Below are 464,316 nucleotides of genomic sequence, written 5' to 3' on the forward strand. Positions count from 1 at the left end.
AATGTAAAAAGCTGTTTTTTGATATAAATATGAACTTGATTGAACAAAACATGCATGTATTGTATAACATAATGTCCTAGGGTTGTCATCTGATGAAGATCATCAAAGGTGAGTGCTGCATTTAGCTGTCTTCTGGGTTTTGGTGACATTATATGCTGGCTTGAAAAATGGGTGTCTGATTATTTCTGGCTTGGTACTCTGCTGACATAATCTAATGTTTTGCTTTCGTTGTAAAGCCTTTTTGAAATCGGACAGTGTGGTTAGATTAACGAGAGTCTTGTCTTTAAATAGCTGTAAAATAGTCATATGTTTGAGAAATTGAAGTAATAGGATTTTTAAGGTTTTGAAAATCGCGCCACAGGCTGCAAGTGGCTGTTACGTAGGTGGGACGAATTCGTCCCGCCTAGCCTAGAGAGGCTAACACAGGGTGTATCACGGCCATGTTCGGTGGATCGCTCATATGCGAGGCCAAGCGTTCTGACACAAGCAAGGTGTCTGACGGTGATAATGAACACGGGTCCACTCAAGTTAGAGATGCCAACATGGAGGATCATCACAACCAGGTCCCCCTAACCCAAATCGATTCCTTGTCTTACACAGAGATCATTTCACACCCCTACCAGCCTTTCAACAAATGTTTGGCCAACTCCAGGGTGCTGATAGCTCACTATGCAGACTGTACCTTGGTGAACCGATCTGGAAAGCTTTTAGCTCACTGCATTATAGACTACTGCTTACCCCGCTACATGTACAGTTCTGCCCTTGGCTCCCACAGCCTGGACGATTGCAAAGAGCACTTGCTCACCTCAATCACCTCAGTCAGACAGAGGTTGAAGAGGGCAACCATGGCTTTCAACTCGGTAATGAACAACTGCCCCGAACACATGATACCCGTCTGCGGTACTAGTGAGTTGGAGCACCTAAGGATAAACAGGGAAACGGTGACGCGTCTGCCCGGTGAGAACCTCGAGGTCTGCAGCAATGTAATCACCAAGGACATGTCCCTACAGCCCAGCGATGTCTACAGGAACCTAAGTGCCTCACTTGGGAAAAGGCTCACGGAAGCCATATCGGAAGGCATACTGTCCCTTGTCGACAACGACTCTTGCTCTGCCGTCTCCATCTTGCTTCCGTTACCGATTGTCATGTTGCAAGACGCTGGGATCACATACTCTACTACCGGTAGGATTTCCATAGTGAGAAGCGAGGTGTGCGAGAGGACTCTAGTTGACCTGGCAGGCCTTCTGTATCAGACTGTACTCATGTTGCAGATACAGACCCCTGACGCTTTCAGCTCTGGGCCCGTTATGTACCCAGAATCTGTTCTTTGCATCATGCCGTACTGTTGCGCCGACACAAAAGTCAGGAGAACCTGGATCGAGACATTTAGGGAGAAAAAGTGGATCGCCCCTGTCCGGGCTAAGCTCGGAAAGAGGAGCCGTCCTCTCTCTGACTGCAGCAGGGTGGTTACGTATCATTGCACGGGTTGTAAAAACTTCTACAAGGACCTGTTCACCAACAATATCCCCGGTCACAGGCTTATCCAGCGTGTCTACGCGAAGACAAGAAGAGACAGATAGGACGGTGTGTCAATGAAAGACGGTGGCTCTCATGATCCTTACCCGGCCTGGCATTGCTCATCGCTCTCCTCAACGGTGGCACTATTCAACATTTGCCTGAACGTAGACTGAGACGAAAATTACCGTATATACCATTTCGTATACATGCATCGAGTACAGACCGGTGATAGTTTACCTTTAGCATCCCAAGCACGGATAAAGATGTCTTTCAGTCAGAAGGAGTATGTGTTCACCCACACAATGAACAAGGTCAGTGAAGCACATCAGCCTACCATGTTCAAGATTTGACTTGCAAGGGCTCGTACCCTTTGGAGACTGCAGCACTCTGTTCATCATTGACAACATGACAGTTACCGCATACAAGCAAGGCACCTTCGACAAAATACCAGCCAAGTTCACTGTCCTCAATGACAACAAGACAAGGGTCCTGACTAACGATCCATCTAAACTTTCATCCCAGTGGAACGTTGACATTAACGGTGGCTCCTGTATCAAGATAGCTGGCACAGACACAGTTCCTTTCAATCGAACCCTATCTGTGTATGATGACGACAACAGGCAGGCTCCCATCAATGTCTTAGCCTTCATGATGTCAAACAGTCTCTGGGCATCGGACAGCGCAAAAGGAGCTTTAGACATTCTAGTTGCTTCTGCCCGAGGGGAGTTTCAATTCACATGCGGCCTGTGTTCAACAATAGGTCTTGCCAGGGTTATCATGGGACCCAGTGGAATATCATCCTTTTCTTTTCCCCAGTGTGCAGACAGTTACGTGTGCATACCTTCTCATCACCTCAGCACTGACAAGGACTATGATGCTCTCAGAAATGTCCTAGCTCTTTTGCGATCTGCCTGCCTTGACAACCTTGGGATTCTCCACAGAGTCACTCAGGAGATGGCAATGGCAAGCCCGCGAGCCTTCCAAGACCTCGACTGTACATCTTTCCCTCCTAGACACATGTATGGTGGTGAAATACGTCTGTAACGGCTGTCTACGGAAGAAGTGGACCAAAATGCGGCGGAGTTAGGGTTCGTCATTTTTAATGTTACGAACAATATGCATTTACAAAAACAACAAAACTGACAGTCAACACAGTCCTGTCAGGTGCAACAACAGTGACAAGCACAATTACCCACACCACACAACGGAAACGTAGGCAACTTATGTGTGACTCCCAATCAACCACAACCCTCTACAGCTGTGCTTGATTGGAAGTCACACGGCCAAAATTAAATGAAACAATAAAACACTCACTCCCTTCTGCCACGTCCTGACCCAACTACACCCTCTACTGGTCAGGACGTGACAACGTCACTGCACTGTACCAGACCATGAGTGAGTACGCTGACAACATTGCCATTGTAGACGAAAATAGGCCTCACGTCAAAGTCTTGATCCAGAGCCCCTCTGATAACATAGGTGAAATCACTGGACATCTCTCAATCACCATACTCTATGGAACAACACTCTGGGACATATACACCAAACTCATCCATGGGCTGAGGCTTTCAGGGGTGTGAGGAAGAAGACATTGACAGTATTGCTACTGTCACACAGTTAAGCACCGAGGTGTTGATCAGGAGAACCCAGTTGAAGTTTATGTTGATTAACCATATGTCTTTAAAGGATTGGTATAACTTTTACTATGGTTCGACATGTGTATAGGTTAACAGCAATTGTGTGATATGTACAGGTGGACTATGTTATACAGTAATGTTTCACAAATATATTGAATAAAGGCACAAGACGCATCTCCCTGACTGATCATTCATTTGGTTTATTCATGTGAAGACAAACTAAATGCTAGCTGGAATGGCATTATACAATAATTATACAATAGCTTACACAGAGTATGTTATGAAATTAGTTCACTATTCATATCTATGGCCTTGTGCTGAGCACATCGGATCCTCTTGTGTCCTTCGATCATAGTCCATCCTTGTCATTGTCTCCACTCACTTTAAGGGGAAGGTCGTGGCACAAAAGTACATTTTTAGCCCTTGTCATGTAGTCCATCAACTCTCGTATATTGGAGAAGTGTAGATTGGCCCCACATCGAAACCCAGACCTGTCGAACATCACTTTGTATCCCTTTCCTTTCCCTGTTACAATGTCAAAGAGGTATCCAGAGCAGTGTTCATCCATGTAACATATTGCTGCAGCAGGATAGCTTTTTTCCATTTGCATACTTTTTAGGTTGTTTAACAAGGCAGTGTGCTCACATGACCCTGAGGACCTTCCATTTGGTGACTGCCCAAAAGACAGTCCCCACCATGCACTCTTTAGTGACTGTATCATGGTATGCATCTCTTCCACTACACGTATGCAAGGGAACTCACTTTTACCACCAGGTATGGATCTCGGTCTAGCCATCAGGTACCCTCCTGGGTATTTTGCAGTCATGTCCTCTATAATGTTTGCAGGTTGACTGTATTCCCATTTTAGGAAGTCGGTACATTTGTAACGGCCTCCTATGACATATATGGCGAATGAGATAATAACATAATCATCTGTCTTCATCATACATGAACACACTCCTCCGGGCACTGCTCCACAGTTTTCCGATATGGCAAAAGCTCCAGCATTCACATCGGGTCTATTCAGGAAAGATGTCATTTGTTGCTCAGACACAGAACCCCACCAGTTGTCACCCAGTGACTCTACAAATGAAAGCCATGATCTATCCAATAGAGGCCAGTTTCCATATGTCACTTCCATTCCAGCCATTTCCAATAGACACTTGCTGTTCTTCCCCGTGCTGAGACAGGCTAAGTGTGTTCATATCCTAGGAACAGACCTTGCTATTTAACTGCTTTCCTGTGATAGTTGGTTGGGTAAACACCCGGGGGTTGGGTTTATCCAAGGCTTGCTTGGGATTCATCCAAGGCTTGATGGGATGAATACCCCAGAGCTGGAAGAGAGAGAGAGAGCCACATTATGCTAAGTGGTAAATGGGTTGCTAAGCACCCCTAGGATGAATGCACACGAGCGGTTGAGTAACAGGCCACAGATGAATAACCAAGATATTGTGCCATGAAGGGACTCGTGTTAGATAAAACAGACACGGCTGAATGAGCAGGCCCAGCCATAATCACTTTCTGAATGAGCAGGGAAGAGTTGATAACACGACCTCGGAAAAGGAACAGGGGGGAGAAGAAAAACGCTTGCTTTGTTTTTTCTATATTTTTATTTTGTGTGAAGTATTTGGCTTTCCTTATGTGTGGGTTTGAAGTTCCACACCCAGCGAAAAGGGGGATTGTTGGGATATATTTAATTAAACTAGGTGTGGTGCATAGCTTATGAATACATACATGTTATTAACCTCTTACATCTAGATGTTCCGCTAGCGGAACGTCTCTCCAATATCCAATGATAGAGCGTGGCGCGAATTACAAACTCCTCTAAAATCCGAAAACTTCCATTTTTCAAACATATGACTATTTCACAGCATTTTAAAGACAAGACTCTCGTTAATCTAACCACACTGTCCGATTTCAAAAAGGCTTTACAGCGAAAGCAAAACATTAGATTATGTCAGCAGAGTACCCAGCCAGAAATAATCAGACACCCATTTTTCAAGCTAGCATATAATGTCACAAAAACCCAGAAGACAGCTAAATGCAGCACTAACCTTTGATGATCTTCATCAGATGACAACCCTAGGACATTATGTTATACAATACATGCATGTTTTGTTCAATCAAGTACATATTTATATCAAAAAACAGCTTTTTACATTAGCATGTGACGTTCTGAACTAGCATACCCCCCGCAAACTTCCGGGGAATTTACTAACAATTTACTAAATTACTCACGATAAACGTTCACAAAAAGCATAACAATTATTTTAAGAAATATAGATACAGAACTCCTCTATGCACTCGATATGTCCGATTTTAAAATAGCTTTTTGGTGAAAGCACATTTTGCAATATTCTAAGTACATAGCCCAGCCATCACAGGCTAGCTATTTAGACACCCGGCAAGTTTAGCCTTCACCAAAATCAGATTTACTATTACAAAAGTTTGATTACCTTTTGTTGTCTTCGTCAGAATGCACTCCCAGGACTGCTACTTCAATAACAAATGTTGGTTTGGTCCAAAATAATCCATCGTTATATCCGAATAGCGGCGTTTTGTTCGTGCATTCCAGAAACTATCCGAAATGGTAAATCAGTGTCGCGCGCATGGCGCATTTCGTGACAAAAAAAATCTAAATATTCCATTACCGTACTTCGAAGCATGTCAACCGCTGTTTAAAATCATATCTCGTAAAAAAGCGATAATATTCCGACCGGGAATCTCCTTTTCGGTAAACAGAGGAAAAAACACAAAGACGGGGGCAGCCAGTGCACGCGCCTAAGCCCACAGTCACTTGATCGGCCACTTGAGAAAGGCGATAATGTGTTTCAGCCTGGGGCTGGAATGACGACATTCACGTTTTTCCCGGGCTCTGAGAGCCTATTGGAGCCGTGGGAAGTGTCACGTTAGAGCAGAGATCCTTTGTAATGAATAAAGATGGCAAAGAAGTTCAAGAAATGGTCAGACAGGGTATTTTCCTGTACAGAATCTTCTCACGTTTTGGCCTGCCAAATGAGTTCTGTTATACCCACAGACACTATTCAAACAGTTTTAGAAACTTTGGAGTGTTGTCTATCCAAAGCTAATAATTATATGCATATTCTAGTTTCTGGGCAGGACTAATAATCAGATTAAATCGGGTAAGTTTTTTATCCAGCCGTGAAAATACTGCCACCTAGCCATAACAGGTTAAACATAACAGGTTTGTATTGTATTGACATAGTGTTACGAACCGGCTCAGAGTTCGCAACAAAAGGGAGACAACGTGGAGACAAGGAGTATCAAAATATATATTTATTAAATAAAGTAACTAAGTAATTAACAATGGTGTGTGTAATCAGTAGTGTAAGTGAGTGTTTTGCATACCTGAATGTAATAATGCAGGGTGTTGAAAAGTGCCAAAGCAAATAACCAAAAAGCCACAAAAACTACACAACCAAAATCAACAAAGTGTCTGCGTGGAGAGAGTCTTCCCAATGACTGTGGAAGAGGTGCCTTTATCCTGGGACACACCCGAGCCCAGGTGTTTCCCATTTAGCTGACGACCCTTCCAACTCCGCCCACCGGCATCCTAATAAAGAAACAAGAACAAAGAGAGAGAATACGGCAGACAGAGTGGGAGGGTCGTCACACATAGATTGAGCAACCTATAATAGAAGTGACTAACTGGAGGGTTGGTCATAGGGTCTAGTCTGTATGGACCGTTTGAGACTGGGTTGATCGCCACTTGTCTCCACTGGTCTCCTCCTTCGCCCTCTTGTTACATCCATCGTGCTCATGCACAGGTCCTGTGCTGTAGGAAAGGGTCTTGGTACAAAGGACACTTTTACAACCGTTGTCATATGGTCCAGCAAACGTGTCATTGTGTGTGTGTGTGTGTGTGAGGCATCAGTGTCTCTGGAGCCAAGGCATTAGTGTGTGATTAAATGCCTCCGTCTCTCAGCCTCATGGCACCTGGCCTGGCCCTGCCTTTACAATATCTAATCTCTGTACAGGAGATAAGCGGTGTGTGTGTGTGTGTGTGTGTGTGTGTGTGTGTGAGGCATCAGTGTCTCTGGAAGGGAATAAATAGTGCAGCAAAGCACCAGACCCCCAGCAGGTAACAGTAACAGACACATTGAAAGCAATGAATAAGCTTAAACCATTTGATAAAGCATACACACACACACACACACACACACACACACACATCGCTGTCCTGTAGATACGACTCCTGAGTTGAAATGGTATCAGCGCTTTCGGCTGAGTCGACCGTTGAATATGATGTGTAGAAAGAATGGTTTCCAGGGTCCCCATCTGCCATAGTAGCGACTGAGATGTAATCAAAGGCACGTATAGATAGAGAACCCTGCCCTGTTGCACAAGAAGGACACCATTTACACAGTCCACTGAAGTGTGTATATGCACACATGCAAATGGCACTCGGTACATAAGCACACATCTGTCGATACCACATAAACCGATCCCAGAGAGGCCCGAGTCTACAGGCAATTTGCTGAGATACACTTAGCGCCTCCAGTCCTCACACACTCAGGGGGTAATATCAGTCCATTAGCCATACACACAAAAAGAACACCACGTTGGTTAGATAGGTTTCAACAGAGCCATTGCCAACCTCTGAAAAGCTCTCTGACAGCAACTCTCTTTGCTCTCTAATCAAACTCTTAGGACAACCTAAGCTTAGCCCCTATCCTCGTAACTCCATCGAACACCTCAGAATACTACAGACTTCACTTTCACTAAGGCTATGGCAGGCTGGTACGACTGCCTCCTCTTGAAGGACAGGACCCTGACAGATTACGAGAAGGAAAAGCTGGACCGTGTGAACGTGAGAGCCGGCAGCGCCGAAGGCGGCCATGTGACAATAGGCCCAAGGGACAGTCTCTTCACCAGACCCATGTATGTGCCGTTAACGCACTACCACCATCTCGACGCCCTATTAGCCATCATGGCGTGCTACGTCTCCCCGAGAGTGAAAAGTTTGTACGACTATCCTGTGAGACATGTTCACATTGAACCAGGGCAGCTGCTCCATCACGCATCACAATCCCCTGTCAAGTCAACGTGGAGAGGAGAAGAGTAAGCAAAGTATAGATACGATAAGGGTAAAAGAGAATATTACCATCCTATTCACACTACACCCACAAGTGGAAAGACACTGGTCCACCCTGGACTTGGTCCCCCCCATAGCCTTATGCGGCCAGGGACCACAGCCAGCCCTCAAGACATGGACTCCACCGCTAGCTACCAAGACCTGAGGTTCATTTCAAAGCATTACACATTCACTGTACAGCATGTATGCACTATGGTGATGACACAGAATATGAATAAAAAGCTCAACAGCCGTTCTCACAGTTCAGTGCCATGTTGTTACATTGACTATTCATCTCTACCCCTACACCTGTCTTTCACTCATTACTTTGCAAGGCATACCTCGCAGTGTTTCATATCCCACATAGGAATATGCACTCCCAGCACTTACAGAGACGAGTGGTAGCACTATGCATCACTTTCCCAACCCTATTGCAGGTATAACTTAGTGTTTACATTGGGAGGGAGAAATGTAGCACATACCCCTGACAGACATGGTGAATTAGTCAGTCCTAGCAAGCAAAACTCCCGAATGCACTCTTTGACACTGAGACAGAATAGCATTTTGTAGCCTAAGTCAGGTGCATGTATTATAGACACAGAGATAGTTAGGCAGGGAATAGGAGGACAGTGTGTACGAGAGACAACCCAATAGACATTGGGGTGAGGTGCAGCAACTATTACCTACATTGGATAAAGCAGGACATTAAACCAACAGTAGGGGGGAGCGACGGGAAGGTACATTTCCAAACACACCGGGTGACAGGAAGGTCAGGAATACTACTATCACACTCACCAGACACAGTGTTCCTAACCAACAGATATGTTATTTATATAGTTTTAGAATACTTTTAGAAATAGTTAGTTGATTACGGGGCCACCTGGCTGTTTGCGAACAGGGCCCTTGGTTGGAATGTGGCGCGTGTGAGTTCTGGGGCAGGACGTTCCAGTGGTATCCACCTGGTGGTAATGTGGTATAACAAATAAATGTAATAAACATTTTCAGTATTTCATTTTCTCTTTCTCATTTATTTTTCCTTTTTTGTTTCTTGTCCTTGGGTTTACAGTTCTTTATCAGAGTTTCCATTTCCTCACACACAGAGACATCCAATGTTCCCACTGCAGGCCATTTGGTGTTTAATTTTCTTGTGTGTTTTTCCCATTTCATAGAGATTTTATTATCTCCTCTTTACTTAGGGGGTGTCTAGTCCCTAATATCTCTACTGGTGTTGTATTCATTTTATCGATTGTCTACAGCTTAGCTATAATTTATTAAATCCTCCTTGCTATCTTCTTTTCCTTTTGATTTAATTCTTTGTGATGTCTATCCTTCTTATGTTTATTTATTTACTCACCATATCCTATCTTATGGTTAATTATTGTTTTGGTCCTATTTTACTCTGTCCTCAGCACTAGTTCCTATTTCACGGCTGGGTAGCTGAGGCTATTTTTCTCTACACAGCTTGTGTTTTATCCGTATGTTTTATCTTCTCACTTCACTCACCGTATATACTATATGTGTTTTGTTTAATACTTTTTATTATGTTCTGTGTATTTCACAGTGGTTACTTTAACACACTATTATGTCAATGTTTTATCTTTCCATAGCTTATTTTGTCTGTTATCTATTGATTTTGTTCCCTCTTCCTTGTCAGTATAACCTCTCTGTCAACAATAACATATCTCTGACCTTACTGTTGACAAATGGAACCGGTCTCTAGTTGGGGGAAAGTCCTTGTCAGTATAACCTCTCTGTCTACAATAACATAACTCTGATCTTACTGTTGACAAATGGAACATTCCACCCTAACATGTAGCTGGGAATACGTTATAAACTTCAGAATGTCAGTGTGTATGCTGAACCTACTTCCTCAGTAAATGGAACTATGTATGTATGGAAGGGAAAGCCTGCTATTATCTGTCTATACTATGTATGTATGGAGGGGGAAGCCTGCTATTATCTGTCTATACTATGTATGTATGGAGGGGGAAGCCTGCTATTATCTGTCTATACTATGTATGTATGGAGGGGGAAGCCTGCTATTATCTGTCTACACTATGTATGTATGGAGGGGGAAGCCTGCTATTAGCTGTCTACACTATGTATGTGATGTACAACAAGCAGTGCAGCAGTAATGAATGAGGAGGAAAGTGTTTCCATAGGTTTGTGTTGTTATTATTATTAGCGGCTTGGGTCTTTTTTAATATCAAGGAATATTTCACTTCCTCTGTTCATAGGAGTAACAACATGAATTTGTCCATGAGGCAGAAGTAATGTGGTGCGACTCGAGTTTCGCCATCAGCTGGAAGACTGTGTCCCTTTTTGGTCAGTGTCAGTGGAGGAAAGAGAGAGTGGAGGGATGTTGAGAGACGGACCCTCAGTCTGCTGCTCTCTCCCTCTGCTGAGACTGACCCTCAGTCTGCTGCTCTATCCCTCTGCTGAGACTGACCCTCAGTCTGCTACTCTCTCCCTCTGCTGAGACTGACCCTCAGTCTGCTGCTCTCACCCTCTGCTGAGACTGACCCTCAGTCTGCTGCTCTCACCCTCTGCTGAGACTGACCCTCAGTCTGCTGCTCTCTCCCTCCTCTGAGACTGACCCTCAGTCTGCTGCTCTCTCCCTCTGCTGAGACTGACCCTCAGTCTGCTGCTCTCTCCCTCTGCTGAGACGGACCCTCAGTCTGCTGCTGTCTCCCTCTGCTGAGACTGACCCTCAGTCTGCTACTCTCTCCCTCTGCTGAGACGGACCCCTAAGTCTGCTGCTCTAGAGACTGAGAGGTATAGAGACATACTGTCAAGGTGACAGGTATCCTAGTGGTTTAGAGACTGAGAGGTATAGAGACTTGTCACTCTAAGACAGTTTCATTTCATCTGGTTTCAGAAATAATGTATAGGATATGTTCATAACCCTGTCCACCTATAATATGTGGGGGGATCTGTGTGACTAAGAAGAGATACAAGAACTCTGATTGTAAAACGTCTCTTTTTAGTCCTAGATATGTCTAGGGTTACTGCTGAATGTAGTACCTCTAACCCTGATCCTAGGCCTAACAGTAATAACCACACTGTAATGTTAGAACACATGTGTGTATTATAAGGCATTATAAAGGTCAATAAAATAATTATAATATGTACTTCATAGAAACTGTTAACCTTTATATATTCTAACAACTCACATTTTGTTAGATGTATTCCATATTAAGGGTCCTAAACTAGCAACAAAAATATTTGTCTCCCTCTAGACCATGGGTGTCAAACTCTGGGGTAATTATATTTGGCCCGCGAGACAATACCAAATTACTACTAGAGCTGGCCCGCCGGTATTATACAGCGCATTCACCGCTAATACTACGAATCCCATAATGCTCTGCTGTTGTTTTCGCGCGCCAATCAGGACAGGACCCAGAAACGCCCTCTCCTCTCTGACAGTAGTCATAGCAACATAGACGCTACAACTGTCAGCGCGCTATCCCTTCCCAAAAATGGCGAAAAGAAAGGCAGAAAACAGGAGCTTTCTGGACAAGTGGGAGGCAGAATATCTGTTTACATATGTAAAAGACAAACCTGTTTGTCTTGTTTGTGGAGTCAACGTGGCTGTAAGTAAGGAGTACAACATTAGACGACACTATGAAACGAAACACCATGACAAATACAAGGACCTGGACATGACTCAAAGGAGCCAGAAAGTAGAGGAGATGAAAAGAAGTTTGGTTTCACAACAGAATATGTTCAAAAAAGCCACATCACAAAGTGAGGCTGCTGTAAAGGCTAGTTATATAGTGGCAGCAGAGATCGCAAAATCAGCCCGGCCCTTTAATGAGGGAGAGTTCGTGAAAAAGTGCATGATGAAAGTTTGTGACCTCGTATGCCCAGAGAAAAAGCAAGCATTTTCAAACGTGAGCCTGAGCAGGAACACAGTAGCTGATCGCACATGTGATCTTGTCACCAATCTGTATGACCAGCTGATGGAAAAGGGAAAAGATTTCGTTGCGTTCTCCCTCGCTGTGGATGAGAGCTGCGACGCATCTGATACTGCTCAGCTGTCAGTCTTCATCCGTGGAGTATTATCATTTTATTTGTAAAGTTATTAGCCAGTGGAAAAAGTTTATTTTGGTATTTAAATCAGAAGGCTGCAAATAGAAAAGAGGCATACGATTTTTATTTACATTTTATTTATTTAATAAATGAATGCCATTGATGTGTTTTTTCATTTGAAATTCGATTTTGCATGTCTCCACTATTAAATTATATATTGTATGGTAATAAGCGATGCTTGTTCCATATTCAATGTTAAAGCAAAACTTGTTTGGGTCCATATTAAAAGGTTCATTTGTTCAATGTTGGCCCGCGACTTTGTTTAGGTTTTACATTTTGGCCCACTGGGTATTTGAGTTTGACACCCCTGCTCTAGACGTTGTCTGCAGATCTCTCTCTCTCCCTCCCTGCACCCCTCCTTCCCTTGTTCCCTCCCTCTAACCCCTCCTTCCCTCTAACCCCTCCTTCCCTCTAACCCCTCCTTCCCTCTAACCCCTCCTTCCCTCTAACCCCTCCTTCCCTCTAACCCCAGCCATCTGGCAGAACAAGTAAATCCCTCCCCCTCCCACAAACTCTCTTCTGTGAAAACTAAACTGATCTGAGTCTCTGTGTCGTCTGTCTGTGTGAGAGTGAACAACCGTCCAAATGGCTCAGCAGGGAGTTCTGCTGGACCAGGACCAGTTCCGTTGTTCTGTCTGTCTGGATCTACTGAAGGAACCGGTCACCATCCCCTGTGGACACAGTTACTGTAGAAGCTGTATTGAGGGCTGCTGGGATCAGGATGTTCTGAAAGGGGTCTACAGCTGTCCTCAGTGCACAGAGACCTTCACTCCAAGGCCTAATCTGAGGAAAGATAACATGTTGGCTGAGATGGTGGAGAAACTGAGGAAGACAGGACTCCAGGCTGCTCCCCCTCCTGCTCTGTGCTGTGCTGGACCTGGAGATGTGGCGTGTGATGTCTGCACTGGGACCAGAAAGCGGAAAGCCCTCATGTCCTGTCTGCCGTGTCTGGCCTCTTACTGTGAGACTCACCTCCTATCTCACTATGAATCTCCTGCTTTGAAGAAGCACAAGCTGGTCAAAGCCACCGCACAACTACAGGAGAAGATCTGCTCTCATCATGACAAACTGCTGGAGGTTTACTGTCGTACCGATCAGCAGTGTATCTGTTATCAGTGTGTTATGGATGAACATAAAGGCCATGATACAGTGTCAGCTGCAGCAGAGAGGACTGAGAAACAGGTAAGACCAGAACAACTTGTTGGTGACTGTCTGATAAACAAAGAGTTAAAGATACAGTAGGAACTGAGGCTGTTTGAATATGAGACCATTCAAATGAAATGGATCCACAAATATGAACACAACCTTGAGTAAATAGATGTGTTATCCCAGATTATCCAAATGTATCACCATTTTCTAAAGTCTGTTAGGTTCTGAACAGACAGAGTGAAAACTCAAACCAAGTTTATTCACCCACTGGGTCATACAGCTGCAAAGACAATGTTTGATGACACAAGAACATATATTTATAACCTCATACTAGGCAGGGTCAATTGTTACACATCTAGACAGCCAATACATCTCTGTTGATAGGCAGGAACTGAATTGGTTCCTCTCACTGGTGAAGTCATGGCCCTGCCTGATGCTAAAACCTTTGTGGGTTTGGAAGTGTATGTGTGTGAGACAAGACTGTAGTAGGAGGGTCGATGGGGTGGGCCTCTCTGGCCCCCCTCCCAGAGGTTTCTTCTCACTTCGTCTGTTGACTTGAACTCGAGCCGAATTCCTGGCTCCTCCCTAGTTCTGCAGCTGGCCTGCCTTATCAGAGACTAACTAGACTGTTGAATTCCTGGCTCCTCTCTAGTTCTGCAGCTGGCCTGCCTTATCAGAGACTGAAACTAGTTGCCCTTTCCCTCCCTCGTTTGGAACATTGATATTCAACAATAACATATTTGAACAGAATTTTTCAGCACTTCCCCTTGTCTCTCTCAGTAACTTTCCAGACACCAAGTTCCTATCCACCCTTCATTGACCCCAACATATACATTCCTTATACATGTAAAGTCATAAATACGTTATAGTATGGTAACATGAATAAGTATATTTCTAGCTAGAATCCAACAAGTCAAACATCATTATCATTAGTTATCAAACATCATTATCATTCATTTTCAAACACCATTATCATTCGTTATCAAACACCCAATCAACTCCCTGTTAAAACTATAATCATTCACATGACTACATAATGATATAATTTCAGACAGACACTTCCTCAATATTTTGATCCTTATCTTCTATGGGTCCTATGTCACATTACTATACTATTGATCTACTGGACAAATAAAGCTTGATAGCTCATTGAAGAGTGATTCTCCACAGAGGCAGCTGGGGATGAGTCAGCAGAAGGTCCAGCAGAGATTCCAGGAGAGAGAGAAGGAGCTGAAGGAGCTCCAACAGGCTGTGGAGTCTTTCAAGGTGAGTATTGTTGACCAGAGGAGACACACCATTTCACTTCTCTCCTCCAGTCAGAGAGAGAGAGAGGGGCCCCTCTCCAATCCCACTGACCCCACTGTTGGGAACAGGCTGTCTGGACTCCTTTCAGAGATTTGACTGCTTAATGTAACTGACAGGATATGAACACAGGTCTACCGCGGGAGAAACCAACATATTGACCATTACACCAAGAGGACATTCCCTATTGGGCCGACACTGATTTAGAAGTCACAGGCGGGGCTACCTCATCACATAACCATGAGTAACCATGACTGACTCATGTCCCCTATACATTAACATGGAGCACTCTCTCTCTCTCAATTTAATTCAAAGGGCTTTATTGGCATGGGAATCATATGTTTACAAATGAACAGAAATGAACAGTAAACATTACACTCAAAAAAGTTTCAATGGAATAGAGACATTTCAAATGTTATAAATCAATTGGAAAACAGAGTTTTTTAGTGGTTTCACGGTGGGTGGGACTATCGATATTTGTTTGTGTTTCTTCTGACCAGAGAGAGTGGTCGCTACGTGTCACGTAACTTGGGTCAAGATCTGTTTCTTGTTTTGCTCTTAGGAACAGGGCACCATTGAAAGGAGTGATTTCTGGGGTAGCGTTAGTGTGGAGGTGGAGCAATTGAAGTTGAAGGCTCTTGGTGTTTGTGATGCCCGCCGTTTGGTGTGAAGCAGACCAGGTGGTGAGCGTGGTGAAACAGAGGAGTCACTGTCAGCATTTGAGTCTTTACCCGACAAAGTCATGTTGGGATATATCAGTTATCCTGTTAGAGTCTTTGTGTTGAATCCACTGAGCTGTTTCAGGTGCAACGTTTATGGTCATGTTGCAGCAGTTTGTAGGAGGGAGATTCCACGATGTGGGAAGTGTGCAGGAGGTCATGGGATAGAGGATTGTGTAGTTTCAGTGGATAAAGTTCTGTTTGTCAACTGTAGGGATGCCCATGCTGCTGGGGATCAGAAGTGTCTGGTGAGAGAGAGGCAGGTTGAGGTGGCTAGAGTCAGAGTAGTGCAGAAGGTGTCGTATGTTGAGGCAGTGAAGAAAGTAGAGGAGGATGGGTCAAGGGTGAGGAATCCTGAGGATCCCTGTGAGTAGTAGGTCTGTTCCAGCACAGAGAGATAGGCCAACGAGTGATGTATGCTAAAGTAAGGTTGGCTTCTTAAAGTTCAAAGCAATGGTTATCAACTGTACCTCAGAAATGGAACGTAAATCACAGACAATAGATGTTGTGGTGGCAGCTGCAGAGAAGTATTTGGTCATATGACATTTGACTTCAGAAGAGTTCCAGGGTGTGTTGAGTGGTGGTGTCCCGTCCTCCCAGGTCATTGGCATGGTGCAGGAGCAGATAGGGTCAAAGTAGTGGAATGGGGTAGTGGGTTTTTAATGACTGTAGGGTTAGTTGGCATGGTGTTACTTAGTATTATCATAATTTCCCCTTTTCACATTTTGTATCACAAAGTAAAATAGATTTATATTATAGTCCAGTTGGGGGCGATAATACAACATATTGGATGCCAACCGCCGTTAAACTCCAAAGAAGAAGAAACATTATATTATGTCTATGTACAGTGTTGTAACGATGTCTCTCTCTCTCATTCCATCACTTTCGTGGTAGTTGGTTGTGTGGGTCTCTGGTTATGAATGGGGTGCTGACAGACAATCGTTGATGGATATTTATAGAGCTCTGATCAGGACGACAATTGATTACGGGTGTATAGTTTATGGAACAGCAGCAAAGACTTAAGCTGGACAGAATCCAGTATATAGCTTTAAGGATATGTATTGGTGCATTTAAATCAACATCTGTATGTGTCTTACTAGTGGAGGCAGGTGAGATGCCTTTGGGTATACGGCATAATAAATTGTCATTATCTTATTGGGTTGCAAGGCTGTGAGGTTGAGCATCCCACTGCTACTGTTCTAGATGACTGTTATGAATATACTAGTAGACAAGACAGTGGTTTTGGTTGGACAGTTGTAGGTATCAATGTTATTATGGAGAAATGAGAGAATGGGTGTAGTAGTGAGATTCTGCTGGGTCCCAGCACATTCAGGTGTGGAAGGGAATGAAATTGTAGACCAGTTATCTAAAAGAGCTTTACTACAAGATATAATATATATTAATGTTCCACTGGGTAGAGGTGAGGACAAATGTAAGATCAGAGACATTTTGATAGATGTGTGGCAGAAGAGATGGGGACTCTGGGCACAAGGGCACATTTATATGTCCTCTAAAGGTCGGTGGACCAAGGTTCAAAGGTCAGATTAGGAAGGAAGAGGTGGTGTTTAATCGATTGTGCCTAGGACATTGTACATTGAACTGGTCCTTACATCTGGTTGGCAGCATGTGAATGGTTTGTGTCTAGAGGGTATTGTCAATGAAACGGTGGACCATGTGTTGTTATATTGTTGTAAGGATGTTGAAGAGAGGGAAAGATTGAAGGGTAGGGTCATTGAGGTTGGATGGGGTTGGGGGGGGGGTTGGAAGGGATTTGGGGGATGGGGGAGGGTCTATTAGAAGTTAGTAGGACTCTTTTTTATTTTCTCAGAAGTACTGAGTTAGGTAGGAGGATTTAGAAATAGTGTAAACCGTGATTGAACACACTCCAGCACAGTAGGTGGCGCCATGCACCTTTAACGTTGGTTTGCGGGCCGCCATTATATCATAAAAGAAGAAGGTGTTGTGTGAGGGTTTTGTGGTTCCTGAGGAGGGCTACTATTCTTTTTGCGTATTTTCCAAATGTATTTTGTAGTTGTTAAGGGTTTATATATTAGTTTCCACTGTTTATCGGTTAGAGTTGAGGGGGGAGTAGGGTAGTTTGTTTGGGAGGTGTGATGTCCTCAACCGAGTGGAGAAGAAACGCTGTCTCTTCAGGTGCATTCTGGAGAATGGTGTGGAGGAATTATTGATCATGGTCGGTGAACAGGTGGGAGAGGAACATATACACTCTGTATCCAGAATGAATAAGACGGTGGTTGTGGTAATGTAAAAGGTGAGTCTTGTTGCCTGGCTAGTTACCAGTATGATTTATGTGAGGGGGGTGTTGGTGCTGATTTCGACAAGAGTAGTGGTGTCTAATCTGCCTCCATTTATTACGACCGAACAGATCCGTAAAGAGTTGGTTCGTTTTGGTCAATTTACAAGTGGCTTTCGTTTCGTGGCTCTCGGCTGGGTGTCTCTTTTCGTAGACTAGTGTTTGTTTCTTAACTAAATTCAAGGTTAAACAGGGGAGGGGTGGTACACAGGGTTTGTTTAGGGCAGACAAGCGCGACCAGCCAGCAGCGGGGGCTAGGACTAGGCTGGACACTACATTTTTAACCAAATTTACTGATAAAACTCGTTCATTGCATCCGCCAAGGAGCCCAGATATATAATATTACCATATGTCGCAGCTGTTTGGCGTAGTTTTGAAGTAAACGCGAAAAAGCGGGGCGTATTTTAGTTCATGTTTCACCCTTCCAGCTCCTATTAGTTGTATTGAAAAAACAGGTCTTATTTTAGGTCATGTTTCACCCTTCCAGCTCCTATTAGTTGTATTGAAAAAACAGGTCTTATTTTAGGTCATGTTTCACCCTGCCAGCTCCTATTAGTTGTATTGAACAAACAGGTCTTATTTTAGGTCATGTTTCTCCCTGCCAGCTCCTATTAGTTGTATTGAAAAAACAGGCCTTATTTTAGGTCATGTTTCACCCTGCCAGCTCCTATTAGTTGTATTGAAAAAAACAGGTCTTATTTTAGGACATGTTTCACCCTGCCAGCTCCTATTAGTTGTATTGAAAAAAACAGGTCTTATTTTAGGACATGTTTCACCCTGCCAGCTCCTATTAATTGTATTGAAAAAACAGGTCTTATTTTAGGTCATGTTTCACCCTGCCGGCTCCTATTAGTTGTATTGAAAAAACAGGTCTTATTTTAGGTCATGTTTCACCCTGCCAGCTCCTATTAGTTGTATTGAAAAAAACGGTCTTATTTTAGGTCATGTTTCACCCTGCCAACTCCTATTAGTTGTATTGAACACTGTCACAAGTGCTGTACAGAAACTCTAACTGTAGGTATAACCTATTTTAGCCTGAACCCTAATTCTAGGGTTGGGTGGCCTACAACTATTTTAGTAATAATATTATTTTAGTAAATACCATTTTAGTACTAAATAGCATTTATTATTTTTTAAATAAAACCTATGTAAGCATTTGCTTTTTATTAGTTATTTTATTATATTTATTATTGCAAGGCAGAACACTTGATAAACAGGACTCATTTGTTTTATATGTTAAATGTGGTTTGAACTGGGTGACATAGTAACCTCTATGTGAAAGTCCAGCAATTGGCGTGGGATAGGTGGGGCAGGTTTGAGACTGATCTCTCGAATTAAATACACTTTATTTCTCAGCTGCCTCACTAATGTCTTTAAGTGAATTAATAACTTTTAATTGGTAAATATTTCCAATAGATGGCAGCATAAGACCACGAAGCATCAGTTATAGGCTACAAGTAGCAATAAGATTGACATAAAATAGCATGCAACCAAAGACTACAGTGAGGGAAAAAATAATTTAATCCCCTGCTGATTTTGTACGTTTGCCCACTGACAAAGAAATGATCCGTCTATAATTTTAATGGTAGGTTTATTTGAATAGTGAGAGACAGAATAACAACAAAACAATCCAGAAAACTCATGTCAAAAATGTTATAAATTAATTTGAATTTTAATGAGGTAAATAAGTATTGGACCCCCTCTCAATCAGAAAGATTTCTGGCTCCCAGGTGTCTTTTATACAGGTAACGAGCTGAGATTAGGAGCACACTCTTAAAGGGAGTGCTCCTAACCGCAGCTTGTTACCTGTAAAAAAGACACCTGTCCACAGAAGCAATCAATCAATCAGATTCCAAACTCTCCACCATGGCCAAGACCAAAGAGCTCTCCAAGGATGTCAGGGACAAGATTGTAGACCTACACAAGGCTGGAATGGGCTACAAGACCATCGCCAAGCAGCTTACTGAGAAGGTGACAACAGTTGGTGCGATTATTCGCAAATGGAAGAAACACAAAAGAACTGTCAATCTCCCTCGGCCTGGGGCTCCATGCAAGATCACACCTCGTGGAGTTGCAATGATCATGAGAACGGTGAGGAATCAGCCCAGAACTACACGGGAGGATCTTGTCAATGATCTCAAGGCAGCTGGGACCATAGTCACCAAGAAAACAATTGGTAACACACTACACCATGAAGGACTGAAATCCTGCAGCGCCCGCAAGGTCCCCCTGCTCAATTTAGAACATATACATGCCGGTCTGAAGTTTGCCAATGAACATCTGAATGATTCAGAGGACAACTGGGTGAAAGTGTTGTGGTCAGATGAGACCAAAATTGAGCTCTTTGGCATCAACTCAACTCGCCCTGTTTGAAGGAGGAGGAATGCTGCCTATGACCCCAAGAACACCATCCCCACCGTCAGACATGGAGGTGGAAACATTATGCTTTGGGGGTGTTTTTCTGCTAAGGGGACAGGACAACTTCACTGCATCAAAGGGACGATGGACGGTGCCATGTACCTTCAAATCTTGGGTGAGAACCTCCTTCCCTCAGCCAGGGCAATGAAAATGGGTCGTGGATGGGTATTCCACCATGACAATGACCAAAAACATATGGCCAAGGCAACAAAGGAGTGGCTCAAGAAGAAGCACATTAAGGTCCTGGAGTGACCTAGCCAGTCTCCAGACCTTAATCCCATAGAAAATCAATGGAGGGAGCTGAAGGTTCGAGTTGCCAAACGTCAGCCTCGAAACCTTAATGACTTGGAGAAGATCTGCAAAGAGGAGTGGGACAAAATCCCTCCTGAGATGTGTGCAAACCTGGTGGCCAACTACAAGAAACATCTGACCTCTGTGATTGCCAACAAGGGTTTTGCCAACAAGTACTAAGTCATGTTTTGCAGAGGGGTCAAATACTTATTTCCCTCATTAAAATGCAAATCATTTTATAACATTTTTGACATGTGTTTTTCTGGATTTTTTTGTTGTTATTCTGTCTCTCACTGTTCAAATAAACCTACCATTACAATTATAGACTGATCATTTCTTTGTCAGTGGGCAAACGTACAAAATCAGCAGGGGATCAAATACTTTTTTCCCTCACAGTATATGTCCCATGATTTTCTAAAATGGTCAATCATGACTTTAGTTAGCTATATACAGTATCTCTTGTTAGTCCTGTGTTGCTTTTGGGAGATCAAAACAATATTAACTATAGCAGGTATTGAACCCTGGTCAAATAACCACTAGTCAGATGTGCTGACCTCAACCCTAGTAAACATGCATTATAACATCATGTTAATATGTCATATTGGGAGTAAACAGCCTCGGAATAGAATAGACGATGCATCTTCCAGCCCGACAATAAATGACATCATGCAGCCCTCACGGTTAGTAAATGTACCTCAACATGCCCCTCTCTTGTGGGAGAAGGCAGAGTGCTCGCTGCTCGCAGACGGAACAAGCTTTTGGAGGGGCTTGTTGAGTTGGATACTTGTACTTGACCTAAACTAATCTGAACTGTCTTATGCTGCCATCTATTGGAATTATTTAGCAACTGCAGCAGTACTGAATACAGTGGATATTCTTACTAAAGTAGTAATTACTCAGAATTGCAAAATATAGTGTTATAGTTCATTTTATCACTAACAACCATAAAATATCCATCTATAGCATAATAAAACTGACATAAACCAAAAACATCATACATTTAGTTAAATATATATAAATATATATATGTAAATGGTGGACATTATCTGCCAAAGTAAAACCCCCTTAACATATAAACACAGACACTGGACACAGACACTGAAAATGAGCTTTTTTAATATAAATCTGGTAGCTCTCAAAAGAGCCTTTGCTTTGCTGAACAGTTTTCAGGAGAGTCTGTCTGTGAATAATGAAAAGTTAATGCCACGCTTTTTATATTTTAAATGTAACCCTTATTTAACTAGGCAAGTCAGTTAAGAACAAATTCTTATTTACAATGATGGCCTACCAGGGAACAGTAGGTTAACTGCCTTGTTCAGGGGCAGAACGACATATTTTTACCTTGTCAGCTCGGGGATTCAATCCAGCAACCTTTCGGTAACTGGCCAAACACTCTAACCACTAGACTACCTGCTGCCCGGTCTAAAGCTCTTACCACTAGACTACCTGCTGCCCGGCCCAATGCTCTAACCACTAGGCTTCCTGCTGCCTGGTCAAACGCTCTAACCACTAGGCTACCTGTTGCCCTTTCACAGAGGTCTAGTTCACGTTTACATGTGAGTCATTTAGCAGACACTCTTATCCAGAGCCACTAGGGTTAAGAGCCCAAATCTGCCTAAAAAAAAGCGATTTACAGATTTTTCACCTAGTCTGCTCGGGGATTGGAACCAGCCACCTTTCAGTTACTGCCCAACGTTCTTAACCACTAGATTACAAACCACTAAATGTTAAACACAAAGTCAAATGGTCGTAGATAAATGGTAAGCTGGTTAATTAAAAGACTGCTGTTATAACTTTCAGACTGCCATTGTTTTGGGGAAATAGGGACATGTTTATTTCTCCAATTATCTGCAATAGATGTATTTATTTTAATGGTTTGAAGTTCTACACCATTTTAATCAGGATAACCTATTATTTCTAATGATGTAAGTTTGAGTAGCTTAGTTATGGATTTTCTGTTTATTTCACTAAATATCTCACAATGTGTAAATTTAGATGTTTTCATGTCGGACACCATTTTAATCAGGAGAATCTCCTCTTTCTAATGACATAAGGTTGGGCAGCGTCCTCTGCTGTCATCGATCACTAGACCAGAAATAGTCAGAAGTTGCCCGTTTTTTCCTACTTCCTGGTAACGCAGACATAAACACACTTGGTACAATCGAGGTGCGGGTGTTTACTTTCTACACCAGTTGTTATTTTTCAGTTTGGTCCTAAGAACAGGTTTTAGTGGTCAAATAAGAAGGTAGACATTTTTTGGTGCCATTTAGGGGAAATGGAATTCTAAGGATCATTCCAGTCAGAAGAGGCTCTGTGAAGGTTCGTTTCAATTCATTTGCTATGGCCTCGCTAGTGTTCCAGCTCAGACAACGTTCTTTGGCCGTTTTGACTCGTTCTATTGTCCAGCCTACTAGGACTCAGGGGGCAGAGGCTGGGTCTAGCTCTGCTACGGGGCAGGCTACTAGAGGGGGTACCAGGAGGGAGGAGAGTAGAGCAGGGCCAAGCGGTGTTCTGTACCTGCCTGTCCAGGAGGGGGGACAAGGCCTGGTGGACATGGAGAGCAGGGTGGCAGCATTCTGACTCAATGAGGTGCAGAGGCTACTGTACCTACTGTCTCTCTCTCTGTCTCTCTCTCTCTCTCTCTCTCTCTCTCTCTGTCTCTCTGTCTCTCTCTCTCTCTTAACAGCGCTCTGCACAGGCAGCAGTGGAGGACAGTGATCAGATCTTTACTGAGCTGATCCGCTCCATTGAGAGAAGGAGCTCTGAGGTGAAGGAGCTGATCAGAGCCCAAGAGAAGGCTCAAGTGAGTCAAGCTGAAGGACTCCTGGAGCAACTGAAGCAGGAGATAGCTGAGCTGAGGAAGAGAAGCACTGAGCTGGAGCAGCTCTCACACACAGAGGATCACATCCATTTCCTCCAGGTAACTAAACTGCCTTGTTACATGTGATATGAAATTAACTTAACGTGAAACTATTCATCTCAATCATTATGTTGTCCTCTCACTCTCTCTCTCTCTCTCTCTCTCTCCCTGTCCGTCCCTCTCTCTCTCTGTCCGTCCCTCTCTCTCGCTCTGTCCCTCTCTCTCTGTCTCTCTCTCTGACTCTCTCTCTCTGTCTCTCTCTCTGTCTCTCTCTCTCTCTCTCTCTGTCTCTCTCTCTCGCTCGCTCTGTCCCTCTCTCTCGCTCGCTCTGTCCCTCTCTCTCTGTCTCTCTCTCCCTCTCTCCCTCTTAATCTCTCTCTGTCCTTCTCCCTCTCTCTCACTCTCTCTCTCTCTATCTCTCTGTCCCTCTCTCTCTCTGCCCCTTTCTCTCTCTCTGCCCCTCTCTCTCTGTCCCTCTCTCTCTCTCGCTCTCTCTCTGTACCTCTCCCTCTCTGTTTCTCTCTCTGTCCCTCTCTCTCTCTCTCTCTCTCTGCCCCTCTCGCTCTCTCTTTCCCCCTGTCTCTCTCTCTCTCTTTCTCTCTCTCTCTTTCTCTCTCCAGAGTTATCAGTCTCTCTCCAGTATCAGTGTATCTTCAGACTTACCCAGAATTGTTGTCCGTCCTCTTCAGTACTTTGGAGATGTGAGTAAGACTGTGTCTGAACTGAGAGTGAAACTAGAAGACTTCCTTAAAAGAGAATGGACCAAGATCTCCACTACAGGTGTGTTGAAAACAATAATAACATCAACTTTAGACCATTGAAAGTTCCCTACTAGTCATATACATGTGGAATATGGTATGATGATAACATTCCCTCTCTCTGTCAATGTGTTTGTGTGTCTGTAGTGAATTTAGTGGATGTTGTACTGCCTCCAGAGCCCAAGAACAGAGAACAGTTGTTACAATGTGAGTCTCTTTATTGTGAAGTAACTAACGGTCTCTTTTTACTGACACTCCTAACAATCCCTCTAGAAATATATAGCAATAGTAGATCTAATCAAAGACTGGGTATCTATCTGACTCCTCATATTTCTCTGATTTGATCTCTGCTGTGCTCTAATCAAAGACAGGGTAGACACAGTATCTGACTTAACTTATTGTTCTGACTCCCCTCATTGGTCTCTGCTCTTCTCCCAGATTCCTGTCAGCTCAGACTGGACCCAAACACAGCATACACACTCCTCTCTTTGTCTAAAGGGAACAGAAAGGTGACCTATACAAGCCAAGTCCAACCATATCCTGACCATCCAGACAGATTCACTAACCATTACCAGGTTCTGTGTAGAAAGGGTCTGTCTGGACGCTGTTACTGGGAGGTGGAGTGGAGTGGGGAGTTGGTTGTTACAGCAGTCTCATATAAAGACATCAGCAGAACAGAGAGAGGTAATATATTTGGACACAATAACAAGTCTTGGAGTTTACAGTGCTGTAGTGATGGTTATTGTTTCATACACAATAATGTTGTGACTAAAGTATCAGGCCCTCAGTCCTCCAGAGTAGGAGTGTACCTGGATCACAAGGCAGGTACTCTGTCCTTCTACAGTGTCTCTGACACAATGACCCTCCTCCACAGAGTCCAGACCACATTCACTCAGCCCCTCTATCCTGGGTTTAGTCTCTTTTATAGTACTGCTAAGCTGGTTAAACTGTAGTTGGGTCCACATAGATACTAGTCATGCTGGTGTAGTCTATAGCTGAGCTGGTTAAACTGTAGTAGGGTCCACATAGATACTAGTCATGCTGGTGTAGTCTATAGCTGAGCTGGTTAAACTGTAGTAGGGTCCACATAGATACTAGTCATGCTGGTGTAGTCTATAGCTGAGCTGGTTAAACTGTAGTAGGGTCCACATAGATACTAGTCATGCTGGTGTAGTCTATAGCTGAGCTGGTTAAACTGTAGTAGGGTCCACATAGATACTAGTCATGCTGGTGTAGTCTATAGCTGAGCTGGTTAAACTGTAGTAGGGTCCACATAGATACTAGTCATGCTGGTGTAGTCTATAGCTGAGCTGGTTAAACTGTAGTAGGGTCCACATAGATACTAGTCATGCTGGTGTAGTCTATAGCTGAGCTGGTTAAACTGTAGTTGGGTCCACATAGATACTAGTCATGCTGGTGTAGTCTATAGCTGAGCTGGTTAAACTGTAGTAGGGTCCACATAGATACTAGTCATGCTGGTGTAGTCTATAGCTGAGCTGGTTAAACTGTAGTAGGGTCCACATAGATACTAGTCATGCTGGTGGTGATGGTCCCCAGATGTGATGATTCATTCTACTCTGTTTTATCTACAATGATTTAACTGATTTGATCTTCAGATGTTCTGTATCAAAATTCAATACTTTCACTTTGATATTAAGAGATTTAAGATATTCATATATGATATAATACAATGTTTTAATCTTGTACATTTCCATGAATGACGATGTATGGTGTTGATGTATATTGGTTGTCATTCAGAACCATTGATATGTTTTCTCAGTTGGTTCTCTGTCTCTATGTAATTCTCCTCAGTATCATTGATCAGCTTGTAGGCTCGGCCCTAATTGATGTGTTCTCTGTCACCTGGAGCTGCATGGAAAATGGTCCAGGAACAAAATGACAATTCAGGACTAGTCAGCCCACTACAAGCTGGAATCACTTACTTTCTACTAAAGTATATGGTCTGGTTTCCCAGACACAGATTAATCCTAGTCCTGGACTAAAAATCATGTTCAATGTAGATGTCCAGGAAACCGGCCCTAAATGTGTCATCTTTCATCCTCCCATACTGCTCAGTCCAGCAACATTAAACCTGTCCAGCAGGTGGTGTTATTGACCAAACAATAAAACCAGCAGATATCTTGACTTGCCACTCAGTATATCAGTAATGTTCAGAATAGTACTTTAATATCATTGGAGATTGATGGTCTTTTTAATCCACTATCCAGAGTCAGGAACAGATGAAGTTAGGTCTGCTACTGTTCAGTGATTAAATATGATTTATGGTGATGGGAAATAAAAAATACAACACTAAACTTCATCTAGTAATAGTTTTCCTTTGTTATTTATTCCAAGGTGTGTTTTTAACTTGTAAATGGATTGTGTGGAGGTGAGCTAGTGGTGTGGCTGATAGAATAGAATGAAAAGGGAGGAGGGGAGGAAGAGGGGAGGAGTGAAGGGCTGTTCAAGAAACCAGATGAGGAAGAGAAAGATGTTCAAGGGAATGACTGTCTCTGTTCCAAATGGTTCCCATATTCCCTACGTTATGAAACATTTGATCCAAAGATGAAGGCTGAGACTATTTAACTGTATAATAGAACAATCCTTAATACAAGCAGCTGCAGGGAGATCTACCTCTGATTTCACAGGGAGAACTAGAAGAGTAAATGGTTCCATGTCTCTGATATAGTGGGAGGTGATGATACAATCATATTGTTACACAACAGTTGTTTATACAGCAACAGTTCCAGAACACTATGGCCTTGTATCAGGGTGCAGACATAACAGGAGTCTATGAGAGGCAGAACATCACAGTCCAACACAGAACATGTCCCTTGAAGTTACAACAGCCCACCCCAAATTACAGTGGGGGGAAAAAGTATTTGATCCTATGCTGATTTTGTATGTTTGCCCACTGATAAAGAAAGGATCAGTCTATAATTTTAATGGTAGGTTTATTTGAACAGTGAGAGACAGAATAACAACAAAAATATCCAGAAAACGCATGTCAAAAATGTTATAAATTGATTTGCATTTTCATGAGGGAAATACGTATTTGACCCCCTCTCAATCAGAAAGATTTCTGGCTCCCAGGTGTCTTTTATACAGGTAATGAGCTGAGATTAGGAGCACACTCTTAAAATGGTGTAAAATAGTCATATGTTTGAGAAATTGAAGTTATAGCATTTTTTAGGTATTTGTATTTGGCGCCACGTTCTACCATTGGATATTGGTGAGGCGTTCCGGCTGCGGAACGTCTGTCCTTTAACCACTGAATGTGTCATCAGTAGGTGTTAACCACTGAATGTGTCATCAGTAGGTGTTAACTACTGAATGTGTCGTCAGTAGGCGTTAACCACTGAATGTGTCGTCAGTAGGTGTTAACCACTGAATGTGTCATCAGTAGGTGTTAACCACTGAATGTGTCATCGGTAGGTGTTAACCACTGAATGTGTCATCGGTAGGCGTTAACCACTGAATGGGTCATCGGTAGGTGTTAACCACTGAATGTGTCGTCAGTAGGTGTTAACCACTGAATGTGTCATCAGTAGGTGTTAACCACTGAATGTGTCATCAGTAGGTGTTAACCACTGAATGTGTCGTCAGTAGGTGTTAACCACTGAATGTGTCATCTTCAGTAGGTGTTAACCACTGAATGTGTCATCAGTAGGTGTTAACCACTGAATGTGTCATCATCAGTAGGTGTTAACCACTGAATGTGTCATCTTCAGTAGGTGTTAACCACTGAATGTGTCATCTTCAGTAGGTGTTAACCACTGAATGTGTCGTCAGTAGGTGTTAACCACTGAATGTGTCATCAGTAGGTGTTAACCACTGAATGTGTCGTCAGTAGGTGTTAACCACTGAATGTGTCGTCAGTAGGTGTTAACCACCGAATGTGTCGTCAGTAGGTGTTAACCACTGAATGTGTCGTCGGTAGGTGTTAACCACTGAATGTGTCGTCGGTAGGTGTTAACCACTGAATGTGTCGTCGGTAGGTGTTAACCACTGAATGTGTCATCAGTAGGTGTTAACCACTGAATGTGTCGTCGGTAGGTGTTAACCACTGAATGTGTCGTCGGTAGGCGTTAACCACTGAATGTGTCATCAGTAGGTGTAGGCCACAATGAGTTAGCAGAAAGGAAAATGGAGGGTATAAAGGGGGCAATTTTGGGGTACGACTCTCTTTGAGGTTCCTAGAAGAATCTGTTGACTGCTGGAAGAAGATTTTTGCTCTAGTTTTTTAGCTTAAAATATATTTTGATTTTAAAGTAAAATTCTAGGAGGATTCCTTAAGTTTACCCCATTGATAGAAATGTGTTAAAGTAACGTTTTAGATGCCATCTGAGGGACTGATCATCCTGAGAGCCAAATAAAAAACATTTATAAAGTTGTAGAATGTAAGAAACTGTTTTTCTTGTTATTAACAATTGTGCTTCACATAAAATTGTAATAGACAATAAATATTGTATTGGCATCCCCACAATGGTTGAGTTAAGGGCTGTGACGGGGTCGATCAATTTTATTTACTGTTGATGTTCGCTTATCATTGATTGGTGATATTGATTTGGTATTGATTGATTGATCTGGGATTGTTTATGCCTGTTTCTGGAATTTTGAATAAACTTGCTTTATTGTTCTGAATTGGTCTTCCCTGTGACTCAGTTGGTAGAGCATGGTGTGTGCAACGCCAGGGTTGTGGGTTCGATTCCCACGGGGGGCCAGTACAAAAACAAATGCATGAAATGAAATGAAATGTATGCATTCACTACTGTAAGTCACTCTGGATAAGAGTGTCTGCTAAATGACTAAAATGTAAATGTAAAATGAAACACTGTGTCATCAAAGAGTCATACATGCATGACGTTTTACTCTTTCTGAAAAAGACTGGATTCATTGAGGATTTTTTAACATCTGGTCAATTAGTTTATCGGGACCAGAGAGGCTGGTATAGAGGAACCTAACCATAGACCCAACTATAGGTACTGAGAGGCTGGTATAGAGGAACCTAACCATAGACCCAACTATAGGTACTGAGAGGCTGGTATTGAGGAACCTAACCATAGTCCCAACTATAGGTACTGAGAGGCTGGTATAGAGGAACCTAACCATAGACCCAACTATAGGTACTGAGAGGCTGGTATAGAGGAACCTAACCATAGACCCAACTATAGGTACTGAGAGGCTGGTATAGAGGAACCTGACCAGAGACCCAACTATAGGTACTGAGAGGCTGGGATAGAGGAACCTAACCATAGACCCAACTATAGGTACTGAGAGGCTGGTATAGAGGAACCTAACCATAGACCCAACTATAGGTACTGAGAGGCTGGTATAGAGGAACCTAACCAGAGTCCCAACTATAGGTACTGAGAGGCTGGTATAGAGGAACCTAACCATAGACCCAACTATAGGTACTGAGAGGCTGGTATAGAGGAACCTAACCATAGACCCAACTATAGGTACTGAGAGGCTGGTATAGAGGAACCTAACCATAGACCCAACTATAGGTACTGAGAGGCTGGTATAGAGGAACCTAACCATAGACCCAACTATAGGTAAAAATCTGTCGTTCTGCCCCTGAACAAGGCCGTCATTGTAAATAGTAATAATTTCTTAACTGACTTGCCTAGTTAAATAAAGGTTAAATAAAATGTAAATAAAAAAAATAGTGTTCTAAGGTTGAAGCTCTGGATTGGACCTTGACCTTTACACTGATAGAAACAACAACCAGAAGTTGGCTGTGTCTACAGCTGTCGCAATAGACAAACAGACAGGTTGTTTACCATGACTGGATGAAGGGATGCAGTGTTGAAGGCTTCCTTTAGGTCTCTTGGTCTCTTGGGATTTAAACTGTGAATACAGAGAGATAGTCCTAACCATTCAACCAATGTACACAACAAACAGTCATCATTAACACTATACTGAGTGGAGACTATGGATATAATATATTATCATAGAATTTAATACAATATAATATAATGGCTAGAATAGAATAGAATAACTAGAATAGAATAGAATAACTAGAATAGAATAGAATATAATAGAATAACTAGAATAGAATAGAACAGAATAACTAGAATAGAATAGAATAACTAGAATAGAATATAATATAATAGAATAACTAGAATAGAATATAATAGAATATAATAGAATAACTAGAATAGAATAGAACAGAATAACTAGAATAGAATAGAATAGAATAACTAGAATAGAATATAATGACTAGAATATAATACAGTATAATATAATGACTAGAATATAATACAGTATAATATAATGACTAGAATATAATACAGTATAATATAATGACTAGAATATAATACAGTATAATATAATGACTAGAATAGAATAGAATATAATAACTACAATAGAATACAGTATAATATAATGACTAGAATATAATAACTAAAATAGAATAGAATAGAATAACTAGAATAGAATAGAATAACATGAAAGCACATCCAGATGTTTTGACTTTTTAGCAGGGACTCTTATCCAGAACGACTTACAGGAGCAATTAGGGTTAAGTGCATTTCTCAAGGGGACATCTACAGATTTTTCACGTAGTAATCTCAAAGATTCGAACCCGGAACATTTCAGTTACTTGTCCTAAGCTCTAAACTACTAGGCTACCTTTCGCCAGTGGTGTAAAGGTAAAATACTTTAAAGTACTATCTGTAAATATAAAAAAACAAGGTAATGGTGCCGTCCGGTTTGCTTAACCTGTTATGGCTAGGGGGCAGTATTTTCACGGCTGGATAAAAAAACGTACCCGATTTAATCTGGTTACTACTCCTGCCCAGTAACTAGAATATGCATATAATTATTGGCTTTGGATAGAAAACACTCCAAAGATTCTAAAACTGTTTGAATGGTGTCTGTGAGTATAACAGAACTCATATGGCAGGCAAAAACCTGAGAAGATTTCATGCAGGAAGTGGCCTGTCTGACAAAGTGTCGTTCTTCTTGTCTCTGTTTATTGAAGAGTGAGGATCTTAGCTCTCCCGTGACACTTCCTACGGCTGCCATAGGGTCTCAGAAGGCGGTAAAAAGCTGAATCGTGGCTTTGCAGGCTCTGGCTGAAAAAAAGTAGCGCGTTTGGGTAGTGGCTGGTTACAGTACTGTGAGACTCAGGCTCGTGCCCTCATCGACCGAAAGCTTTGTTTACTTTCCTCTGTTTAGCTAAATGGACATTCCCGGTCGGAATATTATCGCTTTTTTACGAGAAAAATGGCATAAAAATGGATTTTAAACAGCGGTTGACATGCTTCGAAGTACGGTAATGGAATATTTAGATTTTTTTTGTCACGAATTGCGCCATGCGCGCGACCCTTATTTACCCTTTCAGATAGTGTCTGGAACGCACGAACAAAACGCCGCTGTTTGGATTTAACGATGGATTATTTTGGACCAAACCAACATTTGTTATTGAAGTAGCAGTCCTGGGAGTGCATTCTGACGAAGACAACAAAAGGTAATCAAACTTTTATAATAGTAAATCTGATATTGGTGAGTGCTAAACTTGCCGGGTGTCTAAATAGCTAGCCCGTGATGGCTGGGCAATGTACTTAGAATATTGCAAAATGTGCTTTCACCAAAAAGCTATTTTAAAATCGGACATATCGAGTGCATAGAGGAGTTCTGTATCTATAATTCTTAAAATAATTGTTATGCTTTTTGTGAATGTTTATCGTGAGTAATTTAGTAAATTGTTAGCAAATTCCTCCGGAAGTTTGCGGGGGTATGCTAGTTCTGAACGTCACATGCTAATGTAAAAAGCTGTTTTTTGATATAAATATGAACTTGATTGAACAAAACATGCATGTATTGTATAACATAATGTCCTAGGGTTGTCATCTGATGAAGATCATCAAAGGTGAGTGCTGCATTTAGCTGTCTTCTGGGTTTTTGTGACATTATATGCTCGCTTGAAAAATGGGTGTCTGATTATTTCTGGCTTGGTACTCTGCTGACATAATCTAATGTTTTGCTTTCGCTGTAAAGCCTTTTTGAAATCGGACAGTGTGGTTAGATAAAGGAGAGTCTTGTCTTTAAAATGCTGTGAAATAGTCATCAAGGCGGTGACCCGATCCTGTAGGTTCATGCTCTACAACATTCGCAGAGTACGACCCTGCCTCACACAGGAAGCGGCGCAGGTCCTAATCCAGGCACTTGTCATCTCCCGTCTGGATTACTGCAACTCGCTGTTGGCTGGGCTCCCTGCCTGTGCCATTAAACCCCTACAACTCATCCAGAACGCCGCAGCCCGTCTGGTGTTCAACCTTCCCAAGTTCTCTCACGTCACCCCGCTCCTCCGCTCTCTCCACTGGCTTCCAGTCGAAGCTCGCATCCGCTACAAGACCATGGTGCTTGCCTACGGAGCTGTGAGGGGAACGGCACCTCCGTACCTTCAGGCTCTGATCAGGCCCTACACCCAAACAAGGGCACTCCGTTCATCCACCTCTGGCCTGCTCGCCTCCCTACCTCTGAGGAAGCACAGTTCCCGCTCAGCCCAGTCAAAACTGTTCGCTGCTCTAGCACCCCAATGGTGGAACAAGCTCCCTCACGACGCCAGGACAGCGGAGTCAATCACCACCTTCCGGAGACACCTGAAACCCCACCTCTTCAAGGAATACCTGGGATAGGATAAAGTAATCCTTCTAACCCCCCCCTTAAAAGATTTAGATGCACTATTGTAAAGTGGTTGTTCCACTGGATATTATAGGTGAATGCACCAATTTGTAAGTCGCTCTGGATAAGAGCGTCTGCTAAATGACTAAAATGTAAATATGTTTGAAAAATTGAAGTTTTTGTATTTTTGAGGAATTTGTAATTTGCGCCACGCCTATCATTGGATATTGGAGCAGGTGTTCCGCTAGCGGAACGTCTAGATGTATAAGGAATTTGAAATGATTCATAATTTTACTTTTTATTTTGATACTTAAGCACATTTTATCAATTACATTTACTTTTAATACTTAAGTATATTTAAAACCAAATACTTTCCGACTTTTACTCAAGTAGTATTTTACTGGTTGACTGGGTGACTTTCACCTGAGCGAATCGCATCTCTGCATGTCTGGCAGACATATCAGTGTGGATGTCGGATCATCACCAAGAGCTGAACTTCGGCAAGACGGCGCTGCTCTTCCTCCCGGGGAAGGACTGCCCGTTCCATGATCTCGCCATCACGGTTGACAACTCCATTGTGTCCTCCTCCCAGAGTGCTAAGAGCCTTGGCGTGACCCTGGACAACACCCTGTCGTCTCTCGTCTGGATTACTGCAATTCGCTGTTGGCGGCGCTCCCTGCCTGTGCCATCAAACCCCTACAACTCATCCAGAACGCCGCAGCCCGTCTGGTGTTCAACCTTCCCAAGTTCTCTCACGTCACCCCGCTCCTCCGCTCTCTCCACTGGCTTCCAGTTGAAGCTCGCATCTGCTACAAGACCATGGTGCTTGCCTACGGAGCTGTGAGGGGACCGGCACCTCCGTACCTTCAGGCTATGAACAGTCCCTACACCCAAAGAAGGGCACTGCGTTCATCCACCTCTGGCCTGCTCGCCTCCCTACCTCTGCGGCAGCACAGTTCCTGCTCAGCCCAGTCAAAACTGTTCACTGCTCTGGCACCCCAATGGTGGAACAAGCTCCCTCACGACGCCAGGACAGCGGAGTCAATCACCACCTTCCGTAGACACCTTAAACCCCACCTCTTTAAGGAATACCTGGGATAGGATAAAGTAATCCTTCTAACCCCCCCCCCCCAAAAAAAAAATATATATAGATGTCCTATTGTAAAGTGGTTGTTCCACTGGATATCATAAGGTGAATGCACAAATGTGTAATTCGCTCTGGAAAAGAGCGTCTGCTAAATGACGTAAATGTAAATGTTCTATTAATGGATCTTTACTTTTACTCAAGTAGGATAACTTTCTACTTTTTCCACCACTGCCTGCCGCCTTGACAATGTGTCTCTGTACCTCTCAGTCGCTAAACCACTAGGATACCTGTCACCTTGACAGTGTGTCTCTATACCTCTCAGTCTCTAAACCACTAGGATACCTGTCACCTTGATAGTGTGTCTCTATACCTCTCAGTCTCTAAACCACTAGGATACCTGTCACCTTGACAGTGTGTCTCTATACCTCTCAGTCTCTAAACCACTAGGATACCTGTCACCTTGTCAGTGTGTCTCTATACCTCTCAGTCTCTGAAGACACCCAGCCATGGTTAGGATTATTAGAGAAGCTTTTCCTGCTGAAAGACAGTTTCATTTCATCTGGTTTCAGAAATAATGTATTGGATATGTTCATAACCCCGTCCACCTATAAGATGTGGGGCGATCTGTATGACTAAGAAGAGATACAAAAAAATCTGATTGTAAAACGTCTTGTCTTTTTAGTCCTAGATATGTCTAGGGTTACTGCTGAATGTAGTACCTCTAACCCTGATCCTAGACCTAACAGTAATAACCACACTGTAATGTAAAGTATTACCTCATTCTCAATGATCAGTCAATACATACAGTATTCATTTCAACTACAGTACATTGTATCAATATCAAGTTCCCTCCTCATTACAACCACTTATTAATTATTATAGACACTTATAATCAGTGTTATAACACATAAGTGTATTATAAGGCATTATAAAGCTCATTAAAATAATTATAATTTCTACTTCATAGAAACTGTTACCCTTTATATATTCTAACAACTCTATTTAATGTATTCCATATTAAGGGTCCTAACCTGGGAACTAAAATCTTTGTCTCCCTCTAGACGTTGCATGCAGTTCTCTCTCTCCCTCCTTTGCTCTAACTTCTACCTCACTGGCTCCCTCCCTGCACCCCTCCTTCCCTCGTTCCCTCCCTCCCTCTAACCCCTCCCTCCCTCTAACCCCACCCTTCTGGCAGAACCAGGAAGTCCCTCCCCCTCCCACAAACTCTCTTCTGAGGAAACGAAACTGATCTGAGTCTGTCTCGTCTGTCTGTGTGAGAGTGAACAACCGTCCAAATGGCTCAGCAGGGAGTTCTGCTGGACCAGGACCTGTTCTGTTGTTCTGTCTGTCTGGATCTACTGAAGGAGCCGGTCACTACTGCCTGTGGACACAATTACTGTAGAATCTGTATTGAGGGCTGCTGGGATCAGGATGTTCTGAAAGGAGTCTATAGCTGTCCTCAGTGCAGAGAGACCTTCACTCCAAGGCCTAATCTGAGGAAAAATAACATGTTGGCTGAGATGGTGGAGAAACTGAAGAAGACAGGACTTCAGGCTGCTCCCCCTCCTGCTATGTGCTATGCTGGACCTGGAGATGTGACGTGTGATTTCTGCACTGGGACTAGAAAGCAGAAAGCCCTCATGTCCTGTCTGGCGTGTCTGGCCTCTTACTGTGAGACTCATCTCCAACCTCACTATGAATATCCTGCTTTCAAGAAGCACAAGCTGGTCAAAGCCACCGCACAACTACAGGAGAAGATCTGCTCTCATCATGACAAACTGCTGGAGGTTTTTTGTCGAACCGATCAGCAGTGTATCTGTATGCTGTGTACAATGGATGAACATAAAGGCCATGATACAGTGTCAGCTGCAGCAGAGAGGACTGAGAAACAGGTAAGACCAGAACAACTTGTTGGTGACTGTCTGATAAACAAAGAATTAAAGATACAGGAGGAACTAAGGCTGTTTGAATATGAGATCATTCAAATGAAATGGATCCTCAGCAGAATAAATACGAACACAACCCTTGAGTATATAGATATGTTAACCCAGATTCTCCAAATGTATCACCATTTTTTAAAGTCTGTTAGGTTCTGAACAGACAGAGTGAAAACTCAAACCAAGTTTTTTCACCCACTGGGTCATACAGCTGCAAAGACAATGTTTAATGACCCAAGAACATATATTTATAATCTCATACTAGGCGGGGTCAACTCCTTACACATCTAGACAGCCAATACATCTCTGTTGCTAGGCAGGAACTTAATTGGTTCCTCTCGCTGGTGTTGTCATGGCCCTGCCTGATGCTAAAACCTTTGTGGGTGTGGAAGTGTATGTGTGTGAGATAGGACTGTAGTAGGAGGGTCGTTGGGGTGGGCATCTCTGGCCCCCCTCCCAGAGGCTTCTTCTCACTTCATCTGTTGACTTGACCTCAAGCCAAATTCCTGGCTCCTCTCTAGTTCTGCAGCTGTCCTGCCTTATCAGAGACTGAAACTAGTTGCCCTTTGCCTCCCTCTTTAAGAACATTGATATTCAACAATAACATGTTTGAACAGAATATTTCAGCACTTCCCTTTGTCTCTCTCAGTAACCTTCCATACACCAAGTTCCTATCCACCCTTCATTGACCCCAACATATACATTCCTTATACATGTAAAGTCATCAATACGTTATAGTATGGTAACATAAGTATATTTCTAGCTAGAATCGAACAAGTCAAACATCATTATCATTTGTTATCAAACACCATTATCATTCATTATCAAACACCCAATCAACTCCCTGATTTGTGTACTGTTAAAGCTATAATCATTCACATGACTACATAATGATTTAATTTCAGACAGACACTTCCTCAATATTTGTGTCCCTATCTTCTATTGGCCCTATGTCACATTACTATATTATTGATCTACTGGACAAATAAAGCTTGATAGCTCATTGAAGAGTGATTCTCCACAGAGGCAGCTGGGGATGAGTCAGCAGAAGGTCCAGCAGAGATTCCAGGAGAGAGAGAAGGAGCTGAAGGAGCTCCAACAGGCTGTGGAGTCTTTCAAGGTGAGTATTGTTGACCAGAGGAGACAAACCATTTAACTTCTCTCCTCCAGTCAGAGATAGAGAGAGAGAGAGAGAGAGGGGCCCCTCTCCAATCCTACTGACCCCACCGTTGAGAACAGGCTGTCTTGACCCCTTTCAGAGAATAGACTGTTTAATGTCACCGACAGGATATGAACCCAGGTCTACCACGAGAAAGCAACATTTTGACCATTACACCAAAAGGACATTCCCTATTGGGCCGACACTGATTTTGAAGTCGCAGGCGGGTCTACCTCATCACATAACCATGAGTAACCATGACTGACTCATGTCCCCTATACATTAACATGGAGCTCTCTCTCAATTCATTTCAATTCAAAGGGCTTTATTGGCATGGGAAACATATGTTTACAAATGAACAGAAATGAACAGTAAACATTACACTCACAAAAGTTTCAAAGGAAGAGACATTTCAAATGTTATAATTCAATTGGAAAACAGAGTTTTTTTGTGGTTTCACGGTGGGTGGGACTATCGATATTTGTTTGTGTTTCTTCTGACCAGAGTTGGAGCTCTGTGTCACGCAACTTGGGTCAAGATCTGTTTCTTGTTTTGCTCTTAGGAACAGGGCACCATTGAAAGGAGTGATTTCTGGGGTAGCGTTAGGGTGGAGGTGGAGCAATTGAAGTTGAAGACTCTTGGTGTTTGTGATGCCCGCCGTTTGGTGTGAAGCAGACCCGGTGGTGAGCGTGGTGAAACAGAGGAGTCACTGTCAGCGTTTGAGTCTTTACCCGACAAAGTCATGTTAGGGTATATCAGTTATCCTATTAGAGTCTTTGTGTTGAATCCACTGAGCTGTTTCAGGTGCAACGTTTATGGTCATGTTGCAGCAGTTTGTAGGAGGGAGATTCCAAGATGTGGGAAGTGTGCAGGAGGTCATGGGATAGAGGATTGTGTAGTTTCGGTGGATAAAGTTCTGTTTGTCAACTGTAGGGATGCCCATGTTCCTGGGGATCAGAAGTGTCTGGTGAGAGAGAGGCAGGTTGAGGTGGCTAGAGTCAGAGTAGTGCAGAAGGTGTCGTATGTTGAGGCAGTGAAGAAAGTAGAGGAGGATGGGTCAAGGGTGAGGAATCCTGAGGATCCCTGTGAGTAGTAGATCTGTGCCAGCACAGAGGGATAGGCCAACGAGTGATATATGCTTCAGTAAGGTTGGCTTCTTAGAGTTCAAAGCAATGGTTATCAACTGTACCGCAGAAATGGAACGTAAATCACAGACAATAGATGTTGTGGTGGCAGCTGCAGAGAAGTATTTGGTCATATGAGATTTGACTTCAGAAGAGTTCCAGGGTGTGTTGAGTGGTGGTGTCCCATCCTCCCAGGTCGTTGGCATGGTGCAGGAGCAGATAGGGTCAAAGTAGTGGAATGGGGTAGTGGGTTTTTAATGAGTGTAGGGTTAGTTGGCATGGTGCAGGAGCAGATAGGGTCTAAGTAGTGGAATGGGGTAGTGGGTTTTTAATGACTGTAGGGTTAGTTGGAAGGGTGTTGTTTTATTTGGAATGGTGTTACTTAGTATTATCATAATTTCCCCTTTTCCCATTTTGTACCACAAAGTAAAATAGATTTATATTATAGTCCAGTTGGGGGCGATAATACAACATATTGGATGCCAACCGACGTTAAACTCCAAAGAAGAAGAAACGTTATATTATGTCTATGTACAGTGTTGTAATGATGTCTCTCTCTCTCTCATTCCATCACTTTCATGGTAGTTGGTTGTGTGGGTCTCTGGTTATGAATGGGGTGCTGACAGACAATCGTTGATGGATATTTATAGAGCTCTGATCAGGACGACAATTGATTACGGGTGTATAGTTTATGGAAAGAGGCAAAGACTTGTCTTCAGAAGTTGGACAGAATCCAGTATATAGCTTTAAGGATATGTATTGGTGCATTTAAATCAACATCTTTATGTGTCTTACTAGTGGAGGCAGGTGAGATGCCTTTGGGTGTACGGTGTAATAAATTGTCATTATCTTATTGGGTTGCAAGGCTGTGAGGTTGAGCATCCCACTGCTACTGTTCTAGATGACTGTTGGGAATATACTAGTAGACAAGGCAGTGGTTTTGGTTGGATAGTTGTAAGTATCAATGTTATTATGGAGAAATGAGAGAATGGGTGTAGTAGTAAGATTCTGCTGGGTCCCAGCACATTCAGGTGTGGAAGGGAATGAAATTGTAGACCAGTTATCTAAAAGAGCTTTAAAACAAGATATAATATATATTAATGTTCCACTGGGTAGAGGTGAGGACAAATGGAAGATCGGAGACATTTTGACAGATGTGTGGCAGATGAGATGGGACTGAGCACAAGGCATTTATATGTCTTCTAAAGGTCGGTGGACCAAGGTTCAAAGGTCAGATTAGGAAGGAAGAGGTGTTTTTTACTCGATTGTGCTTAGGACATTGTACATTGAACTGGTCCTTACATCTGGTTGGCAGCATGTGAATGGTTTGAGTCTGGAGGGTATTGTCAATGAAACGGTGGAGCATGTGTTGTTATATTGTTGTAAGGATGTTGAAGAGAGGGAAAGATTGAAGGGTAGGGTCATTGAGGTTGGGGGGGTTGGAAGGGATTTGGGAGGGTCTATTAGAAGTTAGGACTCTTTTATTTTCTCAGAAGTGCTGAGTTAGGTAGGATGATTTAGAAATGGCGTAAACCGTGATTGAACACTCCAGCACAGTAGGTGGCGCCATGCACCTTTAACGTTGGTTTGAGGACCACCATTATATCATAGAAGAAGAAGGTGTTGTGTGAGGGTTTTGTGGTTCCTGAGGAGTTCTACTATTCTTGTTGTGTATATCCCAAATGTATTTTCTAGTTTAGGGTTTGTTTATTAGTTTCCACTGTTTATCGGTTAGAGTTGAGGGGGGAGTAGGGTAGTTTGTTTGGGAGTTGTGATGTCCTCAACCGAGTGGAGAAGAAACGCTGTCTCTTCAGGTGCGTTCTGGAGAATGGTGTGGAGGAATTATTGATCATGGTCGGTGAACAGGTGGGAGAGGAACATATACACTCTGTATCCAGAATGAAAAAGGCGGTGGTTGTGGTAATGTAAAAGGTGAGTCTTGTTGCCCGGCTAGTTACCAGTATGATTTATGTGAGGGGTGTGTTGGTGCTGATTTCGACAAGAGTAGTGGTGTCTAATCTGCCTCCGTTTATTACAGACGAACAGATCCGTAAAGAGTTGGTTCGTTTTGGTAAATTTACAAGTGGTTTTCGTTTCATGGCTCTCGGCTGGGTGTCTCTTTTCGTAGACAAGTGTAGACAAGTGTTTGTTTCTTAACATGTCTGGGCTAGGTGGGACGTGAGCATCCCACTCTATTCAACAACCTCAAAAATGCAATAATTTCAATATTTCAAACATACGACTATTATACACCATTTGAAAGATAAGACTCGTTAATCTAACCACACTGTCCGATTTCAAAAAGGCTTTACAACGAAAGCAAAACATTAGATTATGTCAGCAGAGTACCCAGCCAGAAATAATCAGACACCCATTTTTCAAGCTAGCATATAATGTCACATAAACCCAAACCACAGCTAAATGTAACACTAACCTTTGATGATCTTCATCAGATGACAACCCTAGGACATTATGTTATACAATACATGCATGTTTTGTTCAATCAAGTTCATATTTATATCAAAAACCAGCTTTTTACATTAGCATGTGACTAGCATGTGACTAGCATTCCCACCGAACACTGCCGGTGAATTTACTAAATTACTCACGATAAACGTTCACAAAAAGCATAACAATAATTTTAAGAATTATAGATACAGAACTCCTCTATGCACTCTATGTCCGATTTTAAAATAGCTTTTCGGGGGAAACCACATTTTGCAATATTCTCAGTAGATAGCCCGGCATCACAGGGCTAGCTATTTAGATACCCAGCAAGTTTAGCACTCATCAAAGTCAGATTTACTATAAGAAAAATGTTATTACCTTTGTTGTCTTCGTCAGAATGCACTCCCAGGACTTCTACTTCAATAACAAATGTTGGTTTGGTCCAAAATAATCCATCGTTATATCCAAACAGCGGCGTTTTGTTCGTGCGTTCAAGACACTATGCTAAAGGGTAAATAAGGGTGGCGAGCATGGCGCAATTCGTGACAAAAAAATTCTAAATATTCCATTACCGTACTTCGAAGCATGTCAACCGCTGTTTAAAATCAATTTTTATGCCATTTTTCTCATAAAAAAAGCGATAATATTCCGACCGGGAATCTGCTTTTAGGTAAACAGACAAAGGAAAAGAAAGCATTCGGTCGAAGTGGGCACGCGCCTAAGCCCATAGTACTCTGAGTGGCCACTTGCCAAAAGCGATAAAGTGTTTCAGCCAGAGCCTGCCTCGATATCGTTCAGCTTTTTCCCGGGCTCTGAGACCATATGGAAGCCGTAGGAAGTGTCACGTTATTGCATAGATCCTGAGTCTTCAATAAAAAGAGCCAAGATGAAACACTACTTCTCAGACAGGCCACTTCCTGCTTGAAATCTTCTCATGTTTTGGCCTGCCATATGAGTTCTGTTATACTCACAGACACCATTCAAACAGTTTTAGAAACTTTAGGGTGTTTTCTATCCAAAGCCAATAATTATATGCATATTCTAGTTACTGGGCAGGAGTAGTAACCAGATTAAATCGGGTACGTTTTTTTATCCAGCCGTGTCAATACTGCCCCCTAGCCCTAACAGGTTAACCTCTTGGGGCTATGTGGGACGCTAGCGTGCCTCCCGTGGTGCACCCTATCAACAGCAGGTGCATTTCAAGAGCGGCAAATTTGAAACCAAATAAATGTCAAAATTCCAATTTTTCAAACATACAACTATCTTACACCAAAACCATAAAACCAGCTAAAATGATGCACTAACCTTTGACAATCTCCATCAGATGACACTCCTAGGACATTATGTTAGACAATGCATGCATTTTTAGTTCTATCAAGTTCATATTTATATCCAAAAACAGCGTTTTACTATGGCGTTGATGTTCAGGAAATCGTTTCCCTTCAATAACCGGCAGTCAAGTCAGCACCACAAATTAAATAATTAAAATTAGAAAACATTGGTAAAATATTATATTGTCATTTAAAGAATTATAGATTTACATCTCTTGAACGCAATCGACTTGCCAGATTTAAAAATAACCTTACTGGGAAATCACACTTTGCAATAATCTGAGCACTGCGCCCAGAAAAATACGCTTTGCGATACAGACAAACGGCCATTTTGGAGAGATCTAAAATCGAAAATACTATGTAAATAATCCATTACCTTTGATTCTCTTCATCAGATGTCACTTCCAGGAATCCCAGGTCCATAACGAATGTAGTTTTGTTCAAAAAAGCTCATCATTTATGTCCAAAAAGCTCCGTGTTGTTAGCACATGATCTAAGCCCGCCGGACTTCACTTCATGAACGAGGGGAAAAAATATATTTACGTTCGTTCAAACATGTCAAACGTTGTATAGCATAAATCATTAGTGCCTTTTTTAACCAGAACATGAATAATATTCAAGGTGGACGAATGCATTCTCTTTTAAAACGTATTGGAACGAGGGTACCCAACATGACCTCGCGCGCCAGAGTCTAATCGGCCATCACCGTTCCAAGGCTCTTGTTCGGTCATATCTCATAGTAAAAGACTCAAAACACTTTGTAAAAGCTGGTGACATCTAGTGGAAGCAATAGGAAGTGCCAAAACATTAATCAGCCCCTGTGTGTTTCAATGGCATAGGCTTAAAGGTAATCCAACACATCAGGTATCCACTTCCTGTCAGAAAATGTCTCAGGGTTTTGCCTGCCAAATGAGTTCTGTTATACTCACAGACACCATTCAAACAGTTTTAGAAACTTTAGGGTGTTTTCTATCCATATATAATAAGTATATGCATATTCTAGTTACTGGGTAGGATTAGTAACCAGATTAAATCGGGTACGTTTTTTTATCCAGCCGTGAAAATACTGCCCCCTAGCCCCAACAGGTTAATGATGACCTTGGATGGTACTATGGTGTTGAATGCTGAGCTATAGTCAATGAACAGCATTCTTGCATAGCTATTCTTCTCGTCCAGATGGGCTAGGGCGGTGTGCAGTGCGATGGCGATTGCATCGTCTGTGGATCTATTGAGGCGTTATGCAAATTGAAGTGGGTCTAGGGTGTCAGGTAAGGTAGAGGTGATATGATCCTTGACTAGTCTCTCAAAGCACTTCATGATGACAGAAGAACCTTTTGCTCTCTTGGGTACAGGAACAATGCTGGACATCTTGAAGCATGTGGGGACAGCAGACTGGGTTAGAGAGAAATTGAATAAGTCCGTAAACACTCCAGCCAGCTGGTCAACACATATTTTTTATTGGAAAATATGTAGGAAATATTGCCTTCTGCCTTGTAATTCTTTTATAAAAAAAACATCTTTATTTTCTGTTTTCTATCCCTCTTGAGGAGGGAGGATAATGAATGTTCACAGAAGTAACAAGTAATGGTAGGCCTACCAATTAGTTATAGTGATTGTACTGATATAAATTTGATTTATGAATTATTAAGTGATTCAAACTCGTAATTCCGTTACCAAATTGGCCAACTCCAGTTAATGTCACCTCTCCAGTTAATGTCACCTCTCACACCTACCCATGAGCCCCCTCTCTTTCCATTTACTGTAACCAGCGTCTTCACCCACTGAGCACCAACTGACACCAGACGTCCATGGACGTTGAAAAGTAATTAAAATTTGGTCAGTCCACCGTGGCCTTGATGTTAACGTCTACAGACGGACCAAACTGGACCAAATCTGAACCTATCATAGATGTACAGTTGAAGTTGGAAGTTTACATACACTTAGGTTGGAGTCATTAAAACTCGTTTTTCAACCTCTCCACAAATTTCTTGTTAACAAACTATAGTTTTGGCAAGTCGGTTAGGACATCTACTTTGTGCATGACACAAGTAATTTTTCCAACAATTGTTTATAGACAGATGATTTCACCTGTAATTCACCATTTCACAATTCCAGTGTGTAAGAAGCTAACATACACTAAGTTGACTGTGCCTTTAAACAGCTTGGAAAATTCCAGAAAATTATGTTATGGCTTTAGAAGCTTCTGATAGTCTAATTGACATCATTTGAGTCAATTGGAGGTGTACCTGTGGATGTATTTCAAGGCCTACCTTCAAACTCAGTGCCTCTTTGCTTGACATCATGGGAAAATCCTAAGAAAAATGCCAAGACCTCAGAAAAAAATTGTGCGCCCCCCTATGGGACTCCTGGTAACAGCCGGTTGTGACACAGCCTGGGGATCGAACCCCAGGCTGTAGTGATGCTGCAACACTGTGATGCATTGGCTTAGACCGCTGAGCCATTTGGGAAGTCTGAACGATGATTTTTTTCATGAGCATAACCTTATTTCTATTACAGCATGTTAGATGACTGTCATTCAAATTCCATTCACCCAGCTCTATGGAACATAGATAGGTTTAGGCTACTGTAATTCCTTATTGCATCTACGCGGTCTCCTCCTCTCACCTTTTCCCTTCGCTTGTCAGCTGTGTGACCAGGCGAAAAAACCTCCAAGCCACACCTTCATATCATAACCACTACACACAGCCTACTGTACATCATTGTCACCATATTAGCTAACATCAAGTCGACATAGCTACTAAAACTAACACGTTAGTAAACCCGCTATAATCCTGCAGTACAGTTAGCAAGCAGTTTAGCAGTTACACCGGCGGGCCACGGTGGCAATAAATTAATAAAACAAAAAGCTTACCATGACTTGGATAAGTTCCAATTTGGATAGCCATAGCCAGCTAGGTAACATAGCATCCCTCTCTGTTTGAGCTGGGTGTTTAAATCGGCTGCATTGGCTAGCTACGTAACTGAAAGTGAAAAAATGCAAACTATAGCTCTCTCTCTCTTCTCCTTCATTTCTGAAGAAATTAATTTGTTAAAAACAAAAATGTTTTTGTCTTTCTCTCTCTTTGAGTCAACTACTCACCACATTGTATGCACTGCAGTGCTAGCTAGCTGTAGGTTATACTTCAGCACTAGATTAATTCAGTGATCCTTTGATTGGGTGGACAACATATCAGTTCATTCTGCAAGAGCTCTGATAGGACGTCCTCCGGAAGTTGCCATAATTACTGTGTAAGTCTATGGAAGGGGGTGAGGACCACGAACCTCCTAGGTTTTGTATTGAAGTCAATGTACCCAGAGGAGGAGAGAAACTAGCTGTTGTCCGGCTACACCATGGTGCTACCCTACAGAGTGCTGTTGAGGCTATTGTAGATCTTCATTGCAAAACAGTGTGTTTTAATTAATTATTTGGTGACGTGAATTGATTTAGTATAGTTTTATCTAAAAAGGATAACTTTTTAAAGATTCACTATTTTTATTTTTATGAAATTCACTGAGGAGGATGGTCCTCCCCTTCCTCGTATGGGGAGCCTCCACTGGTAGGTATATACTCATTCTGGCTACTGCTCAAATAACTGAGAGAAGGGAAGAATCTTAGAAAAAGTAAATTTCACAGAAATGTTTTAATATTATGTTTATGTGTAGTATATGTGATGTGTGTGTATAGTGTGTGTGTTTCATGCCATTACTTGTGTCTCCAGCTTTCAGGTATAACCTCCAGGGCTCTCAAGGCCCCTCCTGCAGTAAATTTGGAGGGCTGTGTGAGTGCAAGCCCTACTTGATTGGCCGCTGCTGTGACTCCTGCGCCCTGCTGACATTCGGTTTCGGACTCAACGGCTGCGCACGCACGTCACCATGACAATGACCTTCTCTGGTTACATACCATAATAAAGATAAAGATGAGCAAAAAAGACAGTATAATACAAATACTGAACTATATTGTATGCACCAAAAAATATATAAATTATATTATTTTATACTAATACAATTGCTCAGAGAAAAATGTTTTTAACAAGTAATAAAACAAATCTCAAAAAGATAGGTGTCAAAATGATTGGAACCCATAAAGATCTGTATTAACGTTCTACTTTTTAAGTTAAACTGTATCGTGGCCTTCCATGGCTTCCTTTATCACTGGGTTTTAAAAATGTGGTAAAACGCATGTGAAATCCATTTGTCATCTATAACCATGGGGAAAGATAAAGATCTAACTAATAAAAAGAGACAAACGTTTGTTGACTTTCTCTTCAGCGTCTCATCCCGTCAGCGGGATCAAAATCCAGCGAAAAATCATATCGCCAATTAGCATTAAAAAAAATCATAATTTTAAAAAAAATAAAATATATATATATTTTTTTATAGATACACCTCTCCTGAATCGACCCACATCGTCCGATTTCAAAAAGGTTTTACAGGAAAAGCAAATCATTAGATTATGTTAGATGAGTCCATCATAAAAAGCAGCAACATAGCCATTTTCTGACCAACCACTTGCATCACATATAACCAAAAAACAGCTAAATGCAGCACTAACCTTTTACAAACTTCATCAGATGACACACCTAAGACATCATGTTACACAATGCATGCATTCTTTTGTTCAATAAAGGTCATATTTATATATAAAAACAGCATTTTACATCGGCGTCTGACGTTGACTAACGAATTTCCCCTCAAATGCGTCCCGGGAAACAATGCTACAATTCCCTAAATTACTATCCTATAACGATTTTTTAAATTTATATTGTCAATCTAACATTTATAGATGAATATCTCTTGAGAACACCTGTCATACCAGATTTTAAATTAACTTTACTGGGTAATCACACTTTGCGATAAAAGGAGATGCGATACTCAGAAAATGAGCTAATATACAGAGCTCGGCGCCATCTTGGAACAATCGCATGTCACATCTCATCTTGTATAATATTGTCAATAATCGCCTACCTTTAGTTGTCTTCATCAGAAAGAATCCCAGGTCCACAACAGATGTATTTTCGGTCGAAAAAGTCCATACTTCACGTTCCATTAGCCTGCTGTTGGTAGCGCGTCCTTGGGCTCTCTCCAAATTCTCCGATGTGCGCAGGGTTGAAGTTTCGGATAAAATGATTCTCCCGCCTGTAGGTTCGTTCAAACATGTCAAACGTTGTAAAACATTAATCTTCAGGGCCTGTAACACCAAGAGAGCCAATAAGATTCGAGGGGGATGATTTAATTGTCTTTCAAACCGTTTCCAAAGGTGGGGGTAGACATGGCCGCCGGCGTCATAATGGTGATGGCCCATCCCCTGTGACCAATTTCCAATGACTCTCATTCACTGAGTTTCGACTGTATAAGGCTCAAACCACTGTGAAAAGACTGGCGACATCTAGTGGAAGCAATAGGAAGTGCTCACTGAACCATGGTTAACGGTGTGATTTATAGGGAAAGATGAGAAGTCGAGTCCACAATTCTGAATTCCACTTCTTGTTTCAATCGGTCTCGGGGTTTTGACTGCCATTTGAGTTCTGTTATACTCACAGACACCATTCAAACAGTTTTAGAAACTTTAGGGTGTTTTCTATCCATATATAATAAGTATATGCATGCCCTAGCTTCTGAGTTTGATTAGTAGGCCGTTGAAAATGGGAACGATTTTTTTTCAAAATGCGCTGTGGCGCCCCCTATCCTAGGGTATCCTCAAGAGGTTTTAATCAGGCAATGGGTACAAAAGAAAGAGCTAAAAAAAACAATATACCACTTTCCACTATTAGGGAAATAACCAGTGGTGGAAAAAGTACCCAATTGTCATACTTGAGTAAAAGTATAGAGACCTTAATAGAAGGTTACTCAAGTAAAAGTGAAAGTCACCCAGTAAAATACTACTTGAGTAAAAGTCTACAAGTATTTGGTTCTAAATATACTTAAGTATCAAAAGTAAATGTAATTGCTAAAATATACTTAAGTATCAAAAGTAAAAGTATAAATCATTTCAAATTCCTTATATTAAGCAATCCAGACGGCACCATTTTATTGTTTATCCTCTCTTGGGTATGTGGGACGTGACCGTCCCACTCGCGGTACACACTATCAACAGCCAGTGAAATAGCAGGTTGGCAAATTCAAAACAATAAAAATCTCATAATTTATATTTCTCAAACACACAAGTATTATACACAATTTTAAAGATAAGATCCTCCTTAATCCAACCACAGTCTCCGATTTCAAAAAGGCTTTATGGCGAAAGCATAACATTAGATTATGTTAGGACAGTGCCTAAACAAGAAAAACCCCACAGCCATTTTCCAAGCAAGAAGAGGCGTCACAAAAACCAGAAATACAGCTAAAATTAATCACTACCCTTTGATGATCTTCATCAGATCACACTCCCAGGACTCAATGTTACAAAATACATGTATGTTTAGTTCGATAAAGTTCATATTTATATCCATAAACCCCATTTTACATTGGCGCGTGATGTTCAGAAAATGTATTCCCACCAAAACCTACGGTGAATGAGCACATCAATTTACAAAAATACTCATCATAAATGTTGATAAAATTTACAACAGTTATTGAAAGAATTATAGATACACTTCTCCTTAATGCAACCGCTGTGTCAGATTTTAAAATAGCTTTACGGAGAAAGCACATTTTTCAATATTCTGAGTACAGAGCTCAGCCATCAAAGCAAGCTATACAGTTACCCGCCAAGTTCTGGAGTCAACTAAACTCAGAATTAGTATTAGAAATCTTCCCTTACCTTTGCTGATCTGCGTCGGAATGCACTCCCAGGACTCCCACTTCCACAAGAAATGTTATTTTTGTTTGAAAAACTCCATATTTATATCCAAATACCTCCTTTTGTTCGCGCGTTCAGATCACTAATCCAAAGGCATAGCGCGTGAGCGTAAAACCAGAGACGAAAAGTCAAATAGTTTCATTACTGTTTGTAGAAACATCTCAAACGATGTTTACAATCAATCCTTAGGGTCTTTTTAACATAAAACTTCGATAATATTCCAACCGGACAATAACGTATTCATTACAGAGGAAAAGAAGGAGCGGCGTGCCAGGGTGCCCGCGCAGGAAACAACTCACTGGTCCCAGGCAGTCCACTGATTGACTGAGCTCCTATTCTCTGCCCAGTAAAAGGAGACGCATGAAACAAGTTTCTAAAGACTGTTGACAGCCAATGGAAGCCTTAGGAAGTGCAAAATAACCCCACAGACGCTGTAGTTTTGATAGGGATTAGATAGAAAAACTACAAGTCACTTCCTGGTTGGATTTTTTCTCAGGTTTTTGCCTGCCATATGAGTTCTGTTATACTCACAGACATCATTCAAACAGTTTCAAAAACTTCAGAGTGTTTTCCATCCAATTATACTAATAATATGCATATCCTACCTTCTGGGCCCGAGAAGCAGGCAGTTTAATTTGGGCAGGTTTTTCATCTGAATTTCTGAATACTGCCCCCTACCCTAGAGAAGTTAAAAAATGTACGGATAGAAGGGGCACACTCCAACACTTAGACATTATTTACAAAAGATGCATTTGTGTTTAGTGAGTCCGCCAGACCATAGGCAGTAAGGATGACCATGTGTTCTCTTGATAAGTGTGTGAATTTCAACATTTTCCTGTCCTGCTAAGCATAAAATTTAGTGAGTACTTTGGGTTGTCAGGGAAAATGTATGGAGTAAAAGGTACTGTCATGACGTTGGCCTGTGGGTAAGGTTTATGACCCCCCCATAAATACCTTTCTTCCTTCCCCTCTCTTTCTGACCCTACTGAAGGACTGTTGAATAGCCTTTGTTGAATATAGAGAGTCTGGGAACATCAAACAAATGGGGAAAAGGAACCATATTTTGGTAATAAAACCAGTTGGATATATGCTTTGGAACTTAATGAGTATGGATGTCAGTTGGGTTGTCATCTGAGACATTATGACTGATGACAGGATGACATAAACTGTACCTGGGAAAGTATACACCCTCTAGTTATCAGAGTCACATGGAATTGTTAAGTAATTGAAATGTTTGATATTGAAATTGTTTGTTAGGAGATTAAATGTAATTTTAGCTTCCAATTGAGAGAATTGGGCTTTCATAAGGAAAGTGCCCTGCTTGATCAGTGGCCCGCCCCTGTGAAGAGACAGGGGTTATAAACGATGAAACACACCCTCCTCCCCTCGCCACTATATAAGACAATGACACAATGTAACCGTGTTCCACTACGTGAGGTCTGCAGCCTCTGCGTTACAAGGACACACATGTCAAGTACAGAACTAAGCCAACCTTGGCGTGAGCTTTGGTTGTGAATGGTATGAACTTTGAACTTATTCACTACAGAAGTGATACTTCCTAGCCGTTGAGTTAGCAGCGGCCGCTGTAGACGTGGGCTAGGAAAGGACGGACGACGCATCCAGTCTACCACAGACGAAGATACCACCACGTATCCAATTTACCACCAGAGACATTCTTCCGAGGACCGGAAGATCTGTTGGCCAACCCGGCCAGCATCTACGACCAATCTACCAAAGCGCAGCTCAGAGTAAATATTTATTGCATTTTCCTTTTCCAAATGGGCGGTAATTTAGAATGCATAAGATTCTGTATTTACGATAGCATAGCTGCTGTTTCTTTGTTCCTAATTCTTCCCACTCTTTCATTCAAGCCCAACCCCGTTTCTTTGTGTAACAAGCCGCCATGTAGGCTCCGTCCACCAGGGGCGTTTTCTGTATGACCTCATTTGTATTCTGTGTATATGTAATTCTGTGTGATTAGTTAGGTATATATTTTGTATTGCTGATTCAACTTGTTAGCCAGGGTTCGTGAAGATAACCAAGAATTTACAACTTTCATTATGAGACTGAACATATGACGATTAAATTGACTGCTATCGATGTAAAATAATACTACGTTTTTAAGAGTTTATTCGGAAGATAACTGCTCTATAAACACTCTTCCGTGGTGTCCCGACTTTCTGGTTAATTACATTTACATGATTAGCTTAATCAGGAAATATTAATTACAGAGAAAGGATTTTATAGAATAGCATGTCATATCACTTAATCCGGCATAGCCAAAGACACGACAGTACTATATTTTGTTGTCAAAAATATAAATAGTAAAGTAAAGTACAGATACCCAAAAAAACTACTTAAGTAGTTCTTTAAAGTATTTTTACTTAAGTACTTTACACCACTGGAAATAACCATTGGAACAATGGTAAAATTCCCTTGTAGAGGATGCAAGTTTATCTTGTCCCCACACACAGCGAGGAAGATGGTTTGGGAGGCAAAGAAAAATTGAAAGGCCACAGTTTTACAGAAGTTGGAGTCCAAGTCTCCAAATCTACAATTCGACGCCACCTCCATGCCAATAGGCTCTTTGGAAGGGTTTCCTGAAAAAAAGAATTTTTTTAAGAGCAACCAACAAATGTAAACGCTTGGAATTTGCTAATGGCATTGGCACTTGGATTGGAACCGGGTGCTATGTTCAGATAAGAGGAAAATACAGCTCTTTAGCCACTCAAACCAGTGGTGGGTTTGGCGTCGAAAGAAAGATGCATGTGCAAAAAATAATATCTGCTGTAAAATATGGTGATGGATCTTTGATGTTATGGGGCTGTTTTGCTTCCACTGGTCCTGGGGCCCTTGTTAAGGTCAACGGCATCATGAACTCTACCAAGTAACAGGACATTTTTAGCCAAAACCTGGTTGCCTCTGGTAGGAGGCTGAAACTTGGCCACAAGGGATCTTCCAGCAAGACAATGACCCCAAGAACACATCAAAATCCATAAATACATTTTTCATTGACCACAAAATAATAATTTTGCAATGTCCATCTCAGTCTCCGGACTTGAACCTGTGGTTGAAATTGAAGAGGGCAGTCCATAAGCACATACAACAGAAATATGGAGGAATGGAGCCTGTCTGGGCTGCAGGGAGCATTCCACCAGAGGCAAATGTGAGAAGTGAGGTTTCATTAATTTATTCATTCATTTGTTCATTTAAAAGCTGTTATTCACATTTCCCTATTAGAATCAACCCATATCTATAGCTTGGTTCCCTAAGTGTGTGCCAACTTCTCTGACTATCATTCTTTCTACAGTCACAGATTTGCCAGTGTACACAGTGTCAGTCAGAATGTTTCAATGTTGTGTATTTGGTTGCTCCAGGTGTGTGGAGGGTTACTTTTGTGACACAGTCTCCAGGGAGCCTTGTGAGCCTTGTCTGTGTCCTGACACTCAGTCCAGTGGATGGTTCTTTGCTAGCACCTGCAACAATGACCCAGAGTCTGGTAGCCTGACCTGTGACTGCCTGGTTGGACACAAAGGTGTACTGACCGTTGATCCTAATTTCTCTCCCTGCCCAAATTCCATTCAGGCCTCCACTGTGATGCCTGCTCCGCTGGTTTCTATGGCGACTTGACCACGCTGGGCGGCGGCTGCGAGGAGTGTCTCTGTAACAACAACATCGACCCTACGGACAGTGACCATGTGACAGTGTGACAGGAGAGTGTCTGCGTTACCTCACAACACCCAGGGACCCCACTGTCAGAGCTGTAAGCCTGGCTACTATGGAGACGCACTGGCCCAGGACTGCAAAGGTATAGCAGGGGCACACAGTATACAAATCATCATCTGGCCCAGGACTGCAAAGAGGTTCAAATCTATGATGGTCAATAAAGTGGGGGGCTGTCAATGTTTTGACCCCTAGATGCACCACACCACCCCAGATAATTATTGCATGCTCAATGTGTAGATATATTTTTTAAAACAGTAGTGCTTTGTGTTTTATGTTGTAAATGTGTCTGAAACTCTGTGTGCTGCTATTTTGGCCAGGTCTCTATTTAAGCAATAAGGCACGAGAGGTTGTGGTATATGGCCAATATACCATGGCTAAGGGCTGTTCTTATGTATGACGCAACGCGGAGTGCCTTGATACAGCCCTATATATTGGTATATTGGCCATTGATATATTGGCCAAATACCACAAACCCCCAAGGTGCCTTATTGCTATTATAAACTGGTTAACAATGTAATTAGAGCAGTAAAAATAAATGTTTTGTCATACCCGTGGTATATGGTCTGATATACCACGGCTGTTAGCCAATCAGCATTCGGGGCTCGAACCACCCAGTTTATAATGAAACTAGAGACTAACCTGGTGAAATAAAAAAAATCTAATTCTATGACTGTTTGGGTATGGTATGTGGCTATTTATGTGTGTTTCACTGTCTTTATGTTTATGTGTGTTCCCAAGAGTGCTCCTGTGACCGGCAGGGGGACGGAGGTGACCCAATGCCCTCTGGACAGCCCGTGTCTCTGTGTACCGCTCACGGGGCATTGTCCGGTGGTCACGCTGTGTGACGAGTGTGCCGACAGCTTCTGGAACAATAAGGGAGAGTCTGGGTGCCAATCGTGCAAATGTGACCCTACCAACTCCCTCAATTACCACTGTGACAAGGCAAGGCCTCTATACTCCCTAGCACAGTATTCTATACTATTCTATATCAAACAAAGTATGGTAAACTGAGATTTATTTTCCCATACTATATTGGTAAGCCTTCATATTTGACTCTTCGGGTGTCTGGTCAGTGCCAGTGCCATACTGAGTTTGGAAGCAGACAGTGTGATGAGTATGAGGAGAATCACTTTGGGAACCCTGGCCTGCGCTGTGTCAGTAAGTTGTGGCCAAAAGTGATTCATTGATGGGTCTTTTAATTCTTAGCACCACAAAGCGAGACAATGCTGTTGTGTATAGATTTCCCTTCCCTCCTTATCCTGTCTCCCTAGCCTGCGACTGCAAATGGAGGGTACCGACCGGCCTGCCTGCGACCCATTGACGGGTGAGTGCCTGTGCCGCATTGGTGTGAAGGGCATCTTCTGTGCCCCTGGGTATGACCAAGTCTTCCCTGCCTGCACCCCGTGCCAACCCTGTGCTGTCCTGTGGGCGGACAACGTCACCGACGTCCACCGTGTCGCCCAGAGGATGTGTACCTTTATGCCTTGCAATGGCGAGAAACTGGAGCCAGGATACAGAGTCGGTGGCAACGCATGCTGGAGATGCACTCCAAGTTGGACTATCTGGTGAACCTGACTGGGAGATTTCTACCCCAGGTGAAGGATGTGGAGAAGTTCTGTGTCAGAATCTCGTATGTAAATAACAGTCTCTCATCTTTTTTCATTTCTGAATATTATTATTCAACATACTCTTACCATGAGTTGAAGTGATTTATACTATACTTTGACAGTTATCTTGGAGCTGTACACATTTTCCTTTGCTCTTTTTCCATCCTCGCAGGAAGCTCAAAGACACCATAGATCCCTACTCTCACGCCCTGACCTGAGAGAGCCATTTTTCTCTGTTTGTTAGGTCAGGGTGTGATATGGGGTGGGCATTCTATGTATTTATATTTATATGTTTTCGCCAGGTATGGTTTCCAATCAGAGGCAGCTGTCTACCGTTGTCTCTGATTGGGAACCATACTTACGCAGCCCTTTTTCCCTCCTTGAGTTGTGGGATCTTAGTGTAGTACTGCTCTGATAAGCCTGCAAGCCTTGACGGTCGTTTACCATTGTTTATGATTTTGTTTAAGTGTTCTGAGTTCAAATAAATATCAAGATGAACACTTACCACGCTGCACCTTGGTCTACTCCTTTGGATAACCGTTACAGAAGATCCCACCACCAACGGACCAAGCAGCGTGGTCAGGAGGACTGGACTTGGGAGGAGATCCTAGACGGGAAAGGACCCTGGAGTCAGGCTGGGGAGTATCGCCGTCCGCAAGAGGAGATAGAGGCAACAAAAGAGAAACGGCGACATTACGAGGAGCTAGCCCAACGACGGAAGCCCGAGAGGGGGGAGGGCGCACGGGAAATTGGCGAAGTCGGGATTGAGACCTGAGCCAACTCCCCGTGCTTACCGTGGGGAGCGAGTGACCGAGCAAGCACGCAGCCAGTGCGCAGCCACAGCCCGGTGCGCTCGGTGCAAGCTTCCCACAGTTGCCGTGCTAGAGTTGGCAGTGAGCCAGGAAGAATTGTGCCGGCTCAGCGTTCCTGGTCTCCAGTGCGTCTCTTCGGCCCAGGTTATCCTGCGCCAGCTCTACGCACGGTACCCCCCCGTTCACCAGCACAAACCAGTTCGTCCTGTGCCAGCACTCCGCCCTTGCTGGGCTAAAGTAAACATCCAGCCAGGACGGGGTGTGCCAGCCCTAAGCTCCAAAGCTCCAGTGCGCCTCCACGGCCCAGTATACCCTGTGCCTGCTCTGCGCCCCCAGTCTCCTGTGCGTCTCTCCAGTCCGGTGAGACCAGTTCCAGCTCCACGTAGGAAGCCTCCAGTGATGATCCATGGCCCGGAGCCTGTAGGGATGATCCATGACACAAAGCCTCCAGTGATGATCCATGGCCGGAGCCTGTAGGGATGATCCATGGCACGAAGCCTCAAATGATGATCCATGGCCCGGAGCCTGTAGGGATAATCCATGGCAAGAAGCCTGTAGGGATGATCCATGGCCCGGAGCCTGTAGAGATGATCCATGGCACGAAGCCTCCAGTGATAATCCATGGCCCGGAGCCTCCAGTGATGATCCATGGCACGGAGCCTGCAGCGACGCCCTCCAGTTCGGAGCCTTCAGCGACGCTCCCCAGTCCGGAGCCTCCAGCAACGCTCCCCAGTCCGGAGCCTCCAGCGACGCTCCCCAGTCCGGAGCCTCTAGCGGCGGTCCGCAGCCCGGAGTCTTCAGCGGCGGCCCGCAGCCCGGAGTCTTCAGCGGTGGCCCGCAGCCCGGAGTCTTCAGCAGCGGCCCGCAGCCCAGAGCCTCCAGCGACGGTCCGCAGCCCGGAGTCTTCAGCGGCGGTCCGCAGCCCAGAGTCTTCAGCGGCGGCCTGCAGGCCCGGAGTCTTCAGCAGCGGTCGGCAGTTCAGAGCCTCCGGCGATGATCCACGGTCTGGTTCCTCCGGCGACACAGAAGCGGGGGGATCAGCGGGCGGAGTGGGGGCTACGCCCCGAACCAGAGCCGCCACCAAGTATAGATGCCCACCCAGACCCTCCCCTATAGGTTCAGGTTTGCGGCCGGGAGTCCACACCTTTGGGGGGGGGGGTACTGTCACGCCCTGACCTGAGAGAGACGTTTTTCTCTGTTTGTTAGGTCAGGGTGTGATATGGGGTGGGCATTCTATGTATTTATAGTTCTATGTTTTGGCCAGGTATGGTTTCCAATCAAAGGCAGCTGTCTACCGTTGTCTCTGATTGGGAACCATACTTAGGCAGCCCTTTTTCCCTCCTTGAGTTGTGAGATCTTAATGTTGTACTGCTCTGATAAGCCTGCAAGACTTGACGGTCGTTTACCATTGTTTATGATTTTGTTTAAGTGATCTGAGTTCAAATAAATATCAAGATGAACACTTACCATGCTGCACCTTGGTCTACTCCTTTGGACAACCGTTACACCTATGGCATCATCATGGACCTAACGTCTATTCTAAACACTGAGATCGACAACATCCGAAGTTCAAGATACCATTGGATAACTTAAAGGACAAAATCAGCGAGGAGCCAACAGTAGATACAGTGAAACTGCAAGGTACATATGGCCATATAGTTCGTTTTTTTTATCATTTGGAATTCACTGTAATTTCACTGTGTATGTAGAGCAACTTGATCAAATGTAAAGTGTGAGTATCTGATTGGTGGTGTTAGGTTCTAATTATCAGAGTAAGAACTCGACGGACACTATGAAAGCTTAAACCAAGTTTATTCTACCCTAAGGATCGAACAGCTGAACCGACAAAATACATATTCACACAAGCACTGATATTTAACCCTTTCTCCTATGCTGAGTCTCCTCCTACACATCTGAACAGCCAATGCATCTCTGTTGCTAGACAGAACCTTAGTGATACCTGTTCTTCCTCACTTCATCTGACCTGACCTCTGCCCCAAAACGCTCACTCCTCCCAACTCACGGCTGTCATGTTGACTCGTACCAGACGGTGCCTTTCCTCCTCCCATAGGATCCTGTTGGTGTAGGTTCCTTGTTCCTTGTCAATCATTTGCTTATTGGTGAAATCAGCATTCAGACAATATCTTTAGGTAAATCAATCAAAGACCATTATTAATGCAATTGCAGACAGAAGTTGACAACGGGAACATAGCACGCATGTTTCCGAGTAAGTTCTGCCAAATAGGAAAGGGTCCAAGTTGCTTTAATATGCTTGCAGTCAACCCCTAGTGATGTAACTGCCTACGTCAACACCATGCATATACAGTTATACAAACCTGCAGGAGTGTTCCTGTGTTTTCTAAGGGCTCAGCAGTAATTTTCCACTCCCCAAGTTGCTTTATAGTGCTATGTCTGACTAGTCTCTTATCTCTTTCATTCCTCTGCAGGGTTCTGTGTCTATGAATCTCTTTTAGCCTTGGGGCGCTTTCTCACAGACACCCTGTTTTGACAGCAATAACTCACACATCTCTCAGACCGTTTCTTATAAGAAGCAGAGACTAGAGAAGAACTGTGGAACAATATTAAACCTTATAATGTATATATGTATTGCTAATCTGTAGTCCAGGATCCTATAAATGTAGTGGGGGGGTCTTATAGCCCTTCCCCTTCTATTGATACAACATAAGCATAATCAATTATTATAATACATCAATAATTTGGTGCAGCCCCTATTATGACCCCAAGGTGACCCCCCCATCAATCCCTAATGGCTAACAATAACATATCTTGACATAATGTAAACGTTATAAGTTGCCCTCTCTCCCTCAGTGAAAGGAATAAGTATATTTCATAAGTCAAGAAATCAGAACCCAAAAGTGGGGACTTTAATTTTGATGCTGATCCAGAGGCCCTGGAGGAAATCAGGAAGCAGCATGCAGACTTCATGGCTGATGTAAAGGAGGCCAATAGGGCCCTGGAGAACTCCATGGACACACGGTAGGAGGTCCAAGACCATCTGTCCAGCTATAGCCGCTTGGGAGACATGGAGGTGCTGGAGAAGAATGTCAAGGCTCTGAGTGTGGCCAAGCTCAACAAAAATGTGAGTGTCCCTTATAGTAGTGCTTGCACTGCATGCATCAAAAGAGTGATGTGTTAGCGTGAATGTCAGTCTGTTTCAATTGTCGGCAACCCTATGTTCATAGTCAGCCATGGAAATATTCTGATTTAAAGGCCCAGTGCAGTCAAAAATGTGATTTACGTATATATTTCCACACTATGAGGTTGGAATAATACTGTGAAATTGTGAAAATAATGATCATTCCCTTTTAGTGTAAGAACTGTTTGAAAAGACTGCCTGAAATTTCTGCCTGTTTTGGTGGGGTAGAGTTTTGGCCTGCCTGGTGACATCACCAGGTGGTAAATTAGTTAATAGACCAATAAGAAACAGAGTTCCAAACCTCTCTGCCAATAACATCATTTTCAGTTTTCTCCTCCCCACTCAGACCACTCCCAGACAGTCCTGGTCAAATTCTTGCTTGATAAATTGCTATTTGCTAAGCAATTTATGTTTATTTTTGACAATTTTAATTGAATACACTCACAGAAATGTACTTAAATGTTACCCAGAAATGATTTGATTTTGAGATAATAATTAAACACGTCTATATTGGACCTTTAAACCATCTTACATTGGACCTATAAACCATCTTACACTGTGAGGCTCTTAGATCTGTGGAGCGCCAGGCGATGAGGAATGCTCCAAGTCAGAGTGGGGGGGTGCGCTGTGTCGTGACATCCTGGGACAGAGAGAATGTGGGGGTCCTACGTGCAAGGGCAGTGTCCCTGTGAGCCACAACACCACAAAAACAGCAGACAACTAGACAATGGCATTGTAGACTCCAAGATCAAGGCATATTTCCCCAAAAAACTCAACAGATGTATTTATTTTTTCCTTTTGATTTAAAATGAAAATATCTATTTAATACACAATAGTGTATGACACAAGTCTCAATCTATCCTGTTCAGATCAATGAGGCCAAACAGAAGACTAAGGACACCCATCACCAATTGGAGGAGATACAGAAGAAGATCACTGACAGCAAGGATGACGGGGAGAAGAAAGGAGAAGAAAGACACCAAGGACCTCATTAAGAGGGTCAAAGACTACCTCACAGGTCAGTGTGGAGGCTAACTGGAAATAACTACATCACAGGTTAGTGTGGAGGCTAGCTGGAAATAAGCTTACCTCACAGGTCAGTGTGGAGGCTAGCTGGAAATAAGCTTGACATTTCCATGCAAAGATCCCTTAAAAAACTTGATTTGTTGAATTTACTTGTTGGTCCGAAGTATCAGATGAGATGGTGGCACCAGAGGACATGGAAAGGTTGGCCAAGGGTGTTCTGGCTATCCAGCTGCCGGGCTCTCTAGACGACATCCTCTCCATGATCCAGAACATCCGGGGAATGCTGGCCAACTTCACTGAGTTCAAGGAGGATCTGAAAAAACTGGAGGACCAAGCCAAGACAGCCCAGGACCTACTGGAGAATGCTCTGGATATCAGGTTAGCCAGTACCACATATACTGAATATGAGTGACTGTCACTTTCTATAAACCTTTCTGCTAAATTACCATATTTGTACCATGGTTGTCAATGTATTAGGGACAGAACCAGGGGTATTGATGTTACGGATATCAAGAAAGCCATAGTGGCCACTGAGAAATCACAGGACGAGGTTGAGCGAGAAGGCTAGAAGAACTTTTAAAATGTCATCCTGAAATATAGGTGAAGCATGTCAAAGACAAAATGACAGATGCCGAGAAAAAGGGCAAATCATTACATACAACCGAGTTGGGAAGGGAGATCTGCTGGTCTAAGGCTGGTGGGTGGGTGTGTGTGTGTGTGTGTGTGTGTGTGAGAGAGAATGAGAGTGTGTGTGTGATTTAAGTGCTTATCAAGACTGCTACCACACAGTGAAAGCTACATTACTGCTTTATGAAAACACACACACAGAAGGCTGGAGAAGGCTAAGGAAAGCAATGACATGGCGCACGAGATGATTCAAGAGGTAATTCTCTCTTTCTCTCTCTCTTTCTCTCTCTCTCTCTTTCTTTCTCTCACTGTCACACTCTCTTTCTCCAACTTTCCCTCTCTCTCTACCCATTCCTGCTTGTGCGTATTTGTATTAGTCTAAACATCCATCAGATATTCACTCTTCAGCTCTCAGAAGAAAGTATGTTCTTTCTCATAACTGTATATATCTGTCATGACCCCCAGATTGAGAAGAAACGGAATAACACAGAGACTAACTTTAACTCCTCTAGACCTCCAGAGATGCTGGAGGAGATTGAGGCTCTGAAGAAGAAGACAGAGATGAACAGAGAGCAGGCGGAGCAGGCCAAAGCGGATGTTATCACAGCCCTGGGTAGCGCTACTAACACAAAGGAGGTACGTTGTGTGTGTCCACTTACTAACCACTACTAACTACTCGCCAACCAGCAACCACTAACCACTACTAACTACTCACCAGCCGCTGACCACTACTCACTACTCATCAACCACTGACCACTTATAATTACTCACCAACCAGCAACCACTGACCACTACTAACTACTCACCAACCAGCAACCACTGACCACTACTAACTACTCACCAGCCGCTGACCACTACTCACTACTCATCAACCACTGACCACTTATAATTACTCACCAACCAGCAACCACTGACCACTACTAACTACTCACCAAACACTGACCACTACTAACTACTCACCAACCAGCAACCACTAACCACTACTAACTACTCATCGAACACTGACCACTACTAACTACTCACCAACCAGCAACCACTAACCACTACTAACTACTCACCGAAAACTGACCACTACTAACTACTCACCAACCAGCAACCACTGACCACTACTAACTACTCACCAACCACTGACCTCTACTAACACTACTAACTATTCACCAACCAGCAACCACTGACCACTACTAACTACTCACCAACCAGCAACCACTAACCACTACTAACTACTCACCAGCCGCTGACCACTACTCACTACTCATCAACCACTGACCACTTATAATTACTCACCAACCAGCAACCACTGACCACTACTAGCTACTCACCAACCAGCAACCACTGACAACTACTAACTACTCACCAACCAGCATCCACTGACCACTACTAACTACTCACCAACCAGCAACCACTAACCACTACTAACTACTCACCGAACACTGACCACTACTAACTACTCACCAACCAGCATCCACTGACCACTACTAACTACTCACCAACCACTGACCACTACTAACTACTCACCAACCAGCAACCACTAACCACTACTAACTACTCACCGAACACTGACCACTACTAACTACTCACCAACCAGCATCCACTGACCACTACTAACTACTCACCAACCAGCAAATATTGACCCAAACTATCTACTCACCAACCAGCAACCACTGACCACTACTAACTACTCACCAACCACTGACCACTACTAACTACTCACCAACCAGCATCCACTGACCACTACTAACTACTCACCAACCACTGACCACTACTAACTACTCACCAACCAGCATCCACTGACCACTACTAACTACTCACCAACAAGCATCCACTGACCACTACTAACTACTCACCAACCACTGACCACTACTAACTACTCACCAACCAGCACCCACTGACCACTACTAACTACTCACTAACCACTACTAACTACTCACCAGCCGCTGACCACTACTCACTACTCATCAACCACTGAACACTTATAATTACTCACCAACCAGCAACCACTGGCCACTACTAACTACTCACCAACCAGAAACCACTAACCACTACTAACTACTCACCAACCAGCAACCACTGACCACTACTAACTACTCACCGAACACTGACCACTACTAACTACTCACCAACCAGCATCCACTGACCACTACTAACTACTCACCACCCAGCAACCACTAACCACTACTAACTACTCACCGAACACTGACCACTACTAACTACTCACCAACCAGCATCAACTGACCACTACTAACTACTCACCAACCAGCAACCACTGACCACTACTAACTACTCACCAACCAGCAAATATTGACCCAAACTATCTACTCACCAACCAGCAACCACTGACCACTACTAACTACTCACCAACCACTGACCACTACTAACTACTCACCAACCAGCATCCACTGACCACTACTAACTACTCACCAACCACTGACCACTACTAACTACTCACCAACCACTGACCACTACTAACTACTCACCAACCAGCATCCACTGACCACTACTAACTACTCACCAACCACTGACCACTACTAACTACTCACCAACCACTGACCACTACTAACTACTCACCAACCAGCATCCACTGACCACTACTAACTACTCACCAACCACTGACCACTACTAACTACTCACCAACCAGCATCCACTGACCTCTACTAACTACTCACCAACCACTGACCACTAATCACTACTCACCAACCAGCAACCACTGACCACTACTAACTACTCACCGAACATTGACCCCTACTAACTACTCACCAACCACTGACCACTACTAACTACTCACCAACCAGCATCCACTGACCACTACTAACTACTCACCAACCACTAACCACTACTAACTACTCACCAGCCGCTGACCACTACTCACTACTCATCAACCACTGACCACTTATAATTACTCACCAACCAGCAACCACTGACCACTACTAACTACTCACCAACCAGCAACCACTGACCACTACTAACTACTCACCAACCAGCATCCACTGACCTCGACTAACTACTCACCAACCACTGACCACTACTAACTACTCACCAACCAGCAACCACTAACCACTACTAACTACTCACCGAACACTGACCACTACTAACTACTCACCAACCAGCATCCACTGACCACTACTAACTACTCACCAACCAGCAACCACTGACCACTACTAACTACTCACCAACCAGCAAATATTGACCCAAACTATCTACTCACCAACCAGCAACCACTGACCACTACTAACTACTCACCAACCAGCATCCACTGACCACTACTAACTACTCACCAACCACTGACCACTACTAACTACTCACCAACCAGCATCCACTGACCACTACTAACTACTCACCAACCACTGACCACTACTAACTACTCACCAACCACTGACCACTACTAACTACTCACCAACCAGCATCCACTGACCACTACTAACTACTCACCAACCACTGACCACTACTAACTACTCACCAACCAGCATCCACTGACCTCTACTAACTACTCACCAACCACTGACCACTAATCACTACTCACCAACCAGCAACCACTGACAACTACTAACTACTCACCGAACATTGACCCCTACTAACTACTCACCAACCACTGACCACTACTAACTACTCACCAACCAGCAACCACTGACCACTACTAACTACTCACCAATCACTGACCTCTACTAACACTACTAACTACTCACCAACCAGCAACCACTGACCACTACTAACTACTTACCAGCCGCTCACCACTACTCACTACTCATCAACCACTGACCACTTATAATTGCTCACCAACCAGCAACCACTGACCACTACTAACTACTCACCAACCAGCAACCACTGACCACTACTAACTACTCACCGAACACTGACCACTACTAACTACTCACCAACCAGCAACCACTAACCACTACTAACTACTCACCAACTAGCAAACATTGACCCAAACTATCTACTCACCAACCAGCAACCACTGACCACTACTAACTACTCACCAACCACTGACCACTACTAACTATCTCACCGTGGTACTAAGTGGTGAGTATAAAACTAAGTAGTTATGCGTTTTATTTTATTTTTTACTTGTTATTTGCCAGGATCTCGAAAAGGTGATAGCTCTGTTTGATAAGCTAAAGGAGGGGAACACAAACCAGGACAGTAATGAAGTGGTCATCGAACACCTAAAGAACATTACTATGGAGGCAGAGAAAATCACAAAATACCTTCAAGATAAAATTCAACAAATTTGGCTGTAAGTCTCAAGACCTTGAAGGGGCAATCTAATATTGGTACATACTTTTATTTACTTTTAAATGACTGATTCATTCTTGAAGAGTATAACATATAAATGCCTCATGAGCTTAATTCAACTGTCGTACTGCATCTTATCTGAAAAGGTAAACTACTCACCAACCAGCATCCACTGACCTCTACTAACTACTCACCAACCACTGACCACTAATCACTACTCACCAACCAGCAACCACTGACCACTACTAACTACTCACCGAACATTGACCCCTACTAACTACTCACCAACCACTGACCACTACTAACTACTCACCAACCAGCATCCACTGACCACTACTAACTACTCACCAACCACTAACCACTACTAACTACTCACCAGCCGCTGACCACTACTCACTACTCATCAACCACTGACCACTTATAATTACTCACCAACCAGCAACCACTGACCACTACTAACTACTCACCAACCAGCAACCACTGACCACTACCAACTACTCACCAACCAGCAACCACTAACCACTACTAACTACTCACCGAACACTGACCACTACTAACTACTCACCAACCAGCATCCACTGACCACTACTAACTACTCACCGAACACTGACCACTACTAACTACTCACCAACCAGCATCCACTGACCACTACTAACTACTCACCAACCACTGACCACTACTAACTACTCACCAACCAGCAACCACTAACCACTACTAACTACTCACCGAACACTGACCACTACTAACTACTCACCAACCAGCATCAACTGACCACTACTAACTACTCACCAACCAGCAACCACTGACCACTACTAACTACTCACCAACCAGCAAATATTGACCCAAACTATCTACTCACCAACCAGCAACCACTGACCACTACTAACTACTCACCAACCACTGACCACTACTAACTACTCACCAACCAGCATCCACTGACCACTACTAACTACTCACCAACCACTGACCACTACTAACTACTCATCAACCAGCATCCACTGACCACTACTAACTACTCACCAACCACTGACCACTACTAACTACTCACCAACCACTGACCACTACTAACTACTCACCAACCAGCATCCACTGACCACTACTAACTACTCACCAACCACTGACCACTACTAACTACTCACCAACCAGCATCCACTGACCTCTACTAACTACTCACCAACCACTGACCACTAATCACTACTCACCAACCAGCAACCACTGACCACTACTAACTACTCACCGAACATTGACCCCTACTAACTACTCACCAACCACTGACCACTACTAACTACTCACCAACCAGCAACCACTGACCACTACTAACTACTCACCAATCACTGACCTCTACTAACACTACTAACTACTCACCAACCAGCAACCACTGACCACTACTAACTACTTACCAGCCGCTCACCACTACTCACTACTCATCAACCACTGACCACTTATAATTGCTCACCAACCAGCAACCACTGACCACTACTAACTACTCACCAACCAGCAACCACTGACCACTACTAACTACTCACCGAACACTGACCACTACTAACTACTCACCAACCAGCAACCACTAACCACTACTAACTACTCACCAACTAGCAAACATTGACCCAAACTATCTACTCACCAACCAGCAACCACTGACCACTACTAACTACTCACCAACCACTGACCACTACTAACTATCTCACCGTGGTACTAAGTGGTGAGTATAAAACTAAGTAGTTATGCGTTTTATTTTATTTTTTACTTGTTATTTGCCAGGATCTCGAAAAGGTGATAGCTCTGTTTGATAAGCTAAAGGAGGGGAACACAAACCAGGACAGTAATGAAGTGGTCATCGAACACCTAAAGAACATTACTATGGAGGCAGAGAAAATCACAAAATACCTTCAAGATAAAATTCAACAAATTTGGCTGTAAGTCTCAAGACCTTGAAGGGGCAATCTAATATTGGTACATACTTTTTTTTTACTTTTAAATGACTGATTCATTCTTGAAGAGTATAACATATAAATGCCTCATGAGCTTAATTCAACTGTCGTACTGCATCTTATCTGAAAAGGTAAGCTTGTTTGTAAACAATGTAATGTTGGTTAAAACTGTCATTTTGATCTCATGGATGGTCAGTCGTTGCATCCATTGCTCTGCCTATGAATTTTCAGTGTAGTTACATTTTTCCAGCCACATCCCTCAGCTGTTTACCAAAACAGTAGTGGGGTGACTGCTTTTGCATTATTGTTGTTTGAACTGCAGATTTCCCCCTTTTAAACAGAGGTGTCCAACTCCTTTCCGGGAGAGCCACTTGGTGTGCAGCATTTTATTCCACCCCAGCAGTAACAAACGTTTTAAAGGATCCACTAATCATTGTCTTCGTTTTCTCTTTGTCTTTGTTGTTTCGGACTTGGAGAAACAGATCCAAGACTTCAACAACAACAAAGAGGACAAAGCCATGGAGGTTGCCATGTTGTTGGAGATGGTGGAATCCCTCCGAAGGGAGATTGCCTCCCGTCTGGATGGGTACATTAACAGTACCTCCTAACACCCTAGGTGGATCAAGAGAGGAGGATTCAGGGTTCTATCTTCAAGACGGTATACAGGGTCACAGACTTCTAGCACTTATTATTATGCTGACTTTACACATTCATAAGCATGTCATTGCAGATGCCATAAGCAGCACTAACAACTTTTTATAATGCCTGTGTAATAATGATCATCAATTCTGTCAGTTCAAGAGATTTAAATTACATTCATTCATCGATCAAAGATATGTGTAATGGAATTGACCCTAAACTGTGACCAGTAGTAGTCAAATAAGTTATTTGCTATAATAATTATCTGATCTTGCATGTGCCAAATGGCATGGATATGTATTATTTTTACACATTAAACTTTTATTTAGTTTATTCTGTTTATTTACTGTTTATATTTACATGCTCAAAATGTTCTGTGTCTGGAACCTGTTCCTACTCTGATGTCATGTCAAAGATAGGTTCTCTCAGGTTCAAAGTTGTATTGTGTAAAAGGAATTTCCTCACATACTGTTCATTGCACCCTAGCCTTTCATCTCTACCTATCGAGTGTTGCAACTGAATTTAAGAGTGTAGTTCTCCTAATTATCCACATGAGGGCGTGTGGTGGTCATAAAACTGACAGAGTTGAGAGAGAAGCGCCCCCTCACTATCTTGTGATCGGTATTATTACTTTTCAAGCTGACCTAATTATCTGCTTACATGATCTTTGATGTTAAAAAAGGGGGAAAAGCTTTTATTCCTACCGTTTTCAGGTTTGAAGTTATTCTACCTCAAAAAAAAGAATCAAATTCCTACCCTAGTCTCTGGTGGAAGTAGATCTCTTTGTAAGATTTGACTGTTATTTTGTGAAACTGTGTATACTGAATTGGCCTGGTCAATACAGAGCTTGTTGCCGGCCTGAAACAATGTTTCCCCCCAGCCTAGCTGGGGATGTGATGATATTAAACACACTATCAGGTTTGGAATGGGTCCCTGCTGGGTTTGGAATGCAGCCATTTTTCACAACGTAATGTTCTCTCTCTCATTTAATGCACATTGCCCATTTTTTTAACTTGTAATATCCTAGATTTCTGTTGCTTTAAACTCCAGCATACACTTTCTCTCTCTCTCTTGCTCACTCTCACTCTCTCAATTTCCACTTAAAGGGCTTTATTGACATGGGAAACATATGTTTACATTGCCAAAACAAGTGAAATAGATAATAAACATAAGTGAAATAAACAATAAAACATTTACAGTAAACATTACACGCAGAAATGTTCCAAAATAATAAGACACATTGTCATATTATGTCTATATACAGTATTGTATTGATGTTCAAGTAGTTAAAGTACAAAAGGGAAAATAAATAAACATAAATATAGTTTTTATTTACAATGATGTTTGTTCTTCACTGGTTGCCCTTTTCTTGTGGCAACAGGTCACAAATCTTGCTGCTGTGATTGCACACTGTGGTATTTCACCCAATAGATATGAGCGTTTATCAAAATTGGATTTGTTTTCGTATTCTTTGTGGGTCTGTGTAATCTGAGGGAAATATTTGTCTCTAATATGGTCATACATTTGGCAGGAGGTTAGGAAGTGCAGCTCAGTTTCCATTTTGTTGACAGTGTGCACATAGCCTGTCTTCTCTTGAGAGCCAGGTCTGCCTTTGGCGGCCTTTCTCAATAGCAAGGCTACGCTCACTGAGTCTGTACATAGTCAAAGATTTCCTTAATTTTGGGTCAGTCACAGTGGTCAGTTATTCTGCCACTGTGTAGTCTTTATTTAGGGCCAAATAGCATTCGAGTTCACCCACTTTTTTTTGTAAATTCTTTCCAATGTGTCAAGGAATTATCTTTCATTTTCAAATGATTTGGTTGGGTCTAATTGTGTTTGTGATCAGAGCCCCAGGACCAGCTTACTAAGGAGGCTCTTCTCCAGGTTCATTTCTCCGTAGATGATGGCTTTGTTGTGGAAGGTTTGAGAATCGATTCCTTTTAGGTGGAGGTAGAATTTAACAGCTCTTTTCTGGATTTTGATAAATAACAGGTATCGGCCTAATTCTGCTCTGAATGCATTATTTTGTGATTTACGTTGTACACAGAGGATATTAATGCAGAATTCTGCATGCAGACTCAATTTGGTGTTTGTCCCATTTTGTGAATTCTTGGTTGATGAGCGGACCCCAGACCTCACAACCATAAAGGGCATTGGGTTCTATAACTGATTCAATTATTTTTAGCCAGATCCTAATTGGTATGAATTTTATGTTCCTTTTGATGGAATACCTTGTCTCTCAGATCGTTCACAGCTTTGTGGAAGTTACCTGTGGCACTGATGTTTAGGTCGAGGTATGTCTAGTTTTTTTATGCGCTCTAGGGCAACGGTGTCTAGATGTAATTTGTATTCATGGTCCTGGCAACTGGACCTTTTTTGGAACACTATTATTTTTTGTCTTACTGAGATTTACTGTCAGGGCCCAGGTCTGACAGAATCTGTGCAGAAGTTCTAGGTGCTGCTGTAGGCCCTCCTTGGTTGAGGAATGAGGCACCAGATCATCAGTAGACATTTGACTTCAGATTTTAGTAGGGTGAGGCTTCAAAACTATGAAATAACACATATGGAATCATGTGGTAAAAAAAAAAGTGTTCAAGAAATCGAAATAGATTTTATATTTGAGATTCTTCAAAGTAGCCACCCTTTGCCTTGATGACAGCTTTGCACACTCTTGGCATTCTATCAACCAGTTTCATGAGGTAGTCACCTGGAATACATTTCAATTAACAGGTGTGCCTTGTTAAATGTTAATTTGTGGAATTTCTTTCCTTAATGCATTTGAGCCAATTAGTTGTGTTGTGACAAGGTAGGGGTGGTAAACAAAAGATAGCCCTATTTGGTAAAAGACCAAAATCCATATTATTGCAAGAACAGCTCAAATAAGCAACAAAAAAAACGACAGTCCATCATTATTTTAAGACATGAAGGTCAGTCAATACGGAGCATTTCAAGAACTTTGAAAGTTTCTTCAAGTGCAGTCGCAAAAACCATAAAGCGCTATGATTAAACTGGCTCTCATGAGGACCACCACAGGAATGGAAGAACCAGAGTTACCTCTGCTGCAGAGTATACGTTCATTAGAGTTATCAGCCTCAGAAATTGCAGCCCAAATAAATGCTTCACAGAGTTCAAGTAACAGACACATCTCAACATCAACTGTTCAAAGGAGACTGTGTGAATCAGGCCTTCATGGTCGAAATGCTTGCAAAGAAACCACTACTAAAGGACACGAATAACAAAAAGAGACTTGCTTGGGTCAAGAAACACAAGCAAATGACATGAGACTGGTGGAAATCTGTCCTTTGGTCTGATGAGTCCAAATTTGAGATTTTTGTTTCCAAACGCCTTGTCTTTGACACAGAGTAAGTGAATGGATGATGGTGGTTCCCACCGTGAAGCATGTAGGAGGAGGTGTGATGGTGTGGGAGTGCTTTGCTGGTGACACTGTCAATGATTTATTTAGAGTTCAAGGCACACTTAACCAGCATGGCTACCACAGCATTCTGCAGCAATATGCTGCAGAAGAAAAACCCTTGAATGAGTTGGTGTGTCCAAACTTTTGACTGGTATTGTATGTTGAAGAGGGTGGTGCTTACGCCGCATCCCTATCTCACCCCCCGGCGCTGTGGAAAGAATACTGTGTGTTTTTTTGCCAATTTTAACTGCAAACTTGTTGTTTGTGTACATGGATTTCATAATGTGTTATGTTTTTCTCCCAACACCACTTTCCATCAATTTGTATAGCAGACCCTCTTGTCAAATTGAGTCGAGAGCTTTTTTGAAATTAACAAAGCATGAGAAGACTTTGCCTTTGTTTTGGGTTGTTTGTTTGTCAATTATGGTGTGTAGGTTGAATACATGGTCTGTCGTACTGTAATTTGGTAAAAAGCCAATTTGACATTTGCTCATTACGCTGAGGAAATGTACGCTTCTGCTGTTATTGATAATGCATAGGATTTTACCAAGGTTGCTGTTGACGCATATCCCACGTTAGTTATTGGGGTCAAAATTGTCTCCACTTTTGTGGATTGGGCTGATCAGTCATTGGTTCCAAATATTGGGGAAGATACCAGAGCTGAGGATGATGTTAAAGTGTTTATGTATAGTCAATTGGAATTCATGATCTGTATATTTTATAATTTCATTTAGGATACCATCAACCCCACAGGCCTTTTTGGGTTGGAGGGTTTGTATTTTGTCCGATAGTTCATCAAGTCAAATTCAAATCACATTTTATTTTTCACATGCAGATGTTAATGCGAGTTTAGCGAAATGCTTGTACTTATAGTTCCGACAGTGCAGTAATATCTAACAAGTAATCTAACAATCCCCAACATCTACCTAATACACACAAATCTAAAGGGGTGAATGAGAATATGTACATTTAAGTATGTGGATGAGCGATGGCCGAGCGGCACAGGCAAGGTGCAATAGATGGTATAAAATACAGGATATACATGTGATATGAGTAATTTAAGATATGTAAACATTATTAAAGTGGCATTATTTAAAGTGACTAGAGAGATCCATTTATTAAAGTGGCCAGTGATTGGGTCTCAATGTAGGCAGCAGCCTTTCTGAGTTAGTGATTGCTGTTTAGCAGTCTGATGGCCTTGAGGTAGAAGCTGTTTTTCAATCTCTCGGTCCCAGCTTTGATGCACCTGTACTGACCTCGCCTTCTGGATGGTAGCGGTGTGAACAGGCAGTGGCTTGGGTGGTTGATGTCCTTGATGATCATTTAATGTTATTGGAGAATCCAGTGAGTTCTGGTAGTCTTTAATAGTTAATTCTAAGATTTGTATTTGGTCATGTATATGTTTTTGCTGTTTGGTCTTTGTTATAGAGACAAAAAGATTGGAGAAGTGGTTTATCCATAGATCTCTGTTTTGGATAGATAACTATTCGCATTGTTGTTTGTTTAGAGTTTTCCAATTTTCACAGAAGTGGTTAGATTCTATGGATTCTTCAATTATATTGAGCTGATTTCTCTCTCTGTCTTTCTTCCTCTCTACCTTTCTACCTCTCTCACTCTCTCTTTCTTTCTCTCTACCTAACTTCCTCTCTTTCCAGGTCACTGCTCATTCTAGTTGTGGGGAGAACACGCACCACTTACTTCTCATGTCCTTTCCACCCAGCCGTTAATGTTAACGTTCCACCCAGCCGTTAATGTTAACGTTCCACCCAGCCGTTAATGTTAACGTTCCACCCAGCCGTTAATGTTAACGTTCCACCCAGCCGTTAATGTTAACGTTCCACCCAGCCGTTAATGTTAACGTTCCACCCAGCCGTTAATGTTAACATTCCATCCAGCCGTTAATGTTAACATTCCACCCAGCCGTTAATGTTAACGTTCCATCCAGCCGTTAATGTTAACATTCCATCCAGCCGTTCCATCCAGCCGTTAATGTTAACATTCCACCCAGCCGTTAATGTTAACGTTCCACCCAGCCGTTAATGTTAACGTTCCACCCAGCCGTTAATGTTAACGTTCCACCCAGCTGTTAATGTTAACGTTCCACCCAGCCGTTAATGTTAACATTCCACCCAGCCGTTAATGTTAACGTTCCACCCAGCCGTTAATGTTAACGTTCCATCCAGCCGTTAATGTTAACGTTCCATCCAGCTGTTAATGTTAACGTTCCACCCAGCCGTTAATGTTAACGTTCCACCCAGCCGTTAATGTTAACATTCCATCCAGCCGTTAATGTTAACATTCCACCCAGCCGTTAATGTTAACATTCCATCCAGCCGTTCCACCCAGCCGTTAATGTTAACGTTCCACCCAGCCGTTAATGTTAACGTTCCATCCAGCCGTTAATGTTAACGTTCCACCCAGCCGTTAATGTTAACGTTCCATCCAGCCGTTAATGTTAACGTTCCACCCAGCTGTTAATGTTAACGTTCCATCCAGCCGTTAATGTTAACGTTCCACCCAGCCGTTAATGTTAACGTTCCATCCAGCCGTTAATGTTAACGTTCCACCCAGCCGTTAATGTTAACGTTCCACCCAGCCGTTAATGTTAACGTTCCACCCAGCCGTTAATGTTAACGTTCCACCCAGCCGTTAATGTTAACGTTCCACCCAGCCGTTAATGTTAACATTCCATCCAGCCGTTAATGTTAACATTCCACCCAGCCGTTAATGTTAACGTTCCATCCAGCCGTTAATGTTAACATTCCATCCAGCCGTTCCATCCAGCCGTTAATGTTAACATTCCACCCAGCCGTTAATGTTAACGTTCCACCCAGCCGTTAATGTTAACGTTCCACCCAGCCGTTAATGTTAACGTTCCACCCAGCTGTTAATGTTAACGTTCCACCCAGCCGTTAATGTTAACATTCCACCCAGCCGTTAATGTTAACGTTCCACCCAGCCGTTAATGTTAACGTTCCATCCAGCCGTTAATGTTAACGTTCCATCCAGCTGTTAATGTTAACGTTCCACCCAGCCGTTAATGTTAACGTTCCACCCAGCCGTTAATGTTAACATTCCATCCAGCCGTTAATGTTAACATTCCACCCAGCCGTTAATGTTAACATTCCATCCAGCCGTTCCACCCAGCCGTTAATGTTAACGTTCCACCCAGCCGTTAATGTTAACGTTCCATCCAGCCGTTAATGTTAACGTTCCACCCAGCCGTTAATGTTAACGTTCCATCCAGCCGTTAATGTTAACGTTCCACCCAGCCGTTAATGTTAACGTTCCATCCAGCCGTTAATGTTAACGTTCCACCCAGCCGTTAATGTTAACGTTCCATCCAGCCGTTAATGTTAACGTTCCATCCAGCCGTTAATGTTAACGTTCCATCCAGCCGTTAATGTTAACGTTCCATCCAGCCGTTAATGTTAACGTTCCATCCAGCCGTTAATGTTAACGTTCCATCCAGCCGTTAATGTTAACGTTCCACCCAGCCGTTAATGTTAACGTTCCATCCAGCCGTTAATGTTAACGTTCCACCCAGCTGTTAATGTTAACGTTCCATCCAGCCGTTAATGTTAACGTTCCACCCAGCCGTTAATGTTAACGTTCCATCCAGCCGTTAATGTTAACTTTCCATACAGCCGTTAATGTTAACGTTCCATCCAGCCGTTAATGTTAACGTTCCATCCAGCCGTTAATGTTAACATTCCATCCAGCCGTTAATGTTAACGTTCCATCCAGCCGTTAATGTTAACATTCCATCCAGCCGTTCCACCCAGCCGTTAATGTTAACGTTCCACCCAGCCGTTAATGTTCCATCCTAAAGGTTTGGGGTCACTTAGAAATGTCCTTGTTTTTGAAAGACAAGCAATTTTTGTTGTTCATTAAAAAAACATCAAATTGATCAGAAATACAGTGTAGACATTGTTAATGTTGTAAATGACTATTGAAGCTGGAAATGGCTGATTTTTAATGGAATATCTACATAGGTGTACAGATGCCCATTATCAGCAACCATCACTCCTGTGTTCCAATGGCACGTTGTGTTAGCTAACCCAAATGTATCATTTTAAAAGGCTCATTAGAAAACCCTTTTGCAATTATATTAGCACAAATGAAAACTGTTGTTTGATTAAAAAAGCAATAACACTGGCCTTCTTTAGACTCGTTGAGTATCTGGAGCATCGCCGATCCACCTTTCATTATCCATTTGTTTTGTCTTGTTTTCCCGCACACCTGGTTTGCATTCCCTCATTACTCGTCTTGCATATAAACCTCTGTTTCCCCCCATGTCTGTATGTGGAATTGTTATGTGTAAATGTATGTGTACTCCAGGCTGGTTTGCGCCGGGTTATTGTAACCCGTATGTGTTTAGTTTTCTGAGTGCCATGTTTTGTTCGCCTCAATAGAGGGCTCCGTTTGCTACCCATTTCTGCTCTCCGGCGCCTGACTTTCCTGCAGCCAGTTACGCACTCCTTCACAGAATTCCACACCAGAATTATGGAGTCAGCAGGAGCAGGTACCCCTAGTAGCAGAGTCGAGGAGTGCGTCAAGGAGCACGCGGCGATGCTTCACCATCTCGGCGCCGCCATGGACCAAGTCGTCCAGATGATGGACCGCTGGGAGAGACAGGGAGTCCCTCCAGCTCCCCCACCAGCACAACAGGGGTCTTCACTACTCACCCCCTCCACACCCGGTTCCAGTGGGATTCGTCTCGCACTTCCCAGGGAGTGCGATGGGACGGCCGCACGCTGCCAGGGTTTCCTGCTGCAGCTGGATTTATACCTGGCGACCGTTCACCCGGCTCCCTCGGGCCGTGAGAAGGTGTCCGCCCTCGTCTCGTGCCTCTCGGGGAAAGCTCTGGAGTGGGCCAACGCTATGTAGGGAGAAGGAGATGCGGCGCTGGACCACTTCGAGGATTTTACCCAACGCTTCCGGGCCGTCTTCGACCCGAGGGTAGAGCGGCGGGTGAACGGCTCTTCCACCTGAGGCAGGGGACGAGGAGCGCCCAGGAGTTCGCGATGGACTTTCGGTCCCTGGCCGCCGGCGCGGGATGGAACGACAGGGCTCTGATCGACCACTATCGCTGCAGTTTGCGCGAGGACGTCCGTCGGGAGTTGGCCTGCAGGGACACCACCCTCACCTTTGACCAGCTGGTGGACCTGTCCATTCGGCTGGATAACCTGCTGGCTACCTGCGGACGTCCAGATCGGGATCTGTCGGTTCCATCCCCCAGCACCACCGCTCCGCTACCCATGGAGCTGGGAGGTGCTGCGCTCAGGGAGACAGGAAGAGGTTCCTTCCAGTGCATCATCTGTGGCTGCAGAGGTCACACTGCCGGTCGGGTTGGTTCCTGTGACATAGAAGTCCGTCACTGGCCGCGGGCAGCATTTGGTACTTTAACGCACGCACACATTCATCACTCCTCCCTGCTCCATTATCAGATAAGTTAACAATGTGGGTCGACACACAAGTTAACTTCTCTATCTTAGTACATACATTTCACACTTACGTCAGTAACCGATTAGGGTATAAAGAAATAAACAGACAAGTGTTCATATTTAATATAAGCAATATTTATTATACTTAGATGTTATGGATGAGCGCGTTGTTTGTTCTGTTCCTCTCTCTCTCTCCATCTCTGTAGTTTACGGGTATGCTGGATAAGGACCCGAGCTAAGGGAATTGGGCTGACTTTGTAGTGCCTGTCCGGAATGGCTCATTAATGTAAATGAGATGTTGGTTGACACTGTCAGTAGTGATGTAATTTTGTAAATGTTATATTTTGATGTTGTTTCATAAATGTGTTGCAATGTATATATTTTGGTATGTGTAGATAAATGGAAACTGTAGGTTGAATAGGTAATTGCTTAATTAATTAGTGTTAATTGTTCTGAGGGGAGGGGCTACCCCTACAAAACGAGCCTCTCTTTCAGTTCATGGAGAGGCATTTTGGATTGAGCTGTGGATGGGGCAGCATTGTTTTTAGCGGCCCCATAAGGTATATGTTTGATGGCAGTGCTGTTGTTTTTGTTCCGGAATCACTATGTAAATAAACACCTTTGCACAGAAGAACTTTTGCGGCTCCGCCATCTTTTTATTTTTTATAGAGGTTAGGTTTTCCAGTTTAGCCTTCTGGCCTACTCTACGTGACAGTTCCTCTGTCGTCCGGGTTGATGAATGCTCCATCAGTCTTCCAAGCCTTTGTGGACGAGATTTTCAGGGACCTGCACGGGCAGGGTGTAGTGTTGTATATCGATGACATTCTGATATACTCCGCTGCACGTGCCGAGCATGTGTCCTTGATGCACAAGGTCCTTGGTCGACTGTTGGAGCATGACCTGTATGTCAAGGCTGCGAAATGCCTGGTCTTCCAGCAGTCCGTCTCCTTCCTAGGATACCGCATTTCCACCTCAGGGGTGGAGATGGAGAGTGACCGCATTTCAGCCGTGTGTAATTGGCCGACTCCCACCACAGTAAAGGAGGTGCAGCGGTTTCTAGGATTTGCCAATTACTACCGGAGGTTTATCTGGGGTTTTGGTCAGGTAGCGGCTCCCATTACCTCACTGCTAAAGGGGGGTCCGGTACGTTTGCAGTGGTCGGCTGAGGCGGATAGGGCTTTTGATCACCTAAGGGCTCTGTTTACCTCGGCGCCCGTGCTGGCCCATCCGGATCCTTCTTTGGGGTTCACGGTGGAGGTGGATGCGTCCGAGGCTGGGATAGGAGCCGTGCTCTCTCAGCGCTCGGGCACGCCACCGAAGCTCTGCCCCTGTGCCTTCTCGAAGAAGCTCAGCCCGGCGGAGCAAAACTATGATGTGGGGGACCGGGAGCTGTTGGCTGTCGTCAAAGCGTTGAAGACGTGGAGACATTGGCTTGAGGGGGCTACACACCCTTTTCTCATCTGGACTGACCACCGCAACCTGGAGTACATCCGGGCAGTGAGGAGACTGAATCCTTGTCAGGCAAGGTGGGCCATATTTTTCACCCGTTTTGTTTTCACACTTTCTTACAGACCAGGTTCCCAGAATGTGACGGCAGACGCACTGTCCCGGCTGTATGACACAGAGGAGCGGCCCATGGATCCTACCTCCATACTCCCGGCCTCCTGCCTGGTGGCGCCGGTAGTATGGGAGCTGGACGTGGACATTGAGCAGGCGTTACGTGTAGAGCCCGCTCCCCTCCAGTGTCTCGCTGGGTGTCTGTACGTTCCGTCTGCTGTCCGTGACCGGCTGATCTATTGGGCTCACACGTCCCCCTCCTTGGTCATCCAGGGATCGGTCGGACAGTGCGCTGTTTGACTGAGAAGTACTGATGGTCCACATTGGCTAAGGACGTGAGGGTTTATGTTTCCTCCTGCTCGGTGTGCGCCCAGTGTAAGGCTCCTAGGCACCTGCCCAGAGGTAAGCTACACCCCAAACCCGTTACACAACGGCCTTGGTCGCACCTGTCGATTGATTTTCTTACCGATCTCCCCCTCACAGGGTAACACCACGATCCTGGTTGTTGTGGACCTTTTCTCTAAGTCCTGTCACCTCCTCCCTCTGCCCGGTCTTCCTACGGCCCTACAGACTGCGGAGGCCTTGATTACGCACGTCTTCCAGCATTACGGGGTGCCTGAGTATATAGTGTCTGATCGAGGTCCCCAGTTCACTTCGAGGGTCTGGAGGGCGTTCATGGAATGTCTGGGGGTCTCGATCAGCCTTACCTCAGCACGGCCCGCCATCTCGTCAATCGACGTCACCGGTCTTCTAGCCATCGCCGATCCACCTTTCATTTTCCATTTGTTTTGTCTTGTTTTCCCGCACACCTGGTTTGCATTCCCTCATTACTCGTCTTGCATATAACCCTCTGTTTCCACCCATATCTGTGTGTGGAATTGTTATGTGTAAATATATGTGTACTTCAGGCTGGTTTGCGCCGGGTTATTGTAACCCGTATGTGTTTAGTTTTCTAAGTGCCGTGTTTTGTTCGCCTCAATAGAGGGCTCCGTTTGCTACCCATTTCTGCTCTCCAGCGCCTGACTTCCCTGCAGCCAGTAACATAATTGCAAAAGGGTTTTCTAATAATCAATTAGCCTTTTAAAATGATAAACTTGGATTAGCTAACACAACGTGCCATTGGAACACAGGAGTGAGGGTTGCTGATAATGGCTCTCTGTACGCCTATGTAGATATTCCATTAAAAATCAGCCGTTTCCAGCTACAATAGTCATTTACAACATTAACAATGTCTACTCTGTATTACTGATCAACTTGATGTTATTTTAATGGATGAAAAATGTGCTTTTCTTTCAAAAACAAGGACAGTTCTAAGTGAGCCCAAACTTTGGAATGGTAGTGTATGTTCTAAATATATGGATATAAGTTGTACAATTGCCAGGTCTATTGTTTGCTCTAATCCTATAGTGACTCTTGGGGGTGAGTTCCATCTCATAACCCCCAGGGGAGAGTTAGCCCACTCACCCCTGAGAATGTATGTCTTAGACTGGGGTCTGCATTCCCTCCCTGCCCCCTGGTCATGTTTTTAGACGTGAGGAATTCACAGACCACTAATGGCTCTACCTAATTGCAGGTTACCACTGATCCACTGCATTGAAGATTAGAGGAAATATCACCAGTGATGCAGCTAATTACAGAAGAGGGATCTATTATTTGAGAACCTTTTTTAACCTTTATGGTTTTTGGTTGCATTTTTCTGTTCTTGAATGGACAGATTGTAGTATTTTTTGCATGTTGGTTGTATTTCTTACCATGCATTATTAGGAATTCGTTCAGAATGAGATTGAGATGCCACTGTATTAGCCTAATTTAATGAAGACTTTATTTTTGCAAGTGAGACCACTTTTATGTGTTTTAGGACTAGTCATTTGTTCCTTGACGGAGCCTAAATTTTGATGTTATTTTCAGCAGTAAACCAAGGAATGGTTCATGAATATCACAAGTAATGTCTTTCTTTCTTCTTCAATATTCTCAGTGACTGTGAACAGACTCAAAAAGCTCATTGAATCTGTTCCTACAGTCTTTGCCATTTCAAAGATAATTGAATTAGAACTGCCACCCTGTTTCTCCTCCAGCTATGGTTGGAGTTGGTACTGACAGACACACACACACACACACACACACACACACACACACACAGGGGCGAAAATCTGACATCAACTTTGGAGGGGACAATTACATTAAATTTTCTCAAGAGCAATTCTTGAGGGGGACACCAAAAGTAGTGCTGTAACACATAGCCTACGTTGTAATATGTTAAATGTATATTGAGGAACCATACTTACTACTACTGGATAATTGATAGGTACAGTAGTTAACAGAAGGGTTGTCCCAACTTTTTCAAATGTTTAAATCATCATAATACTACTACTAATAATAGTTATAGCAGTGTTCCTTATCAGTCCAGTATGTCTGCAGGTATTTGTATTTACAACCAGCAATACCAAGAAAAGCCAGTAGGTGGCAATGGTACTGTACACTGTATGGGTGCAGTTTTCGTAAATACAATGAACATGGTGTGATCTCGTCTAAAATAATCTCCATTGAGTAACATCACAAAGTTGTTCTCCGTATTGAATTGACCTTTTAATTTTACTTTTTCTGATACATTTATAAAGTCATTAAATATGTGCCACTGGCCTGAGTCTACTACAATAGCTTTACAAGAACAAAAAGCTAAAAATAAGTACAGTTCTAAAAGCAAAATAACTACTTCAATGAATAACCCAAATAAATCAACCAAAATATCCTTCAGTCTGTGTCTCAACTCTTCAAACAGCAGCTATGGACAAGTATGTCACACAAAGTATGACATTTTAAATAAAATAACATGAAATAAATAATTAGTAAGTGTACTGTCATGTACTAAAGCCTCCTGAGGACCTCTGCTGCCTCTCCACTGCTGCTACAGGGGTATTTGTTGTGAAAGAGAGGGATCTGCACTGAAAGAGAATCTATGTTTAGCTCTGGGTACTGATCTAGAGACTCATCCAACTCCCCCGTGAGAAGCGCTCTTTCCAACTTTTGCAGGACGTTTAGACTGTCCTGGTCAGAACGGTCGCCAAACTGAACCTCCACACCATCCAACACAAAAAAATTCTGCCCTATAGTGATCCACTGCTTTGCCAGCAAATCGTCTTGAGTGTGTCTCAATGGATTCAATAGAGTCAATCAATGTTGTTGCTTTCTCATACAGTGCAAGGTAGCTTTCGTCATTTCTCTTGCCCCTAAGAGATGACCGCACACACTCGACTGCAGCCTGCATACCAGAGACAGTCTGAGTTTTCTTCTGCAGTGAAATGTTTAGACATTCAAGCTCTCCAAGAACAGCAGAGGCAAGTGTGAGGCCCAACACAGTCTTGCCTTTGCTGAAGTGCTCGAATAAGCCACTGGCGGTTGAAGCTGTCTTGGATGCAGTTGTTGCCATCTCCTCTAGGCTGCTTAGTACCCGCTCATACTGCCCTAGCACAGCTCTAATAGCAGTATTCCGCACAGTCCACCTCGTTGGACATAGGGGTTTCAGGGTGGTCAGATTTGTATCTTTGGACGTGGCAATTGATTCAAACATGCTCTTAAACTTTCCTGACTGGCCATAGAGGACACCTAACTGATGGACCCAAGAAAGGGAATCCCGGATCAGTGGGGAGGCTGTGCAGCCAGCCTGTGTAATCAGATTACACAGTGTGCTCCACAATGCACATAGAGGGCTAATGGCTGCTGCCTCCTCACAATTGCCTGTGCACCTGTGTATTTTCCTGCCATGTTTAGAGTCACCATCGTAGCTCTGCCCACGTAAGCCAGACATGGGCAAATTGAGCCTCAACAACACATCAGTTGCCACTTTCGCAATGCCCTCGCCTGTTGTCTCCGACACCCTGTATAGCCCAATAAACTCCTTGTGAGGGACAAGGTCATGGTCAACATAACGCAGGCAGACACTCTCCTGTTCAGCACCAGAGACATCTTGAGTACCATCAACAATTACTGAAAATTGTACAATCGGAAGAGACCTAATCTCAGCTGCAATGCCTTGAATGACTGTATTGGCCATGATGTTCAGGATTTAATTCTGTACTCCTAACTACCGGTACCCAAAACTACACAATTAATCAAAACAGCAATACCATTGCCTTAAACAAATCTTAGTTCAGTCACCAGTTTAAGTTGAGAGTGGGGGTATCTATGGCATTTTCCAATTATGTCCCTATTTTACAAGATAACAAAAAAATTAGAACCTTTCATAATGTTGCCAAACAAAGACTCAACAAACTTACCTGAGACTCCCTGTCTCTGCCAGTCTGTCCCTGCATATCTGTCCCCAACTCTGCTGTCTGTGTGCCAACTGTTGCCTGCTCTGCCTAATGACATCAATGTGAAACATTTCTATTAGCATTTCACTTCTTTCTTATGAACATTTTATCAACTAGTCTTTGAGATATTAGGCTACTAGGGTTCTTACTTTGCGTTTTGGTGTACTGAAAAATACTCTGATGTCCGTCTTTTTTATTTTTTCTGCCATTTTTCTACCTGGCTGGCTACACACACACACAGTGTGTAGATTATTTACAGTAGGAGATGGGCTTCTATCATCTTATCTTCTATCATTCTATATGGACTTCGATCTAAAAGGTAGCTAGCAAATGTGAAACGGATTAAAATGACAAGAGTTGACAGCTGTATGAGTTCACCATTTACACAACATATGCTGCAACCTTTTGTAATTTTAATAGTTTGTTTCATATTGGCTGGCTTCCAACAATAGCTGAATTTGCAAAGCTAGTGAGCGCCAATTCCGTTTCAGTGGTGTTTGCTATAATCTTTGTTACCCGAGTTAAATAAAGTTGAAATAAAATAAATAAAAGTTCCCTTGCGACAATTTAGCTTTTGCAACGAGACCATTAAATATATTTAAGACCATTGTCTTAAAATTAGAACCTGTTCAGTTTGGATTTCAGTTTATCGCTAACCTTATCACAGGGACTTTGAAGCACTAACTTACATCATCTGCATGCTGATTTCGGAATAAATTGACGATAGCAAAGATTCCATCTTTGACGAGGCCACATAAATGTAATAGGTACTAGCTAGCTTAATAGTTAATATTTGCGCGCTACCTCTGCATATTCAGCTAGTGTGTGTGCGCGATTGACTGGCTAACCTCACGTCAGTTACGTGCATTGAGTGCCTCTCAGACAGTAGATACGACCTCTCTGTTACCTAGCAAGTTAAGGAACTGGCAGTGGATCAAACCATTGTGAGGCAAAGGGTGGGGGTGTCGCAATCTTTTGAAACTTAAAAACGCGCTATTAAGTGTCTATAATCAGCACAATTGCTTTCATTGCGTATTATTAATATTATTTAAATTACATAGTTATGTTTCAGTGATATATTGGGGGGGACAAATCATATTTTTCCCAGGATGGGGGGGTCGTGTCCCCCCCGTCCCCCCCGGGATTTCCGCCCCTGCACACACACACACACACACACACACACACACACACATACTCCCCCCCCCCCCTCCCCCCCTAAACACCCTGTGACACATAATTAAGGTTGTAGGTGATAGTTTAGTCTTTGGTAATCTGTCATTACCAACAACTGTACAGGAAAGTTTTAAGCTCTTAACCTAATTTCTCTTCAGTACAGTAAATGAGTATGGCTTCAGTACCTATATTATCCCTGCTTTACCTGAGCCTAGGGACATAATAGGACAGCTTCCTGCCTTAGTGGAGGAATGTCCTTTGTTCTAGATGGGTAGGTCTAGATGGGGGTTGGTATCTGAGAGAGAAGACATTTACAATCCTATTAGATGTGTAAGTTTGAATTTTCTCTCAATGAGAGCATAATGAGATACTGTCAACATGATCCTTCTGCTCCAAATAATCTGCCACATTTCAGATAGCCCACAGGTAATGATTTATCTATTGTGTAATTGGTCGTCAAACTATACAAGTCAGTTGATGAGCATGTGTAGCTGCTGGTTATAGGACTTCACTGGATTTATCCAATAGAGGCTTTGGGGAGGGCGAGTTACACCCTGTGCGCATGCTTGAGGAGAGGGGGACAGAAAAATTACTCCGTTTTCTCAGTGGTGATTTGAGGGGTAGCGGGACAAGAAAAGCGTGAGGAGCAAAACCCTACCATAAGGAACCGCACAGTCTCACGGAGAGGAAGCACACCAAAAATGTTGCTATTTCAAATTGCGACCCTGCTATGTAAGTTTATTATTTTTATCATTTTGAAATGTTTTCTGTAGAACGCATGTCCAACATTGAGTCAACTGAAAGTGCATAATGATACACTTTGCATGTAGTCTAATGAAGAAAATACAGTTAAGCATATTTAAATGGCTATTAGTTCTAAAAGTTTAAATAGTCAACGCTTCGTAGGCTAATTTCAGTTATCATATGTGGAATTGTTTGTATTTTTTGTTTGACTATGACACATATTGTTCTTGTTATAAACTCGGCATGAAACAATTAAAGAACTTCATGTGGCATTAATATAAATCAAAGACCCATTGAAATGGAAGGTTTATATCCTGTTTTTCAGATTGTGTTTTCGACTAAAACGTACATTTTTATGGGACAGGGAGACCAAAGCTCTGAGCACTTTTCGTTAGTATTTTATTCAAATACTTGGGCTATTTTATCTAATAGCCCTCTTGTCTTTGACATTTTTGTACAATAAAACGTCCCTCCACAACCTGTATTGAATAAATCCCATTGTTCAATATTGCCTCTTCGTGTTGCCGCAGGCGCGTGCGTCCTTGCCCAGGTACCAGAGTTCAGCGATGTGTGCACAGAGGGGAGCTGCTACCCCGCCACCGGAGACCTTCTCATCGGCAGAGCCCACCAACTCTCTGCCAACTCCACATGCGGCCTCCACCGGCCCGAGCCGTTTTGTATCGTCAGTCATTTACAGGTAAATGCTTCTGGCACAAGTGCAGAGACTATTTGGACTAGACCCCATGTGTTATTATAGGCCTATATACTTCATTATCTATCACACAAATATTGTTATGCCAAGTTGACAACAGTTCAATCAATGGTCAATAGGATTTGTTATTATTTCACTGGCACGAGCGTGTAAAAGTACTGATATTCAATATTCACGAAAAGCAAGCTCTGATTTGTTGTGCCTCTCGGCAGCATTTGGAGTCTCTCATTCATGCCTGTAGTAGCGAGGGAGATAAGCAATACATAGATATGCTCCATAATAAAGCATTCCTGGAATTGCTAACTTGAGGGTGTTTGCTCTTGGAAATGGGAAATATAGTTTTGACCTTGTGAAAATTTGTGTTGAGAATAAAATGATGCTATATTCATTGTCGTGCGTGCCTGGATTCCTTTCCCAAGTAATCTAGGCTACTACTAAACAAAGTAACAGTGTGCAAAGAGGCACAAAACAGGCTATGTGGTTAACTCAAAATTAAACATTAATTACAGTATCACATATTAAATGATAACATTGTTTCATTTCCTCAGTAAGAAAAGCTCCCCTATTTATTTTAATGGGGAATAAATGCATGCTCAAAATGAAAATTCTCTTGCCGTGGGCAATGTGGCGTTCAGATTTCATAATAACTACTGTAAGGTTTACAGTCAATCACTTGTCTGTTGGGGGTGGAATATATAAATGGGATATATTCCAAATATCCCTTGGGCTTTTATTGTCAATACAAGGACTTCCTTTCACATATTTTTTCTTAAACTCCTGCTTTCTCAATATGAGCGTAGGAGTGGGAAAGATGTTTAGGATTTGGGAAGGATTGGTTTAGGAGTTGCACGACCCTCTGAGTTGTCTAGACTGCTTCCTGGATCACACAATCATTCTAGAAGCATTATTGAGGTTCAGAACAACAATGACTTCAATGACTTGAAAGTGGCTGTGCCAGCAGCTTGGATGCATGGGGGCTCATTATATTAGCACAGACATTCCATGGTTAGAGATATCCAAACCATCAAACAACCATCACTTGAAGAGCCACCATCAAATACTTTTGCCGTGCACTTACATGAAAATAAATGGTTGCCTTGCTTGAGACATCATCCTATTTTTATCAGTATCCACCTAAATCAAATGTACTAGAAATGGCTGATTCTTGTTCTCCACCACCTTAACTGTAGAGTATTTGTGAACACTTCTATGATGTGTTGAGCATATTTTTAAAGCAGGGGTGTCAAATTCATTTCATGGAGGGCCTAGTGTCTGCAGGTTTTTCTTTTTTCCTTTCAATTAAGCCCTAGACAACCAGGTGTGGGGAGTTCCTTACTAATCAGTGACCTTAATTCATCAAGTACAAGGTAGGAGCGAAAACACACAGGCACACTCGGCCCTCCATGGAATGAGTTTTACGTGTGATTTAAAGTATGGTATGCCCTGAGCATGCAAAGAATTTAAAATGGAAATCTAATATAATTAAATGAATTACATTTATGTCACCACTGAAGGAGAGAGAAACCAGATCGTGTCAGTGAAAGGCGTGATCCAACAGGGTTACATTTCTTATCAAACACATATCTATGTGCTGGAATTCAAACGAATGTGTGTGGCAGTGGACACACTACTATGTTGCATGGTCTGGATGTATAGAAGGTTTACAATCTTGTAAAGTTGTTTTCTTGTCAAGTGGTGAAAAGACGTTGGAAGGAAATCCAGATGGTGCTGAATTTGAACCCTTGAGCATGTGTATACATACACACACACACACCCACAAGCACACATAGTGTGTTTTCTGAACATCTGGTGGCCAAATGAAACCTGCATTGTCAGCAGCCTAAGGTAAGCCTTCACTGATGAGTGAGAACAGGGCAAGACAGACTCCTCATTTTAAAGTAGTTAAGGCCCTATTTAGCTCAATCACTTATTTCAGCATTCATATCTGCTCTTGATAAAAGACATCTATATCTGCTCTTGATAAAATACCCAATTTCAATGACTTCTGTATGAATGGGCTCTTCAAAGATGTTCATTATCTGTACCCTCACCTGATTGGGAGAAATCGGCTTGGCATCCCAAGAATCCCACTGACATTTTTATCTCTCTTTCTCCAAATCTTCACGGTCTCTTCAGGAAGAGAAGAAATGCTTTGTGTGTGACTCCACCGACGTCTATGTCAAAAGCGTGGTTAACGCCACCACCGGCCACCGGGTGGAGAATGTCGTGACCACATTCGCCCCCAACCGCCTGAAAACCTGGTGGCAGTCAGAGAATGGTGAGTTCTCGTGAGGAAAAAATGGTGGATGGCTAGTAGGTAGATGAGTTCAATTAAAGGCGAATCTGTCTTCTTTTCCCCCCTCAGTATATTTTCACCCTCCAATCCCTTACCTAACCCCTTTAATCAATGTGAGGGGAGACATCAAAGAGAAAGCAGAAATGGCTGACTTAGATGATGACCAGTTTATAAACTTTGGAATGACAGGATTAACCCATGGGGAATGATTACCTAGGTGGCTGTTAGATGAGGCGGGGCTACACCCTGTGTACTGGCGGCCCGTTTGCCGAATTTGGCCCATGGGTGGTTTTATTTGGCCCCCCACGTTTTCTGAGCAAAAAACATTTATTTGTAATTTTTATTGCTGGACATAATAGACTAAAAACACTAGGAAATCAGCTCTAAATGATTTTTATTTAAGAAATCAGTTCTCAACTATTCTCACGCTTTGTATAGAGAAACATGTAATCATATACAAAAGTAAGCAAGGTTTGAAAATATGTTTTAGTTAAACATTATACTGTATCTGTTCGGGCTTCTTGAGGTCAGTTTGCTATCTACAAATTATTTGTAATTATGTTCCGATCCCCTGACCATCCATCCACTCAAGACTATGTACCAAATCTATTCGTTTTAAAATGTTGATTACTTCTCCTTGCCATTATCATTCACCTGATGAAATGACAAAACATGTGCAAAACATGTCCCTGGGTTACGGTTTGCCTGGGAGGGTGTCCCTCGGAAAGAACAAGTTGAAGTCCCCTGGTTTTGAAGCATTGTTAATGATTACTAGGAGGCCAAAAGCATTGAAATCGCCCACAACTTAAATACAAATTCAGCTATCCCAAGTGCATCTTGCGTTGAAGAGTTAACTCCCAAAAAAGTGCTGGAAGGATATAAGATTCAGAAAGTAATCTGATAGGAGTTAGGGGAGGTTTGGCGGGGATAAAGCGGTGAGAATATTTCTCCGGAAGAACAGGAAGGAGGTTAATACTCACTAGTGGAGCGGCCAACTACACAGATGGGCCTGGCAAAAGAGACAGGGAATTTTCATTCATAATCCAGACATTACTGTACTAGATCCACTCTATTACAACACTGTCCCAGTAGGCCCCAGCTTAAAGCACAACCCTACCACCTTTTCTAACTGTCTTCTCCTCAAAAGCTGTGCCAGACCATCGCCCAAGAACACACAGATCCTACTACATTTGTTTTGTTAAATTGTATTTCGTTTGTTTTGTTTTTAAAGTGACTTTGAGATTCTACTTGTAATGAAAAGCGTTATATAAAATACATGTATTATTATTAATACAATTATAATTATTATAAGCACAGGTGAGGTTCCCCCAAAACTAATGTAAAACTGACACTCAATAGTCCCATTCTACAAAATAAGATTGGGGGGGGGGGGGGCATTAGTGCTTAGTTGATGAACTCTGTGTTGTTGCTAAAGTAACGCATGAATTGTATATAGTCTAATGATGAGTTTGCATATTTTCTCCTGTTATACATTGTTGCATATTGATAAGTGGTGGCTTGTTCTTGCTCTTATTGCTAAACAATAAACATAACCAATTAATATTAGTTTCACCAAAGAAATAGAGATATTTGAAATGGTTAAGTTGTTATTTGCTGCTTAACTACCTAGCAGCTATGCGTAAAACCCATTGCCCCATTTTTTGGCAAAGAAGAATGTCAGGAATCAGAAGGGCAGCCATGAGCTTTATATCATAGAACAGAACCAACCATGAAAAGACTATGAAGGGAGATGTTAAGAGTTAATGCATGTTTTTTGGTCCAGAAGATGCACTGTGAGGAGTGGATAAGTGTCATGTATAGTTAACCATTCCAGCCTGTGTTATGCTTGGCTCAATTGGAAACCTGTATGTACACTCATGTTTTTGTTTCTGTCTCTCCTTCCGCTCTCCACCCTCCCTGACTTCATCACGTTTTTAAATTCTATCCTTCCCTTGCTGTTTGACCCTGTATTTTTTCTCTGTCCCTCCCTTTTAACATTTTTCGCCACCTCTTTTTTTCTCTTTCCCCCTGTCCTTTCCCTCCTTGTCTCTTTTCCCCCGCTTCTTCCTTCCTTCCCCAGGTCTTGAGAAAGTGACCATCCAGCTGAACTTGGAGGCAGAGTTTCATTTCACCCACCTCATCATGACCTTCAAGGTAACCAATGGGGAGGCCGGGTCAGAGGGCCCAATGTGGGGGAGCGTGGGTAGTGTGTAAGGGGATGCTGGCCGGACCGTCTACTCTGCAGATTATCACAAGGCTTAGCCTCGTGGGAGGTCTACCATACACACAAACACACACACACACACACACACACACACACACACACACACCTCAAACACACACACACACACACACACACACACACACACACACACACACACACACACACACACACACACACACACACACACACACACACACACACACACACACACACACAGCTGTGTGAGCCTGAGGAATGGAGAACAGACCGCCCACCCGTCTGGGGTTGTTCGCTCCACACAGATCTGGCCTGTATCACTTTACTCACAATTGCAGCTCGTTTATGCTGTGTAACAGGAATTTTGTAATACAGCCAATATTGAACTAAACTGTGACATCAATTTTGTGTGACAAATACAGCTGAAATAACAATTTGAGATTAATTTCAAGTTATGAATAAATGTACTGTGACAGACATACCCAATGGATAGCAGCTTATGATAGGAAGGATGTGAAGAAACATATCTTATGTCCCGACTATCCATAGATCTTTCAACATAAAGATGTTCCTGTAGTGTAACCAAATTGACATTGTAATTGTGGCATTATAGTATCTAATCTTTTTTGATCAGGTCACACCTAATATTGATACTATGCATGGCAGTCTCTCTTGGCTAAGAGTTTTAGGAAAGACTGACTGCGTCACTTCTTGTTTTTATAAGAAACATTAATGTGTTGGAAATTTACTTGCGCTATATAAGATGGAAGGGAGTTCCATGCACTCATGGCTATGTATAATACTGTATGTTTCCTTGAATTTGTTCTGGACCTGGGGACTGTGAAAAGACCCCTGGTGACATGTCTGGTGGGGTAAGTGTGTGTGTCAGTGCTGTGTGTAAGTTGACTATGCAAACAATTTGGAATTTCCAACACATTCATATTTCTTATAAAAACAAGAAGTGATGCAGTCAGTCCTTCCTCAACTCAAAATTCCTGTTATACAGCATAAATGAGCTGCAAATGTGAGTAAAGTAATACAGGCCAGACCTGGTTTCAAAAAACAAATAAAGCAAAATCTCAAGGCACAAAGGCTCTCCCCCATGTGACCTACTTGTTGTGTGTATGTACTGACCGGTATGTGGAACTGATAGATGCACACGTTTACTACATGTTCATGTTTTTAAATGTATGTCAATTGTAAAGTATTTTGTCTGTAATGTCTTGTTCGTTATATGTCAGACTCCAATAAGACTAGCTGTCGCCATTGGCGTTGGGTAATGGGGATCCTAATAAATCATAATACATTTCTCTCCTGGCTATGGTACTCACGTCATCTTTGATTACAGCAGATGATGTACGTTTAGAAAAAGTGGGCCATTTTCCAGATGTACTCATGGTCAAATTGCTGGTTGTAACCTCAGTGCATATGTATATCACCAGGATGCGTAAGTATGGTTTCTCCTCTATGACAGACCTTCCGGCCTGCTGCCATGGTGATTGAGCGGTCGGCTGACTTTGGGAAGAACTGGCAGGTGTACCGCTACTTCGCCTACGACTGTGAGTCAGCATTCCCTGCCATATCCTCGGGGCCCATGCAGAAAGTGGATGACGTCATCTGCGATTCACATTACTCCGACATCGAACCATCGACAGAGGGAGAGGTGTGTGTTTTGCATGACTGAGTAATAACTAATTACATATGACACAATATTCTGGATGTATTGAGAGAAAAGAAGCCATTTGAAAAAATTGTGTAATCCCACTGACCGTAAACCCATCTGTCTCTGTAGGTCATCTTCCGAGTTTTGGATCCAGTTTTCCGTATTGAAGATCCCTACAGCCCCAGAATCCAAAGTAAGTTCCAGCTATAATATGTGTACTTAATGATTTATGTCTGCTAATAAGTTATTATTATTATCCTTCCCATTTTTGGACAAATACCAGCTATGTGTTGCTTATTAACCAACTATACTGAAACTGCAAAATAAATGTCTACACACAATGACCTCAGGGCTACAAGCTAACGGCTAACACATGTCTCTTTCTCCTTTAGACATGTTGAAGATCACCAACCTGAGGGTGAAGTTCACCAAGCTGCACACACTGGGAGACAACCTGCTGGACTCCCGCATGGAGATCAAGGAGAAGTACTACTATGCTGTCTACGACTTGGTGGTACGGGGAAACTGCTTCTGCTACGGACACGCCTCCGAGTGCGCGCCCGTCGATGGCGCTGGGGATGTTGTTGAGGGAATGGTGAGTTCTCGATGATAAGATTATCCTAGTTTTCATCACTTACTACATAGTCCCACAAACCCGCCATCACCCAGTTGATTGCCTGTTTTGTTTTCTGTAGTACATCAGGTCTCCTTAGGTCAGTGGCGGTCGGTGCCGTTTAAGATGAGGTAGGACGCACATTTTTTTAAAGAGCATGGCTTTATTTCTGTTACAGCATATTGGATGACTATCATTCATATTCCATTCACCCAGCTCAATGTAACATCGATAGGTTTAGGCTACTACATGATTCTCAAATTTTCCCTATACAGACCATGGGGTTGCTACAACCTAGCCTATGAATGAAAGTTTACAACGTAGGTACACAGGTCGAGAGAAACATTTTGAGTAATCGAGGTGACAGACAGTGGCACATTCAATACTGCCTTGCATACACTTGCCTGCATCTAGCTCAGCTGTAACAAACTCATTCCACGGAGGGCCAAGTGTCGGAGGGTTTTTAATTTTTCCTTTCAATTAAGACCTAGACAACCAGGTGAGGGGAGTTCCCTACTAATTAGTGACCTTAATTCATCTACCAAGTACAAGGTTGGAGCGAAAACCCGCAGATACACGGCCCTCTGTGGAATGATCTGGCTGATCTTGGATGTAATCATTAGTCCAACAGTTGCAAACAAGACTTTCTATTCAGGTATGTTTATCCCTGTTTCGTTTCATTTACTTCTGTTTTAGAAACATTTTTCAACACAATCGGCAGAATGAATACACACCTGATCACATGCAAACACAGTTCACCTTCATAGCAGCCACATACAAACAGCATGATCAGTTTGGTCGTTAATTACTTCTCGCACCTTAGTGTGCTCCTCCTCTCATCCTTTCCCTTTGCTTGTGGGCTTCAGTGCACAACAAATCAGCTGTCTGTGACCATGCGAAAAAACCTTTCCAAGCTAAATCTTCATATCATAACCACTACACACAGCCAACATTGTTGTCGCCATATTAGCTAACATCAGTCAACATAGCTACTAGAACTAACGCGTTAGTAATCCCTGTCCCGTCCTGACCATAGAAAGCTTTTATTTTCTATGGTAGAGTAGGTCAGGGCGTGACAGGTTTTTTTTCTAGTTGTTATTTTCTATGTGGGGTTCTAGTTTAGTTTTTCTATGTTTAGGTGATTGGTGTGATTCCCAATTAGAGGCAGCTGGTAATCGTTGTCTCTAATTGGGGATCATACTTAAGTAGCTTGTTTTTCACTGGGGGGTTATGGGATATTGTTTATGTATAGTTGAATTATAGTCACGGTTCGTCTATTCTTTATTTGTTTTGTATTTGCTTTACGTTTCACTTTATAATAAATTATGTGGAACGCTACTCACGCTGCGCCTTGGTCCGATCATTTTCATGACGAACGTGACAGAATAAAACTGTCACGTCCTGACCATAGAAAACTTTTATTTTTGGGGGGGATATTGTTTATGTATAGTTGTATTCTGTCACGTTGGATAGCCAGCTAGCTAACATAGCATCCTTCACTATTTAAGTCGGTAGTTTATGTAGGCTAAATTGCTAGCAGCATTCGCTAGCTAAGTGAAAGTGAAAAAATACAACTAAATATAGCTCTCTCTCTCTCTCTCTCTTGCTTCTCCTTCATTTTGAAAGAAATTAATTTGTTCAAAACTGTTCAACTATTGTCTTTTTCTCTCTTTGAGTCATCTACTCACCACATTTTATGCACTGCAGTGCTAGCTAGCTGTAGCTTATGCTTTCAGTACTAGATTCATTCTCTGATCCTTTGATTGGGTGGACAACATGTCAGTTCATGCTGCAAGAGCTATGATAGGTTGGAGGACGTTCTCTGGAAATTGTCATAATTACTGTGTAAGTCTATGGAAGGGGGTGAGAACCATGAACCTCTTAGGTTTTGTATTGAAGTCAATGTATCCAGAGGAGGACGGAAACTAGCTGTCCTCTGGCTACACCATGGTGCTACCCTACAGAGTGCTGTTGAGGCTACTCTAGACCTTCATTGCAAAACAGTGTGTTTTAATAAAATCTTTGGTGACGTGAATATATTTAATATCGTTTTATCAAAAAAATTATAACTTCAAAAAATTTCACGATTCACGAAGTCTGTGCATTTACATGTGTTTGTCACTGTTTGAGAACAACTGAGTTTGTGTTGGTGAGAATGTGTTTCTCCATCTGTGTGTGCTTGGTAGACTGTGTGTGTGTATTTGTGGACAACATGTGTCTGTGTGTGTACATGTTTGTCTGTCTGTGTATGCTAGGGAGAGAAAAGGCAGTGCACTTCCTGTTTAGTCTCTGCTATGGTCTGTTTACAGTCTGTGTCTGTCTGCGGCTAGGCTACTCTACCTCTTGTTCACTGTTATTATAAAGCCTATTCCCCTAGAAATAGGAAAGTAACTCTTGGGGCAGCAGGTAGCCTAGTGGTTAGAGCGTTGGGCCAGTAACTGAAAGGTAGCTAGATCGAATCTCCGAGCTGACAAGGTAAACATCTGTCGTTCTGCCCTTGAGCAAGGCAGTTAACCCACTGTTCCTAGGCCGTCATTGTAAATAAGAATTTGTTCTTAACTGACTTGCCTAGTTAAATAAAGGTTAAATAAAATAAATGAATAAAACAAAACATAAGATTAATCAAACTATCTTATTCTTCTCAAACCCATTTTGCAGAGTGGTTGTCAAATTGATTCCCTCACATTACAATGTCTTAAAGACAAAACAAGATACAGTTACACCTTGCCTGAAGATGCCTAACATAAAAGCTACACAATCCTGTCATGAGAGTGACATAGTGCCTTTTATAACAGCTCAAGTCATAACACCAAATGTGTGGCACGTATCTGACATTTTGTTATAGGTTTTAATATTGAATTGTTAGTTTGAGTCTGTCTATCTGTTAGCAAATTGGCATTTGTCCATTCAGTTTAATGCAAAATAGATGAGAGCTAGTCAACACTGTAAACATGTCCTGCAGCCATCTGGAATAGGAATACACGGACCGCCTTTCGTCTGTAGTTTCCCTTTGCTTTTGCACTGATATCTCAAATGTAATTGACCATGATGGTCAAGGGGAGCACAGTCAAATAGCACTGAGTCCTCAGTCTCTGCACAGTAGTTGATAGGTCCCTGAACTGCACTATTAAACCGTGAATATGCCCTGTGAAATCATTTTAAGGTGGATATCAATAAATCGTTTATGTACATGCATAGCAACGAAGTAATGGCATATTCACTGCTTGTAAGTGCTTATTAATGCTAGTTTCTCACCTCTGTCTCTGTATGTTTTCCCTAAGGTCCATGGCCACTGTATGTGCAACCACAACACCATGGGGCTGAACTGTGAGAAGTGTCAGGACTTCTACCATGACCTGCCGTGGAGACCAGCCGAGGGACGCAATACCAACGCCTGTAAAAGTAATCCACCTTAAGCTAACAAACTGTCTTAATAAAGTGTTCCCAAAGGGGTATATTATAGTTTGTGTCCCCTTTCAATTGATCACTTGTGATGACAGGCTGCAGTGTCTGCTCAGACCGTTTACAACCCTCCAACTGCCTTTTTATAAACACTGTTAATCAACATGTTGTTTTTGCACCCTCCCTTCCCCCAATCTGTCTCTCTCTCTGCAGAATGTAACTGTAACCAGCACTCAGACTCGTGTCACTTCGACATGGCAGTATACGTCTCCACGGGTAACGTGAGCGGTGGTGTGTGTAATGAGTGCCAGCACAACACTATGGGACACAACTGTGAACAGTGCAAACCCTTCTACTTCCAGCACCCAGAGAGGGACATCCGTCACCCCAGTATCTGTGAACGTAGGTTGAACCTTGAACTTCAAACTCCAACCCCCTCTACTCCTCCACACCCCACCATCCAAACCCAGTCTTTCCTATCTCCATCCACCTTTCCATCCATCCTGTTATTTTCTCCCCATTACTTCTCCACCTCTTACCCTCTACTGTTTCTTCCACTCTTCCTCCCTCCATCTCTACACTTAACTCCTACTCCCCACTCTCCCTCATCTCATCCGTGACTCTGTCTGTCTCTCTTTAGAAATATATTTGTATATTTTCTCCTCCTCCCATATGGCTCTTTGATCCTGCCTCTGTGGTCTGGATCTGAGAGAGAACACCTGGGTTTTTGAAGCTTTATCAGCCAAACCAGTGGTGTCTCCTTTTAACTCCAAACCGCTGTAGGGTGGAGAGAGACCCTTCTCATGTGTCACCTCCCCCCTAGGCTTTCATGGCTCTAGGTAGAAATTGACCTCAGGCCGCAGGGGATGCTGACCTCAGATTAGCATCTGGGAGAACTTCATCCTACTCTGCTTTGATGTGTGAATGATGGGCTTATTAGGCGTTTCACACTTGTCTCACCAGTGTTTTGAGTCCTTGTGTTTGTGGTGTGTGAGAGAGAACTTCCATTCAAGTTTCAGGTTTTTTATTGTCACTTGCACAAGTACAGTGAAATGCCTTTCTTGCTTGCTCTTTCCCAACAATGCTGTAACACCCTTTGTAAGCCTTTTTTCTCCCCTTTGGTATTCAGTTTGATATTATTGTTAGCCTGCAGGTAGCTACAGTAGCTACTAAATTCTTCAAGCAGATGTAAGAACATTTTTAAGGGATTTTCAAATAACCTTCAGAGATTACAATATGTACCTTTCTTGAAGAGGATGTACTTCCCTTATGAAAGATCAAATGCCTCCCATTGATACTGAGCATGACCATTTCCTTTTGCTTGTTAAGTCTGACTTCCATTCCATGAATGTGGACTTCCCCATTTTTTCTTCGTCCTGTTAGCTAGTCACCATTACAGCTTTCTACTCCCCCAGTTCCACTCGCAATACTCAATTTTACATCATAATGCCTATCTCAATGTTCCTGATGTTTCCCCATCTCTGTAGCGTGTAACTGTGATCCGGTGGGCTCTCTGAACGGTGGGATCTGTGACAAGATGACTGATGTGTCGTCTGGACTGATCGCTGGCCAGTGTCGCTGCAAGCCCAATGTGGAGGGAGAGCAATGTGACCAGTGCAAACAGGCCCACTACGGCTTGGGAGACCACCTTCTGGGCTGCATGGGTAAAGAGACACACACACATTTACTCATGTGTTAATGGAGTCTGTAGCTTTTTCAAGCAGTAAGATGTCTCAATTTTATTTGAATACCTATAAATTGTTGTTTTTCCCAGCCTGCACCTGTAATGCCCTGGGGACAGTTCCTGGAGGGAGCCCATGTGATACAGACTCAGGAGACTGTTACTGCAAACGCCTGGTCACCGGGAGGGACTGTGACCAATGTATGGTAAGGAACCTTATTCTTCTGATTTACATACTTTGTACACAAGAGTCGCTAATCAAAGTTCACATTGCTGTCTGATGGATCAAAAGGTTAACGCTTTCACTCTGTGAGAGACAGTTGACTTATGATCTCATGGCATTTGATGTCACCAATGGCCACTATTTACACATCTGTTACACACATCTACTACATACACTGCTTCAGAAAGTTTTCACACCCCTTGACTTTTACAATTTTTTTTGTGTTACAGCCTACACACAATACCCCATAATGTCATAGTGAAGTTATGTTTTTCAACGTTATTAATATTATATTTTTTTTATATTATTTGTTTTTACAAATAAATTAAAATGAGAAATTGAAATGTCTTGAGTCAATAAGTATTCAACCCCTTTGTTAAGGCAAACCTAAATATTTCAGGAGTAAAAATTTGCTTAACAAGTCACATAATAATTTGCATGGACTCTTTGTGCAATAATAGTGTTTAACATGATTTTTGAATGACTACCTCATCTCTGTACCCCACACATACAATGATCTATAAGGTCTCTCAGTCGAGCAGTGAATTTCAAACACAGATTGCACTACAAATACCAGGGAGGTTTTCAATGACTGGCAAAGAAGGGCACTTATTGGTAGTTTGATTTTTTTTTTTTTAAAGCAGACATTGAATATCACTTTGAGCATGGTGAAGTTATTAAAACACTTTGGATGGTGTTTCAATACAGTTACTACAAAGATACAGGCGTCCTTCCTAACTCAGTTGCCGGAGAGGAAGGAAACAACTCAGAGATTTCACCATCAGGCCAATGGTGACTTTAAAACAGTTACAGAGTTGAATGGCTGTGCTAGGAGAAAACTGAGGATGGATAAACAACATTGTAGTTACTCCACAATACTAACTTAATTGACAGATTCAAATGAAGGAAGTCTTTACAGAATAAAAATATTCCAAAATATGCATCCTGTTTGCAAGAAGGCACTAAAGTTATACTGCAAAACATGTTGCAAAGCAATTCACTTTTTGTCCTGAATACAAAGTGTTATGTTTGGGGCAAATCCAAAACAACACATTACTGAATACCACTCTCCATATTTTCAAGCATAATGGTGGCTGCATTATGTCATGGGTATGCTTGTAATCGTTAAGGACTGGGGATTTTTTCAGGATAAAAAAAAGAAACAAAATGGAGCTAAGTGTACTGTAGAGTAAAACCTGGTTCTGTCTACTTGAAGAATTTAAAAAAGAATAATGGCCAAATGTTGCACAATCTAGGTGTGGAAAGCTCTTAGAGACTTACCCAGAAAGACTGCAATCGCTGCCAATGGGGCTTCTACCAAGTGGAATGGTCTTCCCTGTGGCTCAGTTGGTAGAGCATGGTGTGTGCAATGCCAGGGTTGTGGGTTCGATTCCCACGGGGGGCCAGTACAAAATAAATAAAAAATGCATGAAATGAAAATGAAATGTATGCAGTATTGTGTATAGATGGGTGTCATTAAAGGGTTGTTTTTAACGATGTGCATGTGTGTGTGTGTGTTTGTGTGTCCTACAGCCTCAGCACTGGGGGCTAAGCAATGACATGGATGGCTGCAGACCATGTGACTGTGACCTGGGTGGAGCAATCAATAACGAGTGAGCTCAAAGTTCACCTGGCTAATTCGTTAATCTAAATGCCTCACTTAAAAAATGTATAATTTCTAAACAATTCTTCATAGTTGCCTCTTTTCATACAGCCACAGAAGTCTTAAAATGAACTGTTACCTTGAATGCAACACTAAGATGAACACTTTTTAACTCTGATTAAACTCCCTGACATTCCCTCCCTGTCCTCTCTCTCTCACTCCAGTTGTTCCCAGGAGACTGGTCAGTGTGTGTGTCGAGAACACATGTTTGGCCGGCGCTGTGACCAGGTGGAGTCAGGCTTCTACTTCATCGCCCTGGACCACTACACCTACGAGGCAGAGGACGCCAAATTTGGACCTGTGAGTTACCTTTCTACCTTTGACCTTTGGCCAATGACCCTGATGTGTCTTTCTTCTTCTAAGTTCTTCTGGGATCATGGGTGCTCCCTACTAATCCTTGTGACTCTTTTCTCCCTCTCTATCTCCAGGGTGTGACAGTAGTGCAGAGACCCCACCCTCAGGACCGTAGCCCCACCTGGACAGGGATAGGTTTTGTCAATGTTCCCGAGGGGGCCTACCTGGAGTTCTCCATCGACAACATCCCCCACTCCATGGAGTACGACATCCTCATCCGCTACGAGCCTCAGGTCAGTCCCAGCACGTACTGCCTTCCCAATGGACGTAAACTCCGGGGCACATGAGTGTCAGAGGGTTTTCATTTCTTCCTTTACTTAATTGATTATGTTAGGTAACGTCGCTGCTTGTCAAAGTCCTGTCATTACCCTTTTGTTTACCTGTTTACCAATGTCTATGTACCTGTTACGTTGCCGTAGTTACCAGACCAGTGGGAGGAGGTGTTGATGACAGTGATGCGGCCCAGTGTGATTTCAGCTGACAGTCGCTGTGCCAACACCATGCCTGACGACGACAACCAGATGATATCCCTCCACCCCGGATCACGGTAAACACACACCGCCTCCTCTGTCAGTGTTGGGGAAGGAGGACTGTTGGGTAACTGGTGGGTGGGAGTGAGAGAAGGACTCTGAGTCTGTATATTAGGTATCCACTGAGTCTGTATATTAAGTATCTTCTGAGTATGTATATTAGGTAAACTCCAAAGCTGTATATTAGGTATACTTTGAGTCTGTATATTATGTATCCTCTGAATTTTATATTAGGTGGTAGATTCTTGTCTGTATATTAGGTATACTCTGAGTCTGTATATTAGGTAGACTCTGAGTCTGTATATTAGGTAGACTCTGAGTCTGTATATTAAGTAGACTCTTTAGTCTGTATATTAGGTATTCTCTGAGTCTGTGTATGCACCCTGTGTACGCCCTGAGGATTCCCCTTTGAAAACACTGATTTAGTGTGTGTGTCATAGGAGTATTTTTAAACATGTGTTTTCTGACATCCATCTCTCTCTCTCTTGTCTCTTCAGATATGCAGTGCTCCCCAGACCAGTGTGTTTTGAGGCAGGGATGAACTACACTGTTCGTCTGAGTCTGCCCCTCTACTCCGCACTCAGTGACGTCCAGTCCCCATATACACTCATCGACTCGGTTAGTTCACACACACACTGTCAAACACATAGACACAACTCTGACTTTTGGTTGAAATATATCGATGTCTATTCGAGACTTTGGCAGAAATTTCAGCTACTAGGATTTCATATTAGGATTGGGCCCTTACTGACTACATACTAAATCTCATTCCATCTCCTGTAACTTTCTTCCCCGTCTGTAGATTGTGCTGATGCCCCACTGTAAGAACCTGGAGATCTTCACTGGTTCTGAGGGCGGTGACTTGGCCACCAGCAGTGCCTGGGACACCTTCCAGCGCTACCGCTGTCTGGAGAACAGTCAGAGCGTAGTGAAGACCCCGTCCACAGACATCTGCCGCAACTTTATTTTCAGCGTATCCGCTCTGCTGCACCAGGGAGCTAAAGGTATGGCACCACACTCCAGTCATGTGTGCTTGAACATACTTGTTTGCTCATGTATGTGTTTCTCAACTAAGGGTCTAAAAGGGTTTCTTAACTAAAGGTCTAAGTAGGTTTTTTAACTAAAAGTGGAACTGACAGCGTTTTAGCAACATAAAATCATATTAAATTCTGTTCATATACACCCCTAGGAAGAATATAATGCCTTTTTTTTACATTTTATGAGAAGCGATCACTTATATAAAGTCATTTTCACATTTTCATACTTTGATAGAAGATTTGGTAATGGCGTAGGGTAAGAGATTTGTGAAAATTCTATAGCAATATACAGTGAGGGGAAAAAAGTATTTGATCCCCTGCTGATTTTGTACATTTGCCCACTGACAAAGAAATGATCAGTCTATAATTTTAATGGTAGGTTTATTTGAACAGTGAGAGACAGAATAACAACAAAAAATTGCTTCTGTGGACAGGTGTCTTTTATACAGGTAATAAACTGAGATTAGGAGCACTCCTTTTAAGATTGTGCTCCTAATCTCAGCTCGTTACCTGTATAAAAGACACCTGGGAGTCAGAAATCTTTCTGATTGAGAGGGGGTCAAATACTTATTTCCCTCATTAAAATGCAAATCAATTTATAAAATTTTTGACATGCGTTTTTCTGGATTTGTTTGTTGTTATTCTGTCTCTCACTGTTCAAATAAACCTACCATTAAAATTATAGACTGATCATTTCTTTGTCAGTGGGCAAACGTACAAAATCAGCAGGGGATCAAATACTTTTCCCCCTCACTGTAGAGTGGGAAAGCGGCCGAGCATTTGGACAATTAATAGACACTGCAGTAAATAAAACCGAATAAAAACATATCAGTCTCATCCAGGACCTGACTCCACACAGACTGGTGCGCCATAGCCAATCAGAGCAGTAGTAAGCCTACAGTGCCTTCCGAAAGTATTCAGACCCCTTGACTTTTTTCACTTTTTGTTACATTACAGCCTTATTCTAAAATTGATTAAATTGTTTTTATCACTCATCAATCTACATACAATATCCCATATTGACAAAGCAAAAACAGGTTTTTAGAAATGTTTGCTAATTTATATATATATAAAAAGTATGAAATATCACATTTACATAAGTATTCAGACCCTTTACTCAGTACTTTGTTGAAGCACCTTTGGCAGCGATTACAGCATCGAGTCTTCTTGTGTATGACACTACAAGCTTGGCACACCTGTATTTGGGGAGGTTCTCCCATTCTTCTCTGCAGATCCTCTCAAGCTCTGTCAGGTTGGATGGCCAGCGTTTCTGCACAGCTATTTTCAGGTCTCTCCAGAGATGTTAAATCGGGTTCAAGTCCAGGCTCTGGCTGGGCCACTCAAGGACTTTTGGAGACTTGTCCCAAAGCCACTCCTGTGTTGTCTTGGCTGTGTGCTTAGGGTCATTGTGAACCTTCTCCCTAGTCTGAGGCCCTGAGCACTCTGGAGCATGTTTTCATCAAGGATCTCTCTGTGCTTTGTCCATTCATCTTTGCCTCAATCCTGACTAGTTTCCCAGTCCCTGCCGCTGAAAGACATTCTGATAGCATGATGCTGCCACCACCATGCTTCACCATAGGGATGTTGCCAGGTTACTCCAGATGTGACGCTTGGCATTCAGGCCAAAGAGTTCAATCTTGGTTTCATCAGACCAGAGAATATTGTTTCTCATGGTCTGAGAGTCTTTAGGTGCCTTTTGGCAAACTCCAAGTGGGCTGCCATGTACCTATTACTGAGGAGTGGCTTCCATCTGGCCACTCTACCATAAAGGCCTGATTGGTGGAGTGCTGCAGAGATGGTTGTCCTTGGAAGGTTCTTCCATCTCCACAGAGGAACTCTATAGCTCTGTCAGAGTGACCATCGGGTTCTTGGTCACTTCCCTGACCAAAGCCCTTCTCAAGGGCTCAATTTGGCTAAATGTGGCCGTGAGGCCAGCTCTAGGAATAGTCTTGGTGGTTCCAATCTTCTTCCATTTAAGAATGATGGAGGCCAGTTTGTTCTTGGGGACCTTCAATGCCGTAGACATTTTTTGGTACCCTTCCCCAGATCTGTGCCTCGACACAATCCTGTCTCGGACAGTTCCTTCAACCTCATGGCTTGGTTTTTTTCTCTGACATGCACTGTCAACTGTGGGACCTTATATAAATGAACATTGTATTTGATTTATATAGACAGGTGCCTTTCCAAATCATGTCCAATCAATTTAATTTACCACAGGTGTACTCCAGTCAAGTTGTGGAAACATCTCAAGGATGATCAATGGAAACAGGATGCACCTGAACTCAATTTCGAGTCTTTTAGCAAAGAGTCTGAATTATTATGTAAATAAGGTATTTCTGTTTATTATTTTTAATACATTTTGCTAAAATTTCTAAAAACCTGTTTTCGCTTTGTCATTGTGGGGTATTGTGTGTAGATTGCTAAGGCTGAATAAGGCTGTAACGTAACAAAATGTGGAAAAAGTCAAGGTGTCTGAATACTTTCCGAATGCACTGTATATGCAAATAAGTTATTTTCCACACGCTCCTGCCGAACTGGACTGTGTGTTTACAGGCAGTTGCAACAGCACAACAAAATACACCTGAATGGATTTCTGCAAATATGTAAATACCATGGGAGTCCACTTAGATTTGGGAATCTCACAGTCCTATTGATCAAACAACCATGAACAGGGAGGCTCTTTCCCTCAGTTGCCTATGCACAACAACAACAAGATCAACAACTAATGTTAGCCAGCATGAGAACCTCAAATCTAATGAGGGCACAGTAGATAAACCCTTCTCAAATGTTTTCAAGTTGTAGTTGGCTGTCAAAATTGCACTGATAAATTATGGGGAATAGTAGCCTGCTTATCTTTCTGCGGCTTGCCTGCCAATGCATGCTTGTCTCAACCCACGTTTTGACAACTGAATGGGAACTTGCCTGCCTGCCCGTCCGCCTATTTGATTGATGCTAACTGCATTTGATTGACAACTAAGAGATATGCTAACTGTGGATAGTCGTTCAAGTTCAGCATGGCTAGCAATTTCACATTTCTTGCTAGCTAACCAAGTGACACCTATATCTCTAGCTGTAGCCACCGAAAAACTCATCCACTCGTCAAATGACATGACATCCTCTCAGCAGCTAGCTAGTTAGCTAGCTAACGTTAGGCTCTGGGTTTTTAGCTTGCTACATAAATGGATAAGCTAGCCTATTAGCCATGTTATCTGGTCATCGCCCTTGCTAGTTTGATTGTATTGACATTCCCAGCCTTGTTTACAGTTGTCTGTTTTTGTCCAGAATATTCAGTCAATGAAACTGAAACAGTGAACCTGAATTGCTGGAGGCAGCAAACAATGTACCAGGCCAGCTGTGATTTACAACCTGATAGCAATATTTGCTGGACTACCAAAAAATGTATTGGTGAATTAGCTATATTAATTATGCATTGAACTGCATCCATCTATTCTGACAACAATACATTACTCTACGTCATGTAATTTTGACTCAAATAGAACCTATTTTTATGCAGTTGGTTTTGTAGCATAAACTGGGAATTTTATATTTTTCACTGATATTATGATTGCCTATTTGTTTCATATCTGCAAAGTAGTTAAAACGCTGTCAGTTCCACTTTAACTAAAGAGGGTTTCTTAACTAAAGGTCATTGTCATAAAGTTTGTGTCATCAATCCCTTTCTTTTCTTATCTCTTTATTTCCTTTCTTTTCATTCCGTATCCCTTCCTGTGCCTCTGGCATATTGCTGTTGTCTTCAGTTTCCAACCCATGTCCCTCATCAACAGTTACGCTATGTCTGTCTACTCTCCTCATGTGTGGACTTGTATTGGACCCTGGGGCCCTAAGCTTGATTATAAGCCCTCTCGGATCTTGACACACTGAAAAGACCACAGAGGAACTTTCTCAGCCCGCCGCAGCAGTAAATCTCCTACCCTGCCAGACAGAGTGAGAACTTGTCTCTGCTGCCAGGCTAGTAGTATATACCGGGTCCATGCTATCATAGGACAGATTTCATGAATTTATTCATGTAGGTGGTCTGATTAGATTACAAGAGTATAACATAATATAAAGGATGTAGTCAAATATAATACTCTATTATCTTGAGGAAAACTTTTCTTACACATGCAAGCATCAAGGAAAACTAAACATAGCATCTATATCACTGCACTTAAATTGCAACATGTAGTTAAATGAGAATGAATTGTTGTTGAAATATGACCTAAGTGTGATATGATTTTATTGTATACATTTTTTCTTGGGAATGCAGTCAGTATGAGTTCAAATCCTCCCAGCTGTGAAAGTCACATAATCTTGTCTCACTTAGCAGGTTTTATGAGGTCTCCTGCACAGATGTACATCCCTCATCTACACATTGCTGCACGTCTTTACAAATCCTGTGGTTTCGCAGGTCCCTTTTAAGTCTTACACCAGTCTTAGCAGTTGGTAGAGATCAGAGCGTCTAAACCACAGTCTTCAAGTTCTGCGTGCAATAATCTAGTCCCATAAATAATTTGCCTATCCTAGATCTAGGGCTAGACAATCTGGACCCTCTCTTTCTAAAATGATCTGATGAAATTGTTGCAACCCCGATTACTAGCCTGTTCAACCTCTCTTTCGTATCGTCTGAGATTCCCAAAGATTGGAAATCTGCCGCGGTCATCCCCCTCTTCAAAGGGGGTGACACTCTAGACCAAAACTGCTACAGACCTATATCTATTGTCACGTCCTGACCAGTAAAAGGGGTTATTTGTCATTGTAGTTTGGTCAGGGCGTGGCAGGGGGTGTTTGTTTTGTGTGTTTCGGTGTTTTTGGGGTTTTGGTTCTATGTTATCTATTTCTATGTTTATTATCTAGTTTTCTATTTCTATGTTTGGTTTTGGCAATGACCTCCAATTAGAGGCAGCTGGTTGTCGTTGTGTCTAATTGGAGGTCATATTTAGTTGTGGTTGTTTCACTTGTGTTTTGTGGGTGGTTGTTTCCAGTGCACCTTACTGGACTGTTTTCGTCGTCAGTTTATTTTGTTTAAGCGTTTTCTTTAATAAAGAAAGAAGATGAGCACTTTACCCGCTGCGCCTTGGTCCAATCCTTACGACGCCCGTGACAGAACCACCCACCAAACAAGGAGAAAGCAGCGGGGATTGGAGCACCAAACAAGGACCAAGCAGCGGGGATTGGAGCACTGAAGAGAAGTATGGACGTGGGAGGCAGAACGACGTTTCTGGGAGAGGAAACTAAGGGAGCTAGAGGAGGCCGAGAGGCATCACCTCAAAAAAATGTTGGGGGGGTGGGCACACGGGGAGTTGGGTAGAGTCAGGATGGAGACCTGAGCCAACTCCCCATGCTTAATATGGGGAGCAACGGATCAAGCAACCACCTTGTTATACGGAGATACGCACTGTGTCGCCCATATGCGTGCACAGTCTGGTGCGGTCAATAAGGGCTCCGCAGCGTTGCCAAGCGAGAGTTAGCCGGCAGCCAGGGAGAAGTGCGCCGGCGCAGCGCATCTGGCCACCAGTGCATCTCCTCGGTCCAGTTTACCCTGTTCCTGCTCCTCGCACTTGCCCTGAGGTGCGTGTTACTAGGCTGACGCCTCCAAAACCAGCCCCACGCATCAGGCTTCCAGTGCGCCTGCCCAGTCCAGTACGTCCTGTACCTGCTCCCCGCACTAGCCCTGAGGTGCGTGTTACTAGTCTGGCGCCTCCTAAGCCAGCCCCACGCATCAGGCTTCCAATGCGCCTGCCCAGTCCTGTTCCTGCTCCGCGCACTCACCCTCCAGTGCACCTCCATAACCCGGTACAGCCAGTGCCTGCTGTGAGCACTCTGCCATTAGTACGTCCTGTTCCTGTTCCCCACACGCATCCTCCAGTACGCCTCCATAACCCGGTACAGCCAGTGCCTGCTGTGAGCACTCGGCCTCCAGCGACGCTCTCCAGTCTGCAGCGACGCTCTCCAGTCTGCAGCGACGCTCTCCAGTCTGCAGCCTCCAGCGACGCTCTTCAGCCCTGAGCCTCCAGCGACGCTCCCCAGCCAGAAGCCTCCAGCGACGCTCCCCAGCCAGAAGCCTCCAGCGACGCTCCCCAGCCAGAAGCCTCCAGCGACGCTCCCCAGCCAGGAGTCTCCAGCGACGCTCCCCAGCCAGGAGTCTCCAGCGACGCTCCCCAGTTCGGAGTCTCCAGCGACGCTCCCCAGCCCGGAGTCTCCAGCGACGCTCCCCAGCCCGGAGTCTCCAGCGACGCTCCCCAGCCCGGAGTCTCCAGCGACGCTCCCCAGCCCAGAGTCTCCAGCGACGCTCCCCAGCCCGGAGTCTCCAGCGACGCTCCCCAGCCCGGAGTCTCCAGCGACGCTCCTCAGCCCGGAGTCTACGGAACGGGAGCTACGCCCAGAGCCACCTCCGTAGTTGGGGGATTGGGAGGAGGGGTGTAGCACAGGGACCGTTGTTGACGGTGTCCACCCTCCTTTCCCTCCCTTTAAGTTTGGGGTTATTTTTGTGGGGTTTTGTTTTTGAGGTGCATTCGGGGTCTGCACCTTTGGGTGGGGGGGGGGGGTACTGTCACGTCCTGACCAGTAAAAGGGGTTATTTGTCACTGTAGTTTGGTCAGGGTGTGGCAGGGGGTGTTTTGTTTTGTGTGGTTTGGGGGTTTTGGTTCTATGTTATCTATTTCTATGTTTATTATCTAGTTTTCTATTTCTATGTTTGGTTTTGGCAATGACCTCCAATTAGAGGCAGCTGGTTGTCGTTGTCTCTAATTGGAGGTCATATTTAGTTGTGGTTGTTTTGTGGGTGGTTGTTTCCAGTGCACCTTACTGGACTGTTTTCGTCGTCAGTTTATTTTGTTTAAGTGTTTTCTTTAATAAAGAAAGAAGATGAGCACTTTACCTGCTGCGCCTTGGTCCAATCCTTACGACGCCCGTGACATCTATCCTACCCTGACTTTCTAAGGTCTTCGAAAGCCAAGTTAACAAACAGATTACCGACCATTTCGAATCCCACCGTACCTTCTACGCTATGCAATCTGGTTTCAGAGCTGGTCATGGGTGCACCTCAGCCACGCTCAAGGTCCTAAACGTCATCATAACTGCCATCGATAAGAGACATTACTGTGCAGCCGTATTCATCGATCTGGCCAAGGCTTTCGACTCTGTCAATCACCACATTCTTATTGGCAGACTCGACAGCCTTGGTTTCTCAAATGATTGCCTTGCCTGGTTTACCAACTACTTCTCTGATAGAGTTCAGTGTGTCAAATCGGAGGGCCTGTTGTCCAGACCTCTGGCAGTCTCTATGGGTGTGGCACAGGGTTCAATTCTCGGGCCGACTCTCTTCTCTGTATACATCAATGATGTTGCTCTTGCTACTGGTGATTCTCTGATCCACTTCAACGCAGAGGACACCATTCTGTATACTTCTGGCCCCTCTTTGGACACTGTGTTAACTAACCTCCAGACGAGCTTCAATGCCATACAACTCTCATTCCATGGCCTCCAACTGCTCTTAAACGCAAGTAAAACTAAATGCATGCTATTCAATCGATCGCTGCCCGCACCTGCTCGCCCGTCCAGCATCACAACTCTGGACGGCTCTGACTTAGAATACGTGGACAACTACAAATACCTGGGTGTCTGGTTAGACGGTAAACTCTCCTTCCAGACTCACATTAAGCATCTCCAATCCAAAATTAAATCTAGAATCGGCTTCCTATATCGCAACAAAGCATCCTTCACTAATGCTGCCAAACATACCCTTGTAAAACTGACCATCCTACCGATCCTCAACTTCGGTGATGTCATCTATATAATAGCCTCCAACACTCTACTCAACAAACTGGATGCAGTCTATCACAGTGCCATCTGTTGTGTCACCAAAGCCCCATATACTACCCACCACTGCGACCTGTACGCTCTCGTTGGTTGGCCCTCGCTTCATACTCGTCGCCAAACCCACTGGCTACAGGTTATCTACAAGTCTCTGCTAGGTAAAGCCCCGCCTTATCTCAGCTCACTGGTCACCATAGCAGCACCCACTCGTAGGATGCGCTCCAGCAGGTATATTTCACTGGTCACCCCCAAAGCCAATTCCTCCTTTGGTCGTCTTTCCGTCCAGTTTTCTGCTGCCAATGACTGGAACGAACTGAAAAAATCTCTGAAGCTGGAGACTCATATCTCCCTCACGAGCTTTAAGCACCAGCTGTCAGAGCAGCTCACAGATCACTGCACCTGTACATAGCCCATCTGTAAACAGCCCATCTATCTACCTACCTCATCCCCATACTGTATTTATTTATTTATCTTGCTCCTTTGCACCCCAGTATCTCTACTTGCACATTCATCTTTTGCACATCTGCCATTCCAGTGTTTAATTGCTATATTGTAATTACTTCGCCACCATGGCCTATTTATTGCCTTAACTTACCTAATTTGCACTCACTGTATATAGACTTTTTGTTTTCTTTTGTTCTACTGTATTATTAACTGTATGTTTTGTTTATTCCATGTGTAACTCTGTGTTGTTGTATGTGTCGAATTGCTATGCTTTATCTTGGCCAGGTCGCAGTTGCAAATGAGAACTTGTTCTCAACTAGCCTGCCTGGTTAAATACAGGTGAATTAAAAAAATATATAAATAAAAAATCTGAAGGTTCCCACATTGCTGTGGTGTCCCCTAAAACAATAGTGGTTTAGAGGAGTTTCAGATTTATGAGGACAGCAGAGACTTCAGAGGATAGTGTTGAATGAGTCTAGGCTTAGGCAGAGTCTGGCTCAGAGCATGTCAGTACCCGCTCGGGGGATGTTTAGTGGATATAGGGACACAACACTTACACTCTGTAAGGTTGCATGTACGTAAGCTTGAACACACACACACCACACACGCCCATGCTTGCCTAAAATCCCCCTCCCATGATGTGACCCAGTGAATACCAGTTCACTTGTCTCTCTCCTCCACATGGACTCAATGTCTTCTATGGAATGTCTGGTCCCTGGCTTTCTCTTCCTTTCCACTTGTCTATTGAGAAGGTTACAGGCCCTGCAGCCTGTAAGGGTAATAGATATTAAAAGGGTTGTTGATTAAATACCTCAATCGCCTTAATTAATAAAACAAACCTTTGTTAGTATGTCAGAAGCAAGATGTATTGAGACAAAGGGTTAACCAGAGTTTTATGTACAGTTAGTACTTATACCATATTCAAAACAGCTTGGGTGAAATACCTTACTCATGTATCCAGCAGCAACTATTGCCCCTATTTGAACAGATCATTCCAGATTATGTGTTCAATTCAATTTTAAGCCCATTCCCTCCCTCTCTCACTCTCTCTTTAATATTTCCTCCTGTATTTGTTTTCCCAGCATGCCAGTGTGACCCGCAGGGCTCTCTCAGCACGGTGTGTGATGCCAGCGGCGGGCAATGCCAGTGTCGCCCCAATGTAGTAGGCAGGAACTGTGACAAATGTTCCCCTGCCACCTACCTGTTTGGACCCAGTGGCTGCAGATGTGAGTTTGACTGAATGAAAAGTGACTGAGTGCATGTGCTTTGTATTGCACAATACAGGCACTGAATCTGACACTCATCACGTTCTTTGCCCGCTCTCTCCCCCCAGCCTGTGATTGCAATCCCCAGGGATCGGAGCATGCATTCTGCCATGAGGCTACTGGCCAGTGTGCTTGTATCCCCGGGGCATACGGCCGTCAGTGTAACCACTGTTTGCCGGGACACTGGGGCTTCCCCAACTGTCGCCCCTGCACCTGCAATGGCCACACTGAGCAGTGTGACCCCTACACTGGAGAATGCCTGGTCTGCCGAGAACAGACCACCGGGCACAACTGTGAGAGGTCAGACAAGTGTTAGTCTTGGTTGAGGAGTCAGTGGTCAAGGGTTAAGGAGGCTCATTGGTGTATGTGCTGGATGGGTCGGCATTAGAATAGGTAGTCAATCAGTCTCCTAAAACATAGATAACTTAGATATTATAGACATGCATGTGAATGATTATGACCAACCACCTTATGCCTTTTCTCTACAGGTGTCTGGAAGGTTACTACGGCGACCCTGTCCTGGGTTCAGGGGACCACTGTCGTCCCTGTATGTGTCCGGACGGGCCAGGTAGCGGGCGGCAGTTTGCCGGTGGATGTTACCACGGTTTGGACTCTCACTACCAGGTGTTTTGTATCTGCAGCCCTGGATACAGAGGTAGGCAGCCAATAACAACCACTTGCCAAGATGTATAGAGCACCCTGTAAACTAGCGACGCATGGCAGGATTACTCATGTCAAAGTGCTTCTGTTCAGATCTGTTTCCTAGGAAGCAGTAGATCTGTATGCATTCATGTTACAGTGTGGAAGCTTGGTGACTTTCCATGATGTATAGCTGCCAGCCATGTACACTTACAGTTTGATATATGGCTTGATTTGACAGGAGGACATATGTTATTGTGGCAGTAAATGTATAGGCAGTTATTATTTCTGATTGTGAGGATAGGTGAAAAGATGTGTTGTTGTAGAGGTGAGTGGTGACTGTTTTTGGTGAAGGGTTAATTAAGCACGTTGCTCTCTCTCCTCCCCCTTTTACCTCTCATTTCTTCTCTCTTCCTCTATGTTTTCCTCTCCCCTACAGGTGCCAGATGTGAGGAGTGTGCCCCAGGTTACTATGGAAATCCCCATGAGAACGGCGGGCAGTGCCAACCATGCCAGTGCAACAACAACATTGACATGCTGGACCAGGAGTCCTGTGATGCCAGGACGGGTGAATGTCTCAAATGTCTCTACCACACCGAGGGTCGAGGCTGCCACAGCTGCAAGCTGGGTTACTATGGAGATGCCCTCACACAAAACTGCAGAAGTGAGTAAAAAAAGTTAACTTGCAACTCTTTATGTGTTTGTCATATCAATGTGAGTGGTTGTCATTGTCCAATTGCTAACCGGCTAGCGACGTCTCTTCTCTCCCTCAGAGTGTGTGTGTAACCACCTGGGTACCAACCCAGCCACGTGCCCGGCAGTGGGCGACTGCCACTGTGATCTGGGCAGCGGGCAGTGCCAGTGTCTACCAAATGTGGTGGGTCAGCACTGTGACCAGTGTGCCCCCGACACCTGGAACATGGCCAGCAAGAGGGGCTGTGAATCTTGCGACTGTGACTCCAACCACTCATTTGGAACGTCCTGCAACGAGGTGGGTTCTCACAAGGCCACACCCGTCTTCTGTTGGGTCTTAATACTCCTGTCTCTTTAATCCTGTCCTAATGTCACATTACTAATATTTATGTGTTTTGTCCACAGCTGAGTGGCCAGTGCTCCTGTAAACCTGGCTTTGGGGGTAAAATGTGTCAGGAGTGCAGAGAGCTGTTCTGGGGAGACCCTGAAGTCAAATGCAATGGTGAGTTGCCACATCTCAATCAGCAGCATAGTAGTTATCCGTGCTGGCATTACACTGCCTAAATCCCCATCTTGACACACATTAAGGAGTGTGTGTGCGCGCGTGTGCACGCACCTGCGTGCCGTGCGTGTGTGTGTGAGAAAGCTCCATCCCAACTATTTTAAATTGCAACACACACAAAGCAGGCCTTTAGTGTTAATCACTGAGATATTACAAGCAGCCCCATTCCCCTAGCCTCTTATCATGGGAATGTGTAGGAGTTTCAGCTGTGGTGGAGAAACTCACAGCATCCTCTCCTTACTTTGGGAGCCAATATTAAGGCCAGATGTGCTCTCTCACCCGACGTCTGTGTTTCTATGACGAACAGGCGGGGGATCTGTCCGAGCCTCCCAATATCCCGCCGTCCCCCACAATGCACCTTTGTTCTGATGGGGTGTACTGTTGGAGGGACAGCTGTCCAACACAGTGCTTGCTGCTGACAGAAAGGACCCTTTGTCCCAGGGTAGCGTCACTGGAGCAGAGCAGCCTGCTTAATTATCTACTGAAGGACACATGAATTGGCTTCTGATGTAGGCTAGTCCCTTGAGTGGAAACGTGCAGCGACTGTATAAATGGCCCATTGTGGTAGTTGAATCTACTTTAAACTTCTGTATACATTGTTACCAATGAAATTTGAAAATGATTGTGATCAAACTAAAATTGCAGAGGTCACTTTGACGGCTGTTTAAACATCGAACTCCTTCCAGGCAGGCTGCACCATGTCAAATGCGTCATAAAAGTCCTTGCTGTCCCGCCACAGTGCAGTTTTCTCAGGCTTGTGGTTTGCTGCTACTAGCAGGGAGTGTTGCATTCCGGAAAGGTTTGTATTTCTTCGCTCTGCGGGGAAGAATCTGTGTTGACAGTCCTGACTGTTTGTTTGGAGAAGGAAGTCTGCTCTGGTTCCCTGATATCGGATTACCTCGTTTACCGCAACTAATGTTGACATACCCCTAATCTGGATCAGTCCAACAGCCAAACATTACACTAAAACTAGCTTCAAATGGTGCAGATCCCTGTTAGTTTGTGGTATGTTAGTTTCTCTGGAAACATAGTAACGTTGTACACTGAACAATTCAATGAAGGGAGGGAATGGTCAACTGCTCAATTTGTGGTCACATTCATTGATATCACAGTTACTTTCTTGTGCACATCCAGCCATTTTTGTGGCTTTTGCAGTGATTTGACCCTTTTAAACACATCAGTTTCCCATTTGAAGACAGTTTTCTGCCTGTGGGAGCCATGTCTACTGTTTCTTGTCCATCAAAGCCTTTGAGACTGTGTGTGTGTGTGTGTGTGTGTGTGTGTGTGTGTGTGTGTGTGTGTGTGTGTGTGTGTGTGTGTGTGTGTGTGTGTGTGTGTGTGTGTTGGCTCATGGTGAAAGACTGCTCCAGCTGTAGACCATTAAAGATGTAGTTTACTGATGTGCCCCCATCATCCCCCCACACAGAGGAATAGAAGCCATGTTGGGATCCATGTCACAAAAACAGCTGGAATTTCCCTGCCCTGTCTGCTCGCAATCATCTTATCTGACCTGTAACATACAACAGATGCTGTGTAGAAAAGAAAGAAAAGAGGTCCAGCTATCTTCTATAAAAGGCCTTTATTAAAAATGTTTTGTAAGAAACAGCAGAAAGCCTGTGTTAATCAGCCATGTCTTATTGCACCATGGATTCCAGTTCCCTTTACATATTGCTTGTAGTGTGTTTAATCTGTTCTGAGGGCCATTGTTAATTTTGACGGGTAGGGGGTGAGGGTCAATATTTACCTCCCTTCCGTACCTGGCCTATGTGGCCATTTTGTGTGTCAAAGCCCTCACCCAGTGTAAACAGAGGCAGTGCTTTAATCTGCAGTGGGGGAGGGGGCTGTGTGAATGGGGACCTTCAGGGGTGGTGCTGTAGTGTGGTGTGTGGGGCCCTCGTTTGGGGCTGTCTGCTGATAATGGAGACTGGTGAGTGACTCCCCACACAGCCAGTTAATGCACAGAGGAAGAGAGACAGGGGAGACAAAAGGACAGGTCACATTCATTACATATTTCCACTGAGCCCAGGCCCCTCACCCTCCTGCTTTACAAAACTATAGGAGGGTTACGCCACACATCTAAGCCTCCTCTTTTGTTGCTTTAGCACCCTGAGGTGACTAAAAGTAATTTTTCAGGGTGTGTGTTCATCTACACATTTGTAAAGGTTTGTGGTTCTGCAAGTGTGTGGTGTGTGCAAGAAAGTATGTACACTTCACCATAGATTCTTCAAGTTTGTGTGTAAGAGTAAACACAGGAGGTACCACAGTTAGATATATGGTTGTCATCAGTGGTTCCTGGGGGGTTGTTTGCAGAGTCTGTAGGGGCCCATGGTGGCCCCTTTGTTCTCTACACACTTCCCTTAATGAGGCTTTGAAGTGGGCAAACATCCTCTTCTTTCTCCATTCCTCCTCCTCCACTCCCCTTCTCTCCATCCCATCCTATTCACTAAACCAGCCCCCCTAAGGTCACTGGGTTAATGTGGATGGCTGTGGTTCATTGATCTTTGGCTCGCCAGAATTTCAGCTGACATCATCTTTACTAGTTGAAACTCCACCGAAAACATTTTATCCACCAGTCAATACATCAGCTGGCCACTCTTAACTCTCCCAATGGACACTCACCCAGAAATACATGTTGGCTTACCAGTAGATTTAAAATGCAATATGGCTAGCATTAAAGAACTTGAATTATAATGAAAATGAAGTCAAAACTATTATTAGAACCAAAGGTTAGGCTTGCTAGTCCACATTTCAGAGGTGCTTACAACAGGGTGCTAACTGTGCTTGACACGTTAACATGTGATTACAAACCTATAAAGGTTACGACCCATAAAGCAACAGGAGCTCCCGTCCTTTCCCCTTTCCACAGTGGAGCACTTTGAAATGACTTTAGGAGGATCCCAATAAACTGAATGAGTTTGTAAGTTGACCTGACGAGACAGACGTGTCCTTTGAGGTCAAGATGTCTAGCGAGAGAGAGGCGGGCTACTTAAATGCACTTCCCTGGCTTTGTAAGACCGCTTTATAGGCTCTTGTTCATTGTTATGGGACATCATCAACCTCTTTGAAATGTCTCCCTCCCATTCAGGATCTCTGGAGGGTGACTGACTAGTCAGGATCAGGATGGAACAAAATGTGTTGTAGAAAAAGTGATGTTTTTTGAGTCATGCTGAAATAGTTTTAGAGTTGAATAAAAAAAAGGCTAGACTAGTAGTAAAACCTATGTTTCCTATTGCCTTGCAGCGTGCGACTGTGACCCACAAGGCATTGCCGAGCAGCAGTGCAACAAGGCCAACGGTCACTGTGTGTGCTTGGAGGGTGTGTCTGGTCCCCGCTGTAATCTCTGCGCCCGGGGCTACTCTGGCACCTTCCCCTACTGCGAACGCTGCCACCAGTGCTTCGCCGACTGGGATGTGATCGTAGGTCAGCTGACCAACCAGACCCACAGGCTGGTCAACAAGGTGAACACCATCAAGGCCAGCGGCATCACCGGACCATACAAACATGCCATAGATAATATGGAGCAGAGTGCCGGGTCCATAAGAACTATCCTGGCCCAGAACCCGGCTACACAGCCACTGTCAGAGATACAGCAGCTACTGGAGCAGGCCACGTAAGTGGGGTCAAAGGGTGGGGTCAAAATGGGTCATTGACAATATTTATCAATAGCAAAAACAGTAGTAGACATATCAAAAGCAATAATATACCTATATTTCTGTATGATCCATTTCTGTTCTTTAGAGATCTAATGGAAGAGATGAGCAACAAGTTGAACCTCACTGAGGAGGCGTTGGCCCAGGTATCATCTGATGACAACAGCACCAACACCAAACTGGACTCTCTCAAAGAGGACGCCCAGAAACTGGATCGCACCGTCAAGGAGCTGCTGGACCAAGTTGAGCTAATCAAGAACTCTGATGTTCGGGGTAAGGGACTGGGACAAGGCTGTTTGACTTGTTGATGATTGTGATATACAATGTCATGTCCATTATACTTCCATTTGTCAACTCTGTGAAATTGTTTTTGTAATGACAGGAGCGACAGACAGTGTCACAAAGTACTACCAGCAGTCTCTGGATGCTGGGGCTCAGGCCAACGCCTCCACCACCGACCCAGGCAACCCCGTGGAGAGCTCTTTCGTTCTACGACAAGCTACGGAGGACAAGATGAACGACACCAGGGACGAGTTCCACAGGCGGCAGGAAGAACACGCCAAGAGACTGGATGACCTGGCGGATCGGCTGGAGACATTGGACCTATCAGAACTCAGCGAGAAGGTAAGGCCAAGCAAGGCCATAACTGTAGCCTGAAACTGGCTTGCTGATGTTTATCTGAGTTTGACACAGATCGGACTCAATCAAATCCCAGTTTGCAAGATAAAACCATTGAAAACAAGACATTTTCTTGAGTTGTTAAATCAAAGCTTCTGTGTAGGTCAGGAAGAATGATAGGTTTGATTGAATGAGAAGCATATCCTTAGATCCCATTTGAACTTGTCAAGATGCATATGCTTAGATCCCATTTGAACTTGTCAACTCTTTTCACTCTACTGGGCCTCTCTCTGCAGACGTGCGGCAGCCCTGCTGGTGAGGCGTGTGCAGACTCTCCGTGCGGGGGTCTGAGTTGTGTGGACTCTGAGGGGAACAGGAGGTGTGGGGGCGAGGGGTGTGACGGTCTGGTCACCCTGGCCAACAATGCCTGGCATAAGGCCAAGGACTTTGACCAGGAGATCCTCACGGCCATGGAGGAGGTGGACAAGCTCTCCAAGATGGTGAGATCCTGTCTTTGAATTAAAATTAACCAACTCTCTTTAGACAAGAAATACACCCACTTTGGTTCCTAACCTGTTTGTGTGTGATCATGTGTCCAGGTGTCAGAGGCCAAGGTGAAGGCAGTCGAGGCCAAGCTGAGTGCCCAGGACGTGCTGCTGAAGACAAACGAGACCAAGCAGCGCGTGGACCAAAGCAATGAGGAGCTGCGTAGCCTCATCCGACAGATCAAAGACTTCCTCACACGTATGTCTACTCCTCCAATCAACTACATATGTTTACTAACCTGTCACTTAAAGGTACAATCCAGCTGTTCAATTGTAATTTCAATTAAATGTTTCAAATATTTTCTCCCATTGATTCTAGAAGATTGTAACTTATAAATGTCTCATAAGCTTAGTACAACTGTCCCTTTCACAAGCTTAGTACAACCCTTGTCTCTCCTGTGGCACCCACTAGAGGATGCAGCAGACATGGAGAGCATCGAGGCAGTGGCCAACGAGGTGCTGGCCATGCAGATGCCCAGCACGCCAGCCCAGCTCCAGAATCTGACAGACGAGATCAGGGAGAGGGTGCGAGACCTGGCCCAAGTGGAGACTATCCTCAACCAGAGCGCTGACGATGTGCAGAGAGCCGAGAACCTACTGAAGCAGGCAGGCAGAGCCAGGTGACACACATTAACATACACTTGTCAAGATTATCCTTGAACGGAGCACAGATGATGAGGCATGTGCTCAAAGCCAGGCACTCCACACACACACTCTGGTGCTTGGTGGGCTTATTATTTTTTCCCTCTGTGTGTGTCCCACAGTAAAGAGGCTACAGATGTGAGGGAAACAGCAGAGATGGTGAAGCAGGCTCTGGAAGAGGCTGAGCGTGCCCAGAAAGCAGCAGCAGAGGCCATCAAACTGGCCACCACCGACATTAAAGGCACAAATGACCTCCTGTCCTCAGTGAGTCAACATCCTCCATTTTATCACACACAGCAAGTTTGAACTTTTGGGACTAATCCATTGGTTCCATGTACCGGGAAAACTAAATCAAGCACAGCTAAAGTATTTGACCCATTAAAATGTACAAGTAAACCATGAAGACACCCTGTGCTTGTCTTTACGTCTGAAAAGGTGGAGTCGGAGACAGCGGACTCAGAGTTCAAGCTGAACAACGCCACCCAGAGGCTGCTGTGGTTAGAGAAAGACATCACACTGCTCAAAGAGAAGGCACTGAACACCTCGCTTAGCTCTGAACAAACCGAGAGAGATGCAGAGAGCATCAACAAAGTAGCTGAGCAGGTCAAAAAGGTTTGTGAACTAATTTGTGTTAAATTGGGATGTGAGAGTTTGTGGTTTATTTTTCATCCTTGTCATTCTCTCAATAAATTGCTGACCTTGCATATGACTGTTCATGTTGTGTGTGTGTGTGTGTGTGTGTGTGTGTGTGTGTGTGTGTGTGTGTGTGTGTGTGTGTGTGTGTGTGTGTGTGTGTGTGTGTGTGTGTGTGCGTGTGCGTGTGTGCGTGCAGGACCTGGACTCGGAGCTGAAGGACAAGTACAGCACCGTGGAGGACCTGATCAAACAGGAGGCCGGGGGCGTGGCCGACGCCAAGAAGAGGGCGGAGATTCTACAGCAGGAAGCCACAGACCTTCTGCTACAGGCCAGTGACAAGCTGCAGCTACTGAAAGGTACAGTACACACACACACACATACCTGCACTGGCAAAAATGCACACAGGTCTCTATCCACACACACTGACACTCTCTCTCACACACACACACACACACACATAGACATGCACCACATAAATCTTCCACAACAGCTTGGGGAGCACCTTGCATGCAAATACGCTGAACAAAAATATAAACTCAACATGTAAAGTATTGGTCCCATGTTTCATGAGCTGAAATAAAACATCCCAGAAATGTTCCATGTGTCGCGCTGCATAAGGCAAAGGGTGGTCACATCAGATACTGACTGGTTTTCTGATCCACGCCCCTACTTTTTTTTTAAAGGTATCTCTGACCAACAGATGCATATCTGTATTCGCAGTCATGTGAAATCCATAGATTAGGGCCTAATGAATTTATTTCAATTGACTGATTTGCTTATATGAACTGTAACTCAGAAAAACCTTTGAAATTGTTGCATGTTGCGTTTAGATTTTTGTTCAGTGTACAATCACAACTCACTACCTAAAACACACACCATCAGGGTCCAACCACGATATGTCCTTACAACGCATTGAGGCAGACCTTACCACAAACATTACATTACACAGACCCTACTTTCCAATGGTGTCTGCTTAGTGGATATATAAACATGATCCGTTTGTAATACCTATGAGATCTCCATCTTCATGTTGATTCACTTTTTCCAATCAAGAGTTGAACATGAAATTACGCAGGTCCTCTAACTTTCTCTTCTCAAGTGTGTGTATTCACTGCATGACATTCTACATGTTCTGATTATAAAGCCGGTGTGTGGAGGGATAATACACATCCTGTGATTTTGAGCAAGTAGTTTGACGGTAGGATCTCTCCTTTTTGGTTCCCATCCAGATTTAGAGAAGTCCTACGAGGACAACCAGAAGACTCTGGAAGACAAGGCCAACCAGTTGGTGGATCTGGAGAAGGCTGTCAAAGAGCTGCTGCAGGAGATCAGTCACAAAGTCACCGTGTACAGCACCTGTCTGTTTTAAACACAACCCCCAGTCCGGGGTTGTGAAGAAAACTGGTTCACAAAGCAAAATGAATCCCAACCAAGGAATAGGGGCCATTTTAAACCAGAAGATATTTAATATTACTGGCACAGAGCCCCCAGAGACTGGACACATTAAACGTACCACCCACTCACACTCCCTGGTTTCATCATTTGAAATCAAAGATTACTGTTTACTTTTATACTGTTTCTAAGTCCAACAAGTGGTATTCGTGTGGAAAAAGCAGGGGATAAAAAAGAAGTAATCTGTTTCTATTTGTAGGAAACAAGGAGAACGAATAAGTGAAAATCAGAATCCTGCCAAAGAGTTTACCAGCCAAGCTACAGCCAACATTAAGATACACAGTGCCAGCTAGACATCATCGCCTACATATACAAAGTGACATGAACCAGCCAGACTTTACAACTACCTTGTTTGGCAGTACTTCTAGCACACAGTATGTGTGAGAATGTTATGGTTCGAATTTTTGAGAATGAGAGCTTTGAGGCGAATTTGTGCATACGGATATTTGGAATACGAAAAAGACCATCCTCCTAACATTTTAAAATAGAAAGGAAAATGTGCATTGTTTTGAAATGATTGCAAAGAAATTCCCTCTCCATTTAAACCAATTATTTTTCTTGAGCTTGAAAACCAATGTTTTGAGGGCTGAAAGCATGAATGTAAAGGTTTGACTTAACTTTTTACCATGAGACTGGATTATTTTGTATATTTGTATGCAACATTGTATGAACCAACTGGTTACTTTCAAAGTTACCTTGACCAAAAACTTGACCAACAAATGTATTTTCAATTTGGAGGAAAAAAAACGTCCCATTTGAAATCCCATCAAATATGTGTTACATCTTGACAAATTCTGAGAGTTATTGTTTTTAAACATATTTACTATTTTGAGCCTTAGCCTCTCACCTTAACACTATAGTGTACCTGTTATGGTAAAATGGGGATGTGTTTGTGGGGCCTCAGAGTACTCCTGGGAGGCAGCCACATACAGAGGAGACCTTCTGTGTACACTAAGCATTAGATCCAATGCTTTGGCTAGATCTGAAACACAAGAGACATTAAGCTACTCACAATTTTGTTTTTATCCTTGATTTATTCTCTTATTTTTTGTTGTATAGTGTCCTTGTTATTTTATTTTTAACAGGTGTTTTAAAACCAATGTATTACAATTATTAGTGCTAGCATAGGGCAATTGTGACAGGACACTTCATAAATTCTCATAATATGCCACAAATTTCAATGGAATGCATTCATCCCTTCTTTCCTGGAATAAGTCAGGTCTGATATGTTTGAATTGGTGATAGCAGGGTGGTAACTTTCATTTGACTTGAATCACAAATGGATTATTCAATCACACATAGGCCTATATTATGGACACTGGCAGACAGGTTAACCTGGTTGGGTTGTATCAATCAATCAATCAATCAATCAATCAATCAATCAATCAATCAATCAAATGTATTTATAAAGCCCTTCTTACATCAGCTGATGTCACAAAGTGCTGTACAGAAACCCAGCCTAAACCCCCAAACAGCAAGCAACGCAGGTGTAGAAGCACGGTGGCTAGGAAAAACTCCCTAGAAAGGCCGGAACCTAGGAAGAAACCTAGAGTGGAACCAGGATATGAGGGGTGGCCAGTCCACTTATGGCTGTGCCGGGTTGAGATTATAACAGAACATGGCCAAGATGTTCAAATGTTCATAGATGACCAGCAGGGTCAAATAATAATAATCACAGTGGTTGTAGAGGGTGCAACAGGTCAGCACCTCAGGAGTAAATATCAGTTGGCTTTTCATAGCCGATCATTCAGAGTAGAGACAGCAGGTGCGGTAGAGAGAGAGAGTCGAAAACAGCAGGTCTGGGACAAGGTAACAGGTCAGGGTTCCATAGCCGCAGACAGAACAGTTGAAACTGGAGCAGCAGCACGACCAGGTGGACTGGGGACAGCAAGGAGTCATCAGGCCAGGTGGTCCTAGGGCTCAGGTCCTCCGAGGAGAAGGGAGGGAGAGAGAGAGAGAATTAGAGAGAGCATACTTAAATTCACACAGGACACCGGATAAGAGAGGAGAAATACTCCAGATATAACTAGCCCTCCGACACATAAACTGTTGCAGCATAAATACTGGAGGTTGAAACAGGAAGGGTCAGGAGACACTGTGGCCATGTCCGACGATACCCCAGGACAGGGCCAAACAGGCAGGATATAACCCCACCCACTTTGCCAAAGCACAGCCCCCACACCACTAGAGGGATATCTTCAACCACCAACTTACTATCCTGAGACAATGCCGAGTATAGCCCACGAAGATCTCCCCCACGGCACAAACCCACGGGGGGGGGGGGGCCAACACGGACAGGAAGATCACGTCATTGACTCAACCCACTCAAGGGATTCTCTGCCTCAACCCACTCAGGGACGGCATGGAAGAGCACCAGTAAGCCAGTGACTCAGCCCCTGTAATAGGGTTTGAGGCAGAGAATCCCAGTGGAGAGAGGGGAAGCGGCCAGGCAGAGACAGCAAGGGCGGTTCGTTGCTCCAGTGCCTTTCTGCTCACCTTCACACTCCTGGGCCAGACTACACTCAATCATAGGACCTACTGAAGAGATGAGTCTTCAATAAAGACTTAAAGGTCAAGACTGAGTCTGGGACTCTCACATAGATAGACAGACCATTCCATAAAAATTGAGCTCTTTTGGAGAAAGTCCTGCCTCCAGCTGTTAGCTTAGAAATTCTAGGGACAGAAAGGAGGCCTGCGTCTTGTGACCATAGTGTACGTGTAGGTATGTACGGCAGGACCAAATCGGAAAGATAGGTAGGAGCAAGCCCATGTAATGCTTTGTAGGTTAGCAGTAAAACCTTGAAATCAGCCCTAGCCTTAACAGGAAGCCAGTGTAGAGGCTAGCACTGGAGTAATATGATAAAAAATGTTGGTTCTAGTCAAGATTCTAGCAGCTGTGTTTAGCACTAACTGCAGTTTATTTAGTGCTTTATCCGGGTAGCCGGAAAGTAGAGCATTGCAGTAGTCTAACCTAGAAGTGACAAAAGCATGGATACAATTTTCTGTGTAATTTTTGGACAGAAAGTTTCTGATTTTTGCAATGTTACGTAGATGGAAAAAAGCTGTCCTTGAAACAGTCTTGATATGTTCGTCAAAAGAGAGATCAGGGTCCAAAGTAACGCCGAGGTCCTTCACAGTTTTATTTGAGATGACTGTACAACCATCAAGATTAATTGTCAGATTCAACAGAAGATCTCTTTGTTTCTTGGGACCTAGAACTAGCATCTCTGTTTTGACCGAGTTTAAAAGCAGAACATCTGCCGCCATCCACTTCCTTATGTCTGAAACACAGGCTTCCAGGGAGGGCAATTTTGGGGCTTCACCATGTTTCATTGAAATGTACAGCTGTTTGTCGTCCGCATGGCAGTGAAAGTTAACATTATGTTTCCAAATGACATCACCAAGAGGTAAAATATATAGTGAAAACAATAGTGGTCCTAAACGGAGCCTTGAGGAACACCAACATTTACAGTTGATTTGTCAGAGGACAAACCATCTACAGAGACAAACTGATATCTTTCTGACAGATAAGATCTAAACCAGGCCAGAACTTTTCCGTGTAGACCAATTTGGGTTTCCAATCTCTCCAAAAGAATGTGGTGATCAATGGTATCAAAAGCAGCACTAAGGTCTAGGAGCACGAGGACAGATGCAGAGCCTCGGTCTGACGCCATTAAAAGGTAATTTACCACCTTCACAAGTGCAGTCTCAGTGCTATCATGGGGTCTAAAACGAGACTGAAGCGTTTCGTATACATTGTTTGTCTTCAGGAAGGCAGTGAGTTGCTTCGCAACAGCTTTTACATTTTTTTGAGAGGAATGGGAGATTCGATATAGGCCGATAGTTTTTAAAATATTTTCTGGGTCAAGGTTTGGTTTTTTCAGGAGAGGCTTTATTACTGCCACTTTTAGTGAGTTTGGTACACATCCGGTGGATAGAGAGCTTTTTATTATCTTCAACATAGGAGGGCCAAGCACAGGAAGCAGCTCTTTCAGTAGTTTAGTTGGAATAGGGTCCTGTATGCAGCTTGAAGGTTTAGAGGCCATGATTATTTTAATCATTGTAGTATAGTGTTAAAAAACTTGAGTTTCTCCCTTGATCCTAGGTCCTGGCAGTGTTGTGCAGACTCAGGACAACTGAGCTTTGGAGGAATACGCAGATTTAAAGAGGAGTCCATAATTTCCTTTCTAATAATCATGATCTTTTCGTCAAAGAAGTTCATGAATTTATCACTGCTGAAGTTAAAGCCATCCTCTCTTGGGGAATGCTGCTTTTTAGTTAGCTTTGCGACAGTATCAAAAATAAATTTTGGATTGTTCTTATTTTCCTCAATTAAGTTGGAGAAATAGGATGATCGAGCAGCAGTGAGGGCTCTTCGATACTGCACGGTACTGTCTTTCCAAGCTAGTTGGAAGACTTCCAGTTTGGTGTTGCGCCATTTCCATTCCAATTTTCAGGAAGCTTGTTTCAGAGCTCGGGTATTTTCTGTATACCAGGGAGCTAGTTTCTTATGACAAATGTTTTTAGTTTTTAGGGGTGTTACTGCATCTAGGGTATTAAGCAAGGTTAAATTGACTTCCTCAGTTAGTTGGTTAACTGATTTTTGTACTCTGACATCCTTGGGTAGGTGGAGGGAGTCTGGAAGGGCATCTAGGAATCTTTGGGTTGTTCGAGAATTTTTAGCACAGCTTTTGATGATTTTTGGTTGGGGTCTGAGCAGATTATTTGTTGCAATTGCAAACGTAATAAAATGGTGGTCCAATAGTCCAGGATTATGAGGAAAAACATTAAGATCCACAAAATGTATTCCACGGGACAAAACTAGGTTCAGAGTATGAGTAGGTCCGGAGACATGTTGGACAAAACCCACTGAGTCGATGATGGCTCCGAAAGCCTTTTGGAGTGGGTCTGTGGACTTTTCCATGTGAATATTAACGTCACCAATGGATTTTGTGTGATGTCATTGTTACCTGTGAAACTAAGAAGAGCACAATCCTACAAGTCAAATCTCAAGTTCACACGGCTCATCCACAATAGGATGTTTAATGAGCCACAGGCCTCATGTCAATAGTATGAGCACATGGTTTCATCCAAAGTTGCTGAATTGAGATCCCTGTCTGAACAAGATTTTCTAACATGTCCTCCAAAGTGGACTCTGGAAGGTCTGAGGAGGATTCTGTCTCAATATTACCTACCATTAGGTGGCAGTATGTAGCTACAAAGTAACCCATTGTTGCAAGTGCTGCTAGAGGCTCCCAGGCCAGGAACTTAATTCAAGAACATCAAACCTGAATCAGAGAGGATGGAATCTCTTTGCCTAAATATTGTCCCAGGAACATCCTAAATATATGTTGTTCCAGGCTCCTAGGCTGGGACATCATACCCAGGGACCTCATTATTTTGTTGTGCCTGGAACAACATGCATACAGGAAAAATGCCTCCAGTAGCTCATTGTGGCCAGACTTTAAAACCAGAGCAACCTGTTCTCTTACATCCACATTTGCATACACGTTTTAGATTGGCTACAATACATTATAAAGCTGTCACCTCTAAATGAAGCTAATATACAGTGGTTTGCGAAAGTATTCACCCCCTTGGCATTTTTCCTGTTTTGTTGCCTTACAGCCTGAAATTAAAATGGATTGTGGGGGGGTTGTATCATTTGATTTACACAACATGCCTACCACTATGAAGATGCAAAATATTTTTTATTGTGAAACAAACAAGAAATAAGACAAAAAAACTGAAAACTTGAGCGTGCATAACAATTCACCCCCCAAAGTCAATACTTTGTAGAGCCACCTTTTGCAGCAATTACAGCTGCAATTCTCTTGGGGTATGTCTCTATAAACTTGGCACGTCTAGCCACTGGGATTTTTGCCCATTCCTCAAGGCAAAACTCCTTCAAGTTGGATGGGTTCCGCTGGTATACAGCAATCTTTAAGTCATACCACAGATTCTCAATTGGATTGAGGTCTGGGATTTGACTAGGCCATTCCAATACATTTAAATGTTTACCTTAAACCACTCAAGTGTTGCTTTAGCAGAATGCTTAGGGTCATTGTCCTGCTGGAAGGTAAACCTCCGTCCCAGTCTCAAATCTCTCGAAGACTGAAACAGGTTTCCCTCAAGAATTTCCCTGTATTAAACACTATCCGTCATTCCTTCAATTCTGACCAGTTTCCCAGTCCCTGCCAATAAAAAACATCCCCACAGCATGATGCTGCCACCACCATGCTTCACTGTGGGGGATGAGAATTGTGTTCATTTGCTGGTAGAAATGTATTCAACAAACAGTGAAGTAGCTAGCAAGTTTACTAGAAAACTACAGTAGTTGTCTTGGTAACAAACAAACAGACTTCCTAGTTTAGCTAACCAAACTGTCAGTCCTATCTTGCTATTATGAAAATTGTATTCAACAATGTCAATGTAACCGATGTGAAATGGCTAGCTAGTTAGCGGGGTGCGCGCTAATAGCGTTTCAATCGGTGACGTCACTCGCTCTGAGACCTTGAAGTAGTTGTTCCCCTTGCTCTGCAAGGGCCGCGGCTTTTGTGGAGCGATGGGTAATGATGCTTCGTGGGAGGCAGTTGTTGATGTGTGCAGAGCGTCCCTGGTTCGAGCCCTGGTTGGGGCGAGGAGTGGGACGGAAGCTATACTGTTACATTGGTGCTGTGACCCGGATCACTGGTTGTTGCGGAAAAGGAGCAGGTCAAAAGGGTGGTGAGTGTAACCGATGTGAAATGGCTAGGGTGCGCGCTAATAGCGACATCGGTGATGTCAGTTGCTCTGAGACCTTGAAGTAGGGTCCCTGGTTCGAGCCCAGGTAGGGGAGAGGAGAGGGATGGAAGCTATACTGTTACACCAACAATGTTTTCAATTTGACTTTTGCTTTCAAAAGCTGCTCAATAGAAAATGTAAGAATGAACTATAGCTATTGAATTATACTGTATGTTACGTAAGCTGTTAGGATAAAGTAATCCTTCTACCCCCCCCCCCCCCAAAAAAAGATATAGATGTACTATTGTAAAGTGGTTGTTCCACTGGATATCATAAGGTGAATGCACCAATTTATAAGTCGCTCTGGATAAGAGCGTCTGCTAAATGACGTAAATGTAAATGTAAGCAATATTGCCTGAGGAGGTGTGGTATATGGCCAATATACCACAACTAAGGGCTGATCTTTCGCACCATGCAATGCGGAGTGCCTGGATACAGCACTTAGCCATGGTATATTGGCCAAATACCACAAACCCCTGAGGTGCATTATTGCTATTATAAACTGGTTACCAACGCAATTAGACCAGTAAATAGTAATTGTTGATCACACCCATGGTATACAGTCTGATACACCATGGCTTTCAGCCATCAGCATTCAGGGCTCGAACCACCCGGTTTATAAATGGAATTCTAAACTGGGTGGTTTGAGCCCTGAATGCTGATTGGCTGACAGCCGTGGTATTTCAGACCATATAACACAGGTATCACAAAACATTTATTTTTAATGCTCTAATTATATGTTGGTAACCAGTTTAAAATAGCAATAAGGCACCTCAGGGGTGTGTGGTCTATGGCCAATATACCACGGCTAAAGGCTGTGTCTAGGCACTCCAAGATGGGTCGTGCGTATGAAAAGCCCTTAGCCGTGGTATATTGGCCATATACCACACCCACTCGTGCCTTATTGCTTAAATAGTCCACACTCTAGAATGCCCTTCAAACCAATCAGAAACAAGTATTCAACAACGCCATGGAAGAGGAAGAGACAGAACCAACTCGGCAGAAAATCTGTCTCCCTCCAGCAAGTGGCGTTTTTTTTTCGTCGTTTCGCCCACCAAGCAAGGAGTTTTTGTATGGAGGTCAATGAGAGTGTCGGATTTGGTCAACATAAAAATGAATGGCTTGTTTGCTATGCGAGGTTTATGTGATCAAATATACGTTTTTGAATGCTTAAGTTGTTATGAGTGTACTGATATAAGTAGAACACGTGACATCACGGCAACTTTGAGAAAAAACACTTTATATCGGAGTTGTCTCAAGATGGCTACACATATTCATGGTATGAGGCTATACTCAAAAAAAGATTACAATAATGAGATGTATCCACCAATCTAAAGAAAAGAAAGCCGGGAACTACACAGCTCGCCATTCCACTTTGTGGACAACGACTCCCATTGTGGGCGGACTCGGAGAGACATGTATTTTGTCAGTATGTCCATCATCTTTGGTATAATTCAATTTAAACAGCAAACAGCTATAAGAAGGCGTTTCTGTTTTCAGCTCTGTGATTGGTCATACAGTTGTCAACTCCACAATACATCTTTCCAGGCGAACCAATCAGCACGCGCGTATTTGGCTAGTGGATCGGATGCGCGGAGGCCGACACCGGTAGCTAGCTAGTAGCTAGATAGTAGCTAGATGTGAAGGAGGAGAAGTGTCGTAGGACTATGGACCCGGTGAACAATGCTGAGACAGGAGAGACAGAAACCGAACTGGAGCCGTGCTACGTTCTCATTCCGAAAGAAACGCGGTGCAAGAAGAAGGAGCAGGAAAAACTGTCCGGAGTCGTCAAGAACGTCCATAGAAAACTGCGAAGAAAATACCGAGAAGGTACGCTAGCTTTGCCCAATTCAGGGGTACGGCGTCTCATCAAACGGGCTATTTAAATTGATCGAAAACAAGGCCCGGATTAGGTAGCTAACGTTATTTCCTATTTTTGGGGCCTTGCACAAACTGCAAGTGACTGGCAACATGTCAGGGTCTCGCTGCTCTACTGTCTAAAAAATACAAAAACATTGTCATGCAATCATGGGACATGTGCCTAACGTTACATTCACCTAATTTAAATAAGGTCAAACTAACGCTAGATCAAGGCCGCCTGTGAACATGTCAATCTGCAGTGTGCACTTTAAACTAGGCTATGTTTGCCTTGTTTGTCCCCCATTAGATTATTTGGCAGTCATCAATTTTTTTAAATAATAATCGCGCCTCTTACAGCCATACAGTGATTTGGTAAGGTTGTTCAATTGTAACATACTGGATCATGGGTACTGGCGAAGAGATCAACATGGGTTGTATGGCATTTTGTTTGACGTCATGTTTAGCAACGGAAACCGTTTACTCCAATCGGGAAACGTTTTGCAAAAAAAAACTAGTTTCTATTGGACAAATTCAGGTCCCTCTCCGTTTGGTTCCTATAGTTTATTTTGCAAACGTTTTGCAATGGAATCCAGCTAATGAATACACCCCTGTTCTGAAACTGAAAAGAACAAGTCTCAACAAGTAAAAACTCAAAGGCTCATCCATTATGGGATGTTATGAGACACCGGCATATGCCAATAGTATGAGCACATATCATCCAGAGTTGCTGAATTGAGATCCCTGTCTGTTTTGAATGAACATTTTCTAACGTCCTTCAAAGTGAAATGTCATTGTAAATAAGAATTTGTTCTTAACTGACTTGCCTAGCTAAAAAAAGGAAAAGTGGACTCTGAAAGGTCTGAGGCCTAGTATTGAGACAGGATTCTGTCTCCTTGTTATTAACTCCAATATTTAGGTCCTTTCATTGAAAACAAAGGTAAAGCAAACATGCTTTTCACTATTGGACCCTTCGCAGATCATTGGTCACAAACCAAACACCATAAAGAGGTCAGAAGATTTAGGCATTTCTGGTTTAGTTCACTTTATTGGCCTTTGCAGGAACTTGTCTTCCATTCAGCTGTAGGGCAGGCGGTACAGACGTAACCAATGGAGGAATCTGCCAGTAAACGTATTCCTAATAGGGCTGGGAATTGCCAGGAACCGTACGATTTTGATATTATCACGATATTTAGGTGCCGATATGTATTGCGATTGGATGTTCAAAAAATATTGCTCAACATAGTGTCTTCAGAAAGTATTCATACCCTTTGACCTTTTTCCACATTTTGTTACAAAAGGGGATTACAATTGATTTGATTGTCCTTTTATTTGTCAATGATCTACACAAAATACTCCAACAAAGTGGAAGAAAAATTCTAACAATTTGTATAAAAATTTTGGAAAAAATACACCATCTTGATTTAGATAAGTATTCAACCCCCTGAGTCAATGCATGTTAGAATCACCTTTAGCAGCGACTACAGCTGTGAGTCTTTCTGGGTAAGTCTCTTAAGCGCTTTCCACACCAGGATTTTTGCATTTGCCCATTCATTAAAAAATTCTTCAAGCTCTGTCAAATTGGTTGTTAATCATTGCTAGACAACCATTTCAGGTCTTGTCGTAGATATAAGTCAAAACTGTAACTTGGCCACACTTGTCCTGCTGAAAGGTGAATTCATCTCCCAGTGTCTGGTGGAAAGCAGACTGAACCAGGTTCTCCTCTAGGATTTTGCCTGTGCTTAGCTCCAATCTGTTAAAAAAAAAAGTTTTTCCCAGGATAAATATCATACCCATAACATAATGCAGCCAACACTATGCTTGCAAATATGGAGAGCAGTACTCAGTAATGTATTGGATTTGCCCCAAACATAACTTTGTATTCAGGACAAAAAATAGAATTGCTTTGCCACATTTCTTTGCATTATTACTTTTGTGCCTTGTTGCAAACAGGGTGCACATTTTTGAATATTTTAATCAGTACAGGCTTCCTTTCACTCTTTTTTTTATTTTTTAAATTAGGTTAGTATTGTGGAGTAACTACAATGTATTTGATCTGAGGGATGTATTTCAAGGCCTACCTTCAAACTCAGTGCCTCTTTGCCTGACATCATGGGAAAATCAAAAGAACTAAGCCAAGACGTCAGAAAAAAATTGTAGACCTCCAAGTCTGGTTCATCCTTGTGAGCAATTTCCAAACGCCTGAAGGTACCACGTTCATCTGTACAAACAATAGTACGCAAGTATAAACACCATGGGACCACGCAGCCGTCATACCGCTCAGGAAGTTCTGTCTCCTATAGATGAACATACTTTGGTGCGAAAAGTGCAAATCAATCCCAGAATAACAGCAAAGGACCTTGTGAAGATGGAGGAAACGGGTACAAAAGTATCTATATCCACAGTAAAATGAGTCCTATGTCGACATAACCTGAAAGGCCGCTCTGCAAGGAAGAAGCCACTTCTCCAAAACCGTCATTAAAAAAGCCAGACTACGGTTTGCAACTGCACATGGTGACAAAGATTGTACTTTTTGGAGGAATGTCCTCTGGTCTGATGAAACAAAAATAGAACTGTTTGGCCATAATGACCATCGTTATGTTTGGAGGGAAAAGGCTGATGCTTGCACGCCGAAGAACACCATCTCAACCATGAAGCACGGGGGTGGCAGCATCATGTTGTGGGGGTGCTTTGCTGCAGGAGGGAATAGTGCACTTTACAAAATAGGTGGCATCATGAGGACAGAAAATTGTGGATGTATTGAAACAACATCTCAAGACATCAGTCAGGAAGTTAAAACCTGGTTGCAAATGGGTCTTCCAAATGGACAATGACCCCAAGCATACTTCCAAAGTTGTGGCAAAATGGCTTAAGGACAACAAAGTCAAGGTATTGGAGTGGCCATCACAAAGCCCTGACCTCAATCCCATAGAAAATTTGTGGGCAGAACTGAAAAAGTGTGCGAGCAAGGAGACCTACAAACCTGACTTTGTTACACCAGCTCTCTCAGGAGGAATGGGCCACAACTTATTGTGGGAAGCTTGTGGAAGGCTACCCGACACGTTTGACCCAAGTTAAACAATTTAAATGCAATGCTACCAAATACTGAGTGTATGTAAACTTCTGACCCACTGGGAATGTGACGAAAGAAATAAAGCTGTAATAAGTCATTCTCTCTACTATTATTCTGACATATGACTTTCTTAAAATAAAGTGGTGATCCTAACTGACCTAAGACAGGGACATTTTACTAGGATTAAATGTCAGAAATTGTGAAACTGAGTTTAAATGTATTTGGCTAAGGTGTATGTAAATTTCCGACTTCAACTGGTATGTAGGTATATATTGCAATAATCACACAAAGTAATTAATTTAAAAAAAGTTGCATTCAACAGGTCCTTTCCACTTTAGCAGAAGGACTGGCTAGCTGATGCTCTTGAAAAGACCCTGTCAGCTGACACCATGATTGGTTAATAAGTAAAGCATGATCTGGTCTGCTTGGCATTGCTACCACAGTAATCATGATTTGTACTACTGATGTTTATTCTAGCCCGTCTTGTTGTCGTTTATTTCTGCAAATCTGATATAGGTTTTTTCCCCCATGTGGTCATGGGATTTCTTCCTTATCAGCGTGTTTGCTCTCGAAACACACATTCTGCTGTGCGTCTGGGAAGACCTGTTGCAGGGAATTTGTGAAGATGTAGAGCTAGGAACAGAAGTGAAGACAGCTATTGAAAATCCAGTTTTCAGATATGCCTGACATATAATGACGAGTAACCGTTTTCAAAATGTTGAAGCAATGTTGCGTCAGCAGTGTTAGCCTGTGGTGTTTTCATCTGAAGGGCTGAACGATTGTGATTCCTCTTGAATTAATGGCCACACTTTATAAGTAGGTACATTCATGTTGGCTTATTGTGCACTCTACGTACATACTATGCTTGCGTGTTATTTTTAGAAACACAACTGACAGGACTAACTTTCAATTCCTGCCATTTTATAATGAAGAATTTCAATGTGATGAAATGGGAAAACAAAGCATCAGTGTCTGGCCCACTTTCATGTAGCCCACAGTGCTTAGTAGTTTTACTATATGCATGTCATACTGTATGGTGTGAGGTGATTTGGTTGGGTTTGTTAACTTTGTTTCAACCTCCTGCTGCCTGTTATCTTTCCACAGTGGGTGATTTTGAGAAGATCTGGCGAGAGCACTGTGAAGATGAACAGACTCTGAGTGAATACGCCCTGGCTATGAGGAACCTGGCTGACAACCACTGGGCCAAGACCTGCGAGGGAGAGGGACGCATCGAGTGGTGTCGCAGGTAAAATAGTCCCCCACAAAAGGAGACTGTGTAAATAACCCTCTGGCTGTGTTGTACTAGCTCAGAACTCCACTGCTCTATGCTTACTCTGATGACTCATCCAGCCCTTTCGATATCAACACTGTAGGGTAAATCCTAACTTCTGCTTGTTGAATTTTCACTTAGTCATGCATTGATTCCAATGGAAAGTTAGGATTTGCCCCATTTTTATTTCTTAGCATATCACTGTTTTAACAGTAAGGCATTAATACCATTTGTGTGACGTTTCGGGACAATTTTTCCAGTGTTTGCCAGGAGTATTTTCAGGATGGTGGGATGAAAAGAATGTTGGAGAAGGATGAGAAGAGTGCCAGGCTTGCCATGGCCATGTCGGCCACAGCTCTGAGTGACCAGCCCTATAGCTCCTCTATCCCCAGGTACTGTATTGTGACAGTGTTAAATCAAACATGTCCATTTTTAGCTGACTATTTTGCTCTGTGTCAGCGTGCTCTGTTGTGCGTTCATATTGACACATCTTACCTCTATTAGCTACTGCTCTCATTAAGCATTCTTACTATGTCGAACTTAACGCTAACTTAACGCCTCTGGTTGAAGGTCCGTCCCCCAGCTTGGTAAAATGCGGCTGCTGGACGTTGGCAGCTGTTTTAACCCCTTCCTGAAGTTTGACGAGTTCCTCACAGTCGGTATTGACATAGTGCCTGCGGTCGAGGTATGTACTATTACTGTCTGTGATCACTCCCTCGGTCCCAGCTAGAAAGTCCTGACTCTGTCTTTCTCACTAATTTCCTGCCGGGACAAAATGCCTAGTTAAATAAATTAAAACATGTCAGGGATATTCATTGTGTGAATATCAGACCACAGAACAATACTGTCCCTTGACAGTAAGTGTCAACAGTTGATGGGAATGAAACCTGACCTGCTGTGAAGGAACTGGCAGAATATTAGCATCGAGTGATTTGGATAACTAAATGGATTAAGAACAGTGGGTCTTAGATATGGGTCTAAAATGCCACTGCATGATGAGAACAACTTGTGTTGCTCTAAAGTATCTGTTTCTACCCTTTCCCCTCAGAGTGTATACAAGTGTGACTTCCTCAACCTCCAGCTCCAGCAGCCTCTGCAACTGGCTGGTGACACAGTGGAAGCCTTCCTGAGACAGCTGCGTAGCCCCATTGACGCCCTGCCCGCCCAGCTCTTCCACGTTGTGGTCTTCTCCCTGCTCCTCTCCTACTTCCCCTCGCCTTACCAACGCTGGATCTGCTGCAAGAAGGCCCACGAGCTGCTGGAACTGCACGGCCTGCTGCTCATCATCACCCCAGACTCCTCTCACCAGAACCGCCACACCTTCATGATGCGCAGCTGGCGCGTGGCGGTGGAGTCGCTTGGCTTCAGGCGCTGCAAGTACATCAAGTTCTCCCACATGCACCTCATCGCCTTCCGCAAGGTGTCCCTGGCCACCACCAGCGACCTGGTCAGCCGTAACTACCCCGAGATGCTCTACATCCCTCAGGACTTCCAATCCCCCGAGGAGGAGGACTACACCGACGTGCCAGTTCAGGCGCGCTCTGACTTTGAGGATGACCAGCTGGCATGGGGCTTCATGGAGCTGCCCGACACGCCATATGACTCGGATAGCGGAGAGAGCCAGAGCAGCTCTGTGCCCTTCCTACATGAGCTGGAGGACCCCATTCTACTGCAGAGCTGAGCTAGACCAGCTAAAACCCTACTAGCTAGTCTCTTCTTTTTTACCAGTTCCAATTCGATCCCTACCACTCCTCTTGGCCATAACCCTTCAATGTTTGCAGATCTGTAACGTGGAAGCAATATGGGTGACGCTTTAACGCCACACTGCTTATACCTATCCAGAGCCTTCAGACATGCAACATCGAGTGGTTAGGCCCAAGGGGGAGGGATACAGTCTGTCTGTACCCAACTGCTGCGCTACCAAATGAACCTGCTGCATTCTTCTCTCACTCCTCTTCCTTAACTAAACAATGCAGTTTGCACAGAGTGAAAGAAAAAGACGTTTACAGAAGTCAGTTGTTTATTTTTTCGATATCTTCGATGGTTAGTCACTCAACACAATACACACACACACTTCAGTAAATAAGGTAGTTTAAAAAAAAATAAGAACTTGGTAGCTGAATACCCTCAGGATAGACTGAGAGTAATTCTGCCCCTTGTTTTTTATCCCATCTTTGATCTCACTCTCTACTAACAGAAGAAAAGCAATCTTTACTCCTTCAAAGGCTTTATCTTAGTAGTTAAACAGTGAATGTGCTTCAGTGCCAGCAAGCCGCTGACTTTAAATCCCTCTTAAATGGACTGATACCACAGAGGTTTGTCACGTTTGGTTGGAGTGGAGCGACTGAGATGTTAGTCAGGTGAGGCTAGACTTTCTCTAATTCTTGGTGTGCATTTTAATTTTCTAAAAAAAAAAATACGAAAAATACATTGTACTCTCAGCCAAAATGTTTTGATTTGTTCCCTTTTGAACACTGGTCTTGTCCAACACCATGTGTGAAAATGGTGTTTTAATTCTGCATTTTTTTTGGCTGATTTCATGGCTCTTTTACAATAGATTTGTAGCATTTTTAGAAGTTTAAGATAGGTGTATGTAATTACTTTTACTAATGTGAAACTGTTAACCGTGTTTTTTTCATTGTGTAACATGGTACGAGTTGTGAAATAGTCATTGCTCTCTTTTCTGTGCTGGTGTGAAGAAACTGGTTTTAATCAATGTTAATTTACCTTCTATGTTGTAACCCAGAAGATTTAGCATTTTTTGTCATTACATCCTTATTTGTAATCACTTTTATTTTTTTATTTTTTACTGTAACAATATTTAGGCTACATTATCAGATCAATAATAGGTCTGGATTAATGTCTTTGCTTCTTTTATAGGTAGCTGGTAGCTTCTCTGGGTACTGGTAACATATTCCGAAAAAGAAGACTGCCCACACTCTGTCGACGTGTCCTTGAGCAAGGCACTTAACCCTAATTTACTCCAGGGGCACCGTACTATTATGGCTGACCCTTTTAAAACAACACATTTCACTGCACCTATCCGGTGTATGTGGCGATAAAACACATCTTATTATGTCCACTGAAGTGAAACAGGTCGACCAAGAGACCAGCTCTAGCTGTCAATTGCTGTTCATCTCTCTTCCTATACTCTACGTCGTATCTGAGGACAGTAACATTTGCCTTTAGCATTTTTACATTTTTGTCATTTAGCAGATGCTCTTATCCAGAGCGACTTACAGTAGGTAGTAAGTGCATACATTTTTTTACACTTTTTTCATACTGGTCCCCCGTGGGAATCAAACCCATAACCCTGGCGCTGCAAGCGCCACTCTCTACCAACAGCTACATGGGACTAGCATTAGTCATTTCTGAATTAAAAAATAGTAATTGTTTTTGTATTTACTTTTTCCATTTATGGGTTGCTAGTATAGGTGTAGTATCAACAAGTACTGAGTCATTCGTTGCATCAGTAAGTACATTTGACTATCGCTTTACACATGCAAGTACTAAATGTGTACTCTGCTTAAGTTTTAACTCCAAACAATTCAAAATGATCTTGTTATGAGCGCTCATACAATTCCAAATGATTCACCTCAATGAGGTTTTGCACTAATACCCTGCTGTCTCATTAGTCATGCAACTTCTGATCCCATCAAAGTGCATTTTAGCAATAGCCAGGTGTATCCTGAAAGTACTGTATCTTATGGGGAATGGTATTTATGTTCCCCTTTTTAGTGTGGATGTGTGTTTGTCGTAATGTACTTGTCTGTGGCACTTTACTTCATAAATAGTAGATGAATCTCTCAGCTGCAATGAGTCATGTGATTCCTGTCATGGGGGATTTAGGATTATGTCTCCCAAATGCCATCCTATTCTTTATGGGCCTTGCTCGAAACTAGTGCACTATATGGGGAATAGGGTGCCATTTGGGATACAAACACAAACAACCATAGTCTTATTAGTATAAACAGTATGATGTACATCAGGATACCTGAAATCCTAAAGGTGCCTTCTTTCTTATCGCCAGTAATGTTTTTGCAATCCTGATTCTCATGCCATACTGAGTTGGAAAACTCACACTTCACTTGGCAGCATACAACGGGCCTCGTTTGCCAAATGTTTATGTGCAACTGTCCAAATGAGCTACCTACTACCATCTACCACTGCAAAGTATCATTGCGTCAATGTTTTACCGGAAGAACAATGTATTTTGTTTAAATTTGTCATTTTTCATTAATAATTACATTGCGTTCAACTTGCTCTAAATCTGTTAACTTTCTGGTCAGTTCATGTTTGGTGTACTTTCAACTATTTCTCTTTAGTAACAGAAAATACATTAATCATTATAGTTCATTTTCTTGAGCGTTGTCAATTGTACCAGTTAGCATTTAGGGATACATCTCATGTCTTCCAAGATTTTAAGTCCATTACTTGCATGAATAGCTTAATTTTCAGTATTAAGGATTTCGACAACGTGTGCATTTCTTTTCTTCTCTCTTTTATAAATGAATGGAAATGCAGTGTTTGTGATTATTGTGTCGTCTTCCATTCACTGTTTTTCTATAGGACTGAAGTAAACTAATTGAGTCATGGTACTGATTAGCTAGTAGATTGTAACGGGCTAATGTAATGCTTTCATTAGCCGTTACAGGATTGGTACTGTTTGGCGTAGAACAGACTTTTCGACCAACCTTAACTTGGCGATACCATCTTCGATTCGGCCAAACATGTATCTTCTAAAATGTCCAGTTTCAGGTGGTTCGTTTCAATTTAGAAAATGTTCTGTTATTTTAATAATGTTTTTGCTTCAAGAAGTAATCCAATGATGGGTACGCTACGATCTGTTTCTATTTCAAATCTTCTCTCATTGATCGAGACCAGTGAGTGTCATGACAAGCGGTAGTCAACTGTCTCAATCAATGAGAGAAGATATGAAGTAGACAAGACAGTGGCATATGCATTGTTGGATTACAACATTTGTATTTATTTTAATAATGGAACATTTTCAAAATTCAAGTGAACCACCTGCAACTGGACACCAACATTCTAGAAGATACATGTTTGGGTGACTCGAACGAAGATAGTATGGCCAAGGTTGGTCTAAAATTCTCTGCTGCGCCAAACAGTACCAGTCCTGTAACGGCTAATTGAGCATCACATTAGCCCGTTACAATCTGCTGACTAGGTGTTGATCATGTTGGTTAGGGCATTTAGTTAGGGCATAAGTATATCAATGTGTAGTATGTTTTGACCTATATTGATAAAGTAATTGTAATATTCAGTGGAAGAGCCTCATTTACAGTACGTCTAGATTTATTGATTAGTCATCACACTTTACGAATTTCCATACTTCGACTTTCCTCTCCGCCACTTTGTTTGTACTATTGACCTGCCGTAGTGACGTTGACGCCGTTCTAGTTTGATGGCGGCAGTCATTTGACCGAAAAGTTTTCGAAGTGGAAAAAAAGTATTTTTGTCTCCTGCTCCTTTAGGTGAAATAAATTAATTTGGGCTAGCTAGGTTTGTATGAGACGTATCTATTTACACACGAAAGAAGAGAAACAGCAAACGGACCATGTAATCAAGCGTACCATCTGCTAGTCGTACAACTGCAAGCTAGCAACCGGCAAATCATGTAGCTAGCTAACTAGCAAAAACCATGTAACTAGCTAGTAACTTCTAGCTAACGTTAGCTAGCTTAGACTACCTATCACTAGCTCAAAGTTTGCTGCTCTGTTAGTTCAAGGTGGCTAGCTAGTGAGTGACATTTTTTTCGCCATAGTCTTGCAATCTAGCTAGCTAAGTTAGCTTCATGGAAAGGTTTTAATTGCCTCTGAACTCTTAACTAATAACGTTACCAGCTGTAACTAACTGTTAGCTACTCCTACATATCAATATGTGTCGCTTACGGTACTGTGTCAGTCACTGTCTGCATGCAGTGATGACCAGACTGGAGGAGGTCAACGGAGAGGTCAACATGTGGTCCTCTGTCAGATGTCTGGGCTACCTGTCTGGTCTGAACCTGCTTGTGGCTCTCTGCCTGGGGCTCTATGTGCGATGGGAGAAGACTGAAGAACCCATGATTCTCATCATATTTGTTCTGGCCCTGTTTGTCCTCGGGATAGCAAGCATACTGTACTATTACTTCAGCATGGAAAAAGTCAGCCTGTGCCTCCTCCACCTGTGGTTTGGCTTCCTGCTTGGCCTCCTGTGTTTCCTCAACAACCCCACTCTGGAGAGCAACATCAAAGAGCAAGCCACCAACTACCTCCTGCTGGCCAGTGTTGTCTTGAGGATGCTGTGGGCTCTGCTGGAGAGGATGTGCGGCTGCACCAGGTACCGCCCTGCCTTCCTCACCTCAGCAGAGGCCCTGGAGCTGGCAGGCTTTGCCATCGCCAGTACTGTCTTATTCATCCAGAAGTCCATGAGCGTAGTGGTGCTGGTGGTGGCCCTGGCTACTTTGATGGTGGCCCTGCGCATGAAGGCTCTCCTGGCCCTGCCCAACCTGGTCTGCTTCTCCATCATCACTGCGGTGCTGTTCTTCAAGGCGCTGGGCATCACCACCAACCCCTTCGCCCTGGCATGTTTCTTCAGCCAGCTGATCTGCGACCCCTTGCTGGACGTGTACTTCAGTGGGCTGTCGGTGACCGAGCGCTGGTTGCCCTACCTTGCCTGGAGGGGGCTGTGGCGCAGGCTGTCCCTCCTGCCTTTGCTGCTGGCGGAGGTGATTTGAATTCATTTTATTTGACACATTTAAAATGCATATAGAGTTTCCCAAGCCATGTGAGTACAATGATGCACACAAAAAATAATTGAGGATAAAAACACAAAGTCAACAGTAGACTTACTTCCATTGTGGTCCTTGTTCCCAGGTGGGCTTCTGGATCCTGGCAGCCCTGAAGCTGGTGGACCTGGACCGGTGGTACCTGATGATCCCGGGCTTCATGCTGAGTGGGGTGTTCTGGGCCATCTGTCACGTGGTGTTCGTCATCACTCTGTGGGGCTTCCACACCAAGCTGAATGACTGCCAGAGGGTGTGTCTGGCCCAGGGAGCCGGGAGCAGCTGCCTAGACAAGGTTATGGCTTCTAAAGGAGTCAGACACTTCTGTCTCATCTCTGAACGCCTGGTGCTCTTCAGTCTGGTGTCCACCATCATCCTGGCTGCTTTATCATGGCAGGTATGTCTCCAGTCATTGGTATAGCACTGTTATTCAGTCCAGACCAGCTATGTTATACCTTAATGGCTCATATAACTTAGCTTATCAATAAAACAAACAGACTATGTTAACTGGTGTAAAAGAAATTGAGATTGGACACTTTCCCATAGTTTTTGAGGTCATAGATATTCAGAGCCATCTTTTCAATTTCATAGTCCTCCTTTTTTGGTTAGTGTGTGAATGTGACCCATTGTGTCTGTCTGTTTCTCAGTCCTCCAGCAATATCTTTATGAGTATGTTCCTGCTGGTCCTGGCTCTGGAGTCTCTGTTCCACGGCCTCTTCTATGAGCTGGGGAACTGCCTAGGCGGCACATGTGTGGGGTATGCAGTGGTCATCCCCACCAACTATTGCAGGTAGGAATGTATGGATAGTGGACAACCAAATATATACAGTGCCTTCAGAAAGTATTCACACCACTTGACTTTTTCCACATTTTCTTGTTACAGCCTGAATTTAAAATTGATTAAATTGAGATTTTATGTCACTGGCCTGTACACAATACCCTCATAATGTCAAAGTTTTATTTTAAATATTTACAAATTAATAAAAAAAACGAAAAGCTGAAATGTCTTGAGTCAATAAGTTTTCAACCCCTTTGTTATGGCAAGCCTTAAGTCCAGGAGTAAAAATTTGCTTAACAAGTCACATAATAAGTTGCATGGACTTACTCTGTGTGCAATAATAGTATTTAACATGATTTTTGAATGACTACCTAATTTCTGTACCCAACACATAATTGTAAGGTCCCTCAGTCGAGCAGTGAATTTCAAACACAGATTCAACCACAAAGACCAGGGAGGTTTTCCAATACCTTGCAAAAAAGGACACCTATTGGTAGATGGGTAAAAGAAAAAGCTGACTTCGAATCTCCTTTTGAGCATGGTGAAGTAATTAATTACACGTTGGATGGTGTATCAATACACCTAGTCACTACAAAGATACAGGTGTCTTTCCTAACTCAGCTGCCGGAGTGGCAGGAACCCGCTCAGGGATTTCACCATGAGGCCAATGGTGACTTTAAAACAGTTACAGAGTTTAATGGCTGTGATAGGAGAAAACTGAGGATGGATCAACAACATTGTAGTTACTCAACAATACTAACCTAAAGGACGAGTGAAAAGAAGGAAGCCAGTACAGAATAAAAATATTCCAAAACATGCATCCTGTTTGCGACAAAGCACTAAAGTAATGCTGCAAGAAATGTGGCAAATAAATTAACTTTATGTCCTGAATACAAAGTGTTATGTTTGGGGCAAATCCAATACAATATGTTATTGAGTACCACTCTCCATATGGCTGCATCATGTTATGGGCAATATTCCCTCTAAACTGTGTGTGTGCGCAGCCGCACACTTCCTCCAGGACTGCCACGCAGATGAAATGCCATGCCGCGCAGAGACGCAAGAGATTAAACTTTACTGAGTTTGTACTACTAGTTTGCACTATATAGATCAACGTTTTTTCTGTGATCGAATCAACATTAAATCGGCCCCTTTTCAATGCAACAGACCAAACCAAATCTACATTTTCAGGATTAAGTCTGCGAATTTGTTGTAGGCAGAGCCAGAGAATTCTGTTGTCGGGTGTAGAATTCTATTGTCGGGTGTAGCCCGGTCTTTTAATCAGCGAGTGAATGCGCTATTCACATCAGTTCAGAGTGCAGAGCTGCGCATGTGCACATTTGTTATTCTTTGCTAGGTAGTGAGTTATTAGCCCAGTTATAGATAAGTATAGGTCAGCAATGGGGAGTTACTGCTTCCTACAAGAGCACAAAATGGGATGGCTACATTTCAAGCTGTTGTTGAAAAGCCAGTCAGGTGAGAGAAAAGAAAGCTTATGTTTTAATTCAAGGGGCAGTGTTGTATTTTGAGAGAGGCTTGATTATGCAAATAGGCAGAGGTGTAGTCTACATTATCTAATTCTCTGTATGGTAATAATAATTCATTATATTTTGTAAAGTGGTTTCTTGCATCACGCAATACAATGCAATTTACAGTCACCTATTTGGCCCATGGTGTTACAGATCAAGTAAAAGATCATTAATTAATGTCAATTTTTTCTTCTTCTAAATGTCTCATGCAATGTAGGCCTGCATTGAACACCACATATTAGAGGGAACATTGATTATGGGTGTGCTTGTAATCATTAAGGACTGGGGAGTTTTTCAGGATAAAAAATAAATGGAATAGAGCTAAGCACAGGCAAAATTCTAGAGGAAAACCTGGTTCAATCTGCTTTCCAACAGACACGGAGAGACCAATTCACCTTTCAGCTAGACAATAACCTAAAACACAAGGCCAAATATACGCCGGAGATGCTTTACCAAGACAACATCAAATGTTCCCGAGTGACCTAGTTACAGTTTTGACTTAAATCGTATTGAAAATGGCTGTCTAGCAATTATCAACAACCAACTTGACAGAGCTTGGAAGAATTTTTGAAATAATAATGTGCAAATATTGTACAATCCAGGTGCGCAAAGCTCTTAGAGACTTACCCAGAAACACTCCCAGCTGTAATTGCTGCCAAAGGTGATTCTAACATGTATTGACTCAAGGGTGTGAATACTTATATAAATGAGATACTGTTGTATTTAATTGTCAATACTTTTTCAAAAATGTCTAAAAACATTTTTTCACTTTGTCATTATGGGGTATTGTGTGTAGATGGGTAAGGGGAAAATAATATTTAATCCATTTTGAATTCAGGCTGTAACACAAAATGTGTAACAAGTCAAGGGGTATGAATACTTTCTGAAGGCACTGTACAGTAAAAACTATACTATACTTACTCAACACACGGGCGCATACTTTTCTACAGTCTTTAATTTCACTTAACCTTACTGCAATCATCCTCACTCCTTCCCTTCCCTTCACCCTTTCATTCCCTCTCTCCCTTGCAGTCCTGATGGGCAGCCCACTCTGTTACCTCCGGACCAGGTACATATGTTGAACATGCATTCCACGGGCATGTTGAACAGTATACAGAATTTCTTCTCCCACCACATGATCGAGACGTTCGGCTGCGACTACTCCACCAGCGGGGTGACTCTGGAAGCCCTACAGGTGAAGCTCAAAGCCTTCATGGAGCTCTGCACAGCCGATGGGCCTCGCCACGACACCTATGTGGTGTTCTACAGTGGGCATACCCACCGCAGCGGGGAGTGGGCACTAGCAGGTACCAATCACTTAGAAGTTTTGTCATTCTGTGAAGCTCAGTTACTTTAACTCACTCTCTGTAGCACATTATTTTATGGTACTGAAACCACCAAATAAAGTACTATCCACCACAGCATTCCACTGCTCTCTCTCTTAACTCTGCCCTGTGCTGTGGTTGTCTTTCAGGAGGGGGCACCCTTCAACTGGACAAGATCCTGGAATGGTGGAGGGAGAAGAACAGTGACTCCTGCTCCCGCCTCATCCTGGTTCTGGACAGTGAGAACTCCCTACCCTGGGTGAAGGAGGTGAGGAAGGTGGGGGGGCTTTATGTGGCGGTGCAGGGGGCCCAGCTAGCCCGAGCCACGGATATCGAGCTCCAGGACACCCCCCAGCTTGGGGACTTCACCTCTCAGTGGGTGGAGTTCAACTGCAATACAGACAGCACTGTCCAGTGGTCGGAGAGGGGAAGGACTGTCATCGCTGCCTATGGCATCTCTAAGCACTGGAGTGATTACACACTGCACCTGCCCACAGAAAGTGATGTCACTCAACACTGGAGGATGTACTTCCCCAGGATGACCTACCCCGTGGTCCAGTTAGCGCTCTGGTGTGGGGGGCTGAACCTGCTTTGGCTATGCAGTGTCTGCCTACGGTGCCTCAAAAGGGTCAAACTCAACTGGTTTCCCCCAGCTGTACTAGACACTGGCCAAGGGTTCAAGTTGGTCAAATCTTAGAAATTCTCCTCTGTATGTATCATACTGTTTAAGGCTTCTTCACTTTGCATTTACATGTTTTTCACCGTACAGAAATGTTTTCTAAATCCGTTTTTGTAATTGATTGGTTGTGTGATATTGATCGCTGAGTTTTTAGGACCCTCAGTGAAGGCAGCTGTTGATTGTGAAATCTTAATGGGATACTTCGGGAGTTTGGCAATGAGGCCCTTTATCTACTTCCCCAGAGTCATATGAACTAGTGGATATCATGTCTCTGTGTCCAGTATGAAGGAAGTTAGAGGTCACTAGCATTAGCACAATGAGTGGAAGTCTATGGGTATCTGCTAGCATGCTGAAATCCCAAGGTATCCCTTTAATGACTAACTAGACAGTTAAAGATTGTGTGTGTGTGAGCTATATGTTTTGCTTGTGTGTGCTAAAGTACTAAGTTACTGATATGAGGTTCCTGATTTTGATGTACTATGTTATTTTGATGTAGTACTACATATTTTTATCCCAAATTATTGTTTGGCTATTCCTTACAAGTCATTCTATAGATTCATTAGTGGTGGTTATTTGATTTGATTAGAGTTTTGTTTTAAATCAATACATTGCTAGTCTTTTGTTGGGTTTATTGGGGTAGTTGTACCGTTCTCTGAACTCCAGTTGTACCGGCTTATTCCCACCTTTTTAATTCAATCTCTCTAAAAATTCTAATTGAAATGTATCTCTTTTTCCCTGTTTATCACAATTTCAGGCTGAGAAGCCCTGCTGCTGTAGTGAAGTGGTATCATATTGTCACTCTCCCAGATTAGATTTTCAAACAACAAAAAGTTGCAGTGGTTACACTGATTGCACTATTCATGTATTATGACCAATGCATGCCCCCATCCAGCTTTGTAAATCTGATATTTTTCACAAATGGCCTTTTGTCCCCCGTTCAAAAAAGGATATCAGGTTACTAAGATATTGTATTACGATAATAGGTATTTCATTTATTTTGAAGAGTGGAATGTGGATTTCTAATTCAATACTTTCATATTTGTTTGCTATCCATGTGTTTCCATACACCTAGGCCTATTTGTATATTCAGCTTTTAATTAACTACTTTATATCAAAGCTTTGAAGAGTATCGAAAGGTTGCTGGATCGAATCCCAGAGCTGACAAGGTAAAAATCTGTCGTTCTGCCCCTGAGCAAGGCAGTTAACCACTGTTACCCGGGCGCCGAAGACGTGGATGTCGATTAAGGCAGCACTCCACACTTCTCGGATTCAGAGGGGTTGGGTTAAATGCGGAAGACACTTTTCAGTTGTATGCATTCAGTTGTACAACTGACTAGGTATCCCCCTTTCCCTATCACTGCTGTTTCACATCTGCTATGCATTTCTTTTGTATGAATAACTTTGTTTATACTGCTTTTGAGATGTGTGTTATCTACCATAATTACCTCAGGGAGTCTGAGGGTTGTTACTATACCTATACTGATTGCACTACCTGGAGGAATATGGACCCAATGTAGGATGTGATCTTGCATTTATGCGCGATTGTATTCTGGGGTTTATCATATCATATACAGTGATTTAGATATGCAAGCTTAGCCTAATCAACTGTATGTGTATGGAAATGTTTTAATCTTAAACATTGACGGAAGTCTCAACTATGCAATAAAAATGGAGATTTCAGTGTTTTTAATTGATTCATATACAGACACTATGGTACTGTTTCAGTGGAAAAATGATGCGCTCTGCTGGTACGCAATAAACTAGGCCTGTCTATTCCACTTGGCTGTGAAATGCATACACTGGCAGTTCTTTTCTGTAATCTCTTCATAAGGTCATTAAGTGTGTAATGCAGCCAACTACCTCCTTTCAGGCAATTAGAGAATATTAGCCTACTTATTGATGGAGTTTACGGATTTGGAACAAACTTAATGCAGTGTTTTTCAAATCACGACCCCCTAGTCCTGGGGACTCACATACAGTGCCTTGCAAAAGTGTTCATCCCCCTTGGTGTTTTTACTATTTTCTTGCATTACAACCTGTAATTTTATTTGGATTTCATGTAATGGACATACACAAAATAGTCCAAATTGGTGAAGTGAAATTACTTGTTTAAAGAAAAACTGGGAAGTGGTGCGCGCCTATGTATTCACCCCCTTTGCTATGAAGCCCCTAAATAAGATCCGGTGCAACCAATTACCTTCAGAAGTCACATAATTAAAGTCCACCTGTGTGCAATCGAATTGTCACCTGATCTGTCATATGATCTCAGTATATATACAGTCGTGGCCAAAAGTTTTGAGAATGACACAAATATTAATTTTCACAAAGTCTGCGGCCTCAGTTTGTTTGATGGCAATTTGCATATACTCCAGAATGTTATGAAGAGTGATCAAATGAATTGCAATTAATTGCAAAGTCCCTCTTTGCCATGCAAATGAACTTAATCCCCCAAAAACATTTCCACTGCATTTCAGCCCTGCCACAAAAGGACCAGCTGACATGTCAGTGATTCTCTCGTTAACACAGGTGTGAGTGTTGACGAGGACAATGCTGGAGATCACTCTGTCATGCTGATTGAGTTCGAATAACAGACTGGAAGCTTCAAAAGGAGGGTGGTGCTTGGAATCATTGTTCTTCCTCTGTCAACCACGGTTACCTGGAAGGAAACACGTGCCGTCATCATTGCTTTGCACAAAAAGGGCTTCACATGCAAGGATATTGCTGCCAGTAAGATTGCACCTAAATCAACCATTTATCGGATCTTCAAGGAGAGCGGTTCAATTGTCGTGAAGAAGGCTACAGGGCGCCCAAGAAAGTCCAGCAAGCACCAGGACCATCTCCTAAAGTTGATTCAGCTGCGGGAACAGGGCACCACCAGTATAGAGCTTGCTCAGGAATGGCAGCAGGCAGATGTGAGTGCATCTGCAAGCACAAATTCTGAAAAACTCTAAGCATTGACTTTGCAAGAATGGGCTGCCATCAGTCAGGATGTGGCCCAGAAGTTCATTGACAGCATGCCAGGGCGGATTGTAGAGGTCTTGAAAAAGAAGGGTCAACACTGCAAATATTGACTCTTTGCATCAACTTCATGTAATTGTCAATAAAAGCCTTTGACACTTATGAAATGCTTGTAATTATACTTCAGTATTCCATAGTAACATCTGACAAAAATATCTAAAGACCCTGAAGCAGCAAACTTTGTGGAAATGAATATTTGTGTCATTCTCAAAACTTTTGGCCACGACCGTACACCTGTTCTGAAAGGCCCCAGAGTCTGCAACACCACTAAGCAAGGGGCACCACCAAACAAGCGGCACCATGAAGACCAAGGAGCTCTCCAAACAGGTCAGGGACAAAGTTGTGGAGAAGTACAGATCAGGGTTGGGTTATAAAAAAATATCCAACATTTTGAACATCCCACAGAGCACCATCAAATCCATTATTAAACAATGGAAAGAATATGGCACCACAGCAAACCTGCCAAGAGAGGGCTGCCCACAAAAACTCAGACCAGGCAAGGAGGCCATTAATCAGAGGCAACAAGGAGACCAAAGATAACCCTGAAGGACCTGCAAAACTCCACAGCGGAGATTGGAGTATCTGTCCATAGGACCACTTTAAGCCATACACTCCACAGAGCTGGGCTTTACGGAAGAGTGGCCAGAAAAAAGCCATTGCTTAAAGAAAAAAATAAGCAAACACGTTTGGTGTTTGCCAAAAGGCATGTGGGAGACTCCCCAAACATATGGAAGAAGGTACTCTGGTCAGATGAGAATAAAATTGAGCTTTTTGGCCATCAAGGAAAATGCTTTCTCTGGTGCAAACCCAACACCTCTCATTACCCCATCAGCCTCATCCCCAAAGTGAAGCATGGTGGTGGCAGCATCATGCTGTGGGGATGTTTTTCATCAGCAGGGACTGGGAAACTGTTCAGAATTGAAGGAATGATGGATGGTGCTAAATACAGGGAAATTCTTGAGGGAAACCTGTTTGTCTTCCAGAGATTTCAGAGTTGGATGGAGATTCACCGTCCAGCAGGACAATATCCCTAAGCATTCTGTTAAAGGGGGGGCGCTAAAAATGTTTTGTTCGCAAGTTGGGGGTATGCAGACCCATGGGCCACTGCGCCCCCCCCCCCCCCCCATGAGTTCAGATTTTTGTGGCCCCCACAACCCATCCCTGCTCTACAAGGAGGCCCTCTACAACAAGTCGCTGAAGCTCCAGGGGGACACTGGGGGATACTCAGACCAGGAGCATCTGGTCAACAACAAGGGAACCAAGAATAAGTTCCTCTTTGATAAAGTCTAACCCTTCAGCACCTCACAGGTAGGTGAATTTAATTGAAACACAGAACCCATTGGTTTAGGACCACAGGAGGCTGCTGAGGGGAGGACAGCTCGTAATCTCTGGAACGGAGCAAATGGAATGGCAAACACATTGAAACCATGTTTTTTATGTTTGATAAAATTCCAGCCATTACCACGAGCCTATCCTCCCTAATTAAGGTGCCACCAACCTCTTGTGATTAGAACATTTGTTTTTGTGATGGTATTAGATATTGTGCCGGTGTGCTCTCTCAATTTGTCTCCATGCAGGAGGAAGTATTTGAAGGGACCTGCCCATAGTAAGGTCTTGTGCGGATGGATATACAGTAGCGTCTGCATTCTAGCCTATGGTCAGACAAGCTCTAGGATGACTTACACACATGTTGGAAATCTACAATGACAGCCTATATCAGGGATTCCCTAACTGGGTCCTGGGGCCCACCTTGGGTGCACATTTAGGTTTTTGCCCTAGCACTACACAGGTGATTCAAATAACCAACTCATAATCAAGCTTTGATTACTTAAATCAGCTGTGTAGTGCTAGGACAAAAAACAAAACATGTACCCAGGAGGGGCCCCAGGTTTGGGAAACCCTGACCTAAATGATCTCCTGTCAAAATCCCACCAGTTCATTAGATATGGACCTAGGGGAAGCCCATCTCCGTGTCTGGGCTGACCCACGTCGAGGTGAAGACCGAGGATGGCATTCTGAACGTGATGGAAATGGGGAAAAGAATAGAAAGATTGGCTCAACCAAAATAAACATAAAGGTAGGCCTACCTCAAGTCATGTCAATACCAGTATGGTTGTGAACCCATTACTAGGAAGAGCCTCTCCCTCTTCAGCTCTCGGTCCACCTGTTGCTCACCCTGACTGGAGGGTACAGATTGTGTCGTCTCACAATACCCTGACCCTGTGTGACTTGGCGGGGTCCGAGCTCATCGCCAAGACAGAACCCAAACGACAGACTGGTCGAGACCGCAGCCATCAACAAATCCTTGACGTCCCTGGGACGTGTAGCTCACACTCACTCTGATGTGAGGAGATGTGTATATGGGGTGGGGGTAGATCTTTTCTTTGAAATCATTGAGCTTGGCTTGATTGAGCTTGCCTTCTGGAACTCTGTGACAGAATTGTTTTAAAAATGTTTGTGCATTTGAGGGGACCATGACTTTCAGAAGGTATTCTGTGCTTAGGTTTTCAGTGCCCTGAAATGTAACACGCTGCATGTGACATTTAAACTCAACTTACACACCTGCTTTAGCCATGTCTCAGTGCAGATGCTAAGGTAATGTTTTCCTCCAAAATACTGAAAATAATCTGACTCCGACATTTCCAAATATGAATATTGAAATGTCTTGACAGGATGCATTGCTTATGATTTTGATAATGTGATGTATTTTAACTGAACATATTACTTATCCAAAATGTGTTACATCTGTGTGTTTGTCTGTTTCAGTGACGTGTTTGAATGCGAGTCCTGATGTGAAAGACGTGGTGGAGACAGAGTACTTTGCAGTTTGGGGGTCGACTATATGGCAGGTGGTTCTGGACAAAGCCACACAACACATTCATGTTAAGACCACCAAGGCTGACAAAAAGCACTAGAAAATGGAAGTCCATCCCCTCTCTATTAAGTAACAGAGATTGCAATTTAATCTGTAGACTGTTTTTTACTTTACTGCAGCTCAGGGTTTTTACAAAATGTAGTGTTGTGTTTTTGTATTTACCTTTATTTAACTAGGCAAGTAAGTTAAGAAAAAAATCTTATTTTCAATGACGGCCCAGTGGGTTAACTGCCTTGTTCAGGTGCAGAACGACAGATTTTTACCATGTCAGCTCGGGGATTCGATCTTGCAACCTTTCGGTTACTAGTCCAACGCTCTAACCACTAGGCTACCTGCCATTCATAGAACTATTGTATAAGCAAGCTAAACGAGAGGGAACCATCAGTTATAGTATATTCATAATGTTTATTTACATTCAGCAATTGTCACATCTCTGCTGTGAGGTCACATTTCTCAGTATCACTGTATGAAACTTAAATCCACCTGCAGGTATGTTGTACATGGTGATGTGTACCAAGTATGACATTAAATCATACATAAATGTAGTCCAGGCTCAGGAAATTCTTGTGAAACTGGCCATGTTCATTTCCGCACATGCGTGCTGGTCTGCTAAGTGCACAGTGTCTGATGAGCATCACTGTCTTGTTGGAGATACAGCGAAGCGAGAAGTTGTTGCACTGTGTCCCTCTATGAGCCGTTCTCCCCTGAGCATCCTCCACTGAGTTTATAACATCATTGGTCCATCCATCCAGCTTTTTAACTAGAGCTGTCTGTGTTCTTCAGAAGGTGGCTGAGGATGCTGGTCTGCTTCAGGACTTTCAGGTTAGAGATGTCCTCAGCTATGACAGGGACGTCTCCCCAAGGGCCTGTGTGTTCTGAATCACTGTCACTGTCTGACAAGGCACAGAGGAGGGCGTCGTTCTCATAGGTGGGGAAGTAATACCTGGATTGGAGAATGGGCTGTAATGACTGGCACTTAGACATCAGAAACAGTTACAATAGCCACCAGATGGAGAGTTGCGCAATGAACAATACCATTCATTCAGCACTCCAATAACACATCACTTTTAAACCGTAGTAAAACAATAGTCTTGTTATTGTTCTTAATATGGTTTTAGCTAACAATATTACAAGTAAACAATACATTTTCAATGCACATCCCTTATGAGAGCTCCAGACTTACTGTGGTTGGTCCCAGGTTGACGTCTCTGGTAGCTGCATCACGTGACCTGCCTCTATTACATGACGTATAACCTCAGGTTTGGACCCAAACTTTTCCTGGCAACCGTAGCAACGGCACTGGTGGATCTCTCGTCTGATGTAGTTTACCAGTTTGACCTGCTGGTAGAACCGCAGATCTGGGAGAAGACATGCTTATCAGGCCACTTAGGCTGCATTTATACACACAACCAAATTCTGATCCTTTGCCTAATTATTGTCAAAAGAGCTGATCTGATTGGTCAAAAGACCAATTAGTGGAAAAATATAACTCAGCTGCCTGTAAATGTAGTATGGGAAGGACTGCTATGCCCATTCATTTGGATGGATGTACGTGTTTGTTTTTATGGTGGGGTTTGTACAACAAAGCATAGCAGTTGTGCAATATTACTCACCGAGTTCGGTCTTCAACTTGTGCAGATCAAATCCGTGGGTTTCCTGAAAATGCATGGCGAAGAAAAACAGATCCATGAACCATATTGAAGTAGCTGCTCCCAAACCAGCAATGCATGGGCCTAATTTGTCAACAACTGCATAAGGGGACTGTTACCTCCATGTGTGTGTAGATCTTCTCCATGCTCTCTGACTGCTGCTCACAGAACAGGCACACAGCACACACTGGGTGAGCCTGCCAGTCTGACCAATCACTGAAGAGAGGGCAGAGAGCCATTTCCTCAATGGTAAATACAACACTGCAAAAGTGCATACCATTCAATCCTAGAGAACACTGATTACAAATCATCTAACCTACTATTTGACCATCCCAAACAACAATGACTGTGTCACTAGGACAATCCTTACTCATCTTCATCCTCCACCATCTCCCGATCATCCTCAGATTGGACCTCTTCCCATGTTTTCCCCAGCTCCTGTAGCAGGGAAAATAGACCAGTCTTCATCACTTTATCTATCATCATTTGATGACCCTTTAAACTAATTAAATGTGAAAAATAATATATTCAGGTCAAATATGGCAATATGCATTTATATTAGTTATACTCGCACAACACTGGGCGTACCAGGTAGTTGATGATGTAGAAGCAGTCATACTCGCTGTTGTTGCCATTGATTCTGCGGTGCTGTTTCTTTCTCATGTGATCCTTCAGTGTCGTCTTGTCTCTGAATGTTTTCTCACAATACAGGCACTGCAGACTGGGAACAAAAAACAATGAAACACTCAAAGCTCTGTGAAACATTGTTTGGTTGAGTAATTCTAATGTCTGTGTGACACCAACCAGCACTCTCCTTCACAGTAAAACTAAAGTACTGGAAAACGTTACTACAGTGTTGCCAATTAGTAAATTACAGATGGCTACAGATGACAATTTTCTTTTCAAATGATAAAAATAGCATAAACAAACATTAACATAAAAAGGATATGCATTCCAAAAACGAACTTACTTATCCAGTTTTCTCTGTAGGTGGTCAAGGAACTCTACGCAGTACACTATGTTGTCAGGCAGTCCCATGCTGAACGAGTGATCCCTGGCCATGTGGTTGAGCAGTGACGACCTGTTCCCAGTGAACTCGTCATTGCAGAACATGCAGATGCGTTGGAAGCTGTCGTCATCCCTCTCCCTCTGCTGCTGCTCCAGGATCTCCTCCTGTGGACCAACACAGTGTGAGTTACTAGCATAAATTAAACTATGCAGTCCCAGTGGGAAGTCACAGTGTCTCAGGGTAGAAGTGCTGATTTAGGATCAGTTTTGTATTTTAGATTATAATAAGAATGTTTCTACAGACAGGGAAGACCTGATCCTAGCTCAGCGCTCCTATTCTAAGATGCTTTGTGAATATTAGCCTAGGGACATACAGTATATTGTATACATAAAATAGAGCTTGTTCTGAAAACTTGTCAGATAACATAGCGGTTAGATCGTTGGGCCAGTAACTGAAAGGCCGACTAGGTGAAAAATCTGCCGAGCAAGGCACTTAACCCTAATTGATCCTGTAACTTTCTCTGGATAAGAGCAACTGCTAAATGACTAAAATGTAACTCACCAGTCGTTTCTGTTGGAGATGTTCTCTGAGGACCCTGTCCTCTGGCAGGACATCACACAGAAGGAAGTAGTGCTCCTGTTTTTCTGAAAAGCACATCAAGAGGGTATATTAAATAATATCATGCAAGAACAGGGTAAAGTAGAAGCAGCCATATTGTGAACCTCAAGGCTATTTATTGTAAATGAATACTACTTACCAACAGGGCCCTGCGAGTTAGTCTGGATTACACTGCAGAAATCTGTGATGGGTTGCTCAGAGATTCTGTTCTTCCAGTATTCCATGTATCTGAAAGAAATGGACACAGTAGAACACGGTTCATTTTTTGTGTGATAGATAGGCAGTATGTGATACATTTCCTCTGGAGAAGAGGGAGGGAACTGTAAACAAAAAGTAGCCAGCCACGCTTGACAATCTCTCCACGTGATTTATCCCAGTTTTCATGACAGCTGTGTTATAACTGTTTGTATAGATCAAACCTGTGCCGCAATTGTGATAGGGAACTTGATAATCAGGACCATAGAAATAGATGCATTCTAGTTATGTGGTCAGGAGGACTCAAAAGAGAGGCTACATTCTGTAGAAAGTATATTTTATACACTGAACAAAAATATAAAACACAACGTAGTGTTGATCCCATGTTTCATGAGCTGAAATACAAAATCCAAGAAATGTCCCATACCCACAAAAAGATTATGTCTCTCATTTTGTGCACAAATTTGTTTACATCCCTGTTAGTGAGCATTTCTCCTTTGCCAAGATAATCCATCCACCTGACAGGTGTGGCATATCAAGAAGCTGATTAAACAGCATGATCATTACACAGCTGCACCTTGTGCTGTGGACAATAAAAGGCCACTTTAAAATGCGCAGTTCTCTCACAACACAATGCCACAGATGTCTCAAGTTGAGGGAGCATGCAATTGGCATAATGACTACAGGAATGTCCACCTGAGCTGTTGCCAGATAATTTAATGTTCATTTCTCTACCATAAGCTGCCTCCAACGTTATTTTAGAAAACCGCAGACCACTTGTAACCACGCCAGCCCACGACCTCCACATCTGGCTTCTTCACCTGCAGGATTGTCTATATATACTCAGTATATATAGAAATATAGTATCTCTGCTACATACTTAGGAAAGTCAGCGATGAGTTTGACATCAGCGATGACCAGCTTGTGCTCCAGTACTAGGTGCTTTAGGAGGCCGTCCTTCTCTGACAAAGGGGCGGAGTGAGAGCAGAGCACACAGGTCACCACCTCCATGTCATGATGAGAGGATGAGTTGGTGCCGATGTCTGTAGCAGGCTGCTCAGGGAAACACAGAGGCTCCAGTATCCACTCCTGTTCATCTGAGGGGAGAGAGTGAAACATGCTCTTATTAAACATTGCTTGATATGATTCTCACCTCTTCTCAAAAATGTAGCATTAAAACTAAGCAATATGACAACAACAACAAAAAAGTTAGGCGCGCGTAAATGGAACGTAATTCACTTTGTATGCACTTCTCTCTATGCATATTCTGATCTTGAACTTAAGCATGAGAACAGCATGCTATTCACCTGCTATTCGTTTGGGATGGAGATAGAATATATGAAGGTGTGGCAGAGGTGTGACTACAGATACGCTGTATTCTGACCTTGACTTAATTCCCTAATAATTCCACATTTATGCGCAAAGAAACCACGAATAAGGTCTAGCGAACCTGCCGGTTCCAAGTGGAAAAAGCATCTACTTCATTTCTTCCCGATAAAAACAACACCATTCTTCATGCACTTTAAATTTACAACTTGATAAGAGCTATTGATAAGAGCTAGTTAAATGAGTAATCCATCTGGATAAGGGAATAGTAAATATAAATGACACTTATTTTAGATCTATTTTACCTTATAAATTGCTGGAGACGTGAAACCAGTCATGGCTAACTGAAGCATATCAACTTTACCATAGTACAGTTTGAAATGCTGTGCCATTATGCAGAATTTAAATTGTACAGCCTTTTTACTTGCAGGGTGAGCACTCTAGAATGTCTTCATTTCAGGCTACCCAGACTTTAGCTGTTTACCATTTCTATCGTGTTAAATATTACCACTATCAGTATCGACCGTCAGTAGGCCTAATAACCATACATTCAACTGTCAATTTACTGTTAGTTCCCTTCAGTTGGTATAACCTCAATTATCAATCCATTTAATTACATTGTTTCGTTTACCTTAATTTGCTTCCTCTGTAAACACTGTCACGGCCGTGTGGTTGTTGCTGAGGATTAGTAACAGTTGATAATATATACTTTTGAAAGACATGTAGGCTATTTAAATCGTTATGGAGCGGAACGCAGACCAAGCCATAACAGAACCCGACTCATGGCGCAATACTTTGCCCGTCATCACACAGTTCCATGGTTAGTGCCGGCAATAAATGAGGGTATAGCCTACTTTTGTACACTATTCTCCCCATTATAATTCTATGTACACTAATATTCCAACATGGGTTGTATAACGTTTTATTCATAAATAACGTTATTTACTAAATCTAAATAATCTACAAGATCAGAATATTTTTAAATGAGCTACACATAGGATTATTTATTTTTTTTGCATTATATTGTATTTTGTGGCTGAGTTATCTAGTGGAAATCGAGTCAAGCAGCCCACTCATTTCCTGGTTGTTAAATTCTACAGTTACCTCAATTTCAGTTTGTGAGAAATCAAGCACTGAATCGTGTAAGGAATCCCTGTACCATTAAAATCGCTGTGAAATATTTTCAATAACAAAAAATAACATTTTTACAACCGTTTGAAGCTGGTAGACCAAAACCGAAAGTAAAATGCTCAAGCATTGGGTCTCCACCATGTTACGGGGAAATGTCTTTTGAATGCAGCCTAGTGCTGTTGCAATTTACTACCTTGCTTCTACATAGGGGAGACATTCAGAGATTCTGTGTCCCCCTTTTAAATCTACCAATTGGTGCTGAAACGGAGAGGAATATACATATATTTTGATGGCTTTCTTTCATTGATCCCTAATATTCTGAACCATTTTCTAGATATATTCTAGTCTGTTGACAAAATTCAAAAAAAAAAAAAAAGATTTAAAAAAAGGTACACCGTATTTAAACGGGATGGCTTTAAGATAAATAAAGTACTGAAAACTCCACAAGAAAATATTTTGGGTAGCCACAACTGCAGAGCACGTTATGGGACTGAATAAGGTAAGTCTGAATACCAAATACTGAGAAGTGCGTAGGAAAGGCGTAAAGTTCCTAAGTCTGAATCTGCCCCAATGAGTACAAGTACAATATCACATTGTGAATAACTGACTCCAAAACATTATACACATTACTTAGCTACTTTATTTGTAACAAAGTTATGATACCGTATAAGTAAATCATGAAAAATAAGTTGTCAGAATTGCATTTGACAGGTAGGTATAGCTAGCTAACATAGCTAGCAAGTTGAACAGCTGGCTACTTCTTTAGCAATATTGAAGGGTTAACATGTATTAAATGAGGTATTTCTTAAATGGGAAATTGTGTTCATATATACCTCTTATAATAGAGACATGGGGAGAGTCATATGGATTAATTATTTGCGTTATCCAGAGATAGTGACACGTACCTGAATTTATTTTTTTCTCCATGCAGGCAGCCATCTTCAAATGTCACGTGGTCAATTCAGCTGAGGCTCTTCTGTTAGGTTTGTCGGCGGTACGGCTGGTGTTCTTCTTTGGCGTTTATCGGAAGTTGGCATCCAACGTTATGGTGCATTACCGCCACCTACTGTACTGGGAGGAACTGAATCCTATCTGCCAGCTACGTTTCTCTTAAAAAATATTTGTGAGTGTATCTAACGATGTTCAACTCAGTATCCTACTTAAACTCAATTACTGTATCCCATTCGCCCCTATTCTCAGTCTCTCTTTCCCTATTATACTGCCCACACTGTATCAGCACATGCTCCAATGTTGGTGGGTATTTGTGGGTATGTTCCAACAGGAATCTGATCCAATAACTTCGTAAATAACAAGGTTGCTCACAAATAACGCATACAAAGTTGTATAGTGGCATAATACGAACCGGGTAGGGAGTGGGCTAATTAATAACGTTTTTCACTCACCATGTTTATTCCGAAAAATCTGTCCTCACTCTGGTAACCTACTGACAAACATTAAGAATAAGCTACGTGGTGAGTTGATGCCTATTCGACAGCTATTTAGCAAACGTTAGGTGAATTGATCATGCTACATTGTATGCGTTTGTTGGCAACCTTGTACTTTAAGAAGTTTTTGGAACGGATTCCTGTTGGAACGTCCCACAAATTATACCCACCCCTCCAATGTCTCTTTCCTTGCGGTAATCACACCTTCCTGTTGGACGCTTTCCTATCACATATAATGACTTATTAAACCGGCTGTGTCCCACCCGTAACCTTGTAAAAATGGCCTCCTCTCTTTTGTCCCTTCATACCATCCTCTCCGACTTTACTCTGAACAGGGAATATATGCCTGTCCTTAGTGTTGCTGTTCCACTGCTCCTGCCAGCTCTGCACCACCAGTCGCCATATCATTTCCTTAGCCCCTGCCTTGCTCATTCGCGCTTCCACATCCCTCTCCTCTCCTGGAGAAGGATAATTGACCAGCTGTAATGTGTAAAAACACCACTAGATGGTAGTCTTGTAAAGTATTTTTCATTGCATTTCAAACACATTTCAAATGGTCATACACTTAAGAAAAAAAGACGTAAGCCCAGTTATTAAATGTAAATTATTGTAGACATACAGTCTATAATGTTCACATCTGTGGACAAATATCTATGTTATTTTCTTCTATACCATAGCCTTGGAGGGCAGGCTTACCAGGAAGTATGGCGCAAAATGCAAATCATCTCTCCCTCCTCCACCCCCCCTCTCTCTTTCTCTCTCTCTCTCTCTCTCTCTGTGTGTCTCGTTCTGTCTGTTTGAGCAGAGACATTCAGGTGTGCTCAGGTGTTGCATTATTCAGACAGAGCTTAGAGAGCCTAATTAAACTCCAGGGATTGGGGATAGAGAGGAGGGAGTGGTGGTGATTAAGGGAAGGTGGTGGTAAGGGTACCATTAATTACATTCCATCCATATGAGCCATCCTCCCTTACCAGCCTCCACTGTGGTGGTGAGGGAGGTAGATTTGTTAACAGCCCACTGTTCCCCTCTTTGCTCAACCAATCTCAACTCCAAATACTGAAGAGAGAATAGGCTCTTATTATCTGTGGATAGAATTATTTCAGAGATAAACCGGTGTCATAGATGGCAATGGCAATCTCACTTTCAAATGTAATTATAACAGCACGCTCAAATAGCATCAATTTGTCATGAAACAGTTCAATCAACTCCAATCTATTTCATCTTTGTGCCTCATTTTCTCCTTTATATTTATGTTTTACATTAAGAAAATGTGTATTTTTTTTTGCCTGGCCAGACAGAATGTTCATTCTTTGACACAATGGATGTGAAAAGAAGCAATCAATACAGTATTGTGCATTACAATAGCGCTCTGGACTCAAGTCTACAACTCTGAATTTGAAACAATTTAGAGAACCACTATGCTCGACTCTCTTTCACCAGACAAGCCCAAGCTGCAGGTTGCCTATTAAACTGGAAAGTCTCCGTCCTACCTGTGGTTCCAGCAGCCTTTTAGAGTTCCCCACAGTGTTCCGAGGTCTCTAATAACCACCTCTGTGTGTGCTCACTCCTCTCTGCTGAAGCCCACCTGGCTGCTGCTGCTAGCTTCGCACCTGATTGTTGCATAGCAACTACCTGCTCAGCACCTGTTTTTATCATTTAGAAGTCTGCAGCCTCAAAAGATGTCATTATGTGGGAAGAACCACCCGCATGGGTCACTGTCTGACTCTGCCTACTGTCCAGAAGCATGATCCTTTTCTTTCAGACTGAGCACTGGTGTGTAACCACCTACTTTAAATCATAGATTACATCCCAAATGGCACCCTATTCCCTATATAGGCTAGACATAACTACTGGGTGCGTATCATGCCATATAGCCCCCCAGAGAAACATGTTTATGTCTCATCAACGTTGCAGCAATGTTGATATATTGTTACCTAACAAATATCAGAGGGCCCTAATGGCTGGTGACTCATAAGTGGCCATGCTGTCAATTGCAGTGCAGGGTTGGGGACTGATAATAGCATTTCGATTCTAAGGGTTTAATTAAGCCCTCAAGGAAAATCCAACTCTTTATTATCAGTGAAGCTTTGTCTTCTCCAAATGTGGATTTTGATGTATAAGTCTGTGTGTATGCTGTCCCCATTTCACACTGTGCTTCTTATCCACCCTCTATTCTATTCAACCACGAGTGACACGTTTCTCAGGCAAATGCTGTGTTTATTAATCTGTTTAGTTCTACACACCCACCCAACAACTGGAAAGTCATTGCTTACTTTCTTTGTAAACAGCTTGTCTGTTGTGTTCAATGGGTAAGCTGAGCAGCACATCTTCTATAATACCATCGTTTGGTTTCAGTGTGCATTTTCCATTTGCCAAGTTTACATTAAAAAGAAGCATCACCATTCAAAATCAATTCTCTGTTAAAGACTTAAGTTATTTCTTCAAAAGCCATAGCGGCTTCTGTTCATTACATCATGTTCTCACATCGTGTTCAATGCAACAAGGTTTGTGATAAACCTATCCAGATGTCTAGTTGACAGCTTTCTATTATTCATTTTGTGATGCGGAGGTGTAGTGAAGTCTTGGATATAAGAAATAAACAGGATATACAAAATATACTTAGATTGTGTAGTTCATAACTGAGGCACTCTCCTGTTAAGTATTTCCAGATGATCCTAACCCTAAATACAAATAATCTGAGCATTATTGGAGAAAATAATCGTATCCCTCTATGGCTTTCCTCTCTAAACTGCTGTTAGACCACAGTGTTCATGCATAAATTCAGTGCAGGCTAATGTCTGTATTGTCCTTGCCATTGGCAGCTATGTGTTGAGATGATGTCCACCCAGCAGCTTCTCCAGAATGATCAAAGACAACCAATATGAGAATCGGACAGGCTCTATAAACAAATGCTACTGTAGAGCATCCTCAGTGTCCTTCCTTAGCCTACTTATCCATCTTCAACCCGCCTACTGTACTGCTCCATGGTCAGAGCCTTGAGCTGAAAATAACTAAACTTGATCCATTTATTATCTAAAAAAACCCTTAACAAGATTCAGAGCTGAATCTCCATACCGGGAAAACGTGACATAGTCTAGCTATTAATTGGCACATTTACTTCTGCATACTTCATTAAATTATTTCACTATCACCCATTTCCCCTTTTTGTTAAGAAGTTTTTTTTTTACTCCCAGGCCTCAATTTCCATATTATGTAGCTGTGAGGCTCAATTTCTCCTCAGAAATGGTTTAAGGAGTCAGGATGAATGTGCTGTGTGAGTAATAATTCACTCCTTTTTGTATTTTCATAGCTCTAAGCATGAATGAGGAGATATTGTAGCCAATACCCAATTTCTCTTCATATGCCATTTAAGACATTCAGCTGAGAGTACAGGATGTTCTGTCCCAGGAGAGATAAGAATGATAGGCTCCTGCTCTGATCTCTCTTCAATCTGTTCCTTACCAAACCCATACGTATCTGCTCCAAATTAAAGCACCAGTTGTTCAAAAGTGTTTGATAACTTTTTAGCAATTGAAAACACATTAAACCAAAAATCTTTAGCATTTTTGTGGATTCACAAATACAATAATACATTCTAACGTTTTTAAATGTTTATTATAAGGCGGAGGGGAGGAGTTATATTTTCAATATCAGATCAATAACCCATATTTGAAGTAAAGTCAATATTGCAGCTTACTGATTTGGTATCTGAAATAAATAAAAATAAGGGAAATGTGAGATTCTGGGGGGACCCTATATTTTGCCAGAAGATTCCGACCCTACCATTACTCTTGTTTACGCTGAGCAGCACTGGGGTCTGAACACAATCATGGTTACATTAATACACTATGGAGCCTGCGTGAGATATGGGTCAGGAAACGTACCTCAATGCAGGGATGGAATATGCCACTGTACTCCAAATGTTGCCTTTATCCACACTGATACGTCGAAGAGATTGCAATACTGCTAATTTCCTGGAAAACTGACGTTTTTGTCCTCATGCTAGCTAGTAATAGCCGACACCGCCATTTTGGAATGGCAGTGTCAGCCAATCAGCTCCTTTTTGTTCAACACAATATGCCATTCCATAATGGCTGCTGTGGCTACTGCTAGTTAACACGAGGATGAAAAGGGCAGTTTTCCGGGAAAACTATCAATATTTCAATCTCCTCGATATGGCAATACTTTCTATGGCATTATTTACCTGTTGCATGAATAAAGACTAAGTTCATGAAATGGTACATTTGATTTATCTTTGTTAGATGATTCAATTCTACACTTCAGAGTGGCAGTTACCACATTACTTCTCTAAATAAGTATACCCTTCATAGTGATTAGCCTACATTGTCACTCAGACCTTAATCTTCCCATTGAATACCCAAAGTCATCAGAAGCAGGGATTTGTCGTATTCATCTTCCAGGTGCAGGCAAACAGTGAGTCTGATGTACTGCTTGAGAGACAAAGCCCATTTGTGGGCCTGGGCATTGGGCTTGTACCCGTGAGCTTACCGTCAAACTGACACCATGTCACGCCCTGATCTGTTTCACCTGTCCTTGTGATTGTCTCCACCCCCTCCAGGTGTCACTTATTTTCCCTGGTGTATTTATCCCTGTGTTTCCTGTCTCTCTGTGCCAGTTTGTCTTGTATGTTCAAGTCAACCAGTGTGGTTTTCCCATGCACCTGCTTTTCTATTCTCTTTTACTAGTCCTCCCGGTTTTGACCTTTGCCTGTTTTTCTGGACTCCATTCCCGCCTGCCTGACCTCAAGCCTGCCTGCTGTTCTGTACCTCTGGAACTCTGAACTGGTTTTGACCTTTTGTCTGTCCACGACCATTCTCTTGCCTACCCCTTTTGGATTGTTAATAAACATCTTGGACTCTAACCATCTGCGGCCTGTGTCTGAATCTGGGTCTCGCCTTGTGCCCTTATACACCACTCCAATAGTCAACTTAGTTTTAGCTGATGCCCTGCATCACACCAGGCTGCTCAGCGTCTGGAAGAGATGAATAAACAGACAGTGATTAGGGTAAAGGGTTTAGTCAGTATACAACTTATTTTATACAACCTTTGATGACTTCTTAAGACTATCCCACCACCCAAATAGCCTACTACTCAAAATGGATTGTATTACAGTATATGAATCACAAAGGGATAAGATTAATAACATGGAGTAATCACAGCAGACATATTCCCCCTTCTTCTAGGAAGGATACATACATCCACCATGCACCATTTCACACAACTTGCCGTGTGGACTGGCCACATGGACACTGCCTGCTGAGCAGTGCGGTAGCGATAGTCACAGATGGAGGCAGTGAGGTGCTACTTCTCCATCTGCAGTGGACTCTTGTCTTTAATTAAGCACTCATCAGGAAAAATCAATCTGCTGCTAGCTGGCTGGGGCTCGATGCCATCTCTCTAATGGAAAAAACGGTCTCTCATATTGATAATGTGATTCTCTAATTAGTGCTTTATTCCTGTAGTTGTGAAGAGACAGGGAGACAGATGACAGACAGAGAGAGACAGTTGGTGTTTTTAACATACAGGAGACAAAGTATTTGTTTGTTACTTATTAGTTTATTTCTCTCAGTGTGGTGTCTGCAGTCTGAACCCACTGAACCTTTCAGGAATGGTGTGATGGGTTTAGGCTAACTGACAACAGGCCTGGTGGTGGTTAAATTTGCATGGCAAGCTCTCAGACCACTGTTTCCCCTCCATTAGGCTATGGGCAATTCCACGTTAACGGAATTACGCTTTGACTGATTTTTCACTTTAAAATGTATGCCAAACCAAAACCATTGATTTTAAAGTTTAACAAACCATACAACTCTATGCACAAGGACTACAGTACTTTGAACAATTTACACAGAATACTTCACTAAAACACATTTACTGGAAGAACTGTGCAGATGTAAAGTTTTGTAGCAGAATTACGGTAAAATCTCCCTCAGTTTTTTTTATGTGAACACGTTTTCCAAAAACTCTGTTAAATATCTACTCCGAATTAAGAATCAAAGATGTCTGCAGGAAGGATGGGGTGTCAGCTATGACATGACACCTTGAGTTTGAAAAAAATGTATTTTGGTTATTGAACTACAGTAGGTGAAGTGGATTTACATTCGGAAATGGAATTACAGTAACGGAATTACATTATGGGTCCATGATCTTTACTATAGAGAGATGCATAATTGTGAATATCATTCTCTTCATTGTGATGTATCCTGAATAGGTACACGAAGATAGAAATATGCAGTATCCTTCTTTTGCATATTTGGGTATTATTCTACACACTAGTTATTATTCTAATGAGCTCCGCCTCCAAACAAAAACACATTTGGTTTGTCCGGGCCAGACCAAATCTGAACCAATCATAGACGTCTGTTTCAGAAGTTTAGACACAGTACAGAACAGTAGAGCACAGTAGAGTTCAGTACAGTTGAGTACAGTAAAATAGATATGTTCAGTACAGTAGAGTACAGTACCATACAGTAGATTATATTGTACTCTACTCTAGTGTGCTCTACTGTGCTGAACTCTATTCTCATGTACAACTGTACTGTACTGTTCTGTAGTGTACAGTTCTGTACTTTACTTTACTGTTCTGTACTGGGCTGTCCAAACTTGTGAAACATAGACGTCTATGAATGGTTCAGATTTGGTCAACCCAGGGCGGACTGACCAAATCTCAACAACTTTTCAAGTCTGTGGACGTCCGGTGTTCAGTCGGTGCTCAGGGGGTGAGGATGCTTGTTACAGTAAATGGAAAGAGAGTAGGTGGTAGGTGTCATGGTAAGTGTCAGTATGAGTTGGGAGAGGTGACATTAACTGGAGACAGATAGAAGAGAGAGAGAGTGGCAGAGAGAAGGACAGTGAGGGGTTGTCCAGACTGTTTTCACAGTCTTGCTTTGACCACCAGTTATGAGCTGAACATAACAGTATGCCAGTGAAAGGGAGGACAGTAGCACGTGACCCAACTGTGGTTTGTGACTAATGTGATTTCCCATTGTAGCCAATTCAACTGCAGTAATTCCAGTACTGATTTTTCGGTAATTCCTTCTTTGACCATTCATTATCTTCCCTTCTCATGAGGGAGGGAAAATAGGAAATATCTTAAAGATATGTGTGTTTATGGTAATGGGATTATAAGGCACAAGGCAATGTTTCTTACATTTACAAAAGGCAAATAAGTATTGATATTAGTTAGCAGGGGTCTTTACTTTATTATTATGATATTTTTTTTTTTTAAATGTACCCCCTTTTTGTCATATCCAAATAGGATCTTGTCTCGTTGCTTCAACTCCCCAACAGGCTGGTAAAGGCAAAGGTCGAATCATGCGTCCTCCGAAACATGAGCAGCCAAATCGTGCTCCTTAACCTGTCTGGGCTAGGGGGCAGTATTTTCACGGCCGGATGAAAAACGTACCCAATTTAAACAGGTTACTACTCTGGCCCAGAAACTAGAATATGCATATTATTAGTAGATTTGGATATAAACACTCTGAAGTTTCTAAAACTGTTTGAATGGTGTCTGTGAGTATAACCGAACTCATAAGGCAGGCAAAAACCTGAGAAAAAGTCAACCAGGAAGTGGAGGATCTGAGAATTGTAGTTCTTCTTTCTAGTCCCTTTCGAAACTACAGTATCTGTGGGGTCACGTTGGACTTCCTAAGGCTTCCATTGGCTGTCAAAAGCCTTCAGAAAGTCGTTTGAGCATTCTCCTGTCACTGGGCAGAGTATAGGAGCTCAGTTACTGAGTGGTCTGCCTGGCAACAAAGGGATTGGATATGCGCAGTCACGCAAGCGCCCCGTTCCTTCTTTTTCTTCTTGAATGAATATGCTATAGTCCGGTTGGAAAATTATCACAATTTTACGTTAAAAAGACCATAAAGATTGATTTTAAACAGCGTTTGACATGCTTCTAAGTACGGTAATGGAATATTTTGACTTTTCGTCTCTGGTTCCGCACTCGCGCGTTATGCCTTTGGATAAGTGATCTGTACGCATGAACAAAACGGAGGTATTTGTACATAAATATGGATTATTTCGAACAAAAACAACATTTCTTGTAGAAGTAGCAGTCCTGGGAGTGCATTCTGACGAAGATCAGCAAAGGTAAGAGAATATTTCTAATACTAATTCTGAGTTTAGCTTGCCCCGAACTTGGCGGGTGTCTGTATAGCTCTCTGTGATGGCTGAGCTCTATACTCAGAATATTGAACAATGTGCTTTCTCCGTAAAGCTATTTTAAAATCTGACAAAGCGGTTGCATCCAGGAGTAGTCTATCTATAATTCTTTAAATAATTGTTATATATTTTGTCAACGTGTATGATGAGTATTTTTGTAAATTGATGTGCACATTCACCAGAAGTTTTGGTGGGAATACATTTTCTGAACATCATGCGCCAATGTAAAATGCTGTTTTTGGATATAAATATGAACTTTATCGAACAAAACATACATGTATTGTGTAACATAATGTCCTAGGAGTGTCAATCTGATGAAGATCGTCAAAGGTTAGTGCTTCATTTAGCTGTGTTTTGGGTTTTATTGACACATGTCCTTGCTTGGAAAATGGCTGTGTGATTAGTTTTGTCTATGTACTCTCCTAACATAATCTAATGTTTTGCTTTCGCTGTAAAGCCTTTTTGAAATCGGACAATGTGGTAACATCAAGGAGAAGTGTATCTTTAAAATGGTGTAAAATAGTTGTATGTTTGAGAAAGTTGAATTATGACATTTTGTTGTTTTTGAATTTGCCGCCCTGATATTTCACTGGCTGTGTCCCGCATGTCCCAGAGACACACTAGTCAACAGCCAGTGAAATAGCAGGGCGGCAAATTCAAAACAACAAAAATCTTATAATTCATATTTCTCTAACATACAACTATTATATCCCATTTTAAAGATACACTTCTCGTTAATCCAACCACATTGTCCGATTTCAAAAAGGCTTTACGGCGAAAGCATAACATTAGATTATGTTAGGACAGCGCCGATACAAGAAAAACCACACAGCCATTTTCCAAGCAAGGAGAGGCGTCACAAAAACCAGAAATACAGCTAAAATGAATCACTAACCTTTGATGGTCTTCATTATATGACACTTACAGGACTCAATGTTTCACAATACATGTATGTTTTGCTCAATAAAGTTCATATTTATATCCAAAAAACCCATTTTACATTGGCGCGTGTTGTTCAGAAATGTTTTGCCTCCCAAAACTTACGGTGAATGAGCACATCAATTTACAAAAATACTCATCATAAACATTGATAAAATTTACAACAGTTATTGAAAGAATTATAGACACACTTCTCCTCAATGCAACCGCTGTGTCAGATTTCAAAATAGCTTTACGGCGAAAGCACATTGTTCAATATTCTGAGTATAGCGCTCAGCCATCAAAGCAAGCTATACAGTTACCTGCCAAGTTCTGGAGTCAACAAAACTCAGAAATAGTATTATAAATCTTCACTTACCTTTGCTGATCTTTGTCGGAATGCACTCCCAGGATTCCCACTTCCACAAGAAATGTTTGTTTTGTTTGATAAACTCCATATTTATGTCCAAATACCTCCGTTTTGTTCGCGCGTTCAGATCACTATTCCAAAGGCATAATGCGCGAGTGTAAAACCCGAGATGAAAAGTCAAAAAGTTCCATTACCGTTCGTAGAAACATGTCAAACAATGTTTACAATCAATCCTTAGGGTCTTTTTAACATAAATCTTCGATAATATTCCAACCGGACAATAGCGTATTCATTACAGAGGAAAAAGAAGGAACGGCGCTCCTGCGTAACTGCGCAGTAAACAACTCATAGGTCTCAGGATTGAGTCAGCTCTTATTCTCCCCCCAGTAACAGTAGAAGCATGAAACAAGGTTCTAAAGACTGTTGACATCTAGTGGAAGCCTTAGGAAGTGCAAAATGACCCCACAGACACTGTAATTTGGATAGGCAATCACTTGAAAAACTACAAATCACTTCCTGGTTGGATTTCTTTCTCAGGTTTTGCCTGCCATATGAGTTCTGTTATACTCACAGACATTATTCAAACAGTTTTAGAAACTTCAGAGTGTTTTCTATCCAAATCTACTAATAATATGCATATCCTACCTTCTGGGCCCGAGTGGCAGGCAGTTTAATTTGGGCATGTTAATCATCTGAATTTCCGAATACTGCCCCCTGTCACCAAGAAGTTTTAATGCCTGCCCGCTTAAACCCGGAAGCAAGCCGCACCAATGTGTCGGAGGAAACACGGTTCAACTGATGACCGAAGTCAGCCTGTAGGCACCCGGCCAATCACAAGGAGTGCAATGACTCCCCCCAGCCAAACCCTCCGACCCCGGACGACGCTGGGCCAGTTGTGCGCTGCCCTATGGGACTCCCAGCCACATCCGGTTGTGACACAGCCTGGGATCAAATCCGGGTCTGTAGTGATGCAGTGCCGTAGATTGCTGCGCCACTCGGGAGGCCAACATTGTGTTTTGATGTATTTTTAGATGTTGCATAAAACCCCTTTTCCATCTGTTTAGCTTCCCTGTGGCTCAGTTGGAAGAGCATGGTGTTTGCAACGCCAGCATGGTGTGTGCAACGCCAGGGTTGTGGGTTTGATTCCCACAGGGGGCCAGTACAACAACAACAAAAAATGCATGAAATGTATGCATTCACTACTGTAAGTCGCTCTGGATAAGAGCGTCTGCTAAATGACTAAAATGTAAATGTAAATCAAAGGCTTTGCTTATTCCTAATTTTTAGGATGGACAATTATTGAAAAAAAAAAATTATAATATTTTTTATATATATAAAGTTGTTACGGATACAGGTATCCTGGGGGTATTTGTATTTCTCCTCTGTCCTAGTATGCCTTAATTTCTCATCAATATAGAGCCTTATCTTTCATCTTACACCTAATTTGACATGCTCCTATGAACTTCACATGTTGGTGATCATGAGTCCTTCTATATGGAAATGACCCTATACTAGCTAAGGGTCTAGCTCTGTTGCACTCACTTACCCACATGCCAATGGTGATTATTGATTTCAAATGTGTTGGTATGTGCAGCTCTGACTGTTGCTTCGGGGGTCTTAAACATCTAGAAAAATCCAGTTTTCTTACCATAACCAAATAGCTATCGTTTATTTTTCATAAGTACATTTTTTTAGTAAGCCATGAACTTTTCAACTTTGGAACTGTGGGATCTCAGAGGCATGCTAATACCAATGATTACAGTACTCTAGTAGTGGGCAGGGGTCTGCTTGCTACATCTATGAAGCTGTTTTTTCATGTGTTCCCTTCATTAAACTGCTTGACTCTTAGCTAAAACAGACCATAGATGAGCAGCGATTGTAGCCCAATGTGCGGCGGAGGTTGTCTGTTACATGCTGTGCTCAAAGGTTCACGTTTCCCAATGCACTATAGGCATGGCTTAGTGAGAGAGCAGCTAGGCAGCTGGTGCTTGGCTGGATCCTTCTGCTTGTTTTACTTTATTTTTATTTCACCTTTATTTAACCAGGTAGGCCAGTTGAGAACAAGTTCTCATTTACAACTTCGACCTGGCCAAGATAAAGCAAAGCAGTGTGACAAAAACAACAACACAGAGTTATATATGGGGATGAGGTAGCTGGGTGTGCTATTTACAGATGGGCTGTGTATAGATATAGTGATCGGTAAGCTGCTCTGACTGCTGATGCTTAAAGTTAGAGAGGGTGAAGTCTCCAGCTTCAGTGATTTTGGAATTAATTCCAGTCATTGGCAGCAGGGAACTGGAAGGAAAGGCGGCCAAAGGAGGTGTTGGCTTTGGGGATGACCAGTGAAATATACCTGCTGGAGCGCGTGCTACGGGTGGGTGCTGCTATGGTGACCAGTGAGCTGAGATAAGGCGGGGCTTTACCTAGCAAAGACTTATAGATGACCTGGAGCCAGTGGGTTTGGCAACGAATATGTAGCGAGGGCCAGCCAATGAGAGCATATAGGTCGCAGTGGTGGGTAGTATATGGGGCTTTGGTGACAAAAGGGATGGCACTGTGATAGACTACATACAATTTGCTGAGTAGAGTGTTGGAGGCTATTTTGTAAATGACATCGCCGAAGTCAAGGATCGGTAGAATAGTCAGTTTTACGAGGGTATGTTTGGCAGCACGAGTGAAGGAGGCTTTGTTGCGAAATAGGAAGCCAATTCTCGATTTCATTTTGGATTGGAGATGCTTAATGTGAGTCTGGAAGGAGAGTTTACAGTCTAACTAGACATCTAGGTATTTGTAGTTGTCCACATAGTCTAAGTCAGAACCATCCAGAGTAGTGATGTTAGTCGGGTGGGCGGGTGCGGGCAGCAATCGGTTGAAGAGCATGCGTTTAGTTTTACTAGCATTTAAAAGCAGTTGGAGCACATGATGACAAAGATTGTACTTTTTGGAGAAATGTCCTCTGGTCTGATGAAACAAAAATAGAACCGTTTGGCCATAATGACCATTGTTACGTTTGGAGGAAAAAGGGGGAGGCTTGCGAGCCGAAGAACACCATCCCAACCATGAAGCACGGCCGTGGCAGCATCATGTTGTGGGGGTGCTTTGCTGCAGGAGGGACTAGAGCACTTCACAAAATAGATGGCATCATGAGGGAGGAAAATTATGTGGATATATTGAAGCAACATCTCAAGACATCAGTCAGGAAGTTAAAGCTTGGTCGCAAATGGGTCTTCCAAATGGACAATGACCCCAAGCATACTTCCAAAGTTGTGGCAAAATGGCTTAAGGACAACAAAGTCAAGGTATTGGAGTGGCCATCACAAAGCCCTGACCTCAATCCTATGGAAAAATTATGGGCAGAACTGAAAAACCGTGTGCGAGCAAGGAGGCCTACAAACCTGACTCAGTTACACCAGTCAGGACGAATGGGCCAAAATTCACCCAACTTATTGTGGGAAGCTTGTGAAAGGCTAGCCGAAACACTTGACCCAAGTTAAACAATTTAAAGGCAATGCTACCAAATACTAATTGAGTGTATTTAAACATCTGACCCACTGGGAATGTGATGAAAGAAATAAAAGCTGAAATAAATCATTCTCTCTACTATTATTCTGACATTTGACATTCTTAAAATAAAGTGGTGATCCTAACTGACCTAAGACAGGGAATTTGTACTAGGATTAAATGTCAAGAATTGTGATAAACTGAGTTGAAATGTATTTGGCTAAGGTGTATGTAAACCTCCGACTTCAACTGTGTATGCCTTAATTTCTCAGAAAGATGGACTCAGCTTTCTTTTGACACCCAATTTCATATGCTCCTATGAACTTCACATGTTGGTGCTCATGGGTCCTTTTACATGGAAATGACCCTTAGAACCTCTGAACATTGTGTCACCTTAATTAGCAAACAGATTCTGCGAAAATGCCGGAAGTCAGACGTCCCTAAAACACACCATGCCGAACTGGTCCCTAAATGTCACGATTCCCACCGACGGTGGCGCCCCCTCCTGCTCGGGTGGCGCTCGGCGGTCGTCGTCACCGGCCTATTAGCTACTACCGATCCCCTTTTTGGTTTTCCCTTTTTTTGGTTTTGGGCACCTGTGGCCAATTAGCTATTAGAGGGGGTATTTAGTTTAGCTGGCCTGTCCGTTGTTTGTGCGGGATTCATTTTGTTCATTGACGACGTGTTGTTCGTCGGCTTTACCTGGTCGCCTATTTGTATTTATTCCCTATGTTTGGGAACTTTTGTTTATTATCCAGTGTTATTAAAAACACCACTCCCTGTGTTCGCTGCTTCCTGCGCCTCATTCCTCCTACACGACTACCGAAGCCATTACACTAAAACACACCACACCAAACGAATGGCAGATGAACGGTAGATCAACATTCGGTGAAGTGTGTGTGTGTGGTCCCATAGGCCTATGCCCATTCCAATCTTAGTTCCAATGTCTTTTAGGAAATGTTCAGACATGGACTTCATAAACTGACTACTTGGGTAGATACAGTGTCATTACTTTATAACAACTACAGTCCATCTTCTTTTTATCAACAAAATCTCAGATGCCTTCTTTTTCAAAGCAGCACAATAGAATAACATTAGCAGATAAATGGTTGTTTATGATAGATAGATAACCTGTCTAGAGTATTGCCACAGCTTGTTACAGAGCTGGGTATCATCATGAATACAAATGCTCAAAGAGAGATGTGGTGCGTTAACTCGTTTGTCACCGTGTCAACAGTATTAATGCATTTGCCTCAGCCTTGACAAAGGCTTTTTCCGTCAGTGGAGCACACTTTAATGTGCTTGAGTGCAGTTGTCACATCGCAGTAAACAATGCCACGCTCAGGCGCTCCATGCATTATTGGTAGGCCTACAGATAATACAACAATCTGGCAGCACTGCAAAGGAAGACATTTCAGACCAGTGACAGAAAACGCAGAACCTATGGTGGGGAGAAAAATGGAGAGACGAGGCCAAGGGTGGTTGGTCATGGCTCAGTGTGGGGGGGAAGTTGATTCCTCATGCATTAGCCCATGCTCATTGCACACACACAGAATGTGTTACCCAGACATATTATAAGCCGTTACTGTTACCTCAGGCTACACATCAAGCTATACCCTCTATCTCACCTTTTTCATTCTGACCCCTTCTTTGATACTATATTCACTCTCTCTACTCACACTCTCTCTCTTTCTCTCTCTCGCTCTCTCTGTCTCCTCACTCTGCAGTCTTCTCATGGCTGAATGGAGAAACTGCGTGGGGAAAATGTTTGAGAAACTATACTTTTTGATTCCAGATACCAGGTAATGGGGTGGTAGTAGTATCCTAATGGGTTTACAGATCTATACTGTGGATATGAATCAATACAAGGTTGTCAGTTATTATAAACACAACTCTGCAAGCAGGCAGCACAGGAGGAAAGCTGGCCTAATGCAGGACAGCTGCTCTGTGCCTCCCTCACACCCACTGTAGCTCGCTATAGGCCTAATGCCTTATTTGATTCAATTGGTTTTGATATGGATTATGTAATCTATGAAAGTGTAAGAATGGCAATATGTTCATGTCAGGATGGATTGTTATACTACTATTGATTTTCTGCCTTCATGCTGGTGTTCCTCTCCCTCTACCACATGGTAACTGATGTCTTACAATACCCTATGGTGGGTTGGGAAAATAGATTACGGTGTTAAATAGGACATAAAGTATACAGGGGTGCGGAAATCATGAATTTGTTTGGGTCGGATGCTGTAGGGCTCAGTGTGTGTGTGTGTGTGTGTGTGTGTGTGTGTGTGTGTGTGTGTGTGTGTCTGCATAGGCTATATAATTGTGTGTGTGTGTGTTCCCTCAGCAATGTGTGTGTGAGTGCCATGGATGTAGGTTGATTCCACCTGCTCTGTGCATGGCCTTTTTAATTAGCTTTGTTACAGCAGGTTGACTGGGGCTGGAGCAGAACAGCACAGTAATAGGGCCAGAGGTAGAGAGGCTGAGCACAGAGCGCTGCAGGTTGATCTTAAAGGGCGACTGCACTTCCTGATTTTGCCTCATTTTTCATCCATCCTCATTTGAAATATTAGCAGCCATGACTGAAGGCAAACGAGAGTTGTCTTGGGGTGGTGGTTTGATGTGAATGTTTCTTGGGGTGTCTTTTAAAAATATATATATATTTAGGGTGTAGATCAGCTTCTATCTCCGAAGATCATCCAGATTTGATTTCTATTTGACATATATTTTTTAACTGTGCTGATTCACAACAGTTATGAACCTACTGTATATACATTTTACGGGCACAGTATATTTTACATTAGTTTTCTTGTTTTTTGGTTCTTTTAATTTCCATCCTTCAGCTTCCCTCAACACCTCCCATCTATCTCTGAACATAGTTTCTATTGATTGTAAATTAAAGATAAAATGTTTTGCTAAGAATGTTATTATATTATTAATGGATTGACTATGACTTTTCACATCACCCAGCAGTGCTATTTGCAGAGTTAACACCAAGTAAATGTTGCAATTCTTCAGCCATTCCTGAACCTGTGACCAAAAACAAGCTACATATGGACAGTACCAAAACAAATGATCTAATGATTCTGTCTCTTTGCAGCAAAATATGCAGAGCTGGGATGGTTGTATCCCCCATATATATAACATTCTATTGGTTGCAAGGATTTTGTATAATCATTTAAATAGAAAAAGTGTTGTTTTGTGTGTTAGTTAATAAACGTGACCGACCGGCTCGATTCAGTCTTATCCAGCAAAATTTGAAATTGTGTTTTTTACATTGGCTAAAATTAGCTAGAAAACAATATATCATACACTACAGCTGAGGAATAATGGGAAGTAATTTTGCTTTGGAAGTTGATCAACTTGAAACCCCACTTTTGAGAAAATGCCCCTTGAATATTTTGGTACACCTACTGGAGAGCTCTTCTTTGTCTACACCCATTCAGTATTGTTCACACCCTCTTAAGCCTTAGCCCCACCCATCTCTTTAAGGATTCACATGTGAGGCCATGTGCTAAACAGAGTGAGTACGGTGGTGTACTAAACAAACAAAGATTTCAAGACTAAAAACTGGTTTATACTACGTTGTCGTGACTGGCATCATTAAAACGAAAGACATGTTTATCAAATAACTCTCTGTAATTATTATTACGCGATTAAACTGATTAATCGTGTAACTGTAATTAACTAGAAGGTCGGGGCACCAAGGAAAATATTCAGATTACAAAGTTATAATTTTCCTAATATAACTTTCAGAGATTATAATATCTGATCGATTAGTCTCCTTTAATGATGTGTTATTTACCTCACGTCAATCTCATTCCAAACGTCGTAAATTGTTGGTTATCTGCACGAACCCAGTCTTCACTATGACTCATCCATACATCAATTGTCTTAAAATCATTTATTTACTAATCTAAGTAATTCACAGAAATGCAGAACAAACAGATATGGTTACAAGGAAATGATAGGAGAATGTGCCCTAGTGGGCTAAACCGGCATGGCGGCTTGTTACACAAAGAAAGGGGGTTGGGCTTGAATGAAAGAGCGGGAAGACTGAGGAACAGAGAAAGCAGCTATGCCATTTTAAATACAGTATTGTATGCATTCTAAATTACTGCCCATTTGGAAAAGGAAAATGCAATAAATATTTACTCTGAGCGGCGCTTCGGTAGGTTGGTCGTAGATGCTGGCCGCGTTGGCCAACAGAGATCTTCCTGTCCTCGGAAGAATGTCACTGGTGGTAAAATGGATACGTTGTAGTATCTTTGTTGTGTGTTAGACTGGATATGTCGTCCATCCTTTCCTAGCCCACATTTACAGCGGCCGCTGCTAACTCAACGGTTAGGAAGTATCACTTCTGTAGTGAATAAGGGTTCAAAGTTCATACCATTCGCAACCAAAGCTCACGCTGAGGTTGGCTTAGTTCTGTACTTGACATGTGTGTCCTTTTAACGCAGAGGCAGCAGACCTCACGTACACGGAACAGACTGGTTACGTTTTCGTCACTGACTTATATAGTGGCGAGGGGAGAAGGGTGTGTTTCATCGTTTATAACCCCTGTCTCTTCACAGGGGTGGGCCACTGATTGGTCAGGGCTCTTTCCTTATGAAAACCCAATTCTCTCATTTGGAAGCTAAAATTACATTTAAACTCCTAACAAACAGTTTCAATATCAAACATTTAAATTGCACAACAATTCCATGTGAATCTGATAACTAGAATGTGTAGACTTTCCCAGGTACAGTTTATGTCGTCCTGTCATCAGTCATAATGTTTCAGATGACAACCAAACTGACATCCATACTCATTAAGTACCTGGTATATTTCCAACTGGTTCTATTACCGAAATATGGTTCCTTTCCCCCCCCCCCCCCCCACTTGTTTGATGTTCCCAGACTCTCTATATTTAACAAAGGCTATTCAAAAGTCCTTCAGTAGGGTAAGCGAGAGAGGGGAAGGGAGAAAGGTATTTATGGGGGGGTCATAAACCTTACCCACAGGCCAACGTCATGACAGTGCCCCCATGTTGGGTTCAATCTTGCGATTAACCTGCATGTTGCAAACCAACATAAAAATGAACGTGGGTTGTCCTGCTTGTGGATCATCATTGTGGTCCCCATCTGGCGGTCGACCCGGGTAGGGTGTCTGCAAATGAAGAAGTCCGCTCCAAGGCTGGGCAGCAGATGTCCAGTTGGTGGTCGCTGTTGTAGTCCCCCCTCTGGTGGTCGACCCGGGTAGGGTCTCTGCAAATGAAGAAGTCCGTTCCATGGCTCGGCAGCGGATGTCGTTCCGGACCCGTCGTCTGGTCGTCCAGACTGCAATATCTGGCCAGTAACTTAGGCAGATGTTAACAACGCACACACACTCATGAAATATATCATTACATTTCCTCCCAAATGAGCGGCGTTGAGGCACTAAGTGATGGTTGTATGGGGACTTTGTTTATGGCTCTATCATTTCCTAAGTGTCAAAGGAACTGAACCGAAAAGGAATGAAAGCATAAACAAAAGACATACAAAATATAGTTCTCACACAAAAATCATCTACAGGGATGACCTATGGACTTCTGGGAAGAAAACTGGTGAGTGCTGTAGAGTCAAAGGCCTAGAAGTAAATGTTCAACTTTACTAAGGCTGGTATATTGCCGCGGTTGTCAAGGGTAATTTGATTGGTTAGGTCTCTAACCTTCTTACTGATTGTAGCTGGACTGACTGTTGCTGGTATTGGTACTGGTACTTTAGGGGACCAGTTATCCTACCGATTTATTCTGAAATATTATCTACCGGAACACATGATTGGAGCATTTTACAAGTTGTATTGTAGTTGAACCTACACATGGCAAGGAATGACTATTGTTGCCATTTGTTTTGGAGGTGGACAAGTCCACTGGACTTCCTTTACGACCAGTGTGGTACACCTCAGTACTATCTTAGATGTGTTCTAAGATAATCCCCGTCTAGGTGCCTGTCTGCTCCTCACTGTTCTCATAGGGGAGTTTACAACTAGATTTGATTTATGCTCTGGCGGCCTCGTACAGTGTTGTCCGTAGTCTCGACCCCCCCACCGGCCTCGATGAGGCTCATCAAGGGTCTGGGCTACTATTCCCCCCCTTTGTGTCTCGGGACCCCCCCACCAGCGGGTGGTGTTAGTGTCCGAGGCGCAAACGAAAAGGTCAGACCCTATGTACGAGTTGTCAGCGGCCGCGTTGTTATGAGAATGGCTGTAACCTTTCAACCAAATCTCCTGGTGTTTGTGCTTCAAAGCGCTCAGTGGCTGTCGAGGCATGTCAGTCACCACCGCGTCCGCGTGTGGCAACCTCTTCAGTACCTGCGACCTGAGACGAGGATATCGGTCTGTGATATCGCAAATGGTTTCACCAGTGGGAGTCATCGGATCAGTTGCTGGACTGATGCCATTAGTGTCATTATAAGGGGTGACAGTCTCCAACAAAGAGGAAGGTGTATCATCGGAAGCAGAGTATACTCTGCGCATCAATGTTTTTCTTGCTGAGACGGCCGCAGTGCTTGCGGAAGTGTCCGAAGGGCAAGAGAAGTTCATCTCAACTATCGTATTGCACGACTGCAAGGAGGAGGGAAGTTGCTTATTCACAGAGACAGCTGGCTCGAAATAATGAAAAGAATGGTCAATCAGGTTGGCTGATGGAATGTGTCGAGATATCGTAATATCTCCTTGGATCGGATTCTGTACCAAGAGGTTTCTAAACGTCTTTTTCCCAAGGGGTGCTTTCGACAGATACCCCTCGTGAATGACTGCGTTGCCGCTAGCGTTAGGGGAAGACAGTGTGGTCAGTGGAGAAGGCACTGTGGCCTGTGACCATACCTGGTTGGTTTTCCAATCCATCAATGGGAGTAACCGATCCATCAAGTAGCAGGGGTACAGTTTCGAGGCTGGTAACATACACAGGGTGAACGAGCGATACATCCTGGAAGTGTAGTTTCAGCATGACTCTCAATGTGAGAGTCGAGGTAGTCTGAGTGAGCCCTCGAAGTTTAGTGTCGCATCGTTCCACTTTTAGCCAACGTTTAGTTGGCTTCAAAGCCCTTTTGAGATCATCAAACAATATTTGAGAGATGAGTGATATTGTCGCACCCGAATCAATTAGCGCATGACAAGTTAAGCAGTCCTCCAGTACTGTTTCCAGGTATGGCCGTTTAGATTCCTGGTTAGTGGACATATTCCCCACAAAGTGGAGTGGTCGTTCGCAACAACGTGATGTGCCATTTCTGTTCAAGGTGGAAGCAGATTGACTTTTCTGATTTTGAGTGGGCTTGGCTTTAACGAAGCGTTTGACCTTTTTCTTAGCAACTTTTGTATCAGAGTCTATAGACAAAGCCCAGGGGCTTGTTTCTTGATCAAGCGGGCCCTGGATAGGGTCTTGAATGAGAGCGGGAGAAATTTGAACTTTAACGTCCTTGCTATGGGTGTTAATTTCCACGGACCTGGTGTCCGGTAATTCCCCGTCTAGTCCTTGTGACTTATCTTTTACCCTTTTTTCAAATTGTTCTCGCTTTAGTTCTTCACATAGTGGAGCTTCTGGAGAACATTGGTCTACGTTTTGATCGTCCTTCAACCCTTTGTTACTCTTGTGCTCTGACACTTTTTGTGGGTTGGGTGCAGGAACGTAGCGAACAGGTCGATTGTAGCGGTAGTCATGTTGATGGCGACGTACTTTACAGTTATTTTGACCGCGGAGGTTATTGGAATCATAGTTTCGTTGTAGAAACTGTTGTTGTGCGTCATCCCTCGACGCTCCAATACCTCATAATGCACCCTCTAACTGGAGTGAGTGCTCCTGGTCAAACTTCAAAACTGGGTGGTCTATCGACATGTCAGTAGTCAGTTGTTGCAGAGACATCGTGAACATTCTATTGTCGTCCGACATCAAACTTGTCATTGTCGTGGTGGTCCAAAATAGCATACTTGGTGTATTTTAACACCAAAAACCCCATCCGTTTAAAATTAATTTACTATATGTCCATCTAGCAAACCAGGCAACTAAAAGCAACTTTTGAAACAATGTTTTGGTTAATTTCTAGCTTGTTAGCTAGATAGCTAGCTAATCTTAAGTTAACTGGCTAGCAAGTTTAAATAATGACCATATCATTTAGCTGACATCTTAACTTTAGCCAATTTGTATTATGTTATTACAGGAAAATAAACTCACAACAAGATCATTACTTACAAGTTAATGGCGAGCTAATTACAAAAAATTGCTTATGGATGTGTGTGTGACGAAATAAAAGCAGGGCATTTTACCGGATAATTTTTGAACTTGGACACTGTCTTGTTGGCCTAATGTTATATCCTGATTTTACTTTGATGCAGGTCATGTTATTCTTCACACTACCGTCTCTGGTAAACACACACAATATCAAATAAAATCAAAATGTATTTGCTACATGCACAGGATACAGAAGGTGTAAACGGTACAGTAAAGTGGTTACTTCCATAGTGGAGTCTTTTGTTGAGACATATACAGTACCAGTCAAAAGTTTGGACACACCTACTCATTAAAGGGTTTTTCTATATTTTTACTATTTTCTACATTGTAAAATAATAGTGAAGACATCAAAACTAGGAAATAACACATATGGAATCATGTAGTAACCAATTTTTTTTTAAACAAATCTAAATATATTTTAGATTTTAGATTAGCCACCCTTTGCCTTGATGACAGCTTTGCACACTCTTGGCATTCTCTCAACCAGCTTCATGAGGAATGCTTTTCCAACAGTCTTGAAGGAGTTTCCGCATATGATGAGCACTTGTTAGCTGCTTTTCCTTCACTCTGCTGTCCAACTCATCCCAAACCATCTCAATTGGGCCAGGTCATCTGATGCAGCACTCCATCACTCTCCTTCATGGTCAAATAGCCTTTACACAGCCTTGAGGTGTGTTTTGGGTCATTGTCCTTTTGAAAAATAAATGATTTTCCTACTAAGCGTAAATCAGATGGGATGGCATATCGCTGCAGAATGCTGCTGTAGACATGCTGGTTAAGTGTCCCTTGAATTCTAAATAATAGTCCTATTTATGATATAATTTACCAAGATTATACCATTATTTTCATGTTTAAAAAATATATAATTAATTAGTATATTTGAGTTTAACCATGAAGACAGATTTTTCAAAGGTTTTATGGACTGATGAGATGAGAGTGACTCTTGACGGACCAGATGGATGGGCCCGTGGCTGGATCAGTAACGGGCACGGAGCTCCACTTCGACTCAGCCGCCAGCAAGGTGGAGGTGGGGTACTGGTATGGGGTGGTATTATTAAATATGAGCTAGTTGGACCTTTTCGGGTTGAAGATGGATTGCGATCTATCTGCACTGTTAGTACCTCTATTTTCTTTGTTAATATGAACTCTATTGACCTAAATTGCTTTTGTTTTAAAGGTGAATATTGAATAGCATGGCCTCTAAAGGCACATTTAAAAGTGTCCCATGCAATAAGGGGATCTGCCGTACCTATGTTGTGTTGGAAAAAGTCAGTTATAAATTCTTCTGTCCTGGATAAAAACAAGTTGTCATCCAATAGGCTTTGATCAAATTTCCAATATCATCGCCCACGTGGAAATTCTGTAATCGTAATATACAGTGCATTCGGAAAGTATTGTATATAAACATATATACAAGTATATATATATATATACCTCTTGACTTTTCCGCATTTTGTTACATTACAGCCTTATTCTAAAATTGATTAAATTGTTTTTCCCCTTCATCAATCTACACAGAATCCCCCATAATGACCACGGAAATACAGGTTTTTAGACATTTTTGCAAATGTGTTAAAAATTAATAACTGAAATATCACATTTACATAAGTATTCAGACCTTTTACTCTGTACTTTGTTGAAGCACCTTTGGCAGCGATTACAGCCTTGAATCTTCTTGGTTATGACGATACAAGCTTGGCACACCTGTATTTGGGGAGTTTCTCCCATTCCTCTCTGCAGATCCTCTTAAAATCTGTCAGGTTGGATGGGGAGCGTCGCTGCACAGCTATTTTCAGGTCTCTCCAGAGATGTTCCATCGGGTTTAAGTCTGAGCTCTGGCTGGGTCACTCAAAGACATTCAGAGACTTGTCCCGAAGCCACTCCTGTGTTGCTTAGGGTCGTTGTCCTGTTGGAATGTGAACCTTTGCCGTAGTCTGAGGTCCTGAGCGCTCTGGAGCAGGTTTTCATCAAGGATCTCTCTGTATTTTGCTCCGTTTATCTTTCTCTCGATCCTGATTAGTCTACCAGTCCCTTCCACTGAAAAACATCCCTACAGCATGATGCTGCCACCACCATGCTCACCATAGGGATGGTTCCAGGTTTCCTACAGACATGACGCTTGGCATTCCAGACAAAGTTCAATCTTGGTTCCATCAGACAAGAGAATCTTGTTTCTCATGGTCTGAGAGTCTTTGGGTGCCTTTTGGCAAACTCCAAGCGGGCTGTCATGTGCTTTTTACTGAGGAGGGGCTTCCATTTGGCCACTCTACCATAAAGGCCTGATTGGTGGAGTGCAGCAGAGATGGTTGTCATTCTGGGAGGTTCTCCCATTTCCACAGAGGAACTCTGGAGCTCTGTCAGAGTGACCATTGGGTTCTTGGTCACCTCCCTGACCAAGACCCTTCTCCCCCGATTGCTCAGTTTGGTGGGGCGGCCAGCTCTAGGAAGAGTCTTGGTGGTTCCAAACTTCTTACATTTATGAATGATGGAGGCCACTGTGTTCTTGGGGACCTTCAATGCTGCAGATCTTTTTTCGGCACCCTTCTCCAGATCTGTGCCTCGACACAATCCTGTCTCTGAGCTTTATGGATAATTCCTTCAACCTCATGGCTTGCTTTTAGCTCTGACTTGCACTGCTAACTGTGGGACCTTATATAGACAGGTGTGTGCCTTTTCAAATCATGTCCAATCAATTCAATTTACCACAGGTAGACTCCAATGAAATTGTAGAAACATTCTCAAAGAGGATCATTGGAAACAGGAAGCACCTGAGCTAAATTTTGAGGCTCATAGCAAAGGGTCTGAATACTTACAGTACCTTGCAGATCAAATAATATCATCGACCCTTTTGAATTTCTTTGCCCATGGGAGAAGTATATTTCCACACAACTTCATCTAAAATTGTTGAATGAGTTTCCTGTCAACAATTTATATTATATTCCTTCTCTTTTAGCCAGGTAAATACTGGTAGTCTTTTCTTGTTATCTGCTAAGCCATTACAATTATAACTGGCTATACTTATTTCACCATTTACCATAATGAGATACAAGTTGAAATTATATACTGCTCAAAAAAATAAAGGGAACACTTAAACAACACATCCTAGATCTAAATGAAATAAATAATCTTATTAAATACTTTTTTCTTTACATAGTTGAATGTGCTGGCAACAAAATCACACAAAAATAATCAATGGAAATCCAATTTATCAACCCATGGAGGTCTGGATTTGGAGTCACACTCAAAATGAAATTGGAAAACCACACTACAGGCTGATCCAACTTTGATGTAATGTCCTTAAAACAAGTCAAAATGAGGCTCAGTAGTGTGTGTGGCCTCCACGTGCCTGTATGACCTCCCTACAACGCCTGGGCATGCTCCTGATGAGGTGGCGGATGGTCTCCTGAGGGATTTCCTCCCAGACCTGGACTAAAGCATCCGCCAACTCCTGGACAGTCTGTGGTGCAACATTGGTGGATGGAGCGAGACATGATGTCCCAGATGTCCCAGATGTGCTCAATTGGATTCAGTGGGGAACGGGCGGGCCAGTCCATAGCATCAATGCCTTCCTCTTGCAGGAACTGCTGACACACTCCAGCCACATGAGGTCTAGCATTGTCTTGCATTAGGAGGAACCCAGGGCCAACCGCACCAGCATATGGTCTCACAAGGGGTCTGAGGATCTCATCTCGGTACCTAATGGCAGTCAGGCTACCTCTGGCGAGCACATGGAGGGCTGTGCGGCCCCCCAAAGAAATGCCACCCCACACCATGACTGACCCACCGCCAAACCGGTCATGCTGGAGGATGTTGCAGGCAGCAGAACGTTCTCCACGGCGTCTCCAGACTCTGTCACGTCTGTCACGTGCTCAGTGTGAAGAGCACAGGGCGCCAGTGACAAATTTGCCAATCTTGGTGTTCTCTGGAAAATGCCAAACATCCTGCACGGTGTTGGGCTGTAAGCACAACCCCCACCTGTGGACGTCGGGCCCTCATACCACCCTCATGGAGTCTGTTTCTGACCATTTGAGCAGACACATGCACATTTGTGGCCTGCTGGAGGTCATTTTGCAGGGCTCTGGCAGTGCTTCTCCTGCTCCTCCTTGCACAAAGGCGGAGGTAGCGGTCCTGCTGCTGGGTTGTTGCCCTCCTACGGCCTCCTCCACGTCTCCTGATGTACTGGCCTGTCTCCTGGTAGCGCCTCCATGCTCTGGACACTACGCTGACAGACACAGCAAACCTTCTTGCCACAGCTCGCATTGATGTGCCATCCTGGATGAGCTGCACTACCTGAGCCACTTGTGTGGGTTATAGACTCCGTCTCATGCTACCACTAGAGTGAAAGCACCGCCAGCATTCAAAAGTGACCAAAACATCAGCCAGGAAGCATAGGAACTGAGAAGTGGTCTGTGGTCCCCACCTGCAGAACCACTCTTTTATTGGGGGTGTCTTGCTAATTGCCTATAATTTCCACCTGTTGTCTATTCCATTTGCACAACAGCATGTGACATTTATTGTCAATCAGTGTTGCTTCCTAAGTGGACAGTTTGATTTCACAGAAGTGTGATTGACTTGGAGTTACATTGTGTTGTTTAAGTGTTCCCTTTATTTTTTTGAGCAGTGTATTTCTCATAATATATGTTTGTAAACTTACCATTAAAAAGTACCCCAATGATTCAGTGTCCATACAGCTGTACCATACTATTTGCACAGCTACTGAGTAAATCTACAATTGTTCTCCACTTTTCCACCTGCTAAAACCTCCCCCCATCCCAAGTTAGGTTGTTGTCCCAGTGACCGGCAGACCACCACTACCCACCTGGATCCTAGGGCCTTTGAAATATTGGGACACATCCTTTAAAAAGAGCACACAGTGCCACCTACAGAATAGGAGCAAATGAACAGCCAAAAACATTTCCAATGCCATCACCTCGATTGTATTGTATACTGTTATTTAAAAATATATATAGACATAAAAAATTCTTGCATATCTTAATTTATTTCCACAATTAACAAATAATATGCGTAATAATCTTGGGTTTGTCTTTGCCATTCAATCACAACAAACAAGGGCAGTAGTGAGCACAGCGCGGTAAACTAAGCTAGCTTTGCTATAGAGAGAATAAAGTTTTGAAGTTCAGGACTTCTCCCCTTCTGACTGATTTGCCATCTCAAGATGGTGAGCTAACTCAGTTCTATGTATAGTGTAGCGGTTTCAGGGGTTGTGTGATGGATGTACGGTATGTGCCTGCAAGGTTTCTGTGTTTTCTGGCTGCCAGGACCACTGACAGCAATGTGAAGTATTCTCCAGAGGCAGGACCATGGTCTGCTCAGGGGAAACTTCTAGACTGCAGCAGAACAGCCACACCTGTCTCCAGTTGTTATTAGAGCCAAACTGCAGACAGGTGAAACCAATCAGGGCCTCTACTTAAACGTGCCCTGGGTTTTCTTTATTTGTCTTTCCTTGGACCCCGGCAGGTGAAGGAGTAGGAGGTTATTGGGGAGACAGAGCATACATTGGAGAAGGTTTACCAGAAGAAAGGAACTGATGATTTCAAAAGGATTGAACCCCCAAAGACCAAAATTGGAGGACCTTCCACTGGTGATGTAGTGTTTACTCTGTTTTGAGTTGTGTATATCAGGAATTCTGTAGAAAACTGATAATAAACCGGTTTAACCCTTCACTTGGACTGTGGCGTGTGTTTGTATGTATAAACCCTGCCTTACAAAGATCTTGGCGCTAAAACTTCCACATTGGTGAAGAATGTGGGCAAGGCAGTGACGATACACATACAGCCACACCAATTTTTTTTGTTGGTACCGAGTGGTCAAAAGGTATCTGTAGAAAATTATGATGTTTGTAACGAAAGTCGCAATGAGGGGACCAAGATTCAGTGTGGCACATGTTCATGATTATTTAAATCAGAACACTTACACAAAATAATAAACAATGGAAACAAAAGCGCACAGTTCTGTCAGGTAAAACACATACAAAACCGAAAATAACTACCTACAAAACACAGGTGGGAAAAGGCTGCCTAAGTATGATTCCTAATCAGAGACAACGATAGACAGCTGCCTCTGATTAGGAACCACACTCGGCCCAAAACAAAGAAATACACAACATAGAATGCCCACCCCACACCCTGACCTAACAAAATAGAGAAATAAACCGTCTCTCTCAGGTCAGGGCGTGACAATGTTGATGCTTTCCTAAAGACATTTGAGTGCATGGCAGAATGAAAGGCATTGGCACAGATCAAATGGGCAGCAATACTGGCTCCATTTCTTTGTTGGGATGCACAACAGGTGGGGTCTGATCTGGAAGCAACAGAAGCCAATGACTATGACACACTGAAGAAAGATTTTTTTGAGGTTAAAAACCTATTTTCCGAGGGTGACCTGGCAAGAAGGCAAAACAGGGAAATGGCAGCGTGTCCATAAAACATTACAGAATACATACAAAAGACAGTGTCACAAGTTAAAGACACAACTGAAGATTAGAAACAACTGCAGTTAACACAAACAGTGTTGTTGATCAGACTTAAAAACCGGCAAAGACACTAACTCCCCTAATTTAAATCTTCTGAAGCATGTTCCAGGATGAAGGGGCATTATGTGAAAAAAAAATGTTCTTCCCATCTCAGTTCTAGCCTTAGGAACAGACAAGGACAGCAGCGACTGTGAACGAATACCATATTGAGTAACTTATCTGGTCAGTAAAGAATAGAGATACAAAGGGAGTTGTCCCATCAATGCTTTGTACACAAGTGTGCCAGTGCTTTAGCCTCCGGGTGGAGAGAGAGGTCCATTGCACCATAGCATACAAATCACAGTGATGGGTAAATGATCTAGCATTTATAATACATCTTAAAAACCATGATACACTGTGTTTCAAGGTACTTTGAGCCCTGCATATAAACAATATCACCATAATCCAGCACTGATAAAGTGCTTTGAACAAGATATTTTCTGACTAACATTGAAAAGCAAGATTTGTTCCTGTAATAGAAACCCAATTTCAACTTCAGTTTCTTGGTCAAGGTATCAATGTGCTGTTTAAAATTCAACTTTTCATCTAACCAAATCCCAAGATACTTATAGGTGACCCTATCAATTAGCTGGCCTGTTATAGTTAAAATCTGCAAGTGACTCCATCTGTTAACTTTCAGGGAAGTGAGAACCATAAACTTTGTTTTCCTTTCATTAACCACGTCTCAATTGGCAAAGCTGTAAGTCCAACTGTAAGTCCTGAAAAGCCTTCTAAATATTAGTCGCGCTAGAATAAATAATTGTGTCATCAGCATACAGATGGAGATTTGCAGAGTCAACAGTCTTCCTTATATCATTTATATACAGTGTAAAAAGGATCGGACCTAAAATTGAGTCCTGGGGAACTCCTTTTGTAAGCCTTCGAAACTCAGATTTCATACACTCCTGAGCTACACACTGTGTTCTGTCAGAAAGGTAGTTTTGGAACCAATCCAATGCATCAACACTTAAACCAACCTTTTTTAGTCTATACAAGAGCAGGGCATGATCGACAGTGTCGAAGGTCTTCGATAAGTCAATAAAAAGTGAAACAGTGATTTTATTTCTTGCCCTGAGCATCTAGAATATCACCTACATCCTTACTTACAGCAGTAATTGTACTATACTTGGCTCTAAAACCCAACTGGAATTGAGATAAAAAACTGAGTTATTATAAAGAAAGTCTTTGAATTGTGAGTTCACCAGGTTTTCCAAAACTTTTGCCAGTGTAGACAGTTTAGAAATGGGACGATAGTTATCCAACTGGGACAGATCTCCACCTTTATGTAAAAGTGTGACACACAAATAAATGAACCGTAGGCCGACATGTGGCAGTTTCATTCACAGCCACGTTTGAGATGTTTGGAAGGAGTTCATTATCAAATAAATGCCCAGCTTTAGCAAAATGCTCATTAAATATGTCAAGCAGTTTATTCTGGTCAGTCACATCCATTGAATTTGAGGTCAATTTCAGCGGAAGACCAGAGGAGTACGTGTTAGCATTCATGGATTTAATGGTTTTCCATAATTTCGTCAGGTTATTGAGGTTTGCCTTGCTGGATTTGTAATAGAAGCTAGATTTGCATTTCCGTATTAACAAGGTGCACTTATTTCTCAGTGCCCTGAATAACTGCCATTCAGTCTGGGAATTACCCTTTCTGACTTTGGCCCATTGTGTATTTTGTTTATGGATCAAATCATAATTCCCCTGTAAACCAGGGATTGTCTCTATCTCTTACCCAGTTCTTTTTGAGAGGGACGTGTTTATCACAGATAGTAGAAAACACAGAATGAAAATAGGAGAATACCTCTTCGATATCTGGAATCAGCGTAATCCTATCCCAGTTGCATGCATAAAGTTCATGCAGGAATACCTGCTCACAGAAGTGCCTAAAATTTCGCTTGACTATGAACCGAGTGGGCACTTTGGATTTTGGTGTCTCTAATGCAACGGCTGAGAATTTATGCGGGTTGTTTGTTAGAATAACATCAATAAGTGTTGACTTAGGATGTCTTTGGGATTGAGTCTTGTAACTGCATTTATAATTTGAGTAAAATGTAATGTATTACACAGTCCTCTTATGGCTTCAGAGTTTGGAGATAATCAATCCCAGTTTAAATCGCCCATGATGACCATTTCATTTTCCCCCCAACCATGCATCAGTTCAGCCAGAGAATCCACGGATTCTACTTTTGCAGATGGAGGTCTATAACATCCTATCAAACCACATATGTCTTTAATATAGATGGCTATACCCCCTCTTACTTTGTCGATCACATCGATAAACATTATAACCATCCAAGGCTATAGACTGATTTATAACAGATTTCTTAAGCCAGGTCTCGGACAGTACTAAGACATCTGGGTCAGCAGAGTGAACCCAGACTTTTATCATGTCCAATTTTGGCATCAAACTCCTTGCATTAATATGCATCAGTCCCAACCCTGATCTAGTTTTAAAATAATTTGGAGTGGGAAGTTCATCCATAGCCAATGGGCCTTGGTTTGGGTGAATGTTTCCTGACACCAAAAGCAGAAGAATAATAAAACACCTTGATTTGTTTCTTCCTAAAATTTCTCTGCACTTAGATGATTTAAAATAATCCAAACTACAATCATCTGATACAACACCACAGTTTTTAGCCAGACCAAACCCTGTAGATGAGAAAGTTTTATGTGCATGTCACAGTAGGAGTCAAATGGTAAAACAATCAGATCCTTAAAAAATATAAAAGCTGCTATACCATCAATCAAAGTAGGGTTTAGCAGTATCTCTAGGTTAGGGAGATTAGATTTTTGATAATTTAGACTATGCAATGAGCCATAACCGATGTAGGCTAAAACCATTTGGACAAAAATACCCTTTTTAACCACTGAATCCAACAGTTCACTAAAACAAAAAAGAAAACTAAATTAAAGTATACTGAGTCAATCTTTTGAAACCATGAATTCCCCCAAAATTCTCAGCTGTAGCCTAAAGGTTAAGTAGAGTTAAAAAGCAACTGTGTGTCCGAGTGTTGTTGCCTTAGTTAGAATGGTCAGCGCGTTCAACAGCCGCTCCAGGAATATACTGACAGGGATTTCCTCCAGTGTGTAGGCCTGGTCAATGCACCCAGTCGCCTTGCAGTAGGCTACCGCACAGTGAGGCAGAGTGGGCCCAGTGGCCCTGGTGGCTAGTCCACCCGGCAGGGGTATCCTGGGCTAGGAAGCCCAGCGCATCTAAACGTTATTTCACAGAGCAGATACCAACCTCCGGCTTCCACTGCACAGCGGGGCAGGAGAGGAGTCCGAAGACTCCGGTAGAGTGGTGAAACACAGATAAAAACCTGACTGTCAGGAGTATCCAAGGCTAGTCGGCCCAACGTGTTTAGACCGTTAGTCACAGCACAGATGTATCCTCTCGGCTTTCAAGGAGGGCACCACACCGGCTTTATCATCTCGTGTAGAAACCAGCAGATGTCAATTTAACGTTTTAATTGCTTCGATCCTGTAGGATTTTAGATTTTGCCTGTTGTTTAATGACAACTCTTGCAGCTTATAACGATTTTGCTAAGTAATAAAAACTTGTAACACTTGAAACAAACAAACAGTGTGACACAACACGCTCAGCAAAACTGCGCTGCTGCCATCTTAATGTATCATGGTTGGGAGTCAGTTTCTCTTTGAGGGCCCAGCGGTTCCATACTTGGACATATCAACCCGAGAAGGCACCCAGGTCACAGATGTTTGACCTGGTTCACCTAGCAAAAAAATGGCTAGAGCCCGCATATCTCAGTACTGGGGACATCGTGGAAAGAATAGTGATTGACCACTACATCAGGACCATACCTTACGAGCTAAAGAAGGTTGTCAACCAGGGCAGTCCCACCACAGCGGACGGAGTGGTGGACCTCGTTGAGAGATGCCGAGCAACTGACAAACTGCTCAAATCCAGTTGTCCGGACAGGACCACCCAGGAAAAGGGAGGCCTCAAAGGAGGGGGAAGCAAGACATCCCAACTGGAGACTCCCCGGGTTTGGAAAGGAAGAATCCAAAGAGCGGATGGGGAACGCGGGCTCCAGGATCAGGGTTTCCAACCTGAAGCAAAGATGAGGAATAGAGGGGTTGATACCGACACCCGGGAGTGCTACCACTGTGGCGAAATAGGACATATCGCATGGCACTGTCCCAGGAAGGAGGAACCCATGCAGGTTGACATTTCCAATATATACCACTGCCATGTCATTTCTGCCCATGTCCAAGCCCACCGCCACCCTCCGCACCTCAGTCAGGTACAGGTTCAAGGGAAAGAAGTAGATGCCCTTCTAGACTCCGAGAGCATGGTTTCCCTCATCAGGCAATCACTATTAACCTAGCTGCAGAGAACTGCTGCTCCAACCAGGGACATCACCTGTGTACACGGGGACACCCAAACTTACCCAACCGCAGATGTAGAGATTAACACCACCAGAGGGCGGTTCAGAGGGTTGATTGAGAACCTGCGATATCCCTTGCTACTGGGTCGCAACTGCCCATATTTTCAAGAATTGTGGAAAGGACTACAGGAGATAGCGATGCCAGTAATAGGGCATGTCAGGTACGATTTACATTTTTCAGTGAAAAGTAAATGAAACCTCTACCAAAGAACTCCCTGAACTATGAAAGGAAAATTAACAAATTGGTACTTACCTGCCTGACTCCCGTAGCCGACACTCGAGTTCTCCTGGGAGAAGAAGGGGAAGGACGCGACGAAGAGGCAGGAAACCCAGTAGGGATAAATGGGCCAGAAATGGTGGAAGAAGAGGAACAGGAAGCGAAGGACGAGAGGCCTGGAAATTCTTATGCCCATGAGACGTAACACAGAATAGGGGAAGGTTTGGTACTGCTCAGCTAGAAGATCCACACTACAGAACGCCAGACAGAATGTCAAGGTAATAGATGGTGTACCTGTAAATCCTGCTAGTGTATTCACCTTTCACCAGTCCAATGATGTCACAGTGGAGCAGCTGTTGGTTTCAACCCCGTTTTTACACATACAGGCGTCAGTACTTTCGGCCACTTCCACTTCTGCCGAGAACCTGCTGGAGGAGATTACCCTTGGTACCGCCATCCCAGACCCAAGAGTTACGTGAGTTGGTTATGAAAAATAAAGATGTGGTTTCTTCCTTAGCAGGACACACCCATCACATCCAACATGACATCATCACACCTCCGGGGATAAGGGTCCATCAAAAACCTTACAGAGTGTCAGAGGTGAAGAGAGCGGCAATAAAACAAGAAGTGGGGAAGATGTTGGAGTTGGATGTCATTGAAGAGTCACACAGTGGATGGTCCAGCCTGATAGTCCTGGTGTCGAAACCAGATGATACAGCACAATTCTGTAATGACTTCCGTAAATTGAATGCCATTTCGGATTGTGATGCTTATCCCATGCCGAGAATAGATGAGTTGATTGAAAGACTGGGAAATGCCTAGTTCATCAGTACCCTGGACCTAACCAAGGGGTATTGGCAGTTTCCTCTGACCCCGGCAGCTCGTGAGAAGACAGCATTCTCCACTCCAGACGGTCTGTTCCAATATGGGCGACTGCCCTTTGGACTTCAGCATTTGAAACGTGGCGTGGACTCCATGAAGTCCAAAGGGCAGTCACCCATATTGGAACAGACCGTCTGTGCCCACATCAATCCTATGCTGCAGCCTACCTGGACGATGTGATAATCCACAGTCACACATGGGAGGACCACCTAATCAGATTAACAGCGAAACCGGCACAGTAGGTTAAAGCCTGCGCTGATCTTGTGTTTAGCCAAGCTGACGTCAGCTAGCTAGCATAGCTTGGTGATAGGTGCAGCCCGCTATCCTATCTAGTTGATATTTCTCTGTCAGTTATGGGCAGTTTTGGGGTGTAGTGAGCTAAATGCAGTAGCTTGGTGGTAGTTTAACTACATTCAAATCTTGGTAGTGTTTTCAGTAGTTAATTACTTTTTTGCCATGTAGTGGTGTAGCTAACTATTTGAACTACACACAAAAAATAACATGAATTATGAATGAAGTAGGCAAGAATTGTCCTTTCTTTTTTGACATCAGACCTGCCCAATTCTCACTTGAAACAATTTTTGTGTGTAATAGGCTAAATTACACATTCTGTCAAAATCTGACTTCAGAGTGATCAGTTCTTGCAATTTATAGTCTATTTCAGATTTAGATATGATATATCATGAAGTGGTTTGGACATGGTGAACTACTTTTTCAAAGAAACTTTAGTGAAGTAAAATAGATTTTAGTTAAGGGTAGCTTTAGTGTAGCTTAACTTCTTCCAGTTTGGTAGCTTAGTAAATTATATTTTCAGAGTAGCTTCCCCAACACTACTAAAGTAGTTTGCAACTTTGTTTCATTGTTTCATCACATCATATAAATACTTACCGTGAAAGAGATATCAACTATTGCGAGTCCTACAACACAATATTCTATAACTGGCTAGTTGTGTCTCGTCTTGTCTATCCTTATGACCGCTGTTAGATCTTTTCCCGGGAGCCAAATCCCAGAACTAAATATCCCTGCAGGTGAAGGCCACCAGTGGACATTACACAAACCATAGAAATAGAATGAATTCTATTTCTATGTCACAAAGATCACCCAGCTTGTGTGTAGATACAACAAATCGATGGATGTGTTTGTGTTACAAAGACAAAACCTTTTCTGCTGGAAATATCATATTGCTTATAAAGACACTTTACCTAACAAATCAAAATCAGTTGTGTGTTGAGTACAACTTCAGCTGTCTAACCAGAACTCGAATGACATTTCTATTCCTATGCACAGCTCTCTGGGTGAGGTTCTGTCTTCAAGTCTCCAGTGGGTGATGCCCCTTTCATCTATGTCATTTATTACAGGTTACGGACATGTGCAGTCAGGTGGCAGGAGGGGTGGAGTGCATGACACTCCATCCTAGATATGACAGAGTTTGCCTCTTGGGTTCAGCAGGCAGAGTTCAATAACTACTGCACATGTAAGATGCAGGAGGATGGCACTCTTCTCATACTGAGTAGCCTACAGAGAAATATGAGAAAAATACAATTGCTGAACTTATGTAGATATTTTAAACAAAGTGTTTTGATAACTTTCAAGTGTAACAGTTTCATGTAGAATAAATCATCATTCACATAATACTGTAGAAGCAGTAATTATGCTAATATAACTATGTGCAAATATTAAACTTGTCTTTTATTGTCATTCACATTGAAAAGTTATAGATGTGTCTGGTATCATTTTAATGCGGAGTACAAAATCTTTCCTAATTCAGACATCAGTATCAACCTATCTTTCTGTCAGAGGACTCCATGACCAAAGCCTCACTTCTGTCCTCCATCTGTAGAAAAACAAGATAGAGTTGATGAGTGACACATGTATTGAAAGGGTGGGGTTATATTGTCCGTATATTCAGTTTGGCTGTCTGTAAATTCTGTTAATTTAGTCAAATTCCTCTACATGCAAATGTATTTGGTGAATAAAGGTGATTCTGATATTACTAAACACTTGTGATGTCCTGTCTTATTAGTAATCATCTTTCGTCCCTTCTGACATTTTTGTCAGTGCCAGTAGACCAGCTCTAGACCCTCTCGTCACAGATACTGGTCATGAAAGAGCCTGACTTACAGATCCAAGCCAGCTCCTATCACAGAGAGAGAGAGGGAGGGGGAGCAAGACTGTCACCATACAGTCATGGAATCCAACAGTAAATACACGGTTGGACATAGCCAATCAGAGATTGTGAATTAGTTGTGAATCACAAGGCACATGTGCCACCATGGCACTGACTGGTTGGCATTACTCACCCTGGCCCAGGAGTAGTCCATTGCGGCACCATGGATATGGGGCCACCACCTTACAACATACAAGACACAAACACATACAGCACTGATTACATTATTAATAGTGGTCCTGTCCTCCCTTACTCTGAAACAGTACTGGTGTCTGGCCACTGCCTCCTTATCTGGTGAACTGTCATCATTATTTATGCATAGAAAATACACAATAATGTTGTTGCTTGTTGGCATCGTTTAGGGGTTAGCTGAAGCCCTCAAATGCTAGCTAGCTAGTTTGCTTGATTATTAAGCAGGAACCTTACAGTAGCGAGCCTGTTTGAGTTTAAACATTATTGAAAACAAGGTGGCAACATGCATCAACATAGCTAGCTAGCTGGATCAAACCTGTCTTCAGGTGCAATGTTAGCCATGCAAATCTTCCTCTCACATTAGACATTATGGAGAGGCTATGTATTAAACTAGTTAGCTACATTACAGTATCATAGACTAGTATCAAAGCGAAATATCCTATCAAAATAATGACATGTAGCTAGCTATAAACAAGACTTAGCTACAGTACTTACCAAGAGATTTGACTGTTGACAGCCCAAGTAGAAGCTAGTCAGATGAAATCCATATCCTGGCCATCTGCCCAAGATTGTTGAACAACTTTTATGGAAGCCCATTTTCACTCCTATTTGTCGAGCTAAATATGTGTGCGTTGCAGCAGTGATGGGGGGAAAAATCGATAGTTACATATCTGGATATTATTTTTGACAATATATCGTATCGTTTTGACTATCACAATATTATTTTTGCACTAGTCGGCTGTACCTGTACCAAAACTTTTTTCCTTCATAGCTTGTTCTCCATCTTAAAAATAAATAGGGAGCCAATTTGTTTTCAGCACTTTTATTTCCATGACTTCATGGGCAGTGGTTGAAAAAGTATCCAACAGTCATACTTGAGTAAAAGTAAAGACACCTTAATATAAAATGACTCAAGTAAAAGTGAAAGTCACCCAGTAAAATCCTACTGGAGTTTTAAATACACTTAAGTATCAAAAGGAAATGTAATTGCTAAAATATACTTAAGTATCAAAAGTAAAAGTATAAATCATTTCAATTTCCTTATATTAAGCAAACCAGACAGCATGGTTTTCTAGTTTTTGTAATTTACGGATAGTCATTGGCACACTCCAACACTCAGACATAATTTATAAACAAAGCATTTGTGTTTAGTGAGTCTGCAAGATCAGATACAATAGGGATGACCAGGGATTTTCTCTTTAAGTGCGTGAATTAGACCATTTTCCTGTCCTGCTAAGCATTCAAAATGTAACGAGTACTTTTGGGTGTCAGGGAAAATGTATGGAGTAAAAAGTACATTATTTTCTTCAGGAATGTAGTAAAGTAAAAGTTAAAGTCATCAAAAATATAAATAGTAAAGTACAGATATTCAAAAAAATACTTTAGTACTTTAAAGTATTTTTACTTAAAAGTACTTTACACCACTGCTCATGGGTCTCGCTTGTCCCTCTGCAGCAGACATATGGTGAGCAATATGTTTGGAACATCGAATCGCAATGGAACCACAGTATCGAATCGCAATACATATAGAATTGTGAGAATCCCAATGCATATTGTATCGGCAGCTAAGTATCATGATAATATTGTATTGTGAGGTTCCTGGCAATTCCCTGCCCTAATATTGGGCATCATTGGCAAAAGTGGGCGTGTTAGTAATCCATACCCAACCCCCCAGGAAGTCGTGATGAACTCACAAAACTCCGTTTTTGACAAGACTGACTTTATGACCAAAATGATCCTATTTACACTTTGTAGTCAATTTTGATACTAGAATTAATGCATCTGACTCATATCGAGGTGACATAGAACAAACTTATCTGGTTTTAAACGGCCTAACGGGCAGTTGGCCATTGATTGGTTAGGTGGTTGTGACCTTGGGCGGATCTTGTTCTATCGTGTCTACCTGTCTCCTGTTCTTTTCTCCTCTGTAACGTCTGTTTGAAAGGCTTCTATTATTCTACTTCTAAGGTTTCTATCTCCCGGAATGGAAACACTTTGAGGTGGGTGACCTACTGGTACCTACCTATTCAATAACATTCAGTAACAATGTTTGTCAACACTGTATCAAGGACGTTGAAATAACAAGGAAACTACGTTGAAACAACTAATATTGTTGACCATTTTCACCAGCCGTGGGCAAACAGTATTTAACTGGAGGGTTGTTATTCTTTCAAAGCAATAGACACTGCTATGTCTCTATGTGTTTTGTTTTGTAATCAGCCAGGACACCAGGTCGGGAAACACTATCTATTTGCAATTCTCACAAATGGATGCTGAGTTCAAGCTAATAACCATAGTATTAGGTAAGGACATGAACCACCAATGCCTATTTGATGCACCTGCCCTCTGAAGTGGATACTTTCAAAAGTCTCCAACTCATGCTCAGTCACAACAAAGTTTTGAGTATCTGCCAGAGGAGTATACTACGACTGAAGCTAGATCTATTCAGGCTTTTATAAAGCAAGCCAGCTTCAGTTAGCTTCACATTCCAGCTCAGGCTTCATCCATACTACTAAGGTGGATATTGATCATGCAGCTGCCGCTAACTCAAGCAGGCTTGTAACCGCATGTGCATGTCGCACATGGCTAGTCAAATGCCTAACTATTCATTGAAACAATGCTGAACCACTCAGAGAGCAATATGTGCTCTCTGAGTGAGAAATGACACAAATTCCATTCTCAAATAAAATAAAATCAAATGTTATTTGTCACATGCGCCGAATACAACAGGTGTAGACCTTACAGTGAAATGCTTACTTTTTTAACCAACAATGCAGTTTTAAGAAAATACCTAAAAAGTAAGAGATAAGAAAAAGTAATAATTAAGGAGCAGCAGTAAATAACAATTGCGGGGCTATATACAGGGGGTACCGGTTCAGAGTCAATGTGTCAATGTGCGGGGGCACCGTGTTGAGGTAATTGAGGTAAATATGTACATGCAGGTAGGTTTATTAAGGTGGCTATGCATAGATAATAACAGAGAGTAGCAGCAGCGGGGGTGCAAATAGTCTTGGTAGCCATTTGATTAGCTGTTCAGGAGTCTTATGGCTTGGGGGTAGAAGCTGTTTAGAAGCCTCTTGGACTTAGACTTGCCGTGCAGTAGCAGAGAGAACAGTCTATGACTAGGGTGGCTGGAGTCTTGGACAATTTTTTGGGCCTTCCTCTGACACCGCCTGGTATAGAGGTTCTGGATGGCAGGAAGCTTGGCCCTGGTGATGTACTGGGCTGTACGCACTACCCTCTGTAGTGCCTTGCGGTTGGAGGCCGAGCAGTTGCCATACCAGGTGGTGATGCAACCAGTCAGGACGCTCTCGATGGTGCAGCTGTAGAACCTTTTGAGGATCTGAGGACCCATGCCAAATATTTTTAGTCTCCTGAGGGGGAATAGGTTTTGTCATGCCCTCTTCACGACTGTGCATGTGCATTGACCATGATAGCTTGTTGGTGATGTGGACGCAAAGGGAATTGAAGCTCTCAACCTGCTCCACTACAGCCCCGTCGATGAGAATGGGGGCGTGCTCGGTCCTCCTTTTCCTGTAGTCCACAATCATCTCCTTTGTCTTGATCACGTTGAGGGAGAGGTTGTTGTCCTTGCACCACACGGTAAGGTCTCTGACCTCCTCCCTATAGGCTGTCTCATTGTTGTCAGTGTCATCAGCAAACTTAATGATGATGTTGGAGTTGTGCCTGGCCGTGCAGTCATGAGTGAACAGGAAGTACAGGAGGGGACTGAGCACGCACCCCTGAGGGGCCCCTGTGTTGAGGATCAGTGTGGTGGATGTGTTGTTACCTATCCTTACCACCTGGGGGCGGCCCGTCAGGAAGTCTAGGATCCAGTAGCAGAGGGAGGTGTTTAGTCCCAGGGTCCTTAGGTTAGTGCTGAGCTTTGAGGGCACTATAGTGTTGAACACTAAGCTGAAGTCAATGAATATCCTTCTCACATAGGTGTTCATTTTGTCCAGGAGGGAAAGGGCAGTGTGGAGTGCAATAGAGATTGCAGAATCTGTGGATCTGTTGGGGCGGTATGCAAATTGGAGTGGGTTTTGGGTTTCTGGGATAATGGTGTTGATGTGAGCCATAACCAGCTTTTCAAAACACTTCATGGCTACAGACGTGAGTGCTACGGCTCGGTAGTCATTTAGGCAGGTTACCTTAGTGTACTTGGGCACAGGGACTATGGTGGTCTGCTTGAAACAAGTTGGTATTACAGATTCAGACAGGGAAAGGTTGAAAATGTCAGTGAAGACACTTGCCAGTTGGTCAGCGCATGCTCGGAGTACATGTCCTGGTAATCCGTCTGACCCAGCGGGCTTGTGAATGTTTATCTGTTTAAAGCTTTTACTCACATCGGCTGCAGAGAGCATGATCACACAGTCATCCGGACCAGCTGATGCTCTCATGCATGTTTCAGTGTTACTTGCCTCGAAGCAAGAATATACTTAGCTCATCTGGTAGGCTCGTGTCACTAGGCAGCTCTCGGTTGTGCTTCCCTTAGTAGTCTGTAATAGTTTGCAAGCCCTGTCACATCCGACGAGCGTCGGAGCTGTTATAGTACAATTCGATCTTATTCCTGTATTGACGCTTTGCCTGTTTGATGATTTGTTGGAGGGCAGAGCGGAATTTCGTTTAAGCTTCCGGGTTAGAGTCCCGCTCCTTGAAAGCGGCAGCTCTAACCTTTAGCTCTGTTTATTTCACTTTTATTTAACCAGGAAGAATCCCGGAACATATTCCAGTCTGTGCTAGCAAAACAGTTCTGTAGTACAGCATCTGCTTCATCTGACCACTTTTTTATAGACCGAGTCACGGGTGCTTCCTGCTTAAATAAAGCAGGAATCAGGAGGATGGAGTTATGGTCAGATTTGCCAAATGGAGGTCAAGGGAGAGCTTTGTACGCGTCTCTGTGTGTTGAGTAAAGGTGGTCTAGAATTGTTTTCCCTCTAGTTGCACATGTAACATGCTGATAGAAATTCTGTAAAATTGATTTAAGTTTCCCTGCATTAAAGTCATCGGTCACCAGGAGTGCCGCCTCTGGGTGAACATTTTCCTGTTTGCTTATGGCCGAATATAGCTCATTGAGTGCGGTTTGTGGTGGCTAATTTCTGCATTACAAAATGAGGAGAGTTACAAACACACCAGTCCGAGTTAACTACATCTTTAATACTTAAGATACTTTTGCAAAAGCACTTGACCTTCAATAATGCACTCTCTTGAATGAACCATTGAATAAGGTGATTACACAATGGCTACAGAGATATTCTATAGCAAAGATACACCCCCTTCAACGTACATGACAAACCACAGATACATAGAATGGGTCACAAGGTTAAGTTTTGTATGACAGATATCCATAAAACACAGCAGGCAGTAACTGCTATATCAACAGGGTTCATTGTATAGCCCAGTATCTGGTCCCCTTAGAACCGTCCCTCCCTGGTACGGTATTGAACAGAACTATTAGCTCATGTCCTCTGGAATGCTTTTTAGGCGTTCTTATCAAAATACACCATAAATCTCCTTTGTCAGTGCAATCTCATAGTGGCCCATCCTCAGTAAAACACCTCTTGTTCCCACTCCTGAACAAGCTCACTCGGGGAGTTAACCTCTAGGCCATATACTATCACAGGATAAGTGCGAGATCTAAGAGAGGACATACAATGGTCCCAGACACTACCATAAACCTCCCCATAATAAAGAAAAGTAGGGAGTGACTTGCTCACAGACATTGTGGAGACGAGTCATTGGTCCAAAGGACACTTTCTAATGACAAGTATCTCACATAAGCATATTATACTAATAAAACATCTTAATTATCTATGTTACCCAACTAATTCTGATTCATCCACCACAGGTTTCAGTGTCAACTTCGCTCTGTGGTGGTATGTAGACAGCTACGAAAAATACAGATGAAAACTCTTTAGGTTGATAGCGTGGTCTACAGCTTATCATGAGATACTTTACCTCAGGCGAGCAAAACTTTTAGACTTCCTTAGATCATGCACCAGCTGTTGTTTACATAAATGCATAGGCCCCCGCCCCATGTCTTACCAGAGGCTGCTGTCTGTCTTGCCGATGGAGTGTATAACCCGCCAGCTGTATGTTCTTAATGTCGTCGTTCAGCCACGACTCGGTGAAACATAAGATATTACAGTTTTTAATGTCCCGTTGGTAGAATATGCATGCTTTCTGATTCTGATCTTCTCAATACAAACTCCCTACTATCTGATTCTCCGTTGGTTGTTGAATGCCAAGTTCTTATAGCAGTGTTCCCATTCTATTGGTTTCTTTGATGGTGATTGGCTGAACTGTGTTATTCTGTCCCAGGTGATGGCTCAGCAGGTGGGGCTGAGTGCAGGTATATCCTGGCATTTGTGGGCGGGTTCTTCGTGGCAGTGCCAGTCATCACCATCACTGTTCTGGACAGCCTATGTAGCACGAGTGGAGGGAGCGTCAATGCATGTGAGACTCTCTCTCTCTCTGTCTCTCTCTCTTTCCCCCCCATCAATTCCTTCTGATCTTATTGTACTTTTTCAAAGCCCAATTCCCTTTGTAGCATAGGTAATGGAATCTTGGCATCAATCATACTGTAAAGAGAGAGAGGGAGAGGTTCTCTTTATAATGGAAAATATTGGCCTCACCTCACTTGTTTTCAACCTCTATTTTTAATTCAAGTCATAAATACTCCAACCCATGTTTCATTCCACAGTCAAACAGAGTTAATCTAGAGGTATGCACATGTAGCTATACAGGTATCAAGGTAAGGCAGTCAGGCAACTAACACCCATTGGTTTCACCGCATTGGCTGGGTCTTGTCCTCCGTGTTCAGTGTTGGATGGCAACTTCAGCCTCTTGGGAAAGGGTGACTCGAGAATCTATACAGCGCAATAGCCTTGTAACATGGGAACTGAAGGGACTTGTAGGAGCTCCATCACTGATGAAAGAAATCTGAATTTCTATGGAACAATAATTGAAATTCCTAAATAAAGACATGTTTCAATCAAGTCAAATTAAAATGTCAGTCCATAGTTCTTGTTTCCTTTGTACCATCCCTCATGACATCCAGTTACAGATAGTTAATTTGTATTTATATGTTTTTCTAAGAAAGACATTGTGAAATGTAACAACTAATTGTGAAGATGGTTATTGATCTCTCTCCTCTCATCCTATACTACTACTTAGTGAATCAATATGTTCACATACTGAATTCTGTTTCCACTGTTGGAGTTAAATTTGCGTAGACAGTTGCTTTACTTTGCCTCTCCTCCTACAAGGCTGCTACAGTCCTCACAAAACCCCTTGTCTTGCCTTAGGTTGCCTGCAGCACGAGATTGAATTGTTGACCAGACAGTCTTATTTTATTAAACTTTCCAGTGTTATTGTTTTTCAGTTTTTATCAATTCTAGGGTGCTTTCCAGCTAGCAAGCTAGACAATACAGCATGTAATATGCTAAAATATGACTAAAAGTGAAAACGATAACGTATCCAACTGTAACAGATACATTCCGCGACTGGCAGCACTCGTAGGGATATTTATTTTCAGCAGACAGATAAGAGATATTCTGTCAATTACCCCAGCAAGCATGAAATGGCCTGTGCACATCCTGTTTAATGAATCATTCTGCCTGTGCCATGTCACCCGCCGCTTGGAGTGGGGCTTCGTCACACACTAGCTCTTCGATAAAGTGACAAACAGTTTGTGACAAACTAAATTGTAAGAATAAATTATTTCTGGGGGGGATTTAATGGTCTATAGGCCTATACTATTATACAATAGTTGCTGTTATGGTTGTTGTAGAATCCTGTGGAGTTCCATTTCCCACTGAGAGTGAAATGGTTGATTTAAGCTTGTTTGTGGATTCACTGGTTAGAGAAGAGAATTTTGGTGTGTTGTGTTTACTAGGAAAATAATCTGGGATGTTCCGTCTGAACGTGTCCAAAACTGATGTACTCTGTAACTCACTGTAGTAGTTTTGTGCATAATTCTGTAAGCATGAGTTGTTGTATAGATTATTCTTGACCTTTGTACTGACCTTTGCTATGCCCCTGAGTTGTGTGGTTTTAGAATCTTATGAAGCTAGTTAGCCTACAGCCATGTCTCAGGACAATTCTGACCCCTGGGCATGTATCCTCAAAGCGTCTCAGAGTAGGAGTGCTAATCTGGGATCAGTTTAGCATTTAAGATCATAATGTATATGATTATCTGGACAGATCCTAGATCAGCACTCCTACTCTGAGACATTTGGTGGATACGAACCGTGATCTCATAATCTGAACATAGAGCTGATAGACCTATTCTCAGAATGCTGAAAGCTTCTTAGAAGGCTATATGCTTCTTAAAATGCTTCTTGAAATGCAGAATGCCACTGAGTATGTAGATTCCATGACAGATAATATACGCACACATTAATCTGACATTTAATATGGTTGAGTAACCTTTCCACACCACTAAATTTGAAAGGTAAGATGTTTTATAGAGGATTACTGTCAAGGCTCAGGAGAAGACCCAGATGCAGACAGTTTCGAAGTAACAAAAGTTTATTACAAAATCAGGGGGGCAGGCAAACGACAGGTCACGGCAGAGTCTGAAAGGTACAAAACGGAAGGCAGGCTCAGGGCAGGCAGAGGTCAGTAATCCAGGGTGGTTTGGCAAGGTACAGAACGACAGGCAGGCTCAGGATCAGGGCAGGCAGAATGGTCAAAACCGGGAAAGATAGAAAACAGGAACTAGAGACAGACAGGAGCACAGGAAAAAAGCTGGTAGGCTTGACAAAAAACAAATGAACTGGCAACAGACAACACAGGTATAAGTACACTGGGGATAATGGGGAACTAACCTGTCTCACGACGGTCTAAACCCAGCTCACGTTCCCTATTAGTGGGTGAACAATCCAACACTTGGTGAATTCTGCTTCACAATGATAGGAAGAGCCGACATCGAAGGATCAAAAAGCGACGGTGGGTGGAGGGGGGTGGAGACAAGCACAAAGACAGGTGAAACAGATCAGGGTGTGACAGCTACTGTGTTTTTGCCACCCGTATCTGTCAGTTTGAATCAGTAGACACAGAAGGACATAGGCTGAAGCCATCACAGTATGGCATGGCAGGAGGATGCCACTTCTCTTTTCTGAGAGGAATATGTCACTTTGAAAACAATATGTCACTATGAGAACAATATGTCAATTTGAGAACAGTATGTCACTTTGAGAACCATATGTCACTTTGTGAACAATAGGTCCCTTTGAGAACAATAGTTCCCTTTGAAAATGGTATGTCACTCTGAGAACGGTATGTCACTTTGAGAACAATAGGTCCCTTTGAGAACAATATATCCCTTTGAGAACAATATGACCCTTTGAGAACAATAGGTCCCTTTGAGAACGGTAAGTCACTTTGAGAACAATATGTCCCTTTGAGAACAATAGGTCCCTTTGAGAACAATAGGTCCCTTTGAGCACGGTATGTCACTTTGAGAATGATATGTCACTTTAAGAACAATATGTCCCTTTAAGAACAATAGGTCCCTTTGAGAACAATATATCCCTTTGAGAACAATATGACCCTTTGAGAACAATAGGTCCCTTTGAGAACAATAGGTCACTTTGAGAATGGTATGTCACTTTGAGAACGGTATGTCACTTTAAGAACAATATGTCCCTTTGAGAACAATATATCCCTTTGAGAACAATAGGTCCCTTTGAGAACAATAGGTCCCTTTGAGAACAATATCTCCCTTTGAGAACAATATATCCCTTTGAGAACAATATCTCCCTTTGAGAACAATAATTCCCTTTGAGAACAATAGGTCCCTTTGAGAACAATAGGTCCCTTTGAGAACGCTATGTCACTTTGAGAACGATATGTCACTTTGAGAACAATAGGTCCCTTCGAGAACAATATGGCCCTTTGAGAACGATAGGTCCCTTTGTGAACAATAGGTCCCTTTGAGAACAATATATCCCTTTGAGAACAATATGTCCCTTTCAGAACAATATGTTAATCTTCTCCTTTCCCCCTTCTGATAACCAGGTGGCGAATCGCATCTCTGCATGTCTGGCAGGCATATCAGTGTGGATGACGGATCACCACCTCAAGCTGAACCTCGGCAAGACGGAGCTGCTCTTCCTCCCGGGGAAGGACTGCCCTTTCCATGATCTCGCCATCACGGTGGACAACTCCATTGTGTCCTCCTCCCAGAGTGCTAAGAGCCTCGGCGTGACCCTGGACAACACCCTGTCGTTCTCCGCCAACATCAAGGCGGTGACCCGATCCTGTAGGTCCATGCTATACAACATTCGCAGAGTACGACCCTGCCTTACACAGGAAGCGGCGCAGGTCCTAATCCAGGCACTTGTCATCTCCCGTCTGGATTACTGCAACTCCCTGTTGGCGGGGCTCCCTGCCTGTGCCATTAGACCCCTACAACTCATCCAGAACGCCGCAGCCCGCCTGGTGTTCAACCTTCCCAAGTTCTCTCACGTCACCCCGCTCCTCCGCACACTCCACTGGCTTCCAGTTGAAGCTCGCCTCTGCTACAAGACCATGGTGCTTGCCTACGGAGCTGTGAGGGGAACGGCACCTCCGTACCTTCAGGCTCTGATCAGGCCCTACACCCAAACAAGGGCACTGCGTTCATCCACCTCTGGCCTGCTCGCCCCCCTACCTCTGCGGAAGCACAGTTCCCACTCAGCCCAGTCAAAACTGTTCGCTGCTCTGGCACCCCAATGGTGGAACAAGCTCCCTCACGACGCCAGGACAGCGGAGTCAATCACCACCTTCCGTAGACACCTGAAACCCCACCTCTTTAAGGAATACCTGGGATAGGATAAAGTAATCCTTCTAACCCCCCCCCCCCAAAAAAAATATATATATAGATGTACTATTGTAAAGTGGTTGTTCCACTGGATATCATAAGGTGAATGCACCAATTTGTAAGTCACTCTGGATAAGAGTGTCTGCTAAATGACGTAAATGTAAATGTAAAATGTCTCTTTGAGAACAATAGGTCAAATTTCAAATCAAATCAAATTTATTTTTATATAGCCCTTCGTACATCAGCTGATATTCTCAAAGTGCTGTACAGAAACCCAGCCTAAAACCCCAAACAGCAAGCAAAGCATGTGAAAGAAGCACGGTGGCTAGGAAAAACTCCCTAGGAAAAACTCCCTAGAAAGGCCAAAAACCTAGGAAGAAACCTAGAGAGGAACCAGGCTATGAGGGGTGGCCAGTCCTCTTCTGGCTGTGCAGGGTGGATATTATAACAGAACATGGTCAAAATGTTAAAATGTTAAAATGTTCATAAATGACCAGCATGGTCAAATAATAATAATCATAGTAGTTGTCGAGGGTGCAACAAGCACGTCCGGTGAACAGGTCAGGGTTCCATAGCCGCAGGCAGAACAGTTGAAACTGGAGCAGCAGCACGGCCAGGTGGACTGGGGACAGCAAGGAGTCATCATACCAGGTAGTCCTGAGGCATGGTCCTAGGGCTCAGGTCCTCCGAGAGAAAGACAGAAAGAACAATAGGTCCCTTTGAGAATGGTACGTCACTTTGAGAACGGTATGTCACTGAGAACGATATGTCACTTTGAGAACAATAGGTCCCTTTGAGAACAATAGGTCCCTTTGAGAATGGTATGTCACTTTGAGAACAATAGGTCCCTTTGAGAACGGTATGTCACTTGGAGAACGATATGTCACGTTGAGAATGATATGTCACTTTGAGAACAATATGTCCCTTTGAGAACAATAGGTCCCTGAGGTATTCAGTGTGTTATGTGTTCAGTCAGTCAGTCAGTCAGTCAGTCAGTCCCATGGTTGTCCCTTCCTTGACCATAGCTGCTGTATTTCTGTTCAGGAGGACACTAATGACAATGCTGCTGTACTTCCCCCCCCGATCCTCGTATTTTTGTCTATGACTCACCTTATTTGTGTGGGTACGTGTGTGTGTGTCTCCTCAGCCCTCTATGTGTCCTGAGGGGAATGTGACAGGGTCTGACATGATGCTGCTGAACCGCTGGAGTGTGAGGAACTACCAAGTGCGAGGAGATGACATTGTGTCAGTCCTGTAAGTAACTACAATTTAACCACGTTTACATACACTGTTGTTTGTTTATTTGCTGTCATACAAACTGGGACCATGTTTGTTGCTAAGATCAAGTGTATTTCACCTGTGGTACCAATGATGTCTGTACTTGTCATATGTGTGTACATGAATAATGACAGGATTGTTGTATTTTGCCCCAAGCCTTGGCCTGTACATCATCCATCCTTACTGTACTGCATGTTGACATGGAAACAACATGTTTCTGTCCGTTTGATATCTGTGTTTCATCTTCTTTTTTTATCCTGATATATCCAGCTGACCTTTTTGAGTCACTGACGACTCCCTAGCAAGGCTGATGTGATTAGTGCTTCTCTCCAAGCCTCCAGGCTCCAGCCATGATACAATAGACCAGTGGTTCCTAGCTCCGGTCTTTCAGTACCCGCAACAGTACAATTTTTTGTCGTGGCCCTGGACAAGCACACCTGATTATACTTGTCAACTAATCATCAAGCCCTTGACAAGTTGAATCAGGTGTTTTTGTCCAGGGATACAACAAACATTTGTGCTGTTGGAAATACTCGAGGACTGGAGTTGGGAAACACTGCAATACACCATGTGATCCATAGAGTGAAGGGCAGGCTGTCCAGTTGAGTTTCATCCTCTCTAAACTATTCTCCTAATCCTCATCCTCGTCCACGTCAGTAGATGACGTGTACCACCTTACTTCCCTGCAATCACTCCTCCACTCCCCTGCCGCGCTGAGGAGCACGCAGAGCTGGCCTGCTAACCCCTCTTTACCTCTCCCTCTCTCTCTCTCTCTCTCTCTCTCTTTCTTTCTCTCTCTCTCTCTCTCTCTACCTCTCACATGCTCTCTCCCTCTTTCTCTCTCGCTCTCTGTGTGTGTGGAGTAGGCCTCTGCCCACGGCTGGCTGAACAGTGACGCTCTGCTCCCCTATAGCTCCCCTGTGCCGTTGTTAAAGTAGAGAGCCTGTTGACACTGTTGGTTCCACAGCCGAGACTGGAGGGGGAGAGAGAGGATTACCAAGGCTCCAATTAGAGCGCCACGTCCCACGTCAAGGGTCCCTGCTTTCAGACACACTCTTTGTTCTGAAGCACCGTGGGAAGCCAAATGTGGCCCTGGCTGCTAATGAAAAAGTCTGCGTCACAAATGGCACTCTATTCCCTATATAGTGCACTACTTTTGACAAGGGCCCATAGGGATGTAAGGAAATAGGGTGTTATATGGGAATCAGTCAAAATCTCCCCTGAAAAAAGTATCCTCTCGCACTCTCTCCTCATAGACTCAAGTCCCTGGGCACACTAATCCCAGCCTACTTATCTGTTTTTGTTTTTGGGATGGCTTCTGAGATATCTTCTGAGACACCCCTTCTAGCTCTGTGACTCTACTGTAGCTACGATATTGAAGAAAATGTTACTTTTATGCCTGTGATATGTGCTTGTCCCACTTAGTTATTTTAAGATGAATGCACTAACTGTAAGTCGCTCTGGATAAGAGCCTTATTTAACCAGGTAGGCTAGTTGAGAACAAGTTCTCATTTACAACTGTGACCTGGCCAAGATAAAGCAAAGAAGTGCGACAAAAACAACAACACAGAGTTACACATGGGATAAACAAATGTACAGTCAATAACACAATAGAAAAATCTATGTACAGTGTGTGCAAAGTATGTGTGTAGTAAGATTAGGGATGTAAGGCAATAAATAGGCCATGGAGGCAAAATAATTACAATTTAGCATTAACACTGGAGTGATAGATGTGCAGATGATGATGTGCAAGTAGAGATACTGGGGTGCAAAAGAGCAACAAACCAAAAAATAACAATATAGGGATGAGGTAGTTGGGTTGGCTATTTACAGATGGGCTGTGTACAGGTACAGTGATCGGTAAGCTGCTCTGACAGCTGATGCTTAAAGTTAGAAAGGAGGATATAAGTCTCCAGCTTCAGTGATTTTTGCAATTCGTTCCAGTCATTGGCAGCAGAGAACTGGAAGGAAAGGAGGCCAAAAGAGGTGTTGGCTTTGGGGATGACCAGTGAAGTATACCTGCTGGAGCACATACTACGGATGGGTGTTGCTATGGTGACCAGTGAGCTGAGATAAGGCTTTACCTAGCAAAGACTTATAGATGACCTGGAGCCAGTGGATTTGGCAACGAATATGTAGTGAGGGCCAGCCAACGAGAGCATATAGGTCGCAGTGGTGGGTAGTATATGGGGCTTTGGTGACAAAACGGATGGCACTGTGATAGACTACATCCAATTTGGTGAGTAGAGTGTTGGAGGCTATTTTGTAAATGACATCGCCGAAGTCAGGGATCGGTAGGATAGTCAGTTTTACGAGGGTATGTTTGGCAGCATGAGTGAAGGAGGTTTTGTTGCGAAATAGGAAGCTCATTCTAGATTTAATTTTGGATTGGAGATGCTTAATGTGAGTCTGGAAGGAGAGTTTACAGTCTAACCAGACACCTAGGTATTTGTAGTTGTCCACGTATTCTAAGTCAGAACCGTCCAGAGTAGTGATGCTGGATGGGTGGGCGGGTGCGGGCAGCCATCGGATGAAGAGCATGCATTTAGTTTTACTAGCATTTAAAAGCAGTTGGAGACCACGGAAGGAGTGTTGTATGGCATTGAAGCTCGTTTGGAGGTTTGTTAACAGTGTCCAAAGAAGGGCAAGATGTATACAGAATAGTGTCATCTGCATAGAGGTGGATCAGAGAATCACCAGCAGCAAGAGCGACATCATTGATATATACAGAGAAAAGAGTTGGATAATTGAACCCTGTGGCACCTCCATAGAATCTGCCAGAGGTCCAGGACAGGACCTCCGATTTGACACACTGAACTCTATCTGATAAGTAGTTGGTGAACCAGGCAAGGCAGTCATTTGAGAAACCAAGGCTATTGAGTCTGCCGATAAGAATGCGGTGATTGACCGAGTCGAAAGCCTTGGCCAGGTTAATGAAGACGGCTGCACAGTAGTCTTTTGGTGGCGGTTATGATATCGTTTAGGACCTTGAGTGTGGCTGAGGTGCACCCATGAACCAGCTTGGAAACCAGATTGCATAGTGGAGAAGGTACGGTGGGTTTTCGAAAAGGTTGTGATCTGTTTATTAACTTGGCTTTTGAAGATTTTAGAAAGGCAGGGCAGGATGGATATAGGTCTATAACAGTTTGGGTCTAGAGTGTCTCCCCCTTTGAAGAGGGGGATGACCGCAGCAACTTTCTAATCTTTGGGATCTCAGACGATACGAAAGAGAGGTTGAATAGGCTAGTAATAGGGGTTTCAACAATTTCAGCGGATATTTTTTGAAAGAGAGGGTCCAGATTGTCTAGCCCAGCTGATTTGTAGGGATCCAGATTTTTCAGCTCTTTCAGAACATCAGCTGTCTGGATTTGGGTGAAGGAGAATTAGGTTGGGGCTTGGGCAAGTTTCCCCGGGGGGTGCAGAGCTGTTGGACGGGGCAGGCGTAGCCAGGTGAAAAGCATGGCCAGCCGTTGAAAAATGCTTATTGAAATGATCAATTATCGTAGATTTATTGGTGGTGACTAAAATGTAAAACGTAAATGTCTGATGCATTTGTGTTGTGTTGCTTTGATGGTATTCAGGTTTGATGTTGTTTGATGTGGAAGACCAAAGGGTCATGAATAGGCAGACATGTTTTAGTTTGATTTATTCACATTAAAGAAGACAAGTGAAAAGCAAAAGCATGCACATAAAAAACATGACAAAAACACTGTGCAGGTGAGGTTGGAAACCCAAGAGGGCTTACATATCTCTGCCCCCACAAAATATTTCTATTTTAAGTCGATACATTGTGTGTACACATACGAGTGGGTGTGTGTCATTTTTCTAAAGGATTTACAGCATATTGCAATCTGTAGCCTACAATTTACTGTGTACTGTAACAATCTGCGTAACTTAACAGACTGTGTTTTACCTTGTCTTGTGTGTGGTGTGGTTGTAGTTAAGTCGGAAGATTACATACACTTAGGTTGGAGTCATTAAAATTCATTTTTCAACCACTCCACAAATTTCTTGTTAACAAACTATAGTTTTGTTAAGTCTATCAGGACATATTCTTTGTGCATGACTCGTCATTTTTCCAACAATTGTTTACAGACAGATTATTTAACTGTATCACAATTCCAGTGGGTTAGAAGTTTACATACACTAAGATGACTGTGCCTTTAAACAACTTTGGAACAATCCAGGAAATGATGTCATGGTTTTAAAAGCTTCTGATAGGCCAATTCTGATAGGTAGGCCAATTGACGTAATCAAAAGAAATCAGCCAATTGGAGACCTCTACAAGTATGGTTCATTCTTGGGAGCAATTTCCAAACGCCTGAAGGTACCACGTTCATCTGTACAAACAATAGTACGCAAGTATAAACACCATGGGACCACGCAGCCATCATACCGCTCAAGAAGACGCGTTCTGTCTCCTAGAGATGAACGTACTTTGGTGCGAAAAGTGCAAATCAATCCCAGAACAACAGCAAAGGACCTTGTGAAGATGGAGGAAACAGATGCAAAAGTATCTATATCCACAGTAAAACGGGTCCTTATTGACATAACCTGAAAGGCCGCTCAGCAAGGAAGAAGCCACTGCTCCAAAACCGCCATAAAAAGACAGACTACAGTTTTCAACTGCACATGGGACAAATATCATACTTATTGGAGAAATGTCCTCTGGTCTGATGAAACAAAAATAGAACTGTTTGGTCATAATGACCCTGTTATGTTTGGAGGAAAAAGGGGGAGGCTTGCAAGCCGAAGAACACCATCCCAACTGTGAAGCACGGGGGTGGCAGCATCATGTTGTGGGGGTGCTTTGCTGCAGGAGGGACTGGTGCACTTCACAAAATAGATGGCATCATGAGGCAGGAAAATTACATGGATATATTGAAGCAAAATCTCAAGACATCAGTCAAGAAGTTAAAGCTTGGTCGCAAATGGGTCTTCCAAATGGACAATGACCCCAAGCATACTTCCAAAGTTGTGGCAAAATGGCTTAAGGACAACAAAGTCAAGGTATTGGAGTGGCCATCACCAGCCCTGATTTCAATCCTAGATACAATTTGTAGGCAGAACTGAAAAAGCGTGTGCGAGCAAGGAGGCCTACAAACCTGATTCAGTTACACCAGCTCTGTCAGGAAGAATGGGCCAAAATTCACCCAACTTACTGTTGGAAGCTTGTGGAAGGCTACTTGAAACATTGGACCCAAGTTAAACAATTTCAAGGCAATGCTACCAAATACTAATTGAGTGTATGTAAACTTCTGACCCACTGGGTATGTGATGAAAGAAATTAAAGCTGAAGTAAATAATTCTCTACTATTATTCTGACATATCACATTCTTAAAATAAATTGGTGATCCTAACTGACCTAAGACAGGGATTTTTACTGGAATTAAATGTTAGGAATTGTGAAAAACTGAGTTTAAATGTATTTCACTAAGGTGTATGTAAACTTCCGACTTCAACTGTATATAAAAACCACATCTAAAAGACACGGTTAAGGAATATGTAACTGCTTGGTGTATTTTCTGTCTTCATCAGCTAAACTGGGTTTGACAACCTCTGTCTCCTTTGGTACATTGCTTCAGAAATGTTTGATTTATTTTGGTTCTACATTACTATTCTAATTCAGCATGAATGTCCACATTCCACCCATGAATGCATTTCTCCCTTAGAAAAGAGCTATTCTGTCCTCAATGAGGCTACCTGGTTAAATAAAGGTTACATATAATAAATAATAAATTGCTGTGGGGTTTGATGTGATGTGCCTTGTGGGTTGAGTGGGCTGAGACAGACAGCGGCAGGCAGGCAGGAAAGCAGGCAGGATAAATCCCTCTTTCATAATTACCCCAAGATGGCAGCCTCTCCCTTCCCTTCCCTGCAGGGGACGTGTTGTTCAGCCATTACAGAGCTCTACAGTGAGAACATTTTACTTGCATATGCGCCTACATTTTTCAACTGAGGTGCACACGTGCTCCTTGTAAGAAAGGTCAGCGTAGAGCCTTGCATTATGAGGCACTATTCCTGGCAGAGTGGAGAGAGGGAGTGAAGGAGATTGAGGGAGGGGGGCAGGGAGGGAGAAAGAGGGAAGAAGACAGGGAGCTGGAAAGGGGGAGTGGAGGAAGGAGAGAGAGAGCTAGCACGGAATGCTAATCTAACGTAATCTGACTTTGGGTTTAGCCTGAGAGCACTGTTTGAATCTTATATGGAAAATGACTTAAACAGTAACAATGTTACCGTGACCAATGCTAAGTGATACGGCAGTGTCTTATCGCAATGTAGTCACACACCATAGAAATAGAATTACAGACTCATTTACTAGAATGAGAATACCCATTCTAGTAATTATTTATCTATGGTACACACACTCAGCATGCAGTAGTATATTATGGTAATAAAGGAGCTGTGTGTATTTGTGTCTGTTCACAAACTATCTCGGGTATTGAGATGATCCCTGCATCAGATCACCCATGTACGTCATAATAATACATACGATTTATATAGCACTTTCCTAAGACCCAAACGCACTTCATATCCTAACCTTATTTTATTATCTTATTCTTTTAAGCTTTGCATATCCACCAATTAACCTACATGCTTTTGAGAATGATTAAATATAGCAACATGTGAAATACTGTCGATCTGTATTGACAGCCCTGGTCGAGAGGGATTTCATTAAAACCACAAAAAGCTGCTTTCTTATGTGCCAAAGAATCTCAACCTGGCCTGTACTGTATTTACATTTCAAATGTGATATTGGACTACTGCTACGGCAAGTCAGACTGATTTCCTACTGTAATTGGTACTCATTTTAAACACAAATTGTCCAAGGGAATATTCCGGTCCTCTGAGTAATTTCTTATTTACAGAATAGACTACTCCTCGTTTCAGGGCCAGGCCATAGCAGTGGATGAGGAAAATGGTTCTGTCAGCATGTTTATGAGTGCATATACTGTATGTAAAGCTATCCACCACATTGGGTATTTGTCATGCATTCAGACAAGACCATTACAAAGCTGATTGATTTTATGTTCTGCTGTGAACATAACCATTTGGTTCTGAGCAGCCCTGGAAACAGATTTCTGCAAAATATAATTTTCTTGTGGAAAGGGAGAAGTGCTACTCCCCGGGTTATAAACAGGTGTCATAACAGATGACTAAATCCCCTTTCCTGGCAGTGTTCTTTTGTTTATGACAACGTTTTACGATTACCATCCTGGTACAAGACGAGAGAAAAACAGAAGTTTAAAGTTTTGACGCAAAAGTTTTTCCCTTCTAAAAGTGTATGAATATTCATGGTATGCACAGCAGCAGCTCGGTAAACCTTCAAAAGCTTCAAGTCTTCATTCTCTAAAGTTTCTTCTCTTCCTGTTGCTTGTCTTTGAAGTGGGGATGCCAGGAAGAGAGAAACAGCATTCCTCCAGTTTGGTTGGACTGTATTGAGTTTGTGTAATTAGCATCAACAGAATCCAGTTCAGTTACAGCTCACAGAACTCCGGTACATCCCAGCTTTGTTAAGCTATGTTTTAGCCAGCCATGACCAAAGCCCATTGTTTTGGGATTAGGTTTAGAAAAAAAGAGAAAACAGAGGAAAAAAAATGGCAAGCAAAAGCCTCTGAGATACTTAATCTAGGAGACTCTGAGCTGACAATCTCCCCTCTGCAGAAATGTTGCTGGGGCAACAGCGGAACGTGGTCAGTGGAGGTAGGAGTTCCTTCCTGGAGACAGGAACAGAGGAGCTGACTTCCATGAGCCATGAGGTCCCTGTGGAAACAGAGGAACAAACCCCAGACTTTGGCCCCTGGGAGAGATGGGAGGCCAGGAAAGGGAAGGAGGGGAATGGAGGAGAGGAGAGGGGAAGGGTTGAGAAGGGAATTAATGGTATGGCATGGAAGAGCATGTGGGAGGTTAACAGGGTTTGTTTTACCAAAAGTGATCACTTCAGTCCGTCTCCTATCTACCAGATAGGGATGTCTTGCCATGGATGTTGCCTGGTGGTTGCTGGCTGTAAGATTGTCATTATCTGTCATTTGTGTGAGTGCAGCAGGAGCGTGATGTCCGGGTAATGGCCTCTGTTAAAAGCAGGCCATTGCCCTCTGAGCTAAGGATCCCTCCCTGCGAAACTGCAAGCGCACACATGTGCACATGCACACACACACACACACGCACATAGTGCTCCGAGCATGCACACCTGCATTCACAAATGTGCATATTTTTTTCTTAAACGTTCAATAAAAGACGTTGTTCCCTCTAACTTGCTCAGAGGCAGTCATTTCATTCAGCATGTTAATAAGAATGGACTGAATTAGTAAATTAATTGAATACCCTGTGAAATATCATCACTTTACTAATATTTATATATGTATAAATTCCTGTTCATCAGAGCAGTAAATTAAGTATTCATATCTTCTCTGCTTAAAGATTTATGGTCATGCTTTTACGCTAAGTAGCTGGTAAATATCCTCCATGTACAGTTAGCCTCCTGTCACTGTTTCAGTGTGCTATTTACGCGATCAGGATGATTGTGATGTTAAGAGTTTTTGATTTTGTCTGGAGTTAGATAGCTTTCTCTTCATTTTAAGGACATCCCAAGGACCTACAGTACTTTATAGGCCTGTCTCCTCTGAACCCCCCTAGTACTGTATATAGTATTTAAACATGTTTTATCTGACATGACGATTCTTAGATGTGGTTCAGTGTTAAGAGCATGCTGGAAAAAGGGTTGGTGGTTTGATTCCTGAATGGGCCACATATACTGAATACCGGTATATGTGTGGCTTTGGATAAAAGTGTCTGCTAGCTAAATTATCATATTACACTGGGCAGACCCTGGGCTGACTAGCCAGTGCTCATTAGCATGCATTTCACTTGAATGTCAGTGTCAAGTCCTGACCAGTTAAGGGGTTGTTTGTTATTGTAGTTTGGTCAGGGCGTGGCAGGGGGTGTTTGTTTAGTGTGTTTCGGGGTTTTTGGTTTATGTTCTATATTTTCTATTTCTATGTGTTTATCTAGTTTTTCTATTTCTATATTGGGGTTTTGGAACGACCTCCAATTAGAGGCAGCTGGTTGTCGTTGCCTCTAATTGGAGACCATATTTAAGTGGGTTAGTTTTCTCTTGTGTTTGTGGGTGGTTGTTTCCTTGTATAGTCTGAGCACCTTACGGGACTGTTTTCGTCATTTGTTTTGTGTAAGTGTTTTGTTTTTCCTTCGAATAAAGAAGATGTTCAATATACCCGCTGCAGTTTGGTCCGCTACCTACAACGACGCTTGTGACAGAACCACCCACCAACGAAGGACCAAGCGGCGGAGGAAGGAGCAGCATGGTAAAGAGGACTGGACATGGGAGGACATCCTGGACGGCAAGGGATCCTACACGTGGGAAGAGGTCCTGGCTGGAAGGGATCGCCTCCCGTGGGAACAGGTGGAGGCACTCAGACGAGCGGAGGCAGCAGGAGAAAACGACGAAGGTATGAGGGAACACGGCTGGCAAGGAAGCCTGAAAGGCAGCCCCCCCCAAAAAAATTGGGGGGGCACAAGGGTAGTTTGGCTGGGCCAAGGGTTAGCCCTGAGCCAACTCCCCGTGCTTATTATGGGGAGTGACGGATCAAGCAAGCACCATGTTATATGGAGATACGCACGGTATCGCCAGTGCGCAGCTACAGTCTGGTGCGCTTGGTGAAAGCTCCTCACAGGGGTCATGTTAGAGCCAGCATCGAGCCAGGACCGGTGATGCAAGTAGCAAGCATCAGACCGCCGGTGAGGGTTCATGGCCCAGTGCTGTTCCAGCTCCTCGCACTAGCCTTGAGGTGCATGTTACTAGGCTGGCGCCTCCAAAACCAGCCCTATGCATCAGGCCTCTAGTGCGCCTGCCCAGTCCAGTACGTCCTGTTCCTGCTCCTCGCACTAGCCCTGAGGTGCGTGTTTATAGTCTGGCGCCTCCAAAGCCAGCCCCACACATCAGGCCTTAATCTTACATCTAGATGTGCCGCTAGCGGAACGCCTCGCCAATATCCAATGATAGAGCGTGGCGCGAATTACAAACACCTCAGAAATCCAAAAACTTCAATTTTTCAAACATATGACTATTTTACACCATTTTAAAGACAAGACTCTCCTTTATCTAACCACATTGTCCGATTTCAAAAGGCTTTACAATGAAAGCAAAACATTAGATTATGTCAGGAGAGTACCCAGCCAGATATAATCACACACCCATTTTCAAGCTAGCATGTAATGTCACAAAAACCAAAACCACAGCTAAATGCAGCACTAACCTTGGATGATCTTCATCAGATGACTCTCCTAGGACATTATGTTATACAATACATGCATGTTTTGTTCAATCAAGTCCATATTTATATCAAAAAACAGCTTTTTACATTAGCATGTGACGTTCAGAACTAGCATACCCACCGAAAACTTCCGGTAAATTTACTAAATTACTCACGATAAACGTTGACAAAACATAACAATTATTTTAAGAATTATAGATACAGAACTCCTTTATGCAATCGCGGTGTCCAATTTTAAAATAGCTTTTCGGTGAAAGCATATTTTGCAATATTCTGAGTAGATAGCCCGGCCATCATGGCTAGCTATTTTGACACCCACCAAGTTTGGCACTCACCAAACTCAGATTTACTATAAGAAAAATTGGATTACCTTTGCTGTTCTTCGTCAGAATGCTCTCCCAGGACTTCTACTTCAACACCCAATGTTGTTTTGGTTCCAAATAATCCATAGTTATATCCAAATAGCTGCGTTTTGTTCTTGCTTTCAAGACACTATCCGAAGGGTGATGCGCCGGCGCATATCATGACAAAAAATTTCAAAATATTCCATTACCGTACTTCGAAGCATGTCAAACGCTGTTTAAAATCAATTTTTATGCGATTTTTCCTCAGCCCTGAGTCTCCAGATAGTCTGAGCACCTTACGGGACTGTTTTCGTTGTTTGTTTTGTGTAAGTGTTTTGTTTTTCCTTCGAATAAAGATGTTCAATATACCCTCTGCAGTTTGGTCCACTACCTACAACGACGCTTGTGACAGTCAGTCGTATTTCAGTAGCATACATTTCAGTAGTATGCATCCTCACACGGACATGGACTTCTAAAACTGCTGGGAGAGAGCGGGAGCAACAACAGTTCAATTCACGGGGTTCAAGTTTTTTCTGAGCCGGGCCATGCTTCTTCTTACACGGAGTCCAAACCGGCTGCGCGCGTGCGCCATCGTGCATAAATGTATTTTGTCCCCCTACACCAAACGCGATCACGACACGCAGGTTAAAATATCAAAACAAACTCTGAACCAATTACATTAATTTGGGGACAGGTCGAAAAGCATTAAACATTTATGGCAATTTAGCTAGCTAGCTTGCACTTGCTAGCTAGCTAAATTGCCATAAATGTTTAATGCTTTTCGACTGAAAATAGGACAAATTAGCTAGCTTGCACTTGCTAGCTAATTTGTCCTATTTAGCTAGCTTGCTGTTGCTAGCTAATTTGTCCTGGGATATAAACATTTAGTTGTTATTTTACCTGAAATGCACAAGGTCCTCTACTCCGACAATTAATCCACACATAAAACGGTCAACCAAATCGTTTTTAGTCGTCTATTCATCCTTCTAGGCTTTTTCTTCTCTTGAGTTTATATTGCGATTGATAAATAGGCCATCCCTGTAGCTCAGTTGGTAGAGCATGGTGTTTGCAACACCAGGGTTGTGGGTTCGATTCCCACGGGGGGCCAGCACAGAAAAAAAAAAATAAAAAAAAAATAAAAAAAAAATGTATGAAATTGTATGAAATGTATGCATTCACTACTGTAAGTCGCTCTGGATAAGAGTGTCTGCTAAATGACTAAAATGTAAATGTAAAATGTAATAAATTAGGTGCATTACTGCCACTGACCTCGTTCGTCTTTCAGTCACCCACATGGGTATAACCAATGAGGAGATGGCACGTGGGTACCTGCTTCTATAAACCAATGAGGAGATGGGAGAGGCAGGACTTGCAGCGTGATCTGCGTCACAAATAGAACTGACTTCTATTTTAGCCCTTGGCAACGCAGACACTCGTTGGCACGCGAGAGCAGTGTGGGTGCAATAATTGAATAATACAGATTTCTACATTTATTTTGCAAAGCTTGTGCACGCGACGCGAGCAGTGTAGTCAGCCTCTTACTGGAAAGCAAATTAAGCTTATATGAAGAATTGCTCGAATAAGTGATTTTTTGTGTATGCAAGGCTGCACTTCTTACTCATGCATGCATCGGGCTATGAAACACATTTTTACGGCCACACCAATTGGGTAAGATGGCGCCGACGGAGGGTGTCTCGCCTCGAGCTCCTACAAAACATTGTAGGTTTCTACTTTTTCTAGTGATTTTTCTAGTGTTTTCTCAAATGTTCTTACTCAGTTTGTTTTGTGCATTACTTCGTACACCCGGTCAGAGCTATTGGAATATAAATCACCATCCACCCAACCTTCCTGAATTCCCAGAGACGGCGGAACAATGGGTTAACCTCTTTGGTGAGACCTCGGGATGCTTGGGAGTCCTACCGGAAAGAAGGAAAAGGAGATGCCAACGGAGAGACAGATGTGGCGGGGTCTTAGTGAGATTAAGACGCCGGGCGACCCTTCCTTCATTACCCAGAATACTACTCGCCAATTTTCAATCATCAATTAATACATTTGATGAACTCAGAGCGAGGATCTCCTTCCAGAGAGACATCAGATTCTGCAACATACTCTGTGGCTCTGAGACTTGGCTTTCAAATCAAATTTTATTTGTCACATACACATGGTTAACAGATGTTAATGCGAGTGTAGCGAAATGCTTGTGCTTATAGTTCCCGACAATGCAGTAATATCTAACAAGTAATCTAACAATTCCCCAACAGCTACCTAATACACGCAAATCTAAAGGGGTGAATGAGAATATGTACATGTAAGTATAAGTATATATATGAGCGATGGCCAAGCGGCATAGGCAAGGTGCAATAGATTATATAAAATACAGTATATACATGTGATATGAGTAATGTAAGATACGTAAACATTATTAAAGTGGCATTATTTAGAGTGGCATCGTATAAAGTGACTAGTGATCCATTTATTAAAGTGGCCAGTGATTAGGTCTCTATATAGACAGCAGCCTCTCTGAGTTAGTAATTGCTGTTTAGCAGTCTGATGGCATTGAGATAGAAGCTGTTTTTCAGTCTCTCAGTCCCAGCTTTGATGCACCTGTACTGACCTCGCCTTCTGGATGGTAGCGGTGTGAACAGGCAGTGGCTCAGGTGGTTGATGTCCTTGATTATCTTTTTGGCCTTCCTATGACATCGGGTGCTGTAGGTGTCATGGAGGGCAGGTAGTTTGTCCCCGGTGATGCATTGTGCAGACCGCACCACCCTCTGGAGAGCCTTGTGGTTGAGGGCGGTGCAGTTACCGTACCAAGCTGTGATACAGCCTGATAGGATGCTCTCGATTGTGCATCTGTAAAAGCTTGTCAGGGTTTTGGGTGACAAACCCAATTTCTTCAGCTTCCCGAGGTTGAAGAGGTGCTGTTGCGCCTTCTTCACCACACTGTCTGTGTGGGTGGACCATTTCTATGTCTGTGATGTGTACGCCAAGGAACTTAAAACTTTCCACCTTTATTTTTGTAGTCCGTGATTTCCTGTAGACTCTGCCACATACGTCTTGTGTCTGAGCCGTTGAATTGCAACTCCACCTTGTCCCTGAACAGGTATTTCACTTGTTTTATTGCCTTGCGGAGGGAATAACTACACTGTTTATATTCAGTCATATTCCCAGACTTCTTTCCATGGTTAAATACGATAGATCGCGCTTTCAGTTTTGCACGAATGCCGCCATCCATCCACAGTTTCTGGTTAGGATAGGTTTTAATAGTCACAGTGGGTACAACATCTCCAATGTACTTCTTTATAAACGCACTCACCGAGTCAGCGTATAGGTCGATGTTGTTCTCTGAGGCTGATAGGAACATATTCCAGTCCGCGTGATCAAAACAATCTTGAAGTGTGGCTTCCGATTGCTCGGACCAGCGTTGAATGGTTCTCGTCACTGGTACATCCTGTTTGAGTTCTGCCTGTAAGACGGTAGGCGCAAGATGGCGTCGTGGTCAGATTTGCCGAAGAAAGGGTGGGTGAGGGCTTTGTATGCATCGTGGAAGTTAGAGTAGCAGTGGTCAAGGGCATTGCCCATGCACGTAGCGCAATCATATGCTGGTAGAATTTAGATAGCCTTGTTCTAAAATTTGCTTTGTTAAAATCCCTAGGTACAATAAATGCAGCCTCAGGATATATGGTTTCCAGTTTGCATATAGTCCAGTGAAGTTCCTTGATGGCCGTCTTGGTGTCTGCTTGATGGGCAATGTACACAGCTGTGACTATAACTGACGAGAATTCTCTTGATAGGTAAAATGGCCGGCATTTGATTGTAAGGAATTCTAAGTCGAGTGAGCAGAAGGACTTGAGTTCCTATATGTTGTTATGATTACACCATGAGTCGTCAATCATGAAACATACTCCCCCGCTCCTCCTCTTCCCAGAGGGGTGTTTATCTCTGTCGGCGCATTGCATGGAGAAGCCCGGTGGCTGAACCGATTCCGACAGCATATCCCGAGAGAGCCATGTTTCCGTGAAACAGAGAATGTTAAAATCTTTGAATCCTCTCTAGAAGGCAACCCTTGCTCGAATTCTGTCTACCTTGTTGTCAAGAGACTGGACATTGGCTAGTAGTATACTCGGGAGTGGTGGGCGATGTGCACGTCTGCGGAGCCTGACCAGGTGGCCGCTTTGTCTACCCCTTCTGCGACGCCATTGTTTTGGGTTGACTACTGGAATTAGATCCATTGTCCTGGGTGGTGGTCCAAACAGAGGATCCACTTTGGGAAAGTTGTATTCCTGGTCATAATGTCGGTAAGTTGATGTTGCTCTTATATCCAATAGTTCTTCCCCGCTGTATGTAATAAGACTTAAGATTTCCTGGTGTAACAAAGTAAGAAATAATACATTAAAAAAAAATACTGCATAGTTTCCTAAGAACTCGAAGCGAGGCGACCATCTCTGTCGGCACCATCATAGTAGAGAGACAGCCCTCCGACATCCAAACTGATTATATACAACCAGCTGATTTTGACGTTTTTTTGAGCGGATAGGAAGTGGGCTGTCTCTGTCAAGAACGAAGGTGGTGGGTTCTGCTTTATGACCAACAACATTTTATTTTTAATTCACCTTTATTTAACCAGGTAGGCTAGTTGAGAACAAGTTCTCATTTGCAACTGCGACCTGGCCAAGATAAAGCATAGCAGTTAGACACATACAACACAGAGTGACACATGGAATGAACAAAACATACAGTCAATAATACAGTAGAAAAAAAGAAAAGAAAAAGTCTATATACAGTGAGTGCAAATTAGGTAAAATAAGGGAATTAAGGCAATAAATAGGCCATGGTGGCAAACTAATTACAATATGGCAATTAAACACTGGAATGGTAGATGTGCAAAGGATGGATGCGCAAGTAGAGATACTGGGGTGCAAAAGGAGCAGAATAAATAAATAAATACAGTATGGGGATGAGGTAGATAGATGGGCTGTATACAGATGGGCTATGAACAGGTGCAGTGATCTGTGAGCTGTTCTGACAGCTGGTGCTTAAAGCTAGTGAGGGAGATGGGAATCTCCAGCTTCAGAGATTTTTGCAGTTCGTTCCAGTCATTGGTAGCAGAGAACTGAATGGAAAGGCGACCAAAGGAGGAATTGGCTTTGGGGGTGACCAGTGAGATATACCTGCTGGAGCGCGTGCTACGAGTGGGTGTTGCTATGGTGACCAGCGAGCTGAGATAAGGCGGGGCTTTACCTAGCAGAGACTTGTAGATAACCTGTAGCCAGTGGGTTTGGCGACGAGTATGAAGTGAGGGCCAGCCAACGAGAGCGTATAGGTCGCAATGGTGGGTAGTGTATGGGGCTTTGGTGACAAAACGGATGGCACTGTGATAGACTGCATCCAGTTTGTTGAGTAGAGTGTTGGAGGCTATTTTATAGATGACATCGCCGAAGTCGAGGATCGGTAGGATGGTCAGTTTTACGAGGGTATGTTTGGCAGCATGAGTGACGTATGCTTTGTTGCGAAATAGGAAGCCGATTCTAGATTTAATTTTGGATTGGAGATGCTTAATATGAGTCTGGAAGGAGAGTTTACAGTCTAGCCAGACACCCAGGTATTTGTAGTTATCCACATATTCTAAATTAGAGCCGTCCAGAGTAGTGATGGTGGATGGGCGGGCAGGTGCGGGCAATGATCGGTTGAATAGCATGCATTTAGTTTTATTTGCATTTAAGAGCAGTTGGAGGCCACGGAAGGAGAGTTGTATGGCATTGAAGCTCGTCTGGAGGTTAGTTAACACAGTGTCCAAAGAAGGGCCAGAAGTATACAGAATGATGTCGTCTGCGTAGAGGTGGATCAGAGAATCACCAGCAGCAAGAGCGACATCATTGATGTATACAGAGAAGAGAGTCGTCCCAAGAATTGAACCCTGTGGCACTCCCATAGAGACTGCCAGAGGTCCGGACAACAGGCCCTCCGATTTGACACACTGAACTCTATCAGAGAAGTAGTTGGTGAACCAGGCGAGGCAATCATTTGAGAAACCAAGGCTGTTGAGTCTGCCAATAAGAATGTGGTGATTGACAGGGTCGAAAGTCTTAGCCAGGTCGATGAATACAGCTGCACAGTAATGTCTCTTATCGATGGCGGTTATGATATCGTTAAGGACCTTGAGCGTGGCTGAGGTGCACCCATGACCGGCTCTGAAACCAGATTGCATAGCGGAGAAGGTACGGTGTGATTCAAAATGGTCGGTAATCTGTTTGTTAACTTGGCTTTCGAAGACCTCAGAGAGGCAAGGTAGGATAGATATAGGTCTGTAGCAGTTTGGGTCTAGAGTGTCTCGCCCTTTGAAGAGGGGGATGACCGCGGCAGCTTACCAATATTTGGGAATCTCAGACGATACGAAAGGCAGGTTGAACAGGCTAGTAATAGGGGTTGCAACAATTTCGGAAGATAATTTTAGAAAGAGAGGGTCCAGATTGTCTAGCCCGGCTGATTTGTAGGGGTCCAGATTTTGCAGCTCTTTGAGAACATCAGCAGTCTGGATATGGGTACAGGAACCTTACAGGAACCTGCGAGTTTCTCCTCTCTCAGCTTGGAATACTTGCTCATAAAATGTCGCCCTTTTTGCCTTCCAAGACAGTTCTCAGGGATTATCGCCATGGCTGTGCATATCCTGCTCCATGTCAACACAAAAAAAATGCTCTCAAAGGTCTTTACTGGACCCTGAACAAACTGGAGACTGCGTACCTGGAGGCAGCGTTCATTGTTGCAGGGGACTTTAACCAAAGTAATTTGAGGATTGTGCTCCCAAATTATTATAAAAACATTGACTCTCAAACTCGTGGAAATTCAACACTTGACCTCTGCTACATGCCTTTTCAACACGGGTATAAGGACCTCTGCCGTCCTCGTTTCAGCAAATCTCACGAGAAGTTCCGGTGGTCACATCTGTACAACGCTTGTCCGACCAATCAGAGTCCATGCTTCAAGACTGTCACGTGGACTGGAATATTTTAGCCTCTGGGGATAACATTAATGAATATGCTGACTGTCACCCGATTCATAAAAAAAAATGCATTGATGATGTGATACTGATAGTGTCTTTCAAAACGTACCCTAATCACAAACCGTGGATTGATGGCAGCCTTGTAGGGAAACTGAAGGAGAGAGATGCTGCTTATAAACATGGCGCAAGGTGACTAGGGACAATAGTATAATAAACAGTACAAATACACTATATATACAAAAGTATGTGGACACCCCTTCAAATGAGTGGATTTGGCTATTTCAGCCACACCCGTTGCTGACAGGTGTATAAAATCGAGCACACAGCCAAGCAGTCTCCATTGACAAAAATTGGTAGTAGAATGGCCTTACTGAAGAGCTCAGTGACTTTCAATGTGGCACCGTCATAGGATGCCACCTTTCCAACAAATCAGTATGTCAAATTTCTGCACTGCTAGAGCTACCCTGGTCAACTGTAAATGCTGTTGACCGGGGCAAACATCTAGGAGCAACATCGGCTCAGCAGCAAAGTGGTAGGCCACACAAACTTACAGAATGCGATGGCTGAGTGCTGAACTGCATAGCGCGTTAAATGTGTCTGTCCTTGGTTGCAACACTCACTACTGAGTTCCAAACTGCCTCTGGAAGCACCGTTAGCACAAGAACTGTTCATCGGGAGCTTTATGAAATGCGTTTCCATGGCTGAGCAGCCGCACACAAGCCTAAGAACACCATGCACAATGCTAAGCGTTGGCTGAAAGTGGTGTAAAGATTGCCACCATTGGACACGAGCAGTGTAAACGCGTCCTCTGGAGTTATGAATCACGCTTCACCATATGGCAGTCCGACGAACGAATCTGGGTTTCAAATCAAATCACATTTTATTTGAAACATGCGCGAATACAACAAGTGTAGACCTTACAGTGAAATGCTTACTTACAAGCCCTTAACCAACAATGCAGTTAAGAAGAAGATTTTTTTTTATATACAGTTGAAGTCGGAAGTTTAGATACACCTTAGACAAATACATTTAAACTCAGTTTTTCACAATTCCTGACATTTAATCCAAGTAAAAATTCCCTGTCTTAGGTCAGTTAGGATCAACACTTTATTTTAAGAATGTTAAATGTCAGAATAATGGTAGAGAGAATGATTTATTTCAGCTTTAATTTCTTTCATCACATTCCCAGTGGGTCAGAAGTTTACATACACTCAATTAGTATTTGGTAGCATTGCCTTTGAATTGTTTAACTTGGGTCAAACGTGTTGGGTAGCCTTCCACAAGCTTCCCACATTAAGTTGGGTGAATTTAGGCCCATTCGTCCGGACAGAGTGAAAGGCTCGGGCGTCGTAGGTGGAATCAGACGCAGGAAGCAGCGAGCACAATGTAGTGGCTTTTTAATGAGTTCTACAGGCGAGAATAAACAAGCCACCCCAAACAGAGAAATAAGCGCAGACAATATAAGTGCCCCAAACACACGGGAAAAACTATGTGGTGCAACACTGGCGCAAACGCGTCAACACAAACCTCTACAGTAAAGAATAATCCCGCACAAAGAAAAGGCGGACCAGCTAAATTAAATAGCCCCGCTAATCACCCCCACTCAGAACAGGTGCACACAATCACAAACAGGGGAAAACAAAAAGGGAATCAGTGGCAGCTAATAGGCCGGTGACGACGACCGCCGAGCGCCACCCGAGCAGGAGGGGGCGCCACCGTCGGTAGGAATCGTGACAGTACCCCCCTCCTGACACGCGGCTCCTGCAGCGCGCCGACACCGGCCTCGAGGACGACCCGGAGGGCGAGGCGCAGGGCAATCCGGACGGAGGCGATGGAAATCCCTCAACATGGATGGGTCCAAGACGTCCTCCGCCGGCATCCAGCACCTCTCCTCCGGACCGTACCCCTCCCAGTCAACGAGGTACTGCAGGCCCCTCACCCGGCGTCTCGAGTCCAGAATGGCCCGTATGCTGTACGCCGGGGACCCCCCGATGTCCAGAGGGGGCGGAGGGACCTCTGGCACCTCACCTCCCTGCAAGGGACCAGCTACCACCTGCCTGAGGAGAGACACATGAAACGAGGGGTTAATACGGTAATAGGACGGGAGTTGTAACCGATAACACACCTCGTTTATCCTCCTCAGGACTTTAAAGGGCCCCACACACTGCGGCCCCAGCTTCCGGCAGGGCACGCGGAGGGGCAGGTTCCGGGTCGAGAGCCAGACCCTGTCCCCCGGTACGAACACGGGTGCCTCACTGCGGTGGCGGTCAGCACTCCTCTTCTGCCGTCCACTAGCCTCCTTCAGGGATTCCTGGACGGCTCTCCAGGTCTCCTTGGAGCGCTGTACCCAGTCCTCCACCGCAGGAGCCTCGGTCTGGCTCTGGTGCCATGGTGCCAGGACCGGCTGGTAACCCAAAACACACTGAAAGGGTGACATGTTAGTAGAGGAGTGACGAAGTGAGTTCTGGGCTAACTCCGCCCAAGGAATGTACCTCGCCCATTCCCCTGGCCGGTTCTGGCAATACGACCTCAGAAACCTGCCCACCTCCTGGTTCACCCTCTCCGCCTGCCCATTACTCTCGGGGTGATAACCGGAGGTCAAACTGACCGAGACCCCCAGACGCTCCATAAACGCTTTCCAGACTCTGGATGTGAACTGGGAACCTCGATCAGAGACAATGTCCTCCGGCACCCCGTAGTGCCGGAAGACATGGGTAAATAGGGCCTCCAAAGTCTGCAGGGCCGTAGGGAGACCGGGCAACGGGAGGAGACGGCAGGACTTTGAAAACCGATCCACAACCACAAGAATCGCAGTGTTCCCCTGAGATGGGGGAAGATCTGTCAAAAAGTCTACAGACAGGTGCGACCATGGCCGTTGCGGAACGGGGAGGGGCTGTAACTTCCCTCTCGGGAGATGCCTAGGAGCCTTACTCTGGGCGCACACCGAACAGGAAGAGACTTAGAATCTCACGTCCTTAGCCAAGGTGGGCCACCAGTACTTCCCCCCTGAGACTCCGCACTGTCCACGCCACACCAGGATGACCCGAAGTGGGTAGCGTGTGCGCCCATCGAATCAATAGATCACGAACACCGAGCGGCACGTACGTGCGACCCACGGAACACTGTGCAGGCGCAGGTTCCAATACTAATGCCCGCTCGATGTCCGCGTCCACCTCCCATACCACAGGTGCCACCAGCCTAGACGCTGGAATGATGGGAGTTGGATTGATGGACTGGTCCTCCGTGTCATAAAGACGGGACAGGGCGTCGGCCTTCGTGTTCAGGGAGCCTGGTCTATAGGAGATAGTAAACCTAAACCGGGCGAAGAACATGGCCCACCTTGCCTGACGCGGATTCAGTCTCCTAGCTGCCCGGATGTACTCCAGATTTCGATGGTCGGTCCAGATGAGAAAGGGGTGCTTAGCCCCCTCAAGCCAGTGTCGCCACAACCTCAAGGCTTTTACCACCGCTAGCAACTCCCTGTCTCCCACATCATAGTTACGCTCCGCCGAACTGAGCTTCTTCGAAAAGAAAGCGCAGGGGCGGAGTTTCGGTGGCGTACCCGAGCGCTGTTATAGCACGGCACCCACCCCAGCCTCGGATGCGTCCACCTCCACTATGAATGCTAGAGACGGGTCCGGATGCGCCAACACGGGTGCGTCGGTGAACAGCGCCTTCAACTTCTTGAAGGCTCCGTCCGCCTCCGTCGACCACCGCAAACGCACCGGCCCCCCCTTCAGCAATGAGGTAATGGGAGCCGCTACCTGGCCAAAACCCCGGATAAACCTCCGGTAGTAATTGGCAAAGCCTAAGAACCGCTGCACCTCCTTCACCGTGGTTGGAGTCGGCCAATTACGCACAGCCTTAACCTCTATGGGCTAGGTGGGACGCAAGCGTCCCACCCGTGGTGCACTCCATCAACAGCAGGTGCATTTCAAGAGCGGCAAATTTGAATCCAAATAAATGTCAAAATTCAAATTTTTCAAACATACAACTATTTTACACCCTTTGAAAGATAAACATCTCCTTAATCTAACCACGTTTTACGATTTCAAAAAGGTTTTACGGCGAAAGCATAAATTTAGAGTATGTTAGGACAGTACATTTACAAGAGTTGTGTGTAATGTTTTGTCAATTCAAAGACAGGGTCACCAAAACCATAAAACCAGCTAAAATGATGCACTAACCTTTTACAATCTCCATCAGATGACACTCCTAGGACATTATGTTAGACAATGCATGCATTTTTAGTTCTATCAAGTTCATATTTATATCCAAAAACAGCGTTTTACTATGGCATTGATGTTGAGGAAATCGTTTCCCTCCAATAACCGGCAGTCAAGTCAGCACCACAAATTAAATAATTAAAATTAGAAAACATTGGTAAAATATTATATTGTCATTTAAAGAATTATAGATTTACATCTCTTGAACGCAATCAACTTGCCAGATTTAAAAATAACCTTACTGGGAAATCACACTTTGCAATAATCTGAGCACTGCGCCCAGAAAAATACGCGTTGCGATACAGACTAGCCGTCATGTTGGGGAGATCTAAAATCGAAAATACTATGTAAATAATCCATTACCTTTGATTCTCTTCATCAGATGTCACTTCCAGGTATCACAGGTCCATAACGAATGTAGTTTTGTTCAAAAAAGCTCATCATTTATGTCCAAAAATCTCCGTCTTGTTAGCACATGATCTAAGCCCGCCGGACTTCACTTCATGAACGAGGGGAAAAAATATATTTACGTTCGTTCAAACATGTCAAACGTTGTATAGCATAAATCATTAGGGCCTTTTTTAACCAGAACATGAATAATATTCAAGGTGGACGAATGCATTCTCTTTTATAACGTATTGGAACGAGGGTACCCAACATGAACTCGCACGCCAGGTGTCTAATGGGCCATCATCGTTCCATATGGCTCTTGTTCGGTCAGATCTCCCTCCAGAAGACTCAAAACACTTTGTAAAGGCTGGTGACATCTAGTGGAAGCAATAGGAAGTGCCAAAATATTCCTCAGCCCCTGTGTTTTTCAATGGCCTACGTTTAAAGGTAATACAACACATCAGGTATCCACTTCCTGTCAGAAAATGTCTCAGGGTTTTGCCTGCCAAATGAGTTCTGTTATACTCACAGACACCATTCAAACAGTTTTAGAAACTTTAGAGTGTTTTCTTTCCATATATAATAAGTATATGCATATTCTAGTTACTGGGTAGGATTAGTAACCAGATTAAATCGGGTAAATTTTTTTATCCAGCCGTGCAAATACTGCCCCCTAGCCCCAACAGGTTAACGCGGTCGCACTCCATCACCACCCCCTTGGTGGAAATGCGATAACCCAGGTTGGAAACGGCTCGTTTGGAAAACACACATTTCTCAGCCTTAACGTATAGGTCATTCTCCAGCAGTCTATCAAGCACCTTGCGCACCAGGGACACATGCGTGGAGCGGGTGGCGGAATATATCAGAATATCATCGATATAGACAATCACGCCCTGCCCATGCAGGTCCCTGAGAATCTCGTCTACAAAGGTTTGAAAGACAGCTGGAGCATTCTTCAACCCATACGGCATGACGAGGTACTCATATTGGCGCAATGTGGTACTAAATGCGGTTTTCCACTCGTCTCCACCCTTGATACGCACCAGGTTATACACGCTCCTGAGATCCAGTTTTGTGAAGAACTTTGCTCCGTGAAATGATTCCACCGCCGTAGCGATGAGAGGTAGCGGGTAACTAAACCCCACCGTGATAGCATTTAGACCTCTGTAGTCAATGCACGGATGCAGACCTCCCTCCTTTTTCTTCACAAAAAAGAAACTCGAGGAGGTGGGTGAGATGGAGGGCCGAATGTACCCCTGTCCCAGAGATTCCGTGACATATGTCTCCATAGCCACCGTCTCCTCCTGTGACAAGGGGTACATGTGACTCTTGGAAAACGCAGCGTTAACCTGGAGATCTATCGCACAATCCCCCTGTCGATGAGGTGGTAATTTGGTCGCCCTCTTTTTACCAAAAGCGATCGCCAAATCGGCGTATTCAGGGGGAATGTCCACGGTGGACACCTGCTCTGGACTCTCCACCGACGTGGCACCTATGGAAACTCCTAGACACCTCCCTGAACACTCCTCTGACCACCCCTGGAGAACCCCCTGTCTCCACGAAATACGGAGATTGTGATCAGCCAGCCAGGGGCCCCCAGCACCACTGGAAACGCAGGCGAATCAATAAGGAAAAAACTAATCCATTCCTTATGACTCCCCTGCATTACCATGTCCAGTGGAACCGTAGACTCCCTGACTAGCCCTGACCCTAATGGTCGGCTATCTAGGGAGTGCACGGGGAAGGGAGAATCTATCGGCACTCGCGGAATGCCCAGCTGCGCCTGAATCAACTAGCGCCCTATGCTGGGAAGAGGGGAAAAAAAATCAGAAAACAAAACAGGTAAGAACACGTGACCAACAGGGGGATCTGGGTGAATCTGGTGCTGACTCCCCTGGGGTGACCGAGAAGTGTTCTGCCTGCCCTCTCGACTCCCAGACTGGCTCCTCCAGCACCGGCCGGCCGTGTGTCCTTTCCGACCACAGCTGGTGCAGGAGGAGCCACCTCCTCCGGTGGCCCTTGGCACAGCCCCCCCCCCCCCCGCCTCCATAGGAGTAGGGGCGGGGGTGCACGGAGGTGGAACGGACAGGACCCTTTCCGAACGCCCGCGGGCAGCCAGCAGATTGTCCAGACGGATGGACATGTCGATGAGCTCATCCAGGGACAGAGCGGTGTCTTGACAGGCTAGCTCCCTGCGGACGTCCGCCCGGAGACTACACCGGTAATGGTCTAAGGGCCCTGTCGTTCCACCCCGCACCAGCAGCCAAGGTCCTGAACTCCAGCGCGAAGTCCTGCGCGCTCCTCGTCTCCTGCCTGAGGTGGAACAGCCGCTCACCCGCCGCTCTTCCTTCTGGAGGGTGGTCGAAGACGGCCCGAAAGCGGCGGGTGAACTCTGGGTAGTGGTCCCTCGCCGAGTCTGGACCATTCCAGACAGCATTCACCCACTCCAGAGCTCGGCCAATCAGGCAGGAAATTAGGGCATTCACGCTCTCCTCTCCCGAGGGAGCAGGTCTGACGGTGGCCAGGTACAGCTCGAGCTGGAGCAGAAATCCCTGGCACCCAGCCGCCGCTCCATCATACTCCCTCGGAAGCGCCAGACGAAGCACGCCAGAGCCAGACGCAGTGGGAGGCGGAGGTGGCTGCGTCGGAGGAGCCGGAGGTGGAGAGAGGAGACCACTCCTCTCCCATCGGTCCATCCTCTCCATCATCTGATCCATCGCGGATCCGATTCGGTGGAGGACAGTAGTGTGGTGAATCACACGTTCCTCCATCGAGGGAAGAGGGTTGGCCGCTGCTCCTGCTGACTCCATAGTATTGGTAGGTGCAGGATTCTGTAAGGCTCGGGCGTCGTAGGTGGAATCAGACGCAGGAAGCAGCGAGCACAATGTAGTGGCTTTTTAATGAAGTTCTACAGGTGAGAATTAACAAGCCAACCCAAACAGAGAAATAAGCGCACACAATATAAGTGCCCCAAACACACGGGAAAAAACAATGTGGCGCAACACTGGCGCAAACGCGTCAACACAAACCTCTACAGTAAAGAATAATCCCGCACAAAGAAAAGGCGGACCAGCTAAATTAAATAGCCCCGCTAATCACCCCCACTCAGAACAGGTGCACACAATCACAAACAGGGGAAAACAAAAAGGGAATCAGTGGCAGCTAATAGGCCGGTGACGACGACCGCCGAGCGCCAACCGAGCAGGAGGGGGCGCCACCGTCGGTGGGAATCGTGACACAGAGCTGGTGTAACTGAGTCAGGTTTGTAGGCCTCCTTGCTCGCACATGCTTTTTCAGTTCTGCCCACAATTTTTCTATAGGATTGAGGTCAGGGCTTTGTGATGGCCACTCCAATATCTTGACTTTGTTGTCCTTAAGCCATTTTCCACAACTTTGGAAGTATGCTTGGGGTCATTGTCCATTTGGAAGACCCATTTGCGACCAAGCTTTAACTTCCTGACTGATGTCTTGAGATGTTGCTTCAATATATCCACATAATTTTCCTCCCTCATGATGCCATCTATTTTTGAAGTGTACCAGTCCCTCCTGCAGCAAAGCACCCCCACAACATGATGCTGCCACTCCCGTGCTTCAGGGTTGGGATAGTGTTCTTCGGCTTGCAAGCCTCCCCCTTTGTCCTCCAAACACAATGATCATTATGGCCAAACAGTTCTATTTTTGTTTCATCAGATCAGAGGACATTTCTCCAAAAAGTACGATCTTTGTCCCCATGTACATTTCCAAACCATAGTTTGGCTTTTTTATGACGGTTTTGGAGCAGTGGCTTCTTCCTTGCTGAGCGGCCTTTCAGGTTATGTCAATATAGGACTCGTTTTCCTGTGGATATAGATATGTGTACTTGTTTCCTCCAGCATCTTCACAAGGTCCTTTGCTGTTGTTCTGGGATTGATTTGCACTTTTCGCACCAAAGTACGTTCATCTCTAGGAGACAGAACACGTCTCCTTCCTGAGCGGTATAATGACCATGGCGTTTATACTTGCGTACTATTGTTTGTACAGATGAACGTGGTACCTTCAGGCGTTTGGAAATTGCTCCCAAGGATGAATCATACTTGTGGAGGTCTACAATTTTTTTCTGAGGTCTTGGCTGATTTCTTTTGATTTTCCCATGATGTCAAGCAAAGAGGCACTGAGTTTGAAAGTAGGCCTTGAAATACATCCACAGGTACACCTCCATTTCACTCAAATTATGTCAATTAGCCTATCAGAAGCTTCTTCAATCATCATCAATTTTCCAAGCTGTTTAAATGCACAGTCAACTTAGTGTATGTAAAATTCTGACCTACTGAAATTGTGGTACTGTGAATTAAAAGTGAAATAATCTGTCTGTAAACAATTGTTGGAAAAATGACTTGTGTCATGCACAAAGTAGATGTCCTAACCGACTTGCCAAAACTATAGTTTGTTGACAAGAAATTTGTGGAGTGGTTAAAAAACAAGTTTTAATGACTCCAACCTAAGTATATGTAAACTTCCGACTTCAACTGTGTATATATAACAAATAATTAGGGAGCAACAATAAAATAACAGTTGTGAGGCTATATACAGGGGTTTCCTGTACAGAGTCAATGTGCGGGGGCACTGGTTAGTCGAGGTAGAGGTAAAGTGAATATGCATGGAAAATTAACAGAGAGTAGCAGCAGCGAAAAAATTGGGGTGGGATCAGGACAATGCAAAAAGTCTGGGTAGCCATTTGATTAACTGTTCAAGAGTCTTATGGCTTTGGGATAGAAGCTGTTAAGAGGACTAATTGACCTAGACTTAGCGCTCCGATACTGCTTTCCGTGCGGTAGCAGAGAGAACAGTCTATGACTAGTGTGGCTGGAGTCCTTGGAAATTTTTAGGGCCTTCCTCTGACACCACCTGGTATAGAGTTCCTGGATGGCAGGAAGCTTGGCCCCAGTGATGTACTGGGCCGTATACACTACCCTCTGTAGTGCCTTGCGGTCAGAGGCCGAGCAGTTGCCATACCAGGTGGTGATGCAACCAGTCAGGATGCTCTCAACCAACTCCATGTTAATGCCCATGATTTTGGAATGAGATGTTTGACGAGCAGGTGTCCACATACTTTTGGTAATGTACGACCTACGCAGATCGATCAAAATGGCGAAACACAAGTATAGGGACATAGTGGAGGAGCAATTCAGCAGGTCGGACATGTATGTGGCAGGGGCTTTTAACGATCACTGATTACAAAAAGAAAGCCAGCCACATCACGTACATCAACACCGCCCCACTGGAAGAGCTAAACTTTATTTTATCACGCTTCGAGCACAACGATGACTATCAGTGGCCGAGGAGAGGGCTACGTACTAATGGTCACCACGGAGGACGTGTGTACAGTATGTCATTCAAATGTGTTAACCCTCGCAGGGCTGCTGGCCCAGACGGCATCCCTAGCCACAGCCTCAGAGCATGTGCAGACCAGCTGGTTGTTATGTTTTCAACATTTTCAATCTCTCTCTAGCTCAGGCCGCTATCCCGACCAGCTTCAAGATGTCTACTATCATCCTCGTGCCCAAGAAAGGGAAAGTAACTTAACTGAATGACTACCGACCCGTAGCACTCACTTCCATCTTCATGAAGTGCTTTGAGAGGCTAGTCAAAGACCACATCACCTCCTCCCTCCCCGATACTCGACCCTCTCCAATTCACCTACCTCCTTGACAGATCCATGGACAACACAATCGCCATTGCTCTGCACACACCCCTCACCCACCTGGACAGAAGGAATGCATATGTGAGGATGCTGTTCATTGACTACAGCTCAACCTTCAATACCATAATGCCCTCTAAGCTCACCACAAAGCTCAGAGACCTGGGACTGAACTCCTCCCTATGCAACTGGGTCCTGGACTTCCCAACGGGCCGACCACAGGTGGTGGAGGTAGGCAACATTACCTCCTCGACACTGATTCTCAACACGGGGCCCCACAAGGGTGTGTCCTCTGTCAACTCCTGTACTCCCTTTATACCCATGACTGCGTGGCCTCACACAATTCCAACTCCATCATCAAGTTTGCTGACAACACGACAGTAGTAGGCCTGATTATCAATAACGACGAGACGGCCTACAGGGAGGAGGTAGGCACTCTGATGGTGTGATGCCAGGTAAACAACCTCTCCCTAAACATCAGCAAAACAAAGGATCCCATTATGGACTTCAGGAGGAACCAGGCTGGACACGCCCCCATCCTCATCAACGGGGCTGCCGTGAAGACTGTCAAACCACACAGACACCGTTGTGAAGAAGGCACGACAGCAACTCTTCAACAAAGGATGCTGAAGAAATTTGGCCTGTCCTCAAGGGCCCTCAAATCAAATGTTATTATACCTTACAGTGAAATGCAGTTTTAAGAAAAATAAGTGTTAAGTAAAAAATAGATAAGTAAAAAATAAAATAACAGTAGCGAGGCTATATTACATTTACATTTAAGTCATTTAGCAGACGCTCTTATCCAGAGCGACTTACAAATTGGTGCATTCACCTTATGATATCCAGTGGAACAACCACTTTACAATAGTGCATCTAAATCTTTTAAGGGGGGGGGGGGGTAGAAGGATTACTTTATGCTATCCTAGGTATTCCTTAAAGAGGTGGGGTTTCAGGTGTCTCCGGAAGGTGGTGATTGACTCCGCTGTCCTGGCATCGTGAGGGAGCTTGTTCCACCATTGGGGTGCCAGAGCAGCGAACTGTTTTGACTGGGCTGAGCGGGAACTGTGCTTCCTCAGAGGTAGGGAGGCGAGCAGGCCAGAGGTGGATGAACGCAGTGCCCTTGTTTGGGTGTAGGGCCTGATCAGAGCCTGAAGGTACGGAGGTGCCGTTCCCCTCACAGCCCGTAGGCAAGCACCATGGTCTTGTAGCGGATGCGAGCTTCAACTGGAAGCCAGTGGAGAGAGCGGAGGAGCGGGGTGACGTGAGAGAACTTGGGAGGGTTGAACACCAGATGGGCTGCGGCGTTCTGGATGAGTTGTAGGGGTTTAATGGCACAGGCAGGGAGCCCAGCCAACAGCGAGTTGCAGTAATCCAGACGGGAGATGACAAGTGCCTGGATTAGGACCTGCGCCGCTTCCTGTGTGAGGCAGGGTCGTACTCTGCGAATGTTGTAGAGCATGAACCTACAGGATCGGGTCACCGCCGTGATGTTAGTGGAGAACGACAGGGTGTTGTCCAGGGTCATGCCAAGGTTCTTAGCACTCTGGGAGGAGGACACAATGGAGTTGTCAACCGTGATGGCGAGAACATGGAACGGGCAGTCCTTCCCCGGGAGGAAGAGCAGCTCCGTCTTACCGAGGTTCAGCTTGAGGTGGTGATCCGTCATCCACACTGATATGTCTGCCAGACATGCAGAGATGCGATTCGCCACCTGGTTATCAGAAGGGGGAAAGGAGAAGATTAATTGTGTGTCGTCTGCATAGCAATGATCGGAGAGACCATGTGAGGATATGACAGAGCCAAGTGACTTGGTGTATAGCGAGAATAGGAGAGGGCCTAGAACAGAGCCCTGGGGGACACCAGTGGTGAGAGCACATGGTGCGGAGACAGATTCTCGCCACGCCACCTGGTAGGAGCGACCTGTCAGGTAGGACACAATCCAAGCGTGGGCCGCGCCAGAGATGCCCAACTCAGAGAGGGTGGAGAGGAGGATCTGATGGTTCACAGTATCAAAGGCAGCCGATAGGTCTAGAAGGATGAGAGCAGAGGAGAGAGAGTTAGCTTTAGCAGTGCGGAGCGCCTCCGTGACACAGAGAAGAGCAGTCTCAGTTGAATGACCAGTCTTGAAACCTGACTGATTTGGATCAAGAAGGTCATTCTGAGAGAGATAGCAGGAGAGCTGACCAAGGACGGCACGTTCAAGAGTTTTGGAGAGAAAAGAAAGAAGGGATACTGGTCTGTAGTTGTTGACATCGGAGGGATCGAGTGTAGGTTTTTTGAGAAGGGGTGCAACTCTCGCTCTCTTGAAGACGGAAGGGACGTAGCCAGCAGACAAGGATGAGTTGATGAGCGAGGTGAGGTAAGGGAGAAGGTCTCCGGAAATGGTCTGGAGAAGAGAGGAGGGGATAGGGTCAAGCGGGCAGGTTGTTGGGCGGCCGGCCGTCACAAGACGCAAGATTTCATCTGGCGAGAGAGGGGAGAAAGAGGTCAAAGCACAGGGTAGGGCAGTGTGAGCAGGACCAGCTGTGTCGTTTGACTTAGCAAACGAGGATCGGATGTCGTCGACCTTCTTTTCAAAATGGTTGACGAAGTCATCCGCAGAGAGGGAGGAGGGGGGGGGAGGGGGAGGATTCAGGAGGGAGGAGAAGGTGGCAAAGAGCTTCCTAGGTTTAGAGGCAGATGCTTGGAATTTAGAGTGGTAGAAAGTGGCTTTAGCAGCAGAGACAGAAGAGGGAAATGTAGAGAGGAGGGAGTGAAAGGATGCCAGGTCCGCAGGGAGGCGAGTTTTCCTTCATTTCCGCTCGGCTGCCCGGAGCCCTGTTCTGTGAGCTCGCAATGAGTCGTCGAGCCACGGAGCAGGAGGGGAGGACCGAGCCGGCCTGGAGAATAGGGGACATAGAGAGTCAAAGGATGCAGAAAGGGAGGAGAGGAGGATTGAGGAGGCAGAATCAGGAGATAGGTTGGAGAAGGTTTGAGCAGAGGGAAGAGATGATAGGATGGAAGAGGAGAGAGTAGCGGGGGAGAGAGATCGAAGGTTGGGACGGCGCAATACCATCAGAGTAGGGGCAGAGTGAGAAGAGTTGGATGAGAGCGAAAGGGAAAAGGGAAAAGGATACAAGGTAGTGGTCGGAGACTTGGAGGGGAGTTGCAATGAGATTAGTGGAAGAACAGCATCTAGTAAAGATGAGGTCAAGCGTATTGCCTGCCTTGTGAGTAGGGGGGAAGGTGAGAGGGTGAGGTCAAAAGAGGAGAGGAGTGGAAAGAAGGAGGCAGAGAGGAATGAGTCAAAGGTAGACGTGGGGAGGTTAAAGTCACCCAGAACTGTGAGAGGTGAGCCATCCTCAGGAAAGGAGCTTATCAAGGCGTCAAGCTCATTGATGAACTCTCCAAGGGAACCTGGAGGGCGATAAATGATTAGGATGTTAAGCTTGAAAGGGCTGGTAACTGTGACAGCATGGAATTCAAAGGAGGCGATAGACAGATGGGTCAGGGGAGAAAGAGAGAATGTCCACTTGGGAGAGATGAGGATCCCAGTGCCACCACCCCGCTGACCAGAAGCTCTCGGGGTGTGCGAGAACACGTGGGCAAACGAGGAGAGAGCAGTAGGAGTAGCAGTGTTATCTGTGGTAATCCATGTTTCCGTCAGCGCCAAGAAGTCGAGGGACTGGAGGGTAGCATAGGCTGAGATGAACTCTGCCTTGTTGGCCGCAGACCGGCAGTTCCAGAGGCTGCCGGAGACCTGGAACTCCACGTGGGTCGTGCGCGCTGGGAACACCAGGTTAGAGTGGCAGCGGCCACGCGGAGTGAAGCGTTTGTATGGCCTGTGCAGAGGGGAGAGAACAGGGATAGACAGACACATAGTTGACAGGCTACAGATGAGGCTACGCTAATGCAAAGGAGATTGGAATGACAAGTGGACTACACGTCTCGAATGTTCAGAAAGTTAAGCTTACGTTGCAAAAATATTATTGACTAAAATGATTAAAATGATACAGTACTGCTGGATGGTGAAGTAGGCTAGCTAGCAGTGGCTGCGTTGTTGACTTTGTTTGAAAGTGTAGCTGGCTAGGTAACCTCGATAGTTTCAGTACTACACCTTATCGTGATACAAAGGCAACTATGTAGCTAGCTAACATAACACTAATCAAGACGTTCCTTTGTAATGTATTTAGTTTCTACAATGCTGCTCGTCGGTAATAGTTGGCTAGGTTTGGAAATGGCGTCGCGGGGGACGAAAATAGCTGGCCAGCTAACCTCGATAATTACTCTAAACTACACAATTATCAAACTATGACAAACTATGACAAAGACAACTTATTGACTAAAATGACTAAAATGATACAGTACTGCTGGCTGGTAAAGTAGGATAGCTAGCAGTGGCTGCGTTGTTGACTTTGTTTGAAAGTGTAGCTGGCTAGGTAACCTCGATAGTTTCAGTGCTACACCTTATGATACAAAGGCAACTATGTAGCTAGCTAACACTAGCTAACCTGGCTAGCTAACCTCGATAATTACTCTAAACTACACAATTATCTTAGCTACAAAGACAGCAAAGACAACTATGTAGCTAGCTAACACTACACTAATCAAATCGTTCCGTTGTAATGTATTAGTTTCTACAGTGCTGCTAGTCGGTAGTAGTTGGCTAGCTAGCTAGCAGTTGTTGACTAAGTAGGAGAACGGTGGCGCGGCGCGGCGGATGAAAATAGCTGGCTAGCTAACCTCGATAATTACTCTAAACTACACAATTATCTTTGATACAGCTAAGTAGCTAGCTAAAAAAATGCTCAGATCAAACAACTCAAACCGTTGTAATGTAATGAGATGTAATATTACCTGCGGAGCGGAGTGCAGCACGACTACTCGCTCCAAACCCTATGGGTACCCATAGAGAGTCAAAGTGCGGGGCACAGGTTAGTCACAGTGTTCTACAGGAGCACCATCGAGAGCAAACTGACGGGCTGCATCACAGCCTGGTATGGTAACTCCACCACCGCTGACCACAAGGCACTACAGAGGGTGGTACGCTCAGCCAAACACACCACTGGGTGCATACTGCCTGCCCTCCAGGATACCTACAACGCCAGGTGTCGCAAGAAGGCCAAGAAGATCATCAGGGACCTTGTACGAGCTCTCCCCGCTTCCATAATTTAGACGCTGGCAGTACAGGAGCAAAACCAATTGACTGGCCAATAGCTTGTACCCCCAGACCATCAGGCTGCTGAATAGCCACCACTAGTCAGCTACCTGCTCCCCCCCTCCTATGGACATTTCCCATCCCCCCTCAACTGACATTTACCCTGCCCCCACTCCATTGGACATTTATAATTGCCACAGTTGTCAATATGTATTATTATTTATATTCTTTATATTGTTTTATTTCACTTTGTCCTGCATTGTTGGAGCTCCGAGCTCATGAATTTCACTGTACCCTGTAATTACATCTGCAACCCTGTGCATGTGACTATTAAACTCTCTATTCTAATCTAATTAAATAGGTACATAGAGGCTAGCACTTTTTATCATTAAGGAATGATCACTCATACAGTAGTACAGGTGTGAAATGGTACAGCTATTGATGCACATGTTATCGAGAATATTTTGGAAACCTACAGGCTATAACTAAACACATTGAAATATCCTTTAAACAGGTAGACCTTTCAACGTTACTACAGTACAAGGATGTTGAGTTGTAAACAAGATACCGCACTACTATTTTTCCCCCTACCTCAGCCTTTCTGCCTTTCTCGTTGCAGGGATGTTGTCCCTCACAGTGTGTCAAATTTTCACCTACTGTTTCTACAGTACAAGGAATTTTGAAGTTTAAACAACACAGGGGATTACTCATTTGCAACCTACCTCAACTCTTCTGCCTCTCTAATGCTCTGCTGTTGTCCCTCACATCCTTCTCTCACACAGTGACTCAGCTCGCTGTTCCATTCCGCTTTTTCAGATGTGATGAATGAATGCCTCCGCCTCTGGTAAATTTCTACGTTTAAATAGGTCGCCTTGAACTCGGATGTGCCTCCGAAAAGTTGATTGGGGTAAAATTCCACAGTCAACAACCGAGAAATATGGCAGAGAGTCCTTCAGTGGTTGTATGTGTCAACATGAGATATGAAGGGAGAAGGAAGCAGCAGCAGGCCAGTGCAATAGGAACCTATGAAAGAGAGAGAGAGAGGTGCTGCTGGTAGATTGAAGCAGGGCGGCTTGGGGGAAATAAGCAATGGGTCTGAGGTTCCGTGAACCTGCCGGTACTTCATAATGAGACGTATTCCTAATTGTAGGATTGTACTGTAAATCAGAATCTATATCTGATAAAACATTGTGCTTGCATTAACACAATGAGGTAGGGTTGCATTTGGAAGGAACTGCGTAGATAGCAGGGTTTCATGGAATGTGGAAAATGCCCACTTGGATGTGGTGATCTGTTTTCACTTCACCTACATTTCTTTCAGCCTCCCTTGGCTTTATATATTATATATATATATATATATATATATATATACACTCTCTCTCTCTCTCTCTCTCTCTCTCTCTCTCTCTCTCTCTCTCCTCTCTCTCTCTCTCTCTCTCTCTCTCTCTCTCTCTCTCTCTCTCTCTCTCTCTCTCTCTCTCTCTCTCTCTCTCTCTCTCTCTCTCTCTCTCTCTCTCTCTCTCTCTCTCTCTCTCTCTCTCTCTCTCTCTCTCTCTCTCTCTCTCTCTCTCTCTCTCTCTCTCTCTCTCTCTCTCTCTCTCTCTCTCTCTCTCTCTCTCTCTCTCTCTCTCTCTCTCTCTCTCTCTCTCTCTCTCTCTCTCTCTCTCTCTCTCTCTCTCTCTCTCTCTCTCCTCTCCTCTCTCTCTCTCTCTCTCTCTCTCTCTCTCTCTCTCTCTCTCTCTCTCTCTCTCTCTCTCTCTCTCTCTCTCCTCAGAGACCTGCCATCACAAGGAGATAGTGAGAAAAAAAAAACAGTCGGTCCCCAAACACAAATGATGTTGTTTATTACATGGGAGCCCTGTCATCAGCACCAGCGGGTACTTTGCTTATGCAGCAAGGAGATATCCCTCTCATTCAGCCGCTGTGTAATTCTACAAACATCAAAGCTGCTTTCCTGGCATTCACATCCATCAGCAGGCATGCAATGAAATGGGAATTACCTCGACATGAAAAATTCCCTAATTTCTCAAAAAACAGAAGCAGCAGCAGGCTTGGAAGCACCCTGCCCACACCAAGAGAGCTGAGCGCAATGGGCAGGTTACTCACTTGACACATTGAGGCTATGATAAAAGCCTTAAGTTAAAATTGGGCTCTGGATGGAAGGAAATTGGTGTTTGAAATGCCAGAGGGACAGGATTCTTAATTTAGACTGTTAGTGACACATTTCCAAGTCAGAGATAGTGTAAGCATTATCCTGGCTTTCTGTTTAAGGAACCAAACCACACTTAGTTGTGACCTGAGGGTTATTGAGTTCATTGCTTCAATTGTAGGGGTAGGCCTACAGACTAAGTGACCCTGGATTGCTTCTTCATTGGTTGAAGTGTGTCAATGGAGGATAAGTGAAAAATTGAGTGACTCCTTGAGGGTAGAGTTCTAAGCGGATAACCATATACTGACACAGTACATTTTGAATCCCCAGGGATTAACATATTTTATCCTTCCAAATTACAAATACAGTGAGTTCCAAAAGTATTGGGACAGTGACACATTTTTTGTTGTTTTGGCTGGGTACTCCAGCAGTTTGCATTTGAAATGATACAATGACTGTGAGGTTACTGAACTAAACTTTAGGCTACTTTAATGCATATATAAGTGAATTTGTTCCAATACTTTTGGTCCCCTAGAATGGGGGGACTATGTACAAAAAGTACTGTAATTTCTAAACGGTTCACCCGATATGGATGAAGATACCCTCAAATTAAAGCTGACAGTCTGCACTTTAACCTCATAGTATAATTTTAAATCCAAAGTGCTGGAGTACAGAGCCAAAACAACACAATTTGTCACTGTCCCAATACTTTTGGAGCTCACTTTCTAAAACGTCCCTTTTAAACAAGAATCCGTCTAATCTTATTTTTCAGAGCTCAACTCCTCTGAGGACTATTTTGAAAGATTGCTGATGGTTTATGGTTCTCCCACATGCTATCCCACAGTGCTGAGTGTTAAATTCCCTGTCACACATACACACACATACACAGAGCTGTGTGTTAAATTTGCTGTCAGTGGCGTTTTAGTACGGTTATGCTAATTGGGCTGAGGGTTAGCGTAGTGGTGGTGTGGTGATGTGAGGGCTGCAGATTACGACACAGCAAGCCACTGTCAACACACTAAGCCATAATAAGGACCTCACCCTGGATCTGACTGAAGGAGGAGAGCACAGTCAGAGCAAGGCAATGTGTGGGTGGATGGGAGAAGAGAGGCAGGATTATAGAAACATGAATGTTCTTTCCTGTGGCAACCGAAAGAGCAACACAAGAACAGAGTTATTAGTAGGTAAGAGGAGGATGATTAATATATGCTTTAGCTAAACTGTGCCTCTTAATGTTTCAGTGCTTCATGCTTTGTGAAGCGCTTCCCCTCCAGTTTGGCAGGCATACATCAACATAAAAATGGATTGTATCGCTGTGCGTTGGCAGTGGCACATCCTACCAGTCATTAATGCTTGTGCTCCAGCATCACATGGGTCATGGAGGTTCAGTACTGGTAACCTCTAGGCCTATACAGCTAGCTATAGGGGAGAAATAAAGCAGATTTGCAGTTAATTTTCTGAGAATGGTCGTCTCTGCCAGGAAAATCTAAGGATGGTTCTTTCTAAACTCAAGTACTGTGTAGGCATGAGAAATTGTATAAGTGTACCTTGTGTTTCTGTATCTGCTTGTAGCTGCTGCCTGTAGAGGCTTTATCACATTCAGTTCGTAGTGGAAATGGTGTGTCAGTGCCAGGATTAGTGGGAGTTATGTAGCACATATTATTCTTGATTTGATATAGAATATTTTATCATATATATAAAAATCCATGTTCTATCTCTGTATTTATATTATTATGTTGCCATTCTAGTTGAGGCACCTGTTTTGGAGCTAGTGGAGTTAACTGTAGCAATGGGTGGCAGTAGGCAGGCAGGCTCCTCATCTTTAGTTCAGATGTGGGTATTTATAAACCGTCATTGAGGGAGACGGATGGTTCGTCCTCAGGTGGCTGAGCTCAACTACACTTTTTAGGGGGGTGTGGAGTGAGGAGTCGATGCCCCCTCCTCTCCCAAGCTGAGGGGGAGGCACAGGGCAGAAGCAGCCAGCTTGGCTGTTATTTTAGGTCTAGTGATTTGTGCTCCGCCTCAAGGGCTCTGGCCACCAGGCAGTCAGGCAAGGGCCTAGTACACTACAACACACACCATCCATCCAGCCACTTCGTCCCTCCCTCCCATTTTGTATTCATGACTTTGAGTGGATCTCTTGTTGTGAGGACAAATAGAATGCCGCAGGTGAGCTGTGTCTGTGTTTCGGCCACCGCAGGTGACAGGCTCCACAGCGGGCCGGTTGGGGGGTGGCAATAAGCATTCAGTCATCCGATCTGCCACTGGAGGCAGCGACCCAGACGCCACCTGGGCTGACTTAACCCATTTCTCATCTCACCTCCACTGAGCTCAGGGGAAATGGAGGGAGATGGAATCTGCTCTGCAGCAGTCAATGCCCCATCGTTGAATAGGAATTAAATATATGAATGCAACAGCTCTTTAGCCAGGGTTCTCAAACTTTCTTTTGCTGCTCAACTATGACATTCTGAAATGCACGTACATTTTGATGGTGTAACTTGTTACATATCAGGTTATTTGGTTAATTGATGATGCAGTCTACTTGCTTTTGGCAGGTCTTCCACTGAATAGGTTGAATTCAATCAATCAGTCAAATGTATTTATAAACTCTGCAGTTGTCACAAAGTGCTTATACAGAAACCGAGCCTAAAACCTCAAAGAGCAAGCAATGCAGAAGCACGGTGGCAAGGAAAAACTCCCTAGAAAGACAGAAATTAGGTAGGACTCAACATGGTAGAGATACAAACACAGCAAACAGAAGACATAGAAGGGACAGTATGTGGGTATGCGCGGGTGTATACAGTATATGGGGGAGTGTGGTTGTGATGGAAAATGGGGTATGTTTTTGTGATAGGAAAAGTGTGTTGAGTTAAGTGAGTGAAAAAATAAAATGGTTGCAAATGCCAGAGCCCATGTGTGTCTGCGAGCAGGAGTTGTGACAGAGAGAGTTTTCAATTTTGTCCAGATACGGGATATACATTTTTAACTAAATTTCAAATATTGTCTATTTATTTATTTTCCTATCATGATGGAACGGTCCCCTCAACACTATACCCTAGACACCCACCTGAGTGACCCACACACTAAGTTCTTAACTGTTTTATAGGCCTACAGCAAGTAGCCTATACGCAGCCAAGACAAAAACATAAAACGTGGTCAGAGACCCACTGAGCAGCACCACCCCTTCAAGAGTCAGAGCCTGCCTGGCAGGGTTGGTCCAATCAAAGTCAAAGCCCCCGGGTGGGTGAGCATAATATCCAAGGAATTTCTCAAAGCTGCTAATGAGAACCTTGTTCCTAGCCGGTGGGAATTCCAGTGGATACTCCCACCCAGGTAGTGGCAGTGCTGGCAACACTAGCTGCAGTAACCCATGGGTAGGGGTACACAATCGGACAATCAGAGAGTGAGCAAGTTATTGTGTCCCTGGCAGCCCAAAATAATCAAAAGGTCTGACTGCTCAGAGATGCTTGGGAAAATGATCACAACGGGGGTCCAGTGTGTGTTTCAGGGGAAAGGGGTGTATCTGAGCTCCATCAGCTAGGACTTGACATTGGTCAAGCAAATCTCCCCAATCTTGCTCAATTTGCATGCCTTCTCAAACAGCTACAACTCTATATGCATTCACGCATCGAGTCTTCTCTTGAGTTGGACTCGGGGATGGAAACTGTTGAACATTGGAAACTGTTGTTTGTGAGGGAAGGGTAGAGATAGTGTGTGTATGTATCCCACATCTGTTGCTAAGGGGTAATGATGTTAGTGACTGTATAGGATGAATTACAATAATTGTTTCCCAAAATAATAATTGCTTGACAAAAAATATAATTTTTGTAATGCCAGTCCTGGTTATAGGAAACAATCCTTCGTATGAAGTGCCTACATCAGAGATAAAAAAAACAGTGTTCTATATCTCTGCATTTATATTATTATGTTGCCATTCTAGTTGAGGCACCCGTTTTGGAGCTACTGGAGTTAACTGTAGCAATGGGTGGCAGCAGGCAGGCTCCTCACCTTTAGTTCAGATGTGGGTATTTATAAACCGTCAATATCAATGTACAGCTATATGGACACTCAATCATCACTGTACTTTTTAATGGTAAGTTTGCAAACAAATATTATGAAAAATAGGATTGAAACTTTTATCTCATTATGGTAAATGGTTAAATAAAAATAGCTAGTTATAATTGTAACGGCTTAGCAGATAATAGTAAAAGACAATCAGTATTTACCTGGCTAAAAGAGAAAGAATATAATATCTTGTTCACAGGAAACTCATTCAACAATGAGCACGAAATGTATTTCTCCCATGGACAAAGAAACTCAAAAGGGGTGATGATAATAATTTAACAATAATTTTTATCCAAACGTGCAAATTGTCTAAACAGATCTGCAAGGTCGGATTATTTTAAATATGTTATTGGACCTTAAACATATTTGGCTTATTAATCTCTACGCTCCACATAATGATGATCCACTCTTCTTTGAAAATATATATAATCATTTATCAAGCCTACAAGCAATACAAGACTTTATTATTAGGGTGGGAGATTATAATACGTTTTTAAATACCTCAATGGATCGTAAAGGAAATCACATTACAAACTATTACCCTCATGCACTGAAGGAAATCATTAATATTATGGATATATTCGAACTAGTGGATATATGGAGGCTTAAATATCCTGACCTAGCGAGACATACATGGCGGAGGCTCAATCAAGCTAGTCGTCTTGACTACTTTCTTATGACATTCTCGTGGGAGTTAAAAGAGTGTTGATAGGGTACAGAATGCGGTCGGACTATCAAATAACTGGCATATACTTTAGTCATACAGAATTTCCACCTGGGCGAGGATATTGGAAATGTAATCAAAGCCTATTGGTTGACAACTTGTTTTTAACCAGGACAGAAGAATTTATAACTGATGTTTTCCAACACAACATATGTACAGCAGATCCCTTTTTGTGTGGGACACTTTTAAATGTGCCTTTAGAGGCCATGCAATTCAATACTCATCTTTAAAAGAAAAGCAATTTTGGTCAAAATGGTTCATATTAACAAAGGAAATAGAGGGACTAATGGTACAGATAGATAGTAATAAAAACTGTACCATATAGGTAAAGTTAGAGGAAAATCAAAAAGAACTGCAGGAACTTATTCCAGAAAGTGTAATATATTATAAAAAATAAAGCAACCTAGGAATATGGGAAAAAATGCACCACATAATGTTTTAATCTTCAACATAGAAAAGCTACCAAAAAGAATTTACTGAAACTTGTTACAAATGATGGAGTCACCCATGATTCACCAAACAATATTTTGAAAGAGGAAGCCTAGTACTTTAAGCATATGTTTTAGTTTCAAAATCCTTCATCTCCACTAATCGAAGTTAATTGACCATTACTGAAACAGGACCCAGGTGGTAAATATATAGATCCAGTCCATGAAAAAAATTGGAGGCCCCTTACACAAACATTCTATCAAAATGCATAGAATTAAAAATGTATTGTGGGATATTATTCATCCTAATCAGACAGTGTTTTACATGGACAATACATTGCAGATAATATAAGACAAGTACTGGAAACTAAAAAACCCTATGAAAAATCTGGGATACCAGGCCTGGTATTCATAGCTGACTTTGAAAAGGATTTTGATAAAGTACGACTGGAATTTATAAATAAATGCCTGGAATATTTCCATTTTGGAGAATCTCTTATACAATGGGTTAAAGTTATGTATAGTAACCATGAGTGTAATATAATAAGTATTAAACTGTCAAGAGGAGTAAAATGATGTTGTCCACTATTGGCATATCTATTTATTATGGACATCAAAATGGTAGTGATTAAAAGCAGATCCAACAATAATACCAAGGGGCTAGAAACGGCTTAAAAACAAAGGTGTCACTGTACACTGATGATTCATGTTATCTTTTAAACCCACGATTTGGATCCCTCCATAGCCTCATAGAGGCCATGATAATTGTTCTAACCTTTTTTCCTATTTTGTTGCCTTACGACCTGGAATTCAAATAGATTTTTTTGGGGTTTGTATCATTTGATTTTAACATCATGAATACCCCTTTGAAGATGCAAAATATTTTCTCTTGTGAAACAATAATAATAAGACCAAAAAAACTAAACATTTGAGCGTGCATAACTATTCACCCCCCCCTCCCCTCCCCCCAAAGTCAATACTTTGCAGAGACACCTTTTGCAGCAATTACAGCTGCAAGTCTCTTGGTGTATGTCTCTAAGCTTGGCATATCTAGCCACTGGGATTTTTGCCCATTCTTCAAGGAAAAACTGCTCCATCTCCTTCAAGTTGGATGGGTTCCGCTGGTGTACAGCAATCTTTAAGTCTTACCACAGATTCTCAATTGGATTGAGGTCTGGGCTTTGACTAGGCCATTCCAAGACATTTAAATGTTTCCCCTTAAACCACTCGAGTGTTGCTTTAGCAGTATGCGTAGGGTCATTGTCCAGCTGGAAGGTGAACCTCCTTCCTAGTCTCAAATCTCTGGAAGACAAACAGGTTTCGCTCAAGAATTTCCCTGTATTTAGCACCATCCATCATTCTGACCAGTTTCTCAGTCCCTGCCGATGAAAAACATGAGGTTCTCGGAGTGATGAGAGGTGTTGGGTTTGTGCCAGACGTAGCGTTTTCCTTGATGGCCAAAAAGCCACATTTTAGTCTCATCTGACCAGAGTACTTTCTTCCATATGTTTGCTTATTTTTTTCTTTAAGCAATGGCTTTTTTTCTGGACACTCTTCCGTAAAGCCCAGCTCTGTGGAGTGTACGGCTTAAAGTGGTCCTATGGACAGATACTCCAATCTCCGCTGTGGAGCTTTGCAGCTCATTCAGGGTTATCTTTGGTCTCTTTGTTGCCTCTCTGATTAATGCCCTCCTTGGCTGGTCCGTAAGTTTCCGTAAGTTTTGGTGGGCGGCCCTCTCTTGGCAGGTTTGTTGTGGTGCCATATTCTTTCAATTTTTTAATAATGGATTTAATGGTGCTCCTTGGAAAGTTCAAAGATTCTGATATTTTTTTATAACCCAACCCTGATCTGTACTTCTCCACAACTTTGTCCCTGACCTGTTTTGGAGAGCTCCTTGGTCTTCATAGTGCCGCTTGCTTAGTGGTGTTGCAGACTCTGGGGCTTTTCAGAACAGGTATATCTATATATATATATATATACATACTAAGATCATGTGAAAGATCATGTGACACTTAGGTTGCACACAGGTGGACTTTAACTAATTGTGACTTCTGAAGGTAATTGGTTGCACCAGATTGTATTTAGGGGCTTCATAGCAAAGGGGGTGAATACATATGCATATGCACGCTCCACTTTTAATTTTTATATATTTTTTTGAAACAAGTTACTTTTTTCATTTCACTTCACCAATTTGGACTATTTTGTGTATGTCCGTTACATGAAATCCAAATAAAAATCCATTTAAATTACAGGTTGTATACACCCCGCCAAGGCGGGTGAATACATTTGCAAGGCACTGTAGAGTGTTGGTCCCATGTTTCATGAGCTGAAATAAAAGATCCCCAAAATTTTCTATACGCACAAAAAGCTTATTTCTCTCAAATTTTGTGCAGATATTTTTATCCCTTTTAGTGTGCATTTCTCCTTATAATCCATTCACCTGCCAATATAATCCATCCACCTGACAACTGACATATCGTGATGGACCATTTTATGTTTGTGCTTTCTAGTAACCAATTTCAGTGTTCTATTTTTGTGCTTTTCTAATAACCAATTTCTGTGTTCATGCTAGTGACTGATCGAATGAATCCTCACTATCAGTATCTGCTATTTGTCAGTACGCCCAGACCCTTGTTTTGATAATGAATGATATCTTAGTTTTAAGGTATCAGCTTAGAGAGAAGTAGCCTTGTGAAGTATTGGTCTGTCACATGCATGACCCAGCATTGGTCGGTCACATGAATGAAGCAAACGGTAATGATGAATTAATTATGAATGATGAATTAGCTAAATAATGCAAATATAACTTGTCTGTATATAAGAGATCTAACGGGACTTCCCCATTAGAGCTTCTGATCGATATGTGTACTTGGTGCATTGAGTTGGTTGGAACCTCACCAGCCCGCTGATAATAAAGAACGATTAATTAAAGATTGACTTTGAGTGTCCCTGTGTAGAATTTCCACAACAATGTCAAGAAGTTGAAAAACAGCATGATCATTACACAAGTGCACCTTGTGCTGGGGACAATAAAAGTCCATTCAAATGAAATGTTTTGTCACACAACACAATGTATAAGAATATTTTGAAGATAAATACACAACGCAGAAGATGAGAGGACTAAACACTAGAGTACTAATGGTCAATAGGGAATTGTCAATGTAAATAGGAGTTGGGTTTCAGTTCAACAGCTGTTTAGAATCTGTGGAATGTCACTCCCGAACTCAGAACTTTGTGCGCTTGTAAGGTCTGTCGTCAGGAATGGACCAAGGCGCAGCGGGAATGTGGATACTCATATTTTTTTTATAAAAACACGCAAAGCATCCACAGGGAAAAACAATAAACAATACTCACGACGACAGGAACAGTTTTGCAGGCACACAAAACACAGTGAAAAAACAACTACCCACAACCCCAAAGAAAAACACACACCTGTTTATAGGACTCCCAATCAGAGGCAACTAGAACCACCTGCCTCCAATTGAGAGTCCAACAAACCAATCTACACATAACAAAAACTTCTGCCACGTCCTGACCAAAACTAATACAATTGCTCCCTCTGCTGGTCAGGACATGACAACGCTATGTCCTGTAAATTGAATCTGGAGTAGGATAATTGTTATTTGGCCATTGGCCCAGTTGTACTGCAAGGACCTCTGATTGGTCAACCCAAGGCTCGGGTGAGGGGCTATACATGGGATCCCGTCCCTTTGTTCTATAGAGAAAAGCTGAGGACAGGGGAGACTGAACATCTACAGTTGAAGTCAGAAGTTTACATACACTTAGGTTGGAGTCATTAAAACCCGTTTTTCAACCACTCCACAAATTTCTTGTTAATTAACCTCTTACATCTAGACGTTCCGCTAGCGGAACACCTGCTCCAATATCCAATGATAGGCATGACGCGAATTACAAATTCCTCAAAAATACAAAAACTTCAATTTTTCAAACATATGACTATTTTACAGCATTTTAAAGACAAGACTCTCCTTTATCTAACCACACTGTCCGATTTCAAAAAGGCTTTACAGCGAAAGCAAAACATTAGATTATGTCAGCAGAGTACCCAGCCAGAAATAATCAGACACCCATTTTTCAAGCTAGCATATAATGTCACAAAAAACAAAACCACAGCTAAATGCAGCACTAACCTTTGATGATCTTCATCAGATGACACACCTAAGACATTATGTTATACAATACATGCATGTTTTGTTCAATCAAGTTCATATTTATATCAAAAAACAGCTTTTTACATTAGCATGTGACATTCAGAACTAGCATACCCCCCCCCCGCAAACCTCCGGTGAATTTACTAAATTACTCACGATAAACGTTCACAAAAAACATAACAATTATTTAAAGAATTATAGATACAGAACTCCTCTATGCACTCGCTATGTTCGATTTTAAAATAGCTTTTCGGTGAAAGCACATTTTGCAATATTCTCAGTAGATAGCCCAGCCACCACGGCTAGCTATTTAGACACCCACCAAGTTTAGCCCTGACCAAACTCCGATTTACTATTAGAAAAGTTTGATTACCTTTGGTGTTCTTTGTCAGAATGCACTCCCAGGACTGCTACTTCAATAACAAATGTTGGTTTGGTTCAAAATAATCCATAGTTATATCCAAATAGCTGCGTTTTGTTCGTGCGTTCAAGACACTATCCGAAGTGTAAATAAGGGTCACGCGCACGACGCATTTCGTGACAAAACATTTCTAAATATTCCATTACCGTACTTCGAAGCATGTCAACCGCTGTTTAAAATCAATTTTTATGCCATTTTTCTCGTAAAAAAGCGATAATATTCCGACCGGGAAAGCGTGTTTACGTACAAAAGAGAGAGAAAATAAAAGCATGGGATCCCCTCGTGCACGAGCCTGAGTCTCATAGTACTGTGACTGGCCACTATCCAAACGCGCTAATGTTTTTCAGCCAGGGGCTGCCTCGATATCATTCAGCTTCTTGCCACCTTCTGAGAGCCCATGGGAGCCGTACGAAGTGTTACGTAACAGCAGAGATCCCCTGTATTGGATAGAGATAATCAAGAAGGCCAAGAAATGGTCAGACAGGGTACTTCCTGTACAGAATCTTCTCAGGTTTTGGCCTGCCAAATGAGTTCTGTTATACTCACAGTCAGCATTCAAACAGTTTTAGAAACATTGGAGTGTTTTCTATCCAAAGCTAATAATTATAAGCATATTCTAGTTTCTGGGCAGGAGTAATAATCAGATTAAATTGGGTACGTTTTTTTATCCGGCCGTGAAAATACTGCCCCCTAGCCATAACAGGTTAACTATGGTTTTGGCAAGTAGGTTACGACATCTACTTTGTGCATGACACAAGTCATTTTTCCAACAATTGTTTACAGACAGATTATTTTATTTATAATTCACTGTATCACAATTCCAGTGCGTCAGAAGCTTCCATACAATAAGTTGACTGTGGCTTCAAACAGCTTGGAAAATTCCAGAAAATGATGTCATGGCTTTAGAAGCTTCTGATAGGCTAATTGACAGTCAATTGGAGGTGTACCTGTGGATGTATTTCAAGGCCTACCTTCAAACTCAGTGCCTCTTTGCTTGACATCCTGGGAAAATCAAAAGAAATCAGCCAAGACCTCAGGGGAAAAAATTGTAGACCTCCACAAGTCTGGATCATCCTTGGGAGCAATTTCCAAATGCCTGAAGGTACCACGTTCATCTGTACAAACAAGTATAAACACCATGGGACCACGCAGCCGTCATACCGCTCAGAGGGATACGCGTTCTGTCTCCTAGAGATGAACGTACTTTGGTGCAAAAAGTGCAAATCAATCCCAGAACAACAGCAAAGGACCCTGTGAAGATGCTGGAGGAAACAGGTACAAAAGTATCTATATCCACAGTAAAACGAGTCCTATATCGACATAACCTGAAAGGCCGCTCAGCAAGGAAGAAGCCACTGCTCCAAAACGGCAATAAAAAAGCCAGACTACGGTTTGCAAATGCACATGGGACCAAGATCATACTTTTTGGAGAAATGTCCTCTGGTCTGATGAAACAAAAAAATAACTGTTTTGCCATAATGGAGGAAAAAGGGGGACGCTTGCAAGCCGAAGAACACCATCCCAACCGTGAATCACGGGGCAGCATCATGTTGTGGGGTTGCTTTGCTGCAGGAGGGACTGGTGCACTTCACAAAATAAATGGCATCACGAGGAAGGAAAATTATGTGGATATATTAAAGCAACATCAAGACATCAGTCAGGAAATTAAAGCTTGCTCACAAATGGGTCTTCCAAATGGACAATGACCCCAAGCATACTTCCAAAGTTGTGGCAAAATGGTTTAAGGACAACAAAGTAAAGTTATTGGAGTGGCCATCAGACGCCCTGACCTCAATCCTATAGAAAAATTGTGGGCAGAACTGAAAAAGCATGTGCGAGCAAGGAGGCCTACAAACCTGACTCAGATACACCAGCTCTGTCAGAAGGAATGGGCCAAAATTCACCCAACTTATTGTGGGAAGCTTGTGGAAGGCTACCCAAAACATTTGACCCTAGTTAAGCAATTTAAAGGCAATGCTACCAAATACTAGTTGACTGTATGTAAACTTCTGACCACTGGGAATGTGATGAAAGAAATAAAAGCTGAAATAAATCATTCTCAACTCTTATTCTGACATTTCACATTCTTAAAATAAAGTGGTGATCCTAACTGACCTAAGACAGGGAATCTTTACTAGGATTAAATACAGGAATTGTGAAAAACTGAGTTTAAATGTATTTGGCTAAGGTGTATCTAAACTTCTGATTTCAACTGTCCCTCCCAGCATAACATCTATGATTTGTCCTTCTCAAATAAACAATTTTTTCTCCCCCTGATTTGCTTTGGAGTTTTTGTTATTGATGAATAACATCAACTGCAAACAAATGTCTCAAGTTTTGAAGGAGCGTGCAATTGGCATGCTGATTGCAGGAATGTCCACCAGAGCTCTTGCCAGAGAAGGTTGTTTTAGAGACTTTGGCAGTACGTCTACCTGGCCTCGCATCCGCAGACCACGTGTATGGCATCATGTGGGTCGAGCAGTTTGCTGATGTCAATGTTCTGAACAGAGTGCCCCATGGAAGAGGTGGGGTTAGTATGGGCAGGCATAAGTTACAGACAACAAACACAATTGCATTTTATCTATGGCAATTTGAATGCACAGGGATAACGTGACGAGATCCTGAGGCCCACGGTCGTGCCATTAATCTGCCGCCATCACCTCATGTTTCAGCATGATAATGAACGGCTCCATGTCACACAATTCCTTGAAGCTGAAAATGTCCCAGTTCTTCCATGGCCTGTATACTGACCAAACATGTCACTCATTGGATGCTCTGGATTGATGTGCACGACAGCGTGCTCCAGTTCCTATCAATTTCCAGCATCCTGGAGTGACACAACATTCCATAGGCCACAATCAACAGCCTGATCAACTCTATGTGAAGGAGATGCTGCATTAGTCAAATGGTGGTCACGCCAGATACTGACTGTTTTTCTGATCCACGCCCCTACCTTTTTTCCAAAAGTATCTGTGACCAACATATGCATATCTCTATTCCCAGTCATGTGAAATCCATAGAATGGGGCCTAATTTATTTAAAATCTTTTTTCAGCAGAATTTCTGGACAAAAGTTTTCAGATTACGAAGATCGAAAAAGGCAGCTCTTAAAATATTTTTGATGTGTTCGTCAAAAGAAAAATCAGGGTCCAGAGCAACGCCAAGGTCCTTCACAGTTTTGAGACGACTCGAGATTCATTGAGACCATCGAGATTCACTGTCAGATCGACAGATCTCTGTTTCTTGGGACCTAGAACTAGCATCTGTTTAAAAGTAAAATATTTGCCGCCATCCACTTCCTTATGTCTGAAACAGGCTTCCAGGGTAAGCAATTTTGGAGCTTCAACATTTACATTTACATTTAAGACATTTAGCAGACGCTCTTATCCAGAGCGACTTACAAATTGGTGCATTCACCTTAATATCCAGTGGAACAACCACTTTACAATAGTGCATCTAAATCGTTTAAGGGGGGGGGGGGGGGGTTAGAAGGATTACTTTATCCTATCCCAGGTATTCCTTAAAGAGGTGGGGTTTCAGGTGTCTCCGGAAGGTGGTGATTGACTCCGCTGTCCTGGCGTCGTGAGGGAGCTTGTTCCACCATTGGGGTGCCAGAGCAGCGAACAGTTTTGACTGGGCTGAGCGGGAACTGTGCTTCCTCAGAGGTAGGGAGGCGAGCAGGCCAGAGGTGGATGAACGCAGTGCCCTTGTTTGGGTGTAGGGCCTGATCAGAGCCTGAAGGTACGGAGGTGCCGTTCCCCTCACAGCTCCGTAGGCAAGCACCATGGTCTTGTAGCGGATGCGAGCTTCAACTGGAAGCCAGTGGAGAGAGCGGAGGAGCGGGGTGACGTGAGAGAACTTGGGAAGGTTGAACACCAGGCGGGCTGCGGCGTTCTGGATGAGTTGTAGGGGTTTAGTGGCACAGGCAGGGAGCCCAGCCAACAGCGAGTTGCAGTAATCCAGGCGGGAGATGACAAGTGCCTGGATTAGGACCTGCGCCGCTTCCTGTGTGAGGCAGGGTCGTACTCTGCGAATGTTGTAGAGCATGAACCTACAGGATCGGGTCACCGCCTTGATGTTAGTGGAGAACGACAGGGTGTTGTCCAGGGTCACGCCGAGGCTCTTAGCACTCTGGGAGGAGGACACAAGGGAGTTGTCAACCGTGATGGCGAGATCATGGAACGGGCAGTCCTTCCCCGGGAGGAAGAGCAGCTCCGTCTTGCCGAGGTTCAGCTTGAGGTGGTGATCCGTCATCCACACTGATATGTCTGCCAGACATGCAGAGATGCGATACGCCACCTGGTTGTCAGAAGGGGGAAAGGAGAAGATTAATTGTGTGTCGTCTGCATAGCAATGATAGGAGAGACCATGTGAGGATATGACAGAGCCAAGAGACTTGGTGTATAGCGAGAATAGGAGAGGGCCTAGAACAGAGCCCTGGGGGACACCAGTGGTGAGAGCACGTGGTGCGGAGACAGATTCTCGCCACGCCACCTGGTAGGAGCGTCCTGTCAGGTAGGACGCAATCCAAGCGTGGGCCGCGCCGGAGATGCCCAGCTCGGAGAGGGTGGAGAGGAGGATCTGATGGTTCACAGTATCAAAGGCAGCAGATAGGTCTAGAAGGATGAGAGCAGAGGAGAGAGAGTTAGCTTTAGCAGTGCGGAGAGCTTCCGTGACACAGAGAAGAGCAGTCTCAGTTGAATGACCAGTCTTGAAACCTGACTGATTAGGATCAAGAAGGTCATTCTGAGAGAGATAGCAAGAGAGCTGGCCAAGGACGGCACGTTCAAGAGTTTTGGAGAGAAAAGAAAGAAGGGATACTGGTCTGTAGTTGTTGACATCGGAGCGATCGAGTGTAGGTTTTTTCAGAAGGGGTGCAACTCTCGCTCTCTTGAAGACGGAAGGGACGTAGCCAGCCGTCAAGGATGAGTTGATGAGCGAGGTGAGGTAGGGGAGAAGGTCTCCGGAAATGGTCTGGAGAAGAGAGGAGGGGATAGGGTCAAGTGGGCAGGATGTTGGGCGGCCGGCCGTCATAAGACGCGAGATTTCATCTGGAGAGAGAGGGGAGAAAGAGGTCAGAGCACAGGGTAGGGCAGTGTGAGCAGGACCAGCGGTGTCGTTTGACTTAGCAAACGAGGATCGGATGTCGTCAACCTTCTTTTCAAACCTTCTTTCATCAAAATGTACAGCTGTGTGTCTGCATAGCAGTGAAAGTTGAGTGTTTCTGAATGACATCACCAAGAGGTAGCGTACAGTATATAGTGAAAACAAGTGGTCCTAGAACCTTAGGAAGACTCAAAACTTACCATTGATTTGTCAGAGGGCAAACTGTCCATTGATGAACTGTTCTTTCCGACAAATAAGATCTAAACCAGGCAAGATCTTGTCCGTGTAGACCACTTCCGGTTTCCAATCTCTCCAAAAAAATGTGGTGATCAATGGTGTTGAATGCTGCACTAAGGTCTAGGAGCACAGATGGAGAATCTTGGTCTGATGCCATTAAAAGGTAATTTACCACCTTCACGAGTGAGGTCTCAGTACTATGATGGGGTATAAAACCAAACAGGAGCGTTTTGTATACATGTGTCTTCAGGAAGGCAGTGAGTTGCTGAGCAACAGCTTTAAAATAAAAAAGATATACAGTAGGCGTATTAGCTTTTTTGTTCACATTTTCCGGGGAAAGATCTAGCGTTTTGTAGAGAGGCTTTATTACTGCTACTTTTAGTGAGTTTGGTACACATCCGGAGGATAGGGAGCCGTTTATGTTACACATAAGCGGGCCAAGCACAAACTAGCTTTTTTTCAGTAATTGTTACACACGCCTCACGGTAGAGGGAACGCAACACCCGCTACAACTCAACTCCCTGTGGAGTGAAAGAGGGATTGGTATGGGATTGTAGGTGACCTGGACGGAACCAAAGCAAAGAAAGTAAAAGAGCCCCCCCCCCCTCCTACCTACCCAACCACTACTTACTTATTCTTAACGCCACCCAAAATACAGGGGGGCGGTTCACCCAGGTCTTATCTAGTGTGCATAGACAGAGTACATACAGGTATATGTATGCCTGCAGGCCTCTTGCCTAAGCACTCCAAAGGCGCCTTCCCCTTCCCCCTTGGGAACAAATTAAACAGAATAATACAAACTTAAAGTGAACAAGTTCAATAATCAAAAACCCTGAGTCCTATTGGCACACACATACCTTAGAAGTAGCGGCTACCAAAATACTTTCAACAAACACTGTCTCTGCGCAACAACCAACACAGGACATCCAAGAAGCTCTCTCTCCTAACAAAGGACCACTGGCTTTTATCCAGCTGCAGAAGGAGTTTGTAATTTCCGACAGCCGTATCCCCTAACGAGAGGGCGGGATCAGAGCTCCAATCTGCAATGGGGCCGACCAATCAGCTGCTTGGGGGAATCCCGGAAGCCATTTCCTGAAATACACATATGCATATACACAAACCCACAACATAGAAACTGGGGAACGTAACAGTAATATAGTTGGAATAAGGTCCAGTAGACAGCTGGAAGGTTTAGAGTCCATGACTATTTTAGTGAATGTGTCGAGAGATACAGGATAAAAAAACTTGAGTGTGTCCATTGATCCGAGGTCCTGGCAGTTCTGTGCAGACTCAGGACAACTGAGTTTTGGAGAAATACGATTATTCAAAGAAGAGTCCATAATTTGTTTTTTAATAATCATTGTCTTTTTGTTGAAGAAGTTCATGAATCATCACTGCTGAAGTGAAGGCCATCCTCACTTGGGGAATGCTGCTTTTAAGTTAGCTTTGCGAAGGTTAAAAAAAATATTTGACTCAATCAAGTTGGAATAGTAGGCTGATCAAGCAGCAGTGAGGGATTTTCAAAATTGCATGGTACTGTCTTTCCAAGCTAGTCAAAAAACGTCTAATTTGGTGGAGCACCATTTCAGTTCCAATTTTCTGGAAGCTTGCTTCAGGGCTCTGATAGTTTCTGTATACCTAAGGGAGCTAGTCTATTGTTGGGGGGGAGGGTTTAGTGGTGCAACTGCATCTAGGGTATTACGCAAGGTTAAGTTTACATCCTCGGTTAGATGGTTAAGATATTTTTATACTCCATCCTTAGGTAGATGGAGTCTGGAAGAGCATCTAGGAATCTTTGGGTTGTACCAGAATTTATAGCACGGCTTTTGATAAGCCTTGTTTGGGGTGTAAAGCAAATGATTTGTTGCAATTGCAAATGTAATAAGATGATGGTTCGATAGTCCAGGATTATGATGAAAAACATTTAGATCCACAATATCTATTCCACGGGACAAAACTAGATGCATTGTGACAATGCGTAGGTCCCGAGACATGTTGGACAAACCCACTGAGTCGATGATGGCTCCGAAAGCCTTGGGTTGGGTCTGTGGACTTCTCCATGTGAATATGAAAGTTTCCAAACATTTGAATATTATCTGCCATGACTACGAGGTCTGATAGGAATTACAGAAACTCAGTCAGGAACACTGTATATGGCCTTTAAACATTAGCTATAAAAAGTGATTAAGTACTGTAGACTGCATAGATTTCATGACTAGAACCTCAAAATTGAAATTTGCAGGATGCGTGGGGGATATGGTCACTAGTGTAAACAGGAGTCGAGGCCTCATTTAGCGCAGTAAATGAATCAGGCTTAAGATATGTTTCAGTCAGGCCAATCACTTCAAATGTATGTAATTATGTTCAGTGATTAGTTCATAGCCTGTGACTGCTTTGGAAGTGAGGGATCTAACATTAAGTAGTCCTATTTTGAGATGTGAGGTATTATCACAATCTCTTTCAATAATGCAAGGAATGGAGGAGGTCTTTATTCCAGTGAGATTGCTAAGGCAAACACCGCCATGTTTAGTTTTGCCCGACCTAGATCAAAGAACAGACACGGTCTCAATGGGGAAAACTGAGCTGATTACTCTGACTGTTCCAGGGGCAGACTCCACTAAGCTGGCATGCTGTAAACAGCCTGCTGCCTGGCCTTCACCCTGTCTCATTATGGAGCTAGAGGAGTTCAAATCAAATCAAACTTTATTTGTCACATGCTCCGAATAGAAGTGCAGACTTTACCGTGAAATGCTTACTTACAAGCCCTTAACCAACAGTGCAGTTCAAGAAGAAGAAAATATTTACCAAGTAGACAAAAAATAAAAAGTAATAATAAAAAGTAACACAATAAGAATAACAATAACAAGGCTATATGCAGGGGGCACCAGTACCGAGTCAGTGTGCGGCGGTACAGGCTAGTTGAAGTAATCTATACATGTAGGTGGGGGCTAAGTGACTATGCATAGGTAACAAACAACCAGCGAGTAGCAGCAGTTTACAAAAGGGAGGGGGGGTCAATGTAAATTGTCTGGTGCCGATTTTATGAATTGTTCAGCAGTCTTATGGCTTGGGGGTAGAAGCTGTTGAGGAGCCTTTTGGTCCTAGACTTGGCGCTCCGGTACTGCTTGCCGTGCGGTAGCAGAGAAAACAGTCTATAAGGTGACTGGAGTGACAGGGTGACTAGAGTCTCTGACAATTTTATGGGCTTTCTTCTGACACTGTCTATTATATAGCGACAGGTAGCCTAGTGGTTAGAGTGTTGGGCCAGTAACCGAAAGGTTGCTAAATTGAATCCCTGAGCTGACAAGGTAAAAATCTGTTGTTCTACCCCGAACAAGGCAGTTAACCCACCGTTCCTAGGCTGTCATTGTAAATAAGAATGTGTTTTTAACTGACTTGCCTAGTTAAACAAAGGTTAAATAAATAATGAAAAATATAGGTCCTGGATGGCAGGAAGCTTGGCCACAGTGATGTACTGGGCCGTTCGCACTGAGCTTTACGCTCAGATGCCGAGCAGTTGCCATACCAGGCGGTGATGCAACCGGTAGAACCTTTTGAGGATCTGGTTACCCATGCCAAGTCTTTTCGGTCTCCTGAGGGGGAAAAGGTTTTGTCATGCCCTCTTCACGACTGTCTTGGTGTGTTTGGACCATGATAGTTTGTTGTTGATGTGGACACCAAGGAACTTGAAACTCTCGACCCGCTCCACTTCAGCCCCATTGATGTTAATGGGGGCCTGTTCGGCCCGCCTTTTCCTGTAGTCTACGATCAGCTCCTTCGTCTTGCTCACATTGAGGGAGAGGTTGTTGTCCTGGTACCACACTGCCAGTTCTCTGACCTCCTCCCTATAGGCCGTCTCATCGTTGTCGGTGATCAGGCCTACAATTGTTCTGTCATCAGCAAACTTAATGATGGTGTTAGAGCCCTGTCTTTGTTGATATATAAGAGGAGTGCAGTCTATATAAGAGGATAGAGTCCGTCACTCCTCAGCAGGCCAGCCGTGGTCCTGTTTGTGGGTGGGTCCCAGAAAGAGCACCAATAATCTACAAATTCATTATTTTTGGAGGGGCAGAAAACAGTTTTCAACTAGCGATTGAGTTTTGTGAGTTTGCTGTAGAGCTTGTCACTCCCCCAAACAGGGAGGGGGCCAGAGACAATTACTTGATACCGACACATCTTTCAAGCAAAGTTACACACTGAAGCTATGACCTCTGACTGTTTCATCCTAATATTGTTGGTGCCAACGTGGATAAAAATATCCCTATACGCTATATACTCACCAGTTTTAGCCTCAGTCAGCACCATCTTCAGATTAGTCTTTACGTCGATAGCCCTGCCCCCTGGTAAACAATATATGATCACTGGATGATTCTTTTTAAGTCTAATATTGTTGGTAATTACCCTCTTTAGGCTAGGGGGCAGTATTTTCACGTTGGGATGAAAATGCTTGCCCAGAGTAAACTGCCTGCTACTCAGGCCCAAAAGCTAGGATATGCATATCATTAGTGGATTTGGATAGAAAACACTCTGAAGTTTCTAAACCTGTTTGAATGATGTCTGTGAGTATAACAGAACTGATATGGCAGGTGAAAACCTGAGAAAGATCCAACCAGGAAGTGGGAAATCTGAGGTTTGTAGTTTTTCATGTGATTGCCTATCCAATATACAGTGTAAATGGGGTCATATTGCACTTCCTAAGGCTTCCACTAGATGTCAACAGTCTTTAGAACGTTGTTTCAGGCTTCTACTGTGAAGGGGGAGAGAATAAGAGCTGTTTGAATCAGGGGTCTGGCAGAATGCCATGAGCTAAGTCTCGCGCGCGGCCGTGAGCGCGAGCTGCGTTCCCTTTCATTTCTAAAGACAAAGGAATTGTCCGGTTGGAATATTATTGAAGGTTTATGATAAAAACAACCTAAAGATTGATTCTATACATCGTTTGACATGTTTCTACAAACTGTAGTGGAACTTTTTTGACTTTTCGTCTGGACTTGGTGCCTGCGCCTTGTGTATTTGGATTAGTGAACTGAACGCGCGAACAAAAAGGAGGTATTTGGACATAAAGATGAACTTTTTCGAACAAAATGAACATTTATTGTGGAACTGGGATTCCTGGGAGTGCATTCCGATGAAGATCATCAAAGGTAAGTGAATATTTATAACGCTATTTCTGACTTTTACTGACTCCACAACATGGCTTGTTTTGGTGGCTGAGCGCTGTACTCAGATTATTGCATGGTGTGCTTTTGCCGTAAAGCTTTTTTGAAATCTGACACAGCGGTTGCATTAACTTCTATGGGCTACGTGGGATGCTAGCGTCCCACCTGCGGGACACAGCCAGTGAAATATCAGGGCGGCAAATTCAAAACAACAAAATGTCATAATTCAAATTTCTCAAATATACAACTATTTTACACCATTTTAAATATACACCTCTCCTTAATGCAACCACATTGTCCGATTTCAAAAAGGCTTTACGGCGAAAGCATAAAGTTAGATTATGTTAGGACAGTGCCAACACAAGAAAAACCACACAGCCATTTTCCAAGCAGGAGAGGGGTCACAAAAACCAGAAATACAGCTAAAATTAAGCACTAACCTTTGACGATCTTCATCAGATGACACTCCGAGGACTCAATGTTACACAATACATGTATGTTTTGTTCGATAAAGTTCATATTTATATCCAAAAACCCCATTTTACATTGGCGCATGATGTTCAGAAAATATTTTGCCTTCAAAACCTCCAGTGAATGAGCACAACAATTTACAAAAATACTCATCATAAACGTTGATAAAATATTAAACTATTATTCAAAGAATTATAGATAAACATCTCCTTAATGCAACCGCTGTGACAGATTTCAAAAAAGCTTCACGGGGAAAGCACACTTTGCAATAATCTGAGTACGGCGCTCAGAAAAATACATCAGGCAATACAGATACCCGCCATTTTGGAGTCATCTAAAATCATAAATAGCATTATAAATATTCACTTACCTTTGATGATCTTCATCAGAAGGCACTTCCAGGAATCCCAGGTCCACAATAAATGTTGTTTTGTTCGATAAAGTCCATAATTTATGTCCAAATACCTCCTTGTTGATTGCGCGTTCTGTAAGCTACTCCAAATGTACGAAGCGCACCAAACTTTTCTAGACGAAAAGTTAAAAAATGTAATATTTACATTCGTAGAAACATGTCAAACGTTGTATAGCATCAATCTTTAGGGCCTTTTTAACATAAAACTTCAATAATATTCCAACCGGACGATTCCAATGTCTTGAAAAACGTTATGGAATACAGCTACCTCATCAGGTGAAGCGTGCCAATGAACTCATGTCATTTTCTGAGTCACCAACTTCCCGGCCTTCTTGTTCACTCTCTGTTTACTGCAAAAGCCTGAAACAAGGTTCTAAAGACTGTTGACATCTAGTGGAAGCCTTAGGGAGTGCAAAATGAACCCTAAGTCACTGTGTGTTAGATAGGCAATGACTTGAAAAGACTATAAGCATCAGATTTCCCACTTCCTGGTTGGATGTTTCACAGGTTTTTGCCTGTCATATGAGTTCTGTTATACTTACAGACATCCTTCAAACAGTTTTAGAAACTTCAGAGTGTTTTCTATCCAAATCTACTAATAATATGCACATATTTGACTCTGGGCCCGAGTATTAGGCAGTTGACTCTGGGCACGCTTTTCATCAGAAATGGAAAATACTGCCCCCTATATCTTAAAAAGTTAAGGAGAAGTTTATCTTTAATACTATGCATAACACTTGTATCTTTCATCAAAGTTGATGATGAGTATTTCTGTAAATTGATGTGGCTCTCTGCAAATTCGCTGTTCGATGTTTTCGAGGCACAACATTACTGAACGTAACGCACCAATGTAAACTGAGATTTTTGGATATAAATATGAACTTTATCGAACAAAACATACATGTATTGTGTAACATGAAGTCCTATGAGTGCCATCTGATGAAGATCATAAAAGGTTAGTGATTCATTTTATCTCTATTTCTGCTTTTTGTGACTCCTCTCTTTGGCTGGAAAATGGCTGTATGTTTTTTTGTGACTAGGCGCTGACCTAACATAATCGTTTGGTTTGCTTTTGCTGTAAACCCTTTTTGAAATCTGACACGATGGCTAGATTAACAAGAAGTTAAGCTTAAATTTGGTGTATTGCACTTGTGAATGTATGAAAGTAAAAAATATTTCAAATAATTTTTGGGGAATTTCACGCTCTGCCATTTCACCGGATATTGTCTAGCCATAACAGGAGTTGCCAATGACTATGGTTTTCAATTTGTCAGAGATAACGGTGGGAGGCTCAGCAGCTCAGACCCCATAATGTGTGGAGGAGAGACCTGAGAAGGCTCTGACTCCAACTCTTTTCTTAGTGGGGAAAACTGGTTGAACGTTTCTATCGGCTGAATGAATGATACCGGTTGAGAATGCCGACAGCATTTCTTTCCAGAAGCTGTCAGAAAATGTTCCTGCTGCGGGTACTGTGCAGGGGATTAACACTACTACCTGTACTTACTGGTGGCATAGGCACCGTTTCATCCTTTCCTACACTTTCTTTCACCTTTTTTTAACTAGGTAGGCTAGTTGAGAGCAAGTTCCCATTTACAACTGCGACCTGGCCAAGATAAAGCAAAGCAGTGCGATACAAACAACACAGAGTTACACATGGAATAAACAAAACATACTGTCAATAACACAATAGAAAAAGTATATATACAGTCTGTGCAAATGAGGTAATATAAGGGAGGTAAGGCAATAAATAGGCCATGGTGGTGAAATAATTACAATTTAGCAATTAAACACTGGAGTGATAGAGACTGTAGTGATAGATGTGCAGAAGAGTAATGTGCAAGTAGAGATACTGGGGTGCAAAAAAGGAGCAAAAAAAATAAATAACAGTATGGTGATGAGGCAGTTGGATGGGCTATTTACAAATGGGCTATGTACAAGTGCAGTGATCTGTGAACTGTTCTGACAGCTGGTGCTTAAAGTTAGTGAGGGAGATATGAGTCTTCAGCTTCAGTGATTTTTGCAATTCGTTCCAGTTATTGGTAGCAGAGAACTGGAAGGAAAGGCAGCCAAAGGAGAAATTGGCTTTAGGGGTGACTAGTGAAATATACCTGCTGGAGCGCGTGCTACGGGTGGGTGCTGCTATGGTGACCAGTGAGCTGAGATAAGGCGGGTCTTTACCTAGCAAAGACTTATTGATGACCTGGAGCCAGAAATAGGAAGCCGATTCTTGATTTAATTTTGGATTGGAGATGCTTAATGTGAGTCTGGAAGGAGATTTTACAGTCTAACCAGACAACTAGGTATTTGTAGATGTCCACATATTCTAAGTCAGAACCGTCCAGAGTAGTGATGCTAGTCGGACGGGCGGGCAGGTGCTGGTAGCAATCGGTTGAAGAGCATGCATTTAGTTTTACTTGCATTTAAGAGCGGTTGGAGGCCACGGAAGGAGAGTTGTATGGCATTAAAGCTCGTCTGGAGGTAAGTTAACACAGTGTCCAAAGAAGGGCCAGAAGTATACAGAATGGTATCGTCTGCGTAGAGGTGGATCAGAGAATCACCAGCAGCAAGAGCGAGATCATTGATGTACACAGAGAAAAGAGTCGGCCCAAGAATTGAACCCTGTGGCACCCCCATAGAGACTACCAGAGGTCCGGACAACAGGCCCTCCGATTTCACACACTGAACTCTGTCTGAGAAGTAGTTGGTAAACCAGGCGAGGCAGTCATTTTAGAAACCAAGGCTGTTGAGTCTGCCGATAAGAATGTGGTGATTGACAGAATCGAAAGCCTTGGGCAGGTCTATGAATACAGCTGCACAGTATTGTCTCTTATCGATGGAGTTTATGATATCGTTTAGGACCTTGAGCGTGGCTGAGGTGCACCCATGACCAGCTTTCGAAGACCTTAGAAAGGCAGGGTAGGATATATATATAGGTCTGTAGCAGTTTGGTCTAGAGTGTTTCCCCCTTTGAGGAGGGGGATGACCGCGGCAGCTTTCCAATGTTTGGGGATCTCAGATGATACGAAAGAGAGGTTGAACAGGCTAGTAATAGGGGTTGCAACAATTTCGGCTGATCATTTTAGAAAGAGAGGGTCCAGATTGCTAGCAGGCCAGGGCTAGCAGAAGGGCCTTAAAGGGATGTTGCGACGGAAGAAGTCTGATCAGCAGGGGTCCGTGTAGTAAAAGGGTCCAGGCCAATTGGCAAAATAGGTATAGTAGCGCAAACAAATTGGCTGATGGACCTCTTCAGCTAACAGTCTGGTATGATCTAGACAGCTCGCGAGCCGCTGAAAGCAGGCTAGCAGATGGGCATTCAGGGGACGTCGCGACAGAGGAGCCTGTTGAAAAAACCCCTTGGGTGGATTACATCGGTAGTCCAGTCGTGATGGATCGGCGGGGCTCCGTATCGGCAATAAAAGGGGTCCAGGCCAATTGGCAAAATAGGTATTGTAGCCCAAGGAGTGGCTGATGGACCTCTTCAGCTAGCCGGGAAATGGGCCTAGCATAGGCTAGCTCCAGGCTAATTGGTGCTTGCTTCGGGACAGAGACGTTAGCCAGGAGAAGCCAATCAGATATCAGCTAGCTAGCTGCGATGATCCAGGTGATGAGGTCCAGAGCTTGCGGTAGGAATCCGGGGATATGGAGAAAAAGAAGTCCGATAAGCTCTGGGTTGAATCGCGTTGTGCAGACTGGCAGGAGTTGTCCGGGCTAAAGGTTAGCTGATGACCGCTAGCAGTGGCTAGCTGTCTACTAGCTAGTAGCTAGTTTGCTGGCTAGCTCCTGTTGGTGGTTCCGGTTCTAAAGTAAAGAGAATAGCAGATCCATACCACATTGGGTGAGGCAGGTTGCAGGAGAGCATTTTGAAGTTGGGGTTAAGAAAAATATAAAAAAATATATGCGAAGAAAAAAGATATAAAAAGATATATATACACGGGACACGACAAGACGAAGACAAAAGACGCCTGACTGCTACGCCATCTTGGATACCATAACTTAATTTGCCCTTGCTTAACGATTGCGCTTCCTGCATATTATGAGTACAGCGAATTGGCCTGTATACTGTGGTTAGTACTGTAGGCTATGTTATTGTTTCTCATGTTGTTAACGTGTATATACTGTGGGAGCTAACTCAGTGTTACACTCCCTAACCCCTTATCCTGACAATGTAGATAAATGATGAGGAGAGAAGACCTGTAACCAAGGTTTTACTGTAGCCTACCAATGCTGTTACCACACTCACTTCCTTCCTCTCAGGCTAAAGCTTGTAAACAGACTTAATGGTCAGTGCCTCTGATCGGGGTGTGGTCCTTGGAGAGACTGACTCAATGGAGTGTGTGATAAACATTCTCCTGCAACACCACTGCTAGGCAGACCTGGGTTCAAACACTATTTGAAATAATTTGAAATAATGAATCAGTGCTTGATTGAGCTTGCCTTGCTTAATGAAAGATTAGAATAGTACCAAAACTGTAAACCCTGCACATCTGCCACTCCATGCAGACCAGAGCAAACGCTCAGAGTTTGAAAGATTTCCAATAGTATTTGAACCCAGGTCTGCTGCTAGGGGATCTCTGTTATCTCTCATCTCAGCTGGGTAGCAGATCCAGACAGGAGGAGAGGAGAGGATGCTCCTTCTGTTTAAACGATGAAAGATGACCCATAGCCTTAGGCTGGGGTGTCTGTGCCACACTCCCGCTCCAAATCCGCTGTTCAGGACCCAGGACGAGCTCCCACAGCGACCCTGCTTTAAAGATGATAAATGATACAGGCACACCAAGGGCACCCCCTCGATAACACTCATACCTAAGTATCAGCTGAGAAATAATACTTTCTAATCTTTCAATAAATGTGATGTTCTGTGACATGGATTTTCAATAGCCTACATTCAGAGTTATAGAAGCCATGTCGCTTACAGTACATTGGATCTATTTTAAGAAACGCCAAAACACAGACGGTTCTGCCAAGTTGCTTTGCAGAGTTTTTTGGAGAAGGAAAGAGATGAAGGCTCCACACCACTCTTTCACTTAAATGAGAATGCGTTCTCAGTCAACTTACCTGGTAAAACAAGGTCTAAATCAATAAACAACCCTCCTCCCTTCCCCAGACCCTCTGGAGACATTCTCCCATTCCTCACTTCCCTCATCAACTCATCCCTGACTTTTGGCTGCGTCCCCTCTAACTTCAAAATGGCATGAGTCACTCTCTTCCTCAAGAAAGCAACACTTGAGCCCTCTGATGTCAAAAACTACTGACTGGTATCCCTTTTTCTTCTCTTTCCAAAACACTTGAGCATGCTGTCTCTGACCAAATCTCTCGCTATCGCTTTCAGAACAGTCTTCTTGACCCTAACCAGTCAGGCTTCAACATGTGTCACTCGACCGAGAATGCGCTTCTCTGGGTCACGCAGGCTCTACGCACTGCCAAAGCTGACTCTCTCTCCTCTGTACTCATCCTCCTAGATCTATCCGCTGCCTTCGACACTGTGAACCATCAAATCCTCCTCTCCACCCTCTCAGGGCTGGTCGCCTCAGGCTCTGCACACTCCTGGATTGCATCCTACCTGGCAGGCCGCTCCTACCACGTGGAGAGGATCCGTGTCTGCACCACGTGCTCTCAAGTGGCAGATATTTCAGCTTGGATGTTGGCCCACCACCTCAAGCTCAACCTAGACAAGACAGAGCTGCTCTTCCTCACGGGGAAGGCCTAACCTGCTCCAAGACCTTTCCATCACGGTTGACAAATCCATGGCGTCCCCCTTCCCAGAGTGCAAAGAACCTTGCCGTGACCATGGACAACACCCTGTCGTTCTCTGTAAACATCAAAGCAGTGACTCGCTCCTGCAGGTTCATGCTCTAAAGCATCCGTAGAGTACGACCCTACTTCACACAGGAAGCGGCGCAGGTCCTAATCCAAGCACTGGTTATCTCCCGTCTGGACTACTACAATTCGCTGTTGGCTGGGCTTCCCGCTTGTGCCATCAATCCCCTGCAACGGATCCAGAACGCTGCAGCCGCCTGGTGTTTAATCTTCCCATATTCTCCCATGTCACCCACTCCTCTACACTCTCCACTGGCTTACAGTCAAAGCTCACATCAACCACAAGACCAGAGTACTTGCCTATGGAGCAGCAAGAGGACCTGCTCCTCCATACCTTCATACTATGCTCAAACCCTACACCCCAACCCGATTACTCCGTTCTGCCACTTCTGGTCTCTGGGTCCTCCCACCCCTAAGGGAGGGCAGCTTCCCCCTGAAGCTAGGACAGCAGAGTCCTTGTCCATCTTCCGAAAACATCTAAAAGAGTATCTTAAAAAATAATCCCAAAGCACCCCAACCCTTGCTTCATTAAAACCTTCTTCCTTTCTGTGAAAGTGGATGTAGACAACATGATGCTACCGTGTAAACAGGAATGGTCCATCATGGACAGATAAGGGCATGTTGTCATGTGATGTAGCACCCTGTCCTCTCTCCCTACTCCTGTTTGTGTGTGCGTGCGTGCGTGTGCGCGTGCGTGTGTGTGCGTGCGTATGCGTGTGTCCGCTGTCATCTCTTGTAGCCTAATCCTGGATGTTAGGCTTGACTCTGAACCACTCTCTGCAAACTGCCACTTTCACTTACTGTGGTTTGTACCATTTCTGTCAGTCATGTCACATGATGTACTCAGCAGCCACCCTGCCTGTCTGTCACAACCGCCTACCTCACTGGAGTACTACTTCTTCTGCCTGCCTATTCAGACGTTGCTACGGTAACACGTGGAAACTGTGGCTGTACTGCTATCTCTACCTCTACCCATGGATGACATTTTTCATATGTCAGACCTAAATTTGGTGTGCAGGTAGTGGATGCAAATTGGAAAGGGAACGATGATTATGGAGGTGGCATTTAAATGAACAGGGCTGTAGGGCTGCAATTGACTTCAGGAATGTCCAACAAAAATCATAGAACCACTATTTGTTCTTTTCTTCATGTTTGTACAAGTACAGCATTATCTTTAAGCAGGCAGATATTCTACTTAATTCTTAAATTCATTCTGTGAGCTCAGCATTAGTTGAAGCCTCAAGTTCCTTTTTTACAAAGAAGTGATAACTCAGTATTGCAACAGTTTTAGACTCAGTATTGCAACAGTTTTAGACTCAGTATTGCAACAGTTTTAGACCCAGTATTGCAACAGTTTTAGACTCACTATTGCAACAGTTTTAGACTCACTATTGCAACAGTTTTAGACTCACTATTGCAACAGTTTTAGACTCAGTATTGCAACAGTTTTAGACTCAGTATAGCAACAGTTTTAGGCAGGTTCACTTGTCATTATTCCCCCACCAAACATTCTAAAAATAAAAAATGTTATTGAACGGATGGTCAGGGGGCCGAAACATAATTACTAATAATTTGTAGACTGCAAATTGACTGCAAGAAGCCAAAACAGATATCATATTTGACAAAAGAAATCACCCACAGGCCAAATTTCGGGCTGCCAGTTGGGGAACCCTGCACTAGACTACTGCAAAACCGTTTCCCCTGCCATATCCCCTCACCTTGGTGCCACAACAAAGAAGATAATGAGAAAAGTGTGGTTTTTAGATATTTACTAGCTATTGTCAAGGATGCACAGAAATTCCAAAATACAGTGCATTCGGAAAGTATACTGACCGCTTTCCTTTTCCACATTTTGTTGCGCCTTATTCTAAAATGTATTAAACAAATGTTTTCCTCATCAATCTACACTGTCACACCCTAATCTGTTTCACCTGTCTTTGTGCTTGTCTCCACCCCCCACCAGGTGTCTCCCATCTTCCCCTATTATCCCTTGTGTATTTATACCTGCGTTTTCTGTTTGTCTTTTTCCAGTTCGTCTTGTCCCTTCAAGTCCTACCAGCGTGTTCCTGTGCCCTAGTTTTTGTTTTTCCTAATCTTCCCAGTTCTGACCTTTCTACCTGTCCTGACCCTGCCTGCTGTCCTGTACCGGCCTGACTCTGATTTGGATCACAACTCTTTGCCTGCCTTGACTTACTTTTTGCCTACCTATTGTACTATAATAAACTCTGAGACTCGTAGTATCTGCCTCCTGTGTCTGCATCTGGTTCTTAGCCTGAGCTGTGATACTATACACAATACCCCAAAATGACAAAGCGAAAACAAAAAAAAATTACAAATTTTTGCAAATGTATTAAAAAAAACAGAAATACCTTATTTACATAAGTATTCAGACTATGAGACTCAAAATTGAGCTCAGGTGCATCCTGTTTCTATTGATCATCCTTGAGATGTTTCTACAACTTGGAGTCCACCTGTGGTAAATTCAATTGATTGGACTTGTCATTATGGGATATTGTGTGTAGATTGCTGTAGAAAATTATTTATTGAATCCATTTTAGAATAAGGCTGTAACATAGAATGTGGAAAAAGTCAAGGGTTCTGAATACTTTCCGAAGGCACTGTATATCTAGCTGTCAGATAACGCGTTCTGATGAAATGGCTTGTCCTGGACTGTAAAAACCCAAAGTGCATTGAGTGAATTCTGGGAAAAGATCTAGGTTCCTTTCTAAACATAGCAATGTGAATGCAAAGAGAATTCGGACCACAAAATAAGTGAAGTGAACTTGCTAAAGAGTTGAGTCCTCATTCAAAGGCAAAGGCATTGTGAATACAAAGATAACTGAGTTACTTAGATTTTTTCTTACCCCCAAATTCACTTTAAAGAGGACTGAGATGGGTTCTTTTAAAGAGGACTAGATGGGTTCTTTTAAAGAGGACTAGATGTGAAAACACCCTTAAAACCTGTTGGGGCTAGGGGGCAGTATTGACAATTTCGGAAAAAATATGCGCCCATATTAAACTGCCTCCTACTCAAACTCAGAAGCTATGATATGCATATTATTAGTAGATTTGGATGGAAAACACTCTGAAGTTTCTAAAACCGTTTGAATGGTGTCTGTGAGTATAACCGAACTCATATGGCAAGCAAAAACCTGAGAGAAATCCTACCAGGGAGTGGAAATCTGGATGCATGGGCTCTCTTCAAGTTGTTTCCTATTGAATACACGGTGACGTAATACTAATTATGCACTTCCTACGGCTTCCACTAGATGTCGACAGTCTTTACAAAGTTGTTTGAAGCTTCTACGATGAACAGAGCCCGAATGACAAGGAGGGGAAGTTGTTGAGGCAGGGGGTGACATCACTTCTTGGGGCGTGTTCACGAGGGAGGATCCTCCTGTTCCAAAACCTTTATCAAGACACAGGAACCGTCCGGTTGAAATATTATTGAATCTTCACGTTCTGAAGGCCCTAAAGATTGATGTTTTACAACGTTTGACATGTTTGAACGAACGTAAATACAACTTTTTTTTACTTTTCGTCGCGACATCGTCCGCGCGCTTCCTACACTTGGAGTAGCTTACTGGACGCACGAACAACAAAGAGTTATTTGGACATAAATTATGGACTTTATCGAAAAAAACAACATTTGTTGTGGACCTGGAATCCTGAAAGTGCCTTCTGATGAAGATGATCAAAGGTAAGGGAATATTTCTAATGCAATGTATGATTTTAGATGTCCCCAAGATGGCGGCTATCTGTATAGCCTAGTGTATTTTTCTGAGCTCAGTACTCAGATTATTGCAAAGAGTGCTTTCCTCGTGAAACTTTTTTGAAATCTTTCATAGTGTTTGCATAAAGGAGATGTTCATCTATAATTCTTTGAATGACAGTTTAATTTTGTATCAATGTTTATGACAAGCATTTTTGTAAATTGTGGCATTAATTCACCGGCAGTATTTGAGGGAAAATATTTTCTGAACGTCACACGCCGATGTAAAATGCTGTTTTTATATATAAATATGAACTTTATCGAACAAAAACTGCATGTATTGTGTAACATGATGTCCTAGGAGTGTCATCTGATGAAGATCGTCAAAGTTAGTGCTGCATATAGCTGTGTTTTGGGTATTTCTGATGCATGCTAGTTGCTAGGAAAATGGCTGTGTGGTTGTTTTTGTCGATGGACTCTCCTGACAAAATCTAATGTTTTGCTTTCGCTGTAAAGCCTTTTTGAAACCGGACAACGTGGTTCGATTCAGGAGAAGTGTATCTATCAAATGGTGTAAAATAGTCATATGTTTGAGAAATTGAAGTTATAGCATTTATGAGGTATTTGTATTTCGCGTCACGCGATTCCACTGGCTGTTGACTAGGTGGGACGTAAACGTCCCACCTTGCCCAGGGAGGTTCATGTTGTTCATACATCACCTTTCCAGAGATGTGCTTCAGCATGACATTACTACATCCTTTAATTGAAGAGCCAATGATCAGTGGTGTAAAGTACTTAAGTAAAAATACTTTAACCTCTATGGGCTAGGTGGGACGCTTGCGTCCCACCTACTCAACAGCCAGTGTAATCCCGTGGCGAGTTATTCAAATACCTTAGAAATGCAAAACCTTCAATTTTTCAAACATATGACTATTTTACACCATTTTAAAGATAAGACTCTCGTTAATCTAACCACACTGTCCGATTTCAAAAAGGCTTTACAACGAAAGCAAAACATTAGATTATGTCAGCAGAGTACCCAGCCAGAAATAATCAGACACCCATTTTTCAAGCTAGCATATAATGTCACATAAACCCAAACCACAGCTAAATGTAGCACTAACCTTTGATGATCTTCATCAGATGACAACCCTAGGACATTATGTTATACAATACATGCATGTTTTGTTCAATCAAGTTCATATTTATATCAAAAAACAGCTTTTTACATTAGCATGTGACTAGCATGTGACTAGCATTCCGACCGAACACTGCCGATTAATTTACTAAATAACTCACGATAAACGTTCACAAAAAGCATAACAATTATTTTAAGAATTATAGATACAGAACTCCTCTATGCACTCGATATGTCCGATTTTGAAATAGCTTTTCGGTGAAAGCAAATTTTGCAATATTCTCAGTAGATAGCCCGGCATCACAGGGCTAGCTATTTAGACACCCAGCAAGTTTAGCACTCAGAAAAGTCACATTTACTATAAGAAAAATGTTATTACCTTTGGTGTTCTTCGTCAGAATGCACTCCCAGGACTTCTACTTCAATAACAAATGTTGGTTTGGTCCAAAATAATCCATCGTTATATCCAAACAGCGGCGTTTTGTTCGTGCGTTCAAGACACTATCCGAAAGGGTAACTAAGGGTTAAGAGCATGGCGCAATTCGTGACAAAAGATTTCTAAATATTCCATTACCGTACTTCGAAGCATGTCAACCGCTGTTTAAAATCAATTTTTATGCAATTTTTCTCATAAAAAAGCGATAATATTCCGACCGGGAATCTGCGTTTAGGTAAACAGACAAAAGAAAAGAAAGCATTCGGTCAACTCGGGCACGCGCCTAAGCCCATAGTACTCTGATCGGCCACTTGCCAAAAGCGATAAAGTGTTTCAGCCAGAGCCTGCCTCGATATCCTTCAGCTTTTTCCCGGGCTCTGAGAGCCTATGGGAGCCGTAGGAAGTGTCACGTTATTGCAAAGATCCTCAGTCTTCAATAAAAAAAGCCAAGATAAAACACACCTTGTCAGACAGGCCACTTCCTGCATGGAATCTTCTCAGGTTTTGGCCTGCCATTTGAGTTCTGTTATACTCACAGACACCATTCAAACAGTTTTAGAAACTTTAGGGTGTTTTCTATCCAAAGCCAATAATTATATGCATATTCTAGTTACTGGGCAGGAGTAGTAACCAGATTAAATCGGGTACGTTTTTTATCCGGCTGTGTCAATACTGCCCCCTAGCCCTAACAGGTTAAGGTACTACTGAAGTTATTTTTGGGGGTATGTGTACTTTACTCCATACATGGAGTCTGATAACATACTTTTTTTGAATACTTAGCAGGACAGTGGAAAATGGATGGTCCAATTCACACACTTATCAAGAGAACATCCCTGGTCATCCCTATTACCTCTAATCTGGAGGACTCACTAAACACACATGCTTCATTTGTAAATTATGTCTGAGTGTTTTGCAGTGTGCCCCTGGCTGAAAAACAAGAACATGGTGCAGTCTGGTTTGCTTTATGTAAGGAATTTGAAATGATTTATACTGTAGCAGGTTCAAGGGTGTGGGGTTTCCACATCACCAAGTTCAATAACAAAACATGTACTAGTAGCACAACTAGAATACAAATGTGGAGTTTATTAGGGATTTTGGTACACAGTGGAAAAAGGGGGAATTCACCAATTACATCACTGTCCACAAGCTGTTCTCGTTGTTGGTTCCATTCTCCAGGGGTAATCCTAACACTCGGGTCCTCAGCCAATCCGGTTCGGTACACAAGGGGGGTAATCCAACAGTCCATGTCACAACAGATAATCTCCCACTCTTCTCCCACTCTTTGCTCTCTCCTTACTCTGCCCCTTTGTGCAGGCTGCTTCCTCCTTTATCCCTAAGCACTCCCTGGCTTAACAAACTACAGCCTCGCCTCGTTGGGGCAGGAAATGTCCATATAAGGCTCGGGGGTGGAGCCAGTGGGCTGCCAGATGTCTCCTCTTAATAACCACTCCCCTCACCTCTACCTGCCGTCTGCCACAATACTTTTACTTTTTTGTTTGTTACTTAAGTATAGTTTAGCAATTGCATTTACTTGTGATACGTATAAGTATATTTAAAACACAATACTTTCAGATTTTTACTTGGTGACTTTCACTTTTACTTGAGTCATTTTCAGTGCCGATTTTAGCATAGAAATCCTGGTGGGGCAAACAAACCAAAAAAATGTTGGGATGCATGCCAGCAAAGCACCTACACAACACAACACTAAACAATACATCAAGGCAAAGGGTGGCTACTTTGAAGAATCTGAAATCTAAAATATCTTTTGATTTGTTTTACCCTTCTGTAGTCTTAACATTCTGTATACTCCCCTTGTCCTGAGGGTAAAAAATGACCCGCCTTCACTAAACCCCTAAAATAAAGCAGCTTAATTGAATTTTTAACCCCAAATCTATTTTGCATGAAGAAACAACCTGTCATTCATCACAAACTTTGTGAATATCTGGGGTTTCCCTCTTCACAATGCAGGAAGACTGCATTTAATCAGTGGACACCACTCATTTTTATTACAACACACCTGGCATAATTGTTTTCTTTACTAAAGTAGAGGTTTATTGTTATTATTATTATTTCTAAAGGTACTGCATAGGTGTAAACACTTTTTTTAGCAAGAGATAGCACGTGTATAGCCTAAGAAAGTAGCAGAAATGTGCAAAAAGCATTTTTTTGAAGGGAAACAATAACAGTATTTTTTGGCAACTTAGTGATATATTCTTATATACTGTTCAATGAGGAATTCAACTACAAAATACTACAAAGTCTTCTCCCATTTTTTTAACCATTGCCCCCACCCACAAGGTATATAATCAACAACAATAAAAAATAATAAAATAAGATAATAGATAGAAAACAAAAACGTGAAGAACATAGATCAATCAACTCTAATTAGCACATGTAGGACAGTATGCAAGTGTGTGTACATGGACTTTTCAGATGTATTTCTCACAAGTGCAACACATAGTATTTGTTTTACTGTCCTTCTTTGGGGGGCAGAATTGGCATCTCCTCCTCTTGCCTGCCCCAGTGGCAGCCTCAGGTGGATCAGGACAAGATTCAGCCACCTGAACAGCTTTCACAAGCGCTGCTGAGGCTGCTGTGTGGTGGAGGCGCTCCCTTCTTTGAATCTGTGGGGTTACAAGTGCCTTTCAGCTGCTTCAGGAACACCCTCCTCTTGTTCTGCTTATCAGACATCCAGGTAGGGTTGATAGTGTTCCATATCACAAAGGCATTGTATGAGGACACATCAGTGATGTTATGGAAGTTGACCAGGGGCCAGCGGGCAGTCATCCTCCTGCAGCTGTAAGTTCCAACCACCTTGTCCAAGTTGCCCACGCCTCCTTTGTTGTGGTTGTAGTCCAGGATGATGGCTGGCTTGCTGTCCTCACGATCACTGATCTCAGCCGTTTTGTGCAGTGTGCTCAGGAGGACCACATTCTAAAATGGTGGTGGGGGTGAAGGCAAACTTTGATCACAAGGCCTCTCTCCCCCTTGTTGCGAGGAGTGCAGCGGGGAGCTCAGGCTTGTTCTTTCTAACTGTGCCAACCATGGTGTTCTTCCTCTTCAAGAGCTGCTGGCTGAGTTCATAAGAGGTGAAGAAATTGTCACACATGACATTGTGCCCCCTCAGTCCATCTGTCACATCAAGCACAACCCACATCCCCTGGTTCTTCTCCGGGTCTCCACTGGTCGGCTTCCCTGTGTAGACTTGCATTTTCCAAGCGTAGCTGGATTTTGCGTCACAGGCCACCCATATCTTGATGCCATACTTTGCTGGCTTGCTGGGCATATACTGCCGGAAAGGACAGCGACCTTTTGACAAAAGAGATTACTATCAGTAATTAGTATCAGTGTCAAAGAAAACAATTACATAAATCAATGATATTACAGCAAAACATAATACAATTAACAGTGAAAATCACTTATGTTACAGATATGAAAATAAAAATGTACCTCTGAATGGAACCAGTTGCTCATCCACTATTACTTCAGGACCAGGGTTGTCGAGGTATGGCAGACGCTCCACCCACTTCTCCCAGACCTCTCTTATGGCCGTCAGTTTGTCTCTCACACGTCTTGCAGGTATTGACTCACGGTTATCAAATCGTACCATTCGTGAGAAAGTATGAAAGACTTTCAGTTGCATCGTGGCATGGAAAATTGCCCTTCTACTCTTTGTATCCCAGAGACTACATGTAGCCTTGCCTTGGGACTTATACACACCCGCTAAGATTAGCAGCCCTATGTAGGCATGCAGGTCAATCTCATCCATCCTTTTCCAGTTGTCTCCATATTTACGGAAACCCTCCAAATTTGTCATCTCCGGGATGATTTTTTCAATGGCTGGTGTGATGAACATGTAGAATGTTGAGGCGATGTCCTGGGCATGGGCAATTTCATGTCTTGTGGGCCCTGGGGTCATCCTTATGACATTTTGTGCTGCCATCCTGCCCTGGTTGTCATATGGTGACAAGGATCATGTTATTTTGCTGTTCTTTGACAAAAATGTCTCTCTTTCAGTTTGTGGGATTTCTTCTTGATCTGAAGATGATGCATCGTGCTCTGGGTTGTATTCTTCCCCATCTTCTTCTTCAGATACCTCCTCCTCTTCTAAATCATTGTTCTCTTGTTGCTCCTGGACATCTGAAAAAATTTGATCTACGACCTGTTGGGCACTGAAATGTGCTCTCATGACTTTAGCAAAGAAAGAACTGGAAGGACTGTCATTTGCAGCACCTTTATAGCCTCTGACAACATTCCACATTAGTAAGCAATGCTTTCAAGAAATGTTTCTTTTGTCTGAAATGTTGTTTATTTTGTCTGAAATTTTGTTTCTTTTGTCTGTGAACCTGAGTTGTGTGGGGTAGCGGAGGGGAGATGCTGCACATACACAATAATGTTTTAGATTTGTTCAATCAGTAGCAGTAGTTCAATCAGTAGCACACATAAACTAAATATCTCATTGTGTGTGCATCTTTGTGGTTTTTGTGGTGTGTAAATTATTTTATAACTCCTGGGTCAAAAATGGCCCTAAGACAATCTTTGTACCCTGGTGGTGTACAGCTTTCATGGAAATATGAACAAAGGCAATGTTTCACTTTTTCTGTTGTCGGGATAACTCTAGGAAAAGTCATCAAATTTCAAGTTGAAAAAATATCATTTAGGGGTTTTCTCTGCTATTAAACATAGTGGCGGGTCATTTTTTACCCTTCAGACAACACAAGGGTTAAAATAATTAACAGTGCAGGCTGACCAACAGGGCGTTGATGAGACAGAACGCAAACGCAGAGAGACTTATGTTTGACCCCTACAAACATAACTACGAGGGAGACAAAACAAACAAGACACTCTGAAGCTCAGATCAATAAAGAAATAGATAAACACCAGAGGAAACTATTAAGTTACAACATCCTGGTCCAAAAAAACTAAAAGGAGAACATGAAATATCAAACAGAATACATTTTTTGGCTAAAATAGTTGTTCAGCAAAAGAGTCCAAGGCAGCCAACAGACAGGCTAAATGATATGTGTGTAACTCTATCAGACGGAAACATAAAGTCTGACAAGGCGTTCAGGCTCCAACAGAGATGCCTCCAACAGAGCAGCAGCAACAATTGATTCTCCAGCTGCCGTCTCCGTCTCAGTCTCCATTATCAAAATCACAGAGAGACGTCCTGCTGGCCAACTCAGAGATGAGTTCTCTCTTTCAGCATGTGTCCCAAATGGCACCCTATTCCCTATTTTGTGCATTAGGGCCCTTAGGTCTCTGGTCAAATGTAGTGCACAATATAGGTAGTAGGGTGCCATTTGCGATGCAGACTCTATTTGCAGCGAAATAAGACGACTTCCATAAATCAGACAGTCTGGAAACTCAAACATGCTTTAAACATGAGTCAGAGTCCTGATGGGAGACAGAGAACATCACACAACACTAGTTACAAGACATATTTCCTCTGCGCCAAGGCTAAGGATACGTCCCAAATGGTACTCTATATAGTGCACTTCATTTGACCAGGGGCCCATAGGCTTTGGTCAGGGAACTGGTCAAAAGTAGTGCACTAGTCTATATGGTGCCATTTCGGACTCACCCACAGCACTGCAGCAAGTGGATCATAGACACCATGCACTCTCCTTTATTAGTTGGATTCCTCTCCTTGTTTTGGCTCCCAAGAATGATACTAATGAGTCATACATAGCAATCGGAGGAGCGGCTATGAAAAGGATGCAAAAACAGGCAGACCGTCATTTTCAAACCAGCTCCACTCTCCTGACAGATGTGACATGGATGTGAAACTTCCAACACTACATCTACTTCCCAAATGGCAGCCTATTCCCAATTAGCCCTGGTCAAATGTAGTGCACTATAAAGGGAATAGGGTGCCATTTGGGACTCATTTAGTCTATTCCTCTGACAGATGTGACATGTGGATGTAAAACTCTTCCAACACACCAGTTAATGAGGCTAACATGGAGGCTAGAATAGAACTATCCTTGGGGCAGGGTCGTGAACTAGGCCTGTCACTGTAGGAAAACAGACGGCCACACAGACAGTTTCACATTACGACAGTCAGACAGCCACACAGACACCTTCGCATAACGACAGCCATACCAAAATTATTCTAACAGCATCCTGTCGGACTGCTCAGAGTTAACTCACATCCTGGGAGTCCCAAATGCTATTCCCTAAATAGTGCCCTACTTTTGACCAAGGACCGCATAGCGTTCTGGTCATAGCGTTCTGTTGCTACCACTCCATAAGTGTGGGGGTGGGGGGGGGTAGTAATCTTGATAATTATCGATTCATTTCCAGGCTCCCTTATCTTGTGAAAATCCTACAATCATTGGTCAACAAACAGCTACATTATTGTTTATGTGTAAATGGTATTCTTAATGTTAATCGATTCGGATTCAGACCTAAACATGGCATCACGACGGCTACCATGCTTGTGTAAATTATATTGAAAATGCCTCAGCAGATAGAAAGAATTGTGCTGCCATGTTTGTTTACTGTACACCATGTTATTCTGTTAAATAAGCTGTTGTCACGCCCTGACCTGAGAGAGAGGGTTTGTTTCTCTATGTGGTTAGGTCAGGGTGTGGGGTGGGCATTCTATGATGTCTATTTCTTTGTTTTGAGCAGAGTATGGTTCCTAATCAGAGGCAGCTGTCTATCGTTGTCTCTGATTAGGAATCATACTTAGGCAGCCTTTCCCCACCTGTAGTTGTGGGATCTTATTTTTGTACTGCTTGTTAAGCCTGCAAGACGTTACGGTCGTTATCATTGTTTATTCTTTTGTTTGTAGTGTTCTGATTTATAATTAAATACAAAGATGAACACTCACCACGCTGCACCTTGGTCTACTCCCTTTGACGGTCGTGACAGCTGTCCTCGATATAGTTGGGTACTGATGCTTGCAGGTGTTTTCATAATTATCTCAATGACAGAACTCAGGCCATCAAGGTAGATTGGGTCAAATCTGAGTTCCTTGAGTTACAAAAAGGGATGCCCTAAGGTTCGATACTCGGCCTACCACTGTTTACAATCTATATAAATATCATTGGTAATGTTGTAAAAAAATATATACAGTTGAAGTCGGATGTTTACATAAACTTAGGTTGGAGTCAATAAAACTCGTTTTTCATCAACTCCACAAATTTCTTGTTAACAAACAATAATTTTGGCAAGTCGAAGAGCGCGTCCAGCAGCACGCAACCTTGTTACAACGTCTGGGCACCGCCATGGATCGCGTGCTGCAGACGATGGATAGATGGGAGAGAGAAGGAGGTTTTCCAATGTCTCCACCAGCCCCACTACAGCAGGCTCCACGGTCCACCCCTCCTTCACCCGGTCCCAGTGGGATCCAGCTCGCACTCCCGAGGGAGTATAACGGGACGGCTGCTGGATGCCAGGGGTTCCTACTCCAGCTGGAGCTCTACCTGGCGACCGTCCACCCGGCTCCTTCGGGACGTCAGAGCGTGTCCGCCCTCGTCTCCTGCCTCTCAGGCAAAGCCCTGGAGTGGGCCAACGCCATATGGAACTGGGAGGGGCTGCTCTTAGGGCGACCGGAGGAGGGGTCATTCCCTGCACCATCTGTGGCCGCTGAGGGGACACTGCTGGTCGGTGCTGGGGGGGGGGGGGGTTCCTCAGGGATTCGAGGCAGCAGGCACTATCGTGTCACCCCAGGTGAGTCGGCACCAGGCTCACCCAGAGACCCCTGTTGCTCACATGTATGTGTTAATTACATTTCCTGAGTTTTCCCCGCATTCCCAGCATAAGGTGCTCGTAGATTCAGGCGCAGCAGAGAATTTTATTAACCGTTCATTTGCCCATAGTTTAGGGATCCCCCTTGTTCCTGTGGATATGCCCTTCCCTGTGCATGCCCTAGATAGTTGACCATTAGGGTCAGGGCTGATTAGGGAGGCCACCGCTCCACTAGACATGGTTACGCAGGAGGGTCACAAGGAGAGAATTAGTCTCTTCCCTATTGATTCTCCTGCGTTTCCCGTGGTGCTGGGACTACCCTGGTTGGCCTGTCATGACCCCACTATTTCGTGGCAACAGAGGGCTCTCAAGGGGTGGTCACGAGAGTGCTCAGGGAGGTGTGTAGGGGTTTCCATCGGTGCGACAACGATGGAAATTCCAGACCAGGTCTCCACCATGCGCATCCCCTCAGAATATGCCGATTTGGCTCTCGCCTTCTGTAAGAAAAGGGCGACTAAATTACCACCCCATCAATGGGGGGATTGTGCGATAAATCTCCTGGTAGACGCAGCACTTCCCAGGAGTCACGTGTATCCTCTGTCAACATATGTCTCCGAATCCCTGGGGCAGGGATACATTCGGCCCTCCACTTCCCCTGCCTCCTCGAGTTTATTTTTGTGAAGAAGAAGGATGGGGGTCTGTGGCCGTGTATTGACTATCGAGGTATCAATCAGATCACTCTGAGGTACTGCTACCTGCTGCATCTCATCGCCAGTGCGATCGAGTCAATGCACGGGGCGTGCTTCTTCACAAAATTGGATCTCAGGAGCGCTTACAACCTGGTGCGTATCCGGGAGCAGGACGAGTGGAAGACGGCATTTAGTACCACCTCAGGGCACTATGAATACCTCGTCATGCCATACGGGTAGATGAATGCTCCATCAGTCTTCCAGACCTTTGTTGACGAGATTTTCCGGGACCTGCACGGGCAGGGTGTAGTGGTGTATATCGACGACATTCTGATATACTCCGCTACACTCGCCGAGCATGTGTCCCTGGTGCGCAGGGTGCTTGGTAGACTGTTGGAGCATGACCTGTACGTCAAGGCTGAGAAATGTCTGTTCTTCCAACAGTCCGTCTCCTTCCTACGGTACCGCATTTTCACTCTAGGGGTGGAGATGGAGAAACCGTGCAGCGGTTTCTAGGGTTTGCCAACTACTACCGGAGGTTTAGCCGGGGTTTTGGTCAGGTAGCAGCTCCCATTACCTCACAGCTGAAGGGGGGACCGGTGCGGCTGCAGTGGTCGACTGAGGCGGACAGGGCTTTCGGTCACCTCAAGGCTCTGTTTACCTTGGCTCCCGTGCTGGCTCATCCGAATCCCTCTTTGGCGTTCATAGTGGAGTTGGACGCGTCCGAGGCTGGGATAGGAGCCGTGCTCTCTCAGCGCTCGGGCACGCCACCAAAGCTCTGCCCCTGTGCTTTCTTTTCGAAGAAGCTCAGCCCGGCGGAGCGAAACTATGATGTGGGGGACCGGGAGCTGTTGGCTGTTGTGAAGGCTCTGAAGGCGTGGAGACATTGGCTTGAGGGGGTTAAACACCCTTCTCATCTGGACTGACCACCACAATCTGGAGTACATCCAGGCGGCGAGGAGACTGAACCCTCCCCAGGCAAGGTGGGCCATTTTCTTTACCCGTTTTGTTTTCACTCTGTCCTACAGACCACGTTCGCAGAACGCTAAGGCAGACACACTGTCCCGGATGTATGACACAGAGGAGCGGTCCATGGATCACACTCCCATACTTCCGGCCTCTTGCCTGGTGGCACCTGTGGTGTGGGAGCTGGACGTGGACATCGAGCGGGTGTTACACACAGAGCCCACTCCCCCCAGTGTCCAGCTGGGTGCCTGTACGTTCTGTCTGCTGTCTGCGACCATTTGATCTATTGGGCCCACACGTCACCCTCCTCTGGTCACCCTGGCATCGGTCGGACGGTGCATTGCCTTAATGGGAAGTACTGGTGGTCCATCTTGGCCAAGGACGTGAGGGTTTATGTTTCCTCCTGCTCGGTGTGCGCCCAGTGCAAGGCTCCCAGGCACCTGCCTAGAGGGAAGTTATAACCCCTACCCGTTCCACAACAGCCGTGGTCGCACCTGTTGGTGGACTTCCTGATGGATCTTCCTCCCTCACAGGGCAACACGACGATCCTGGTCGTTGTGGATTGGTCTTCTAAGTCCTGCCGTCTCCTCCCTTTGCCCGGTCTCCCTACGGCCCTACAGACTGCGGAGGCCCTGTTCACTCACGTCTTCCAGCACTACGGGGTGCCTGAGGACATGGCTCTGATCGGGGTCACCAGTTCAGTGTTCATGGAGCATTTGGGGGTCTCGGTCAGCCTCACCTCAGGTTTTCACCCGAGAGTAACGGGCAGGTGGAGAGAGTAAACCAGGATGTGGGTAGGTTTCTGGGGTCATATTGCCAGGACCGGCCGGGGGAGTGGGCGGCATTCATCCCCTGGGCAGAGATGGCCCAAAACTCACTCTGCCACTCCTCCACTAACCTCTCTCCCTTCCAGTGTATACTGGGGTATCAGCTGGTTCTGGCACCTTGGCATCAGAGCCAGATCGAAGCACCTGCGGTGGACGAATGGTTTAAGCGCTCGAAGGAAACTTGGGATGCCGCCCATGTGCACCTGCAATGGGCCGTGAGGCGGCAGAAGGCGAGCGCTGACCGCCACCGCAGTGAGCTTCCCCCAGATTACCGTATTAATCCCTCATTCCATGTGTCTCTCCTCAGGCCGGTGGTGGCTGGTCCACTCCAGGAGTCTGAGGTGCGGGAGGTTCCTCCGCACCCTCTGGACATCGAGGGGGCCCCGGCGTATGCTGTTCGATCCATCCGGGACTCGAGGCGTTGGGCGAGGGGCCTTCAGTACCTCATGGAGTGGGAGGGGTACGGACCGGAGGAGAGATGCTGGGTGCCGGTGGAGGACATCTTGGACCCTTCGTTGTTGTGGGAGTTCCACCGTCTCCATCCGGATCGCCCTGCGCCTCGTCCTCCGGGTCGTCCCCGAGGTCGATGATGGCGCGCGGCTTGTGCCGCGCATCAAGGGGGGGTACTGTCACGACTTCCGCCGAAGTCAGTCCCTCTCCTTGTTTGGGCAGCATTCGGCGGTCGACGTCACCGGCCTTCTAGCCATTACTGATCCACTTTTCATTTTCCATTTATTTTGTATTTGTCTTAAACACCTGGTTTCAATTCCCCAATTACTTGTTCATTATTTAACCCTCTGTTCCCCCAGGTTTGTTTGTGAGTAATTGTTCGTTGTAAATCGGTCTGTTATTGTGGGCTCGCTTTATTGCATTGTATTTGTGTATTTTGAGTAAAATACTTTGATTACTCATATCTGCTGTCCTGTGCCTGACTCTCTACACCAGCTGCATACAGGACCTTTACACCTACCTTCAAACTCAGTGCCAATGCTTGAAATGGGAAAATCAAAAGAAATCAGCCAAGACCTCAGAAAGAAATTAGTAGACCTGGTTCATCCTTGGGAGCAAATTCCAAACGCCTGAAGGTAACACGTTCATCTGCACAAACTATAGTACACAAGTATAAACACCATGGGACCACGCAGCCGTCATACCGCTCAGGAAGGAGACGCGTTCTGTCTCCTAGAGATGAACGTACTTTGGTGCAAAAAGTGCAAATCAATCCCAGAACAACAGCAAAGGACCTTGTGAAGATGCTGGAGGAAACAGGTACCAAAGTATCTATATCCACATTAAAACGAGTCCTATATCGACATAACCTGAAAGGCCGCTCAGCAAGGAAGAAGCCACTGCTCCAAAACCACCATGAAAAGCCAGACAACGGTTTGCAACTGCACATTGGGACAAAGATCGTAATTTTTGGAGAAATTTCCTCTGGTCTGATGAAACAAAAATAGAACTGTTTGGCATAATGACCATCTTTATGTTTGGAGGAAATGGGGACGCTTGCAAGCTGAAGAACACCATCCAAACTGTGAAGCAGCATTATGTGGCAGCATCATGTTGTGGGGGTGCTTTGCTGCAGGAGGGACTGGTGCACTTCACAAAATAGATGGCATCATGAGGAAGCAAAATTATGTGGATATATTAAAGCAACATCTCAAGACATCAGTCAGGAAGTTAAAGCTTGCTCGCAAATATGTCTTCCAAATGGACAATGACCCCAAGCATACTTCCAAAGTTGTGGCAAAATGGCTTAAGGACACCAAAGTCAAGGTATTGGAGTGGCCATCACATGCCCTGACCTCAATCCTATAGAAAATGTGTGGTCAGAACTTAAGAAGTGTGTGTGAGCAAGGAGGCCTACAAACCTGACTCAGTTACACCAGCTCTGTCAGGAGGAATGGGACAAAATTCACCCAACTTATTGTGGGAAGCTTGTGGAAGGCTACCCAAAACGTTTGACCCAAGTTACACAATTTAAAACCTGTTCGGGATAGGGGGCAGTATTTTCACGTTAGGATGAAAAGAGTGCCCAGAGTAAACTGCCTGCTACTCGGGCCCAGAGTCAAATATTTGCACATTATCAGTGGATTTGCATAGAAAACACTCTGACGTTTCTAAAACTGTTTGGATGATGTCTGTGAGTATAACAGAACTCATATGGCAGGCAAAAACCTGAGAAAAATCCAACCAGGAAGTGGGAAATCTGAGGGTTGTAGTTTTTCTTTCTAATCCCTATTCAAACTACAGTGTCTGTGGGGTCATATTGCACTTCCTAAGGCTTCCACTAGATGTCAACAGTCTTTAGAACCTTGTTTCATGCTTCTACTTTTACTGCGCAGAGAATAAGAGCCCAGTCAATCAGTGGACTACCTGGGACCAGTGAGTTGTTTACTGCACGAGTACGCAGGCGTGCCGCTCCTTCTTTTTCCTCTGTAATGAATACGTCCGGTTGGAATATTATCAAGTATTTATGTTAAAAAGACCCTAAGGATTGATTGTAAACATCGTTTGACATGTTTCTATGAACGGTAATGGAACATTTAGACTTTTTGTCTCTGGTTATACGCTTGCGCATTTTGCCTTTGGATAGTGATCTGAACGCGCAAACAAAAGGAGGTATTTGGACATGAATATGGAGTTTTTCGCACAAAAATAACATTTCTTGTGGAAGTGGAAGTCCTGGGATTGCATTCCCGACGAAGATCAGCAAAGGTAAGTGAAGATTTATAATACTTTTTCTGAGTTTTGTTGACTCCAGAACTTGGCGGGTAACTGTATAGCTTGCTTTGATTGCTGAGCTCTGTACTCAGAACATTGAAAAATGTGCTTTCGCCGTAAAGCTATTTTGAAATCTGACACTGTGGTTGCATAAAGGAGAAGTGTATCTATAATTCTTTCAATAACTGTTGTAAAGTTAATCGACGTTTATGATGAGTATTTTGGCTGTTGGCTAGGGGTCCCGCTGGCGGAACGGGGTTCCGCTAGCGGAACTCCTGCCCATAACAGGTTTTAAAGGCAATGCTACCAAATACTAATTGAGTGTATGTAAACTTCTGACCCACTGAGAATGTGATGAAAGAAATGAAAGCTGAAATAAATCACTGTGTACTATTTTTCTGACATTTCACATTCTTAAAATAAAGTGGTGATCCTAACTGACCTGAGACAGGGTATTTTTACTTGGATTAAATGTCAGGAATTGTGAAAAACTGAGTTTAAATGTAGTTGGCTAAGGTGTATGTAAACTTCCGACTTCAACTGTATATTAATTTGTATGAAGATGGTAGTGTTGTATTTCATTGCTCCATAGGATGGCCAAGCCTTTTCACATTTGAAGTCTGATTTTAAAGCACTGCAGAGGTCACTATTGGATCTAAAGTTAGTGCTCAATGCATTCTTTTTTCTTGGTCTCATACAGATGGTTAGCAGATGTTATTGCGAGTGTAGCGAAATGCTTGTGCTTTTAGTTCCAACAGTGCAGCAATATCTAACAAGTATTCTAAATTCTACAGGGACTTCAGTTTATGAAAAAAATAAAGTATGGGAACTGTAAAAATATCTGAACACTATGAAGTGGATATGAACACACACGTACTCAATTACATGTTCACTTACACATACAGACTAATACATACACATACACATTTGATCTCGCTCTCTTCTCTCACTCTCTCTTTTCTCTTCTCTTCTCTTCTCTCCCTCTCTCTATTGTCGAGAACTGTTCTATAATTTAATATATTTCTTGTTTGTCTATATTTTCTATGTCTTTGTCTACATGTTTATATATGTTTACAACAAGCAAGGGGAAGATATCAGAGTAGGGACATTGGGGAATAATAACATATTGTACGGGATATATTTGTACTGTAGTGAAGCCGTCACTATAGTAATGCAAAGTCTCTTTCATGATCATGTGAAACGTCAACTGATATTATTTATTTCGACATCACACATTATAGTCTTACTCTTATACAGACATCGTACACACTCTCACTAAATCACATCCAATATCATACACCTAAACTTACTCAGATTTACTACACACATAATATCTTGTCTCAATTTTCTAACATCTGTGACATTGACTCACAGGCAAACAGGCAAGGGAATAAAACATATATTGCTAGAACCTATTTCTTGAATTCTAAATATCAGACATTTGAAAGCTCTAGTTTTGGTTGTCATAATACCACTGATGGCAGTAACTTTCCAAGCACTAATTATGGTCAATTTAGACTGAGAATAGTATCTTGTTATGGTAAGGGGTGAGATAAGTATAGCCAGTTATAATTGTAAAGGTTTAGCAGATTATAAAAAAAGAAGATCAGTCTTTCTGTGGCTAAAAGAAAAGGAATTTAACATATACTGTTTACAGGAAACTCGCTCTACATCCTTAGATGAAGTTGCGTGGAAAAAAGAATGGGGTGGTGAAATAATTTTCTGTCAAAGACAAAGAAACTCAAAAGGTGTGATGATGTTAATTAACAAAATGTTTTGTTTGAATATGCACATAGTTAGGAATGATTCGCAAGGAAGGTGGATCTTTTTGAATATGAAAGTAGACGAAAAAGAGATTTGGCTAATTAATCTATATGGTCCAAATCAGGATGATCCATACTTCTTTGAAAATATTTATACCAATTTATTGAACCTACAGGCAACAAATGATCAAATCATTATGGTAGGAGACTATAACAGAGTGTTAAGTACCTCAATGGACCGTAAAGGAAATCACTCTACAAACTATCATCACCGTGCCCTTAAGGAAATCACAAATATTATGGGCACATTAGAAATAGTGGATATTTGGAGAATAAAAACCCCGAGCTAGGGAGATATACATGGAGGAGACTTAATGGAATGGGAAAAAAAATGTATGAAATGTATGCATTCACTACTGTAAGTCGCTCTGGATAAGAGCGTCTGCTAAATGACTAAAATGTAATGAAAAATGTTAACATGTTAGGGCTAGGGGGCAGTATTGACACGGCTGGATAAAAAACATACCCGATTTAATCTGGTTACCACTCCTACCCAGTAACTAGAATATGCATATACTTATTACATATGGATAGAAAACACCCTAAAGTTTCTAAAACTGTTTGAATGGTGTCTGTGAGTATAACAGAACTCAAATGGCAGGTCAAAACCTGAGAGATTCCTTTACAGGAAGTGGCCTGTCTGACCATTTCTTGAACTTCTTTTCCATCTCTATCTTTTACTAAGGATCTCTGCTCTAACGTGACACTTCCTACGTCGTCCATAGGCGCTCAGAGCCCGGGAAAAACCTGAATGTCGTCATCCCAGCCCCAGGCTGAAACACATTATCGCCTTTCTCAAGTGGCCGATCAAGGGACTCTGGGCTTAGGCGTGTGACCCGACCGTCCCCGCCTTTGTGATTTTTTCCTCTGTTTGCCGAAAAGGAGATTCCCGGTCGGAATATTATCGCTTTTCTACGAGAAAAATGGCGTAAAAATTGATTTTAAACAGCGGTTGACATGCTTCGAAGTACGGTAATGGAATATTTAGAATTTTTTTGTCACGAATTGCGCCATGTGCACGACCCTTCTTTACCATTTCGGATAGTGTCTGGAACGCACGAACAAAACGCCGCTATTCGGATATAACGATGGATTATTTTGGACCAAACCAACATTTGTTATTGAAGTAGCAGTCCTGGGAGTGCATTCTGACGAAGACAACAAAAGGTAATCAAACTTTTATAATAGTAAATATGATTATGGTGAGTGCTAAACTTGCCGGGTGTCTAAATAGCTAGCCCGTGATGCCTGGGCTATGTACTTAGAATATTGCAAAATGTGCTTTCACCAAAAAGCTATTTTAAAATCGGACATATCGAGTGCATAGAGGAGGACTGTATCTATAATTCTTAAAATAATTGTTATGCTTTTTGTGAACGTTTATCGTGAGTAATTTAGTAAAATGTTAGCGAATTCCCCGGAAGTTTGCGGGGGGTATGCTAGTTCTGAACGTCACATGCTAATGTAAAAAGCTGTTTTTTGATATAAATATGAACTTGATTGAACAAAACATGCATGTATTGTATAACATAATGTCCTAGGGTTGTCATCTGATGAAGATCATCAAAGGTGAGTGCTGCATTTAGCTGTCTTCTGGGTTTTTGTGACATTATATGCTAGCTTGAAAAATGGGTGTCTGATTATTTCTGGCTTGGTACTCTGCTGACATAATCTAATGTTTTGCTTTCGTTGTAAAGCCTTTTTGAAATCGGACAGTGTGGTTAGATTAACGAGAGTCTTGTCTTTAAATAGCTGTAAAATAGTCATATGTTTGAGAAATTGAAGTAATAGGATTTTTAAGGTTTTGAAAATCGCGCCACAGGCTTCAAGTGGCTGTTACGTAGGTGGGACGAATTCGTCCCACCTAGCCCAGAGAGGTTTTAACAAGGTAGACAAAATTAGGGCAAATTTAAATGAATTTGTAAAGACTAGTTTGAATGGTACACAAATTGAACAAGTTCTTTCCTACAAATATCTTGGTATCAAACTTGATGACAAACTGTCATTTAAAAAACATGTCACTGAGCTGGTGAAGAAGTTGAAGTTCATGGTTGGTTTATTTTACAGAAAAAAAGCATGTCTGACTTTTGTTAATAGGAAGGAAATTGTCCAGGCCACTTTTATGTCCATTTTAGATTATGGGGATTTTATCAAAACTGAACAAAAATATAAACTCAAAGTGTTGGTCCCATGTTTCATGAGCTGAAATGTTCCATATGCACAAAAGCTTATTTCTCAAGAATGTTGTGCACAAATTTGTTTACATCCCTGTTAGTGAGCATTTCTCCTTTGCCAAGAAAATCCTTCTAGCTGACAGGTGTGGTGTTACACAGGTGCAGCTTGTGCTGGGGACAATTAAAGGCCACAAAATAAAATGTGCAGTTTTGTCACAACACAATGCTACATATGTCTCAGGTTTTGAGGGAGTGTGCAATTGGCATGCTGACTGCAGGAATGTCCACCAGAGCTGTTGTCAGAGAATTTAATATTAATTTCTCTACCATAAGTGGCCTCCAACGTCGTTTCAGAGAATTTGGCAGTACGTCCAACCGGCCTCACAACCGTATACCACGTGTAACAACGCCAGCCCAGAACCTCCGCATCCGGCTTCTTTACCTGCGGGATCGTCTTTGTTGAGGAATATTTCTGTCTGTAATAAAGCCCTTGTGTGGAAAAACTCATTCTGATTGGCTGGGCCTGGCTCCCCAGTGGGTGGGCCTGGCTGACAAGTGGGTGGGCCTATACCCTCCAAGGCCCACCCATAGCTGCAACCTTGCCCACTCATGTGAAACCCATAGATTAGGGCCTAATGAATTGATTTCAATTGACTGATTTCCTGTAACTCAGTAAAATCTTTGAACTTGTTGCATGTTGTGTTTATATTTTTGTTCAGTATATACAGTATTCATGCAGCAGCATCTAAACTTAAACCACTATATGCTGTTTTCCATTGTGCCCTTAGGTTTATTACTGATGATGGTTATAGAACTCATCGTTGTGTTTAGTATCAAAAAGTGGTTTGGGCCACTTTTTATGTAAAGAGAGAGCAGCATTTTCTTGTGTTTATCTACAAGGCACTCATGCAGAAACTATGTATCTATCATCATTAATTCAATTTAGACTTACAAATGACCAAACCAGGCTTGGATAACACTGGAGGTCCCTTCGATCCCCACAGAGCTGGGTAAAGCTGCTTTTAGTTTTTTTTTGCCATTTATGTAGAACAATTTACAGAGCTCTCTGAAATGAGATGTTCTGGTCCCCCTTGGTCAGTTCAGAGTAATGACCGGAGACCTCTATGCTGATATATGTGTCTGCTTTTCTTAATTTGTTTTCTAATTTTGTATATTGTATGTGTATAATTTATTTATGCAGGGCTCATCTGTAAAAGATACAGAGACTAGAGTATGACTTCCCTGTCAAAATAAAGGTTAAATAAAAACAATTTGGGGAATAGGGTGCCATTTAAGATGCATTCCAGACCAGACACCGCTTACAGACAGGTGCATAATGACCTGCCACTGGGTTGTACACCCAGAAACTAGGAACAAAACAGACAACAATAATATGACACACTAAAATTCAAATTAGCCATTCTAGGGAGAAAAATATAGGTGTCTTTCCATGCCTTACAGGATGAATATTTCATAAAAAATAGACTAGATCGTTTCATTTGCATAATATTTGAGTCTAAGGTCCAGTGACGTTATTGGCACACGACACATCTCCTCCTCCAGATAGAGAAGTGTAAAAACGATGTGTGTCTCCAAAATTGCACTCTATTCCCTATAGAGTGCACTACCATATGGGCCCTGGTCAAAAGAAGTGCACAAAATAGAGAATAGGATTCCATATGGGACATAGCCACCATTGGCAAAAAGCTGGTCATACTGAAGTGGATCCATTAGATCTTAGTCTATAATAGGATCTTCGTCTACAATAGGATCTTCGTCTATAATAGGATCTTCATCTATAATATGATCTTCGTCTATAATAGGATCTTCGTCTTGGCTTGGACCACAAAGTACTAAGTCTGCATTAAATGTACTGTATATTATGAACAGTCATCAGTGGCATTGACAAGCAACAGCAGAGCTCCCTGTAGTCTACTGAAAATTAGCCTGCGGTAGCTACAAACAATGATCACTCCCACCTCCAGAAATGGGCCTGGATTAAAAATGAACAAGCTGAGAGGTTGCACTACTTTAAGTGGGGTAACACTGCAGGCTTAATTGCTTGCATAATGGTAACCTGTACAAAGGCCCACTGATTTTAAAAAGGAAGAGGTCACATCGTTGAGTGACTTTGATGTCAAATAGCCTCAAATAATGATACCAGCCTCTTGGGGAGTTCTAGAATCCTCCCAAGGCCTTTGTTCTGTTCTGTCATTGGTGTGTAATGGAAGCATCCCAAATGACTCCCTATTCCCTATTTAGCCCTATGGGTCCTGGTCAAAAGTAGTGCACTATAAAGGGAATAGGGTGTCATTTGGGACACATCCAATATCTGCTGCAAGCCGCACTGTTTCTTACCATGGCCTTCAACACAGGACCGTGTCCAGCTCAATGGCTGTGCTTTATGCTGGCACTTCCCATTGATTTCAGAAGGGTATCCAAAGATTTAATTACACAAGTAACACATAAACTGTCCCATGCCAATAGTAGTTACAGGCTGGGGAAAATATGGCCATGCCCTGTTAAAGTAATGGCTGGAGTTGTTTGTGAGGCAATAGCTTAGTTTACTGGTGTAGAGCACTTCAAGGCTTTTGGAGTTGTTCTGCTAGTCCAATATGGAGTCCAGAGAACAGTTACGTTAACTTACAGACCTCTCGGTCTCCGAGCAACAATTACTTAGCAGCTGAAGTTTAATTAGTGGAAACAGTCCTGAACTTCCCGCCTAACTCGTTTGAGGCAATTAGTCAAAGTCACATCTACTCATTTTCACACCGGTTTCCTAATGGTCTCCTACGTTTCAATGGGTAAACAGTCTACCTCAGCAAATGTTACACAGCTACAGGGGGCATATTGTTGTGTCTCAACAGGATCATCAAGAGAATTGTAGTGTAGTTTCACAGCATAGCTATATTTTAAATTCTATATCATTAACTGACTAAGACCAGTATGGGAAACCAGGTGATGTGATTGACCTCTCTGGCCAATCAATCCGTCAATCCAATAATTGATAATTAAGTAAATGGGATGAAATAAAACCATCAGAAATGTCTAGTCCGTCCTCATTGACTGACTAGAGGTGAATAGTGAATAGGCTTACCACTGCTGTTCTGGTTTAAATTGTCTTTCAAAGTGCATCTATAGTACTTCATTCTATTACATCTTTGCCTCATAAATTCCACACCCACCGACTCACAATTATTTTCATCACGTTATAACTGCCTGTCAAATCCATCCACTGGACAGAGCCAAGTGAGTGACTAGGATTCCGCTGAGCGAGGAGCCCTTTCAGTCAGTACTGGTTTTGGGTTATGACTGAGATTTCAGTTACCTGCATCTCCTGACAGACAGAGCATGTTATGCTGCTTCCCAAATGGCAACCCTATTTCCTATATAGTGCACTACTTTTGAACAGGACCCATAGGGCACTATAAAGGGAATAGGGTGCCATTTGGGACACAACCTAGGTTGCATGCCTCTACCTGACAAATCATGTCGACTGCATCTTATCTCATCATAACTGGAAATTCACATGCAGCAGTACACCAGCCAGGCCAACGTTCCAGTCACTTTTCCCAGGAGAAATCACACCAATTGCCATTTGGAAAATTAATTCAGTGACCTATGATAATGTAAGATTAATTTGCACTGTGTGCTTGCTTGCTGTATTTGAACTACAAATGTGTGCTTTCTCTTTCTATAGCCATGCCTTTCTCTTTCTCTAAATTAATTTGAGATAATTATCACATGGCAGAATCCTATACACAACAAAGCAGAATCCAATACACAACAAGGCCGAATCCTATACACAACAAGTCAGAAAACAGAGCAAAAGGAGAAAGGGATGACTAAATCTTCTACTAATTAAGACCAAACATTTGATCCAGTGCACAATTACTTTAGTGCTTAAATGACAGAGCCCAATGAATATACCTAAGCATTCAGTGAACACATGACATTCTCTTTGCAAAAGGACATTGGTTTTTGATAGGCCCCTAAATAGAGAAAATTCAGGAAATGCTTAGAAAAATAATGCAAACTGATACGAACTGGCTATTTCTGGGGAGAGCTAAAACAATCTGTAAAAATAGTAGGCAGCTTTCATGGGCAAAATCTTTCTCCACAGGACTGTTTTTCTCTCAGTTAGACAAAGGAAAATATTCAGATTCTTATTTGGATGTGACAGGAAACTATATCATAAAGACAATGATTGATGATTCAAAGAAAGGTTACAGAAGAAAATATTTAGATTTTATCTATGAATATCTATGTGTGCCAGCCTCTTACAATCATGTTTGAGGAGGACACTTTTGATGTTGTTCCATTACATCGAATTTAAGATATCCACATTGGAGTAATAAGAAGTGAGTGTACGACTGAATACTGTCAAAATACAGACCCAACAAACTGCAAACCTAACTGCCTGTAGCCAATAACATCCACCACACATGATGCATCATGAACAAATCATAAAGAAGAAATACACCATCAAAGAAGCTCAATCCAAAGCAATCTCCTGCAGTGTCATGGCAGGGGAAAGGAGGGGAGCCAGGAAGCTCTTGGCTGTCATAGTAACCAGCAGAGAGCAAGGTCATGCGTTCTACTGCCACCTGTCAGCCAGCCAGAGGACGGGGGCCATGGCAACCATCGCTTAATTAGTCTTAAATGACTCAGCCAGATGAAACGACTCACTCACTTACTCACTCACTCAATCACTCACTTCCTTTGAGCCAGCAACAAAGGATCCCCACTTCAGTCAGTCTTTGGACATCTGCCTGACTGTACCCCAGCTCTGGTTGTTGGAGCAATAGAATAAGAACAATAATTGAATAGGATCTCTATGGTCGGAGCTTGGTTTAGTTTTTTTTGTTATCCACATTATATTTTACTTTGTGAATGAATTAAACCAAAAGGTGTGCTTCTTGGGAAAATTCACAGTGTTACACACCACAGCCTATTCATTGCTGCTGCCTTGAACTCAAAGGACCTAGCTAAGTATAATCAACAAATAACAATGAAAATGCAAATGAAAATAAATGGAACAAGAGCAGGAAATCATTGGCAGTGGTGGAAAAAGTAATCTTTTTTTATTTAATAATTTTTTATTTGTTTCGTATTTTTTTAAATACATTTTTTATTCTTATTAGTTTTTTAAAATAAAATAACTATTTGATATCAGAGCGGCAGTAACTTACCAGCAATACGACCAGGAAAATGACTTTCCCGAAGCGGATGCTTTGTTCGCACCACCCGGGGCAATTGAACTGATTCCAGAGGCCGACCCAAAACAACGCCGGGGGGGAGAAGAGGGATTCGGAGCGGTCTTCTGGTCAGACTTAGGAGGCACGCACACCACCCACCGCTTCTGAGTATATTACTTGCTAACGTTCAGTTGACAAGATCAGGGCAGTGGTTTCTTTCCAGAGAGACATCAGGGATTGTAACATATTCTGTTTCACGGAAACATGGCTTGGGATATACTGTCGGACTCGGTCCAGCCATTTGGATTCTCAGTACATCTCACCGAATAAACAATAAACATCTGTCCCGGAAGAAGAATGGCGGGGGTGTATGTTACATGATTAATGACTTATGGTGTAATTGTACTAACATACAGGAACTCAAGTCCTTTAGTTCACCCAACCTAGAATACCTCACTATCAAATGCCGTATTATCTCCCAAGAGAATTCTCTTCAGTTATTGTCACAGCCGTGCATATCCCCCCTCAAGCCGATACCACGACTGCCACTCAACGAACTTCACTGGACTTTATGCAAACTGGAAACCATATATCTGCATTTATTGTAGCTGGGGACTTTAACAAAGCAAATTTGAGAAAAAGGCTACCTAAATTCTATCAGCATATTGACTGTAGTACTCGCGCTGGAAAACACTCGACCATTGTTATTCCAACTTCCGGGATGCATACAAGGCCCTCCCCCGCCTTTCTTTCGGGAAATCTGACCACGACTCCATTTTTCTCTTCCCTTCCTATAGGCGGAAACTCAACCAGGAAGTACCCGTGCTAAGAACTATTCAACGCTGGTCTGACCTATTGGAATCCACGCTTCAAGATTGTTTTGATCACGCGGACTTGGATATGTTCCGGGTAGCTTCAGAGAATATTATCAATGTACACTGCTCAAAAAAATAAAGGGAACACTTAAACAACACAATGTAACTCCAAGTCAATCACACTTCTGTGAAATCAAACTGTCCACTTAGGAAGCAACACTGATTGACAATAAATTTCACATGCTGTTGTGCAAATGGAATAGACAACAGGTGGAAATTATAGGCAATTAGCAAGACACCCCCAATAAAGGAGTGGTTCTGCAGGTGGGGACCACAGACCACTTCTCAGTTCCTATGCTTCCTGGCTGATGTTTTGGTCACTTTTGAATGCTGGCGGTGCGTTCACTCTAGTGGTAGCATGAGACGGAGTCTACAACCCACACAAGTGGCTCAGGAAGTGCAGCTCATCCAGGATGGCACATCAATGCGAGCTGTGGCAAGAAGGTTTGCTGTGTCTGTCAGCGTAGTGTCCAGAGCATGGAGGCGCTACCAGGAGACAGGCCAGTACATCAGGAGACGTGGAGGAGGCCGTAGGAGGGCAACAACCCAGCAGCAGGATCGCTACCTCCGCCTTTGTGCAAGGAGGAGCAGGAGGAGCACTGCCAGAGCCCTGCAAAATGACCTCCAGCAGGCCACAAATATGCATGTGTCTGCTCAAACGGTCAGAAACAGACTCCATGAGGGTGGTATGAGGGCCCGACGTCCACAGGTGGGGGTTGTGCTTACAGCCCAACACCGTGCAGCACGTTTGGCATTTGCCAGAGAACACCAAGATTGGCAAATTCGCCACTGGCGCCCTGTGCTCTTCACAGATGAAAGCAGGTTCACACTGAGCACATGTGACAGACGTGACAGAGTCTGGAGACGCCATGGAGAACATTCTGCTGCCTGCAACATGGTGTGGGGTGGCATTTCTTTGGGGGGCCGCACAGCCCTCCATGTGTTCGCCAGAGGTAGCCTGACTGCCATTAGGTACCGAGATGAGATCCTCAGACCCCTTGTGAGACCATATGCTGGTGCGTTTGGCCCTGGGTTCCTCCTAATGCAACACAATGCTAGACCTCATGTGGCTGGAGTGTGTCAGCAGTTCCTGCAACAGGAAGGCATTGATGCTTTGGACTGGCCCGCCCGTTCCCCAGACCTGAATCCAATTGAGCACATCTGGGACATCATGTCTCGCTCCATCCACCAACGCCACGTTGCACCACAGACTGTCCAGGAGTTGGCGGATGCTTTGGTCCAGGTCTGGGCGGAGATCCCTCAGGAGACCATCCGCCACCTCATCAGGAGCATGCCCAGGCGTTGTAGGGAGGTCATACAGGCACGTGGAGGCCACACACACTACTGAGCCTCATTTTGACTTGTTTTAAGTTGGATCAGCCTGTAGTGTGGTTTTCCACTTTAATTTTGAGTGTGACTCCAAATCCAGACTCCATGGGTTGATAAATTGGATTTCCATTGATTATTTTTGTGTGATTTTGTTGTCAGCACATTCAACTATTTAAAGAAAAAAGTATTTAATAAGATTATTTCATTCATTCAGATCTAGGATGTGTTATTTTAGTGTTCCCTTAATTTTTTTGAGCAGTGTATATACCGAGACTGTCACTGAGTTTACCAAGAAGTGTGTAGGAGATGTTGTACCCACTGTGACTATTAAAACCTACCCAAACCAGAACCCGTGAATAGATGGCAGCATTCGCGCAAAACTGAAAGTGCGAACCACCGCATTTAACCATGGAAATACTCAGACTTGAAATCATTGGCCACTTTAATAAATGGAACACTAGTCACTTTTAATAATGTTTACATATCTTGCATTATTCATCTCATATGTATATACTGTATTCTATACTATCTACTGTATCTTAGTCTATGCTGCTCTGACATTGCTCATCCATATATTTATATATTCTTAATTCCATTCCTTTACTTAGATTTTTGTGTATTAGGTATTTGTTGTGAAATTATTAGATATTACTTGTTAGATATTGCTGCACTGTCGGAACTAGAAGCACAACATTTCGCTACACCCGCAATAACATCTGATAAACACGTGTACAGTATGTGACCAATACAATTTTATTTGATTTGTGTAAAAGTAAAGATACCTTAACAGAAAATGACCAGTGGCAACCCGTCATTCAGGGCAGGTGGGGAAGAGACCCTCCAGTTTTGAGCCCCACATTTTTTGTGGGGTAGCCTCTTTTACATGTTATTTTGTCATTAATACCTGCCACACATCCGTTTGCAAAAAACAGTACCGGTCAAAAGTTTGAACACCTACTCATTCCAGGGTTTTTCTTTATTTGTACTATTTCTACATTGCACAATAATAGTGAAGACATCAAAACTATGAAATAACACATATGGAATCATGTAGTAACCAAAAAAAAGTGTTAATATTCCATATTCCCTATTTCATTCCCTGTTCCCAATTCACATTCCCTATACCCTATCCACTACTCCCTATCCACTATTTCGTATTCACTATTCACCACATCGACTCCTGCTGACGTTTGGAAACCCTCTGTTTCAGCGTGAAAATGGCACAGAGCATCTGGTCTGTGTTGTACTGTGCCATGAGATGAGATGCCATCGAGTAGATATAACACCATCTGTTACAGCGAGCCCAGTGCGATGGTGGCAATACGTAGTGGTGATGGCTTCCCACGATAAGACAAGCAGCAGAATGAGATGTCGGGCCTCTCCTGTGAGGGTGTATTTATGAGTCTGAGATGTCTCACAGTGTAATGCCTTTTGAAGGGCCTGTTTTTAGGAACTCTCTAACACAGATAATCAATCTCTGTCATACATCTAGATGTACTCCCTCCTATGGTTTGTTTCTGTTTCCCACACTCCCTTGTGATTGATATAATGCTGTGTGATGTAATGTTGATGTCTCTTGCCAGTTCGTTCAAGCAGTTGGACAGACACACTTTATTTGTTTATTCAATCTTTATTTAGCCAAGAAAGTCAGCTAAGTACACTTTCTGATTTACAATGACATTTACCTGAATTGAATTGATATTGACAAGTTTTAGTATTATAGCAATTATCTGGTTTTCCTGCCATTAACATGGAGTTGGTTTGAACTCCGTGGTTGATAGCACACTGCAAATGACTTGATTAGTGCAGAACATGGGTTGACAAAATGGGCCTCATTAGTATGAAGATAGCACTCTGTTAGTTTGGCTAATTGTTTTTCTGAATTCTATTTACAGTCATGATGAATGTAGATATGAACAGTCCCTGACATTTCTGTTGTAAACGCGAGAACATTACCCCACACTTGTAGTATTTGAATTAATTTACCATTTATCCCAGAAGGTAACAATACAGCAGTGGTCTGATTGAACCGACAGTATGTAACCAACCGCTTAATCTGGCTGAGCGGGTTCAGGCTACACTGTGTCCACTCTCAATGTCAGGCCAGGAGTCAGGGCACAGGAGAGCAAAGTAACGCTAACATTACGTATGGCTGACGTTATGAATTGTTGACGTTACGTATGATTGTCCTTCAAAATGTATTCTACATTCTGCAACTGACCATTGATAGAGACGAGACAAGCTACACTGTGTCCAACTGCCCACGTCATGCCACACGGGTACAGTACTTCAGCAAGTACAGTGGAGGAAAAAAGTATTTGATCCCCTGCTGATTTTGTATGTTTGCCCACTGATAAAGAAAGGATCAGTCTATAATTTTAATGGTAGGTTTATTTGAACAGTGAGAGACAGAATAACAACAAAAAAATCCAGAAAAACGCATGTCAAAAATGTTATAAATTGATTTGCATTTTAATGAGGGAAATAAGAGGAGAAAAAAACGGAGAAAAAAAAATATGAAAAAAAAAGTATGAAATGTATTCACTACTGTAAGTCGCTCTGGATAACAGCGTCTGCTAAATGACTAAAATGTAAATGTAAATGTAAGTATTTGACCCCCTCTCAATCAGAAAGATTTCTGGCTCTCAGGGTCTTTTATACAGGTAACGAGCTGAGGTTAGGAGCACACTCTTAAAGGGAGTGCTCCTAACCTCAGCTTGTTACCTGTAAAAAAGACACCTGTCCACAGAAGCAATCAATCAATCAGATTCCAAACTCTCCACCATGGCCAAGACCAAAGAGCTCTCCAAGGATGTCAGGGACAAGATTGTAAACCTACACAAGGCTGGAATGGGCTACAAGACCATCGCCAAGCAACTTGGTGAGAAGGTGACAACATTTGGTGCGATTATTCGCAAATGGAAGAAACACAAAAGAACTGTCAATGTTCCTCGGCCTGGGGTTCCATGCAAGATCTTACCTCGTGGGGTTGCAATGATCATGAGAACGGTGAGGAATCAGCCCAGAACTACACGGGAGGATCTTGTCAATGATCTCAAGGCAGCTGGGACCATAGTCACCAACAAAACAATTGGTAACACACTACGCCGTGAAGGACTGAAATCCTGCAGAGCCCGCAAGGTCCCCCTGCTCAAGAATACATATACATGCCCGTCTGAAGTTTGCCAATGAACATCTGAATGATTCAGAGGACAACTGGTGAAAGTGTTGTGGTCAGATGAGACCAAAATGGAGCTCTTTCGCATCAACTCAACTCGCCGTGTTTGGAGGAGGAGGAATGCTGCCTATGACCCCAAGAACACCATCTCCACCGTCAAACATGGAGGTGGAAACATTATGCTTTGGGGGTGTTTTTCTGCTAAGGGGACAGGACAACTTCACCGCATCAAAGGGACGATGGACGGGGCCATGTACCGTCAAATCTTGGGTGAGAACATCCTTCCCTCAGCCAGGGCATTGAAAATGGTTCGTGGATGGGTATTCCAGCATGACAATGACCCAAAACACATGGCCAAGGCAACAACAGAGTGGCTCAAGAAGAAGCACATTAAGGTCCTGTAGTGACCTAGCCAGTCTCCAGACCTTAAGCCCATAGAAAATCTGTGGAGGGAGCTGAAGGTTCGAGTTGCCAAACGTCAGCCTCGAAACCTTAATGACTTGGAGAAGATCTGCAAAGAGGAGTGGGACAAAATCCCTCCTGAGATGTGTGCAAACCTGGTGGCCAACTACAAGAAACGTCTGACCTCTGTGATTGCCAACAAGGGTTTTGCCACCAAGTACTAAGTCATGTTTTGCAGAGGGGTCAAATACTTATTTCCCTAATTTAAAATGCAAATAATTTTATAACATTTTTGACATGCGTTTTTCTGGATTTTTTTGTTGTTATTCCGTCTCTCACTGTTCAAATAAACCTACCATTAAAATTATAGACTGATCATTTCTTTGTAAGTGGGCAAACGTACAAAATCAGCAGGGGATCAAATACTTTTTCCCCCCACTGTATAGCTAACACACTGTTATCCCAGTGAGTGGATGTTATGTATGGTTGGTCAGGTAGGGTCGTCCGAGCAGTGGTGAGTCTCTCAGGGCTCTAGTGCCGGTCCTTGCTGGCCACAGTGATTGTTGATTATGTTAAGTGCCAGCCTGTGAGCACAAGGGCCCAGTCAGAGAGATATGTCACTTTTATAAATTGTGTCTGCCTCTTTTGTCACTGGTTCTTATCACCATTTTAATTAGACAAAGGGAGAGAAAGGGAGATGAAAGGGAGAGTGAGGGAGGGAGAGTGAGAGAGAGAGAGAGAGAGAGAGAGGTAGATAGTGAACATGAGAGGGACATGAGAAGGACGAGCGTGAGAGCGATAGAGAGAGAGTGAGAAAGAGATGAGAGAGAGAGACATGAGAGAAGGGAAAGAGAAGGGGAGGGAGGGACATGAGAGAAAGGGAGGGAAAGAGAAAGGGCTGGGAGGGAGGGAGGGAGGGAGGGGGGAGGGAGGGAGGGAGGGAGGGAGGGAGGGAGGGGGAGGGAGGGAGGGAGGGAGGGAGGGAGGGAGGGAGGGAGGGAAAGATGAGAGACATGAGAGAAGGTGGAGGGAAAGAGAAAGGGAGGAAGGGAGATGTTTTGATAGCATGCTGGAGGACAGTGCGATGAATGAGGAGGGAGAGAGATTTTTTGATAGCATGCTGGAGGACAGTGGGATGATTTTTTGATAGCATGCTGGAGGACAGTGGGGTGATTTTCTGATAGCATGCTGGAGGACAGTGGGGTGATTTTCTGATAGCATGCTGGAGGACAGTGGGGTGATTTTTTGATAGCATGCTGGAGGACAGTGGGGTGAATGAAAGTCTGGTTGGACTTAGTGTAGCGAGCAAACACTACCCACCTGCAGAAATTCTCCTTCACTGCCTCACAGCATTATATCCTATCCAGTGGATTTTGACTGTAGTATTATTATATGCATGCACAAGAAACATGATGTTGGCATCATGAAAATCATATGCAGTGGTGGTGTCTGGTATAGAAAGCCAGGCTACAGTACAGAACTGTATTGTGTGTACTTAGATAAGATTGCCATTCATTTCAGTGTGTTGTTGAGTTGTGGACAGATGTACACAGAGGATGAGGTTGATAAAAATCAAACCTGTTCTGTAGTACGAGACTGCTGCACAGCTGTCAGACGCAAAGAAGCCGAACAAGTCTGTTGCACGGTTCCCTGGGAAACGCTCCAGTACCTTTACCTTTATGCTTGCTCCCCCTCCCCTCTCTCTCTCTCTCTCTCTCTCTCTCTCTCTCTCTCTCTCTCTCTCTCTCTCTCTCTCCTTCCTTACCTCTCTCATTTTTTCTATGTCTCTCTTCTCTCTCTCTGCCTTTCTCTATCTCTGTTTCCTCTCTCTGTCCTTCCCTACCCCTCTCATTCTTTCAAAGAAGCCAAACAAGTCTGTTGCACAGTTCCCTGGGAAACGCTTCAGCGCCTTTACCTTTATGGTTGATCCACGCCCCCCCCCCTCTCGCTCTCTCTCTTGCTCTCTTTTTCCACTCTCTCCTCTCTCTCTCCTTCCCTACCTCTCATTCTTTCTGTTTCTCTCCTTCCCTACATCTTTCGTTCTTTCTCTGTCTCTCTCGGTCTATCTCACTGTCTTTCGTTCTTTCTCGGTCTCTCACTCTCTCTCTCTCTCTCTCTCTCTCTCTCTCTCTCTCTCTCTCTCTCTCTCTCTCCCTCTCGCTCTGTCTCTCTGTCTCTCTCTCTCTCCATCTCTCTCCCTCTCTCTCTCTCTCTCTCTCTCTCTCTCTCACTCTCTCTCTCTCTCTTTTTCCTTCAAATCCTGCCACCAGACACCCGCCACCCGGCACCTGCAGACTCCCATCTCCCATCTGTCTCAAATTAGATCTCATCTCCAGATACTGATGTCTTTTATGGTACAAGCAGTGGAGGAGAGGGGGATAAAATGACAAAGTGAACTGTCCCTGTTGAATTAATGGTCTGGCGTGCTGCAGCACCTTGTGTGTGTGTGTGTGAGCTTGCTTGTGTGTGCAAGAGAGTATGTTGTGTGTACTGTATATGACAGAGAACTTAGAGAGAGAAGGAAAGAAAGAAAAGGAAGGGTTAGCTGCCGTCAGTGTGCATTAGCGTCTGGATCCATCTTTCCTCGCTTAAACCCTTGTTTGTTACTGATGACGAGGCGCGACTACGAGTCCTGCTCTACGTCCAGGGGTCCTGCTCTACGTCCAGGGGTCCTGCTCTACGTCCAGGGGTCCTGCTCTATGTCCCGGGGTCCTGCCCTACATCCAGGTGTCCTGCTCTATGTCCATGAGTCCTGCTCTACGTCCACGGGTCCTGCTCTACGTCCACGAGTCCTGCTCTACGTCCACGAGTCCTGCTCTACGTCCACGAGTCCTGCTCTACGTCCACGGGTACTGCCCTACGTCCAGGGGTCCTGCTCTATGTCCCGGGGTCCTGCCCTACGTCCACGGGTCCTACTCTACGTCCACGGGTCCTGCTCTACGTCCACAGGTTCTGCTCTACGTCCACGGGTCCTGCCCTACGTCCACAGGTTCTGCTCTACGTCCACGGGTCCTGCCCTACGTCCACAGGTTCTGCTCTACGTCCACGGGTCCTGCTCTACAGATGAAGGATGGGTGCTGGTGGGGGATAAACAGAGCAGCCCAAGGCTTTAAATCACTACCTCCCACTCATCTCTCTCTCCTGCTCTCTCTTTCTCTCTCTCTCCCGCTCTTTTTCTCTCTCCCTTTTTCCTGTCTCTCCCCTTTCTGCTTCTCTCCTTCCCCTTTTCCTGTATTTCTCTCTTTTCCTCTCTTTGTCTCTCTTTTCCTCTCTTTGTCTCTAATTTCCTCTCTGTCTCCCTATCCCTCCCTTCCCCTCTCCCCTTGTGTCGCTCTGCTGAAAGCGACTATATTTCTATGGTTTTATAGTGTATCCTTGTATGAGGCTATGAGCCCTGTGTGGGTGGGTGGGCGGTTGGGTGTATGCATGGAGAGCCACTGGCTTTGGATCTGAAAGGATTATGATTGGCCCTGTGATCTCTCATACCATCTCACGGATGACACAGCACCATTAGCCTGTTTTCTGAGGTCTATCCTCAGTTGTTGTCCAATTTGTTGAGTGAGCAGCTGGATGGCTCCTTCCTTATGCCCCTTTGGGTATACAATCTATTCAAGAGCTAGTCAGAAAATAGCTCATTTTGACATGAAAGTGGAATCTTTTTCATGTTTGGATTTTTATCAATGTATGATGTGCTTTCAGAATGTGTCCCTTACTTTGTTGAAGTAAACATCTTTATAGTATTAAATGTTGAAAGACATAAATGATGACAAGAGGCAAGCAGTGCTTGTTATTTTTCAAGTTTGAGTGAACCTTCATTTATATGTGTCATTGTTATGTTGCGCTACCAACTAAATTCAGTCTGGGCAGCCAGTAGTTCACGTTTCTCCATCTTGAACATTATTCAGAGAATATACTTTTATTTCTCTCTCTCCTGTCTCTCTCCTCTCTCTCTGTCTCTGGGTGTCTCTCTGTCTCTCACTGTTGCTTTTCCATTAACGGGGGAACATTTCTAAATGTCAGTGTGAAATTAGGCCACCTAATTGGCAGGCTAATGAGCAGATAGACTAGCATTAAGTGCATCAATATGCAGTCATAGGCATTTTAGGCAGGCTTACCTGCCTGCTGTTTGCTCTCCTTTTTATTGAATTATTTCCCTCTGTCTGTGGGTCAGACAGGAGGACACACCGTCAAAGAGAGCAGCACCACACCGTACGGAGTACCGTATGGAGACAAACAGGCTGTTTTGATGTTAGAGGACAGAATGGCTTTGAGGAGAGAGACTAGCAAGAGAAAGATACAAAAAACTCTTCTCCACTTAATGTCTGTGTTGCATGATAGACCAGCGCTTAGCAACATTGGATTTCAGGAGCTACACACAGAATGCTAACTTTGTGTCCCTGGTGCTCTAAAAGACCCCAGCCACCACTGGAGTAGAACAGTGGAACGGTAGAGATTGGCTACTGGCTACTAGAATAGTAGAGCTTGCCTACTGAAGTGAACAGTAGAACTGGAGTGAACAGTGGGACAGTAGAGCTTGGCTACTGGAGTGAACAGAACGGCAGAACTTGGCTACTGGCTACTAGAATGGTAGAGCTTGGCTACCGAAGTGAACAGTAGAACTGGAGTGAACAGTGGAACAGTAGAGCTTGGCTACTGGAGTGAACAGTAGCACATGGCTATTGGAGTGAACAGAGAACTGGAGTGAACAGTAGAATGGTAGAGCTTGGCTACGGCTCCTGCAGGGCTTGAAAACTATTACGGACTACAAAGGGAAACCCAAACGCAAGCTGCCCAGTGACGCGAACATACCAGACCAGCTAAATGCATTTTTGTGTTTTGACCTTCGCCTCTCTCTCTCGAGTCCTTACGGGAGTTGCAGCGATGAGACAAGACTGTAACTACGAATTGGATACCACGAAATTGGGGAGAAAAGGGGTAAAAATGTTTTTTACATCAACAGGGCTGTAGTGGAGCAGGTTGAGAGTATCAAGTTCCTTGGTGTCCACATAACCGAACTATCATGGTTCAAACACACCAAGACAGTCGTGAAGAGGGCACGACAAAACCATTTCCCCCTCAGGAGACTGAAAAGATTTGGCATGGGTCCCCAGATCCTCAAAAAGTTTTTCAGCTGCACCATCGAGAGCATCCTGATCAGTTGCATCACCACCTGGTATGGCAACTGCTCGACATCTGACCGTACGGCCCAGTACATCACCGGGGCCAAGCTTCCTGCAATCCAGGACCTATATAATAGGCGGTGTCAGAGGAAAGCCCATAAAATTGTCAGAGACTCCAGTCACCCAAGTCATAGACTATTTTCTCTGCTACCGCCCGGCAAGCAGTACCGGAGTGCCAAGTCTAGGACCAAAATCCTCCTTACAGCTTCTACACCCAAATCATAACACCGCTGAACAATTAATCAAATGGCCACCGGACTATTACATTGACCCCCCCCCCCCTCCCATTTGTTTTGTACACTGCTGCTACTCACTGTTTATTATCTATGCATAATCACTTTACCCCTACCTACATGTACAAATTACCTCAACTAACCTGTACCCCCGTACACTGACTTGGTACTGGTACCCCCTGTATATAGCCTCAATATTTTTATGTCATTGTGTTACTTTTTATTCTATTTTTTTTTACTTTAGTTTATTTGATAAATATTTGCTTAACTCTTCTTGAACTGCGCTGTTGGTTAAGGGCTTGTAAGTATGCATTTCACAGTAAGGTCTACACTAGTTGTATTCGGCGCATGTGACAAATAATGTTTGATTTGATTTGGAGTGAACAGTAGAACGGCAGAGCTTGGCTACTGGATGTGAACAGTAGAACGGCAGAGCTTGGCTACTAGAGTGAACAGTAGAACGGCAGAGCTTGACTACTGGAATGAACAGTAGAACGGCAGCGCTTGGCTACTAGAGTGAACAGTAGAACGGCAGAGCTTGACTACTGGAATGAACAGTAGAACGGCAGAGCTTGGCTACTAGAGTGAACAGTAGAACGGCAGAGCTTGGCTACTAGAGTGAACAGTAGAACGGCAGAGCTTGGCTACTAGAATGAACAGTAGAACGGCAGAGCTTGGCTACTAGAGTGAACAGTAGAACGGCAGAGCTTGACTACTGGAATGAACAGTAGAACGGCAGAGCTTGGCTACTAGAGTGAACAGTAGAACGGCAGAGCTTGACTACTGGAATGAACAGTAGAACGGCAGAGCTTGACTACTGGAGTGAACAGTAGAACGGCAGAGCTTGGCTACTGGAGTGAACAGTAGAACGGCAGAGCTTGGCTACTGGAGTGAACAGTAGAACGGCAGAGCTTGACTACTAGAGTGAACAGTAGAACGGCAGAGCTTGACTACTAGAGTGAACAGTAGAACGGCAGAGCTTGGCTACTGGAATGAACAGTAGAACGGCAGAGCTTGGCTATTAGAGTGAACAGTAGAACGGCAGAGCTTGGCTACTAGAGTGAACAGTAGAACGGCAGAGCTTGGCTACTAGAATGAACAGTAGAACGGCAGAGCTTGGCTACTGGAATGAACAGTAGAACGGCAGAGCTTGGCTACTGGAATGAACAGTAGAACGGCAGAGCTTGACTACTAGAGTGAACAGTAGAACGGCAGAGCTTGACTACTGGAGTGAACAGTAGAAGAGTGGAGCTAGGCTACTCTACTTTTAGTCCCTGTTTTATTGCTGGCCTTCTTAAGTTTACTTCATACAGACAAGAATAGAAGAACTGAAAATCACATTGACTCTCACTTAGGCCTGTACTTGAGGTCCAAGAAGAGACTTTCAGTCCACTCAATAGGAATGCATGATCTGAGTCCTCAGACAATCAGTGTATTACTTGGTAATCATGTTACATTACTTAATTATCCCCTAATTAACTGGGGGATATTTTCATAATGAAAACCCATATATCATAGCTTGTATCATGTGGATTATGCCAACCAGACTAGCTGTGTTGGAATGTTGAATACTCATAAAGTCACCGATGGCTGCTGGCAAGTTTTAGGAACTAGTAGCACAGGTTCCCATGACAAGATGGCTACTTGATGTAGGCTTAAACCCCTCTGTAATAGACTACTGCGAGTGTGTCTTTGTCTGTGTTAGTGGTGAATCGGCTTCATTAAACTAAGAAAGAGCTCTTAGTAGAATATTATGATCAACCAGATGGATCATTTCTGACGATGCGTGAACACAAACAACAATGACAGGTTTTAAATGGTTGTCATGGAGCGATATAAAGACTTGTGTCCTGCTGTTAGGGTTTATGGACTCTTCCTGCTGAGAGCAGTACAATGTTGTCCTCCCCTCAACTAGGTATATACTAGCCTGGTCCCAGATCTGTTTGTGCTTTTGTCTACTCCATTGTCATTGTCAAGCCAAACATTTGTCATGACAATTCCATAAGGAGTTGGCAAGAGCGCAGAAACGGATCCAGAACAGTTATTCAGACAGACTACAAAACAATGCAAAATTAATCTCTCACCACGGGGCAATTAAATGGGATGAAAAAGAGGAAAGAAAGCACATAGACATAGTAGTGTACTGTACTGTACTTATAGCTAGGCCAATTCTTAAGTCCAGCCCTTATGCTATGTCGAACAGATAGGTACAGTACTTTAGTGCACCCCATAGCTAGGTATGACCAACTATCTGAACTCATTTATTATCCTCCTACTGTTTTTGGGGTAGGGTATTTCATGAGCATTAACATTCCAACACAGCCTGTAGCTCAGCACAGGGTTCATTACACCACCGCTAAATCAAGTCCACCCCTTATTCCTGCCAGGGATTCAATGTTATTCACATAGACTTAGAGAGTCTATTATTGTCTTTTGGGGTGGATTTAAAAAAAAATACAATATCAAACATACACGTACAAACGACAGCATACAAACCAACACACACATCAACGGCATCACACCTGCCCAAACCCACCTGCTCACACCCCCATCTCCAGCGCTGCATCACTCCCTGCCACATGGCCTCAAACTGCGGCATTTTGTTTCTCTCTGTCGCCCATGCACTTTTAATATTTAGAAAACAAAGCATTTGAATATTCCATTGTGTTAATGATGGAGTTTGGGTTGAGTTCAAATTTTTAAGTATAAGTCTTTTCAAGATGATTGACAAGAAAACTTTTGTCCAACCCATTGGATACTCTTGACAGCCAACTTTCTAACTCCGCCCATAACTTTGGACTTTATAGCATTCCCAGAAGGTATGGATTATTGTGTAATTCTTAGTTTTACACTTGTCTTTTGTATAACAAATGCAGCTATGGAACCCTGACCTGTTCACCGGACGTGCAACCTGTCCCAGACCTACTGGAACCCTGACCTATTCACCGGACATGCTACCTGTCCCAGACCTGCTGTTTTCAACTCTCTAGAGACAGCAGGAGCGGTAGAGATACTCTCAAAGATCGGCTATGAAAAAGCCAACTGACACTTACTCTTGTGTTACTGACTTGTTGCATCCTCGACAACTACTATGATTATTATTATTTGACAATGCTGGTCATTTATGAACATTTGAACATCTAGGCCATGTGCTGTTATAATCTCCACCCGGCACAGCCAGAAGAGGACTGGCCACCCCTCATAGCCTGGTTCCTCTCTAGGTTTCTTCCTAGGTTTTGGCCTTTCTAGGGAGTTTTTCCTAGCCACCGTGCTTCTACACCTGCATTGCTTGCTGTTTGGGGTTTTAGGCTGGGTTTCTGTACAGCACTTTGAGATATCAGCTGATGTAAGAAGGGCTATATAAATAAATTGGATTTGATTTGATTTGATTAAGCAATAAGGCCAGAGGGGGTGTGGTATATGGCCAATATACCATGGCTAAGGGCTGTTCTTAAGCACAACACAACGCGGAGTGCCTGGATACAGCCCTTAGCCGTGGTATATTAGCCATATACAGTATCACAAACCCCCAAGGTGCTTTAATATTATTATAAACGGGTTACCAACGTAATTAGAGCAGTAAAAATAAATGTTCTGTCATACCCGTGATATACGTTATATACGTATATACAGTACCATGGCTGTCAGCCAATCAGCATTCAGGGCTCGAACCACCCTGTTTATAAATTAGTTCATAGTGGATTAAGTGTACATTTTCGTAACTGTAATTCCCTTAGTTATGTTCCAACATTCCCTCCATCTCTTGCCGGTATCAGTTATTTTTAAGTCTTGGTGCCAATACCGTAAATTCCGGACTATAAGCTGCAACTTTTTTCCAGCAAAACAAGAAACAATCTCCCACAACACTACACCAAACAATTACCCATATATAGGACTCTCAATCAGAGGCAACGAGAAAGCACCTGCCTCCAATTGAGAGTCCAACCCCCCATAAACCTACACATAGAAATACCACAAACCAGAAAGAACATAGAGATACAAAACATAGAACATTGACCAAAACCTGGAAATAATAAATCAAACACCCTACTACAAAAATCACCAGCCCGAACCACATAAACAAAATACCCTCTGCCACGTCCTGACCAAACTACAATAACAAATAACCCTTATACTGGTCAGGACGTGACATCTGATTTCCAAAAGATTTCAAATAAAAATTTTGTGATGTGAATCTTTTAATTGCATTTAATCGCAAATATCTACATTGGTCAGTCCTAAATTGCTTTTTTATTCTGTCATAGAAATAAATGTATTTACAGTTGAAGCCTTAAGTTTACATACACCTTAGCCAAATAAATTTGAACTAAGTTTTTCACAATTTCTGACATTTAATCCTAGTAAAAATTCCCTGTCTTAGGTCAATTAGGATCACCACTTTATTGTAAGAATGTGAAATGTCAGAATAATACTAGAGAGAATGATTTATTTCAGCTTTTATTTCTTTCATCACATTCCCAGTGGGTCAGAAGTTTACATACACTCAATTAGTATTTGGTAGCATTGCCTTTAAATTGTTTAACTAGGGTCAAATGTTTTGGGTAGCCTTCCACAATTCCTCCTGACAGAGCTGGTGTAACTGAGTCAGGTTTGTAGGCCTCCTTGCTCGCACATGCTTTTTCAGTTCTGCCCACAATTTTTCTATAGGATTGAGTTCAGGGCTTTGTGATGGCTACTCCAGTACCTTGACTTTGTTGTCCTTAAGCCATTTTGCCACAACTTTGGAAGTATGTTTGGGGTCATTGTCCATTTGTATGACCCATTTGCGACAAAGCTTTAACTTCCCCACTGATGTCTTGAGATGTTGCTTCAATATATCCACATCATTTCCCCTCCTTGTGATGCCATCTATTTTGTGAAGTGCACCAGTCCCTCCTGCAGCAAAGCACCCCCACAACATGATGCTGCCACCCCCGTGCTGCACGGTTGGGATGGTGTTCTTTGGCTTGCAAGCCTCCCCCTTTTTGCTCCAAACGTAACAATAGTCATTATGGCCAAACAGTTATATTTTTGTTTCATCAGACCAGAGGACATTTCTCCAAAAAGTACGATCTTTGTCCCCATGTGCAGTTGAAAACCGTTGTCTGGCTTTTTTATGGTGGTTTTGCAGCAATGGCTTCTTCCTTGCTGAGCGGCCTTTCAGGTTATGTCGATATAGGACTCGTTTTACTGTGGATATAGATACCTTTGTACCTGTTTCCTTCAGTATCTTCACAAGGTCCTTTGCTGTTGTTCTGGGATTGATTTGCACTTTTCGCACCAAAGTACGTTCATGTCTAGGAGACAGAACGCATCTCCTTCCTGAGTGGTATGACGGCTGCGTGGTCCCATGGTGTTTATACTTACGTACTATTGTATGTACAGATGGACGTGATACCTTCAGGCATTTGGAAATTACTCCCAAGAATGAACCAGACTTGTGGAGGTCTACAATTTTCTTTCAGCAATCTTGGCTGATTTCTTTTGATTTCCCCATGATGTCAGGCAAAGAGGCACTGAGTTTGAAGGTAGGCCTTGAAATACATCCACAGGTACACCTCCAATTGACTCAAATGATGTCAATTAGCCTATCAAAAGCTTCTAAAGCCATGACATCATTTTCTGGAATTTTCCAAGCTGTTTAAAGGCACAGTCAACTTAGTGTATGTAAACTTCTGATCCACTGGAATTGTGATACAGTGAATTATAAGTGAAAGATTCTTTCTGTAAACAATTGTTGGAAAAATGACTTGTGTCATGCACAAAGTAGATGTCCTAACCGACTTGCCAAAACTATAGTTTGTTTAACAATAAATTTGTGGAGTGGTTGAAAAATTAGTTTTAATGACTCCAACCTAAGTGTATGTAAACTTCCGACTTCAACTGTATCAATTGTATCTATTAGCATGTCATTTACAGGTTTCTATGCTTGTAATTTTCCATGTGGATCAATTTATCTGTGAATTCTGAAAAGCTATCCAAGGATTGTTCTGTAGGGGTGTGTTTTTAGGGAGTAATATTGGTTCTTCTATAATACAGTATGTTTAATTTTCTTACATATTGTTAAAGTGTTCTTAACTATGAAGTTGTTAATGTTCTTAGATGTATCCTTTGAAAATAGACAGGTAAACAGATTCTAGGGATGAGCATGTGCATCTTCAATGTATACCCATTGTTCCTCTTTAGTGCATTTTAACTATACAGTATGTCTCAAGTAAAAGCCTTTTGTGGCAAAATGATACAATTCCAAATCTGGAAGGTTAAGACCACCCTCAGACATAGGAAAATGTAAAACTTTCCTTTCTATTCTACGAGTTTTATTTGTCCATATAAACTCTATTTTGACCTAGTATACTTTTTGAAAGAATATGCCAACTTTTGGAGCCATGACATTCTGGAGAGGTTTGTTCTACCTGTAAGATTTTTGGCAAGATTGTTGAATTTAATTAGATCTGCTTTCATATATGTCCCTCTTTATGTCCAAAAATTCCGTTTTGTTGGTGCGTTTAGTTCAGTAATCCAAAGGCACAAAGCGCGCTCTCAACACCCAGAAGAAAAGTCAAAAAAGTACAATAAAAGTTTGTAGAAACATATCAAACGATGTTTAAAATCAATCCCCAGGTTGTTTTTGTCATAAATAATCAATAATATTTCAACCGGATAAAAGCTTCATCAATAGAAAAGGAGAAACAAGAAAGGCGCACTCCCGATCACGCGCTGGACTCATGTCTGGAAATTTCTACTGTCCAGTCATTGAAAGTGCTGTATCTCCCTCATTTTTCAGAGTAAAAGCCTGAAACAATGCCTAAAGACTGGCCACATGTAAAAGAAGCCATAGAGATCGTGAACTTGGTTCGAAGTCTTTGTATGGTGGATAGGCTTTCAATGGAAAAACAGCCTTTCAAAATAATAGTACTTCCTGGATGGATTTTCCTCAAGTTTTCGCCTGCCATATCAGTTCTGTTATACTCACAGACATTATTTTAACAGTTTTGGAAACTTCAGAAATGTTTTCTATCCAAATCTACCAATTATATGTATATGCATATCCTTGCTTCTGGGCCTGAGTAGCAGGCAGTTTAATTTGGGCACACTTTTCATCAAAATTTCCGAATGCTACCCTAGTGAAGTTAAACAATTTGTATTTGTATTTATTAAGGATCCCCATTAGCTGTTGCCAAGGCAGCAGCTACTCTTCCTGGGGTCCAGCAACATTAAGGCAGTTATACACAATTTAAAATTTTGCATGACATTACATTTCATAACACTTTACTGAATAAATTTAGTGTGTTCCCTCAGGTCACTACTCCACTATCACATATTTACAATACAACATCAATGTGTACGTGTGTGTAGAGTGTGTGTCTTATCGTGTGTATGTTTGTTTGTGCCAGTGTTCGTGTTTCTTCACAGTCCCTGCTGTTCCATAAGGTGTGTTTTTATCTGTTTTTAAATCAGATTTTACTGCTTGCATGAGTTACTTGATGTGGAATAGATTTCCATGTAGTTGTGACTCTATGTAGTACTGTGCATAGTCTGTTTTGGTTTTGGGGACTGTGAAGAGACCTCTGGTGGCATGTCTTGTGGGGTATGCATCGGTGTCCGAGTAGTTCAAGCAAACAGCTCGGTGCATTCAACATGTCAATACCTCTCACAAATACAAGAAGTGATGAAGTCAATCTCTCCTCCACTTTGAGCCAGGAGAGATTGACATGCATCATTTTAATGTTAGCTCTCTGTGTACAGCCAAGGACCAGCCGTGCTGCCCTGTTCTGAGTCCCTCTTTGTGCCACCTGACCACACTACTGAACAGTAGTCCAGGTGTGACAAAACTAGGGCCCGTAGGACCTGCCTTGTTGATAGTGCTGTTAAGAATGCAGAGCATTGCTTTATTATGGACAGACTTCTCTCCATCCTAGCTACTGTTGTATCAATATGTTTTGACCATGACAGTTTACAATCCAGGGTTACTCCAAGCAGTTTAGTCTCCTCAACTTGCTCAATTTCCACATTATTCATTACAAGATTTAGGTGAGGCTTAAGGTTTAGTTAATGATTTGTCCCAAATGCAATGCTTTTAGTTTTTTAAATATTTAGGACTAACTTATTCCTTGCCACTAATTCTGAAACGAACTGCAGCTCTTTGTTAAGTGTTGCAGTCATTTCAATCTGTCACGATCGTCATATAAATAATTGGACCAAGGCGCAGCGTGAGTAGAGTTCCACATTTTAATAATAGTGAAACTTCTCAAAACAACAAAGCTATAACAATGTGAAATACGGAGCGCACATAAGCACACATACAAAACAAAACAATATCCCACAACGCAGATGGGAAAAGGAACACACTAAGTATGATCCCCAATTAGAGGCAACGATTATCAGCTGCCTCCAATTGGGAACCATACACATACACCAACATAGAAATATACTATCTAGAAACCCCCCTAGTCACGCTCTGACCTATTACACCATAGAGAACCTCGAGGGCTCTCTATGGTCAGGGCGGGACAGTACCCCCCCCCCCCCCAAAGGTGCGGACTCCGACCGCGAAACCTGAAACTAGATGGGGAGGGTTAGGGTGGGCAACTAGCGTCGGTGACGGCTCCGGTGTGGGACGTAGCACCCGCTCAGACCGTGGATCCGACCATGGAGCCGGGCTGAACGCCGTGCCCGGACTGGGCACCGGCACAGAGGAAGGCTCCGGCCATGGAGCGGGACTGGACGCCATGCCTGGACTGAGCACCGGCGCAGAGGAGGGTTCCGGCCATGGAGTGGGACTGGACACCGTGCATGGACTGGGCATCGGCGCAGTGGAAGGCTCCGGACATGGCACCGATGCAGGAAGCTCCGGGCCGTGGGCCGTCACTGGAGGCTCCGGACCGTGGACCGTCACTGGAGGCTCTGAACTGTGAACCGTCGCTGGAAGCTCTGGACTGTGAACCATTGCTGGAAGCTCTGGACTGTGAAGCGTCGCTGGAGGTTCCGGGCTGTAGACCGTTGCTGGAGACTCCGGACTGTACACACGCACTGGTGGACGAGTGTGGGGAGCCGGCACAGGACGTACCGGGCTGGGAAGACGCACTGGAGGCCTGGTGCGTGGAGCCGGCACAGGTTGCACCGGACTGATGACACGCTCCTCAGGGCGAGTGCGGGGAGTCGGCACAGGACATACCTGGCTGGGGAGGCGCACTGGAGGCCTGGTGCGTGGAGCCGGCACAGGTTGAACCGGACTGATGACACGCTCATCATGGTGCCTGTGCTGCAGAATACACTTAACCAACATCTCTCTCCGATATCCCTCTGTCACGTCCTGACCAGTATAAGGTTAATTGGTATTGTAGTTTGGTCAGGACGTGGCAGATGGTATTCGTTTTATGTGGTTCGGGGTGGTGTGTTTTGTTGAAGGGGCATTTGGGTTAAGTATTCCAGGGTTTTTGGGCACTGTTTGGTTTTCAGGTATTCTATGATTTTGTCTAGTATGTCTGTTTCTATGTTTGGTTAATTGGGGTTGGGACTCTCAGTTGAAGGCAGGTGTTGTCTATCTGCCTTTGATTGAGAGTCCCATATATGAGGGTGTGTTTGTGTTTGTTATTTTGTGGGTGATTATTCTGTGTTTAGCCTTGTGCCTTACCAGACTGTTTTTGTTGATCGTTCGTTCTTTGTTATTTTGGTGTTCATTTTGTATTTATTAAAAAAGCAAGATGAGCATACACATACCTGCTGCGTTTTGGTCCTCCATTTCCAACGACAAGCGTGACAGAATCACCCACCAACTATGGACCAAGCAGCAGAAGAAGGAGCAGAGGGACTTCGAGTTGGACTGGCGGGAGAAGTGGACCTGGGAGGAAGTTCTGGACGGGGCCGGACCTTGGCACCAGGCTGAGGATTATCGCCGCCCGCAGTGGGAAATTGAGGCAGCCAAGGCAGAGAGGCGGAGGTACGAGGCCAAGTACGCGCTGAGGGTGAAGCACGAGAGGCACCCCCAATACATTTTTTAGGGGGGGCACACGGGTAGTTTGGCTAGGCATAGGAAGAGCCGGAAGCCAGCTACCCGTGGTTATATGGAGGAGCGTATGGGGTGGAGAGCGCCATGTTTCGCTGAGGAGTGCACTATCTCACCCATACGCACGCACAGTCCGGTGCGCGTTGTTCCAGCCCCTCGCAGGTGCCGTGCTAGAGCGGGCATCCAGCCTGGTAGGAGGATGCCTGCGCAGCGCATCTGGTCGCCGGTACGCCTCCGAGGACCAGGCTACCCAACTCCCGCTCTACGCACGGCTACCATCAGGCCCCTGCACAGCCCAGTCTGCCCTGTACCAGCACCCCGCTCGTACAGGGCTACTAGTTCCATCCAGCCAAGACGGGTTGTGCAGGAGGTAAGATCAAGACCGACTGTGTGCCTCCATAGCCCTGGGTTTCCAGCTCCTGTCTCTCGTGCGGACCCGGAAGTGCGTCAACCCAGTCCGACTCGTCCTGTTCCCGCTCCCCGCACTAGCCTTCAAGTGCGTAAACCCAGCCACGCCAGTCAACAGTCACCGGAGCTGCCCGCCAGTCAACAGTCATCATCAGAGCTGCCCGCCAGTCAACAGTCGTCATCAGAGCTGCCCGCCAGTCAACAGTCGTCATCAGAGCTACCCGCCAGTCAACAGTCGTCATCAGAGCTGCCCGCCAGTCAACAGTCGTCATCAGAGCTGCCCACCAGTCAACAGTCATCATCAGTGCTGCCAGCCAGTCAACAGTCGTCGGAGCTGCCCGCCAGTCAACAGTCGTCGGAGCTGCCCGCCAGTCAACAGTCGTCAGAGTTGCCCGCCAGTCAACAGTCGTCAGAGCTGCCCGCCAGTCAACAGTCGTCCGAGCTGCCCGCCAGTCAACAGTCGCCAGAGAGGTCAGACTGCGCTGAACTGCCGGAGTGGCCAGACTGCGCTGAACTGCCGGAGTGGCCAGACTGCGCTGAACTGCCGGAGTGGCCAGACTGCGCTGAACTGCCGGAGTGGCCAGACTGCGCTGAACTGCCGGAGTGGCCAGACTGCCCTGAACTGCCGGAGTGGCCAGACTGCCCTGAACTGCCGGAGTGGCCAGACTGCCCTGAACTGCCGGAGTGGCCAGACTGCCCAGACTGTCCCGAGTTGCCAGACTGTCTCGACTGTCCCGAGTTGCCAGACTGCCCCGACTGTCCCGAGTTGCCAGACTGCCCCGACTGTCCCGAGTTGCCAGACTGCCCCGACTGTCCCGAGTTGCCAGACTGCCCCGACAGCCTGGAACGGCCTGAGCCGGAGCCACCTCCAGAGATAGGTGGGTTGGGGAGGGGGGGTGTAGCACAGTGCCGTCGTTGACGGCAGCCACCCTCCCTTCCCTATCCTTTAGTAAGGGGGATATTTTTTTTTTGGTGTTGCTTGGGGTTATTTTTGTTAAGGTGCTTCCGGGGTTAGCACCTTTAAGGGGGGGGTACTGTCACGTCCTGACCAGTATAAGGTTAATTGGTATTGTAGTTTGGTCAGGACATGGCAGAGGGTATTCGTTTTATGTGGTTCGGGGTGGTGTGTTTTGTTGAAGGGGCATTTGGGTTAAGTATTCCGGGGTTTTTGGGCACTGTTTGGTTTTCAGGTATTCTATGATTTTGTCTAGTATGTCTGTTTCTATGTTTGGTTAATTGGGGTTGGGACTCTCAGTTGAAGGCAGGTGTTGTCTATCTGCCTTTGATTGAGAGTCCCATATATGAGGGTGTGTTTGTGTTTGTTATTTTGTGGGTGATTATTCTGTGTTTAGCCTTGTGCCTTACCAGACTGTTTTTGTTGATCGTTCGTTCTTTGTTATTTTGGTGTTCATTTTGTATTTATTAAAAAGCAAGATGAGCATACACATACCTGCTGCGTTTTGGTCCTCCATTTCCAACGACAAGCGTGACACCCTCCTCCAACTGCTCCATCAACTCCCAGACGGTCTCTGGCTCTCTCCTCGGCTCGGCCGACCGCCCCTTGTGCCCCCCCCAGAAAAACTTGGGGTTGCCCTTGTGCTATTTGTGGCTGTGGACCCCGGCGTCGTCGCTGTCCTCCTTTACTCCTCGGCGACTTCCGCCAAGGAAGGGTTTCACATCCACCCAGTATCTCTTCCCATGTCCAATTCTCCTTCACCTCCTGGGAACGCTGCTTGATCCTATAATGGTGGGATATTCTGTCACGATCGTCATATAAATATTTGGACCAAGGCGCAGCGTGAGTAGAGTTCCACATTTTAATAATAGTGAAACTTCTCAAAACAACAAAGATATAACAATGTGAAATACGTAGCGCACATAAGCACACATACAAAACAAAACTATATCCCACAACACAGGTGGGATATATCCCCAATTTGAGGCAACGATTATTAGCTGCCTCCAATTGGGAACCATACACCAACATAGAAATATACTATCTAGAAACCCCCCTAGTCACGCTCTGACCTATTACACCATAGAGAACCCCGAGGGCTCTCTATGGTCAGGGCGTGACACAGTTGCTGTGGTAGCTGACGTATATAGTGTTGAGTCATCCGCATACATGGACACACTGGCTTTACTCAAAGCCAGTGGAATGTTGTATCAACAATATCTCTCAGCCAATCATCAGTCATTTGTGTAAGTGCTGTGCTTGTTGAATGTCCTTCCCTATAAGCGTGCTGAAAGTCTGCTGTCAATTTGTTTACTATGAAATAACATTGTATCTGGTCAAACACAATTATTTCCAAATGTTTACTAAGGGCTGGAAAACAGGCTGTTTGGTCGACTATTTGATCCAGTAAATCAAATCAAATCAAATCAAACTTTATTTGTCACATGCGCCGAATACAAGTGTAGACCTCACAGTGAAGTGCTTACTTACAAGCCCTTAACCAACAGTTCAGTTAAATAAGAGTTAAGAAAATATTTACCAAATAAGCCTTTTGGTCCTAGACTTGGCGCTCCGGTACCGCTTAGCATGCAGTAGCAGAGAAAACAGTCTATGATTTGGATGACAGGAGTCTCTGACAATTTTATTGGCATTCCTCTGACACCGCCTATTATATAGGTCTTGGATGACAGGAAGCTTGGACCCAGTGATGTACTGGGCCATACGCACTACCCTCTGTAGCGACTTACAGTCAGATGCCGAGCAGGTTCCATATTCTGGTGATGCAACCGGTCAGGATGCTCTCGATGGTGCAGCTGTAGAATTTGTTGAGGATCTGGGGACCCATGCCAAATCTTTTCAGTCTCCTGAGAGGGAAAAGGTTTTGTCATGCCCACTTCACGACTGTCTTGGTGTGTTTGGACAATGATAGTTTGTTGGTGATGTGGACACCAAGGAACTTGAAACTCTTGACTCCCTCTACTACAGTCGTTGATGTTAATAGGGCCTGTTCGGACCGCCTTTTCTTTTAGTCCACCATCAGCTCCTTTGTCTCGTTCACATTGAGGGAGAGGTTGTCCTGGCACCACACTGCCAGTTCACTGACCTCCCTATAGGCTGTCTCATCATTGTCGGTGATCAGGCCTACCACTGTTGTGTTGTCAGCAAACTTAATAATGGTGTTGGAGTCGTGTTTGGTCATGCAGTCATGGGTGAACAGGGAGTACAGGAGGGGACTAAGTACACACCCCTAAGGGGCCCCAGTGTTGAGGATCAGTGTGGCAGACGTGTTGTTGCCTACCCTTACCAACTGTGGGCGGTCCGTCAGGAAGTCCAGGATCCAGTTGCAGAGGGAGGTGTTTAGTCCCAGGGTCCTTAGCTAAGTGATGAGCTTTGTGGGCACTGTGGGGTTGAACGATGAGCTGTAGTCAATGAACAGCATTCTCACATAGCTGTTCCTTTCATCCAGGTAGGAAAGGGCAGAGTGCGATTGAGATTGTGTCATCTGTGGATCTGTTTCAAGGTCGTTGTGAATGATGACCTGTTTAAAGGTCATGCTCACATCGGCTACCGAGAGCATTATCACACAGTCATCCAGTCATCCAGAACAGCATGCTTCAGTGTTGCTTGCCTCAATACGAGCATAAAAGGCCATTTTTTATTCATTTTATTTATTTTATTTTTTATTTCACCTTTATTTAACCAGGTAGGCCAGTTGAGAACAAGTTCTCATTTACAACTGCGACATGGCCAAGATAAAGCAAAGCAGTGCGACAAAAACAACAACACAGAGTTACACATGAGATAAACAAACATACAGTCAATAACACAATAGAAAATCTGTATACAGTGTGTGCAAATTAAGTAAGGATGTAGGCAATAAATAGGCCATAGTGGCTAAGTAACTACAATTTAGCAATTGACACTGGAGTGATAGATGTGCAGATGAGGATGTGCAAGTAGAAATACTGATTTGCAAAAGAGCAGAAAAAAACAAAACACAAATATGATGATGAGGTAGGTAGTAGGTTGGATGGGCTACTTACAGATGGGCTGTGTACAGCTGCAGCAATCGGTAAGCTGTTCTGACAGCCGATGCTTGAAGTTAGTGAGGGAGATATAAGTTTCCAACTTCAGAGATTTTTGCAATTCGTTCCAGTCATAGGCAGCAGAGAACTGGAAGGAAAGGTTGCCAAAGAAGGTGTTGGCTTTGGCGATGACCAGTGAAATATACCTGCTGGAGAGCGTGCTACGCGTAGGTGTTGCTATGGTGACCAGTGAGCTGAGATAAGGCAGAGCTTTACCTAGCAAAGACTTATAGATGACCTGGAGCCAGTGGGGTTGTGGCGAGGACCAGCCAACAAGAGCATACAGGTCTCAATGGTGGGTAGTATATGGGGCTTTGGTGACAGAACGGATGGCACTGCGATAGACTCCATCCAATTTGCTGAGTAGAGTGTTGGAGGCTATTTTGTAAATTACATCGCCGAAGTCAAGTATAAGCAGGATAGTCAGTTTTACGAGGGTATGTTTAGCAGCATGAGTGAAGGAGGCTTTGCTGCGAAATAGGAAGCCGATTCTAGATTTAATTTTGGACTGGAGATGCTTAATATAAGTCTGGAAGGAGAGTTTACAGTCTAGCCAGACACCTAAGTATTTCTAGTTGTCCACATATTCTAAGTCAGAAGTGCCCAGAGTAGTGATGCTAGGCAGGCGGGTGCGGGAAGCGATCGGTTGAAGAGCATGCATTTAGTTTTACTAGCGTTTAAGAGGAGTTGGAGGCCACGGAATGAGAGTTGTATGGCATCAAAGCTTGTTTGGAGGTTTGTTAACACAGTGTCCAAAGAAGGGCCAGATGTATACAGTATGGTGTTGTCTGCGTAATGGTGGATCAAATATTCCCCCACAGCAAGAGTGACATCATTGATATATACAGAGAAAAGAGTCGGCCCGAGAATTGAACCCTGTGGCACCCCCATAGAGAGTGCCAGACGTCCGGAGAACCGGCCCTCCGATTTGACACACTGAACTCTATCTGAGAAGTAGTTGGTGAACCAGGCAAGGCAGTCATTTGAGAAACCAAGGCTATTTAGTCTGCTGATAAGAAGGCGGTGATTGACAGAGTCGAAAGCCTTGGCCAGGTCGATGAAGACGGCTGTACAGCACTGTCTTTTATCGATGGTGGTTATGATATCGTTTAGGACCTTGAGCGTGGCTGAGGTACACCAGTATCCAGCTCAGATACCGGATTGCATAGCTGAGAAGGTACGGTGGGATTCGAGATGGTCGGTGATCTGTCTGTTCACTTGGCTTTCGAAGAATTTAGAAAGGCAGGGCATGATGGAAACACTGTAGGTCTGTAACAGTTTGGGTCTAGAGTTGCTCGTCTGGTAGGCTCTGCCACATCCGATGAGCGTCAGAGCCGGTGTAGTAGGATTCAATCTTAATCATGTATTGACACTTTGCTTGTTTGATGGTTCATCTGAGGGCATAGCGGGATTTCTTATAAGCGTCCAGATTAGTGTCCCACTCCTTGAAAGTGGCAGCTCTAGCCTTTAGCTCGATGCGGATGTTGCCTGTAATCCATGGCTTCTGGTTGGGATATGTACGTACGGTCTCTGTGGGGACGACGTCGTCAATGCACTTATTGATGAAGCCGATGACTTAGGTGATAGACTCCTCAATGCCATTAGATGAATCCCGGAACATTTTCCAGTCTGTGCTGGCAAAATAGTCCTGTAGCATAGCATTTGCATCATCTGACCACTTCCGTGTTGAGCGAGTCACTGGTACTTCCTGCTTTCGTTATTGCTTGTAAGCAGGAATCAGGAGGATAGAATTATGGTCAGATTTGTCAAATGGAGGGCAGGGGAGAGCTTTGTATGCATCTCTGTGTTATGGAGTAAAGGTTGCCTCAAGTTCTTTTCCCTCTGGTTGCAAACTGATTTAAGTTTGCCTGCATTAAAGTCCCCGGCCACTAGGAGCGCCGCTTCAGGATGAGCATTTTCTTGTTTCCTTATGGCCTTATAGAGTTGGTTGAGTGCGGTCTTAGTGCCAGCATCGGTCTGTGGTGGTAAATAGACAGCTATGAATAATATAGATGAGAATCCTCTTGGTAGATAGTGTGGTCTACAGCTTATTATAAGGTACTCTACCTCAGGCGAGCAATACCTCGTGACTTCTATAATATTAGACATCGTTATTGACAAAAAGACAAACACCCTCACTCCTCGTCTTACCAGACGTAGCTTCTCTGTTCTGCTGGTGCATTGAAAATCCGGCCAACTCTATATTATCCGTGTCGTCGTTCAGCCACGACTCGGTGAAACAAGATATTACAGTTCTTAATGTCCCGTTGGTAGGATAATCGTGATCGTAGGTCATCAATTTTATTTTCCAATGATTGCATGTTAGCAAGTAGAACGGATGGCAGTGGGAGTTTACTCGCTCGCCTACGGATTCTCAGAAGGCAGCCCAATCTGCGTCCTCTTTTCCTCTGTCTTTTCTTCACACAAATGACGGGGATTTGGGTCTGTTCCCGGGAGAGCAGTATATCCTTATCGTCAAACTCATTATCCTCTCTAGGCTAGGCGGGACGAATTCGTCCCACCTACGTAACAGCCACTGCTATCCTGTGGCGCGATTTTCAAAACCTTAAAAATCCTATTACTTCAATTTCTCAAACATATGACTATTTTACAGCCATTTAAAGACAAGACTCTCGTTAATCTAACCACACTGTCCGATTTCAAAAAGGCTTTACAACGAAAGCAAAACATTAGATTATGTCAGCAGAGTACCAAGCCAGAAATAATCAGACACCCATTTTTCAAGCCAGCATATAATGTCACCAAAACGCAGAAGACAGCTAAATGCAGCACTCACCTTTGATGATCTTCATCAGATGACAACCCTAGGACATTATGTTATACAATACATGCATGTTTTGTTCAATCAAGTTCATATTTATATCAAAAACCAGCTTTTTACATTAGCATGTGACGTTCAGAACTAGCATACCCCCCGCAAACTTCCGGGGAATTCGCTAACATTTTACTAAATTACTCACGATAAACGTTCACAAAAAGCATAACAATTATTTTAAGAATTATAGATACAGACCTCCTCTATTCACTCGATATGTCCGATTTTAAAATAGCTTTTTGGTGAAAGCACATTTTGCAATATTCTAAGTACATAGCCCAGGCATCACGGGCTCGCTATTTAGACACCCGGCAAGTTTAGCACTCACCATAATCATATTTACTATTATAAAAGGTTCATTACCTTTTGTTGTCTTCGTCAGAATACACACCCAGGACTGCTACTTCAATAACAAATGTTGGTTTGGTCCAAAATAATCCATCGTTATATCCGAATAGCGGCGTTTTGTTCGTGCGTTCCAGACACTATCCGAAATAGTAAAGAAGTGTCACGCGCATGGCGCAATTCGTGACAATAAAATTCTAAGTATTCCATTATCGTACTTCGAAGCATGTCAACCGCTGTTTAAAATCAATTTTTACGACATTTTTCTCGTAGAAAAGCGATAATATTCCGACAGGGAATCTCCTTTTCGGCAAACAGAGGAAAAAATCCCAAAGGCGGGGGCGGTCGGGGTCACGCGCATAAGCTAGTGTCTCTTGAACGGCCACTTGAGAAAGGCGATAATGTGTTTCAGCCTGGGGCTGGAATGACGACATTCTGTTTTTTCCCGGGCTCTGAGCGCCTATGGACGACGTGGGAAGTGTCACGTTAGAGCAGAGATCCTTAGTAAATGATAGAGATGGAAAAGAAGTTCAACAAATGGTCAGACAGGCCACTTCCTGTAAAGGAATCTCTCAGGTTTTGACCTGCCATTTGAGTTCTGTTATACTCACAGACACCATTCAAACAGTTTTAGAAAATTTAGGGTGTTTTCTATCCATATGTAATAAGTATATGCATATTCTAGTTACTGGGTAGGAGTGGTAACCAGATTAAATCGGGTATGTTTTTTATCCAGCCGTGTCAATGCTGCCCCCTAGCCCTAACAGGTTAAAGGTGGTGAGTAATCGCTGTTCTGATGTCCAGTGGTTATTTTCAGTAATAAGAGACGGTAGCGGCAACATTATATACAAAATATGTAAAAATATAAGTTTCAAACAACGCAAAAAAAAAGAACAAAATAGCACAATTGGTTAGGAGCATGTAAAACGTCAGCCAACCTCTTCGGTTTTTACTATTATTAGGTAGGGGAGTAACTTTTGCTTCCCCCCAGGCCTGAGGGCACACATTTTCTAATAGGCTTAAATTGAAGATATGGCAAATTGGAGTGGCAATATTGTCCACTATAATTCTCAGTAATTTTCCATCCAAGTTGGCTTGTCATTGTTGAAAGACAAATAAATAAATAGAAAAACAAATAGATATACTTGGTTGTGTAGTGTCAGCATTTGTTGCTGGCATGTTATGCCTAAATTTGCTAATCTTGCCAATGAAAAAAATCATTAAAGTAGTTGGCAATATAGTATACGTATGCTCACTGTTCAGAAGCATGGAGAAAAGGCTTCTTCTCTAGTATAAAGGTTAGAGTGAAAAAAGGAATTTCAGTGCAATGACTCTCAAATGATTGAATATTATGATTATTAAATTTTTTACACTCAAAAGACCTGGCAGCAGGTTACTTCCTTGATTAAACTCATGAAAATCATGAGCCAAGAAATTCCGCAAATGAACTTTTAACAAGGCACACCTGTTAATTGAAATGCATTCCAGGTGACTACCTCATAAAGCTGGTTGAGAGTATGCCAAGGGTGTGCAAAGCTGTTATCAAGGCAAAGGGTGGCTCCTTTTAAGAATATCAAATATTAAATATATTTTGATTAGTGAAACACTTTTTGGGTTACTACATGATACCATAGGTGTTATTTCATAGTTCTGATGTCTTCACTGTTATTCTACAATAGTTAAAATAAAGAAAAACCCTTGAATTAGTTGGTGTCTCCAAACTTTTGACTGGTACTGTAGGCCTATTAGATATACAACTTAGACGAGCGTTCTTCTAGCTGACTTGCTTTCACCTAGTTAACATGTGGCCTTTACTAACTCTCCCGCTGTTCAAGAAATGTATAAAGCACCAACATTGTCTTGTCAGCAGCAATCAATAGAGCTTGACTTTATAATGCAGTTCACAAGGGACTAGTTGACATGCATTTACTGTTGCTAGTACCATTTCCATGTCCTCTGCTCCATCAAATATTTTATAAACTAAAGCATTCAGGGAATCATGGGTTGAAACACTGCTTTTCAAATATACAGGTTGTGATGTGCTCAGTGTAGGTTAGGTGTCAACGACTATCATGTTTCAATGGTCAACCCAGTTCCCAGGAAGGAATTCCAAGAGGCAGCATCACAAAACAAACAGTAGTTCAGCAGAGAACTGTGTAACCATAGAAACAGAACCCTGTTTGGATCTGTCAGAACCCTGCACGAAATCCAAACAGAATGCTTTATTCATTCGGATACTAGATAGGATGGGGGTGGGCCCTCTGCTAAACGATCTGTTTATACAAACTGCCTCTACTCAGCTTTAGATAACCACACACAAGGCTGCCGGATTCATTTCCATGGCTTTCTGTGGACTCTCTTCAATTGAACAGTTGCCAAGGAAACCTCCATGTCCAAGGCTAGTCCTATTGTGTATGCCCACATACTCCCTGAATGTTCTAGCCTAGATTACCATCCTCCATAATGATTCTAGGAAACCATAAACCAAGTATTTATTTCTTACATGTTTATATAATCTATTTTAAAAGCACACACCAGACAAGGGAAACAGTAAATAATGGTTATATGTCCTGTACTGTACAAGGGCGTAAAGTTATGATGTTCATATACGGTAGCAGTAAACAGGAGAGTTTGAAAAAGTTTTCATAATACCATACATAATCATCTATCCATCTTCTCCCCTCATCACTCAATTGGATTGTGTATTCTTCTGTCCTGATCAAAAAAAACTATTTTATGAATTTCATAACTCAATCTTTTCTTTTCCTCTCTCAGGACAACTCCCGTACTCTTTAATTTCCTCCCAGAATAGGATTAGATTGGCCAGGGCTGGGTTTCTGGGAATATGTCATTGAAAGTTGGCACTGTCATATATCAAAGGAAGGCAGGCTGTGGCTAACTGTACTGTGGCTGTGAGCTGCCCTTCTGGGGCACCAATATGGGGCTGGGCTGGGTAAAGAAGACGGAAGTGTCCTGCTCTATGAAATAGTGTCACAGTTGCATCACCTTAAGTGCTCCCCCACAGGTCATTAGCATAACTGAACAAAGGACTGTATTTACTGCATGTGTGTGTGTGAGTGTGTGTGTGCGAGCATGCCTGTGCCCTGTGTGCAGGCAGGCATATATCTCAATGAGGATAGGTTAATGTAATACCCATAGTAGGCTGCATTTACACAGGCAACCCAATTCTAATCTTTTTTCCACTAATTGGTCTTTTGACCAATCACATTAGATCTTTTCACATCAGATATTTTTCAGAGGTGATCTGATTGGTCAAAATACCAATTAGTGAAAAACATATCAGAATTGGTATGCCTGTCTAAACGCAGCCATTGAGCCACAGAGCCAGGCTGGATCATGTTTAATGTAAATAGTGCAAGACGCAGGCCATAATTAAACCCAGAGAGAAATCCTCGGAGATGAGAAAGGCCATTAATTACTCTGCCAGAGAAATCATCTTCACCCTCTCTTAATTCTCTCGTCCTCCTCCTCTTCCTCCTGCTCCTCCTCCTGCTCTTCTTCCTTGTCTTCTTCCTCCTCTACTTTTTCATCCTCTTCTTCTCCTTCTTTATTGGCTGTAGTCCTTCCTCTACCTCCTTCTTCCGCTTCCTTTTGCTCCTCCTCCTCTTGCTCCTCCTCCTCTTCCTTCTCCTCCCACTCCTACTCCCTATCCTCTTCCTACTTATACCAACAGGCTTGATAAGTCCAGATGCACTCCTCTCCTCCTCAGTCCTCTCTGAGTCACCAAATCATTTTCAGGCCGATCCATCCATCAATCACTTTATTTACTGCCAATCAATAGGAGGCTGTTTTCTATCAGCTGTCAGGGGCCTCATGTCACAGCCATCGATCTGCTGCTCTATAGATGACCTACAACCAGCGTTGCACTACAGGGGTCACAGGGTCAACCACCCAGGCCTGTCGATATCCGATCATGTATAAGGGCACAAGGCGAGACCCAGATGCAGACACGGGAGGCAGATGGTTTGAGTCTTTGATATTTATTAAATCCAAAGGGGTAGGCAAGAGAATGGTCGTGGACAGACAAAAGGTCAAAACCAGTTCAGAGTCCAGGAGGTACAGTGTGGCTGGCAGGCTCGAGGTCAGGGCAGGCAGAATGGTCAGGCAGACGGGCGGTTACAGAGTCCAGAAAACACGCAAGGGTCAAAACCGGGAGGACTAGCAAAAGAGAATAGAAAAGGCAGGAGCACAGGAAAAACACGCTGGTTGACTTGGAACATATTCCAAATTCTTGTGGTCGGTCTAAACCAAAAATGGATGTTCTGCTCCCTTCAGACAGTGTCTCCACTCCTCCAGTGCCATCTTGACCACCAAGAGTTCTCGCTTACCCACGTCGTAGTTTCTTTCTGCGGAGTTGAGACAATGGGACAGGAAGGCACAGGGATGGAGCTTTTGGTCCTGGGTGAATCGCTGGAACAGGATAACCCCCACTCCAACGTCAGAAGCATCGACCTCAACCACAAATTGACGGGATGAGTCTGGATGGACGAGGATGGGGGTCGTAGTGAACCGACGCTTCAGGTTCACAAAGGCTCTGTCAACCGCTGGGGACCATGTGAACGGTACCTTGGGAGAGGTGAGTCCCGAGAGGGGGACTTCCAGGGTGCTGTAGCCTCAAATGAAACGCCGGTAGAAGTTGGAAAACCCCAGGAAACATTGTAGCTGCACCCTGGACATAGGTTGGGGCCAATCCACTACTGCTTTCACCTTTTCCAGGTCCATCAGGACATTTCCTTCAGCGATGACATATCCCAGAAGGAGAGGATAGAACGGTGGAACTCGCATTTATCCGCTTTCACAAATAATTGGTTCTCCAGGAGGCACTGAAGGATTTGTCGAACGGAGGACATGTTCTTGGGCAGAACGGGAAAAAAACAGGATGTGGTCGAGGTAGACGAACACAAAACGGTTTAACATGTCCTGTAGCACATTGTTTACCAGGGCCTGGAAGACCGTGGGGATGTTGGTGAGTCCAAATGGCATGACCAGGTACTCATAATGTCCACTGGCAGTGTTGAAGGCTGTCTTCCACTCATCCCCTTTGCGTATCCAAACCAGGTGGTAGGCATTCCGAAGGTCCAGCTTGGAGAAGATGGTAGCCCCTGGAGAGGTTCGAAAGCCGAGGAGAGGAGTGGTAAGGTGTAACGATTCTTGATCATTATGTCATTAACCTCTCTTGGGTAGGGGGCAGAATGTTCACGTCCGGATGAAAAGCGTGCCCAAAGTAAACTGCCTGTTACTCAGGCCCAGAAGCTATGATATGCATATAATTGGTTGATTTGGATAGAAAACACTCTAAAGTCTCTAAAACTGTTCAAATTATGTCTGTGAGTATAACAGAACCTATATGGCAGGCAAAACCCCGAGGACAAACCATCCCAGCCCCATGGCTATCGCTTTTATTATAAGGCCAAGTCCTCCCAGATTGCAGTTCCTAGGGCTTCCACTAGATCAAATCAAATCAAATTTATTTTTATATAGCCCTTCGTACATCAGCTGATATCTCAAAGTGCTGTACAGAAACCCAGCCTAAAACCCCAAACAGCAAGCAAAGCATGTGAAAGAAGCACGGTGGCTAGGAAAAACTCCCTAGGAAAAACTCCCTAGAAAGGCCAAAAACCTAGGAAGAAACCTAGAGAGGAACCAGGCTATGAGGGGTGGCCAGTCCTCTTCTGGCTGTGCAGGGTGGATATTATAACAGAACATGGTCAAGATGTTAAAATGTTAAAATGTTCATAAATGACCAGCATGGTCAAATAATAATAATCATAGTAGTTGTCGAGGGTGCAACAAGCACGTCCGGTGAACAGGTCAGGGTTCCATAGCCGCAGGCAGAACAGTTGAAACTGGAGCAGCAGCACGGCCAGGTGGACTGGGGACAGCAAGGAGTCATCATACCAGGTAGTCCTGAGGCATGGTCCTAGGGCTCAGGTCCTCCGAGAGAAAGACAGAAAGAGAGAAAGAGAGAATTAGAGAGAGCATATTTAAATTCACACAGGACACCGGATAAGACAAGAGAAATACTCCAGATGTAACAGACTGACCCTAGCCCCCCGACACATAAACTACTGCAGCATAAATACTGGAGGCTGAGACAGGAGGGATCAGAAGACACTGTGGCCCCATCCGATGATACCCCCGGACAGGGCCAAACAGGCAGGATATAACCCCACCCACTTTGCCAAAGCACAGCCCCCACACCACTAGAGGGATGTCTCCAACCACCAACTTACCGTCCTAAGACAAGGCCGAGTATAGCCCACAACGATCTCCGCCATGGCACAACCCAAGGGGGGGCGCCAACCCAGACAGGAAGACCACGTCAGTGACTCAACCCACTCAAGTGACGCACCCCTCCCATGGACGGCATGGAAGAACACCAGTAAGCCAGTGACTCAGCCCCTGTAAAAGGGTTAGAGGCAGAGAATCCCAGTGGAAAGAGGGGAACCGGCAAGGCAGAGACAGCAAGGGCGGTTCGTTGCTCCAGCCTTTCCGTTCACCTTCACACTCCTGGGCCAGACTATACTTAATCATAGGACCTACTGAAGAGATAAGTCTTCAGTAAAGACTTAAAGGTTGAGACTGAGTCTGCGTCTCTCACATTGGTAGGCAGACCATTCCATAAAAATGGAGCTCTATAGGAGAAAGCCCTACCTCCAGCCGTTTGCTTAGAAATTCTAGGGACAATTAGGAGGCCTGCGTCTTGTGACCGTAGCGTACGTGTAGGTATGTACGGCAGGACCAAATCGGAAAGATAGGTAGGAGCAAGCCCATGTAATGCTTTGTAGGTTAGCAGTAAAACCTTGAAATCAGCCCTTGCCTTAACAGGAAGCCAGTGTAGGGAGGCTAGCACTGGAGTAATATGATCACATTTTTTGGTTCTAGTCAGGATTCTAGCAGCTGTATTTAGCACTAACTGAAGTTTATTTAGTGCTTTATCCGGGTAGCCGGAAAGTAGAGCATTGCAGTAGTCCAGCCTAGAAGTAACAAAAGCATGGATGAATTTTTCTGCGTCATTTTTGAACAGAACATTTCTGATTTTCAACAGTCTTTAGAAAGAGTTTCAGGCAGTTTTTTTTTTAAATGAGCCAGAAATTGTAGTTTTTCTAGGTGGCTCCCATTTTGGCTGTAGTGTTTCCAAGCGTGTGGAAGAGAACGCGTTCTTTGGTATATTTCTCCGGTAAAGACAATAACGATTCTTTGTCTTAAATTTGATCGTTTATTTACGTATTAGGGTACCTAAGGTTTGATTATAAACGTTGTTTGACTTGTTTGGAAAAGTTTATTAGTAATGTTTGGGATTCATTTTGTACGCATTTTGATGGAGGGAAACTGGGTGGATTATTGACTGAAGCGTGCCAGCTAAACTGAGTTTTTATGGATATAAAGAAGGACATTATCGAACAAAAGGACCATTTGTGATGTAACTGGGACCTTTTGGAGTGCCAACAGAGGAAGATCATCAAAGGTAAGGCATTTTTTATATCGCTATTTCTGACTTTCATGTCACACCTGCCTGGTTGAAATATGTTTTTCATGTGTTTGTATGCGGGGCGCTGTCCTCAGATAATCGCATGGTGTGCTTTCGCCGTAAAGCCTTTTTGAAATCTGGCACAGTGACTGGATTAACAAGAAGTTAAGCTCTATTTTGATGTATTACACTTGTGATTTTATGAAAGTAAAATATTTATAATTCTGTAGTTTGATTTTTGCGCTCTACAATTTCATTGGATGTTGGCCAGGTGGGACGCTACTGCCCATAAGAAGTTAACCTCTTGGGGCTAGGTGGGACGCTAGCGTGCCACCCGTGGTGCACTCCATCAACAGCAGGTGCATTTCAAGAGCGGCAAATTTGAATCCAAATAAATGTCAAAATTCAAATTTTTCAAAAATACAACTATTTTACACCATTTGAAAGATAAACATCTCCTTAATCTAACCACGTTTTACGATTTCAAAAAGGTTTTACGGCGAAAGCATAAATTTAGAGTATGTTAGGACAGTACATTTACAAGAGTTGTGTGTAATGTTTTGTCAAGTCAAAGACAGGGTCACCAAAACCATAAAACCAGCTAAAATGATGCACTAACCTTTTACAATCTCCATCAGATGACACTCCTAGGACATTATGTTAGACAATGCATGCATTTTTAGTTCTATCAAGTTCATATTTATATCCAAAAACAGCGTTTTACTATGGCATTGATGTTGAGGAAATCGTTTCCCTCCAATAACCGGCAGTCAAGTCAGCGTCACAAATTAAATAATTAAAATTAGAAAACATTGGTAAAATATTATATTGTCATTTAAAGAATTATAGATTTACATCTCTTGAACTCAATCAACTTGCCAGATTTAAAAATAACCTTACTGGGAAATCACACTTTGCAATAATCTGAGCACTGCGCCCAGAAAAATACGCGTTGCGATACAGACTAGACGTCATGTTGGGGAGATCTAAAATCGAAAATACTATGTAAATAATCCATTACCTTTGATTCTCTTCATCAGATGTCACTTCCAGGTATCACAGGTCCATAACGAATGTAGTTTTGTTCAAAAAAGCTCATCATTTATGTCCAAAAATCTCCGTCTCGTTAGCACATGATGTAAGCCAGCCGGACTTCTCGTCATGAACGAGGGGAAAAAATATATTTCCGTTCGTTCAAACATGTCAAACGTTGTATAGCATAAATCATTAGGGCCTTTTTTAACCAGAACATGAATAATATTCAAGGTGGACGAATGCATACTCTTTTATAACGTATTGGAACGAGGGTACCCAACATGAACTCGCGCGCCAGGTGTCTAATGGGACATCATCGTTCCATGGCTCTTGTTCGGTCAGATCTCCCTCCAGAAGACTCAAAACACTTTGTAAAGGCTGGTGACATCTAGTGGAAGCAATAGGAAGTGCCAAAATATTCCTAAACCCCTGTGTTTTTCAATGGGATAGGTTTAAAGTCAATACAACACATCAGGTATCCACTTCCTGTCAGAAAATGTCTCAGGGTTTTGCCTGCCAAATGAGTTCTGTTATACTCACAGACACCATTCAAACAGTTTTAGAAACTTTAGAGTGTTTTCTATCCATATATAATAAGTATATGCATATTCTAGTTACTGGGTAGGATTAGTAACCAGATTAAATCGGGTACATTTTTTTTATCCAGACGTGCAAATGCTGCCCCCTAGACCCAACAGGTTAAGGCCCCGGTAGTCAATACATGGACGCAGGGTCTTTGTCCTTCTTTTCTACAAAGACAAACCCTGCGCTAGCAGGTGATGCAGAAGGACGGATGCCTCCAGCAGCCAGAGAGTCCTCAATATAATCCTCCATGGCATTGGTCTCTGGGCCGGATAGGGAATATACATTTACATTTACATTTACGTCATTTAGCAGACGCTCTTATCCAGAGCGGCTTACAAATTGGTGCATTCACCTTATGATATCCAGTGGAACAACCACTTTATAATAGTACATCTATATAAAAAAAATTTGGGGGGGGTTAGAAGGATTACTTTATCCTATCCCAGGTATTCCTTAAAGAGGTGGGGTTTCAGGTGTCTCCGGAAGGTGGTGATTGACTCCGCTGTCCTGGCGTCGTGAGGGAGCTTGTTCCACCATTGGGTTGCCAGAGCAGCGAACAGTTTTGACTGGGCTGAGTGGGAACTGTGCTTCCGCAGAGGTAGGGAAGCGAGCAGGCCAGAGGTGGATGAACGCAGTGCCCTTCTTTGGGTGTAGGGACTGATCAGAGCCTGAAGGTACGGAGGTGCCGTTCCCCTCACAGCTCCGTAGGCAAGCACCATGGTCTTGTAGCAGATGCGAGCTTCGACTGGAAGCCAGTGGAGTGTGCGGAGGAGCGGGGTGACGTGAGAGAACTTGGGAAGGTTGAACACCAGACGGCTGCGGCATTCTGGATGAGTTGTAGGGGTTTAATGGCATAGGCAGGGAGCCCCGCCAGCAGCGAGTTGCAGTAATCCAGACGGGAGATGACAAGTGCCTGGATTAGGACCTGCGCCACTTCCTGTGTAAGGCAGGGTCGTACTCTGCGAATGTTGTAGAGCATGTACCTACAGGATCGGGTCACCACCTTGATGTTAGTGGAGAACGACAGGGTGTTGTCCAGGGTCACGCCAAGGCTCTTAGCACTCTGGGAGGAGGACACAATGGAGTTGTCAACCGTGATGGCGAGATCATGGAACGGGCAGTCCTTCCCCGGGAAGAAGAGCAGCTCCGTCTTGCCGAGGTTCAGCTTGAGGTGGTGATCTGTCATCCACACTGATATGTCTGCCAGACATGCAGAGATGCGATTCGCCACCTGGTTATCAGAAGGGGGAAAGGAGAAGATTAATTGTGTGTCATCTGCATAGCAATGATCGGAGAGACCATGTGAGGATATGACAGAGCCAAGTGACTTGGTGTATAGCGAGAATAGGAGAGGGCCTAGAACTGAGCCCTGGGGGACACCAGTGGTGAGAGCACGTGGTGCGGAGACAGATTCTCGCCACGCCACCTGGTAGGAGCGACCTGTCAGGTAGGACGCAATCCAAGAGTGAGCCGCGCCGGAGATGCCCAACTCGGAGAGCGTGGAGAGGAGGATCTGATGGTTCACAGTATCAAAGGCAGCAGATAGGTCTAGAAGGATGAGAGCAGAGGAGAGAGAGTTAGCTTTAGCAGTGCGGAGAGCCTCCGTGACACAGAGAAGAGCAGTCTCAGTTGAATGACCAGTCTTGAAACCTGACTGATTTGGATCATGAAGGTCATTCTGAGAGCGATAGCAAGAGAGCTGGCCAAGGACGGCACACTCAAGAGTTTTGGAGAGAAAAGAAAGAAGTGATACTGGTCTGTAGTTGTTGACATCGGAGGGATCGAGTGTAGGTTTTTTGAGAAGGGGTGCAACTCTCGCTCTCTTGAAGACGGAAGGGACGTAGCCAGCGGTCAATGATGAGTTGATGAGCGAGGTGAGAAGGTCTCCGGACATGGTCTGGAGAAGACAGGATAGGGTCAAGCGGGCAGGTTGTTGGGCGACCGGCCGTCACAAGTCGCAAGATTTCATCTGGAGAGAGAGGGGAGAAAGTGGTCAAAGCATAGGGTAGGGCAATGTGAGCAGGACCAGCGGTGTCGTTTGACTTAACCTCTTGGGGCTAGGTGGGACGCTAGCGTGCCACCTGTGGTGCACTCCATCAACAGCAGGTGCATTTCAAGAGCGGCAAATTTGAATCCAAATAAATGTCAAAATTCAAATTTTTCAAAAATACAACTATGTTACACCATTTGAAAGATAAACATCTCCTTAATCTAACCACGTTTTACGATTTCAAAAAGGTTTTACGGCGAAAGCATAAATTTAGAGTATGTTAGGACAGTACATTTACAAGAGTTGTGTGTAATGTTTTGTCAAGTCAAAGACAGGGTCACCAAAACCATAAAACCAGCTAAAATGATACACTAACCTTTTACAATCTCCATCAGATGACACTCCTAGGACATTATGTTAGACAATGCATGCATTTTTAGTTCTATCAAGTTCATATTTATATACAAAAACAGCGTTTTACTATGGCATTGATGTTGAGGAAATCGTTTCCCTCCAATAACCGGCAGTCAAGTCAGCGTCACAAATTAAATAATTAAAATTAGAAAACATTGGTAAAATATTATATTGTCATTTAAAGAATTATAGATTTACATCTTTTGAACGCAATCAACTTGCCAGATTTAAAAATAACCTTACTGGGAAATCACACTTTGCAATAATCTGAGCACTGTGCCCAGAAAAATACGCGTTGCGATACAGACTAGACGTCATGTTGGGGAGATCTAAAATCGAAAATACTATGTAAATAATCCATTACCTTTGATTCTCTTCATCAGATGTCACTTCCAGGTATCACAGGTCCATAACGAATGTAGTTTTGTTCAAAAAAGCTCATCATTTATGTCCAAAAATCTCCGTCTCGTTAGCACATGATGTAAGCCAGCCGGACTTCTCGTCATGAACGAGGGGAAAAAATATATTTCCGTTCGTTCAAACATGTCAAACGTTGTATAGCATAAATCATTAGGGCCTTTTTTAACCAGAACATGAATAATATTCAAGGTGGACGAATGCATAGCCTTTTATAACGTATTGGAACGAGGGTACCCAACATGAAGTAGCGCGCCAGGTGTCTAATGGGACATCACCGTTCCATGGCTCTTGTTCGGTCAGATCTCCCTCCAGAAGACTCAAAACACTTTGTAAAGGCTGGTGACATCTAGTGGAAGCAATAGGAAGTGCCAAAATATTCCTAAACCCCTGTGTTTTTCAATGGGAGAGGTTTAAAGTCAATACAACACATCAGGTATCCACTTCCTGTCAGAAAATGTCTCAGGGTTTTGCCTGCCAAATGAGTTCTGTTATACTCACAGACACCATTCAAACAGTTTTGGAAACTTTAGAGTGTTTTCTATCCATATATAATAAGTATATGCATATTCTAGTTACTGGGTAGGATTAGTAACCAGATTAAATCGGGTACATTTTTTTTATCCAGACGTGCAAATGCTGCCCCCTAGACCCAACAGGTTAACAAACGAGGATCGGATGTCATCAACCTTCTTTTCAAAATGGTTGACGAAGTCATCCACAGAGAGGGAGGAGGGGGAGGAGGATTCAGGAGGGAGTAGAAGGTGGCAAAGAGCTTCCTAGGGTTAGAGGCAGATGCTTGGAATTTAGAGTGGTAGAAAGTGGCTTTAGCAGCAGAAACAGAGGAAGAAAAGGTAGAGAGGAGGGAGTGAAAAGATGCCAGGTCCGTTTTCCTCCATTTCCGTTCGGCTGCCCGGAGCCCTGTTCTGTGAGCTCGCAATGAGTCGTCAAGCCACGGAGCAGGAGGGGAGGACCGAGCCGGCCGGGAGTATAGGGGACATAGAGAGTCAAATGATGCAGAAAGGGAGGAGAGGAGGGTTGAGGAAGCAGAATCAGGAGATTGGTTGGAGATTGGTTGGAGGATTGAGCAGAGGGAAGAGATGATAGGATGGAAGAGGATAGAGTAGCAGGAGAGAGAGTGAAGGTTGCGACGGCGCAATACCATCTGAGTAGAGGCAGAGTGAGCAGTGTTGGAGGAGAGCGAGAGGGAAAATGATACAAGGTAGTGGTCGGAGACTTGGAGGGGAGTTGCAGTGAGATTATTAGAAGAACAGCATCTAGTAAAGATGAGGTCAAGTGTATTGCCTGCCTTGTGAGTAGGGGGGAACGGTGAGAGGGTGAGGTCAAAAGAGGAGAGGAGTGGAAAGAAGGAGGCAGAGAGAAATGAGTCAAAGGTAGACGTAGGGAGGTTAACGTCACCCAGAACTGTGAGGGGTGATCCATCCTCAGGAAAGGAACTTATCAAGGCGTCAAGCTCATTGATGAACTCTCCAAGGGAACCTGGAGGGCGATAAATGATAAGGATGTTAAGCTTGAATGGGCTAGTGACTGTGACAGCATGGAATTCAAAGGAGGAGATAGACAGATGGGTCAGGGGGGAAAGAGAGAATGTCCACTTGGGAGAGATGAGGATTCCAGTGCCACCACCCCGCTGACCAGATGGACTCGGGGTATGCGAGAACACGTGGTCAGACGAGGAGAGAGCAGTAGGAGTAGCAGTGTTTTCTGTGGTAATCCATGTTTCCGTCAGCGCCAAAAAGTCGAGGGACTGGAGGGTAGCATAGGCTGAGATGAACTCTGCCTTGTTGGCCGCAGACCAGCAGTTCCAGAGGCTTCCGGAGACCTGGAACTCCACGTGGGTCACCACGAGGCGGTGTGGTGCCAGGGAGAAGGTCAATGGCACAATCTTAGGGACGATGCGGGGGAAGAGAAGTAGCCCGTGTCTTGCTGAAGACGTCTAGGAGGTCATGGTACTCTGTGGGGATGGCAGAGAAATCTGAAGCTTGACTTAACCTGTTAGGGCTAGGGGGCAGTATTGACACGGCCGGATAAAAAACGTACCCGATTTAATCTGGTTACTACTCCTGCCCAGTAACTAGAATATGCATATAATTATTGGCTTTGGATAGAAAACACCCTAAAGTTTCTAAAACTGTTTGAATGGTGTCTGTGAGTATAACAGAACTCATATGGCAGGCAAAAACCTGAGAAGATTCCTTACAGGAAGTGCCCTCTCTGACAAGATCTTGTTCTTCTTGTCTCTGTTTATTGAAGACTGAGGATCTTTGCTGTAACGTGACACTTCCTACGGCTCCCATAGGCTCTCAGAGCCCGGGAAAAAGCTGAATGATATCGAGGCAGCCCCAGGCTGAAACACATTATCGCGTTTGGATAGTGGCCGGTCAGAGTACTCTGAGACTCAGGCTCGTGCACAAGGGCACAAGATGTTTTTATTTTCTCTCTCTTTGTACGTATACAGGCTTTCCCGGTCGGAATATTATCGCTTTTTTACGAGAAAAATGGCATAAAAATTGATTTTAAACAGCGGTTGACATGCTTCGAAGTACGGTAATGGAATATTTAGAATTCTTTTGTCATGAAATGCGCCGTGCTCGTCACCCTTATTTACCCTTTCGGATAGTGTCTTGAACGCACGAACAAAACGCCGCTATTTGGATATAACAATGGATTATTTGGGACCAAACCAACATTTGTTATTGAAGTAGAAGTCCTGGGAGTGCATTCTGACGAAGAACAGCAAAGGTAATAACATTTTTCTTATAGTAAATCTGACTTTGGTGAGTGCTAAACTTGCTGGGTGTCAAAATAGCTAGCCCTGTGATGCCGGGCTATCTACTGAGAATATTGCAAAATGTGCTTTCACCGAAAAGCTATTTTAAAATCGGACATAGCAAGTGCATAGAGGAGTTCTGTATCTATAATTCTTTAAATAATTGTTATGTTTTTTGTGAACGTTTATCGTGAGTAATTTAGTAAATTCACCGGCAGTGTTCGGTGGGAATGCTAGTCACATGCTAGTCACATGCTAATGTAAAAAGCTGGTTTTTGATATAAATATGAACTTGATTGAACAAAACATGCATGTATTGTATAACATAATATCCTAGGGTTGTCATCTGATGAAGATCATCAAAGGTTAGTGCTGCATTTAGCTGTGGTTTGGGTTTATGTGACATTATATGCTAGCTTGGCTGGATACTCTGCTGACATAATCTAATGTTTTGCTTTTGTTGTAAAGCCTTTTTGAAATCGGACAGTGTGGTTAGATTAACGAGAGTCTTGTCTTTAAAATGGTGTAAAATAGTCATATGTTTGAAAAATTGAAGTTTTTGCATTTTTTAGGTATTTGAATATCGCGCCACGGGATTACACTGGCTGTTGAGTAGGTGGGACGCTTGCCAGAGAGGTTAAGCTCTGAGGAGGCCGTCTCAGGGAAGGCTTCGCTGCTTTGAGGTAATGGGAATGACAGAACGGACTCCAACCCAGGATTGAACTCGTGGTCCTGTCAATAACGGGGTTGTGTTTTTGGAGCCAAGAAAATCTCAACACCACAGGAACATGGGGGGACTCAATGGGGAGAAGCTGTATAGCCTCACTGTGATTTTTGAAACCTACAGATTAACAGGAACAGTGCTGTGGGTAACTCTACCAATGGAGTGGCCATCCAGTGCTCTAGCGTCCATGGGAACAGAGAGGAGTTGAGTGGGGATACCTAATTCAAAAACTAGGGTAGCATCCATACAACTCTCGTCCGCCCCAGAGTCAATGAGCACCCGGAGAGACTTAGACTGGTCTCCCCACAGCAGTATCACAAAAAAAAGGAGTTTGGTTGATGGGAATTAGAGGATCCCCAGTCTGGCTCACCAGAGTGCTTGTACCTACTAAAGAAACAGGTCTCTTAACCAGGCAGGTGGCTATATAATGTCCCGCAGCCCCACAGTACAGACAACTGTTGGGGCTCAACTATGTGAACGTTCCCTAATCTAGCTCTGCCCAGTTGCATAGGTTCCGGTGTATCTCATTCACCCGTCGCCGATGATTCTCGAGTGAACTCGGGTGGCTTCGGGTCTTTTCGGAAATACAGCCTTCGGGGACTTCCGGATTCCTTTGAAGATGAACGAGCAGCAGCGGATGAACGAGTGTGCCCAATATCAGACCTCCTCTCACTCCTGCATTCCCGTAGACGCCCATGAATCCTAAGAGTAAGGGCAATAAGGGAATCGTAAGGGAATCGAGGCCCAGCGGTAACTCCCGAGCTGTTAGCTCGTCTCTTATTTTCTCTGATAGTCCGTGAAGGAAGGTATCGAATAGGGACTCCGGATTCCAGGCACTCTCGGCGGCCAACGTGTGCCACACTACGGGAGTCTTGACAAAACTCAAGTCGTTTTTGGGCCGCCTCTCTCCCGGACACCAGAGAATCGAACACTTTCCTCACCTCTGCCATGAAATCTTCCAGATGACGACAAATGGCGGATTGTTGCCCTTCCCGACATTACCGTAATAATGTACGCTATCTTCAACCGGTTCAAAGGGAACAAAGATGGCTGCAGCTCAAAAATAAGGGAGCATTGAGAAGGAAAACCCCAGCAGGTTTCAGGATCCCCGGAGGTAAACTGGGTTCTCGAGGAGCTGGGGTAGGCTGTACAAACCCACCACTGATAGTAGACAGGTTACTGGGTGGTTGGGAGGCCAGAGAGGTGGCAGGCTGTCTATGAGCTAACTCACTGATTCGCTCCATGATAGCCTTGAACCCTTTGTCATGGCGTTCCATCAGGAAACAAAGGCCTTCCAAAAGGTCCCCCAGTAGCTCCTCATGCCTCCCAATGGTGGCTCCCTGCAGGGAGACAGCGTGGCGGAGCTGATCTAAGTCTGCTGGGTCTGTCATGGCCAGTTCGTACTATAAGGGCACAAGGCAAGACCCAGATGCAGACACGGGAGGCAGATGGTTTGAGTCTTTGATATTTATTAAATCCAAAAGGGGTAGGCAAGAGAATGGTCGTGGACAGGCAAAAGGTCAAAACCAGTTCAGAGTCCAGGAGGTACAGTGTGGCAGGCAGGCAGAATGGTCAGACAGGCGGTTACAGAGTCCAGAAAACAGGCAAGGGTCAAAACCTGGAGGACTAGCAAAAGAGAATAGAAAAAGCAGGAGCACGGGAAAAACACTCTGGTTGACTTGGAACATGACGAACTGGCACAGACAGACAGAAAACACAAGTTTAAATACCCAGGGGATAATGGGGAAGATGGGTGACACCTGGGGGGGGGGGGGGGGGGTGGAGACAAGCACAAGTGAAATAGATCAGGGTGTGACATCATGACTAGTTATCTTCATTAAGTCATAGAGATGACCACTCTTCAATATCTCCTGGGACTTTACATTGTCTGTCAGTGAAGTTAGACTAGAGGGCCTGTTCTGGAGTGAAGACTACTGTAGCTAAGTGGGGTCATTACTGTACCAGTAAGATAGTTTGTATTTAGTGTTATAAAGGTGTGTAGTTAGTGTTGTTCAGGTGCTTTTGAACTAGTGAACTGTCAGGTCAGGGTTGTGACAGAAGTGGGAACCCAGTTTTTCTGGGCAAGCAGTGATACAATTTCCACATGAGTGTTTTATGCTGTGTGTGGAGCAGATCATTTTTTTTATTTAACTAGCAAGTCAGTTAAGAACAAATTCTTATTTTCAATGACAGCCTAGGAACAGTGGGTTAACTCTCTTGTTCAGGGGCAGAAGAACAGATTTTTAACTCTTCAGTTCAGGGATTCGATCTTGCAACCTTCCGGATACTAGTCCAACACTCTAACCACTAGGCTACCTGCCGCCCCTGGTACTGCAAATCTCTTGTGTGACACTGCACTCTTTTTGTTACACTGAACATGTGTCTGTACTCAAATTTCTCCAATAAAGGTTTCTCATTTATCCCATACATGAAACAGATCCAATCTCATGGGTGTGCTCAAGTATGTTTTAGCATATTTTTTTTTTTTCAAGGACTAAAACGTGGAGAAACTAACTAAACATTAGATGATTCAGAGGACAAAATGCCTGAGAGTTTGTTTCCATTCTCTATTCACAGTCATACCATCTAGGGCTAGGTCTATATTTTATAGGTTGTCAAACAAATCAAAGTTTATTTGTCACGTGCGCCGAATACAACAGGTGTAGACCTTACAGTGAAATGCTTACTTACAGGCTCTAACCAATAGTGCAAAAAAGGTATTAGTTGAACAATAGGTAGATAAAGAAATAAAACAACAGTAAAAAGACAGGCTATATACAGTAGCGAGGCTATAAAAGTAGCGAGGCTACATACCTGACCGGTTAGTCAGGCTGATTGAGGTAGTATGTACATGTAGATATGGTTAGAGTGACTATGCATATATGATGAACAGAGAGTAGCAGTAGCGTAAAAGAGGGGTTGGCGGGTGGTGGATGGGACACAATGCAGATAGCCCGGTTAGCCAACATGTGGGAGCACTGGTTGGTCGGCCCAATTGAGGTAGTATGTACATGAATGTATAGTTAAAGTGACTATGCATATATGATAAACAGAGAGTAGCAGCAGCGTAAAAAGAGGGGTTGGGGGGGAGGGGGCACACAAAGCAAATAGTCCTGTTAGCCATTTGATTACCAGGAGTCTTATGGCTTGGGGGTAAAAACTGTTGAGAAGCCTTTTGTCCTAGACTTGACACTCCGGTACCGCTTGCCATGCGGTAGTAGAGAGAACAGTCTATGACTGGGGTGGCTGGGGTCTTTGACAATTTTTAGGGCCTTCCTCTGACACCGCCTGGTGTGGAGGTGCTGGATGGCTGGCAGCTTAGCCCCAGTGATGTACTGGACCGTATGCACTACCCTCTGAAGGGTCTTGCGGTCAGAGGCCGAGCAATTTCCGTACCAGGCAGTGATGCAACCAGTCAGGATGCTCTCGATGATGCAGCTGTAGAACCTTTTGAGGATCTCAGGACCCTGTCAAATGTTACACAGAGTAATACATATTCCATGATGTCATATTCCATGACCATGTAGTGTATGTTTTATTTGCTAAGTATATCTCTATAGTGTGTTGTGTTACATTTTATATTTACTATGCGCAGCTTAACTATTCTCCATTGTATACTAATCTCGGTGTCCCTTCCACGGGACGGTAGAGCTAATGTAGGCTAATGCGATTAGCATGAGGTTGTAAGTACAAGAACATTTCCCAGGACATAGACATATCTGATATTGGCAGAAAGCTTAAATTCTTGTTAATCTAACTGCACTGTCCAATTTACAGTAGCTATTACAGTGAAAGAATACCATGCTATTGTTTGAGGAGAGTGCACCATTTTGAACATGAAAAGTTATTAATAAACAAATTAGGCACATTTTGGCAGTCTTGATACAACATTTTAACAGAAATACAATGGTTCATTGGATCAGTATAAAACCTTGCACATACACTGATGCTAGTGGCTAAAATCTAAATTGCACCTGGGCTGGAATAATACATTTTGGCCTTTATCTTGGATTTCAAAGATGATGGCCAAAATGATGGTATTTTCTTTGTATTATCTTTTACCAGATATTTTGTGTAATATTCTGCTACATTCCTTTCACATTTCCATAAACGTCAAAGTGTTTCCTTTCAAATGGTACCAAGAATATGTATATCCTTACTTCAGGGCCTGAGCTACAGGCAGTTAGATTTGGGTATGTCATTTTAGCCGAAAATTGAAAAAAAGGGGCTAATCCTTAATTAATTAAGGAGGACAAATATACTGCAGTAGGGTTAAATGTTCTTAAGCCCACCGGACTGTAGCCCACTCTCTCTGGACCAGGGCATGGACCTCTAGCTGGTTCTGCTAGGCGTGTGTTGCGTCTTCTCTGCCCTGATGCTCACCTCTCATTGGCTGACCCTCGCATCATATTCGTCGCAAAACCTACTGGCACCAGGTCATCTATAAGTCTTTGCTAGGTAAAGCTCTGCCTTATCTCAGATCACTGGTCACCACAGCAACACCCACCCGTAGTATGCGCTCCAGCAGGTATATTTCACTGGTCATTCCAACACCTGCTTTGGCCGCCTTTCCTTCCAGTTCTCTGCTGCCTATGACTGGAACGAATTGCAAAAATCACTGAAGCTGGAGACTTATATCTCCCTCTCTAACTTTAAGCATCAGCTGTCAGAGCAGCTAACCGATCACTGTACCTGTACACAGCCAATCTGCAAATAGCACACCTAACTACCTCATTCCCATATTGTTATTTATCTTTTTGCTCTTTTGCACCCCAGTATCTCTACTTGCACATCATCATCTGCATATCTTTCACTCCAGTGTTAATGCTAAATTGTAATTATTTCGCTACTATGGCCTATTTTTTGCTTTACCTCCCTAATTTACTACATTTACACACACTGTATATAGATTTTTCTATTGTGTTATTGATTGTACGTTTGTTTATCCCATGTGTAGCTCTGTGTTGTTGTTTTTGTCGCACTGCTTTGGCTTTATCTTGGCCAGGTCACAGTTGTAAGTGAGAACTTGTTCTCAACTGGCATACCTGGTTAAATAAAAAAATGTAAGATAAAAATAAATAACCTCCTGTAATAAAGGCCTGGCTACTCGGCCCAGTGCAGAGCGTTCAGCTTGGACACCAGGGACTATTGATTGGCAGAGTTAATGGTTATGGTTATCTGATGTTCCTGTAAGACCACCTTTAGAGTCCTTAAATGCCCTTGCAGATAATGACAGATCAAAATCAGCGAGCGCACACACACAGGCACACACACTGATGCACACACACATGCACGCACACATGTGCACACATACACTCCATCAAAAGACTGACAGAGCAGCATGTTAAGTTTGACCATGCAAGACTGTCAGTCACCTACAGTGCAGTGAGACAGCCATCAAGGACATTGTACAAGTTAAACAACCATGCTAGCCTAGTTATGGCACTGATTTCATTTCAATGGCATCTGTCAATTGTGCTGTCTTTTGATGATACAGGAACTTAATTTGATTACCCTGTTGCAGGAGAACTTTCCTGCAGGAAATGTAACTTTAAGGGGATTTGAGGTTTAAAAAGGCTTCTGAAGTTTGTGATTTCCATTTGATTTTCCCTAACAGAAAATGTATTAACCCCTATAAAAATGTCCATTAATTATAATCCACATAATAATTCACATTTCCTGTTGCTGCAGGATTATTGTCCTGCTGTAGGTCATTCCCATGTACAATGACCTATAAGCACCAACATGTGAAGTTCATAGGAACATATCAAATTGTGTGTCAAATGAAAGCAAAGAGTATTTATATTTTTGAGAAAATAAGGCATATATACATTTTCAACAATTTTCCATCCAAAAAAATGGGGGTAAGCAAAGGCTTTGATTTCTGATGAGACTGATGGAAAAGGGGTCTAAGAAAACATCTACCAGAAAAAGTGTTCAAATGTATTATAAATATATCAAAACACAATGTTGAAATAAAGAACCTTGCCAACTAATATCAACATTTATATTTACATATTTAGCTTAGCGAATGGAGGCTGTGAATGGTGGCCGCTTTCCCAACTATTTGTTTCTCTATCATGTCAGGTGGGCTACTTCGGTTATTTCACTCCATGCATCAACCACTGTTTGAGGAGCATGCAGACTCTCGCTGCATGACAGGTATTATTCCACCCAAACTCTGTATGCCATGTGCTCTCCAACCCTGTCCGGGCAGCTACCCAGTGCTTCATTTGGGAAACCAAGTGAAATCTATTGGGGAACATGGAGGTCAGGGCTTTGTGATGGCCACTCCAATACCTTAACTTTCTTGTCCTTAAGCCATTTTGCCACAACTATGGAAGTATGCTTGGGGTTATTATCCATTTGGAAGACCCATTTGCGACCAAGCTTTAACTTCCTGACTGATGTCTTGAGATGTTGCTTCAATATATCCACATCATTTTCCATCCTCATGATGCCATCTATTTTGTGAAGTGCACCAGTCCCTCCTGCAGCAAAGCACCCCCACAACATGATGCTGCCACCCCTGTACTTCACGGTTGGGATGGTGTTGTTTGGCTTGCAAGCCTCCCCCTTTTTCCTCCAAACATAACGATTGCCATTATGGCCAAACAGTTATATTTTTGTTTCAGACCAGAGGACATTTCTCCAAAAAGTACGATCTTTGTCCCCATGTGCAGTTGCAAACCGTTGTCTGGCTTTTTTTATAGCGGTTTTGGAGCACTGGCTTCTTCCTTGCTGAGCGGCCTTTCAGGTTATGTCGATATAGGACTTGTTTTACTGTAGATAGATACTTTTGTACCTGTTTCCTCCAGCATTTTCACAAGGTCCTTTGCTGTTGTTCTGGGATTGATTTGCACTTTTCACACCAAAGTACGTTCATCTCTAGGAGACAGAACGCGTCTCCTTCCTGAGTGGTATGACGGCTGCGTGGTCCCATGGTGTTTATACTTGCGTACTATTGTTTGTACAGATGGACGTGGTACCTTCAGGCGTTTGGAAATTGCTCCCAAGGATGAACCAGACTTGTGGAGGTCCACAATTTTTTCTGAGGTCTTGGCTGATTTCTTTGGATTTTCCCATGATGTCAGGCAAAGAGGCACTGAGTTTGAAGGTAGGCCTTGAAATACATCCACAGGTACGCCTCCAATTGACTCAAATTATGTCAATTAGCCTATCAGAAGCTTCTAAAGCTATGACATCATTTTCTGGAATTTTCCAAGCTGTTTAAAGGCACAGTCAACTTAGTGTATGTAAACTTCTGACCCACTGGAATTGTGATACAGTGAATTATAAGTGAAATAATCTGCCTGTAAACAATTGTTGGAAAAATAACTTGTGTCATGCATTAAGTAGATGTCCTAACCGACTTGCCAAAACTATAGTTTGTTGACAAGAAATTTGTGGAGTGGTTGAAAAACGAGTTTTAATAACTCCAACCTAAGTGTATGTCAACTTCCGACAAACTGTATTTGGCTAAGGTGCATGTAAACTTCTGACTTCAACTGTATGCTGGGCACTTGTTAGCTGCTTTTCCTTCACTCTGTGGTCCAACTCATCCCAAGCCATCTCACAAAGACAAGGCGGTTGGAACCAAAAATTGCAAATTTGGACTTATTAGGCCAAAGGATAGATTTCCACCGGTCTAATGTCCATTGCTCGTGTTTCTTGGCCCAAGCATGTCTCTTCTTATTATTGGTGTCCTTTAGTAGTGATTCCTTTGCAGCAATTCGACCATGAAGGCCTGATTCACGTAGTCTCCTCTGAACAGTTGATGTTGAGATGTGTCTGTTACTTGAACTCTGTGAAGCATTTATTTGGGCTGCAATCTGAGGTGCAGTTAACTCTAATGTACTTATACTCTGCAGCAGAGGTAACTCTGCATCTTCCTTTCCTGTGGCGGTCCTCATGACAGCCAGTTTCCTCAGCGCTTGATTTTGGGTTTTGCAACTGCACTTGAAGTTCTTGAAATTTTCCATATTGACTGTAATGATGGACTGTCATTTCTATGTGCTCATTTGAGCTGTTCTTGCCATAATAAGGACTTGGTCTTTTACCAAATAGGGCTATTTCTGTATATCCCCCTACCTTGTCACAACCCAACTGATTGGCTCAAACACTTTAAGAAGGAAAGAAATTCCACAAATTCACTTTTAACAAGGCACACCTGTTAATTGAAATGCATTCCAGGTGACTACCTCATGAAGCTGGTTGAGAGAATGCCAAGAGTGTGCATATGAACACATCTTTTTAAATACATTTTCCTTCATTAATTTCCACGAATCCTACCACCCCTCCCCTTATTGGAGTAAAGTAATGAACAACAACACTTAGGCTTCTACTTCCATTTTTTACATAGTATTTACATTTTAAGGACACAATCTATTTTGCAATAGTTATATTTTGTTTGTTTTTACTCCTATCCTCCCGCTATCCTCAACCCCTCCAATCTATTTCTGAAGACCATCCAGTTTGATTTCTATTTGCCATATATTTTTTAATTGTGCTGTTTCACAAAAGTGCTGAACCTATATACATTTTACGGACACAGTATAATTTACATTAGTTATCTTGTTGTTATTAGTCCCACCCTTAAGCTCCATTCAGCCCTTCCCATCTATCTCTGAACACCATCCATATTGGATTTTATTTGCCATATATTTTTCAACTTTTCTGTGATGTTTCACAAAAGTTCTGAACCTTTCTATTCTCATAGTTCTTGTAAATTAATTGTAAATTAAAGATAAACATTTTTGCTAAGACTCTTATTATATCATTGATCGATTGACTAGAACTTTTCAAATCACCCAGTAGTGCTATCTGCAGAGTTAGCTCCAGGTAAATGTTGCAATTCTTCATCCATTCCTGGACCTGCGACCAAAAACAACTTACACATGGTCAGTACCAAAACAAATTATCTAATGATTCTGTCTTTTCACAGCAAAATCTGCAGAGCTGGGATGGTTGTATCCCACATATATATAACATTATATTGGTTGCAAGAATTGTATATAATCATTGAAATTGAAAAATTATATGTTTTGAATCCAGCGTTGTTTTGCGTATCAGTTCATAAGCCATGTGCCATGGAATCGGTACATGGAAAATCTCTTCCCAACTACCTAACAATCTATATGGCACAGCTGTTTTTTGGTCCTTAAATTAAACTGGTATACTTTTTTATTGATCACAATTTTATTTGACCAATTTTAGTCTTTAATGCAGGGCTGACAGACAAACCACAGTTTTTCAATGGGGTTTAAGTCCGGAGACTAAGATGGCTTTGCAGAATGTAGATGTTGTGGTCAATTAAGAATTTCTTTGTGGATTTTGATTTGTGCTTGGGGTCATTGTTTTGCTGGAAAATCTACTTGGGGCTACGTTTCAGCCTCCTGGCAGACGCAACCAGGTTTTTGGCTAAAATCTCCTAGTACTTAGTGGAGTTAAAGTTCATGATGCCGTTGACCTTAACAAGGGTCTCAGAAACAGTGAAAGCAAAACAGACCCATAACATCAAAGATCCACCACCATATTTTACAGTACGTTATTTTCTGCATATGCATTCTTCTTTTGTGGCCAAACCCACCGCTGGTGTGCATGCCAAATAGCTATATTTTCATCTTATCTGACCATAACACCCAGTTCTTATCCAAGTGCCAATATCATTTAGCAAACTCCAGGATTTACATTTGTTGGTTGCTCTCAATAAAGGCTTTTTTTTTATGTCAACCCTTCCAAACAGCCTATTGTCATGGAGGTGGCATCTAATTGTTGATTTGGAGATTTGGTGACCCCAGGATGCGGCTAAGTTCTGTAGTTCTCCAACTGTGGCCCTTGGTCTTTTCTTTGCCTCCCGAACCATCTTCCTCACTGTGCATGAGGACAAGATACACGTGGGTCTTCTTCTAGGCAAGTTTATGACTGTTCCAGTGGTTGTTAAGTGTTATATATCAATAGTTTTATTTCAATGGTTTTTTGTACCCATTGTCCGATTTATGAAAGTCAACAAACATTTGACTATTTTCATTTGTGAGTTCTTTGCCTTTCCCCATGGTGATGGTTTTACCTTATATTTATACCCCAGTGAAAAAGGAAGCCATAAAAGGCCACAATACAGTTCCTTTCACTGAGATAAATTTTTTAAAAGTTGACCGTTAAGGCAGATTCAATTTTATAAGAATCGTTGGGTGCCAATGGCTTGTTAAACAAAATATTTTTCTCTGAGCAAATTGTATTAGTATGAAATAATATATTTTCCCAATTGTTTTTGAGCATACAATATATTTGTGTTTGTATTATTAATTTCATACAGTCTTTTTTGCTTATCTTTATCAAGGGTGCCAATAATTTCGGTCATGGCTATAATTGTATGTAGGAACTGGAAAGATGCAGACTAGATGAAAAATGACGTGAACATTTCTAAGGAGAGGAGCAGGAAGCTGTTTTCTGAGAAAGCATATTGGAGCTTTCCATAGCCAGAGGGAGACAGAGCAGCTAAGAGGGGCCTTTACTGAGACAGGGCGGCTGGGGAAAAGTGCTTCTTTGAAAATTTTATCACACAATACGAGAAGGCAAAAACCCATCCTTTATTGATAGGACCATCTAGAAAATAAAGATGTGGAGGTTCAAAGTACAGCAAACATGACAGGAAGCAAGGAGTTTGACTGGATCTGGGGGAGGAAAAACAAGCAAGCAAGCTGTGAAGGTTGCTTCACAGGAACTTAAGCATATGAATAACAAACTTGGACAATGGTCACTACATCGGAGTCAAGGAAAATATCAAATCTACAGCAAAACATCCTATATTCAGATTAGCACCCAATTCCTTGAAACTCTTTACAGCGCTGGCACACCTTAATACTTCAAAACATGCTTTTCTTTGCTGTGCTGAAAAGAGAGCTGCCTTGATGCTCGTGACATTTCCTGATTTTTTTTTAATGTTAAATAAGCCTCACATTCAAACTCCTCGAAGTTCATCAGAAGCTAATTCTGGCAATGACAGTTTCAAAGATTGCCAAAGAAGCCCATTATCTGATAGCTATCTCCAAGAGAAACAACAAAGAATATTGAGTCCTAATATGCTGTTCCCCTCTAAAGAATGCCTCAGCAGTGTGTACCATTGGATATGTCACCTTAGGTAAGCAGCCCAGTGTGGTTAGATCAATGGGTCAGTCTAGTCTGAACAGGGGAGTCAGTCTGCTTCTGGTTAAATGCCTCAGAGATCGATAGCTTTACAACTTCCCTCGGCTGAGCTCAGGGCCTACGTCCCAAATGGCACCTTATTCCCTATATAGTGCACTTCTTTTGACCAGGGCCCATAGGGCTCTGGTCAAAAGTAGAGCACTACATGTATATAAGGAATAGGGTGCCATTTGGAACGTGGCCTGGGTGTACTTTTGGAGGCCGGAGAGAATCGTTTCCTGCCATTGAGTTGTATAGTCTTTGAGGAGTGAGTCAACAAATGTTTCAGACATACAGACTCAACAAAATTAAAGAGAGAACCATTCAATTAATCTTTCTGGGTTTTTTTGTGCCGCGGTGACATTCAAAGCATCGTTGTGGGTGGTAATGTAATGTTGAAAACTGAAAACAGTGACTGAACAATGGTTAAACATGGCTGGTGACCGTATTGGCTCAAGACAGCATGGAAAGTGAATAGATAAATAAGTGTGTTTCCCAATAAAGTCTCTCAGCTGTTGATATGACAATTTTTTTGTACTCTACTACTGAGAAGTCTTGCTCTGCATTAACTGGTAACATGATAGTAATTTCTATAAATTAATTCATATTGTGTAAGTGCAGCTGAAAAATAAATGATGAGTTATACTGATTCTTGTCCTACAGTTGATTCTTTACATGAATTAATAGTGTGTCTCATCACATGTACTACTCACCCTGTATACCCCCCCCCTCCCCCCACACACACCATTTTAGCGGACACAAGTTGCACCTGTGTGGTTTCTGCAGTGCATCTCCCAACACACCTGCTTGTTTCAAGCAGCGTAACATCGCCAATACCTCTCCAGCCTGCGGATAATGAAAGGAATGGGGTGAAATATTAACTGGCCGTAATGAAAGATAGAGCTGTGATCCCAGAGGAGGAGGAGAGGAGAGAGGGAGGAGGAGGAGAGGCACCAATAAAATAGTGGAGGTAATAGAGAGGCCTCAGTTCAAAGGGCAGCTGGCAGAGCGGGGAATAAAAGAAGCGCTACATAAATCACTCCACACTGGAGGTCTGACACCAGCACTCCCTCCATATGGCACGACACCTGGCGGAGAGAGAAACCAACCCTACTATCTCAGCATGGAGAAGAGGAGAGAGAGAGCATTGTCCTGGCTGGGTAGGTACTAGGTTATCTCCACAGACACAAGGGTAATGTCTACACACACACAACTCAATGTGCTAAACAACCTCTGTACTGTACAGAGGGCGGAGTGTTAGCTAACAATTTTGGCTGCAGGAATATAGATTCATAAAGCCTGGGATTCATGAGAAAAACCCACTCCACAGCATGGAGGAGAGGAAAGCATTGTCCTGGCTCTGGCTGGCTGGGTAGTACACAGGTAACCTCCACATACACAGGGGTAATGTCCACCCACACGCACCCACACGCACACACTCTGTGCTGAACAACCCAACCTCTGTATCAAACAGAAGGGCAGTGTTACTTTTCGCTATACACTTTGTCTTCAGGAATATACATTTGTAACATACTGTAGCCTGGAATTTGTGAGAGGAAACTAACTCATAAAATATTCTTGTCACGTCCTGACCAGTATAAGGGTTATTTGTTATTGTAGTTTGGTCAGGACGTGGCAGAGGTTATTTTGTTTACGTGGTTCGGGGTGGTGTTTTATGTAGTAGGGTGTTTGATTTATTATTTCCGGGTTTTTGGGGTTATGTTCTAGGTTTGTATTTCTATGTGGTCTCTAGTCTTTTGTATTTCTATGTCTAGTTTATTGGGGTTGGACTCTCAATTGGAGGCAGGTGTTTTCTAGTTGCCTCTGATTGAGAGTCCTATATATGGGTATGTGTTTGTGGGAGATTGTTTCTTGTTTTGCTGAGTGTGCATGACAAGACTGTTTTGTTGTTCGTGCTTTCTTCGTTTGTTATTTTGGTGTTCTATTTAGTTAAAAATAAATACAAGATGAGCATCCACATTCCTGCTGCGTTTTGGTCCTCTATTCCCGACGACAACCGTGACAGAATCTCCCACCAAATAAGGACCAAGCAGCGGAGGAAGGAGCAACGGAGGGACGATTGTGAGAAGTGGACGTGGGAGGAGATTATGGCCGGAGAAGGTCCATGGAGGAAGTGGAGCGAAGACAGGGAACGCTACAGGGGAACACGACTGGCGTTTAAGCCCGAGAGGCAGCCCCAATAAAAAAAAATTGGGGGGGGCACACGGGTAATTTGGATGGGCAAGGATTGAGCCCCAGTCCAAATCCCCGTACCTTTTCTGGGCAACCAGTGACTGGACAGGTCCCGTGCTTCGGGGTAATGGGTACTGTGGCGAGGCCAAGTATTTTTAGGCCGGTACGCGCAATACCAGCGCCCCGCATTTGCCAGGGGGAAGTGGGCATCCAGCCAGTAAGAGCGATGCCAGTTCTGCGCTCGAGACCGCCAGTACGCCTCTATGGTCCAGTGCGTCAGCCCTGTCTGACTCGGCCTGTTCCCGCTCCCCGCACTAGCCCTGAGGTGCGTGTTCCCAGGTTGATAGCTCCAGTACCAGCACCATGCATCAGGCTTCCAGTGTGTCAACCCAGTCCGACTCGTCCTGTTCCCGCTCCCCGCACTAGCCCTGAGGTGCGTGTTCCCATGCTGATACCTCCAGTACCAGCACCACGCATCAGGCTTCCAGTGCGTCAGCCCAGTCCGACTCATCCTGTTCCCACTCCCCGCACTAGCCCTGAGGTGTGTGTTCCCAGGCTGTTACCTCCAGTACCAGCACCACGCATCAGGCTTCCAGTGCGTCAACCCAGTCCGACTCGGCCTGTTCCCGCTCCCCGCACTAGCCCTGAGGTGCGTGTTCCCAGGCTGATACCTCCAGTACCAGCACCACGCATCAGGCTTCCAGTGCGTCAACCCAGTCCGACTCGGCCTGTTCCCGCTCCCCGCACTAGCCCTGAGGTGCGTGTCCCCAGACTGGCACATCCAGTACCAGTACCACGCATCAGGCTTCCAGTGCGTCAGCCCAGCCTCGAGAGTTCGGCAATAGTGTGCAGTCCAGAGTATCCGGCAACAGTATGCAGTCCAGAGTATCCGGCAACAGTGTGCAGTCCAGAGTATCCGGCAACAGTGTGCAGTCCAGAGTATCCGGCAACAGTGTGCAGTCCAGGGTATCCGGCAACAGTGTGCAGTCCAGGGTATCCGGCAACAGTGTGCAGTCCAGGGTATCCGGCAACAGTGTGCAGTCCAGGGTATCCGGCAGTAGTGTGCAGTCCAGGGTATCCGGCAGCAGTGTGCAGTCCAGGGTATCCGGCAGCAGTGTGCAGTCCAGGGTATCCGGCAGCAGTGTGCAGTCCAGGGTATCCGGCAGCAGTGTGCAGTCCAGGGTATCCGGCAGCAGTGTGCAGTCCAGGGTATCCGGCACCAGTGTGCAGTCCAGGGTATCCGGCACCAGTGTGCAGTCCAGGGTATCCGGCACCAGTGTGCAGTCCAGGGTATCCGGCACCAGTGTGCAGTCCAGAGTATCCGGCACCAGTGTCTAGTCCGGAACCGAGGGAGACTTCCTGTGACCCGGAACCGAGGGAGTCTGCCTGTGACCCGGAACCGAGGGAGTCTGCCTGCGACCTGGAACCGAGGGAGTCTGCCTGCGACCCGGAACCGAGGGAGTCTGCCTGCGACCCGGAACCGGGTGAGTCTGCCTATGACCCGGAACCAAGGGAGTCTATCAGCAACCCGGAACTAAGTAAGTCTGTTGACGATCCGGAACTAAATAGGATTAACTGTGGATCAAATGAGTCTGCCTACAGTGTGGAACGGAAGAGGTCTGCCTACGATCCGGAACGATGGGAGTCTGCCTACGGCCCGAAACTGAGCAAGTCTGTCTGCATTCTGGAGGACAGTAGGCCGGAGCCAGAACCACCTCCTGTATAGGTGGGTTGGGGAGGGAGGGGGTGTAGCACAAGTGCCGTCGGTGACGGCAGCCACCCTCCCTTCCCTCCCTTTAGTTTAGGGGGATTTTTTGTTGTTGTTTTTTATTTATTTTTATTTATGAGGTGCAGGCGGGGTCTGCACCTTTAGGGGGGGTACTGTCACGTCCTGACCAGTATAAAGGTTATTTGTTATTGTAGTTTGGTCAGGACGTGGCAGAGGGTATTTTGTTTATGTGGTTCGGGGTGGTGTTTTATGTAGAAGGGTGTTTGATTTATTATTTCCGGGTTTTTGGGGTTATGTTCTAGGTTTGTATTTCTGTGGTCTCTAGTTTTTTGTATTTCTATGTTTAGTTTATTGGGGTTGGACTCTCAATTGGAGGCAGGTGTTTTCTAGTGGCCTCTGATTGAGAGTCCTATATATGGGTATGTGTTTGGTTAAGTGTTTGTGGGAGATTGTTTCTTGTTTTGCTGAGTGTACCTGACAAGACTGTTTTGTTGTTCGTGCTTTCTTCGTTTGTTATTTTGGTGTTCTCTTTAGTTAAAAATAAATACAAGATGACCATCCACATTCCTGCTGCGTTTTGGTCCTCCATTCCCGACGACAACCGTTACAATTCTTAGTATAGCATAGACATAATTTCAAAATGTGTAAGATTCAGAGAAAAATCTTCAGGGACCATATAATGAAGAGAATGCTGGGCTAATTAGAACAATAAAATGTCAGATGCAAATAAAACATTCAGAGTACACATGTTGTTGCCATGTGATTTTTAAATCACGTATAGAATAATTAATCCTATTAATGTGGTTTTATGTTTCTCTTTGTCAAATTATATAAAAGACTCTGTGGTGTTTGAGTACATGCCGTCTACAAATGGCAGGGCAGGAATTCAATTGTTGCAGATTGTGGATTTTTTAAACAATACATTCTGGCCTATGGTGAATGGCTGTACTACCTCTGTTACTGAACATACAGTACCAGTCAAAGTTTGGACACACCTACTCATTCCAGGGTTTTTCTTTATTTTAACTATTTTCTACATTGTAGAATAATGGTGACAACATCAAAACTATGAAATAACACGTATGGAATCATGTAGTAACCAAAAACATGTTAAACAAATCAAAATATATTTTATATTTGAGATTCTTCAAAGTAGCCACCCTTTGCCTTGATTTCAGCTTTGCACACTTTTGGCATTCTCTCAACCAGCTTCATGAGGTAGTCACCTGGAATATATTTCAAATAACAGGTGTGCCTTGTTAAAAGTTAATTTGTGGAATTTCTTTCCTTCTTAATGCATTTGAGCCAATCAGTTGTGTTGTGACAAGGTAGGGGTGGGTATACAGAAGATAGCCCTATTTGGTAAAAGACCAAGTTCATATTATGGCAAGAACAGCTCAAATAAGCAAAGAGAAATGAAAGCCCATCATTACTTTAAGACATTCAGTCAACACAGAAAATTTAAAGGAACTTTTAAAGTTTCTTCAAGTGCAGTCGCAAAACCCATCAAGCGCTATGAGGAAACTGGCTCTCATGAAGACTTCTACAGGAAAGGAAGACCCAGAGTTACCTCTGCTGCAGAGGATACCGGTGGAAATTTGTCCTTTGGTTCAATGAGTCCAAATTGGAGATATTTGGTTCCACCGCCGTGTCTTTGTGAGACGCAGAGTAGGTGAACAAATGATCTCTGTATGTGTGGTTCCCACCGTGAAGCATGGAGTTCCGCTTGCGTCCCACCTACTCAACAGCCAGTTGAATCCTGTGGCGCGTTATTCAAATACCTTAGATATGATATTATTTCAATTTTTCAAAAATATGACTATTTTACACCATTTTAAAGATAAGACTCTCGTTAATCTAACCACACTGTCCGATTTCAAAAAGGCTTTACAACGAAAGCAAAACATTAGATTATGTCAGCAGAGTACCCAGCCAGAAATAATCAGACACCCATTTTTCAAGCTAGCATATAATGTCACATAAACCCAAACCACAGCTAAATGTAGCACTAACCTTTGATGATCTTCATCAGATGACAACCCTAGGACATTATGTTATACAATACATGCATGTTTTGTTCAATCAAGTTCATATTTATATCAAAAAACAGCTTTTTACATTAGCATGTGACTAGCATTCCCACCGAACACTGCCGGTGAATTTACTAAATTACTCACGATAAACGTTCACAAAAAGCATAACAATTATTTTAAGAATTATAGATACAGAACTCCTCTATGCACTCGATATGTCCGATTTTAAAATAGCTTTTCGGTGAAAGCACATTTTGCAATATTCTCAGTAGATAGCCCGGCATCACAGGGCTAGCTATTTAGACACCCAGCAGGTTTAGCACTCATCAAAGTCAGATTTATTATAAGAAAAATGTTATTCCCTTTGTTGTCTTCGTCAGAATGCACTCCCAGGACTTCTACTTCAATAACAAATGTTGGTTTGGTCCAAAATAATCCATCGTTATATCCAAACAGCGGCGTTTTGTTCGTGCGTTCTAGACACTATCCTAAAGGGTAACTAAGGGTGACGAGCATGGCGCAATTCGTGACAAAAGAATTCTAAATATTCCATTACCGTACTTCGAAGCATGTCAACCGCTGTTTAAAATAAATTTTCATGACATTTTTCTCATAAAAAAGCGATAATATTCCAACCGGGAATCTGCGTTTAGATAAACAGACAAAGGAAAATAAATCATTCGGTCGAAGCGGGCACGCGCCTAAGCCCATAGTACTCTGAGTGGCCACTTGCCAAAAGCGATAAAGTGTTTCAGCCAGAGCCTGCCTCGATATCGTTCAACTTTTTCCCGGGCTCTGAGACCCTATGGAAGACGTAGGAAGTGTCACGTTATTGCACAGATCCTGAGTCTTCAATAAAAAGAGCCAAGATGAAACACTACTTCTCAGACAGGCCACTTCCTGCTTGAAATCTTCTCAGGTTTTGGCCTGCCATAGGAGTTCTGTTATACTCACAGACACCATTCAAACAGTTTTAGAAACTTTAGGGTGTTTTCTATCCAAAGCCAATAATTATATGCATATTCTAGTTACTGGGCAGGAGTAGTAACCAGGGTACGTTTTTTATCCAGCCGTGTCAATACTGCCCCCTAGCCCTAACAGGTTAAACAGCCATATAGGTGGTTCCAGCGTGGGAATGAAAGCAGTGTAGACACACGATTCCTTGGAGAGAATAACCGGGTGGTCCTGCTTGAATTCACCCTCTTAGACACAACTACTCATCCGTAACATAGATTGTTAAAAGGTCCCTTTGTCTTCTTCAACCTCGTGTTGCGTTTTGGGGTTACAACTAATCGGACCTTGGCTACAGCTCGTGATCACCTGGTCAATGTTAATTCTTAACTCAAATGTTTTTCCCCTCGGGTCAGAAATGGGCGTTTACACCTTTAGGGCAAGTTCTCTGGGCGTAACTAGTTACGAGGCAAGGTCTGGATTTTACACAGATCCAATTTAGACAACTAATGTCACATTTCATCTTTACAAAAACATTTTCTTTGATCTGGACATTTTCCACACATGGTACAGTATGCAAACATCAGGGAAATATTATGAAAACTCTTCAAGTTACAATGTTTTCGTTATAATGTCGTCATTTAACTTTTAATAACATAACAAAAACAACATTCATTTCATATTCCATCTATCATCATTACTACCATTTTGGCTGACGAAACATATTGTCCCAAAGTCCATTTATTGCACGTTACTGTTCTGAGGTAGGTTCTCCATAGGCACATCATACATTCCGTTCCTCCACAGTGAGAGGATAAAGGGATTTTGCCTGCTGCCTTAAGATTTACAATGGGCGTGAGGTGTCATAAAACTCCCCACCTCCATACCTCTCAATCTCTCCCCCTCTGGCGGGTGTGAGAGATGTCTCTTGTAGGAGTGTGGTCCACGTTAACCTGACCCAAACATGCCAGTCATGACAGTGCCTTTTGGCAAACTCCAAGAGGGCTGTCATGTGCCTTCTACTGAGGAGTGGCTTCCGTCTGGCCACTCTACCATAAACGCCTGATTGGTCGAGTGCTGCAGAGATGGTTGTCAAATCAAATCAAATCAAATCAAATTTATATAGCCCTTCGTACATCAGCTGATATCGCAAAGTGCTGTACAGAAACCCAGCCTAAAACCCCAAACAGCAAGCAAAGCATGTGAAAGAAGCACGGTGGCTAGGAAAAACTCCCTAGGAAAAACTCCCTAGAAAGGCCAAAAACCTAGGAAGAAACCTAGAGAGGAACCAGGCTATGAGGGGTGGCCAGTCCTCTTCTGGCTGTGCAGGGTGGATATCATAACAGAACATGGTCAAGATGTTAAAATGTTCATAAATGACCAGCATGGTCAAATAATAATAATCATAGTAGTTGTCGAGGGTGCAACAAGCACGTCCGGTGAACAGGTCAGTGTTCCATAGCCGCAGGCTTGTCCTTCTGGAAGGTTCTCCCATCACCACCGAGGAACTCTGCAGCTCTACCAGAGTGACCATCAGGTTCTTGGTCACCTTCCTGACCAAGGCCCTTCTCTCCCGATTGCTCAGTTTGGCCGGGCGGCCAGCTCTAGGAAGAATCTTGGTGGTTCCAAACTTCTTCCATTCAAGAATAATGGAGGCCACTGTATTCTTGGGGACCTTCAATGCTGCAGAAATGTTTTGTTACCCTTCCCCAGATCTGTGCCTCCTGTCTCAGAGCTCTACGGACAATTCCTTCGACCTCATGGCTTGGTTTTTGCTCTGAAATGCAGTGTCAACTGTGGGACCTTATATAGACTGGTGTGTGCCTTTCCAAATCATGTCCAATCAATCAATTTTTCTTGCCCTTTCTGCTGTTGTCTGTGCCCAATAATGTTTGTACCATGTTTTGTGCTGCTAACACGTTGTGCTGCTGCCATGTTATGTTGATACCATGTTGTTGTCATGTTGTCATAGGCGTCGTAAGGAGTGGACCAAAACGCAGCGGGTAAAGTGCTCATCTTCTTATTTTATTAAAGGAAAAACACTTAAACAAAACAAGCGACGAAAACAGTCCAGTAAGGTGCACAGTACTAGAAACAACCACCCACAAAACACAAGAGAAAACAAACCCAACTAAATATGGCCTCCAATTAGAGACAACGACAACCAGCTGATTCAAATTGGAGGTCATTGCCAAAACCCCAACATAGAAATAGAAAACTAGATAAACACATAGAAATAGATAACATAGGACATAAACCAAAAACACCGAAACACACAAAACAAACACGCGCTGACCAAACTACAATAACAAATAACCCCTTTTACTGGTCAGGATGTGACACATGTTGTGCCACTATCATGCTGTGGTGTCATGTGTTACTGCCATGCTATATTGTTTTCTTAGGTCTCTCTTTATATAGTGTTGTGGTGTTTCTCTTGTTGTGATGTGTGTTTTGTCCTATATATATATATATATATATATATATATATATATATATATATATATATATATATATATTCTTTTTTTTTTTTTATCCCAGCCCCCGTTCTGGCAGGAGGCCTTTTGCCTTTTGGTAGGCTGTCATTGTAAATAAGAATTTGTTCTTAACTGACTTGCCTAGTTAAATAAAGGTTAAATCAATCAAATAATTACGAAATTTAATTTTCCACAGGTGGACTCCAATCAAGTTGTAGAAACATCTCAAGGATCATCAATGCATCTGAGCTCAATTTCAAGTCTCATAGCAAAGGCAAACTGCCAAACCCTAACCTGGACGACGCTGAGGCTATGGGACTCCCAAACATGGCTGGTTGTGATAGAGCCTGAAATCGAACCAGGGTCTGTAGCGATGCCTCTAGCACTGAGATGCAGTGCCTTAGACCGGTGCGCCACGCGAGAGCCCCATTATTGGGTATTATGTGTAGATTGATGAGGAACATTTTTTTATTTGATCCACTTTAGAATAAGGCTGTAACGTAACAGAATAAATAAAAACCACCGTAAAATATAACAAACAAACAATGGGTAACAAAACCCGTCACACACTAGAATACGTGCACAAGCACTTACAACAAACAATTCCGAACAAAGACATTGGGGGAACAGAGGGTTAAATACACAACATGTAATGATGGAATTGAAACCAGGTGTGTGGGAAGACAAGACAAAACAAATGGAAAATGAAAAGTAGATCGATGATGGCAAGAAGACTGGCGACGCCGCCCGCCGAACGTCGCCTGAACAAGGAGAGGCATCGACTTCGGCGGAAGTCGTGATAGTATCTCAGTATTTCTATTATTTATTTTATACAGTCTTTCTTGCTCAATCTTATCAAGGGTGCCAATAATTTAGGTCATGACTGTATATCTTTTGACAAAAGAGAGGATGTTGTGTAGAAAGCCACATATAAAGAAATGTGATGTCCATTCCGTAATGGAAGATGGCTGGATGCACTCTGCTGGAGGCTACTGCTGGGTGCATTGTGCATCCACTCTTACATGAATTGAAAAGATGGACCACCATTAGCAGAGTTCTACAGTAGCAGCACGCAAAAGGCTTATTATATAAGGTTATATGTGTTGTGGTGCAGGCTACTTTAAATCAGATTGTTAACAAAAACGTAGAAACCTTAGTGGGGTGGTGGCAGCTCCAAGATAGCTGTAGGATTAGCTGATGCCCAGCATCTGCAGTCTGCAGGCCGAGACTCTTCCTGATTGACTGATTGATTCGAGGATAATTTGTTGTTTTTCCTATATGAGCCATCTGGTTATTACAGATTCACAGCACAGCGGGCTCTGCCTCTGTGAGGAGAGCTGTTGAAGTTGTCACTTCCTCCAAATGGTCTTTTTTTTAGAAGCATGCAGACGGACGGTCGGAGGGACGATCGGGGGGACGGTCGGAGAGACGGCAGGCGTTAAGTAGTGTGGATCACCCAAATGCATTAAGCCTTTAGTCTTTAGTGATGCTATTATCTTCAGCCAATACTTAATATTCACCTTCAAATAGGCCCTGCTGGGGAGATTCTGTTGGTGTATTTTTGGAAAGGAAACATTTTTTTTCATGAGTCTCTTTCCAGGCCCATTTTGGTGATAACAGCAGTTGCATTTGTCTCTCTAATGTTCACATGATGCATCGCTCTTAGCTTAATTGTATCATATTGCAGTATTGAGCTTGTAAGTTTACTTATTCAAGTTTTGTGAAATTGACACTGGTGAAGCGGCACTGACTGAGCCAGCATCTCATTTTTAGTGTTTGAGTAGCTACACATGTATTGTTTGCATCACTCTGTTCTGTCACCATATCAAAGTTGTTGATAAGGATGCTGCTCCAAAATGATCTTTCTAGTGGGTCCCGCGGTGCGGCTAAAGAACAACTCAGTCCCAAAGAGCTTTCAACCATTCCTGTTTTTTGCTAATTTACAATTCAAATAATTTAAATACCCAATTTGTGCTAAATGCTTCATTACAAAATAGCGGCCTGTGTTTCTTGGCTGTGATCTTTCCTGATTTGGCAGATTTTGGGGAGTGGGGGGATGGGGTGGGGGGGTAAGAGAGTGAAATAGAGAGAGCGAGAGGGAGACAGAGGATGTAGAAATGATGAACAGAAAGCACATCACAGTACCAGCCAATGGTTATTGTAGTGTGCTAAGAACCTCCAGTAATGAAGCCAAGCTGGAGTCAACTCTCCGGTGTGCCCTACCTTCAGCAGTACTAGAGGACCTGTGGTAGGCTCTCTGGTTTCCTCGGTTACTGAAGCCTTAGTGAGCGGAATATGTCTGAACCTATGTAACAGGTTATATAGTGTGATGCACTCACTCACATAGGCTACCCACTTACCACCAGAATGGGAAGTGATGTGCTGTACGGCTGTGAGGAATTATTTAGTTTCAAGCACTCCGCTCCTCTAAGCCAAAATGCCATCCATCAAGTGCACTCAGCATGGGAGCCTGTTCCAGAGAGGATCCCAGCGCCCTAAAAGCCCTGCAAACCGAGCGCGCTGAAAACGCGAGTCACAGAGATCAGTGCATTTATAAAGCTTCTACCTCAGACCAATGTTTATACATCGCTCTCTGTGCAGAAAAACATTAATGGATAGAGGGCCATTCTTGCAACCAAAAATACTTCCCCCAAAAGGTGCTTTGATTCTCTAAGGAACATTGTGAATGGCTGGTTTACTTAAAGTGCTTTTGTGGTAATAGTAGCCACTCTGTGAGAGTCTCTAACAGATTGTGGTATAACTGGCAAGTACAAGGCCATCTCAGATTGTGGTGAAGTTGTTGACTACTAAGAACACTATGATGTTCCCTCAGGAAAACAAACTTCTTGTCTAAGATGACCACACAGAACTCAGGATGTCTGGCAGATGAATGGAAGAACCATTCAACACAGAGTTTGTTTGTCTCTTGGTGTCAGTATGGTTTTCCAAGTCTTAATCAGATGTCTGAATGTGCTGAGGTGACATTTCATTTGACCAACATGGTGGGTTGGGTTCAACGTTAATGAGAGTGATGCTTCAACAACACTGGCTCCAACGGTCGGTCTAGGGGATTGACAACCTCTCCTGAGCTGCTGGTAATTCCCTCTAATCTACCTCTCTCACCTTGGCTACCTGCTATAATCACCGCACTAGGAGGAGGAAGACAACGTTTAAATGAACCAGCTTAACGGGTCATTAGGAAAAGGTAAATGATTCATTACGGAATGTGTAATCATAGCAGGGCCTTTGATGGCAGGCAGCTGCGTAGCATAGCACCGCTCGCTGCTTTTGAATGCCACATACGCTGCTGGAAGCGGGATAAGGGAATTCTCTGAGTCCCCACTTTGAGAGCTAGCTAAGCTAGCCACGCCCGCTCGGTGCTCAGCGCTTTCGCTCACGTTGACAGCAGCCATGAAGAAGCACTGGGATCAGAGGATCCAGGAAGAGGTTAGGGTGTGTAAATAGAGTTGGTAATTAACTAGGAATCAACTCAAAATGTTCATCACTAATGTCAGGGTGCATGCACATAGATTTGTGTTTAGTTTGTTGTTGTTGCTGCTGTAACAGTTGCCCCCCCCTGCTGTGAAGCGCTTGGGCCAGTGAACAAAAAGCAGATTTAGCCTCCTGTGATGGACTGTAGGCCTACATGTGAGGTGACACTTGATTGTCAGCTGGAACTAAAGCCATTATTTTTATACAGTTCTAAAGGGTGTTAGCTAATCTAGTGTCATCACTTACAGATATAACCATGATAGACCTAAATAGAATGCAATTTATTGTATCCTATGGATATAACCACCATACATTTGATATATTCACATTCACATCTTACATACTGTAGTCCTCGCTCATAATTGCCTTTCATTAGGTGTATCCTGTGTATACACTACTGGCAAAAAGTTTTAGAACACCTACTCATTCAAGGGTTTTTCTTTATTTTTACTATTTTCTACATTGCAGAATAATAGTGAAGACATCAAAACTATGAAATAACACATGTGGAATCATGTAGTAACCAAAAAAGTGTTAAACAAATCAAAATATATTTTATATTTGAGATTCCACAAATTCACTTTTAAGAAGGCACACCTGTTAATTGAAATGCATTCCAGGTGACTACCTCACGAAGCTGGTTGAGAGAATGCCAAGAATGTGCAACGCTGTCATCAAGGCATAGGGTGGCTACTTTGAAGAATCTCAAATATAAAATATATTTAGATTTGTTTAACACATTTTTGGTTACTACATGATTCCATATGTGTTATTTCATAGTTTTGATGTCTTCACTATTATTATACAATGTAGAAAATAGTAAAAACAAAGAAAAACCCTTGAATGAGTAGGTGTTCTAAAACTTTTGACCGGTAGTGTTATTGTAGGAAGTGATATTTTACTTTGAAGAGAGGGTGTAATCATGTTTGATGATGAATATGGTACTACCGGTATGTATACGAAAACAAAAATATAAACGCAACATGTATAAAGTCTTGGTCCCATGTTTTATGAGCTGGAAAAAAATATCGCCGAAATGTTCCATATGCACAAAAAGCTTATTATCTCAAATTCTGTGCAGAAATGTGTTTACATCCCTTGCCAATATAATCCATCCACCTGACAGGTGTGGCATATCAAGAAGTTGATTAAACAGCATGATCATTACACAGGTGCACCTTGCACTGGTGACAATCAAAGGCCACTCTAAAATGTGCAGTTTTGTCACACGACACAATGCCACAGACGTCTCAAGTTTTGAGGGAGCGTGCAATTGGCATGCTGAGTACAGGAATGTCCACCAGAGCTGTTGCCGGGGAATTGAATGTTAATTTCTCTACCGTAAGCCGCCTTCAAAGTTGTTTTAGAGAATTTGGCAGGACGTCCAACCGGCCTCACAACCGCAGACCACGTGTAACCACGCCAGCCCAGGACCTCCACATCTGGCTTCTTCGCTTGTGAAATCGTCTGAGGGGGATGGTGGGGGGGCTGAGCAGTATTTCTGTCTGTAATAAAGCCCTTTTGTGGGGAAAAACTAATTCTGATTGGCTGGGCCTGGCTCCTCAGTGGGCTGCGCCCCTGCCCAGAAATGTAAAATTCATAGATTAGGGCCCAATGAATTTAGTGTATTTTAATTGACTGATTTCCTTATATGAACTGTAACTCAGTAATTGTTTTTGCTCAGTATAAATTAATTAGTGGAGGAGCTTCAGATGTAGCTGCTTACTGACTTCCATCACTCTGCCCACGGTGAGGGTCTGTACAGCAGTGATGAATGCTTTGGAGTGCTTGCCTGCTTCCTGCTTTTAAAGTGTGTATTGACTCATAAAATACCATTTCCTCCTCCGTCGTTTTATTACAAAAGGCTTTGCTAATTCTAGTACTACTGCAGCTCTGTGAGAGTATTTCTATTTCCTGCTTCCTGTGGTGAGCTGCAACTCCCCAGAAAACAAAACACTCACTGATTGGTTGTCATCAGTGTGTTCTCCTTTTGTTGAATGTTTTATTTCTGTTTTATCCAATATGATTTTGTAAAAGAATGGGTATAAAAGTGAGTAAGGGAGAGCAGTCTTCAACTCCCATTCAAACATTCAAAAACGAATCAAAAGTATAAAAGAACCAATGTTTTCAGTTGTTCATAATCATATCCAGTTTATCAGCAAAGATTAAGTATCCCTGTTTCAGAGTTTAGATAATGATACAATCACACAAAGCCCCAATACAAGATCACACAAAGTCACCAGTGTTGTTTTATCTTAATGGACCACTGAGTGGGGAAATAATTACTTGAAGCCCCAGGGTGCAGTTTGAGGAAAGCTTGAGAAATGTGAACATTTCTATTTTTATGTCGTAGGCTACTCCAAGCAACGAGCAGGAGGTCTGTCCCAAATACAACATGATAATGGGGCAATATTTCAATATGGGATGATTTCACACAACCTTTTGGAGAAAAAAAATCTCCACAGATTAGGCTATTATCTGGCCAATCAAGTTTCAGATGAATTGGGCATTTTAGAAGTGGAAACATTATGAGAGATATTTGTTTACTTTAACTTGAGGTCATTAGGCTATTCAGATGTTTTCCACAAATGAAAATAAACAACAGCAGAAGACTGCACAAAAACCCTGTCCTCCGTCACTCTCTGTGGCTAAAATGTTCATTTGATTTGCACCACAGCACAGGTTTCAAATTGAGAGTATCTACACCTGCTAATTTAACCGATGTATTGAACTAATATTCTACTTCCTCTGTTGAGTTGTTTGTATTTCTTTAGTTGTTGGGTAAATATTCAAGGATTATACATTTGCCATTCAAGGCTATACACACCTGTATCCCATATTTTCACATAAATCACTGCGTAAAGCTCTGAATTCCCTATGCAAAGAATTTGTCGCCTTCAATGGTAATATCCTAATTACAGATGTGCAATCAACCAAATACTGTTCTGTCCTGGCTGGAAGATGATATTTAAAACGACAATTTATTACTTTGCCTGCTAATTTTCCCAGATCTCCCCATGGCTATCATAATGCAATTACAGTATATCATCTGCTGTCTATTTGTCATACAGGGTGTATTTCCCTGAGAGAATGATCAGTGGGTTAATCATATCTACACAAGAGGGCCGCCCACCAGTGTTTCTACTGTTACTGGTGAGGGATTGGGTGATTTAACACATCCCCTCATTCCAATATTAACTTAATTCACTGAATGATATGGCACCTACATTTTTAACCCCTGTTGATTGACACTGGTGTGCAGAAAACACTGATATCCAAAGGGGTTGAACTTGTTTATTGTTAGGAACAGTTTCTCAGTGCTATTACGGCAAGGAATTTTAACAGTTACAATTCCTTGTAATATGGCACGGTGGGAGTTTATGTGAGCAATACTTAACATATGTAACAGTTTCTTTCCTGTTTTTCTCACCATATTGCGTGCCCCCAGGTGGTGCACAAACAATAACAACAGAAGGGAATATTGCCATCGGGCCTTTATTGTAAAATAGCTTTTTTGCATGTGTGAACATTTTATGAGATATTATTTCCTTTTCTCTGAGTGGATTGCATGTTGACATATCATTTGCTCTCATGTGGGGTTATCTGGAGTTCAAACTAGGTGAACGGAGGAGTAAAAAATGTGTGATGAAACCTCAGTGGAGGTCCTGTCAGTTCTTCTCTGAGAGCTCTCCTTTCAAGTAAGCTACCCTAATGAACCAGGGAATATACTAAAGACTCAAGTTCCCTTAATGAGCATTCTTATCTTGTTGTTATCTTGTTGTGCAATTATCTCACTGTGCAGTCAAATAAAAACATACACACATCTCTAATACCTACAGCAGTACTGTTGTTCCACCTTCAATATATCAAACCTGCACCTTGTCTATCCTGTCCCTGTTCATACTGACTTCTAGCCCTAGTAGACACTTTGTCCTCGTTTTGCGCTCCATTTGTCTCCTTCCCCTCTCGGTGGGTGGCGATAATGTGAAGTGCTTAACAAACGAGCCCAAGAGTTGCTGAGCTGTTCCTGTAATGGCATCCGTGTCTCGCCAGTGTCACGGAGGGAAGGGGCGCACCGCACCGCGCTCCGGTGCTAGCAGCCTCCATGTGTTCTCGCTGACCTATGCACTACCTGCGCTCTAATGGGTCATATTTTAGCTCCCGTGGCGGTGACAAATGGCTCCACTCTAAAAGCCCTGTCCAAGGTGCTGAAACTCAGTTGATATATGGCGGAGTCCCTCTGATAAATGCCCCCATCAGTCCGCATGTGACGCCGATTCATCACCTCTCTGAGGTTTATGTTAGGAATCCATATTGGGTTTTAAATGAAAGAGAATATATTGCAATTCAAAGTCATTGGGTTTCTCTGATGCCACACACACACACACACATATATGAAGTACAGTGTGTAAGTTATATACACACACACTCTCTCTTACTCCCCAGTCATTGCCAAAACACGTCGTCCTGCCTGAGATTGCATTTTAGTAACAATGTTAAAATGTCCGCCTTCAAGGGCAGTCCCAGTAATTGTGTTTGTCTACATCACACTGTTTTCCTTTTGCATGGTTTAGACAGTGATATGAAAAGATTTATGGGATTCATATTTATGAATTATAACATTTTGCATTTCATGGATAGCTGAGTGTTATTGATAAAGGAAGCTTAGATTGTTCCTTTCAGAGCATCCCAATATCGTATTCAGATTGTTCTAAGCAAGTCATCCTTGAAGTTGGGTCTTTCGTAATTACAATTTCAAGTAAGTAAGAGAAAGCATTACATTTCAATTAAAATACAATGTACTTTTTAATGAAAAAAAATTATTTGATCATAAAATTGTTTACATATACACTGTTATTGTCTACTAGTCTAACAAGTTTTGCCAATTATAAACTGTATACGAGTGCTATTTCTTACTTATGGCCCTTGAGGTTTATTTAAACAGCACAGAAAATATTCCTCATTGTGGACCACAAAGACATCTCCACAAGGCGTTATAAAGCACAAGTCAATAACCGAGAGAGAAGACACAGTCTTTGTGCTGTGCTTTTTTGCAGTTGCACTGCATGAATGACCGATCAGTAGCCACGTATATCGCAATCTAGATACCTGTCTGTGCACGTTTTTGCTGCAATGACATAATTGTGTTGTATAAAAGAGTCTGTGGGTCTGGGATTAGCTGGTTACGTATTTATGCGTGAGGGCGCCGGCTTATGGTTCCATCATGTGTTCCAAGTTCCAGGAGTTCCAGAACCCAATGCTCTGTCATTGTCATGAAAAGAGGGCACATGAATCACACATGTCCAACACTCTTTCACCTTGTTTAAAATCCAGAACATTCATTTTCCTGCTCCAAGGCCGTTTCTTTCATTACATGGAGTTGTCTGGCAAGTCTATTACGGTTGCCTTCACCTTGACTCCAGCCACACAGAGTTCTGTGAGAGAAGAGGCGGAGCTGGGGCGGGTGCTAGGACCCAGCATTGACTCAGTTTGGTCCACCATCAACTTCCTGTAAAAGTGTTGGCTTTGCAGAGATGTGTATATGATGGAGCAAGCCACAGCGACCACGATGAAAAGCACAGCACATGCAGCCATCACCACTGTGTCCCACTTCTCACTGCTCTCCACCGTGTAAGCCAGTCCCTTTGTGGTGACATTGACACAGTCCTTGTTGTGTCTGAGCTGCATGCTCGTGACTTCCACACACACCCGGTACTGGGTGGAGGGGTTCAGGTGGGTGAGACGATACACCTTCACATCGGTTGGTACTCTAGCAGTGTATGCCATGGAGGGATGCTTAGCATTTGCCATTGTGAACCACTTTATATTGGATATAAGACCACCGTGAGTATTATCCCAAGACACTGAAACAGAGTTGGGCTGCACTGATCTAACGTCCACATGTAAAGCATTGCCATTATCAGAAGGATGTGGAAAGTATCCATCTACCACCAACAACACAGACTTGAGGTCTGCACCAACAAGATTGTGAGCGACACAGGTGTACAGCCCTGCCTCAAGCATGGTAGTGTCATAGATGTCAAAGGTCCCCTCTGGATGCATGTAGTACTTATCAGACACACTGTTGGGCAGGACTCTGTCCCCGGAGGGGGTGACCCAGTATATCTCTGGCTCCGGCTCTCCGAATGCCCGGCAGTGAAGCGTCACTGAGCTCCTTTTCCCAACGGTGACACGATCTGGGAGGCTCCCGGGCGAGATGAGCGGGAGGCAAATCTCGGTCATCTCTCTGAAGTGGACCTTGCGGACGTGCTGGCCCTGGTACTCCGGCGGATCCACACAGAAGAGGGAATCTGGCTCCATGAAGCGCACGCCGGTCTGGTTCATGTTGATCCAGCGGATGACGCAGTCGCAGCGGATGGGGTTGCTGTGCATGCTAACCTCACGCAGGTTGGGCAGGGAGTCCACGGTGCTGTGGTGAAGAGCGCTGAGGGCATTGCTGTTCAGCATCAGTGTCTCGAGTCTCGGCAACTTGTGGAAGGCATTGGGGTGGATGTAGGAGAGCTTGGGGTTGTTGGTGGCCTCGATCTTGGTCAGCTCTGGAAGATTGTTGAGGGCGAAGCTGTCGATGGACACCAGCACAGGCATGCTGTTGATGCCCAACTCTTTGAGGTGGATCATGTCCACAAAGTCCCCTCTCTGAATCCTCTCGATGGGGTTCTTGTTGAGATCCAGAAACTTCAGGCTCTTGGCTTTCTTCAGAGCGGCTTGTGGCACTCTGTCAAACAGGTTGTCGAAAAATGAAACACTCTCCAGGTTGTCGAGGCCAACCAGAGTTTCATCTGGGATTTCGGAGAGATTCATCCTGGCCAGAACCAAGCTGCGTAGGTTGACCAGGGGCTTGAAGTTCATGTCTGACAATTGGGCGATGGGGTTCTCCCCAATCATCAGGATCTCCAGGCGGGGCAGAGGCTGAAACCACACCCTGTTGATGCCCCTGAGGTGGTTGGAGTTGAGATGGAGCCGCAGGAGCCTCCCTAGCCCTCTAAAAGCACCAGGACTGATGGATGAGATCAGGTTGTGGTTGATGTAGAACTCCTGGAGGTTGGGCAGGGATGGGAGACAGTTGTCTGACAGTGCCTGAACCCAGTTCTCCTCCATGTGCAGTGACAGCAGCTGGGGAAGAGGACCCAGATGGACATCGCTCACAGAGGATATGTTATTCTGGGATAAATCTATCTCTGTGATATTAGCCAGGTAATCCAAAGGTTTCTCAACACTGATGATATTGTTGGTCTGTAACAATAGCACCTGTGTGTCTGAGGGCAGTCTCTCTGGCATTGTTGATAGGCCTAAGTCATTACAGTCCACCGTGGGAGCCTCGGTATAAATAGAGCTTGGAGAGAACCAGGGTCGTATCTCACACCGGCACAATGCAGAACAATGAGCAGCGCCCCCCTCCGAGGCCAGAACAAAGGCTGTCAGAGCTAGCTCCGCTAACAAACAAGCCAAGAACGCAGTCTTCTTCATCTTGGCCCCCTATTACCTTGAACTAGAAATTGGTCCTTATGGAGTCAGCTGTTAGCACTGTTAACTTCACAAATAAAGGCTCATTTGTTACCGCAGTGAGACAGAACGGATTTCTGCTGATGCCTGGTCCCTAAAGCTTTGGCCTTTTTGTAGTCGTTGTCTAGTCCTTGGCAATGAGGAAAGGAGCAGCCTTTCTTCAATTTACACTGTGCCAGGTTGTCAGGCAAGTTGGATGTGTGAAGGTCAATGTATCCTTCAGGAAGTCTGTCGGTGAAGAACAGGGAGGGTTGAGGAGGAACGCTCTGGCTTGGGCTGGGGATGGATCACTCTGTCTTCCATCATTATTATCCTCAATCACAGTCACTCGTCGTGTCAATTTCCATCTGGGGAGAAAAATATCAGAAAAAATACACTCAGTACTACATGGCATTATTGGGAGACTGAGGCATATATTGACATTTAGGAATATTGAGACATATTCTACGCTCGTTTGATTTTATTGCTTTCACTTCGCCATCAAAATTATGAGTTATGATTGACTTGACCTTATATATATTATTTGACAGGTTGGTGGCTAATAAAAGTGCGTCCCAAATGGCACCCTATTTCCTATATAGTGCACTACTTTTGACCAGAGCCTTATGGGCCCTAGTCAAAAGTAGTATAATATAGGAAATATGGTGCTATTTTGGATGCACACAATAGCACTTTGGAGTCACTTAATATCCCTGCAGGGCAAGGGATCTGCCAGAGGATCTGGAATTTTAAACAGCGATTCATATCTTGCTCACAGCAGTAATACAAATCCCCCCAAAACATTTCCCAAAAACTTTGCATCAAGAACAGTTTGAACAGCTAAAACATTGTGAGCCAGAGCCTATCCCAGTTTTACCATACACCCTAATTAGCTACATTTCGTCATCCACCCTAACTCTGCCGTTGTGAACTACGTATTCACATGCACGCAGCAACTGTTGCACTCACACACAACTACCCACGATCACTTCAACTGGAGTATATGACCTCAAGGCAATTCAGATTCTCCCAAAATATCTCTGAAGCTTGCTACAAGTCTTGTTCTGTCTCTTCATCCTCTCCTGCATTATTTATGAGTTGAATCAAAGTGGTTCCTACAGGTGACAGGTCTGTGCCGGGGTTTGCTTATGTCGACTGCACATATTGATGCTTTGATTAATTTGTGACCTTGAGTGCAGAAGCCACGGCTCCGTGTGTGATAGTAGATGAAGCTGTCTGTAAGGCTATAAGAGCAGGGCTGCTGATGAAGACTCCCTATGACAGAGCACCGTGCATATATTAGCTTGTTTATGGCAGTCAGTCAACACACACAGGTGGAATCAAGAGGCAAAAATATTTTTGCTGGTTGTTTCTATTTTTTGTGCCTAATGTTCTTGTGCTCAGCCATCTGTGTAGGACCTGTGTTCAGATTCTGTCCAAGCTGCTCTGTGCCTGATATTATACAGCACGTGTAATATCCACACACATTTGGTGTTTCATTTCTAAGCTATTAAGGTCAAGTGTTGAAATAAATACTTAAGTGTGGTAATGCTAGCTATCATTTGCAACAATCATTTTCAGACTCCTTTATTTCATGGTTTCATACAAGGGAATGGTTTTATTGGCAAGAGATTCCTCCTCGTGGCCCAGGTGGGAGAGGGTGTGTAACCATATTATGTAAATATGTTTTTCACAGTAGATCGAAAAAATATACTTAAAAGAAAACAACCCCCATGCTAATAAGGAGAGCAAGTATTGAATTCTAAACTTAATGAGCGATGCTCTCCTGTTTGCTTCCACGAAGCTCACGCTAATTTCCCTTTTTATTACTTAATGCTAAGAGCCTGTTGTTACTTCACTCACATGCCTTCCGCTCATAATTAGATCAAATGGACGTTTGAGTGGTGGTAAATGTTCTTCCAACATTATGTTAATAAAGTATCTTTAGTTGCGGGAAGAATAGTTGAGATGAGGTGAAGATGTATTGGAAAGCTGCTGCTGTTGCTTTGTGATGCCATTTCAATAGAAAGGCTCATCTCCGACGGGTAGCTAACACTCCTTGCTTGTGTTTAACACGGGTGATAACGCCATGCACATGTATAACGTATTGTCTAGTTGTGTTTAATATGGGTGGTGTGCTATCCACTTGTATAACGTATTGTCTAGTTGTGTTTAACATGGGTGATAGCGCCATGCACATGTATAACGTATTGTCTAGTTGTGTTTAATATGGGTGGTGTGCTATCCACTTGTATAACGTATTGTCTAGTTGTGTTTAACATGGGTGATAGCGCCATGCACATGTATAACGTATTGTCTAGTTGTGTTTAATATGGGTGGTGTGCTATCCACTTGTATAACGTATTGTCTAGTTGTGTTTAACACGGGTGGTAACGCCATGCACATGTATATTGTCTAGTTGTGTTTAACATGGGTATTGTCTAGTTGTGTTTAATACAAGTGGTGTGCCATCCACTTGTATAACGTATTGTCAAGTTGTGTTTAACACGGGTGATAATGCCATGCACTATAATATATTTTCTAGTTATTTATCTTATTTAGCTCCCTTAGGGATTTCTTCACCACTTGTGTTTTTGTTTGATATGCTGCAGCTGTATCAGCAGAGCATCCCTTATTTAATGTATAATTTAACCTCTCTCCTCTCTCTCTCTCTCTCTCCTCTCTCTCTCTCTCTCTCTCTCTCTCTCTCTCTCTCTCTCTCTCTCTCTCTCTCCTCTCTCTCTCTCTCTCTCTCTCTCTCTCCCTCTCCCTCTCAAGTAGAAGTTGTGCCTTAGAGGCCAGGAGGTTGTGGTAAGAGGAAACAATTGATTGTGCGATTAAGTCAAGGGGTGTTGACCTCTGTGGACTCATTTGGGCTGAGGAAACAGAGGGATCAGTCCACACACGGCCCGACTCAGCCACCTGCCACTTAGTAGAGAGTGCATTGCATTCCCAAGTCCCAAATGCTACAGTTAGTTACAGTTCAAAGGCAGCACTCTTTTAAAACACCACAAAGAATATAACACATTTACAGAAATCCCATCAAAGACTACAAAAATGGAGTTGTGTTTGTTACTTCTATAAATAGGGAATTAAGATAACAACGCACTGTCACTAGCATGCTAACAAAGAATATCTGGGAAATCAGTATAGCCATATGAATACTTCACAAAAAATGATTGCACTCACCTATATTTTACCACTTTTAAGTGCTGAATATTGACATTCTCCAAATGGATTAGGGGTGTATGGCAGAAAGGGGGTTGATATACACTACCTTCAAAAGTTTGGGGGCACTTGGAAATGTCCTTGTTTTTTGTCCATTAATTTGGGACAGGGGGCAGTATTTTCACGTATTTGCATATTATTAGTAGATTTGGATAGAAAACACTGAAGTTTCTAAAACTGTTTGAATGATGTCTGTGAGTATAACAGAACTCATATGGCAGGCAAAAACCTGAGAAAAAGTCCAACCAGGAAGTGGGAAATCTGATGTTTGTAGTTTTTCAAGTGATTGCCTATCCAAACTACAGTGTCTGTGGGGTCATTTTGTACTTCCTAAGGCTTCCACTAGATGTCAACAGTCTTTAGAACCTTGTTACATGCTTCTACTGTGAATGGGGAGAGAATAAGAGGTGATTCAACAAGTGGACTAGGCTGAGGCCAATGAGTTGTTTACTGCGCCGTCACACAGGCGCACCGTTCCTTATTTTTCCTCTGTAATGAATACGCTATTGTCCGATTGGAATATTATCGAAGATTTATGATAAAAAAAGACCCTAAGGATTGATTGTAAACATCGTTTGACATGTTTCTATGAACGGTAACGGAACTTTTTTTACTTTTCATCTAGGGTTTTGCGCTCGCACATTGTGCCTTTGGAATAGTGATCTGAACGCGTAAACAAAACGGAGGTATTAGGACATAAATTATGGACTTTATCGAACCAATGAAAATTTATTGTGGAAATGGGAGTCCTGGGAGTGCATTCCGACGAAGATCAGCAAAGGTAAGTGAAGATTTATAATACTATTTCTGAGTTTTGTTGACACCAGAACTTGGCGGGTAACTGTATAGCTTGCTTTGATGGCTGAGCTCTGTACTCAGAATATTGAACAATGTGCTTTCGCCGTAAAGCTGTTTTGAAATCTGACACAGCGGTTGAATTAACTTCTAGTCAACAGCCAGTGGAATCGCGTGGCGCGAAAAACAAATACCTCAAAAATGCTCTAACTTCAATTTACTATTATACACCATTTTAAAGACAATACTCTCGTTAATCTAACAACATTGTCCGATTTCAAAAAGGCTTTACAGCGAAAGCAAAACATTAGATTATGTCAGGAGAGTACCCTGCCAAAAATAATCACACAGCCATTTTCAAAGCAAGCATATATGTCACAAAAACCAAAACCACAGCTAAATGCAGCACTAACCTTTGATGATCTTCATCAGATGACACTCCTAGGACATTATGTTATACAATACATGCATGTTTTGTTCAATCAAGTTCATATTTATATAAAAAACAGCTTTTTACATTAGCATGTGATGTTCAGAACTAGCATACCCACTGAAAACTTCTGGTGAATTTACTAAATTACTCATGATAAACGTTGACAAAATACATAACAATTATTTTAAGAATTATAGATACAGAACTCTTTTATGCAAATGCTATGTCAGATTTTAAAATAGCTTTTCGGCGAAAGCACATTTTGCAATATTCTGAGTACATAGCTCGGCCATCACAGGCTAGCTAATTTGACACCCACCAAGTTTGGGGCTCACTAAACTCAGAATTACTATTAGAAAAATTGGATTACCTTTGCTGTTCTTCGTCAGAATGCACTCCCAGGACTTCTACTTCAACAACAAATGTTGTTTTGGTTCCAAATAATCCATAGTTATATTCAAATACCTCCGTTTTGTTCGTGCGTTCAGGTCACTGTCTGAAGGGTAACGCGCGAGCGCATTTCGTGACAAGAAATTTCCAAATATTCCATTACTGTACTTCGAAGCATGTCAAACGCTGTTTAAAATCTATTTTTATGCTATTTTTCTCGTAAAATAGTGATAATATTCCAACCGGGCAACGTTGTATTCATTCAAAGGCTGAAAGAAAAAAATGGAGAATTCTTGTGAACGCGCATCTCAGTCTCACTGTCCCCAGGCTGACCACTTACAAACTCTGCTGCTGTACTTTGCCCAGAGACACCCCATTCCACTTTCTAGCGGCTTTAGAGAGCCAATGGAAGCCTTAGAAAGTGTCACGTTACAGCACAGATGCTGTATTTTTGATAGAGATGCAACAGAAGGACAACAAATTGTCAGACAGGGCACTTCCTGTATGGAATCTTCTCAGGTTTTGGCCTGCCATATGAGTTCTGTTATACTCACAGACACCATTCAAACAGTTTTAGAAACTTTAGAGTGTTTTCTATCCAAATCTACTAATTATATGCATATTCTCGTTTCTGGGCAAGAGTAGTAACCAGTTTAAATCGGGTATGTTTTTTATCCGGCCATGAAATTACTGCCCCCTAGCCACAACAGGTTAAGGAGAAGTGTATCTATAATTCTTTCAATAACTATTGTATATTTTATCAACGTTTATGATGAGTATTTCTGTAAATTGATGTGCTCATTCACCGGAAGTTTTGGAGGCAAAACATTTTCTGAACATCACGCGCCAATGTAAAATGGGGTTTTTGGATATAAATATGAACTTTATCGAACAAAATATACATGTATTGTGTAACATGAGTCCTGGAAGTGTCATCTGATGAAGATCGTCAAAGGTTAGTGATTCATTTTAGCTGTATTTCTGGTTTTTGTGATGCCTCTCCTTGCTTGGAAAATGGCTGTGTGGTTTTTCTTGTCTAGGTGCTGTACTAACATAATCTAATGCTATGCTTTCGCCGTAAAGCCTTTTTGAAATCGGACAATGTGGTTGGATTAACGAGAAGTTTAACTTTAAAATGGTGTAAAATAGTTGTATGTTCAAGAAATTTGAATTATGAGATTTTTGTTGTTTTGTATTTCGCGCCCTGCTATTCCATTGGCTGTTGGCGAGGGGTCACGCTGGCGGAACGGGGTTCCGGTAGCGGAACGTCTGTCCTTAACAGGTTTTAAAATAACATCAAATTGATCAGAAATACAGTGTAGACATTGTTAATGTTGTAAATGACTATTGTAGCTGGAAATGGCAGATTTTTTTATGGAATATCTACAGAAGCGTACAGAGGCCCATTATCAGCAACCATCACTCCTGTGTTCCAATTGCACATTGTATTAGCTAATCCAAGTTTATCATTTTAAAAGGCTAATTGATTATTAGAAAACCCTTTCGCAATTATGTTAGCACAGCTGAAAACTGTTGTTCTGATTAAAGAAGCATTAACTTCTATGGGCTAGGTGGGACACAGCCAGTGAAATATCAGGGCGGCAAATTGAAAAACAACAAAATGTCATAATTCAACTTTCTCAAACATACAACTATTTTACACCATTTTAAAGATAAACTTCTCCTTAATCTAACCACATTGTCCGATTTCAAAAAGTCTTTCCAGCGAAAGCAAAACATTAGATTATGTTAGGAGAGTACATAGACAACAATAATCACACAGCCATTTTCCAAGCAAGGACATTGCCAGCATCCCGGAGTCCCCTCTTCAATGTTGATGTTGAGACTGGTGTTTTGCGGGTACTATTTAATGAAGCTGCCAGTTGAAGACTTGTGAGGCGTCTGTTTCTCAAACTAGACACTCTAATGTACTTGACCTCTTGCTCAGTTGTGCTCCGGGTCCTCTTTCTATTCTGGTTAGAGCCAGTTTGCGTTGCTCTTTGAAAGGAGTAGTACACAGCGTTTTGTACAAGATCTTCAGTTTCCTGGCAATTTCTCGCATGGAATAGCCTTCATTTCTCAGAACAAGAATAGGCTGACGAGTTTCAGAAGAAGGTTCTTTGTTTCTGGCCATTTTGAGCCTGTAATCGAACCCACAAATGCTGATGCTCCAGATACTCAACTAGTCTAAAGAAGGACAGTTTTATTGCTTCTCTAATCAGAACAACAGTTTTCAGCTGTGCTAACATAATTGCGAAAGGGTTTTCTAATGATCAATTAGCCACTTAAAATTATAAACTTGGATTAGCTAACGCAACGTGCCATTACAACCCAGGAGTGATAGTTGCTGATAATGGTCTTCTGTACGCCTATAGAAATATTACATTAAAAATCAGTCGTTTCCAGCTACAATAGTCATTTACAACATTAACAATCTCTACACTGTATTTCTGATCAATTTGATGTTATTTTAATGGACAAAAATATTGCTTTTCTTTCAAAAACAAGGACATTTCTACGTTTTTTTATTTATTTCACCTTTATTTAACCAGGTAGGCAAGTTGAGAACAAGTTCTCATTTACAATTGCGACCTGGCCAAGATAAAGCAAAGCAGTTCGACAACATACAACAACACAGAGTTACACATGGAGTAAAACAAATATACAGTCAATAATACAGTAGAAAAATAAGTCTATGTACAATGTGAGCAAATGAGGTGAGATAAGCGAGGTAAAGGCAAAAAAAAGTCCATGGTGGCAAAGTAATTACAATATAGCAAGTAAAACACTAGAATGGTAGATTTGTAGTAGAAGAAAGTGCAAAGTAGAAAAGGAGTTAATGGGGTGCAAAGGATCAAAATAAAATAAATAAATACAGTAGGGGAAGAGGTAGTTGTTTGGGCTAAATTATAGATGGGCTATGTACAGGTGCAGTGATCTGTGAGCTGATCTGAGAGCTGGTGCTTAAAGCTAGTGAGGGAGATAACTGTTTCCAGTTTCAGAGATTTTTGTAGTTCGTTCCAGTCATTGGCAGCAGAGAACTGGAAAGAGAGACGGCCAAAGGAGGAATTGGCTTTGAGGGTGACCAGAGAGATATACCTGCTGGAGCGCGTGCTACAGGTGGGTGCTGCTATAGTGACCAGTGAGCGGAGATAAGGTGGTACTTTACCTAGCAGGGTCTTGTAGGTGACCTGGAGCCAGTGGGTTTGGCGACGATTATGAAGCGAACGCCAGCCAACGAGAGCGTACAGGTCGCAGTGGTGGGTAGTATATGGGGCTTTGGTGACAAAACGGATGGCACTGTGATAGACTGCATCCAGTTTGTTGAGTAGGGTATTGGAGGCTATTTTGTAAATGACATCGCCAAAGTCGAGGATCGGTAGGATGGTCAGTTTTACGAGGGTATGTTTGGCAGCATAAGTGAAGGATGCTTTGTTGCGAAATAGGAAGCCAATTCTTGATTTAACTTTGGATTGGAGATGTTTGATGTGAGTCTGGAAGGAGAGTTTACAGTCTAACCAGACACCTAGGTATTTGTAGTTGTCCCGAATATTCTAAGTGAGAACCGTCCAGAGTAGTGATGCAGGACAGGCGTGCAGATGCAGGCAGCGATCGGTTGAAGAGCATGCATTTAGTTTTACTTGTATTTAGGAGCAGTTTGGGGCCACGGAAGGAGAGTTGTATGGCATTGAAGCTCGTCTGGAGGGTTGTTAACACAGTGTCCAAAGAAGGGCCAGAAGTATACAGAATGATGTCGTGTGCGTAGAGATGGATCAGAGACTCACCAGCAGTAAGAGCGACATCATTGATGTATACAGAGAAAAGAGTTGGCCCAAGATTGAACCCTGTGGCACCCCCATAGAGACTGCCAGAGGTCCGGACAACAGGCCCTCCGATTTGACACACTGAACTCTATCAGAGAAGTAGTTGGTGAACCAGGCGATGCAATCATTAGAGAAACCAAGGCTATTGAGTCTGCCGATGAGGATGTGGTGATTGACAGTGTGGGGGCGGGGGTGTGGGGGCTGTGGTGTGGGGGCTGTGCTTTGGCAAAGTGGGTGGGGTTATATCCTGCCTGTTTTGGCCCTGTCCGGGGGTATCATCGGATGGGGCCACAGTGTCTTCTGATCCCTCCTGTCTCAGCCTCCAGTATTTATGCTGCAGTAGTTTATGTGTCGGGGGGCTAGGGTCAGTCTGTTACATCTGGAGTATTTCTCTTGTCTTATCCGGTGTCCTGTGTGAATTTAAATATGCTCTCTCTATTTCTCTCTTTCTCTCTTTCTGTCTTTCTCTCGGAGGACCTGAGCCCTAGGACCATGCCTCAGGACTACCTGGCATGATGACTCCTTGCTGTCCCCAGTCCACCTGGCCGTGCTGCTGCTCCAGTTTCAACTGTTCTGCCTGCGGCTATGGAACACTGACCTGTTCACCGGACGTGCTTGATGCACCCTCGACAACTACTATGATTATTATTATTTGACCATGCTGGTCATTTATAAACATTTTAACATCTTGACCATGTTCTGTTATAATATCCACCCTGCACAGCCAGAAGAGGACTGGCCACCCCTCATAGCCTGGTTCCTCTCTAGGTTTCTTCCTAGGTTTTTGGCCTTTCTAGGGAGTTTTTCCTAGGGAGTTTTTCCTAGCCACTGTGCTTCTTTCACATGCATTGCTTGCTGTTTGGGGTTTTAGGCTGGGTTTCTGTACAGCACTTTGAGATATCAGCTGATGTACGAAGGGCTATATAAATAAATTTGATTTGATTTTTGATTTGATGACAGAGTCGAAAGCTTTGGCCAGGTCAATGAAAACGGCAGCACGGTATTGTTTCTTATCGATGGCGGTTACGATATCGTTTAGGACCTTGAGCGTGGCTGAGGTGCACCCATGACCAGCTCTGAAACCAGATTGCATAGCGGAGAAGGTGCGGTGGGATTCAAAATGGTCGGTAATCTGTTTGTTGACTTGGCTTTCGAAGACCTTCAAAAGGCAGGGTAGGATGGATATAGGTCTATAGCAATTTGGGTCAAGAGTGTCCCCTCCTTTGAAGAGCGGGATAACAGCAGCTGCTTTCCAATCTATGGGAATCTCAGACGACACGAAAGAGAGGTTGAAAAGGCTAGTAATAAGGGTTGCAATAATTTCGGCAGATAATTTTAGAAAGAAAGGGTCCAGATTGTCTAGCCCGGCTGATTTGTAGGGGTCCATATTTTGCAGCTCTTTCAGAACTTTAGCTGAATGGATTTGGGAGAAGGAGAAATGGGGAAGGCTTGGGCGAGTAGCTGTGGGGGGTGCAGTGCTGTTGACTGCAGTAGGGGTAGCCAGGTGGAAAGCATGGCCAGCCGTAAAGAAATGCTTATTGAAATTCTCAATTATAGTGGGTTTATCGGTGGTGACAGTGTTTCCTATCCTCAGTGCAGTGGGCAGTTGGGAGGAGGTGTTCTTATTCTCCATGGACTTTACAATGTCCCAGAACTTTTTTGAATTTGTGTTGCAGGAAGCAAATTTCTGCTTGAAAAAGCTAGCCTTAGCTTTTCTAACTGCCTGTGTATATTGGTTTCTAACTTCCCTGAAAAGTTGCATATCACGGGGGCTGTTTGATGCTAATGCAGAACGCCATAGGATGTTTTTGTGTTGGTTAAGGGCAGTCAGGTCTGGGGAGAACCAAGGGCTATATATGTTCCTGGTTCTACATTTCTTGAATGGGGCATGCTTATTTAAGATGGTGAGGAAGGCATTTAAAAAAAAATAACCAGGCATCCTCTACTGACGGGATGAGGTCAATATCCTTCCAGGATACCAGGGCCAGGTCAATTAAAAAGGCTTGCTCGCTGAAATGTTTCAGGGAGCGTTTGACAGTGATGAGTGGAGGTCGTTTGACTGCGGACCCATTACGGAGTGACCCCAACTTTGTGAACGGTAGCGTACCTAACATATTAGTGTCCTTTTTCATACAGTGAAACAGACTCTGTACCAGATGAGAGTCCACAGGCCACAGCGCAGTGTGTTCTTTCCCTCCACCTCCTAATGTAGTAGACATGTCATAAAGTGGTTCCAATCCACCATGTTTTATTCACCAGCTAGTCAGGCAGCGAGTGACGAGCATGCTGCAGCTACAGTATACAGGGGAAAGGATGTGATGTGCAGCGCGCCACCGCGCCAAGGGGAAGTGACACCCTGACATTCTGCCACATTAATATACCATGGTATTGTGACAGATCTTACTGGTCTTGATGTTGTTGAGCCTAATGAATCTTTGGACGTTAATAGCTTTTTAAACTACGGAATGAAAAGTTGCTCTGTTGCTAACTCCATCTCTTTAACGTTAATGTGAAAATTAGAATGTTGATGAATGAATGTGCACTGTCTGATACATGTCATGTTACTTCTCAAAGAAATGTGACAGAATTGGGTTAGAGTGCACCGGTTGGGGTAGAGTAGACAGACAAAACAAAGCATGTGTACTTAAAAACAGGTATGTACTAGAGGCAGTGTGATATAGAAAATGGAGGATGGAAATAGTGGCCATTTAAAAGCTGCTGGGGACTAAGTGGTGTTTTATTTGTGCATTTACAGTAGCCCAGTATAGCAACACATCTCTTAACACAGTCTTTTAAATCGGTGCCAGATGTCCAATTCAGTCACATCCTCCACTTTCTCTCGAAAAGCATTAAATGTGCCACCACTTTGTGACGCATCAGTAGAGTTGTTGACTTTTCTGTTTAGTATCAGTCCTGTAGTTTGGAGGGGAGGGGTGGTGAGGGGGTGGGAGGTGAGGTGATGGGGTGGGAAGTGAGGTGTGATGAGGGGGGGAAAGGTGAGGTGGGGTGGGAGGTGAGGTAAGGGGGGGTGGGGGAGGAGAGGTGAGGGGAGAGAGGTGAGTGGGTGAGTGGGAGGAGAGGAGAGATGGTGGGAGGAGGGGAGGTGAAGGGATCGGAGGAGGGGAGGTGAGGGGATCGGAGGAGGGGAAGTGAGGGGATCGGAGGAGGGGAAGTGAGGGGATCGGAGGAGGGGAAGTGAAGGGATCGGAAGAGGGGAGGTGAAGGGATCGGGGGAGGGGAGGTGAAGGGATCGGAGGAGGGGAGGTGAAGGGATCGGAGGAGGGGAGGTGAAGGGATCGGAGGAGGGGAAGTAAAGGGATCGGAAGAGGGGAGGTGAAGGGATCGGAGGAGGGGAGGTGATGGGATCAGAGGAGGGGAGGTGGGGTGAGGAAAATGGAGTGATGTAAGTGCCCCTCTCTTCTATTGCCGCCCCCGCCCCCCCCCCCCCCCCACCTCTTTTTATTGATTTACCATTAAATCTATCCAAGCTAAATCTGTCCTTTCAACGTGACCTGCTCCCTCGTGTTCCCTATAGCGCTACAGGCTACAATATCACCCTATAGCGCTACAGGCTACAATATCACCCTATAGCGCTACCTGCTACAATATCACCCTTTAGCGCTACCTGCTACAATATGACAGTCTGCTACATGTTGTCATTGCTGCCTGAGCAGCCCACCATGAAAGCCTGCATTAGTTATGCTAGCACCGTGCCTGTCATTAGCATTAGCTGTATGGCTACATTCATTAGGCCAACCCACTGTGTGGTAGCCATGCATAATGACATCCCCCTTGCATCTGTTCAACGCCGCCTGCAAATAAACAGCAATTTAACAATTAATTAGGGATCGATGTTAAGCTGTCAACTCCCCCAGGCTTCCTACCAATCCCCTCCTCCTCCTCCTACCTACCCTCTCTCATATGGTCTACTGTCATACACACACACACACACACACACACACACACACACACACACACACACACACACACACACACACACACACACACACACACACACACACACACACACACACACACACACACACACACACACAGGTATGGTATTCATGTAAACATGACCTGCCTGTTGATTTACAATGTTATTTGTATGTATGCACCATATAAAATGAGTTTTGCAGGGTACAGTGAACTCGCCACACACATTTTTCACTATGGATTAATCTATCACTATCACAGCTCATTGCATAAATACCTAATGTAATACTTTAACTGGTAAAGCATGGGGTGTTAGCTGTCAACATGCCCTTTTCCACAGGCTCAGGTAGGACTAGTTCTGCTGTTCTAACTGTAAAATGCATGGGATTTACTTTGAACAAAAACAGTGTTTCAGAATCTGAGTCATACTGTATATGCTGGGAATGCGTTTTTCCAGTGTATCAAATCAATCTTTGTTCATCCCTTGAATCCATGTGCTACGGTACACTGATATTCTCATAGTGGGGATTTTGTAGGTAGGTTGTGTGGCGTGGTTTTCATTTGACTCTTTATTGAGCGAGGATAGGATTGGAAGGAAGTTTTCACCCCTAAAAAATACAAAATTGAGCTAAGTCTGTCTAAGGTATGTTATACACAGGAGTTTGAGGTTGGCTTGTGAATCTTAAGTCAAGATTTTAGTGACAAACAGAAACCGTCTGCTTATCATAAATAATTCATGTTTGATAGTAATGCTATTTCACATTATTGATATTAATTAGCCTGCTGAATTATTATTTTTTTTGATAGAGTAAATAGTGTCTTTTGAGAGATGCAGCCATTGTTAATGCATGGAATGGTGTTGAGTGTGAGGTACAGAATCTTGTAGTGATCTATTCCTCTCAAACTTTGTTTCTGTACAACCAGTCAGTGTGCTTTGCTTTAGTGATGTCTGCAGAGTGACATCACAGATTCAACGTGTACACTTTCACTTTTTGTCTAAAGCACCAGTACTGCTTTCTCTTGTGGATTCATCACTCCAGTCCCCACCAGTCTGCATAGAGAACCTTGGGAAAGCAGAAGGACCATAGAAGAGGACTATATGACGACTGCCTCTTTAAATCTGTTCGTAGCCAGGCTATTCAGCATGATATTGGTGCATTTTTTGCATAGAAATAGAATATTTTATGCATAATTAGGCTAGTTCTTGAAAACAGAATGATGCAGTCATCTTTCTGACCCCGATTTAGTAGCTAACATTGTGACTGTGCTGAATGAGGTCTGCTGCTCACTAAAAATGCCTCAGTGTGACGTTGTTTAATTATGAACAAGCCCTAAATGCAGCCGGGTGATGGGAGATGGCGAGAAAGAACGAGGAAGATGAGCTGAGGTGAAAGAGAGTGAGAGAGAGATGGAGAGACGGGGGGGTGTTGTTCTGGTAAATTAGGCAGGCAGTGGTGGGAATGTATTTTTCCTCTGGTTAGAGGAGAGTTCTCCACAGCCCAGCACTCCAGCTCTGTCTCACCTGGATTCCTTAAAGATGCGGACCAATCCTAAATAAATCCTCTTTGAAAACCTCTATGTTCGTCCTCTTGGCACACACAGTCAAATAGTGTCCAACTGTAAACGCATACAGTACTTATGTGTTATGATCCATCAGTAAAAACGAAAAGGGGTCTCTTTACCTTGGGCTTATTACTGGTTTACCTCGTTGAGTTCTGGTCTTTTCTACTGATGGCAGATTCCCTGACTTGTCTTCTTTTCTGTTCTATCCCTGACAGACACACAGAGGCGAGTATACTTCAGTTTTGATATTTTTCTCAGATGTACCTGTAGAGTGATGCTGCCGAGATAACACCGCCTTCATTCCGCTCCAGCCTGAAAACCACAAATCTCTCTCACCACTTTCAAAATACACCCTGATGCCAATAACAGGCAGTTCCTTCTCTGAAACCTCTGCAGCCTACATATTCATCCAAACGTTTCCTTAAGCAGCAATGACAAAAGCCTGTGTTGGACTCCTCAGCCTTTCATTTCCTCAATTCAACCCCCCACCCCCTCCCGCCGGCCAAGCCTCCCACATAACTGCAGGCTGTGCCTTCTGCCTTCTTGGCTGCTAACTCCCTCCACACAGACACAGGTTCAGCTCAAGGACTACCGCATTGTCACACTGAAAACCAACCCTCTACCACCCCAACCAAACACACATGCCTCATACACACATAGGACAGAGAGATGGATAGAAACTTACCAGTGGGAGGTAGTCCCTTCACACACTATATGGACCAGCAGCAGGTATTCCCCTCATGCCTGGAACCCACATGCTTTAGAGCAGCAGTCCAGCATGACAGTGTGAGACTCAGATCACAGCAGGTTTTTCATGTGTATTTCCAAGAACATGCGTCTTCTTCTCCTTTCGTCGCTAGAGAGGCAGAGAGAGAGAGAGAGCGAAACAGGAGAGGGAGGGAGAGATGGGTAGCTCCAGCTCTAAAACCGTTCCACTGTGTGTGTGTGTGTGAGAGAGAGAGAGAGAGGCAGAGGGAGGGAGAGAGAGAGAAAAACAGGAGAGGGGAGGGAGAGATAGGTAGCTCCAGCTCTGATACCGTTCCACTGTGTGGTGTGTGTGGTGTGTGTGTGTGTGTGTGTGTGTGTGTGTGTGTGTGTGTGTGTGTGTGTGTGTGTGTGTGTGTGTGTGTGTGTGTGTGTGTTAGAGAGAAGCTGAGAGAGAGGCAGAGAAAGGCTCTCGGTTGTGTGTGTGTGTGTGTGTGTGTGTGTGTGTGTGTGTGTGTGTGTGTGTGTGTGTGTGTGTGTGTGTGTGTGTGTGTGTGTGTGTGTGTGTGTGTGTGTGTGTGGTGTGTGTGTGTGTGTGTGTGAGTGTGTGTCTTTTCTTGCTAAAGATGCTGGGTGCAGAGCAGAGCGATCGGGTGGGGGCTGTTCTCTGTCTATCCCTCCTTTTCTCCAGCGCAGTTAGAGAGCAGATCACTCAGCTGATCAACCATCACTATGCTCCGGTGCTGCCAGCTCCACCGTCATTAATAACACATACACACATACACACACAGTCCAATCCCTCTTCAGATCGCAGGCTCTGTTCTTGGAGCTGCTGGTAATTCTGATTGGCTGAGTGGGCTGTCAATCAGTCATGATCCCCTGTATCCCTGAGGACGAAGGAGGGAGGAAGAGACCAAATGTGTGTGTATGTGTGGGAGAGAGTAGGAGGAACGGAGTGACAGAGAGAGTGTGTATGTGTCTGTGTGTTTGTTAAAGAGAGAGTGATAGAGGGAGACTGAGTGAGAGAACATGGGAGGAGGGATGGCGAATGGATGTGGCTTCTTATTAAGACTGGCATTTCGGTTTTGAATCTCCGGGAGATTTGAAGGCAGCGTTTAACAAAGTGCGGTTTCTGCAGGTCATTATTCAATGCCTTTGTGTCCCTCATTTGGCCAGACACTCTGAACTGAACACCTTTGTACCTCTGGCTCCCTGGTACCCTCACAGTCATACATCTGTGGCTGGAATAGAAGCCCATAAGTTTTGATAATTACAATGCTATTGATCATGGCCTTGAACAGCACACCCAAGCGAGAGAGAAAATAATTACATATCTTTTCTATATTACCCAATTATTAAACTTATTTTGTATCCGGAATGTGGATGCCATTGCTTTGTATTTCCTCAAAAAGGACAGTCATTGTCGATGTCAAAGTTAATCTTGTTCTCTGTTGGCTACGCAGAAGTAGTTTGTTGCTTGGCAAAGGAGGTCATTGCAGTGTTGTTATTCTGAGTATAAATACAGTAAAGTACACACACTAAAGGGTAAAACAAATGTGGTTTTTTTTACACAACCGCAAACTTCCAGGAGTAGGACATTCAAGGAGTTGGTCTGATGGTGCCCTCTGATGTCATCGGCCTCCCCCTTGCTTGAGGAACAATAGAGGAGCTTGTGCTGTGTCATGAGGATACCTGGATCACCTATTGAGATGTTCAGGTGTTAAATGAGCTGAAAAGGAGACTGGAGTAGGACTTGAAGGGTTAATTAGAAACAAAGTGAACGATCTTTCTCTACCATGGGCTGTGGATGAGCATAGTGCTGCTACTGTTTGTTTGTGTTCCGCTGTGTTGTGAGGTTCACTTGCTGAGAAATGGAGAGGAAAGAGAGGGAAGACAGTGATATGAGGGGAGGAGTGAGATCCTGGTACCTGAACCCTACACAATATTCACTGCAGTATAGGACATTTATGTCTGCTGCTGGGGAGGTACACTGATTCTAGTTCTGTCTACTGTTGTGAATAGGGTCTTTTTTACGTACTTTTTATTGAAGAGTAGACTAGAGTAAATAGGGTCGCTTTACAGTACAGACGTAAAAGACATAAAACTTGTATTTATTTTTCTTCTCTGTGTATTTGGTGATCATGGTTTTATTTTTATTATGATCTCATAGCTGTATCTTTATCAAATATATTTATTGATGTAATTTATTGTGTGTGTTCCAGATATCCTGGTGGTCCCAGCGCGCACGACCCACGTGGAGTTCCAGGTCTCCGGCAGCCTCTGGAACTGCCGGTCTGCAGCCAACAAGGCTGAGTTCATCTCAGCCTATGCTACCCTCCAGTCCCTAGACTTCCTGGCGCTGACGGAAACATGGATTACCACAGATAACACTGCTACTCCTACTGCTCTCTCCTCGTCTGACTACGTGTTCTCGCATACCCCTAGAGCATCGAGCCAGCGGGGTGGTGGCACTGGAATCCTCATCTCTCCCAAGTGGACATTCTCTCTTTCTCCCCTGACCCATCTGTCCATCTCCTCATTTGAATTCCATGCTGTCACAGTTGCCAGCCCTTTCAAGCTTAACATCCTTATCATTTATCGCCCTCCAGGTTCCCTTGGAGAGTTCATCAATGAGCTTGACGCCTTGATAAGTTCCTTTCCTGAAGATGGCTCACCTCTCACAGTTCTGGGTGACTTTAACCTCCCCACGTCTACCTTTGACTCATTCCTCTCTGCCTCCTTCTTTCCACTCCTCTCCTCTTTTGACCTCACCCTCTCACCTTCCCCCCCTACTCACAAGGCAGGCAATACGCTTGACCTCATCTTTACTAGATGCTGTTCTTCCACTAATCTCATTGCAACTCCCCTCCAAATCTCCGACCACTACCTTGTATCCTTTTCCCTCTTGCTCTCATCCAACACTTCTCACTCTGCCCCTACTCGGATGGTATTGCGCCGTCCCAACCTTCGCTCTCTCTCTCCCGCTACTCTCTCCTCTTCCATCCTATCATCTCTTCCCTCTGCTCAAACCTTCTCCAACCTATCTCCTGATTCTGCCTCCTCAACCCTCCTCTCCTCCCTTTCTGCATCCTTTGATTTTCTCTGTCCCCTATCCTCCAGGCCGGCTCGGTCCTCCCCTCCTGCTCCGTGGCTCGACGACTCACTACGAGCTCACAGAACAGGGCTCCGGGCAGCCGAGCGGAAATGGAGGAAAACTCGCCTCCCTGCGGACCTGGCATCCTTTCACTCCCTCCTCTCTACATGCTCCTCTTCTGTCTCTGCTGCTAAAGCCACTTTCTACCACTCTAAATTCCAAGCATCTGCCTCTAACCCTAGGAAGCTCTTTGCTACCTTCTCCTCCCTCCTGAATTCTCCCCCCCCCCCCCCCTCCTCCCTCTCTGCGGATGACTTCGTCAACCATTTTGAAAAGAAGGTTGACGATATCCGATCCTCGTTTGCTAAGTCAAACGACACCGCTGGTCCTGCTCACACTGCCCTACCCTGTGCTTTGACCTCTTTCTCCCCTCTCTCTCCAGATGAAATCTCGCGTCTTGTGACGGCTGGCCGCCCAACAACCTGCCCACTTGACCCTATCCCCTCCTCTCTTCTCCAGACCATTTCCGGAGACCTTCTCCCCTACCTCACCTCGCTCATCAACTCATCCTTGACCGCTGGCTACGTCCCTTCGGTCTTCAAGAGAGCGAGAGTTGCACCACTTCTGAAAAAACCTATACTCGATCCCTCCGATGTCAACAACTACAGACCAGTATCCCTTCTTTCTTTTCTCTCCAAAACTCTTGAACGTGCCGTCCTTGGCCAGCTCTCCTGCTATCTCTCTCAGAATGACCTTCTTGATCCTAATCAGTCAGGTTTCAAGACTGGGCATTCAACTGAGACTGCTCTTCTCTGTGTCACGGAGGCTCTCCGCACTGCTAAAGCTAACTCTCTCTCCTCTGCTCTCATCCTTCTAGACCTATCTGCTGCCTTTGATACTGTGAACCATCAGATCCTCCTCTCCACCCTCTCTGAGTTGGGCATCTCCGGCGCGGCCCACATTTGGATTGCGTCATACCTGACAGGTCGCTCCTACCAGGTGGCGTGGCGAGAATCTGTCTCCGCACCATGCGCTCTCACCACTGGTGTCCCCCAGGGCTCTGTTCTAGGCCCTCTCCTATTCTCGCTATACACCAAGTCACTTGGCTCTGTCATATCCTCACATGGTCTCTCCTATCATTGCTATGCAGACGACACACAATTAATCTTCTCCTTTCCCCCTTCTGATAACCAGGCGGCGAATCGCATCTCTGCATGTCTGTCAGACATATCAGTGTGGATGACGGATCACCACCTCAAGCTGAACCTCGACAAGACGGAGCTGCTCTTCCTCCAGGGGAAGGACTGCCCGTTCCATGATCTGGCCATCACGGTTGACAACTCCCTTGTGTCCTCCTCCCAGAGTGCTAAGAACCTTGGCGTGATCCTGGACAACACCCTGTCGTTCTCCACTAACATCAAGGCGGTGACCCGATCCTGTAGGTTCATGCTCTACAACATTCGCAGAGTACGACCCTGCCTCACACAGGAAGCGGCGCAGGTCCTAATCCAGGCACTTGTCATCTCCCGTCTGGATTACTGCAACTCGCTGTTGGCTGGGCTCCCTGCCTGTGCCATTAAACCCCTACAACTCATCCAGAACGCCGCAGCCCGTCTGGTGTTCAACCTTCCCAAGTTCTCTCACGTCACCCCGCTCCTCCGCTCTCTCCACTGGCTTCCAGTTGAAGCTCGCATCCGCTACAAGACCATGGTGATTGCCTACGGAGCTGTGAAGGGAACGGCACCTCCATACCTTCAGGCTCTGATCAGGCCCTACACCCAAACAAGGGCACTGCGTTCATCCACCTCTGGCCTGCTGGCCCCCCTACCTCTGAGGAAGCACAGTTCCCGCTCAGCCCAGTCAAAACTGTTCGCTGCTCTGGCACCCCAATGGTGGAACAAGCTCCCTCACGACGCCAGGACAGCGGAGTCAATCACCACCTCCCGTAGACACCTGGAACCCCACCTCTTTAAGGAATACCTAGGATAGGATAAAGTAATTCTTCTAACCCCCCCCCCCCTTAAAAGATTTAGATGCACTATTGTAAAGTGGTTGTTCCACTGGATATCATAAGGTGAATGCACCAATTTGTAAGTCGCTCTGGATAAGAGCGTCTGCTAAATGACTTAAATGTAAATGTAAATATCCCAAGAACCCCCAGCAGAAGATCATCAAGAGGGTCATAGCCTGGGAGGGAGACTTCATTACGTACGTACAGAACAAGCTCTTTCCCCATAGCTTTATCAAATCAAACTTAAAACACAAAGGATGTCTAAAATAAAAAACTGATTAAAGGCTTATGTGAAGACTTCCTATGTGAAAACTTTCATACATGAAGGGCACTTGTCGGCATTTGCTGTATGATTGATGAGAATCTCCATATTGCAAATGGACGGTCCCTTACTAGATGTCCGCGAATGTTTCTAAAATTCGCCGAATGCGGCGGGCCGTGTACCTGGGCAAGATCTTCCGGGAAGTCATCGAACGAAGTCTCTCGGACATTTGGTTTCCGTTTTATAAAATGTTCCAATTTTGGTCATTTTTCCGCTGTCCCGGTAAATTCCACCAGATGGTGAATTAAATCTTATTGCAAATGTACAAAATATCAACAATCACGACATAGCCATTTCTCCTAAACGGAAAAGACTTCGAAGACGAAACTTGGTGAGCATAGGTTTGGACAAATGGGCTGTTAGCCCAGAAACAAGATGGCGTCGAGGCCTCAACGCTTTTTGAGTTAAGTTCTTACATCTAGGCGTTCCGCCAGCGGAACCCCTAGCCAACAGCCAATGGGGTCGCATGGCGCGAAATACAAAAACCTAAAAAAATCTATAATTTCTATTTTTCAAACACACGACTAATTTACACCATTTGAAAGACAAGACTCTCGTTAATCTAACCACATTGTCCGATTTCAAAAAGGCTTTACAGCGAAAGCAAAACATTAGATTATGTCAGGAGAGTACCCATCCAAAAATAATCACACAGTCATTTTCAAAGCAAGCATATATGTCACAAAAACCCAAACCACAGCTAAATGCAGCACTAACCTTCGATGATCTTCATCAGATGACACTCCTAGGACATTATGTTATACAATACATGCATGTTTTGTTCAATCAAGTTCATATTTATATCAAAAAACAGCTTTTTACATTAGCATGTGATGTTCAGAACTAGCATACCCACCGAAAACTTCCGGTGAATTTACTAAATTACTCATCATAAACGTTGACAAAATACATAACAATTATTTTAAGAATTATAGATACAGAACTCCTTTATGCAATCGCTATGTCAGATTTTAAAATAGCTTTTCGGCGAAAGCACATTTTGCAATATTCTGAGTATATAGCTCGGCCATCAAGGCTAGCTATTCAGACACCCGCCAACATCGGGGCTCACAAAACTCAGAATTACTATTAGAAAAAATGGATTACCTTTGCTGTTCTTCGTCAGAATCCACTCCCAGGACTTCTACTTCAACAACAAATGTTGTTTTGATTCCAAATAATCCATATTTATGTCCAAATACCCCCATTTTGTTCGTGCGTTCAGGTCACTATCCAAAGGGTAACGCAGGAGCGCATATCGACAGAAATAAATTCAAAATGTTCCATTACCGTACTTCGAAGCATGTCAAACGCTGTTTAAAATCAATTTTTATGCTATTTTTCTCGTAAAATAGCAATAAGATTCCAACCGGGCGACGTTGTTTTCGTTCAAAGGCTGAAAGAAAAACATGGCCTTCCCTGTGGCTCAGTTGGTAGAGCATGGTGTTTGCAACGCCAGTATGGTGTGTGCAATGCCAGGGTTGTGGGTTCGATTCCCACGGGGGGCCAGTACCAAAAAAAAATGTATGAAATGTATGCAATCACTACTGTAAGTTGCTCTGGATAAGAGCGTCTGCTAAATGACGTAAATGTAATAGCCACTTCTTGGGGCTGTGCATCTCCTGTTTCTGAGCCACCAGCCTGACCACTCACAAACAGTGCTCCTGTACCTAGCCCAGAGACAGCAGAGATCTCATTCCATTTTCTGGTGCCTATTGGAGCCTTAGAAATTGTCACGTTACAGCAGAGATCCTGTATTTTCGACAGAGATGCCACAGAAGCACAAGAAATGGTCAGAGAGGGCACTTCCTCTATGGAATCTTCTCAGGTTTTGGCCTGCCATATGAGTTCTGTTATACTCACAGACACCATTCAAACAGTTTTATAAACTTTAGAGTGTTTTCTATCCAAATCTACCAATTATATGCATATTCTCGTTTCTGGAAAAGAGTAGTAACCAGTTTAAATCGGGTACATTTTTTATCCGGCCGTGAAAATACTGCCCCCTACCCTAGAGAGGTTAAATAAAAACAGTCCCACTTCTCTCTCATCATACATTACTTATAGACCTTCTAGGTTGATTCAGGGCTTAACATAGTGATATATATCATTTTGGCAGTATAAATGCCATTTGGACATGGTTCACTGACTTTTGGGTTCGGGACCTGACTTCCTATGATCATATATGGCAAATGGACATAACATCCTGATTTGGCACCTTCAATACTTATATATTGCATTTGGACATTTCTTATTAATTTGGCAATGTTTTACTGACTTTTGACTTCGACTTTTGACTTCCTTTGATAGCATATTGCAAATGGACAAAACATATGCCTTATGGACAACTCAATAAAATATGACAAGGGTATGTTTATACAGTTCTTATACATGTATAATTGACCCAAAAAATGTAAAGAATTTCGAAAAACTGTCCAGAAAGCACTTTTTTAGATGGTGATACATTTTGGAAAGAAATTTCAAATTTCAAAATTTGACACTTGGGTCTTGACTTTATGTCTATATGAGTTGTGTCTCAGGACAGGTCCATGTTGTCTAAGGTGGTAGTAGTGGCTAAATGAGTTGTGACTGAGGACAGATTCATGTTGTCTTAGGTGGAAGTAGTGGCTATATGAGTTGGGTCTAAGAACAGGTCCATGTTGTCAAGGTGACAGGGGAGTCACACTCAGTGATGGCCACACTGAAAAGGTACACACACACAAACACACACACACACACCCACAGACACGCACACACACACACACACACACACACACACACACACACACACACACACACACACACACACACACACACACACACACACACACACACACACACACACACACACACACACACACACACACACACACACACACTCACACACACACAGCAGGGGGAATCGGCCACCAAGGACTATTACCTCTTTTGTTGATCAGAGGGTGGATCGTCTATATTCCGTCACAGCTGCTTTGCTAGGGTGAATTCAAATACAAGGCTCAGTCTTGGTTGTTACTGAGACGTCCTCCAAAGATGGAAGAATTATGGAAATACGGACCTCCCGGTTTATGAAGAAATTTACCAGCGCCTTAGTTACAGTACAATGGAAATACAGTATGTGACCTAGTGAGTTAATTTTGCAAAGTTGCAAAGACATTCATTACATTCATTCCCCTGAAACACTGAGTGTAGTCTAGCCAGACTTTCTAATCTCGGCAGTAGCCGAAGCAACGGTTGATAGTCAGTGGAGCTCTAATTGAAATGACATTGGGAGAATTAGACAGAGGCGGGTGCCACTACTCATAAGACATTGTCGCCATGTAATTCACTCTGGCAACAATTTGTGATGGGCGCCGCTGAACAAATTACAGGTCACTTGTATTGCCTGGGAGGAGATAGAGGAATAATTAACATGGGGGTTTGATGACTGACGGGGGGCGGTGGGGTGGTTGCTGTGTGTGTGTTGCCTTTGGGGCCAGCCATGCTATAAATCACAGCTATGGTTTTAATCTCGCCATGCACAGAGAGACTGTCTTCTCTGCCTGACAGAGGATGAGGCCTCTCAGCCAATTACAGCCCTCAGTGGGTGTGTGTGTGTGTGTGTGTGTGTGTGTGTGTGTGTGTGTGTGTGTGTGTGTGTGTGTGTGTGTGTGTCTCTGAGTTTAGCTCCTCCTCAGAGATATATAGGGCCGTTTCGGAGATTCATCTCCAAACAAGGATGGCTTACGGGACATAAATCATGTGTTACAATCTAATCACGGCTTTAAATACCCCAGAAAGCCCAAGTGTTACGGCGCTATATTGTCAGGGAAATTGTTGCTATGCTGTAAAGCTGATGACTGGAATACATACTGTACATTGAGAGGAAATGTATATTAATTTAAAGTGTATGAGGAATACAGATGTAGAATCTTAATTTGAGTCAGTTTACTACAGCAGGAAAATAATTTTTTGCAGCAACAGGAAATTATGAACATTTTTGTAGGCCTTGATACATTTTTCGTAAGGGAAAATCAAGTCAGAAATTTCTAAGAGGAAATTACACATTTCAGCAGTTCTCCTGTAACAGGGTGTTCAAATCAAGATCCTACATCTGTAGCTATCTGTAGCTATACTACAGCAGGAAAATAATTTTGCAGCAACAGGAAATTATGAACATTTTTGTAGGCCTTGATACATTTTTCGTAAGGGAAAATCAAGTCAGAAATTTCTAAGAGGAAATTACACATTTCAGCAGTTCTCCTGTAACAGGGTGTTCAAATCAAGATCCTACATCTGTAGCTATCTGGAGGTAGGATCTTGTTCAAATCAAGATCCTACATCTGTAGCTATCTGGAGGTAGATACTGGTGTTCAAAGAAGGAACAGAACAACCCAGTCTGGGGTGCCAGGCAGGCTGTGAGACACATGGCTGGTGAACAAGATTATGGCTCTGTTCCCATGTCCATGCTAGCATACCACTTAGGATGCATGCCCAACACATTCTCAGTGCTATTCCTTCTAGTGTGGATATTGGAACCAGGCCTAAGTTTGACTTAACCTGTCTAATTCACCTCAAGCTGTTACACATCGTCATCATCGCCATCATCATCATTGTCATCATTATCGTGTTTTATATGTCCATTATCATGTGTATCTGTGCCCTGTATGCCTACCCCATCCAACCGCCACTGTACCAGGCAGCTACTGTTTAAACCCACAACACTGATAGGAGAGCTAGGGAGCATAAATATTTAAGACAACTCAACGATGAGACTGTCTGAAAATCTCCCCCAAACTCCTGAACTCCTGAATCTCCCAACCCCTTGTAACTGCTAGACACTGCCGGGAAGCGAGTCGCATGCTAATAGCATTAATACAGGAGTCTGTATATTCACTTTGAACTGAAATTGTGACTACATCCCAAATGGCACCCTATTCCCTATTTAGTGCACTACTTTTGACCAGGACCCATAGAGCTCTGGTCAGAAGTAGTGCACTATGTAAGGAATACGGTGCCATTTGGGATGAATCCTGTTTTTGTCTTCCCACAAAACTCTGACTGTTCTTTTTCCTGAACATATCAGGGGTAGCTGAACACTTTATAATAACGTTCATTAATAAACCATTTGATAAACTATTTCTAAGTATGTAGTGTATGCCCCAATGAATATGAATTTATCAGGCTAATACATGTATATGAACACTGCTTATAAAGGAAGATGGTTTAATAAAGTGTAACTGCAGACTAGTCTACAGATAAGATATGCCCTACTTTTAAAGTATTCTAAAGCATACAGTATGACCACTAGATTTTGAAGGAACCAGTAGTATGTTCTTGTATTGGTTGTGTTCAGATACTGTATGTAGACCTAACCCCTGACATTTAAATTCACTGAACCTCAGTTTGCTGGAGAACAGACATTAAGTTTAGTTTTCCCAGCAGCCAAATCAATATTTCCGTCCCAAGGTCTAAAGCAGTGGTGTCTAACATAATATAAATATATATAAAACAAACCAAAAATTTGGTATACATTTTTTTATGTATTTGTATTTTCTTTCATTTTTGGGGGGAGAGGCAAACTATACTTTCAAATGACTAAAACCAAATCGAAACTGTAGAAATTATAATGGATCTACATTCATACAGTTTCTTGACTGTGTCCAGCTCTCTAATAATCACCAAAATGAAACCTAGACAGTCAGGGAGCATATGAATTGCAAAAAATGATCGAATATTGAGGAATATTTTGTGCAAATTCTGACTGCATGGAAATATAACACTTTTCAGTTCAGTCCTTTGGACCTCGTTGTAGACTGAATGCGGCTACCTGGCCAAAATTAGTTTGACATCCCTGGTCTAAAGAGTAGTCAGATAGGCTCCTGTAACATTGACCTAGAAAAGGAAAAGGAGAAGAATGGTCATTTAAAAAGTAATTTCTCCCATAATTTACAATGTTCCTGTGATGAACCATACACCAGTCACAGTTAAGTACCCAGGTGATTGATGGTGTGTGTACCAACCTGTCCTCACTCCTCACAAAGGTGATGAGAGGCAAAATAGTTGAAGCTAAACTAGTCTGTAGGGGAACTGATCAGAGGTTATGTCCCAAATGGCACCCTATTCCCTTTAAAAAAGATACACTACCATTCAAAAGTTTGGGTTCACTTAGAAATGTCCTTGTTTTTTAAAGAAAATACGTTTTTTTGTCCATTAAAATAACATCAAATTGATCAGAAATACAGTGTAGACATTGTTAATGTTGTAAATGACTATTGTAGCTGGAAACGGCAGATTTTTTTATGGAATATCTACATAGGCGTACAGAGGACCATTATCAGCAACCATCACTCCTGTGTTCATATGGCACATTTTGTTAGCTAATCCAAGTTTATCATTTTAAAAGACTAATTGATCATTAGAAAACCCTTTCACAATTATGTTAGCACAGCTGAAAACTGTTGTCTGATTAAAAAAGCAATAAAACTGGCCTTCTTTAGACTAGTTGAGTATCTGGAGCGTCAGCATTTGTGGGTTCGATTACAGGCTCAAAATGGCCAGAAACAAAGACTTTCCTCTGAAACTCGTCAGTCTATTCTTGTTTTGAGAAATGAAGGCTATTCCATGCGAGAAATTGCCAGGAAACTGAAGATCTCGTACAACACTGTGTACTATCCCTTCACAGAACAGCGCAAATTGTCTCTAACCAGAATAGAAAGAGTAGTGGGAGGCCCCAGTGCACAACTGAGCAAGAGGACAAGTACATTAGAGGGTCTAGTTTGAGAAACAGATGCCTCACAAATCCTCAACTGACAGCTACATTAAATAGTACCCACAAAACACCAGTCTCAATGTCAACAGTGAAGAGGCGACTCCAGGATGCTGGCCTTCTAGGCGGTGTTGCAAAGAAAAAGCCGTATCTTAGACTGGCCAATAAAAAGAAAAGATTAAGATGGGCAAAATAACACAGACACTGGACAGAGGAAGATTGGAAAAAGGTGTTATGGACAGACGAATCTAAGTTTGAGGTGTTCGGATCACAAAGAAGAACATTTGTGAGACGCAGAACATTTTTTAAAGATGCTGGAGGAGTGCTTGACACGATCTGTCAAGCATCGTGGGGGCAATGTGATGGTCTGGGGGTGCTTTGGTGGGGGTAAGGTGGGAGATTTGTACAGGTTAAAAGGGATCTTGAAGAAGGAAGGCTATCACTCCATTTTGCAACGCCATGCCATACCTTGTGGACGGCACTTAATTGGATCCAATTTCCTCCAACAACAGGACAATGACCCAAAGCAAATCTCCAAACTATGCAAGAACTATTTAGGGAAGAAGCAGTCAGCTGGTATTCTGTCTATAATGGAGTGGCCAGCACAGTCACCGGATCTCAACCTTATTGAGCTGTTGTGAGAGCAGCTTGACTGTATGGTACGTAAGAAGTGCCCATCAAGCCAATCCAACTTGTGGGAGGTGCTTCAGGAAGCATGGGGTGAAATCTCTTCAGATTACCCCAACAAATTTACAACTAGAATGCCATAGGTCTGCAAGGCTGTAATTGCTGCAAATGGAGGATTCTTTGATAAAAGCAAAGTTTGAAGGACATAATTATTATTTCAGTTAAAATCATTATTTATAACCTTGTCAACGTCTTGACTATATTTCCTACTCATTTTGCAACTCATTTCATGTATGTTTTTATGGAAAACAAATACATTTCTAAGTGACCCCAAACTTTTGAACGGTAGTGTATATATCTAATATAGTGTTCTACTTTTGACAAGGGCCGATAGGCTCTATAGAGGGAGTAGTGTTCAATTTGGAAGAACAATCAGACACTAGACCTAAGGGAGTGAGCTATCCTGTCCATATCCTGTCCACTGGTTGAAGCTTATTCATAAAACCCTCTTAGGCCTCACTCCCCCTTATCTGAGATGCCTACTGCAGCCCTCATCCTCTACATACAACACCCGTTCTGCCAGGTCCCCAAAGCACACACATCCATGAGTCACTCGTCTTTTCAGTTCAGCTGCAAAAAAACACTCTAACTGGATCGTTTAATCTCCATCTCTTCATTCAAAGACTCAATCATGGACACTCTTACTGACAGTTGTGCCTGTTTCGCATGATCTATTGTTGTCTCTACCTTCTTGCCCTTTGTGCTGTTGTCTGTGCCCAATCATTTTTGTACCATGTTTTGTGCTGCCACCATGTTGTGCTGCTGCCATGTTGTGTTTTCATGTGTTGCTGCCATGCTATGTTGTTGTCTTAGGTCTCTCTTTATGTAGTGTTGCGGTGTCTTTCTTGTCGAGATACAGTGCCTTGCGAAAGTATTCGGCCCCCTTGAACTTTTCAACCTTTTGCCACATTTCAGGCTTCAAACATAAAGATATAAAACTGTAATTTTTTGTGAAGGATCAACAACAAGTGGGACACAATCATGAAGTGGAACGAAATTTATTAGATATTTCAAACTTTTTTAACAAATAAAAAACTGAAAGATTGGCCATGCAAAATTATTCAGCCCCTTTACTTTCAGTGCAGCAAACTCTCTCCAGAAGTTCAGTGAGGATCTCTGAATGATCCAATGTTGACCTAAATGACTAATGATGATAAATAGAATCCACCTGTGTGTAATCAAGTCTCCGTATAAATGCACCTGCTCTGTGATAGTCTCAGAGGTCCGTTTAAAGCGCAGAGAGCATCATGTAGAACAAGGCACACACCAGGCAGGTCCGAGATACTGTTGTGGAGAAGTTTAAAGCCGGATTTGGATACAAAAAGATTTCCCAAGCTTTAAACATCCCAAGGAGCACTATGCAAGCGATAATATTGAAATGGAAGGAGTATCAGACCACTGCAAATCTACGAAGACCCGGCCGTCCCTCTAAACTTTCAGCTCATACAAGGAGAAGACTGATCAGAGATGCAGCCAAGAGGCCCATGATCACTCTGGATGAACTGCAGAGATCTACAGCTGAGGTGGGAGACTCTGTCCATAGGACAACAATCAGTCGTGTACTGCACAAATCTGGCCTTTATGGAAGAGTGGCAAGAAGAAAGCCATTTCTTAACCTCTATGGGCTAAGTGGGACGCAAGCGTCCCACCCGTGGTGCACTCCATCAACAGCAGGTGCATTTCAAGAGCGGCAAATTTGAATCCAAATAAATGTCAAAATTCAAATTTTTCAAACATACAACTATCTTACACCATTTGAAAGATAAACATCTCCTTAATCTAACCACGTTTTACGATTTCAAAAAGGTTTTACGGCGAAAGCATAAATTTAGAGTATGTTAGGACAGTACATTTACAAGAGTTGTGTGTAATGTTGTGCCATTTCAAAGACAGGGTCACCAAAACCATAAAATCAGCTAAAATTATGCACTAACCTTTTACAATCTCCAACAGATGACACTCCTAGGACATTGTGTTAGACAATGCATGCATTTTTAGTTCTATCAAGTTCATATTTATATCCAAAAACAGCGTTTTACTGTGGCGTTGATGTTCAGGAAATCGTTTCCCTCCAATAACCGGCATTCAAGTCAGCACCACAAATTAAATAATTAAAATTAGAAAACATTGGTAAAATATTATATTGTCATTTAAAGAATTATAGATTTACATCTCTTGAACGCAATCAACTTGCCAGATTTAAAAATAACCTTACTGGGAAATCACACTTTGCAATAATCTGAGCACTGCGCCCAGAAAAATACGCGTTGCGATACAGACTAGCCGCCATGTTGGGGAGATCTAAAATCGAAAATACTATGTAAATAATCCATTACCTTTGATTCTCTTCATCAGATGTCACTTCCAGGTATCACAGGTCCATAACGAATGTAGTTTTGTTCAAAAAAGCTCATCATTTATGTCCAAAAATCTCCGTCTTGTTAGCACATGATCTAAGCCCGCCGGACTTCACTTCATGAACGAGGGGAAAAAATATATTTACGTTCGTTCAAACATGTCAAACGTTGTATAGCATAAATCATTAGGGCCTTTTTTAACCAGAACATGAATAATATTCAAGGTGGACGAATGCATTCTCTTTTATAACGTATTGGAACGAGGGTACCCAACATGAACTCGCGCGCCAGGTGTCTAATGGGCCATCATCGTTCCATGGCTCTTGTTCGGTCAGATCTCCCTCCAGAAGACTCAAAACACTTTGTAAAGGCTGGTGACATCTAGTGGAAGCAATAGGAAGTGCCAAAATATTCCTCAGCCCCTGTGTTTTTCAATGGCATAGGTTTAAAGGTAATACAACACATCAGGTATCCACTTCCTGTCAGAATCTGTCTCAGGGTTTTGCCTGCCAAATGAGTTCTGTTATACTCAGACACCATTCAAACAGTTTTAGAAACTTTAGGGTGTTTTCTATCCATATATAATAAGTATATGCATATTCTAGTTACTGGGTAGGATTAGTAACCAGATTAAATCGGGTACATTTTTTTATCCAGCCGTGCAAATACTGCCCCCTAGCCCTAACAGGTTAAAGATATCCATAAAAAGTGTTGTTTAAAGTTTGCCACTAGCCACCTGGGAGACACACCAAACATGTGGAAGAAGGTGCTCTGGTCAGATGAAACCAAAATCGAACTTTTTGGCAACAATGCAAAATGTTATGTTTGGCGTAAAAGCAACACAGCTCATCACCCTGAACACACCATCCCCACTGTCAAACATGGTGGTGGCAGCATCATGGTTTGGGCCTGCTTTTCTTCAGCAGGGGCAGGGAAGATGGTTAAAATTGATGGGAAGATGGATGGAGCCAAATACAGGACCATTCTGGAAGAAAACCTGATGGAGTCTGCAAAAGACCTGAGACTGGGACAGAGATTTGTCTTCCAACAAGACAATGATCCAAAACATAAAGCAAAATCTACAATTGAATGGTTCACAAATAAACATATCCAGGTGTTAGAATGGCCAAGTCAAAGTCCAGACTTGAATCCAATCGAGAATCTGTGGAAAGAACTGAAAACTGCTGTTCACAAACGCTCTCCATCCAACCTCACTGAGCTCGAGCTGTTTTGCAAGGAGGAATGGGCAAAAATTTCAGTCTCTCGATGTGCAAAACTGATAGAGACATACCCCAAGCAACTTACAGCTGTAATCGCAGCAAAAGGTGGCGCTACAAAGTATTAACTTAAGGGGGCTGAATAATTTTGCACGGCCAATTTTTCAGTTTTTTATTTGTTAAAAAAGTTTGAAATATCCAATAAATTTCGTTCCACTTCATGATTGTGTCCCACTTGTTGTTGATTCTTCACAATAAATTACAGTTTTATATCTTTATGTTTGAAGCCTGAAATGTGGCAAAAGGTCGAACAGTTCAAGGGGGCCGAATAATTTCGCAAGGCACTGTATGTGTTTTGTCCTATATATATATTTTTTTCTTCCCTGCAGTAGGCAATTTCCCTTCTGGCAGGCCGTCATTGTAAATAAGAATTTGTTCTTAACTGACATGCCTAGTTAAATAAAGGTTAACCTCTCTAGGGTAGGGGGCAGTATTTTCATGGCTGGATGAAAAACGTACCCAAATTAAACGGCCTACTACTCGGGCCCAGGAACTAGGATATGCATATTATTAGATTTGGATAGAAAACACTCTGAAGTTTCTAAAACTGTTTGAATGATGTCTGTGAGTATAACAGAACTCATATGGCAGGCAAAAACCTGAGAAAAATCTAACCAGGAAGTGAGAATTCTGGTGCTTGTAGTCCTTTCAAGTCATTGCCTTTCGAACACACAGTGACTTAGGGTTCATTTTGCACTTCCTAAGGCTTCCACTAGATGTCAACAGTCTTTGAAAGTTGTTTGAGGCGTCTATGATGAACAGAGAGCAAACGTTGGAAGTTGTTGACTCAGGAAGGTACTGGCGTTCATTGGCGCACATTCACGTGAAAGTTAGCTGTGTTCCAAAACGTTTTTCAAGACAATGGAATCGTCCGGTTGGAATATTATTGAAGTTCTAAGTGATAAAGGCCCTAAAGATTGATGCTATACAACGTTTGACATGTTTGAACGAACGTAAATATAACTTTTTTTACTTTTCGTCGTGACATTTTCCGCGCGCTTCCTACACTTGGAGTAGCTAACTGAACGCGCTAACAACAAGGAGCTATTTGGACATAAATTATGGAGTTTATCGAACAAAACAACATTTATTGTGGACCTGGGATTCTTGGAAGTGCCTTCTGATGAAGATCATCAAAGGTAAGTGAATATTTCTAATGCTATTTATGATTTTAGATGACTCCAAAATGGCGGGTATCTGTATTGCCTAGTGTATTTTTCTGAGCGCAGTACTCAGATTATTGCAAAGTATGCTTTCCTCGTGAAGCTTTTTTAAAATCTGTCACAGTGTTTGCATAAAGGAGATGTTCATCTATAATTCTTTGAATAACAGTTTAATATTTTATCAACGTTGATGGTGAGTATTTTTGGAAATTGTTGTGCTGATTCACCGGCAGTATTGGAGGCAAAATATTTTCTGAAAATTACGCGCCAATGTAAAATGGTTTTATGGATATAAACATGAACTTGATCGAACAAAATATGCATGTATTGTGTAACATGATGTCCTAGGAGTGTCATCTGATGAAGATCGTCAAAGGTTAGTGCATAATTTTAGCTGGTTGTCTGGTTTTTGTAATGCCTGTCCTAGCTAGGAAAATGGCTGTGTGCTTTTTCTTGTGTTGGAACTGTCCTAACATAATCTAACTTTATGCTTTCGCCATAAAGCCTTTTTGAAATTGAACAATGTGGTTACATTAAGGAGACGTGTACCTTTAAAATGGTGTAAAATAGTCGTAGGTTTGAGAACTTTGAATTATGACATTTTCTGGTTTTGAATGTGGCGCTCTGATTTTTCACTGGCTGTTGAATAGTGTGACCTGTGGGTGGCACCTGCCCAAGAGAGGTTAAATAAAAATAAAAATCTCATTAGTCATTACACGAAGCATGTTTGTCTTCATTCAGTTTGTCGTTGTCATCTGATTAGATTGTTATCTAAAGGGATCTTATGAGAGGAAGACTGGCAGATGGATGATTTAGTAGAAAGGCACTTCCGGTTTGGAGCGAGCAGTCGCACTACGCTTCGCTCCACAGGTAATATTACACTTCACTACATTACAACGGCTTGATTTGTTTGATCTGAGCAATTCTTCTTAGCTAGCTACATAGCCGTCTTTGTATCAAAGATAATTGTGTTGTTTAGAGTAATTAGAGTAAATATCGAGGCTAGCTATCTTCGTCCTCCTAACGTAGTCAACACTGCTAGCTGCTAGCTAGCTAGTCATCACTGCTAGCTAGCCAACTTCTACCGACTAGCAGCACTGCAGAAACTATTACATTACAACGTAACGACTTGATTAGTGTGGTGTTAGTGTTAGTTAGCCAGCTACTTAGATGTCTTTGCTGTCTCTGTATCTAAGATAATTGTGTAGTTTGAGTAATTATCGAGGTGAGCTAGCCAGCCGCGACGCGGCGCCAGACTTAGTCAACACACCTAGTCATCATTAACCCACTGCTAGCTAGCCAACCGTTACCGACTAGCAGCGCTGTAGATACTAATACTTTACAACGGAACGATTTGACTAGTGCAGTGTTAGCTAGCTAGCTACTTAGTTGTCTTTGTCATAGCTTGATAATTGTGTAGTTTAGTAATTACCGAGGTTAGCTAGCCAGCCATCGAGGTCAGCTAGCCAGCTATTTCCGTCCCCCGCGACGCGATTTTTCCTAACCCAGCAAACTATTACCGACGAGCAGCATTGTAGAAACTAAATACATTACAAGGAACGTCTTGATTAGTGTTATGTTAGCTAGCTAGCTACAAAGTTGCTTTGTATCATGACAAGGGGTAGTACTGAAACTATCGAGGTTACCTAGCCAGCTACACGTTCAAAGTCAACAACGCAGCCACTGCTAGCTAGCCTACTCCACCAGCCAGCAGTACTGTATCATTTTCGTCATTTTAGTCAATAAGATTTTTGCAACGTAAGCTTAACTTTCTGAACATTCGAGACGTGTAGTCCACTTGTCATTCCAATCTCCTTTGCATTAGCGTAGCCTCTTCTGTAGCTTGTCTACTATGTGTCTGTCTATCCCTGTTCTCTCCCCTCTGCACAGGCCATACAAAAGCTCCACACCGCGTGGCCGCTGCCACTCTAACCTGGTGGTCCCAGCGCGCACGACCCACGTGGAGTTCCAGGTCTCCGGCAGCCTCTGGAACTGCCGGTCTGCGTCCAACAAGGCTGAGTTCATCTCAGCCTATGCTACCCTCCAGTCCCTAGACTTCCTGGCGCTGACGGAAACATGGATTACCACAGAGAACACTGCTACTCCTACTGCTCTCTCCTCGTCTGCCTACGTGTTCTCGCATACCCCTAGAGCATCGAGCCAGCGGGGTGGTGGCACTGGAATCCTCATCTCTCCCAAGTGGACATTCTCTCTTTCTCCCCTGACCCATCTGTCTATCTCCTCATTTGAATTCCATGCTGTCACAGTTACCAGCCCATTCAAGCTTAACATCCTTATCATTCATCGCCCTCCAGGTTCCCTTGGAGAGTTCATCAATGAGCTTGACGCCTTGATAAGTTCCTTTCCTGAGGATGGCTCACCTCTCACAGTTCTGGGTGACTTTAACCTCCCCACGCCTACCTTTGACTCCTTCCTCTCTGCCTCCTTCTTTCCACTCCTCTCCTCTTTTGACCTCACCCTCTCACCTTCCCCCCTACTCACAAGGCAGGCAATACGCTTGACCTCAAATTTATTAGATGCTGTTCTTCCACTAATCTCATTGCAACTCCCCTCCAAGTCTCCGACCACTACCTTGTATCCTTTTCCCTCTCGCTCTCATCAACACTTCTCACTCTGCCCCTACTCGGATGGTATTGCGCCGTCCCAACCTTCGCTCTCTCTCTCCCGCTACTCTCTCCTCTTCCATCCTATCATCTCTTCCTCTCCTCCCTCTCTGCATCCTTTGATTTCCTCTGTCCCCTATCCTCCAGGCCGGCTCGGTCCCCCCCTCCTGCTCCGTGGCTCGACGACTCACTGCGAGCTCACAGAACAGGGCTCCGGGCAGCCGAGCGGAAATGGAGGAAAACTCGCCTCTCTGCGGACCTGGCATCCTTTCACTCCCTCCTCTCTACATTTTCCTCTTCTGTCTCTGCTGCTAAAGCCACTTTCTACCACTCTAAACTCCAAGCATCTGCCTCTAACCCTAGGAAGCTCTTCGCTACCTTCTCCTCCCTCCTGAATCCTCCTCCCCCTCCCCCCCCTCCTCCCTCTCTGCAGATGACTTCGTCAACCATTTTGAAAAGAAGGTTGACGACATCCGATCCTCGTTTGCTAAGTCAAACGACACCGCTGGTCCTGCTCACACTGCCCTACCCTGTGCTTTGACCTCTTTCTCCCCTCTCTCTCCAGATGAAATCTCGCGTCTTGTGACGGCCGGCCGCCCAACAACCTGCCCACTTGACCCTATCCCCTCCTCTCTTCTCCAGACCATTTCCGGAGACCTTCTCCCCTACCTCACCTCGCTCATCAACTCATCCTTGACCGCTGGCTACGTCCCTTCCGTCTTCAAGAGAGCGAGAGTTGCACCCCTTCTGAAAAAACCTACACTCGATCCCTCCGATGTCAACAACTACAGACCAGTATCCCTTCTTTCTTTTCTCTCAAACTCTTGAACGTGCCGTCCTTGGCCAGCTCTCTTGCTATCTCTCTCAGAATGACCTTCTTGATCCTAATCAGTCAGGTTTCAAGACTGGGCATTCAACTGAGACTGCTCTTCTCTGTGTCACGGAGGCTCTCCGCACTGCTAAAGCTAACTCTCTCTCCTCTGCTCTCATCCTTCTAGACCTATCTGCTGCCTTTGATACTGTGAACCATCAGATCCTCCTCTCCACCCTCTCCGACCTGGGCATCTCCGGCGCAGCCCACGCTTGGATTGCGTCCTACCTGACAGGTCGCTCCTACCAGGTGGCGTGGCGAGAATCTGTCTCCGCACCACGTGCTCTCACCACTGGTGTCCCCCAGGGCTCTGTTCTAGGCCCTCTCCTATTCTCGCTATACACCAAGTCACTTGGCTCTGTCATATCCTCACATGGTCTCTCATATCATTGCTATGCAGATGACACACAATTAATCTTCTCCTTTCCCCCTTCTGACAACCAGGTGGCGAATCGCATCTCTGCATGTCTGGCAGACATATCAGTGTGGATGACGGATCACCACCTCAAGCTGAACCTCGGCAAGACGGAGCTGCTCTTCCTCCCGGGGAAGGACTGCCCGTTCCATGATCTCGCCATCACGGTTGACAACTCCCTTGTGTCCTCCTCCCAGAGTGCTAAGAGCCTCGGCGTGACCCTGGACAACACCCTGTCGTTCTCCACTAACATCAAGGCGGTGACCCGATCCTGTAGGTTCATGCTCTACAACATTCGCAGAGTACGACCCTGCCTCACACAGGAAGCGGCGCAGGTCCTAATCCAGGCACTTGTCATCTCCCGTCTGGATTACTGCAACTCGTTGTTGGCTGGGCTCCCTGCTTGTGCCATTAAACCCCTACAACTCATCCAGAACGCCGCAGCCCGTCTGGTGTTCAACCTTCCCAAGTTCTCTCACGTCACCCCGCTCCTCCGCTCTCTCCACTGGCTTCCAGTCGAAGCTCGCATCCGCTACAAGACCATGGTGCTTGCCTATGGAGCTGTGAGGGGAACGGCACCTCCGTACCTTCAGGCTCTGATCAGGCCCTACACCCAAACAAGGGCACTGCGTTCATCCACCTCTGGCCTGCTCGCCTCCCTACCTCTGAGGAAGCACAGTTCCCGCTCAGCCCAGTCAAAACTGTTCGCTGCTCTGGCACCCCAATGGTGGAACAAGCTCCCTCACGACGCCAGGACAGCGGAGTCAATCACCACCTTCCGGAGACACCTGAAACCTCACCTCTTTAAGGAATACCTGGGATAGGATAAAGTAATCCTTCTAACCCCCCCTTAAAAGATTTAGATGCACTATTGTAAAGTGGTTGTTCCACTGGATATTATAAGGTGAATGCACCAATTTGTAAGTCGCTCTGGATAAGAGCGTCTGCTAAATGACTTAAATGTAATGTAAATGTAAATGTGATGAACCATAATGAAACTAAATGACAATTTCCTAAATGCAGATGAAGATAGACTAACTTTATTCTCGACTGTAAAATATTTGTCTAATTTTTATTGTGGTTTTCAATTGAGCCTGTAGCTCAATAAATGTTAATGACTGCCTTTTTTATAGCTAGGTTCTGAAGTAAATTTGGGTTGTATAAATCCTCTCTTGGGTAGGGGGCAGTATTTTGACGGCCGAATGAAAAGTGTGCCCGTAGTAAACTGCCTGCTACTCAGGCCCAGAAGGTAGGATATGCATATTATTAGTAGATTTGGATAGAAAACACTCTGAAGTATCTAAAACTGTTTGAATGATGTCTGTGAGTATAACAGAATTTATATGGCAGGCAAAAACCTGAGAAAGAATCCAACCAGGAAGTGTGGAAATCTGAGGTTTGTAGTTTTTCAAGTGATTTCCTATCTAATACACAGTGTCTGTGGGGTCATTTTGCACTTCCTAAGGCTTCCACTAGATGTCAACAGTCTTTAGAACGTTGTTTCATGCTTCTACTGTGAATGGGAGAGAATAAGAGCATATGGAGTCAGATGACTGAGAAAATGACATGAGTTCAATCGCGCGCACTCACGTGAGTTAGGTGTGTTCCTTTTCATTTCTGAAGACAAAGGAATCGTCCGGTTGGAATATTATGGAAGATTTATGATAAAAACATCCTAAAGATTCATTCTATACATCGTTTGACATGCTTCTACGAACTGTAATGTAACTTTTTTGAGTTGTCTGAATTTACTGCGCGAGCACAGTGCATTTGGATTACTCAACTGAACGCGCGAACAAAACAGAGGTATTTGGACATAAAGATGAACTTTATCGAACAAAACAAACATTTATTCTGGAACTGGGATTCCTGCGAGTGCATTCCGATGAAAATCATCAAAGGTAAGTGAATATTTATGTTATTTGTGACTTCTGTTGACTCCAAAATGGCGGGTATCTGTATGGCCTGTTTTGTTGTCTGAGCGCTGTACTCAGATTATTGAAAAGTTTGCTTTCGCCGTAAAGCTTTTTTGAAATCTGACACAGCGATTGCATTAAGGAGAAGTGTATCTATAATTCTTTGAATAACAGTTGTATATTTTATCAACGTTTATGATGAGTATTTCTGTAAATTGATGTGCTCATTCACCGGAAGTTTTGGGAGGCAAAACATTTCTGAACATTACACGGCAATGTAAAATGGGGTTTTTGGATATGAATATGAACTTTATCAAGCAAAACATACATGTATTGTGTAACATGAAGTCCTATGAGTGCCATCTGATGAAGATCATCAAAGGTTAGTGATTAACCTCTCTAGGCTAGGTTTGAATGGTGTCTGTGAGTATAACAGAACTCAAATGGCAGGCCAAAACCTGAGAAGATTCTGTACAGGAAGTACCATGTCTGACCATTTCTTGGCCTTCTTTGTCATCTCTATCCAAAACAAAGGATCTCTGCTGTAACGTGACACTTCCTAAGGCTCCCATAGGCTCTCAGAAGGCGCCAGAACGTTGAATGATGACTTTGCAGCCCATGGCTGAAAAACAGTAGCGCATTTGGATAGTGGTCGATCTGAGAACAATGAGACGGGCGCGCGTGTGCACGTGAAGAGTCCATTTTAGATTATCAGTCTTTGAACGAAAACAACGACTCCCGGTCGGAATATTATCGCTATTTTACGAGAAAAATCGTATAAAAATTGATTTTAAACAGCGTTTGACATACTTCGAAGTCCGATTTCAAAAAGGCTTTACAGCGAAAGCAAAACATTAGATTGTTAGGAGAGGACATAGACACAAATAATCACACAGCCATTTTCCAAGCAAGCATATATGTCACATAAACCCAAACCACAGCTAAATGCAGCACTAACCTTTGATTATCTTCATCAGATGACACTCCTAGGACATTATGTTATACAATACATGCATGTTTTGTTCAATCAAGTTCATATTTATATCAAAAACCAGCTTTTTACATTAGCATGTGATGTTCAGAACTAGCATACCCACCGAAAACTTCTGGTGAATTTATTAAATTACTCATGATAAATGTTGACAAAATACATAACAATTATCTTAAGAATTATAGATACAGAACTCCTTTATGCAATTGCGGTGTCCGATTTTAAAATAGCTTTTCGGCGAAAGCACATTATGCAATATTCTGAGTACATAGCTCGGCCATCACAGCTAGCTATTTTGACACCCACCAAGTTTGGGGCTCACTAAACTCAGAATTACTATTAGAAAAATTGGATTACCTTTGCTGTTTTTGTCAGAATGCACTCCCAGGACTTCTACTTCAACAACAAATGTTGTTTTGGTTCCAAATAATCCATAGTTATATTCAAATAGCTCCGTTTTGTTCGTGCGTTCAGGGCACTATCCGAAGGGTGATGCGCGAGTGCATTTCGTGACAAAAAAAAATCTAAATATTACATTACCATACTTAGAAGCATGTCAAACGCTGTTTAAGATCAATTTTTATGCTATTTTTCTCGTAAAATAGCGATAATATTCCAACCGGGCAAGGTTGTATTCATTCAAAGGCTGAAAGAAACGAGTAGTCTCGTGAACGCGCATCTCAGTCTCACTGTCCCCAGGCTGATCAGTTACAAACTCTGCTGCTGTTCTTTGCCCAGAGACAGCAGACACCCCATTCCACTTTCTGGCGGTTTTAGAGAGCCAATGGAAGCCTTAGAAAATGTCACGTTACAGCACAGATGCTGTATTTTCGATAGAGATGCAACAGAAGGACAACAAATTGTCAGACAGGGCACTTCCTGTATGGAATCTTCTCAGGTTTTGCCCTGCCATATGAGTTCTGTTATACTCACAGACACCATTCAAACAGTTTTAGAAACTTTAGAGTGTTTTCTATCCAAATCTATGAATTATATGCATATTCTAGTTTCTGGGCAGGAGTAGTAACCAGATTAAATCGGGTAAGGTTTTTATCCGGCCGTGAAAATACTGCCCCCTATCCCAAATAAGTTAAGTAACTGTAAGGGGTCAGACTTGACCCCATCGACCATGACGGCCTGAGTTCTATCTTTAAGATAGTCATAAAACCATCGGCAGGCATCAGTGCCCAGTCCTATAGATGACAGCTTACTCAAAAGGATAGCATGGTCTACAGTGTCAAAAGCTTTTGACAAATCTACAAACAACGATGTCCTTCCCTGGGTCAACAACTTCCAACTTCCTTTGTTGGCTCTCTGTTCACCATAGACGCCTCAAACAACTTTCTAAAGACTGTAGACATCTAGTGGAAGCCCTAGGAAGTGCAAAATGAACCCTAACTCACTGTGTGTCAGAAAGGCAGGGACTGAAAAACTACAGGCACCAGATTTTCACTTCCTGGTTGTATTTTTCTCAGGTTTTTGCCTGCCATATGAGTTCTGTTATACTCACAGACACGATTCAAACAGTTTTAGAAACTTCAGAGTGTTTTCTATCCAAATCTACTAATAATATGCATATTCTAGTTTCTGGGCCAGAGTAGTAACCTGTTTAAATTGGGTACGTTTTTCATCCAGCCGTGAAAATACTGCCCCCTAGCCCAGACAGGTTAATTTTAGCTGTATTTCTGGTTTTTGTGACGCCTCTCCTTGCTTGGAAAATGGCTGTGTGGTTTTTCTTGTCTAGGTGCTGTCCTAACATAATCTAATGCTATGCTTTCGCCGTAAAGCCTTTTAGAAATCGGACACAATGGTTGGATTAACGAGAAGATTATCTTTAAAATGGTGTATAATACTTGTATGTGTGAGAAATTTGAATTATGAGATTTTTGTTGTTTTGAATTTGGCGCTCTGCTATTTCACTGGCTGTTGGCGAGGTGGGACGCTACCATCCCACATACCTCAGAGAGGATAACTGTCTAATGTGTTGATCCAAATGTGTTGATCCAAACCTCCGCCCTCCCTCTCTCTCCAGGACGCTTGGCTATAAGAACCGCTATCTGAGAGTCCCTGATGGCCACTTTTGGATCCAGGGGGACCATCAAGGCCACAGTCTGGACAGCAACAGCTTTGGACCGGTAAGCCACTTCTCTGCTTAAACTCCCTATTGTACACTGCTCTGCTCAAAGTTCTCCACTACACAATGGGAATGGCCCATGCCAAAGCCTTATATTAGAATATAAAAGCCTTATATTGGAATACGAAAGCCATAAATTAGAATATAAAAGCCTTATATTAGAATATAAAAGCCTTATATTAGAATATAAAAGCCTTATATACACTGAGTGTACAAAACATTAAGAACACCTGCTCTTTCCATGACATAGATTGACCAGGTGAATCCAGGTGGAAAATGATGATCCCTTATTGATGTCACTTGTCAATTCAATCTGTGTACATGAAGGGGAGACAGGTTAAAGAAGGATTTCTAAGCCTTGAGACAAGTGAGACATGGATTGTGTATGTGTGCCATTCAGAGGGTGAATGGGCAAGACAAAACATGTATGTGCCTTTGAACAGGGTATGTTTTTCACGATCAATAGTTTCCCCTGTGTATCAAGAATGGTCCACCACCCAAAGGCCATCCAGTCAACTTGACACAACTATGAGAAAAATTGGAGTCAACATGGGCCAGCATCCCTGTGGAACACTTTCGACACCTTGTAGAGTCCATGCCCTGACGAACTGAGGTACAACTCAATATTAGGAAGGCGCTCTTAATGTTTTGTAAACTCAGTGTTATATTTGGATTTAAATATAAGGCTCTGGGCGATGCCATTGAAAAGTTAAGCACAGCTTGTCTGAGTCGTGATGTGTGTCCAGCAGCTCCACATTGGAACTTCAACAATGGGCCTAAATAGCCCCTGGGAGTATTTAATGAGGAAAAGGAAAATAATTTAATAGCCATGCATTGGCGAACAAACCTAGGTTCCAAATGTGTAATTTGTGTTCTGCTCATTAGGACAAGTTGTTCCCTCAGAGGGAAGAAACTCCGAACAGTTTCTCCACACGGTAGACAGGCAGGTAGTTGGCACCAGTGGTGGAAAAAGTAACCAATTGTCATAATTGAGTAAAAGTATTTCAGGAGCTGTTATTGGATGGAAGAAGGAAGCAGCATAGCAGAGCAGAGGCTAGGGAATGATCTATCTGTGGCGTTCCAATCCTTTAAAGGAACTACTTTGTACTTGACATTTAACTGGGTCCATCAAACCCAGCTGCTGGTTTTTGGGGAATCACCAGGTGAAGTTGGTTTTGGATGGTTCTATGTCAGTACTGTGTCTGTAGCTGGATCACAGCTTTTAAGTATTTGGTTAGAGTGAAGTTTTGTGGAGGATTTTGTGGATTACCTTATTGTGACCAGTTTATTTACCGGCCTTGAACAGAATATTAAAAGTGAAACTGTTTCCTTTACTCATTTTATCCTATAGTATATCTAAATGCAGTGACACATAGGCCTAACACTGGAAGTACGTACCCTCTTGTGGTTTCTTTTGTAGGCCTGTACGGTGTAGTATGCATGCAAATATGAACAATATTTCTGCATGCGTATTAGGCCTACTTACGTATCACCTCAATATAAAATGCATTGGTCTTACTGACATTGTGTCGTTTGTTTGTATTGTTTTCCTGAACACTGTAGAGACCATCTCTCAGATATGCTGGTCACAACAGCTAAGAATTGAAATAGCTGCTGTCCTCATCTTTACTCATACTTAATCTCTCTTTGCACTGTTCATGTTTTTTCTAGCAGGACCGAGATGTATACCATATTCAAGTACATGCTGTACTCCACATAATGCTATAGGATCTGTTCCTAAAATGTATTTAAAAGAAAAAAGCTTTGAGCTTCCTTGACCTGTGAATAGTAGAATGTATAACAATACATTTCTAGTGCTTGTCCGGATTTACATTTCACAAAAAGTGTATTACACCGATGTGAAATGTTATTTGTTTCTAAAATATCTGGATATTGGTTATATGAAAGTTAGTCCATTTTGCAGTAGAGGAACAACCAAAGAGAAAGAAATGTTCAATTTTTCTATTGTGCTGACATCATTTTAAATGGGTCTACTGGGCACGGAACCTTTTTGCTAGGAAGTGAATAAACACGCTTCTCAGTAAAGCACTTACCTGCCTGCTACCTCTCTCTCTCTCTCTTGCTCTTTCTCTCGTTCTCTCACTTTCGCTCTCTCACTTTCACTTTCTCTTTTTTCTCTATCTCTCTTTTCTCTCTCTCTCGCTCTCTTTCTCTTTTCTCTCTTCTCTCTCTCTTTTGTTACGCTCTCTCTCTCTTTTGTTATTTCTACTCGACTATGACCCAATAGGCTCTCTGGGCTTCCTGAAGAGCCAGGTGCAGTATAAAGTGCCGTGTGACATGTAGTTACTGAGTGAGCTGTCAGGTCAGATAGACCTTAACAAATATCTCAGTAATACCTTTTGTCTAAATCAGATGATGTATTTATTGTAGCTTGAAATATGCTGAATGCCTGAAACTGCGTTCAACGGTTGCTTTGTCTACGGGTTTACGGAGGCCAAACAACAAAAATAAATGTTGCTTTATCGTATTGTGGTGCTTTGATATCTTATTATTTTTCAGGTCACTGAAAAATGTCCCATTTCTCAGCGGCATAGGGGCGTGTGGTAATTGAATTGCGTTATGTTTGTTGATATTTATCAATTAAATCTAAATGGCAAACCTATTTGTTGTCCAGATAAAGTCAATAAATGTCACAGTGTGTAACGCCCTGGCCATAGAGGGGTTTTTTGTTCTTTATTTTGGTTAGGCCATGGTGTTACATTGGGTGGGCATTCTATGCTCATTTTCTATGTTGTCTGTTTCATTGATTTTGGCCGTGTGGCTTCCAATCAGGCACAGCTGTTGTTGGTTGTTGCTGATTGGGAGTCACACATAAGTGCCTGTTTTTCCGTTGGGGTTTTGTGGGTAATTGTTTCTGTTTAGTACCTGACAGGACTGTTTGGCTGTCGGTTTTCTTGTTTTGTGTAGTGTAGTGTTCTTTAGTAAATTAAACTTAACCTCTTACATCTAGACGTTCCGCTAGCGGAACACCTGCTCCAATATTCAATGATAGGCGTGGCGCGAATTACAAATTCCTCAAAAATACAAAAAATTCAATTTTTCAAACATATGACTATTTCACAGCATTTTAAAGACAAGACTCTCCTTTATCTAACCACACTGTCCGATTTCAAAAAGGCTTTACAGCGAAAGCAAAACATTAGATTGTCAGCAGAGTACCAAGCCAGAAATAATCAGACACCCATTTTTCAAGCTAGCATATAATGTCACATAAACCCAAACCACAGCTAAATGCAGCACTAACCTTTGATGATCTTCATCAGATGACAACCCTAGGACATTATGTTATACAATACATGCATGTTTTGTTCAATCAAGTTCATATTTATATAAAAAAATAGCTTTTTACATTAGCATGTGACGTTCAGAACTAGCATACCCCCCGCAAACTTCCGGGGAATTTGCTAACAATTTACTAAATTACTCACGATAAACCTTCACAAAAAGCATAACAATTATTTTAAGAATTATAGATACAGAACTCCTCTATGCACTCGATATGTCCGATTTTAAAATAGCTTTTTGGTGAAAGCACATTTTGCAATATTCTAAGTACATAGCCCAGCCATCACGGGCTAGCTATTTAGACACCCGGCAAGTTTAGCCTTCACCAAAATCAGATTTACTATTATAAAAGTTTGATTACCTTTTGTTGTCTTCGTCAGAATGCACTCCCAGGACTGCTACTTCAATAACAAATGTTGGTTTGGTCCAAAATAATCCATCGTTATATCCGAATAGCGGTGTTTTGTTCGTGCGTCCCAGACACTATCCGAAATGGTAAATCGGGGTCGTGCGCATGGCGCAATTCGTGACAAAACATTTCTAAATATTCCATTACCGTACTTCGAAGCATGTCAACCGCTGTTTAAAATCAATTTTTATGCAATTTATCTCGTAAAAAAGCGATAATATTCCGACCGGGAATCTCCTTTTCGGCAAACAGAGGAAAAATCACAAAGACGGGGGCGGCCAGGGCATGCGCCTAAGCCCACAGTCCCTTGATTGGCCACTTGAGAAAGGCGATAATGTGTTTCAGCCTGGGGCTGGGATGACGACATTCAGGTTTTTCCCGGGCTCTGAGCGCCCATGGAAGACGTAGGAAGTGTCACGTTAGAGCAGAGATCCTTTGTAAAAGATAGAGATGGCAAAGAAGTTCAAGAAATGGTCAGACAGGCCACTTCCTGTAAAGGAATCTCTCAGGTTTTGACCTGCCATTTGAGTTCTGTTATACTCACAGACACCATTCAAACAGTTTTAGAAACTTTGGAGTGTTTTCTATCCAAAGCCAATAATTATATGCATATTCTAGTTACTGGGCAGGAGTAGTAACCAGATTAAATCGGGTACGTTTTTTATCCAGCCGTGAAAATACTGCCCCCTAGCCATAACAGGTTAAATGATGAACACTATCTCCGCTGTGTATTGGTCCACTTTCTCAGACGATGACTTCTCTGTTTCGTCTGACGACGAAGACAGCCGTTACAGAATTACCCACCAAAAACGGAGCAAGCAGCGGAGGAAGGAGAAGCACCAGGAGAGGGGAGATATGGACTCGTGGACATGGGAGGAGATATTGGACGGTAAAGGACCATGGGCTCAAGCTGGGGAGTATCGCCGCCCGCAGTGGGAGATCGAGGATGCGAGAGCGGAGAGGCGCTGGTATGAGGCAAGGGAGCGTGACAGGCAGGAGAGGCAGCCCCCAAACATTTTTTGGGGGGGGCACACGGGGAGTGTGGTGGAACCAGGAAGGAATTCTGGGCCAACTCCCCGTGCTTACGGCAGGCAGCGCGGTACTGGTAAGGCACCGTGTTATGCTGTGAAGCGCACGGTGTCTCCAGTGCGCGTGCATAGCCCGGTGCGCTATAGGCCAGCCCCCTGCAAGTGCCATGCGAGTGCAGGCATCAAGCCAGGACGGATTGTGCCAGCTCAGCGCGTCTGGTCTCCAGTGCGCCTTTTCGGTCCAGGTTATCGTGCACTGGCTCTGCGCACTGTGTCTCCAGGGCGCTGGGAGGGTCTAGTTTGCCCAATGCCTGCGCTCCGCCCGTGCCGGGCCAAAGTGGGCATTCAGCCTGGAGTGTGGGTAAATAACCTACGTACCAGAACTCCAGTGCTCCCCCACAGCCCGGTTTATCCTGTGCCTCCTCCTCGGACCAGGCCTCCAGTGGGTCTCCCCATCCTGGTTAAGCCTGTGCCTCCTCCACGGACCAGGCCTCCAGTGGGTCTCCCCATCCTGGTCTCTCTGTGCCGCCTCCATGGACCAGGCCGCCAGTGGGTCTGCCCATCCTGGTCTCTCCTGTGCCGCCTCCACGGACCAGGCCTCCAGTGGGTCTCCCCATCCTGGTCTCTCCTGTGCCGCCTCCACGGACCAGGCCTCCAGTGGGTCTCCCCATCCTGGTCTCTCCTGTGCCGCCTCCATGGACCAGGCCTCCAGTGGGTCTCCCCAGCCTGGTGAGTCCAGTGCCTGCGCCCAGAGCCAGGCCTCCTTCATGTCTCCCCAGTCTCGTGAATCCTGGGCCAGAGCCGCCAGAGCCGCCCGCCAGTCCGGAGCCGCCAGGGCCGCCCGCCTGTCCGGAGCAGCCAGAGCCGCCCGCCTGTCCGGAGCCGCCATCGCCGCCCGCCAGCCGGGCGCAGCCATCGCCGCCCGCCAGCCGGGCGCAGCCATCGCCGCCCGCCAGCCGGGCGCAACCAGGATCGCCCGCCGGCCGGGCGCAGCCATAGCCGCCGGCCGGGCGCAGTCATCGCCGCCCGCCGGCCGGGCGCAGTCAGGGTCGCCTGCCAGACGGGCGCAACCAGAATCGCCCGCCAGCCGGGCGCAACCAAGGTCGCCCACCAGTCCTCCGGTGCGGCCAGGGGCGCTACCTAAGTGGGCAACGCCGAGGGTGGAGCAGAGGCCACGTCCCGTACCTGAGCCGCCGACGTAAGAAGGCCCACCCGGACCCTCCCCTTCAGAGTCAGGTTTTGCGGCCGGAGGCCGCACCTTGGGGGGGGGGTACTGTAACGCCCTGGCCATAGAGAGGTTTTTTTTATTTTGGTTAGGCCAGGGTGTTACATTGGGTGGGCATTCTATGCTCATTTTCTATGTTGTCTGTTTCATTGATTTTGGCCGTGTGGCTTCCAATCAGGCACAGCTGTTGTTGGTTGTTGCTGATTGGGAGTCACACATAAGTGCCTGTTTTTCCGTTGGGGTTTTGTGGGTAATTGTTTCTGTTTAGTGCCTGACAGGACTGTTTGGCTGTCGGTTTTCTTGTTTTGTGTTGTGTAGTGTTCTTTAGTAAATTAAACTTAAATGATGAACACTAACTCCGCTGCGTATTGGTCCACTTTCTCAGACGATGACTTCTCTGTTTCATCTGACGACGAAGACAGCCGTTACACAGTGACTATCACACACCCAACTACAGCAATTAGCGAAGGAGTATTGTACCAAATCCATTCCTATATGACAACCTTTAGTAGCTCGTTTTGCCACTCCCAGTCCCTACACTAAGACTTCTGAGGAAGAAGGGAGAGGTGTTGGTATTCTGGAGTCTTTTATCACAGGCCCCTGATGTCTACAAGGCCTTGGCACTTATTTCTCCGGTGTGAGGGAACAGTGGAACAGTTAGTTTAGCTTTCTAGGCCACCTCACCTCACCTCCGCAGCCTTGAAATGTCATTTGAGAATTGTATTGTGTATTTATGAAAGTCTTGGCATCTGTCTACAGTCTGTTGTGTGTGTTGAAACCTAAAAAATGCACAGTCTAAAACACATTGCTTTTGTCTTTCTTTATCATTATCCCATGGTGGCTGATTAATAATTTATTCCGGATAATTCCTGATCCCTGCCATGTCAAACAGTAAGTCCTAAAGGACCGTGCATCACAGGAAATGGACCTAAAACCACACCATGAGCACCTGCCACACCACAAACAAGATGACACTGACAGACATGGCAGATCTGCTTCTAGCTCCTAAGCAACTTTGTAGTATTTTTTTTTTGTGTGTGTGTGTTATTTCTTACATTATTAGCCCAGAACATTTTTTGTGTTATTACATACAGCAAGAAATAACTTTTGTATATAAGAGCGACGGTAACTCACCAGAATTACGACCAGGAATACAACTTTCCTTTGTTCGTACACCTCCGGTTATAGTCACAGCTGTGTATATTCCCCCTCAAGCCGATACCACGATGGCCCTCAAGGAACTACACTGGACTGTGTTCAAACTGGAAACCGCATATCCTGAGGCCGCATTTACTGTAGCTGGGGATTTTAACAAAGCAAATTTGAGGAAAATGCTACCGACGTTCCAATCAACACATTGACTGTAGTACTCGCGCTGCTAAAACGCTGGACCACTGCTACTCCCGCTTCCGGGATGCCTACAAGGCTCTTCCCTGCCCTCCCTACGGCAAATCAGATCACAACTCCATTTTGCTCCTCCATTCCTATGGGCAAAAACTCAAACAGGAAGTACCCGTGCTAAGATCTATTCAATGCTGGTCTGAACAATCGGAATCCATGCTTCAAGATTGTTTTGATCACGCAGACTGGGATATGTTCCAGGTAGCCTCTTAGAATGACATTGACATATACACGGACACGGTGACTGAGTTCATCTGGAAGTGTATAGGGGATTTGTTCCAACTGTGGCTATTAAAACCTACCCAAACCGTGGATAGATGGCAGCATTCGCAGAAAACTGAAAGCGTGAACCACCGCATTTAACTATGGCAAGGTGACTGGGTTTATGGTTGAATACAAACATTGGAGGTAATCCCTCCAATAGGCAATCAAACAAGCAAAACATCAGTACAGAGACAAAGTGGAGTTGCAATTCAACGGCTCAGACTCAAGACGTATGTGGCAGGGTCTACAGACAATCCCGGATTACAAAGGGAAAACCAGCCATGTTGCGGACACTGACATCTTGCTCCCGGACAAGCTAAACACATTTTTTGCCTGCTTTGAGGATAACACAGTGGCACCGACACGGCCCGCTCCCAAGGACTGTGGGTTCTCGTTCTTCGTGGCCGACGTGAGTAAGACTTTTAAGAGTGTTAACCCTCGCAAGGCTGTCAGCCCAGATGGCATCCCTAGCCGCGTCCTCAGAGCATGCACAGACCAGCTGGCTGGAGTGTTTACGGACATATTCAATCTCACCCTACCTCAGTCTGCTGTCCCCACTTGCTTCAAGATGTCCACCATTGTTCCTGTACTCAAAAAAGCAAAGGTAACTAACTTAATGACTATAGCCCCATAGCACTCACTTTTGTCATCATGAAGTGCTTTGAAAGGCTAACTAAGGGTCATATCACCTCTACCTTACCTGACACCCTAGACCCATTTCAATTTGCATACCGCCCCAATAGATCCACAGACGATGCAATCACCATCGCACTGCACACTGCCCTATCCCATCTGGACAAGAGGATTACCTATGTAATAATGCTGTTCATTGACTATAGCTCAGCATTCAACACCATAGTACCCTTCAAGCTCATCATTAACCTTGGGGCCCTCAACGTCAACAAAACGAAGGAGCTGATCGTGGACTTCAGGAAACAGCAGAAGGAGCAGACCCCATCCACATCGACGGGACCGCAGTGGAGAATGTGAAAAGCTTCAAGTTCCTCGGTGTACACATCACTGACAATCTGAAATGGTCCACCCACACAGACAGTGTGGTGAAAAAGGCACAACAGCGACTGCCTGCCCTCCAGGACACCTACAGCACCAGATGTCATAGGTAGGCCAAAAAGATCATCAAGGATATCAACCACCCGAGCCAGGGCCTGTTCACCCTTCTACCATCCAGAAGGTGATGTCAGCACAGGTGCATCAAAGCTTGGAACGAGAGACTGAAAAACAGCTTCTATCTCAAGGCCATCAGACTGTTAAATTACCACCAGGTTACTCAACCCTGCACCTTGGAGGCTGCTGCGCTATATACATAGACATGGAATCACTGGTCACTTTAATAATGAAACACTAGTAACTTTAATAATGTTTACATACTTCTTTACTCATTTTACATGTATATGCTGTATTCTATTTTACTGTATTTTAGTCAATGCCACGCCCGCATTGCTCATCCTAATATTTATATATTTCTTAATTCCATTCTTTTACTTTTAGATTTCAAATCAAATCAAGTCAAATTTTATTTGTCACATGCGCCGAATACAAGTGTAGACCTTACAGTGAAGTGCTTACTTACAAGCCCTTAACCAACAATGCAGTTTTAAGATAATACCTAAAAAAAGTAAGAGATAAGAATAACAAATAATTAAAGAGCAGCAGTAAATAACAATAGCGGGGATATATACAGGGGGTATCGGTACAGAGTCAATGTGTCAATGTGCGGGGGGCACCGGTGTCAAGGTAATTGAGGTAATTATGTACATGTAGGAGTTATTAAAGTGACTATGCATAGATAATAACAGAGAGTAGCAGCAGTCTGGGGGGGTGCAAATAGTCTGGGTAGCCATTTGATTAGCTGTTCAGGAGTCTTATGGCTTGGTGGTAGAAGCTGTTTAGAAACCTCTTGGACCTAGACTTGGTGTTCCGGTACCGCTTGCCGTGCGGTAGCAGAGAGAACAGTCTATGACTAGGGTGGCTGGAGTCTTTGACAATTTTTAGGGCCTTCCTCTGACACCGTCTGGTATAGAGGTCCTGGATGGCAGGAAGCTTGGCCCCAGTGATGTACTGGGCCATGCGCACTACCCTCCGTAGTACCTTGCGGTCGGAGGCCGAGCAGGTGCCATACCAGGCAGTGATGCAACCCGTCAGGATGCTCTTGATGGTGGAGCTGCAAAACCTTTTGAGAATCTGAGGACCCATGCCAAATCTTTTCAGTCTCCTGAGGGGGAATAGGTTTTGTTGTGCCCTCTTCACAACTGTCTTGGTGTGCTTGGACTATGTTAGTTTGTTGGTGATGTGGACACAAAGGAACTTGAAGCTCTCAACCTGCTCCACTACAGCCCTGTCGATGAGAATGGGGACGTGCTCGGTCCCCATTTTCCTGTAGTCCACAATCATCTCCTTTGTCTTGATCACGTTGAGGGAGAGGTTGTTGTCCTGGCACCACACAGTCAGGCCTCTGACCTCCTCCCTATAGTCTGTCTCATCATTGTCGGTGATCAGGCCTACCACTGCTGTGTCATCAGCAAACTTAATGATGGTGCTGGAGTCGTGCCTGGTAGTGCAGTCATGAGTGAACAAGGAGTACAGGAGGGGACTGAGCACGCACCCCTGAGGGGCCCCCGTGTTGAGGATCAGCATGGCGGATGTGTTGTTACCTACCCTTACCACCTGGGGCGGCCCATCAGGAAGTCCAGGATCCAGTTGCAGAGGGAGGTGCTTATTGATGAGCTTTGAGGGCACTGTGGTGTTGAACGCTGAGCTGTGAACAATGAATAACATTCTCACATAGGTGTTCCTTTTGTCTAGGTGGGAAAGGGCAGTGTGGTGCAATAGAGATTGCATCATCTGTGGATATGTTGGTGCAGTATGCAAATTGAAGTGGGTCTAGGGTTTCTGGGATAATGGTGTTGTGAGCCATGACCAGCCTTTCAGAGCATTTCATGGCTACAGATGTGAGTGCTACGGGTCGGTAGTCATTTATACAGGTTATCTTAGTGTTCTTGGGCACAGGGACTATGGTGGTCTGCTTGAAACATATTGTTATTACAGACTCAGACAGGGAGAGGTTGAAAATGTCAGTGAAGACACTTGCCAGTTGGTCAGCACATGCTCGCATTACACGTCCTGGTAATCGGTGAGGCCCTGCAGCCTTGTGAATGTTGACCTGTTTAAAGGTCTAACTCACATCGGCTGTGGAGAGCGTGATCACACAGTCGTCTGAAACAGCTGATGCTCTCATGCATGTTTCAGTGTTACTTGCCTCGAAGCAAGCATAGAAGTTATTTAGCTCGTCTGGTAGGCTCGTGTCACTGGTCAGCTCTCGGCTGTGCTTCCCTTTGTAGTCTGTAATAGTTTGCAAGCCCTGCCACATCAGACGAGCATCGGAGCTGGTGTAGTATGATTCGATCTTAGTCCTGTATTGACACTTTCCTGTTTGATGGTTCGTCCGAAGGCATAGCGTGATTTCTTTTAGTTTCCGGGTTGGAGTCCAGCTTGAAAGCGGAAGCTCTACCCTTTAGCTCAGTGTGAATGTTGCTGTACACCATGGCTTCTGGTTGGGATATGTATGTACAGTCACTGTGGGGACAACGTCCTCGATGCACTTATTGATAAAGCCAGTGACTGATCCCGGAACATATTCCATTCTGTGCTAGCAAAACAGTCCTGTAGTTTAGCATCTGCTTCATTTGACCACTTTTTTATAGACCGAGTCACTGGTGCTTCCTACTTAAATTTTTGCTTGTTAGCAGGAATTAGGAGGATAGAATTGTGGTCAGATTTGCCAAATGGAGGGCGAGGGAGAGCTTTAAAACGCTGATAGAAATTAGGTAAATGTCACGACTTCCACCGAAGTCGGTCCCTCTCCTTGTTCGGGCGGCGTTCGGCGGTCGACGTCGCCGGCCTTCTAGCCATCGCCGATCCACTTTTCATTTTACTTTTGTTTTGTCTTTGTCTTACACACCTGGTTTCAATCCCCCAATTACTTGTTCATTATTTAACCCTCTAATCCCCCATGTTTGTTTGTTTGAGTAATTGTTTGTTGTATTGCGGTCCGTATTTGTGGCCATGTATTTATGCGACATGTATTGTATTAATTTTGAGTAAAATGACTTTCATTACTCATATCTGCTGTCCTGCACCTGACTCATCTCACCAGCTACACACAGACGCTTTACAGAATTACTCACCACTGAATGGAGTCAGCAGGAGCAGACGCCCTCCCTGTGGCGTTAGAGGAGCGCATCCAGCAGCACGCGACCATGTTGCAACGTCTGGGCACCGCCATGGATCGCGTTGGGAGAGAGGAGGAGGTCGTCCAGGACCTCCACCAGCCCCACTACAGCAGGCCCCACTGTCCACCCCTCCTTCACCCGGTCCCAGCGGGATTCGGCTCGCGCTCCTACTCCAGCTGGAGCTCTACCTAGCGATTGTCCACCCGGCTCCCTCGGGACGTGAGAGCGTGTCCGCCCTCGTCTCCTGCCTCTCAGGCAAAGCCCTGGAGTGGGCCAACGCCGTATGGAGTGAAGGAGACGCGGCGGACCATTACGCAGAGTTCACCAGCCGCTTTCGGGCAGTTTTTGACCACACGCCTGAGGGTCGAGCGCCGGGTGAACGTCTGTTCCACCTGAGGGAGGGGATGAGGAGCGCGCAGGATTTCGCTTTTGGACTTCCACGCTGGCGGCCAGGGTCCGGAACGACAGGGCCCTGATCAATCATTACCGGTGCAGTCTGCGCGAGGACGTTCGTCGGGAGTTGGCTTGCCAAGACACCACCCTCACTTTGGACCAGCTGGTGGATCTGTCCATCCGGCTGGACAACCTGCTGGCTGCCAGCGGACGTCCGGATCGGGGCCTGTCAGTTCCATCCCCCAGCACCTCCGCTCCGACGCCCATGGAGCTGGGAGGTGCTGCGCTTATGGCGACTGGAGGAGGGGCCATTCCCTGCCACAGAGGGCATACTGCTGGTCGGTGCTGGGGAGGTTCCTCAGGGAGTTGAGGCAGCAGGCAGGGCACTATCGTGTTATCCCAGGTGAGTCGGCACCAGGCTCACCCAGAGACCCCTGTTGCTCACATGTATGTATTTATTATTAAATTTGAGTTTTCCCCGCATTCCGAGCATAAGGCGCTCGTAGATTCAGGCGCAGCTGGGAATTCTATTGACCGTTCATTTGTTCCTGTGGAAATTCCCTTCCCTGTGCATGCCCTAGATAGTCGACCATTAGGGTCTGGGCTGATTAGGGAGGCCACTACTCCACTAAGCATGGTTACGCAGGAGGATCACAAGGAGAGAATCAGTCTCTTCCTTATTGATTCTCCTGCGTTTCCCATGGTGCTGGGCTTACCCTGGTTGGCCTGTCATGACCCCACTTTTTCGTGGCAATAGAGGGCTCTCAAGGGGTGGTCACCAGAGTGCTCAGGGAGGTGTGTAGGAGTTTCCATCGGTGCGACTACGGTGGAAAGTCCAGACCAGGTCTCCACCGTGCGCATCCCCTCAGAATATGCCGAATTGGCTCTCGCCTTCTGTAAGAAGAAGGCAACTCAATTACCACCCCATTGACGGGGGGATTGTGCGATAAATCTCCTGGTAGACACAACAATTCCCAGGAGTCACGTGTATCCTCTGTCACAGGAGGAGATGGCGGCTATGGAAACATATGTCTCCGAATCCCTGGGGCAGGGATACATTCGGCCCTCCACTTCAACTGCCTCCTCGAGTTTCTGTTTTGTGAAGAAGAAGGATGGAGGTCTGTATTGACTATCGGGGTATCAATCAGATCACAGTGAGGTACAGCTACCCGCTGCCTCTTATCGCCAGTGCGATCGAGTCAATGAATGGGGTTCACTTCTTCACAAAATTGGATCTCAGGAGTGCTTACAACCCGGTGCGTATACGGGAGGGGGACAAGTGGAAGACGGCATTTAGTACCACTTCAGGGCACTATGAGTACCTCGTCATGCCGTACGGGTTGATGAATGCTCCATCAGTCTTCCAGGCCTTTGTTGACAAGATTTTCCGGGACCTGCACGGGCAGGGTGTAGTGGTGTATATCGACGACATTCTGATATACTCCGCTACATGCGCCGAGCATGTGTCCCTGGTGCGCAGAGTGCTTGGTCGACTGTTGGAGCATGACCTGTACGTCAAGGCTGAGAAATGTCTGTTCTTCCAACAGTCCGTCTCCTTCCTAGGGTACCGCATTTCCACTTCAGGGGTGGAGATGGAGAGTGACGTTCAGCCGTGCGCAATTGGCCGACTCCCACCACGGTAAAGGAAGTGCAGCGGTTTCTAGGGTGTGCCAACTACTAACGGAGGTTTATCCGGGGTTTTGGTAAGGTAGAGGCTCCCATTACTTCACTGCTGAAGGGGGGACCGGTGCGACTGCAGTGGTCGGCTGAGGCGGACAGGGCTTTTCGTCACCTGAAGGCTCTGTTTACCTCAGCTCCCGTGCTGGCCCATCTGGATCCCTCTTTGGCATTCATAGTGGAGGTGGACGTGTCCAAGGCTGGGATAGGAGCCGTGCTCTCTCAGCGCTCGGGCACGCAACCAAAGCTCTGCCCCTGGGCTTTCTTTTCGAAGAAGCTCAGCCCAACGGAGCGAAAATATGATGTGGGAGACCGGGAGCTGTTGGCTGTTGTCAAGGCTTTGAAGGCGTGGAGACATTGGCTTGAGGGGGCTAAACACCCTTTCCTAATCTGGACTGACCACCGCAATCTGGAGTACATCCGGGCGGCGAGGAGACTGAACCCTCGCCAGGCAAGGTGGGCTATGTTCTTTACCCGTTTTGTTTTCACTCTGTCCTACAGACCAGGTTCCCAGAATGCTAAGGCAGACGACTGTTCCGGATGTATGACACAGAGGAGCGGTCCATGGACCACACTCCCATACTTCCAGCCTCTTGCCTGGTGGCACCGGTGGTGTGGGAGCTGGACGCGGACATTGAGCGGGCGTTACGCACAGAGCCCACTCCCCCCAGTGTCCAGCTGGGCGCCTGTACGTTCTGCGACCGTTTGATCTATTGGGCCCACACGTCACCCTCCTCTGGTCATCCTGACATCGGTCGGACGGTGCGTTGCCTTAGTGGGAAGTACTGGTGGTCCACCTTGGCCAAGGACGTGAGGGTTTATGTTTCCTCCGGTTCGGTGTGCGCCCAGTGCAAGTCTCCCAGGCACCTGCCCAGAGGGAAGTTACAACCCCTACCCGTTCCACAATGGCCTTGGTCGCACCTGTCGGTGGACCTCTTGACGGATCTTTCTCCCTCGCAGGGCAACACCACGATCCTGGTCTTTGTGGATTGGTTTTGTAAGTCCTGCCGTCTCCTCCTTTTTCCCGGTCTCTTTACGGCCCTACAGACTGCGGAGGCCCTGTTCATTCATGTCTTCCGGCACTATAGGGTGCCTGAGGACATAGTCTCTGATCGGGGTCCCCAGTTCACGTCCAGGGTCTGGAGAGCGTTCATGGAACATCTGGGGGTCTTGGTCAGCCTCACCTCAGGTTTTCACCCCGAGAGTAACGTGCAGGTGGAGAGAGTAAACCAGGATGTGGGCAGGTTTCTGCAGTCATATAGCCAGGACAGGCCGGGGGAGTGGGCGGTGTTCATCCCCTGGGCAGAGATGGCCAAAAACTCACTCTGCCACTCCTCCACTAACCTCTTTCCCTTCCAGTGCGTACTGGGGAATCAGCCGGTTCTGGCACCTTGGCATCATAGCCAGATCGAAGCTCCTGTGGTGGACGAATGGTATAAGCGCTCGGAGGAGACCTGGGACGCCACACATGTGCACCTGCAACGGGCCGTGAGGCAGCAGAAGGCGAGCGCCGACCGCCACCGCAGTGAGGCCCCGGTGGCGGTCGGAGTGGGAGGGGTACATTCCGGAGGAGAGATGCTGGGTGCCGGTGGAGGACGTCTTGGACCCTTCGTTGCTGCGGGAGTTCCACCGTCTCCATCCGGATCACCCTGCACCTCGTTCTCTGGGTCGTCCCCGAGGTCGGCGTCAGCACGCTGCTGGAGCCGCACGTCAAGGGGGGGTACCTGTCCTGCGCCTGACTCATCTCACCAGCTACACACAGACGCTTTACAATAAAACTGATTTAAGTTTCCCTGTATTAAAGACTCTGGCCACTAGGAGTGCCGACTCTGGAGGAGCGTTTTCCTGTTTGCTTATAGCGGAATACAGCTCATTGAGTACGGGTTAGTGCCTGTGTCGGTCTGTGGTGGTATGTAGAAAGCTATGAAAAATCTAGATGAAAACTCTCTAGGTAGATATTTAGGTGTACAGCGTATCATGAGATACTCTACCTCAGGCGAGCAAAACCTAGACTTCCTCAGATATCGTGCACCAGCTATTGTTTACATAAACTCAGCAAAAAAAGAAACGTCCTCTCACTGTCAACTTCGTTAATTTTCAGCAAACTTAACATGTGTAAATATTTGTATGAACATAACAAGATTCAACAACTGAGACATAAACTGAACAAGTTCCACAGACATGTGACTAACAGAAATGTAATGTGTCCCTGAGCAAAGGGGGGGTCAAAGTAACAGTGGCCACCAGCTGCATTAAGTACTGCAGTGCATCTCCTCCTCATGGACTGCACCAGATTTGCCAGTTCCTTCTGTGAGATGTTACCCCACTCTTCCACCAAGGCACCTGCAAGTTCCCGGACATTTCTGGGGGGAATGGCCCTAGCCCTCACCTTCCGATCCAACAGGTCCCAGACATGCTCAATGGGATTGAGATCCGGGCTCTTCGCTGGCCATGGCAGAACACTGACATTCCTGTCTTTCAGGAAATCACGCACAGAACGAGCAGGGTGGCTGGTGGCATTGTCATGCTGGAGGGTCATGTCAGGATGAGCCTGCAGGAAGGGTACCACATGAGGGAGGAGGACGTCTTCCCTGTAACACACAGCGTTGAGATTGCCTATAATGACAACAAGCTCAGTCCGATGATGCTCTGACACACCGCCCCAGACCATGACGGACCCTCCACCTCCAAATCGATCCCGCTCCAGAGTACAGGCCTCGGTGTAACGCTCATTCTTTTGACGATAAATGCTTATCCGACCATCCCCCCTGGTGAGACAAACTGCGACTCGTCAGTGAAGAGCACTTTTTGACAGTCCTATCTGGTCCAGTGACGGTGGGTTTGTACCCATAGGCGACATTGTTGCCGGTGATATCTGGTGAGGACCTGCCTTACAACAGGCCTACAAGCCCTCAGTCCAGCTTCTCTCAGCCTATTGTGGACAATCTGAGCACTGATGGAGGGATTGTGCGTTTCTGGTGTAACTTGGGTAGTTGTTGTTGCCATCCTGTACCTGTCTCGCAGGTGTGATGTTCGGATGTTCCGATCCGGTGCAGGTGTTGTTACACGTTGTCATGACGTTGTCCTCTTTGGGTACAGCGAGCACCATCCCCCTCTCCCTCTCTATACCCCCTTCACCGGGCTCTGTAAGAGAGGTCGTAAATTCCTATGAGGAGACCCTCTCTGAGGTATTTGGACATAAATATGTATTATTTCGAACAAAAACAACATTTCTTGTGGAAGTAGCAGTCCTGGGAGTGCATTCTGATGAAGATCAGCAAAGGTAAGAGAATATTTCTAATACTAATTCTGAGTTTAGGTGGCGGGTGACTGTATAGCTCGCTGTGATGGCTGAGCTATGTACTCACAATATTGAAAAATGTGCTTTCTCCGTAAAGCTATTTTAAAATCTGACAAAGTGGTTGCATCCAGGAGGAGTCTATCTATAACTCTATAAATAATTGATATGTATTTTGTCAATGTTTATGATGAGTATTTTTGTAAATTGATGTGCACATTCACCGGGAGTTTTGGTGGGAATACATTTTCTGAACATCACGCGCCAATGTAAAATGCTGTTTTTGGATATAAATATGAACTTTATCAAACAAAACATACATGTATTGTGTAACATAATGTCCTAGGAGTGTCATCTGATGAAGATCATCAAAGGTTAGTGCTTCATTTAGCTGTGTTTTGGGTTTTATTGACACATGTCCTTGCTTGGAAAATGGCTGTGTGATTATTTTTGTCTATGTACTCTCCTAACATAATCTAATGTTTTGCTTTTGCTGTAAAGCCTTTTTGAAATCAGACAATGTGGTTACATCAAGGAGAAGTGTATCTTTAAAATGGTGTAAAATAGTTGTATGTTTGAGAAAATTGAATTATGACATTTTGTTGTTTTTGAATTTGCCTCCCTGATATTTCACTGGCTGTGTCCTGCAGGTGGGACGCTAGCGTCCCACGTAGCCCATAGAAGATAACTAAATCAGAGGACCACACATGAGCACAGTTATGGTCTGGCGTCATGGGACAGGCCCTTTTCTCCTCTTCCAAATAAAACCCCCACCTAGGTTTTCTATCACTAGACCAGCTTACCTCGATAACGAGAGGGCCAAGGTTTGAGAGAAGACCAGCTTACCTCGATAACGAGAAGGCCAAGGATTGCAGACCATGCATTTCTCTGGCTGAACTTTTAACCATACTACGTGGTTAAACTCTTAGACTATCGATACCGACAGAATAAGAACAAGTCTTTGATATTAATTACTAGTCTGCAGCTAGGAATTCGGTATCATTGAACGCGAAGACCGACAACCGCCGAAACAGCTATTCTATAACGACATGAATGAATGTTACTCTGAACTATCCATTCTAACCACGACAGTGAGAGAGAGAGGGGGCGGACAGACTCTCCAACAGAAACAAACTTTTCAACAGAGATCCCAATGACACACTGAGCGTAAATATATATATTGATTGCAATTGTTCCCGAATGAGTGAGCGTTCATGTGCAAAGGATTAGCATTTCAATTGTTATAATATTCAACTCTGTAGTGTCTCCTCAGTTGACCCCCCCACTCCCCTTTTGTCTAACAAGCCGCCATGCCGGTTTAGCCCACTAGGGCACATTCTCCTATAATTTCCTTGTAAACATATCTACTGTTTGTTATGCATTTCTGTGAATTACTTAGTTAGTAAATAAATGATTTTTAAGACAATTGATGTATGGATGACTCATAGTGAAGACTGGGTTGGTGCAGATAACCAACAATTTACGATGTTTGGAATGAGACTAACGTGAAGTAAATAATAATTCATTAATTCGAAGACTAATTGATCAGATATTAAAATATCTGAAAGTTAAATTAGGAAAATTATAACTTTGTAATCTGAATATTTTCCTTGGTGCCCCGACTTCCTAGTTAATTATAGTTACATGATTAATCAGTTTAATCGCGTAATAGTAATTACAGAGAGTTATTTGATAAATAGGTCTTCAGTTTTAATGATGCCAAAGACACGTCAACGTGGTCTGCCACTGCGAGGATGATCAGCTGTCCGTCCTGTCTCCCTGTAGCACTGTCTTAGGCGTCTCACAGTACGGACATTGCAATTTACTGCCCTGGCCATATCTGCAGTCCTCATGCCAGCTTGCAGCATGCCTAAGGTACATTCACGCAGATGAGCAGGGACGCTGGGCATCTTTATTTTGTTGTTTTAGTAGTCAGTCGAAACCTTTTACAATGAAGATCTGTGAAGTTATTAGGATTTTTACAAATTATCTTTGAAAGACAGGGTCCTGAAAAAGGGACGTTTCTTTTTTTCTGAGTTTATATGCATGGGCCCCTGCCCCGTGTCATACCAGAGGCTGCTGTTCTGTCCTGCTGATGGAGTTTATAATCCGCCAGCTGTATGTTCTTAATGTCATCGTTCAGCCACAACTCGGTGAAACACAAGATATTAGTTTTCAATGTACCGTTGGTAGCATATATAGTTGATGTTGGGAGTTTACATACACCTTAGCCAAATACATTTCAACTCAGTTTTTCACAATTCCTGACATTTAATCCTAGTAAGAATTCCCTGTCATAGGTCAGTTAGGATCACCACTTTATTTTAGGAATGTGAAATGTCAGAATAATAGTAGAGAGAATGATTTATTTCATTTTTTATTTCTTTCATTACATTCCCAGTGGGTCAGAAGTTTACATACACTCAATTAGTATTTGGTAGCATTGCCTTTAAATTGTCTAAAGACAAGACTCTCTTTTATCTAACCACACTGTCCGATTTCAAAAAGGCTTTACAACGAAAGCAAAACATTAGATTATGTCAGCAGAGTACCCAGCCAGAAATAAAAAGACACCCATTTTTCAAGCTAGCATATAATGTCACAAAAAACAAAACCACAGCTAAATGCAGCACTAACCTTTGATGATCTTCATCAGATGACAACCCTAGGACATTGTTATACAATACATGCATGTTTTGTTGAATCAAGTTCATATTTATATCAAAAACCAGCTTTTTACATTAGCATGTGATGTTCAGAACTAGCATTCCCACCGAACACTTCCGGTAAATGTACTAAATTACTCACGATAAACGTTCACAAAAAAACATAATTATTTTAAGAATTATAGATACAGAACTCCTTTGTGCAATCGAGGTGTCCGATTTTAAAATAGCTTTTCAGTGAAAGCACATTTTGCAATATTCTGAGTACATAGCCCAGCATCACGGGCTAGCTATTTAGACACCCAGCAAGTTTAGCCTTCACCAAAGTCAGATTTACTATTAGAAAAGTTTGATTACCTTTGGTGTTCTTCGTCAGAATGCACTCCCAGGACTGCTACTTCAATAACAAATGTTGGTTTGGTTCAAAATAATCCATTGTTATATCCAAATAGCGGCGTTTTGTTCGTGCGTTCAAGACACTATCCGAAGTGTAAATAAGGGTCATGCGCATGACGCATTTCGTGACAAAGAAATTCTAAATATTCCATTACCGTACTTCAAAGCATGTCAACCGCTGTTTAAAATCAATTTTTATGCCATTTTTCTCGTAAAAAAGCGATAATATTCCGACCGGGAGCGGTGGTTTTCGTTCAAAGATAAAACATGGAGTCCACTCATGCACGAGCCTGAGTCTCACAGTACTGTGACCAGCCACTATCCAAACGCGCTACTTTTTTTTCAGCCAGAGCCTGCAAAGCCACGATTCAGCTTTTTGCCGCCTTCTGAGAGCCCATGGGAGCCGTAGGAACTGTCACATAACAGCAGAGATCCCCTGTAATGGATAGAGATAATCAAGAAGGCCAAGAAATTGTCAGACAGGGCACATCCTGCATGGAATCTTCTCAGGTTTTGGCCTGCCAAATGACTTCTGTTATACTCACAGACACCATTCAAACAGTTTTAGAAACTTTGGAGTGTTTTCTATCCAAAGCTAATAATTATATGCATATTCTAGTTTCTGGGCAGGAGTAATAATCAGATTAAATCGGGTACGTTTTTTATCCGGCCGTGAAAATACTGCCCCCTAGCCATAACAGGCTAACTTGGGTCAAACGTTTCGGGTAGCCTTCCACAAGCTTCCCACAATAAGTTGGGTGAATTTTTTTTCCCATTCCACCTGACAGAGCTGATGTAACTGAGTCAGGTTTGTAGGCCTCCTTGCTCGCACACACTTTTTTCAGTTCTGTCCACACATTTTCCATAGGATTGAGATCAGGGCTTTGTGATGGCCACTCCAATACCTTGACTTTGTTGTCCTTAAGCCATTTTGCCACAATTTTGGAAGTATGCTTTGGGTCATTGTCCATTTGGAAGACCTATTTGCGACCAAGCTTTAACTTCCTGACTGATGTCTTGAGATGTTGCTTAAATATATCCATGTAATTTTCCTCCCTCATGTCATGATGCCATCTATTTTGTGAAGTGCACCAGTCTCTCCTGCAACAAAGCCCCCCCCCCCCCCCCCTCAACATGATGCTGCCACACCCGTGCTTCACAGTTGGGATGGTGTTCTTCGGCTTGCAAGCCTCCCCCTTTTTCCTCCTAACATAAAGATGGTCATTATGGCCAAACATTTCTATTTTTGTTTCATCAGACCAGAGGACATTTCTCCAAAAAGTATGATCTTTGTCCCGACGTGCAGTTGCAAACCGTAGTCTGACTTTTTTATGACGATTTTAGAGCACTGGCTTCTTCCTTTCTGAGTGGCCTTTCAGGTTATGTCAATATAGGACTCGTTTTACTGTGGATACAGATACTTTTGTACCTGTTTCCTCCAGCATCTTCACAAGGTCCTTTGCTGTTGTTCTGGGATTGATTTGCACTTTTGCACCAAAGTATGTTCATCTCTAGGAGACAGAACGCGTCTCCTTCCTGAGCGGTATGACGGCTGCGTGGTCCCATGATGTTTATACTTGCGTACTATTGTTTGTACAGATGAACATGGTACCTTCAGGCATTTGGAAATTGCTCCCAAGGATAAACCAGACTTGTGGAGGTCTACAATTTTTTTCTGATGTCTTGGCTGATTTCTTTTGATTTTCCCATGATGTCAAGCGAAGAGGCACTGAGTTTGCAGGTAGGCCTCGAAATACATCCACAGGTACACCTCCAATTAACTCAAATTATGTCAATTAGCCTATCAGAAGCTTCTAAAGCCATGACATCATTTTCTGGAATTTTACAAGCTGTTTAAAGGCACAGTCACCTTGGTGTATGTAAACTTCTGACCCACTGGAATAGTGATACAGTGAATTATAAGTGAAATAATCTGTCTGTAAACAATTGTTGGAAAATTGATTTGTGTCATGCACAAAGTAGATGTCCTAACTGACTTTCCAAAACTATAGTTTGAAAAACAAGAATTTTGTGGAGTGGTATGTAAACTTTCGACTTCAACTGTACATGCTTTCAGTTTGTTCCATTTATTTTCCCGCGATTTAACATTAGCTAGCAGGATGGAAGGCAAAGTCAGATGAGCCTGATCCTCACAAGGCACCCTGAACTCTTTCCATGAAACCTCCGTTTTCTTTCCAGCGAACCACGGGGATCTGGGCCTGGTCGGGTGTCTGTAGTATATCCCTCACGTCCAACTCATTGAAGAAGAACTCCCCGTCCAATTATGTGCATATAGTTGTGAATTGTTAGATACTACTGCACTGTTGGATCTAGGAACATAAGCATTTCACTACACCCGCAATTACATCTGCTAAATATGTGTTGTGACCAATAAAATTGGATTTGAAACACATAGCACACACTCACTTTAGTGCAGTGATTCAGTATTGGAAGGTTAGTTGTCCATTATGGCCTCTCAGTTTGACCCAGTGGCCTGGACTAGCGTCATTCTGTACTGTATTGCTCAGGGGTCTTTCCTGGGATTTGGCTCCTTGCAATACAGGACCAATATATGATTCTGTCCTCACCCTCTATACCATTGTTTATTGGCTTGATTTAGCACGGCCTGCTTTAATGCAGTAAGCTGACACCCAGCAATAACTCATGCAGGTGGTCCAGTGCTTGCCCTCTGTGGTGTTTTTACTGTAATAGAGGCACAATCAACAGCAGAATCAACAGCCTCTGCAACACTGTTCTTTTTGAGAAGGTGTTAACCATGGAAGTTGTTAACCCATGTTCACAGTTAGCCATTGTTATGTAAATGACAGCTGAAAAGTACCATTGTCCAGGGCCTATGCTCCAAGTCAGAGCAGGTCCACTGAGGCCACAGCCCAGTGATACACTGGGGACAGGCTGTGAAGGTGGAAACACAAAAATCTAAGCCTTTTGGGTAAAACACTGGGGTAATGCCTCGATGGAAATGTACCATAAGTGGACTACTTTTAACCATGGGTCATAGGGCTCTTTAGTGCCATTTGGGACACCTCTCCTCTGTGGAATATAATACTTTCTGCTGGCTCCTGTGAGAATGACACTGATCCCCAGGCCAGAGCTCAACTCTAAAGCTCCACTTGCTCAACGTGCTGCTGCTGCACGAGAGATGGCTTGATGTGGAATGTATTAGGGGAATATTGAAGGAAGGTTCTGTAATGTACAGCATCTCATGGAGTGACACTGTTCTGGTTGTTCTGTCTGGTACTACAATATCTGGAAATCTTGACCATATTTATAGATATATTTTTGGTGCCGAAACCCCAGCAATGAACCACGGACCAAAGTAATTTTTAAAGGAATATGATATTATATTTAATATGAATTATTTCCACTCATTGTATCCTACAGCTCATCAGTCAGGAAGAAGTGTAGTTCAATGGCGCACGTGCATAAAGATGGCAGAATTCAGATATGACATCATTGTTTTAGCACAATCCACTGAGTTTTTAAACTACAGCGGTTTTGGTGGTTCAAACATTTTCACAATTAGCCATGGCCAGAGGCCTATGTGGTGCTGTCATCACCCCCCAGGACATGTATTACCACGGGAGCCAATCAGAAAGGCCTTCTTCTCATCTGCGTCTGAAATAACACCCTATTCCCTATATAGTACACTACTTTTGGCCCAGTGCAGTCAAAATTCAGTTTTTCCTGTGTTTTGTACCATATTGTACAATTGTACAACAAATGATGAAACAAACACTGTAAAAGTGTGAAAACATTTGATCAGTGTCATTTCCTGATAGTTGCTGGTTGAAAATACAATCTACACAGGACCTTCTAATCAGCAAGTTTGCATGGGCTGGAGTTTCAGCTTGCCTGGTGACATCACCAGTTGGAATTGGTTAATAGACCAATAACAAAGCGAGTTTCAAACCTCTCTGCCAATAACAGGTAGTTTTACATTTTCACCCTCCCCACCAGTATCACGTTTAAGGTAAGACCCAGATGCAGACTGTGTCGAAGTAACAATTTTATTACAACAACACGGGCAAAGGTACAGGACGGCAGGTAGGCTCAGGGTCAGGTCAGGCAGAGGTCGGTAATCCAGAGTAGTGGGGCAAAAGTACAGGACGGCAGGCAGGCTCAGGACAGGCAGAAAAACAGGAACTTAGATAAGACAGGAGCAAGGGGGAATACACTGGTAGGTTCTACGAACAAAACGAACTGGCAACAGACAAACAGAAAACACAGGTATAAATACACAGGGGATAATAGGGAAGATGGGCGACACCTGAAGGGGGTGGAGACAAGGACAAAGACAGGTGAAAAAACTATTATCGTAACATATTTATTTGTTACCCAGGAATGATTTGGTATTCATATTAAACAGCGGCATTGGGCCTTTAATAATATTACATTGTATTGTATATTTTGAAATCTGGCTGCAGACCACAGGGGACTCCATGGACCCCACTTTGAGAAGTCCTGATCTAGCCTACATTAGCGAAGATCAGATGTTATAGCCCACTCCATTAGTGGTTCATGTAAATATACTAACTCCCTTTCATCTTTGGTTCTAGCTATTCAATTTGAGCACCTGCCCTACAAAAGGTTTGTGCACGACCTGTGCCAGGGTCCATAGGGCGTTGGTCAAAAGTAGTGTACTATCTAGGGAATAGGGTGGCATTTCTTACTCACTGAACAAGCCCTGAGGCATGAGCCAAGCTCAGCCTTACGTTCAAGATTAACTGAATAATTATTGTGTTTCTCATTTCTAGGCAAAATAACAGGCCTTTTGTAAGATAACAGGCATCATTAGTAGCAGTTGACATTTGCCCGTGTGTTTTGTAAACCTTGTGCTAACTGCTTAATTGACAGAGACATGATTATGTGGGAAAAGAATAACAAACCAAATATTTTGTAGTCGGTCCAACATCATTTGTTGGTTTTAATTAGCTTAACTGTTCACATATTTTTTTTCTTCATAAAATCAAATAACAACAGGTATTCAGCCCTTGAATTGCGTTCCCATGCAAAACTAGACAGATAGCTAACAACTAAGTCTTCAATAAAACTCCCAAGGCGTGACTTTTCTTGAATTAATATATTGAAAACGTTTATGTTGGGAAACTGCAAAATACAGAAAGTAATATACTTTAGTATTCAATTCAAATCGAAATACTGTAGCTGTACATTATACATTTCAAGTTGAAGTTGCATGAAAATACAAAGCACGTGCCAAGGTACCATGCATCTGGCATGACGCCAAACCATGTAGCTAATTGTTACTCATATGGTAATTGGCTAACTCCTTTCATTACTCTAATAATGTACAACCATCTCTGTAGAACAACAAAGCATATTACACTAGAAACAGTAACAAAACTACAGTATTGAATATTTTACAATTCATTTGCATGACGCACGAGCAAAGTAAGACAGCTGACGGCATACATGAAAGGCAAGGCAATTTGTGTGAGTAAATGCAACCAACCAACATTGATATGTAAGCAACTCTATCAATATCAAGATTATTATCACTAGCTAAATGCTTGACTCGAACTTACAAACAAATATTTTCCGAGGCTGAAGCTGACAAGAAATAACTACACTGAAAGACCTGCACCGTAGCGTTGTTTTTAGCTGCATCTATGCGTGCAGAACGAATTCTCTACTTCCTGTTTGCGTACAGTCTTTCTAAGTACCAGAAAGCTCCACTAGGGGGCGAATAACACCATGGAACACAATGAAAATCCACCTTAACCATTGTAATAAAATTATCTGTTACCTTCTAACAGGATGGCAGCACACTCCCCGCCTGGTATAATGAAATTGTGCCACTATGAAATAAAACATGTCATAAGAAACAAATAATGTCCTTTTTATTCTTATCTTTTGTCTCAAGGATGCTTCAGAAAGAAGAACAACAATCTCTGAGATTGGTCTTAGAAACACCTTATCAGCTCCTTGCTTGACAATGTTTAGTTTTACTTTCCTAACCTTTTTGTCAGTACTGGTAAAGGTTTTGACCACAAGCCCGACTGGCCAGTCATTTCTGTGCGCCTGACTGTCTTTCAATAAGACAACATCTCCCACTTTTACATTTGGCTTTTCTGCTGTCCATTTTCTGCGTCTCTGCAGCGTTGTCAGGTACTCCTGTCTCCACCTTTTCCAAAAGGTGTCAGCGAGACACTGGACTTGCTTCCACTGTTTTCCATGAAGGTCGTTCATGCTGAAGTATCCAGAAGGGGCTGAGGAAGCGCAGTCTTTTGTGTCAGTAACATTGAGGGTGTGAGAATGGCAGGCATGTCAGGGTCGGTTGACACTGACACTAAGGGTCTCGCATTGATTATTGCCATAACTTCAGACTTAAGAGTGCTCAAGACCTCATGTGTGAGACCAGTGGAGCCCGTCCGAAACAGCATAGCATCTAGGATACGTCTTGCAACCCCAATGAGTCTCTCCCAAGAACCACCCATATGAGACGAGTGTGGGGGATTAAATATCCAAGTACATCCCTTGTCTGAGAGGTATTTGGTCAGTTCTGAGTCATTTGTGTCGATTCCCACAGTTCCATGCAGGCACCTATAAAGTTTGTACCTTGATCAGAGCGTAGCACTTTTGCTGGACCACGGATAGAGAAAAAAACGCCTCAGCGGGTTGATGAAGCTGGATGTGGACATGGATTCGATGAGCTCAATATGGACTGCTCTAGTAGACATGCATGTAAAGAGCACCGCCCAGCGCTTGGAGTCTGCACTACCACCTCTAGTGCGACGAGTTATGACATTCCATGGTCCAAACACATCAAGTCCAACGCCGGTGAATGGTGGTTCAGATGTGAGTCTGTCTGCAGGCAAGTCAGCCATCTTTTGGTCAACTAACCTCCCTCTAATCTTGCGGCAGGATGACACTTGTGGATGATACCAGAGACCAGACGTTTGCTCCCAATAATCCAGAAGCCTGCTGCTCGAAAAGCTCCATCTGAAAAATGACGGCCCTGGTGAGCCACTTGCTCGTGATAATGTCTTACCAGCAGAGTGGCGACATAATGTGTCCGTGGGATGATGAGAGGATGTTTTTTCTCTTGTGACGTGTCGGCAGAGGATAAGTGGCCTCCCACCCTCAGCAACGCATCCTCATCAATCACTGGGTTCAGCTTTTTGAGTACTTTGTTTTGGGAACTCTTTTCCTTTTTCAAGGAATTTGAATTCCTCTTTGAAGGCTTCATGTTGCACACAGTGAATGATTGCTGTTTTGGCTTGTGACAACTCACTTGTACTGCATGGTTTATTACAGTCATGCCAGCCTCTGCAGCTGGTGTTGTCCTCACCGTCATGGAAAGATCTGGCAACATGAATGAGTCGTGCTGTGGCTCGATTGAGAGCTTTCCAGCTTGAGAACCTCTCAAAGCGATGAGAGCCGAGTTGAGCTCCAGAAACCTTAGTGGCGAAGGCAGTGACGTCTGGTCGAATCTCTGCGTCTGCGTGAGGCTCTACAAGCTCAAAATTGATGGTCTCAGGTTCACTTGAGTTTACTTGGGTCAGGAAAGGTGGACCTGAGAACCAACTGGTGTGCTTTAAGAGCGCAGCTAGCATGGGCCTGGTTGCATGGTCTGCTGGATTGCTTTCAGTGTTTACATAACACCACTGATCTGGATGGGTAGACTTCCTGATGCGAGTTATCCTATTGGCAACATACTTCACGTCTGTGTAGAACTCTACACGTCTGTGTAGAACTTGGCCGCATTTACATCAATGTCCATTTCGTCTCTGATCAGTTCATACATCTCAACAGCTAGCACAGCCGCACACAGTTCTAGGCGTGGGATAGTGTGGGCCGGACGAGGGGCCAATTTTGATTTCCCCATGACAAATCCAACATGGCATTGACCTTCCGAGTCAATAACTCTCAGGTAGGCTACCGCTCCTATGGCTACTGTAGACGCATCCAAAAAGATGTGTAGCTCTCTTCTTTGAGTGGTAGACAAGGAGACTGGGATGTAGGTCCGCTGAATATACATATGTTCCAACTCCATCAAAGATTCCTTCCACATTTTCCACTCCTCTTCTTTTTCTGTGGGAAGAGGGGCATCCCACTCACTCTGATCAGAAGAGAGTTCTCTGATTAAGGCTTTACCTTGCATTGTTATTGGAGCCACGAACCCAAGGGGGTCATAAAGACTATTCACTGTGGACAGGATGCCTCTCCGCGTAAAATGCTTCTCATTGTGGGACACCTGGAATGAAAAGCTGTCTGTTTCCAGGTTCCAGGAAAGTCCCAGACTCCGTTGAAAGGGGAGAGGATCCACTCCTAGGTCCAGATCTTTTGTACGGCCCTCCATAGGGAAGGCTTCCATAACTGTTTTCCTATTGGATGAAATCTTGTGTAGTTTCATGTTGGACTCCGCTAACATTGCTTGTGTTTTTCTTAAAATGTTGATAGCTTCTTCTGTAGTAGCTACTAATGTCAGCCCATCATCGACGTAGAAGTTCCTCACTACATATTGCTTGGGTTCTGACCCGTGTTCCTTCTCACCCTGTAGAGCTGCTCGACTCATGCAGTAGATGGCTACGGCTGTTCCCAAATACATGGACTTTCATCCTGTACTCAGTTATGTTTCTATCTGGATTGTTGTCTTCATACCAGAGAAACCTTAAGTAATCTCTGTGATCCTCACGTACACCAAAACAGTAAAACATTTGTTGCACATCTGCCGTTAGTGCAATGCAATCCTTGCGGAAACGCATTAGGACACCCAAGAGTGTGTTGTTTAAGTCTGGACCACTGAGCAGAACATCATTAGGTGACACGCCTTGACACTTAGCACTGGAGTCAAATACTACTCTTATTTAGTCAGGCTTTTGTGGATGGTAAACACCAAATATGGGCAGATACCAGCATTCTTTGTCTCCCTCTAGTGTCGGAGAAGGTTCGGCGTGGTCGTTATCCAGCATATTTTGCATGAAGTCAATAATATGACGCTTCATGTCACGCTTTTTGTCTAAAGTTCTGCAAAGTGATGTGAGACGGTTCATGGCCTGCTCCCTGTTATTAGGAAGGCGACGTCTAGTGGGGCGAAAGGGTAGTGGAGCCACCCAGTTGTTTCCATCATCCTGGAAAACCTGTTTGTCCATAATGTCCAAGAAGGCTTTGTCCTCCACTGATGGTGCTGGTTTATCATCGTCTTGTGTTTTGTCGAACACGGAACATCCCAGGCTGTCTGTGTTTACAGTTGTGCTTGGATCTCTCGAGTGCACTGTAGAGGGAGAGATGTGTTTCTGAGCTACGCTGTTGGAGTTCTCTTTTACCTGGATGATGTCAGGGCAAGGGCTCAGATAGGATGTGCGACCATTTTGAAGTATGTTTGTCCTGAACACGTTAACATTGGCTGGTCGGTGAGCCGTTCCCAGACAGACCTCACCCACGATGACCCACCCAAGGTCGAGTCGCTGTGCATAAGGAGTGTCGTGGGGCCCATTTATTTGCTCTCGTACCTTGTGTACCCTTAACCTCTCTAGGGTCGGCGGGACGAAATCGTCCCACCTACTCAACAGCCAGTGGAATCCCGTGGCGCGTTATTCAAATACCTTAGAAATGCTATTACTTCAATTTCTCAAACATATGACTATTTTACACCATTTTAAAGACAAGACTCTCGTTAATCTAACCACACTGTCCGATTTCAAAAAGGCTTTACAACGAAAGCAAAACATTAGATTATGTCAGCAGAGTACCCAGCCAGAAATAATCAGACACCCATTTTTCAAGCTAGCATATAATGTCACATAAACCCAAACCACAGCTAAATGCAGCACTAACCTTTGATCTTCATCAGATGACAACCCTAGGACATTATGTTATACAATACATGCATGTTTTGTTCAATCAAGTTCATATTTATATCAAAAAACAGCTTTTTACATTAGCATGTGACGTTCAGAACTAGCATACGCCCCCGCAAACTTCCGGTGAATTTACTAAATTACTCACGATAAACGTTCACAAAAACATAACAATTATTTTAAGAATTATAGATACAGAACTCCTCTATGCACTCGCTATGTCCGATTTTAAAATAGCTTTTCGGTGAAAGCACATTTTGCAATATTCTCAGTAGATAGCCCGGCATCACAGGGCTAGTTATTTAGACACCCACCAAGTTTAGCACTCACCAAAATCAGATTTACTATAAGAAAAATGTTATTACCTTTGCTGTCTTCATCAGAATGCACTCCCAGGACTTCTACTTCAATAACAAATGTTGGTTTGGTTAAAAATAATCCATAGTTATGTTCAAATATCCTCTGTTTTGTTCGTGCGTTCAAGACACTATCCGAATGGTAAAGGGTGACGTGCACGACGCATTTCGTGACAAAAATTTCTAAATATTCCATTACCGTACTTCGAAGCATGTCAACCGCTGTTTAAAATCAATTTTTATGCCATTTTTCTCGTAAAAAAACAATAATATTCCGACCGGGAATCTGTGTTTAGGTTCAAAGACGAAAGAAAATAAAAACATGGGGTCGACTCGTGCACGCGCCTCAGCCCATTGTCCTCTGATAGAGCACTTGCCAAAAGCGCTAATGTTTTTCAGCCAGTGGCTGGAATTACATCATTCATCTTTTTCCCGCCTTCTGAGAGCCTATGGGAGCCGTAGGAAGTGTCACGTTACAGCAAAGATCCTCAGTCTTCAATAAACAGAGTCAAGAAGCTCAAGGAATGGTCAGAGAGGGCCACTTCCTGTACAGAATCTTCTCAGGTTTTTGCCTGCCATATGAGTTCTGTTATACTCACAGACACCATTCAAACAGTTTTAGAAACTTTAGGGTGTTTTCTATCCAAAGCCAATAATTATATGCATATTCTAGTTTCTGGGCAGTAGTAATAACCAGATTAAATCGGGTACGTTTTTTATCCGGCCGTGTAAATACTGCCCCCTACCCCCAACAGGTTAAGATGTCTCGTCCTAAGAGCAGGAGGATGGAAGCGTCTGGGTCCACAGCTGGAATTTTGTCCGCCACTGGTTGCAGATGGGGATGATGATACGCAATGTCGGGGGAGGGAATCTCCATCCTATCATCTGGCATCATGTCACACACTATCAGAGTAGGGAGAGTGAGCTGCATGTGTCCATCTATAGACTCCACCATGAAGTTGATGGCTCTCCTGCCTGAAGTCTCTGTTACCCCAGAACAGGTCTTCATGGTGTATGGAGCAGAGTTGTCATTGTTGTTGAAGAGATTGAAAAACTCTGTCTTGGCCAGAGATTTGTTGCTCTGTTCATCAAGCACTACATACATTTTAACAGCTTTCTCTCTTTTCCCAGCTGGATAAGCTTTGACTAGGCATATTTTTGAACATGATCTTGGATTGACTGCCTCACCACAGATCTCCGTACACTTTGAGGTGACAGATAGAAGAGCATCATTACCTTGCTCCCCGCCATGCTCTTTCTCTGCTGTAGCGGTGTCTGTATTTGAAGGGGCTGGACCTGGATGCAGAGCAGCCAGATGTCTGTCGCTGGCACACTCAGAGCACTTGATTGACACCTTACAGTCTTTAACTCTGTGCTGAGTTGACCCACAACATCGGAAACAAACGCCATTCTCTTTGAGATATGATTTGCGCTCATCTAGAGTTTTGTATCTAAACCCACGGCACTTTTTAAGAGGATGAGGCTTGTTATGTATTGGGCAGTGATGGTCAGGGCTTTCAACCTTTGTCTTACTGGGTTTGGTTTGGTGGTCTGAGGGCTCTGATGACACATCTGTTTGTATACAGTCACAGGTGTCTTGCTGCTGTACCTGGCAGGTTTCTTCCTTTCATAGACACCTGGTTAGTTGAGGTGTAGAGGCTGAAACTGTGGTCATTTCTAGTTTTCGCCTGGTTCCTGATGAATCTCGAGAAGAACGAGAATGGTGGGAATGCTACCCGATAGTCCTCCTTGTATTTGGATCCCTGTGCTATCCATTTTTCTTGTCAACTGAATGGAAGGGTTTACCCTCCGAGATGTGTCCAGATAAGCGAGGCCTGGAAGGGACCCTTCTACTTTAGCACACTCCAGTTCGAGAAGAATGTCTTCTAGTTCTCTTAGTTTGTGATTGTCTTTGTTAGCCAGTTTTGGAAAATCATCAATTTTCTTCAACAGTGCATTCTCGATCACTTTGGGTGTACCATAGCACTCTCCTAGTCATTGCCAGACCATGTTAAGCCCTGCTGTTGCATTGAAAATATGGACAGATCTAATTCTCTTTGCTTGCTCAGATGACTCTGCCCCTAGCCACTTGGTAATTAGATCTAACTCTTCCCTGGCTGATAAATTCAAGTCTCAGTCATATTGAGAAAGGATGCTTTCCATGCCCAATAATTTTCAGGGCGATCATCAAACTTCAGGAGTCCGGAACTCACCATCTCACAGCGTAGGAGGTACTTGATGAGGTCTGGTGCCACTTGTGACTCAGGGAAGCTTTGTGTGTGTGACTGAAAGAAGGCTTGTTTTCCATTCCCACCATGCTGCTGTTCATTCCTTTTGAATGGAGAGTCTCTGCTCATGCTCCATTGTTTGCTACTTTCTAAATTGTGGCATGTAGCTGGGTCAACACTAAGCTCTTGTGTCTCCACTTCAAATGGAAGTTCATCAAAGTAGGGCCTAGCATGTTGTTGCACATGCTCACATGTACGTTGGACTGGACTTAAGGGCTGTGTCCCTGTGTCTAGTTCTTTGCGAAGCTCTCTGCGTTCTGATCCTACAGCTTCTTCAAAGGCTGCAGCTGCAGCCAACGCAGCAGCAGCTGTTCTCTCAACTTGGAGAACATATAAACTTGCTTCGAGGTCAGCTTTTTGCTTCAAATAGCTGGCCTCTATTTCCGCCTTTTGTTTCATCACAGAAGTTTCCTTCTCAGCATAGGAGACTTGAGCACGTGCTGCGTCCGCCTTGGTGCGTGCTTTGATGGCTGCAGAACTCGCAGTTGAGGATCTGCTTGACTGTTTTGATGACCTTGATCTTGTAGACTGAGACTTGGTCCCAATGTGCTGAAGAGGCTCCTCCATCTCTCTCTGTCAAACACTTGGCTCTGGTTGTTGTATCGAAGACTGCTGGTCTTCCCAAGGAACAGAGGCTTTGTTGGCTGATGAACGTAGAAATATAACCACCGTGTGCGGTTATTCTTGTGCTTGAGCCCGCCGTGATGATGTTTTTTCACTACTCTGCCCTTGAATTGCATTCCCATGCAAAACTAGACAGATAGCTAACAACTAAATCTTCAATAAAACTCCCAAGGCGTGACTTTTGTTGAATGAATATATTGAAAACGTTAATGTTGTGAAACTGCAAAATACAGAAAATAATATACTTTAGTATTCAATTCAAATCGAAATACTGTAGCTGTACATTATACATTTCAAGTTGAAGTTGCATGAAAATACAAAGCATGTGCCAAGGTACCATGCATCTGGCATGACGCCAAACCATGTAGCTAATTGTTACTCATATGGTAATTGGCTAACTCCTTTCATTACTCTAATAATGTACAACCATCTCTGTAGAATAACAAAGCATATTACACTAGAAACAGTAACAAAACTACAGTATTGAATATTTTACAATTCGTTTGCATGACGCACGAGCAAAGTAAGACAGCTGACGGCATACATGAAAGGCAAGGCAATTTGTGTGAGTAAATGCAACCAACCAACATTGATATGTAGCCCTACACCCAAACAAGGGCACTCCGTTCATCCACCTCTGGCCTGCTCGCCTCCCTACCTCTGAGGAAGCACAGTTCCCGCTCAGCCCAGTCAAAACTGTTCGCTGCTCTGGCACCCCAATGGTGGAACAAGCTCCCTCACGACGCCAGGACAGCGGAGTCAATCACCACCTTCCAGAGATACCTGAAACCCCACCTCTTCAAGGAATACCTGGGATAGGATAAAGTAATCCTTCTAACCCCCCCCTTAAAAGATTTAGATGCACTATTGTAAAGTGGTTGTTCCACTGGATATTATAAGGTGAATGCACCAATTTGTAAGTCGCTCTGGATAAGAGCGTCTGCTAAATGACTTAAATGTAAATGTAAATATGTAAGCAACTCTATCAATATCAAGATTATTATCACTAGCTAAATGCTTGACTCGAACTTACAAACAAATATTTTCCGAGGCTGAAACTGACAAGAAATAACTACACTGAAAGACCTGCACCGTAGTGTTGTTTTTAGCTGCTTCTATGCGTGCAGAACGAATTCCCTACTTCCTGTTTGTGTACAGTCTTTCTAAGTACCAGAAAGCTCCACTAGGGGGCGAATAACACCATGGAACACAATGAAAATCCACCTTAACCATTGTAATAAAATGATCTGTTACCTTCTAACAGGATGGCAGCACAACCGGTATAGACTAACAGTGAAATGCTTACTTATGGGCCCTTCCCAACAATACAGAGAGAAAGAAAATAGAGAAATAATAGAAAAGTAATAACAGAAAATAATAAAAGTAATAATAAATGCACAATAAGTAATGATAACTTGTAACTTGTACACATATACACAGGGTACCAGTACCAAGTCGCTGTGCAGTGGTACGAGGTAATTGAAGTAGATATGTACTTTTAACAAGGAATAAAGTGACTATGCGACAGGATAGATAATAAACAGTAGCAGCAGTGCATGTGATGAGTCAAAAAAGTTTGTGCTAAAAGGGCAAATAGTCTGGGTAGCTATTTGGTTAACTATTTAACAAACAATGTAGCAGTCTTATGGCTTGGGGATAGAAGACATAAGACTACTAAAAAGTAAGTCCGGGTAGCTATGTGGTTAACTACACTGCTCAAAAAAATAAAGGGAACACTTAAACAACACAATGTAACTCCAAGTCAATCACACTTCTGTGAAATCAAACTGTCCACTTAGGAAGCAACACTGATTGACAAAAAATTTCACATGCTGTTGTGCAAATGGAATAGACAACAGGTGGAAATTATAGGCAATTAGCAAGACACCCCCAATAAAGGAGTGGTTCTGCAGGTGGGGACCACAGACCACTTAACAGTTCCTATGCTTTCTGGCTGATGTTTTGGTCACTTTTGAATGCTGGCGGTGCTTTCACTCTAGTGGTAGCATGAGACGGAGTCTACAACCCACACAAGTGGCTCAGGTAGTGCAGCTCATCCAGGATGGCACATCAATGCGAGCTGTGGCAAGAAGGTTTGCTGTGTCTGTCAGCGTAGTGTCCAGAGCATGGAGGCGCTACCAGGAGACAGGCCAGTACATCAGGAGACGTGGAGGAGGCCGTAGGAGGGCCACAACCCAGCAGCAGGACCGCTACTTCCGCCTTTGTGCAAGGAGGAGCAGGAGAAGCACTGCCAGAGCCCTGCAAAATGACCTCCAGCGGCCACAAATGTGCATGTGTCTGCTCAAACGGTCAGAAACAGACTCCATGAGGGTGGTATGAGGGCCCGACGTCCACAGGTGGGGGTTGTGCTTACAGCCCAACACCGTGCAGGACGTTTGGCATTTGCCAGAGAACACCAAGATTGGCAAATTCGCCACTGGCGCCCTGTGCTCTTCACAGATGAAAGCAGGTTCACACTGAGCACGTGACAGACGTGACAGAGTCTGGAGACGCCGTGGAGAACGTTCTGCTGCCTGCAACATCCTCCAGCATGACCGGTTTGGCGGTGGGTCCGTCATGGTGTGGGGTGGCATTTCTTTGGGGGGCCGCACAGCCCTCCATGTGCTCGCCAGAGGTAGCCTGACTGCCATTAGGTACCGAGATGAGCTCCTCAGACCCCTTGTGAGACCATATGCTGGTGCGGTTGGCCCTGGGTTCCTCCTAATGCAATATAATGCTAGACCTCATGTGGCTGGAGTGTGTCTGCAGTTCCTGCAAGAGGAAGACATTGATGCTATGGCCTGGCCTGCCTGTTCCCCAGACCTGAATCCAATTGAGCACATCTGGGACATCATGTCTCGCTCCATCCACCAACGCCACGTTGCACCACAGACTGTCTAAGAGTTGGCGGATGCTTTAGTCCAGGTCTGGGAGGAGATCCCTCAGGAGACCATCCGCCACCTCATCAGGAGCATGCCCAGGCGTTGTAGGGAGGTCATACAGGCACGTGGAGGCCACACACACTACTGAGCCTCATTTTGACTTGTTTTAAGGACATTACATCAAAGTTGGATCAGCCTGTAGTGTGGTTTTCCACTTTCATTTTGAGTGTGACTCCAAATCCAGACCTCCATGGGTTGATAAATTGGATTTCCATTGATTATTTTGGTGTGATTTTGTTGCCAGCACATTCAACTATGTAAAGAAAAAAGTATTTAATAAGATTATTTATTTCATTCAGATCTAGGATGTGTTGTTTAAGTGTTCCCTTTATTTTGTTGAGCAGTATATTTAACTATCTGCATTTAACTTTTTTGACTGATCATATATGCTGCTGCTGCTATTTCTTTATTCAAATCAAAGTCTATTTAACTGCTGTCGTGACAACACAACTAAGAGAATAACCTAACCTAAAAATAAAACACTGTTTTGAATAGAAACATTTTCCTGAAACATTTGTAGTATTATCAGATGCCCCCACGGCCAACACTAGTCACAATGGACATGTTTTGTCCATCAAGCCTTTGATAGCCATGTTATTAACGCCATAGAACTGCCCCTTGATTCTAATGATAATTTAATGAGCGATAGTATGATCATTATTTGACCAGGCTCCTCTCCTCCTTGTCCTTCTCTCTCTCCTCCTCTCTCCTCGTCTCTCTCCTTTACTCACTCTATTCCTATCCTCCTTTCCACAGGTGTCTCTGGGGTTAGTGCACGTCCGTGCCTCCCACATCTTCTGGCCGCCCAATCGGTGCAGAGGATCTAGCCGTCCCTCCCTCCAGAGCAGAGACCCCTGCTGAACTGGCACGTGGACACAACAGAGGAGGAGGAAGACTGAGGAGAGGCTTACTCATGGCCATATATATACTGTACCTACCTACACACTTTCTCTCTTTCTGTCATACATGTGAACATGTCATAGTCCTTTCATAGTCAAATCTTTTCAGTCTCCTGAAGGGGAAAATATGTTGTCGTGCCCTCTTCACGAGAGTCTTGGTGTCTTTGGACCATGATATTTTGTTGGTGATATGGACACCAAGGAACTTGAAACTCTCAACCTACTCCACTACAGCCCCGTTGATGTGAATGGGGGCGTGTTCGGCCTTCCTTTTCCTGTATTCCACAATCAACTCCTTTGTCTTGTGCCAGGTCTCTGACCTACTCCCTATAGGCTGTCTCATCGTTGTCGGTGATCAGGCCTACCACTGTTGTGTTGTCAGCAAACTTAAAGATAGTGTTGGAGTCGTGCTTGGCCACACAGTCATGGGTGAACAGGGAGTACAGGAGGGGACTAAGCACGCACCACTGAGGGGCCCCCGTGTTGAGGATTAGCGTGGCAGACGTGCTGTTGCCTACCCTTACCACCTGGGGGCGGCCCGTCAGGAATTCCAGGATCCAGTTGCAGAGGGAGGTGTTTAGTCCCAGGGTCCTTTGCTTAGTGATGAGCTTTGTGGACACTATGGTGTTGAACGCTGAGCTGTAGTCAATGAACAGCATTCTCATATAGGTGTTCCCCGTGGCCTTGTGAATGTTGACCCGTTTAACTTTTTAAGGTAATGGGGGCAGTATTTTCATTTCTGGATGAAAAGCGTGCCCAGAGTAAACCGCCTAATACTCGGGCCCAGAGTCAAATATTTGCATATTATTAGTAGATTTGGATAGAAAACACTGAAGTTTCTAAAACTGTTTGAATGATGTCTGTGAGTATAACAGAACTCATATGGCAGGCAAAACCCTGAAAAAAAATCCAACCAGGAAGTGGGAAATCTGATGCTTGTAGTTTTTCAAGTCATTGCCTATCTAACACACAGTGACTTAGGGTTCATTTTGCACTTCCTAAGGCTTCCACTAGATGTCATCAGTCTTTAGAACTTTGTTTCAGGCTTTTGCCGTAAACAGAGAGCGAACAAGAAGGCCGGGTAGTTGGTGACTCAGAAAATGACATGACTTCAGTGGCGCGCATTCACATGATGAGGTAGCTGTGTTCCATAACATTTTTCAAGACATTGGAATCGTCCGGTTGGAATATTATTGAAGTTTTATGTTAAAAAGGCCCTAATGATTGATGCTATACAACGTTTGACATGTTTCTACGAACGTAAATATAACTTTTTTTTGACTTTTCGTCGTGAAGTTTTCGGCGCGATTCCTACATTTGGAGTAGCTTACTGAAGGCGCAAACAACAAGGAGGTATTTGGACATAAACTATGGACTTTATCGAACCAAACAAGATTTATTGTGGACCTGGGATTCCTGAGAGTGCATTCTGATGAAGATCATCAAAGGTACGTGAATATTTACAATGCTATTTATGATTTTAGATGACTCCAAAATGGCGGGTATTTGTATTGCTGGTTTGGTTTTCTGAGCGCTGTACTCAGATTATTGCAAAGTGTGCTTTCCCCGTGAAGCTTTTTTTAAATCTGTCACAGCGGTTGTATTAAGGACATGTTTATCTATAATTCTTTGAATAACAGTTGAATATTTTATCAACGTTTATGATGAGTATTTTTGTAAATTGTTGTGTTCATTCACCGGAAGTTTTGGAGGCAAAATATTTTCTGAACATCACGCGCCAATGTAAAATGGGTTTTTTGGATATAAATATGAATTTTATCGAACAAAACATATATGTATTGTGTAACATTGAGTCCTAGGAGTGTCATCTGATGAAGATCGTCAAAGGTTAGTGCTTAATTTTAGCTGTATTTCTGGTTTATGTGACGCCTCTCCTGCTTGGAAAATGGCTGTGTGGTTTTTCTTGTTGACGCTCTGTCCTAACATAATCTAACTTTATGCTTTCGCCGTAAAGCCTTTTTGAAATCGGACAATGTGGTTGGATTAAGGACAAGTGTATCTTTAATTAAGCATGCCCCATTCAAGAAATGTAGAACCAGGAACAGATATAGCCCTTGGTTCTCTCCAGACCTGACTGCCCTTAACCAACACAAAAACATCCTGTGGCATTCTGCATTAGCATTGAACAGCCCCCGTGATATGTAACTTTTCAGGGAAGTTAGAAACCAATATACACAGGCAGTTAGAAAAGCTAAGGCTAGCTTTTTCAAGCAGAAATTTGCTTCCTGCAACACAAACTCAAAAAAGCACCTCCTCCCAGCTGCCCACTGCACTGAGGATAGGAAACTCTGTCACCACCAATAAATCCACTATAATTGAGAATTTCAATAAGCATTTATCTACGGCTGGCCATGCTTTCCACGTGGCTACCCCTACTCAGCCGGGCTAGACAATCTGGACCCTTTCTTTCTAAAATTATCTGCCGAAATTGTTGCAACCCCTATTACTAGCCTGTTCAACCTCTCTTTTGTGTCGTCTGAGATTACCAAAGATTGGAAAGCAGCTGCGGTCATCCCCCTCTTTAAAGGGGGGACACTCTTGAAACAAACTGCTACAGACCTATATTTATCCTACCCTGCCTTTCTAAATTCTTCGAAAGCCAAGTCAACAAACAGATTACCGACCATTTCGAATCCCACCGCACCTTCTCCGCTATGCAATCTGGTTTCAGAGCTGGTCATGGGTGCACCTCAGCCACGCTCAAGGTCCTAAACAATATCTTAACCGCCATCGATAAGAAACAATACTGTGCTGCCGTATTCATTGACCTGGCCAAGGCTTTCGACTCTGTCAATCACCACATCCTCATCGGCAGACTCAATAGCCTTGGTTTCTCAAATGATTGCCTCGCCTGGTTCACCAACTACTTCTCTGATAGAGTTCAGTGTGTCAAATCGGAGGGCCTGTTGTCCGGGCCTCTGGCAGTCTCTATGGGGGTGCCACAGGGTTCAATTCTTGGGCCGATTATTTTCTCTGTATACATCAATGATGTCGCTCTTGCTGCTGGTGAGTCTCTGATCCACCTCTACGCAGACGACACCATTCTGTATACTTCTGGCCATTCTTTGGACACTGTGTTAACTACCCTCCAGACAATCTTCAATGCCATACAACTCTCCTTCCGTGGTCTCCAACTGCTCTTAAATGCAAGTAAAACTAAATGCATGCTCTTCAACCAATCGCTGCCTGCACCTGCCCGCCCGTCCAGCATCACTAATCTGGAGGGTCCTGACTTAGAATATGTGGACAACTACAAATACCTAGGTGTCTGGTTAGACTGTAAACTCTCCTTCCAGACTCACATCAAACATCTCCAATCCAAAGTTAAATCTAGAATTGGCTTCCTATTTCGCAACAAAGCATCTTTCACTCATGCTGCCAAACATAACTTGGTAAAACTGACCATCCTACCGATCCTCGACTTCGGCGATGTCATTTACAAAATAGCCTCCAATACCCTACTCAATAAATTGGTTGTAGTCTATCACAGTGCCAACCGTTTTGTCACCAAAGCCCCATATACTACCCACCACTGCGACCTGTACGCTCTCGTTGGCTGGCCCTCGCTTCATACTCGTCGCCAAACCCACCGGCTCCAGGTCATCTACAAGACCCTGCTAGGTAAAGCCCCGCCTTATCTCAGCTCACTGGTCACCATAGCAGCACCCACTCATAGCATGCGCTCCAGCAGGTATATCTCACTGGTCACCCCCAAAGCCAATTCCTACTTTGGCTGCCTTTCCTTCCAGTTCTCTGCTGCCAATGACTGGAACGAACTGCAAACATCTCTGAAGCTGGAGACTCATATCTCCCTCACTAGCTTTAAGCACAGCTGTCAGAGCAGCTCACAGATCACTGCACCTGTACATAGCCCATCTGTAAACAGCCCATCTATCTACCTACCTCATCCCCATACTGTATTTATTTATTTATCTTGCTCCTTTGCACCCCAGTATCTCTACTTGCACATTCATCTTCTGCACATCTACCGTTCCAGTGTTTAATTGCTATATTGTAATTACTTCGCCACCATGGCCTATTTATTGCCTTAACTTACCTCATTTGCGCTCACTGTATATAGACTTGTTGTTTTCTTTTGTTCTACTGTATTATTGACTGTATGTTTTGTTTATTCCATGTGTAACTCTGTGTTGTTGTATGTGTCGAATTGCTACGCTTTATCCTGGCCAGGTCGCAGTTGCAAATGAGAACTTGTTCTCAACTAGCCTACCTGGTTAAATAAAGGTGAAAAAAAAAATAAAAAAAATGGTGTGTACTACAGCTTATCATGAGGTACTCTACCTCCGGCGAGCAATACCTCAAGACTTCCTTAATATTAGACATCATGCGCCAGCTGTTATTGACAAATAGACACACACCCCCACCCCTCGTCTTACCAGACGTAGCTGTTCTTTCCTGCCGATTCACGGAAAACCCAGCCAACTGTATATTATCCGTGTTGTCGTTCAGCCACGACTCTGGAAACATAAGATATTACAGTTTTAATGTCCCGTTGGTAGGATAGTCTCGAACAGTGATCATTCAGTTTCTTCTCCAGTGATTGCATGTTGGCCAATAGAATGGATGGTAGAGGCGGGTTACCCACTCGCCGACGGAGTCTCACAAAGCACCCCGATCTCCGCCTCCTGTATTTCCCTCTTTTCTTCACGCTAATGATGGTATTTGGGCCTGGTCTCGGAGAAGCAGTATATCCTTCACGTTGGACTCATTAAAGAAAAATCTTTGTTCAGTTTGAGGTGAGTAATCGCTGTTCCAGAAGCTCTTTTTGGTCATAAGAGACAGTAGCAGCAACATTATGTACAAAATAAGTTACAAACAATGCGAAAAAACACACAAAATAGCACAGTTGGTTAGGAACCCATAAAATGGCAGCCATCCGCTCCGGCACCATTATGTACATACTAAGTGCAATTCGAGAGGAAGTTGTAATCATGGTGTTTAAGTGTATCCTGTGATATGCATTAATAACAACAACGACCTGCAATTTTGTATGCGTTTGTGTTAGTTTTTGTTTCATTTCCAACATACCAGTAAATCTTAAAGGCACACTCAACAACATGACATCATCATACACAAAGGAGTGACTTCCTACTTACAGACAACATCAACAACAACATCAACAAATTGTGTTTTGACAGATTTGAATTATGTCATTTTTGTTGGCTGCTGTAGGTAGGAAGTCAAATGTCAAATTGTGGAGAGTACCTTTAATTTACCTTTAACGTTACAATGCTGTTGTGCTGACATGATGAAAGTGTTTACTGCCAAGAGAGATCTTCCACTGCTTGTGAGTACACTCATAGAAAAAAAGGTGCTATCTTTAACCTAAAAGGATTCTTCGTCTGTCCTTATAGGAGAACCTGTTGAAGAACCCTTTTTGGTTCCAGGTAGAACCCTATTAGGTTCCATTTAGAACCCTTTCCCTAGAGGGTTCTCCTATGGGGACAGCTAAAGAACCCTTTTGGAACCCTTTTTTCTAAGAGCGTAGGCTATGTTTTATTATTATTATTATTATAGTATTTCTGAAACCCCAGATCCATGTTCAGTCCCTACATGACATATTTGTTTGAACTGATAATTTGACTTCAATAGACTGCAACAGAGAAAATGAAGTTCACTACAATTGAGGTTTTATTCATGCATTTTGGAGCCAGAAAAAACGGATTTACATAAAACCGATTGATGAACTCTTCTTCTAGCAAATTTAGAAAATGTAGCTAAATGGTTGTTGTTGACTTTGCGATGGGAACAGCTATGTCTGGCATGAGACTGGCACATAGAAGAAAGTCTCATTGCAGGTGTCTTCGGCCCTCCCACTGAGTCAACACACACAGTGCTGTGATGATAAAATATGCATAATTACTAAACAGAGAACCATCTTTTAATAGTCTGAAATGGAATACTGTAAGATTTCCAGTCCCAAGATCATAAATTCCTGTATATCCATGGAAACACAAATATCTGTTTGCACACCAATGGCATAGCAATTTGTCCCAATGCTTCTTTTTAATAATAAACACATTTGAGTTGTTTCTACCATATTTCATTGTATTAGCTAAGAAGCATGTATATCCAACATAGTGTTTGTACTACAGACTGATGACTTAAAGCTCCTTTGAACTGTTGAATTATTACTTGCCTCTACCATGTTTACAAAAAGCTGAAAAGGCTGGCCTCTTCATAATCTTATATTTCGTTACCTTGCCAACACACCATGCATGCTGTAGCTGCTACCATACTCTGGTCCTCTTGGTGAGAAATGCCCTTATTTAGGCTGCTAGGATACTCGGGTCCTCTTGGTGAGAAATGCCCTTATTTAGGCTGCTTGGATACTCGGGTCCTCTTGGTGAGAAATGCCCTTATTTAGGCTGCTAGGATACTCGGGTCCTCTTGGTGCGTTGCCCTTATTTAGGCACACAACCAACTGACTCAGGAAATAATCTTTAGAAAAACATCTTCTGCTCTGCTGTCACTGGAGAGAGAGACAAAGACAGAGAGACGGAGACAGCGAGACAGAGAGAGAGACAAGACAGAGAGAGTGACAGACAGAGAGAGAGACGGAGACAGAGAAAAAGAGGCATCCACCTTCCATTCAGAATTGTTTTTATCCACAATTTATGGTCTGTTCAGGATGTGTTGTCTCGCTGACAAATACATTAAATCATACGCAGTGAGATTTTATGCATGAAGTGATTTAAGAATTCTGACAGAATGGTATATCCTGAGATAATAGGAGCATCAGTCAGCCATATGTCAGTATGACGTCTCTACTCCTCAAGGACAGTTCCTTTCTGCTGCTTATTAGTATGTTATTGCTGACCGATGTTGTGTCTATCTTCACTGTTCCTTCGTCCCCTGAGGGTTGCATTACAATACAATATTGTATAACTACAATAGTATTACCTTACACCAATGTGCCACATCCAATCTTAAAGTGAGAATACCTTGAGAACAATAACAAAGAGATGAGTCATTGTTAAACTCTGAACGTTACAATGAGCAGAGGGGAATAAAAACCAATCATTGAAGAAACAACTCTCCAATATGTTCATACATATTCCAATCGTTTTTGGCCTGGTATTGCCCCTTGTCGGTTTTACCTACTCTGTAATGAAATCTTGAGGCAGTCAGTGACGCGCCATGTCTCATTTGACCATTTGATTGCTCCTCTCTTAGATATGGTCTTGACCAGCTTGAAATGCAATTATGCTAATCGGAGAGCGTCCAGGGTCACTCGAGCACTTTGGAGCTCATACCTTGCCTCAGAATGCACCCCCCCCCCCCAACCCCTACACCCCAAAGGCGTTTAGATTATCAAGAGGCATATCCTCTGGCCCTGTAATAGATATTAAACAGTGAGTGGCTCCTGTATGTAGAGGAGCGCAGGGAATTAACCTTCCTTCAACTGAGGTCACACCACCACCATACTGTGCATGGTACAGTAGGAGGCTAGGAGCAGTACAATTGTCTCTTTTACTTTAAATTAACCTTGACGTGGTGGTTTGTGCTCCTGGTCCACAAGGCTCAAAGCAGCAGGAGCAACCAGTCCTTTATTGTAATAAAAGGCTGTGGGAGAAACCGGCGCTTTAAGTCATGTTTGACCCCTAACAAGTGGTCTAACTCCTCAAGATGAGTAGGAGTGTTTGCTGTGGGATATTAATATTGTATTGTGTATGGTGCTACAGTGTGGTGAGCAAAGCAGAGCGGAGCAAGGTTTTACTGCTAACCTACAAAGCATTACATGAGGTAGGAGCAAGCCATCTTTCCGATTTGGTCCTGTCGTACATACCTACACGTACGCTACGGTCACAAGACGCAGGCCACCTTATTGTGCCTAGAATTTCTAAGCAAACAGCTGGAGGCAGGGCTTTCTCCTATAGAGCTCCATTTTCATGGAATGGTCTGCCTATCCATGTGAGAGACGCAGACTCTGTCTCTCCAGTAGTTCCTATGATTGAGTGTAGTCTGGCCCAGGAGTGTGAAGGTGAACGTAAAAGCGCTGGAGCAACGAACCACCCTTGCTGTCTCTGCCTTGCCGGTTCCCCTCTCTCCACTGGGATTCTCTGCCTCTAACCCTATTACAGGGGCTGAGTCACTGGCTTACTGGTGCTCTTCCATGCCATCCCTAGGAGGGGTGCGTCACTTGAGTGGGTTGAGTCACTGACGCGATCTTCCTGACCGGGTCAGTGACTCCTGTCCGGGTTCCTGTCCGGGTTGACCTGCTGTGGGGGAGATTTTCGTGGGCTATACTCGGCCTTGTCTCAGGACGGTAAATTGGTGGTTGGAGATATCCCTCTAGTGGTGTGGGGGCTGTGCTTTGGCAAAGTGGGTGGAGTTTTATCCTGCCTGTTTGGCCCTGTCCGGGGGTATCGTCAGACGGGGCCACAGTGTCTCCCGACACCTCCTGTCTCAGCCTCCAGTATTTATGCTGCAATGGTTTATGTTTCAGGGGTCTAGGGTCATTCTGTTATATCTGGAATATTTCTCCTGTCTTATCCGGTGTCCTGTGTGAATTTAAGTATGCTCTCTCTTTTTCTCTCTCTCTCAGAGGACCTGAGCCCTAGGACCATGCCTCGGGACTACCCGGCCTGATGACTCCTTGCTGTCCCCAGTCCACCTGGTCATGCTGCTGCTCCAGTTTCAACTGTTCTGCCTGCGACTGTGGAACCCTGACCTGTTCACCAGACGTCCTACCTGTCCCAGACCTGCTGTTTTCAACTCTCTAGAGACAGCAGGTGCGGTAGAGATACTCTCAATGATCGGCTATGAAAAGCCAACTGACATTTACTTCTGAGGTGCTGACCTGTTGCACCCTCTACAACCACTGTGATTATTATTATTTGACCCTGCTGGTCATCTATGAACATTTGAACATCTTGACCATGTTCTGTTATAATCTCCACCTGGCACAGCCAGAAGAGAACTGGCCACCCCTCATAGCCTGGTTCCTCTCTAGGTTTTTTCCTAGGTTCTGGCCTTTCTAGGGAGTTTTTCCTAGCCACTGTGCTTCTACACCTGCATTGCTTGCTGTTTGGGGTTTTAGGCTAGGTTTCTGTACAGCACTTTGTGACATCAGCTGATGTAAGAAGGGCTTTATAAATATATTTGATTGATTGACTGATTGGTGGCAGATGTGTGTTTAAACGCCAGGATTAAATGTGCCCTGGGCTTACACTAATATAATAACCCTGAGAGTTAGTTACTCTCACTAGCCTATTCTGGGATAATTGTATATGGTTAGTCAGTTTGAGCACTGAGCACCCATGAACCTGTTATTTCTTCATCAACACTTAATATCCATCCAGATCGGGGTAGAAGAATGTATTAAAGCAAAAGTTACATTTTTAAAACAGGCTTTTTGTTTTATTCAACCGACAGTAGTCATAGGTAATGGTTAGCAGAATGTTAAGAAGCATTACACCTTTAAAACCCATATGAATAGCCAATAACAATCATAAGTACAACAGTATACATTCAATGTCAGCATATATAGTTCAATTTTATTCACAAACATCATGAACTGCCCTGAGGCTGTAACAGTTGACCCCCTACACACTAGTGGTCTATCTATGTCCCCTACGCCTCTAGTATTTGCCTCTACCGCTGACTTTGTACTCAGGAGGAGTGTCCTTTAGGCCTGTTATAGTGGATATCTTCCATTTTGAAAAGCTAGAGTTGGATATGGCACCAAGACTTTGCCCTCGGCCATTGCTGATGCTGGTGCGGCAGTGAGATTTCAGTCAGAGTTCTTACTGGAGATGGGTGGAAAGAAGGACATTTGCTCTAGGAGTCATTTTAGTCCAATATAAAGGAATCATGTAGTCTGGAAAGGTTTCTGTGCCAGAAGATAACCAATAACACAGAATAATAACTAACTAGCTGTATTTTGAAAAGGTTAAGCCAGGCCTTTGTTTTCTTCTTAAAGCTCCTGGCAATATCTAAGCCTCTATACGTGCCGTACTGAAGCTTTTTATCAATCCATTTCAGCACCAAGAGAGCACCATGTCCAACGCTTTTCACTGACAATGACAATAATATTGGTTTAGTGAGATAACAACTGATGAGGACTCCTTTTTGCATATTTAAAGTTGCATGATGATAAAGGTTTTTTGAAGCCTTGGACAGAAATTAAAGTTCACTATCTGCAGGCGACATCCTCGTCTGGAAAGATAATGGAAATGAAAATGGAAAAAAAGTAGGCCTAGCTATGTTTTGGGAGAGTTTAATACTGTAACGATAATATTAATGGCAGTATTACCAGGCATGTTGAGTTAAGCTTCAATAGATCTATATACTCTCCATAAGCCACAACCTTGAATACATATCCTTAATAATTTATCAAGAAATTAGCTTTTAATATATTTGTAATGTAAAGTTGATCTAATAATGTAATATTTAAAGATAATGAAGTATGTATGTATTATTAGATATTAAAACACAGTATTATTATCACATTATAGCTTGTATCCACAGGTTGACTAACTGATATTTGAGGATGAGATTGCCAATTCTCGAAAATGCTGTGGGGTTACAAAATTCTAAATTCCACAAGGAAGCACCCTCCATGATGTCCTCCACCTATGACGGGTTCTACAGCATGCTTTGTCTCTCTTGAATGAGAGCACCAATACAACAGGCTGTGAGTGTAGCACATCGTCCATGAGCTGCCTAGCAGTTGTACAGTAGACTACTTTAACGAGTTATCATTTGGCTTCATGTTGACACTATCTCTATGACACTATCTCCCAAATTCTTGCTGCAAAGAATTACTTTCACAGGAGATGGTTCAGGAGATTTAAAAAGATGTGGTGTGTCCCTGCCCTGTCATTTTACTGAAAGCATTAACTGAAATGTTTATTGCTTCAAAGAGAAGAGACTGGCTGTTGAATTACTCTGTATTGGATCCACGTACAACTGAGGTAAAACAGATTTCAAACTGAATGCAGTGTTACCAAATCATAGTGGCAAAAAGCCTTATTGAATTTCTTCTGTAGCAGAGGAAGCATTTTTTTTGCCCCTTTATTGTGCCGGCAGTTGGGATAAATGGTGAAATAATCCTTTATGGAACATGTATGAGTATAATTATTTTATTATTATAAATCATTATAATGACTGCTTAATTTCCCCTACAATACAAGTGACAACCATTTCTCAAATATAAATGACAATAACACGTCACTATCCATGAGAGAAGGTTGTGATCTTTAATTAGGTATAACATGGCTGGTGTAGGTAAATGCAATTGGACAAAGGCTTCATGGAGCAAATTAGAGACAATTACAGACCTGTATTGACATTAATGACATTTATTATGCTCAAGGTGCCCTACAATGAATATATTTCCATGAACCCTTGCCTTCACACCTATTCCTTCATTGTATAACATTGTTTTGACACTGTTAAAGAGCTGTTAAAGTCCTATTAATGAGAACTTTAGCTCAAATATGTCAGTTCCAGAAGTTCACCTTCACTCTCTTGTTCTCTTTCTCTCCTTCAGGAAGGTCAGACAGAACAGGACACCGTGGTAGAATAAAGCCAGTAGGCTCTAATGTGCATCATGAAACACAGGTCAATACAGATTTCCTCAAGAGCCTGTGATAAGTTCAATGGCCATTGAACACAGATCAGCAGGGACATCCTGCGGAGTTATTGTGCACCTGAGGATGGTCTAACGGAGATGGCTATGGTCTCACCATCAACACTTTCTAATAGGATGACTAGAGATGGGTCACACAAGGAGGTCCATTTTGGATTTGACCTGGGTAAAGGGAGATTACGTATTGGTCTAACCATCAAGACTATTATGGAGGGTCCTCTTTGAAAATAATGAATGGAGATGGGTCATGTTAGGAGGCCATCTTGGAATTGAACTGAATCCATTAACCACTGGGCACTAACGTCAGTTCAACGTCAAGTTTTGATTTTCACTAACGTGAATTCAACGTGAACAAACAAAACAAAAAATGTATTGGCTTTAGGGAAAGAGTTTGGTGGTAAAAAGACTAAATGCCCTTAAGTTGATGTTTAGCAAATCCAATCAGTTTTCCACATTGATTCAACATCACATAGATATTTTTTGTTGAAATTAAGTGGAAACAGTGCTGATTCAACTATTTTTTGTCCAGTGGGTAGCTACTTTTTTACAATTACACTGTCATGGCAAACCTTTAATAACCACTAAGTATGGAGTATTAGTGTCATTACTGAATGTACTTTATTCCATCAATATCTAATGACTCACAGTAATTGAAGACACGGGGAATTTTAAAATTGGAAACAAAGGTTTTATTTTATTTTATTTTGAGTATGTTATTATTGTTAGTACCAATCTCTGTGTATTTTTTTGCTTTTCAAAAATAACACTGTTCATGGAATGGCAAAAATGATACTAATATATATTGATGTTTACGCTGTTGTTCTAAATAGCAATACAAAACCCATTCATTAATTTGACTTCATATTGACTTAATATCAGTGTACACCATTTGCATATCTTTGCCACACGATAAAGGCCCCCAGACATGGCAGCTTGTAAACCGTTCAAAGTGGCTCCTCCAGTCTTCCCAGTAAACAAGCATTTGTAAGAAAACATATCATTCAAATAAGCTTTTAATCTGTTAAATAATGACCAAGAGGACAGCCTCTGTCACCGCCTTTTATTCCAGTACCCCAGGAATCCCTTGGATGAGCAGCATTATCTTATTGAACATGACAATCATATTACTGACACAGCAATAGAAATGAAACGGTAAATTGAATTCATATAACCGAGTGAAGAGAATGTGATTTTAACAGTGGCGAAACGCTGAGGAAAGTGGATTTTTATGTCAAAATCACTTAAAGAAGGATTTCAGGGCCTCCCCTGTTTGGGGAGTCTGAGCTATTTCCTTTTACACTCTACTGGTTATTCATGATGCAACATGTCTAAACTGAGCACAGGTCATGGCGCTATGAGCGATGCCCATCTGAAATTCAATTCCCCTACGCTTGGAGGAGCGCTACCTCCAAATGTCAGCGGTGACTATCCTGCTATCTTCAAAAGCACTGGCGCTGGGGGCTTTCAACCACAGAGGTGTGAGACCACCTTGACTCCACTAGCTCTTACGGCTTAAATATAGCATAGATGAGATTAACCTCGATCTATTGATTTTGGTTAATTTACATTATGCAGTGAACTTACAGTGCGCATAAGTAATGGTTCACCAGCCACTCACACAATTCATTGAGCAAATTGGTTTGTTTTCTGGACTGCATAGAGATGAAATCTACAACAACAATGCAGATGTAAGGGTAGAATAAAATTATCTGGGCAGCTTTAATATTCATGAAAATGTGATTATTCAAGGCGTCATGACAGTGGATGTGCTGCTGGGAGACTTGGGTCACCAGCTCTTGAACCACAGCCTCCTCTGGGAGGCATCATGTGCTAAATTATGGATTCAGATATCCACCATCACCTGACAAGTGGAACCCACACACAGAGGGGGTCGCGCAGGGCGTTTAGCCCCAGGCCCTAACTCCTTGGCTTTACCCCATTGGAGGTAGCAGCAGGAGGGAGAGATGCAAACGAGGTAGGAGCAGAAATGGGGGAAAATATAATAAATATTCTAAGTGAGATATTTGCTGAGAACCAGTTCAGTGCTCAGTAACTACATACTATGGCCACTCAACCCAATCCAAGCCAAAAGGTACACACAGTAACAGAGAGTGTGCCTACTAGATAAGATTCATACAGTACCTTCAGGAAATATTCCCACCCCTTGACTTTTTGTTGTGTTACAACCTGAATTTAAAAATTGATTATATCAATCTTTTTGGGGTCACTGGCCTACACACAATACCCCATAACATCAATGTGGAATTCTGTTTTTGTTTTTACAAATTAATAAAAAATGAAAAGCTGAAATGTCTTGAGTCAATAAGTATTCAACCCCTTTGTTATGGAAAGTCTAAAACCTATCAACATATTTTAATTAGTTCATATATTTTTGTTAAATAAATGTTACAATTTTTCTTCCACTTTACAAAAATAAAGCCATTTTAATCCCACTTTAACACTGGGGGTGAATACTGTAACCACCAGGGCCTTTGAGGTATAGCTATACCTTAGTACCACAAGATATTATAGCCTAGTCTCTTCCCACAGTCACTGGAGCGCCATGAGTCTGGCAAATAGCGCTAGACTAGCTATAGGTACTGTATCTCACATGCACCCCTCAGCAGCTGACTGGTGCAGAACCAATTAAGACTCAATTCAGCTGCTCATTGTCCTGCAGAGAGAATGAGAGGCCGGTCAGCCTGATAAGAGGCTCAGCAACACTTTATACCAGCAGCATTACCACGCTGTTCTTCCACTGGAGTTGTCCCGCTTAGGACCCGGTGCTATCTCTATCTCCAACACTGTTGGCAAGACGAGGCAATTTACCGAGGTTAGAGTCTAATCATGCTAGCTAATACAACTCATTGTATATTTTGTGTTATCACACATTTGATAACCTGTTTGGGTGTACCCAAGGAGGGAATTGGCGGAATACGTCTACGTGAATGTAAATACGACTAGGTAATCTAGGTGCAAATTATGTAAATATATTGATTAGATATTTCTCAAAATATTGTTAGGCTTTAACACAGCGGTCAGATATCCAGCGTTAAACTATTAATAAGCTGTTGATTGGGTTTGCTCCGATTCCCAGTCTCAGTACACATTGAGAAAACAAGCAAATATTTGTCTCTCTTCTTGGCGCTTTTCTCAGTGTGAATTCACCAGAACTCATAATGCAGCCGGAGACTCAGTGGCCTCTCCCTCTACTCCATATTCTCTTCCTCTCCTCTCCTCTCTACTTCTGCTGAACAAAAATCTAAACGCAACGTTGGTCCCATGTTTCATGAGCTGAAATAAAAGATCACAGAATTGTTTCAGAAGCACAAAAAGCTTAGTTCTCTCAAATGTTGTGCTCAAATTTGCTTACATCCCTGTTAGTGAGAATTTCTACCTTGCCAAGATAATCATCCACCTGACAGGTGTGGAATATCAAGAAGCTGAAAACAGCATGATCATTACACAGATGCACCTTGTGCCAGGGTCAATAAAAGGCCACTCTAAAATGTGCAGTTTTGTCACACAACACAATGCCACAAATGTCAAGTTGAGGGAGTGTGCAATTGGCATGCTGACTACAGGAAAGCCGTTTGTCCACCAAAGCTGTTGCATGTTAATTTCTCTACCATAAGCCACCTCCGTCGTCATTTTAGAGAATTTGGCATTACGTCCAACTGGCCTCACAACCAGAACGCATGTATGGCGGCGTGTGGGCAACCGGTTTGCTGATGTCAACGTTGTGAACAGAGTGCCCCATGGTGGTGGTGGGGTTATGGTATGGGCAAGCATAAGCTACGGACAACAAACATAATTGCATTTTATCTATTCAATTTGAATGCACAGATACCGTGACGACATCCTGAGGCCCATTGTCGTGACATTCATCTGCCGCCATCACCTCACATTCCAGAGTGATAATGCATGGCCCCATGTCACAAGGATCTATACACAATTCCTGGAGCAGAAAATGTCCCTGTTCTTCCATGGCCTGCATACTCACCAGACATGTCACCCATTGAGCATGTTTGGGATTCTCTGGATCAATGTGTACGACAGAGTGTTTCAGTTCCCGCCAATATCCAGCAACTTCGCACAGCGGGACAACATTCCACAAGCAACAGCCTGATCAACTCTATGCGAAGGATATGTGTCGCATTGCATGAGGCAAATGGTGGTCACACCAGATACTGGACTGGTTTTCTGATCCACACCCCTACTTTGATTTTTTAAGGTCTGTGACCAACATGCATATCTGTATTCTCAGCCATTGAAATCTGTAGATTAAGACCTACTTCATTTATTTCACTTATCTGATTTTCTTATACGAACTGTAACTCAATAAAATCTTCGAAATTGTTGCATGTTGCGTTTATATTTTTGTTCAGTAAACCTCTACCTCCCTCTCGGAATATGCCTCTCCTTTCTCTCTCTTACCTAAAGTCCTAAAACAATTCAAAAGGCCTTGCTGCCAGTCTTTAGAGGAGAAGCTACAGAGAGGTGGCATGCATGGCTGACAGTTACAGACGGATGGTGACATACACATGCCTCGACTTCCCATGACCTTGGTTGACCTGGTTAGACATAGATAAACCATCAAACTCACTGGATGAAGGCCATTGTAACGGTGAGAGGTCAGGAGTAGCAGCATTCCTCATACAAAACACAAAATTAGGCTAGACCGCGGGAGATTCACATTATAGAGCAATTGACATTTAAATGTAATTTCCGATTGAGCCGACATATGTAGTGTTTACCGTGAATAAGGTCTCCGCGAAAGTGGGGGAAAAAACAGTGCCTTTAAAAGGTGCATAGCTTGAATCTGAATGCTCATAAACCAGTTACATACGTTGTTGCTAGAAGCTTAACAGCCAGTAATAGACTTTAAAACTGGTCATACCAGGGGATGTGCTCTATACAACGGTCTCGACTGTAAAATAGTTGTTCTGTTTAACCTGGGCATAGTGTATCATGAAGAGGGAGCATTTGACCCTCAATGATTGAGACAGTGAACGTTCCCTTGGA

General features: G+C 43.6%; 8 protein-coding genes across 19 annotated transcripts; 6 read left to right on the top strand and 2 right to left on the bottom strand.

The window, feature by feature from the left end:
* Nucleotides 1–12,856: 12,856 nt before the first annotated feature.
* Nucleotides 12,857–26,468, top strand: LOC106561503 (tripartite motif-containing protein 16). The gene is made up of 6 exons (XM_045688412.2): nt 12,857–13,524; nt 14,662–14,757; nt 23,222–23,455; nt 24,016–24,175; nt 24,301–24,360; nt 24,592–26,468. Exons 1-6 carry the CDS (start codon nt 12,928–12,930, stop codon nt 25,104–25,106), a joined length of 1,662 nt encoding a protein of 553 aa, XP_045544368.2. The 5' UTR covers nt 12,857–12,927; the 3' UTR covers nt 25,107–26,468.
* An 8,629-nt stretch (nt 26,469–35,097) lies between these two features.
* On the top strand, nt 35,098–66,760 carry LOC123724018 (E3 ubiquitin/ISG15 ligase TRIM25). Of its 10 annotated transcripts, none has more exons than XR_014379140.1 (8): nt 45,669–50,420; nt 52,258–52,480; nt 53,137–58,992; nt 59,165–59,378; nt 60,140–60,263; nt 63,704–63,858; nt 65,619–65,773; nt 66,271–66,760. XR_014379140.1 is itself a non-coding variant. In XM_082957377.1 (8 exons), the coding sequence occupies exons 4-8, from the start codon at nt 58,848–58,850 to the stop codon at nt 65,632–65,634; spliced, it is 654 nt and encodes a 217-aa protein (XP_082813503.1). In that variant the 5' UTR covers nt 45,669–50,420; nt 52,258–52,480; nt 53,137–57,917; nt 58,844–58,847; the 3' UTR covers nt 65,635–66,760. The 10 variants fall into 10 exon arrangements, 4 of the variants coding, with proteins under 4 accessions (XP_082813501.1, XP_082813503.1, XP_082813502.1 ...); XM_082957377.1 differs by having other exon boundaries at nt 53,137–57,917; nt 58,844–58,992; nt 65,619–66,760; XM_082957376.1 differs by having other exon boundaries at nt 65,619–66,760.
* A 16,157-nt stretch (nt 66,761–82,917) lies between these two features.
* LOC100196267 (laminin subunit beta-1) lies at nt 82,918–119,589 on the top strand. The gene is made up of 33 exons (XM_045688425.1): nt 82,918–83,061; nt 83,604–83,770; nt 85,922–86,063; nt 88,162–88,235; nt 89,756–89,944; nt 90,074–90,137; nt 90,337–90,539; nt 93,839–93,959; nt 94,173–94,361; nt 95,447–95,623; nt 95,734–95,846; nt 97,397–97,476; nt 97,691–97,826; nt 97,955–98,113; nt 98,300–98,427; nt 98,908–99,028; nt 99,213–99,414; nt 108,789–108,932; nt 109,040–109,271; nt 109,460–109,626; nt 110,050–110,274; nt 110,384–110,601; nt 110,709–110,805; nt 114,106–114,475; nt 114,604–114,788; nt 114,898–115,139; nt 115,430–115,633; nt 115,733–115,877; nt 116,091–116,298; nt 116,443–116,584; nt 116,756–116,932; nt 117,153–117,312; nt 118,186–119,589. Exons 1-33 carry the CDS (start codon nt 83,031–83,033, stop codon nt 118,323–118,325), a joined length of 5,352 nt encoding a protein of 1,783 aa, XP_045544381.1. The 5' UTR covers nt 82,918–83,030; the 3' UTR covers nt 118,326–119,589.
* Nucleotides 119,590–126,767: 7,178 nt separating this feature from the next.
* Nucleotides 126,768–135,911, top strand: samtor (S-adenosylmethionine sensor upstream of mTORC1). The gene is made up of 5 exons (XM_014125561.3): nt 126,768–127,018; nt 131,223–131,364; nt 131,649–131,780; nt 131,959–132,073; nt 132,437–135,911. Exons 1-5 carry the CDS (start codon nt 126,856–126,858, stop codon nt 133,067–133,069), a joined length of 1,185 nt encoding a protein of 394 aa, XP_013981036.1. The 5' UTR covers nt 126,768–126,855; the 3' UTR covers nt 133,070–135,911.
* Nucleotides 135,912–136,670: 759 nt separating this feature from the next.
* On the top strand, nt 136,671–144,168 carry tmem168b (transmembrane protein 168b). The gene is made up of 5 exons (XM_014125560.3): nt 136,671–138,115; nt 138,264–138,569; nt 138,820–138,962; nt 141,512–141,786; nt 141,954–144,168. The coding sequence occupies exons 1-5, from the start codon at nt 137,288–137,290 to the stop codon at nt 142,499–142,501; spliced, it is 2,100 nt and encodes a 699-aa protein (XP_013981035.2). The 5' UTR covers nt 136,671–137,287; the 3' UTR covers nt 142,502–144,168.
* Nucleotides 144,169–148,761: 4,593 nt separating this feature from the next.
* Nucleotides 148,762–155,343, bottom strand: znf277 (zinc finger protein 277). Of its 3 annotated transcripts, none has more exons than XM_014125563.3 (11): nt 155,210–155,343; nt 152,728–152,944; nt 151,792–151,880; nt 151,596–151,678; nt 150,996–151,198; nt 150,614–150,746; nt 150,396–150,463; nt 150,145–150,241; nt 149,990–150,032; nt 149,560–149,734; nt 148,762–149,319 (listed from the first exon to the last, which is right to left on the bottom strand). In XM_014125563.3, the coding sequence occupies exons 1-11, from the start codon at nt 155,241–155,243 to the stop codon at nt 149,133–149,135; spliced, it is 1,329 nt and encodes a 442-aa protein (XP_013981038.1). In that variant the 5' UTR covers nt 155,244–155,343; the 3' UTR covers nt 148,762–149,132. The 3 variants fall into 3 exon arrangements, with proteins under 3 accessions (XP_013981038.1, XP_013981037.1, XP_082813505.1); XM_014125562.3 differs by having other exon boundaries at nt 150,145–150,286; XM_082957379.1 differs by lacking the exon at nt 155,210–155,343 and adding an exon at nt 153,805–153,826 and having other exon boundaries at nt 150,145–150,286.
* Nucleotides 155,344–190,432: 35,089 nt separating this feature from the next.
* LOC106561580 (mitochondrial inner membrane protease subunit 2) lies at nt 190,433–447,653 on the top strand. The gene is given in 9 exon segments (XM_045688754.1): nt 190,433–190,487; nt 197,694–197,790; nt 197,792–197,828; nt 203,327–203,433; nt 327,131–327,140; nt 389,026–389,081; nt 410,288–410,390; nt 447,511–447,565; nt 447,568–447,653. Coding segments are annotated over 9 exon segments (606 nt in total).
* LOC106561516 (leucine-rich repeat neuronal protein 3) lies at nt 364,683–384,050 on the bottom strand. The gene is made up of 2 exons (XM_014125564.3): nt 383,760–384,050; nt 364,683–369,273 (listed from the first exon to the last, which is right to left on the bottom strand). Exon 2 carries the CDS (start codon nt 368,888–368,890, stop codon nt 366,773–366,775), a length of 2,118 nt encoding a protein of 705 aa, XP_013981039.1. The 5' UTR covers nt 368,891–369,273; nt 383,760–384,050; the 3' UTR covers nt 364,683–366,772.
* Nucleotides 447,654–464,316: the final 16,663 nt, after the last annotated feature.

This window comes from Salmo salar, chromosome 10, assembly GCF_965601325.2.
Source record: "Salmo salar chromosome 10, fSalSal1, whole genome shotgun sequence".
Lineage (NCBI taxonomy): Eukaryota > Metazoa > Chordata > Actinopteri > Salmoniformes > Salmonidae > Salmo > Salmo salar.

What these genes read in the sequence shown, in the direction of transcription:
- znf277 (XM_014125562.3), bottom strand. Translation starts at nt 155,243, where the DNA reads ATGGCTGCCTGCATGGAGAAAAAAATAAATTCAG. An exon ending in GGAGAAAAAAATAAATTCAG is followed by an intron (nt 152,945 to 155,209) that starts GTACGTGTCACT and finishes CTCTCCCCTCAG; the next exon opens with ATGAACAGGAGTGGATACTG. An exon ending in TAACTCGCAGGGCCCTGTTG is followed by an intron (nt 151,679 to 151,791) that starts GTAAGTAGTATT and finishes TGTGCTTTTCAG; the next exon opens with AAAAACAGGAGCACTACTTC.
- LOC106561503 (XM_045688412.2), top strand. Translation starts at nt 12,928, where the DNA reads ATGGCTCAGCAGGGAGTTCTGCTGGACCAGGACCAGTTCCGTTGTTCT. An exon ending in CAGAGAGGACTGAGAAACAG is followed by an intron (nt 13,525 to 14,661) that starts GTAAGACCAGAA and finishes GATTCTCCACAG; the next exon opens with AGGCAGCTGGGGATGAGTCA. An exon ending in ATCACATCCATTTCCTCCAG is followed by an intron (nt 23,456 to 24,015) that starts GTAACTAAACTG and finishes TTCTCTCTCCAG; the next exon opens with AGTTATCAGTCTCTCTCCAG.
- LOC123724018 (XM_082957375.1), top strand. Translation starts at nt 35,170, where the DNA reads ATGGCTCAGCAGGGAGTTCTGCTGGACCAGGACCTGTTCTGTTGTTCT. An exon ending in CAGAGAGGACTGAGAAACAG is followed by an intron (nt 35,767 to 36,835) that starts GTAAGACCAGAA and finishes GATTCTCCACAG; the next exon opens with AGGCAGCTGGGGATGAGTCA. An exon ending in AGGCTGTGGAGTCTTTCAAG is followed by an intron (nt 36,932 to 45,592) that starts GTGAGTATTGTT and finishes TTGTGTCTCCAG; the next exon opens with CTTTCAGGTATAACCTCCAG.
- LOC100196267 (XM_045688425.1), top strand. Translation starts at nt 83,031, where the DNA reads ATGTTGCTATTTCAAATTGCGACCCTGCTAT. An exon ending in CATATACACTCATCGACTCG is followed by an intron (nt 99,029 to 99,212) that starts GTTAGTTCACAC and finishes CCCCGTCTGTAG; the next exon opens with ATTGTGCTGATGCCCCACTG. An exon ending in ACCGGGCACAACTGTGAGAG is followed by an intron (nt 109,272 to 109,459) that starts GTCAGACAAGTG and finishes TTTTCTCTACAG; the next exon opens with GTGTCTGGAAGGTTACTACG.
- LOC106561516 (XM_014125564.3), bottom strand. Translation starts at nt 368,890, where the DNA reads ATGAAGAAGACTGCGTTCTTGGCTTGTTTGTTAGCGGAGCTAGCTCTG.
- samtor (XM_014125561.3), top strand. Translation starts at nt 126,856, where the DNA reads ATGGACCCGGTGAACAATGCTGAGACAGGAGAGACAGAAACCGAACTG. An exon ending in GCGAAGAAAATACCGAGAAG is followed by an intron (nt 127,019 to 131,222) that starts GTACGCTAGCTT and finishes ATCTTTCCACAG; the next exon opens with TGGGTGATTTTGAGAAGATC. An exon ending in TATAGCTCCTCTATCCCCAG is followed by an intron (nt 131,781 to 131,958) that starts GTACTGTATTGT and finishes CTCTGGTTGAAG; the next exon opens with GTCCGTCCCCCAGCTTGGTA.
- tmem168b (XM_014125560.3), top strand. Translation starts at nt 137,288, where the DNA reads ATGTGTCGCTTACGGTACTGTGTCAGTCACTGTCTGCATGCAGTGATG. An exon ending in ATCCCCACCAACTATTGCAG is followed by an intron (nt 138,963 to 141,511) that starts GTAGGAATGTAT and finishes TCTCCCTTGCAG; the next exon opens with TCCTGATGGGCAGCCCACTC. An exon ending in CGGGGAGTGGGCACTAGCAG is followed by an intron (nt 141,787 to 141,953) that starts GTACCAATCACT and finishes GTTGTCTTTCAG; the next exon opens with GAGGGGGCACCCTTCAACTG.